This window comes from Myotis nattereri, assembly GCF_964212035.1.
Source record: "Myotis nattereri genome assembly, chromosome: 6".
Lineage (NCBI taxonomy): Eukaryota > Metazoa > Chordata > Mammalia > Chiroptera > Vespertilionidae > Myotis > Myotis nattereri.
The window spans coordinates 35,239,683-35,816,398 of NC_138081.1; the positions used below are offsets into that span (position 1 = coordinate 35,239,683).

General features: G+C 37.8%; 1 protein-coding gene and 1 pseudogene across 13 annotated transcripts; one reads left to right on the top strand and one right to left on the bottom strand.

Moving 5' to 3' along the window:
- Nucleotides 1-15,305: 15,305 nt before the first annotated feature.
- Nucleotides 15,306-15,580, bottom strand: LOC308521379 (small ubiquitin-related modifier 2-like; annotated as a pseudogene). Its single transcript has one exon. The product of its transcript is annotated as a small ubiquitin-related modifier 2-like (transcript).
- A 54,952-nt stretch (nucleotides 15,581-70,532) lies between these two features.
- Nucleotides 70,533-480,384, top strand: RIMS1 (regulating synaptic membrane exocytosis 1). 12 transcript variants are annotated; one of them, XM_081094491.1, is made up of 31 exons: nucleotides 70,533-70,818; nucleotides 152,951-153,031; nucleotides 269,198-269,411; nucleotides 297,433-297,773; nucleotides 300,086-300,948; nucleotides 337,218-337,285; nucleotides 337,841-337,951; nucleotides 339,551-339,650; nucleotides 344,126-344,249; nucleotides 348,247-348,293; nucleotides 350,907-351,019; nucleotides 353,105-353,235; nucleotides 353,798-353,969; nucleotides 354,095-354,248; nucleotides 355,300-355,371; nucleotides 359,610-359,766; nucleotides 360,521-360,646; nucleotides 362,192-362,254; nucleotides 365,649-365,738; nucleotides 372,987-373,070; nucleotides 379,599-379,670; nucleotides 386,775-386,887; nucleotides 390,723-390,752; nucleotides 403,071-403,183; nucleotides 409,523-409,689; nucleotides 423,222-423,457; nucleotides 470,903-471,041; nucleotides 473,301-473,413; nucleotides 476,416-476,517; nucleotides 477,107-477,246; nucleotides 478,053-480,384. In XM_081094491.1, exons 1-31 carry the CDS (start codon nucleotides 70,655-70,657, stop codon nucleotides 478,269-478,271), a joined length of 4,719 nt encoding a protein of 1,572 aa, XP_080950617.1. In that variant the 5' UTR covers nucleotides 70,533-70,654; the 3' UTR covers nucleotides 478,272-480,384. The 12 variants fall into 12 exon arrangements, with proteins under 12 accessions (XP_080950617.1, XP_080950625.1, XP_080950618.1 ...); XM_081094492.1 differs by lacking the exons at nucleotides 70,533-70,818; nucleotides 152,951-153,031; nucleotides 269,198-269,411; ... (3 more) ...; nucleotides 379,599-379,670; nucleotides 390,723-390,752 and adding exons at nucleotides 329,813-329,900; nucleotides 385,539-385,721; XM_081094489.1 differs by lacking the exons at nucleotides 70,533-70,818; nucleotides 152,951-153,031; nucleotides 269,198-269,411; ... (3 more) ...; nucleotides 379,599-379,670; nucleotides 390,723-390,752 and adding an exon at nucleotides 329,813-329,900.
- Nucleotides 480,385-576,716: the final 96,332 nt, after the last annotated feature.

Below are 576,716 nucleotides of genomic sequence, written 5' to 3' on the forward strand. Positions count from 1 at the left end.
TCATTACAAAGCCTCTCTTTCCCACACTCCTTCCTCACTCTCTTTCTCCCTTTCACCAGGTTCACCTATTTGCTTTAAAATAATCCCTCAATTGAAAATTGAAAACAATTCAGGCCTTAGTCTGGATTTTCACCTTTATCCTGAGAACAATAGGAAACCATTTGGCAGACTTAATTAAATGAGTGGTCAGAGAAGGTTTTCTTTTTAAGTTTATTCTCGTTGTTGCATTGAGAATGGTCTGAGAAGGAATGGACAAGAAAGATTTGGACAGAGCAGTCAGGTGGTGATAGGTAAGAGAGATCATGGGGAACGGAAGTGGTGGTAGCAATAACATAGAAGGAGTATTGGACAGGTGTGGAAAGCATTTCTAAGGTAGAATTGATAGGTCTTGCTGATGGGTTGAATGATCTTTTACCCTCTCTGCATCCACCCCCTTGGGCATTTAACTTTGAAGTGTCCTCTGCCTCTGTCTCTGGACTCGACCATGTGCCTGGCTTTGGTAATAGAATGAAGCAGAAATGCAAGTATGGTGCTTCTAAGTCTACAACTTGAGAGGCATTGCTCTTTCTTGTGTTTCTGTCATCTCCATGAGAATACTCCTGAGGTAGCCTACTGGCATGGAACAGATACCTGGCAGGGACTTGAAGTGCCCAGTCAGCCTAGTTGAGACTTGTCTAGATCAGTGGTCAGCAAACTGATAGTCAACAGAGCCAAATATCAACAGTACAACGATTGAAATTTCTTTTGAGAGCCAAATTTTTTAAACTTAAACTATATAGGTAGGTACATTGTTATTAACTTAATTAGGGTACTCCTAAGGCTTAGGAAGAGCCACACTCAAGGGCCACAGAGCCGCATGTGGCTCACGAGCCGCAGTTTGTCGACCACGGGTCTGGGATATCCTGCCTTCCGCCTCTCTCAACATAGTAAAGTAGAACAAGCTTAATCTTACCTCATTTATTCCTTTGTCTCTTATAGATCCCAATCTGTCATTATTCTATGCCTAGTTTCCTGTCCAGTTTTTAAAAATATTTTGTCCTTTTTTTAGTGGTACAAATCTGGTTCCTTTCCTCCATCTTGTTCATGAATAGAAGATATAAAGTCCATAGGTGTTTGTTCTTTTAAACTGTACATATAGATTTTCATACTCTTATGTGCATGCCATATTTTACATACATACAATTTTTAATGAGAGTTTTCCACATCTACAAAGTCCTTATTTTTAATGGTCATCACAGTTTGAGAACAGGTTAGCACAGTCTGTGATCTTTTTCAATATTCTCTTTCTTTTGAAACGGGGAGAAGTAATAGGAAAGCCATATAGAGACTTTGGAATGACAATTGAGGTTTGGTCACTGCTAAGTCGTAGCTGCGGTCAATGGCCTGCTGTTGCTGCTTCAGTGAAGATTAGGTTAAAGGAAGCCTGCAACAGCAGAAAGATGACAGAGCTGTGGGCTTAAAAATATAACAGCCCAAAATGCCCAGGCCAGTTTGAAAATACACCAAGAAGCAAGAAATGTATCCTATTTTATGAAGATTTGAACACTTTTACATTTAATCTACATTAATGGCATCACTCTCTTTCATCTAAACAATCAACAAAAAGTGATTCAAGCCTGATTTGGAGCATTGGCTGATTTCCATCGTGTAAATACCCCCGCTGTGGCCAATCTGCGGCTACCGATGTGAGGTCACTGAATGCGGAGCTGGGAGAGAAGCGCAGCAGCACATCATCACTGTGTTTCCACCGTATGGACACAAAAAACATAAGTAACCTCAAGAGTATAATTTATGGAAAAATGTACTAAAGTTATTAGGAAGTCACAGGTTTTAAATATGCATCGCCTTTGTTTTTATTACAATTTATTTTTAATAATTTTATATATTCTGTTTAAATAATAATATTAATAACTGGCTCAAAAAAAATGTCCTGAAAATTTAACAGTGACTCTCACAAGCTGGTACCCGCTGACTCCAGGACAGTTTTGCTTAACCACAGAACAGTTCAGATGCTTAGAAATTACATAGGTCAACTTGTTGTAATAATAAAGGCTGCTTATACTACACAATCTCCCCGTGAAGAAAAATAGGTGCACCAGAAATATTTTTACTTTGCTAAAAAAAGAGAATGACATATTATGGAAAGATTTCTGGGTAAGTTCTCAGTATGAAGGAGAAGGATTCAGAATTGTTTGCATCCTGGAAACTGTTTCTTGATGAGCATTATACACTTGTTTCCTCATCTGTAAAGTAAGGATAATAATTGTGGAAGCATCATAAGGCTGTCAAACATATTAAATAAAATAATGTACACGAAGTCCTTAGAACAGCCCTTCACAAGCATAACGCACTAAACTTTAAAAATTATGGGGCAGCAAATTACTGTCTAAACTTGAAACAGTTCCTGTGATTTCGCAATGGTCTTATTTATCCCCCTGTTGCCTTTCTGGCCCCGTCTACACTCACTGCGCTAGATCACTCATTTCTGCAGTGCTGAGAACACCTCCCAGTGCTGCAACACTTGAACATACTCATCAAATTATTTGAGCTTTCCCGCCCCCCTTCTAATTGGAAGAAATAACAATATAAACACATCAGTATCCACACTTGTGTCATAACACCCCTCAAACTGTTTTGGCAGTATCCTACCTTCATTAAAATGCCATAAAGCATAGATTTGTTATTTAAAGTAAAGTGATTTGAAATTTGATTTGGCCTAGAGAATTTTTTGAGAATTACATGATGCTCCTTGAGATAATTGAAAACACTCCAGGTGTTGCAAAGGCAGAACAGAGGAGCTTAAGCAAAGCATTAGCAAGCAGGGAGGGAAAAGGGGGCTGATGGCTCAGTTGCAGCGCCTGGGGGAGCTGAGCCTGGCACTGAGCAGAACCCCTAGAGAAGAAGCTGTGGACTCCTGGGGAGAACTGGTCTTAGAAGGAACTTCAGTGACTGTCTTCCCCACAAGGAGTCGTGAGTAGGATGGATTGGGAAAGGAGGATGTCATCAGAAGAGAAAGGAGAGAGAAAAGAACTGTAACCCCTTTTCCCTCTACAAAGGCCTGGGATCTGAGGTTTTCAGAGTCATTAAGGAAGGGATCACAGAGCTAGAAAACTGCAGAGCTCTCTGATGGCATGAGGGCTGGAAGTTAAGCATCAAATAAAGAGATAAGAGGTTGTGTTGGTGGAGCAGAGGACAAGGGGCTTAAAGCAAAAAAGATATAGATCTCACTTATCTACAGGTGTTATGGATAAAGTCAAAGACGTACAATGGTCTCAGGTTAGCAAAGAAGGCTTGTCAGCCTCCTGTATCATCAACAGACTGCTGTAGTGTAGGGACAGGATTTTGCCTTCACCAGTTCATTGGAAGGCTGAGCTCAACAGTGCACTCTCCATTTTCCCCCGACCATTGCCTTAATGCCGGTTCCATGGGATCTCTGGGCACTTGGCTGATACTTTCTTTTCAGGTCTGAAAATACAGACCAATTTTTAATAAAATTCCAGCTTCGTTTAAGCCCATTCTAAAATTATTCCCTCCTTCGTTCTCAAGCTTGATCTTTGGATTGGGGAAGTGCCACGAAGAAGAGGGGATGGGGGTGGGTTACAATTTCACCCTTCATCCTTCACTTCTTTCTCCCCCAGGGACTGTGCTGCTTCTCTGACTTCTTCAAGTTTGAGAGTAGAGGGCCAGGAAGAAAAAAAGAGCATATATATAATTTTAAATTTAGCCAATGCAGCTTGTGATTCTTTGGGGCTGGCCAGTCATGGCAGGTAAATAAATATGGGCTCTTTCATAGGGCATTTCTCTAGAGATCCCTTCTGGAAACCTCAACACTGCATTCTTCTCCAGTGTGGGTGATGTTCTCTCTAACAGATTGCCTGATCTCCTGCCTCCAGCAGCACATCTTGACTTTTTCTCTTGTAGTCCTCTTCCCACCACAAAAGGCTTTCCTGGGTGAAGTCATTTCAGATGACATAACTGTGGCATCCACTTGAACCCCAGAAAACCCATACACCCATGTGAAAAGAGGCTCCAGTATCATCTATCTATCTATCTATCTATCTATCATCTATCTATCTATCTATCTATCTATCTATCTATCCATCCATCCTTACTATTCCTGGGTACATGTCTCAAGTTCTCTCAATATCCCTTTGTGCTCCATTCTACTCAGGAGAACATTCACATTTCTGTAGCTCTGACAATTCTAAACAATGTCAGTGATAAAATTTTCCTCGTGAAAAATACATTTTGTTGGTCTAAGTTCTAAATAATTGCTGCAGTTCATTCTGAGTATTAGTAATAGAGATAGTCATCAAATTAACACATAGTTATTACTTATCCTTTAACAAGCATAGTCTACAAGGACATTCATTTGGTGAATTCCTATTTATGCAGCTGCCTTCTGTCACATAGATTCAGCTACATTGATGGATTTTGAGAGTAACTTCATAGTAGTTAGGAAAAGTCTAATCTCACTTCAAGTATGGTTTGTGTGTCTAATCCTTGTGGTATTTCTACATTTAAAGAGTAGATTCAAAAATAAATAATGATAGCACACGGGAATAATGGCAAAGAAACAGAGTAGATTACTTCAATTCTGTCCTTCAGTGTGACCATTTGGAGTCTTTATTTGTATCTAAAATGTAAAAGAAGGAAGCAGGTACAATTTGTAAAGGGTAATATTTTGGTTTGGTAAGTGCACATTTTAGTTCACACATAAAATATTTTACCTTTAAAATTGAAATTTATTTTTTAATTGCTTTTCTTCTTATGTTATTTAATTGTGTGAAATAGTATGTTAATTATTACTGTGACAGACCAATATGTAGATATGTTTTTTTAATATATTAATGTAATTAAATCTGCTAATTCATTGTATTTTTTTGTACTATAACATTTATTTTATTTTATTTTTTACTGGCATGATTATGTATATGAAGCACAATAAATTTTTTCACAGTCTGCATTTATTTTCTGGTGAATATTATTTTATGTTTTGATTATTACTGAGATAAGCCATTCTGGGTATCAAACATAGAGGTTGCCATTAAGCAAAGGAATAAGATACCATTCTCCCCATTTTGTAAACACATTTCCCAGGCTCTCCAAAGAGTTCTCTTGAAACCCTCTCATTTGGCTTGCCCTTATTCAGAATGGCTTAGAATTTGAGATTTAAGGGAAAGTTTGCAGTAACTAGAACTTTTATCTTATCCTGTCCTTATATTAACATTTCTCTTTAAAATTCCTCTACCTCATCAGTGAAGATATTTGTACATGATTGTGCAGGCTGGGGTATTAATTTGATGGAGACCAAATGGATATGGTGATAAGGGGGGTACTTTGGGACCCTTCCTTCCTGGGCTGCTTCTGTTCCAGGGGTGGGCTGGGGATTCCATTAGCAAGTGTACCACAGCTCCAGATAGAGATTGACAGGCCATGCTGGAGGGTATCCACAGGAGACAGCACACACAGGAGGACCTACCACCCTGGCAAAGATGTTCCAGAGAGATCCTAACCCAAGAACTGAGAACAAACTTCTGATTACCTTGTCGGTTAGGAAAGCCTGCACTTCTGAAAAGGAAACAAGTGGCCCCAAAGGAGCGCCTGGGTTACAACCCCAATCTACAAGTGCTTGCAATTTATGGTGTGCTGGAAAAAGGAGAGAGCTTGGTTCAATGTAACAGATACTCCCTGGTGTGCTATATTCCCCACGAAACAAGCCATTCATTCTGGTTGCTTTGTGTCCGCAAGAATCAGTGCTGAGGTGACATTCAATTCTGACACAGTTCTTGCTACTGTGCCCAAAGCCCTCTGCTCAAGTCCCAACAGTTCCTCACCAGATCTGATACACATTGTATTTCAACATCTTCATGCCTTCCTGTTCGATTATTTTCATTCTTTAAGTTTGAACTGAAATGCCACTTCCTTAATTAAAATTTTCATAAACCCTTAAATTTACATTTTCATTTGCCTACTCATGACACCAGGATTCCACTTCTTTTATCCTTTTTAATTTAATTTTGAATTGTTACTGATTTGTTTTCACAACTATTACCATCACCAAACTCTAAATGTTTTAAAGTTAGAGTTCACATCCTATGTACTTTATATCTGTATCTGCCCTTCTCTTTGGTGTTTAATGAAAAACTTTAAAAATGCCCCCCGAGGTGTTATTAAATAAACATGTTTAGATAATACTTTAATCGAATGCCTAAATAATAACTATACTAACCAGTTCTTATCAAATATCTATCATGCTTTATATCATATTCATAACCAAATACATATGTCAGCCAATGAAGAAAATGTGAAAAGCTTAACTGCTTGTAGGATTAGAAATATGATAGCTAACTGAATTGGAACAATCAGGGAGAGAAAATATTTTTTCTGATGAATCACTGGAATTGAGGTAATGAATTTAGGCACAGGCCAAGATTAAGATTCCTCAAATCAAATGGTCAGGTAAAGGATGTAACTAGGAATCAGAATCAGTTTGCTACAAGCCTAGGTTCAGAAACATCAAGACAGCGAGACCTGGGAGTGAAAGAAAGAAAATTAGCATACGCCTGAGATCAGAGTGGGAGACAGAGGTAATTTGGTTCAGCACTTATTGAAACAGGATGGGCCAGAGAATTAGATGACCATCAGGAAAGGACCTCTTAGGGGCTTTAAAGTTGGTAGAATCTAACATTGTCTTCTCTGTTTACTTTCAGCTTATTATTATTATTATTATTATTATTATTATTATTATTGCAGGCTACAATCCATGTGCTCAGACCAGTTTTTATTAAGGATCCAATTAAGCCATGAATTGAGGACAAAAATAAATAAGCACAGAAATAGATAAATAAGCAAAATAAGCTAGTCAGAGAAAGACAACTACAATATGATCTCACTTATATGTGGAATTTAATGTACAAAATAAACTGGTGAACAAAATAGGACCAGAGGTATGGATACATGGAACAGACTGACAGATCTCAGAGGAGAGAAGTATGGGTGGGGGGAGGGGGCGGGGGGAAGGGGACTGGAAGAGATTAGCCAAAGAACATCTACACTAATAAAAGAGAAAAATGGTAATTGGCGTACGGCGATACCGTTTTCATTGGCTAATCAGGGCTATATGCAAATTAACTGCCAACTAAGATTGGCAGTTAACTGCCAACAAGATGGCGGCTAATTTGCATATGTAGGCACAATGCAGGGAGGCGAAAGGGAAAGCAGGAAGAAGCCCCCTGCCACTGACAGTGATCAGAAACCCAGGGGGGAGCTAAGAGCTGGGGGGCAGGGCAAAGGCGGCCCCAGGGCCGCCTTTGCCCTGCTCCCCAGCCATGATCGGAGAATCAGGCGCCTTTGCCGCCCTGGCCAGTGATAGCAGGAAGTAGGGGTGGAGCCAGCGATGGGAGCTGGGCACGGTCGAAGCTGGAGGTCCCAGGAGCTAGGGGTCCCTTGCCTGGGCCTAAAGCAAAGCCCATGATTGCGGCGCCCCCCGCTGCCACTGCAGGTCCCCGCTGCCTGGGCCGGAGGACTCCTGGGCCAGAGGTGTTAGGCCTGGGCAGGGGCGGAGCCTGCAACTGCGGGGAGCTGGGGGTCCCTTGCCCAGGCCTGACACCTCTGCCGGAGGCCTCAGGCCTGGTCAAGGGGCAGATCCGGTGATTGGTGATCGGAGGGTGATGAGGGTCAACTCCTCTGGCCGAGGCATCAGGCCTGGGTGGGGGGCGGAGCCGGGGATTGGGGGGATATGATGGTCCCCTTGCCCAGGCCTGAAGCCTGGGTCAGAGGCGTCAGGCTTGGGCGGGGGGTGGAGCAAGTGATCAGAGGGAGATGGGGGTCCCCTGCCCAGGCATGATTCCTGGGCCAGAGGCCTCAGGCCTGGGCGGGGGCCAGAGCCAGTGATTGGGGGGAGATGGGGGTCCCCTGTCCAAGCCTGACACCTCTGGCAGAGGCGTCAGGCCTGGGCAAGAGGCCGATCAGGCGATCAGAGGGTGATGGGGGTCAACGCCTGAGGGCTCCCAGTATGTGAGAGGGGGCAGGCTGGGCTGAGGGACACTCTCCCCCTCCCCCCCCACACCCAGTGCACGAATTTCGTGCACCGGGCCCCTAGTATAAGCATAAATGCATAGCCCATGGACACAGACAACAGTATGATGAAGGTTTGTGGGGGAGGAAGGGGGCAGGCTGGGTGGATGAAGGCAAAGGAGGGGGAAATGGGGTTTACTGTGATAGTGTCAACAGTACAATAATTTAAAAAATAAAACAAAATAAGTAATTACAAGGAGGCCACCTTCATTGTTGGTGTGTAGTTTTGATACAGAACTCAGTGTCTTGTTTCTTATGTGAATGTTCTATTTATATTCACAGTCTCCAATTATACAGATATACCCCCACTTTCTTAAGAAGAGCAAGCATGCAAGGATTCATATTTTCAGGACAGAAAATGAGAATAATTATTTCAAATATGAAAGAAATATTTAAAATATTGATATTTCAAATAACTTATTATTTGATTCCACTAAAGGTACTGTTTTAAGTGTGTGCATGTGTAAAATTCTGGTTTACAGAGCTTTACCTGCGGAAGGGGTCAGAAAATGTAATTGATTTAAAAACACAAACAATTGCACCTTCTTTGAATCCCAATTTAAACTTCACCCCCTGAGTGAAGCCTTCCCAAAACCCCTAGGCAGAATCCCTCAAGTCAACAATTAGGAAGGAAATAGAATTACTAAAATCACTTATAAAAGAGTATTTCTTCTGCCAAGTAATAAAATACTAACTTGTGTTTTTAAGCAAGGCATGATGAAAAACATAAAAACACTAGTACTTTAGATCTCTCCATTTAAGTCTTAGATTAATTATGCCCAGGGAAGCAAACAAAAGTAGTCAATTTACTTCATTGTATGAAATGAGTTCTGCTCTTAGTAGAAAAAAGTGAATTATGATTCAGTGGGAAAGTATTGAGCTCAAAAACAAAAACAGAAGATCTGGGTTTGGAACGGAACCTTTTCATTTTTGAGGTAGGTGAATTCGAGGAAGTCACTTTACCGTTCTGAGATTTAGTTTCTCATCTATTAAACAAAAGGAAGAGCCAAATTCACACAGCTGTTGTGAGAATTTATTGAGAACATATGTACAAAACATGTTTTGCACAATATCTGCCATTGTGGAAAAGGTCAATAAAGGCTTGTTTACCTAGTTTTCGCTTTTAACAGCATAATGATGAGTTGTCTGCTCTTTTGTTTATCTGTTACTTTCCAATGAAAAAGATGGAAAACACGAAAGAATGATGTGGGACAATGTAAACCAGAGAGGGGTGTTTTTATAGGATATCATCATAGCATTTTTCATAACTAGAATTTTTTCATAACGGGCTGTTTTTCATAACAGCCATATGCGTAGGACTCGAAGGTGCCTTGGACTATGGAGCTGAGGCACTGCAGCTTCAGGAGGAAGTAGGCCTGTGGATGCTCACTGGGCAGAGGGGACAAGTTTGAAAGAATGTCAACACATAGTTTTATTGTTATTGGAATTGCTTTGATTTGAATTCAATTCCCTTTAAATTGGGCATTTCTGCTCAATTTCTTATACAGCTTTGTATATTGCACAACGTGGAAATTGCTGTGTCTTAGTCCCTGGTAGCATTGGAATCCAATCTCTCCATACCTCCATTCACAACCAGGTATCTATGGAAGGTCACAGACTGGTCCAGGAAATAGAGCTCTTCATGGACGGAAGAACTGAATTGAGAGGCAGCTTTCTACCTCCATCTCTCACATTTAATCTGTCTGGATTTTCAGTTTCCTTATTGGCAAAACATGGGGTTTGGTTAGCACCGTTGCAAGATTCTCAATTTAGGTATTATTTTATTAAATGCTCTTCCTGCTATAGTCACACTTCTCCCTTTGCTCCTTTAAGGAAATAGAAAACTTCTGTACTTTGGGGCTAATATAAATCTGACTTCAAAAAAGGTAAATTTATATGTATTTTATATGTCCAATTTTGTGCAACAGAACTAATACACTGCTAACCGATGAACTCCTGAAGTTGTTGAAATGCAAAAAGAAAGCAAAAGACCAATTCATTAGTGTTATTTTTTTCTTCTTATCCAAGTAATAAAATTAATGGTCTCTACTAGCCTAGCTATTCCTGACAATTTATTATATCAGGAAAAATGGGTTAGGCTTAAATATCTTGCTGTTATAAAAATATATGAAACTATAAAACAGTCCTTGTGTGTGTCCTTTTTGAAAAAGGGGATATTTTCAACCAGCTGGCTGCTTTTGTGGACTGAGTCTTTTTATCCATAGCACTGCCACAGCAGAAGGAAGGAGGCAGGTCACGCACGGGTTTTGTCTAAGAGGCAGAACAGATTGCAACAGTGAGTTGGGCACTAAGAGCTTATCGTACTATCTTTAGATAGAAAATATAAATTCTATTTTCTTTCCATTTTATTTTTCCCTAATTCCTAGTTTTAGTTCTAAAGGTGACTGGAGAGTTTGTCAGTGACAAAGACATACATTGCACATTGAATTCCACACTGATTTGTCGTCTTCATTTTATGGTTCTCTTCATTGAATTCCATATCCAGACATTAAAGAAGATCCTATCTCAATGCCAATTGTAGGATGAGCAAATTACTTATTTTTATTGCATAGTCTTTAAGGTACAATTACAAAGTCTATTTTGTTTTCAGTTTATGCTAAAGAATAGACTTTCTTGGGTCTTTCTGAGTTTATTTTGGGGCAATTGCCATGATCTATTTGCAGGCCTGTAAATCTATTTAAAGTGCATAAAGCTATCAACCTGACAGTTAACTAAAAATGCACTTAATTCTGTTATTTTTTTAAAATTCATCTGTCTCATTTAGATTTTTACCCCTAGGAAGGTCATTAGGCCACTCACTTAGGGATGCGAAGGGGTGAGGAGTGACTTATTGCTGCCTATAAATTGAATGGGTGAGGCAGAAAGTGACAATCAAGGGAGAACTGAGGTTGCATAGACCTTGAAAAGGCCACCTGAGGCTGCTCTTGCTGCCAAATCATCAGTATTTATGACATCTTCTCTGAAGCTGTAAAATGCTGGCCCTGGGTATTATATCTATAGCGGTTGTATTACATGGGTCACCTATCCTGCTTCTGAATTTTGCTCAGAATATTCTCTATGCCTAGATTTGTCTTCAGGAAGTTGTACTGTGTCTAAACTTGATTCTGGAAGAAATCCTCTCTGAGTTGATTAAGCACTCTTCTTAATTTTTTAAAGGTAACTATTTCCACTAAATTTAAAAAAAAAATTCTTTAAATGCCTCCTAGACAAGCACCACAGTAGTAAATGTTAGAATCATATGTGTATGTATTGTTAGAATCATGTATGTATTGTTAGACTATAAAATTCTTAGACTTGATGGGACCCAATCAACTGTCCCATAAGTCAGGGCAGGAAACCCAATCATCTTTGGGCCCCTCTCTTGTTCTAAATTAACTTCCTATCGCTGAGCAAGGTGACAACAGTTTGTCACTAACACTTGGATGTGATAGGTTCACGTAGCACTTCACATTGAAGCATCAGTAGAAAGGGAAGCGAGTGTGCTGTGGTTGTACACAATGGCAGCGATCTGAACCAAGCCTAGGCCTCCCCATGGTTCCTGAGCCGGGCAAAGGCGCCTTTCAGCTACCTTCCAGGAGTGACTCAGAACTTGCTGCAGCAGTGTCTTCTCCGTAAGGCTTCCTTTTCAGACAGGCAACTCTAAAAGAATCTTCTTCTTCTTCTTCTTTTAATATAAAAGCAAAAGGCTCAAAATGTTTAATCCCCATCTCTAAAGGGATACTGAAATAGCAGTTATCCAGGGGCAGGGGCTCCTCACTGTGCCCTTGATTCCGCGACCTGCTTTACCATCATCTCATGTAAGTGATCCTTCTCTCCCCCCTGTTCGCTTAGGAAGCAACATCATTTGTTTCGAGCCCCAGTTCCTCCCTTGCCGCACCGTTGGAATTGGGGCATGCTTTTCAGTGAGGTGCCTGTGAACCCCACTGGCTGGAAGCCCTGCCCTGACACTGTTGCTCTGAGCGCCTGTGTGCATTCCATAATTGACATGAAAGAAAGAGAAATAAGTGAGTGTGGCCAAAAAGAGGTGGCTCGTCTGAGAACAGATCTCTGTCCCCAGGAAACTGCCTCTTCCTTCTTTTGTCCCTTTCCCTCCTCTCCTCTCTTTCCACTCCTTCTCTCACACACATAACTCCCAGTCAGAGGGCCGATCTTCTTGGGGTGATCTTATTAAAGCAGGTGACATGAATAGGTTTAACTCATTCGATGAATTTTTAATGCAGTTTCTTATTTCCTTGAGATATAGATAGGCTTCCCAGTGCCCCCTATTCTGGGAGGTTCCCAATGTCCTTTTTCCTCTCAGAATCTGGAAGACCCTTGCAATTCACACATGTAAGTTCAGAGGGTTCAGTAAAGGCTCTGTCCAGAATAAGACATTGGAGTCTGTCAAAGCAAATGGAAAACCCCAATGGAAATTCCCACGTGAGGTTGTGGATTATTAAGGGCTATGTCACAAGAATTCATTCTTGTTTCTATGGTTAGTGCGAAGTATCACATTTTTCCCCCACTCTTTTTAAAATAACTTCCAAACTTTCAAGATATCTTTTTAAATGTTTGCCAAAGTAATACCTACATACAGCTTCCATGGCAGTTTAGTGTTCCACCTTTGCCTTATCTCCTAGTTTTGATCCTCACAAGCAACCACATTCAACTCTATAGCTGCTTCTCTGGAATTTACCTTCATATTTCCATTAGTATTCTGAGTATTCTCTTTATTTACTAGTGAAGTTTAGCTACCACCTATTTATTTGAGGATTTAAGTTTTTAACAGCTTCTTTCCCGCATTGCCACTTTCCTTATAAGGATCAATCAATATCCTGTGTTTGACTGATGATTATGTAGACATTGATTTTACTCAGACAAGTGTTACATTATAATCTCTTTTCTTGGGCAAATTTTTGTGAATTCTAAAGTTCATATTATCTTGTTTTCTTATTCTGTTAGTTTTCTTTGTAATGATCATTAATTCTTTCCACATCTTTCTCACAACTGCTCAGTGTAATTTGCCATAAAGTAAAATGTCTTATTTTTACTTTTTTTTTTTGAGAGAGAGGCTTTGCTTCTGGAAGTCTGCTTTGCTCTTCAGTGTGGATTAGTGGCTCTCTAGGCTATTCCTCACTGTCATCCTGGGACTCTTCCTCACCACCCTCCAGGGCATTCATTCATTCCCTTTGCCTCCTAGTCTGTGTGGAGATGGGGTAGGCAGTTAGACATGCAGAAGCAGAGCAAGGATGAGGGCCAGGTTCAGGTCACCAGGAGGAAAGCCCCAGGCGCCCAGAAAAGAACAATGGTGGGTGGGACCTCTCCCCCAGAGTGATCTTTCCTCCCCTAGCACATCCCTGGTCAAGCAGTTTGGATGCCTTGATCTTTCCTCCCTAGAGATAACATGTAGGTCTCAGCTGTGTTTCAGCTCCAGGCCCAGAAAAGCAGCAAAACCAGACAAATGACATGAAGATTGACCTCAGGACAGCTGCATTGAATAATGACCCCCTGTCCTGGCGTTGATCAATCTGTGGAGACCTAGACCCTGAAAGCACACCTGGAAAGCTGCTGAATATTCTGTTGAGATCTTCCCCCCCCCCCCCACCCCCCAAAATCTCTATTCTTAGAACCCTTCGGACCAAGGACCCAGGGAGCGCTTATCTGCTCTTTCCTTCTCTTTTCCCCCTGTCCTTCCCCTTCCCCTCCCCCTTCCCTGAGGCACATTACATTACCTTCCTCACTCTCAACCTCTGCATTGTTTAAGTCTGATTGTGTACAGTAATCTAGGGTAAAAATGACTGCACACAGAATTTTGAAAGCATTGGTCTATTGCCTGCTTCTCAATGTGGGTGTTGAAAGCTGATGTCATTTTCATTTTTACTCTTTTTAATGTAATATATGTTGTTCTATGCCGGAAAATTTTGAGAATGTCTCTATATCCTTGGTGTTGTGAAATTATTTCTTTTTCTTCTTTCCTTCCTTCCTTCCTTCCTTCCTTCCTTCCTTCCTTCCTTCCTTCCTTCTTTCCTTCCTTTCTCTCTCTTTCTTTCTCTCTCTCTCTCTCTTCCTCTTTTTCATTTATCATGCTTGGCTTTGGTGGGCAATATTAATCCATTGATATCACAGCTTTCAGGTTCATAAAATGTTTTGCATTATTATTTCTTGATAATGTCTCTGTTTCTGTTTTGTAGGTGTCCTTTTAATTGGACACTGTGATGGCCATGGGGTGCTTGGATTAACATTGTTTCTGGGTGTGTCTGGATAAGATTAGCATTTGAATTGGTGAATTTAGTAAACTGCCCTCCCAATGTGGCTGGGTATCATCCAGTCTGTTGAAGTCCTGAATAGAACAAAACAATGCAGGGAGGAAGGATTCCACCCCCCCTCCCCCCTGTTTTTTTTTTGTTGTTGTTGTTGTTTTGGGTTTTTTTTTTTTTTTCATTTTAAACAAGAAATGAAACAAGATACTTGACTTGAAGGGAAAACTATCTAGGATTAATTTTTCTTTAGAGCAATTTATCCCTAAAGACAATTGCCCTATATGTAACAGCTACATACAAAAAAAGTTATAAAATTATCTTTGGTTTTACAATGATAAATGAAAAACATTAAAATTCTCCAATCAAAAAGGTATGCAAGAATTTTATGTTCTTTTTTTGTTAAACATTGAGAGCAAAATAACTTACTGCAGCGGTTCTCAACCTGTGGGTCGAGACCCCTTTGGCGGTCGAAAGACCCTTTCACAGGGGTCACCTAAGATCATCCTGCATATCAGATATTTACATTAAGATTCATAACAGTAGAAACATTACAGTTATGAAGTAGCAACGAAAATAATTTTATGGTTGGGTCACAACATGAGGAACTGTATTTAAAGGGCCAGAAGGTTGAGAACCACTGACTTACTGGAATATAAAGATAAGAGCTGAATAAGCTTGCCGCTAATGGGGAAAGGCGGTGTTTTCACAGAACCAGCATTTTTTCCCATCCATTTCCATTTGATGTCCATCAAAACATACCATTGACCATTTAGTTAAAAAAAAATGCAAATGCTTGTGCACATACATCAGTTACTTTACGTGCAATAAAGGAATGGGGAAAAGAGAAAGGAAAGAATAGAGAACACTATACCGTAGCAGTCAGATGTGTTGAAACCGAATTGCCGTTTTCTAACTGAGAATGTCTTCGAGGAACAGCATGCTGGAGTAGAGTGGCAGGTTCTCTTTTTAGTAGACACCCCCTGTCTGCTGCTGGAACACATCAATGGTATCTCCTCCCTCCGTTTCCAACTGTGCAGGTGTGTCTGCTTCATTGATTGGCTGCCGGTCAAATCAGAATCTGATCTGCCTCATTGACAAACCCTGTCGTTCACAATAGGCTTCAATTAGTTTACGAAATGGTGTGTGCCTCTTAATCTTAAACTGCACCACAGACCCATCCTGCCCCGCCACCTACAATTAATCTGATCATTGACCCCTTCCTTGGGTTTTTCCTTGGCCATGGAGAGCCCCAGCGTCTCCTCAGCTGCCACTTCACAGAAGGGGTACCAGGTCCGCACCAAAGGGGCACACAAGCAGCACCAGGAGCGGCAGAAGGAGGCGGCGGTGGAGCCACCCACCTCTTTATGCCTCACTGATTGAGCGGAGACATCCCTTCTCATCTTTTCCTGCCCTCAGATTGGAATTTACGACATTGGTTTCGCTGCTTACCAGGCCTTCAGACTCAACTAGAATTACACCACCGGCTTACAGACAGCAGACGGTGAGACTCTTAGCCTCCACGATCATGTGAGTCAATTCCTCGTAATGAATCAGCCTCACATGTATAATATTGGTCTGCTTCTCTGGAGGACCCTGGACTGAACCTTTTAGGTTCTCCTAAGATTTTCTTGCATTTTCTCTTCTACCCCGTCTCTTCGTCTCTTTGTTCTACTTTCTGGGAGTTGCCCTCATCACATTTCTTAGCTACATATTATTAGAGTTCATCAAAATGTGAAATGATTACAATGCCTTGTGCCTTTGTACTCCAGATTAGCCCTATGATTTGCTTTAGCCAATGAGATATGGAGATATTGAGGTAGGAATTCCTGCTATGTGATTTCCCACATTCTCTTTCCCTGTAATGGTGAACCCCAGAGCCTCATTAAAATAGGTGTTTCACAAGTTTAGAGCAGCCTAGCACGTCACCACGCCTCCAACAGAGGAGAGCTGCGCTGGAGTCCCCAGAACCAACAAAAGACTTTGTAAGTAAACCTTCACTCTGTTAAAACCTGAGTTTGTCTCTGTTGTCACCATGGCAAATTTTGCGTATCCTAAATGATTCAGTCTTCTAGAGTCTTCCTTGTGATTTCCTTGTTCTCTTTTTGTAGCATCTCCTTTTTTGTTTCATGGACATAATGATCTTTCTTAGCCTCAAAGTGGTAACAATGTCATGACTGCTTCCATTGCTTCTGTATAAAGTGAATTATTTTTGCTTCCCTAGTTGGCATGTGTCGATGTCTGGCTTTCCTCAATGCCCGGATTGTTGGCTTTCATCCCTCTGGAAAGAGGCACCAGAAGTGGGAAACCCCATGTGCATTCCATGGCTTGTTGGTTGTTGGGCTTCGCTGTAGCATAGTCAGAGGAAAGACTGATTTTCCTAGCAGAACCCCAAATCTCATAACTGTAGGTGTGGGGCCATTCACCTTCTCTAGAGAAGTGCTCACCTGCCACCACTTTCTGTTTGAAAGTGTTGAGGGAGCCAAGTAGAGATAGGGAAGAAAGAGACGCTCTCACCTATTATACCGTAATTCCTCTATTTGTTGATCCACAAGTATTCTGTGTCCTTCTACTGTTTCTGAGTCTAGCATCTCCCTGGTTCAATTTCTCCAGACATAAGCTATCAAACTTCAGACTGTGTGGGGTTTGGGCAGAAATGTGTTTGGGGCAGTGGTAAGGGCCTAGTGGTCTGTTTCTTGAATAGAATTGCAGCTGATTTTCTTGTTTCCAGCTCCCAGATTATCCCTGCCTTCTACAGTCCTGACACCTGAGGGACTTCTGAGACTGTGAAGCCTGGGAGCAGCTCTGCTTTCCAGTTGTTGTCTCTCCTCTATGCATTAAGTTCAAACTTCTCTGGTTTTCTATCCTTACCTTTCTTCTGCCTGCATTGCATCTTCTAAAAATGGGTTGAAGCCTCTCATCTGCTTATGTTTTTCTTTCCATTTTCTATTCATTGCAGATTTATACTTGATTACTCTATTGACAATTTAGGGGAGATTTAATTTTGAGCAGAGATAAAGAGATATGCCATCTGCCTGGTTCATCTAGGATTATCTCAATATGAACTCTATTGTGTATTAAGGTAGTCAACATTCAGACACTTATTTATTCTACAAAATGCAATGAGTGTCTTTATATCCTACCATATGCCATATCCTATAGGAGATGTAGTGGAGAATAAGAAATCATTATTTAAGTGATGGGTAGAAAAAAAGATTCTCAAAAAGGGTCTGAGAAAGAGTGGTCAGGAAGGAAAGAGGAAAATCAAGAGTATTTTGTTATGGAAGTCAAGAATAATTTACCCTTTAAAGAGAATGGTCAGTAGTGCCCACTGCTAAATAGGTGCAGACCAATTTAAGAGTGACCAGAACAAGATGGAGGGTATTTAGGAATTATAACTGATAAGAATTAGAAACTGGCTGAATATGCAGGGTGAGGAAAAATTTCCTAAATCTCCAGCTTGCGTGCCCAGATTAATGGTGGTTCTATTTCCTGAGATGAAAATCTCAGGGAAATGGTCAGCTTTGGCAAGCAAAGTTTTGGAGAAATTTAGGTACCTCTCAAATATCCAAGATGAAACACTCTTCATGAAAGTTTGTATGTGGTTCTCAGAAATAAAAGAGGGATCTGGGTTACTTGAGGTCAGGAAAGATAAGGATTGAGAAGATAGGGGTCTCTTATAATGAAGAGGGCATCAGTTAACTTGTAAAACAGTTGCTTGGTGTAAGGGAGAAGCCAGATTGCAGTGGTTCTGGGAGAAAACTAGAAGGGGTGAAGTAGTGTCAGCCAGTGTGTGGTCTATCACCAACTGTGTGGCACTTTGTGCCCAAACTCAGTTCATTAGTCTTATCCATTCCCCACTCTACTCCCTCCCCCACTTTGCTCCTTTAAACTTATCCATAAATTTATGGTGTCATCTCCGTATGCACATTAATTCTGGCAGTTCCTTTATACTTACCCAGCGAGTCCCTAAGGCTAAATCAATATAATCTCTGTCTTTATTTTGGTTTTTGCAACCAAGCTGTTAATTAATTTAATGAAATATGCACGATCTGTGGTTTGTTTTCAATCAAACTTCGTAATCACCAGCCCTATTTCAGCTTGTAAATCTTAAATAACTCTTTACCTTCTCATAATTTTTCAGAATCATTTCAAATTTCCAAAATCCTCATTGAAACTTAATCCTAACACCTTGCTGCTACAGAACAATTCCAAGCCCACTGAGCAGGAGGTCCTTCACTTCACTGTCAAAATATACTCCTCAAACTAACTATCCTTTCCTTCTTGTAAGGGATGCTTTGGTTTATTTATCACCATTTTCCACCATAAAGGTGGCCACAGGCAATCTATAAAATATTCTTATATGCATGCCCTAGAAGACATAGCTCCCCTTTTCTAAACATCCTCCTCTCAAGCCGAGACTCATCTTTTAAAAATGGAAATGAACTATATCACTGCCTAGCTTAACATGCTTCAAAGATTTTCATTACCTTCAAACTGAAACCCAACTTATTTAGCATCTGTAAAGGGCTTTGTATGAAGTCATGGAATTGTGAGCAAATATGATTCTTTGGGAGAACTGAAATACTTTGCGATAGATAACATATGGATTGGGATGGGACTGAAGAAGTAGGCAGAGGACAGATAATGAAGGACCTTGTTCCACAAGCCTGGTGGTAATACCCAGAGGAATGGGAGAGAATGAGACCACAAGCTGATACGTCAAGGTGTAAAGACTGGTGTCTCCTGCAACCAGATAGGGGCTAAGCAGAAAAGGTAGTTTAATATTTTCCATGATGCAGTGCCTTTAAGATGACCTTCTGGTGTTAAAACGAGTTCCTTCTTTTTCACTAAAACTTGGGAGAATGTGGCCATTGCTAACCTAGCCTTGGTGGTGGTGGTAGTGTGCTTATGGTAGGGAAATGGTCAGCTCCAGGCATCAGGTTTTATTCTCAATTGGAATGTTTATTTTTCTTCCTAAAGGAGTTCCTGGTCAGGTCTGCCATGCTTGCCTACACCTCCCGGATCTTACATATAACCAATTGTGCAACCTTAAATGTTAGTCAGCCTTACAAAACGGCAATGAGAAAGTACAATATCGAGTCATTATTAATACAGTCTATCTTTCCCCATGTAAGTGTTGATTTACTTTGTGTCAATACAGCCTAGTTAATATTTTTGGAGTTTTATATAAGTAAAATTATACACTGTGTATTCTTTTTCCCTGGTTTATTTTACCCACCATAATTATATTGAGATATAGCCATGTTATTACATGTATCAATAGCTCATTATTTTTCAATTGCTGCAAGTAGTCCATTGTATGGACATAAACATTTATTTATACATTCAACAGGGGATGGCTATGTGAAATATTTCCAATTAATGGCCAATACAGATAAATCTGCTATAAACATTTGAGTACAACTTCAAGTCCTTGTATGGATATCTGCTTCCATTTCTCTTGGATGTATACCTAGAAGTGGGATGGCCTGATAGTATGGCCTGTGTATATAAGATCAGGTTGTATATCAGATTGGTTGTAAGAAAATGCCAAAATGTTTTCTAAAATTGTTTTACCACTTATATTTTTTACTACTGTGTATGAGAGTTCATGCAGTTGACTCTTGCTTTCTTTTACTAGTAATCCATTCTGACAATCTCTGCCTTCTAATTGTGATGTTTTGACCACTTATATTTACTGTGATTATTTATTTGGTTTCTTGTTCATCTATCATCTTGCTATTTATTTTCTATTTGTCCCATTGGTACTTTGTTCACTTTTTCTCTATTTCTGCCTTCTGTTTCTTTTTTTTCTGATTCCTTCATATCTCTTTTGTTGACATATTAGTTATAATTATTTGTCATTTTATTTGTTGCTTTAGGGTTTATAGTACATATCTTTAACTTATCATAGTCCATCATTTCACATAGAGGATAATATTTTTATGTCCATTTTTCATATTCCATAAATAGCTTTTATGATATTTTTGTTATATATTTTAATACATAAATTATAAACACCACAAGACACTGTTCTTTTTCTTAATTAGTCAGGTGTCTCAAAGTTATTTAAATAATAAGGAAAAATGTCCTACCTGTTTGTCCAGAATGGTAGTCTTCTTTTTTGTGCAGATTCAGATTTTTAGTATACTTTTCCTTCTGCCTCTGAGTACTTCCTGCAATATTTTCATTAGTGATAATTTCCTGGTGATGCATTCTTTCAGGTTTGTTATATCTTCATCTTTGTTTTTAAATCTACTTTTGATGCCAAAGAATTTTATATGGATACTTTTTCCCCCCTGTGTTTTAAAGATGTTGGTCCAGTGCCAGGAGAACCACCCCCCCCCTACTGCACACCCCCTGCTGGGAATCAAGCCCGCAACCTGGCATGTGCTGTGATCGGGAATTGAACCATCACCTCCTGGTTCATAGGGTGACACTCAACCAGCCAGGCAATGATGAGGTTTTTAAGTTTGTTGGTGAGAATGGACAATTTTCTCACCCACGTGTAAGCGCCAGCTACTGTTCCTCTTATTCTTTCAGATAGGCCTTTTCCCAATTAGGTGGTTTTCTTACACGCGTGCACTGGTCAGTAGTGAGCTGAACGTGTGAGAGGGAGCTTCTGTCTGCGCAGCTCTTTCCTTCCCAGCGCTGCTGCAGACTTGAGTTGTGCTGTCTCCCGGGACGCTCAGCTCCATCACTTCAACTTAGTCTGTCAAGTTCCACTTGGGTTAACTCTCCCTTCACTGCACCCTGAAAACTTCTCAAGGAAGTGAGAGAAGGGGATTACAGGGCTCACTTCATTTGTTTCCCATTTCTCAGGGATCAATGTGCTTTGTAGTTTAATGTCTAGAATCTTGAAAACTGTTTTTTAGATGTTTTGGCTGGTGCTACGATCATTTCAGAGGGGAGGGTTACCCCAGTCCTTCTTATTTCATCTAGAAGCGAAAGACCTGACTCATTTATTTTTAAAGTTTACTTTTAAATGATAGGAAGACTTGGCCTTTGCTTTTATATACTTTGCTTTTTTTTTTTTTTTTCTTCCTAGAGTTCCCAGTGAGGTAGCTTTCTGATTCATAGAAAAGTATTTGCAATGATGTGTGTTGATGATAATTTTGGCATGACATTTCCTTAGAAGTCTCTACATTATCCATTTTTATAGCTTTACACAATCCTTTTCTCAATTTTATAGCATCTTTTTATTACTTCTTTTCTTTTCTTAAAACCAATAGAACTGTAATCACAAAGATGCTGAGTGCTAGTCAAAAATGGCAGTAACCATTGATTTCTATATGTGATATGAGTTTTTTACAAGTCAGGATTTTATCTCCACTGAATTGTAACTGAGAGAATTTTTCACTAATTATTTGTAACTTTAATGCAGGCACAGATTTGTAAAAATGTAACATATGAGTATTTATGGGCTCCAATCAAAAACATATGATGCCATATATTATCTATTTATGAAAACGGTTACTTAAATAAAATGTTTTGCTTTGCTGGGACAAACATGACTCAGGAAGGCTCTTCCCTGAAGCAATCTGGCTATCAACATCCTTCTTGGCAGCAGTCAAGATCGCATTTATAAGGAGGCATGTGAAGGGTGGTTTCCATTTTTTTATCACATTTATATCTTTTCTCTTTGTTGACTATTAGTGCTAAGAACTCTAGCAATACTTTTTATTTTTGTGTTTACATTTTGATACAGAATCATTGTTTAAATAAATGCTTACTTGGAAACTCAATATAAAAAACAGATAAAACCAGGTTGTGCCCTGATGGGCTACTGGCACCTTGAAAACACTGAGCTAGCAGGTGTGTGCAGTGTAGAAGGTATTTATCCCTTTTGTATTCTTTCACTGGTGTTTTTTGGTGTTATCAAATTGTAGGGAGGCCATGTGTTCATTTTCTCAGAAAGCCAGGGGTGGAAGTCCATAGTTGGTATAACCTGAGCTCTCAGACTTATGATTAGAGAGCTGATTCCTATCTACTCCAAATTGGCTGACAGAATATTAATGTTCTGATTAGCAGGGGGAAGCTTTCAATAATCATCCTTATGGTTTTTACATTGCATTCCATTTTCATTCTCCCTACTATTTTTGGGCATTTCTTATGAGCCTGATATTGGGAAGAATGTTATAGAGCACTGGTTCTCAACCTTCTGGTTATGAATCGTAATGTAAATATCTGATATACAGGATGGTCTTAGGCGCCCCCTGTGAAAGGGTCCTTCGACCACCAAAGGGGTCGTGACCCACAGGTTGAGAACCGCTGTTATAGAGGAATCCTATATAATAAAAGGTTAATATGCAAATTGTCCCCTCGACTGGAAGTTTGACTGGGAGTTTGACCAGGGTCAGGGCTGGCTGGCCAACCACCCGTGGCCCCTCTCACGGCCAGCCCAGCCCAATCAGCTCCTAGGAGGCAGACCAGCTGGACCCCACCCATGCACCAATTCGTGTACTAGGCCTCTAGTGAGAGAATATGACCCTTGGCTAGAACTTTGTGTTTATCTTAAGTTCTGATGGCTTTATTCCTTATAAAGGAGAGGATAAAGTGGCATGTCAGCACCCAGTGTGAAAGGAGTATTTGAACAGTTTAGAAAATGTAAGCTTTAGTGTTTATAACTGCTGAATGTGTAAGACTAACCTTATGAGTAGATCATTTAGTGGTGACCATGCAGTAAAATTTGTATTAACATTTTTTCTTCTCTGCTGGTTATTCACAGATATAAAATCACTATTGCATTAATTTACTACCAATTTTGCTAACCTGGATCAACTGCCAATCAAAACCTGCACTTGCATTTTTACTGCCAATCTTCAATAAAAGTTAGTCAATGATAAATGTCTTTGGTAAGCTCCAGAATCCCACTTCTGTGTTCTTATTCCTTTAAATATATCCTCCAGTTGTGGTCTCTGCAGTTTCAGGTTGACCTAAGGTAGCATTAACATTTTTCAAGGCTGCTGCTTGGAAGATCTGCACGCTAGTATTGATCCCAGCACTATGCACTGGCACCTTAGGTCTTCATTGTATTATGTGTAATGGGGAATTTGAGCAGAATGATTTATAAAGTTCTTTAAAGCTCCAAAATTCTGGAATACTAAGCTTTTCACCAAGGAGGAAAGCATTTAATATGTTCACATGAAATGCTAGTGACATCTGTCACAAATCCCAGAAAAAAATTTGCATCTAAAAGACAGATACATGGGGTGTGGGAGATGCGGGAAGAGACTGGACAAAAATCGTGCACCTATGGATGAGGACAGTGGGTGGGGAGTGAGGGCGGATGGTGGGGCGGGAACTGGGAGGAGGGGAGTTATGGGGGGAAAAAAGAGGAACAAATGTAATAATCTGAACAATAAAGATTTAATTAAAAAATTAAAAAAAATCAATAAAATATATTTAAAAAATATAAAATAAAATAAATAAAAGTGGAAAAAAAATAAAAAATAAAAAAAATAAAACACAGATACATTTGAAATGGATATGGAAATGTCCCAGAACTTGGGAATTATAGTTTCATTATTTCTGCTAAAACCATCGTTCTAGGTGACCCAAAGAAAAGCACTTTCCATTTCCATTCATATATGCTTTTTATATACTTGTCTGTTTTACAAATATTTACTCGTTTTACAAATATTTACTCTTTTAACAAATATTTATTGTCTACTATGTAGTAGTCACTTGTTCTAGGAGCTGTTGCAGATATGTTTTTGTTCACCTGCTTAGCTGAAGTGTGAGAAATTTGGGGGTCTGAAGTGAGGGCTCTAGAAAATTATCGAAGACTGAAATATATATGAGGATGATTTGCCCACTAGTTGCCTCAATCCCTATTCCCACTTTTATCCATATCCTAGCCAAACCTTTGCATGTTCTTTTTAAATATTTCAAGTTTGGAATGGGTCAATGATTTTGATGTACAGGGTGACTCTAAGAAAGTAATATTAGGGTAAAATATTCAAGCTGGCACTCTATTTAGCCAGAGGACAGAAGAGAAAGTGGCTAGAATATGAGATAGAGGGATCAAAATGCATATATTTTTGCATAGGCTTGTCCTCATGCATTCCAGAAATATTATTTATTTCTTTCCTGGTAAAAGCACAGACTGTGTGTGCACATGCAGTGTTTCTACATTGTCTATATGTCTTAAATGACCAACAGGTTTTGTTTTGTGTTTTCAGCTGTAGACATTCAAATTTCCAATTTATTTTACTATACTTGTGATAAGCTTGCACTTTGAGAGAATCCATGTGTGCAAATCTGTAAGTCAGAAGACACTTGAATTAGAAACTTAGGCCTTGAAGTACCACATACTTCCAGGAGCTCAACCTCAGTCTTTCATGTCTAAACTGTAGCATCTATTTTTTCAGGTTTCTCCCACTCTCCGCCTGTATATCTGTCATCTTCATTTCATGTTTACATGTTTATTTTGGGAATGCAACATTTAGGAAAGTGGAATCTGCTCCAAGAAATATGCAGTGAGAATTCCATCACAAAGTAAATACTGAAATCAAATGGCATTTATTTTTCACACATCTTTTATTGAGTTTTGTATTTTTGGGTATCCCCTTTTAAAGAGGTTGCGATGAAGAGGATATAAAACATGAACCAACTGTCAACTAAAATTCACATGTTAAATTGTGGTAAAAGATTGAAAATTGGAATTGATTGCAAAATAGTCTTTTTTTTCTTCCTTTTGACTTCAGAAAGGAGGAGAACTAATTGTTGAAAAACTGAACAATTTTTAATCCAAAGCACAATGTCAATATCTTAAAATGCCACAAGTGAAAGGCTTCAACTGTATTTTCTGAAGCTATGATTTATTCAACAAATGCATACTGAAAACTAATACATGTAAAACATATTTAGGAACATGATGGAAAAAGAGACATTATAGAAAAATATAATGAATGGTTCTTACACAAATAATTTTACAACAGAGAAAAAGGAATTACCTCTGCAACTCTAGTGATTGACTTGTTTTGACTTGTTGATAAAATATATGTGACATAACATTTTCTACCTATGTTGGAAAAGTTACAAACTATTCACCAGATGTCTCCTAATATAATATTGAGCAGAACTGATCTAGAGAAAGTCCTTCAAATCCCTTAAGAAGAGTTCAACAGGACAGAGAATTCTCATTTTAGAAGAAATTCAGTATTCCTGCCCTTCATTCAACCAGCTGAAACATCAGAAAATAATGATGTCCACTTAGTAGCCAGAGGAAATCTGGGTATCTCTTGCATAGCATAAGCACTACATTTCAGTTCTCTAAAGGTCAATTAATATATTGCAAGCTGCCCTTGAAGTGGCCAACATCATCACCATGGACCATCTATGTCCAAATTCATGATGTGAGTTTTCCAGAAGCAAAATAAAGTGTGTAGGAATCAAAGAAGGGGAGTTTTGGGGGAATTGACTGAATCCCTACTTGATCCATTCTGTGAGTTCTTTTTTTTTTTAACCTTTATTCTCTTTATTTTATTTTTTTCTCTTTATTGTTTAAAGTATTACAGATGCCCCCTTTGTTGTTTTTTTCCCTATTGACCCCTCCACTTCACACCTGCACTTCTCAGGCCTTCACCAGTCTATTGTCTGCGTCCACTCTATTGTCTGTGTCCACTCTATTGTCTGTGTCCATGGGCTATGCATATATTCATATAAGTTCCCCAGTTAATCACTTCCCACGCACCTCCCCACCCCGCACCTTCCCTCTGAGGTTCATCAGTCTGTTCCCTGCTTCTATATCTCTGGATTTTGTTCATCAGTTTATTTTGGTCATTAAATTCCACATATGAGTGAGATCATGTGATACTCATCTTTCTCTGACTGGCTTTGTGAGCTCTTTATGGTCAGCCACCACCTAGAAAGATGATTCTCAGCTAGGTATTTCATAAATGTAAACATGAATCCAACTAAATTTGTTTCAACGCTGATCTGTGTTTAAAGTCAAGTCCTGACACTGATTTTCCACTTACTGAGATAGATATAAAGACTGATTTAGAACTAAATCAGAACAATATAGACTTGGATTACGATTCCCTGAATTTTTGGTGTTTCTAAATATAATCCTCAAAGAGATTCTGCAGATGGATAACTGAATATAAGAAAAATATTAAAAGAAACACTTAAAAATAAAGTGAAGGCTGGGAATCAGACAGATGGAAAGTTAGTTTTCAGCATTTGAATAATATACATTTCTCAACAACGCCAATCATACAATTGTTGTCTTGGTACACAATATTAAGAGGTAATTTATAGAAAGTGAACAAGGCTAAATGGTAAGTGCAGATAAACTATCAAAAGAGGCAGAATCTCCAACCTTTCAAAGTAAACTTGGGATGCTGAAAGTCAGGAGCATGAGGCTAGAAGGAGAGGGGGGTCACTGGTTGTCAGCAATGATATATAAGAAGTTATTCTCTCTATTCACATCTTTGTGGAAGTTTCATGGAATTTGTTGGTTTTACTGTTTTCTTCTCAAAATGCTTTTCTCTTTTATGGCCCTGAGCTCTTATTTTCATTAAACCAATCCCCTTTATTTTGTGAGTCAAAAATTAAATTAAAAAAAATTTAAAACACAAGTAACAGTTCTTTTAAGTTACAACTCTTTGTAAACTAATTGTTAAGTCCAATTACATGAGATGTTAATAACCTTCAAGCTGTTATTAGAATACGGACTGCATCTGGGCCGTAGAGAACAGAAGCAAAGGACTTTCCATGCAGCATATAAATGTGACATGGGGTAGTATTTTAACCATATAACCTTGAGTGAGGTAGGTAAGGTGAGATGCAGATCATGAGGGAAGAGCCAGAAAGTTCTGGTTTTGTTACAGATCCCTGGGGAGAACACAGCACACCAGGCAGAGCTGCTCGGGGAAAGCATGGGGGTCGCTTACCAGGCAGTTCCTGTGGGAAGGAAAGGGTGAGGCCATTAAACGATTTATCATTGATAAGTTCAGCTGGTGCTGCAGCACAGGCCCTGTCCCTGGGTTTTTGTACCTGGCTCTGGGCGGTTAGAATAAAGGTACAGAGTTCTGATGTGTGAGAGGCTGATAAGGGGAATGTTTGGGTTGTGAACTTAATTGGCTGCTCAAGAAGGAGAACTGACCAAGTGATGTGTAGGGCAAGGTGTGACGATGTGTAGGGCAAGGTATGTGTGCAGGGGCATGGAGCGTCGTGAGTCATTTTAATAAAATGTAGAATAGATGATATCTGCATGATAATGTTATGGGTGATCTGATTGAGAAGTCTGTTCCCATTGACTCTGCATAACTGAATAAATAATAGATGGTACAGACATATGTTTGCCAATCTACTAATTTTATTATTATTGCTAATTGCTGCTAGAAGATAAGCACCAGAAGAACAGGGGCACAGATAGTCTACAAAACTGTAGTTGGCCTCTTTGATTCCCTGCCGTATCTGGCTACATGGCACTCAGCAATCATTAAATAAATATTCATGGAATGAATGCTTGGGGAATTTCTGAACTACATATATTTTGTGTTTTACTGTGAAGTATTAAGCAAATAGTTCAATATTTATATGAGATTAATTTTTATAAGTAAATAATATCTTAAATGTAATGGGGAAATATTGAGTCCTCTGATAATCTTGAAACATAAAAATGCTTCAATTTATTGTTAATATTTAAGCTTTATGTTTTGATATATACATTTATTTTCAACATATTTGATTGTAATTCACAAATTGAATATTTATTAGAAGAATATTTAATGAGATTATTTTATGTGTCTCTACTGTAAAAGAGAATTGCCTTTTGATTCAGAACAGTCAAGTATAAAAGAAAAAAATAGATCAAACCTAAGCCCCTATTAAAAATGTATAAAATTAATTTTAGCTTATTCATTTATTAAACATTTAACAAACACATTTTATAGACAAGACATCTTATAATATAAATATAATCATGAGCCTAAGTAATGAATTTATGATAGAGTTTTTCCATTGGAAGCACATATGAAAAATCCGCTGTACATTGAAGAACACACATCCGGACACAGGATCAGGAACAGGCCATCATATACACACGTGTGCCTGGAGCATGCAGTAGCTTCTCCAGGTATTACTGCTATACCCTCAACCATGGCCAGGTCCTGCGCACTTGAACGAATGTGAGGGGTTTTTCAGGTTTCCCCCTATCCCGCAGCCCTCTTCTTTTTTGTTAGCAAGTAGAGGCCTGTAGAAAAGAGATGGCAAGTGGGTGAAAACTCCCCTTTATCTAAGGCTCTCAAGGATTCTAAAGTATGTTGCTAGGCCACATTTAGCCCTTAGAAATTGTGACTATTTTAGTTTTCTTCTTACCTGCTCTGATGGATGCCACCTTTTCTTTCTGTGCCCTGTTAGTGGTAAAAGAGTTTGTGTGTACCATCTCTCCCTAGAAACTTTTTGGAATTCAGTGCATCTGATTTGTTTTGTGACCTCAGAGAGGAGAAAAAATGAGGAAACCAAAGAGATAAGAGTTTTTTAAAAATAGTGACTTAAAAGTTTATTCAGATTTTTTCATTGCTAGGGTGAAAGCAATGTTTCTTAAGGTTTTCTATGTCCTAGATATAAGCAGAATTCTAGATGTTTCTTTAAGTAGAAAACCTTGGAGAGAGCATATTTTTAGTTAACTTATAAAGAACAGGCTACTTCATCCTATAAGCCCATGATATACACCTGAGAACTTGGAAGGCCTTCACTATTCAAGGATGTTGTGGGAGGGGTGTCGTTCAGTGTATGCTCTCCTGGCAGGAGCCAGGTTAATTAAGGTGAGACTCCAGAAGTGCATGCTTGGTGTGGAAATTATTTGGTCGGGGACTTAAAAGTCCATTACTATGCATTATCTCTCCTGGGGTAATCTGATCTAAAACACTTAGAACAGAGTCTATCTTCCAGGAATCTTTTACCTAGAATCAGAGCCCCAATTCTGCTTCCTGGTATATGTCTTCAATTCAGTCATTTATTTATTGAACAAATGTGTATTTAGTGTTATTTTGTGCCAGGATCGATTCTGTGCTCTGAAGATTGTATAGTGAATAAGACAAAGATCTTGACTTCACTGTGCTCAGATTCCTATAAACAACACAGATAGTCTACAAAAATGTAGTTGGACATATAACTGGAAGTTCCAATAATAAAAAAGAAGCAGAACAGAGAGTGGCTATTATATAAGGAAGATGATCAGAATGAAGCACACATGTTAATCATGGCTGAGCATATACTACCCAGGGAGCAGAGTTTTGGGTGGTCAGAGCATAATAAGTGAAGAACTGCAAGACTAGTGGAAACTGACATGGCAGTGAGTTTAAAATGCATTTGGAGGAATAATATGGATGTTTAATATATCAAAATCATGTGCCATTGGGGAAAAAAAAAGTGGATGAAGCATTGAAAGCATGGATATTAGTTGTACAAGTCCAATATTGATAATTTTATGTCTAATCCATTTGACAAGTGTTTGAAAAGCTGCTCCTAAGTCATATATTTACAATACAAAAAGTAAATTAGAAAAAAAGAAGAGTTGGACTTTTGTGGAATCCTAAATCCTAAAATGTCTTTTAAAAATATAGTTCATGTCCATCCATGCTGTTGCAAATGGTAGGAGTTCCTTACTTTTATAGCAGCATAGTATTCCATTGTGTAGATGCACCACAGTTTTTTAATCCACTCATCTGCTGATGGACACTTAGGCTGTATTTAAATCTTAGCTATTGTAAATTGTGCGGCTGTCAACATAGGGGTACAAATATCCTTTCTGGTTGGTGTTTCTGATTTCTTGGGATATATTCCTAGAAGTGGGATCACTGGGTCAAATGGGAGTTCCATTTTTAATTTTTTGAGGGAACTCCATACTGTTCTACACAGTGGCTGCACTAGTCTGCATTCCCACCAGCAGTGCACGAGGGTTCCTTTTTCTCCACATCCTCGCCAGCACTTGTCGTTTGTTGATTTGTTGATGATAGCCATTCTGACAGGTATGAGATAGTACCACATTGTTGTTTTGATTTGCATCTCTCGGATGATTAGTGAGTTTGAGCATGTTTTCATATGTCTCTTGGCCTTCTGTATGTCCTCTTTTTATTTAGGTCCATTGCCCATTTTTTTATTGGGTTATTTATCTTCCTTTTGTTAAGTTGTATGAGTTCCCTGTAAATATTGGAGATTAAACCCTTATTGGAGATAACATTGGCAAATATGTTCTCCCATGCAGTGGGCTTCCTTGTTGTTTTGTTGATGACTTGTTTTGCTGCGCAGAAGCTTTTTATTTTGATGTAGTCCCATTTGTTTATTTTCTCTTTCATTTCCATTGCTCTAGGAGCTGTATCAGTGAAGATATTGCTTTGGCATATGTCTGCGATTTTGCTGCCTATGGATTCCTCTAAGATTTTTATGGTTTCCCCTCTTACATTTAAGTCCTTTATCCATTTTGAGTTTATTTTTGTATATGGTGTAAGTTGGTGGTCTAGTTTCATTTTTTTGCATGTATCTGTCCAGTTTTCTCAACACCATTTATTGAAGAGCCTGTCTTGACTTCATTGTATGATCTTGCCGCCTTTGTCAAATATTAATTGAGCATAGTGGTTTGGGTCAATTTCTGGGTTCTCTATCCTATTCCATAGGTCTATATGTCTGTTCTTGTGCTAGTACTAGGCACTTTTGAGAACAGTGGCTTTGTAATATACCTTGATATCTGGTATTGAGATCCCTTCTACTTTGTTCTTCTTTCTTAGGATTTCTGCAGCTCTTCGGGGTCTTTTTTTATTCCAGATGAATTTTTAGAGAGTTCATTCTAGGTCTGTAAAATATGCCGTTGGTATTTTAATGGAGAATGCATTGAAACTATAAATTTCTTTGGGTAGTATGGACATTTTAATGATGCTGATTCTACCAATCCATGAACACGGTATGTTCTTCCGTCTGTTTATGTCTTCCTCTATCTCTTTTTACAGTGTCCTGTAGTTTTCCAAGTATAGGTATTTTACCTTCTTAGTTAAGTTTATTCCTAGGTATCTTAATTTTTTTGGTGCGATGGTAAATGGGATTTTTTTTAATCTCTCTTTCTGTAAGTTCACTATTGGTGTTTAAAAATGACATGGATTTCTGGGCACTAATTTTGTATCCTGCTACATTGCTGAATTCATTTATTAAGTTTAATAATTTTTTGATGGAGCGAAAAAGTCAGTCAGAGAAAGATAAATATCACATCATCTCACTCATTTGTGGAATATAATGAACAACATAAACTGATGAACAAAAACAGATCCAGAGACAGAGAAGCATCAATCAGACTGTCAAACCTCAGAGGAAAGGTAGGGGAGGGTGGGGGTAAGGGGAAGAGATCAACTAAAGGACTTGTATGCATGCATATAAGCATAACCAATGGAGACAGACGTAGGGGGATGAGGGCATGAGAGTAGGATGGGGTGGGGGGGCAATGGAGGGATAAGGACACATATGTAATACCTTAATGAATAAAGAAAAATATATAGTTCATTACTTTTAAATGCATATATCAAGTGAAACTAACCTGAACTACCTTATTAAATAAAAGTATTATTTATAATTGGAACATTAACATTTTTCTAATTCAATGAGTGCCTATAGAATGCTCCTAAGCTTGGTTCTAAGTCATTGACATAGGTTTCCCTTCATATTGTTTCGCATAATGTTAATTTATTAAGTAGATCCTTTTTCAAAAAATATGGGTTTAAATCCCTATATTTTGGACTTAAATATCACAAATCTTTATGAGACTGTGCTGATTGAGGTTAGTCTAAATTTATGAAGTTTCCCTGTTTCTATTTTGGTTGCTTCCTTGAGCCACAGTCTGTCAGGAGCCAGGTCAGGAACTTCAGATGCTCACAGCAGCCCAGAAACAGAAAGGCTGCTGTTTCAGGAGGCCGTACATGTTAACATTTTGAGCTTAAAATTTACCAAGAGTGATGCTTTCATACTGTGGGATTCAGCAGAATCCCCAAAGATGAAGCAGAGATCCATCTACCCTGTGTTCACCTTGTCAAAGCCCAATTTTTAATAAAATTATATTACAATTCTATTGAAATTACATTTTTTATTGCTTCTGTTTTATATTTGCTACAGCATATAAAGGGAAAAATAAAGTTTATTTTAAAATTATTTTTAGGGTACTCAATTTAATGATTTAGTATATATGCATAGTGAAATAATTATCATAATCCAGTTAATTAACACATCCATCATCTGACATATTTATCATTTTTTGTGTGTGTGTGTGAGGTGAGAACATTTAAGCTCTACTCTCTCAGCAGATTTCAAGTACAGTTGATTCTTGAACAACTCGGGGGTTAGGGAAACCAACCAACTTGCAGTAAAAAATCCACATATTACTCTTGACTCCCCCCAAAGTTAACTACACTTGGCTTTGGTAACCACCTGGGATTGGTTCCATAATCCCCATGTATGCCAAAATCTGAATATTCAAGTCCCTTATATAAAATGGCATAGAACAATGCATACAGTTGGCCCTCCACAACTGCAGGTTCCCATACAGTTGGATGAATATTTGGACACTAAATCTGCAGATTCAGGGGGCTGACTGTATTTATTAAAAAAATCCAATCAAGTGAACTCACACAGTTCAAACCCATGTTGTTCAAGGGTTATATACACTACAGTATTATTAACTATTAGAGGCCCGATGCACAAAATTCATGCAAGAGTAGGCCTTCCTTCCCCCACCTGCTGTCACTGGCTTCCCTCTAGCACCTGGAACCTGGGCTTCCCTCCGGCCGCTGGCAGGCACCTGGGATCCAGGCTTGCTTCATCTGGAAGGTTGTCCAGTCTAATTAGCATATTACACTTTTATTATTATAGACTAGAGCAGGGGTGGGCAACCCCTGGCACATGTACAAACATGGCACACCAGTAACTTTTGCTGGCACGCGAAACCCTCTCTTATAATCTTCCATTTACAATTTTTTCCTTAATATCGACTTTTTTATTTTTCAGATAAATTCAGTGTAGGTGCATCTTATATAAATAAATAATTTTACATAACATGTATACATTAAAAAGTAAATGTATTTTTCATCATCATATACTGTGTTTTTGTCGCTCGAATAAATTTTATTATTTCTTCAAGGTTCTTCACATACGTATACCTTAAGAGATATCAAGTAGGCGTAACATGTTCTCAAAAAATCAGGGTTGGCACGCAGAAGAATTTTGAGTCATAGATTTTGCTGGTTTTGGCACGTACTCACAAAAAGGTCGCCCACCCCTGGACTTGAGGCTCGGTGCACAAAAACTTGGGGGGGGGGGCAGGCCAAGGGACCCCACCAGTGCATGATCAGGGCCACAGTTGGTTGGCCAGCCAAGGAGGGACCTTGGGAGGGCTCCCAGGGCACGTCTGGCCCATCTCGCTCAGTCCTGATCAGCCAGACTCCAGCAACAAGCTAACCTACTGGTCAGATCATCTGCCCCCTGGTGGCCAGTGCACATCATAGTAACTGGTCAACTGTCTGTCCCCTGGTGGTCAGTGCATGTCAGTGGCAATAGCATATCATTAGCATATTACACTTCGATTGATTGAATGGCGACCGGATGACGGGACACTTAGCACATTAGGATTTTATTATATAAGATAATCACCATTCTGTACATAGGTTTTCAGAATTTATTCATGTTGCATAACTAACATTTTGTAACCATTGTTTTCCCATATTTCCAAACTCCCAGCACCTGGCAATCACCATTTTGTTTTTGGGATCAACTTTTTTAGAGTCCATGTTTAAGTGAGATCACGCAGTATTTGTCTTTCTCTAGCTTAATTCACTTAGCATAATGTCATTGAGGTTCATCCATGCTGTCACAATGGCAAGATTTCCTTCTTTTTTGTTGCTGAATAAAATTCCATTGTGTGTGTGTGCACATGTGTGTGCGTGTGTGTATCTCATATTTTCTTTATCCATTCTTCTGTTGATATACACTTAAGTTGTTTCCATATCTTGGCTGTTGTGAATACTGCTGCAATGAACACAGGATTGGGGGTGGGGGGGGGCACATATCTCGTTGAGATACTGATTTCATTTCCTTTGGATATAAAGTGGAATTGCTGGATCATATAATATTCTATTTTTTTAATTTTTTGAGAATCCTCCATTCTCATAATGGCTGTACCAATTTACACTCTCACAAACAGTGCACAAGGGTTTCCTTTTCTCCATACTTTCACCAGTACTTATGATCTCTTGAAAAATTTAAATTTTGAGATCACTCTGGGAAAGGGAGGAGGCTGTTTTCCAGAAATTGGAAAGGGAAGAGACAGTCCAACTAAAAACTAAGAAGAAACATTGAGAGTAAGAGGCCAATCAGCAATAAATTTGGGTTGTATCAGGTGGTTTTATTAAAAACAAAAATATGTCTAGATGCTTTAAAGGAGTTCCAGATTCCAAACTTTGATCAATTTCATTCTAAGGTACTGGAAATATTTTAAGAGGTGAATATAAATTCAATGCTATTAATTATATGCAGTTGTGGATCAAGGAAGAAATGGCAGAATATAGGAGATGAGCAAACTTTCAATTTTAAAATTTAGGAAGATAATGAATTTGGTTGGAAATAATGTGGTTTTTCCATAAATTCTCAGAAAAATTCTACAACTGTTTATTAGGCAGAGATGGTTAGTGAATACTGGTAAAAGGGGTTCACAAGAAACATGATTTTTCTAAGAGAAAGTCTTATTACCAAATTAACTTTATTTCCTTTTAAAAATACTAAATATACAGTGTAATTTGAAGCATGAGGCAAATTCCCTCATGAATACATTAGACATATGTAAATACACTGTGGAAATGATCATGGTCTTGATTAGAAGGTTCAAGTAACTCTCTTTAGCTCTGTGTATTTACTTGATTAGAAGGTTCAAGTAACTCTCTTTAGCTCTGTGTATTTACTATTTCATCAACAACGTAACTGAAGACAAATGTGTCATAAAGAATATAACCTAGAAACAGAAGAATTAGGAGGGGGGTGGTGGTTAACATGTTAAATGGCAAAATCAAATTGGGAAGAACACAATGGATAGAAATAATGAGTTAAAATGATATCTAACCCCCACCCCCACCCCCCCAAAAAAGGAAATTTAACATTGAACTAAATTTTCAAAGTCAACCATAAAGCAAATAATTAAATTAACTTGGAGTTTAAAAACTAGTAGCTGCTTTTAGTATAAGTCTTCAGTGACAGGCAAGCTGAGAACATTGCTTTTTTTTTTTCTTTTCTTTTCATTTTCCTTAGCCTTCTAATATGTCTGCCCATATTAAGGAATTCTTCTTTAGAAAGGGACAATGCTGTGACAATCCATATTGGTCCTGGCTTGGCAGGAATGGACCAGCCTAGTTTAGGTTCATTCTGGGGCCCAAACTGTGGCTGGAAAAGGAATTGGTAAAGGATTTACAAATAGGACATTTGATTTTGTGTATTTAATACATAGTACCATATATAGATGATGTATTATAGAATTGTACACCTGAACCCTACATAATTTTATTAACCAACTAGAGGCCCAGTGCATGAATTCGTTCATGGGTGGGGTCCCTCGGGGTGGCCTGTGGAGATCCGGCCCTGCTCACGCCCCTAGCCTCACAGCCCCAGCTTGTGCCCCCAGCCTGCACCCCCAGCCTTGCAGCCCCACAGACCCAACTGGCACCCCACATTGGCCTGGTGCTGCCCACTTACCTGCTCCACCATCCGCCACAGTCCCACTCTCATTGGGGCCCATGGGGGCCAGAAGCACCTCCACTGCCGCCCACTGCCAGCACCACATCGCTTTTGCCTACCATGTTCTGCACCACCCTCTGGTGGTCAGTGCACATCGTAGAGAGTGGTTGAACTCCTGGTCGAATGACTGCCCAAGGGGACAATTTGCATATTAGGTTTTTATTATATAGGATGTCAACCCAATAAATTCAATAAAAATTAAAAAAACAAACAACAACCAAAACAAAATAGGATATTTGTCCAAGTCCTAAGTTTTAATGTTTAAAACAAAGAATGGCAAAATCAGGCCCACAAGTCAAATCCACCTGGTTTGTAGGGCTAGTGACATATAATGGTTTTTATATGTTTAAATGGTTGAAATATAGTCAAAAGAAAATATATTTTATTACACTTCACAATTATATGAAATACAAATAAAGTATCCATAAATAAAGTTTTGTTGAAACACAATTACACATTTTGCCATTAAATATTTTTCTACTTTACTCTTATTTATTTTATTTTTTCCAACACCATTTGTACCTTCTTCCACCTCCACCCTCCCTTTACCCCTCTCTCACCCACAATCACCAAAGTGGTGTCCATGTCTGTGAGTTCTCGCTCTCTTTTTTTTCTTTTTTGCTCAATCTCTCCACTCCCCAACATGCCCCCCCCAACAGAGCTGTCTTAATGACTGTAGAGCATTCTTTGTTTTGTACAACATATTTGATGAGTTCCTCATTAAGCTACACTAGTGCTTCAAAAAAATTTTTTTTGAAATGCTTTTAAAACCAGTACCGCTATCACATTTTATCACAATAAACTTCACTTGCCCATCAAAGTAACTGTATACACAGAGAAATTTTTCCTAAGACCTACTTCTTAAAAACAGCTTTGTTGGTATAATCATAATAATTTGTAATTCCAGAATTTATGTTTAATCAAATTATTGATTTATTTTAGAGAATATTCTAAGTGAAAATCCTCAGTTCTTTACATACATAACTTAAAATTTCATCTTATAAATTGAGTTTTGTTCATTTAATAACTATAAATGTAACTACTAAAAAGAAAAAGAACTCAAATTATATTTTTAAGAATTTAATCAACTTGTAAAATCATTAAACTGTATAAAGGATATAATAGGAAAATATCAGAAAAAATATTTTCCATCTATCTTTAACATTTCAAGCAACTAAAATAATAACCTGATCCTCAATCAAAAAACTGTATTCTCTTTGTCAGGGGTTTTAGAAAAGGTTGGAGTTAATTTTTTAATTCCCTATCAAACACTAAAATGTTATGATTAAGATAAGATTCTGAAATTAATTGCTATAAACTGGAAATTTGTCCATCCCTAGCAATTTTTTTTTTCCAGGAAGCTTCTCATACATAGGCATCACTAAAATGGACTAATGTCAGTTTTCAGGATATGGTGAGAGCTATGCACAAATCACTATAAATCAAGAGCCACCCGCGTGTGCAGGTAAAGTGATAGGAGAAAGGAAAAGGGCAGAAACCTGCAGTAATTATTTGAGACTGGTTGTTTGCAAACAGTGCTTCTTTCAAAGGCATAAAACTCAGCCGCCATATCTTTATCAGTTTCGAAAGTGGGGGTTTTTGAACTCTCTGTCTAAAAAAATGAGTACTTGTTAGTAAAGTGTATATGAGTTTTTTCTTGTCACTTCATATCTACTACCTACCAAGCTGATTAATTGACATAAATTCAAGTGACTAGACTCCTATACAGAGTGCATAAAATAAAAAATAATTATTCATCATGATAATTTCCCATGTGAAATGCTGGAAATTTATAACCCTAAGAATAGACATCAAAAGGTTTAATCTTCGGTCCTCTTTTCAATCTTCATCAATACCTTTGTGATATCAGCTGGTCTCTTAAATTTAAATACAGATGTTCTTCAATTTACAATGCAGTCATGTTTTGATAAACTCAAGGTAAGTTGACTATATTGTAATTTAAAATTCATTTAATACACATAACCTACCAAACACCATAGCTTCTTAAAAGTGCTCAGAACTTTTGCCTATAGTTGGGCAAAATAATCGTGCTGCCACTGCCCAGCATTGTGAGAGATTATTATACTGCATATCTCTAGCCTGGGGGAAAAAAATCAAAATTTAAAATTCTAAGCATGGTTTCTACTAAATGTGTATTGCTTTCACACTATTATAAAGTTGAACAATCATAAGTTGAGACATTATAAATTGGGGACCATCTATCCATCTACAAAGCTATAACTCTCACATTTACATATCTAGCGCAAACCCTCTCCTTAACTCTAAATATACATGTATAATTGCATATTCATCATTGCCATCTGAGTACCTAGTAAGTATCTCAAACTCAACATGCCCTAAGTTGAAATCATGATCACTCTCCTAGAACTTCTCCACTTGAAGCTCTTCCCATCTCACTAAGTGGTATCTCTTTCCTTGTGATTGCTCAAACCAAACACTTGGAAATCATCCTTGACTTTTCTCTTTCTCTCCCCTCCCACACCCAATCTGTCAGGAAACACATTGACTCCACCTTCTGGATAAACTCAGAAACCAAGTGCTTCCCACTACCTCCCAAATTACCCTCCTGGTATGATTCACCTTCATATCTTCTTTGGATCATTGTAGTAACCCAAACAGGTCTCCCTGCTTTTACCCTTGCCCTCCTGAATCTAGTATCAACACGGCAGCCACTAGGATCCTTTTAAAACCTGTCAGATCACATCATTCCTCTGCTCAAAGTCTGCAGTGACTCCCTTCTTCACTTAGTGTAGAATCCCAGTCCTTACGATGCCAATCAAAACCTTCAGATATTGTCCTCTTGTTATTTTCCCCTCACATTATTTTTCATTATCTATTTGCTTCTGAAACTACCAAAAACATAGTAGCTTACTAAAATGAATTTATTATATAAGATACTATAAGAATTATAGGAGGTCTTTAGGTCAGACTTTGGATGCAGGTCTCACCTGATTAAAGTCAAGATATTGGCAGGACGGTTTTTCTTCTGGAGAGTCAAGAGGGGAATCCATTTCCTTACTTTTTCAGCCTCTCTTTGTGTCCCATTCCTTGATCTTTAAATCAAGCAAGGCTACATTGAGTCCTTCTCACATTACTGAACTTAAATCTTCTTCCATTTTAAAGAACTCTTGTGATACATTGGGCCTACTGGATAATCCATGTATTCGCTCCATCTCAAGGTCATCTGAGTCAACTTAATTTCATCTGTAACCTTCATTCTGCTTTGCCATGTAACAGCGTATTTGAGGGTCCCAGGCATTAGGACATGGATCTCTTGGGTGGGAGGGCATTATTCCTCACTATTCTGGCCCTCATTCCCCTCTAGACACATACTGTTCTACGGGTATTCCAGGCTCAGTCAGCCCTGGCTGTTGTTCCAGCTGGTCCCTCTTCCAAGGATGTTCTACCCTACACTCATGCTTCTAATTCCTTTGCCTTCTTCTCAGTGAACCCTTTCTTGACATCCTGTTTAACATTACAACCAACCCATCTGCCCACTCTTGAATTCCATAGTACTTACTCATCACATTCTAATGTACTATATGTTTTTTGTTATTTATTAAACTTATCTTTTTTTTCTATCGCTCCTTCTACTTGGGTGTGGTATTTGTCTGCTTTATTTACTAGATATTCTGAACATGGAACAATACTTCTCATACAGTAGTACTCAATAAATACCTGTAAAATAAATAGAGAGAACAAAATGTTTTATTGCTAGAAACCCTAAGTCACTCTGAAATAAGTTGTAATTGTGACAGGATCATGAAGCCCAGGCCCACCCTGAAACCAAGGAAGAAATGCCTGATTATTCCTGCCATGTGCTGCATATTTCTATGGAAAAGGTTTTTATGCACATTGCAGGCATTTAATATATTGGACTCACCACCAAAGCAATTACTCAGCTTTGTAATTAAGTAGGGCATGTATGTGCTTTCTTTTGTAGTGGGCATAAATCACTGCCTGCCAACGTAGCAGTGCAAGTCGTTTATATTTTCAAAACTCAAATTAATTTATGAACTGAAGCTACCATTTTATTGAACTAGTAGAAAATGGAACATCTGTCCTTCTAGGGACAGTTCTGTGGCCTCATATTCAGCCAAGACATTGATGGGGCGCGGGCTGAAGGACAGTCCCTAGTCCTCTATCATAGCTCCAGCAGGTGGCCACAGAGACCTCATCTCCCACATCCTCCTCTCTGCTTCAAGTCCAGTGGTTGTCTACGGGGGTACAAGCATCTCTGCAAGAATAACTGTGACCAAAAGTATGCACTGCTTTGGAAGTGGAATGGGGCTCTCTCTTATTTTCAGACCCACAGGCCTCTCTCTTGCTTCTATCTATCAAACTGGAGAAGACTTTTTTTAAAAACATTTCTCTTCATATATCTTAGACATTCTGTCTTGTCTGCAAGTCCTTTTCTCCATTTTTCATCCCCTTAACATGTCCTCAGTTCTTCTAAGAGCTTAGACTTTTGGAAAGCAGAAGCCTAGACTTGCACGTCATTTCTGCTCTTCACCCTGTCATACAGCTTCCTGAGAACACGAACAGTTGGCTAATTCTAGGAGGGAAAATGGAGGAAGAAAAAATACAAACAATAATATATCAAATGATATAAAACTTAGTTTTAAAACTTCTCAGGTGAAGAATATTGCCTCAGAGTGGTTATGTTCTACTTGCTTTGGTAAGTGATTTTGTTTCTTCTCAGATAAATTGGGCAGGGGTTTTTAATTTAATTTAAAAAAATGATTTCTAATATTACACAAGTATTTTTTTAATCAGATGATCTTTCAAAAATAGTGATCATCTTGAATGGTACTGTTTATAAAGTCTTATTGATGTACACAAGCAGGGCATATTAAAAATAACCTTCATATAATTGAAGATTAGCTTTACTCTTAAGTCTTCTACAAATAAGGGAAGGCAATTTAGCATAAGAACTACTTAAAGATTTAAATTTTTCTGTACTGGGAATTTCCCCCTTTGCCTAATTTATGGAAAACATCTTTTAAGTCTTCTGTAATTCTCAGAAAGTTTTCCTTTGAGTCTTTTCTTTCTGAGAACTCACTTTTCTCCAAATAAGATTTGCATAACCTTTTAGGAAGGAAGAAAAGTAGCTCACCTCCATAACGAATAATTATTTTTTGAATTTTTATTTTGGTAAAATGTAGGTAACATAAGTTGGTAATTTTAACAATTTTAAGTGTACAATTCAGTGGTTTTTAAGTACATTCACAATGTTGTAAATCCATCACCACTATCTGTCTCAGAACTTGTTTATCATCCTGAGCTGAACTCTGTAACCATAAGCAAAAGCTCCCTCTGCTCCCAGCCCCTGGTAACTCTTATCAATCTTCCATCTTTATGAATTTGACTATATTAAATAGTTCACATATGTGAATTCATATAATAGATGTCCAGTTGTTACTGGCTTATTTAAGTTAATAATAATAGTTCACAGTTTATCCATGTTGTAGCCTATACTTGAATTTCATTCATTTTTATAGCTGAATAATATTCACTGAAAAAGTATGTACACCAAATTTTGTTTAGCCATTTGTCTGTTGATGAACACTGGGTTTTTCTATATTGTGAATAACACTGCAATAAATATTGATGTAAAGGTATCTGTTTGGGTCCCTGTTCTTCATTCTTTGAGATATATACCCAGGAGAGGAATAGCTTGATCATAATCTAATTCTATGTTAAACTTTTTGAGAAGTTGCCAAACTACTTTCTACAGTACCTGCACCATTTTATATTCTCATCAGCAATGCATGAGGATTCTAAGTTCTTCATATCTTGCCAATACTTATTTTTGTTTTGTTTTGTTTTGTTTTGTTTTTTCTTAAGGACATCCTAGTAGGTGTGAAGTGCTACCTCATGGTTTTTAATTGCATTTCTCTAGTGACCCATGATATTGAGCTTGCTTTCATGTGCCTACTGGCTAATTGTGTATTTTCTTTGCACAAATGTCTATTCAGGACCTTTGCTCACGTACACACAGCCTCCCTCACTATCAAAATTTTACACCAGAAGAGTGCATTTGTTACAGTCAAGGATCCTACATTAACACATCATTATCATCCAAAGTTAATTGTTTACATTAGGGTTCACACTTGGTGTTGTACATTCTATGGATTTTGATAAATGTATAATGATATTTATCCACCATTATGATAAATACAGGATAGTTTTCATTGCCTTAAAACCCTCTGTGCTCTGCCTATTTATCTCTCCCTTCCCCTGACAACCACAGATATTTTTATCGTCTCCATAGTTTTGCCTTTTCCAGAATGTTGTGTAGTTGGAATAGTGTGTAGACTTTTCAGATTGGCCTCTTTCACTTAGTAATATGTAGGTAAGGTTTTTCCATCTCTTTTTGTGGGTTGATAACTCATTTCCTTTTAGCACTGAATAATTGCTTGTTTGGGTATATGCAGTTTATTTATTCATTCACCTCAGAAGGACATCTTGTTTGCTTCCAAGTTTTAGCAATTAGAAATAAAATTTCTATACAGATTTTTGAAAGGAGAGAGTTCCTATGAAACCTTTTATGTCAAGAAGGCAAAAAGCCAGGGTATCCCCTGCTTTCCAAAAGTTTGCCTTGAGTCTCCTTACTTTTACCAAAGACCTACGTTAGTATAGTGAGGGCTTTACTCATAAAAGTGAAAATCCTCTTTGAATTTATTTTGGTTAATGAAAACAGGTGCTGTTGTAGGTCTTTGGTACAAGCAAAGTAGAGTAATGCAAGCTTTCAGAAGGGGGGATAGCTGTAAACATTAGTGTGCTTGTTTTGTGAGGACATATGTTTTCAACACTTTTAGGTAAATACCAAGAAGCACAATGACTGGGTTATATGGTAAGAATATACTTAGTGTTCCAAAGTGGCTATACTGCTTTTCATTCCCGTAAGTAGCAAATACATTTTTCTCATACAGATCTTGCACATACTATGTTAGATTTATACATGTGTTTCATTTTTGGGGGTGCTAATGTAAATGGCATTGTATTCTTAATTTCAAATTTTGATTGTTCATTAATAATATATAAAAAAGTGATTGACTCTTGTATGTTAATTTTGCTATGATTGCATATTAATTCCCAGGAGGGTTTGTGGGTGTGTGTGTGTGTGTGTGTGTGTGTGTGTGTGTCAATTATTTCAGACTTTCTACATAGACAATGATGTCATTTGCAAACAAATATAGTTTTATTTTTCTTCCAAATCTGTAAAGCTTTTTCTTTCCTCTTCTTATTCCATCAGCTAGGACTAAGGTGAAAGGGAATAATGAGATGGGACGTTCTTGCTGTATTCCTGAGCCTAGTGGGAAAGCTTCTAGTTTCTCATGATTACTTAAGTATGGTGCAAGCTGTAGATTCTTTGTGGATGTTTTCATTAGAGATCTGAAATTATTTCTCTCAATCTTTAAAAATAAATCCAATTTGTTTCTCACACAGTCATCTTTATCCTATGACTATTTTTGCCTAATCAGTAGTATCACACTAGTGCTTCTTCAGAACATCCCACTTCTTAAAGCTTATAAACTTGCAGTATGTTAAAACAATGATTCCTTATAAATATCCTCATCTCATGTGAACAGCAACACTTAGCCTGTGTTAGCAGCAGTAGTGAGCAGAAAACAAGCTGAGTGTACATGTCAGATTTATTGGCCCAGTTCAGGACTTCAAGCAGTGCTGCATCATACCTGCCTATGTTCCGCATAACAATTTTGTGATAGTAGGTATTTTTTTTTTTTTTACCAGCACGACAATATTGTGTATCTCTGCCTAAAGAAAATAAATGGCTAAGATGCAAAAGAGAGGAAACATAGCTGTAATGTCAGACATGGTCTTATTGCCTTTCCATCTCTTTTCTCTTTTAAAAGTATGACTTATACCTGCCTTTTTCTTTTATCAGTATAGCTTGTAGGAAAAAAAGAGAAGATCATAATTGAGATTAAGGATTCAGTTGATGAATGAAATGTGAGAGTTATTTTAATACATTAAATTTCATGAGCATACCATTCACGGTGAATAGTTCGGCACCAGGGCAATTCTGAGCTGTTAGAACTACTACACTCTCAACTAACACTTCAGGGCATGTATTTAGACACTTGACTCTTGGGACTGGCTCTTCTGAAAATATTGCTTCTCAAAGCCTTCCCTGCAGAGTCCCCTGTGCCACCTCCACCTTCTCCTGAGCTGGCGATGGCTGTAGTCCCTGGGGCCTCCTGTTGTGCTGCCAGGGCTTTGTGACTCTCGCGCTGCCACGATGAGGAGACTCCCGAAGGAGAGCACACCTCCCTTCAGCAGCGGGTTCCCCAGAACTCTAGCTGTGCCTCCTCTTTAAGCCATAGGCCTCTCTCTTGCCTTGGTATGTGGTTATTCTTGCTGTGACAGTAAGAGAGAATGGGATAAATCAAGGTAAAGCATGCCAATAAACATGAACTTTTAGAAAAACTGTAATAATATAACCATTACTAAACTGTTGTGTAAATTATTCCCACATTAAATACAAAAACGATGGCAGTTAACTCCAAGGCATACTAATTTCCACTTTCTTCTGAAAAGGAGCATATTCAAGCTGTCATTATATGCTAAGGACCATTTCCCTAAAAATTGAGGGAATGTTGTGCTATCTATCTGTAATTATGCTGCTTCCACAAAACATTTCTCCATAGATCCAAGAAGTAGTACACCATCTGGAAACATAGTCATTTCAAATTCAGTATATCTGCTAATTATTATGGTATAGGCCTTCCAGAGACACTCTTAGGGATTCCAAGAGCATTTGCTAATGATTAACTATGAACATTTCTGTTCATTATGTGTTACTGAATCATGCCATTTCTCTCTTTTAATTTTATATTTACTTGGAGAAATATTTAACTTAAAAATACAGGTAGGTCTTAATTTAAGCATATATATATATATATATATATATATATATATATATATATATATATGAATAAATTGGGTGTGACTACTTATTTTACAGAAAAGAAATAAATAAAACCTTAGCTTAGCTCAAGTGTTTAGTCTAATGTCCCTTGTAGACTAAACCCAGCCAACTGCTTGATTTTGTAAATAAAGTTCTATAGGAACATAGCCATGTCCACACATTTATATTTAGTCTAAGGCTGCTTTCCTGATACCAGGGCAGAGTTAGGTAGTTGCAACAGAGACCCTATGCCCTGCAGAGCCTAAGTTTTACTATCTGGATCTTTACAGAAAAAGTTTGCTGAGCTTTCGCTTAGATGTTCAAATGGGAATGTTTTAAACAGTATGCATTTCTGACGAATTAACAGGTTTTCTTAATAAAACTTAGGCTTGCTCATTTGAAGAATGCATGTATTATTTGTGAGGACATCCACACGTACTTACAATCACCTTACAAGGCTCTGCCATTTCCTTTCAATGCAGAGGTCATGGGTTAATCTTCTATTAAATGGTGAGAGAAGATTGGTCATTCTTGTTCCCATCTTTTATTCTCCCTTCTATATGTTAACAATAGCATTGTCCATAACCAGGAATCTGTGTTTATATTTCCTATCAATGGATTGGCAGGGGTGAGGAGAGCACAAAGAATAAATTGGCCCTTGGTTTTGTTTTTTTAATATATTTTATTGATTTTCCACAGAGAGGAAGGGAGAGAGACAGAGAGCTAGAAACATCGATGAGAGAGAAACATCGATCAGCCGCCTCCTGCACATCCCCCACTGGGGATGTGCCCGCAACCCAGGTACATGCCCCTGACCGGAATCGAACCTGGGACCTTTTAGTCCGCAGGCCAACGCTCTATCCACTGAGCCAAACCGGTTTCGGCGGCCCTTGGTTTTTAATGTTTGTCAATACCTCCTACCTTCTTGTCCCTTACCTTTGCAGGATACAGATTCCTACACTGATGCAGAACACCTGCAGTCCTGGGTCAGCAGTCCTCTAGCTTTCCTGCTCCTGTGCCCAGCCTGCTTTGTGGTGCTGGAGGAAACTCAGGGCAGACTGGGAGCACCACTCATGACTTTTCTGTAGTTTTGGCCAGGCATTCCCTGCTCCATATCTCCTGTCAAATTCATTTCCCATTTTCATAAGAGCTACTGTACAACTTCATGACTTTTCTCCTCTCATGAGTTACTTTTAAGGGATGATTCTCACCTCCTCTGTATCCAACAGGAGCTTCATCAATGCCCACCTGCAACATGCATTACATCTCTAAAGCTAATTATCACCTGCTTTTCTTCCATTGTGACATGAAACAGGTCACATTGTCAAATGAGACTCACATAAAAGAGCTGCGATTCTTTATAAAGCTGGCAGTTACTTTTAAGCATGCAAGTATTCAGGAGGCACAGATGAAACAGGGAGGTCCCAGATCACCAGCATCGCTCCTCATGTTCAGCACTTTACGTCAAAACATCTGTCCCGCAGCCCTGTCCCTGATTCCAGCTCAATCTTCCTTAGTAGCCACTCTCTCTCCGTTCAGGTGATGCCTCCTCATTTGCCGAAACTCAATTCAGATGCTGTTTCTTTCAGTAACCCATTCCTGCATACTTGTTTGTTCAACCTACATACTCTCATACACCCTATGCTCCTCTGTGTCATGGCCCTTTCTGGTTGCACTGTAATTGTTTCCCTGTCTCTTTTCTGGATGGTAAGCATCTTATAAGTGGAGACTTTTTTTCCCCCTGTATCTTAGCCACTATCATGGTGCCTGCACCAAAATGGTGTTTAATAAATGTTTATTACAGGATAAAAAAATACTAAGGATCTCTGCCCTCTGATACACCATAGGTTCAAAGGGAAAAAGGCAACATAGGAAGAAGTGTGATAAAAATATAAGGTAATAAGAGTTAATATTATAGATGCAGAAAGTTGTAGGAACATCAGAGGGAATCAGTAACTCTGTTCCAGGCAGTCATAGAGAAATTCACAAAGGCAGTGGAGGCATAAAGCTGTATTTTGAAGACAGAATAGATTTTTGCCAGGCAGAGACAAGGGGGAAGAATGTGCTAGGCAGAGAAAATAGTAGATCTGAAGTCATCATTATCATTCTGTAATACTCAAAAATAACGATGGAAATTAGGTAGCTCGTGTGATAAATTATTCAAGTTTTATGCTTTTGTTTTGTTATAGAAAGCATCTGGTATTTCAGTATTTACAAAGGAAATGAATTTAGCCTAACATTTGTATTATTGGATGATGAAAGTATTTTTAAAATCAGTGCACAACTTGAAGACAGATTTTTTTTGTGGATCATTATGCAATGATTATTACAGATGTACTGTGAATTATTGATTTAGCAAGCAATTGAGTTTTAAAACTGCTAAAACTAAATTTATAAGCATTTCATTTTTTTGATTCATGCATCTGAGTATACAAACCATTTATTTATATTTGAAAGAAAAACAAATATTATTATTAATCAAATGTTCAAGTAGCAATGGAAACTTCTTCATCAATTGCCCTAAAATTCATGATGCCCTCAGAACCAAAAAGTAAAATGTTTACTATGAAAAAGGATCAGACCAACAGTTGCCTAAAAAATACCAATGACATATACAGCAGTTCTAAGGAGAGTAGGCTATGGTCTGGATGTTTGTGGCACCCCGAATTCATATGTCAAGACTCTCACTACAAGCTGATGATGGTATTAGGAGAAGGGGCCTCGGGAGGTGATTGGTGCCCTTATAAAAAGACCCGAGAGGGCTTCCTCGCCCAGTCCGCCATGTGAGGTCAGAGCAAGAAGTCGCTGTCTACCTACCTGAGCCTTGATCTTGGACTTGCTAGGCTCCAGAGCCATGAGAGACAAATATCTGTTGTTTATAAACTATCCCACTTTATGGTATTTTGTAATATCAGCCCAAACCAAGTTCCATACAAGTACTTATTATTAACCAATTGTACTATACACAGCAGCCGATATATCAAAATACCACAGTTTATGTAGTGAATTATAATTTGCAACAAGAATCACATTATTTACTGATTGTCCACATTATCAATAGGATTTAATACTCATCACTGGCCAAGTGTGGCAAATACATGGGCTGGGAGAAGGCACAGGAGACAGATTATGAACATTTCCTGTGCTCTCATATTTACCCACATTGTTTGCAGGTTCTCAGGCTTCTGCAAGAACAAAGAAGGGGGGCCACAGGACAGTTTACACTGAGACGCCAAGCCCTGCCCAGAGGATTCCACTTCCTAAATCTACGGGAAAGTAAAGGGACAAAGATATACAGTGAAAATAGTGTGGAAGGGTCATAGACGGAGCCACAGGAACAGGGGCTCTCAACCAGAGGAGACTGTCCCCTGTCTCCTCCTGCCCCAAACAACACTTGGCAATGTGTGAGGATATTTTTGTCACAAGTGAAGGTTGCCACTGGCATCGCATGGGTAGAGGCCAGGGATGCTGCGAAACATCCTATAATGCATAGGACAGTCCCTTACAACAAAAAATTATCCGCCCCCAAATTTCAATACTGCTGAGATTAAGAAACTGAATTAGAGCATTATTAATTGCAGATTTCTTTTGAATGCTAAAAAGCAAAAGAAATATGGGTACAAAATGAATTTGCATTATCTTTTAGATTACATATAAATACAAAGCCTGGTTTTAGAAGTTGTTCATTATAGGAGATTTATTTGGCATATGCAAACAGTATAATGAAAAAAATTACTTTAGTATTAACATCCAGAGGTAACCACTATTAAAATTTTAAATTTATTTATAGTAATTTTGGGGCAAATATGTTCAAAAGGCATTGTTAGTCAGATGAACAATCCACTGCATAGGAGGATGGTAAGCTATCAAGATTCATTGGCAAAAATAACATGACAAACTAGTAAATTTAAAGCAGAAATGTACAAGTTAATGAGAATTTATGAAAAGACAAGAAAAAAAGAAAAAGAAAAAAGAGAGATGGCCCAGATCATACTTTAAATGACTAGTAGAATTAAGTATCTGTAGTGACTAAATCATGCATGTCCTACTGCCTATGGTTCTAGCAATGGAGCTAGTATCATATAAGTGTTTAATGAGGAAATAAAAACAAAACAAATGCAAATGAAATAAATAGCAGAGGTAGACAACAACTTGGCTGGCTGAGAAGAATCTGTGCTCTAGTTAGAGGATGAGATCTTTGGCGGAAGATTTTTCATTCCATGAAAATCGGTTTCACTATATCTGGATGCCAGAGAACTGAATATGGCATGCATTTGTTTCTCCCAGTGGTTTGTCTCACCTAGTGCCAATAGCCCTAGCAATTAAAAACGCACATATTTTCGTCTGTTCTATTTACTGCCATTACTGCATAGAAGGCTTTGTACTAAGAAATGGTAGGATGTTTCTCCTTGGTGGTCTGTGTCAATTTGTGCAGAATTAGGATAATGTTAACAGTTCCTACAACAGACTCTTCCTATGTCCAGATCAGAGGCATAATTGGAATAATCCAAAGAGTTAACATACACTGTGTGAGTAAATACACATGTTATAATTATGCCATTTTAAAACTTTGGGTCATAAAGCATAGAGAATTTGATAACTAGTGTGTGTGTGTGTGTGTGTGTGTGTTTTCATTTGCAATATTTCATGAGCATTTTATTTTATTAGTTTTTTTAAAACATGATTTTATCATCTTCTACCCACAGAATAATTCACATAACCCTACCATAATTTAACTAATCCCTATTGTTGAACATATAAGTTGCTTATTATTCTCCTCTACTATAAAATACATCACACCAAGCATCATTTTACAGTAGGTTTTTTCTGCTGAAATGTATATAGAGATAAATGTTGAGTAGACAGGCAACATATTAGACTTAAATGTTATTAATAGTTTTATTGAGGCATAATTTAGATATTATAAGATTCATCCAATATAAATATACAATTTAATGATTTTTATATATTTGCAAAGCTGGGAAACTATCACCACTATTCAATTTTAGAACATTTCCCTCACTCCAAAAAGAATCCTTGGGGCCATTTACAGTCATTCACTAACTCCACCTCAAGCATTAAACAAACACTAATCTACTTTCTATCTCCATAGATTTGCCTTTTTAGACATTTCATATACTAAACAGAATCGCATAGTATGTATTCTTGTGTGTCTGGCTTCTTTCATTAGTAAACAGAATGAAGGTTCATCCATGTTGTTCCATGCATCTGTTCTTCCACGTTGGGCTTTTACATTTTTTAAATTCCACGGTTGGACATTTATCTGTCAAGAGCATGCACATGTCTCCGGATAATTTTACTAAGAAGTTTCTGATGTATGTCATTCTCCAGGGTGCAGGGTTGATGTAGGGTTTTGGCTGCGTGCCCATTTGCCTCTTATATTCCAGGATGTGTGGTTAGTGACCTTTATTTGAATACATAGATCCAGTTTAGTGCCTAAGAATTTCTCTGTTCTTCCCAAGTAGAAAATACAAAATTTCTTCCTGCATTCTTTTTTTCTAGATGAACATTTTAGTGATAATATGGCTGTGCTAAATCTAAAAATGGTTGATCAAAGGACAAAATGTGTTTGTCTGGCTTGCAACTTTAACCTAATTACAGTCACTTTGCTTATAATTAGCCATGAGTTTAATTTTCTAAGGTAATACACGAAGAGACATAAACATTTTTTTAATTTTATTATTATTACTATTATTATTATTTTATCCTTATTGAAGATATGTCCATTGATTTGAGAGAGAGAGAGAAAGAGAGAGAGAGAGAGAGAGAGAGAGAGAGAGAGAGAGAGATTAATCCTTTGCCTCCTGTACTTTCCCCAAATTGGGATGGAATCTGCAACCTAGGTATATGCCCTGACTAGAAATCAAACCTCCAACCTTTTGGTATTTGGGAAGACATTCCAACCAACTGAGCCACCCAGCCAGGGCCAAGACACAAACATTAAAAAAAAAAAAAAAGAAGTCTCCTTGTGAAAAGCTATTAGTCAAGAGCACTTACATGCAAACTTATTGGAGTTGAGTTGACTAAAACCTCATAACCAAATAGTACGAGGCCCAGGATGTGTTCTCAGATGTCTGAGGGAAAGGGATAACTTTTAGAAATAATATTAAATGTCAAATAAAATGTTAAATGTTTCCAAAAACAAAAACTAAGAATACAGCTAAGGCCGAGTGTGGGAGGCAGTAGAATGGCCCCTTAAGATGTGCACCTCCTGATCCCCAGAATCTGTGAATATGTTATCTTTTGGGGAAGAATAAACTTGACAGATGTGATTTACTGAAGGCTCTTGAGATGAGATAATTCTGGATTATCCAGGTAAACCTGATATAATCACAGGGGTCCTGATAAGGGAAAGAGGGAGGTGGGAGAGTGAGAGTGATGTGACAATGGAAGGAAATGTCAGAGTCACACAGAACCACTGACCAAAGAGTGCAGGAGGCCTCTGGAAGCTGGAAGAAGCAAGGATGGGATTGTCTCCGAGAGCCTCCAGGAGGAACATGGACTGATGACAGTGACTTTAGCCAAGTGCAGCCCATGTGGATTCCAGCTCTACAAGCCACTAAGATTTTGGTAGTTTCTTACACTAGCAATAGGAAACTAATACACAGAAGCTTACCTTAAGGGCAGAGGGAAGGAGTTTGGCCTATTGTCAGATGGGGAAATGCGGGGAAAGAGGAAAATGCTGGGCAACCCTGAGCTCAGCAGCTTCTGAAGGAGATTCTGGAAACAGTCCCCAACAGCTGAACCTGAGCCAGGGCCCGGCATGTCCTGGCAGAGGTCTGATCTTAAACATTCCCCATCTCTCTGCTCTCACTCCTCCCAACTCCATGATGGCAAATTTTCCCTTTACCTTCAAGACAGGGCTTACCTAAAATAAATTGAGTGCCACCTTAGTCCTATAAGTATGTTTTTACTTTGCATTCTCATATGTGACTGCAATTGGTATTACCAGGCAGAACTAGTTTTGTGTATTACTTTCACTCCTTTTCAACTGTCATGGTAGGCAAGCAACATAACATATTTAAATGTTAGTGTCTTCATCTGAAAAACAAGGAAATGTTACTACCTGCCTCATGGAGTTGCCAAGAAGATCAATGAAGCGTACTATCTGGTTCTTAGCTGGCCATCTGTAGCAGTAGCTGTTTATTGTTATCACTACCATAACCACCACCACCATCACTCAGAATTACTTAGTGCTTGGCCTACAGTAAATGCTACAAAGTGTTCATTATTCAAATTTAAAAAAAGAGAAAGAGAAATTGTGGAGGGCTTGGAAGTAGGTGATTCCGAAGAGAAAATCCGTGGACTTCACAGATTTGCTGATGGTTGGCCCTACTTATGTGCAGATTTGCTGGAACAAATAAAAACTACACACAGAGTATTGCATCCTGCTTAGCTGTGTACCCACTTACTTTATCAGCTTTAAATAAAGTGTGATCATTTCACATAGCACTTCTGTAGTTTATATAATGGAATTCATAATAACGTGATGCTTTTTCTCTTCTCTTATGATCAGATCATTGTCGTTACAGAAACATTTTAAGAAAAAGTTTATTATTTGCTCCATAAACAAACAAAAATACATATCTGTGCATAGCTTTTTTCCATTAAAATCTCCCTGCATTTCCCCATGTTACTTTTATTTTATTTCTTATTATTACACAAAGTCTTATACTGTGCATTTAACTCATTTACTACAGTTGTGTGTATGTTGAATATCAACTATTCAACAGCAAATAATTTTTGCACAGGGTAATGGCAATGCACTTTCCAGAATAAATGTTCTGGTCTAATCATTTGATTCAACTTGCATCCAAGTGCCTGGTTGGTCTCCTCAAAGGATGGTGCTATCTCAGGGGCTCTGGTATTTCTCAGTTTCTGGTGGCTTAGATATTTGGCAGCAGGAGGTCCAGATCAAGCTTGTTGAGTGGGAACCAAACTAGTGTTTGGTTTTATGCATACTGGACATCTAAAACTCATGTACTCTGTCCATTAGCTCATTATACCAGTCAATGGGATGATCAGTGACAGAGGACCATGAACATCAATTGGCTGAATCATTTTTTCTACTCAGTTGTTTAGTTCCTTATATCTGATGGGTATTCTCTGGATGGGTATTAACATGTGATACAAACACTTTCATATTTTGTGCCCATTTACATAGTTCCATCTACATGTCTCTTATCCAGATTTCCTTGTCCCAAATTTTCCAATATTTGTCCTTCCGGGCACATTAATCCAGAAGTTAAGGCATTCACCTGCCCGTAAACTCTGTGTATTCTTACTTTAGGCCAATCTTTTCCCATGCAAAGTGAATGACCAATTGTACTGCCCAAATCTCTGCCTGTTGAGAGTATTTACCCTCACTGCTGTTTTTTCAGGGTCACCCTTGAGACCCACACAATTTGCAAGGATGACCTACACATGAGCCATGTTGAGTCTTTTATCTCCTCAGTCAGCTGGATATAAGCGACTTGCCAGGCAGCCATGGTCCTGTGCTAGTAGGTAACAGGGGATTTGAACCACTTGCTATAAAACATATTTATTCCTTCCGTCCCTGCATATGTCTAATAACAGTTAGACAATTTACATCTTCGACATATTACTTCTAGATCTGTGACCTTATGACATAACTAGAGGCCTGGTGCACAAAATTCATGCATGGGGGTATGGCGGGGAGAGGGGAGACTCAGATCGGCCTGCACCCTCTCGCAATCTGGGACCCCTCGGGGGATGTCCAGCAGTTGGACATCTCTCTCACAATCCAGGACCACTGGCTCCTAACCGCTTGCCTGCCTGCCTGCCTGCCTGATCTCCCCTAACCATTCTGCCTGCCTGCCTGATCGCCCCTAACCACTCTGCCTGCCTGCCTGATAGCCCCTAACTGCCTCTCCCTCAGCTCCTGCTGCTGCGGCTTTGTCCAGAAGGATATCCGGAATGACATCTGGAATGACATCCAGAAGGTCGTTTGGCTTTCCAATCTAATTAGCATATTACGCTTTTATTATTATAGACTAGGGGCCCGGTGCATGAAATTCGTGCACTGGGTGTGTGTGTGTGGGGGGGAGTGTCCCTCAGCCCAGGCTGCCCCTCTCACATACTGGGAGCCCTCAGGCGTTGACCCCCATCACCCTCCAATCGCAGGATCGGCCCCTTGCCCAGGCCTGACGCCTCTGACAGAGACATCAGGCCTGGGCAGGGGACCCTCATTTCCCCCCATCACTGGTTCTGCCCCCAGCCCAGGCCTGATGCCTCTGGCCCAGGCGTCAGGCCTGGGCAGGGGACCCCCAGACCCCTCCGATTGCTGGCTCTGCCCCTTGCCCAGGTCTGATGCCTCGGCCAGAGGCATAAACCCCCATCACCCTCCGATCGCCTGATCGGCCCCTTGCCCAGGCCTGACGCCTCCGCCAGAGGTGTCAGGCTTGGACAGGGGACCCCTATCTCCCCCCAATCACTGGCTCTGGCCCCCGCCCAGGCCTGAGGCCTCTGGCCCAGGAATCATGCCTGGGCAGGGGACCCCCATCTCCCTCTGATCGCTTGCTCCACCCCCCGCCCAAGCCTGACGCCTCTGACCCAGGCTTCAGGCCTGGGCAAGGGGACCATCATATCCCCCCAATCCCCGGCTACACCCCCCCAGCTCCCTGTGGTTGCAGGCTCCGCCTCTGCCCAGGCCTAACGCCTCTGGCCTAGGAGTCCGGCCCGGGCAGCGGGGACCCGCAGCGGCAGCGGCCCTGTGATCGTGGGCTCTGCTTTAGGCCCAGGCAAGGGACCCCTAGCTCCTGGGACTGCCAGCTTCGACTGTGCCCAGCTCCCATCGCTGGCTCCACCCCTACTTCCTGCTATCACTGGCCAGGGCGGCAAAGGCGCCTGATTCTCCGATCATGGCTAGGGGGCAGGGCAAAGGCGGCCCCAGGGACGCCTTTGCCCTGCCCCCCAGCTCTTAGCTCCCCCCTGGGTTTCCGATCACTGTCAGTGGCAGGGGGCTTCTTCCTGCTTTCCCTTTCGCCTCCCTGCATTGTGCCTACATATGCAAATTAGCCGCCATCTTGTTGGCAGTTAACTGCCAATCTTAGTTGGCAGTTAATTTGCATATAGCCCTGATTAGCCAATGAAAAGGGTAGCGCCGTACGCCAATTACCATTTTTCTCTTTTATTAGTGTAGAAGATGGAGCTTACATGAATCAGATTGTGATGGGCAGTTTGGGGCTCATGGTCACTTGGTATCTCATGGTCAGTGTGCTCCATCCATACCAAGACCCAGTGTCATCCTAAGAGCTGCTTCAGATAGCATGGCGTTGGTCAAGAACCATAGAGATCGATGTTATGATTCTCCGTATTGAAGGGTGACACATGGAATCCTTTCCCTCTGCATATATTTGCATCTACCTTGTTTCTGATGGTTAAACACCACCTGACCTCTAAAATGTTGGGATCCTATTATACTCATTTCTGTCAGAGACCCAGTCCTATCATACCATCTACTGCCAGCTCTGACCTAGAGAGGACAGCTGCCATTGAATTTTTGAAAGATGCTAGTGCCCTTTTCACCGCTTATTAGTTATTTCTTTAATAAATGGAGAGTCCTCCAAGCTTTTGTTTAGAGGTTATTTGGCTGTTGGTTTTTATGACCTTACATGGTACATCCATGCTAGCATGCTCCTTTGTTTGAGACTTTTGCTCCTGTCTTCCACTGCACCCCAGGAGTTCTGGTGTTTCTAATTCATTTATTTGGTTTTTCACTTTCTCTATGTTTCCAAGAGCCAGGAATATATGCATAGGATTTGGGGAGACTGGATGGGTTATAGTGTGAGCCTAGTTACTTTTAGTCTCATGGCCAAGAAGGGAAGCAAAGTAACATCTTCTGTAAGATACTGTATCTGTCTTCAAGTGAGAAGAAGCCCCAGCATTTCACACTTTGTGTGGCTCAGAGAGTTCAAGATCCTCTGGGGATCCAGTCTTTTTAAGTGCATAGACCCAGATGTTCTCATCTCTTGTCTCAGGGGTCCAAGCCTTCCAGATTCAGGCTCTGATCTTGGTATAGCAGACTTGCAGAAATTCTACCAGGTATGAATTTCTACTACTCTTATAATTAACCCCTCATTCTGATTATCATCTTTTTCCTATTTTCCAGCTGCAGAAGATGAGACTCTAAACATGCTCCCAAGGAGGGCCTTTGACTTTTATACCTAGACTTTAACTGATGATAAATCACTCTCAGCTTTTCAATGTCTTTATCCAATGCATCAGTCATACCCAGCAGCAGCCATCCAATTCCATAATCTTAATAATTATACTTTTGTCATATCTCTCCAGTGCCTGGGATATTGCACTCATCAGAGTAATCCTGTCTATTGGTGTCACCTCCCAGCTCACTAACAGTAAAAGTTTTAACAATTGTATTGTTTCTGAGTGATTAGGGCTATATATATTCTTCCTACCACTGATGGGCTCTTGATTGCCAGCTGGCCAGCAGGTGATTCAGCTCCAAATCCCATTTTTGAGTCTGCTTCTTTGGACCACGCCTGACAGTAAATGTTGCAGTTCAGGTTCCCAAGGAAACAGATTAAAAAACTCTCTGATTAACATGCAAGAGGTTTATTGTGGTGTACTTTTGAGAACACCTGTGAGGAAGCAAGGAAGGGAGAAAATTTGAACTGGCACCAATTGCACAGGGATCTCGAAAGTTAAAATACGCCCCTCTCTTTACACCAAATAAACAGGTTGGATTTTGCACTCTTATAGCATTGGTCAGTCATTGACCGCAGGCTTCCTCTAGGATGGGTATAAGATGAGGCAGCTTTCTTAGTCTCAAGACACAGCTGTGATCTGTGAGCAGCAAACTCCTGGCGTGAGGGGTAATAAGTACTTCAGCTGTGAAGGGGGATCTCAGTTAAACTTGACCACATCTAGATTTTATTCTTCTAATAACGGAGTACTGCATTCAACATCTCTGAGGTAGAATCAAGTGAAAAACATAAGATTAAGTTGGTGAATTGAGGGAAACATGTAGGAACTTAAGATGAAGGAAATGGGGATGATGTTGTTTTCACCAATGGTAGACTTCCTCAGGACATAATGAGGCCAGTGATTTCATGACTTAGTGATTCCATAATTTTATTATGCTCATCTTCATTTTGAAGTAGGATCATTATTTTTAGAGTATACTCACTCACATGTGTAGTACTATTAACAGAACAGGGATAAAATATATAGCTTAAATATTGTGTGGATGAAGTATGTGTCAATGTAGAATAAAATGTACTATTTTCAACACTAACTCAATAAGATGTTGTCTACCTATTAAGAACCAGGTGCCAACTCCTACAGCAGTCCATGTGGCTCAGGTAATGCTATGCATCATGGTAAGGAGAAAGGATGTTTACCTGTTGGCTTAGGCCAGTGGTCAGCGAACTGCGGCTCACGAGCCACATGCGGCTCTTTGGCCCCTTGAGTGTGGCTCTTCCATAAAATACCGACTTCTGCGCATGGGCCACAAAGTTTCAATAGCACTGTATGTGCATGCCCGCATGTGGTATTTTGTGGAAGAGCCACACTCAAGGGGCCACAGAGCCACATGTGGTATGCGAACCGCAGTTTGCCGACCACTGGTTAGGCAATCAAACCCCAACCCTAATAGTTGGGATTGATTCCTAAAGCCACAAGTTTGTAAGGGTGAAATAGATGTAGAGGAGAACACTATATGAGGTAAATAAGATAAATATTATCACCAGCTTTCTTAGATTTTATTTTTTTAAAATATATTTTATTCATTTTTTTTTTACAGAGAGGAAGGGAGAGGATAGTTAGAAACATCGATGAGAGAGAAACATCAACCAGCTGTCTCCTGCACACCTCCCACTGGGGATGTGCCCACAACCAAGGTACATGCCCTTGACCGGAATCGAACCTGGGACCTTTCAGTCCGCAGGCTGACACTCTATCCAATGATCCAAACCAGTCAGGGCTAGATTTTATTTTTTAATATTTATGGAGTCACAGAAGATTGCAAAATTAATAGATACAGGCCCTACCTGGTTTGTCTCGGTGCTTAGAGCATCGGCTTGTGGACTGAAGGGTTCCGGGTTAGATGCCAGTCAAGGGCACATACCTGGGTTGTGAGCTCCATCACCAGTAGGGGGCGTGCAGGAGGTAGCCGATTAATGACTCTCTCTCATCATTGATGTTTTTCTCTCTCTCTCCCTCTCCCTTTCTCTCTGAAATCAATAAAAATATATATTTTTTAAAAAATGAATAGATGAATTTCCACGTACCATCACCCAGCTTCCCTTAATGATGACATCTTGTATAACTTTCATAAAATATCAAAACCAAGAAATTGACATTGGTACAATATTGTTAACCAGACCTTATCCCATTTTCACCATTTTTTGTACATACATTTATGCGTGCAGTCCATACCCATTCTATTCTCTCATCCCTATTCCCTGCAAGCACTAATCTATTCAATATCTGTGTAATTTTATAAATCTCAGAATGTTATATAAATGAAAGCATATTTCATGTGACCTTTTGGAACTGCAGGCATACCTCATTTTATTGCACTTCACTTTATTGTGTTCTCAGAAATTGAGATTTTTTTACAAATTGAATATTTGTGGCAACCCTGTGTAGAACAATTTTTTTGGCAACATTTTTCCAAAAGACTCATGATAGTTGGCATTTTTTTTTGCAATGAAATATTTTAATTAAGATATGCACATTGTTTTTATAAACATGTTGCTATTGCACATTTAATAGTCTACAGTAATAGTGTAAACATAACTTTTATATGCACTGGGAAACCAAAAATGTGTGTGACTCACTTTATTGTGATATTCACTTTACTGTGGTAGTCTGAAACCAAACCCACAATCTCTCCAAGGTCTGCCTGTACCTCTTTTCACTCAACGTAATTCCCTCAAGACTGATCCAAGCTGTCGCATTTATCAATAGTTAACTTTTTATTATTGCTGAGTAGAATTCCATAGGTATGAATGAACCAGATTTCTTTAACCATTCACCCAGAGGAGGACTTTGAGTTGTTTCCATTTTTTATATTAATAATAAAGTTGCCATAAACATTCGTATATAGGTTTTTATATGAATATATATTTTAATTTCTCTGGGAATAATGTTCAAGATTATGATGGCTAGATTATTGGGTGAGTGAATGTGAAGTTTTATAAGAAACTGCTAAACCATTTTCCAAAGTGGCTATAACATTTTACATTCCCACCAGCAATACATGAGAGATCCATTTTCTCTGCATCCTTTCTAGTGTTTAGTATTTATCACTACTTTTTTATTAAATTTATTGGGGTTACATTGTTCTAAAAACATTATATGAGTTTCCAGTGTATATTTCTATAATCTGTATATCACATTGTGTGCTCTCCACCCAGTCTAGTCTCTCCTTCTGTCACCATATATTTGACCCCCTTTACTCTTTTCATCCTCACCCACCACCTTTTCCTCTGGCAACCACCATGCTGTTATCTGTGTCTATGCATCTGTTTGTTTGTTCATTTGTTGCTTTTTGTTTTATATCCTACATATGAGTGAAGTCATATGGTTCTTGTCCTTTTCTGTCTGAGTTATTTTGCTTGGCATGATACTCTCAGGATCCACCCATGTTGTCACAAATGACAGTAATTTGTCCTTTCTTATTACTGTGTAGTATTCCATTGTATAAATGTACCACATCTTCTTTATCCAATCATCCATCTAAGAACACAGGTTGCTTCTGTGTCTTGGCTAACATATTATCACTTTTTTATTTTAGCCATACACATAGGTATGTAGAAATACCTCATTGTGTTTTTAATTTGCATTTCTCTAATGGCTAGTAATGTTGATAAATTGACAGGTATGACTCAAGTAAATTGGTTACATTAATACTTCTGATTTTACTGCATACATATTTTTATTATAATGATGCTCATTTCACATACACAAAAACTTCAACTATTCATTAAGTACTGACTGTTATGTATTATTTACTGCCATTTCTACTTTATAATGTTAGAGGCAGTTAGATTCAAAAACACTGGTGCAATCCTTACTTTCAAATAGTAGAAAACTGATGCATAGAAATATTAAGTAACTTGTTCCAGACTGACTGTACCATTAGATCTGGAACCAGATTCCAGATGAGCATGTCTTGGTTCAGCACCCTTTTTTTTTTTAATATATTTTATTGATTTTTTACAGAGAGGAAGGGAGAGGGATAGAGAGTTAGAAACATCGATGAGAGAGAAACATCGATAAGCTGCCTCCTGCACATCTCCCACTGGGGAGGTGCCCGCAACCCAGGTACATGCCCTTGACTGGAATCGAACCTGGGACCCTTGAGTCCGCAGGCCGACACTCTATCCACTGAGCCAAACCGGTTTCGGCAGCACCCTTTTTAAATACAGTTACATCTTTTTTAAAAATATATATATTATTGATTTTTTACAGAGAGGAAGGGAGAAGGATAGAGAGTTAGAAACATCGATCAGCTGCCTCCTGCACACCTCCCACTGGGGATGTGCCCGCACCAAGGTACATGCCTTTGACAGGAATCGAACCTGGGACCCATGAGTCTGCAGGCTGACGCTCTATCCACTGAGCCAAACCAGTTAGGGCAAGACAGTTACATCTTTATATTTGGTCTCCTCAATAAACTCTGTGTATGTGTGTGTGTGTGTGTGTCTTACCTCTTTCTGCATAAAGCATATTCCCTTTAATATAAAAAGTGCTCAAAATATGGCTGTTTGTTTATTAATAGACTAAGAGTTACAAACATCTCTCCTCCAGCTTCATTTTTCAAACCTGCTTTTGGCCATATCCCTTTCTTTCAAATACCCAGCTCTTGCTTGATTTTCACTCTAGTTAAATTCTGTACTCCAGGGATGAGTGTGTGTAGCTGATGAATGCTTTTAGGTTTACTATTTTTCTCTAGTGCCACAGCCATTCTGTAGCACTAACCAGAGGACAATAAAACATTATATATTATGCTTTAACTTTACAAAGCATTTCCAGGCCCATCTATCAGGGGTGGGGAATGTCCAGCCTGCAGGCCTTATAAGGTCCTCAAAATCATTTGGTCTGGCCCTGTCAAGGCATTAGGGGTGAGTTAATTAAATGATTGACCAAATATAGCAGGCTAATTTTTAAGTTGATCATTTTGGATGGCAAGTGAATGATGTTAAAAATATCTAAGTGGTCCTTGGCAGAAAAAAAGTTCCCCACCCCTGAATCTAGATAGGTGGAAACTGTCCTGCCTGTGCTACCCTATGCACTGTGATGCTTCTCAGACATTATAAACCATGATCATGAGGGTCTGTAATATCTGAATTTTACTGACTTTGAGGAAAGTGCACAGTTGGCCATGGCAGAGAGAAGAGAAGATGCTCAGCGGAGCAAGAAATGGGCAGTTGAACTGAGGTGCTCTGACTGCTTTTCTTCCCAAACATACTAGAGGGACACAACTGTGTGGAGGGCGGAAAACCTGACTCTCATTACTTAGGAAAACAGTATGGAAGACCAGCTCAATAGGAAGGTAAATAAAATTAAAATTTGGTTGAAAATGAAGAAATTAGGTTTTCAAATTGTCAAAGGATTGTGGGAGTTCTAGTAATTGTAATCAATAAGGAGAGGTTTGAATTTGGGATGTTTGGAAATGATACATCTGGTGGGTATTCAAAGTCTGAAGATTAGTAATGAAAATGGGTGCTAAATTGAGTGGATTTGAGGAGACTGAAATGTGGAAAGATCTCAAGGTTTTGGGTGGATCATCCATGGGGATGCTGAGGATATTTTTTATGAGAGTGGATCTTGGGGTAGAGAGGGAGAGTGTGAGCTAAAGTCTTAGGTAAATGAGAGTGAATGATCAAGAGGTTGGTAGAATAGTTCAAAGGAAAAAAGAAATTGGTGTAAGTAAAAAGGTAGAAGACACTTTACAAATTGGAGGTAGAATATTAATCTGGAATCTGCACTGAAGGATCAAAAAAATACTGGCTCTACCTCTGGTCCCAAGGAACATAGAAAATGAGAAAGGACAATTAATGATCTACACTGGTCATGCTAAATAATATCAAAGGATATGAATAGTACTTACCCACTGTTGAAAGGGGTAAATATGATAACGCATGTAGAACATCCAGCACAGGCCAGGAACACATACGATGCTCTGTAAATATTATTGCTATTATAAAAATGCCGAGGATATTTAAAGGAGATATAATTACCTCCATTTTAAAAATAAGGAAATTCAAGCTCAGGAATATTAAGTGATCCCCTCAATTCTGCAGGGCTAATTAGTGCCAGAATAGAGTCAAGTCAAGCCCTTATATTCTCCTATCAGTTTTCCCACTTGCCTGTAGGTCTTGTCACACTATGAATAGAAGCAACTGTCTTATCCAGGTCTGTTCTGTGTAGGGTTGAATTGCTCATCTCAAACTTGGAAGTAGAAAATAGGAAACTAGGCAAGAATTTGCCAGAAAAACAGTCTCAGGAGTTAGGTTCAGTCAGAGCATTATTTTAGTAAGGAGTGCTTGTTTAAATCTGATAGTTGAGGTCTCTCTCTCTTTTTAAATAAAATACTACTTAAATTTAAATATAAATGCTAAATTTAGTAAAGGCATTTTCTAGCTTATTAAAAATTAGTGCTTATACAATAATCTAGTCTTAGAAATTATTATCCATGTCATTTTCCACTTAGAGTGTTTTTTAGCTTTGTAGATAGGTAAAAGTTAACATTTTTACCAAGTCAATTCAATTTGTCATACTCATTTAAAAATATATTTTTATTGATTTCAGAGAGGAAGGGAGAGGAAGAGAGAGAGAAACATCAATGATGAGAGAGCATTATTGATCAGCTGCCTCCTGCAACTCCCACTGGGGATTGAGCCTGCAACCCAGGCATGTGCCCTAATTGGGAATCAAACTGTGACCTCCTAATTCATAGGTTAACTCCTGCAACTCCCACTGGGGATTGAGCCTGCAACCCAGGCATGTGCCCTAATTGGGAATCAAACTGTGACCTCCTAATTCATAGGTTAACGCTCAACCACTGAGTCATGGCAGTGAGACCAATTTGTCATACTCTTTAATAGAAAAGACTAATCACTCACATAGCTGGGAAGATGGCATTAAGACTTAGGCACTTCAGTTTAACCAGTGTAAATTCTCAGAAGGCACTCTCAGAAGAATAAAGCTAGTAAGTAGTTCAGGCATTTAAGATGGAGACTTTTCACATTACCTGAAATTAAGAATGAAGAATTCTCCAGAAGTTACTCAATGCAAAGAAGGAAATTGGGCCCGGCCATGGTGGCTCAGTGGTTGAGCATGGACCGATGAACTAGGAAGTCATGGTTTGATTCCCAGTCAGGCCACATGCCCAAGTTTCGGGCTTGGTCCCCAATAACAGGCATGCAGGAGGCAGCCAATCAATGATTCTCTCTCATCACTGATGTTTCTATCTCACTCCCTTTCCCTCCCTCTCTGAAAATAATAAAAATATATTTTTAAAAAAGAATAAAAGAAGGAAATTGGAAGAGAACAGAATATGGATAAGTATTCTGCAAACACTGCCAATTATGCATTCTAAGTTTGCCTAATATAGAAGACAAGCAGTCTTAGAAGAATGAAAAAAAAAAGAGGCCATGAACTCTGATTTTGAATCAGGAGAAAAACATTGAAAGGAAACAACTCAAAGAAAGAATAGCTAAGATAATTACTTACTTGGAAGAAGTATGCCCAAAGCTGGTATGACCCACCAGAAGAGAATAGAGTGATGTTCCTTCTTTCAGGTCCAAGGACAAATACCTTCCCACACATTGAATTCCTCATGAAATAAATTATAATTGTGGAAACTTACCAAAATTCAGATTAAAATAGGTATTTGACTGAATTTGAGCCAAAACCTGATATAAAGTGTCAGCCAAATACTTTCAGTAAATCTCTTGAGAGCCAAATGTTCTTTGAAGCCAGAAAGACTATACTTTTGCAAATTACTGTAACTATGTGTAAATAGGGTGACCATATAATTTATCATCTAAATTAGTATACTTTTAAGTGAAAGGAGATGCTGTTGATAATCATGCCAGTACAATAGCCACAAACTCAGATGGTCCTGGACAAACTTAGATATATGATCCCTTTACATATAAACCATTCTTGTGTAATAGATATAGTGGTGCTTATGAAAGTGGTGGTACAAAATACATGTAGGTGGTTGTGGTGATAAGTCAAAACTCTAGGATTATAGTTCACTGGTTAGTCAAGACTGCATCTCAGTAGGTGTTAAAGATATTCCTAATTGATTTCAAAATTTTCTAGAAATTAAAAACACTTAAATAGCTATAATTTTAATAAACAGAATCCTGAAATCACAAGTAATTGCTTATTCCTTGGAGTAGAAATTAACTAGTACTGTGTTCTTATTTCTTATCTGAATGTACATGTGTACGTAAACTTTTATTGATTATGTATTAGTGGGTTCTTCAATTTTCTCATTATAAACAGAGCAACAAAGTCCCCTTCAGCCCTCAGGCCAATCTTTGATAGAAGCAGTCTTCAAAGAAAAATAATCTTTAAAAAAATTTTAGTTAGAAAAAATATTTTGGTCAGAGGGATCAATTAGCAAATTAATTCAAATATATTTCCCTTTTGAGAGTTTAGATGATGATGATGACAGCGATGAAGAAAGATTCTTGCTATTCCTACCACACCACTTATCATTCTCTCAGAAAACACACACACACACACACACACACTCACACATTCCCCATCTCAGTGTATGGAACTACCACCCACTCAAGTTACTGCTCAGCCCCAAACAGGTATCCTAATCAACATCTTTTTAAAAAAATATATTTTATTGATTTTTTACAGAGAGGAAGGGAGAGAGATAGAGAGTTAGAAACATCGATGGGAGAGAAACATCGATCAGCCGCCTCCTGCACATCTCCTACTGGGGATGTGCCCGCAACCCAGGTACATGCCCTTGACTGGAATCGAACCTGGGACCCTTCAGTCTGCAGGCTGACGCTCTATCCACTGAGCCAAACCGGTTTCAGCTCAACATCTCTCTTCACAAATCCCTCATATATCATCTGTCTCTAGGTTCTACTTGCAAAGCACATCTTTTCTCCAATCAAACTGCACCGCACAGTCCAAGCCACTAATCTCCCCTAAGCAGACTTTCGGCTCCTACTTCTTGCTGCCACCCATTCTCCTGCCACCACAGGCAGAGGGATATTTTCAAAATTATAAAGCATGCCATTTAACCCCTTGGTTAAGCTCTTCAGTGGCTTCCCATGGCACAAGAATAAAATAGCACTTCTTGTGGCTATTGAGGCCTCTATCAGCTCATCTGTCACCATTTTCTCCTCTCCTCACAATAGTCCTATTTCTGTCCCTCCAGAGCACTGCCCTTTTCCAACTCAGAGCTTGTCTGTAGCACTTTCCTCAGCTTATAACACTCTGTGCCCAGCCCTTCTTGGGCTGGTCCTTCGATGAGTACCTGTCTTCCCACAGTTTACTCTCTATTATATCTGACAACTTATTTTCTAGAGCAGGGGTGGGCAACCTTTTTGTGAGTGCATGCCAAAACCAGCAAAATCTCTGACTCAAAATTCTTCTGCGTGCCAACCCTAATTTTTTGAGAACATGTTATACCTACTTGATATCTCTTAAGGTGTACGTATGTGAAGAACCTTGAAGAAATAATAAAATTCATTTGAGCGACAAAAACACAGTATATGATGATGAAAAATACATTTATTTTTTAATGTATACATGTACACTGATAGTCCGACAGAAAACTTTATGACTCCGTTTGATATTATCAGTGGGACTTTTGCTGCTGCATCACTGATGACAGAGATTTTACATCAGGTTTATATTTCGTGATCTTCAGAGATATGCACGAGCTACTGCTTTCCATCAGGCTACTACTGTTATGAGACTTAACACAATTCTTTACTGAGAACAAAGATTCACAATTGTAAATGGAAGATTATAAGAGAGGGTTTCGCGTGTCAGCAAAAGTTACTGGCATGCCATGTTTGGCACACGTACCAGGGGTTGCCCACCCCTGTTCTAGAGCAATTATTGTGATCCAGCTGTTCTTATGTGTTTATTTATTTATGCCTCTCTCCTCCAACTGTATTGTAAGCATGTAGAAAAAAATTTTTCCCCTGTAAAAAAGCAGATAGTAAATATTTTAGACTTTGCAGAACATATGGTCTCTGTTGCATGTACTCTGTCATTGTAATATGAAAGCAGCTATAGATAATACATAAATCAATGGATGTATCTGTGTTTCAATAAAACTTTATTCACAAAACACAGGCTTTTTGGCTGCTTTTGACTCATAGTCCATAGATTGCCAATTCCCTCCAGGGCCATTACTCTGTATGCATTGTTCTCTCCCATATTCTTCAGCACCTAGCACAAACAACTTTTTTATCCTTGCCAAAACCCTGGAAGGTGCCCTGGCTGGTTTTGCTCAGTGGTTAAAGCGTCAGCCCTCGAACTGAAGGGTCAGAGGTTCCATTCCCGGTCAAGGGCACATACTGGGGCTCCTTCAGGAGGCAACCAATCGATTGTGTCACATTGATGTTTCTCTCTCTCTCTCTCTCTCTCTCTCTCTCTCTCTCTCCCACACTCCCTTCTACTCAATGGAAAAAAATACCCTCTAGTGAGGATTAAAACAAAATGAAATCCTGAAAGGTGAATATTGTTATTTCCATTTTATAGATGAGCAAAATAAGGCTCTGTGAGGTTTACCAATCCACCCAGACTCACAGAACTGTTATATTTGTTTCCTAAGGCTGTGGTAACAAAGTACCATAAACTGACAAACTACCCAAAACAACAGAAATTTCTTCTCTCACAGTGTGGAGGCTACAAATCCAGAATCAAGGTGTTAGCAGGACCATGATTACTCCGAAGTCTCTAGAGGAGATTTCTCCCTTCCCTCGCCCAGCATCTGGTGGCTCCAGGCATTCCTTGGTCCAGGGCACCATAACTCCATTCTCTGACTCTGCTTTCACAGGCCCTTCTTCTCTGCGTGTCTGTGTCTTCACATGGCCTTCTCCCCTGCATGTCTGTCTAAGCATTCTCTCCTCTCATAGAACAGTAGTCTTTGGATTTAGGACTCACCTTAATACAAAATAATCTCATTTTAACTAACATTATCAGTAAAGGTCCATTTCCAGATAAGGTCACATTTTGAGACTGAGTGGATATGAATTTTGGGGGAAGACAGGATTAAGCCAGCTACAACTTCATATGGTAAAGATTTGAACTTGACTCCATTTCAATGATTTTCCACTCTGAAATTATAATCTCGGCTAGTGAATTAACAGTTAACAGTGGTGTCCAATTTTAGAGTTATTTTGAGAAATGATGATTCGATAGTATCAGTGGAGAAGAAGCTAAGACACTTACTTTAAAGGAGTTTGTCTAAGTCATTGTTTTTGACTAGCACCCTGAACGTGATGTTAGTGTTGACTTTAAGGGTACCTCAGCCTGGCTGGTGTGGCTCAGTGATTGAGAGTTGACCTATGAACCAGGAGGTCAAGGTTCAATTCCTGGTTGTTTCTCTCTCTCTCTCCCTCTCCCTTCCTCTCTGATATAAATAAAAATATATATATTTCAAAAAACGTACCTCATTCATATCTTATGAACAGAGATTTAAGATGTTTTTCTATGGATACCGTTGGTTGAACAAGAGAATCACATTGGAAATTTCACAATCTCTCTTCCAATCACATGGGAAGCCACTTATATTGGACTGAATTGTGCCCCACTAAAAATTCATATGTTAAAGCCCCGATACCATAGGATGTTACTGTATTTGGGGGTAAGACCTTTCAAGAGGTAATTCAAGTTAAATGGGGTGACAAGGGTGCAGCCCTAATCCAACAGGAATAATGCCCTTATAAGTAGAAGTGGAGGTACCAGGGAGGACATGCACAGAGAAAAGGTCATGTGAGGACACACAAAAACAGTGGCCATCTACAAGCCAAGGAGAGAGGCCTCAGAAAGAAATCAGTTCTGCCAGCATTTTGACCTTGGATTTCTAGTCTCCCGAACGGTGATAAAATAAATATCTGTTGTTTATACTACCCAGTCTATGGAATTTTGTAATATCAGCCCTAGCAAATAAAATCACCACTGTTAAATGTGCACTAGGCCCCTGCCTTAAGAGCTTCATTCAGCTAGTTCTAATGTCTATCAAAGGATTTATTCCTTTGTTTCTATTTTAGAAGAATTTCAGGAGGACCAACATGATTGTAAACCTGTTGTCTCCCTGAATATACTAGTATGCTGATCTGAGGCAAACAGGTACATTTTTTTTTTTTAAATGAGGAAAAGATGCTGATTAGGGTAATTTCATCAATTGCTTAATTAGAGGAAAGAAGATGTCTTTTCAGGCAGCAGAACTTATGAAAACGAAATGGGCATTATAGTGGCCTATGTATTTATTTCAGTGATACCCTCATAACTGGCATGGCTACCAAAAAGTTAAGCCAATGTTAAGTTGTGCAAATAAAAGTGATTATAAAGCACTAGTAAATGCCAGACACAGTTTTTGGTTCTTTACATGTATTCTTGATTTTACTGCTTTGGAAGGCTAGTGAAAAAAACACTGTTGGGTACAAAGGCTGGTGAACACAATGACCAGCATTAAAATCATGCTACACAATTACTGGTAAGATACATTGGGAAGGGCTACTCTGGAGGAAATTGAAGATGGCATGATAGACACTTCAGACAGTTGAAAATTTTTTAGGAAGAAGGATTTAGACATAGGAATAGACTCAAGATGTAAACCTTCTATTACTGAAAGGATTCAAACAGATGTATCCCGGTAGAATCAACACCTGTATTCAATGGGAGACCCAGTGGTTAAAAACCTTACTTTCCCTAAACTTGAAGACTTTAGGAGTTTTAGGATTCATAATTATCATCATCATCATCTTTATTAACAAAATTAGGCTTACAGGGGAAAAAAAAAGATTAGTGCTAGATTCTTCTTGGAACTATAAAAAGAATCCTCCAGGCGGGGAGCATACCAATTCTCTCATCACTATTGATTTTTTTTTTAAATTGTCGTACAATTTGAACCCTTCTCCATAGTGACTCTTTCATAAGTGTATTAAGAAAATTTAATCTCTGGGTTTCAAAACTGATAACATTACCTGTTTTGAAAGGATTGTCTATTTATTTCTGCCTTTATCAGTAAGAGGAGCTCATCTTAATGCCTATCATTGGGTCAGGCATTGAGCAGAGGCTTCTCACAATATGATAGGTTGGGTGTTTCTCTTATCTGGGATCCGTGTTTCTGCAGAAGCACCCAGAGAGGCTAAGAAGTGAGTCCGTGATGATAGTGAGCAGCATGAAAAATTAGAGTAGGTACTTCATTTGCAAGCACCAGAGAAGTGCTGTGAAAGGACTACCCACAGCCCCAAATGACAAATTAAAGAGTTGCCGAGTTGCGGGGAAATTAGGATAAATTGCGGGACCGACCTACTGAGGATGGGTCAAGGAAGATACTACATACAATGCACCCAGAAAAATCCAGGCTGGTGGAGGTGTGTGTATATCCAAATTGTTTTTAAAAAATCACATTGTTGTGGCTCTAGTCTAGAGAGACACTTGACTAGTCATGAGAACGATATGGTCTCCGAGGGGAAAATGCATCCAGAGGCGTTCTGCCCTGCTGCTCAGAACCCAGTGGGTGCGCAAATAATCCGAATGCTCCACGGCGAGGATGGTAGGGGATGCTGATGATTAACGCAACCCAGGAACAAACAGGGCTGGCGAGGATGACATAGACCAGAGACCGGGAAAGGAGGATGACTCACGGGTGAGGGGTACCTGGGGATAGAGCGAGGTGGGGCGCACGTTGGCGAGCGCGGGGGGGGAGCGGCTGGGGCTCGCGCGGCTCGGACCCGGGGAGTGGGCGGGTGGGTGCCCGTGGGCGGAGCGGCTCCGGGACTGAGTGGCTGGCAGCCGCGTCTGCGAGAGCAGCAGCATCACCCGGGAGCGGAGCCTCCGAGACTCCGCCTAACTGCCACCCAAACTCTCCCTCTCCCTCCCGACGCCCCGAACCGGAGGCAGCGGTGCCTGGGAGCAGCCTCGGCAGCTGCGGCCCCAGCCCCGGCCCCGGCCCCGGCCCCGGCCCCGCCCCCGCCCCGCGCGCACGCCGCGCGGATCGGCCGAGCCCCGCGCGCGAGCCCTCGCCCTCGCCCCCTCGCCGCGCCCGCCACGCCGCTGCCTGCCCGCCCCCGCCGGCCGAGGCTGGGCTGCGGGAGGCGGCCGGGCAGCCCCGAGCCTAGCGAGGGCGACCACAACAAAGGCAGCATCCGGGGCCGGGTGGATGCAAACAACCATGAGAGACTGGGCTCGCCGTCTCCCCGGCTCCGCTGCTGCCGCCGCTGCCGCTCCTCCTCCCGCCGCCCGGAGGGCTCCGCTGTGAAGCGAAGGGAGGCAGGGGCGCCGCGCTGCTGGGCGTGCATCCGAAAGGTGAGAGCCCGGAGCCCGAGGAGGGGGCGGGCAGGCCACGACCATGTCCTCGGCCGTGGGGCCCCGCGGTGCTCGCCCACCCACCGTGCCTCCCCCCATGCAAGAGCTGCCCGACCTGAGCCACCTGACCGAGGAGGAGAGGAACATTATCATGGCAGTGATGGACCGGCAGAAGGAAGAGGAGGAAAAAGAAGAAGCCATGCTCAAGTAAGCCACCCCCAGCCGCGCCACCCGAGCCTCCGTGCCTCCCTCGGTCCATTCACCACTCACTCACCCAACCCTCTGGGCTGGGTGTGGGGGAGGGGGCTGGGCGAGGGTGCGGGGTGCGGGCGGAGGCGCCCTCCTTGGGGCCAGGGGCTCTGGGCTTGAGCAGGGAAGAGGTTAGGGGGACCGGAGGAAGGAGAGGATGTCACCCAGCCGAGAGCCCAGGAGCCAGGAGAGGGTGGCTGGAGACTGGGGTGCAGAGGAGGGTGGGGTGGACCGCGACCACCCTGGGGCTGGGATGTGGGGAAGCTGAGAAGAGCTGATCCCACCCTGGTGGAAGGGCCCTGGGTTGGGAGCAGGTTAGGGGGCAGGGGGTGAGTGGAAGGAAGGGGAGTGGGAAGAAGAGGTGCTGAGAATAGCTCCTCCGCTCTTCTTGGAGTTGTTTAGCAGGCTGGGGTTACCCCACTGAAGGGTGTCAGTATTTACATATGAAAAATGCTTATTTTTAGTGTTCATTTTGGGACTCATTCAAATCACAGAACAAGGTTGGGTCTTTATTGGGGGGCAGTTGCCATCTTTGGGAACCTGCCTCCCCAGACTCCCTTTAACCTTTTATGCACAGTCTTTTACACAAAATACCTGTGTGCAGTCACATTTTCTTACATCTATGTAACGCCATTGACAATGCAAAGTTTGTAATAGTGGGAGAAGCTGATGGGGAGTCTGGTGTGAATAAAATAGAGGTTCCTCTTTACTGGTTTCCAAGAGACCTCCGGGGCCTGCTCAGTTCCTGGTGCAAGCAGTACAATAGGGAATTGGGAATTTGCATATGTCTCCCCTTCTTTAAAGCCCATCAGCCCTTCAAGGGATCTCTGTCCAGTGCCCTGTGTCTGGGGAGGGGACAGGCCCATAGCTGGTGGTGTAGGAGTGTGTGACACTGTGCTGCTTACAAGGTCCTGGCATCCAGAGTCAGTTTTGCTGCTCCTTAGCATCATACCTAGAGTGGAGCTGAAGGGGACTTCAACTGCCTTCCCTTGGCAGGTCTTCATGTATTCAGGAAAGTTTTCAACTCAGGGGTGCGGGGATTTAGAAACCCCGCCTGGGACTAATTGCTTGGTGTTTCCCTGGTTGGGTCAGTAGTGTATCTGGGGGCACAGGATTGGCATGAGGAGCCAAAGGGAACCTGTTGCGTCTGGAGTTAGCTGACAGCAGAGAAGGGGCAGACACAGAAGGGAAGAGGGGTGAGAGCCAGGCATGGAGCACACCCAACATGGCTCTCCCCACCCCCTAGGATTGCCTCCTGAAGAGAAGATGCTGCCACCAAAGGTTTCTTCCGCTTCCCCTCAGTGCAGCAGTGCCTCACAGGACAGGGATGGAGGGAGGCTGTGTTCATAGGCGTATGGGCCCCCCGCCAGTGTAACTGCTACCCAGATGGGAGAGGGGAATATTGAGGGAGAGCTGTGGGTGTCCTGTCACAGCAAAAGTGTAGAAATCCAGTCATTCCTGCCCTTTCCATTGTAGACTCAGAAAAGGGCCATTAACTTGGAAGGCCAGGGCTGGCCTGCTTCTATCAAGAGCAGCAGGTTTCTGAATTCCCTGCTCCTTCTCATCCAAAAACTAAACCCCAAATACTTTAAGCCTGCTGCTTTGAGGAAGGCACAACCCTCGTTAACCTGCTGCCTGTCCCTGCCAGGAACAATGCTGTCCCTGGTGCTGCAGGCTTCCCCTCTCCTGAGACTGGAAGTAGTGGATGGTGTCTGATGGTGCTGTCTGTCTGTCTGGTTGTCAGTCCGTCTGTCCTCACTGGTTGCAGCCCCTGCCACTTGTTCTGGGCACCTTCTCTGCTGGTCAGGATTTACAGGTTTGCTACTGTTCCCTTTGGTGTTTGCTGCAAACAGCAGGTGGATGGAGGCCTCCAGCAGCCAGTGAAAACCATGGGCTCCTGCTGGACAGGGTCCGGATAGGAAGGGGAAGGCACAGTGCAAGTGGTGGCCATCGTGCTCCGTCATTGGCTGTTTCAGGGATGGCGGAGAGTGAGGGATTTTAAGTGAGAGTGGGTGAGTTTTTAGGACAGAATCTCAGACCTGCTAACTGCCTATGATAAGATTGTATGGGCTTGTATAGACGAATACAAATGAGGAGCACCATCCAACTCTTCGTGTCTAAAACATCTTTCCCGCTGCTGCTCCTGTGGCTGCTGTCCACTGGTTTGCAAATATGGTTCCTTTATAGCAAGGATTCACACAATATTGCAGTATGTGATGCTGTTATACAACAGTTCCCTATAATCCAGGACCTCTGCATTAACTTTATCAATCAGCCTCCACTGCTAACACCTGGGCCTTTTGTGCAGCGGCACATCGGTGAGTGTTTTGGAATACCAGTTTGCTGCCATGTAAGTGTGTCAAACTGACTGCAATTAGCGGAACAGTGTTGTACATTTTTCTAGAGTGCACTTTATGCCATAAAAACTGGGGATCATAGGGGCTATTCAGAGGACCCATAGGTTTATATAGGAGTTAATAACACAGTCAAAGGTGTTGGCCTTTTCTAAACTTTGCATAACCATAGATTGGAAGACAGGATGTTTTCCACAGAGCTTTGAAACATTTGTTAAATCAGAGATAAGCTTTTATGGTAATGCTGGGTCCCTCATATCACATATTGAGAAATTCACAACAGATCATATAAAGCTAAAGTTCTGGAAACAGAGCGATTAGACTTAAAATTCACTGTTGTCACCACTGCAGAACCATCACTTTGAGCTACCTACTGTGAATACTCTGTCCCTTCACAATGTATAAAAACAGACATTAATACATAGAAGATAGAAAAGTGATGGGTAAATATGCCAAAGAAACTTTACAAAGTATCAATTAAAATATAGTTGTATAATTTAATCAGCATTGACTGTAAATTGCTATGTGAATTTGGTCTTGATAATGCCTTTAAATATATATCAGTGAAAGACAGTATTCAAGCTACTTTCACCTCAAGATTTCAGGAAAATTTTTATTTGAAATTGTAAGTACTTTATTATAAAAAATAATTCATTTTGTTTGCAGAGAGCACTGATTTTAAATACCATTGGTATATTGCAAGAAATAGTTGACTCCTGCAAATAAATTTTACTGGTTGATTTAATTATCTGAAAATAAAAGGTTTTTCTTAACCTTAATAGAGTTTTTGGTGTGGGTGTGTGCGTTCTGGAGACTTTTTGAAACCTAACTTCCTCAATGAATACTCCTTTAAGTAACTGTCCCCAGACACCATAAGCCAATATATTACCTGGTGGAAAACTGCATTATCTGGGACCTAAGTCAGAGAAGATCTCTTGAAGACCTAAAATCTTATTCCCTTTTTATAAATACTTCATAGAGAAAGGAACTACAGAATAGTAGAGAAGAGGAAAAAAAGAAATAGAGTTAAAGGGATGGTTTGAGAATGGAGACTGAGAACCATATTGGAATATTAAATAAAACTAACATTTATTGAGCATTTACCTCATGCTGGCCATTATCCTAAGTGGTTATTGACTCACATGCCAAATAGTTGAACTATGCTCAAGTTTAATATATGTATATTTGAATTCTCACAACAGCCTGCACAGAAGGTAAGTTAGGTCACACGATCCTTGATTCTTCATCTTACACTCAGAGTTCCAGTGATAACCTCAGCTGACTCACATGATGGCCCAGTCAGGATTCAAATCCAGATCTTTTTTTTTAAAAATAAAATTTTTTTTTTATTACAATTGACATAACAGTACAGACCTTTTATTCCAAATCCAAGTATGTTCCCATACACTACACTGTCCTACCAGAAAGAGGCTTGTATTTCATCTACCTTTCTTCTCTTTCCTTAGTTTCAGAGCTGTGGTTTGGCAAAAAGTTAGGCTGATTCAGAAGTTCAGCTGCTGATTCTAGGAGGGCCTGCAGCTTCACCCACACTCTCTTTAATACTTTTCCTGTGGATTGAGGGCAGGGGGATTGTCTCCAGTTCAAAGATAATAAAAAGCTTTGTGCTATGGTAGGAAGACCATTAACTTTGGATCCAAGCATTTTGGGGTTCTAGATCTAGTCCTACCACTTACTGTGTAAATGTAGGCAAGAAAATTAAACTAGGATTCCATGAGTTTCTATTTTTCTTATGAATCCTGAAGTTTGTGGTATGAATTGATTTATAAAGAATATTGACTTTGGACTTCTCCCTGTCTTTTTAACAGGGAACTAAACAGTAACTTTTCAAACATCCTTAATATCCACTTCCTTTGTGAGAGGAGAAAGAAAGTAGAAGGAGCAGAACTCTTTCTCCATTTTTGTCCCTCCAAGCAATTATACTAGTGTGGCCTGAAATGTATCCATAAGGCTCCATATGACAGACCCCCAATTAGCAACTGGGAAGAGAAGGAAAAGTTGACTAGGGCAGCTGGGGGGGGGGCAGGGGAGGGGGTTAAGGATAGACTTTCCATGTATGCAGACATCCTGGTTTCCTTGGGGTTTGCAAAGATTTTTATATTGTACACCCCAAAATATTCTGTTACAGTGCTGAGTCAGGATGGCTACGAAAGAAAAGGAAAAGGGTCATAGTAATGAGAGAAAGTGACTAAACTCTGGGAAGGGGCTACCTGTTCTGAGGGGATTCTGTGTTAAGTAGGAAACCACAAGAGAGGGAGAACTTACAACCTTTCACTCAGAGTCTAGTTTCCTTCACACCACTGATGGATAGGGTTAAATTTAGGGAAGGTTAACTGTAAAATCTTCTGGAGTTTTCCATTTTCAACAAATACCTATCTTAGTAAATGCGAATGCTCAGTACTGAGTTCTCAAATACTCCTGGAGAAAACATAGAAAAGGGAAGCTAAACAATGAAAGAGGTGAGGAGTTAAAGGGAATGGAGGGTAAGAGACATAACCACTAGTTCACATTTTTGCCAACCTGTCTTGACTTTGTTTCAACTGCGTTCCTTCTTAACCAAAACTGAGGGGGCACCATTGTTTAAGTAAATAGGTTACTAAATTAGAAGTAGAATATGGAAACCTGTGTGGGCTATATGTGCTGCTGCTGACTTGAATAGAAACACTACATCTTGCAAGTGTTATTTGCTCAACTTATTAAATTTGGAGAACAATTTGTGTTCAATGTGTATAGTAAGTTTCCTGGAAAGATGGCAAATGTGGGAATTCTTGAAATGATATTGTTATTCTTCCATATGTGTGATATGTAGATGGACAGGTTTGTGTACCTGGGTTATATAGTCCATTGTGTTGCCTTTCATTTTATCTTTATGGTCTACTTTATATTTTTAAACAACTTTTTACATTTTGTCCTGTGATATGAGTTGGATGATTCAGAGCTGGTCCTGAAAGTTGAAGTAAATTTGCCTCCTAAGGCACATGGCAACTAGAGTAATAGAACCCAGGACCATGCACATGGACTCTAGGTCTTTAGTGCTCTTGTAAGTCTTTTGAAAAGCGCATCAACCTGTGGGCATTATGGTTGTTTTCCCTCTTCTGTTGGGGGAGAAGACTGCCATATCCGAGTGCCTTCTGGTTACTTTACATATTTAAACTGCCTGGTGCTCCCCTCCTGATGAAAAACCCATTAGGCAGCTATTAGTTTTCTGATATTAGTAAAATTCCCAGAACTAGCCAGGTACCTTCCTGACCCTTTGCTCATGACATTTGATCCTGGAGTCCAGAGAATAAAACGTAAAAGGAGCAAGAGAAGAATTTCGCATGGCTAAGTGGCATTTTCTGTCCCTTTCCAAGTCCTCCTGCCTCCACGCTCTAGATCTGGCCACAGGTGACTCATTAAACCCCCTATGCACCTGGGGCTTTTCTACTCTCCTTGCTGGCTTGCTCTAATACCTTAGCAACTTTCCACCATCCTCCACCATGAGGTTATCTCTTCTCCCTACTATTGTTTTGCGTTGTGAATTGTATTTATTAGGTAGACTATTTCTAATAAAGTATCATATCATCTACAATTCAACATTAAGACCCTCATTTCAGGTATTAGAATTGGGTCAGGCATTGGGGCTGTTTGGGCAGAATAGAGAGCCCTCTGCCGATAGCCCAATGTTGGCGTAGTTCTTCCTATGTGTTAATTGGTAGCTTTTAAAACTGTCACAGCAAAGGGAGGTGAGCATCAGGTAGTTGGATAGAGCAATGGACTAGATTCTGGCCTCCGTTTCTTTCTTTTTTATTTAATATATTTTATTGATTTTTTACAGAGAGGATGGGAGAGGGATAGAGAGTTAGAAACATCAATGAGAGAGAAACATCGATCAGCTGCCTCCTGTACACTCCTTACTGGGTATGTGCCCACAACCCAAGGTACATGCCCTTGACCGGAATCGAACCTGGGACCCTTGAGTCCGCAGGCCGACACTCTATCCACTGAGCCAAACCGGTTAGGGTTGGCCTCTGTTTCTTTATGTGTAAAGTGGAATTGTTAATGCTGCCCTTCGAACTTTATGAGGCTGTGTGGAAGAATCCCAAGATCATCTTTTCCTGTGATTATTACAGCTACTAGGGGTCCTGTGGAGATGAGTTCTTGTAGAAAAACCCATCCATCGTGTATGCTAGCAAAGCAGCATGGCCAGGGCTGCATCTACCAGTGTGAGAATTTGGCAAGGAGACAAAAGGTAAAATGAGTCCAGGATTTGATCTGAGGGTATATTTACCTTCTTCCTTTCTCATTAAATAGCTCATAAATGTGTTTTAGCACAAAAAGCAATGTGGGCAAAATTATAAATTTTGAAATACCTAAAAGGCAACAATCTTAATTCAAAAATGAAAAGAGAAAGTAGCTTTAGGTAATTTCCTCATCTCTTACTAGAAAAAAATTTAGGGAAACATTCTGATAATTTTAGTGTCACTGAATTTAATAAATTATTCATTTTCAAAATTAGTTGAATGAAGGACCATATACTTGTGAGGTAGTAGTTTCTCTTTCATGTTACTTTAGTGTTGGATAATGTAATGGATTATATGTGTTTAAGAATTTTTAAGATTTTTGTTCTGGATGTCTTAGGCTTTCTGTATATATATTTTCATACTCTTACATCAAGCTTATCTACACTTATTTTGGTCTAAAACAGTTTTCTGTGCATGACAAGAGGGGAATATACTGCAGAATTTACCTTAGATATTCCTACCTCTGTTGCTATCTTGTGAAAATTTCCTGCACACATGAACCTTCATTCAAAGACAAAACAGACTTGTTTAAAAGGAAAGTGAATGTACACATTGTTTGCCCAGGACAGTATCTGTTTATGCCTATTTCATGCTATAATTATGAATAGTGCTTGTTTCTCTCAGCTTCAATCTGGATCATAAATTATATGGTTTTCCTCTTTATAAATTTTGCTTTCCATGACCCAAATTATTCATTTGAAACTTCAGAAAAATCAACAGTGATAATATATATTTTATCAATAATGCAAACAAGTTGTACACATAGAGTGATGACACTCATTGTTTGGTAAGTGGAAAGGCTTTTGCTGAGAAGGAGTTGTTATCTTTGATGGAGCCTCAGGAAAATGCTACCTTTTATGGCAAAGTAAAATTTCAAAACATTTTTCAAGTAACTGTAGCTCTGAATTACAACTGCCTACAGGACTCTGGGAAAATTCCCCTTTGGGCCTTGCAAAAAAGCAGCCTGCATTTGGGAGAAGACATTTAAATAGATTTTTAGAATGTAGTATTTTGATAACTCCTCTCAAGTTTAGATAGTAAAATAAGTTAATGTTATAGAAAGTAATTTTGTGCAATTTGAAAGTAATTAATGTGCTCAATTAGATAGTAGCTCCTTTAAAGAACCATAATGAGCCAAACAGATATCTTTGTATGATATAAAGGGTAATATCTTGCTAATGATTTATATATTATTAGTGTACACATTTCCCCATTGTTATGTCAGGTAATTATTGTCTCTATTTACATAGAGAAGGCATGTGAATTGAAAACCAATTAAGGTGTCTGTACTGTCATATAAACATCTCACACAGTTTAGCTATTTTTAATGGGCTCTCATGCATGGTATGCATATTTCCTAAAGGGAACTGCTACAGTAGTAGTTATTGATGAAGTTTTCTAGATATATTTGTTAGACTTTATGTAGCCTATTTAATTAGCTCCCGACTCTCTGTGCTCAAAGCATTCTGATTGATATTTGAGAAGTGTTTGTACTCTCAAGAATATCCAGTTATTTTAAAGTTGTAGGTAATCCGTACACTAGCCTCATGTGCCCCATTATTGTTCTGACCACTTAAACATAGCTCTTAACAAATGCAAGGAGAAGGTCTTTACTCGGGTGGCTAGCTGTTTTGTTTTCAATCTATGGTGTTCACATTTTAGAAAACTAGGCAGATGGTGTCTGAAATATCTAAGGAATGTATAAATCAATGTATCAGGTTTTTTTCAAATATATGCCCACATACAGGCATTCGATTCATGTCAGAAAGATTACTTAGTGTATTAGTAGAAAGAGATGAAAACAAAAGTAAAGTTAATCGAATGGCTTTTCCTTTTATATTTCACACAGCTTAGCAGCTTTATCTTCCTTAGCTATCTCTGTCTTGTAATATATTGCGGCTTAAGTCTTCTTACCTAACCCTTCTTTTATAGGGGGAAAATGGATATATTTTACATCCTGGTATCTGAAATTAAGGGATATTGAAATGAGCCGGCTCATTTATTTTGGATATTAAAATCTGGGTAACGGTAAAAATTGTACAGAGAAGATTCTACTTTGACACTCCTCATGATCATCATGAAAATTTTCATAAAAACATAATTTAAGAAAATCAAGTATTCTTTTAATTAAGCTAGATATATTAGTTTACCCAAGTCTATGTACCCTAAGCCAAATCTAGCCACCTAATATATAGCAACCTTCAGTAAAATCTTGATACTAGTCTGAAAAAGATACCATGTCTGAGTATTGTTCCAGACATATTTATTAGAAAGGTATAGCATGATATTTGGAGCTCCAAAGATCTAAGCTGTAATAGTCACTATTGAGTAGAACTATGATTGCTAATTAGTCAGGTGACTATTGAGCCCTTCCTTCCATAAAGGCAGCGTAGTTTAAGACTCTTGGAGAAACACATACAATAAAGCAAAACAAAACAAAGTAAAGCAAAAACACAGTCCCCAGGCCACAAGGAGCAGATAATTTATATAGTAAGGTAGTGCAAATTAAAAAAAAAAATGACATGTAATTTCCTACATGTCCCTATTCAATCTTCTCTTTACTCTCAAATGTTGGCCTTCCCTTTGGTCTACTCTCAACCTTCTAGTCCTCCCATTTTATGTGCAGTATTTGGTCAATCTTAAGCATATTCCTGGCTTTAGTCATATATTAAATACTAGTAATTCCTAAATCTATATTATTGCATTAGAATATTCTTCCAAATTGATGTCCTTAACCACCTGCTAAATATCTCTACCGGGATGTCTCATAGGCACTTCAGACTGATTGTGACCCATCATAAATTTATTGATATTCTGCCTAAACATGATGCTTTCCTGTAATCCCTGTCATTATGGTAGCATCCCCACTGCAACTCCTTATTCAGCCACCACCAAATCCTACAGATTTTATCTCCTTGGAATACTTTGAATTTCTCATTTATTTTCCAATTCCATTGCCTTTACCTTAATGTTGACACTCATCACGACTCACCTGGCTGCCTGCAATCACCACCTAATTCATTTCCCTGCCACCAGTCAGGGTTCCTCCCACCTGATGTTCACACTGAGGTCAGAGAAATCTTTCTAAAATTCATCTGATTATGTCCCACCAGGAAGACCCCTTTGCTTCCAGAGTAAAGTTTAAAATTCTTAGTCTGTACCTTGCTCTCTACCTCCTTTCACTGGTCTGTGCACAGCCTTACTGCACTAGTTCTCAAGGTATCATTGCTGCTTCACAGCCTGGTGACTCCACTTGTGTTTTTCTCTCTGCCAGGAATTTCCTTCTTATCTACCTAATTTTTATTTAACATTTCAAATTAACTTGGGACACCTCTTCTCAGATTTCCCAGATTAATTTTAATATTTGTCCTCGGTGCACACCTCTGTCATACATTTTTCATGTGACATTCTCACCTGAGTACAGCATAAGCAGAATCATTCTTATTTGTATCCCTCATATAAGCATGAGCCTGGCATGCAATAGGTGCTTGAAGTTTTAAAACTGGGTATGAATGAATGGATTTAGAGGATGTAGAGTGGAGGAGTCACCTGAGGCTGCTGGATGGATTAGTAAAGTATGAGTAGGTGGACAGAGTGGGAAGGTTATTCTAACCATGGGAATTCTAACAGCAAATTCTGAAAGCAGAAAATGAGCTGAGTATTTTTGGCTATTGAAAGAACCAGGTTGGCCAGAACTTATGAGGAGAATCTACTACATACTGGATATTACAAGGTTAAAATGAAATACAGTTTTCAGATGGTCTACTTTACTCTTAATTTATCATTCATATCTTTTTGAAGGACAGCGTTCTTGTAGTGTTTGAATGTCATGCGGGAAGATATAAATAATACATTTTAAAAGTAGACAGACATGCTTAATGGAAACATTTCCTTTGAATTAAAACATCACTAACTTCAGTAACAGTATAAAGCATAATATATGTTCTCTGATTTAATATTTAGAATTAGATCAGATGCACATGGCCATAAATTGTTGTCCTGATTATATTTTTAATTTTTAAAAAATTCCTCTCAGTTAAGTCATCTAATAGACTTAAACTCCTTGAGAGCAGGCATCTTCTCTTCTCTTTGTTATTTTGTTGCATCCCCCTGTAGCTGATGACTACTAGGACCTCAGGAAGTGCTTGTTGAATGGAAATCACACAGTCTGTAAGTCAGGACACAAAAGCGCTGGCCTTTGACATACTATAGCTGAACTGAGTGGAGGTTTAGGTGGAAGCTGAGAGATGGTCTAGTCCAGTGGTCGGCAAACTCATTAGTCAACAGAGCCAAATATTAATAGTACAACGATTGAAATTTCTTTTGAGAGCTAAATTTTTTAAACTTAAACTATATAGGTAGGTACATTGTTATTAACTTAATTAGGATACTCCTAAGGCTTAGGAAGAGCCACACTCAAGGGGCCAAAGAGCTGCATGTGGCTCGCGAGCCGCAGTTTGCCGACCACGGGTCTAGTCCCATGCTGGCAAATAGAGCACAGGTGACTTCCTGTCCCTACAGCAACATCAGTGGTAGATGTTGGAGACCTCAGGTCATAAGGATTGGCAATCAAACAGAAACATTAATCAATGAAGATTTACTGCAACCTCACTTTTTTTAAATCCTCATCCCAAGATATGTGAGGATATGGTGGTTTTCTTTCATTGGTTTTAGAGAGAGAAGGAGAGAGAGAAACATTAATGTAAGAGAGAAACATTGATCAGTTACCTCCCACAGCCACCCTGATGGGATCAGACCTATAACCCCAGCATGTGCCCTGACCGGGAATGGAACTGGAGACCTTTTGGTGCACGGGGTGACGTTTAACCGACTGAGCCACACTTGCCAGGGCCCAGCTTCACTTTTAAGAAGAGAAAAGCGAGGCCCAGGGACTATTTCAGGTTTTCGTTATTAAGTCGTGAGACAACTAGGCATTAGGCTTCGGGTCTTTCCCCATGGTCCAGTGTTTTTAATACTGTCACGCTCTCTCCACATAGTTTCCGTTAACCATCAAAGTCAAACAATTTATTTTTTTTTCAAATTTGGTTTGATTTACCTGCTCTATAGGACTATATCCTGTTATAGAAAACTCCCAGGGAACCTCTAATTACTTTGTTGATTTTGAATTTGGTTATAGTGAGTATCAGTCCAAAAGAGTGGATGATTGCCAGAAAGTAAGAAATATTTTATTTAAAGATTGCCTTTGCAATTATATTTGTTGTAATTATATTTAAGCTGTATCAATACTTCTTAATTGTGATCATTTTATTTTAAATTTTAATACTTCCCTGAAAGGTACAGTGTTTTCAATATGCAATAATTTATTTATGATTTCAAATAGCTTTTCCTACGATGTTTTTATTGTACATATTAAAATTATGTTTTGTTTTTCACTTAGAAAACACAGTTGGTTTTGGTTAATTGTGAGGAGAAGAGTTTTCTTTGATTCCCCCTCATTTGGAGCTTTGGCTTTAGCTAGACTATTGGTCAATGACCCAAAGAAAGAATTAGTAGAATGGGAAGGGAATGCAAACTCACATAAACATCCATGAGCATTCACATCTCACCCGAGTATAAATTCTCATGTTCACATATCTTATGTGAAAACTTAAGACATTCTTTCTATACAGTTTTTAAGGAAGTTAATTTTATTTCATTTACAGAATTTGCATGATCTAGACATGCCTCACATTAGTTTTTGTAACTGTGGCCCTGTCTATAAATTTTGCCCCAGTTGCCATTTTGGAAGAACCCTACATCCATATAATCCCACCCTGGCCATTGCTGATTGGACTAAAGATGGACACATGACCCAAATCCATATGATTCATTGACTGGCCAAGAACTAATGAGATTCCCTTTTAATTGAAAATAAGCATTCAGAGGGTCACAAAAACAAATGATACCCATTCATTATTTTCTTGAAACAAAAATGGATTTATGAGGTGCTAGGCCTTGTGTTGGAATTAATAGAACCATATATCCCCTACCCTTTGTAGAAGGAGATACATTTTATTTAAAGTAAAGTTAAACTCTTTGATGAATGCATCACAGGAAATATACAATATTTTTATTAGAAAATATAAACTAGGAATTTTGACTAAGATCAGGCTGGCCAAGAATGGCTCTCCATAGACGACAGAGAGAACTAAGCTAAGCTCTGAGGATGAGTAGGAGTTAATTAGGCAAATAGGGAATAAAGACCTTGTAGGCAGGAAGAACAGAGTGTCTCTGGTGGGAGGGGGAATGGTGATTCTGAAGAAGTGGAAGGAAGCCAGTATTGTGGAAGAGGAGAAAGTCCAAAGGAAAGCCAGAGGGATGTGGTTTGAGAGGAATTTAGAGAGGTAGGCAGAATCCAGACAATGTGGGGTTTTTCCAAGGCATGGTATATAATTTTATCTTTATCTGAAGAATCAAAAGATTTTGAAGAAAGATATTATATAATCCTATTATTATTTTAAAAAGGTTATTATGGCTATGGTATGGAGAACCAATTGCTGAAGGCCCAAGGCATATATGTGTATAAATAGCTGGGAGGCTATTACAGAAGTCCAAGTTGGAGATATTAGAAGCAAGGACTTTGGTGGTGATGGCAAAATGTTAATATTTGAAAGATATTTGGGAATCAAAAGCCACCTTTTTAAAAATTTTAATCCTCACCCAAGGATATGTTTCCACTGATTTTAGATAGGAAGGGAGAGAGAGAGAAAAACATCTATTATGAGAGAGAAACATCAATCGGTTGCTTCCCATAGGTACCCTGACCTGGGATTGAGCCCGAACCTAGATATGTGCCCTGATTGGGAATTGAACTTGCAACATTTTGGTGTATGGGAAGATGCTCCAACCAACTAAGCCATCCAACCAGGCCAAAAGCCACCTCTTTTAAAATGGAATATATATGAGTTGATGTTTGACTTGTCCACCAGGTTTGGGGATAATCTAGAGAGATGGAAGGGAGATCCTAAGTTTAGTTTTGGTTCTTTGGCTTTTGTAGGTATAGGACAGGATGGGTTGGAAATGTAATTTTATGAGTCATCTATAAACAGGTGACAATGAAGTTGCAGGTTAGGATGAGTGACTAGATTCAGATGAGAAAGCCTAAGAATAAGCTTTAAGGAAACTTTACTTATAAAAGTTGAAAGAGGACAGTGATCTTGCAAAGACATTAAAGAAGAAAGGTAGGATAAAACCAAGAAACCCTTGCTACACCACATAAAGGGAAAGAGTATTTTTATCTCACTAGGATGATTAAAAAAAAAAAAGGACTGGCAACATCAAATGTTGGTGAAGGTAATGAGCAACTAGAATTCTTATACGTTGTTTGTGGGAGCAAAGTATGGCACAGTTATTTTAGAAAACTGTTTAAAAGTTAAATGTGACAAGTTCCTAAGTCATCTATATTATGACTTAGGAACTTGATATGTAGATATTTTTAGAAGAAAAATGAAAGCATGTATTTACAAAAACTCTTATACGAGAATGTTCATATAATTGCCATGAGCTGGAAATGACTGTGGTATATTCATCCAATGAAAATCTATCCAGCAATAAAGAAGAATAAACTTCTGGTACATAAATAATATAGAGGAATCTCAAAATCATCATGCTGAATAAAAGGAGTCAGACACAAATAGTGCAGACCTTATGATTCTATTTACATAAAGCTCTAGGCAAAGCTAATCCATGGTGCTATAAATCACACTGGTGGTCTCTTTTATAGTAGCAGGGGTGAGGGGTTGACAGAAAATGGATGAGGCAATTTTCTGGAAGGATAGAAGTGGTCTGTATTTTGATAGGAATGTGTATTATACATGTTAAGCATTTGTTAGATTGATCAAATTGTACACTTACGATCTGTGCATTTCACTGTGTGTAAATAATACCTGAATTAATAAAAAAGGTATTCTGCTGAAACATCAAATACAGTGAGGACTGATAAATAGCTAACAAGGGGATCATTGGTGACTTTAGAAAAAGGTTTTTCTATGAAGTAATGGGGCCCAAACTAGATTGGAATGGTTAGAGTGAGGGGCAGGTGAATAAATATATATAGTTTATATGGGCAAATCTTTCAGGAAGTTTGGGACAAGAGATATGAAGGGGATACCTGGAGGGAATTGAGGGGACTCTTTTAAGTAGAATTTAATTGTCGGTCCATAGAGGGCCTTTTTAAAATTTGCATTTAAATAGAATAAATATAAGGATGTTTAAAGGTTGATGGAAAGAATTCAGTGAACAAGGTGGTTTAAATAAAAGAGAAAAGATATAAGCTTGTGATTGGAATGATGAGGGACCAAATATCTGATGGTTTGTTTTTATCTGTGAAGTAGGATTTAAGTCATCTTCTGAGATTGATAGGAGTAAGAGGTTTGAGGATGAGGAAGAAAGTTTGAGATTTTTGAGGTGGAAAGCAGACGTGTGGATTTACCAGAGAAAGAAATGATACTGCCCTACAGAGGAAGGTATGTTGGGCCATGTGCAAGATGAGTCAACAGAGAGGGAGAGACTGACAAAGACATGCAGAGAATAGAGGCCATTTGGCCTCTGAGACACCGAGAGAAGTGTCTTGATCCTGACCCGCAGGCTGAGTCACTGTGATGCTGGCTGTACACTCTGCTGTGTAACTTTGATATGAGCTAGCTTGAGTAGGTTTCTGTTGTTTCTTTTTCTCACCAAAAGAGAGCCCTGATTAGGACTTTGTAGTCCTCCCCCCTCCCCCCACCCATACATTATATAGGTATTATCTAGTCTGCATCTGGAGTTTTCCTGTTCAGAAAGAGAGAATATTTTAAAAAAATGTTTTTTATTGATTTCAGAGAGAGGAAGGAAGAGCGAGATAGAAACATCAATGATGAGAGAGAATCATTGATCGGCTGCCTCTGCATGCTCTACACTGGGGATCGAGCTGGAAACCCAGGGATGTGCCCTGATCAGGAGTCAAACCAGGGACCTCTGGGTTCATGGGCTGATGCTCAACCACTGAGCCACACCAGCTGGGCAAGAGAGAATATTTTTAATTCAATAATGGGTACATTTATTCTTATGTTATGTCATGCATATGCATGCATTTATGTGTATATATATGTATACACACACATAAACAAATAAAATCCTCATAAATGATCACTCTGTTATCAAGATAAATTGTCCTTCCTTTTTTCTACATACATCTTTTTAGTCCATGCTTTTGTCCTCTGTCCCAGGATGCCCCTTTTTATTTTAGCTGGAAAGCATTTGGGGATACAGAATAACGAGTGACATGATTTGCTTCTGAGCCTTTACCGTGAGGGACAGTTTGGGATGTACAATGTGATAGGAAAAGCTCTGACCACTCTGGATTGACTTGTTTCCCATCCTCTGGCTGTACAGTAGTTTAGATTTGTAGGTCAGGTTCCCCAGAAGCAGACTCTCAGATCGAGATTGTTGTACAAGAAGGTTTTAGAGAGTGTTTTCAAGATTAACATCTGAGTGGGAAGGGAAGCGGAGAGGTTGGAAAGTGGGAGAAGTTGCATAGCTAGTACAATAGGCCTGAGTCAGCCCCTTGGGAGCTATGAAACTAGTTGTAATGGTCTTGCATTGAAGAAGCAATAGATTCATGCTGCCTGGGGAATGGGACCTGGCCTTGGGAGAGGTGACTCTCTTTAGCAGATTGCAGTTTCAAAGGGAGTGTTGACAGCTAAGAGCAACCTTGACATGTGGAAGAGGAAGTCGCCCAGTCTTGAAAGGGGCATCTGGGCAGCTTAGTACATACAGCATCTAATTAATAATTTTAGCTGGAAATCAGACTAAGAAATTTGGAAAAGTTAAATATTTCTTTACTGCCAAAAAATTAAAGGAAGTCACAGGTTAAATATGAAGCCAATAGGATGAGGACAAACCCAAGATTTATGAACAAATTTGAACCTTCAAATCAGTTGTTAAGTGTGTCTGGCTTGTAGGTCTCTTTTGGGGATTGACAGTATCACCTAAATCCTAAATTATAAATCTATCTGTAGAACACTTGTAAATGCCTATGAGGCAATAAGATTTGTGGAGGATAGTGACTTAACTTGGAAACTGATTTTGTTTTTTCTACAAGTAATGGGAAAGGTATTTTTTCATGAAACCTTTAGCTCTCTATCTTCCTACCAATTTTTTGTAAATAAGACAGTCTACTGGGAATTTCAAACGAGATTGAAGATATGCGATAATGGGATTTTAATTCAATGACATATGTTTGGAAAATCCCCTCTTCCCATTTAGGCCATTGTTCCCAATAAAATCATTACCTCTTTTCTTAGAGTGTGTGCTTTGAGTAAGCACTAAACTTTGAGACTCCTTGTTGTATAGGAAAATAGAGCCATCTATACTAATAAAAGGGTAATATGCTAATTAGAGTGGACGTCTTCTGAACATCCATCCACATCCATCCGGACAAAGCCATAGTGGCCACTAGGGCCTAGGGCCAGCACTGTGCAGGAGGGGCAGGCCGCAGCTCAGGCAGCCGGCAGTGGCAGTAGCAGTAGGGTGATGGGGGCGGCACCTTCCCCTGATTGGCCAGGTCGCCTCCTGCAGAGGGAGGCCAGACTGCGTCTTAGGCTGGGGGCGAGGCAGAGGTGGTTAGGGGCGATCAGTCTGGCAGACAGAGGGGTTAAGGTTGACCAGGCAGGCAGGCAGGCAGGCAGGTGAGTGGTTAGGAGCCAGCAGTCTTGTATTGCGAGATCCACTGTGGATTAGGCCTAAACCGGCAATTGGACATCCCCCAAGGGGTTCCAGATTGGAGAGGGTGCAAGCCAGGCTGAGGGACCCCCTTCCCATGCACGAATTTTGTGCACCAAGCCTCTAGTAATTTATAAAAGATCTATTCAGTGTTCAGGCTAAATATTCCTGTTACATAAAACATATTTATTTTTCAGAAAAAGTTAACATAATCAACTTCCAAATTTTTGTGGCTTACCATAATAACATTTTATTTCCTAATTGCACAGTTTCATGTGGGTTGGGTGGCCCTCTTCCATCTGGAAGTAGATTTCTCTGAACATGTGGCCACAGCCAGTAAAGAGAAGGATAGAGGAGGCAGAATCAACATTCATCACTACTGCTCATGGACCACTGGCCAGGCCCAATGTAGGAGAGCATGGGATATTTCGTGAGCAATTTGGAATAATTTAAAAGTAAATATTTTATTAAGATACTTGTTTCCACAAGGGAGCTAATTTACTTTTCTTGATATAGTATTCATTAACTTGATGATAGAAATCAGTATTTAGACTCATGGACTTTGAGTCAAAGGGGCTTTAGCATTCAGACCAGTGTTTTACACACTATGGTGGAGTTATATCTCAGAGCAGCGGTTCTCAACCTGTGGGTCACGACCCCTTTGGGGGTCGAACGACTCTTTCACAGGGGTCCCCTAAGACCATCGGAAAGCACATATGTAATTACATATTTTTTGTGTGATTAATCACTATGCTTTAATTATGTTCAATTTGTAACAATGAAATTGAGGATCACCACAACATGAGGAACTGTATTAAAGGGTCGCGGCATTAGGAAGGTTGAGAACCACTGTCTCAGAGGGTTGGAGATATAACAATATGAATTGAGCAAAAAGAAGTCATGGTACCAGGGCCTCGGCATCTAGATGCTAAATTGCTGCTACTGCCTTTATCTGTTTTATATTTTGTGATTTGGAGATCTTGCTGGGAAAAAAAGAGTTCTGCAGCAGAAGGAAATATCTGAAAATTACTCATCTATCCCATTACCTTCCTTTTATAGCTATAGAGGTTTAGTCATCCATTTAACCAATACTTTGGAGCCCCTGTTATATAGCAGGCCCTGATTTAGACTTTAAGAACAGAGGCCCTGTCCTCCTAAAGCCTAGATCAGGGGTGGGCAACCTTTTTGTTAGTGCATGCCAAAACCAGCAAAATCTCTGACTCAAAATTCTTCTGCGTGCCAACCCTAATTTTTTGAGAACATGTTACGCCTACTTGGTATCTCTTAAGGTGTATGTATGTGAAGAACCTTGAAGAAATAATAAAATTCATTTGAGCGACAAAAACACAGTATATGATGATGAAAAATACATTTATTTTTTAATGTATACATGTACACTGATAGTCTGACAGAAAATTTTATGACTCCATTTGATATTATCAGTGGGACTTTTGCCGCTGCATCATGGATGACAGAGATTTTACATCAGGTTTATATTTCGTGACCTTCAGAGATATGCACGAGCTACTACTTTCATCCGTCAGGCTACTCCTATTATGAGACTTAACAAAATTCATCACTGAGAACAAAGATTCACAAGCGTACGTGGATGAAACCAAAACACTGATCGGATCTAGGAAGGCAGGGAGAGTTAAGGCAGAGGCATAGAAATTGCTCTTCCCCTCTCTCGTCAATCCATGTCTATGGTCTTTAAGATAACTTGTTATGTAAAATTATTTATTTATCTAAGATGCACCTACACTGAATTTATCTGAAAAATAAAAAAGTCGATATTAAGAAAAAAATTGTAAATGGAAGATTATAAGAGAGGGTTTCATGTGCCAGCCAACGTTACTGGCGTGCCATGTTTGGCACGCGTGCCAGGGGTTGCCCATCCCTGGCCTAGATAGAGTCTGTCTTAGAGCTTCAGTGACTTCCAGCATCAGAATAAGATAGAATTTATTTGCCTTATTCTGAGTCTTGCTTGTAATGACAATAAGATTGTTAACTGAAATTATTCTGAAGACCTGTAGAAACCCCTGGAAATGGCTGGCTAGGGAGTGTCTACACTTCCTAGGGAGAATGACTTATATCTTTGGAGAAAGAATGCTAACCTCCTTGAAGTTATTTTAAGTCCAAAATACAGACATTATTTGGATTTCCCTTCTTTCTCACTTCTACCATCTATTTGGCCAACAAATTCTCCTCTCAGAGTACAGCATGTTTCCTTTATGACAAACTATTATCATCAACAACTAACATTTGCTTCTATAGCAAAAAGTGCTCATATGCATACTCCTTGCTCATTCTTACTGTGACTCTGAAGTCGGTAAGATTACTATTACTATTCCCACTCTCCATAAAAGAAAATAGAGAAAAAATTACTTAGGTCAAGATTACACAAGAAGAGTATTAAATGCTCTAATGGAACTGGTAGGTAAAGTTAATTATTGTTACAACCAGATACTAAATTCAGGTAATAAACAAGTGTTTCTCTAATATGCACTCTTACCACTACTAGTAGTAATGATTATTATGGGAATGCTGAGAAGAGAGTGCCTGAGTGTGTGGATTTCAGAATCATAGAAGCCTGGGTTTGAATCTGGGGCTCCACCTCTTACTGTCTGAGTTTGATGAAGTTGTTTATTTTCCCACCTGTCTCATCTGTGAAACAGGAATGGATGGGAGGAGTACACTAGATAACAATGGTTATGTAATGCATTTACCACAACTCTTCATGCATGGACAGCATTAACAACTTTTGGCTATAATTGTTGTTATTTTGTAATAGTCTACATTAAGTAATACTATTCACCCCGTATTCACATCTTGTTGAATATAAAAACAGCTGCAACTACAATGGGTGAGCACTGTACCAGCCATAAAGTACAGCACTCACTGTGTCAATACTATAAAAAGGAGTTTGAATCTCAGTTGGAGCTTTAGTCCTGGCATTGTGCTAAGCTAGAAAACTCCTATTCATTGTAGTGATTTTAGCACAATGCCCGTACCTGAGCTTTAGGAACACACAGAAGTTGGATGCTTTTTTCTGTCCAACTTGGGTAATACCCCTTATTTTAGAAGCACGTTGGAATAGGTTTACCTGGCATTAAGCTTACAGATTTAATTCTTCACATTTGTTGTTTTACTAAAGAGACATATTTTGACTGACTTGTTTAATTTATAATCTCAGATGAATGAATAGGGATTTACATACATAATTCATGTGGTCTGTATTCAATGGGAAAGATTACCCTATCTCGAATTTTAACATGGAGGAATACTGCTAACTGGAAATACTCTCTTTGTACAGAATGCCTTATTTAAAAAAGTGAACAGATTTTCACATTGAATCGATGGCATTCCTGAGTAAATACTCATAATAATTGCTAGATAAATCTTAAAAGATGATCTTTGAAAATATTGTTTAAATGTAAGGCTAATATGGACTTATACTGGTGAACAGTTGACATGAGTGATGAGGATGATTTTCCAGTATTTTGAAAAGACACATACATCACAGTTCAGCACCTTTGCTGAGATGAAGGTGTAATGAAGTTATAAAAAAAATAAAAGTATAATAGAAACATTTAGCCATCACTACCAAGTTCTAGCTCATAACATGTTTGCCCCATTATTCCATGTATATTAACATGCCTGCTTTTAGTTCATGAGAAAATCAAGTGTATATAAGGAAGGCCTGCCTAGCTGGCATGGCTCAGTTTTTGAGTGTCGACCTATGAACCAGGAGGTCATGGTTTGATTCCCAATCAGGGCATATACCTGGATTGTGGGCTTGCTTCCCAGTGTGGGGCCTGCAGGAGGCAGCTGATTAATGATTCTCTCTCATCATTGATGTTTATATTTCTCTTTCCCTCTCTGAAATCAATAAAAATATATTTAACAAAAGAAAGGCCTGTGTTTTGTGGGTGAACGTCTGATAATTTGGATCTATATTACATAGCATTTAATGCAAAATTTCTAAATGATAAAGTTTGCTCCAGAATTTACTCTCTTCTTAATTAGGCAAGTGAATTAGAGGGATCAGTGTAACTGAGAATTTGTCCTTACTTTTGTTTTTTTCAAATGTGAAATTAAGAGGCTGATGCATTTGCCTTTATCATTGCTGGCTTTGGTAAATTTTTCACACCACATGGTTGATAAGAGGGCTTGGTGATATGAAAGGTGAACAGTTTTCTTTCCTTTTACCCTGGGTTCAAGTGGGACTAGTGTTTCTCCCACCCTCCTTCCCCCCACCTCCTCCAGAGAAGCCACTTTTTGATTTTTAGTTTCTGTTTTTATTTCTTTGGGGAAGAAATGATGGTAGTTAGGGCAGAAATGTAGGCACTATGTCTTCTTTCTTCTCTTCTTCGCCCGTACTCATCTTCATTACAGGAGACAGAAACATGAGAGCCTCAATGGAGAATTTTCCCAGAAGGGAGAGAGGAAGCATCCATTCCTCTCTAATGCCAGTCATTTCCAGGGAGAAGTGATTTTTCTTGTTTGACCCTTGGGCTCTTCCCTGCTGGGCAAATCTGCCTGTTTGTGCTTTCCCTCAGAGCTTCTGGAAGGAAGACCTTCTGGAGGAGTTATCTGGGCAGATAGGAGGGAAACACTGTTCCTATGAGCTTCCTCTGTTTGACCTCTCCTGGGAGAGACAGCCTCTCTGGGTGGGCGAAGCCAGCATCTCCAAATACATGGGTGGCTGCAGAGGGTGTTTGATTTACTTGTAGGCTCTGAGGGGTTACAGACAAAACAGAAACTGTAGAACTGGTAGAACAGTGCATTTAGTAACAAAGAAGATGCTGTGTGGCTGCACAGCCATTGGTGAAGTTTGAGCACCCCCTATTATTTTCCCTTCAGCATGATGTTACAATATGTTTTGTTCAAGCCTAAACAAACCTTTTCATCTGGTAATTAACATTTTACAGTGTTTTTCCTGCCACCATATATTTTTGTTTAGAAAATTAAGACCCAGAGCCAAAGGCAATGAGTAAAATGTTTGTTTTGTAAAGGGTATATGTTTAAACCCATAAGAGATGATTAGAGGGTAAAATAAGAATGTTGAAAATCATTTAATCAGGGGGATGGGGTGGAGGCCGGTAAGGGGATAAATGGTAATGGACAGAGGCTTGACTCGGGGTGGTGAACACAATAGTGTTAAGATGATGTGTTATAGAATTGTGAACCCGAAGCCTGTATAATGTTGTTAACTAGTGTCACCCAATAAATTCAATAAAAAGGAATAAAATAAAATGAACAGTTTACCCTCAACTTCCTTGATTTCACCATATATCAATATTTTGATTCAACTATCTTTGTGGTTTATTTCATACTTATATGTTTTTAAATGTTTTTTTTTGAATTGTCTTTTATACATATTAAGTAATAGATACAACCATTGAGTGAGTTTAGAGACATACCTTTCGTGGCATGCATTTTGACATACATGAAGAGTTTATGAAATCTGTAGAATAATTGACATCCCAATCACAAGTTATCTTAGGGATTTTTAGATTCTGGTCTTGATTCTACTTTCTGTAATCTAACTCTCTAGGGTTTCCGAGTTTTCAAGAATGTTTCATTCATTTTAATTAATTAATTGCTTAATTAAAATAGAGTTTGGGCTCTGGCTTGCATCAGGAAATACAGAGGTGCATTGAAATTAACAACAATTATGTGATTCTGTAAGTTAGTGCCGAGCTAATTAAACTTTCAGGAAGCTCTGCTTTTTATGTACATGTCAAAGCTAGTTTTTAATTTATCTGAAGTGGTTTGTAATTGTTGGTAATGCTGATAATAAAATTTATACTGTTTGGATCAGAAAAAAAAATTAGTGTAGACTCAGCCGGTGATTAAATGTAATTTGGACCCTAAAATGTCTTTCCTGGCACTCCCTATATTGTAGATGCTATGTTTTCTGCCCTCCTCTCAGAGAATACAAAAGCAGCCTGGCGAGGAGTCAGCCCACCTCTTTCTCACGCTGATTATTTGCTCTAACTGTGGTCAGAGGATTTCAGCCTCACTGTCCAGGTCTCTGTTGAGAGATCTAAACTGCAGCAGAGGAGAGTGACTTTACACCCGGTAAGGAACTTTTAAGTAGGAAGGCTATGAAAACCAGGTAGAGAGGCATTTCTCTGCGCACACTATTTGCTTGATCAGGAGAAAATTAAAAATGACTGCCTATTTGATAGACTGTTAGATAAGCTGACAGACCAAGGCTTAAGGGGAAATATGAACACTCCATATTTTTAAAATGCATAATTTAGAAGGATGGAGAAAAAATTAAAATAAAGCTTTCATTCAGTGTATTTGTGGAAGCTTTGGGACACAGTGAAATATTGCACATTTTTGGACTGGACATATTTTAGTCAATATGCTAGCTGTAAGATCCCTGGGCTGACCACAGGGTCTGGCATCATCTCTGGTAGCCAGTTGGTACACAATGTCCAGTCTGTGAATACACACTGGGCCACATTATGCTTACCAAACTCAGAATACTTATGATGGTTTTTTAACTGGGCATGAAGTCTCATATTCTTTATTGATAATAAATAATTCTCAATGTTATATAGTTTTGCTATGTATTTGTAATTTTTATACATATTTTCAAGATTGTAGAGTGAAGTATTTATACTTATTAGGGTCATGCTGGCAAAATTCAACTAAATGCTGGCTTCTGCCACTCTAAATTATCACCCAGATTTTATGACTTGAACTCATTTTTCCTTGCTCACTTTTTCAGTCTTATCAAGGTACTAACACCTCCGTTGTGTTCTGTGCTCCAAGTTTGCTTTCAGAGATACTTTATATGTGTTTTTATGTATGGAACACACAATGTTATTTTTGGAGTCCCTTTACATATGTACTCTGTGCGTAGGTAGAGTGCAGACACGGGAAACAAAGGGAGTTCGTTAGGATTATTTCTAAATGAATTTGAATGTTTCAGGGAAGGTGTGTAAAAGATGTCCTCAGATAGCTTGAAAGTTTGCCCTAGGCCTAAGGTTAAATACATTTCCACTATCCTTTGGTCTAATAAACAGCAAAGAACTTGGGGAGAGCTAGCAGCTCCAAAGGATGAGCTGAGTGTGTCAGTCTGGCTCCAGGAGGATTGGAAGAGAATGCAAGGAAAGCAGGGTCAGAATTTTTCACTGAATCTCTGCAAGGGTGAAAATGACAGTGGAATCCAATATAATTTGGGCCTTAGGCTCTAAAGCAGGCCGGGGAACCTTTTTTTCTGCCAAGGACCATTTGGATATTTAGAACATCATTTGTGGGCCATACAAAATTATCAACTTAAAAAGTAGCCTGCTATATTTGGTCAAACACTTAACTCATCTCTAATGCCTTTGCGGGCCTTATATAGCCTGTGGGCCGGACATCCCCCTGCTCTATAGGTAGTACAATAGGTAAGGTAAAATTTGAGTATTATGGAAATTACTTTTGGAAGGGCCATACTGAAGACAAACACATCCTCTCTGTCATGTCTCACACAGGCAGTGTACCTGCCGGCGCTGGATGAGGCAACTCTGTTGAGCACCAGATTAAGTAGCTGGCTTGTGTTTTAAGGTCCATGTTGGATAAAAATATGTGTCTTTGTGTCATTAAATTCATTGGATACCAGAGTCTCACTCATGGAGAGGTGTTCTGTGGCTGAGAGTCATACAGGAACTGAGACTGTCCTTGGGTGGAAGATTCCCACGGTCAATCAGGGGAAATGCTATAGAAAGAATTGGAATGGTGAATGGATATCTGTTCACAATTTAAACCGTTTTCTTATTTATCTCTGTCATATGCGTATGCTTAAATTCTTATAAGTTAAATGCTTGCATGATGTAAATGCACTATTTTTGTGGTCAACTGGCAAAAGCAAAGGAAAGAAACTCCCCCTAGAGTCTCATATTCTGTTTCTTGAGTGATTTAAATATCCACTGGAAATAAAAATATCCACTGTTAATGATTTCTCTCTTTAGATACGTTACTTTTGCAGAAATAGGCTAAACTTCTTCTCACAGAATTTCATTCAGCATAGCTTTGAAACATGCAAAACTTTTAAAACCTTTTCATCCTCAAAGGTAGAGGATTAAAGGCCACTAATTTGTCAAAAAACTATAGGTGCTTACAAAGTGGAAGACACCATCTGGCCCTGGTGCATTGATATACAGTGAGGAACATATGTTGTAGGCCTTTATAGGACTTCCATTTGGATTTGGCCTTAATATTTCTCTTATAGTTGATAGTTCTTAAATTTGACTCCATTACATCTCCTTTTAATTCCATTGGGAGTAGACTCCCACCAATGGTGCTTCTACTGAATGGAGGAAATTCTTCTCTCTTCGCACCACAGCTCTAGTATTTAATTTCCAAAAGAGTGGCCTTACGTTCTCAAACTTTTGCTGCTCTCCCTTAGACATAAGATTTTTATTAAATCCTTAAGCTCATATCCTAGAAGTCAGTCATTCAAGTCCAGAGAATAATTTGGAATTGGGTATAAAAAAAAAATTTGAAGATGAAGAATTAGGGTTAGGAACTGGCATTCAACCTTGCCTTTTCTGTAGTATGTAAAGTTATAATAGAAGGGAATATAAGAATGTGTTTCAAAGAAGCAGGGACAGTTCTTTTGTTGTTTTAGGCAATATATTTTTCACTTAATTCAAAAAGTTTTTATTATTGAACATTTGGAAGCAAAATCTCTGATACTCAAATTAATTCATTGCATCTTCACCATTCCTTCCTTCCCCATGTTCTTTATTTCTTATACAATTGTGTCTGTATTAATGTGAACATAAAATACTGACATGTAAAAATGTTGAAATAGAATTTGTTCTATCTTTTTATTGCTGTTAACAATAATTTATATTAAATTATAAATATATTTGTTTATTTGTAGTGACTCATCTTTAATGACTCTTCTGTTAAGTGCTAGAGTATTAATTTAAAATGTCATAGCATTATTCCCAAGGATGGTCCCATAATCTTCTCCAAACAATAACTTGTTGCAGTGACAGGGCACCTCTTTAATAGTAAAGAAGATGCTCAGGAGATCTGGATGAAACATTTGGCAAATATTAGCCCTTAGAAATGAACACAAGCTTAAACATTCCATTTAATTGAACAAATATTTATTAAGTATTATGTGTCAGGTGCTGAATCATATTGCCACAAAGAAAATCTATTAGTAAAATAAATAGACTTTTAAAGGAGAAAAGTATTTGCTGTCTTTTGTAAACTCAGTGGCATGGGAAAGAAGGATGTGATGTTTCAGCATTATTTTGCAAACAAAAGACGAATACCTTTATTACAAATCCTCATTAAAAACAAATGTGAAAATGGACTTCAGGCAAGCTTCTTGAATTTCACATATCCCTTGTTCTGAAAACAGTTGACTGCAATCAGATATGGTTTGAACTTTTTAAAGGAGACACTCAGACTCACTTTTTCTTGATTCAACCAAAAGATACTTTGATTGGTTATTAGATCCATGTGCTAATTTCTGAACTCTATATTATTTGTTTTGCATTAAAAGACTTATACTTATTTGAAATATGTGAAATATTTTGTCATTTAACAGATTAGCAATATAATTTTATAATGCAAAGTATCTGTAAGCAAGGGCCTTATAATAAAATGTTCCTGGGAGATAGTTAGGCCTGACTCATCAATCAATAGGACAAATGGACAAATGAATGCTGCAGGGACAAAATGTAAGGCTGGAAGGAGAGGCTACTTGGTAGACCATCAGTTATACATGGTGGGACTAAAGTAAGTTTACAGTTGTTCCTTTGTAAAAGTAATACAATAATTAATAAATAATAATACAAGAATAAACTGTGTTTCACGTACTCACAACTGTAAATCTATTAGTAAAATAAATAGACTTTTAAAGGAGAAAAGTATTTGCCCCACTTTGTTTTTTGACCAACACTGATATTTTTATATCAGGATTTTGTTTTTGGGGAAGTCAGTTTTAAAAAAAAATAAATTTTGTAATCTTCTTAAATGTGCTTGAGGAATCTATTCCACCCCACCTCCAAGTCTGTTTCTATCTAAACTGGGATTTTCAGAATGTAACACCCTTAAATAGAGAACAGTTACGTCTAATCCTATTTAAAATGGTTGCTAAGGGATATTCATAGGAGCTTAGAAATGACTCAAGATCTCTTTTTAAGAAGTAGAGGAGAAAAAGTAAAGAAAATTTATAGACAGAATTTTGACCCATGGGTTTTGTCGTGTGATTTCTGGTGTTTAAGATGTAGGAATCATTTCCAAATCGTGAAGTTCTGGGCCTTCCATCCGGCCCTGAACCTCTTCCTACCATGCTGGTCACCTGTGCTCCTGAGGACTCCCATGGGGAAAATAGGTTTGCACAGCCGAGTTTGGGTTAAGGTGATATTTCCTTTCTCTACAACAAAGGTGTGGTCGAAAATGATAACTAGAGGTTTGACCCATAGCTCTACTAACCACCTTCTTTAAAAGAGTAGTTACTTACTGTGAGTAGGGTAAAGATTAAAGCTAGCCAATGACTATATTCCTTAATGCCCATGCTAGGAAACACGGAGGCCTATTTCAGGGTGCTCTGTTTTTGTTGTTTCAGGATGAATGTGCAATGTATATTTTCCCCTTCATCTGTAAGAGTGATTTTTTAAAATATATTTTATTGATTTTTTACAGAGAGGAAGGGAGAGAGAGATAGAGAGTTAGAAACATCGATGAGAGAGAAACATCGATCAGCTGCCTCCTGCACACCTCCCACTGGGGATGTGCCCGCAACCCAGGTACATGCCCTTGACCGGAATCGAACCTGGGACCTTTCAGTCCCCAGGCCGATGCTCTATCCACTGAGCCAAACTGGTTTCGGCTGTAAGTGATTTTTATATTACTTTGTGACAGGAAAATATGAGCTGCAGGGCTTGCCATAGACCAGGAGAAATCAACTTCTATTAATATGGTCATTAATTATTTTTCCAGTTGCAAATGTTCAGGAGCTTATAAAAGGGAACTTTGAATGCCCAACCTGATATTTCTTCTGACAAACAGAAAGATAGTGATCTCTTTGCCCACAAAATATTTAAGAGTGAATACAAGGGCTTTTAAAAATCAAAACTTTGCTAGAGATTTTAGAGCAAACAACATAGTGAAACATTTTTAATCTCAAGTAAAAATGTTAGGGTGAATTAGTTCTCAAACTAAAGGAACTCAGGGACACAGAGAGCAGACTTATGGTTGCCATAGGGAAAGGGAGTGGGTGATAGGTGACAAAAGGTGGAGGGGATTAAGAAGTACAAACTCCCAGTTATAATAAAGTAAGTCACATGATATAATGTCCAGCATAAAGAATATAGTCAATGATATTATAATAAATTTTTTTTTTTGGTGACAGATGGTTCCTAGACTTATGGTGATCACTTCGTAAGGTATATCAATGGTGAATCACTATTTTGTACACCTGAAACTAATGTAATATTGTATATTCAACTATACTTTAATAAAAAGAACAATGTCAATATTTATTCTCAATAAAAGTTTATTGAGAAACTAACAGTAGAAGTAAGGTGAGATTGAATATAAAACTTTAATAATTTACCCTTAGATATTTTTATTTAAAGTAAGAGCTAAATAAATATGTTCATATATCAGTGCTAGGCAATATTTATTGACTATAAAATGCAGACTTTTTGCTCTATAAAACCACCAAAATCAAGTGGAAAATTGTTATAGTCTCCATCTCACTTTGTCAAAAAGATTTGAGATGAGATCTGTCCAAGGCACCATGGTTCATTATTTGCTCTTTAGGGAGAAAACCTAACTCTTTAGGGAAAAATAGCTTCAGATTGCTAGCTTCTCAAATCCAAACAAATAAAATATTAGGAAACATAAAATATGCTACAAATGTAAGGCCTCTTTTGCTGGATTAGGGTTGTATGAGGGCTAGGGTCATCCTAAAGTGATAACCTTTGTGCACTATCAGAGAACCTTAAATACAGTGGCCACTCAGCAAATGAATCCTGTCCAAGTGAATTAAGTGTATAACCACTTGTACCACTTTGATTTAATCCTGTTTGAGAAGGTAGATTTTTTTTTAAAATATATTTTTTATTGATTAAGATATTACATATGTGTCCTTATCCCCACGTTGCCCCCTTCCCCCCCCCCACTCATGCCCTCACCCCCCCGTTGTCCGTGTCCATTGGTTAGGCCTATATGCTTGCATATAAATCCTTTGGTTGATCTTTCCCCCTTACCCCCACCCTACCCTACCTTCCCTCCAAGACCCGACAGTCCAATCAATGCCTCTCCGTCTCTGGATCAGTCCTTGTTCATCAGTTTATGTTGTTCATTATATTCCACAAATGAGTGAGATCATGTGGTATTTATCCGCTCTCCAGTTCCATCCATGCTGTGGCAAATGGTAAGAGTTCCTTTTTCTTATTCTTCTTCTTAAAGAATACCTTTCAGCATTTCATATAATGCTGGTTTGGTGGTGATGAACTCCTTTAGCTTTTTCTTATCTGTGAAGCTCTTTATCTGACCTTCTATTCTGAATGATAGCTTTGCTGGATAAAGTAATCTTGGTTGTAGGTTCTTGCTATTCATCACTTTGAATATTTCTTGCCACTCTGTTCTGGCCTGCATGGTTTCTGTTGAGAAATCAGCTGACAGTCATATGGGTACTCCCTTGTAGGTAACTGACTGTCTTTCTCTTGCTGCTTTTAAGATTCTCTCTTTGTCTTTTGCTCTTGGCATTTTAATTATGATGTGTCTTGGTGTGGTCCTCTTTGGATTCCTTTTGTTTGGGGTTCTCTGCACTTCCTGGACCTGTAAGTCTATTTCTTTGACCAGGTAGGGGAAGTTTTCTGTCATTATTTCTTCAAATAGGTTTTCAATATCTTGCCCTCTCTCTTCTTCTGGTACCCCTATAATTCTGATGTTGGTACGCTTGAAGTTGTCCCAGAGGCTCCTTACACTATCTTCATATTTTTGGAATCTTTTTTCTTTTTTCTTTTTCGGTTGGGTATTTTTTGTTTCTTCGTATTTCAAACCTTTGACTTGATTCTTGGGATCCTCATGTCTGCTGTTGGATCTCTGTATATTATTCTTTATTTCAGTCAGTGTATGCTTAATTTCTAGTTGGTCTTTTTTCATATCCTCCAGGGTCTCACTAAATTTATCGGCAGTTTCCATAAAATTCTTGAAAAACCTTATAAACGTCGTTTTGAACTCTATATCCAGTCGTTTGCTTTCCTCCATTTCTGTCATTTGTGACCTGTTTCTTTGTCTCCGCATTTTTTACGCTTCCCTGTGTTGGTAGAGTGGTTTTGTGTGCTAGGTGTCCTGTAGGGCCCAGTGGTTCAGCCTCCCCAGTTACCTGAGGTGGACACTCTTGGTGCACCCCCTTTGTGGGCTTTGTGCACAGTCTTGTTGTAGTTACGCCTTGATTGTTGTAGGATCACTGGGAGGAATTGACCTCCAGGCCAATTGGCAGTGAGAATCAGCTGTGTCTGCAGTGGGAGAACTTCTGTGCTGAAGACACCCTTCTGGGGCAAGACTTGCTTCAGTGGGGCTTGGGTGCTCACTGAGTCTGCACCCTGAGTGTGTCCCTTATGGATCTGAGGAGTTGTAATCTGGATGGTCCCCCTCTGACCACTGGGTACACTGGCTCTTGGATCTAAGGAGGTGCTAATTTAGCCTCTGCCTAAGGCTACCCAGCAGGAGCTACGAAGAGAACTGCAGATTCCCCTTCCTTTTTTGGAGTTTGGAGGTGCCCTGATGAGGCCCAGCTGTGAAGCAATGCAAGCTGCTGTGGGGCCTTGGGCCTTCTCTTGGAAGTGCTGGGTCTGTGGCCCAGCTGCAGTTTGTTAGGTAATTTTCAGGTTGCAAAGGGCCAGGGCATTCATATGCAAAAGCCTCTGCCGCAGCCTGGGTGGGGCGGGGTCTCAGGGAATCAAAGGGTGGACAAGCAGCTATGGCTGTCCTCAGCCCTGCCCTAAGGGGCCTTGGGTCTCAGTGTCCTGATAATTGCTGCAAGCACCTCTGAGGGAAAGCCGCCCTCAAGTTCAGAGTTCTGTCCGCTGCCAGACAGTCCAGTTTCTCCCCGTATGAGTCCTGGGTCCCCAGAGACTTCCCGGAAGCGGAGTTCAGAGCAGTCGGGAGCTTGTGACTCCCTCCTGATTCAAAAAGACAGCCGCATCCTCAGGTGCCAGCCCCTTTCCGCGCTCGAGCTTCCATACCTTTGCACTTTACTTCTGCAGCTCCTCTGGGTCTCAGTGTGCTTTTCTCTTTTCTTCTAGTTGTAGAATTTACACTCAGCCAGCCTTCCTGTAGTTCTGGATGATGTCCATTTTGTCTTTTTGCTGTATTTTTGAAGTTGTTGTGGGAGGCAGCAATTTCTGGGTGTTTACCTATGCTGCTGTCTTAGTTTCTCTCCGAGAAGGTAGATTTTTATAATGATAATCCCAAATGCCGCGAGGCAAAAAATATTGCTAAGTTATATATACAAAGCCTAGGCTTCCTATTCTTATATGTGGTGATTATTTGGTATTTTCCTATCACTCTGAATCCCTGTCCACCTGTATATTAGCAACTTTCTACTTATAAGGTATTCTGACTAATGTTACATATGTACATGTATGATTTTCCTTCCCAGGTATTATTCTTTATCTTTCCCCAATCTGTTACATATGCTTTTCATCATCGCCTCCACTTTCTCTCCAATTCTCTGGTCAGGGTGCTCCAGAAGAAATCAGTCTAGTGACATATAAGTTCATCTGCCATTGCATAAAAAACCAGTTTTAATGTAAAAGGCCTGCATCATGGAGTGTTTGCTTTGTGTAGGTGGTTCTAGCTATTTTCCAGTTGTTCATATTCCTTCTTTTTAAACACCTGTGTGTCTTTGCTCCCCGGATGTGGGTTTTTTTTTCCCCTCACGTGTTAGAACAGGATGTAGTTACTGAGAATGTTAGAGCTTGGGCAAATCACTTAACCTCTCTGTGCCTCAGTTTCTTCTCCTCCCAGGATTGTTTGGAAGATTAAATGAGTCAGTATTTATGTAGCACTTAAAATAGTGCCAAGCACATAGTAAACATTATCAAATTATTTGATAAATAAAATAAATGAAAATGGCTGTGGAAGATAATTAGTGGTGGAAAAGAACTGATGTTTGAGAAGTGGAGCAGGAATTTCTAATGTGAAAGCTTTTGCAGTACTGTGGGCTAGTGCTTGAAGAAGCTAGAATGAGCACCAAGGTAGAGCTTTTACCCTGAGAGGTCAAGCCATTTCCAGTAAAAGCCAACCGGAGTAACTAGCATTAAAAAAGATTGTTTCATGGATTAGGGTGTATGAGGGAGAGTTTAAAAACTGTTTCCAAGGATACAGAGCATTTTCTAATAGACTCCTTATTTGAACCCATTGTCCCTCTGAACACTAATGAAATTTTACTTTTTCATATTCCTTTTAAAAGTTCACTGTCTGCTTTTCTTCCAGTGGTTGATGAGTCACCTGAACCAGGTGGTATTTGTATTTCTAAGAATCCATTCTATTTTTGAGTAATTCTAAGCTGATTTTTAAATGAACCTTATACCTTATAAAATTATTATCATTCTAGATTTCTGGTGATATTATTAATTCGCTAATCTGAAAGTCTTTCATTTCTAGCTCTGTGAGGAACCAGGAGTACATTAAAAAATATCTTAAGAATCCAGAAGGGATGCTACTTAGCAAGTTGTATCTCAAGGACTTTATTCATAGGCAACTCCTTTGTGGTCTCACACTGAGCCTATTCTAACTTATTTAAGTTTTGATTTAATTAATGCATTTAATTACTTATTGCAAGTTAGGAGGGGAAGGGGGACAACCAGAGAGAAGAGTAAAGGAGACCATTCAGCAGTCTATTGCAGACATTCAGGTAAGAGACTATGTTGACTTGAACTGCAGCAGTAGTAAGGAGAGGTTGAGTAGAGGTTGAGTGTAGTATACCAACCATGGGGTTGACTGGATTTTCCTATAGATTTGACTGAGTGTGAGGAGGCAAGAATGATTCGAGGATGCAGATGATTTAGGTGGCATTTACTAATGGTGTAGAATTAGAGAAGAGGTCTAATTGGATCACAATTCAGTGTGGGACATAATTTTGAGATGCTGATTACATATACAGTTGGGAGATACTGAATATGTAGTTGAATATTCAAGTTTGGAATACAGGGAAATGTTGGGACCAGGGATATAAATTTGGAGTCGTTAGATTACAGAAATTTTAGAAAACCATAGAACTTGGACTTGATCACCAAGACCAAGGGTAGACTATGAAGAGAGGAGGGCTGAAGACAGCTGTGGGATTGCTAATTTTTAGATGTAGAAAAGCAGAATTGGAGCTTATAAAGGAGACAGAAAAGAGGTAACCAATGAGGTAGGAAGACTAGAAAAGTGTGAAATCATGGAAACCAAGTGAAGGGAAAGTGGACAAATCCTGCTGAATGCTTGTGAGGCACAGAGTGCCATTGAAGGCTGAGGTTGCCCATTGGATTAGACCACGGGTCCACATGCAAATACAAATATTGTATTTGTTCCCGTTTTGTTTTTTTACTTCAAAGTAAGATATGTGCAGTGTGCATAGGAATTTGTTCATAGTTTTTTTTAAACTATAGTCCAGCCCTCCAACGGTCTGAGGGACAGTGAACTGGCCCCCTGTTTAAAAAGTTTGAGGACCCCTGGGTTAGACAGTGTGGAGGTCACCAGTATCCTTTTCAAGAGTAGGCACCTTGGAATAGTTAAGACCAAAACATAATTTGAGTGGATTCAAGAGAGAATGGGAAACTGCAAAGATAACTCTTTTGAAGAGTTTTCACATAAAAGGGACAGAGACATGAGGTGTTATTTGGAGAGGATTGGGGTTAAGTTTTTCTCTTTTAAAGGGAGATAGATCACAAGTATGTGTGCAACTGAGAATGGTCAATTAAGAGTTTAAAAGAAAAATCTTAATGGTGTAGAGGAGAGAAGGAACAATTACAGAATCAAGTCCTTGAATAGGCACGAAGGATGAGTGTGAACAGACAGGAGTAAAGGAGGAAGCTGTAGATATGAGCAAAGACAGTTCATCTACTGTAACTAAGAAGAGTTATATTAGATAGGCACAGATCCAGAAGATGGTAGATGGGGAAGTTATGGGAAACTGTGGAAATTCTCTTTTGATTATTTCTCTTCCAAGAAATACTGTGATCACTGAGAGCAATGAGAAAGTAAGGGGTGTAGCCACAGAGAGTGGGTGAATAAATGAACCAGAAAAAATATATAGAGAGTTGCCAGCAATACTGAGGATTTATTTGAGGTTGGGATCATATTTGATTTGAATTCAGTTAGCATGGGTGTGTTTTTCCTCCAGCCATGTTCAGCTGTTTGGCTGTAAGCAGGAGGTAAGTAGAGAGTAGGATTTAGCAAGGTTAGGGTTTTGCCAAGTGAGTATGAACACTCAATAAAAGAGCATATGCACTGGAGCTGTATGTCACACTGTGATTATAGTGAGTCATGGTCCATGAAATATAAGTGGATAAGGGGATAGAGTTAGTGAATTGTAGGTACTTCTGGGCTAAATAATTGTGAAGAGCGGTTTCTGGAGTGAGTGAGCAGAAGAGAAAGTGATGTTGAGGGAGCAGAATGTTTAAAGTTGGTAATGGGTAATAGCAAGTTCTAGCATGTGAATGTGGCAATGGGTAGCTGAGTTGTAGCAGTGAACTAGATCTCTGGAAAGAGGGATTGAGCTCTGAGAGTCAGTGGTTGGATGAATCATCTACATGTGCATTGAAATGACTGACTGGTGTTGTAGTCAGTTTGGGTTACTTTAAAAAAATACCATAGACTGGGTGGCTGATAAACAACAGAAACTTATTTCTTACATTTCTGAAGGCTAGAAACTTGAGATCCGTGTTAGGGTGAGAGCCCTTTCTGAGGATGCAAACTGCCGTCTTTTCATTGTATCTTCACATGGCAGAAGGGACTAGAGCTCTCTGGAGTCCCTTTTATAAGGACACTAATCCTATTCTTGAGAGCAGAGCCTTCATGACCTAATTACCCCCCACGGTGAAACCTTTTACTCCCATTACATTGGCGGTTTGGATTTCAACACATGAATTTGGGGAGGGGAGAGGACACAAGCATGCAGTCCATCCAACTGGTGCCTGGAGTAGTGGTGAAGAGAAAGTAAGTCACTGCCAAAAACTTCAGTGACTGGGAGTTTGTTTCCAGGAAACAGTGACAGAGATGGATGGTTATGTAGATACATGGTGTGAGCGTGACTTCTTTAGGGACTTCTCTATGGAGGAGAGAGTTTAGCACCTGTGATATTCAGACACCTAGGGAGATCAAAAGATGCATCAGACAGTCTTCAGGAGTTGGAAGTCATTTTGCAGGGGAGATGAGAAACCTGCATGAGTAATTTAAAAGCAGGGTAAAATGTGATACCAGAAACACTGGAGATATAGATAAAACACAAAGAGGGGTTTGGCAGAAGAATTGCTTTCAGATGTGGGATTGAGGGAAAGCATTTTGTAAGAAGTGTCTTTTGAGTGGATGTTGAAGGCTGGCAAAGATTTGAGTACAGAGATATGGAAGAGGGAACTTCACCCACAGAGAAGAATGTAAGCAAAGATGTGGAAATAAGGAATTCTAAGGAAGCAGCAAATAGTTCCTTTTTGGTTTCCAGGATGCATGAAGAGGATGAAGAAGAGAGAGCTGGAGAGTCTGACTGGGGCTAGATAAGAGGAATTGAATAACAAACAAAGATCTCCCAGTCCATTGGCAGAAGGAGTAGAGCAAGATTTTAAGGCACACTGAACATTTTTGAGCAAAATAACGATATGACCAGATGTGGACTTCAGGAAAAGAAATTATGGAACTCAATGCCCAATGGATAGAGGAGGAAGTGTCTAGGAAAAAAGAGACAAGTTAATAGCATTGGCAGAGAGTAATTTATATTTTGTTTTACAATCTATAAACACCTACTGTGATTGGTGCTAATAGTGCTGGTGCCATCCGAAAAGGATTGATGAGAACAAATTAATGAAGTCTAATAGAAATTCAGTCCATAAATGGGACAGTCCATGAATGTAGTATTGAGAAATTCAGTCCATAAATGTTGACAGTCCATGAATGTAGTATTAAGAAGAGGAGAGAGGAAAGTCAAGAAAATGATGAGGTTTTCACTTTGGCTGATGTGAAGGAACATTTATAAATAGAAGAAAAGGACCAAGAATGGGTGGGAAGGTTATCAGTTCACTTTTGGGATATGAGTTTTAGATGCAAGCTAGCCCTGAGATAAAGTTATCCAGCAGGTAATTTAAAATTTAAGAGAGTCATCAGTGTACTGCTGATAGCGGAAGTCATGTGCCAGGTAAGAATAGCAAGGAAAAGGTAGGTGTAAGAGATAAGCAAATAATATCAACGATAGGTCCTCGTGGCACATTTTTATTATGGGGAAGAATGAGGGGGAATAATCAGAAATTGGGACAGTTAAGGGGTAGTGAAGTCACCCACAGAGCAAGCCTAAGAGATTGTAATGTCGCTTAATCCAAAACTATATCTATATCTATATCTATGTCTATGTCTATGTCTATGTCTATGTCTATGTCTATGTCTATGTCTATGTCTAAGTCCATATCTATATCTATCTCTAATCTATATCAATATATGAATGAAAGGGCTATTTACTTTTATCAAAAGGTTCAAGGAGGTTAAGAACAAGAATTGAAATATGTTGTTGGATATTGTAACTACCAATTGATGGACATTGGAAAATATCAGTGATAATAACCACCACCACCACAGCTTCAACATTGACTATGAACAACACAGCAGCAATACTTTATCATCAGGACAGAAAACAGATACTAAAAACACTCTAAACATAGAATATATTCACATTTATAGCTGATAGAGCCAATTTATATAAGATTCAAAGAGGGCAGCTCACTTCTGCCCACCCTGAAGGAATCAGTAAATTATGGTTTAATAGAATTGATATTCATAATATGGAAACATGAGTCTTGAAGATTCATTCACCTTAAAAATGATTGGTTTTAAAATCAGTGATGCTAAATACAGTGTGGTGTACTGAATTGGATCTTGGAACAGTAAAAGAACATTTGTGGTAAAACTGAAGAAATGCAAATACAGTCTGTGGATTAGTTAATAGTCATGCACCAATGTTCATCTCTTAGTATAATAATTCATGTATGATGAGACATTCGGGGAGCCTGGGTAAATGGTAATGGAATACCATTTCCACTATTCTGTAGCTTTTTGTAAATATAAAAATTGTTTCAAATTAAAAATTTTATTTTTAAAATATATGACCCCCAAACCAGTGGTATATGTAATATAAAAAGATATTCAACCATTTAGTTAAATGAATAACCTCTTGGTGCTTACATAGGTAAATTTTAGTTAATGAAAATTTTACTTATGAAAACAAACTCATTCCATAGGTGTTTTTAAAAATATAAATGAGGCATTATTATTCAGAGACTAAATAGTAATACTGAATAAAATATCTTTCAAGTCACTACTTTTTAGATCTATAGCCTCAATAGTCAGCACCAAGTGACCCTACTTGCACAATGAAATAGAATTCATTTGTTTATTTGCATTTAGTCTTTCTTCATAAAAATAATTCATATTCATGTTTTTCCTTGCTAAAAATTTTAAACCAGAAAGATACATGTGCTCATTATTTACAAACTAACAAAGTGTTCTAACTAACTAAAAATTTTTATTTGCTTTTGCTGGGGTATATTTTAGCTTAGTGGGTGATGGTTTGTAAAGCCATCCTCCTGGGAGTCCTGAATCAAAGGACATCTGCACAGCCGAGGCAGGAATGACTCTGGTCTCATTGAAGCCAGTGAGATTGTTAACCAAAACTCTGGCCTTGAATACATTCCTTTCTTAAGCCTCTTTCTTGTCCAAAGGAAGTTAAAGTTTCAAACTCACAATTTTTCAATACAGCGTGTTAAAATTCCCATGTAGTTTCCACCACCTTTACACCCCTTGTTGTGTGGTATGCATTCTGCTGAGCATTGTGATGCACAAATATGGATTGCAATTTTGGGCTCTCCTAGAATCACACTCATTGAATTGCAAGTTGCCATATCAGGAGTTTGCTTACTACATTAGCAAGCATAGAAACCTTGCTTATGAAAAGGAGATGGCAAAGTATTGAAGGCATTTTCCCATGCAGGTATTGAATCATTCAAAAACTAAAATTTGCTTGCATGTTACACTTTCTCTAGTGGGAACCACAAGTATAAAAAATAGTCATTTTACATAAAGAGCAACAAAAAAAGGAACCTGTTTTGGTTTTTATTATACAAATGCAATTGAGGAAACTGGCCACCACATCACATATCTCCTTTATGGATATTATAAATTTTTGTTTTGACTATTAGGAAAATCAGAACAAAATTTGCATCTTTCTTTAACAACTATGTTGTATCTAATGGCATACATCATGTATACTTACCCAATTTCAACCTGTTTTCCCATTATTAATTTTACTTAGTTTCAGTTTTAAACACACACACATATGCACAAGGTACACACATGCACGAGCATGCGCGCCTGTGCACACCCATACACGCTGATGTACACATTTCTGTGTCCTTCATCAAATATTTTTATTGTGGTAAAATATACATGACTTAAAATTTATTGTTTTAATCATTTTTAAGTGTACAATTAGGAGGTATTAAATGTTTTCACAATGTTGTGTAACATCACCTCTATCTATATCCACGCCTATATCATCCCTAACAAAAAACTGTACCCTTAAGCAACTTGCCCTTTCCCTTTCCTCCCATTTCCTGGTAACCTTTATTGTAACTTTTGCTTTTATGAAGTTTCCTATCTTATGTACCTTCTATAGTACAATCATACAATATTTGTCCTTCTGTTTCTGGCTTATTTCATCAAGCATAATGCGTTCAAGGTCTATATTATAGCATATATCAAAATTTAATTCCTTTTCATAGTTGAATAATATTTTCTGAAATCCTTTTTGAAAAAAGACAGGGTTTAAAGAAGAAAGAGAAGGAAGAAGATGGAGAATTAAAGAAAGTAAAATATTAGAATATGCCTAAGATATAGAAAGGACTCCACAAAAGTAATAGCTTGAAAAAATATTGCTGGCAATCAAGAGCCTCCCCTGCAATAAATTGTGAGTGAAATAAAATTAATATTGAAGACTTTTCTCCTTCTGCCCTCAGGGCCTCTCTCCTGCCCTCAGCAACTGCCACTCTTTCCTTCCTGGTCATAAGGCATCCTGTTTGTGAATGTTCATCACTTCTTCAGAATTCAATTCAGAGTCATCCTTCACAGGTGACCATGTGATATATTTATGCAATGGCATTCCTGCTACTACTACTAAATCCAAAACTAATAAGAAGTGAATGTAATACTCTTATTTTGTTTAATTCAATGGAGTTAGAATTCTAACTATCTGAAATTTCAGATCCCACAACTATTCAACGTATTGGTGATTTTCCTCATGGTATAAGGTGGTAGGTAAGATAGGGGCATCATTTTCTCAATCTCCTCAAGCCACATTACCACCCTGGGGTGTGGACAGCCCTGTTGGTTATGGTCCCAGGGCAAGTAGTTCCAGAATACGACATGAAGGGCATGATGCTGGCGCTGTACCTCTTCCCATGATTGCTTTCAGTAGAGTTTGGGAAATCACACTACCTAGAAATATTTTGATGCTTTTTCTGCATAGAAAAGGAGGACTGATTCTAACTTCTGTTCGGTATGGTAATTACTCAGCTAATATATTCCCCATACTGCCTTTCCTTGCCATTATACTCTTTTTCCCTCAATTTCTGGAAAGTTGTTTGTTGGGTTGTAAGTTTGTCTTGTGAAGCACTTGGCAAGCTTCATACTTAAAGTAGTTTTATTTTACTGTTGGATAAATTCTATCACCCAAGTAGTTAGTAATTGAGAACAAGGTTAGAGCCTGCAATGTGATGAGGAATACAAAACACTAACGTCCTAAGCTCTACAAAACATTTGGTAGACAGCTCAAAGTACATACATCATAAAGAAAGACAACTTTCTGTCTTTGCCTCTATAGAAAACAGGCCTTGCTGACCCAGTAATTGGTTTGGTATTCATTTGGGATTTATTCTCAGGTTAGTTCTGATGGAGAAGTCTGGGGACTTAAAACTTGTGAGCTGATCAATCATTACAAGTCAATAAAATATAAAGGTTTGTTTCTGTCTCTTCATTTACCTCTTTCTTTATACACAAGAAAATATTGCTAGAACTCTCTTCAGGGGTGTTGCCTCCACCAATGTCACACTACCTCTTACTTTTAGATGTTAAGTTTCCCCTATTTGAATAATGTTCTGTAACAGAGTTTGAGTTACTCAATCTCAGGAACTGTGCCGTACTGCTCTGGCATGGGAAATGCCTGGGAACTAGAAGGTGCTTAAGGAACACTAGCATGCATGCATCGTGCAGGAATAACTGTTTGTAGAAAATTGCAGTGTGCAGTATGTTTTTTATAATGTTAATGGGTTAGTTGGGAATAATTTGCACAGATTACTAATTCCACTTCTGAGGTTTCTCTGTCACATTTCATTTTGGGATTATAACACCTTTCAACAGCTGGATTTGTCGAGTTGGACAACTAAATGTCCCTCTGCTTGAGCTTACCCGCTCTCCGCCTTGCCTCCCTCACTGTAGTATAGTAAAATCCATATGATGGTGTCCAAGTCAGAGCTCAATTTATTATTTGTAAAATGGAGGTAATAAGACTTTATGTAGTGGTTTGAGGAGAAAAGGAATCGGGAGAGAGTCAGGCATCTGATAAATTAATTACTATTTTCACTTTTTTGTTTGACTTCGGAGTTGTGGAGAGAGAAAGTTGGGATAAATAAGGCTGCAGAGAAGGAAGTTAAATATAAATATTACTGAGAAAAATGATTTAATAGACAACTGGTATTTTATTAAGTTGGAACATTTGTTTGATATGGTATGTGAAAAAATGATTACTTAAATGAAATATTTAACAACAATGTTCATTGATATTATAAAGTACAGCATCCTACCACAGAATTTGTGAGTGATGCAAAGGTACAATCTAGTCCAGCTGTTAAAAATAATAACTGCATTTCTTCATAATCTAATTTGAAGAAATAGAGAAAAAAGTTTACACATCAAAATAAAGTTAGGACTTTATAAAAACACTCAACACTAAGAATTAGCATTAGTTTGAGTGGTGATGACTTTGGTCAGTCATGTTGCTCTTTTAATTACTATATTATTTTACCGATTTTGTCTCTGTGGTTTTAAAGCTGACATTTATGACTCTCCTTTACAGAAACCATAGACTCCATTATATGTGTAATAACTTAGATGAAGAATTGGTAAAGTTCAATTAACTCACCCAATTGAGACATGAACTTTGGATTGTTCAAATAAAAATATATTTATCCTCTAAGAAACTTTTCTACAGATTGATGCAAATATCTTTTATTTGATTTCCACATTAATAATGTAGACCAGATTTAAAGATCCAGTATCATCAAATGTGAAAGGATATAACACATATTAAAATACAACCAGAAAATCATGTACATAAAGATAATGCAGTCTTTAGATGTCCACATCAATCTCTGCTCATCACTGAACAAAGAAATTTGAAACATTTTCTCATGTCATTAGCAGAAGCAAAACAAGTTTTGCTAGTACTTTAAGGAGGTAGTTGATATCCCTCAACTAAGTAAATATGTGAACTTTTGTAGAATTCAAGATAATAGTAGCCCAATTGCTTCTACTTGTTAACATAAGCCTGGTAACTTTTATATTAATCATGATGTGAACTTTAACTATGTAGATGCATTTCATAGTATCACATTATAAAAGCAGTATACTGTGTTAGTATTAATGAATAACAACTAGATCACCACAGATCATAGACATTGTGACATCATAGATGACTGTATGATACAATGATATGATGAGTGAGGTATTATTAAATTAATTTCACCTATTAGATAATTGAGTGAAGCTCATATACCCAATACGTGGCAAACAAAACATATTCTATTTATATTCGAAGCCACTGTTCTGTTTATTTTGCCATATTGCCACTTCAGCATGCTCTTATTCCAAAACACACTTTATCTGAACTGATTAGAGGTCAAGAAATAAGGCAGAGGGAACTTGAAAAGGAATGAATGACAATTAATAATTTATATTCTTCACATATTTTTATTTTAACATGGCCAATGGGGAGAAGACAGAAATATCCCTCACTCACCTGTGTACTGTTAAACTGACACAGCTTGGCTACTTATGTAGAAACCAAAAAGAGTTACTGTGCTGGATAAAGACATTTGGAGTATTTAGACCTGACTGACTCACAATTTTCTTACTTGTTATTGTGAAATTCTGTGCATTGGTTTGTAAAATTATTACAGCTAACAGCATAACATAATAAACTCAAACAATGTTGAATATGTGTATCCTGTGATGAATAAAGAGTCACAGTGAATTAGAATTGAAAGGCTAGTTTTGGCTGAATAAAGGCAGATGTTATTGACTGATCAGACAACATTCAGCAACATTCTTAAGGGCCTGCAATATGGAATACATGACCGTGAACTTGGGTATTTAAGTATCTGGTAGGTTTACTCTTTTATTACATAGTAGGGAAATATATTATTGAATGGTATTTAAGGATATTGTTTAATTGCTAGAGAAATTAGATAAATTGCTAGGTAAGTAGACTGATGCTTGGCCAATTTCTTTTCTGAAACTGCACAATCTTATAACAATTCTACAGTTGTTTTGTGATTGGAGTTGAAGAAGAGTCTTTATATTCTTTATAAGCTCACAAGTTAGTGCACTCTGTAGAAATTGTGGAAATCAAAACCCTTACATTTTCAAATAAAAGAATGCATATTTTTTTTTATAAAAGCTGAGCAAATATGACTGGATGGATGAAAAAAGGAACCCTTCCCTCAACCCTAGCCACATTCTGCAGGTGTGATGGTTCAGGCATCATATGAATTCTCTGATGACATGAAAGTTCTGATTTGTTACAAAAGAACTTGCCACACTCATAACATTGATAAGGCTTCTCTTTGCTGTGGGTTGCCTGATGTCTAGTTAGGTATGAATGCTTACCAAAAACTTTGGCACAGTCATGATATTTGTAAAAAAGTTTCCTGTCTGATATTTTGTCAATATTGAAGGATGCCTAAAATCATTCCCATACATATTAAAATGTTGCCTTCACCAACAGTAGTAACTCTTTAAAAAGGTAAAACAGGAAGTGTTACTGATAGATTCTTGACTAGGTTGTATTCATAAAATTTCCTTTCTGTTTGAAACATCTTCACATCAGCCTGATGTGACTGAAAGCTTTCCAAAAGCCTTGTGTCCTGCTTGCCTTCGACCATGTTGTTCTCTTCTATCAGTAAGATAATTTTTATGAGCTACAGGCATTCCTTTGTCATTTCTCTTATCATCTCTCTGCTAAAATGCAAAGTCAAGCATATTTTCCTGGATTTCCCTGAAGTACACATCTTTGATTACGTAGTTTTCATGTCCTCCAAACATCGAGGTTTGGCAGAGCACTCTTGTATTACTAGTTTTTGTTAGTTTTAATGACTTTATCACATGTGGAAAACATGAGGAACGAAGGGTCCCAGACCCACACCAGGCCTTCCTGCTCAGGGATTCTGTGCCAGAAGGAGAAGTCCCAAAGCTTCTGGCTGTACAAGGCTCTCTCCGCTTAGTTCAGGTATTCTCATTCCTCCTCAGCAAATTCAGTAGCCACATCTCAACCCTCCCTGAGAAAGAGCCATTGCTGAAATCTCTTCCTTTCCTCTTCCTCCTCTTCAAATGTTCTTCCTCAGGCAACAAGGTCTTTAGAAGTCAATTCTTGACAGTGTGACCTTCCCTCTCTATTTGTTCTTTATTAACCAATCTTATGTATAATAAACCAGATAATATACTTTTGTTTCCCTTCATCAAGTCCTTGAATTTTTGAAAGCACTGCATAGAACAGTGTTTGTTAATCTTGGATGCACATTAGATTTTTAAAAATTTTCTCAGGCTGCACCAATTAAATTAGAATCTCTAGGGTGGGACCCAGGCTTTGCAAATCCTGCCATATGATTCTAATGTGCAGCCAATGGTGAAAACCACTGACTCAGTAGAGTAGCTTGTTTTGAAGGAGAGAAACAGAGAGGAAGCAAGAAAAAAATTCAATAAATCTGTCTGTCATCAAGAATTTAATATATGTGAAAAAGTTCTCCTTATAATGCTAAATGATTTTTTGCAAGAGACTGAAAGTCTCCATTTTCTGGCTTAATTTGGTTAGAGGATGTAAGGAGAGAAATTGGAGCATCTTGCTGTATACTGGACTGGTCCTATTACCAGCTGTAATTGCTCGTGGAACCTCTTCTTCATAGCACTTGCCTGGGGTGCAGTTAATGCTTTCTACTTTTTCCATCATTCTTTAATTCCTGCTTCTCTCCCCTGGTAAAGGGTACTCTTCTTGAGAGCAGGGCTTCTGGCTGTTTCAGTTCAAGGCTACATCCCTAGGTGCTGGTGTAGTGCTGACAGAGTTGGCACTTGATCAATAGTGGCTCCATGAATTAATGATGAGCACTTTGGTTCATCAAATGAGGGTAAAAGTTAGTCAGAGAAGAGAGGCAGCTGCCATGGGAGCAGATTACTTTTGTTTTCACTCTTTTAATTTTCACATTGAGCACAAAGTGCATTTTATTTGGAGAGATATCAGAATGGGTTTCCCTTACAAGTGATTTTTCTATAAGAGAAAATGTTTTTTGGGGAAAGGTGATTTTGCATTATATACAAATGGGGAAAATGAGAGAAAATGATAATGAAGATTATTAGGAAGAAAAAAGACATTCAATTTCAGGAAGGCAGAAAAACTGTCATGTACTTTTGCAAAAGGCTTGTCTTAAATGTAAGCAAGATATAATTAGAAGGAAACTTGGTTTCCATGAAAGTCCATTCTCATCAAAAATCAGAAGATTTGCTGTGGAATGACAATGGCATCTAAAGGAATCTGGGAGGGTCAGTTCAGCCTTGGAGGGAGCTTTTAAAACTAAATTATAAGAAAATATTCTAAAAATTCAGTTGAGACAACTAAAAATATAAAAGTTATCATGTTTCTTGACTAAAACTACAATTAATGGGATAGACATGACCCTGAAAAGAGTGAGAATGGTTCTAATGTGCCCCAGGACTCTATAAAACCTTGCTATAAAATATCTAATTCAATTATTGGAGAAAGAACAGACTAGTTCAGCCTATCTTTGCAGAGTTTTGTTTGTATATTTGAGAAAATTTTGAATAATTTTTCAGGGTCAAAGACATTATATAGATGGTGACAAATATTGTTTAATCAAGATAGACTTGATTTCACTTCAAGATAGACTTGAAGTGAATTTAGAAATGGGAAAGTCCAAATGTATGGGAATAAAGATATGAGTACATGAAGAAAGATATAGATGTGTAAAAACAAATAGTATCTTTGGTCATGTTTACAATCATAATTACCTTCAACAAATCATTTATTCCCTGTATTTATTGTTTTATACTCTTGTACCCATATTTCCAGAACAGTTTCCAATTTTTCATAAGAAGAAATGTAATAGTAAAATGAGCTTATTTTTATAATTTTATCATGCCCTTTCCCCCAACAAAAACCAGGCCCCATATATACAGTTACGTTTTATTCTGCAGTTTATCATCCTCAGTTGTCCTTGTGTTTAATTTTTAAATAATTATTAATATTATATACTCGAGGCCCGGTGCACAAAAATTGTGTAGGGGGGGTGTGTCCATCAGCCCGGCCTGTGCCCTCTCAAAATCCAGGACCCCTGGCTCTTAACTTCCTGCCTGCTCACTCCTTACCACTCTCCTGCTCACTCCTTACTGCTTGGCTCACCACTCCTTACCGCCCGCTTGCTTGCTCCTTAAACTTGGCTCGCTGCTCCTTAGCGCTGCCGCATAGACAGGAGAGGCTCCCGCCACTGCCACTGCATTTGCCAGCCGTGAGCCTGGCTTCTGGCTGAGTGGTGCTCCCGCTATAGAAGCACACTGACCACCAGGGGGCAGCTCCTGTGTTGAGCGTCTGCCCCCTGGTGGTCAGTGTGCATCATAGTGACCAGTTGTTCTGGTGGTTCCACTGTAATGGTAAGCTTTTATATATAAAGACTAGAGGCCCGGTGCACAAAAATTTGTGCACTCGGCGGGGAGGGGGGATCACTCAGCCCGGCCGGTGCCCTCTCCCAGTCTGGGACCCCTCGGGAGATAACGACCTGCTGGCTTAGGCCTGCTCCCGGGTGGCAGAGGGCAGGCCCAATCCCTAGGTGCAGCCCCTGGTCGGGCTCAGAGCAGGGCCGATTGGGGAGTTGGGGCGCCGCCCCCTGTCATGCACAGAGCAGGGCGATCGGGAGGTTGTGATGCCACCCTCAGTCACGCTCAGGGTTGGGCCAATTGGGGGGTTGGGGCACCGTCCCTGTCACACTCAAGGCAGGGTCAATGGGGAGGTTGCGGCGCCACCCCCTGTCACGCACAGAGCAGGGCCAATCAGGGGGTTGGGGCACTGCCCCCTGTCACTCACAGAGCAGGGCCCATCAGGGGGGTTGGGCTCTGTACCCTGTCACACACAGAGCAGGGCCCATCAGGGGGTTGGGGCACCGCTACTCTCACACTCAGGGCAGGGCCGATGGGGAGGTTATGGCTCTACCCCATCACACACAGAGCAGGGCCCTTGGGAGGGGGGGGTGGAGGATTGGGGCGCCGCACCCTGTCACACACAGAGCAGGGCCGATCAGGGGGTTGGGGCACCACACCCTGTCACACACAGAGCCGCAGGGCGATCAGGGGTTGGGGAGCTCCCCCCTATCAGGCACAGAGCAGGGCTGATCAGGGGGTTGGGGCGCCTTCCCCTGTCACGAACAGAGCAGGGTGGATAGGGAGGTTGTGGCCCCGCCCCCTGTCACACACAGAGCCGCAAGGCAATCAGGGAGTTTGGGCGCTGCCCCCTGTCATGCTGATCCCTATGCTGGGAGGCCTTGTGGCTCCACTGATCCCGGTGCTGGGAGGCATATTACCCTTTTACTATATAGGGCAGAGGCCTGGTGCACGGGTGGGTGCCGGCTGGTTTGCCCTGAAGGGTGTCCTGGATCAGGGTGGGGGTCCCCACTGGGGTGCCTGGCCAGCCTGGGTGAGGGGATGATGGCTGTTTGCAGCTGGTCACACACCCTTCAGGGTGGGGGTCCCCACTGGGGTGCCTGGCCAGTCTGGGTGAGGGGCTGAGGGCTGTTTTCAGGCTGACTGGAGCTCTCAACTGCTCCTTTTTTTCTTTTTTCTTTTTTTATTCTGGGCCAGCTTTAGCTCTGGCTCCAGCTCTGAGGCTTCCAGCTTTAGCTCTGGCTCCAGCTCTGAAAGCAGGTATCTGGTTTGTTTCAGTTCTATAATCGAAACTCTGTATCAACTCCAGCTCTGAGATCCCGGGCTCGCTGAAAGCAGGTTTCTGGGGTTTTGTTTAGCTTCTATATTTGTTACAATGTTTCTTAAACTGCAGGCTTAGAGGTGGGCAAGGCAGGCAGGGAACGTTGGAGTCCTCCGTCACTGAAGCAAGCAAGCCTCATGTTTGTTTCAAGCTGCCTGGCTGCCGGCCGCCATCTTGGCTGGCAGTTAATTTGCATATCTCACTGATTAGCCAATGGGGAAGGGTAGCAGTTGTACGCCAATTACCATGTTTCTCTTTTATTAGATAAGATAGGCCTCACTATCCATGTCTTTTCTCAAGACAAAGGGGTCCAGTATTTATGGTTTCAAGTGGCCACTTTGAAACAGAATTTAAGGGCAACACTGTTTTATTAAAAGTAATTATCTTACTAAAAGAAAATAACTCAGTGGCCAATTGAAATGTATGTAGTTCATTATTTTCTAGTATTTTCATTTCTAATAATACTATTTCTTACTCTGTGCCTACTGAGAACAGGACAGATAAGTAGTATTTTAATAATGTTAAGTGATGGCATTAAGAAAAGGTCTAATTGCTATTTAGAGATATAGTCCAAGACTACTTAAATATGATAGTTATCTTCTTAATTTATTTTAGTGTATTTTGTAAATTAAGATAAAAAAACTTATGATTAACATATGAGAAGTTTACTATAATAAAACTCAAAAATTGTATCATGTTTGATATAATTATCTACTAGATTTTAGAAGGTATGAACATTTTATAGAATCAGAATTATATTGCTGGTGGAAAAACCCTAGAGATTAGTCAGTCCATTACCCTGTTTTACAGATGAGAAACCAAGGCCCAACAGGTAGTTTCTTAGACAACTATGAGCCATGAGAAGTGTCTAAACTCCCTGGATTCCTGATCTGCTGCTCTTTTGTGTCATGCTTGTACTGATTTCTAAGTGAATAAAGCTCAAGTATTTGTTGTCTACCATCCCCCTGTTTGTTACCAAACTCAGAATTCTTTTTTCATCATGAAAATAAAAATTATCCTTTTCTTCCACTCTAAAGCTTGCCTGAAAATATACAAATGGAAATGATGTTAGCACAGTCCAAACAGGAAGCTGTCTGGTGTATTTAGATTATATGAAAGTAAAGGTCAGGATTGGGAAATTCAGAGTGGATTAAAAGAAAAGCCAGTGTGAGCACTAGAACCAACATCCACTAAAAATATAAAGCAAAGATTGTCCATACATTACCCCTTTTTACTATGAAGCCATTAACAATGGAAATAAATATCTATAATTAAATTACTTATTGTTGACACTAATATTTTTGACTTTTGGAATAGATTTTTGTAATTATAATTGCATGTATAAGTGTTATTCAAAGCACCAACCTCAAATACATTGACCCTAAGGAACTTAATTCTCTCCAGTTCAAAAATAGGGATATCTGAATAATTTCATCAGAAGGTTACTGTGCCCACATTGAAAAGGGTCATGTAAGACCTCAGGAGAAATCCTTAATGTTGTAAATTTAAATATAGGGCATTTATATCAAATCTCTAATTTACATAAACTCATGAAATATAAAAAAAGAACAGAAAGAAAGCTTGACAGGAATATCTTAAGAATTTACCCAAAGAAACATAACCTTATTTGCAATGAGTAGACTGTACTATGTATAAAGGAATTTAAGGATGGCCATTCACAGACAAATTGGGTAATCTGTCATCTTTTAATTATGATGATGAGTCTATTATTAATGATGATTAGTGGATATCATTCTAGGATACATACCTTGACATATAAATGTTCTACAGCATGCCCTGGATTTTAAAAAATCATTGATAAATGGAAAGATCCATAGAATAAAATTTTATGGAGTGATTGGCAAGTATGTTAATTTGAGGGAATAAACTTAATAGAAGTTACATATCTGAATAAAAGTATGAGAAAGGTAGAGGAAGGGAACATAAAGGCTGTTTATTGTGTTCCTATTATGTGTGTGTGTGTGTGTGTGTGTGTGTATTTTTTTTTTTTTTTGCAAATATTTATCTTATGTGACAGGCACTATTCTACTCATTGAAGGATATAATAGTGGCCCAAATGGGCCCTCAAGGAACTTACATTCTAATGATACATACTTACTGTCAAAGACATTCTTCTTATGACATGTACTTCTTACTGTCAGTGCCTTGAATACTTACAAAGAATGGGATTTTAGGGAGTAAGATGGAGAACAAAGAGACAGAGGCTAGAACAGGGAATGATAAAAGGCAGAAAACCTGTCAAGAAGGTAGACTAAGTTCTGGGGCTTTCTGCACTATGTAGCTTTTCTGATTTCGCTTCTACATGAAGTGTCCTCTCATGTTCCCTAGTAGGTCTGTCTGTTTTCACCACTGCAATGATTGTATCTCACTCAGTTTCCCATATGTTTTCTTGCATTTTCTCTCTTCTGGACTCTGAGCTGCTATAAGCCATTAATCTTTGCATCCCAGAACCAAGCACAGTGCCTGGCCCACAGTAGGTGCTCTATAATATTTGTTTAGTGAATAGTAATAGCAGTGATCTGACAAAGTATTCAATTGCTGTGGAGACCTGCATCTCTGTGTATGACTATCTTCATTACATTGGAAACTGAAATGATGATTGAAAATATCTTTCCCTTCAAATTTCTAAGACCAAATACCAGTGGCAGGGAAAAGAGTTATTTACTGTGAAAGAGTTTTAGCTGCCCCACTTCCTCCAAATAATGTCAGTCAGCTCTTCTTCAATCACAAATAAACACAATTAGATAAAAAACAATGTGAATTTAGCTTAAAACAGTTCCATAGCCATATCTTCCAATCAGAATTCCATTTTTGTTTTATTTTATTTTTTAATTGAATTTATTAGGGTGACTTTGGTTAATAAAACTATATAGGTTTCAGCTGTACAATTCTATAATACATACATAAACTGTATATTGTGTTGTGTGTTCATCACCCCAAGTCAAGTTTCCTTCTATGATCATTGATCTCCTCTTCACCCTCTTCTACCTCCCCTACCACCTTTCTCTGGTAATTACCCTGCTGTTGTCTGTGTCTATGAGGTTTTGTTTGTTTGTTTGTTTGTTTGTTTTGCTTAATCCATTTTAATATAGTCATTCCAGAGCTGCTACCATCAAGTTGCTAACTATTAGAAAACAATTTCAGATCTTAGGAACACTTTAATATATCCTTTAATTATTTAGTAATTTTATAAAAACACAATCTGCAGGACAAAAATCCAATGCAAACCTCTCACTTATGAGCCATGCTGGACACTAAAAGGAAATCCATCCCTTCGAGTGTATTGCAAGTGAAAATGCACTTGAATTAGTGCCTGGAGAACTCTCCCACCTCCTCAAGGTTCCATAAGTACTGTTTTAAGTTCTCTTTCAACTCTGTGCAAAGGATCTGGGATGTGGGAGTAAATGGATAAGCATCAGTGTGTGCTTATTTCAAACAGTTCAAATTAAATTCCGAGAACTCTCTAGGAAGAACTTTGTATCAACCTGACCTGGCATTACCTGTGGTATTTGCTTCAGCAAATGATTTAAAACACATAACTGTTGTCTTTGGTTTCAAATTTATAGTCAAAGTGGTTTGAAACTATTGGCACAGAACATAAGAGCCAGAGATGAAAATGGAGCCTATTAACACTGAATATAGGTTGTGATGAATCACAGTTTGTCAGCTTTCAAGTATTACAATTATCCATCTAAAAATACCCTACTGTACTCAGTCACCGGCCCTAGCTGTTTACTCTGATTGCCTCTTGAAAAACTTTTAGTGCTATTCCATGTTTGCTTTTAGGTTATAATACTAGCATTCTTCAATATTTTTTACTTACCAATTATCTTTTAATTGCCATATATTTGCCTTTTGAGATAAATATAGTACCTCACTGGTTACACTAATTGTGGGTGGGCATTGATAGCATTACTGGGGTTTATAGATTAATCATTGTGGGGAGGAGGGGAAATTGATGTTAGTTGGATTATATTAGTGCTACTAGTTGAAGAAAGAAAAAAAGTTAATGCAGACTTTAATCCTGGACTGGGGGATAGCTGTCACATGGCACCAGATTCCTGTTGTTAACATCCCAAATATGGTAGTGTTTTACTAACACACCTGCCTGATTATTAGAACTGAGAAAACCTCTACCAATATTATGCCTATCCACAATGGCCCTGAATTATATTTGTAGTAAGACCACCTTTCCCTCCAAAATTAATGTGTGCATGTGCATACTTGTTTGCCCCAAACAAAAGGGGAGAGGTAAACCTCTGTGAAATTAAACTGTTGTTAACACTGAGACCAATGATAAAGTAAGCATCCTATATAATAAAAGCCTAATATGCTAAGTGTCCAGGTGTTCGTTTGACCATTCAACCAGTCGCTATGATGTGCACTGACCACAAAGGGGCAGACATTCCAGCTGGTAGGTTAGCTTTTTGCTGGGGTCCGGCCCATTGGGACTGGGTGAGATGGGCCGGACACGCCCTGAACGAATCTGTGTAGGCCAGGCTGAGGGACCCCACCGGCGCACGAATTCATGCACCAGGCCTCTAGTATTGAATAAAAAGTCAGAGTAAAGTCAGTGCAGTGAGAGTGGGGCAGGAAGAAGAGAGAAAGGAACATACAGAGGAAAAAGCAAAATATAGCCAGATGGGTTGGTTTCCTGGGAGGTTTTCTTGCCGTTCTGGGTGAGGCAAGAAAAGTAACCTACAAAATTAACCTTTTCTCCTCCAATATTCAGATAAATAAGTTGGCATTATATTGAAAACTCTTTAATTCAAACAGAGGTGAGGGATGAGTATTTTATGAAGTCAAAATGGTTTTTCTCTCTACCAACTTCACATCTTATTCTGTATCAGAAAGATAATTTATGCACCAATTACAAATGTGTCGGGGGAAAAAATCTTACCTGATTTAAATGCTATCACTTATTTTTCTAATACCATGCATTTTCACATATAAGCTGTCATTATTTTGATAAGAAGACATCAAGAAAAACATATAATCACACCTCTGGAAACACAGCATAGGGCTATCTCAGTGAAATATGCTTTGGTCCAAACATATGTGGTGGGTGGGTGAGCTATGAGAGAAAGCATGCTTGCTCTTGCTGGGAAGAAAAAGGAGCCACTTGGCAGCCTGTAGGTTGCCATTCTGGCCCACTTGTTTTTGCCTGTCTCCCAGTTTATTGCTGTTGCCATTCTTTCTGACTGAGACTCAGCCTGATGTACCAGTAAAAATGTGAACAAGTACAAGTGGTGACCCAGGGCAGCAGAAAGTGGCTGGACTTTCTCCTGTCAAAGCCATGATTCTCAAAGGTTAAAGTAGATTCTATGAACACACTGTTGAAATCTCCTTCTTGTGATTTCTGCCCTTTCCTCTTAAATATTAAAGATAGGAGCTTTCTTTGAAGTAATGCTTCATTGTGACCATCAAGGAATCACAACTATAAAGTGTGAAATATTGAAAAATTAATTATGGTTGTTGATGCTGGAGACCTATGGGTAACACCTCCAGTTTACATCCCAGAAAGAAAATACTGAGATATCACAGTGACAGTATTCTTTGGATGCCAATGGAACAGCTCCCAAACTTGGGGGCATAATTGTAAGGAGCAAAGTATGAGTGGGAGAGTTCTGCATGTATGAATTAACCAGCTGCCTACCTATGCCACCTAAAGCAAAAATAATCAACAAGGAAGGCAATCAAATGCCCACACAAAGCAGGATATTTAGTTCAGTTCTTCCCTTTGGAAACAGTAAGCTGGAACAATGAGCAGAATTATCTTGAGAAGAAAGCGGAGCTTCCTCTATGGAGCCTGCCCTAGATTTTGTAGTTGGCATTACATTCATGTACAGCTGGATTTAGATAATTTTCTGGTAGATTAGAGGAGTTCTGGAATGGGGTCTTTGATTTTGGGGAATACAGTGCCTACCAGTAACTGCTTTTCTATCCAGTGCTTTGTCCATTTCACAAGGCTGACTCTGAGTAGGAGCCCTCCAGGGCCCGCCTTTGCTGAAGAGCAGCTGTGATGTGCACAGCAGAGTTAGAGTTACTCCCTGACCCCTTCTCCAGCTCCCGTAACTCTCAGCTGAGCAGGGGTGTGGTCCTACAGCATTCTGCTCCCAATTCCAATATGTGGGAGGGTTTTCCACATACATCCAACCAATGCTCCCACACCAACTATGTGTTCCACAGTTTAACACAATTCTGACACTATCTACCCAGAAATAGCCTCAGAACTCACAGGCTCAGAGTTAAGTTCTATAAGATTGCCACCCCAACAGATGGCCAATCCCAAGTCTAGGTTGTCACCTGGACTTTTAACCAACCCACCACTGTAGATTACAAATTCTATTTATCCCTCCTCAGGTTCCATTAGTTTGCAAGAGTTGCTCACAGAACTCAAAGAAATGTTTTACTTACTAGAGCACTGGTTTATTATGAAAGTACTAGAGGCCTGGTGCATGAAATTCATGCACAGGTAGGGTCCCTAGGCCTGGCCAGCAATCAGGGCCACTTTCCGGCCCCACCCCCTGCTGCCACCACCAGTCGCCTCCTTCTGCGGGGCGACTGGCGGGGCGATGGGGGAGGGGACCCACTGATATCTGCCTTGGCTGGCCTGGGGCCTGTAGGCTGGGGCAGCTCCTGTGTTGAACATCTGCCCCCTGGTTGATAGTGCATGTCACAGTGGCCTGTCATTCCGCTTTTCAGTCAATTTGCATATTAGGCTTTTATTATATAGGATATTAACTCAGCAACAGCCAGATATAAAAAATGCATAGAACAAAGTTTAGGAAAAGGGCATGGAGCTTCCATTCCCTCTCCAGTCACCATTTCCCTGTGCTCACTAACCTGGAAGCTCACAGAACACTGTCTTTTCAGTTTTTATGAAGGCTTCATGAAAAGGCATGATTTATTATATCATTAGCCACTGGGGATTGATTCAACCTCCAGCCTCACTCCTCTCCTTAGGGAGGTGGGTCAGAAAGTTCCATTTTACCTTGTGATTTCTTGATGCTCACTATGAAGCATTACTTTGAAGAAAGTTCATATCTGTAATATTTAAGAGGAAAGGGCAGAAATCACAAGAAAGAGATTTCAACAGTGTGCTCATAGAATTTACTTTAAACTTGGAGAATCATGGCTTTGACAGGAGAAAGTCCAGCCATCTCCTTACTTCGTGCTGCCTTGGGTCACACTTGTACTTGTTCACATCTCTACTGGTAGCAGATTGTATCTCAGTCTGAAAGGATGGTTGTATCAATAAATAATATTTGGGTCCCCTGGCAATAGTCCCCATTCCTGGTGCATTCCAAAAGTCACTGGATATACATAAGAGTAGATACCTTTATTGCTCTCAACATTGGAAATTCCAAGGGTTGTTTCTTTTTTTTTGTATGTTAACATTTTTTAAAAATCTTTATTGTTGAAAGTATTACATATGTCCCCATTTTTCCCCACTGACCTCTTCTAGCCCACCCAGCCACTGCCCCAGGCCTTCACCATACTATTCCCTGTGTCTGTGGGTTATGCATATATGCATACAAATTCTTTGGTTGAGATTCCAAGCATTTTAAAGGCTCTGTGCTAGAAAGGGGTCAAACCAGATACAGATTTCTTATTATAAGTCACAATGTCACAGATCCAATGGCTCACAGTCAAGGAAGGTTGTAGTCTTTCTATAAGCTATGAGACACAGACTTCCAAATTCAAGTTGACGTTCTCAGGTTGGGAACAAAGACTGATTTCAAAAAAATTTTTTTGCAAAGTGGGAGGGTTTGCTGTAGCTGTTTTTTTAAGTCCCCTTTTTAACTCCCTCATTTTTTCCTCTATTTGTAGTTTTGTTTTGTTTTTCTTCACAGAAGTCAGCCCTTTGCTTTCTTGCCTCCACAGTATCTCTTGCCCCAATTTCAGGCAAGGCCAGTCTTCCTGACCTTAGAGAAGGGCCCCAGGTTTACACTAACTTCCCATCACTAGTCTCCTAAATGTGATTCCAGTTCTATAAGGCCATCCTTTCTGCCAGTTAACACTTTACGTTTCAAAAATGGATCCTTGGTAGATTTATGTGTGGACAGTGGTTTGTCAAGTTCTTTTTCATTCTTTTCTTTGACACTTTCTGGGACAGTGCTTTAGAATGTTGAGAAGTGGTGGTCGGCACCACCATGGTGCTGGGGTGGACATGTTTCTTTCATATGCAGGTCATCGTAGCATTCCTTATCACAGCTGTAATCATAGCACACGGAAGTCTTCCACTCTGTGTGCAAGGCCAGCGCAGGTAACTCCACATTTGCTCAACTCTGAGTCACATAGGCAACTGAGTTTTGTTTATTGCTCTCTCATAAATATGAGGATTAAAAATAAACTTCTAAACACTCTCTTGACTAGACTCCACAGACAGGTTGTAAATGACTCCCAAAATTGATTACATTTGATTACATTTCTTTTTGTAATAGATGTCACTATTCTTAGTTTATAGGCATTGTACATGTATTCCATTGTTCATGCATTCTGGCAATTGGAATTTTTATTTGAATGTCAAAGTATTTAAACTTGCATGGTAAAACATGTTATTTTTGTAACATATTTATGTATGTGTTATATATTTTATAGTTATAGGTTCATGCTACATTTAATTGTAATATTTATCAAGTAGCACACTTGTGCAGGTGGCTTTTTTTACAATCGCTGAGTGATTTTTTAAATGTATTATCTTTTGCTATATTATCAGAGATATCTTGGTATTTTTAAGGAGACATCAAAAGTGATAAAAATATGTAGCCTAGAATCAAACATAGTAATAGAATACTATATATAAAAATTAGAGGTAAGTTATATATTTTTTTAATATTAATAATTATCCATGGACAATTTATCTAAATGCACTTGTACTAATTTAGAACACTAGTTTCAAATGATAAATGTGTGCAAATATTAAATGTAAATTTATGTAAATATTGAAAGTATCCATAGGTATTTAAAAACAGGTATTGAAAAGAGAAAATGGATACTAACAGGAAAAGACACATGTCTTAAGATCAGAGATAAGTTCAAATCTTGATTCAAAAAGTAAATAAAGTATTTCAAAGAGTAAAGATAAAGTCTAGGTTACTTGTTCTCACACACTGCAATTAAACCTAAAATAGTATTGACATATCTCTATTAAAAATAACAACAAACACAACTTTACCTACTCCTGTTGTAAATAATTAATTTTTATTATTTAGAGGTGAATTTCACTCACAATTTTTAACCTTAAATTTTGAATTTGATTGTATTTTCTGACTATGCTTAGCTACTTGAAACCTGTTATATCAGTGACCAAGCAGAACAAAATTCCTTTAAGAACAATATTGTTGATTTGTGTTCATTTTAAGGTTATGTTGCAAGGAATACTTTATACATTTCCTGTTGGATTATTTCAGATATATATATATATTTGCCCACAGACTCAGCCCTCTTGGAAGGGTGCTTTCAATTTCTGTAAAAAAAATGTTTCATAAGGATTTGGAACCAGCCACTATTTAAAAAGGACAAACCTTCCTCTTTAATTTGTTGAATTTTACCTGTGCTCAAAATTAGCTCTGCTTTAATAATCAGTAATTCTAACCATCCAGTGATTCTGTACACATCAAAAGGCTGGCTGTTAATGTGGAGCAGCTAATGCAAGCTGGTTATTTAAGGCAGTTCAACTTTGTTCAGCATGTACCATATAATATATGTAATAAAGCAATTTTTTCTTCTGAAAAGCAACAGTTAATTATCATAAGTGTCAAAATTGAAACTGTCATGGTTATTTTGCTCCCAAATTGTTTGGACCTATCCACTTGCTGATGGAGTATGTGAACACTAAAGTTGTGATCCATTCTGAGGTGCAACCCTCAAATGTAAAATTGCCAATGCAAATTCTTTTCAAAAAGTACGTTTTTATTGATTTCTTTCTTTCTTTTTTTTAGAGAGAGAGAGGAAGGGAGAGGGATAGAGAGATGGAAACATCAATGAGAGAGAAAACATGGATAGGCTGCCTCCTGCATGCTCCCTGCTGGGGATCGAGCCTGCGATTCGGGCATGTACTCTGACTGGAAATCAAACCAGGGACCTCTTGGTTCATGGGCTTTCACCACCCTACTGTCTGTGTCCATGGGTTCTGTATATATGCATACAGGTTCTTTGGTTGACCTCTTCCCTCGACCTCTGCCCCCTCCCCCCTTCCCTCTGAGATTGGACAGTCTTAATGGCTTAAGCCCATTAAGTGATAGGAAGTTGCAAACTGATAGACTTAAGATATTGTATATTACTCAACACATGCAAATAGATTATTTTGTTACTAGTTTTAATATGTAGTGTAGGAAACCAAATTCCTTTAAGATACTTTTAATTAATAATTTTTCTTAATATTCTTCAACGCATGCCTACATAAATATACAACGCATGTGATATTTGATGCCTGTCAACTCTTAGGCATTACTTATATTACAGGTAAAATCTTATAATGAATATAAATTTGCAGAGGCATTAGGGTTTATTTTCCTATTTACCATATGTCTTATTCTAAAAATGTACCTAATGAGACATTTAATATTTACCATAGGTTATATGTGTGTGATTCTCTGTTGTTTAAGACCTTTAAGTGTTCTGTATCCATATTTTTAAGAAGAAAATGTTGTTAGAAAATAGGTATATAAGTATTGAACTGAGCAGATAAGAAGGGGCACACCTTCCTCCAGTGGACTCAGTTCTCATCTGGTGCACACTGTGGGTGCGGAGAGCAAGTTAGGTTTCACCTGTCATCTCTCCCATGGCCAGAACTTCAGGCAGGGCACACCCGACCTGCTCAACTATACTAGAAAGTCCTGCTTAATTTTGATGTAGGAAGGGAAGAGCTTGAAGAGGTTGTGGAAGACATTGTTTTAGAAAATGTGGATTTGGTGTGAGGTGGGTGTTAGAGGGAAGAGGAGAAAGGGAGGCCACCATTCTGGGAGGAGGCAGAAGAGTAATAAGACCAACGATTGGGCTTCAAGTGGAGAAATAATGGGAAATAAGGATGGGAAGTTTCTCTGAAAAGCAGGCTGCAGGTTTAGTTATAATAGCATTCAAAATCATACCTAAAATTGTCTATGGGCTCATTTGTTCTACATAGAAATCATGTGTGCTATCTGGCCTAGAGACACTCAGATAAAATGTTATCAAGTCTGAACTGGAATTCAGATCCTGACACTATAAATAAAGTTCTTTTTCAGCGATGCTCAGAGATGTGACCTGCAGGGAGAGGGTCCCGCAGAAGATTTGATCACTTATGGGAAAAGCTAACACTTATGTTTTCTTTATACATCTGACTGTAGTATGTGTAAATGTCCAGGACTTCTACCTAAACTGTCTTCTATAACAGTTGTTATGAGAAAATGGGTAATATGGAAAGAATGGAGTAAAGGGACACACTACAAAGATGCAGGCAACGAAGGGTGGTGAAGTAAGTCAGAGCCAGGAGCAGTGGGGGCTGTGCAGTCCTAGGCCTGATGGAATAAGGAGAATGCCAGAGAGGGAGCTACATGGAAATGGACAGATGTTGGGGGCTATGGCACTCACTTTAGGGACACAGGCATGGTATCATGTATCAGTGAGAATGTTGGGGAGATAGAGACCTCATCCAAGTTCAGTCTCCGCTTTACTGATTTCCTGAAGGTGCCTTCCATTGGCAAAGCCAACCCAGATTCAGAGGGGAATTAGTCCTATCGATGCAGCTGGAAATGCTTAGCCTCTCAGGCTGTGAGGGCAGCGTGGACAGGGGAATAAACATTGGATCTCAAGGGATGAGCAAGAGATGTCCAGCACACAGCCATACCCCACCACTCCCTTGTTTACAAAACCCAGTTTCTATATTTTTTTCTTGGTTATATTATCTAGAATGAGCTTACTCATTAGTCTATTCCATGTTTATTTTCTACCTTCTCGCTCCATGAGAGCAAGGACCTCCTCAGTCTCCTTTTCCCTTCTTCCTCTCGTTCTCAGTGCCCTGCGTCACATATGGTGGAGGCTGTTATTTATTGACTGAATAAAGGCATAATCAAAGGTATTAAATAGTACACTCACATGTATACACATATATTATACATAATAGGAAAATTTGTTAATTATATATATATGCATGGCATATATGCCTGCACAAATACTTCAAATTTTTAGTTGACGGGCATTATGTTTTATAATAGTTTTAGCCTAAAAAGTATGTAACACACTAATCTCCATAAAGTAACCTCTCATTAAAACCCTTTTAGAGGATTAGAATTCAAGATGGATAAATAAATGTATGTATGACCTCATATAAATAATGGGATTAATTTCATAAGACATCGGTTGAAGTCAGCATATGGTCACAACATGTGTGTTTTTTATACATCATAAGTTATAAATACCTATTTCATTCATTTGTTCAGTATTTGTCAAATAGGCCACAAATGTGTTGCTAAGCCTGGAGCATATCAAATGAAGTAACCATCAGTGTTCATCACACATTTCTGGTTTTCCTTCTTCTAGGCACTTGCTAGGATTATACTTCCCTACTCTCTTAGGTTAGGTATGGTCATGCAACTTGCTTTGTTCCATGAAATATGAAGAGAAACGACATTTAACACTTCTGAGTACAGGCACCTGAGGGCCAGTGTTCAGTTGCCGCTTTTCCTGCCTCGGCCCTGGCTGTTCATGAAGATGAACAGCTAATGGAATGAGAGTGTGGAACAGGGCCCCCACCTACCTCGGCTGACCTTGCCAAATCAATGGGAGGAATAAACCTTTGCTATTTGAAACCATTAGGATTTAGGAGCTGTTTGTCTTGCTGAATATCTGAGTTGATTTGGAATGGTACAGCAAGGTAAGTGAGATTAAATTTTGGTGCTCTGGCATCTCATAATATAATGAAGGAGATAGTCTGAAAAGCAACTTATTTTAAAGCAATTTAGGAAGTGCTAATGATAGGTGTCACAGATGGCAAGAACATGGAAAAATGAAACTTCTACATGAATTAGGGAAGGATTCAAGAAGAAGTGGTACTAGAATGTGGCCCAGAAGAACAATTTAAAGGATTATAAGGTAGAAAAGAGAGAAGCATTCCGAGACGAGGAGCAGCATGAGGCATGACAAGTTTGCAGAATGACAGAAAGCCCTGACTTTTCTTCATTATTTATACCCACAAGAGACACTTAGATCAGACGTGGATCTCTTCAGCACGGTATAGTGAAATGGTGGAGAACACAGCCTCTGGAGTAAGGGGTACCTGGATTTGAACCCCAATTTGGTAGGTGTCATCTTAGGCATGTTGTATAGTTTCCTGAGACTTAATTGTTCCCTATGCAAGTTGGAGACAAAGATGCTGTAAAGATGAAACGAAACATATTTTTGATCCAGTTAAAGTGCTGGACACATAATAAGTATGCACAATGTGAGTTTCATAATTATTACTGCAAATATCATAGAAGCCATAAAGATGAGAGAAGTTTGGGCAGTAGTGCCAGGTAACGCTGACCTAAAGGAGAAGATAAGAAAAACGCTGCAGGCTGAAGGGACTTGGGGACTCTGTGATGTCAGAGCAGGGATGCCCTGGGGACGTGTAAAGATCTAGGCCGCTGACCTTGCCAAATCATATACCCTTATATTTTTAGTCTTTATACATTAGAAGGATCTAAGTTTACTCATCAAACCTATAAATAGAGTGAGGGCATAAGCTAAGTCAGGCCTGCAAAGCAGAGGCAAGGAACGCTTAGCAGGGCCCCAGTACATCCATCACGGGTCCCTGGTGACCTGCCTTGTTCCTTCCAGACAAGTGCACTTCAATTTGTGCCGAAGACACTTCTGTAGTATGAGAATTTGTTCATCTAAGTGCTTATGGATGTATTTTTGTACCTTTCAATGCAATATCGTAATGCAGATTCAAGGTATACATGGAATAGGAATGGAAGAGTAGATATGACTTGCAACTTTGATCTTAGTATCCTATATTAGGATGTAAGCTTCCTTGAGAATGTCACCTCCCAGAACCCTGCATCTGGGCATAGAGGTTAACGGGAAAGGCCTTTTAAGTTATAGTGTATGCCTTCTTTCTCCAAAGATCAGGAAAAAAAGAAGAGTGAGAGAGAGCCACTCTGCTTTCCAAGTATCATTAAATATATTTTTTTTGCTGGCAATTGCAGTTGCTTCCTACACACTGTAGTGGGCTTTAGAATCAGACTGCCTCAGAAAACATTCCAAATTTGTCACTGGTTTTGTGGGCAAATTAACCACTCTAAGCTTCAGTGTCCTTATATAAAAAAATGAGGATATTAACTGTACTCTCCTCATAGAGATACAGGAAGGATAAAATGAGATGGGCAAACTCATGATCTCCTTAGACGCGTAACTAACTTAACCCAAATGGTCATGAATCATCAAGTCATCATGTGGTAGTATATAAAATGTTAATCATTGAACGGTTACGGAGTGAGTGGCAGGAATGTAAAATGGTGTTATAGGTTCGGAGAACAGTTTGTTGGTTTTTTATAAATTCACTTACCCTTGCTATGTAGCTCAGCAGTTCCACCTTTAGGTGTGTGCCCAGGAGAAATGAAGACATATACTTTCACAGAAATCTATCCTCAATAGTCATAGCAGTCTTATTCATAATAGGCCAAAACTGGACACAATGAAATAACCATCAAGCAGTGGGCAGATAAACAAGCTGTGAAATATTCATAAGATGTAGTACCACTCAGCTATAAAAAAGGTCCAACTGCTTATACACACAACAACACAAATGAGTATCAAAAATATGTTGTCAGCCAAAAAAGACAACTTATTGGATGATTCCCTTTGTTTAACATTTTAGAAAGGACAAATTATAGAGATAAAAAGGACATTAGTGGTTGTCATGGAATAAGGTGGAGAGAGATGGGAAGAGGGGAGAATATTGACTACAAAGAAAAAACTTTTTTTGGGTGATAGAAATGTTCTATGTTTGGACTGAAATGGTTGTTACAAACTATATATATTCGTCAAAGCACATGTAAAGTATATACTTTGAATGAGTGAATTTTATTGTATGTAGATTATATCTCAATTAGAAAAAGAACTTCAGGAAGTAGTTACAATGGAAATCTTTAGGTAGGGAAAATATCAGATGCTAATCAAAAATTGCAACCCAGAAAAATCATTCTAGAAAGTTGAAACCAGGAACTTGAATGCTGAATATTTAGCCTCCCTAAAAGTGGGACTTGTATATTTGAGCCTATCATTAGAATCTGGTGATGGTGAATTAAGTCAGAATGTGAATTAAAAAAAAAAATAGCCTCTTAGGAAATCTGCAGTTCAAAATTTATTAGAATAATTTTAGAAGCCCCTTTCATAATTTGCGTATGAACATTTTGAGAGCTATAATTTCAAGACATTAAAAAAAAATACCTTGCTATCTCAGCTTTCTTCCAAAAACATTTTTTCTACTAAGACAGTATTTATATTTAAAGATAGTTTTTAAGTGCTGTAGTCTGATGCATTTGTATGCAAAGTGGTGAGACAGCACAAATTTCCTTTTAAAAGGGAAGAAAACTTAAAAGGAAGCATGTCTGAAGCATGCCTTTTGTAAATGCTTGTTTTTCATGTTTACATAGTTTATTGGATTGCCTTTACAAAGAAAGCCAGAAGTCTAAGATAAGATAACATTTAAAATGCAGAATTATACTGTAAGTAGCTGTAAAACTTGACATTTAAATTCTTTCTTAAAAATCAGCATGCAAAAATCAAATATACTGTTGGTTCACCAACTGTGGGAAGATTGGAAGACATGAGGAATCAAACTAAACATGGATGGAGATTAGGGCTCTGTTTTTGTACTTGTTCTCCTGTTCTGTGATGGATAGTTTAGATCATGCTTCCTTTAGTAGATCGATAACATGGTAAATGGAGATTTTTATTATTTTTTAACCTAAGTTGTCTTATTTCAGCTTCAGCTTGGTTAATTCCTTATTGCAGGAGGTTTTTTTCTTTGTTTGTTTTTATTTTGTTTGTTTCTCTTGCTCTGAGAATATGACAGTGACCACACAACCTTACAGGTAATCATGATGATATTTATTCAACTACATTTTCACACACAACAAACACTTTTGGAGTGCCTCTATTTCACATGTAATATTTAAAGTGGGTTAAAAGAATACTTTAAAAAAACAATATTGTACAATTTGATAATGCTTGAGTTTCTTCAGTGCTTTTTATTTTTTTTAAAATACATTTTATTGATTTTTTTACAGAGAGGAAGAGAGAGAGATAGAGAGTTAGAAACATCGATGAGAGAGAAACATTGATCAGCTGCCTCCTGCACATCTCCTACTGGGGATGTGCCCACAAGCAAGGTACATGCCCTTGACCGGAATCGAACCTGGGACCTTTCAGTCCGCAGGCTGACGCTCTATCCACTGAGCCAAACCGGTTTCGGCTTCAGTGCTTTTTATATACAGCACTTCATTTGCTACTGCCAAGAACCCTCCCAGATGAGGTCCAGAAATATGTTATTATGTTCACTGTCTTTGGTAATAATGGGGCAAAGAAAGTTGTTTGCCTAACACTTTCCAGCAGTAACTGGCAAGCCACGCCTAGAACTGAGTTCTAACTCCTTGCCCTGCTGCTCTATCATATTGCCTTTCTGAGATGATATTCTTGTTTCCTACTAACATGAAAATTGGGCAATTATATTTAGATGTTTAGTCGTTATATTTTTCCACCCGGGGCATGTAGGGTGAAATCAGATGAAGTGTTAAAGACAGGTCCAGATTGGTGGTCTCATGGCAGTTCCATCATGTCTAGGCCTGGCTGAATTACACCAAGTAATGGCAATGTACAGTGCTACATTATCTCCCAAAATTCTCTAGCAATTCTGTTCTTTGAGTGAATGTACTAATATAGAGCCATTATTTATATGAAAAAAAAAATTCTAACACATGAATTAACTTCAGCTAAAATCAGGACGTTTTTGAGAACTTTGGGAAATCATGCTGAATGAGTATAAGTAGTTGATGAGGGAATGTGGGGTCCTATCCTCAGAGATTAGGTCTCAGGTAAGGTACCCACTAGGAAATACTGAGACACCTGGATCTTGAGTATCATGAGAACATGGTAGGCAGAGGTTGAACCTGGTATAGGAAGAAGAAAAGTCTATTTTAAAACTGTACACCAAGGTATCTCCCATGGGGCCTAGCAGTTTTTCTGAGGAAAGAGGAGAAATTAGCCATAAATCTCTCAGTGCATAAGCGTGTACCTGTCCAATGTCTGTGGGATGGCTGGAGTGCAGCAGCCAGGGTTGGCTGAGTTTACCAATCTTCTTAAGGTTGGGAGGGTGGAAGTGATGAAGATTGGACTTAAAAGAGGTTGGCTTCAAGCTACAGGGTGACCCAGATTTGCCCCACATATCTTGGGTCTGTTTCATGGTAATGGCAGTTTAAGAGAGCTAACCCCAATCGAATGCACGTGCACATTTCAAGCCCCTTCTTGTCTCATCTTGTCAATTGGCTAACAAAGCAAGTCACATGGCCAAGCCCAAAATCAAGGAGCAGGAAGTATACTTTGGCTACTACAATGCTAAAGCAAGTAGCTTAGCTAAAACTAGTGAAAAGAAGTGGAGAAATGCTTGGGACTAAGAGAATGGCTTTGAAAACTAATTTAATCAACTACAGGAGAAAATTAAGGGCAGGCAAGTGGGTCCACTAATATAAAATTGTCTATGAAAGCATATTAACATTCTGACTTATTTCTCATTATTTTTTTTATTATGTCATACCCTCCCATTACAACTATTCTTTTCCCTTTCAAAGTTAGTTTCTTTCCTTACTATAAAAACAAACTTAACTCTTACAGTAAAGATATATTGAAATAGCTTACCTTAGTGACTTATAGCTGACTCTCCAGGATTCTTGAACCACTTGGGCTGAGTTTTCAGTATGAGCAAGAAAGCCAAAGCAAATGCACCTGCTCTTCTATTGAGACCTTTGAGTTACAGCAGCTCCAATAAGGACACAGAATTACAGCTCTGAGACTATCTTCAAGCTTCTCCACAACCAAACAGACTGAAGTTACCAGGAGTGTGCTTTTTACAGTATTGCCTCTAGAGTCCTAAACTATTTATGCCTTTAGGAGAGAGAGATTAAAGAGGTTTGGAATATAGTCATGGCTAACTCTTACTTATTAATATGATTTTAAAGTGATAGTAATTGATGTGATTTTCATGACTTTTTTCTGCATTTTTCAGTATTTTTCTAATAGAAATAATTTAAAAACCTTTTATTATAAGATGTTGCTTTTAGAAATTGCAACTAATGTTCAGAATTTCTTAGAAAATAAATGTCATTTGTTGCATTATAAGGCATATGGTATAAGACATATTTTCAGTTCTATATAAGATGTAGACTGTACTTCAGAATACTAATTTTAGGATGTTTTTAGACGTAAATGTGAGTACAATTCTTTTTAAAAAGTATATGTTTTTATTGATTTCAGAAAGGAAAGGAGAGGGAGAGAAAGATAGAAACATCAATGATGAGAGAGAATCATTGATCAGCTGCCTCCTGCATGCCCTACACTGATGGAGCCTGAAACCAGGGCGTCTGCCCTGACCAGGAATCTAACGGCAACCTCCCGGTTGACATTTCAACCACTGAGCAACACCGGCCAGGCTTAGTACAATTCTTAAGTAATGTTTTGTGAGAAATACTGGAGGCAAATTTACCTCTTAAATAAGCTACATATAATTTATGACATTTACTGTGTTTTTAAACATATGTACCATGTATTGTCCTTTTTCTGAACTCTATTTTAAACATTTCTTTAAGTTCTTCATGAATATGTAATAATTCATCTTTATGAAAAATATTCCTACAAAAACAAATTTCTTAGCTTTAACTATGTTTATATTTATCCTTCTGATTCTGGCAAGGTATAGAGGAATGAACTGTTCATTTTGAAAAAAAGTGTATTAATTGTTTGACTTCCATAGTCATTTATTGGAATTATTGTTTTCCAAAGCACACGAAATTACATTCTACTTGCATGATAAATGGCATATCCTTAAATTATAAGACTTTTGCCTTCTTTATTTCAACTACCAGTTATTTTTCTTATTTATTTTTGTACTTCTTTATTATATAATTTACATACAATAAAATTTACCGGTTTGAAGTGTTCAGTTTGATGAATGTCAACAAGTGTATATGCTTCTGTCACCACATCTCAAAACAGTATATAAAAAGGTCCAATTATCCACCCCCCCACACACTCCAAACAGAGGCAGCTGCTTTCTGATTCTTTTCACCATTGATTACTTTTACCTTTTCTTGAACTTTATAAAAATTGAATTATACAGTAAGAACTCTTTTGTCTGGCTTCTTTGCTCAACAGGTTTTTTTGAGGTATATTCATACTGTTGCACACATTAGGGGAATATTCCAATGTATGTATGTACTGTGATTATCTCAACCAGTTTTTCTATTGATGAACACCTGGGTTGTTCCCAGTTTAGGTTATTATAAATAAGGCTACTATAAATATTTTTATACCAGTCGTTATATAGACATGCATTTTTATTTCTCATTGGTAAATAACTAGAAATAGATCCCTGGGTTATAGGATACATTGTGTGTTTTTTTATTGACTCATAATAATTCTGTATATATTCTAGAGGTAAGCCCTGTATATGTACATGTATTTAATGTATATGTAAGATATGTAGAGTAAACATTTTCTGTTAGTCTGAGACTTGCATATTTATGATTTTAATAGTGTCTTTTGGAGACAACATTTTTAATTTTGACGAAGTCATACATTTAAATTTGTTATCATTGGTGAAGGTTCAGTAATTTTTAACTACTTAGTGTCAAAACCCAAAATAATATTTCAAAGTATGGGCGTTATTGTGAGTTACATAGCAATAAAATTATGCTGATTTGAATAGGTGATGATAATCTTGCCAAGGTCAAACCTTTTTGGTTGATTTAGTACTTAATTATATAGCTAAGAAAAAAATAGAAAATTACTCAGTAAGGTAATTATGTGGTTGTAGAGAAAATACCTCTTTGTCCCTTAAATTTTTCTGTAGGGAAACTAAGATATGCAATTATTTGCCTGAAAAAAAATATATAATATGCATTTATGAACAGCAGCAATATTCACTCTCCAATATTAGGATGAAATATAATCTATCTACTATAATGATTATGCTTTTATTTCCCTTATGTCTAATTTAGGAACTTCAAAGAACATTAGGATTTCTATGCCTTATTAGTTATTTTTCTTAAAGTTTACATAAGTATATTCATTGCTACCTGTGTAAACCCAGCCAACCAGCAAACAAAAACTATAGGCTTTGCACAGAATTGTTAGTTGAGGTCACAGTCTGTCCAATTAGGTGAGATTAAATTGAATGCTTAATCATGAAAGTATTAAGTAACTTCTTTGTGTCATCTCTCTGTGAAATTAATATATAAGAACTAGAAGCCTGGTGCATGAATTCATGCACTGGTGGGGTCCAGTCAGCCTGCCCTGATGTGGGCCATCGGGGGCCGAGCCGGCTGGGGCGAGGGGCTGTGGGCATTCCGGTTATTCTGCTGTTCGGTCAATTTGCATATTACCCTTTTATTATATAGGATTTAGAAAATATGTATCTAAAATTGTATCATCTTACTTAGAACTCTAAAAGTTTAGTAATACATATAATATATAATATATATAATATATATTGAATATATTTTTATTGATTTCAAGTGGAGAAAGAGATTGAAACATCAGTGATGAGAGAGAATCACTGATTGTCTGCCTCTTGCACACCCCACATTGGGGATCGAGCCTGCAACCCGGCATGTGCCCTGACCAGGAATCGAACCCTGACTTCCTGGTTCTTAGGTGGACACTCAACCACTGAACCACACCAGCCAGGCTGAATGTAGAATTTTATAGAACAGACTCAAACTGATGCCATAAACAGTGACCTCACAATATTTTACAGTAAAAGCAGAAACCAACTTCATACAGCTATTTCTTGTATTGACCTGTCATAAAAGCTGAGAGCAGTTAAACATTAAAATGCAGTTCAGGAAAGCTATTTTATGAAGGACTATGACAATGCGGTCAACATTACAAAGACTTCTTGTGGTTTTGCTTCCTCTAAGGAAAGTACTCAGATTGTCCAGTGGAATGAATGAATACCTCATTCTTCCACAGCAGTTCCCAAACCTGCCTGGACATATTAGAATCACCCCAGGAACCTATGCATATGAAAATCCTTGGGTCCAAACTCCAGCTTTGTAGGTCTTGGCTGGGACCCAAGGAATTTGTTCCTTTAAAAAATCTCTTTAGATGATTTTGATATATGACCAGGTTTGAAAGCCACACATAGATAATTTTCCATGACTATCACTTCTGTCAGTTGGCCTTTTTATATGACCTGGATATGAGAGAGGTTTATACAGTTTGAGTGTATATTCCTTCCTGTGGACCTAGAGCGAAAATATTGTACAACAAAGGGAGTCAACTTTTAAGAGAGTTGTTAACCCAAAGAAGCACAGTTAGTGTGGCAGGTCGCTGGAACAGATGCCTAATGAGTGATAATTGAGGGACTGATGAGTAAGAGAAGTGAAGAGAGGATGAAGGGGACACAGGACCACTGGATTCAAATATATGAAGAGATGGTCTTTTTGAAAGTCAGCAAACTTGTTCCGTACAACTTTTCAAGAACTGAATTAGGACCCATGTGTGGAAGTTACATAGAGGCAGATTTCAGTAGACATTTAAAACACAATATTCCAGTAGTCAGAAATCTTTAACAATAGAATTCACTCTCTCAAGGCTAGTGAGTTATTTGTGGGTAGGTGTGCCTGCAGCAGAAGCCTAAATGCTATAGAAGGAGTTAGTGACTTGGATGGAAGGTGAGACAAATTTCTGTCTTCAAGTTTGGAAACCCCTAATGTGTTCTACCTCCATGAACTTGTAAATAAGCGGTATATAGCAAGTAAATCTCAGAGGTGACTGACTAGCTGAAACTCTGGAAGTGGTGCTGAAGAGCAATGTGAACATTAGTTACATATGATACTGTAACTTAAATTATTTTATTACCTTTGAGAACACTAAGTTAAGACATGGCAGTATATGTATACATTAAAAGTATAATAGACTAGACTTTTATTCTTCAAAATAAATATACTTTATACTTAACCTTTTTTGGGGAAAAGAAGCAGCCTTTATTGCATTATTAATTTAAAATCCTACACTTAAATCTTGTCTTTATCTGTGTTTTAAGTTAATTTTTTATATTAAACAAGGAATCAGGTAAGTAATTTCAAGGAGATAAATTTACACATAACAGGGCTTTGTAAATGTGACATCAAATGGTTAGTTAATCTGCCTACCACATGGAGTTGTTGTGAGGATCAAGTGAGTCAATGAATATTAGGGATTTAAAACAATCCATGTGTAATAAGTGCTCAATAAACCTAAGTTATTATTATTATTTCTACTAATGTTGATGAACTGACTAACTTTTAGGTTGTGATGATTGCACTTGGCATGGTGCTTGGTGGAGAGCAGGTGTCCTGTAAGGATTTGTTCACTGATCACTAAGACATCCTAATCATAAGGGCTTCTCAGTCATGGCTTGGAACATGCTTCTATTTTATGTCCTATTTCTAAAGCAGACATTTTTTGAACATCCTCCTGGTACTTGAGTTATAGCTATTAAACAAAGACTCTTATGCCTATATAAGAACTGATTTTTTTAGAAGATACTGGTGAAAGATTAGTGAGAGTCCTTAGCCTAGAAGGATTCCTGGAGTTTAATACATCTGAGTTGAATTTTGAAAGAACTAAAAACTAATGTAGAGGGAATAAGAGGCAGATTATCTATCTCTCTATCTATATATATATATAAAGAGCCAGTGTCTGTAACATTCAAAATGACCAAAGGCTCAACCAAATGCCAGGTTGTGCGCACAGCATGCAAGCGGGCTGAACTGTTGACCTCTTGGGGAGAGAGAGAGGTGGGGCTGATCAGCAGTGGCAGCAGCTGCTGGTGCAGCCCGGAGAGAGAAGCAGGGTGATCAGACCCTGCTTCTCTCTTCAGGCCTTGCCAGCAGCCAAGCCTCTCTCCCAGAGGTCAGCAGTTCAGCTCGCTGGCCAGCAGCCTAGGGTGGCTGCTGATCAGCCCTGCCTCTATGATCAGTCCCAGAGATAGTCCCGGAGATGCTGACTGGCATAGAAACCGACCAATCAGAACCAAATCTGGGTGAATTGTGAGGAGCCACTGACTGCCTAGTAGGCAAAACTTTTGACGCTTACTGGCATAGAAACAGACCAGTGAGAATCAAATCTGGTTGAACTGCAAGGAGCCAATGACTGCCTAGGAGGCAGAGCTTTTGATGCTGACTGACATAGAAACCAACCAATCAGAACCTATTCTGGGTGAACTGCAAAGGCAGAACCTAATGTGGGGGCTGAGGAGGGGTTTTAAGGGCAACAGCTCTTTGGTGTAAGGTGTAAGAAAGCAGTTCAATTTTTTAATGACCAGTTTGGCAGTATAGTGCATATGGCTGGCTATCAGTCCAGATATAGGGATTATGTGTTTTTGTCTGCCAAGAGCATCTCCTCCTGCTGAAAAAGGCTCCCCGCCCCTTTAAGCAATCCTATCCTATATAATCTATCTATACTAATAAAAGGGTAATATGCTAATTAGACCAGGTTGACCAGCCATCTTCCAGACGTCTGACTACCTTCTGGACAAAGCCATGGTGGTGGGGGCCGAGGCAGAGGCAGTTAGGGGCAATCAAGCCAACAGGGGAGGGCAGCTGGGAGCGAGATCAGGCCGGCGGGGAGAGCAGTTGGGAGCAACCAGGCTGGTAGGGGAGGGCAGTTGTAGGCAAGATCAGGCCGGCAGAGGAGGGCAGTTAGGGGTGATCAGGCAGGCAAAGGCAGTTAGGGCTGATCAGGTAGGCAGGCAGAGAAGTTAGGGGCCATCAGGCAGGCAGGGGGGCAAGGTAGGGGCAATCAGGCCAGCAGGGGTCAAGGTTGGGGTGATCAGGCCAGCAGGCAGAGGGGTTAGGGGCTATCAGACAAGCAGGCAGGCAAGTGGTTAGGAGCCAGTCATCCCGGATTGCAAGAGGAATATCTGGCTGCTGATTTAGACATCCCCCGAGGGATCCCAGATTAGAGAGGGTGCAGGCCGGGCTGAGGAACCTCCCTCCCTCACACCCCATACATGAATTTCGTGCACCGGGTCTCTAGTTTTAAATAATAAAAGTGGCATATGGAATGGAGGTGAGAATGATACTGTAAAAATATGAGAGATATTTGCCTGACTTGGAAAATGGGCAGTGTTAGGAATTAAGAGGGAGAGTTTAGTGAATAAGGAAATTTGTCGATGAAATACCCTGAAACTGGAGAACTTGGAACTAGTGTTTATATTTGGTATGGTGGAGAATGTGAAGCCCTTTTGTATAAAACTGTGAATCAGAGAAATTAGAGAGTGAGGAAGAATACTTGAGTAGTTCATTCAAGAGAGAAAATGAATTTGGAACTAGTAGACATAAATAAGAAAGGGCAATTTTATGATCCTTGAAAGGAACAGCCAGAGGACTCAGTGTCTTACTGGCCATTAAGGACAGTGAGAGGTCATAGTAGCATCAAGATTGTGAACAGCAGTAAGGGGAAGATTTGCTTGACTACTATGTCGAACTTGGGAGGTGTTTAAGTTTGAGAGGAGGAGGAATAGGTCATTCAGTATTTTAGTCTGTTTAAGCTCAGCTGGTAGAGGGTTCTAAGGTAGATACAGATTTAAGACCTGACAGATTTGGGAGATGAAGTCTGAAAATGACAGTTCAGGAACCAGCAGCCCATCTGAAGCCACAAGAATGACAGTCTTATCAAGTCAAGAAGGAGAACAGAGGCTTGGGCAATGTTTACCTTTGTCAGTGAGGAGAGCGAAGTCTTATGTACTGTCTTTCTAAATGTCACACCTTTAATCAGTGTAGGTATTTCTAATTATCTGTTCATATTTTAATCGGTTTGGGTGAAGGGGATGAAAAAAGTTATTCATAAGGTTTTTTTTCTCATTCTAAATACACAAAACATTAAAACAAAGAAGTAATCATATTTGGGTATTAAAGTTTCCATTGAAGTGTCAAAATGATTTGGTTTCATTCTTTTTCATATTTTAGGTAAAAGAAGCATCATAGCCTCTTGACAAAATATTTCATTTTTTATTATAAATAGTGTATATTTTTTGTATGCCACTTTAATATTTATGCACAAGTAATAGTTCATATACAATATATTTTCATATCAGACTGGCTGCAGTTTTTGTAATTTCTAGGCAGGTGGATTAATTGAGAAAATAGTTACAATTAATTGAAAGTAATGCCTAAGATTTCATTAATGCTTTTCCATGTTCCATTTCCCCATTTTATTTTATCTATTTAAAATCCACTTAAATCCCACCAAGGAACTATTATGGATCTCTAGTAGATTTTTATTTAGCTCTCTGGCTCCCCAATGAGAAAAAAGAGAGAATGCTTGTGGAGAAAAAGCTTATTTAGACACATAAAACTCCCCTAAAATCATTATTCAAAGAGCTGTGGTTTTGTGTTACAAATAAAAAGCAGAAAAATCATTAGTTGTTAAAAAGCTCTGCCGATAATCTTTACAGATACCATTCACCCCTCTCTACTACCAAACTGCATTTTGCATCCAGGACATTTAGACTGTAGATAACCATTATCTAACAACTATCTATTATTATTCTACAACACTGAAATGTGGCAAGGGGATGTGAGGTGCTTAAAACTTGAAATATTCAGTTACAATTGTGTGCTTCTTGCTAAAACTTGAATACGGATGGAATAATTTATTGGCTAAAATCAGTGTTTCATATATATGAAGTGATTTTTGAAATGATGAATTGTGCTTCTAAGAAGATATTGTGGTATTTCACAAATAACATTGTAACTCAAGTAGCACCAAGTGCAATATATAACATATGGCCACATGACATGACTAAAGGCATGTAGATTTCTTAGCACAGTTCCTGGCGCACTATGAGCACTAGAATTCTTAGCTGATACTATTTACTGCTATTTTTCTGTCTTGTTATTATTGTATAGTTTTCATGTCTAGATATATTTACATTTCTTGGAATTCATCTTGTTTTGTGGACTTGCTTTTTCTTCCTTTTGATTGAATTTATTGGGGTGACATTGGTTAATATAACTATATAGGTTTCAGGTATACAATTGTATAGTACATTATCTGTATATTATATTGTGTGTTCACCACCCCAAGTGTCCTTCCATCACCATTTATCTCCCCTTTATTCTCTTTTATTACCCTCTGGTAATCTCTGTACTGTTGTCTGTGTCTATGAGTTTTTTGTTTTTTTTCTTAATCCCATCACTTTTTTCTCCTCCCCTCCCTTCTCTTCTGCTCCTCCCTACCCTGTACCTTTAACTTCTCCCTTTCCCAAGGCTAATTCCCTCATTCAGAATTGTGTCTGTAAATATTAAAAAGACCAGCTCTCCTTCATCACTCCTCTTTTCTCAATTCAGCTTTTGTCTACATTTGCAGCAATTGTCTATATCAGTGGTTCTCAACCTTCCTAATGCTGCGACCCTTTAATATAGTTTCTCATCTTGTGGTGACCCCCAACCATAAAATTATTTTTGTTGCTACTTCATAACTATAATTGTGCTACTGTTATGAATTGTAATGTAAATATCTGAGATGCAGGATGCATTTTCATTGTTACAAATTAAACATAATTAAAGCATAGTGATTAATCACAAAAACAATATGTAATTATATATATGTGTTTTCTGATGGTCTTAGGCGACCCCTGTGAAAGGGTCATTTGACCCCCAAAGGGGTCGCGACCCACAGGTTGAGAACCGCTGGTCTACATTCTCTATCCCTATGTTCACACCACCTTTTTGTCCATCGACCTCCCTGCAATTCTATTGAGCTCCATCTCTTTTTACTCTTGGAGAGTTCAAACCATGATTTCAGGCCTCATCTTATTTGGTGCTTCTGCTGCATTGACTATGTTGATTACTTCCTTCCTCTGAAAATTCTTTACTTTTTACTAGCTAGATTTTTCCTCTCTGTGGAATGAACTGAAGTTCTCCTAGGTTTAGTAGCAGGAAATTTCTGGTCTTCTTGATTTTGCTAAAGCAGTGCTGTTTTGCAGGCAGTAGTAGGTGACTTTTGGAGAACAGTTTCAGAGACAGAGAAGCATTGATCAGTCCAGGGGTGGTAAACTTTTTGACTCGAGGGCCACAATGGGTTCTTAAACTGGACCAGAGGGCCGGAACAAAAGCACGGATGGAGTGTTTGTGTGAACTAATATAAATTCAAAGTAAACATCATTACATTAAAAGGTACGGTCTTTTATTTCAATAGTTTTATTCATTTCAAACAGGCTGGATCTGGCCTGCGGGCCGTAGTTTGCCCACGGCTGGATCAGACCATCAAACCTCAGAGGGAAGGTAGGAGAGAGTGAGGGTAAGGGGGTGAGATCAACCAGAGGACTTGTATGCATGCATATAAGCATAACCAATGGACACAGACACTAGGGGAGTGGGAAGGACGGGGAGGGAGCAAGGAGGGCAAGGAGGAGGGATAAGGACACATATGTAATACCTTAATCAATAAAGAAAATTAAAAAATATATATATAAAAGGGTCAGTGTGTGGGGATAGCAAATATAAATCCATAGATATGTAAAATATCTCAAGAATTGGTGAATGGAGAAAGAAACTAATTGTGTTAACAGAAAATAGTAGCTTGGGTAAAAAGAGGTCGATCGGTCATATTGCTGAGATATTGTAATCAATATTAGGACCTTTTAGAACCAAGACTATTAGCATTCTGGAGACATAAGGGATGATAAACAGGGCAGATCTGAATAATCTAGAAGACCAGGGACTTGACTTCTTACCTATTATTTTCTTTCTTATTAGTCTGAAAAAATTTGTTTTTCCATAATTTTAAATCACCAATTAATCTCTGTAGTGAATCTTTATCTTGTTATCACCTTTATTTTGCCTAGTTTTGTGAATAACCTCCTGGCTTCTTTAGGGGAGGGTCAGCAGGCCTTATCATTCTTTGGAAAAATGGCCAGCTGGTTTCCCATTTCTTACAATTAGGAACCTATTTCTTCTGTTCTCAATGTATTTTTAAAATAATAATTAGTATTATATAGTTTTTGAGAGTTCCCAAATGCACATCAGAGGTGTGGCAGGCCCTGATGATTTGTGATTAGCACATCTGGCTTTTCAAAATACCAATGTCCACTTTCTCCTGGTATAGAATTTTCACTGTCCCATCTTCATCTTAAGAGTAATAGTACACCCTAACTGGTTTGGCTCAGTGGGTAGAGCGTCGGCCTGCAGACTCAAGGGTCTCAGGTTCGATTCTGGCCAAGGGCATGTACCTTGGCTGTAGGCACATCCCCAGTAGGGGGTGTGTAGGAGGCAGCTGATCGATGTTTCTCTCACATCGATGTTTCTAACTCTCTATCCCTCTTCCTTCCTCTCTGTAAAAATTCAATAAAAAATATATTTAAAAAAAGAGTAATAGTAATCATACTCATTTGTTCATCATTAAATGACAAGAATATGCAACTTTTTAAAAACTAATTTTTAAATTAATATTTTTCAGCTTTTTCTTTTTTAGTATTTGTAAATAAAAATGAGAAGATCAATTTTGAAGACCTCCTTTGAAAAATATTTGAGGAGATTTGTGTCAATTGTGTTATATTTGTCTTTCAAATGAATTTTAAAAATCTTTTTAGCTTTGTTGATTCTTTTTCTTAAACTCTTTTTCTATATCAGATGACCTGCTTTGCATTTCATACTTTGTAGTTATTTTTATTGGCTTTACAGTCACTCTGTATTTCTAATTTAATCAACTTGACACTTAAGAGGGGGGGGGGGCACATGTTCTGCTATTACATTTGGAGAATACTGTCTTATGATATAAGAATATTGTTTAGAGAACACTGAATTGTGTGGGATTTTTTGAATAGTTTCAACAATGTACCTATGTCATGAAATCAATGGTATTGAAACATATCTGAGGATACTGGATTCTGTAACTTCATGATTGATTTTTATTACTTTTAATTCATTTTTCAAGTATTAATGACAGGAGGTATTTTGTAATGATGGAAAGGACATTATTTTGATGCCAAACAGACCCTGATATGAATCTTGGCTTCTTAAAATATCAACATTTGCCATTTATCATTGGAAAGATAATGTAATATCTTAGATCTACTGTTTCTTCATCTGTCAAGTGGGACAATCATATCTCCTTGTAGGTTATGATGAACATTAAATGAAATATTCTGTGTACATTTTGGTACAAAGTAAGTATTAATAAACAGAAGTTCTTATTTTCCTACCCTATTTAGAAAAATCAGAAGGAAAAGGAGATTGATTTTTCTGATTTTACTGTTAGAAATTGCTTTATGTACAATTATTTTAAAGTTTTATTTGGTAAACTATCAGTACAGATGTTAAAATAATTTCTCACTGGTTCAAAGCAATTATTTGGCATTAAAAAGTGTTTTCCACTAAAGTAGTCATATGCGGACAAATACATTTTTTTCTTGTTCAGAACCTTAGTCAAACAATACAAAACAAATTTAGCAGAGTTACACAAAACTTATTGGCCATGAATTAATTTATAGTTTGTAAATATTTTATAAAAATATGCTGTAATCTTACAAAAAGGTATTACCTATAATTTTTCTAAATCATTAAGTCTTAGCATGTAAAATTAGTTACTCAAGCTTGAAATCTACAGCTTTTGGCTTTTTTTTTTTATCTTATTCACTCATTTAACAAATATTTAGTGACTATTATGTCAGGCACTGTTCTAGGCTCTTGAAGTTACTCTTGAACAGCTCATATTTCAGCAGCAGGAGGGAGCGCATTTTTGTAAGTAGCAGAGCAAGCTGAAGGGTATTGGAAGTGTGTGGATGCGGTGGTGAGGGGGAAGTAGAGAACAGTAGTAAGTAGTAAGTAGGATGATCAAAGTAGGAACCATTAAGGACTGACCTGTGAACAAAGACTTGAAAGGGGTAAACCTGGTTTGTCATACAAATCAGGGAAGAGCATTCCACCAGAAAGAAGGGTTGGTGCAAAGGCCCCAACATAAGATTGCACCTGGAATGTCTGAGAAAGACCAGCATGGAGGCTGGTGTATTGGGAGCAGAGGGAGCTAGTGGGAAAGTGGGGAGGGAAGCCAGTGCAAAATTTTGAAGTCATGGTCTGATTTCTCTTTCAAGAGTCAGTTTGGCTGATGTGTTGAGAATCAACTCCAGGAGAAGGACAAAAGTAAATGTCCGGCTACCAGTTAAAATCTGTTGTGGGAATCCAAGTAAAAGGTGATATTGGCTCAGAACAGCATGGCGATAGTGGAGGTGAGGAATGGTCAGATTTGGTGCATGATTTGAAAGTAGAACCAATCTGGTGTATTGGACAGACACAGGTGTGAAAGAAAAGAGGAGCCAAGTCTAAAGGTTTTAGCCTGAACAGATAGAGAAATGTATTTCAATTTAGCCAAGATGGGGATGGCTGCTGGAAGATTTGAGGGTGGGAGAAGGGTTAGGGGGTATGGGAAAGATGAAGAATTCCATTTTGGAAATACTGATTTTGAGAGGTCTATTAGAAATTCAAATGAAAATATGGAGGAGGCTGTTGGATGTCTGGAGTTATGTGGGGAACGAAGTGGAGATAGGACTTTTGCATGTAATTTAGGTACTTTTGGCTAATGACATGTGGAAGAGGGGCTATAAGCACTGAATCTGAGATTTAGAAGTGACCGGCTCTAACGCCCATGAGCTCTCTTCTTGTCTAAGTATTTTCTTTTTTCTATGTATTTTTTTTCTTTTTCTTTTTTTTATGTATTTTTAATCAGTGGGCAACAATCAGAAGATTGTGTATTTAAAAGAATGTTTCGTTCTGTTAACCTTATTATGTGGCTTTAGCTGCCTCTTATGACAAATGCAGACTAGTACAATAACATTTGGGGAGTAAGCTTTTCTCTTAGCACTAATAGGATGTAATTGTTGTCTCCATTGATGATAGGAGAAATTCGGTAAAATTCTAAAACCAAAGGATTGAGAACAGAAATGTAAACCTGTCACAATCTATTTGGGAACTTTAGTGCACAGAAACTAGTTTCCTGGCATTAATCATGAAAGATAAAACAATTTTGATAAAGTTCAAGTTGAGATAAGGTTTCATAAAATAGTAGGATTTTTTATTTTTTATATTTTTGCTGGTGGGGGTGCTAGTGATTGCAGGCACCAAAATGGAAAGTCAAAAGAAAGAAAGTAATTATGCAAATTGTAATTTTTGGGAGGGCTTTAGGATTTTTAATTTACATACTGTATAGGAAGCACACTTAGTTCCTGTTTGGTGAGATGAAAGCCTTACTATAGCCTCATTGGCAGGCTGGAGCAATACTTGTTTCTCCTGTGTGTAAGTGCACGGAAGAGTAGAAGTGACTGAGTGGGTAGTTGGCAGCCATTCATTGCATTGATTGCAGTCATTCATAAAACCCTGAAGCGCTGAGGGCGGAGACTGGAGCCTTCCCTTGAGGTGGTAGCTGAATGTCTCATTTGCATAAATCTTCCTTGATGCTTGAGTGATGAGGGAATGTTCACATGCAGTTTGAAGACTGGTAAGAGTCCATGTCTGATAAATCCCCGAGTAATTAAAGTCTTTGTAAAGAGTAAGAGGTTAACATCCTTGAACTCCTAGTCTGGGAAGTCAGCATTGTGGCATTGTTTGTGGCCTCCTCCTGTCTGGCAGAATGAATAAATCATATGTAGAGAAAGATCCCTAATGTCCACACTTACTGAAATATCATAGTTGTGTTTCTTAGAGTATGTGAGGTCTATCTTATTATAATAACTTTAATGCACAGGAGATACTTGAAAAGTACTGGAGGCTAAACAATTTCTATACATTAGAACCGTCAAAACTATTACATTTTATCCCTCCAAACTGTGATATGCCAGACACAACAATCAATTTTCATTTTAGAGATGTGTTAATCTACTCAGGCTAACAAAAACCTTATGAGTAGATTATGTCTCTTTATGTGTCTTTGTATCTATCTGAGTATAGGGCTTTCTTATATCATGAAAAATTTCAGCTAAAAATAACTCAAATTAGAAAACATAGGAATATATACTAGAATATATATATTAGCATAGTTTAGAGCCCCCTTAAATTGGTTGAATAATTAGCAACTTTGAACAGATAGTTTTCCCCCTAAAAACTCAGATTCAGTAGTTGGCCATATCATAGTTTTGTGGTCAGGATATATGTTAGTATGAAAAATATATGTTGTCCTGCTTTTAAAAAAATTCACTTAAGAGCATATTTAAGGAAAACTAATTAAATAGCAGATTTATTTCAAAGCTTTGTTATTAAATACCTGAAACTTTAGGAGAAAAAAAAATAAATGAACTAAGAAGGTTGCATATGGTTTCTCACAGATATAGTTCTTGAAAATTTTTTCTAAAGTGGGTGATATTTCCGATATTTTCACAAACCAGTACATGTAGATTAAACATGCTGTATGTGCTATTTTTAGTTGGGTGAGAATTGCTAAAGATTTTCCAGTGCTATGAAATTTAACTTCCTGGGCATTGTACTCTGTATAAGTTAGATTTAAAATTGCACAGAGTTCAGAAATTCTAGGATATTACTTCTCCCTAACAACTGCTACCTTACATGTTCTCTTAACCCTGCAGCCTAGGTGGCCATCTCTTCCCATGAACCTGGAATGAAACTGAGGTCCTTGTGGTTCCTGAGGGATTGACCATTCCCTTAAGGGTTTAGCATTAGCACTTGACAAGTCACTTTTTTTTTTACCTTGCCCCAGAAGGGACATGTTGAGGCTTTGAAATGGCACTGTTTTCTTTTTTTTTTGTCACGTCGTTACATATCAGTTTTTAAGTCTTACTTGACCTTGTTTGGAATGAGCAGTGTGTATGTGTGCACATTTCTGTGCGTTGTGTCCCTGTGTCCCTGTATCATTCTTTCAGAAGTGGAGAATTTAGCCATGCAGCTTTTAGCTCTGGGAAAAGTTGATCTGCCATTACCACACCAAGAAGCCACTTCTGGAATAACACGACTGGCCTTAAGTATAAGTAGTGTAGTAAAACCTCCAAGAAAACTCCATGGAAGTTTAAGAACCAGATTTATGTTTGAGAATCCTGGGTCCCTTAGCAAAGTGTAAGATGTGGGGGTCTCAGCTTTATAACCAAGGCTTCCCTATATAAAGCAATGTTCGTTTTTAAGCTTTTGAGGCGAGACGAATATTTGAGCTATCTAGGTACAGGCTCAGATGGGGTGTTTTCTGGTTTCTGCCAGGGAATCTCTCTGATGGTCTGTAAGCCCTCTTGACATGAGGGTAAGAGTGTGTCTCCTGCTGCCCTTTGCAGCTCTGTTACATCGTCTACCCTCTGCATTTATTTATCCTGTGATGGAGGACTTAAGACACAAAGACCTTGTACTACTTTCTCACATTGTGCATATACCTTCTCTATTTATTTTACACACACAGACACACTCATACTGTATATATGAATATTTTCTTCTAACTCTTTCCTTAGTTTGAATGGGATTTTGAACCTGAGGCTGTCTAGAGGCCTCTCAGGTCTCTTTCCACATTAAGAGGAAAGACCTGTGTTGTGATGAATGGTATGAGACAGGAGTCTTAGTAAAATAGCCAAAGCTACAGAAAATCCTGCTCATCTTTTAACATATTAACACAACAGCTGTTCCTATTTTTAAAGCTTTCAGATGTCTTCATATGGTGAGGCCATAGCTTTCAGTGGCCTCTCTTCTATGGGGAGAGCTGCTGACCATCATTTTATTGGTGCTAAAAGAAAAGTCAAATACAGAGGCTAGCATAGATTTTATTTGGGTATAATTGAGCTCTTGGAAGCCCGAGTCAAAGATTTCCAGCACTAAGGGCTTTTCCAGGGCCTCAGGTTATTTAAGGGGCTTGCTAAGATTTCCCCCTAGACTGTGTTTTTAGTACCGTGTTTAATTTCCAGATTTGTTCTACCCTTTTTATAATTAATAGTGCGTTGTGCTGTCTATCATGCGCCCCAGGTGTGTTGTCAGGGACATGGCGAAGCCTGCTGCCTGCAAAACACCAAGAAATGCTGAAAACCAGCCCCACCAACCTTCACCGTGAGTATGGCATTGGTTTTATTGACTGAAAATGTCCTCTCTTACACAGACCTCTGGTTACAGGATTTATTAATTCACACTGCATGTGGGCATAGATATTCTGGCTACTCTGTTGTATGTGTAATAAAAAGGCTACTATTGAGTTAGATAAATTTATCTGCAAACATGAACTCTGTGTTAAGTATCTTTGTTAAGTGATGTTTCTAATGCCACATTAGAAGCATAAAACTTGAGAAAACAGACACATTCTGGGAGGCCTAGGGTGGCAGAAATTCTATACCTTTTGGATGTGGAATGCATGTGGACTAGAAACCAAGACTCTGGGAAAGTCAGAGGCAAGGGACAGATGGGGTGGCACGCGTGAAAAAGGGAAATGCGTAGGCAGTCCATTGCCCACCCTCACACCGTTGTTTAAAGGTAATGGGCAATCTGAAAGAGCGGATTGCCCAACCAGTTTTATCTTTATAATTGCAACCTCAAGTGCAGGTACTACTGAAGAGTTAAGTGACCAACTGAAGAAGGAAGTAGAGAAGAAGCCAAAAACTGGGTTATGAATGCAGATTTTGATGTGATCAAATGTAAAGAGCTTTAAAATCCTGCAGATTAGCATGATGTATTCAGTCTTTTGAGAAGAATTATGGTCCTGGTAGGAAAAATTAAATCTGCCCTTAAAATGTCTCAGCAGTAGCAATACTCAACATAATTACCATAACCAAGTAGTTATAACTAGGGAAATGCCTCCTTCCAAGGTTTTTAGCAAAAGCTTTTGGAGAAATGTGTCTTAAAAGTTACTTTTAAGTAGATTTTTGAATTATCTGAAAGTTCTTTGAAACAAGACCAAAATAAAGGGATAAAATTGTAAAAAAAAAACAACACACCAAAAAACTATGAGAAGTAAATTTTTGTAATACTTTTGCTATGACAACGAATTATTATTAATATTAGCAAAGACCTAAATTAAATAAAGATTTAAATGCTTATTTTTTGTATATTACATATAGTCACAAATAGTTTAAAATTATTTATACTTTAGGATATAACATTTTGTTAAATAAATTTCAAGAGGCTTCATTGGTGGGTTGTAGATTTTATCTCAAAAAGTATACTTGAATATCATTCCATATTTTAATCAGTACTTTTTAAGGAATTGAAATAATTTTGATTCAATCCTAGTAAAAATGATTGATGATCACATTGGAAAAAAAATACAAAGCTTGAAGTACTCTTAATCATGTTGCCATTTTTTCTTCCACAAATGTTCTTACTATAAAGCCATTTTCCTGATGATGGAAAACTTATGATCCTCACTTTCTACCTTATGCTTCAGGTTGCAGAAAATATTTTTCTTATATTAGGATTCAAGCAATTTCTGGGAAAGCATTTTGAGGAATTCACATTTATTTAAAAATAATTTCCACTTATAGAGGTTTCATTTAAAATGGTCCCACTCATTCAAAAACCATTTGATATCCCTCCCAACAATATTTTAGATTTTTTTCCCTTATTTTGATTTTATTTTCCATAGACTTATAGTTGTGGAAATCCATTGTAACTTACCTTGTACTTAGTGAAATTTTCCTGGTGGCCCCTCTGAGTATAGTTGCTGAGCGTAAATAGTCTCTTTGGGTTCTCTTTTCTACAATCCCCTTGCTCACTCTATACTTTTCTAACTAAAATAGTACACCTCTCTTATGTGACTTGAAGAATTTAAAATTTGCAGCTCATTCCTTATTTCTACTGATTCTCTTTAGACAGTGGTGTGTGTCACATATGTGCCTTTCTAGGTTGATAGGAAAGGACAACAATAAATTGAGTGTAGAGGTGATTAAGCATGGGCTCAAGCTTGTAGATCAGTGTTTTTAAATATATAATTCATAATCTTTTAGTGAGTCTGAAAATCAGTAGAGGCTAGTTTTTGTTTATTTTTAATGGAATAGATGAGGAAATAAAAATGCATTTCAGATTGATATTGGTAGGATAAATTTAGATCTCTTTATATGATAACTGGGTCAAAATATAAATAAATACTATATTTATTTACAAAGTTTTGGCAATGGGTTTTAATCAGGAGAGTGGCTTAGTCAGATATTTATTCTATTTATATGTCAAGTATGTTTTACTTTGACAGAGGTGGGGAAAATGGCATATGAATGTGATATGGGAAAAACTAGAGATAAACAAATCAGTTAATAGACTGTTATAATAGTCCAGAGAAATATGATAAGATCTTGGCCTAGAGGAGTAGCAGAGAGTGAAGCAAGCATTTCAGGAGTTGAGTGAGAAGGCAAAAGGGCAGTGGGTGATTGTCAGCTCCTTATGGGTTTTAAGGAAAATGTTTGGGGGATTATCATATCATTGGTTTGGGTAATTAAGTATCATTACCAGAGAGAATAAAAGAATCAAACCAGGCCCAGGGGTGGGTGAGTGGTGAGTAGTTCAGATTTTGATATGATGATGTTGTGGTACCTGTGCTATATTCAAGGGTATACTTCCTAGAAGTAGTTGGGGATTTAAAACTGAAGCACTCAGTTAACTGGGAAAGTAGATTGTGTCACCAATGGATACATAATTAGAAAAAATAAATACCAGAGAGAGTCCTAGCTAAAAATAATGCTTAAGGATGGGTAAAGGAAGAGGACCCCCCCAACTCAAATTAAAACTAAAACTTAAACTCTGGTTCTTGGACAACCAGAGCTGAGGTACAAGGGGAAAACCCCAATAGTATCAAGTGAAGCAGAAAATCAGTCAACAACTTGAGAGGTTAAAAATGTCTTTTGGTTTGGCCAAATAGAAATCAAGGGGGGCATTTGTCATAGCAGTTTTAATATACAGGGGTGAGCAAAACTAGGTTTACAGGTATAACACACATAAAGAATATAATAATTAATTAATAATAATACAAGAATAAACTCTGTTTCACATACTCACAACTGCAAACCTACTTTTGTATAAGTGGGTGGAAATACTCTATTTCTGTGGCTGTGAGGAGGAAATGATAAGTTAGGAAAAGTAGACTGGAATTGCACATGCCTTTTTCAAAAACAATTGACTGAGTAGGGAAAGAGAGAGTGGTAAGTAGACAGCAAGTAGGGGGACTGTACTTGTGTTACTTGGTACATTCTATTTTGCAAGTCTAGATTGATGGATAAACATGTCAATATAATTTATATTTTTGATGACTGTATTGAATACAGCCAAAGATTATTTTTTAGTTATTATTGAAATGTCATTCAGTCATATTTTAAACATGCTGCATATGTTGTCATCACTTAAAGTAATAAATATATAAAAAATATTAGTGGAGTTGAACAAATTGAGTCTTATGCCTGGTATTCCTCAGGTATACTATGCATAAATAAATAAGATAGAATTCCCATATTAAGAATTCCCTCTCAAATTGAGGACAACAGTTATATAATCAAATAAATTATAATTCTATATGATAAGTGCAACCATAGAAGTATGTTAAAAAAAGAGAAAACGGTTTATTCTGTTTGAGGTTGGTGTGGTCAGGGAAGTATTCATAGACCCGTCAATAGTTAATATGAAATTTGAAGGATGAATAGTTCAGGAAGTAGGCAGGTTTGGGGTGCAGGGTTCCAGAAGGAGAAAACAGTTGCCCCGAGACCCAAAATATCAGGTTGTGCTGGTGTAATGTAAAGTGTGTACTCAAGGCTGGAACATATGAGTGTGTCTGCCTGTGTGTGTGTGTCTGTGTGTATGTTGTTGTGTGTGGAATGGGAGTCCATGTGTGTTTGGGGGTGAGTGTAGGTGGAGTGTGTGAAAGAGAGAGAGGAAGAAAGGAGACTGGAAGTAAAAGTACTGCATCAGAATCTCTGAAGAATAAGACTGTGGAATTGGGAGAAAATGAGTAACACATGACTTTACTTTTAATACTGTATTTTGAAATTTGACATAACATGATGGGTTTTTTTGTGTTTTGCAAAGTCACCATGGACTTATTTAAAGCCTGAGAAACACTTGTCTACTCATCAGTCACGGATGTTCGTGGGAATAAGTAGGAGAGGTAGGAGGTAGAGTGGATTTGAGAAACTTTCGCAGGTAGTATAATTAGAGTACAGTGGTTCATTAGATGTGATAATAAAGCAAAGAGGAGAAGAAATAACTCACTTTACCTCAAGAGATTAAGTGGATGTGATAAAATTAAAAGATAATTAATTTATGTACTAGCATTATGCTAAGTGATATAAGCCAATCAGAGAAAGACAAATACCATATGATTTTACTCATATGTGGAATCTAATGAACTAACAAGCAAAATAGAGACAGAATCATAGGTAGAAAGCAGGCTGACAGTTGGGGGGGCGGGCGGTGCAGATGGGAGTGAAGGGATTGAACTAAAAAGAAAAAAAGGAGAAAAAAAATCTCATGGACACAGACAACAGTGTGGTAATTGTTGTGGGTGGGAGGATGGAGGGAGGTGGAGGAAGGTATAGGGGTGATAAATGGTGATGGAAAGAGACTCAGCTTGGGGTTGTGAACACACAATAGAGTATACAGATGATGTGTTGTAGAATTATGCACCTGAAACCTGTATAATTTTGTTAACCAGTGTCACCCAATTAAAAAAACAAACAAGTTCTGATTTATCATTAGACTTGTGTATTAGCAGCCAATCAAAATATCCCAAAGATAGCTGGCTATTCATATTTTAACCTCAGGAGACACTTAGATGAGATATACTAATTTGTGAGCAATTTACTTTATTTGTGAGCAATAAAAACCATTAAGACAAATGAAGTAGCATAGGAAGATATAGAGAGTTAAAGGAAATAATGTAAAAGACACTATAGAGGGTCTCACCAGTACTTAAACAAAGAGCAGAGGAATTAAGTAAATTATGCAAGAACAAATGTGTCTCAGTTTTCCCGGAACTTTCTGTGTTTTAGTAATGACAGTCCCATGTCCTGGGAACCTACCTTAGTTGTGGAAAACTGGAATGGTGGATGACATCAGAACTGGTAAAGTTGGCATATAAAAGTAAAAACCCAGAAAAAGAATATATAACCAAGGAAAAACTATTCTTTTACAAATAATGTTTATATTACTGTGGAAGGTGACATTATCTATATACTAGAGGCCTGGTGCATGGATTCGTGCACCAGTGGAGTCCCTCAGCCTCGCCTGCACCCTTTTGCAATCTGGGATCCCTCGGGGGATGTTGGACTGCCGGTTTCGGCCCAATCACTTGCAGGGATGGAGCTGAAACTGGCAGTCTGACATTCCCCAAGGGATGTAGTAGTGCAAGAAGCAGCAGGTGGCCTGGGGAGGAGCCCAAGCCCCGGACAGGCCCTGAACTGCTCCTACTCATCCTGGCCCCACTGCGCCTGCTGATACTGCTTCGTAGTGCTGCCGCGGAGGCGGGAGAGGCTCATGCCGCTGGAGCCTCGCTCCTTGCCAGCCATGAGCCTGGCATCTGGCTCCGGTTGATCAGCTGCCCCCTGGTGGTCAGTGTGCTCCCACAGTGGGAGTGCTGCTTAGCTGAGTCATGGGGGCCAGATGCAGGTTCTTGGAGACTGCAGCGGAGTGGCAGTGAGCCTACAGACCAGTGGCAGTGGCAGCGGCAGGCGCAGTGGGGCCGGGATGAGCAGGAGTGGTAGGCAGGAGCTGCAGGCAGCATTGGACTGCCGGTTTCGGCCTGATCCCCACAGGCTACACCGAGGGACCCCACCAGTGCAGGAGTCCATGCACTGGGCCTCTGGTTAGAAGTAAATTGAATTCAGAAAGATACATAAATCAGAGTTCAGTTCAGTCTTTTTTGTTTTGCTTTGTTTTGTGTTGGTGATGGCCTGCTTCTTAAAGTTAAGATATAGCCTGGCCAGTGTGGCCCAGTGGTTGAGCATTGACCCATGCACCAAGAGGTCACTGGTTCCATTCCCAGTCAGGGAACATGGGCTCAATCCCCAGCCGGAGCCATGCGGGAGGTAGCCAATCCATGTTAATGTTTCTCATGGGTGTTTCTATCTTTCCTTCTCCCTTCCTCTCTCTTTAAAAAAAGCAATAAAAACATATATTTAAAGTTAAGATATACTTCACATACTCTACATACAATTCACCTTTTTAAAACGTACAATTTAGTGTTTTTCACAAAATTGTTTAACCGTCACCTCTATGTAATTTCAGAACATTTTGATCACCCTTTAAAGGAAACTTAATATCCATTTGCACTCATTCCCCTATTTCTCCCTCAAAATCCAACTCTTAGCAACTACTAATCTACTTTCTGTCTCTATGGATTTTCCTACTCTGAACATTTCATATAAATAGAATCTCATAATATGTGACTGTTTTTTGTTGTTGTTTTGCTTGATTGTTTTTGTTGTTGTTTTTTTGTTGTTTGTTTTTTTAATCCTCACCGTAGGATATTTTTTCCATTGATTTTTAAAGAGAGTGGAAGAGAGAGGGAAAGACAGAAAGAAACAGCAATGTGAGAGAAACTGATCGATTTGTTGTCTCCTGCAGGTGCCCTGACCAGGGCCAGGCTGGGGAGGAGCCTGCAACCAAGGTATGTGGCCTTGACTGGTATGGAATCCCGGACCCTTGGGTCCACAGGCTGACACTCTATCCACTGAGCCAAAGCAGCAAGAACAATATCTGATTTTTATAATTTAGAATTCATCTGACCTTAGACAAAAGACCAAGAAGTGATTTTATTATTTAGAATAATATTTTTAAGATTCATCTATGTTACAGAATGAATTAGTATCTCATACTTTTATTGTCAAATAATATTCCATTGGCCGAAACCGGTTTGGCTCAGTGGATAGAGCATCAGCCTGCGGACTGAAGGGTCCCGGGTTCGATTCCGGTCAAGGGCATGTACCTGGGTTGCGGGCATATCCCCAGTGGGAGATGTGCAGGAGGCAGCTGATCGATGTTTCCCTCTCATCGATGTTTCTAACTCTCTATCTCTCTCCTTTCCTCTCTGTAAAAAATCAATAAAATATATTATATAATCTGCTTTTAACACTTATGTACAAGTGTTTGAGTGGATGTACGTTCTTAGTTCTCTTGCGTATAAACCTAGGAATGGAATTACTGGGTTATATGGTAACTATGACCACTGGGTCATATGTTTACATATTTTAGGACCTGTCAAACTTTAATTCAAAGCAGCTGTATCATTTAACATTCCTATCAGCAATGTAAGAGTATGCAAATTTCTCTGCATCCTTGACAACACTTGTTATTGTTGGTCTTTTTGTTATAGCCATCATTGTGGGTATGAAGTGTATGAATGGTTATCTTATTGTGGTTTTGATTTGTATGCCCTTACTGAATAATGATGTTGAGCATCTTTTCATGTGCTCATTGGCTATTTGCATTGCTCCTTTGGAGAAGTATTGGTCAAAATCTTTTGTTCATTTTTAATTGGGTTGTTATTTTATTGTTGAGTTGTGTGAATTCTTTGTATATAATGAATACTATTCTTGTCAGATAAATGATTTGCAAATATTTTTCCCCATTTATTTTCTTGATAGTACCTTAAAGGACAAGTTTTTAATTTTGATGAAGTTCAATTGACTTATTTTTCCTTTGGTTACTTCTGTTTTGGTGTCATATCTGAGAAATTATTGTCAAATCCAAGGTCTTAAGGATTTACCCCTATGTTTTCTTCTAAGGGTTCTATAGTTTTGGATCTCACATGTAGGTCTTTGATCCATGTTGAGTTACTTTTTGTGTATGGTGTGAGATAGGAGTTCAGTTTTGCTTTTTTGCATGTGGATATCCAGTTGTCAAAAATTAGTGAGAGCAGATATATTTGTCTTGCTCTTGATTGTAGAGGAAAAGTTCTCAGTCTTTCCTTATTAAATATGATATCAGTTGTGTGGTTTTAGCAGATGTACTTTGTTAGGTTTAGGAAGTTTCCTTCCATTTGTAGCTGAGTATTCATATCATGAAAAGGTATTGAATTTTCTTAAGTGCTATTTCTGTATCTATTGAGATAATACTGTGTTTTTTGTCCTTTAGTCTATTAATATGGTCTCCTACTTTGATTTGCATACCGTGGATCAACCTTGCATATCTGGGATATATCCTACTTGTTATCCATTTTATCTATTGCTAGTGTTTTTGATGATTTTTGTGTATATGTTAATAAGAGATATTGGTCTATTGTATTCTATGTACAAAGAGTTTGTGAAATGTTACTACAATTTTTTCTTCAAATATTTGGTAAAATTTATCATTGGACCCATTAGCTTCTCTTTGTGGAATTGTTTTTTTTTTAATTTCTGAGAGGCAGGGGGAGTGAGACAGAAACATCAATTATGAGAAAGAATCATTGATCAGCTGCAGCTGCCTTCTGCATAGCCCCCCACCAAGGATCGAGCCCAGAACCTGGGCTTGTGCCGCAATCAGGAATTGAACTGTGGCCTCCTGATTCATAGGTCAGTGCTCAACCACTGAGCAACACTGGCTCAGCTGTGGGATGTTTCTTGATTATTTACATTCTGTCTTGTTTGAACATTTATAACGGTTCTATGTGAATGTGTATGTATGTGTGGGTGAATGTATCATATGAAATTCTCAAATCTTCAGAAAAACTTTTATTCAAAGTGAGTTTGATATAACTCTTGAAACATTCATGATTTAGGGTTATTGACACCTTTTGTTTCTAATTCCTAGATAATAAACTGTGTGTGTGTGGCTTTGCATTTGCAAGTATGACCAATTTTATCATTAAATAAAAAATTGTCAGTATAACCTGATATCTTGGGGTCATTGTGAAGAGACAATCAGAAAAAAGGTATCTGGACATGGAGAGCATTATGCTAAGCTAAATAAGCCAGTCGGAGAAAGATAAGTATCACATGATCTCACTCATTGGTGGAATATAATGAACAACATAAATTGATGGACAAAGATAGATCTAGAGACATAGAAGCATAGAACAGGCCATGAAACCTCAGAGGGAAGGCAGGGGAGGCTGGAGGGAGGTAAAAGATCAACCAAAACACTTGTATGGCCCTAACCGGTTTGGCTCAGTGGATAGAGCGTCAGCCTGCGGACTGAAAGGTCCTAGGTTCGATTCCAGTCAGGGGCATATATTTTGGTTGCGGGCACATCCCCGGTAGGAGGTGTGCAGGAGGCAGCTGATCGATGTTTCTCTCTCATCGATTTTTCTAGCTCTCTATCCCTCTCCCTTCCTCTCTGTAAAAAAATCAATAAAATATATTTTTAAAAAAACCAAAAAAACACTTGTATGCATGCATATAAGTATAACCAATGGGCATAGACAGTAGGGGGTGAGGGCCTGTGCTGGGAAGCGGGCCCTAGCTGGGAGAGGTCAACGAGGGAAAAAGGAAACATATGTAATACCTTCAACATTAAAGAATTTAAAAAAAGGAAACCCCATAACCATTCATAAAAAACAACAAAATAATAAAATAACGATCTTGTAGACACAAGTTATACTGTTAAGATTCTGATTACCTTTAGAAAAATTGGCAAACTGGTTTTGATATGGTATTTATGTTTACTTATTTTTCTTTTGTTATTCAGATGTTTATATGTCTTTTAATTACTGATCACTTTTATTTATTTAACAAAAAAAAATGATTCTAAGTAAAAAAATCAAATTATTTAGTTTCAGGATTTTATTTTGGCATTCTGTTCCTGACCCCTCTACTTCCTCTTTTCTAGAAATGATCTTTCTGTGCCATGGTAATTCACATCCTGGACTGGATCATTGCGTATCATCTGTGTTGAGGCTTCTGACATAACTCTTCACTTCTTCACAGTCTCAGATGAGTCAGCCTTGAATTGACAGGGAGGCTGCATCCACATTTTTCTCTCAATGGGCATAGTTTTTCAGGTTTCAAGGGTGTGGCCTTTTTTCAGGGGCATCAACTTTTGTACAGATTTAGTTATATGATACAGGGACTTCTCATGACCAATATGTATGGGAGAAGAATGAATTTAGTCATGTAAATGTGGTAGCTTATTAAGCTAACTTTAAAATAGTCAACCTTGAGAACCAGAAATATAACTGAGAAAAATTTATATTAATATCTTTACTTTTCCCACAGCAGTATGGGAAATATACATATATCTTTATGCTTGAAACTATGGTTTCTCATCTAAAATTACGTATTTAACATCAAAATTATATCTTATACTAGGTAAAATTAAAATGTTTTAATATATATGTGTATATATATATATATATATATTTAATATATTTTTTATTGTTGATAGTATTACAGATATCTCCCATTTTCCCCCCTTTGTCCCCCTCATCCCAGCCTTTCCCCCCCTCCCAGGTCAGTATATTTTTATTGATTTCAGAGAGGAAAGGATAAGAAGAGAGAGATAGAAACATCAAATGATGAGAGAGAATCATTGATTGGCTACTGCCTGCACACCCTCTACTGGGTATAGAGCCCACAAGCTGGGCATGTGCCCTAACTGGGAATGAAACTCTGACCTCCCGGTTCATAGGTTGACACTCAACCACTGAATCACACTGGCCAGGCAAAAGTGTTTTTTGAAATTGTAAACAGTTGGACAGAAACCAACTGTCACTATGTCACTAAATCTTTAAGCTCTGCATACCAGAAGTGATTTTCCAGATGTGAGTACTATTGCCAGATCTCTATGTCTTACAGTATTAGTGGATGGAGGAAGTTTCATGGATAAAATAAAAGATTGGGCAACTGTCACTATCTCAGACAGACCCCCTTCATGAATTCAATTATTCCTCTCATAAGCCTGGCAGAGGCTCTGTGAATACTGCAGTCCATCTGCTTTTTCCTGTTCTTGATCTCGCCCTTCTGCCCATCCTGAGCCATATGTTGTTCTCTACTCCTGAAGCTCCGCAGATTTATACTCAGTCTTGTCCTAATTCTCCTGAATTCTGATCTCAGTGCAGGTGTGATCTATTCCTTTAGTGGAAACCTGTCAAGTCAGTTTTGGATGAGGAGGTAGCATTGAGGAGAGGTGAAATGAACTCCTTCAGCAAGCAGAAGAGTGTACAGTAGGGGATGCAGTGCACTGCTTGCTCTGCAGGGTCAGGCTGTTCATTCTCCCTTAAACAAATGTTTGTTCAGTCTGTACCAAAGTTTCCCTTATCTGCGGCTGCACTTTCCTAGGTTTCATTTACCTGCTGTCAACCACAGTCCAAAAATATTGAATGAATATTCCCAGAAATAAACAACTCATAAGTTTTAAACTGCATGCTGTGCTGAATAGCCTGAAGAAATCTCCCTCTGTCCCACTCTGTCCAGTGTATCCAAGCTGGATATGCTATCTGCCCAATAGTCACTTACTAGCTGTCTCAGTTATCAGGTTGACTATCACAGTATCACAGTGCTTGTGTTCAAGTAACCCTTCTTTTACTTAATAATGTCCCCAGTGTGCAAAAATAGTGATGCTGGCAATTTGGACACGGCCAAGAAAAGGCATAAAGTACTTCCTTGAAGTGAAAAGTTGAAGTTCTTGACTTAATGAGTAAAGAAAAAAATCTATACTGAGGTTGCTAGGATTTATGGTAAGAACAAATCTTTTATTCACAAAATTGCCAAGGAGAAAAAAATTCTTCCCAGTTTTGCTGTCACTCTTCAAACAGAAAAGTTATGAACACAATTCACAGTAAGTGCTTAGTTAGGTAGAAAAAGCATTACATTTGTGAGTAGAAGACATGAGCAGCAGAAAACATGTTCTGATTGACAGCACCGTGCTACCCCAGAGAGCATGGAACCTACATGAAGGCTTCAACAAGGGATCCACTAAAATGAATGATACCAAGCCATTCACAAGGAAGGGATGGCTAGATAGACTCATAAACAGGTTTGGATTGAAAATATAAAAATGACCAGAGAGGTTATATCTGCTGATGAAGAAGCTGCTACCACATTTTCCCAGAGTTAAAGAAGTTGATTAAAGTTCAGTACTCTCCAGGGTTCTGGCATCCACTAGGAGTATTGGAACGTATTCCTCATGGTTAAGGAGGGCTATCATACTGTGTGAAGAGCCCAGTGACAGGCACTGGGTGTGATGATAAATAAAGCAGAGTCCTTTTCCTGGTAGAACTTAGAGCATGGGAGGAAATGATGTAAACAACAAACAAATATATATATATATGCTAAAACTATTTCTTTTCAACAAGGACCTAAACTGGGTGCAGTGATAAACTGCTCAGGGGAAGCTGATTATAAAGCATGCTCAAGTAAGGCTCTGAGAGGAGAGATATGAAAGATGAGAACTCTGCCTTGTGAAGAGCCATCGGAAGGGGACACCAGGTAGAGAGGATGGTGTGTGCAGTGGCCTTTATATGAAAATCAATGTAGCATGTTTGGGGAACTAAAAGTCAGAGAAAAGTGAGGAGGAGGAGAAAAATGGATGAGACTGAAGCCTTTCTGATCTTTGGATGTTATGCAAGACTATTGAGAAACCCTTGAAGCAGTTAAATGAAGCGGGGATTGTAATCCAATGTGTGGCAAATGGTTTAGGCAAAACATTATGGTGTTTTGGACTCTGCTGGTGGCAATAAGGATGGAGCAGGTAGATGGAGCAAGTGAAAGCAATGAAAGAGAAGAGGGACTTCTAGTGCATAATGAAGGGTGGAGACTTCATTAAGTCATGTGTGAAAATCTCTAATATGCTTAATAGGTCTTCTGGTCATTGAATACATAATGAGTAAGTACCTATCCTATATAATAAAGAGGTAATATGCAAATTGACCATCACTCCAACATACACGATGGCCACCCCCATGTGGACACGAGATGGCCACCACAAGATGGCCAGCAGGGGAGGACAGTTGTGGGTGATCAGGCCGGCTGGGGAGGGCAGTTAGGGGTGACCAGGCCAGCAGGGAAGGGCAGTTAGGGGCAATTGGGCTGGCAAGGGAGTAGTTAGGCATTGATCAGGCTGGCAGGGGAGTGGTTAGGGGGTGATCAGGCTGGCAGAAGCGGTTAGGAGAAATTAGGCAGGCAGGCAGGCAAGCAGTTGGAAGCCAGCAGTCCTGGATTGTGAGAGGGATGTCTGACTGCCCGTTTAGGCCTGATCCCTGAACCAGCAGTTGGACATCCCCTGAGGGATCCCAGATTGGAGAGGGTGCAGGCTGGGCTGAGCCCCCCCCCCCCCCCCACACACACACACACACATGCATGAATTTCGTGCACTTGCCCTCTAGTTTTCTCATGAAGTCTTAAGCAATTTATGTACACAAATGTATCTTCAGTGGCATATATAAGTGAAAATTTTAGAAATCTCAATTGTATTACTTTAGGTAACATTACATAGAACTTTAAATATAAAAGAAAAAATTGTGAAAATTATGTAAAATTGAGTAAAAACTAAAACATTAGATTTTTCCAATTCAAATGATTTTTATGATTTTTTTTCACTCTGATATCCTGTTGATGTAGAAGATTTAACAATTTTGTAGATGTTTATATATACTAGAGGAAGTAAATATTTAAAAATATAGACTAGACAAAAATATTGCTCCTTTTTGAAAGATATCTCATTTGAGTAAAATTCAGCAAGAAGAAAATGAAATGTTTTCATATACAAAGACTCCTTTAGCTATATATTTTATTATGAATGAATATACTATTCAGAGACATGCAGACTCTTCTGTACTATTTTAGGCACATGTTTATTTCAAAATTGTGATGAGTTTTATTTTTTTGTTAAGGTGAACTTTTTTTCATCCAACAGTAGAGGTATTGTTCAATGTCACAACCTGTAGTTTTATTATTACCTGTGGTAGGGGTCCTATTGAGCAGGTATATTAGAAAAATAAAAGATCCAAGTACAGATATTTGTTTTTATCTTTTAGAATTGAGTAAGTACTGCCAGTAACTTAAAAATAGATAACACTAGGAATGCTGACATTTCCAGTTTATGGTTATAATTAGGAAGTGACAGAATTAAAAAAAGAAAAATGCAAAAAACCTGTGTGGCTTTTATAAGTCTTCATTTTCTTTATATGATTTCCTGTTTTACACAATTCATTCAATGCCAGTTCACAAGTTTAACAAAGCCCCTATTTCTGCTGTCACTATTTTAAGATAATATTGTGTTTTTTTCTGTCTGAGGCTCAGAAGAGAAAGTGCCTTCTTTAACTCATGGGTGCTAAAAGAGTTTGGTTCTGTTAGAGTAGAGCTGTAGTACTTTTATATGTAATAGCTATGTCTGTGGAACTTGACTAGTTATTAATTGCTTTCACAAGTATCCCTTGTTGACTAACTTAGATCTCTGTTAATGATACTCTGAGCAGTTCCTATGCTGAAGACTGCCATTCAGGACCTTGTCCTTCTCTTGTGTACTGTCCGTGTCTTTTGTTCTTGTGAATAGAAGCTGCGTTAGCCAAATGCAGCACCCCCCCCGACCCCGCCCTTCCTGTGAAGAGCTTATGACTTGACTCCTATTTGATTTGATCTTGTTGATTCTATACAGAAGGCTAACAGTCACTTTTATCTTAAGCCTGGGACCAGCCGTAAGCAGTCAGCTCAATGGATCTCAAATTATTTCAGCTTCCATGGGCCAGTCTTAAGATAAATAATATTTAGCCATAGGAACAAAGTCTTATTTTTAAAAAGATATCTGAAAAAACTATTTTACAAGCCCAGCAGACTTTCGATTGAGTTCATTTAATAGCAGCTGTACGTCAGGCCACATGATGTGGGTAACAGCTGAACTTTGATGATGTGAGCACTTGGCCTGTATATGGCAGACAAGACATGAACCCTGGTAGCGACTTGCCCCATGGTCACCCAACAGGAAAGGGGCATATCTAGTTCTGGAAATCAGGTACCTAGATTCACAGTACAAGATAGATTCAAAATATGCAGATAATTTATACTATTATCAAGAAGTTTGCAATTCCTCAGGGAGTAATGGGTAAACCCTAGTTTTAAGGTTGAACCATATATTTTTAGTCCATGCTCTGGTACTCACTTGCTGGGTGACATTGGCCTAGATGTTTTACCTATCTAAATCTTAGTTTTCTCATGTGGAAAATAGGAACAATATTATTTCTAGTTATTTCATTGGGAGTTTTCGGGGATGAAAAGAGGGAAAGTACATATGAGAGTTATCTATAGATACTATAAAATATTCATATATGCTACTAAATTAACAATGAATAACCTCTACATTATTCATTATTTCACCTATTTAAAAAATATTTACCAAACTCTTACAGTATGCACATATTGGCACAATTTTAAAAAAAGGCCAATTCAGTCAAAACTTATAGCTGCATCTTTTCTTATCAGTTACTGTTTCTTTTTTTGTTGTTGTTAAACCTCACCCAAGGATATTTTTCCCATTACTTTTCAGAGAGAGAGAGAGTAGAAGGGAGGGGAGGAGGGAAGGGGAGAGAGAGAGAGAGAGAGAGAGAGAGAGAGAGAGAGAGAGAGAGAGAGAGATATTGGTTGCCTCCCACACACGACCCTACCAGAGGCAGAATTGAACCCACAACCAAAGTACTGGAATGTGCACTTGACCAGGAATTGAACCTGAGACCCTTCGTTGTGCAGGTCAATGCTCTAACCACCAAGCCAAACAGGCCAGGACTGTTACTGTTTCTTATTGAAAGAAGTGGTATAAAAAGGCATGAGTCACTTTAAAAGAATGATACACCCCATCACACACAGCCCCATCATATATCAAATGCTCCATACTGTGCTTGAGTAGGGAGGTCAAGAAATGTATATGTGGAAATTTCCCCAAGTTATCTTGACATTCTCTCTGGTATGTCCCACCGAGATGCTCAGTAAAAATGAAGATTAGCTGGAGTGAATGACAATTTCATAAATCATAACTGATATCAGTATCACTGGAATAGACTTCTCTTCCAAAACTCATGTAGACAGGATGCAAAGGGAAATAAATATGGGCAAAATTATTAGAAAGTTGCTGTGCCTTGGGGCCCAGCCTGGTTACTCTGTGAATCACTGCTATTTCCTCTCCTCTTCTGCGTTCTTTTGTCCAGAATGAGAACAATATGCCTGTGCCAAGAAAATAGATGGTTGTTGTGCAAAAAACAGGAAGCTTATAGCCAAAGGAGAATCTATACTTCTGCACTGGTATTAGAAGGAAGGTATTAAAATAAAAGACCATGCCTAGGACCTTGGGCAGCCTATGCAATGAATTAATGTTTATTTAGTAAAAAATGATTTTGGTGGATAAGTGAATGCACTCATCTATAATGCATCTAACAAATGTGTCTAAGGTATCTGTAATGATTTGGGGTAGCATCACTGGTAATATATAATTGAGGTCATTGGTTGTACAGTTTCAGACAAGACATACTGAAGCAGACCTTTTCAGTCTTATTTAACTCTGGCTAATATTAAATAAGATTTCCATTATTTTTATGTGACCCATATATATAGCACATATTTTGACATTTACTCCCTCATTTTTACTCATTTATTCAACAAATATTAGAGACAGAAAACAAGAGGATATAGCTTAGTTAAGCTGACAGATAAATAAACAAATAAGTACAACAAAGCTATGATTATAAGGCTGTGAAAGAACTTAGAGATTGCCAGGAAGGAATGGAGAAATCTAACTCAAAATTGGATGTCAGCAGAACTTGTTAGAGCCAGTAATACATGGCATTTTATCATATTTGTGTTAACAGTTATATACTACCTGATATTTTCTGTAATTCTTTATTTACTGAGCACAAGCTACATTCCAAATACTATATTAAATTAGAGGATAAGGGTAGGAAGCCCTCTCCCTTGCCCCCAATAATGTTAGGTATAGGATCTGCCCTCAGTAATTTATACTGCAATTGTGGAAGATGAGAGGTGGGTGGATGGATAGATGGACGAGTGGATGAATGGATGGGTGGGTAGAATGGATACGTTGATGGCTATGTAGGTAAAAAAGATACCTTATAAGTAAATGATAAAAGTGAAGTGAATTACTTAAAAATGTATATAAAACTTCCTCAAAGGGGTGGTGGGGGCAGTTAATAGGTATATCAGTAATGTGGCTGAAGTGGTCTGGAGTCAGGAAAAGCTACAGAAGGAAAAGAACTTTAGCTTTTCTTCAAGAAAGAGTTGTAATTAGATAGAAAGGACAGATTAGGGCATTCCTGACAAAGAAAATGACAGTTAAGATTAAGTTCAGAGTGAGAATGAAGCAATCAGGCAAAGGGGGCATTGACTATATAATCTGGTTTCAGAAGCATTTTTGGCAAAAGATTTGGGAAATATAAACCTACTTAGGGGCCCAGCGCACAAAATTGCTTGAGACCCAGACCTGCTCCCACGTGGGTGGGAGGCGGGACCCAGACTGACTCCCGCCACATGGGTGGGACCCAGAGCCAAGTCCCCACCCACCTGCGCACGCCTCACCTCGCACCCAGCCTCCTGGTGATCAGTCTTTGGTTGTTACAATGTTAGGGCCATGGGCTTTTTATATATATATATAGATAAAGGAAGGTTGGGACCAGTTCATAAATCCAGGGTCAGGAAACTGGTTTTACCCTGAAGGAAGACACGAAAGTATCTGAACATGGAGCTACCCAGTTGAAAGGAATGTTTCAGGATGATAAATTTTTCAGAAATTTGCATGATGGATGATAATGGGGCATTCCTGGAGAGAAAGAGACCAATTAGTAGGGACTAAAAATAGACCAGACATAGTTAATAATAGTAAGAATAATGATAGTGGTTACAGAAGAAATGGATGAGAGAGGCATCTGGAAGGAGAAAGCAGCAGGCTTTAGTGCCTTTAGCAAAGTGAATGTAGCAAAGACAGGAACAAAGAAGAGGAAAGAATCAAAGAAAATGTCCAAGAATTTGAACCTCAAGTCACCTTAGGCAACTTAATGAAAATATAAAGAAGTGGAAAAGGCATGCAGCTGTAGGGAATTGCATTCCCTAAAATGTGCACTTATTTTCTGATGCTTTAGGGCGATCCACAGGCAAGACGACTCTGGCACAGTGTAAAGCACTATTTCATGTTGGAGCATCAAAAAGGAAAAGAACACACCTGAATTTCCATTCTCTCATCAACTTTCATTTTACAGAAGGTTGGGGAAGAAGAGTGTCTAGTTTTGGCTCTTCGCAGTTTATCAACTATGGTAACTACGTAACTGCAATTCTATTCTATTTTGTTTTAGGTACCTTATGTACATTTAACCCCCAGAAGACTTTATAACATACCGTTATTGTCTTCATTTTACAAAGAAGGAAACTGAGGCACAGAGATATAAATTACTTGCTTATGCACATACACCCACCAATAATGAAGCCAGTATCGAAGCCAGGCAGCCTGTGCTCCAGTCCTCCTCAGAAGCAGTCACTCTTGGTACTCCACCTCAGCAATCTACGTGAGGGCCCATCGACACTTAGTTGATTGCTGAATCCGGGGCTACGCTCTAGAAGGGTTAGAAGACAAGAATGCCATAGGGTTCTAGATTCAAAGAATTCATCTAGTCCGGAGTATGGTGGGCATAATATATAATCAGTGCATAGTAAAATCATGCTCTTCATGGTATTCACCCTAAGTTGTAACAAATTCGTGAAGGATATAAAGTTTTATATAACTAGAAGAATGTACAAAATTGCTGTCAGTGACTTCTTGCATGTAATTTTCTTATATATGAAATAAGCAGGCTCTTACGTGTTTTGGTTGCAGAAAGGGAGGTTGATATTCATTTAAAGATGAACTCCTGCAACACTTTAAAAGTATACTAGGTATTTGCCAATAAATTGTGTGCTGCCCTTGGGACATGTTTTCTTTGGTTGCTTTAAAAAAATACTTCATTAATTAAAAAATCTCTTTAAAAAATCCCCTCTGCCCACCTGCAATGTTCACTTCTGGAAGGCAGAGGCTATATTTTATGAAAGGCATTGGTCCGCTGTAATATGTAGTACTATGCTATACCATTGGACCTTGATATAAATTGTCGTCTTTTGAGTTCCTCGATGCTTTGATTTGAATGTGAGTACCAATTGACAAATGATTCCCAGATGGATTCTATTATCCCCTTTATTGTGAATGGTGAACTGCGCTGATAAACAGTAGAGAAGTAAAGATATGAAGAGTCAAGGAGGAGAAGGAAAGTCTCCTTCACTTGTCTCTTTAATTTTTCTCTCCATACAAGGCCAGAGCGATATTTGATGTCATTGTTATCCTTTGAAGCCGTACAAGTGCTAAAAGGTCGTGCTTTGTCCTGTTCAGTGTCATTTACTATGACAGCTCAGGCCATATTTATGAGAAGAGTTCAGGCTGGGGAAAAGTGTGACTTTGGGGGAGAGAGGGAGAGGGAGAGAGGGAGAGAGGGAGAGAGGGAGAGAAGGAAAGAGGGAGAGAGGGAGAGGGAGAGAGAGAATTAATGAAAATATAAAATTTAGGGTTTTTGCAATTATGATTAGTGGGCATTTAATTTTTTGCTAATGAAGGGGATCTCATTTACCACTGTACTTTCCACAGCAGCCAACTCAGTACCTGCTACATAAGGGCACCCAAGTTGATGCTGTTTGGTCCCAAATAAGACAGAAGTTAGCTCTGTGTCTTCTTTCCTATCACACTCCACCAACACATGCACAGTCACGCACACGCTTCCTTCTCCACCTTCTCTTTTCTATTCCTGCCACTTCCGTTCTCCCCATCATCCAGCTGGGAAACCTTTGAGTCATTTTCAACCTCTTCCTTCCTTGTGCTCCCTGCATGTGATGTCATTGTGTCCTGTCAGCTCTAATTCTGAATCCTCTCTCACATCTGTTCCTTCTTTCCATTCTCACTGCCATATTCTTATTTCAGACTTTTCGTTGGAGTTGGAAACCTAATTGGCCTTTTTGTCTCCTAGCCATTCACCAGTCTGAACATCCAACCCAACTTTGCTCAGAGCAGCTGCCCTCTCAGAGGCCTTCAGGCTTAAAGGCCCAAGAATAAATGACTGTCCAGTGTCAGACTGTCTTACCTCCCACAATGCCTCCTCCCAGTCATATGTTTTACAAAATTGCATTCTTCCGTACTCACTGAAGATGCTCTCCTCTCCTTTTTCCATCTGGTGCTTTTGCCCCTACTGTTTTCAGGGTCTAATTTTCTCACCCACCCCACTTTCAAATCTCTGATTACATGTAATTTTCTTCAGAACTTGCCCGATCAATAATCCCACCAAAGTTTCTTCTTTCTCTGAACTTTTGCTACATCTGTCTTACTTGAAGCACAATGTACTTTCCACCTATTATTTGTGTATATGTCTTAGATTGGCTGCCAGTATCTGAGCTCTATTTTCATTCTTTCCCCCCACCTAATTTTTGTAGAAGATGGTCAGTGGTTCTTAAACAGGATTGGAGTCAAAATGAAACCACATGAAACATGCTCATGCCCTCCCACTCTCTCTGTAATTTCAATAAAATATTAAATTTGGAGGTTGATTTATACATGGAAAGGTTCAGTATTGTATAGCTTGCCTGAACAAAAGAGATTTTGTTGTTGTTGACATGAACTTGATTTTTTTCTTTTAATGTTTGCTGCACAAATTTTATGTTTACTACCCATATAAAATTTTTATGCAGTAAACTATATACAGGGTGTCCCAAAAATGTATATACACTTTGGATGCCATTATTAATTCCAATGGGTTAAATCTGAAAAGAAAGAAACATCAATTGAGCTAAAAGCTGTTAAAGTGTGTATACACTTTTTTGACACCCTGTATAAAGTTTAAGGACAGATATGAAGCTGCTAATTACTTAACAAACTATCCTGTGTATTCTTTTAAAGTCTTCTTTCTTAAATTCCATTTTCATCCTATTATTTTATGACTCAAGAATATATTTTACTTTGTTGTTGCCTATTAAGGTTAGCCTAAAATCCATTGTCCAGCTTTCCTGGAATTTCCTCATCTTTATTCATTTCTATTATGTCTCTTTTGCTCACAGGTTTCTGCATGCTTTTAGCAATATGCCAAAACTCATAAAATATCTTAATTTTACTTCTGAGTTGATTAATTATAAATAGCTATTGATCATTTTAAGCAGCTCTAACCAGAATATATTGGAAAGGAGACTGTAGTTATAATCCAACATTAGATTTCTGCAACATGTTTATATTTGAGCTTGAGAAGAAGGCAAAAGGACTTGAGAAACATCTCTATTCTGAAACTCTTTAGTAATTTGTGAATGAAATAGAGGGAGACACAGAAAGGTTAATAGGAGGTAAATGTTGCGAACATGCCCAAAAAGATACAGAGGCAATGTAAAGGGGAACGATATTTGAGAGAATAGGGAGGGAGGGGGAAGAAAGAGAAACTATTTTTAGAGCTTCACCGTAAGAAATAGGGTGTGTTTCTACCTTATACAGAAGCAACAAATGCAAATGCTGCTGGATTTTTATCTGGCAGTTGTTGATTTACAAAGCCCTTGCTTCATTAACCTCAGTTAATTTTCTCTTCAAGGAGGAAGGCATTGTTTCCTCCTTTTTTACATTGGGAATACTGATGCTCAGACTGGTTTCCAGTAAATGATGGAGTTATTACTCAGACCTTTGATTCTAATTGCTCCTTTCGTTTTATTGCACAGGGTAAGTAGGATACTCTGTACGTTGAATCCTATACGTTCAGGTCTATGTGTATTCATCATTGTCTTTCCTCTGTCTATCAATATATAAGCTGATGGGGTTTGTATAAAGGGATCACCTTCCATTGCTCTCACTGCTTTCCTGTTCACCCACATTCCCACCTTCACCCTCCTTTACATAAACATTTATAGTCCACCAGTGCAGACTTAAAGTTTACCAAACACAGGGGGATGCTTAGAGATGGTCCATACTAGCTCCTGAAAACCAACTGTTAAATTTTCAAAAATTTTGAAGGCTATTTAAAATTACATTATATAAACTTACTATTAGGGACATTGGGGTGGTTAACATACAATACAATGTACAGATGATGTATTATAGAATTGGAAACCTGAAATCTATATAATTTTAGTAACCAATGTCACCCCATTATATACTCAATACACACTATACAAACTAAATAAACTCCTCTTAATCATTTTAACTGGTATAACTCCTTCCCAAAGGCTTTCTGGGCCTTCCAGACAGATTTTGTCTTTCTTTTTTGCAGTAGTTCTGTAGAGAATACCTTTATTTTAGCATATGTCATCATTTGTTACATTTAGGATTGCTAGGTTTAGCAAATAAAAATTTGAATTTCAGATATATACATTTTTTTTAGTGTGCGTCCCAGGCAATACTTGGGGCATGCTTTTACTAAAAAAATATTTGTTATTCATTGGTTCTGTTAAGCCCAGATTTCAGGATCCCCAAAAGACCACCAGGGAGCCAGCCAAGTCCGATGCAAAAGCAAAGAGCCTTTATTCGAGCTAGCTCGGCTTCCCGACCACACTCACCAATGCAGTGGCAAGCAGCAGAGAGAGAGTGAGCTCTGTGGGGAGAGGGGTTTTATAAGGGGGTTGGAGTAAGGGGAGGAGAGAGGACTGTGGGCCTGCCCATTGGCCAGGCGCAAGTCGGTGTCTTGTTACACAGGATGTGGTCGTATCTATGGCGCGCACTTCCCTTGATTATCATTGGTTAGTTTAAAGAAATCCTAGGTGTGGCTAGCAGAGGCTTGGGCTTCTGGGAAGAAGCTCCTTGCCGAGCACATGGCTAAGGCTGCTGCCCAAAAATGGAGGATCTGGGGTAAGATGGTGGGCGTAGCCCTCGCCCTTTCAGGTTCAAATTTAACTAGGTATCCTATATCTGTTAACCCTAACTACTGCAGTTTTTTATTTAATGTTTAATCTTTCTAGTAGAGAGGTACCAGATTTTTATTCCATGGTGTCCACAGTGTCTAACACAGAGAATAGATCATAATATCTAAGATTTTTTTTAATCAAATAATATCTGAACTGCTCTCCTATCTTATTCCTTATCTAACATGTACTCCGACATGTTTCTGATGGATGGAATCAGGAAACATTTGTGTGGAATTTCAAATGACATGGTAAGATTTGTGTTGTATAAAGTAACTTGAGGTGCCGGTGGGAAATGGCTTAGAAAGTGGAGATGTTGAAATGAAGGAAACCAGATAGGAAGCTAGGCCAGATGAGGGATGACAGTGTGTGAACCAAGGAACTGACAGTGCTTTGCAGTAGGGAGGAGAGCATGGATATAAATACAAATCTGGAGAGAGAACAACTAGACATGATCACTGGGTATAGATGTTAAATAAGGAGAAATAGAAATGACTCCTGAAGTTTTTGCTTGAGCAGTGGAGTTGATGGTAGTGCCATTAACTGAAAGAGAAATATCAGCTGTATAGCAGATTTGGAGTAGTAAGAATAATTAAGAAGTTCAGGTTGGGACATGCAAAGTTTGAAATGCTGTGACCAGGCATGCTATGAAAGTAATTTTAGCCACCATTCAGAATGGGCACTGACAGTTAGAATGAGGTACCAATGTATTAGAATGGACAATGGCCCTGAACTATCATGAAATGCTACTTCTGGGTGAAACTGCTTTCAACTCAGTAAAGGTGTCCAATAAGGAATCATAAGTACGGGTCTGGAACACAGAAGAGAATTTGGGTCTGGGGATTTTGGAGTCCTTGACTCAAAAGTGATATTGGCTCTGGCCAGTGTGCTCAGTTGGTTGGAGCATCGTTCTATACACTAAAGGGTCTTGGGTTCAATTCCCAGTCTGAGCACATAACTAGGTTATAGGTTTGGTCCTTAGTTCTGGCACGTACAAGAGGCAACTTGATCAATGTTTCTCTCACATCGATGTTTCTCTCTCTAAAATCAGTAAACATATTCTCAGGTGAAGATTAAAAAAAGTGATATTGATGCCCTGGGAGTAGATGATGAGATCACCTATAAAATATTTGAAGAAGAGGGCAAAAGATGGATCTACAGAGTATATTACTATGTTCAGGGTGGTAAAAAAGAAAAAGATGGAGTGGTTAGATTTGTGTGTATGGTGGAGATGATAGATTATCTTGCTTCCACTATAAACTCCACATTTTTTCTGATGGACCAATTTTTATGTTAGAACTGAAGTTATATACAACAAAGTGCCCATGTGAAATGCCAAGCACCACAGAGGCACAGAGGCTTGGCCTTTTGTGCTGTGACCACCTTCAGTTGGACCTATTGGTTAAGGAGGGATACAGAATGTCACTATCACTCCAGGAGAATCTGCTAGGGCTGAAAATAAAGATATGTTCAGACAGGGAAGCGTGTGTGCGTATTAGTCAGGGGCTCAAAGCTGATTGCCCCAGCAGCCTCTCTGGCTTCAGTCTATGACCAGAGAAGGAAGGTCTGGGAATAGGAAGTTGCCTGTGGCGTGTCATTGATTGTGTCCTTAGAGGGTTTTTGCTGTTGTTCTATTTCTCAAACTTGATGAAAGGAGCAATTTTGAGTTGATGAGAAAGCATTTGCATTTGAACAGTGGGTTGTTCTACTTCTGTTACTCAAGGAGTTCCTGAGGAAACGAAGACTGCCAGAGTCCATATGGTCTGGAAAAGAACACCACGCTCAAGCTCAAATATGTGTGGGTCAGCAGACCGCTGGTGTTTCTTCTTCCAATTCTGAAAGGTTGCTTAATCATTTGTCTCGTTATTGCAAATGTTACAATAATAGTTTTAAATGGTTCTTTGCTTCCTAGAGCAGCAAATCTAAATTCTTCTCCTTGACATCAAGATCCACACTCGCTTGCCTTCAGTAACCCCCCAAATAATTCCACCAGCTTTACTGGGCCTGAGTCCATGATTGTACCATGGCCACGTCATGTTGTTTTCTGCTGCCATGCCTTTATCTTATTTATATCTCAAAATTCCATCCAAGTTCTTTGGACATTTAAAAAATGAAAAAAAAAATTGACCTAGTTATCCCATTTATGGGAATATTTCTAACAGAAATATGGTGGCAATATGTAGTGATTTTTGTAGAAGGATATTTACTGCAATAAATTGGAATCTTCACCAGGAGGAAAATGATTGAGTGAATTATGTTACTGTCCTACTGTGGCATCCTTCGAATTGTTCGCAGCTATTAAAATAATCACCTGTCCAATGGGTGAACCTTGATAAATAAACTTAGCACTGCGACTGGCCCACTACAAGCTCATAATGAAGATGAGCTATTATTACATTATTATATATTATTAGAAAGCATATCAAAAATACATTTGAAGTGAAGAAAGTATCTTCTGTGTTACCATCTACATATAGGATCTGGGTGTTAATAGAATATTCTATCTATGTGCCTAAACAGAACTGATTCAAATTATTATAATTGTTAATCAACTTGTAAAGCACAGGTACAAGTCTAGCAAAAGGGATCCTGGCCCTAAGCAGCTGATTTGCCGGCAGCTCAGTATGAACCCTGTACCGAAGGGTGTGTACAAACAATGGAAGAAATGCTGAAGAATACACTCATACTTGTCATTGGCAGTTCATTATACAAGTGGGACTGGACTGGAGTGGAGGAGGAGAAGCCTATTCTACTTGAACATTGCTCTTGTTTGAATTGCCATAATAAGCATGTATTATTTTGGTAATTAAATGGCTGAAATTAAAAAGGATGCTTCCCTAGTATGCTGGTGTTCCCAGCCGGAGGGCAGCAAGCTTCCAAGTGGGCAGGAGCGTATTCTGTGGTTCAAGGTGACCAGAGCACTATAAGTGGAGTTAGAGGGGCACAAAGTGAGATTGGAAGAGCAGACCTAGGCCAGGTCTCACGGGATACAATGGGACTGGGCTTGTTCCAAGTTTGACGGTGTTAATAATATTAGGCCATAGTCTTGTAAGGCTTCATGAAATGTACTCTAAAACATTTAAGATAATACAACAGGCTATCATATCTAAGAACACTTTAAAACATATTTTTGTACAAAATATTACATGTTGATCATAAATAATATTTAAAGATCTAAAATGAATGCAGAAATAAAGGGTCTCTTACAGGGTCAGAATTACCAGCCTCAACTAAATTTGGTTTCTTTTATCTAGGGCTCTTTTTTTTTCAAGGCATACTGAAAGGAATATAGTAACTGCTTTATTTTTATAAATGACTTCCTTTAAACTGCAGACTTTATTTTTGAGACTGCCTCAAGGCTATGTGAGTCACTTGTCTTTGTATATTAAAAAGAAACCTTTAAATTTCTAACAGAATTTTATGTCAATTTACCCAGAACATCTGAATGTGTTTTGTTTTTTTTAATGTCTAATGTTGTTCCATTTACTTTCCCATTTATTTGAACACGTCTTTTTTTAGTAGTGCATCCCAAAACCCAGCTCCTTTGTACTTTTTTTAGGTCACACAAATGACTGCATCTATAATGAATATCCCCAAAGTTGAGTGTAGTTTATTCAGCATTCATTTATCCATCAAAGATGAGCCCATGCTGTGCCAACTACTAGGCTAAATATTGGAAAGGAGTCAGGGATGATATCAGGCCCAATCCCTACCTACAAGGATGTTCAGTTTAGTAGCAGAGTTTCAGTCTCCCACTCAAGTGAAAAGTAAAAAGTAGGGCAAGGAGGACAAATAGAGCACTGTAGTTTAGGGAAGTCATAGATCAGCGGTTCTCAACCTGTGGGTCGCGACACCTTTGGCGGTCGAACGACCCTTTCACAGGGGTCGCCTAAGACCATCCTGCATATCAGATATTTACATTACGATTCATAACAGTAGCAACATTACAGTTATGAAGTAGCAACGAAAATAATTTTAAGGTTGGGTCACCACATGAGGAACTGTATTTAAAGGGCCAGAAGGTTGAGAACCATTGTCGTAGGTCAGGTGGAATCGATTGTAATGGGAATTTACAGAATGAAGAAATTTCTTTTAGCCACCAAAACACATACAAAGTATGTTTATCTGTTCATTATCCTTTACTCTGACCGTGATATTAAACAAAGAAGTTTAAAGGATTATCCAATTCAGCCTCCTTGCGTAAGATGGGACATGAAAGTTCAGAGAGGTCAAATTAGAATACCTGCCCAGTGTTCCCCAGGGAGGTTGTGTGAAATCTGTGGCTTCCTTGACTAGCAGAGCCGTGTGCTTTCCGCTTTCCAGGGGCCATAGGTGCCAGCTGCAACGGGAATGCTGTGCATAAGAGCCAAAGCTTATCCAGAGAAGGGGTTTTTTATTTTCAAATAATTACATTTTATTTTCAGTGGACTGCTAATTGGAATTTAAATGAGCAAGTGCACTTTAGTCAGATTCTCCTTACCTAAATACACAGAAGACGGTTAAGGAGAAATCGGATTTAATAATATCACTTGAGATGCTGATTAGTCATATGGAAAGCTGCTTTGTGATGTTCAGGTGGTTATGGCGCCAGAATGCTCTATAAAGAGAGGTTTTTGAGTTTTAGCCCCCGATATTTTAAAGAAAAGAAAAGAAGACCCTTTTGCCTGCAGGTCTCAGATGTTAACTTGCCACAAGGTCTCTCAAGGCGCCTTTGCTCTGTGACTTTACGTTTTTACTGTCCTGGTTTTCAGCACCAGGAGAGGGGAAGCTCCAGGTGGGATCTGTGCTGACATCTGTTCTCAAGACCAAAGTTCATGACATGGAGAATAGAAACATCAACAGGAGCCTTGCTATTTTGATGTGATTGGCATCTTGACTTTTTAAATGGGAAGACTTCCTGGGTAGAAATCAATCATGGTGTAAAAGATCTCTGTTTCTTCTTCCTCTCTTTGGTAAAAAGAGGACAAAACAACCACAAATTAGTCCAGTTGGCCATGTTTACTTAGAACTTCTAAAGAGTGACAGCTTTGAATAAGTTGTAGATTGAACCTACATAAATAGCTATTCTTTTCCAGGTTTATAATTAATTTCAAATACTAAGGTTTATACAGTTTGGTACATAGGGGAGTGTGTCTAAATTTTGAAATGATGCTAGGGTTGAGGATATTTCCTTACAGTTTTAAAATTGGATTTCTTATGAAAGGTATGGCTTAGATATGCGTGGTGTATATTATTTAAGTTAAATGGTCACAGATTAACTTTTTTTTTTTACATTGTCATTGATCAAATGAATACTGTTCAAGAAATTTTGATAGTTCACATTTCCATTATGATTTTTGGAAGTGCTTTATTTTCTAAAAATGGTCATCCAAGTGACTATAATTCAAGGGCATTACACCCTAAGTCAGGTGGAGAATCATTAGTGGTAGTTTATTTTACCAATACAGCTTTTGGAAGAAGATTGCAACTGGAATACTCCCAACTACTTTTGTTTATTTTCACCTCCTTGTCATTTCTAATATAGAGGATTTATGTGGGGAATTCAGTGTTATTACTTTAAACTTGATCTTCAAAAACATAAATCCAAACCATTTGGGGTTTGGTAAAACATTTTCTTAGAGAAAATATTTCCAGGAATACATGTAGTAGAAACTATCTACACTCTTTACTCTGCCATTTGTTGACATGCCAAATAAATCAACAGTTCAAGTAATGGATGATACATGTGCCCATAATAAGCGGCTACACTCAAGAAGCCTACAATATAAGATGCAGCTTGGTATTAATATAAGACATTCTAATGGACTTCAGACAGGTCATTTGATAAAGTTATGGGGATATTTGGCTATAGTTTAAATACAGATCTTTAATCCCTCATCAAGGAATGAGCTTAACAGATACTCTCCCTCACTCACTGAGTCTCATTCCATTCCTGAGTTTTATCCAAATGTATTTTTGGACTTAGTTGCTTCATAATCCTCTAATGTGCCATGATAATCACCCACAAGACCTTGTCAATATCACCAACTATTCTTCGAACCATGGAAAGTAAAATGACTGAAATAGCAGTCCCAGTTTTTGCTAATGGAATGAATGGAGATTATATTTCAAACACATTTATATGATTTATTATAATTTCTCCCTTAAATTATGTTGCCTTGCATGCCTCTATCTTCAAAGCCGAACCATGATACTTAGTGCCTAGGGAAGGAGAAGGTGAGTATACAGCTACTACAAAAAATTTCATTGTTTTGCTTTCGAGTCTCAGAGCTGACACTTGTATTATTGTCTTCAGCAAGTAAATGCTTTTGAAATACAGGTTTTGTTAGAAAGAAATAGATTTTCTGAATTGTGTTAGATTTATTAATATATCAAGAACTAGGTTAAGATCATAGAATTTTCTTTATCATCTACAACTGATACTCTCTTTCATGAAGGTTAAGACATGGCTCTCTGCTCCTCTGGGAAGAAAGGACATGTGATGTAGGGGGAGTCCACTGAGCTCGTCCCCAGGTATTATCTATACTAATAATAGACAAATATGCAAATTGACTCTCTTTACAACACCCACAGCCAATCAGGAGTGAATATGCAAATTAACCCATCAAAGATGGCGGGCCTGTGGGCAGCACGCACGCGTGCAGGCACCGAGCAGCCAGGGTCCCGAGGACGCCACTGGAGTATTCGGTCCTGTCAGCCTGGCCTGGGGGCAGCTGAAGTTCCCAGTCCTTTTCATTTCTGCAGCCCCTGGACCAGAAGCAAAAACCAAGAGTGCGGGGAGCACCAGGAATTCTGGGAATCGTAGTTCTGATGGCGGCCCCCGGACTGGAAGCGGGAGCCCAGGAATGCTGGGAATCGTAGTTCTGGTGGCAGACGCATTGCGGGATCTCCTAGGCTAGGACCTAGACCAGGGGTGGGCAAACTTTTTGACTCGAGGGCCACAATGGGTTCTTAAACTGGACCGGAGGGCCGGAACAAAAGCATGGATGGAGTGTTTGTGTGAACTAATATAAATTCAAAGTAAACATCATTACATAAAAGGGTACGGTCTTTTTTTTTTTGAGTTTTATTCATTTCAAATGGGCCGGATCCGGCCCGCGGGCCGTAGTTTGCCCACGGCTGACCTAGACACTAGAGCAAAGTGAGCCTGGAGCAAGTTACTGTTGCGGGTCGAGGATGGAGGAAAAGCAAAGGTGAGAGACATAAGTAAAGTCAGAGTGTTGAGGAAAAATTAAAAGGAAGATATCCTGCAACTTCTAGGAAATCTTCACCAATGGAACAAAGAAAAAAAAAGACCTCTACTATTCTGTGGGCACAAAACCAAACTGGGTTGGGGTCTCAGACAATTCGCTCATATGATTGCAAAGATAGACAGAAACTCCTGAATTGGAGAGGGCTCCCCTGAGGGCTCCCAGATTGGAGAGGTGCAGGTCAGGCTGAGGGACCCACCCCCTGTGCATGAATTTCATGCATTGGGCCCCTAGTTTTCTATAAAGATAGAAAGAATATCAGAACTCTGAGCTTAAACCCAGGAAAGACACTATTGAAAATTAAGAGAAAATGCTTTCATTTAGAAATGATGATTTCTAAATTAAATTTTCAAATTTAAAGTTAGTTTCTTAACCATTTCTGCTTCAGGCATTTTCTCTGTACTTGTAAGGATGAAAGTGTTATAAACTAACTCTTCTTACCGTAAGACAGTGTGAACTTAGGTAAACTACTGTATCTGGTTTTCAGTTTTCTGTTATGTAATTGTGTGTGTGTGTGTGTGTGTGTGTGTATACTAGATGATCCCTTCTGTATTAATTAGCTTGCACTGCCAAAGTAAAATACCAGAGTCTGGATGGCTAAAACAACAGAAATGTGTTTATTCATTTATTTATTTGAGGTATAATTGACATACAACATTATAGTAGTTTTAGTGGTACAATATAATGATTTGACACTTGCATACATTATGAAAAAAAATACAAATTTTTTTCTTTTCAAGATCCATTTTCTCAGCAACCTTCAAATATATGCTACGGTATCATTGACTGTAATCACCATGCTGCACACCACATCCCTGCAACCTGTTTGTTTCACAACTGGAGGTAACAGCGGTTCATTTTCTCACAGTTCTGAAGGCTGGGAATTCAGCACTAGGTTTGCCAGCATGATCCCTTTCTGGTAAAGGCTCTTTTCCTGGCTTGTAAGTAGGCACTTTCTCCTAGTGACCTCACATGGCCTTCCCTTGGTGCATGTGCAGGGAGACAGAACGAGCTCTCTGATGTCTCTCCTTACAAGGACACTAATTCTATTGGATCAGGCCCCAATCTTATGACCACATTTAACCATATTTACTTTCTTAGAGGGCTTATGTCCAAATACAGCCACACTGCATTTGGGGATAAGGGCTTCAACATATGAATTTGGAGGGGACACAAACATTCATTCCATAACACTTTCAAACCTAAAATTTTGTTTTTATATGCTATGATCTTAAAACAATCTCATTTTAATTATATAAGGTTGGCAATACATAGCATTCATGTTTAAGTCCAAAACCGTATTAAAAATATTAAAACTTTGCCTCCCAAGTGATGCTAAGTGTTTATGTTTTATAACATGAGGTTATATCTTTCATTATTATGTTTTTAAAATGTGCATCCAGCAGAATCAAGCATAAGGAAAGAGAATGTTCCGGGAGGATTCAGGGATAGTTCAAGAAATATCATCAGGACCCAAGGCTTTCCTTCCTAACTATGCTTTATTAAACTCTTCTCTTTCAGTGGGGTGTTTCCTCTGCCACTTTGTGTAAAGGTGGGAGAAAATGACAAACTCATCCATGAGCATGCTTTACCTCCCTGCCATAGTGCCCCTGATTACCTGGCTGATGTCTAGTATCCCTACATAGAGGGACTGTGAAGGTATGGAGCAGGGGCCCAGCCTGGAACAATTCCCTGCAGGGACAGAGGTGGGATAAAATTGTGCACATTGATGTTTGAAGACCCACCCTGCTGTTGCAGGGGCAGTTCTCAGGGAAAAAAGGAATGTTGCTGCAAAGCTGCCTCTACGCAGCCTGATAAAATTGTATTGGGTTTGATTAATTATATGAAGTTAAAATTGATAGTGAAAATAATGTCTAGATCTAACAATTGATAGGCAATAACTAATGAGAGGAAGTAACCAGTCTATCATCATTAATAAAGTTAAAGTTTGCATAGGGAATGACAGATCAATTTGCATCAATGTGGTTTTATTGGAATTTTAGATTTGTTTTGATAAATCACTGTTTCCTTAGAGCAATAACATAATTTGTCTGAAACACTTCTCAATGACTGCTTTGCACAGAAAGTATAATACTGAAGTTAATTAATTACTTTTGGAAGGAGGCATAGTTCACTTACATACAATTTTAGAAAAGTATTAAAATAAACTTTTTCATATTAATGAAGAGTTCCATTACCTGCCACTAAAACGATTAAACCTTGACACACATTTTCAATTTTAGCTTCATTTTAGAATAATAAGAACTAGAAATAAGAATCATATATTTATAAACCAGGAGATATTTATGTGCAGCAAGGTTTCTTTGCAGAGATATTCAAAATTTCTGGTTATAAAAAGAAAGCCAGCTCAAATTCAAAAGGAATTCAAAAGCCATAAAATAAAATAGCCATTTAAAATATTTAATGAAGTGTGAACAAAGCTCTTGTGCTTTAAATGGTTGTCCCTTTCATTAATTTCTTCTCTAAAACCTGAACAATTAGGCTGGAATGTTAAATCGCTGCAAAACTTAAATAGCACTTGGGGGAATGAGGTGTTTAAAGAAGGTGCTATTGCCTAAGAACTGCAAACATAAAAATAATTTTATCTCATCACCGAAATCAGGGTGTGCTTTCAAAGTGAGATGGGTGAAAAGAGAAGAGGGGAATTTTGAAATCATTGTAGACAGCGGAACCCTTACAAATATGCCTAAGAGAAGCTGGCTAATGAGACCACTACTAGTATTTTAGAACCTCAGAGTTTTTTAAATGCTAACTGAGTTAATAGGAATTCAGAAGGAGTAAAACATATCTAAGTTGCTTTTTAAAAAACATATCTTTTTTTGTAGTGCTGTACCAATCTTCTCCAGGAAACAAGTAAAATAGTTGCTCTTTTTGTCAACGTCTAATGGTGGAATGACTTTAAAATGCATAGGGATTGAAAGAAGATGCCACTTATTCGTGTTCAAAATTCTGGGTGAAATATATGACACCCACAGTGAGTAATGACTGCCGAGAAAACAGGGGCTGCCTTCAGGTTTCCTGCCCCGCTCCTTTCAGCTTGGTGTTAATGATTTGAATGTTCTAGACCAGTGGTCGGCAAACGCATTAGTCAGCAGAGCCAAATATCAACAGTACAACGATGGAAATTTCATTTGAGAGCCAAATTTTTTAAACTTAAACTATATAGATAGGTACATTGTTACTAACTCAATTAGGGTGCTCCTAAGGCTTGGGAAGAGCCACACTCAAGGGGCCAAAGAGCCACATGTGGCTCGCGAGCTGCAGCTTGTCAACCACGGTTCTAGATTGTTTGGATGTTTAATATTTTTGTCTCTTAAAGTTAGACTATCTAATGGGGTCCCAGCTTCAGTGGTCCGGCCATTGATTTGCCACTCCCCTGGGTGTAGGCTGTCCATTTCCTATTTAGTTTTGTGTTCAGGTCACTTTCCCAACAGGCCCTTTCCTGGTGCCTTCATCTGGAACAGCAGTCTTTCCTACTCTTCCTCTCTGTGCTGTTACTGTTCTCTATGGCACACATCACCACCTTCCCTAGAATGTTTATCTACTTGTCATTTGTTTATGGCCTCTCTCCTCTGTTAGAATGTAAACTCCAAGGCAGCAGGGAACTTGAATCTCTTCACTGCTGTCTCTCTCATACCTAAAATAATGCCTGGTAAATGGTCATTGCTTAATACATTTTTGCTGAAGGGAATGCTAAATAGATAGAACTGCATTTTCCTATTGGTTTATAATATCACATTTCTCACATATTTATCTGTATGTCGATAGTTTTTTTATAGTTTCATTTCATTTCAGGTTGTTTTTCTGCTGCACCATGTTGTTTTAATTACTATAACTTTAAAATATACATTCACCCTTAAGAAAGCAAATGGTCCCTCATTTCTTTACTGTGTCAAATATATTCGAACTGTTCTTTATTTATTTTCCAGGATGAGCTTTAGAATAATTCTGTAAGATTCTAAAGAGCTTCCCATTAGATTAATGCTAAATTTGTAAATGAATTTTCGTATTTAGATATTGAGTCTTCTAATTCCAAATCAAGGAATAAATTTCATTTATCTTATTGAATTAGTTCTATGGATTTTTTTTTTTAAATTTACATCCTTCACAATTTAAGGTAAGGTACTTTTGTTGTCTTTTTTTTCTTCATTTTTTTAGCAGATACTTTTACACTATTTTTCCTTAGTTGTAGGAATTTGTTTAAATTTTTTATATATTATAACTGATCCACTAATCAAAATCTAGTTTCAGTATGTAATATCATTTTAATTTGTTATGCTTTCAAGGTAGATGACCATACCAAATGTCAGTAACTTGACTGCCTCTTTTCTAATTTTTAGATTTCTTACTGTCTTATTAAAATGCATTGGAAAGGACTTCTCAGAACAATACTAAATAATGGTGATGATTTCTTCTTATTTTGCTCGTGTCTTGAATGAAAATGCTACTTGTGTTACAATATGCACGGCCCTGGTTATTAGTTGGTGAGATGGACAAATAGATATACAGAGATTCAGACAGAAATATGGTTATAAAATGTGTATCTTTTGTTCTTTAAATTATGTGTTCTGTGCTACATGTGTTAAGTTTTCCTATTAAGATTCTGTTGGTTCTGTATACTAAATTGGCAAGAATCCCAATAGCCCTGTATGATTTCATTAGTGTAGAAATGTTTTGACAGCTTAAAACAATTGAAGTCTGGCATTTTGAAATAAGGAAATATAGTTCTTTGATAACTTTTAAAATTTCTCCAGCATTATTCATATTTAAATATCCTACTTCATGTAAATTAATATTAGTACAACAGTGATATTTACTAGTGTGGCATCAGCTGGGCAGGATACATGGATTTTCCACCCGCCTCACCACTACTGTTTACCAGTGGTGGGATGGAATGTTTTGGGGGAAAGTATTTCCAGCTTTCACAGTTAGCCTGTATTTCTAACCTTCTTCTCCTAATTGGTATTGTAACTTTTTTTTCATAATTTCTTCCACTTGTGTGTCATTTTACTGCACTTAAGGAGGATAGTTGAATGTCAAATTTCAGTATCGTATTTCAATTTGGATTGAAATAATCTGTCTGAGAGACATTTCTCAAAATTTGACATATTAGGTTGATGTTTCCATTTTTAGCATTAAGATAAACTTCTCTAATTTGTTCTTTTTATTCATTTCTGAGAATTGGGCCATACAATGAAAAGGGAACAGTGTAAGCTTGCACTTTTGCCCTATCTTTCTTTGATATCATTGGCTTCTTATAAGTCAAGTTGCAAAAATGTCCTGATTCATAGCTAAAATAAAAAAATAAAATAAAAAAACACTTGGGATGTAATTTGAAATATTTCAAACTCCCTCCAATAAATAATTTACTTTTTATTAATTGTGTTCAAGATATAGAAAATTTTCATGTTACAACAATGTATTTATCAAGTATATCTGGAAGATACTAATAGCACTATGTAAATATAGTTGGGAAAACAGTAGGGGAGAAATTTGTTTAAGTCCCCCAATGTGTCAGCAAGAGACCCCGGAACTACATCTAACACTTCATTCCCTGACCCTTCCTGGTCCATCTTGCTGCTACATTCAGTCTCAGTTATAACTCATGAACTTTCCCACAAATCTTAGTAGTTTAAAAACAGAGAAAAATGCAATATATTTGAATTATGAGGACATTTTTTAACTAAAGTACAATTGATATATACCATTTTATAAGTTTCAGGTGTATAGCATTATAATCCGGTATTTGTATACACTACAAAATGATTAGCACCAAAAGTGTAGTTACCAGGATTTTATATCTTAAAAAGTTGTTTGAACTCCTTCCTGAAATCAGTGTTTACTGATTCTCCACCAAGAGGAAGAAATAATATTATTAGCAAAAAAAAAAAAAAAAAACCCAAACCAAACAAAACAAAAACCCAAAACAAGAAAAAAATTTGTTTTAAAATATATAGAATATGAAGGGTAGCATCCCAGTACCATTATAATCAGACTCAGCAACAGTACCCTCAAAGTCTGGGAAGGACATTTTTTTTAAAGTAGGTTGAAAATAGCATCCTAAAGATAAAATTTTAAAAAATACCTTAGTGGGCACTGGTGAGAACAAAAGACCCAAGTTGCAAGGGGAGCACACAGGAGCTTCCGCAGCTCTCACATAAGCACATTACCTCAGACAGGGAGGCCTGCTTGGCAGCCTGAGGAGGTGGCAGTGATAGAATCGGATTTCACTGAGCAAAGGCAAAAAGCTTGTGTATTCAGAAACAAGATCACTAAGAATGCCTGTGGACCCCACCGTCCTGTGTGAACAGGTAACCGGGGCAGAATCAGGCAGGGTGCAACACAAATAGGATTGGGGAGAATAACAGTGGTTTAGCAGCTGAAGAAGTTGAAAGTCAAGAGTACAGGAGAAAATAGAACTCACCCAGACTGATGTTTACCCTTTTATCCAATGAAGTAAAAAAGCTAAATCTATATTAGAAATGCTATAAAGGAATAAGGACTCAGTGTGAGTAATTGTCCTTGGCCATAGCGGAATCTCTGTGTCTGAAACCCCTAGCCTCCTCACTTCTGTCTCCATCTCCTGCACAAACAGGGTTACAGGTGTGGTTTCTAGCACCTAATGAGGCCTCTGCTTTTAAGCTTTCTCCACAGGAGTCGGCCTACACGGTGGGCAGATCATAAGAGAATTAGCACGACTCAGTGACGGAAGTAGAGGCTGAGATAAGGGAGGACTCAAAAATAGCTCCGAAGGTGATTATGGGGGTGATTGTACTGTGGGTTGGATGTGGAGAGAATGATCTAGCAATATCCCCATGTGCTCAGTGATCCCATTGTCAGATCTTACAGCCCTGTGGTTGTCTTAGTTCTCCTTTGTATATCTGCAACACTCAATCCCCTTACCTAAACTTTTCCTTCTTGAAAATATCTCCTTTCTTCTATGGCATAAAATTATAAGTTACATAAGGGTAGTGGTCATAGCTGTTTTACTCTCCATAGCATTTCACAGAATGCTTGCCTGCTTGCCTAAGTAGATAAATAAAAGGATGTCTGAATAAAACAGTTTAGCCATTTCTTGGCTATTTCTTAGTATTTCCACTGACTCCTAATTTTAAGCCTGCTAAAATTATGAGATTTACCACTTGGCTTGTGGGTATAAATGTATATGTATGTGTCATGAGAATTCATCTGGGCTCTCTACCTAAATAATCACCACTATACTATATCCCAAATGTATGCCTCTAACAAAAATGGTCAAATATTAATAGACTAGAGGCCTGGTGCATGAAATTCATGCACAGGTAGGGTCCCTAAGCCTGGCCAGCAATCAGGGCCGATCTGCGGGGCAACCAGCAGTGTGATCGGGGAGCCCTTGCTGGCACCCACCTTGGCTGGCCTGGGGCCTGCAGGCGGGGTCAGCTCCTGCATTGAGTGTCTGCCCCCTGGTGGTCAGTGCGTGGTCGTAGCGACTGGTCATTCCACCATTCAGTCAATTTGCTTATTAGGCTTTTATTATATAGGATATTTCCACTCACTCTGTACAGTCTTTTTTTTTTTTTTATTTTTATTTACTGTCCAAAATGGTTGTTTTCTTCCTTCTACTAGATTTTGAGCAATTTGAAGAATAGGGCCACAACTCATCCTTCTTTTCTCTCCTTTTGGGGAACTAACACTGAGCTGATTAGTGAATTTGCTGATTAATTAATTGCTAGGAGACAGTTTGTTGCTTCTAGCTTTTAAAAAACTCATTTACCATTTGAGAAAATTTTACATTTTTTTTCTGAAATTCAGGCAAGTCAGTAGATAGAACCACCATCGGGTTCAAAGAAGACAGAGGGCACTACACCTCTATTCCTTACTTCTCTTACAAGTACCTCTGGAATTCAGGCCTGTTGTGCTGGTGAGCAAGGCTCTTTTAATCAACGTTTACTTACTTGTTCATTTAAAAACATTTATCAGATGTCTACTCTCAGCTTCATACTGGGAATAAAATAATAAACTAGACAGATAGATTTAGTTTCTGTTGACATAGTACATGTCCATTAGTGGGAGGCAAACAAAATTAAAAATAACTCAACGAGGGATTTTTAAAAGTTCAGTTTTATGGAGGTAAAGAAAACGGGATTTGAGAGGGTAACATACATGTTGAGTCTTGAAGGATGAATAACCAGCCATTAAGAACAAACACAGCCCAGCAGGTGTGGCTCAGGGACTGAGCATCGATCCATAAACTGGGATGTCACTGCTTCGATCTTCGATTTCTGGTCAGGGCACATGCCTGGGGTGTAGGCTCAATCCCCAGTAGGGGGTGTGCAGGAGGCAGGCGATTTATGTTTCTCTCATGGATGATTCCATCTCTCTATCCCTGTCCCTTCTTCTTTTTCTAAAAAAAAAAAAAAAAAGTCAATAAAACCATATTTAAAAACAAACAAACAGAAAGCGGAAGTGAAGCCTTATGGAGAAAGAAGCAATCTGGGAGGCCATTTTGAGGCAGGTAAGAGAGCTCTCTGTGTATTAGGAGCTGGGAAGAAGCTCGTCTACAAGAGGAATAGTGCTGCTAGTAGACGTTGGAGAGAAATGTGCCATAAGATTAAAATAAAGCTCCTTGGCACTGGGAAAGAATCTGGATTCTATTTGTAATGTGATATGAAGCCCTTTGAGACCTTTTAGGGTAGGGAGTCCCATGATCCAAATTGTCTAAGAAAAGATTGCTTTGTTGAATTTTGTATTATGGACTAAGGTGATAAATTATTAAAGTGTTTTAGGTTAAATTGTATGTTGTGAGCATATATTTTATGAAAGTATGCATTCTGGGGTTATTTGGGCTTAGGGCATGTTCTGCAAAGGCAGCACTGGATTGGAAATCAAGATAGCTGTGTTTCAATTTTACCTCTCTCCTGCATAGGGGATGCTGTACAAACCACTACTTTAGTTTTTAGTTTCTTAAACATTTTTAAGGTAGATTTTATCCCCATGTTTCTTAAACTGTCTTCGAGCACTATAGCTATATAAAATCTATTCACATATTGGTATAGTAATAATAGATTGGACTAAATAGACCTATTTACAGAATATCTAGAAAATAATCCCAGTGTTATTGATTCCTATATGGCGACAGCTAATAAATCTTTGAACATCAGCTTTTGTCTGAGAAAAGCAGTAATGTAATTTATAAATATTATCTCAGGCCAAGCACAGTATTTATAACTATAGTATTAGAGTACTTTTACTTTAATTCTGATTATTCTAAACTAATTATTTTTATTCACCAACTATCTGTTAAGTGTCTAATCTGCATGTGTGCTGTAACAGCTATATAGGTAGAGCAAGGCAGAGTATGTGACCCTCACAAGTACCTAAAGTAATGGCGAAGACAGATGGGAACATATGATGCTATGTAAAAGTGAGAGTACCCTGAGAATCCAGAAGAGAGGGAAGCAATATGCCTAATGATTTTGTATCCTGCACCCTTGCTGAGCTCATTTGTTAGTTCTAACAAATTTTTTATGGCTTTCTTAGAACTTTTTGTATAGAAGATCACATCATCTGCAAATAGGATTAGTTTTAAATATTTCTTTTCATTGTTTCCAGATGCCTTTAAAATATTTTTCTTCCCTAATTGCCTGGAATAGATCCTCCAGTACAATTTTGAACAGATGTGATAAGAGCAGACATCCTTGTTTTGTTCATATCTTGGGGGAAGAATTCAGTCTTTTTCTCTTACGTATGTTTTAGCTGTGGGCTTTTTATAGATGACATTTATCAGATTGAAAAAGTTTTGCTTTATTTCTAGTTTACTGAGTGTTTTTTATTATCACAGTTTTGGGATTTTGTCAGTTTCTTTACATGCATTATTTTTGGATGATCATGAGGTTTTTGTACTTTATTCTATAAATTTTGTATATTACCTTATTCTACTTTCAGATGTTAAACCAACCTTGCATTCCTGTAACATCACACTTGGTCATGGTATATAATCTTTTGTATATGCAGCTGGATTCAATTTGTTAGTAATTTGTTGATGACTTTTGCATATATATTCATATGGAATATTGGTCTGAAGTTTCCTTTTTTTTAGATTAATGTCTTTGTCTTGCTTTTGCTGTCAGGGAAATTTGTTTTAATACACTGTATTTCTGCTCTTGTTTTTATTATTTCATTTTTTCTATTTGCTCTCAGTTTAATTTACTCTTCTTTCTCTAATTAAGACACTAACTTCCCAGGCTTCTGGTTTTCACAGATACTTTGGTTTTGAAGCAGTTGCTTTTGAAGCCTAAGATGAAGCTAGGAAAAGAGGAATGGGAATAGGGCAAATAAAAAGTCGATAAAGTATACTGTCTTGAGGATTTAACCATTTTCTTGAGTAATTGCTTCTTAGATTGTTGTAAGCCATATTAATTTTCAGAGCTCTGAAAAATCATTTTTGATAACTTTGCCAATGTCCTCATTGCTTTAATGGATGATAGAATATTTGAAGGTCCTACCTTTCCCATTTTAAAAAGCATTCTCTGTGGTGTTACTTTAACTAAATTTGAAAGAAGGAAAATGATCCACAAAATTTTGGAGAGGCATTGGTTGTACATTTATGTGAACACATAGTAGATGATGATATGTAGATGGTAATTATAATATTTTTCAAATACCTGTTATGGGGAAAAGAAAACATGTTTGACAGTCACTGAGTATGTGCCAATGACCTGGGACCCTGACAATTTTCATACAGTGGGAGTATTGATTATACTTGTTTCAATGAAGAAATGCTAATGTTTTCATGGGCTTAACTAAAATATTTCATTTTATTAACTGATTTGAGTCCATTAAGTGTTCAGAAGAATGCCTTTGAGAAAAGTTCACATGCCAGGTTACCCTTTAGGGTGTCTCCTGTATTATAGACATGGGCAGAGACAAAATGCTTCACCATGACTGCTAAACAGAGCCGGCTGCCATCTCTTTATGTTAGTGTTTACCACCCATTTATAGACCTGCTCTGTTAATATTAAAATATTTTGATTCAGTTAATACTAAATTTCATTCTAATGGGAGCACATTAAGGCTGAGATATATTTCCAGTTGGAGCAGTGGTGATAGTAATAATTTGTTTTTTTGTGATTGAGTGATGCACAGTTATCATTATGGTTGGCTGCTAAACCTATACTTCGCTTCTTGAGATGGTATATAGTGCCTCTCTAGATATGACTTTTTTCCATATTTTTTAAAAATCCTTACTCTGGATATGTTTTCATTGGTTTTTAGAGTAAGGAAGGGAGAGGCAGAGAGGGAGAGAGAAACATCAATGTGAGAAATGTTGATTAGTTACCTCCCATATGCGCCTGACTGGGGATAGAACCCACAACCTACATATGTGCCTTGAATGAAATTGATCCAATGACCTTTTGGTGTATGGGACAACGTTCCAATCAACTGAGCTACCCAAGCAGGGCACTTTTCCATATTTCGGTTAGATATGAAAAGCCAAATTCTGTTATTTTATGTAAACAAAAATATCACACAAAGTGGAAAATTGTCATTAAAATAGAGTCAGATTTTTAAAAAATTATCATGGTGAATGTTCACAGTGCATTACAGTAATCCAAGAATACTAGGGAAGCCTGTGTGTTGGTAGCAGAACCAGGGGGCAAAGGTAACAGGAAATCAGGGCAAAAAGTTCCAAAATAGCAGGTCCTTGTCAGCCACTGAGGGACTTTGGATTTTGCCCTGCATGAAGTGGGGAGACATTATAGTTTGGTCAGAGATGGGACATGACTTGAGGGACATTTTTATTTTATTTATTTTTTATTTTTTATTTTTTTATAGCAAAGGTGGAGATTTATTGAAGAACAAGTACAGACTCCCACATAGGGAGAGGGAAAGAGTCCCACAGAATGGACTCCCACGTTGGGAGGGGGAAAAGGGTCCCCCTTGAGGGATATTTAAAAATATATATATATTTTTATTGATTTCAGAGAGGAAGGCAGAGTGATATAGAAACATCAATGATGAGAGAGAGTCATTGATTGGCTGCCTCCTGCATGCTCCCTACTGGGGATCGAGCCTGCAACCCGGGCATATGCCCTTGACCTGGGGCCCTTCAGTCCGCACACCGAAGCTCTATCCACTGAGCCAAACCCGCTGGGCATTGAGGGACATTTTAACTTCATCACTCTGGCTGCTGTGCTGAGCATAGCCATAGGGATGCAAGAGCAGAAGCAAGCACACCACTTTGGGCTATTGCAGTAATATAGGTGAGAGGCAATGACTTTGATAAGGGTAATTATCAGTCTAGGTTTTAAAAATTTGTTGGAATCTGGGTATACTTATAGGTGGAGCTCAAAGGATTTCCTTGAAGATACAATACAGAGTGTGAGAAAAAAAGAGTCAAAGATGACTAAGTGTTTTGCGGGGAGCGGGGCAGGGCAGATATAAAAATGGGTTGTCCATTTACTAATTTACTGAACTAAGAAAGACTTTTAAAGGGACATATTTTATGTATCTGAGATGAATGGGGAGGATGTTGTAATATCAGGAGCTCAAATGTTAGACATGTTAAATCTGAGAAGCCTTTTAGACATCATAGACTGAGATGTGGAGTAGGCATTTATATACCCAGATCTAGAGTTTAAGGAGACATCTGAGCTAGAGGTATATTTGAGTTGCCGGTGTGCAGATAGCATTTAAAGGAGAGAGCCCTGGTAGAAAAGCACAGTGATCCCAGGTGTGAGCCTGTGGGCATTCCACCATTTAGAAATCAGAGGAGGAAACCTAGAGCGTGTGTGGTATCCTGGAAACCAAGTGAAGAAGTCTCAAGGAACAAAGTGAGCAGGTGAGGACTGAAAATTGTCCATTTGGTTTATCAATATAGAAATCATTGTTTGATGGAGCAGATAATCTCTCCTAAAATGGAGAATTTATCATTTCAATGGGAATCCTGCTCTGTATTTCAGAATGCTGCTCAATGTTTTAATGGGTGATAGAAAGTATACTGAAATGGAAATAACAATCACAGTCATTGGGCAAGAAGTCCTTTGCTGGCTTATTAGATGAACTTTCAGATTAGATAAGACAGTAGTAACTAAAGGGTACAGTGTGATTTATGCCCTGTATGAATGCACCATAGAGTTCTGGTGTGAGAGGTGCAAATTTCATGGCTCTTATTATAATTTCATGCTGAAAAAATCTATTTGTTTCATATTACATGTATGAAAAGTTTTAAACTCATAGCATGAAAATATTTATATAAATCTGAAGAGGAATCAGTTTTGTGAATTTTGTTCAGTATATGTGTCCTCTCAGAAAATTATTCCTGGCCTTTAATTTAGAATTTTATTTACATATTAAACTAGTATTATATCTGAGATTTCCTTTATATATTATAGTCAACACAAATCTTGGTCAGCAAATGAAGTCACCAATACTTGTTGTACTCACTTAAAAAAAAAAATTTAAGTGTGGATCAGATAAGAAAATAAAAAGAGGAAATCATGTGAAATTATTTTGTCATATATAAAGGCCTATGCATGTATTTAGTTAGTTATTACAGAAAACCCTTTTGCATTTTATTATTTTATTTTAAGAAATCTGTGATGTTGGTAATGCAAAACAGGAAATAATCCAAGTGTTATTTTTGGATTTTATAGTGTAATTTGAGTGGTATAGACCTAAAATTCTGGAAAATTATTTTACCTGATCATCTAACTCAAGCAGTTAGAAAGTTATTTAAACATATCTTCCCTTTCTCATTGGTGTCTGTGTTCTTGGCTCTCTGAGATAGAGTGTAAGTGATATTATGTCTTGGCAGGGGCATGAAAATGGTAAGGTTTTATCAGTTTAGTTTTGAAATCTGACAGTTGTAGTTCCCCCCCCCCCCCCACATCCTTAATTTGCACATATCGTCCAGGGTGTTGGTCATGATTTGATGTTCTCCATTGTCTTGTAAGATCCTTGAGAATAGGGGTATGACCAGCTTAAGTTTTTCTCTTTGCTGAGCTATACCAAATCCTTCAGTGAAACCAACTCCTTACAAGCTTAGGCCTTGAAGACTGAATCTTGTCTTCATCACTTTGATGACAGGTCTCTCAACTTCTCAGAGCCTGTTTTATTACTTAAAAATGATAATAATTATATGTATTTGAAATAATGTCTCAAAGTGAATTCTGCACAAAATTCTTACACTCATTAATATAATAAGGCAGGCAATTAATAACAACTACTACTAATATAATTATATTTGGTGATACGTTGCATCTTTAGCAAACCATTTCTTCTGCCTTCTTTGGAGGTGCTGAAAAGAATAAGATGCCTGCATTGTAAACCCTTTTCAAATAGCCTACACAACAGCCAGAGTAAAATCACAAAACTAAGTTTTCTTGCTTAAAACTTATCAATAATTTCTTTGGGGGAAAAACTCTTCAGTTGTTTGGACAGCCAATTAAGACATGCTATAAACCTTGGCCATGACTCACCAGCCTCTTCAGCACTGTCTTTCAACAGCTCTGGCCTTTCTTCTGTTGCCTTGATGTGCCAAATTTCATCCAGCTCAGGGGCTTTACTACTGCTAAGGACCCTCTCTCCTTCCTGGCCTCCATCTACTGGTCAACTTCTGGTCTTCCTTTACTTCTGAGCTTACGAGTGCACTTGTCATTCAACTGTGTTTGATGGTATGTGGCTGGAGAAGTCGGGAATGTTGGACTCCTCTCCTCATGGAGTTCCCAAGGAACAGTGGCAAAAGACGACTGTCCTGTTTAGTGAGCTACTTCTCAGTACCTCCAAAGAGGACTTTGCTGAAGCAAGTTGGAGAACAAGGGTTAGACTGAAACAGAGAAAGTCCCAGCGGGGTTCTGGCTCAATCTTCCTATGCTCCCATAAAGAAAATGAGAATCTCAGGGATGCTTGACCACTTAACATCATCGTCATGTAAGAAAAAAATCCCACACTTGTATTTATTTGCTGGGATGAGGCAAGGATAAATCTAAAAATTATAGAAGTACTAAGGCATGAAAGATTCCTTGTGAATTGACATAGTCAGTGATGCAATAAGACCACTGGTTTCAAATTTCCGTTCTTATAGTCTAGTGATGAAGAGGGTGGGGAGACAGACATTTTCCTTTTCTTTCCATCATCCTAATACAAGGCTTCCCCTGCTCCCATGTTTCCCCAACAGGAAGACTTACTTACAAGGTCTTCCTGTATGGGTCCTGGTAGTGCTCAGTGGAGCCTTTGCCAACACTGCTTGTTGTGGAATCAGAGGGGATAAGTTTTCCTGAAGGTTCCTACTCTTCTTTTCCTTAAAGGTAGTGAACAAACCCCAAATGCGGAGTGCATTCTGCCAACCACAGTGCATAGGGTCCTGATTTTCTCCAGGCTTCCCTTTTTCCTTTGGGGGTACCTGGAAGTGATAACAGCGTTCTCCTCTCTCACCAAGGAACCAAGCCTGATTCCTCTCCACAAGGACTCCCAGGAGAACTACCTCATCAAAACTGTGGCCGGCCAGTTCCTTCAGAAGGTGATGCCAAGATGGGATGAAAAGGTTTTATTGGGGAAAATGCCAGTGTGAGAGGAAGTAGAAAGTCTGAAAAGGCTAGGAGAGTCATTAGATTCAAATCGGATTCCCTAGTGAAGGATGGAAGAAGGGTCGGGGCAGTTGGGTGGAAATGTCCGAGATTGCTGTGTGGTATAAGGAAGGTTTGAAAGGCCATCAGAGAGCTTTTAAGACAATATTGGTGGTGAGCTGAGTGAGTACCTTTTCTCCTAGGAAGAAGTTAGCCTCTGTATTCCTGTCTTGCTCAGTGATTGGCTGGAAGCAGCCCGTATGAGGTGTGGTCTCCACATTAGCCTTGATGGAGTTTTCAGAGCACTGAAGATAGGGCCCTTGGTCAGTTATACTTCCTACTCCAGCAATTACCATGCGAGGCAACAAAATACACTGGTAAAGAGAGGGGCTCTGGATCCCTACTATTGTGTTAATTTTAATCTCAGCTCTGCCACTTATTACCTGCGTAATGTTGGGCACGTTATTTACCTTCACTATGCCTCCATTTTATCATCTGTAAAGTGAGGGCAATAATACTATCTACCAGTGTTGCAAGAAGTTTAAATGAGTTAATAAACCTTTAAAAGAGTGCCTGACACATAGTAAGTGCTCAGAAACACATTACTAACAGAATGAACTTGTGCAAAGGCACTTACTCTCACCTTTTCATTTCCCTCATCTCATGAGGACAAAGTATATGCCATGTGGCTCTTGTTGATAAATTAGACTGTTTTATGTAAAACTCCTAGAATGGTGCCTGACATGGGATAAACACTGAATAAATAGTAGTGTGATGCTGTTCTGAGTCCTGAAGCTGTTTTCTCTTCATTTCAAGCTATTCTAGATCCGTTTCCTAATTAAAGTTGTAGTGAATATGGTAGAGTAGATAATTTAGTCCCCTCTAATTTGGCTACACTTGTAAAAACATGCCCATGGATACATAAAGGTTAATGATCTTGCCCCATCTTGACTCACCTTGGTTTGGAATTGTCCCTTAATCCTTCACCCAAGAAGGCTTTACATGAGACCATATTAAATAAAAACCTTAATAAATGTGTTTCCTTCTATTGAAATCAAAGCCCTCAAATATCTCAAGAAGTTTTTGTTTGAAGCAAATATATTAGAAACTCTCAGAGTGCTTTTAGTGTTGGAACTGACAAGTTTTGGTGAGTAGGACTTGCCAGTGATATACTCAATACAATAACAAGAATTTTAAAACAGTTATTAAGTCTGTACTATTTTTCAGGTGCCTGGGGGATGCAAAGGTGACAGAGTCCCTGCACTTAAGGGACAGAAAAATAGATACTCACAGTAACATGCAGTAATAAACTCGATGCTAAGCTTAAGCCCAAAATACCTGTTGAGCAAAGAAAGGACACAGTGTCCTTTGGGATGAGAATTGCCTGAGAGGAGTAAAAACAAATAGCCCAGATAACAAGATCAACGTTTATTTCTTTTTCAAGTATAATGCATTTCCTTTTTCCCCTGTTTTCTATGGCTTCTTTGCAAATTCTCCTCTTACCTTTATTCTAGAAGTTTTCTCTCTGCAATCAATAAAAACATATTTGGAAAAAAAGCATTTTTACTTTTAATTGGTTACCTCTGTTTCATTCATATTTTCACCAAAGTAGACCAAGGAAAGGAGATTTAGTTCAAACTCTCCTTCTCTAACAGTAACTGTTATATTGCATAAAAAGTAAAAAGCACAGAAACAGTTAAAATATACTTTCTGTTGTTTTTCAACTTTGGTTCCATTATTTACCTACTATCCCTTTCTATCTAATCTCATATGTAAGCTTTGAGATCTTATTGTAATGAAAACAATGTGTGGCATGATAATTTTAGGAACTTTATGTCTTGCGATCATGGAACTTTTCCCTTGCAAACCTCTAGGTTACCTGTGATCACTTCCACGTGACCCAAGATTACGCCGATGGCCATAAATAGTAATAAGAACAAATTCAAGATGACAGCTTGAGGCTACATTAAAAGAAGTGCTAAAAAGGAGAGCTGTCACCTCCGATTTTCTGTCTGGTAGAAATGTGGGAATTTTAGTTCTACCACTTCCTCTGTATCTTTAGCAGTATATAAATGATCAGATGATATTCTGTCAGAGACTATGCCTCCCATTCTTCATTTCACAACTTATTCATCCAACAAAGTATTTTCATTTATGGCTTAGAATAGTTCATCTGTATGCAAGTATAATTTGCCAGTGATTCTAAATAAGCAAGTGTTATTCTTGTAACTGGGATTAAAAATATAGAAAATGTTCCTCAAAAGGGAAAAGTAATTACAGAATTCTGATCCTATTGAATTGGTGTAAACTAAAATCTGGGGAAAAGAATTGGATAGGCAGAAGCTTCATATGGGTAAATATTCAGGAAGCAATAAAAAACAAATCTACAGCAGGATGGGGATGTAGTGATTATTGCTGGACAAAGGAGAAACTGCTTTGAATGTCAAAACAATGCATTTGTGGTGAAATCCTTAACCTTTAACATCTATTCATTTCATGCAGTCATTTATTACTTAAATGCTTATTACTTGAGCATTTATTAGGTATACAGCAGGATAGTCCGTTATTAAGGGAGAGAAAAAGCAGAGTAGAAGAGGAAGACTTTGCTTTAAAGTTATAATGTTAGGGATGGAAAGAAGTAAGCATATGTACAATAATTAGAATACATAAGCAAATGTTTGATAATACAGTCTAAATATTGGCTTTAAGAAAAAATAAAGGGTAGACTCAAGGAAGTCTCTTGTAAAGGGTCCTACTGAAAACCAATAATGCACGTACATTGGAGGAGAGGAAGTGAGGAGAAATATAAGGTGTACATGGACAGCAAAGGTACACAGTTAAGAGAGAGAAGGTGGAAGAAGTGGGGAGATGCCTATGTGCAGGATGTGTGCTTGTGTGGGGGTATGTGTGCATGAAATTATGTGTTAGGGTATTTCTGGTCTTAAAAACAACAGATCATCCTGAATTTGCCAGAAAGAACAGACTGTATGGGAGGTCTAAAAGTAAAGCATAGAACTTACTCTTTGTCGGTCACCGACGTGGCTCAGTGGTTGAGCATTGACTATGAACCAGGAGGTTACAGTTTGATTCCAGGTCAGGACAAATACCCAGGTTGCAGACTCTATCCCCAGTGTGGGATGTGCAGGAGGCAGCCGATTAATGAGTCTCATCATTGATGTTTCTATCTCTTTCTCCCTCTCCCTTCTTCTCTGAAATCATATATATATATTTAAAGAAGCACTTTATAACCTATTCATGGTCTTCCTCAGTTGTTTCATATGTTGAATATCCAGACTCCTACAAAAGACTCTAGCTTCTTAGAGCTCTCTCAGGAATACTGGAGGCTAGGATTTGGAGTCTGCCTTGTCCTAGAATGCTGGGCTCTTATATTTTAGCTGGAAATGGTATCTTGGAAGAGAACGCAGGATACCCTGGAGTATCATGGCTTTATATTTATTCATGAGGGTTTGCTTAAGAGGAGTTTTATGTGTATACATTTTCTGTAAATAGAAATGCTTAGTTGCATTTTTCCCAGATTGCCCCGCCCCAACTCGTTAAAAAGAAACTTAGAATTTTTAAAAATAAAATGTGTAAAATGAATTCATAATATGAAGCAGGCAGAGAAGAGTAGAATCTGAATGAAACATCTTGTGTGGCAAATGAGCATCTATAGTCTGTGTCTAATTATTTCTCTCATCTGTGTCACACGACCACTTGTATTCCATGCATCCATTCAGAGGGGTCTTGGAAATGCTTGTGAGTGGCATAGTGCCTAGTCACAAACTGCCTGCCTTTTAGGGGAAAACAGACATGTTGATTCCCACCTCAATCTAATAAGATGCTGTCTATGTGGGAGCATTGTAGGGTAAATAAAATAATAATAAAAAAACAACAACTATGCCATCCTAAAGAAGAAACAATGGACCAGTCTACAGGGATTTGTACAGATTGGGGTGACAAAAGGCTAAGAAAGATTTCCAGAGGAGAGACACAGTTTTTGGTCCTGAGAGATAAGTAGAAATTTTCCAGGAAGTGAAGAAGGTAAGAGATATTCCAGGCTTCCCTGACTCTCCTGAGTTTTTGGTAACTAGCTCTTGCTTTTTCCAGGCTGTTCTTTTTTCTGTTCTGTAGCTTTTTTTCTTGTTCACCTTAGAGACACAGCTATTTTTTTGTCCCTGGTTCTTAGTTACCTTCTATTCACTGACCATTCAGATTAAAGTCCTCCTGGCAAGGTGTGTTCTGCTGACTTCAGTGGGTGGTACGGGACTTTGTATGGGTGCTGGGCTCTTGTTTCATCAAATGAGCTCCCACCTTATGGCTTGCTTGCCTCATCTTGGGCAGGTGCTGTTTTGTGTAAGTTACCTAATTATATGATCCGACTTCCTCACTATCATTCAAGTCTATATTTAGGTATTTTGGACCTTGTACCATGTGTCTCTTTTCAAGAAGAAATTCCATGGGTTGTCTCTTACCTCCAAAATGGCCAGATGCTCTTGCATTTGCTTTTCATGTATACTTCCTTTTTAGTAGTATTCTAATCATAAAGAAAAACCTTCAGGGGATTAAAACACAGCAACCCTGTGAGGGCTGATTTATAGAAAAAGATTTAAAAAAAGATTTCACTGCCCATAGCATGTTTGCATAGTAACCAGAAATGCAAATGATCTCTATGCAAATGATAATTTGGTATTGGGTAGGGACAAATGTCTGAGGAACAAGAAAAATAAAAGGATACCTTAGGCTAGCATTTCTCATGCACACAGAGTGGTTCATGAGTTCTAATTATTTTCTTTTGGTTTTGTGTTTTTACCTCAATTGAATGATTCATTTACCAGTAGAGTTGCCAGGTAAAATAAAGGTGACTGGTTTAGTTTAGATTTCTGATAAACAATGAATAATTTGCTAGCATGTCCGTAGATTTTATTACATGCCTAAAATTTTACTAATGTAGATACTTATACTAAAACTCATGCCCCTCAACAAGAAATACTAAAAAGTTATTCATTCTCTATTGAAATTCCCATTTAACTGAGTGTCCTCTATATTTATTTGTTAAATCTGGCAACTCTAGTTATTAGTGATAAAGATTAAATTTCTCTTTTTCAGGAATGATTGATAATTAAAAGATGTTTTCATAGTATAGACCTGGGTATTTTGAGTCAGTGTTTCCTAGATTGGGTAACTGTGGAAATAACTGTATTGGATCTCACAGATTGCTTTTTTCTTGAACAGGTTTCCAGGTGTCTGCTCCTTACTCAAGATTTAAAAACACTTCCTTTAAACTAGGAAACTCTCTCTATAAAATTATTCTTCATTATCTGAGTCATTATCAAACAGAATAAATATCAAGAGACTAGAGAATTTTAGGAATTTGGAGCTCAAGGAATATTAAAGATTACTTAGTTCAAATAATTTTATTATTATACTCAATGAATAGAACCACCACCTCTGATGTTAATTGACTTATTAATAAGTTAACAAGTTAATAAGCTGATACTGATCTCAAATCTTCCAGCTCTTGGTCCTCTGCTATGAGATATGCAAATATGAGGGTGTATGCTTTCTCTCCTACAAGGCAAATTAAGATGCATAATGTTACGTAATTAAAAGGAGGAAATTAATTGAATGCAATATCTTTTTAAAATGCATTGGTTTGGCCGTTATTAACCATAACTAACAACTCCCAATGGCACTAATTGGTTACTATACTCCACCAGTCTTCTGATGCCAGTGTTTAAGAGCCAAGAGCCATATAATGCTTAGTTTTAAATCCTTGCCTCATAACCAATTAGCTCTGTTACTTTAGCCAAGTAACCTCTCTGTGCCTCAATGTCTTTATCTGTTAAAAGGGATTATGGTAATGATAGATACATCAAAAATGATGGTAAGAATTACATGAGAATATTTGTAAAACATTTCTAACAATAAGAGACACCAAGGAAGGGTGTAATAAGGGTTGGTATTGTTAACACATCAGATACCTACAAACAGTGAGCTTAATTTCCCAACCAATGTCCCAGTAAAATAAATGTGATAAAGAATGTGATAAAAAGCTTTAAGTTAGATATAGGTTTTTAGTGAGTTTATGGTAGGGTTACGGTTTTAACAGTCAGCATCTTCTAACTTGTTGCTACACTGATTTTTAAAAGCATTATGCTAAGTGAAATAAGCCAGTCAGAGAAAGATAAATATCACATGATCTTACTCATTTGTGCAATATAATGAACAACATAAACTGATGAACAAAAATAGAGCCAGAGGGGAAAAAATTACAGTATAATAGAAGTAATCCTGCTATTTACAGATTTTTAATATTTTCTAAAAATTTTGTAGTGTTATACTATGTTAATACAGTTTTGAAATATTTTCCCCCTTGAAATATTAATGTTTATTGCATGTAATATTATTATATTTAAAATAGTTTTTCTTGAAATATTAATGCTCACTGCATGTAAATGGCTAATTATTTTGTATCTACAATCTGGTAATAGATTTATTTTGTATATTGTAAAAAAAAAAAAAAAAAGGCAATGGACCCCTCCCTCCGATTTTACCAATCAAAGGTGCATATACAAGTTCCTTTCCTATTGCCGTCAGTGATACATCTGAGATCCGGCCAAGAATTTTTTTTCATCTTTTCAAGATTAATTAGAAAAATGTGCCCACAATAAGAAATTAGTATTTGAATTTGTTAGGTTATGCAATCCTTTTAGAGATTAAAAAAATATTTTAAGCATTCAGGCTCCTTCAGTGACTTCCCGAGAGACTCAATTATTCACTCATGGGAAGAAGAGAAAGAGTAGCTTCCCACTATAGTTCTGATAATTCCAATTAGAGTTTCTAACCAGAAAAGTTTGAGGTAAGTTTCCAAATTTAGTGGCTGCAGTGTGTTAAATTCCAGGAGAGCTACAGGGGAAACTGCCTATTTTTAGCTAAATAACATTTTTGGGTAGGAGACACGAAGTCATACTTTTGGGTAGAGAAGGTCATTTTAAAAAATAAAGCAAGACTCGCCTTCTTTAAATTTAGCTGAATAAGTAGACAGCTATTATTCTGTAGCTTCAAACCCAATATAATACCCTGAAAGGCACAGAGGGGCTTTCCTTTGTGTTCCTGAGTTACTCAAATTCACAAAATTTCACCCACATTTTAGGGCAAAGTTACGGATGTATTTCTTTTGTGTTGGTCTCTTAGCGCAGTTGTGGCAAAAAGACTGAAGGGTTATGTGTTCCTGGCCCTCTGTGAGACCCATAGTCCATTCCACAGCGTCAGAAGGAGTTTCAGGCTGCGAAGGCCCAAATTCACACTTAGGAAGGCCTGTTACTCGCTGTCGATTTAAGAGCTTGAATTTAAGTAAGAATTCCCCTACTTTCCCAAAAGTTGTTGGTAAGGAGGAGTAAAATGGAACAGTAGAGAAAGGCAGCGAGCGGCTTCTTGGTATGCCATGATGTCCAGCATGTCTTCTGTGGAAAATTCTACCGACTTATTTGTTCACAGTTCTGTTTTTCTGTTCATTTACGCATTCCTGAACTTATCCATGCATCCATTCATGGATCATGCGTGCATTGAGGACTACAGACTGTGCTAGGTATCAGAAATACACAGGCAAGTAAGCATGGCTCCTGACCTGCTGGCTTCTGATTGCAAATTGTACTAGAGCCCACGAAATAATCAGGTCTGGCTCCAGTCTCAGTTCTGCAAGTCTGGCACTGAAAGACATCCAATAAAATGTTGGAAAATGTTATCACCTGATAATCGGGCCTCAGAGCAAATTACAACTTCCATATTAGCAGTGACTACATCTTTAACACTCTATATCAGCCGTGGGCAAACTACGGCCCGCGGGCCAGATCCAGCCTGTTTGAAATGAATAAAACTATTGAAAAAAAAAGACCGTACCCTTTTATGTAATGATGTTTACTTTGAATTTATATTAGTTCACACAAACACTCCATCCATGCTTTTGTTCCAGCCCTCCAGTCCAGTTTAAGAACCCATTGTGGCCCTCGAGTCAAAAAGTTTGCCCACCCCTGCTCTATACCCACTGTGCCTAGCACAGTGCATAGCATAGCGTAGGGAAATAGTTGTTGAAGAGTGCAGTAATACCAAGATATAGTCTTTCAAAAGCATTGCGTCATTGAGGGACAAACAGGCTGAAACCATCTAAAGTTGTCACTCATATAAAAAGCTTTTCTCAAGCTAGAAATTGAAATGGCCAGCATGGGAATTTCTAATGGGGTAGGAGACTGGTACAACTTCTGTGTCTGCTTTTAGATCAATAAACACATCTTAGCCTGAACTTTCTCCTAGCAACCAGTGTCTCGGAATAAGTGTCACATACAGACCAGAAACAACAGCTGTGATTCCTATGAAGTGGCATATTAAGATGATGAAGTACTTCCCAGCTCTCTGGCCCATAATGCTCTGCCATCATAAGCCCCTATGTGATCTCAGTTATGTATATTTGTTTCCTTATCCAACGGCAGTTTGGAGGTTAGGGGGTGGGGGGTGGCAGGCAGCATTCTATGTTGGCATGTGGCTGAGGTGACAGGAGGAATTTAGCAGCTCGTGGGTGGGTGTTCTGGGAGCAGGTGGCATTGGGAGAAGGAAGTGACTGTCAGGATTCCGTGGCATTTGGGGGCGTGTATAGGCAGGCATAAAAAAAGTGTTGGGTGTTCTAAAAACACTGTGGTATTCTCATAGTGAGAAGTGTAATCCAGGGCTTTTGGTGTTCTAAGCATTTCAACTTGTCATCCTGTGCAGACTGTTAGGAAAAGAGCCCAAAGAGTTAAAGATATATTAGCACAGTAAACTGATTTTGTATATAGTGTATTAACAAAATCTGCATGATCACTTGAGTTTGGAAGCAGTGCTTCGGTAGTGCAATAGCAAGCCTTTCTATGTTCTTGTTTTCTTAGCGAGGAAACAATTTCAACCTTGGTGTTCATATTGTTGGTTGATTTGAGAGCCCTCAATTGCCTCAAATGAACTGAAACTATTTCAGTATTTGATTGGAGCCACATCACCAGCTGGTTCCTTAGCATGTGGCATCACGTGGCATACAAGTGCTGAACTGCACCTAGAGTCGCTCATGTTGAGGAATCTGGGCATTGACTTTCAGAGTAGACGGGCTTCTTCGGTTATTGGTGTGACCAACATGATCCCAGCATCGGGGAGAGGGAGAGAATAAAAGTTTTGATTTAGTTCTCTGTTGAACAACAACAACAACAACAAAATATTAACTTCTCCCCTTCCGAATTCCAAAAAGACACTATGCAAATCTTCATGGAGGAAGGTTAAACAACAGATATGAAAAAAAACCTGCATATATTAACCACAATGGCATTGTAAAGATATTCCTAAAAATGAATAGTCTCTTTTTCAAATAGGCTTTGATAAGCGGTGATCATTTGTAAATGCTGTCACCTCAACCATAAAAAGACAGTATACAAACGTTTGGGAAAACAGTTTTTTCAGACTTCTGGGTAATGTTTAAAGATAAGAAAGAATATCCTTCAAACGCTCAAGTCACTTTAAGGACATGATAAGTCTTAAACATCTTACATTTATAAGTTAAGTTGAAACATTGCACATTTACAAGCTCATGTTGAAACAGTAAAAATGGGGACTTAAAATAAGTGTTTACTTAGATATTTATTCATCAGGTCTATGAACGGGGAAAGAATGAAGGTCAGTTATGTGGAAATCAACAGCTATGTGGCGAAGCAGCGGCGGTGAGAGATCCCCACCTGCATATGTTGTCCTCAGATAGCCAGCATTCTGAGTGCCGGTACCTGGGAAATAACCAGGGCATCTCCTGCTGTTCTGGGTTTTGCAGGAATCTCCTGGGAAGGGTTTAGAGGGCTCTGATGTCATTTGTGTTGGGATTTCTTCATGTTACCATAATGAGGTTTTTCCTGTTGCCTGAAACTGGCTGGGCTATAAGAGAATTCTTATGCAATGATTGTTTTAAAGTGTCTGTCTCCTAGGTGTCTCCTAATATACTTGTATTTTATAACTTGAAATAATGGTTTCCTCCCACCCAAGTACTAACCAGGCCCAACTCTGTTTAGCTTCTGAGATCAGATGAGATCAAGCGCATTCAGGGTGGTAGCGAACCAGCATGTTCGTGTTTCGTTGAGATAGTGGTGTGTATTTCTGTTGGCTGTCTTTTGATTCAGAACCTCTTAAGTAGTATTAATAAACAGTCTCACACCTTTAAAAAAAAAGAATGAGTTTTTTAATTAGCAATTATATATGAAAAGAATTTGAAATAGCATTTCTCTGAGAATTCAACATGCACATAACCTTAATTCAACTTGTCCTAGTAGTTTCAACGTGGTTTAGGAAAGCTCTTTTGTTTGTAATAATTTCTTCTCCAGAAATCACCATTCATGAAATGCTTTGCACTACGAAGAAATACCAGTGTTTTTTAGACGTATCAGTTGTGTGTTAGCAATGTACCTATTTTGATGGTCTATTGCTAAACGTACTATTAGCAATGTAAGTCATATAGAAATCAGTCTGATGATTCTTACATATTTTTCAGCAATGACAAGCCAAAAATATGAGGCACATTTCTCTTAATCTTACAGATTCCAAGAGAAAAATGTCAATTTTTTTCCCCCGAAACGGATCTTCCTTTCTACCTGACATTCATTTTGACAGTATGAAGAAACTGCAAATGGGTTGATCATGTATATTGTCAACCATATTGACATTTTAGCGGGATTCAAATGATCTTTGGTATTCAGACAGAGCTGATGGCTTCATTTGCAAGTGAGTCATACTGTTAAAATCTTGTAACACTTCTGGGCCACTAGGAAAATAACCCTGTCACCGAGTGCTCCCCAACGTGGCCCCTCCTCCCAGGCACGAGGGCCCTCTGTGACCCAGCACCTAAAGGAGTATGACTTTGTATCAGACACTCTATCCAGTTGCGTGTTTTGAGCACTTATTAGCTTGCATTTTACCAGTGGATCATGGTTAATTTTAGTAACCCAAGTAAAGTTTTCACCCAGTGTACATTGTGTCAAATAGATTGGTTTAACATAAGTTACAATGGTTCAAAGCATCCACGGTGCTTTAAAACACTGGTATAACTAATAAGGCATTCTTTGGTTGGCAAACTTAATAAAGCCACTAGCAAGGAAGGGAAAGAGATCCTGTATATTGGATTACCTCCATACTTCCCCTAACATCTTCTTCACTCTTTTTTTGTATAACCAAAGGATATAAGCCAGGATTGCTAATTCCATACTTAAAGAGATTGCAAATTGGCATTACTCAAAGCACAATAGCTTTTAATGCTAACACAAAGAATATTTCAAAATAGTATTTTGATTTTCTACTGACAGACTCTATGATATGGGATACAAGGTGCGTGATATGTATGAATTTAATTTTTTTCATCTGCTCACTGAAAAGTAGAACTAGGTTATCCCTACAGTTGTATAAATTGTCTTCTTTCCCCATGTCTCATTTTCCCCTTCACGTGGTTATTCCGTTGCCAGACTAGTGAAGATAGGCTCTGGTGTCCAGTTACTGTTTCCAACCATCTGTTATTTGGAGCAAATGAGAGCAATAACAAGGCTTAATGAATAATAGTCACAGACTTTTCTGGGCAACATGACAGCGATGGGATGTTTAGAATGCTTGTTTAGACTTTGATCCCTAGCATCTAGGCTGGTGCTCTTATTTTCAGATTAGAAGTATTAAGCCTTGAGAGCTGTGCCTGGAGTCAATTTAGATAATTTTTTGAACTAAAATTTAGAGCTCTTGGCTAGTATATTTGGAGGGGGGGGGGAGTAACTTTTAAAAATGACATTGCACTCTTCCATGTATTATTATTGCTATTATATAAAGTACATGGGCACTTTTGAGATGGGATGTTTCAGCAAAATGCAGAATCTACTATGTAAAGAATATCAGTGCCACACACTGTACCTAATCATTAACAAACCCTGGGGAACTAAAATGAATTTAATATGTATTCCCTCTTTCCACTGACCTATTCTTTAAATAGGTCACCTATTCCATTAAATAATAATTTGGTTCAATTATATATTTTTATAGTTAGGTAATTTGGCTTGTTCTTCATGGTTCTTATTGATAGCCTATTAGCAATGCAGTTTACTATATATCCAATAATAGATTCAGCTTTGGGACCTAAAAATTTTAGCTTTTTGGCAATTCTGCATGGGCAAATTGTTAGGTAAAATGACATTTTATTACTTCACCTTACTATGTATACTCATCATTTTGCCAACAAAAGTACCCACTTAAATGTTCCATTTAGAACCCTTCTGCACTGCTGGTGGGAATGCAAACTGGTGCAGCCACTGTGGAGAACAGTATGGAGTTTCCTCACAAAAACGAAAAATGGAACTCCCATTTGACCCAGTGATCCCACTTCCAGGAATATATTCCAAGAAACTAGAAACACCAATTAGAAAGGGTATATGCACCCCTATGTTCATAGCAGCACAATTCACCATAGCTAAGATTTGGAAACAGCCTAAGTGCCCATCAGCAGATGACTGGATTAAAAAAGTGTGGTTCATCTACACGATGGAATACTACACTGTGGTAAAAAAAGAAGGAGTTCTTACCATTTGCAACAGCATGGATGGAACTGGAGAGCATTATGCTAAGCAAAATAAGTCAGTCAGAGAAAGATAAATACCACATGATCTTACTCATTTGTGGAATATAATGAACAACATAAACTGATGAACAAAAACAGATCCAGAGTCAGAGAAGCATCGATCAGACCATCAAACCTCAGAGGGAAGGTAGGGGAGGGTGGGGGTAAGGGGGGGAAATCAACCAAAGGACTTGTATGCATGCATATAGCCCTAACCAATGGACACAGACAACAGTGGGGTGAGGGCATGAGTGGGGGGATGGGGGGGTAATGTGAGGATAAGGACACATATGTAATAACTTAATCAATAAAAAATTGTAAAACATAAATGTTACCTTTAATTTTAGAAGTTCCTTTTAGATGTTGAGAAGATATGATTAATTATATCAGTAATAATATTGTTTTTAAATTCTTCATACCCCTCCCTTTGCAAGCCTCTTCGTCATCTGATTCTTTCAGGCGTGTGTATTGTCTTGCTCACCTTACAGACAGTGCAGACTGAGCTCTGAGATACTTTCCTAGAGCGAGCTGACTGACTGCTGCTGAGGTGTGTGTGTGCAACCACTCAGATACACACTTTACATTAACTTCTTTTATAAAGTACTGATGCCAACCAGTGTTCCTAGATTTTTATTCATTTTTGGGTAATTCAGAGAGGTCTTGAAAATGTATCTGACTTCACAAGAGAGTAGTATAATGTAAAATCCTGAAAAGCAGTTTGGATACATATTCCAAGTAGTATCATAAGTAATACTTTTTGTCTTAATGACTTAAAATGAAGGAGGAATGCTTATTTATTAAAAATCAGAGGGATGAGGTCCAGCTTTCCTCTTTGTAGGTAATATATCAGGTTTATAGCTTGAAGCTTTACTGATTTGTGTGTGATGTTTATTTTACTAAATTATGTTACTGTTATTTATTTTTCCTATCTTGTAAGACCTGACTCCACTCCCTGCAAGCTCATTCCCCTTCTACACACCCAAGCATACACTAACCAAAATTAACTAGAGCCTAGGCATGAATTTTTAGGGAGTGTGGGTCCCTAGAATTTAGGTATTTTTATTACTAACAGCATATACTGAGTACTTTGCAAGCACTCCTCCTTGTTTATCACCGTTTAATCATAAAAACATTCCTATAAGGTAGCTCCATTTATCGTTTTAACTTAACAGATGAGGAGAATGAGGCTTGTCAGAGGTTAACAATTTGCCCATGTAAACAAAACTGATAAATGGCAGAGCAAGGATTCACACCAAGGCTTACCTTACCCCAAAGTCCAACTCTATACTACTCTGTTATTCTAGTTCCCCATGATAAGAAAATATCTTTTGTAGCACTTGTTACTTGAATTCCCAGGTGTTGCTTTACATTGTCTTATTGTAGTTACAATGTTTCTGGGTATCATAAAAACATCCTTTCTAAATGAGCATATGTTATGACAATAGCATAGATAATATTATCGTTAGTTTCATCAAAAATTTACTAAACCCTCACCGTTTCAGTCCAGATCAGATACTATATAAAGATAAGTAGTCTTAATTTAGTAGAAAAAGTTCAACTTTGGTTAGTCTTTATACATTCCCAGTAGCTTAAAGGAGAAACCCTGCAAATCAGAAGCTGCATTCTTATGGAGAAAGACTTTATGAATGTACTTTTACAGAAGTATTATTCTAGTAGTTGTGCCTTAAGATTCTGATGAGTTTCTACTAATATTATATACAAAAATATTTTTAAAACTCTAGACAAAATAATTAAATTACTCCTAATCTCATTATTCACATATATTTGTTTCAAAATGTATACATAATACACATTCAATATGTGTATATTCCATAAACATTATTCTCCCACATTATATTTAATATTTGGAGAGTGTGTCACTGTATATATGTCCTATAATTTATTGCAATAATTTTTTATCAACAGATGCTTAAGTTGTCTTCAATTTTCCCAAGTGATTAACAATGTTATATAAAACACCTTTGTGCTTCGTCTACAAGTTGTACATTTTATCTTCCTTAATTGAGGTTAGCATGATGTGTTTAGGAATTGCAAATAAATAGCACTGTAATGTAATCTATCTCAGAGAATATTTCTAATGAAGCTGCCTTTGCCTTTCACATTATAAAGGTTCTCAGCTTGCAAAACATAGTCAAATGCTTAAAAATGTGTTCATGGGATTTCTCCAAGTGGTATTTGAGAACCAAAATTGAGTGGGTCTCATGTAATAGCAAAGTAGTAAATTTGAAATTAATTTTCATATCATTAATTTTCATTAATCATTTGGAAAATTTGGAGATAACTTAAGTGTTCCAATGATCAGAAATCAACCACAAGCAAACTTAAGACAACACCTGAATTGAATATGAAAATGAATTTCAGTTTTTCTACATTGCTTTTTTAGCTTTTATACTACACCCACTTGGTACTAATTATAATTTTGCCATGTTTCAATTTATCTTAGAATCTGTGGTGTGTAATGCCACAGTCATAAAACACATGCGTGCACAAGATCTTTCTGCATCCCTGATACTGTGAATGCAATAAGAAATTCCTGAAAAGGCAAGTTCCGCTCTGCCAAAACTACCACTCTTATAAAAGAAGAGAGAAAGGAAGTAATAAAAAATAGAAGTGTGAATGGTTGTCCTTTATAACTTCCTTCCTTAAAATCTGGAAAAAAATATTTTTAAAATGTTAAACTGTTATCCCTTGAAGTTTTGCACCCACTGTGAGACACTAGCAAAAAGTTCCTGATGACCTGTGAATGTGAATGAAATGTCAACATAAAAATTGATCAACATTCAGATTGGGTTTAGTGGCACGATGGAATTATATACCTAAGTCATTTATTGATTTTATTTTAAGGGATGTGTTCTGTGGAGAACATTTAGTTTAATTCTAAAACTGTCTGTTTCATTGAGAACATTTAATTTAACAATGAACTTGTCAAATATAATCTAATTTTGCTTTTAGAAAATGGTAAGATACTATTAACTAGAATTTTTCCCCTTTCTGCCTGAATTACTACACCTCAGTGTTATTTCCTGGTGTGATTATTTCTGCTAATTCTAGCTTAAATAAAGATGTAAATTTGAGGAACCATAAATCAAAAATTTTAATGAATAAAATGTCAATTATATATTATAGTTTATGTGTATATTTAAAAAGGAAAAATCAATTAAACATATCAAAGAAAAGTAAGATAACCCATAAAATAATTAAAACCCAATAACCTCTGTGTATATATTTTGGTACAGAATACTCCAGATATGTACATATATATTTGCTTTTCAAATTTTGTTTTCAGAAAACAATATGTAATTAGCATTTAAATATATTTGTAAATAATCTTTTATAGAGGCATTTACCAAAAAAGGTAGTATCTATGTCTATGACATAATAGTTAATGCTCAAAAATAAATAGATTTTTCATTAAATAAGTCTGGTAAACTTTTTGAGGGTGCCAAAGTAGTTCATTGGTAAACAACAAATGGTGCTGAAACAATTGGGTATATTCACGCAAATAAAATTTAGATCATTACCTCACACCATATACAAAAAATAATGTAAAATGGATCATATACCGAATTTTAAGAGCTGAAACTAAGAAAATATTAGTACTTTGTATTAGGCAAAGAATTCTTTGAAAGGACACAAAAGTATAACACTAAAAATTGGTAAGTTGGATGTTATCAAAATTAGAACTTCAGTTCTTTGCAAGACTTTATTAAGAAAATGACCCAAGCAATAGATTTGGAGAAAAATTTTGTAAAATACATTTCTAATAAAAGATGTGTGCCAAGAATAACTAAATTAAGAATATGACAAACTCCCATTTGCCAATGAAGAGAAACAAAAGTAAAAAAAAAACAACACATGAAAATATGTGCAACATCTTTAGTTATCAGGGAAATGCAGATCAAACCCACAATGATGTACTTTTCACGCTCACCAGAATGGCTGAAATTAAAAAGACAGATTACAACAAGTGTGGACCTAGACTTGGTGCAACTGAAACTGGGAATTTAAAGTGATAATCCATTTTGGAAAACAGTTGACAACTTCTTACTGTGTTAAATGCCTATTTAATATATTACCTAGAAATCAAACACCTCGATATTTAACCAAGAGAAATAAAAACTCATGTCCTCACAAAGACCTATATACAAATGTTTATGGCAGTTTTATTCACAATAGCACAGATTTGGAAACAATTCAGACATCCATCCGCTGGTGGGAGAATAAACAAGCATGTGTGGTACATCTACACAGTGGAAAACTACCCAGCAGTAAACGATAACAAATTAGTAACACACAGCATCATGGATGCATCTTTCCAAGATCATGCTAAGCAAAAGAAGCCCGACTCAATAGGCTACATTATATAGATTTCCATTTACATGAAATTCTAGAAAAAGGCAAACATGCTAAGATCAGAAAGACTAGTAGTTGGCAGGGATTAAGAGAGATAGGGGGAGGATTGACTGCAAAGAGACCAGAAGGTACTTGAAGAGGTTATGATAATGTTCTACATCTTGGTTGTCAAATGCATCAAGCTGTACACTAAAAAAAATGATGAATTGTATCACGTTAAATTGTATTTCAATCAACTCAACTATAAAATAAAAGACTGCAGAACTCTGGCTTCCTCTTGGAGATTTAAAAAGCATATTTATATCTTAAAAGCTCTAAGTCAGAGAGAAATAATTTTTACTTAACTTTAACAGCCTGACAAATTCAAAATATTTTATCTCATGGATAAAATATGTTGTACCTATAAAATATTTTCAGTCTTTGCAATTACAAAACAACTGAATGCTATTTTATTAAAACAAATCCAAATAAATTTGTAAAAGTTTAAAGCTTTTGCTATATAGTGACAAATGTCTCCAGAAAGACTGTGACAATTTTCATGTTTATGAGAATGAATATTTCCATGGTCACACAAGATGTTTGTCATATGTTGTTTAAGTCTTTTTCAGTTTTATAGATAGTGTTATATTTATTTTAAATTTGCATTTCTCTCGCTACTAATGAATATGGATATTTTCCAGAGGTTTATTGGCCATTTAAAACGTTTCTATTTTGAATTTTCCATACACATTCTTTATTCTTCCCCCTGTCCCCCTCACACACACACACATTTAGGTCTTTGTATTATTTCTTGTTGCTTAAAACGTTTTTAAAATAAAAATACTATAATTTAATATATTGTTTTTCAATTTCAACTTTGATATTCTTGAAATACATTTAATGTTTGGACAATAGAAATTTTCCTTATGTGTCTGTCCTTGGAATCATTTTAAGTACATGATTTTCTTTTTTAAAAAAACATCACTGCTGCTAACGTGGAAGCAAAATAAAAAAAATTTGCTTTACATTAAGTAGTTTAATAATTGAGCCAATAGTGACTGATCAGTGGTCACATGACTCTTGGAAGCCACAAGAAGTTGCTGAACTCGAGATTACCCTGAGAGGGCACCAACCTTAGATTCAGGTTCTGTATTTATATAACCATCAAGAATGTTTGGCAAGTTCTAACTGATGCTATTCTCACCATCTTTGTGAATGTGTGAGTCAGGGAGTAGATTGGAAAATAGAATAGGGTGGAGGTTTTATTGTTGGGGAAAGTGTTGATATGGAAGGAACTTGACCATGTTTAGACACTAGAGTGAATAGTTCTGGAATATTTTGAAGTTGAAGAGGAGAATAGCTGATGAATTAGAATTCCTGATAATACTGCAGGGGCTCACATCTATACATATTGAGAGATGGACTTTGACCAGAAGGAAGTAATTACCTACTGATGCTAGAAGGAAGGATGGCAACAGGGATAGAAATAATTCTGAACAAGATGAAAGACTTTGAGGTGAATCCTACCCTAATGGGCACTATTATTTTGCTTTTTTATTTTTATGTATTATTTATAGCATCATCTGCTATAAATTGGGTTCTGGAGACAGGTGGGTGGCAAATGAATGCTTTTGAAAATTCATACTGAGAACTGAAATTTTAGATTTTCTTTTTGCAAACATGGAATTCCAGGGAACATATTTTGCTTCTGTAGAATATTTACCTTCAATATTTGTTTCAGGTCAATAGATCATATAATATATATTTTAGATCACTTTTACAATTTCTGCTATGACATTTATACTTCCTTTTTCTTTAATTTAAGCTGTACTTTTCTGTTATTCTACTTGAGTCATTGCATACAATAGATATTTAAAAAAAAACTACTTTAGATTTAGGAAATAAATCTTAAAGTCATAACTCAGGAAAGTAAGTACTGTTTATTATCTGAATTACTAAAATGCACCCGTTCATTATGGAAAGGTTATAATATGCAGTTACCAAAGGAATCTGTTTTTATAGAGCCTAGAATGGTATCCTTTGTAATTTGAAGTGACCTGTGTAAAAAAGCAGTGGGTATTTTTTAAAGCAGCACTAGGTTTCTAGTTTTAGATGCTCATTGAGTTTTGTGCAGCCCTGCACACTGCAGAGACTGATTTTCTATTTGTGCTCCCTGTTGCAGTTTTGAGCTTCTCTGAATAAGCTCATCAGACATAACTAACTAGAGCTTTATTTCTGAGAAGCAGCATTGTGACACAACAATTCCAAATTAAATCTAGATGCAATCCGTGAAATTATTAGCTTTACAATTTCTTTGAAGGCCTGGTATATACTACAGAGGAGGGATTCTGTATGGGGTAATTCTAGAAATGATGGTCACATGAGACATCGCTGGGATGCCTTATTTTAATTTCTAACAACCAACCTTAAACACTTTACTAATCTGCCTGAATTAAATACTTTGTAATTCTAAATTTAAACAGATGAACACAACATGAAAGACAGGAAGCTAATGGAACAAAAACAAGCTTTCAAAAAGTTTGCCTGTCAGGGTATAAGCTTCGGGGGCTACTTTACAGCTGTTCTGACCCAGCTGGTAATAGAGAAGGGAGTAAATTAGAGGAGACACAAACTTAATCCAAATTCTTTCTCCATAAAATTTACACTAGCAAACTAGGCTCTGGGTAGGTAGCCTAGTGGTTAGAGCCTTGTCCTGAAGTTCCCAGTCAGGGCACATACCTAGGTTGCAGGTGCAATCCCCAGTTTTAGCACGTATGGTACCAGTGGTACAAACTTTAGTTTCAAAACCAGAAAGACAGGGAGGAGAAATACTATTTTCATGTATGGGTTATAGTCCTCTTATTTAAAACATTCTTTTTAAAAATTAAGGTTACCTTCTGAAATCTTTTACTATAGGGTAAAATTTAGAGTTATAAGAAATTCTGAGCTTCAAAGGAAATATTATGCAAATTCTATGTATCTGAAATATCACTATTATGTTACTTAACTGAAATTATAAGCCTTTTTTAGGGATTGCGTTTGGATCAAAAGGATTCCTAAGAATGAAAGAAATAATCTCTGTTGGCCTTGAATGCAACTTGAATTCTCTCAGGACTTGTCTATGATATTCTTATGGTTAGGGAAGACTGTTCAATTAGCTTTTGCCTGTCACCCTTTGGTTAAAATAGCGTATTTGTCAAGACACCTAAAATCCGTGATGATCCGTTCACAGTGGTGAGATATATGTATATGCGTGTTCTTAGGCAAGGTGTTGTTTTTAAGTAGAAATGGTGGACAGCAGGGCCAAAATAAATACTAAAAATATCTTTATTAACCATATTACCTCAAGGGCTAGCCTCTGCACCAGTGGTTCAGAGGCTCTTCCATCCTAAGTGAAAGGATTTCCCAAGGAAGCGTTTAAAAATAACCAGCTCTGATGGTGCCACAGTGCTTTCTTTCCTCTCAGGGCACTGCCTGGGCTGGGGCTTAGCCAACACGGCCTTTCTGTGCTCCTGCCTGAGGTCCTAGCCTTCTCCAGAGCCCTGAGTCCACAGCATGGTGTTCTTTAATGTCAGCAATAATGCTCTTTCATTCACCAGGGGCTTTCAACAAAATGTGGCCTACATGTTGCTTCTTCAAGAGTTACATGATGGATTTTATTTGCCTATGTATATAGGATGGAGAAAATGAAATAACATAGAAATTAAAAAGTTTGAGAAAGAACAAACCTATATTTACAACAGTGGGTATCCTAATGAAGGAACTGGGCTTGGGGGATGAAATGTTTCATCAACAGCCTGCTGGGAAATGGGATTAAAAATAAAAATGTTAATGAAAGAGTTATTTTCATATTTCCCATCAAAAGTTATTTTCTTACCTTTAAACTTTAATTGAGAAACAGATTGGGAATAGAGTGTAAATTCATTACTCATGCCTGAGATTAAGCTGCTGGAATTCTTAGTGGAGTTAAAATACTTGGGGGAGGAGCCCACAGTAGACTGTATAATCCCATCCAGGTGTGGGCTTTTAGCCTCTGACACGCCGTCACCATCCTGCACTACTAGTAGGCATGATCCAGGGAAGGAAGGAAGGGCTACAGGCAAAGATGGGACACAGAACTTAGGGGAGCTCAGCTGCTGTAGAAGATTGAGGAAGCGGGGCTACCTTAGGGTTGAGTTCACAGTAGACCAGTCATGCACTGAAGACTGAAGAGGACACAGTGCTAGAGAATAAGATAGTGGTGAATGTCTAGGCAGTGGTCGGCAAACTGCGGCTCGGCAAACCGCGGCTCGCGAGCCACATGCGGCTCTTTGGCCCCTTCAGTGTGGCTCTTCCACAAAATACCAACTTCTGCGCATGGACCACAAAGTTTCACTCGCACTGTACGTGCGCGCCCGCACGTGGTATTTTGTGGAAGAGCCACACTCAAGTGGCCAAAGAGCTGTATGTGGCTCGCGAGCAGCGGTTTGCCAACCACGGATCTAGGGCAAGCATGTCAAACTCTTGGCCCGTGGGCCGCATACCTTGTTTATTTGGCCTGTGTTAGCCTTTGAGTTTGACATGCTTGGTCTAGGGCAAGTGCAGATCCGGAGAAGAGATAAACCACTGAGGAAGCAAAGGTGGCCAGGTCCTGGCAGCCTGGGCCCCCATAAAGGACACTATAATAGGAAACCGCTCCCTTGCCTTGGGGAATGGGTTTATTTCCTTATATGTTTGCTGATCAGGTGGGAACCAACCTCAAGAGTTTAGAGTTTGTAATCTGGACACTCACCATGTCTGACAGTTTGGCAGTGAAGGCAAAGGACTGAATGAAACTTTTTTATTATAGAACAATCCACAGGTTGCGATATCTAACTGTAGTGAATACAGGCTAGTTCATCTAATTGTAGTTATATGGCCAAATGCATTAGCAATAAGACAGTGGGCATTCTAATAATGTTTAATGTACTACCAGGAAGTCAGAAAGTGGGAGGGATAAGTATCACTGCACAACTTACAGTCCCCTGAACTGCTTAGGTCTGTATAATACTGAGACACAGGTAAGATCAACCAACAACAGAAGGAAACAATGGTGTTGCATTATCCCCAACCCCTAAAAGACCTTGGGTATAATTTTTGCTCTGTAGACATCTGGCCTTTGCTTGGAGAAAAATAGTAAGGCTAATGTAGAGAAAAGCAAAAATGCATTAACATGTCTTGGCACTTCCATTATTAATCCCTTGCTATCTACTTTAGCGGTTTATTCTGGTATTCCAACACTTTTTAGAGAAAGCACCTATTTAATATCATAGATATAAACTTAAAGTGCATACATAAATAAATATTACTTACGTGACAATTACTTTGCTTATTTGAGCCTGGAGACGTTTTTCAGTGTAAAATTGAAAAATTTTTGCTGAAGGCATGGGCAGAGAAATTAAAGAGAATCCATTGATTACAGTTCCCCAAACTTAGAGAATCGCTAAGGGTAAAGAAAAAATGATGTTTGAAGAAGCTCAAAGGTTAAATGGTGATAAAGTATTTGTAAAATGCCTGTGGTTCTGCCTAGGGGCAGGTCCTGAGCCCAGTGTTATACAGTACCACAACGATGTCACAGACTGCCATATCTGTGTTTTTTTTGTTTAAGTAACTATTTTGATTGAGGAAACTCAACTCCTGAGGAGTAGGCATTACATTATTTTTCCATTTTCAGTAAAAAACTGCCTCCTTTAGGCTCATCCGGGTTCTCTCTTTCCTGCTGTGAGTCCCTCTCTCTTAAAGCCATCTTAGTCCAATTCTGTCACTTTTTACTTAATAAGAATAAACGGGTTTTAGGAGTGAGATTATCCACCCTCTGTGATATTTCAACCTCACATTTAACTCACTTCCTTCCACACCTTGCTCTTCCCTCTCTGCTCAGTGTAGGGCATGTGTGGTTCAAACCTGCATTGGACATTGTGGACAGCGTGGGCTTTAGGCAGAAGATGTGGTATTTTCTCATACACTTTCCTCTCTCTTTTCTGCTCTCGCCTTTTAGGGCTGGGATTTGGAGGTGACAGAGGGAAAGACAATCCTTCAATGGCATTTCTGTTTGGTCTAAGCTCACTTGGTGAGTCCTCACTGTTTCTCTGACTCAGACTGACTAGCCTTGGCTTTCCTCTCTGGGCTAGATGTCCAAACACCTGGCTTCTCACAGGCTTTCATGATGGGCTTTTAGTAGGATCTAAAGCAATGACGGCGAACCTTTTGAGCTCGGCGTGTCAGCATTTTGAAAAACCCTAACTTAACTCTGGTGCCGTGTCACATATAGACATTTTTTGATATTTGCAACCATAGTAAAACAAAGACTTATATTTTTGATATTTGTTTTATATATTTAAATGCCATTTAACAAAGAAAAATCAACCAAAAATGAGTGTGCGTGTCACCTCAGACACGCGTGTCATAGGTTCGCCATCACTGGTCTAAAGAAACCTGTATATGTAGTGTTCCTTTCTTTGCTAAACAGTAGGCGTGCAGTCTGTCAGCACTCTTTCTGCTGCCTCTTCTTCCAGCACCAATGACATCAGGTCCACTTTTTTTTTTCTTTCTGTTCATCAGATTATTTATTCACTTGATTTTTAGATTCACTTGTTGATAGATGTGTATTTGTTGTTCATAATTTGTATCTTTACCTTTTTCTTCTTCTTCCTCTTCTTAAAGGATACCTTTCAACATTTCATATAATGCTGGTTTGGTGGTGATGAACTCCTTAGCTTTTTCTTATCTGTGAAGCTCTTTATCTGACCTTCAATTCTGAATGATAGCTTTGCTGGATAAAGTAATCTTGGTTGTAGGTTCTTGCTATTCATCACTTTGAATATTTCTTGCCACTCCCTTCTGGCCTGCAAAGTTTCTGTTGAGAAGTCAGCTGGCAGTCGTATGGGTACTCCCTTGTAGGTAACTGACTGTTTTTCTCTTGCTGCTTTTAAGATTCTCTCTTTGTCTTTTGCTCTTGGCATTTTAATTATGATGTGTCTTGGTGTGGTCCTCTTTGGATTCCTTTTGTTTGGGGTTCTCTGCACTTCCTGGACTTGTAAGTCTATTTCTTTCACCAGGTAGGGGGCATTTTCTGTCATTATTTCTTCAAATAGGTTTTCAATATCTCGCCCTCTCTCTTCTTCTGGCACCCCTATAATTCGGATGTTGGTACACTTGAAGTTGTCCCAGAGGCTCCTTACGCTATCTTCATATTTTTGGATTCTTTTTTCTTTTTGCTTTTTTGTCTGGGTGTTTTTTACTTCTTCGTATTTCAAATCTTTGACTTGATTCTTGCGATCCTCTGGTCTACTGTTAGAACTCTGTATAATATTTATTTCAGTCAGTGTATGCTTAATTTCTAGTTGGTCCTTTTTCATAACCTCGAGGGTCTCACTAGATTTCTCGAGGATCTCACTAAGTTTATCAGCGGTTTCTAGAAAATTCCGGAAAAACCTTAAAAGTATGGTTTTGAACTCTATCTCCAGTAGTTTTCTTTCCTCCATTTCTGTCATTTGTGACCTGTTTCTTTGTCTCTGCATTTTTTATGCTTCCCTGTGTTGATAGAGTGGCTTTGTGTGCTAGGTGTCCTATAGGGCCCAGTGGTTCAGCCTTCCCAATTACCTGAGTTGGACACACTTGGTGCATCCCTTTGTGGGCTGTGTGCACAGTCTTGTTGTAGTTAAGCCTTGATTATTGTAGGTATCACTGGGAGGAATTGACCTCCACGCCAGTTGGCTGTGAGAATCAGCTGCGTCTGCATTGGGAGATTTTCTGTGCTGGAGACACCCTTCTGGGGCAAGACTTGCTTCAGTGGGGCTTTGGTGCTCACTGAGTCTTCCCCTTGAGTGTGTCCCTTATGGATCTGAGGAGTTGTAATCTGGATGGTCCCCCTCTGACCACTTGGGTACACTGGCTCTTGGATCTCTAAGGAGGTGCTAATTTAGCCTCTGCCTGAGGCTACCCAGCAGAAGCCCAGCTGTGAAGGCCTTGGGCCTTCTTTTAGATGTTCTGTGTCTCTCTGACCCAGTTGCAGTTTGTTAGGTAATTTTCAGGTTGCAAAGGGCCAGGCCTTTCATATGCAAAAGCCTCTGTGCACAGCTTGGGTGGGGCGGGGTCTCAGGGGATCAACAGGGTGGAGTAAGCAGCTATGGCTGCTCCTCAGTCCTAACCTAAGAGGCCCCGGGTCTCAGTGTCCCGTGGTAATCGCCTCAAGCACCTCTGAGAGAAAGCCGCCCTTGATGCCAGACCATCTAGTTTCTCCCATATGAGTCTGGGTCCCCAGAGACTCACCCGGAACTGGAGTTCAGAGCAGTTGGGAGCTTGAGACTCCCTCCCGATTGAAAAGGACAACTGTGTCCTCAGTTGCAAGCCCTTTCCACGTGTGCCGCATCCTTAGCTGCCAGCTCGTTCTGTGTGCACCTCCGTACCTCTGCACTTTACTTCCGCACCTCCTCTGAGTCTCAGTGTGCTTTTCTCTTTCCTTCTAGTTGTAGAATTTCCACTCAGCCAGCCTTCCTGTGGTTCTAGATGATGTCCATTTTGTCTTTTAGTTGTATTTTTGAAGTGGCTGTGTGAGGCAGCAATTTCTGGTGTTTACCTATGCCGCCATCTTCGTTTCTCCCCCTCAGGTCCACTTTTGAGATAAGAGGCAACTACCAGTCCCCAGCTTGGTGGATGGAAGTGTGTAAGGTTCACTCTTGTAAAAGGGAAGGTAAAGAGTAGAGGAGGGAAAGAGAAAGCCACCACTATGCATTTTAATGATTCCTCCCAAAGAGATACCTCTTTCATTGCCCCCACACCTCTTTACTATTTCCCTCTGACAAAGACCAGAAACGGGTTTAGCTTGTTTTATCTTGGAGAGTATGAAGAATAGGACCTGCTTTGAACTTGACCCTGGAGATTTTAGGCGTTTTTATGTTTTTGTTTTTTCCTGCACGGGAGCATTTTTTTCAGTAATCTTGTTCCAGTTTTCCAGGAGTGAGGAGAAAAAAAGGAAGGACTTTGCACCATCCTTATAGTAATATTGAAAGTTTACTATGGGTTTGATGGTATAATACTAACTCATTTGAAATGGAGGCCCAGAAAAGTTAAGTCAGAGATCATATAACTAATAAGTGGCAGGGCAGAATTTACATTTAGGCTGTCTGGTGACAGAGGCTGTGTCCAACCACTGCCTCTAGAGGCTGGTAAAGTGTGATGCCTCGGTCACTAGGTTTGTGGAGGAAGGGCTCTGAGACAGCTGGCTTCAGAGGACAAGCCTGGGAACACTCCTCTGATAGCGAGGATTTTGAGTCCTCCACTGTGAAGCCTCATGAAAGCTTGGTGTCAGCTGCAGGACAGTAACGGTCATTGCCCCCAGGAATGGTAAGACCCTAGGACATTTAAATTTACTTTCTGTCCAAATAAAAAGCTCATTGAAACAAATTATAATGATTTAAGTGCACACTCCTTTTATAGTCTAATTAACATTTTGTTTCACAAGTATTGTATAATTTAGTGGCATTTAGTTGTTCTTTTTTTCCTTCAACTAAAGTACCCCAAGGTGATCAACAGTAGAATTATTTGATGACCAAAGAAGTTTTTTTAAAAAAATAATGCTGAAAAATTAGTGGCAGATCCAAGCAAGAGGGAAACAAATGAATAATTTTATGCACTCTTCAAGATATATTAGGCATTGCCACAATTTCACAATCTACAGCAAATCTCTTAGAATTCTACACTATTTCTTGTCAAGACAGTGGTGTACATAGTTAAGTTTCCAGTGGTTAAAAGTGTGTTGAATTGCTCTCCAACTCAGCTGCTTTGTCTCTGTGGAATGTTGGTCTATCTCACTGAGATGAGAGAGTGGTCCTTACAACATCAGTGCCATTGGGAACTCCTCCATCTGTCTGGGCCAGCAGTTGGGAGCCTGCTGCCTCAGTAGCACATGTGTGTAGTAGCTCGTTCTCCATTTAAGTGAGAGAACCCAATCTGGGTTGCTTAGTAGATACTGGAATATCTTGCAGAATTCCGGGTAGAAGGATGAAGGACCAGAGTAACAGTGAGAAACAGTGACTGATCCCCAAGGGAATGCTGGGAACTTTTACTTCTAGCCTTTTGTCTCTGCAGACCTACTTACTTTGCTGGCCCATCATTGATCTCCTGCTTTCACTTCCTTCTCCTCTGTTAAAATTAGAAAATATTTATCATTTAGATTTCTCTGGAGGGTAACAGTGGTGCACTGTAAAGACTGTAGTCTTTGAAATCTGACTGACCTAGATTTCGTAGTTCAGTTTTGCCACTTGCTGCTTATACCACTTTGGATGAATCATTTAACCTCAGTTTCCTTATGTAACTTGCAATGTATTGAGTTTCAGGGAGAACTGAATAAAATTCTCTATATAAAGCATCTATATTTTTGAACATATGTTCTTCTCTTCATTGTTGATTAAATGGTTGCTTGACTAATAATGGAACACAAACGTTGTGCGTGACATTTTATTCACTCAGGTGCTTGTAAATGTACGCTCCTCCTATGAAGAGGGAAACTGCGAGGTTGCAGCAACAGGCTGGAGGGGAATTTACTTCTGTGAGAATGCCACTGCATTTATACTGGCTCTACTGTGTTAGACCGGAGGAGAAATCTGATTTAACCCATGCGTGATGGTCCACTGGCTAGAGAAACAAGAAAAGCTGATCTATGTTCTTCCTTAGGAATAGCCTCCTACTTCCTGAAGAGAACGCTCCAAGTTTTAGCAGGTTCAGGAACCAGTGCTCTTTCTTCAAAAGTTTCTTCTAAGACCTAGCCCGCAGGCTAACCAGCATTAGCATAGGTCTGGCTCCTCTCTAAATTGCCCGATCTCTTGGTTCCTCAGCATGAGCAGAGTTTTTGCTTTCCACTCTTCTCCTCCTGTGGTCCCACATACATATCTGTAACTCTGGTTCACATAGAAATCTTTGCACTACAGCCTCTTCTATCTGATATGCTAGATATCATATCTATATTGCCTTTCTTTCTCTGGTTATGAAATTTCTAACGAAAAAGAGGATCCATAGACCCTTGGCTTTTATGGTGAAATATTCATTAGTTTTACTCTTCATGAGTCACCCAACTAACCCAGGTCTTGTAGTCATTTGTCACCTTATAGGCACAGATTTTGATTGTTTTCACAATGAGATGCGCTGGTGTAAAGATTAAACTGGGTGAAGGAGCCTTACCATCTACCCAGACTCTTCTTAGCATCTAACTGAAAATTCATGAATTTTGCTCACGAAGGCATATGTGATTACTTTCCTAAAATGAGGTACATTTTATTCCTTTGTGAAGAATAGTTCTGGAAGTCAAGTAAATTCGAATGTCTGGTGTTGGAAGAGAAAATGACATGAGGAACTATAAGACAATAATGCTTCTGGGCCAAGAGATACATTTAGGTTTGAAAAAAAACTTAGAAGAGGACATCAGGTCTCACAGTGGTTACTGTATGTGACATGAATAAGTTTACCATGTTCTCTACATGTAATCAAGCAATGGCGTTTTGTGAAAGTGTTTCAGCAAATATTATAACTAGTCCCCAAACTTCATTTTCTGGGTGATGTAATAGAGGGATATTTGAGAACCCGGGAGTTCACAGAGGTCTTGGGATGCCGTCTTTGTGATTCTTAAGGAACTGCAATTTTCTTCATAAAATAACAATAATAGTTGCTATTTAATTAGCATATGCTGCACACAGGGCCCACTCTTGGGTGCTCCTTATATGTTATGTTTAGTTCTCACAAGTATATGAAGAAAATGTTAACCCTATTTTAAAGATGAAGAACTGAGAGTCAGGGAAGTAAATTATCTTGTCCAAAGTCACACAGTGTGAATTTCCATGAGTAGCCTACTCATTTTTAAAAGTACTGTAAAGGGATGCTTTGGGCAAAATTGAAACAGTTGCTGTGATTTTTCTCCTCCAAACCGGCAAGACACGTCACTTTTTTCCTTTCATATTTTGACTTTAGAAAATGAGAGAATCTTTTGCCTATATGCTTAATTCCACCATGCCACTTGTATGAGTTCTAACATTTGCCCCTCTAATCACAAAGATGATAATTATTTCTAGAATTAGAGGACTTATAATATTTATTTTAATTTTTATATTTATTTAGCAATTTAAAATTTACAAAAGGCATTGAAGTGGCTTGCAACTTAAACATAACAGAAAATAAATAAGTAAATAGATCACCTGAAACCTGTAGAGTAGGTAGATAAATACATAAGAAAAGCTGACTTATATACCTTCTTGCTAAAATTATTCTAAATTTTATAGCAGTAAAATAAGGAACATACAATTTATAATCTACATTACCTTTTGTAATAGCAAAAGCATGCAAAGTAATCTGTAGATATTGTTCTAATGCTATGCATAAGAAGGAATTTTTATAGATACAAATTCAGATTTAGCCTCCTGAACTAGTAGATTTCACTCAGAGCTGAGGTAACATAGTTTGAATTCACTGCTTTGTACCTTTAGCCACAGAGCAAACAAACATATCTGTAACATATATTAAGTATAGTAGAAGGGAAACTACCATGCCAAAAAGATTGTAGAAAATATCATTTAGAGAAGTCTTTAGCAGTGTGTGGGTATAGTAAATTCAGTTTCAGATTCTGTGGCTTGGCTGTTATGTAGATAATCTCAGCTATTAGTTAAAGTTTCTGTGTTCATATAATTTACTATCCCAACTGGGACAATTTTGAGAGAAAAAGGAGAACTAGTAATAATTATATAAAAACAAGAAATGTCAAAACACTGTCCCTACACACTGGGACAATGATAATACTAGGTAAGAGTACATACCAGGCTCCAGAGTGGTTATTGCAAATATTGAAGACCACAAAATATCTATATATATAAAAGGCTAAGTGTCTGTGCATCCAACCGGTAGCTATGATGTGCACTGACCACCAGGGGGCAGGCGCTCAATGCAGGAGCTGCCATGACATGCACTGGCCATTTAAAAATAAACGGCACTGTGGACCTGGCATTGACAAACCAACAGTCAGCTACCCGCAAGTGGGACAGAGGCCCAGCCATCAAATTGGAGCTGATGCTGCTGAGACCTCATGGCTCAAAATGCAGCCCACAGCCCAGCCCAGAAATGGTTGCTGTGGGCATCAGGCAATGACGTCACTTAGCAACACCCAGCTTCCTCTCCCTAGTGACTAGCCTCCTTGAGTTTCCTCAGCCCAGAAACCCGACTTGCTTTATAGCCAGGTGCAAACATTTTACAGTTTAACCAAATGTTTGTGAAGCATTTTCCCATGCTTCATCTCATTTGATCCTCACAGAAGTCCTGGAGTAGGTAGTAGGAGACTCGATAGAATCCTATTTTCTTTTCATTAGCAAGACGTGAATAGCGATATTACTACAAATCTGTGCACCGGGACACTAGTTTCCAATAATCTTGTGGACTTTTAAAGTACTTGGTATCCAAGTTAGTTGTTAGGATAACCTACTGGCTCTCTCCCTCTCTCTCTCTCTCTCTTGTTGTTGTTAATCCTTGCCCGGAGGATATTTTTTCCATAGATTTTCGGAGAGAGTGGAAGGGAAAGAGGGGGAGGAGAGAGAGGGAGAAAGAGAAAGACATTGATGTGAAAGAGACAAATTGGTTGCCCGCCCCCACCCCCTCGCACACAACCCACCCCCAACCAGGGCCTAGGAGGGAACCTGTAACCCACATATGTGCCCTTGCCCTGGAATCGAACTGTGACCCTTTGGTCTGCAGATCAATGCTCTAACCACTGAACACACCAGCCAGAATATTCACTGGTTCTCTTTTTTAAATTTTGTTTTAATTGATTAAGGTATTACATATGTGTCCTTATTGCCCCATTGCCCCCCCTAACCCCCCACTTATGCCCTCACCCCCCTGTTGTCTGTGTCCATTGGTTAGGCTTATATGCATGCATACAATCCTTTGGTTGATCTCTCCCCCATACCCCCACCCTCCTCCACCTTCCCTCTGAAGTTTGATGGTCTGATCGATGCTTCTCTGTCTCTGGATGTGTTTTTGTTCATCAGTTTATGTTGTTCATTATATTCCATAAATGAGTGAGATTATGTGATATTTCTCTTTCTCTGACTGGCTTATTTCACTTAGCATAATGCTCTCCAGTTCCATCCACGCTGTTGCAAATGGTAAGAATTCCTTCTTTTTTACTGCATCATGGTATTCCATTGTGTAGATGTACCACCCTTTTTTAATCCACTCATCTGCTGATGGGCACTTAGGCTGTTTCCAAATCTTAACTATGGTGAATTGTGCTGCTATTGAACATAGGGGTCCATATATCCTTTCTGATTAGTGTTTCTAACTTCTTGGGATATATTCCTAGAAGTGGGATCACTGGGTCAAATGGGAGTTCTATTTTTAGTTTTTTAGGAAACTCCATACTGTTCTCCACAGTAGCTGCACCAGTCTGCATTCCCACCAGCAGTGCACAAGGGTTCCTTTTTCTCCACATCCTCACCAGCAATTGTCGTTTGTTGATTTGTTGATGATAGCCATTCTGACAGGTGTGAGATGGTCACTGGTTCTCTTTTAAAAAATTAAAAAAGTCAAACCCTGAACTTGTAAAATTTATAAAGAGAGAATTTTCACAGCATAACTCTCTGACCTTGACTCTTATTCCTTAGTCACCTTCCCTGTGAGGATTTCTCATTCGTCACCACTGAAATCCTCAAACTGTCCCCAGAGAGGTTCTGTAAAGGCTGATTTTCTGCATGAGTCCTCTTTTTGTAGAGTTGACCCCCATCTTTATCATTTAAACAGAATTTTACAGAAGGCTCAGAGCTTACAGATGAATAATATATGCAAGGTGACAAGTGTCTTGATAACCTGGTTTACAGAACAGAATTTACTCACCTTCTTTGGAAGCCCTTCTGGGCCTGGGCTGCCTGCCAGGTTCTTGGCACAGCTCCACCTGACTGTGCCCATCTTCTTCCATCCATGCTTTGCAGGAGTTTTCTTAGGTGTGTTTATCCTACTAGGAACCCAGGCAGAGAAGAGGGAGGCCCAGAGAGAAAGGTGGTTCTTCTTTTCTCCTGCTTTAGTCTTCTCTTCTAGTTTCTGGTTTCTTGCTAAAGATGTCTTTCCTGGATTATTGACAACAGGAATGTGGACCCATTCAGAAGTCCCTTTTCCTTACTTCTTGCCAAAGGTGTCCCTAATTTTATGAGCATGCCTTATTAAATCATAACATGAATGTAAGTGACACAGAGAGAATTGCAAGAAGACCCTTTTGCTTCATATAACCCATGGAAGTAGTCACCTTGGTGTGAAAATATTAAAACAGTACCACCTGCCCTTTCTTTCTATATAATAAGTATTGAAGATATTTGCATTATTAAAACTAACTGTGGGAGGAAAACAGTCTCCTGGCTAGATATTAAAGGATTAAAATGGAGCTATTGATTCAATCATCTATTTTTACATTAATAGTCATAGTAATCTTCATTCGGGACTACATACCTACTAATATTATCTCCTCCAGGTATTGTTCATAATTTTAACTTTACATTTATTATTTGGAGCAGATCTGTGGGACAAATCTGATATATTCAGTGATTTTATATAACTACTAGTGGCCTGGTGCACAAATTCATGCACATTGAAAGGGAATTAATTAGAAGAAATATTTTAATATCACTATTTGCCAAGTTCTGGGTGTGGGTACCTGGCTCCCTTCTCCCTGCTGTCAGAGTCTGTGACGGCGCCCATGGGGATGCAGCATCAAAGCCAGTGCCCTGCAGGGCTGCAAGACTCCCCCGAGTCCCGGAGTCTCACAGCACCACGGGGCCAGAGCCCCAGGGGACACGGGGCTGGTGAGGGGGATGAGAATGGTGGCCTGGTTCTAAGAAAACTGCCCTGGACCTCCTAGGGTTACCTCTGGGTTCCCCCATGAAAAGGGCCAGAGGCATCGGGGCTGAGTGTGGAGCCAGAGGCAGCAGTGGTGGGAGAAGCTATCGTGGCTGGCTCTTTGCCTATCATGGCTATGGGACTGTGACAAACAGCAGAATATGCCTTGGTGCAGTGCTCGGCAAACTCATTAGTCAACAGAGCCAAATATCAACAATACAACGATTGAAATTTCTTTTAGAGCCAAATTTTTTAAATTTAAACTATATAGGTAGGTACATTGTTGTGAACTTAATTAGGGTCCTCCTAAGCTGGCCTTTGCTAAAAACGTCCTCAATCTGATTGAGATACGTTCACTGAGGTCGACCCCCTCCAACTCTCCCATCCACACTCGTCTTGTATACTTGTTTCGTCTATCTCCTTTCCTTCATCCTCTCTATGTCCAAACCATCTCAACATACCTTTCTCAATCCTCGACACTACATCTTCTTTCACTCCACAATGTTCCCTAAAATTAACTTAATAAACTTTAAGGTTTTAAGTCAACTTCGCACTGTACGTGTGCCCGCATGTGGTATTTTGTGGAAGAGCCACAGTCAAGGGGCCAAAGAGCCTCATGTGGCTCATGAGCCGCGGTTTGCCGACCACTGCCTTGGTGGGAATGTCTCTATCAAATGAGCTGGGTAGGGGCTGTTTTAGAATGTGGCTGCCTGGCTACCAGGATTCCACATTCTGTTGAGCTCCATCGTCAGGAAGTGAGCTCACTGCTCTTGTGTGGGGAGAAGCTCAGAGTAGGGGACCAGGCAGTGACCAAGGAGGTTTTCTATCATGTTCATACCCCAGGTCAAGGCTGAGGGGTGCATGTGGAGTGTAGGCAGCTCCCTCTAACCCAGTGGTTAGCATTTATGTAATGATGTTTACTTTGTTTGAATTTATATTAGTTCACACAAACACTCCATCCATGCTTTTGTTCCGGCCCTCCGGTCCAGTTTAAGAACCCATTGTGGCCCTCGAGTCAAAAAGTTTGCCCACCCCTGCTTTAGGCATATCATCCATTCCTGAAGGAACCGATGATAGTTGTCAGCTAGTGAGAAGCTGATCAAGGAAGCAACAAGCCCCAGAGTCAATAAAATAGGTAGTAGACTTAGGCAACAGATCAGAGGAGGGGCCTTCGTCTACCATGGTGTCTCATTTTGGCAGGTGACCTGCTTTTACTTTAGGTGAAAGTCCACGTTTCATAATGTGGTTTTTAATGATTTGGCTAATGCCCGCTTCTCAAATTTCATCTAGGTTTTAAATTTATATTAGTTTTAGCTACAAAACTAACATCTGCTTGTAGTTTCCTAGGGCTGCCATAACAAAGTATTGGAGGCTATTTGACTTAAACAACAGACATTTACTTTCTCACAGTTTTGGAGTCTAGAAGTCAAGGTATTAACAAGATTGGTTCCTTCTGAACTGAGAGGAAGGAATCGGTTTCAGGCCTCTTCCTTGGTTTGTAGATAGCCATCTTCCTCTTGCTCTTCACCTTGTCTTCCTTCTGTACGTGTCTGTATCCCAATTTCCTCTTTTTATAAGGACACCAGTCATGTTAGGTTAGTACTCACCCTATTAACTGCATTTTAACTTAATACCTCTGTTAAGACCCTATTCTCTGTATATGGTCACATTCAGAGGTACTTGGGGTTAGGACATCAACATATGAATTTGGGGGGCACATAACTGAGCCCACAGGCCCCCCAAAATATTAATGTCCTTATCATATGCAAAATACACTTACCTCTTCTCAAAAGTCACCAAAGCCATTCCAGTGTCAATTCTAAGTCCAAAATCTCACCTAAATTCATCTAAATCAGATATGCTCTGGCCACATAGCTCAGTTGGTTAGAGCATTGTCCCGATACACCAGGGTTGTGGGCTCAATCCCTGGCCAAGGCACATACAAGAATAAAACAATAAATGTATAAATAAGTGGAACAACAAATTAATGTTTCTCTATCCCTCTTTCTCCCTATTCTCTCTCTCTCTCTTTCTTTTTTCTCTCTCCAATCAATAAAAAAAATCAGAAATAAAGACTAGAAGTATGATTCATCCTGAGGCAAAATTTCTATGCAGCTGTCTGCCCCTCTTGGACTTCAGCTTAGCCATCCTGAATTTTTTTCTGTTTCCTGAACTTTCTCTCATCTTGGCCCTTGGATAGGCTATTCTCTCTTCCCAGAATACTCTTCCTCATTCTCTTCTCTTAGTTTTTTCCTATGCATCCCTCACCAGATGTCTACATGTTGTTTCCCCTATTCTTCTTTCAGGGCATCTCTTGCTTGCTTCTTTAGGATCCCTGTATTTTCCTGTGATGACACATGCAACACACTATTTCAAATAGCCTGTTCAATGTTCTCACCAGTCTCTAGACAGGAAAATCTGAGAGCAAGGGCTCCCACAACATTTGACTTGTCATCACGATAAGCCCTGGAAAGGTGTTAAGAATATAGGAAGAGGTTGGGAAACTAGCTAGAAGAAAAAAAAGAGGGGTAGTGAAGGGAAAGAGAAGAAATAGTGAAACAAAGCGGGAGAAAAAGAAAGATTTACATAATGGGAAGGCAAAGAGCCCACTTGATAGAGAGCTTTGAATGCAGACTGTGACAGTGTGGTTACCATCTCAGAGGTTCTAGTGGTTTAACCTCACTGGGCTTCATCTGACAAATAAAAGAGCTAAGTTTGATTTTCCTTATCTCTATGATGATAAGTTACATATTTTCTGAAGCTGAGAGTGGGTTCAGATGTGACTTGGGTGGGCTGGATTCTGCAAGACCACCTAGGAGCCTCTTGTATAAATACAAGTGGCAGGTTCTATTTGAAAGAAAGTTAAAATGATTAATTTGGTTTGGGGTTATGGTTTGGAAATTCAATGCCTGCATTACATTCCTGTTTGAACCAGTATAGGTCTTTTAAAGACATGTGTTTGCTGTAACATGGGCATGGTGTATGTCATCTCATACCACAGTCACCTCTTTCAGAACATAAATATTGTTATTCATGTTCACTATATTGGGGAGAGTCATGTATGAAGATATTTATTTGAAGTCTGTTTAAAATAGCTGTTAATCTGCATTATGCTGATATAATCAGTTATTAGTCATCTGTGATTGGAGAACACACCCTGGTGAAAAGACTCGGAATTCTTCTGTGGATGAACATGGAGAAGAAAGAAACATTTACAGCTGAACAGGTCTTATGTCAAACCCAAGATTACCAGTAAATTGGCAGAAGGAATTATTATATGTGATGTTGAATCATAATATCCTACTGAGACCTACTGAGGACATATATGAAAGGATAACTCCACCTAGTATTGCTAGTAGAAATTGCAAACGATTTCTAAAAAATAAATATTTCTAAATGTTAAAATTTAGAAAGTTACCATTGTTTGTAAAATTACTTTTTTGAAATTTTTATCTTTTTAACTGCCCCCCCCCCCGCCCCCCGCCTTCCTGGAGAAAGAGACAGATGAAGGGCCCTAGAGTTCTATGTACATGTAAAAATGATGGAAATAATAATAACAACAGCAATACTGGCAGGCATTTTATTGCTTCCTTACCCTATGCCAGGTTATCAATGTTTTTACCTTATTATCTCACTGAATTCTAGTAATAACCTTATGAGGAAGAATCAATTATTATCCCTACTTTACAGGTGAGAGCTTTCATAAAGCACAGAGAGGTTGTATGACTTACCCTTGAACATGCACCTGGGAAGTGACGGAGCTGAGATTCAAATCCAGGCTTTCTGGAAACTATGCTTTACAACAAACACACTATAGTTGTAGTAGTTGCTAAATAATCACTTACTGAAGAAGAATTGGAAGTGATGTTGCGAGAGAAAAAATAAAATTAGAAGCTGAGGAAAGTGAATGTTGGATACTGATAATACAACTGAATTTATATTGATTTGGGAATATTCCAAACTATGTACAGGAATAAGGGAGTTTTCTGTTCCATTCAACTCATTCTCAAGGATGATTGTATATATGCCGATGAGTAGCACATGGGAACTCAGATTACAGTGCGGGTTTAGACAGCCTTCTTTCCTCAGCTATTTAGGTAAAACTTAGAGACACACAAGTGTGATAAATGATTCATCATTATCTCCTTACATATTTATAGATTTTAACATTTCTTTTAAATCTGTAGTTAGCCAAGATAAAAATATTTGGCTTTTTAAATTTTATTCATTGCTTTCTAGGTATACCCTTGGCAGACTGAGCCTATTATATATCTACTAGAGGCCTGGTGCACAAAAATTTGTGCACTCGGGGGGGAGGAGGGGTCCCTCAGCCTGGCCTGTGCCCTCTCGCAGTCTGGGACCCCTCGGGAGATAACGCCCTGCTGGCTTAGGCCTGCTCCCAGGTGGCAGAGGGCAGGCCCAATCCCTAGGTGCAGCCCCTGGTCGGGCTCAGAGCAGGGCCGATTGGGGAGTTGGGGCGCCGCCCCCTGTCATGCACAGAGCAGGGCAGATTGGGAGGTTGCGATGCCACCCTCAGTCACGCTCAGGGTAGGGCCGATTGGGGAGTTGGGGCACCGCCCCCTGTCACACTCAAGGCAGGGTCGATGGGGAGGTTGCGGAGCCACCCCCTGTCACGCACAGAGCAGGGCTGATCACGGGGTTGGGGCGCTGCCCCCTGTCTGTCACTCACAGAGCAGGGCCCATCAGGGGGGTTGGGGAGCTCCCCCCTGTCACGCACAGAGCAGGGCCGATAGGGGAGTTGGGGCACCGCCCCCTGTCACACACAGAGCAGGGTGGATCAGGGGGTTGGTGCGCTGCCCTCTATCACCCACAGAGCAGGGCCGATCAGGGGGTTGGGGTGCCGCCACTGTCACTCTCAGGGCAGGGCCGATGGGGAGGTTATGGCTCTACCCCATCACACACAGAGCAGGGCCCGTGGGGGGGGGGGTGTTGGGGCGCTGCCCTCTATCACCTACAGAGCAGGGCCAATCAGGGGGTTGGGGCGCCACACCTTGTCACACACAGAGCCGCAGGGCAATCAGGGGGTTGGGGAGCTCCCCCATATCAGGCACAGAGCAGGGCTGATCAGGAGACTGGGGCGCCTTCCCCTGTCATGAACAGAGCAGGGTGGATAGGGAGGTTGTGGCCCTGACCCCTGTCACACATAGAGCCACAGGGCGATCAGGGGGTTTGGGCGCTGCCCCCTGTCACGCTGATCCCAGTGCTGGGAGGCATATTACCCTTTTACTATATAGAATAGAGGCCTGGTGCATGGGTGGGGCTGGCTGGTTTGCCCTGAAGGGTGTCCTGGATCAGGGTGGGGGTCCCCACTGGGGTGCCTGGCCAGCCTGGGTGAGGGGATGATGACTGTTTGCAGCTGGTCACACACCCTTCAGGGTGGGGGTCCCCACTGGGGTGCCTGGCCAGTCTAGGTGAGGGGCTGAGGGCTGTTTTCAGGCTGATGGGTGACTGAAGCTCCCAACTGCTCCTTTTTTTCTTTTTTTTTTAAATTCTGGGCATGCTTTAGCTCTGAGGCTCCAGCTCTTAGGCCTCCACAGGTGAAAGCAGGTATCTGGTTTGTTTCGGTTCTATAATCGAAAATCTGTATCCACTCCAGCTCTGAGATCCCGGCTTGCTGAAAGCAGGTTTCTGGGGGTTTTGTTTAGCTTCTATATTTGTAACTATGTTTCAAACTGCAAGTTCAGAGGCTGGCAAGGCAGGCGGGGAATGTTGGAGTCCTCCGTCACTGAAGCAAGCAAGCCTCCTGTTAGTTTCAAGTTGCCTGGCTGCCGACTGCCATCTTGGCTGGCAGTTAATTTGCATATCTTGCTGATTAGCCAATGGGAAGGGTAGCAGTTGTACGCCAATTACCATCTTTCTCTTTTATTAGATAGGATGACTTAATGAAATATCTCCTTGCATTTCACTGACTGTGAACCTGGAGTTTTTTGTGTGTCTGTTTTTGTTTTTTTGTTTTTTTTGAAGTCATTCCGTATTATAATTAATGCTATACTGAAATCTCAGCCAGCAACCAAGTTTATTTGACCTCATGTCTTTTTAGCTTTTCCCCTATTCACTGTACTTATGTTTATCCCCTCTGCTAACCTAGATATGAGTACAGCTATTTATAAACCATTTAGATCCTTCCTCTCTTTTGTTTTCACTGTAATCTTTATGATCAGAAGCAAATTACATAGTTTCTCCAAGCCTGATTTCTCTTCTTTAAAATGCAGATAATAATAAATAGTTCCTACATCTTAGAACTGTGTGAGCATTAAACAAGACTGTATATTTGTATCTCTAGCCTAAACCACTTTGCTGAGGTCTGGAATCTCATAAATAATTGATATGCAACATCTTCCCTCAGATACCTAGTAGGCTTTTCAAGCTTAACATGATGTAGACACTCCTCTTGAAATGTTTCCCTCAAGAAACTTTTTCCCTGACTTTCTGATTTCTGCATTTTTTCCAGTTCCACAGGTCTTGACTTAGAACTTTCCCGTGAATCTTGTCATTCATTTATCCAAGGGTGGGGAATGCCTGGCCCTTGGGCCTTATAAGGCCCATGAAATCATTTGGTCTGGCCCTGCCAAGGCATTAGGAAGGAGTCAATTAAATGTTTGACCAAATACAGCAGGCTAATTTTTAACTTGATAATGTTGAGTGGCCTGCAAATGATATAAATATCCAAATGGCCCTTGGCAGAAAAAGGTTCCCCACCCCTGATTATACCTTGTGGCCAGTCCATTAGCAAATTCTGTGAGCTGTCCCATAATGATAAGTCCTGAATCTGACTATTTTCAATACCTTTCTTGCTATCATCCTAGTCCAGTGATGGCGAACCTATGACACACGTGTCAGAGGTGACACGCAAACTCATTTTTTTGGTTGATTTTTCTTTGTTAAATGGCATTTAAATATATAAAATAAATATCAAAAATATAAGTCTTTGTTTTACTATGGTTGCAAATATCAAAAAAATTCTATATGTGGCACAGCACCAGAGTTAAGTTAGGGTTTTTCAAAATGCTGACACATCGAGCTCAAAAGGTTTGCCATCACTGTCCTAGTCCAAGCCACCATTCACCTTCCCAGAGCAGTTGCAATAACTTCTTAACTTGTGTCTCTATCCCCATTTTTGACCCTATACAGATTTCTTTGCCCCTCCTAACAGTGGCCAGAATGACTTTTACGTCTTTAAATTAGATAATGGTATCCCCTGCTCAAAGTACTTTAGTCCTACTGAGAATAAAATGCATGCGACTTGCCATCAGTAATGCAGCCTGACAGTACCTAGTTCTGGGCATATGTCTGTCTTCATCGGCCTTGCTCTTGCTGCCTCTGCCTCATTGGCCTTCTTGATGTTACTCAGTTACATCAAGCTCATTCTGTGCCTCTGTGCTTTTGCACTTGCTATTTCCTCTCCTTTGAAGATTCTCCCTTTGATATTTGCACAACTTGCTTTCCCACCTTATTTACATCTCTGTTCAAATTCATTTCCTCTTGGAGGGCCTAGGGCAAGCCTTTTTAGGATGATTTATCTAAAATATCCCTCCCACATCCCTAGTCACCCTCTAACTTCTTACTCAGGGACCATGGCAGCTATTATTTATCATGTGATGTGTTCGTTTCTGTGCTCTCCCCCATCTAGAGTGTATATTCCTTGAGTTCAGGAACATGTCCTATTCAGCACTGCATGTCTCCAGTGCTCACAACAGCCCTGGCAATGATAGATTTTCAACATAGATTTGTCAAAAAAATTGAGTTAATGAATAGAAAGCACATACAGCAGGGGTGGGCAAACTTTTTGACTCGAGGGCCACAATGGGTTCTTAAACTGGACCGGAGGGCCGGAACAAAAGCATGGATGGAGTGTTTGTGTGAACTAATATAAATTCAAAGTAAACATCATTACATAAAAGGGTACGGTCTTTTTTTTCAATAGTGTTATTCATTTCAAGCAGGCCGGATCAGGCCCTCGGGCCGTAGTTTGCCCATGGCTGGCATACAGCCTCAAGCACACTGAGTCCTCATAAATGTTAGCTATTATCCCTCTACCCTTTCCTAATGAGACACATTAGAAAAATGTTAACACCTGTTAACATTCTTCATTAATATGGGCCAATGAGCCATACAATTTTAATTGCATTTACTTACATATTTCTCATTAAATTTTCTAGGTCAGTATTTCCATTTCATAGATAGGGTCACTGAGAGTTAGAAGGGTGGATAACATGCCCAGAGTGACATACTCCTTTGAAGTATAGAGTTGGCCCAGATTCTTGTTTCTATGTCCACTGATCATGTAGTAGCAACCTGGGCATGTGCCCTGACTGGGAATTGAGCCATTACCTCCTGGTTCATGGGTTGATGCTCAACCACTGAGCCACCTCGGCCAGGCAAGATCACCACTCTTCATAGCAGGATTTGATTTGGATAATATCACTGGTGGGCAAGTGCTTCTTTCATTGCATATGTTCATACCTGAAAGAAGATAAAACATCCCAAGGGCAGGGGATCATTTTTTGAGCCATGGTCTCTAACATACTAGAGCCAGACATGCTCACATCTGGTGTTATTCTACTCTGCTTTATCTGTCTCCCAAATGACTGCCAAACTTCAGCTTTTATTTTCTTTATGATTTTTGTGGGCTTTTAATTAATTACATTTTTTAAAATTTTCAGTTTATACAGTATATTATGCAAGCTGATTTGAAACCGTCTTTACTAAAAAAGATATTTTTACCATGCTTAAGTGCTAGTTGATAAAACCTTCCCTTTGTTCTTAACTGTGGGTCTGCTGCTGTTGTCTTCAAAGGCAGAAGACAGATGAGGGAGAGAAAGCAGATAGCAATAGAGCTGGCAGGAGTGAAGGGCTGGGCAGTAAATGAGAAGAAACCATTGGAAGGAATGAAAAGATTGAAGGGAGGTGGCCAGATCGTCAGTGATGATCAAGAAGAGGCAGTGCCTGCCACAAGTTTATGGGGTGCCATGTGCTGATGGGGGTGCTGGAAGGAAAGGAACTGAAGCAGGCAGAGGAAGAAGAAAGCTCCAGAAATAATGACAATTATAGAGAGTAGTCCAGGCTACAGAAGATGGTGGGATGTTTGGGAACAATACAATTAATGATGTACAGTAGAGGTTCACTATGGTTGTAACTGCTAAGAGAGTGGATGTAATATTGTCCTGCTGTGGAAGCTGGAACTTAATACCGTGCTGAGTTGGGGGAGAAGTGGGAAGCTCCATCTAATTTTCCCGGCTGCTGATTTTACTGCTCCAAGAGATGCCAGTGGCCTCTAGGTGCTTTGCTGCTGCTAAGGCGGCTGTGGTGGAGGTGTTTGGAGAAGCAGCAGCTTCTGCCTTGGCAGTGCAAAGGGGAGAGGCGGCTGAAGACCCTGATTCAGGCAGCTCACAAACCAAAGCTCACTGGCCCCGCAATCTCTAATTGAGGTCTCTGGTGGTTTATTGAACCTGCAAGGACAAACTAAAAGTGCTTGTGGGGGAAAAATGAAATTTTTGAGGTCAGCTCAAAAAAAAAGCATTGAAATTATGAGGTTAGCTATAACTCTGCAGGTTGGTTCTGCAGCAAAGGTAAACTGAGAGATAGGTGCTTCAGGATTTCTCAAAAGGATGCAACTGCTTCTGTTTCTTTTGAATATGCAAATCAATGCTTAATTTTCTCAGTGCTTGCATTGATACAGCCCACTTCATGATATGCAGCCTCTGATTGCTGCCTGAAACTTTCATTCTCCCTGATGCTCCTGAGAGAGGAGGCTGTCTCTGTTATTCTCACAGTATCTTTGAGCATGGGGCCAGTCACATGGACACGATTTCCATTTTGCACTAATAAACTGAAACATGAGAGTGAAAAGTTTATCTGAAACCAGAAGAGCAGCGAGGACTTGTCTTCTCCCTCCAAGCTTTATTGCTTTTTTAAGTTTGTTTTTGATAGTTGGTTTTATTTTATTTCATTTGTGTGTGTAGGGGCGTGGTGGTGATATGGCTCATACGTGCTCAGAATAACTATATGAATTACTGCCTCCTGGAGAATATGCAGTGTACTTTAATCATGTTTTCGAAATTTCCAGTGTAAGTTTTAATTTGACGTATTTGTTTATGATACATTCCCATTTTCTCCTTTAGCACCTTGCATATAATTCTTATATTAATGTAATTATTCACTTAACAGCTTGAATAGTTACTATGTGCTAGGCAAAGTTCTCAGTACTGATGATATGATGATGAGCAAAATAACATGTGAAAATTCACATACACAGACCATTCTTGGATCGCTTTATGAAATAGGTTGTCATCTGCCATTTTTTTAAAAAAAGTGTTTTTATTGATTTCAGAGAGGAAGGGAGAGGGAGAAGAGATAGAAACATCAATGATTAGAGAGATCATTGATCGGCTGCCTCCTGCACGCCCCACACTGGGGATCGAGCCCGAAACCCAGGCATGTACTCCAACCTGGAATCAACTGGGAACTGTGACCTCCTGTCTCATGGGTTGATGAGTAACCATTGAGTTACACCAGCAAAGCTGATCTGCCATTTTAACATAGATAAAATAAAGAGGCATATCTATTTTTTTCTAATACCATTTCATTCATTAACATAATTGACTTCTGATTATGAATGATATCAGCCCTAAGGAACTTTTAGTTGATTGGGGGGAAAAGAATTGTAATGAATGGTTTTGACAAAATAGAACTTGATGATGGACCCTCGAGGGCAGGTAATGTACCTATCTTACTTACCATTATAATCTCAGTATTTTGTTATAAATATAATCAAAGTATTTTTAAAAAGAAAATCGAAACCTCTCGTTAACAACAAATTCTGGTTTTAGAATCTGTGGTGTAGATAAGAAATATCCAGGGAGCAGTTATAACATACACATTCTTAAGTATCTCCCTTGAAACCAGATTTTTGTGGGGGTAGACCCTCAGCTTTTGGATTTCTAAATGATCTTTACGTCAAGTTTCTTGCTAAGCCCTAGTTACGAAGGAGGGAGGTTTCTTGGCACATGTCAAGGGGCTTTCTTTCATTCACATCACTTTTAGTCATGATTTAGATCTGGAACAGCTAACAATGACCCATGGGCCAAATCCAGCCTTCCACCTATTTTTGTATGGCTTGTGAAGCAAGAATGGCTTTTATTTTTAAAATTTTTATTAATTTTTAGAGAGAGTGAGAGAGGAAGAGAGAGGTCAACTTGTGGTTCCACTTATTTATGAATTCTTTGGTTGCATTTTTTTTTTCCTTTTTAAATTGTATTCCTCCTTTATTTCCCTTTTGACAAATGACACTGGAAAATGCAACCAGAAAAATATCAAGCAATGATAATTACAGTGAGCATGAACACAGTAAACTGATGAACAAAATAGAAACAGAGGCATGGATACATTGGTTGCCTCTTGTATGTGCCCTGACTGATGATCAAACCCGAAAACTTGATGTATCAGGATGATGCTCTAACCAACTAAGCTACCTGGCCAGGGCTTTAAGAATGGCTTTTACATTTTTAAATAATGAATAAAATAAAAAGAATAATACTTTATAACACATAAAATTACATTAAATTTATATTTTAGCGTATATAAATGAGTTTTTATTAGATCATAGTTGTTTGCCTTCACTTGTTTTGCATTGTCTATGACTGGTTTTCTACTACAAAAGCAATACTGTATAGTCAAGATGAAGACTATGACCTGACCCATTTACTATCTTGCCCTTTACAGAAAGTTTGCCTACCTCTGTGATGGGATGAAAATATTCTTATATATTTCACAAAGTATTAATGTGGGATAAATTGAAAGTTAGATGTGATACTTACAGCCCAAAAGGTTCTTGTCACTATGGAGCAATGGGTCAAATCAAGCAAGACAAAATGCAGGTGATAAGATAGTAAGGTCCTATATGTTGCCCTATATGCAGCAACCACAAAATTATGGGCAATTTATTTATTGAACATATAAAAATGACATAGGTGTTTTAGTTGACAGTAAGTTCAAAAAGATGTTGATTGTTTGATTATGACCACTACAAATCTGATGTGATATGGACCTATAAATAAAAGCATAGTCTATAAAATAAGATTACTCCTAATGATTGATTCCAGTTGGGAATCAATAGAATGGAATAGATATGTGAACTACTTTCAAGGGAAGCGATGAGGATGACAAAGGGATGCAAAGTCATCTCAAGTGATCAATGAGTTAGTCTGAGGAAAGAAAAATCTGAGGGGACATAACAGATAACAGTTTTTAAATATTTAGATGAATGTCAAGTGGGAAAGATTTATTTAGATTTATTCTGTTTGAGCCAAAAGGGTAAAGCCAGTGACAGAGGTGGAGGCTTCGGGTATATTAGGCTCAATATAAATGAATACACTAGTTATTATTCAAATATGAAATAGTATATGCCTCAGAAGGTGAATCCTTTATCTCCTTGGAAAAACTCTGAGTTGGGATATTGTTGTTGAGATCAGGATCATTAGGTAATTTAGAGTAAGTTTCATGTGAGATCTCTGCCAACATCCTCACAGAGAATAATTCTGGTATATTATGTATGCATTTTGATATTTCATGTGCAGTCATTGATTGTTGACTATTTACAGAGCAGTCTTTATTGTGATGGATACAAAGGAAATCCATGATGTGGCTTAGGGGCAGTGCGCTATGGTTGGTTTCCCACTACAAAAGCAAGATTGTATAGTCAAGATGAAGACTATGGCCTACAAAGCCTAAACATTTACTGTCTTGCCTTTTACAGAAAGTTTGCCTACCTCTGTGATGGGAAGAGAATATTCTTACATATTTCACAAAGTATGAATGTGGGATAAATCGAAAGTTATTTTACAAACAAGACAAAAATACATAAGACTTCAGGACCAGTGATATATAGACTGAAATGACTGAAATTCTATAGTCTTTCAGTGAAGACTTTAGGAAGGTGGAGGGTTCTGAACAGAGCTTGAAGATCTGTTGTAATTAGATGATGGTGAAAACACAAAGGCTTCAGGTGATGAGACCAGTATGAGCAAATATCAGGTAAAGATGGGGAGCAGAGGAGTTATGTGTGGTGGGGAGAAAAAAACTGCTTGCTGGAACAGCATTTCTCCATTATTCATTCAACACTGAATGAGTACCTACTATGGGAAACCACAATGCAACACAAGGGATTACAAAGACGAATAAAATGAAGAGTCCTGCTCTCAAGGGGCCCCAGACCAATAAGAGAAAAATCAATGTTAACTCCTCTGTACACTAGCTCAATTCCTAGGAGATTTAGCCAGATGATGAGTTACTGGGAATTCCTTGTACCAGCTTAAAAAATCTCACTGACACTCATTCAACATGTTTATTGAACTTCTGCATTGTTCTAGCTGTTTGGAATCTATTAGTGAACAAAATAGAGACTTCATCATGCCCATCAGACTTTAATTTAAACACATTTTTTGTTATTCTTGTGTCCTTCAAGAAATGTAAACCATTATTTATTGTTTGGCAAACTTTGCATGGTTAACACTGAAGTATCTTTTTGGGATGTCAGAAGGATATTTAGAGACCTGTCTATGAAGAAAATCATATGAAATGTTCAACAGTGCCTCTTTAAACCTATATTTCTTTCTTGGGCAGCATTTGTATTTTTGCCATTGCATTTTGTTTTTGTTTTTGAGCACCTGCAAAAGTTAGACTGGAAATTTCATTTTTTGTGTCTCAGCTCTTGTCACTCTAAATGCCTCTTGTTGTGTGAATCAGTATTGGCTCTTCCTACAAATAAAATGCAAATCATTTTCTTGCCAGAGCTAAACACTTATCTCAATGAAATCAGAACAAATACTGAAGGTTAAAACTGAGATTCATTGCTTAGCAGAATAAAGAGGAAAACACTGAATGCAACATGAATTTTCCACTGAGATGCATTAACAATTCAAGCCAAAAATTCAGTAGAGATAAAAATACTCTCATGCCAAATGATGGATTTTGATATCCAGAGCCAGATATCAGATTTATTTCTCAGCTATTTTCTTCCCCATGAAACTTAATATTAAGCACCTGATTGCTTCTCACTTTTGAAAAAATGCCATATTAGGTTTCACAAAGGAAAGTGAGTTAACTCTGGTGTCCAGGTCAAATGACTGTTCAAAGGAATGGTTTCTCTGGTCACCAAACAGAATCCAGTATTCTACCCAGTAGTGAGCGTGAATGGCCTGGGTTTTGTTCAATTCTGCCTTTTTCTGTGTAGTAATTGGCTTCCCTGGCCCACAGTTTCCTCTTACGTTAATTCTGCGGATCTATGGCTATCACTCTTCAAGCAGTTGTTTTGACCCAAAAAATAAACATTAGTGTATTATATTATAAAAGTATTCTCCTTTATGTGTCCAAGAATTTAAGGTTACCATACGTAATACTGCATCATAAGTTTATTTTTCAACACTCCAATAACTTTTTCAATGTAATTGGTTTTCTTTTTTTAATATATTTTTATTGATTGTAGAGAGGAAGTGAGAAGGAGAGAGGGATAGAAACATCAATGATGAGAAAGAATTACTGATTGGCTGCCTCCTGCACATCCCCAACTGGGGACTGAGCCTGCAACCCAGGCATGTGCCGGAATCGAACCTGGGACACTTCGGTCTGCAGTCCGATGCTTTATCCACTGAGCCAAACCAGCTAGGGCTGGTTTTCTTAAAATTCTACACATTTTATGATGTATGCTTCAAAACATTCATCTGGAGTGCCTCAGTGGTTGAGCATCTACCTATGAACCAGGAGTTCATGGTTTGATTCCTGGCCAGGGCACACGCCAGGGTTGTGGGCTCCATCCCCAGTAGGGGACATGAAGGAGGCAGGCAATCAATGATTCTCTCTCATTGATGTTTCTATCTATCACTCTCCCTTCCTTTCTGATATATATAAATAAATATTTTTTTAAAAAGAAAAAGGATCCACAGACAAAGGGGTACATAACACAAAAATGCTCCATCATCCCCAAGCCGTCTACTGCACTGATGAAGAGTAGCACTTCCTCTGACATACTCTCAACTGGCTGCTTATGTTGTCCCCTTAAGAGAGAGGCAAAGCCCTAGTCAGATATACTAAAAAGATGCATGAAAAAAATGTACCTCTCAAAGCAATATTCATTTACTTAATGGATTGTGTTACACAGCTGGTACTCGCACTTATTTTTATTTTGTTGGTATATCTTTTGTTTGAAATCTAGGCAAAAAAAATTACATGTTAAAAATTATCATTAGAGTGAAAAATTGTGTCTGTTGGCAGGCCAACATGTTGAAGATGTACGTAGGGTAATGAAAGTATGCATATTGTTTCCGCAGTTTTGATAGCTACTGGCTATAAACAACAAATATTTTCCAAGGCTGTAAACCGAGTTCCGGATGTAAATAACATCAGCAATTGTTCTTTACTGAACCTTAGACACGAGATCTGATGGTTGATGGGAGCTGTGCAATTGTAGAATTGTAGTTACCCCTTTTAGTAGTCTCAAAATGGAAAATGCTTGAGGGTGGGGAGAACTATCCAAAGGCTGAAGTCCATCTGTTCAGAAATAATCTTGAAAGGAAATTCATATATCCTGTGGAAAGAGATAATATTTTATATCATGTTCTCATGATCATGAATTTCATTTTTACTTCTCTATGGACTCTGGTGTGAAAGAATTTCATCCTGGCATCTCATGCTTAATGAGGTTTAAAAGTTATTATTCTGCTTAACTAAGAATAGAAAAGACAGGAAGTTCACGAGACCCAGATCTATCATTCTCATCAGTTCTCTAGAAGTTTTTACTGCAGGTTCCTAAATAGCACAAAAGTCCAAATAAATTAAATGTCTACATTGGTCTAATAACTCTGAATTAGTGGGGTGTTTTTTTTTAATTGTAAGGATAGTTTTTACCAAACTCTTCAATGAAAGCTATTCATTTTATACTGCTCTTTAAAAATATCTATTCAAAAAGAAAAAAAGTAAAACATTTCTTTATAAAAAATAAACATCCAGTAATTTGAAAAACTAGATTAATTTTGCATAGGCTCATATGTTGTGATATAACTGCAGATGAATTTTTATACTCATCTAAATTTCTTGTGAATGTATAATTTACAATTTTATGTGACCTATTTTTCTTATAATATTAAGTATTCACTGGCAAACTTTAAGAGATTTTAAAATTATTATTCCTAGGGATTGGCCCTTATATTAATCACTGTTAGTTACTTGAGAAATTTTAAATTATATTCATGATTGCTGATATTTATTAAGTACTTTAATATGCACTAGACACTGCAATAAGCTTTACTTAGCTCATCTCATTTCAGTCTAACAATACTATGGCATAGACAAAATTGTTGCTCCGATTTTATAGTTGAGGAAACTCAGTACATTAGTCAGCTCAAGTTTCCAGAACAAAATACAATAGACCTAGTGACTTGAGTAACAGGAATTTATCTTTCACAGTTCTGGAACACCAAAGTCCAAGATCAAGGTGCTGGCTGTTTGGCTCCCCCCTCAGGGCCTCTTTCTGGCCTGACCATGACAGCCTTCTCACTGTGTCTTCAGGTGGCAGAGAGATCACAACCTCTGATTTCTCTCCCTCTTCTTGTGAGAACAAGAATCGCACCATGAGAACCCTACCCTCATGACCTCATCTGAACCTAATTACCTCCCAAAGGAACCACCTCCAAACACCCTCACATTGGGACTTAGGGCTTCAACATATGAATTTGGAGAAGACATAAACATTTAGTCCCCAACACCAAAGGTTTAAGGAGGTTAAGTAATCTGCTTAATGTCACCGAACTAGGAAGTGGTTAAACATGGAGCATGCTCCAGAGGCTTGCTAAAATGATATTTTATATAAATGTGATGACCTTAAAAAATCCTCAGTTAGATTTCTCTTTACCACCCTCACCACAGGCACCCTTTCAAAGGACCATGTCGCTTGCCCCTCTCTCCTGCACTTCCTGTTCTCTACACAATAAACAGAGGGATCCTTTCAGTTCTCAGCCTCATCATATCAGCCTGTCTCTCGGAGCCCTGCAGTGACCTCCCATCTCACTTAGAAGAAAATTGGAAGCCCAGTCAATGGGTATGAAGTCCTTTTGGCATCATTTGACTGGGACCTTGTTTTCAATCCCTCCCCCACTCTGCTCTGAGTGCCCTAAACCAAGCTCTTTCCTGCCTGACACTTGCACCCCACGCCCCCAGTCTTTCTGGAACCCACCACCTCAGACAGGCAGGCATCTTTCCCCACATTCCAGACTCTGCTCCCCACCAGTCTGCCCTGACCATCCTATCTATGTAACCGTACTCCGGCCCTGCCAGGGACTCTGTATTCATTAGCCTCTTTTATTAGTTATCCTAGCCCAGTGGTCGGCAAACTCATTAGTCAACAGAGCCAAATATCAACAGTACAATGACTGAAATTTCATTTGAGAGCCACATTTTTTAAACTTAAACTATATAGGTAGGTACATTGTTATTTACTTAATTAGGGTACTCCTAAGGCTTAGGAAGAGCAACACTCAAGGGGCCAAAGAGCCGCATGTGGCTCGCGAGCTGCAGTTTGCCGACCACGGTCCTAGCCCATAATGCTACCTGATATTGCTCTACTACATGGTCTTTTGTTGATGTGTTTTAACACTTGCCTCTTTTAATTAAATGCAAGTTTTCTCTGAATGGCTATGTTCGTGTTTGTATCACCAGCACTTAAACAGCACCCAGCAGGTAGTAGATGCTCAGTCCTTATATGTTGAATTTAAAAAATGAGGACTCAGAGTGATGAAAGTTTATGCCTCAAATAAAGATAAAGAATCTTGGTGCTCAGGGGTGCTAAGAGCTATGTCTGAAGCCCCCCAATATGTGAGCAGCATATGTGAGTGTGTGAGCACTGGAGCAAGAGGAAATGAAAGTGTTCTTTCCATTACACTCTCCTACCCTCTCTGGTGAAAGTACAGAATAAGCAGCAACCTATACTGTTGTGAAAGAGGAAAGTGGTAGAGGGAACCTAGACCTAGAGTCAAACCTGTGTCAGGTATTGCATTAGGTAACCTTTCCTACAATCCTAAAAGGTAACAATCATTATCCTCACTTTACAGATGAGAATAAAACTCAGGTGGACTAAATCTCTTGTACAAGGTCACTCAGCACGTTGCTGGCAGAATCTTTGTTCAAACCCTGGCTTTTATCTGGTGGTAATACCCTTACCCAGGAGATGCCGACCTGGAGCCTTGGATGAAACACTTCTCTGGGCTCTTATTAACTCTGGTGTGAAAGGAAGAGGATGGCTTCACTTTATTATTATTTTTTAAATCCTCACCTGAGGATATGTTTTTTATTGATTTTAGAAAGAGAGGAAGGGAGACAGAGAAACATTGATCAGTTGCCTCCTGTACGCACCCAGACCAGGGATTGAACCCGCAACCTTTTGGTATATGGGCGGATGCTGGCCTCCCTTTAGATAATAGCAGAGTTATATAGAATTTACAAAAACCTTGCCTCATTTCCTGCACTACTATTTACTATGAGTGTATTCAAAGCTAAAACAAAACCCAGAGACCTCTGGGTTTGGAAAGGCATCTTTTAAAAACTCTAACTCATGTATCCTTAAAGCCAAGATTATTTACATATATGCAATCTGATCACTTGGTGAAGCTGAAATACTGTGTTTAAAGTAGCCCTTAACATGTCTTTTTTACACAGATCCTATAGAAAGGGGAGCAGCAGGATATGCACAGAGACAAATTAGTGGCTCTCCTAGCCAGGCTGTTTAAATTATTTTTAGGCAGGAGACATACTGTACACACCAGGTCTTAGATGTGAGTAATTAATACGAAATGTTACCTCTCTCTTTGCCTATCGTCACACTGAGACTTCTTTATTTCTCTCGCTTTCTTCCCACTCCCATTCCCTAATATCCCATGCATGGTCTCTCTAGTCGGCAGCCCTTCTACTGTGAAAATCTTTCCCGTTATGTTGGCAAGGATGCCTGTCCTTACAAAACTGGTGGTGGCTGCAGCAGCTGTGCCCAGAGCTCACCATACAGAGGCCTCTGTCGCTTTTCTGACACCTTGTCATCCCCTATGTGCTGGGCTAAAGACATGTGTTTAGATTCCCCAGTGCCTGTGTAGAGAGTTTTCTTCAGTCCACTACTTGCTGAGAACCTCCATTAATTAGAAGCTTTCTCCTAGACTTAGGAGAATCAAAACAAAACCCAAAAGGATACAAAACAAACAAATAAGACCCAAGCTGTTACAAGGCATTATTCAAAGAAGCATTTCCTTTGCGACTGCACCAATGTCCCATCCCTTCCTTCTATAGAATATCTATATTTATGGCATTGTGCAATGAGAGCTTATATTAAAATAAAGACCATGAGGTTTTGCAATATCCTGTATCATCTAAAAAGGTTTACTATAACATACACACACTCTACATACTAAAGTATTTGATGTTTGTGAGGAAATTAACTTGATCTGAACATCATAGTTTAGATTTCTGTAAATATCGAAGGGAAGATGGAATCTATTACAAAAGCAAACAGAAACATTTTATTTAAAAAATGTTAAAAATTAAAGCTGTTTTTGTCCCCTCACAGATATGCATCCTAATAACCACTTAATATAATCTCTCATTTATGCCAAGGACAGAAGGTTGTGACCACTGGAGCCTGGCATTGGGGCAAGAAGAAATGAAAAAAAGGCTGAAGGAACACTATTGACATACGATTCCCTTACATGAGATGACTGTGTATTTATACTTCGTGTACATTAGTAATAGAACATATGAATAAATAAAATTTCTGATAAATTTTAAGTGATTTAATGTTCAGGTTTACCTTGATACTTCAGTAATGGCCAGGTTTCTCAAGTTGGATAGGTGCTAGGTGGGTACTTCATCCATGATGCTAACAGAGCATGATATGAATTTGGGTATTTATTATTATTATTTTAAATTCTAATCCGAGGATATGCTTATTGATTTGAGAGAAAGAGAGAGAGAGAAAGAGATAGAGGAAGAGAGAGAGAGAAACATAGATGTGAGAGAGAACAGCGATTGGTTGCCTTACGATGGGTTGCCCAAACCAGGGATCAAACCCGAAACCTAGATATGTGCCCTGACTGGGAATCTAACCCTCAATCTTTTGGTGCACAGGACACAGGACAATGCTCCAATCAACAGAGCCACACACCGGCCAGGACTGAATTTGGGTATTTTTAACTATGAGATTAAATAATCATTGTATTTCTGCATTTCCTTTTGATTATGTGGTAATTCCTTCAGAGACAATTTTTGCTAGTGTCACTCAGCCTGAGAAAGCTGAACACTGATTTCGTGTGATTTGGCAATAATTGTCTTTGATGGTGAGAAAAGATATACAGCATCAAATAGAAAATGTAGCTTGAAGTCAGTTTTAAAAAATAAAAACTATGCTATGGTCATGACAATAAAAATATGCCTGCCTGCACACGCTCTGGGAATGTTTAAAGCAACATAAAAGGCAGAAGCATCTGAGAGCTTCCCGCCACCTCTGCCATCTGAGCTCTGGTCCGAACGTCCATCATCTCTAACCTGGATTTTTGCAAGGCCTTCTGGCTAGTGTGTCTGCTTCCATCCCTGCTATCTCCTATTACAAACATGAGGGCCACAGGGATGTGCAAATATAAGTCCAGGCATCTGATCCCTCCAGTCATACTTTTCCAGTGGCTTCCCATTCACCCAGAGGAAAAGCCACACACTTGCCATGGCCTATGAGACCCACCCCCATCCCTGCTCTGCTCTTGTTCAGTCCTCTCCAGCCACACCAGCTGATTGGCTTTTCCTTAGACTCATGAGGCAGGCTCCAACCTCAGGCCTTCACCCTTGCTGTTCCCACTTTCAGCTCTGCTTTTCATGACTTGCTCATCTCCTTCAGGTCTTCACTCAAATGTCACCACCTCGGTCAAGCCTTCCCTGACTTCCCCACTTTAAAAAACAGGGACATCACTAGTAACGATAACCATACTTAACATTCAGATGATAGTAAAATATGAATATTGCTCTGCATCACTACAGTGTTTTCAATTATGCTACTAGGTTTCACCCAAAAAAGAGGAAAGGACAATAAAACGTAAAGAGAAAGGGAGGAGTAGGGTCGTCTTTAGGACTGACAGTGTCTTTCGTGGGTTAACCATCGAATAAGCTGCCACTTCCATTGAACTCTAAATATTTACTGATTGCCTGTCCTATGGGGCTTCATACAGGGGTTACTGAATTGGGTAAGAAAGGCTGGGTCTCAGGTTTTAAGGTTAAGATGATCTATTGGAGGAGATTAATCAAATACTCAAAAGAAATATCCCCCACAAAACAATATAAAATAGTGTGTTACTCATAAGTGAAGTATAGGAAAGTATTTTCTTTTTGACGGATTGGTACAAAATTGACCAGATTGTTGAGCTACAATTAGATAATTTCTAATTTGATCATTAAAGTGACAAAAATGGCTAGATTTTCTGTCCAGGATTTTGGTATATTCTGCTGAATTAAGTGCAGTTAACATATTGAGTGTCTTGATATTGTTCAAAGTTATTCATAGATAATGCAATATTATGAAATGTAAAAAGGACTATTTCTAGCTTTGTGTGCACTGTGATTAGTGAAAGTTGATTATAACACACTTTTAGTATCTGAATATAACATAAGATGTTGTTTTAAAAATAGACTTGATTATTCCTAGGCAGTAGCTGGTGGAGGTAGAAGGGGTTGTTTGGAGCTGATTAAATAGCAGTAGAGTTTCTGGGTCGCAAGGGAGAGCTATAGAGTACACATACATTTGTATAAATTCTTCTCACATCCTTTGGAATTTTAGCTTCTGCATTTACAAACCATTTGAATTCTCTGCTTTATGATCTCCCTTTCATGGGTATAAAAGAACTTAAGTTATTTATGACACCTGTTATATTATTTAGATGATAGTGAGGTCTTAAATGCACATTAACTATGTGTTTTAATTAAAGGATGAACATAGATGTCACCATTAGCAAATATAATGGAAGGAAATTATATCTCGTCACTTGTCTTGAAATGTACTCCAGAATGGCTTAGAAAATACTGTACCTAATGATGGCTGACTAATTCAGTATACCATGCAAGTAAAATCCAGGAAGCTTGTATTTCTCTGCCTTTTTTAAAAAATGAAAAACCCTTTGTGGAATACAGTTATTATTTCTCAGATATTTAATTTAGGCTTTAAAAGTAGGCTATTTGCTGGTGCTGCTTTTAAAAATCTGAATTCAACGTAGACACTTTATTTCATTGTTCTAGATTCTACTTACATATTGTTACCTATTATATAATGTTAGATGCCACGGAACAAAAACAGCTGCTTTATCTCATTTTGTTCAGTGTTTTCTCTGTGTGTTATAAAAATAGCTAATATTTTGCAAGTACTTACTAATTGGCTAACACCACCCTAAATGCGTTCTATATATATTAGCTATTTTAATCCTCAAAACAACAACTCTGTAAATAGGTAGGCATTATCATCTCCATTTTACAGAAGTAGAATTGGGGTCTTAGGGTATTAAATAACTTGCCAAGCCACAAAGTTAGTAAAAGGAAGAGCCCAAGAAAAGTTTGAGCCCAGGAAGTATAGCCTCAGAACTCCTGGGCTATGTTGTCTCAGATATGGGTGCATCGAATCCAAAACCAAAGAAATATAGTGCACTCACTTCCTGGGGACAAGAAGGCGGTAATATTTTACCCTTCTATACCCAAAGTAGGGCTAACACATTTTTATTACCCTCTCTTTAGAGATAAATAGGTGATACAGAATCGCTGACCAGGTAAGGCAGAAATGTCACAGGAAGCGTCATTGAGAACCTGGTAACTGTAATGGGTGAGCACTCAGCTTGACCAGCAGTAGAATTTGTCCACGGAGACAGTTATTAGATATCTGGAAGTTAGGGCACATGTCATTTACTCCTTGTGGCTCTATGACCCTGGGAAACAAAGAAGTTCACAGAGCTTTATGGGACCACTGACATTCTAAATGAATTGTTCTGATCAAAGTTTACAAATGTAAGGTAATGATTCTTTTTCCAGGTGACATTGAAAGCCACCATAGCCACCACATCCCATATAATATGTTATCATTCAAAAGACTAAGCAGTAAAATGTGGTTAATTCACTAATAAGGATACATTCAGTGTGCATAAATTTATCAGACATTAAAAGTGAAAGGGGAAAAAAAACATTTTGACATGTTAGGAGTCCTCTATACATCATTCATTCATCCACTGTTTTAGAGCCTTGGAAATAACTGTGATTTGAGCAATCAGATTTCCCAGTGTTAAGTAACCTAATGATAATATTCTTTTTTTAAAAATTCAGATTTTTAGAAACTGCTTTTTTTTTTTTCTGTTTGTGTGAATTAGCAATGACCGCAAAAGAAAATTCTGAAAAAAATTTCAGATAGCATTATGTGTGTCCCCTTCCAGTGGCTGTATCCTAGACTTTCCACAAAACAAATTATACTAGTGGCGCACCTTTCTCTCTGATTTTCACCTTGCCAGATGAACTTTTGCCCCTGATTAGCAGTATATTGATAGATGATCTAAGTCTATCTATATACCTTCATGCCAGGAAATCTTGCCAGTCATAGCTCCATCCTAAAGTTATCAGCTAAGTGTACTCAGAACTTAAAAGCAAAGTTTTTTCTTCCCTCATGTATTATCTATGTCTATGTTTAATAATAATAGCTCTCATTTATGTGCTAGACACTGTGCTAAACAGTTTATATTGATTATCTCAATTAGCCCTCCCAACAATCCTATGTAGCTGCTATTATTACCAGTTTGTAAATGAGGAAACTGAGGAATAGAGAGTTTAAATAATTTCTTTATCATTATGAAGCAAGAAATATAGCCAGATTTGATTCTGAGCTGGCCAACGGAAGACTTGTGCCTAACCTATTATATTTAACTAGAGGTCCGGTGCATGAAATTCATGCACTGGGTGGGGGAGGGGTCCCTTAGCCCGGCCTGCACGCTCTCACAGTCGGGGACCCCTCAGGGGATGTCCACCTTCTGGCTTAGGCCCGCTCCCCCTAAGCCAGCAATTGGACATCCCTCTCACAGTCTGGGACCCCTTGCTCCTTACCACCCGCCTGCTTGCTGCTCCTTACCGCTTGGCTCGCTGCTCCTTAGTGCTGCCGCGGAGGTGGGAGAGGCTCCCACCACTGCTGCTGCGCTCGCCAGCTGTGAGCCTGGCTTCTGGCTGAGCGGTGCTCCCCCTGTGGGAGCGCACTGACCACCAGGAGGCAGCTTCTTCATTGCGCATCTGCCCCCTGGTGGTCAGTGCGCATCATAGCGACTGGCCATTTTGGTTATTCCACCGTAATGTTTGCTTAGGCTTTTATTATATAGACGTTCCAAAAGCATCTAAGTGAGGTTGGTTTCTTTTTTTTCTCTCCTTATAGTAATAAAACATAGCAAGTCCAATGAAAATAGTCAAGAATACAGAAAAGACAAGATTTAGAATATGCTAGACGTTCCAGAAGATGCAGGCATGAACTGATTACCGAACGTTGGCTTGATCATATGTGTAGATACCTCCTTCTTAAAAATTGCCAACACATGGAGTTCACCCTCTATTATTAGGTAGATTAGCACAATCAAATGACACATTTTGGAAAAGTTCGCATGGAATCTATTAGACCTATTTAATATTAATGAATTACATATTTATCATGTGTATGGCAGGCACCAACATTACTTGTTAGCTTGTTTTCTTAAAAACTGGCTTTACTTCTTTCTAAAATTTTATTCCTAGTTAATATACTACTTAACAGTTTATCTTTCTTTCACTTTATTTTCTTCTCTTGAACTGTGCTGAAAATGAGATAACCTGCTTGTCAAACTATTAAAATGACTCCCTCTCATGCCAGATTTTCGATTGGAGACCTCTGGTCTGTCTCAGATATTAGGAAGCAGTGAAATTGTTCCATCATCTAGAAACAATATTCTAGGCCCCATCACACAAAACGTGGGAGATGAAGGGAAGCAAAATTGTAAATGTATGCTCGTGGGCCTCCGTGTCCTGAGGTGTCTTCATTAGTGCTTACTTAGGAGTGGCCTCCTATGGTAAACTGAAAACGGGATAAAAAATAAATGCTTGACTGAAGCAACAGGCTCTAAGACATTAATAGCTAATCACCAGCTCTGCTCTCAGTTCTCCTAGGTGTCATTGCTTAGTGCTTTCAGAACACTGTGGGATGCTGATTGGATGAACCGCATTTTTAACACTGCCGGATGGAGGACAGAAAAGGGAAGGAAAATATACAACAAAACCCATAACATCATTTCTAAAGGACATTTAGAATGAGGGTCCTACACACACACACACACAGCAGAAATTGCAGCACTTTATAATTTTCTCTTTTGTTCTTTTCAGCCACCTCTGAAAACACATTATTTTCTAATAAATTATACCACCTGATGATCTCATTAATTTTCTTTAACACATTGAAGAAAAATAGTTTAAATAACTATGAAGAAATTAAATGTAAAAATAAAAATCTTTAGTGCCATCTGCTGGACATTTTTAGTAAGTAAAAATATACTTTTAAACTTAAGTCTAAATATGGTTTTAAACACAAACTGAAAAATATTTTTTACTGTGGTGATTTTAAAAAATGACCCAGTAATATCTGTGGTAAAAGCCTGTATTACTGAAATGTTTATAATAAAGTATATATTCTGTATATGATATATATTATAAACTTATCTTGTGGTTGAACTTGAACTTTTTATAGACTGTTTTTTAGAGCAGTTGTAGGTTCACAGAAAAATTGTCAGGAAGATACAGCAATGCCCCATATATTCCCTGTTTCCATACATGCTTAGCCTTTTCCGTTATCAATATCTTCCAAGAGCAGTACATTTGTTACAATTAATTAACCTATATGGACACATCATTATCACCCAAAGTCCATAGTTTATTTTAGGGTTCATTCTTGGTGTTGCATATTCTGTGGATTTGGACACATATATAATGACATGTATCCACCATTATAGTATCATACAAGGTAGCTTAAATATCCTAAAACTCCTCTGTGCTCCATCTGTTCATTCCTCCTATCCCTTACTATGATTATTTTTAGAAATACTGATATGTACATATCTGTGATTGATAAAATTTTAAGTTTTAAACAATGATGGATATCTGATTAAAATATGTAATATTTCTTCAGCATATTTTCATACAGGCAGTGTCAAAGTTATCATGTATTATCAAAATTTAGTTATGTAGTGAAGGTTTTTGTTTGTTTGTTTGTTTTTTACCAAGGGAGATAAAAGATGTATGAAAAAAATGCCTTCATTTTCAAATTTAACCTTGCTGTAGAGCTCTCTCCTCAGAGAGAGGTCATATACGAATGGGAAATCCTAGATTTAGATATTGCTTGCCTTAGGTGCAGTGGAATTAAGAAATCAAGGAGAAATTTGACATAAATCAGAGGATTGTATGTAGCTAAAGTGGAAAACAGGATTTCACAACGTCTGTTCCAGAATCCTTCTAAAAGAGTATTATTAAGACACCAGAAATCGAAAGTCTAAATTTTATAGACTCTCTTGCTGCTAGAACCCCTGGTGTGATTTAGGTTCCAACAGTCGGATGTACTTCCATGAGATGACTTGAAACTGAGTTAAATGGAAGGGGCGGGGGCACAGCAGCCCACTGGGCATCCATTCTGCTGGTCTCTCTAGCAGGCACAGTTGTGGCTTCTAAATCAGAGCCCTCGGCTGGGTGGTGGGTCCTAGTGCCAGCCATTTGGAGAGTGGCTTTCTGATTCTGCAGCTTCCTGAGTGAAGAACTTTGAGTAGCTGGTTTTGTGTTTTTGTTTTGATGTCATTCCTAGAGACCTCGCCAAGACTCTGTTCCTATCTCCTTCCAACAGTTTTGTAGCACCAGATTCCATTAGTTAACCTTTTTGCTTAAAAGTCTGTGATGTTTATTCTTTTCAACTCAGCTCTGCTACAAGGGGCCACTATTTACAATTATCATTCAAATAAATTATCATTAAAATGAAACGTAATAGAATTTTACTGCTCCTCTCTGTGACAAAGTAGAAGAGACAGTTTCATTAAAAAGGGGGTGTGTGTTTGGGGCCCAATAAACCATTTATTTTAAGTGCATATATGTTTTTACTTCGCAGTCATTTATCTCTGCTTACCAAGCTGTCATTCAGTAGAACATATAAACTGGATGCTTATATCTTAATATTTACAGACTTTTAAAGGTAACTTGATTGCATCTCCATTTCTGAGAAGTTTTGGGGCATTCACATTCATTTTATTACCTTAGCATGCCTTCTTATTGTTTGCTTTAGTTATTCTGTTAACACTAGACTGTGCCGTATTTTTATTTCAGAGAACAATCCAAGTTCCAAATTATTTAGGAACATCTTTTTGACCAACTAAGTGAAAGAAATCTGACTGATCATTTAACCCCAAATTATCACTTTACTGACAACATATTTCCATTCCTTGTAACTTGGTGTACATTGCCATAAACTACTAACTAATGTCTACATATAATCCACTTTCAAAGTAGATTGTACATTCCTTGGAGTCAAGAACAGTGCTTTAGAGTTGAGGTTACTGTGGATTTTTTGACAATACAGTGTGAGGTCAAAATTTTAAAAGTAAGCCTCCAATCTATCAGGCTGGCAAAACGTTTAATTTCTGTTATCAGGGTTCTCTCCTGGACATACTCTATTAGGTCTTTTGGAGGCTCTTACCCAACATTCTCTGAAGAATGCTCCTGGCTTCAATCTCCGTGTCACTAACTTCATGGGCCCTTCTGGCGCCCTGTTCCATGTGTTCTATGCCAAGGATGGGAAGGGAAACATAGTCCATGCCTCTTGTTTCAGTACCCAAGCCTTCCCGCCATTGTATTCTCATCCCAAAGCAATTCTCCATTGAAGGTGTTATGTGCAAATTGCTCTGATCTCTGCCCCTCTCTTCAGGTTGGGGAAAGCTCTCATTTCCCTCAGCAGCTGTTGATTAAGCTTTTGGAACTTCAAAGCACCTGCTCCCATCCCCATCCTCCTCCCAGAAAGTCTAGCCTAGACTTTGCAAAGGAAAGCCAGGAAAAAAGGCAGTTTGTCTTCTTCCAGCTTCTGGTCACTTTGCAGATAGAGGAAGGAAAACACAAAATAGAAACAAGTGAAGTGCTGTGCCAGGTACAGTGATTTCTTTCCATTATACTATTACCAGTCACTTAGCATCATTCTGTGTGTCTTACCGAATATATAAAAAGCCAGGGGCTGTCACGACCAAAACAACCGGATGGATGACCGAACAGCAGACTGTGTGGGGTGACAAGGCCGGCAGGGGGATTAGTGAGGATGACCAAACGACTGAACAAGCAGGCTGCGTGGGGCAACCAGGCCAGCAAGGGGGGAAGTTGGGGGGCGGACCAGGCCAGAAGGGAGGGCAGTTAAAGGCGACCAGGCTGGCAGAGAGGGGCAGTTGGGGTGATCAGGCAGGCAGGCAAGTGAGCAGTTAGGAGACAGCGGTCCCAGATTGTGAGAGGGATGTCTGACTGCCAGTTTAGGCCCGATCCAGGCAGTTGGACATCCTCGAGGGGTCCCGGATTGGAGAGGGTGCAGGATGGGCTGAGGGAACCACCCCTCCCATGCACGAATTTCATGCACCGGGCCTCTAGTTTATAATAAATGATCAACAAATAATTATTGGTAAGAATGTCATTAATAATTTCCTGTTTAAATTATTTATTTTCCATTATAAAATGACATTTAGTTTTTTAGAAGATGATAAAAAGCTTTTTAGGTATTCATCTTTATTTTCTTCAAATGTATGCGATTCATCACGCAACTTGTCTACATTTGGAATCTTGAAGTTTCTTGAGTTGATTGCACAGACGTTAAAATCATGCATCATTATTGCATAGTGAAACAATGGAAAACACCCAGGCATAAAACCAAGGTTTCTATATCACTGATTTCCTTTTAAAAGCATTGCATATTTTATAACACTCTGTATTTTCTGTGTAGATCATTTAAATCTGAGATTTGTGATCATATATTTCATCAACCTAGCTAATCAATAATAATTTATTGTTAATTCTAAAATTGAAAGGTACAAATAAATTTTACAAAAAGATTTTACATTTGCAGTCCTGCATTTACTGTAATACCATGTAATAAAATATGCATTTCCATTTATTATTCATAATAGAACACTGTCACATATTTGATATGGATTAAAGCATTAGAACATCAGATACAAAAAATAAATATGCTGCTTATGGTTTCACTACCAGTACCCTGATTCTAAAGGCACATTTTATTGTGAGGACATCTTGACAGTGTGAGATATCAGAGTAATGTAAGGAGAATACAAATTGAAAAAAGGGTATTAAGGTTGGATTTTAAGAGACAGTTCAGTACAGCATTGCAGAAGGTTACAGAGCAAGTAGATTTTCAGGAAGTAGAGTAATGAATGTGGCTCCTTCGTCCCTCCCCATTCCCCTTCCTCCCCTTCTCCTTTCTTTTTATAATGCCTGCTGCTAAATAAGAAAGGAGCACACTGGGAAATGAGTCCGACAAGTTGGCAGGGACTTGGGGTGGACTTTTACTTTCAGTGCAGAGGAAGGAAGGGAGTCCTATCTGTAAGGAGAGGAAGAAGCCGGTGAAGATTTGAAGATGTAAGAGAGTTCTGGGTTGGTAAACAGCATAGTCTTTCTTCTCTCATTTTATGACCTTCTGTGATGTCCAAACCAGTAGTATAAACATGGCCTATTGGCAAAACCAGGAAGGAACTTTAACTACCTGTGAGAGGAAGGTACAAATGGCTGCAGGCCACCAAGGGCTGACGTAGGGAGGATGTGAATCCTGGTAGGGTTTGAAGTGATGGCTGTGTGAATGGCTTCATGAATTGTGAGGTGAAGCTTTTGGCAAAGAGCTGCCATAGGTACATCCCTCTGGAAGGAGGACACTGTCCCCAGGTCCTGTCATACGTAGGAGCTACTCTGTGGGCTGGATTTTTCTCCCACTTTTCTGAGACTGGAAGAGAACACCCCTCTAAGATGTTTGTTCCATGGAGAAAGTGAGAATCTAGAGACCTCGCCCTCGTAACTAAAATCTGGAAGCCTCATCTTACAAACTGTCCTGCTGTGGCCTAATGGAGAAGGGCCTATTGCTGCTTGCCCACCTCTCTCAGCCCGGGAGACCCCGCAGGCTGAGCTGCGCCTGCGCTCAGGAAACCAGCACTGTGTTCACAAGTCATCAAAAAAGAATTTTGAGTCTTTCAGGAAGGCATCGTGGCTTGAGAAAAGAGAATTTGGCAATAAATAGTGTTTAGGAGTTGAAAATTAATGGAAGTTATTTCGGGTTTACCTCAGAGATGTTTTGGGTTCATAATGAAGCAAATATTGCAACGAGTCACATGAATTGTGGGGTTTCCCAGTGTATATATGTTATGTGTACACTATACTGTAGTCTAAGTGTGCAGTGGTATTAGTCTAAAAAATGTACATGCCTTAATTTAAAAAATAATTTATTGCTAAGAAATGCTAACACTCATCTGAGCCTTCAGCAAGTCCATTTTGCTGGTGGAGGGTCTTCCCTCGATGTTGATGGCTGCTGATGGTCAGGGTGGTGGTTGCCAAGGGCTAGGGGGGCTGTGGCAATTTCTTGAAATAAGACCACCATGAAGTTTGCCACATCTATTGACTCTTTCACAAATGAATTCTCTGTAGCCTGTGATGATGTTTCATAGCATTTTACCCACTGTAGAACTTCTTTCCAAATTGGAGTCAATCCCCCCCAAACCTTGTGACTGCTTTATCAGCTAAGTTTGTGTAATATTCCAAGTCCTTTGTTATTATTTCAACACTCTTCCCAGCATCTTCACCAGGAGTCGATTCTATCTCTAGAAACCACTTTCCCTGCTCATCCATAAGAAGCAACTCTTCCAGGATTAATGATGTGTAGCCACGTCATTAATTATCCTAGCTGAATAACTTGCTGCAGTATCTATATCAGCACTTGCTGCTTCACCTTGCACTTTTCTATGTCAGAGATGCTTCTCTTCTTAAACCTCATGAACCAACCTCTGCTCTCTCAGCTGTCATAGAAGAGTTAGGGCATTGATCTGGAGTAGGCTTTGGTTTAAGGAAATGTTGTGGCTGGTTTGATCTTCTATCTAGACCACCAGAACTTTATCCATATCACCAATAAGACTGCTATGCTGTCTTATCATTACTGTGTTCACTGGAGTAGCACTTTTAATTTCCTTCAAGAATTTTCCTTTTGCATATACAACTTGGCTAACTGTTTGGCACACCAGGCCTAGCCTTCAGCCAGTTTTGTCTTTTGGCATGCCTTCTATTGATGCCTTATTATTTTTTAGTTTTTGATTTACAGAGAGATGTGTGATTATTCCTTCACTTGAACACTTAGAGGCCATCGTAGGGGTATTATTGGCCAAATTTCAATATTGTTGTGACTCAGGGTATAGGGAAGCCCGAGGAGAGGGAGAGAGATGGGGAAATGGCCAGTAGGTGGAACAGTCAGAACACACACAACATTTAACAGTCAAGTTCACTGTCTGATATGGGTGTGGTTGGTGGTACCCTAAAGTAATTGCAACAATAACAACAAAGATCACTGATCACAGATCACCATAACAAATATAAAAATGATGAAAAAGTCTGAAATACTGTGAAAATTACTAAAACATGACACAGAGTGAGCAAATGCTGTTGAAAAAAATGGTGCTGGTAGCTGGATTCAAGGTTACCACAAACCGTCAATTTGTAAACAATGCAATATCTGAGGAGCACAGTGAAACGAGGTATGCCTCTAATGAGCAAGAGGCAAATGTCTGCTCTACAGAAGTTTCATGGCATGAGTTCATCTGCATAACTTTTGCTTTTCCATGGTCAGCTCTTGTTCAATAGCCATGATCAAAAATTGGCATTATCTGACAGATAACACTTTCCTGAGTCCAAAAAACCTTTTATTTTCATGTCATATCCATATTTGTTGTCATACTTTATGTGAACTCAATGTAATATCTGAAGAATGTGTATTTAAGATAATATATTCATAATAATAATAGAATAGGAGAAGCAAGTCCACGACAAAAAGTAGTTTCCTCATCAATAAAATGGGAATAAGATTATCTTTCTCATACAGTTATTATTTGTTTAAATACTAGTATATGCAGATCCTCATAAAATTAATTAGATGGCATAAATGGTCAACTTTATTTTATACATAATAATGTTGTCACATACATTCATTATTTTCAGTTCTTATGGCACTCATTTGTTAGTGATATTTGATGAAATAGAACTGCATTTTTTCTTTTTAATATGAATGTTTCATACATACAAAGAGGACAAAGAAGAGAATAAAGCATACCTCATGCATCCATCATTCAGCTTAAGAAATAAAGCATTTCTGCCCTGACTGGTTTGGCTCAGTGGATAGAGCGTCGGCCTGTGGACTGAAGGGTCCCAGGTTCAAGGGCATGTGCCTTGGTTGTGGGCACATACCCAGTGGGGGGTGTGCAGGAGGCAGCTGATTGATGTTTCCCTCTCATTGATGTTTCTAACTCTCTATCCCTTTCCCTTCCTCTCTGTAAAAATCAATAAAGTGTATTGAAGAAAAAAAAAGAAATAAAACATTTCTAATACTTTTGAAGCCTAGGCTTGGAAAAATTTCATATCAGCATGAAAACAATATGTATTCTCCCTGTGAGTACAATAAATATAGTACTCATCAAGTTTAACAAGTTTAGTCTCCTTGGCACATATATACATATCTAAATTTGTTGATTGTATTATTCAACTCTCCTCTATCATTATTTATTTTTCATATGTCTGGGTCTGTTGATTACAGAGAGAGAGGTGAGTAAAATATTCCACAATGAAGATGAATTTCTCTGTCCTAGTGGTTTTATCATTTTTTTACTTTGTATGTTATTATATGCACTCAAGTTTAGAATTGTCATGTACAACATGAAATTAATACTTTTTAAATAGTAGGTTAACCTCTTTATCTGTAGTAAAGCTTTTGCTTTAAATATTGTATGTTTGGTATTGTTTTTGTTAATCTTTCCCTGGGATATATTTTTTTCAATCACTTATTTAAAACATTCTGTGCCTGTATAGTTTGGTTATAGCTCCTCTATACCGTATGTAACTGATTTTTAGAAATCTAACGTGATGTAATATTTGTCTTTCTCTGACTGGCTTATTTTACTTAGCATAATAATCTCCTGGTTCATTCATGCTATCTCAAGTGGTAAGAGATCCTTCTTTATTACTGCATTGTGTATATGTACCACAGCTTTTTTTATCCATTCATCTACTGATGAGCACTTGCCAAAAAAAGACAAATATCATATGATCTCATTTATGTGGAATCTAATGAACAAAATAAACTGATGAACAAAATAGGTCCAGAGATATGGAAGCATGGAACGGACTGACACATTTCAGAAGGAAGGGGCAGGGGGCGTGGAAAAGATTAACCAAAGAACTTACTGGTATGTGCATATATGCATAGTTCATGGACACAGACAATAGAGTGGTAAAGGCCTGGGGTGAGGTGGGAACCAGGTGGAGAGGGGCAAAGGGGGGAAAATGGGTGACATCTGTAATACTTTCAACAATAAAAGTAAATTTTAAAAAATGTAATGTGATGATCTCTGTGTTTCAATAATGCTGTAGTCACTGTGATTCCTGAGTGCTGGATTGTGTCTGCCATCGCATACCATTACTTCTAATTGTCCTGCTTTGTATATGTTTGTTTGTTTCAATTTTTTGTCTTCTTTGGAATGCTTTTTTTTCATTCCATGTTCTTCCCTCTTCTAGTTTGGATATTATATGCTCTATTTCAGATACTTTTAGTGGCTACGTAACTAAATTTTTGTTTTCAGCCACTTGTACAAAAGTTAAAACACATTCTTGGTCACAGAGACTCCGTACATGTCACTAGGGCAGCTGTTTGTGTCAGAGCTGTGTTACCTCTCTGAATTATTGCTCCTATTTCATTTTTCTCCTTTGAGGATCTCCATACTTTCTCTCCAACTCAAACACGAATTTAAAAAGTATTCTTTTAAATATTTTCCAGCATGTGTGGCAATAGAATTTTTCAGGATATTTAGTCCTCACCATGAACTTGTTTGTAAATTTATTTTTTGTTTTTTCTTAAAATGGACTAAGACAAATATATATAATCTTTCCATTAAGCAAATATGCATTGGCTACTGTTAAGGAGGTATATGACTTCACTATCTTGCCAAACTATTCGTTTCTAATTCAATTTACTGTTTGGTAGAAGAGAGATGTCATTTATAGAAATAGTAATAATATATGGTAAACAAAAACAAAGATGAAGTAGCTTATGAATAACCAAGTGAAATGCTATGAGATGGCAGTACAGTTAGGTTTCATCTCAGTGGTCAGTGTCCTGCACACATATCCTATCTAATAAAAGAGAAACATGGTAATTAGCGTACAACCGCTACCCTTCCCATTGGCTAATCAGGGCAATATGCAAATTAACTGCCAGCCAAGATGGCGGCCGGCAGCCAGGCAGCTGGAAGCGAACATGAGGCTTGCTTGCTTTAGTGATGGAGGAGTCCAACGTTCCCCGCCTGCCTTGCCGGCCTCTGAGCTTGCAGTTTAAGAAACATTGTAATAAATATAGAAGCTAAACAAAACCCCAGAAACCTGCTTTCAGCCGGCCGGGATCTCAGAGCTGGAGTTGATACAGTGTTTCGATTATAGAACCTAAGCAAACCAGATACCTGCTTTCAGCAGCAGAGGCCTCAGAGCTGGAGCCAGAGGTAAACCTGGCCCAGAATAAAAAAGAAAAAAGGAAAAAAGGAGCAGTTGGGAGCTTCAGTCGCCCTGAAAACAGCCCTCAGCCCCTCGCCCAGACTGGCCAGGCACCCTAGTGGGGACCCCCACCCTGAAGGGTGTGTGACCAGCTGCAAACAGCCATTATTCCCTCACCCAGGCTGGCCAGGCACCCCAGTGGGGACCCCCACCCTGATCCAGGACACCCTTCAGGGCAAACCAGCCAGCCGCCACCCATGCACCAGGCCTCTATCCTATATAGTAAAAGGGTAATAGGCCTCCCAGCACAGGGATCAGTGTGACAGGGGGCAGCGCCCACACCCCCTGATCGCCCTGCAGCTCTGTGTGTGACAGGGTGCGGCACCTCAACCCCCTGATTGGCCCTGCTCTGTGTGTGACAGGGTGCGGCGCCCCAACTCCCCCCCCTCCCCACGGGCCCTGCTCTGTGTGTGACAGGGTAGAGCCATAACCTCCCCATCGGCCCTGCCCTGAGTGTGACAGTGGCGGCGCCCCAACCCCATGATTGGCCCTGCTCTGTGGGTGATAGAGGGCGGAGCCCCAACCCCCTGATCCGCCCTGCCCTGAGTGTGACAGGGGAAGGCGCCCCAACTCCCCAATCAGCCCTGCTCTGAGCCCGACCAGGGGCTGCACCTAGGGATTGGGCCTGCCCTCTGCCACTCAGGTGCAGGCCTAAGCCAGCAGGTCGTTATCTCCCGAGGGGTCCCAGACTGCGAGAGGGCACAGGCCGGGCTGAGGGGCCCCCCCCAACCCCCGAGTGCACAAATTTTTGTGCACTGGGCCTCTAGTATTGTATAAATGTTTCCTGAAATAGATGGCCTTTTAATTGGGCCTTATGGAATGGATAAAAGTCTTGTTTGAATTTAAAAAAAGAGAGAGACTTTCAATTTCAAACCATTATATCCTAGTATAAAGCATACTATCAGGAGTTGTCAAATGTCCTATCATCTGTTTTGGAAATAAAGTTTTATTGGAATTTAGTCACATTTATCATTATGCACATTTCTATGCTATAATAGTAGAGTTGAGAAATTGCAACAGAAATTATGTGGCCTGCAAGTTCTAAAATATTTACAACTTGGCCTCTTACCATATATTTTGCCTACATCCATACTAAATTGTGTTCTGTAATACAAAATAAGTTTATAGGGAAGCTTTTTCTTTAGTTTAGCTTTCTTCTCTTTTGTATTTTCTTAAGTGGATTTGATTTGGTGGTTCTCACAATAAATACTAATTCATGGACTGCCTCTACGCTTAAAGTCTATTTCTGTTTCTTTGATTTGAGGTATGTTTTTACTCCTACTCCTTAATAATTATTTTCTTTAATACAAGTTTTAAGATTTTCAGTGCTGTTTTGTATGGTTACTTTTTAAATAATAGATACCCACAGTTCTTTTTTACTCTGCTATGCTTTTTTTTTTTAATGTAATGTATCCAATAACTTCAATAAATTGATCAAGTATTCTTGCATTTATCAAATAACATATCACTATATCCTTCTATAAACTGAAATTAACTAGTCTTTAAGTTGAAAAGGTTTCAGATTCTAAAGTACTTTATGTGCTTTAATTATGGGAATTAACTAGGGAAAAAATGTCAATGGGCAAAGCAGGAAAGGTATTTCAGAACTTTAAAAGTAATCAGTAAATTTCTGCTCAAAAGCTATTGATGTCAAAAGGAAAACATAATGAAATCCCAGTACTTCAAGTGCAGTGCTTGGACTTAACTTACTTGGTTCAGTTTCCAGTGAGTGCCAGTTCCCCATGGCTATGTTAGATGTGGTGGGTCAAGCTAACTGCCTGAGTGAACAAGAGCATGTATGTGTGTGCTCCGTGTCCTAGGGAATACTCACACCCAGCAAGCGAGCTCTGATACTCAGATACGTTTGATTAGCCACTTCCCAGGAGCTTCTTTTTTGGTGTAATAGCCAGTGACTGCTGGCTAGGCTTAGGATGACTCTCTCAGTTCTCATTTACAAAACTAAGGCATCCTTTCACTGGGGAGTCCCTGGATATCCTAATGTTCTATACAGAACAGCTCATGGTTTCTCCTTGTAACGATTTAAGATTCAGGGATTTGAACCGATGTGGACGGGAGGGGACTTGAATCATATTAACTGTAAATATGGGGCATGTAAAAATCTGAATATTTATAAGGTGTGGTTTACAACATTTAATGTGACTTGGAAGAACCACCAAGTTAAAATGTATAAGCTATCATTCTGTATATTTTATCAAATACTTGAAGCAAAACACACAGTCTCTAGGAAGTAGGGGTGAAGGAAGATAACGTTGTAGAACACAGATTGCCTAGCAACATAGTTTAAAAGGTTTCCCCCCCCCCCCCCAAGTATGGATCATACATAAATAATGGATTATGAAATCAATTTACTGTGACACTTTTGAAAGATAGTAGTCAGTATTAAATTTAGAGTAAGATAGAAAATATCAGAGAACATCACATATAGTTGTTAGGCTGAGTATTTTGCATAACTTTTGCTTCGATTATATACACACAGGGGTAGAAGGTGTTGAGACCTAGCTGAAATACTTTGAAAGCTGTCTGTCTAAAAGAGGCAGAGGCATGGAGCTGGTACATGAATTCCACTGTTGGAAACAGAGTGATTCTATAGAGTCTGCTTCCATCTGAGTGGTTCAGTGCAGGTAAAATTGGGACTAATAGAATACATGCTAATACATTTCTTACCTTTGTAGGTAAGATTAGTGGAGAAGTTGCTTGGTATGTTTTGCTTTAGTTCAAGTACTATGAATCTATTCTGTTTGGAAAAAAATTTCTTTTTGTCTTCCATCATTTATTTAGTTTGCTACCATTCTCTCTTTTGCCAGGAGATTGCACCAACAATTTGAAAGCTATAAGGAACAAGTGAGAAAAATAGGGGAAGAAGCACGGCGTTACCAGGGCGAGCACAAAGATGATGCTCCGACTTGTGGCATCTGTCACAAAACAAAGTTTGCTGATGGGTGCGGCCACCTCTGCTCCTACTGCCGCACCAAATTCTGCGCCCGCTGCGGAGGCCGCGTGTCTCTGCGATCGAACAACGTGAGTATTCGGGGGGCGTGAGAGAAGTGTTCAATGTGGATACCAATCCGTAGCTTCCCAAGCAGAAATATTGCTTGCATGTTAGAGAGCAAACGCGTGCATAAATGTACAAGTGAATATGCCCCTCCCCATTTCCTTCTTTTGTTTTTCATAAGATTCACTGTAGTGCAGTAGTGATGAAAATAATTCATAAAAAGATCGTTTCTATATGTTGTATCTTTTTTAAAAATATATTTTTATTTACTTCAGAGAGGAAGGGAGAGGGAGAGAGAGAAAAAAACATCAATGATGAGAGAGAATCATCCATCAGCTGCCTCCTGCTCGCCCCCTACTGGGGATTGAGCCCGCAACCTGGGCACATGCCCTTGACTGGAATCGAACCTGGGACCCTTTAGTCTGCAGGACGAAGCTCAATCCACCAAGCCAAATTGGCCAGGGCTATATGTTGTATCTTAATAAATTATTCCCATTCAGAATCAACTGATTTATCTGTAGAAATAAATTTATTTTCTGAAGAATGCAGTAAACGTAGATATAGTATCATGAGTTGTAAAACTTGAAAGGTAGGGCCAGTTCTTGTAAAAAAAACAAAACAAAATAAAACAAAAACCCCCTTTAGTTTCTGCAACATTGGTTTCAGATTGAATGAAGGTAAAATGCAAAGTGAACTGTATGACATTAAATGTAATATAATTTCATATCATGTTAAAGAAATATAGTGCTTATTTTATCTCATGGAAATTATTCAAATTTTTAAAGAGTATGTTAAAGCATTTTAATGTGCCTTTTAAAACTTACTTGTTCTCTGTGAGCTATAGTCTCAACTTGATGTAGTTTCCTTAGTTGCCTTAAATAACAGCTACTCTTCCATTATGCCAGTGCTTTAAATATATGCAAAATTTTGAGGCAATAAGATGCTAATATAAGGGACTTAATATTATACTTTGTGAAGTACTAGATTAATTCTAATAAGTATTTAGTTTAGAACACATTTTAATGTTGTACTTTATTATATTTCAAATGTTGATACAGTGGAATTATTTATAGGGATGTCTGTATGAGTTTTCTTTGATACAGATCTTCAATGTATTGTAGAAGTTAAGGTTATCACAGACAATAGTGTGGTGAAGGCCTGGAAGGGGGGGAGGGGTACAAGGGGCCAATAGGGGAAAAAGAGGGGCATCTGTAATACTTTCAATAAAAAGATAAAATTTAAAGAAGATTATCATATACCTAAATAATTCCCATTGTTTGTTTAAAGAATTTCACATATTATCTAATCATGTATAAATTTTAACGTAATACAAAGTTATAATTAAAAATAACTTTAGGCACTTTTGATATCTTCCTAATTTGGAAAATCACTGTTAAAATTACAGTGAACCTCCCAATCAGCATTGTATATTTTGGTAGTGTACTTAAGTAGTAGGTAGGGTATTCTAACAACTTTTCCGGTAGAATTAAGGCATTCAGTAAAATAGATATTATACTTTAACGTGAACCTACTATTATCTCTGTGGCCTTGGGAAGATAATTCAATTAAAATTATTAAAATTAGGTTCTTTATGAAATGTATATTTTTATGTTTTATTCTTATAGCCACATAAGTTTTCGTTTTTACTTCTAAAAGTTCTATGCCACCTTAAAGGCTTTCTAGAACAACCTTGAGTTAAGGTATTGTCTGGCACATAAAAAGTGTGCAAGACCTATTTGTTAATTTTCCCTTATTTGGTATTCTTAAACATACTGTTTTGGAATGAATTCTCACAAACCAGACCTGGGAATGATATTTTAGGGTGCAAATCAGCTGAGTGCTAATGCTGACTGAGTGTGTTTAATTTCCTATTATAAGTTTGAGGCAAACTAATATAAATATAGTTAAACATTTATATTTTAAAATTACTAGGGTTAAACTCATGTTTTAAAAAGGAAAGGTGTTTAAAGAAAATTGAGCTAGGAGAGAATGCTTTAGAGTAAACAGTCTGTCCTAATGTAGTTCATCCATTTTTACTGAACCCAATCCAATTTTGGAAAAAATATTAAAAAGAATAAAATTTTAAAAAAACACACACAACTTAAACTATTTAATCTTGAACATAAGACAAAAAATGTAAAAAGTTGTTTTTTTGTATGATAGTTAAATGTTAAAATGTGTATTACAAATAAATATTGCTTGTGGAATAATTTATGGTTAAAATGAAGTATTTTTTTAACTTTTACTTATTATAAACATTTCCCATTCTTAGATTTTTTTCAATTTGTAACTATAAATATTTTAATACTAATTTTATAAAATTATTCATACAAATGCATTTTAACGTATCCTTTAATAATAGGTAGACTATGTTAGTGAATTAAGCTTTCTTTCTTAAGAATGTTTTAAATGTGTATTTCATAATCCAATTTCTAAACATTTTAGAAATTACAGTGCTCAACTTTTGTATCTAGCATATAGCAGGATCCATATACGTGCATTTTCAATGAAAGATTGAACAATGACTATTTGGAGGGAAGAGTAAACATTTAATTTTCAATATATGTACCTGTGTTTTAACACTTAAGAGTGACATATAATTGTTTTTCTTAAAAATCTATTTATTAATATATGCCTTATTTTTGTTTTTCTCTTCCTCTTTTTCTTCTTTCTTTATTCTGCTTCCTTGGATGCTTTCACAAAGGAGGACAAAGTGGTTAGAATCCATGATTTCTTTTCTATCACTTGTTATATAATGTTGTGAACTTTATTAAGTGAATGTTTCACCTAGTATTATTAATCACTATATTTCACAAAGAAGTTAGTTATATGCTAGAAGGAGCGCATTCCCAGTTCTCATGGGGAAAAATAATAAAATGAATATCTAGGAACATTACAGAGTTTATATTAATAGGTAAAGTTTGATTAGTTTCCATTCATCGGAATGGTGATTTTAATATAATTTAAACCATTATGAACTTATATGTCCTCTTAGCTCTCTGATTTTTGATGATGATTTCGTTTCCTGTCAGGAGCAATAAAGTCTAAGGGACTTGACCTTTCTCAGCACTCGGTAGATGCAGAGGTAGATGATTTGAAACTTTACTGAGAAGGAATGGAATGAACTGACTTAGTGAAGAGAATGGATGTAATTTAAACCAAGAGCTCAAAAAAGTGATTTTTCTATAGAACACAAGTAGCAGAGTTGTCATATTAAACCACATTTTATACCATTTTCTTCTCCCTCGTGCGTAGAAATCACGCCCGAGGGGAGTGAAAGGTCACTTTGAACTCTTATCTGCTGTAGAAACCACAGAGGCTGTGCTCGGGAAGATAGGGTCCAAGTGGAACCTTCAGTCAGCCTGTCCTTTGAGTGTACACTATACACTTGCATTTGGTGTAAATTACAATTTCTCCATAGCACATTGAATTCCCAATATGAGACTGAGATAGTGAGTATTTGGGGTTCAATATATCAACTCAGCTGCCTTTGTTCAACTGTTTTCAAGTTTAAATGATGTCCTGCAGTGCATAAGTAGCAAGCATGACATTGAATTGAACATTAAGTGTGTTTTAAAATTTGATGCTAGTATGTGTTCAGCAGTTCTTTTCTGTGAAAAGGAAATCAGATTGAAAATTACCTCGTTTGTTTTCACTAAATGTGTTTGTCTTTACCAATAGTGGTACATGAGATCATTTGGGGGGCTTTATTTAATGTAAAACACACTGTGTTAGAAAAAATATAATTAGAATGTTATACCTTTGATGTCATGAATATTATTACTTTGGATGAGTCCACTTTAAAATAGATAATTTTTAATTCCTTTAACTAGTAAAAGTTTAAATGAATAATAATGCTGGTGTTATGTGCACTTGGTGTTAAGACTTCAGCTATTCTTGCAGGGCTGGCCAGACTCATTGTCCCTTTAACAACACTTCCCATAATGGTAGGTTATTTGTGCTTATTATGGCAATGAGAGTTTAAGTGAACTTTGTGGTTTTCAGGCTAAAAATAGGGAGGAAATACCTGTAAAATACCATCACTTTTAGTTACTTTCTTCTCTTGATTAGAATGCATATATCAACCATTTATTTTTAAATAGTTTGTCATATGTCATAATTTTATTAAAAAGCTTTTAACCTATTGAGGTTGTTCAATGAATTGCCTTTCTCATCAAGAACACTGAAGTCAGCTCTTGTCTTACCTTTGTTAAAATAACTGAGTATTAAACAAATTACTTAATTGGTGGTTCTTTCCCTATTTCTCTGAGCTCTTTCATTTTTTGTAGAGACATTATAATTTACAGGGGTGTGTGTGTGTGTGTGTGTGTGTGTGTGTGTGTGTGTGTTGGTATGAGTAGAAAGGGAAGAGAATGGTACCTTTCTAAAGCAATCTCCTTTTTGATCAATATAAGATTAATGAGTTCTACTTAGTTTTACTGAGTAAATGTGACTACAATACTAGTGTATATGATCTGATCTAAGCTTAGCTAACATAATTCTTCCTTTTATTAACTCCAACAAAAATTATTATTGATCTCATATTTTATATCCTGGCAGTGTTTTATTTTAAAACCACACTTAGCCTGAAACAAATCTAACAATATCTTGGAAGCTTGTGTACTTACATATAAAGAAAGTGACTCTCATAAAGAATCACCTTGCATTTGGCATAGGTAATAGCTTATAATAGGAGATTATTTTATACAAGTTCACACTCTCATAGGTAAAATTATGATCATTTACTTCATTGAAAGTCCTTCCAGCTGGTTTAAATTGATTTTGTCTTTTTTACTCTCTATTTGGTGGCAGAATATTGAATTTAGATAACTCTTTTGATAACATTAGCACTTTGCTGTTAAACAAACTGAATTGAATCCTCCAAATTCAGTCCTTTACTGGTTATGATTATCTTTAGTATTTTTTTTGGGGGGGGGGGGGACAGGGGATAGGGTGATTGATTTGTGAATACAGCAACTAAAAATGATCTTGCTACATTTCTAAATAACCTTTATTTTCACACAAAGAAGTGCCAGGCTTTATAAGGTAAGACTATTGTGTAATAAACATCAGCAATACTATGGAAAATAGAACACCACCTAGTTTTCTCATTCTTTCAAACTGTGAAAGATGCAGATACAGTGGGGCCTTGGCTTATGAGTTTAATTCGTCCCATGACGGAGCTCGTAACTCAAATTACTCCTATGTCAAATCAACTGTGAACGAGTGAGACACGTGATGCTGGGCTGATGTTGTGGCGATCACTGTGATGTTCGCTGCGCCAACTAGCGGTGGGGTATCTGAAACTGACTCGTAACCCGAATTTTAGCTCGCAACTCAAAGCAAAAAATCAGTTTAGAGACGGCTCTTTCTCGAAAAACTCGTTAGTCGGGACACTTGTAAGTCAAGGCCCCACTGTACCTACTTTTTAAACAAGTGTAAAAGATACATTTTTATATCAAGATAGTAACTGTTGAGTCATGCTTTTTAAAAACTGGCTCCTCATGGCTTTTAATTGTTGTTTGCTTTTAGAAATCATTTTACCTGATACATTGATGAAGCAAGTATAGTTTTGTACAAAAAGTTCATAAAAGACAAGGTGGGGTGAGATAGGACAGTGGGGAGTTTGTAACTGGACTTTTTTTTTTTTTTAAATCATAAGTTGTTATTTATGGGATGATAAATTCTTAACAACATAAAGAATTTTACCCTTACAGATTTTGCTCTTAAATAGCAAATTTATGATTTTTTAAAAAAAATCTCTTGCTAGGGTTAAAGAGAAGCAAGTCAATAGTAGAATAATAACCATTTTAAAAAATAGTTTGAATGATTGCATTAAATATTTATTCTTATTATGAAAAATTTTCTCTCAGAGTTACCCATATTTAGTCCATGGCATGATGAAGTATGTGATCGTGGTTTTCAAACTTCATTCTTTTGAGAAAAGCATCTATAAAAGTTTTCCTGGACCTACTTTCATGTTCTCTTTTTATTTTTCTAGATGATTTGACAATGATTTCTCTGCAAAAATGTTCTATTAAAGAGTCTTTCCAGAAATATAATATAGGCCTAAGGAGGGAAGTTTATAACTATAGATAAAAATATCAATAAGTAAATGTTAGGGTGGATCAAGGAGAGAACTTTCTCTAAGTAATTTAATAGTTTAGCTTTCTCAAGGTGTCTCTTCTCATTTTGTTGTGCTTGTCATAGAGGGTAGTAAAACGTCAAACTGTAAAAACTTTTATGTTGGGTAATTCAGAAAGTTGTAAATTTTTTATTCCAATTCTGTTTTAGGAATTTGCTATATTGTTTTTCAAGGGCATGGAATTTTAATTTTTTTAAAATATATTTTATTGATTTTTTACAGAGAGGAAGAGAGAGAGATAGAGAGTTAGAAACATCAATGAGAGAGAAACATCGATCAGCTGCCTCCTGCACATCTCCTACTGGGGATGTGCCCACAACCCAGGTACATGTCCTTGACCGGAATCGAACCCAGGACCTTTCAGTCCGCAGGCCGACGCTCTATCCACTGAGCCAAACCGGTTTCGACTAATTTCTTATTATTCTTATTATTCTGGAAATGTTTGCTAATAGTCAATAATCATTAGGAAGTTTATGGTTCTTGTTTTGCCCCCAACCTGAAATCATTGTTTAATACACTTTAAAAAATTTGTTTCTGGAAATTACAATTTCACAAGCCAGTGTTAAATACGGATGCATAGTAGCACTAAGGGAGTTGTGGCAGGGTGTAGAAAGGAGCCTCTTCTAGTATAAGGGAGCTTTCACAAAGTGAAAGGTAAAACCATGGTAAAAAGCTCCTAATTTGGGGGGACATCTCGTCTTTATATACCAAGGAGTGGGATTGCAGGTCATACAATAGCTCTATGGTTAACATTTTGAGGGACTGATGAAGTGTTTTCCCAATCAGCTGAACAGCAATGTTTGAGGGTTCCGATTTCTCCACATTCTTGTCAACACTTGTCTGCTTTTTCCCCCCATAATGATCATGTTTCATGTGAAATAAAATGATATCTCATTGTGCTTTTCATAAAGCTGATTCTAAGCCAAAGAATTCATTTATATTTTCATTATATTTATATTCACTTATATTTTCAAAGTCAGCAATTTCTTGAGAATAGATTTTCTTAAAGGACAAGCATCTTCAAAGTATTAGAAATTCAGCTTCTTTCTTCCCTCTGGATTCTTTATTTTCCTTACATTAGAATTATGTAAGTACTTATTAATCTATATAAATCAATCAGAACAGGAACTCTGTTAAATTTAAGATAACTTGGAATCTAATTTCTGGCTAGACTAGCTATCCCTAGGGTGCACACAAATTAAGAGATTTTTTTATTGCCAATTGAAGAGACTATTTTATACATGCAGAGAGAACTTGCAGGTTCACTTTGCTGTTCAGGTATAGGTCTGAAATTAACACAAAAACTCTAGCCCAGACTTTAAAGCTCTGTTCTCTTCAGGGTGCATGGGACATTTTCTTGAGGGAAGTGAGCTTTATGTCTAGTTGTTTGCATGCTAACAAAAGCGCACATCCCTCTTTTGACTTTTGTACTTTTCAACTCTATAATCATTTTATTTTTAAAATAATTTATTTCTCTATATTTTTATTTGATGAGGCATTATTGTCATAACTTCCTTTATTTTTGAGCATGGTAATTTCAAATTAGTGGTTAGTGCCACATAAATAAATGCTTTATTCAAGACATTTTTAAAAATAATTTTGCGCTTTGCCCTAAGACATGTGAACAGACACAAAATAATGTAATATGTTGTGTTTTGTAATAGTTGGAATATTTAATGAAATATTACTATATCAAACATCAAATGAACAATTGAAGTAATTGTCTTCTAATTCATCTTGAAATTATTTTGAAAAGAAAATGTTGAGATTATAAAAAGTCATTGTTTAACTGCCTCTATCACACTGGTGAAGTAAGGTATTGTGATAGAGAAAATGAGGGCTTTAGAATTTGACTTGGCACAATTTTGTAAGTACAGATGAACCAAAAATATACTTTTATAATTTACTATTAACTAGATCAGCATTGGTTAAATGTTTTGCAAAGTAATTTCCAACTTAGGTTATTTCATGGAATTGTATCCACACTGAAAGTTAGTTTACTTATTACAGGCAAAATTCTTTTTTGGTAGAGATTAAAAGTATGACCAGAGAAGTTCAGAGATTTTCTAGACATTAAAAGGTTGACAGGATGCAGTTGAAAATTCAGAGTGCCTGCCTCAGAACGTGTGACATTTAAAATAAGATCATGTGATTAATTAATTTTTTCCAAGATAAATCCTCGTGTTATAAACAGTAGAGACTGTTTTAAAGGAATATTAAATCTCATTTTATTTGTGGACATGTTTTAATTCCTCTGCTTTGCTCTGATTACTTGGATGACATGGACCGTATTTTATTTTTCTTGTTGATTTGCTCAGCACTTATCACAATGCTGCAAATATAGTAAGCACTCTATGAACTTAGAATGAATGAATGAATGAATGAATGAATGAATGAATGGCACTTCTCTGTACCTTTTGTGCCTCAATTAAGTTTTTTGAAATTCTAGTTTTGAAACTCTAATATACAATTTTGCATTTTAGCGTATCTTTCTTAGTTATTATGTGGAGTTGTCTCATTGAACCAGTGACCTTTGGCTTTATCTTTTCCACGTGGTTCAGATTACATGGTGTTAGAGAGATATTTGGTCCCCTTCCTTCTCACACAAGACTCTGGAAGATACTTGAGTTGAGAAGAATAAGGAGGCTTCCCCAAAGCTATTCTGCTTAACCAAGACCAGAAGTGAACCCACCTCAGTGGTGAATGGTGCATTCATGAAAGATGGGAGCAGATAGATTTTAATTTTTGGAGGATTCATTCAAATGTGTAAGCAATCTCCTTTCCATTTCGTGAGTGCTTAATGTATGACTAATACACTTCTTGGTTGGTTCTTTATTAACTAAAATGAATTAATTTACTTTCATTTATATTTTTTATAAGCACATGAGTTTGGTTGAAAGTCAAAGACTTATAGGCACTGGGTTTTTTTAGTCATACAAAACATAGATAACATGTTATTGACAAAGCATGGTATTATTAGAAACTGATTTCACTTGTTCTTTCAATTCACTCTTTTATAGAAGCAGCTTATTTTTGGAAATATATGACCCAAATACATAATGCATTGTATTTTTGCCATCATTTATAAGCAAATTAAAATAGAAAACACCAAGTTGCATTTACAAAGTAATTATATTTGTTACAAACATTTGGGATTGTCTTTTTACAGATTTTCCAGTACTCTATAAGACTGCTTTTTCCCACTTTGATTTTTGTTTAATGCATTAGAAAATATTTGAGTAAAAATATAATATTATAGTCCAATATAGTATTCTGTAGAAAGTTACTGCATGTTTTTGTGATTTTTAAATGCTTTTTGTGTTATTTCTTTTTAATTTTATTTCAGAAAGCTAAAATTGTGTAGTTAATTCTTCTACTTGAGTTGGCTATAGCAAATATATAATCTCCTACTCCTTATTCAACTGTGTGGTTATAATAATTTAATGTATAGTCTATAAATGCAAATAACTGTCTATCAGTTTAGTTGGAAGATCATTTATATATTTATTTGTTTATATTAAGATGCTTTCTTATGAAACAGATTTTTAAAATATACATTTTTTATTTTTAGAGAGAGAGGAAGGGAGAGGGAGAGAGAGAAACATCAATGTAAAAGTGAGACCTTGATCAGCTGCCTTCTATATGCCCCCTACCAGGGATTGAGCCCACCACCCAGGCATGTGCCCTGACTGGGAATCAAACCAGCAACCTTTCAGTGCACTGAACATCACCCAACTAACTGAGCCACACCCACCAGGGATGAACTCAATTTTTTTGTTTGCATTCCTAGAAAGCATTAAAAATTATATTATTATTTTTTAAAATGTATGTTATTGATTTCAGAGAGGAAGAGGGAGGGAGATAGATAGAAACTCAATGATGAGAGAGAATCATTGATTGGCTTCCTCCTGCATGCCCCCCACTGGGGATTGAGCTCACAATCCAGGCATGTACCCTGACTGGGAATCCAGCCATGACCTACTGGTTCATGGGTCAATGCTCAACCACTGAGCTACACTGGCCAGGCCAGAGATGTTCCTATGTATACACTACCAAAGCATTGTAAGGGCCCCTCCAGTTCTCAGGTCCATGTCAGCGACCACAGAGACTATTGGGAGGTTCTATCCCATACTTAGAGCATGGGAATCTTTGATGAAGGAGATGTTCTGTGCCTCTGGTCCAGCTTTTAGGGAGATAAAACAAAGTCTCCTCTCAATGCAGAAAACTTCTCCACAAAGGTGAATGAGAAAGAATACAGTTTTATTATTGATCAAACATTAAACCAGAATGTGATACACATTACAGGAAATTCACTAAGAGATGGACAGAAATAAATCTCACCCTTTTATATAGCAGGCAGATACAACCTGTGTCTTCAAGATAAACAGTAGCTAGTCCTCAAGTTGGAGGACTTGATAGCACCATTTGTCACACACAGTTCATCCTAAATTCATCTGGTAAATGGAGTGACCAGAAGAGTTAGCTAATTGTCATTATCCCAAGGTAAATTAACTTCTTCTACCTTTATGACCAGAGGTAGTTTTGTTACTTGGAGGGAGGCACCTGAAGAAGTTAGCCTCCTACTTTCCTGCAAAAACCGAGAGAGGGGTGCTGCTTTCTTTGATGATTGCATCTCAAAGAGGTAGCTTCATGTCCTTGGGAAAGACATTTCTGAGTCTTAAAGCCACAAGAGACTTACTTAGCTTTTAAATATATTTCAAACAGAGAAAGAACTTATAAGTAAATGCTCTAAGAAAAATGGGATGGGGGAGTCTCTTAGTTTCAACAGGGAGAATTAAGCCTCTTATTTATTTATTTATTTATTTATTTATTTATTTATTATTTATTTATTCTTTTAAGATTTTATCTTTTTAATTTATTGTTGAAAGCATTACCAATGTCTCCTTTCCCATTCCCATTGGCCCCCTCTAATCTGCTCCTGCCCCCTTCCCAGGCCTTTTTACCTTTTTATTTACTTTCAAAATTATATTTGCCCTTGCACAGTCTTCCTGCCCCCATCCACAGCCCTCCCCTCAAAGGTTTTGCCACGTGCCTAGGGAATTCCCCGCTAGCCATCCCTGAGTCTCAGGTATCCCCAGGGCTGCCAATCTCCAGCTTCTTCAAGACTGGGGAATCTTCCAGGAATCCTCTACACAATCTACAGTGTGCTTCTCTATCTTACACACACACACACACACCCTTGAGACAAGGAAATAGAAAATAGCCTGATTTGAATATGGCTATGGAATCTGGGGCCAAAAAGTGCAGATTAATATCTTTTTTTTTTTTAATTAAATCTTTATTGTTCAGATTATTACATTTGTTCCTCTTTTTTCCCCCCCATAACTCCCCTCCTCCCAGTTCCCACCCCACCATCCGCCCTCACTCCCCACCCACTGTCCTCATCCATAGGTGCACGATTTTTGTCCAGTCTCTTCCCGCATCTCCGACACCCCTTTCCCCCCCAAGAATAGTCAGTCCATTCCCTTTCTATGTCCCTCATTCTATTATAATCACCAGTTCATTCTGTTCATCGGATTATTTATTCACTTGATTCTTAGATTCACTTGTTGATAGATGCATATTTGTTGTTCATAATTTGTATCTTTACCTTTTTCTTCCTCTTCCTCTTCTTAAAGGATACCTTTCAGCATTTCATATAATCCTGATTTGGTGGTGATGAACTCCTTTAGCTTTTCCTTATCTGTGAAGCTCTTTATCTGACCTTCAATTCTGAATGATAGCTTTGCTGGATAAAGTAATCTTGGTTGTAGGTTCTTGGTATTCATCACTTTGAATATTTCTTGCCACTCCCTTCTGGCCTGCAAAGTTTCTGTTGAGAAATCAGCTGACAGTCGTATGGGTATTCCCTTGTAGGTAACTGAGTTTCTTTCTCTTGCTGTTTTTAAGATTCTCTCTTTATCTTTTGCTCTTGGCATTTTAATTATGATGTGTCTTGGTGTGGTCCTCTTTGGATTCCTTTTGTTTGGGGTTCTCCTCGCTTCTTGGACCTGTAAGTCCATTTCTTTCACCAGGTGAGGGAAGTTTTCTGTCATTATTTCTTCAAATAGGTTTTTAATATCTTGCTCTCTCTCATCTTCTGGCACCCCTATAATTCTGATGTTGGTACGCCTGAAGCTGTCCCAGAGGCTCCTTACACTATCCTCGCATTTTTGGATTCTTTTTTCATTTTGCTTTTCCGGTTGGGTGTTTTTTGCTTCCTCGCATTTCAAATCATTGACTTGATTCTTGCGCTCCTCTGTTCTGCTGTCGGGAGTCTGTATAATATTCTTTATTTCAGTCAGTGTATGCTTAATTTCTAGTTGATTCCCCAATATAACATCGAGGGTCTCATTAGTTTTCTTGTAGATCTCATTAAGTTTATCGGCGGCTTCTAAACAGTTCTTGAGAGACCTTAAAAGTGTGGTTCTGAACTCTAGATCTTCCATTGACAATTTTGTCCTGTTTCTTTGTCTCCGCATTTTGTTATGCTTCCTTGGTGCACCCCCTAGTGGTCTTTGTGCGCAGTCTTATAGTTAAATCTTGTAGCTAATTCCAGGGAGGGTTTGACCTCCAGGCCAAGTGGCTATGAGAATCAGCTGTGTCAGCAGTGAGAGAACTTCTGTCCTCTAGGGAGGTGCTAATCTAGCCTTTGCCTGAGGCTATCCGGCAAATGCCTCTGTGCAGGGCTTGGGCGGGGCGGGTCGCACAGGATCAATAGGGTGGGCCGGAGAGAGCAGTGATGGCTGCTCTCAGTCCTGTCCCCAGGGGCTCTGCCTCTCTGAGTCCCAGCACCCGCTGCAAAGCTCGGAGAGAAAGCTGCACTCGCTCTGACCGAAGCCAGGCAGTCCCGCTTCTCCCGTTTGAGTCTGGGTCCCTAAAGACTCGCCCGGATCTGGAGCTCAGAGTCTGCGACTCCCTCCCGATTGAAAACGCCAACCGCGCCCTCCGCCGCCAGCCCGCTCCGCGCGCGCACTCCGCACCTCAGAATTTGACTTCAGCACTGCGCCTCCTCTGAGTGTCCGTATGCGTTTCTCTTTCCTCCTAGTTGTAGGACTTCCATTCAGCCAGCGTTCCAGTGGTTTTGGGTGATGTCCGTTCTGTCTTTTAGTTTCACTTTTGAAGTAGTTGTTCAAAGCAGCAAACTCCGGCGTTAACCTATGCCGCCATCTTGGTTCTCCCCAGATTAATATCTTAATGAATTATTTTTCCACCATACCACTACCATTATTTTTACTCCTTAACTATTTTTGAAGTGAACCAACTGACCAGATTATATGACTAGTAATTGTGAGATTTGTGCGTGTGTGTAAATATTTCTTCCTTCTTTAGCCTTACAATATATGTTATTGAAATCTTAATTTCTTTTGTGAGTATAGTGTTCTCCCTTTAATGTTCCCACGTTGCATGTTATAATTCCTGATCATTTCATGACATTAAATTAACTCATTAGAGTCCGTACCTTAGCATAATTATTGCTCCCATTTCATTACTACCACTGAAAAACTTTACAGATGTTTTGTCCATGTTTGAACTTTCTCCAGAATTGCTTTCACTATTCTCCTTTCTAGGCTCTAGGAAGCCTGTGGATATTTACCCTTCTAGCTCTAAAATGATCTTTAAGTTAAACTTACCTATGGCAAATTCATATGTGGTTAAAGAACCATGTACGTTGATCTGTCGTTATATTATCTGTGAAGTATTACAGTATTCCATAATTACCTCAGTAACATGTGAATCTGTGTTCAAAATGGCCTATAAACTCAATATGTAATAGAGCAGGTAATTTTCACTGGTTGTAAGAAAGGAAGATCTTTGGGTGATGGTAATAGTGACACACTGGGAGTTGGGTCATCTTGGTTTGAATTGCAGCCCCATGTCCTGGGAAAAAGTCACAGCTTCTCTGGACTTTTTTTACTTAAAAAATGGACATAATATTATGTCCTGCTCAGAGATATTGAATAGATAAAAGAGTAGGAAATTTCTGGTATTGGAAAACTACACAAGTATAAGTCTTTTATTTATGCTTTTTTTTTGCATTTTAAGTAGAATAGAAAGAGCTAGGTGAGTATTCAAGCATTAATGCAAATGGACCCTAATGTGACTGTTTTTCTCTTAAATTCAATTAAACTATATTTCTTTCACTCATTGCTGATAAAAATGGATAGTTAATCTCTGTTAGCTTCTAATACCTGAGGTAAAATGGTAACTGCATTCAGCCATTACTTTATTGCTGCGTATCCAGGTAGCCTCAGGAAGCATCCAGGAATTGTAAGGAGCACAATGTGGCCTGAAACCAAACTAGGTTGCTACTCGTGATTCCTGTTCACACATTTCAGTAGATGACTCTTCTGTGGTTCCTCATTTACATGTATTCTCTTCTACCCATTATTTCAGGAGGAGATCATTTTGAGTCTCGCAAAATAATCAGAATTACAAGCTTTTTCAACCAGTTGATTTCAATTATTAGCAATTTCTCAGAACTTTTTGTTATTCTTTTCTCTGAATGTGCTATTTGTGGTAGACAAACTCTATGGCTAGGTGATTAGCGCAGAAACTTTATTATTTAATATGCTTGAATGACATTTACTTTTATGTGGTATACACCATTCCCAGCTACTTTTTCCCTAAATTTATTATTTTGCACACCAGCTTTATTTTTTAGAGAAAAACATATTTTCCTTTATTCATATACTAGAGGCCTGGTGCATGAAATTCATGCACTGGGGGGGGGGGGGTTGTCCCTCAGCCCGGCCGCCATCTCGAAGTCCAGGAACACTTGGGGGATGTCTGACTGACAGCTTAGGCCCGCTCCCCAACGGAGAGGCTCCCATCCCTGCCGCTGCACTCACCAGCTGTGAGCATGGCTCAGGGCTTCTGGGTGAGTCACACTTCCCCTGTGGGAGTGCACTGACCACCAGGGGGCAACTCCTGCATTGAGCGTCTACCCCCTAGTGGTCAGTGTGCATTGTTCTGCCATTAGGTTGATTTGCATATTAGCCTTTTATTATATAGGATTCATGCCTTTGCTGTGAAGTTTGATTATTTTTAGGTCAATATTTTATCAATGCTACTGCAATAGTTAAGCATAAATTGTGTGTAATCCACATCCATTTTTTTAAGTAGAATATCAAGGTAGAACCTGATTCTAGAAGTAGGTCATAGTGATGGATAATCTGCTTAGAGACATGTGTTTTGAAGATATTGTGCAGTTTGATCCACTAAATTCTCTTACAGTAACATCAACATGATTCTGTTACTGTACATTTTTATCTTAGTGCTTTTATTATTTTATTTATTATTTATTCTTCCACAAATAGCACATTTTTTTAAACTTATTTTGGGACACATATCTTATACCATTTACCTTATAATGGCAAAATTGTATCCCACAGACTATTTGGGAAGTTGCATAGAAGGACAAAGGATTGAAATTTTGATATTTCTTGAGGAAAATACCCAAAGGCACTAGAATATAATATTTACAAGCCCATATTTATAAATAAAAAGCAGATCAAACATTTCTTTTCAAAACAAGGAAATTGACAATTTTTTTTAAATAACCATAAGGGGATCCCCAAAATATGAACATTTTCACATTGTTATTTCTAAGAAATTTGATGGTTTAGAAAGCACAGTTAGAAAGGAGAGGGTATGCTATGAAAGAAATAAGAATTGATCAATTTAGTTTCTCAGAATTTGATTCACCATAAGAATTTGATACTTATGGTGTTTTTAATATGTTTTTTAATCTGTTGCTTTCTTTTAGTGGAGGAAGACCTGTCCCCAACATCTGTTGATAATACATATTGTGATTAGCATGAAGTTGTCAATATTTCTTCTCAAAAATCAAGGGAGTTAGAATCTTCCTATACTGGGCAGAGTGGAAGGTGGCCCAGATTCTCCATGAAGGTAAAATAGGAGGAGCATGGCCTAAATGTGACCAAATTAGCATTAGTGACAGCAGTAATATCATAATAAGAATTAATTTGCAAAGCATATCATTTGGAAATATCATTTGGAGGCAGATATTTTTGAAGCTGATGTTTATTGAGCACATAATATTGTTACAGTCAGTGTTCTCTGCTGTGCATGGGTGTATGTGTTTGTACCATACATCCATGTATTTTATTTCATCATTTAGATCACTTTATTATTATCTCCACGTGACAGATGAGGAAACTGAGTCACGGAACAATTACTCAAGGTCATGCTTGACTCACTCCATGCTTCACTTGGATAAGGCTGTTATGAAAAATCTGGGCAACAAATCACTTGAGGGGCTGTTGTAAATGCAGATTTCTAGACTCTACCCCCAGAAAATTGAATAGATTTGGAATAAGACCTAGATCTGCATTTCTAATAATTTTTCAGTGATGCCTTACCACAGACCACACTTTGAGTAGCATTGATCCTTGTTGTTTCTTACCATATTATATGCTAAACACCAAGTATATTTTAGTAATGTAGTAACATCCCATTTATCCAAAATTCAACCTTCTATCAACTTCAAGCTCTGAAAAACAGGTAAAGACCAGAAGGTAGGCAAAAAGATGTTGTGAAATTTCATAAATAATATAACCATGTCCAAACAATTAAACCCGTACTATTAATTCATAAGAGAACCTCATGTGCTTTTAGTTTATTCATAGGTCATAACTGGATTTTATTATTAGTCTTCAAGTTTATAAAATTGAATTAGAAGAGAAAAAGAGCCTACTGCAGTTTAGCAGGCCCCTTGGGGAGAAGTATCTAAAATTTTCAGCAGCCAGTCAAACTAGCAAAACAGACAAAAGTAATTAAAAAATATAGCAGGGTGGACCTACGATGTGCATAGCCCAGCTTGGCTGTACATCTCAATTGGACTTGAGAAAGGGGCTGATTAACTTGGGGAGATCAAGGAAGGCTTTCAAGAACATGACATTTGGTGTCAGTTTATTTAGTTGAAGTAAAAAGTTTTTGTTAAAATTATAATAATGAATATATAATGCAGAAGAGTGGATCAAAATAGTGAACAAAACACACATACAAACACTACCCCAGCTACCCAAATTTTCTTTAAATAAAAAAAAAATTAAAATACAAGCAAATTCAGAACAGAGCTAGAAAGTAAGAAGAGGTATGATTAGCTGACCATAACTTTTTAGACTCTTCGAAGATAGAAAGCCCAAAAAACTTAATGAACAAAAGCAAACAATATGCCAGCCCCAAACACAGCAATAGAAAATTACTACCAAAATAAAATCTAGAGAGTAAATTATTATTATGTTTAGTGATAGCCAATCTATACTAATAAAAGAGAAACATGCAAATTGGTGTCACTTGGCTACAAACACCAGCCAATCAGGATGAGTATGCAAATTACCCCAACAAAGATGGCAGTTAATTTGCATATGCAGGCATGGAGTGAAGACTGAAGACAGCACAGAAGGAAGCCAAGCGCTGCAGAAGGGAGTGAAGCAGCAGAGAAGGGAGGGAGCCGAGGCAGCGCAGACCGGAGGGAGTGAGGCAGCAGAGAAGGGAGCGAAGCCCACCGAGGCAGGCTTCGCTCCCTTCTCCGCTTCGCTGCAGCCACAGGAAGCCCTATTCTTGCAGAAATAGGCCTGAGGAAGCCCTATTCTTGCAGGAATCTTCCTGCAGCGGGCTTCTAGTATAAATATAAAAGGGGGGGAACTATCAATGCAATTAGTCAAGAAAATAATTCATAATGTCAAGGACATCTGAGTTCACCTCACCTCTCAGTTCTACCCTTACACATGTAAATTTAAGAAAACAAAGCAGTAGCCTAGGTGACTAAGTCCCAGGCTAACACTCTAAAAATCCACCGGGATCGGGCCTAAATGGGCAGTTGGACATCCCTCTCACAATCCAGGACTGCTGGCTCCCAACTGCTGGCCTGCCTGCCTGCCTGCCTGATTGCCCGTAACCACTTCTGCCTGCCAGCCTGATTGACATCTAACTGCTCCCCTGCTGGTCTGATTGCCCCTAACTGCCCTCCCCTGTTGACCTGGTCATCTCTAACTGCCCTCCCCTGTAGGTCTGGTCACCCTCAACTGCCCTCCTCTGCTGACCTGGTCACCCCTAACTTCCCTCCCCTGCAGGCCTCGTCCCTCCCAACTGCCCTCCCCTGCTGGCCTGATTGCCCACAGCTGACCTCCCCTGCTGGCCATCTTGTGGTGGCCATCTTGTGTGTTGGAGTGATGGTCAATTTGCATATTACTTCATTATTATATTGGATGCTAGCCCCTCCCCAACACCAATGATACAGAGCAGCTGAGCTGTGCTTGGAAGCCATCAACATGCTGTTAATAGCAGGGGTCCTCAAACTACGGCCCGCGGGCCACATGCACATACAAATATTGTATTTGTTCCCGTTTTGTTTTTTTACTTCAAAATAAGATATGTGCACTGTGCATAGGAATTTGTTCATAGTTTTTTTTAAAAATATAGTCCAGCCCTCCAAAGGTCTGAGGGACAGTGAACTGGCCCCCTGTTTAAAAAATTTGAGGACCCCTGGTTGATAGAGAATAGCTCCAAAGAGGCTTTCAATGCTATTAATTTTCATAATTCCCTCTGCCCCAAAAAAGGTTTAAATATACTTCCAAGCTATGAGTATTTAAGTCATTGACTAGTTGGTCTTAGAAATCATTATTTTTACACTTAGTAAATTAGAGGCTGTATTTTAAAGCAAAATATCATTAAAATATTGCATTTTTCCAAAGAATGATAGTGTCAAATGGTGGCCATTACGCTTAGTATTCAAAGAAGTAAAATAAATTCCTTCAAACAGAGGGGAATTAAGAGGGTCCTACTTAATTATTTGTCACATGTTGACATTTTATAAAGTTACTTAAACTTTACCATGCATTTGCATAACCCATTGAAGAGTAAATACTGGCATTCTAAAATTTTAACTAGGCATTTAAGGATAGTGAAAAATATTCCTTGGTGTTATATTTTGAATACATGTTTTTCAGAATTTAATGGGCTTAGTAGAGCAGTGTTGGCATAAAGGAGGCTGATGGTAAAAAGGCTAAAGCACTAGACTTGGATTAAAGTGGTCTGTTCTAAGCTCACTTGAGCTGTTAATCAAATGTGTCATTGGGGGCTAGTGATTTAAATGCAGTTTCCTTTCCTGGGATAGGATGGCTTTTGAATTAGGTGACCTATAAACTTCTTTCAAGTTCTAACATTCTGGTAGTAAAAAAATTTATTATTTGCATTCTTTTGACAGAAATATTTTATATCATGCGTTCAAATCAATTATGAAATTCTGCATTTGCCTTAGTGGGTCTTAATTTTATTTTGTCTTAGAAGAAATCACTATTTTAATATTTGTAAACTGAGTATGTGAGGGGAAATTAATATAGCCTCTCTCTAAATATCAAGCACTAAATATCAAGTTGTAACCACTTTACATGAATTATCTCTTTCAGAAAAAAAAAGTAGCAAGTTAAGTATCATTGTCCTCAATTTGCAGAGGAGGAAACTTAAGCCTAGAAAAGTAAATTAACTGACTTACTGTATTTCACAAAGCAGTAAATCAGATATGCCTAACTCTAAAGACTGTTTTTAATCACTATACCAATTTAAATGAAAACATGTTTGTCATTTCTTGGAATAAAATCTAAGCTATCTTGTTATTTTAAAGTGATAGTCATGGAACAATAAAATAATTGATATGTTGTTTTTAACAGGTTAGACAGTAAATTCCTCATCTATAATATGACACCTTCCTATATCCTGACAAAAATAGATAACCATTTATATGTATTTAAAAAATCCATCAGAACTTATTTCCAGGTCATATACACTAATAAGGAAAATACTGTGTTTTATGAGTGGTTGCAGATTTTTCTCATTGTGAAACCTTAACCATTCATATTTATTTCGGAAACCCATCAGAACTTATCTACAGGTCATATACACTTATAAGGAAAACATTGCCTTTTATGAGTGATTGCATACTTTTTTAGTGAGAAACCTGTGTCAAATAACATTTTTTTCAATATATATACAGAAATGCGGTTAACTCCAGCTTAAAATTAAGCAGGAACCATCTTGCAGTGACAGGTGTTTCTGCTATGTTATGATATCATTTCCAAGGTAACTAAACAGAGCATCAGAAAGGAAGGATTATGTTAACAGGTGTGAAGTAAACAGCAGGAGAACACTTTACAAAAACTTTATAAAACCTTGAAAATAGATGACAGTTCTGGTAAATATTGCCACCAGCAATAATACATATGGAGTTAGGAAGGGGGTGGGGGGGGGGGAGAATGAAGTACATCGTGAAAACTAGGCCAATGTTAATTTATTAGAAATAGAAGAACTTACTCTAAAAGCTTTCTCCATGATACAGTTTTTATTAAGCAAGCTATATTTTCAAGTACTTTGATGACTATGATTATGTTAGCTGTGATATATTGGTTTGTAGTGGCTAAACTCATGTCCACATTACAGTGTTAATAGTGATTGTGTTTCTATGTTTTCCTTTTTTTAAAAAAAATAAAAGATGTTTCAATTTCTTTCTAGCATGTACAGTCATAAAATGCTCTTGAATATAATGTTTATTTCAAAACTAGGAGTAGAAAGATATATGATTTCTTTTTAGGTATCTGTTTGGCAATGGTTTCTTGGAGGAAGAAAGACATTTTAGAAAACTGGGATGTGGAGTTAGTCCTGTTTTAATAAATAAGGTATTTATTAAAACAGATAAGGTATTTATTAAAACAGAAAATTATTTAAATTCATCATTTTTGCAGATTATTAGTTTTAATTGCTTCATGGGATCAAGCTTCAAAAAGGGATTCAAAATCAAAATACTGGTTGACCAAGTCTCAACCAATTGGCTCTGGTGGCCAATTTCAGAGAGTAGGAAAACTTGATGGAGACGAGAGACTGCCAACAATGGTATGTGTTTTTTCTTCTTCAAATAAATATCCAGAAATGAAATTGCTGGATTATATGGCAATTCCATTTTTAGTTTTTTGAGGAACATTCATACCATACTCTAGAGTAACTGCAGCAATTTACATTCCCACTAACAATGCACAAGGGTTCCCTTTTCTCCGTATCTTTGCCAACACTTATTTCTTCTTTTTGATTGGGATTTCCTTGATAATTAGTGATTGATAATTAGTGATTTGGAAAAATGTCTATCAAGATCATCTGCCAAATTTTTAATCAAATTTTTAAAATTGTATTAGTTTTTTATATATTTTGGATATTAACCCGTATCAGATATATGATTTGCATGGATTTCCTCCCATTCAGAGGTTGCCTTTCATTTTGTCGATGATTTCCTTTGCTGTGCAGAAGCTTTTTAGTTTATAGCCCCACTTATTAATTTTGCTTTTATTGTCTTTGCTTTTGTTGTCAGATTAAAAATAAATCATTACTAAGACTGATGGCAAGGAACTAACTGCCTTGGTTTTCTTCTAAGACTTTTACGGTTTCAGGTTTTATATTAAGTAGCTAATCCATGTTGAGTTAATTTTTTTGCTTGGTGTAAGATAGTGGTCCATTTCTATTCTTTTGCGTTTGTCTGTCCGGTTTTCTCTACACCCATTTATTGGAGAGATTGTCCTTTCGCCATTGCATATTCTTGGCTCCTTTGTTGTATATTAATGGGCTCTATATATGCTTAGTTATTTCAGGGCTCTCTATACTGTTCAACTGATCTATGTGTCGGTTTTTATGTCAATAACATGCTATTTTGATTATACAGCTTAGTAATATAGTTTGAAATCTGGGAGTAATACCTCCCATCTTAGTTTTCTTATTCTCTTCTCAATATCACTTTAACTATTTGAGGTCTTTTTTTGTTTGTTTCATGCCAATTTAAAAATTGTCTGTTCTATTACTCTGAAAATGTCACTGGAATTTAAATAGGGATTGAATCTGAGATTGCTTTGAGTAGTATGGACATTTTATCAATATTAGTTTTTCTAATCCATGAGCATAAAATACCTATTTATTTTTATCTTTTTCAATGTTTTTCATTGATGCATAAAGTTTTCAGTGTACACAGCTGTTCACCTACTTGGTTAAATTTGTTACTAGGTATTTTATTCTTTCTGATGCAATTATAAATGGAATTGTTTTTTAATTTCCCTCTTATAGTTTGTTATTAGCATAAGCAACAGATTTTTGTATTTTGATTTTGTATGCTGCATCTTCACCAAATTTGTTTATTCTAACAATGTTGGTGGAATCATCAGGGATTTCTATATATAATATCATGCCATTTGTAAACAGTGACACTTTTACTCCTTCCTTTCCAACTCGATGCTTTTTTATTTTTTCTTGCCTAATTACTCTGGCTAGAACTTCTAATACTTTATTGAGTAAATGTGGCAAGAGCAGTCGGCATCATCCTTTTCAACATTAAGTATGATGTTAGCTGTAGGCTTGTAATATATGGTTTTTATTATGTTGAGGTAAATTTACTCTATACTCACTTTGTTGAGAGTTTAGTCATAAATGGATGTTAAATTTTGTCAAATGTTTTTCTGCATATATTGGGATGATCATATGATTTTTATCCATAATTTTGTTAATGTGGTATATCACACTGACTGATTTGTGGATGTTGAATCATCCTTGCATACCTGGAATAAATGTCACTTGATCATTGTGTATGATCATTTTAATTTATTATTGAATTCAGTTTGCTAATATTTTGTTGAAAAATTTTATACTCATGTTCATCAGGGGATATTGGCTTATAAATTTTATTATTTATTTTGTGGAGTCTGTCTGGTTTTGGTATCAAGGTAATGCTGGCCTCTGAGGATGAGTTTCGAAGTGTTTTATCCTCTTCTACTCTTTGGAAGAGTTTGAGGATTGGTATTAAATCTTCTTTGGATATTTGGTACAATTTACCTTTGAAGCCGTCTGGTCCTGGACTTTTGTTTATTGAAAGGTTTTGATTATTGATTCAATTTGTTCAGTCTGTTAAGGTTTTCTATTTCTTCATGATTCAATTTTGGAAGGTTGTACTTTTCTAAGAATTTATCTATTTCTACTATGGTGTCAATTTTTTTATGTATAACTAGAGGCCCGATACATGAAAATTTGTGCAAGAGTAGGCCTTCCTCCCCCCGGCTGCCGGCACCAGCTTCCCTTCAGCACCAGGGACCCAGGCGGCTTACTTCCGGCCCCAGCTTCATCTGGAAGGACGCCTGGAAGGACATCCAGTCTAATTAGCATATTACCCTTTTATTATTATAGATTGTTTATAAGAGGGACATAGGGTTTTTATTTTATTTTCTTTGAACAGGGTTTCTTGTATAAGGAGTTTAGTATTAGGGGGATGCTTACTTGATAAAATGAGTTCAGAAGTGGAAATAGTTTCTCCTATTCTCTTTTTTTAAATGTTTTAAAAAATGTAAGATTTGTATCATTTACTCCTTAAATATACTTAAAATAATTTTCCAGTGAAGATAGCTGGCTCTGGAATTTTTATTGTAAGTTGTTTTAAAATTATGAATTCAACTTCTTTTGTCTTTTAACTATGAATTAAACTTCACTAGTTTAAGGCCATTTGGATTTTCTATTTCTTCTTGTGCCAGTTGTGGTAATTTGAAATTTTGAAAGTTAAAATTACTATAATTGACTCAAAACAGTAGTGTAAATTTTTTGAATAAAGTGCTGTATTAAACAAAAGTCAGTTTTAAAATTTAAGTGTAAAATATAGAATGGAAATTTAAACACAGGTTATCTTTTACCTCAGATGAATTCTTATAAGCAAGACATTGTAAATGTAAGAATTATGTACTTCTGTGTTATGATTCACCTCAATAATATCATCAAGAGTAAATCTAAGGCACATTTTTTTCTGCTCTGTGTTCCTGGTTCTATAAACATTTCATGTGAAGGCAAGTGTAAAGTATTTCTTCTATCTGAATAACACTTTCTGCCAAACTTTCAATTTTACCCATGTAATTTGTATTCATTCTCATTCTCTCTCTTTCTCCCCATATGGTAGGGGATGTTGTAATTTTCATTTCTCTGGGTAAAATATTTCTGTGGGTTTTATAAAATGATCCAATGTATTTCCTATGGATTCATTAAATGGAAAGATAGAATTTAAAATGCTCTTACATCAAAAGATCAGAATAAAATTTTCAAATATTCTTCATATTTCTGATGTATGAAATGGACTTCCAGAAGCCATGTTGCTTCAAAATAATCTTTCATTTGAGTTTGTATTTATTTGGTTGCTTAACATTTTTAAATTATTAAGCTGTTATTACACAGACCTACTTTAGTTTGGATTAGTATGGAACATATCCCAGTATGCTCAATCAAGGTATCCTGCATAGTGCAATCTGTAAAGGTGTGTGTGTGTGTGTGTGTGTGTGTGTGTGTGTGTGTGAAATAAATAGCATTTTTGGTAGAACCAATTATCTAATGCTCTTTTTAGAAAACTAGTTAAGAAAGGCTTCCCATTCTATTTGGAGTTATCTACATAGTTCCAGGCAAGCAAAATAATACTTAATACTATCTTAAAAAGAGAGTATTTAAACATACATAATTGTATTGCTTCTTAGTAACTATTTGGCTCATTTTTGTACATGTCTGTAATGTTTGTTATGAAATATGTTAAAAGGTCTGAGAAAAATATTCTATTATATTTTTTATTATTCATGTAAGCAATTTCTTTTTCTTTGTAAACTTTGTAGTAGGAGTAATTTATATAATAATTGACATTGGGTGTGGTCCTTTAATTAAATATTTTGACTTTTTTATAGTTAATTTTGCTTTCAAATGAGAAGGTAGATTAACCACACTTACAACCAGTTTTGAAATATAAATCTAAAAATGTTGCAGTGCACAAGAAAATAAGATATAGGAAAATATTTGGAATTAAACTGTATATTCCAAAGTAGACTAAACATCACAAACATAAATGAATAAATAATAGTTTAAAAATATTAAATTAGCTGCTTCCACTTACCCACTAACTGTAACCTTTTAAATAAATTTAAAGTGATATTAAGTGAGTTGTTCAATTTAACTGTAATTAATAGTAACTATATTTTGTTTGCTTTTGTTGATCCTGTAGCAATTCTGCACATAGTCAAAATTTGGAACTTTCCCAAATTTGGCAATTACTTCTTACCGGCCCATTTTTATAACACTTAGAAATGTGAAGCAATAAAAATAAGAATTTTCTAGAAAATATAAAGATGTACAATGGAGTGAACAGTCTCCTTTGCTCTTCTTTTAATCAATATCATCATGCGCCTTTCTGCCCTTTGTTTTTAACTCCACTTTGGAATTATTGTATTAATTGTAAATTTTATTGTTTTTCTGTATGGTTTTAAAGGAAATTTATAGACTTACCCTAATGATGCTTTAATATTTTTGTAGAAAAGGGGTTAATTTAGATTATGAATAATATTTTGCTTATAATTAGTGTATAAATACAAATTTAATGTCTACTTAATTGATGTAAAATACTCAGTGTTTCATAGCCACCTCCTTTACTACAGAAGGTCCTCCAATAATATTATTTTTTACAATGTTGTTTCCTCATAACATTGATGAGATGCTATAGGAACTTAACTCTTGTTTATTTCAATTAGCCTATGGTAAGTTTGGTTGTTCTGTTGTTTCACTTAAAGTTGTAGAACCTATCGATGACGTGAAGTGAGGACTTACTGCACGTGGTGTGGTTTCAGACATGCTCATCACATCTTTGTCAGTTAAGAGGCAACTCATGAGGAAGCACAGCACCTGTCCCCATCTGGGTCTAGGCAGCAGAAAATAACTGTCACTGTGCATGGAAGTCATGGCGCTGGGACATTGCCCTTAGATGTAATCTTTTGATATGTCCATGTATAACCCATGAGGACTTCTGAGAGACCTTATTTATGACATAAGGAGATTGTGATACATTAAGTAGAACATAGCCTTATTAAGAAATTGAAGATACTTTCCACAAACCCTCTGTTTTGATAAAGGCTTATGCGATGCATTGTTCATCTTGTTTAACATCTTAGAAATGGGAATTCTGTGGTATTGATTATAAAACAATATGTAGATACTAGAGACGCAATGCACGGAATGCATGCAAGGGACTTGGCCCTCAAAGCCGCTATGGCTTGCCTTGGCCTTCACCGCCCTGGCTTTGTCTGGAAGGTCATCCAGAAGGATGTCTGGAAGGTTGTTCGGCTGTCCTGTCTAATTAGCATATTATGCTTTTATTATTATAGATCATGCCTGCCTAACTACTTTTGTGAATCTAATTAATTTTATGATCTGAGGGAATGAATTAAGCTTTAACAATCTTAAACTTTTCTTGCAAATATCTCTGTCATAGTTTTCCCCAGACGTATTAATTCATTGGAGTTTCCTCACTTAGAAAAAGCAGCAGTTTTTAACAGTTTATCTGCAACATTTTCTATGTTAAGGAATATATTATCTTTTCTCCCTCTTTTTCTTATTTTCACTTTAGCTTTTGCCAAATTTTATGGCTGCAGTTATAATTTTCACCCTAACTGTCTGAATGTTTCAGTTGTACATTTTCTCCTTTCTGCCAAATAAACAAAGCTTCTTCTTTTACTCATTGTTTCTCATGTAATGTACCTAGGATTTATTCATCGTTATGTGATATGTTTGAGTAATTGTTGACTGAATTTGTATTTGTGAAATGAGGGCCTAGAGCAGTGATGGCGAATCTATGACACACGTGTCAGAGGTGATACGCGAACTCATTTTTTTGGTTGATTTTTCTTTGTTAAATGGCATTTAAATATATAAAATAAATATCAAAAGTATAAGTCTTTGTTTTACTATGGTTGCAAATATCAAAAAATTTCTATATGTGACACAGCACCAGAGTTAAGTTAGGGTTTTTCAAAATGCTGACACGCCGAGCTCAAAGGTTCGCCATCACTGGCCTAGAGTTTGGTAATCAGGTTTTGTGTGGCAGAGTATTGTTTCTGAAATACAAAAGAAAATGAAAGTGCATCCAAAGGAAATTGGCTGAGGCAGCAAGATGAACTCACCACAAAGAAGCAGAGGTACTGGGGATACTTGAAGAGAAGGCTTATGGGGCTGTAGGCACATATCTCAGCTCTGTGTCTGCTGGTGTCACTGTTATTATGTATTATTTCGATTATCATCACTGTCCTCATTATTACATTCATTTTAAATGTCACCAAGAGGAGAGCAGATATATGGATTTATTTTAAGTGGTCATACGTCTTGTAATTTATCAGTGGATATGTTTCTAAATGACTGTTGCAAAAAAAGCTCTCCTTGTGGAAACTATATCAGAGTTGTCACATATGAATAAACCCATCCCCAGATTTGATTTAGTAAATACGTATGTGGAAAATTATATTTAATAGCATAAAATAAACTGGAGGTTAGTCTACTACTAATAAACTAGAGAAAATACACAGCTTGATCTTTTTTGTGCCTTTTATTATTTATCTTTCCACAGGAATATATTTTAATATTGCCTTTAATAATGTATGATTTTTGAGAAACCAGATACCTTCTAAACCCTTTGAGACACTGAAGTTTATGTACATAAATATTAATTATATAGCTCCTTATAATATTTTTCTAATCAATCAACTCCTCTTTTAGAACATTTTAGTAACATATTTTAAATGAAACTGCAGGGTTAGTCATATAAAATGTGATGGATACATGGTTAAAGGAAACTCAGAATCTTAGGATTCGAATGGCAAGAAAAAGGTTGCCCAGAGGCACCTTAATTTCATAGACTTTGACTGGTACAAGGATCTTTTACACAAGAAATTTATAAGGATAAATATGAAGATGACCTTTTTTTCCCTTAAAAGATATTTTATTTTGATGAAGATAAATTATTTCCAAATGGCATAGAAATTTTATATTGTTCTCTCTTCTTCAAATAGGTTATGTGGGTATGCAATTTATGTCGAAAGCAACAAGAAATCTTAACCAAATCTGGGGCCTGGTTCTTTGGAAGTGGCCCTCAGCAGCCCAGTCAGGATGGAACCCTAAGTGATACAGCTACAGGTGCTGGTTCCGAGGTTCCCAGAGAAAAGAAAGCCCGGCTCCAGGAGCGATCACGGTCTCAGACTCCCCTAAGCACCGCAGCTGCCTCCTCCCAGGACACCGCTCCTCCCAGTGCACAACCAGACAGGAGCAAGGGGGCTGAGCCCTCCCAGCAAGCCATGGGGCCAGAACAGAAGCAGGCTGCATCCAGGTCTAGAAGTGAACCTCCAAGAGAGAGGTAATAGTTCATTAACCCTGTAGGCAGAAGGCAAGGTCTTGTATTGACAAAAACCCATTTTCAAGAATGTAACGGTTCTTAAGAAAAGATGTTTGGAAGCTGTGCTTCTCGGGCCCCACGTGGAAGGTAACAACAGGCCTGAAGTGCTTTGTTTATCTCTAGAATGTATCATGCCTTTGGAGACCTTTGTTGAGAAGCTTTGTGGTCATATTGTGCACAGATTTAATCCAGTCACCCAGTTGGGTACTGACTTCCAACCTTGAATTCAGCAAAGCTTTTACATCATTTCTTCACTTATCACATTAGTCCTTGACTGCATGTGTGCTCTGAGAGAATATGATGGGGTCACCTGACCCAGGGCAGGGTGGGTGGGTATCTTAGCTGGCCTTCTTTGAAAACATTTCTTTTATGCTGAGCTCTGAAAATTGACTAGGAATTAACCAGGTGAAGAATGGGATTGGTGTTCCAGGTATATGAAGGGCATGTGGCCTAAAGGAACAAGACAATAGAGGGGCAAATGCCCTTTTGATTTTTCAAATCACTCACTGATTTTATAAATACTTAAGAAAACAGCAAGGACATTGAGAGTGTAGAAGAAAAAGAGAGACAGGTAACAACTTTAGGGAGAGAAGCAAGACTGAAAGAATGGCAGTGTTTTAAATGATTGAAGAATCCTTGATCATATCTTATACACTCATCAGGAGCTAGTGGAAATGGAACAATTAAAAGTAGAGGTGAGAAAGACAATCCGTAAGCAAAGAATCAGAGACTGGAGAACTCCTTCCATTTTCATAATACTCTATCCATTCATAGACCATTTTCACAGATGGTATCTCCTTTAAACCTCATATGAACCCTGCAAGGTAAGCATTCTTTATCAGTATTTCAGGAAAAGTAAATTAACACAATATAAACTTCTAACCAGATCAACTATGCCTTAATGAGCTACTAAATGTTTGCAGTGCAATCATAATGCTCTTATGAAAACTATATTTTATAATGATTAATATGTATTCTATTAGTCCCCTTACAACTTCATCCTTGTGGACCAATGTAATCTGAAACAGAATTTTCCGCGTTTCCATTCTGCCTTCCAATGCCATATAAAACCCTTTACCCTTTCTTTTCACCATCACCAGCCCTTCCTCAAATTAACCCATATCTTAGCAATTATTATTTTGGTAACCCACAATAGAAATCACCCTACTTTTTTTTTCATCTTGTTTTTTTTTTCTTGATTTTTGTTTATTACTTCTGCTTTTGGGCTTCTAGTCAAAGGATGTTCCCTCTGAAAAGTCCTCTCTATGGACCTCAGGATTCCAAAATCAGTCTTAGTTTGTCTCCATTTTAATTGCATAGTAGATCATATGGTGTCAGAATGCTTTGCCAAGGCACCTCCTTTTTGTAACTTCTGGAATAGTTGCTGGAACTTTCCAAAATCAGGTGTACACCAGTGTGCAGAGAAGGGCTGAATGGAGCAACTGAATGATACATCTACAACATTCAAGATTGGCAAACCCTTTTCCTTTCCTTTTATCTTGCCAGTGCCTTCAACAGGATAGAAAAGTAGAAAAAAAACTGTTTTATTCTTTTGCACTGTGTTCTGAAATTAGGGAAAGGGAAAGAAAAAATGAATATTAATTTCAAATTTTCCAATATTTCTATTATTTTTGCCCACAGAAAGTAAAATAAAGATTAAGGGTCAGCCATTCTTTTCCTAACCAACTTTTTAAAAAGGTGTTTGGGTACACATATCTCATTAAAATTACTTTTGTTCTACTATTGAATAAATGCTATTAGATTTGATTTCTGAAATGGACATACTTGTATGTCCATTCTTTAAATGTTTCAATTACAGTAAAAGATTGTCACTATCTATTGTCCAAATATATATCACGTATATAGTTTTGAATTGGTTTATATTCTTTTGCTCCAATATTATTACCTGTATTAGTTTCACCTAAAATATTTTTAGTCTTTGATTCACAAGCAGTGGTTGGCATACAACTTATTCATTTATTGAATTAAGTTATTGATGGCATTTATTGATCTAGTTAATTTATAGAGAATTTGAAATGTGCAAATAATTTCTGAAGTCCCTGAGCATATTGTGATGCAAATGAGCCTTATTTACTAGTAGAAAGCTAGTCAGATATACAGGTTTAAGATGGTTCCTTATCATGTCGCTTTTAATTAGACATCGAATTATAAGTAATTATTTGAAAGGCTTTAAATCTGGAATACGAAGGTCTGGTCTTCACTTTAGGCTTTACACCCTGCTCTCCTTCTTGACGTTCCTTTGTATATCACAGGAAGAAGACGCCTGGGCTCCCTGAACAGAATGGCAAAGGAGCCCCAAAGAGCGAGCGGAAACGCGTGCCAAAGACCTCAGTGCCACCGGGCGAGGGGGCCTTGGAAGACCGGGAGCGGAAAGAAAGGCGGGAAAGCCGGAGGCTGGAGAAAGGCCGGTCCCAGGACTTCTCCGACCTGCCGGGAAAGCGAGAGGAGGGCAAAGCGGCGGCTGATGAGAAGCAGAGGAGCGAGGAGTACCAGACCAGGTACCGCAGCGACCCGAACCTGGCGCGGTACCCCGTGAAAGCGCCGCTGGAGGAGCAGCAGATGCGCATGCACGCCCGGGTGTCCCGCGCCAGGCACGAGCGGCGCCACAGCGACGTGGCGCTCCCGCACACCGAGGCGGGCGCCGCGCCCCCCGAGAGCAAGGCGGCCAAGCGCGCCCCCGCCGGCCCCAGGGCCGGGCCGCCCGACGCGCCGCGGACCTACCCGGCCGAGAGGACTGCGGACGCCCGGGCGCCCGGCGCCAAGCCGCTAACGAACCCCAGCCCGCCGGCGCCCAGGCATGGGCCGGCCCCCGCACCAGCCCTGGAGCCCAAAGCTCAGGAGCCCCTCAGGAAGCAGAGCCGCCTGGACCCCAGCTCGGCCGTGCTCATCCGCAAGGCCAAGCGCGAGAAGGTGGAGACGATGCTGCGGAACGACTCGCTGAGCTCCGACCAGTCCGAGTCGGTGCGGCCGTCCCCGCCCAAGCCGCACCGGCCCAAGAGGGGCGGCAAGAAGCGGCAGATGTCGGTGAGCAGCTCGGAGGAGGAGGGCGTGTCCACGCCGGAGTACACCAGCTGCGAGGACGTGGAGCTGGAGAGCGAGAGCGTCAGCGAGAAAGGTCAGGGGCGGGGCGGCGCGCGGGACGTGATCCGAGGCGTGAGCGTGTGCGGGGCGGGGGTGGGGGGTGGAGCAGAGGTGCCTGTGGGCTGAGCTGGGGGTGTACCTATGCCGGCTTTAGCAGTGTGGCTTCTCATGGACCCTGTGATGACTATAGGCATCACTGCTGTCTGGTATGATGGAAAGTTGCTGCAAGTTGAGATCACAAGGGAAAAACATTTGTTTGTAATTAGATGAGCTGGCTGTTAACTAACTTACGGTAATAACCATTTCTCAGTATAGGTATGTCAGCCCCTTGTGCGGTATGCCTTAAACCTATACAGAGCTATAGGTCAATTATATCTCAATGGAAGTGGAGAAAAATATCTCAAAGTGGAAGGGGAAAAGATATGGCTTGGGAAGCTCACAGTTTCTATCTCAGTGAATAGAAAGTTTTAGTTTTTTGTTGTTGTTGTTGTTTGTTTTTGATGAGATTTTAAAACAACCAGAAGCTCCAAATTTGGGTTATAAGAGCTCTTAATGATTTTGGTGCCTGTCATTCTGTGAACTTTAGTAATGTCTTGTGTTTTTAGGTTATTATTTTGGGGTGGATTTATTTGGGAGAAATTGCTTCTTTTCTAGAAAACCAAAACTGTGCCTGATAAATGGAAGGGTACCTTTAAAAAGAAAGACTTCAGTGGGGTAGTATTTTTCAAGTTTCAAAATAAATTTCTTCACAAAGATTGTATCATGGAAATGTTATATATTGTGCTTCGGATTTACAGTAACTTTGGAATACGAAGTTCGTGTTACCTATTACATTGCAGAAGATTTTGGAACATTGAATGATAGGCTGCCTTTTTTCTGTCTAAACCAGCGCTTCTCAACCTGTGGGTCGCGACCCTTTGGGGGTCGCCTAAGACCATCGGAAAACACATATATAATTACATACTGTTTTTGTGATTAATCACTATGCTTTAATTATGTTCAATTTGTAACAATGAAATTTGGGGTCACCACAACATGAGGCACTGTATTAAAGGGTCAAGGCATTAGGAAGGTTGAGAGCCACTGGCTAAACCTTCACTCTACAATACCATAGCTGCATGTAGCTATTTTAATTAAAATTAAATAGACATAAAAATAATTAACTTACCCACTTGCACTAGCCACATTGCAAGTGTTCAAGAACGTTCATCAGAGAAAGTTTCTTTATTTTTAAAATATTTAATGTTGAAAGTATTACAGATGTTCCTCTTTTTCACCCCTATTAACCCCCTCCACTCCTCAGCTCCCACCCCACCTCCATCTTCATGGCACTATTGTCTGTGCCCTTGGGTTATACAAATATGCATATAAGTTATTTTGTTAAACTCTTCCCACCCTCACTCCTACTTAGATAACACTGGTTTAGAAAATACGTCAATTGATTATTAAAAATGTGTGCTTGTTTTGAATATTCACTCCCATTTAACCTGGCCACAGTCCTGAATTTAATGGTGGGGGTCATCATTCTCATTGTAGTGTTGGGGGTCCTTGTATGTGTCTTATTTAATTTATATTTTGGGATGACTATTTACATAGTTTTTGACTTGCTTTATAATTGCTATATATTATGTACTAAATATTATAATTTGATAAAAGTATCACTTTTCTTCCTCAACTTCTCTATCTCTAAACTACATGGAAGTGTTCTCTCTCTTTCTCTCTCTCTCTCTCTCTCTCTCTCTCTCTCTCTCTCTCCATATATATATATATATATATATATATATATATATATACACTTTAACAGCTGATAGCTCAGTTTTGAAAATGAATTGTATTTTACTAAACACTGCCTTTATAATTATTCAAAGTATGTGTATACATTTTTGGGGATACCCAATATATACTGTATATATACATATATAGTGTGTGCATATGTATGTATAAACACATACATAAATATAATTAAATATGTATAAAATAGAGGTTAGGTAACTTGTGCAGGTTCACAGGGTGCTGGAGATTATTATGGCTGGTTCACAAGATAGTGTTAAGTAAACAATGCTAGGATTTAGTATTAAAGGCATTAATATGCTACATTGATTAAAAAAGTCATCCTTCTGAATGGTAAGTCATTATGCCTATGTTTAAGCATATTGTCTGTGGACTTTTGAAAAGTCAGATGCGAGTAGACCCTTGCTGCCTTTTGTGCCTTAATATTCTTGTAAACACATATTTTCCCCCCTGAAGTGATAAAGTAAGTGTTAAGTAATGGATGTCTCAATTGGTGAGCAGGATATATATATATATATATATATATATATATATATATATATATATATATATATAAAATACTTTCCCATTTCTTAAAGAAAGGACTGTATACTAGCTCTTACCAAACATGTGTAATGAATCACAACGACTATGGAATGAGATAGTGTTGAATCTCAATATTATTTCCAATAACAACATATTATGGGAGAAAACATGACTGGTGGCATGGGTAATTGGAGGGATGGAGCTGGTATAATGTGAGGAACTTTCTGCCTCTACACTCTCCTCCTTGGGAATAATCATTCTGGGAACTTGGATGACCACTAAAGATATATACATCTCTGAAGTTGGGCTTAAATCTCTTCATTGGAGAACGCAGGGGCATCACATGTACCATTATCTGATACAGATGCCTCCTTTTCTCTTATAATTAATATTGTTAATTAATGTATTGAGTTTTCTCCAAAGTAGATGTCCTATTCTAGCATTTTAACCGATTCCAAATCAACATTTACAAAATGAAACATTAGCTAAAAGGAATGTATTTTTATCAATATGTAATATCTATTAATGACTTTATTACCAAATTCCACCATTATAATAATATCTAGCACCCTTGACTCTGCATAAGTTACTTAACCTCCATAAATCTGATAAAATTGTGAGTGGTTTAAATTAGATGATACATTTAAAATAGGATGCAATAGTATTCTTCCTGTATTGATTTTGCCTGTGGCTCCTATACCATAGACATCTAATACCACAATGAGTCTGATATAATCACCAATACATATAATATACAAAGAAAACATTAAAAATGTTTTTATATTTTGTAGGCTTCAATGTGATGAGAAGAGGAAGAATGATTTGGGAAGAGATTTCTTAGGAAAAGAGTAGATGCTATCTTGTGAGTTTCAGGGTCATGGGAAGAGTATTACCATGGAATAAAACTTAAAGAGCAGTTGGAGAGAGAAATTAAAGTAACATTTTTATTATATCCCATGCATTTTCTTGTACAGTTCATCAGTCACACATATAAATTAAACATTTAACACAATGGCTCCTTCTCTTAGTATGTTCAGATTGCTATAACAAAATGCCATAGACTGGGTGGCTTATAAACAACAGAAATTTACTTTTCACCATTCTGCAGGCTGGGTATTCCAAGATCAGTGTGCCAGTATGGTCAGGTTCTGTTGAAGGACCTCTTCTTGGTTCATAGTTGGAACCTCCATGATATGTCCTCACATGGTGGAAGGGGCTGGGAAGCTCTGTGAGGTCTCTTTTCTAAGAGTGTTAATCTAATTTATGAAGGCTCCACCCTCAAATCCAAGGCCCCCACTTCTAATATCATCATCTTTAGTGTTTAGGATTTCAACCTATGGATTTGGGAGGGAGGAAGACAAACATTCAGATTATAGCACTGTTATAAGTTAACTATTTAATATATATGTATTATTCTTGTAATTCATATTATCATGCTGAGGTGGTTTGTAAATTTATTAGCAAATATGTATTTAGCACTTTTGGTAGATAAACTGAGGTTTAAAAAAAGGATATACACTATGCTGTCTGGAGCTTACATTGTGTTGAGAGAAATAAACAATAAAGAATAATTACATAATGAAATACATTTTAGGGGGATTGGAGGCATCTGTAATAGTGTTAAATAGACACTTCAAAGGGACATTTCTTCAGGATACATTGATATAATTTTGCTATATGTCCAATCATTCAATAAAAAGATATGCTGATCAAATGATATCTGAAAGATAGCCCAACCTTTATACTGAATATAATCTTTTACATATACTGTAATTCAACTCATACACACACACACACACACACACATACAACACCCACACAGAGATTGTAAGTGAGATCTATCTAATACAGTGGTTCTCAACCTTCCTAATGCTGCGACCCTTTAATACAGTTCCTCATGTTGTGGTGACCCCCAATTTCATTGTTACAAATTGAACATAATTAAAGCATAGTGATTTATCACAAAAACAATATATAATTATATATGTGTTTCCCAAAGGGGTTGGCACCCACAGGTTGAGAACCGCTAATCTAATGGGTTTATATAAAAATTGAGGTCAACTGCCATATGTTTTCAACATGAATGCTATTCATATTACTTTTGCTAACTGGAAAAAAAATGAGCATCTCTTGTCTCATAGCTTATAAATAATAACTTAGATAAATTTTTCTATACAGAAGAAAAATTGCTTATGAGTTAGAAGTTGAATTTTTAAGATATTTTTTATTGACTTCAGAGAGGAAGGGAGAGGGAGAGATAGAAACATCAATGAAGAGAGACAATCATTGATCATCTGCCTCCTGCATGCCCCCTGCTGGGGATCAAGCCCACAACCGGGCATGTGCCCCATCTGGGAATCAAACCATGACCTCCTGGTTCATAGATTGATGCTCAACCTTGAACCACACCGTTGGGGCAAGATAGAGGTTGAATTTTAAGTGAAATTTGTAATATAATTCATTTGGAGAAAGTCTAGTGAAGATTTGTGCCCCTAAGGAGTTGAGTAATCAGGCCTAAGAATAAAGAAGAGACAAGTTAGTGCCAATGTGGATGAGAGAAAGAAGTTCCGCCAGTTATGAGAAGAAACATAGAAGCATTGCTGCTTGAGCAGATGATAAGTCCCTTAAAACTGCAAGGAACCTAAAGTATAAACCCTCAGACAAAACAAGTTGGAAGAAGAGTCTGGTGTTGGATTATAGGACATCCTTCATCTTCAGTCCTCTTCTTCTTACTGACTTGATGTAAACAGAGAAAATACAATACAAGTTATATGACTGAACTTTGAAAGAACTCCATGAGTGTCTTCTTAGGTCCACTTATAGAGCAAGGGCTAATTGGTTTGTTTGTAGCTGTTACTATTAGGCAGTGCTCAGTAGTCCTTTTAGGGGCATGTGATCTGGATTACTGGTAAGAAATGATACTCTCAAGGTTATAAAAAAAATGAGTGGCTGAAAGTGAGTAATAACAGGTGTGAATTCTCATCTTAAAGACAGAGACAGTCTCATGTGATTCAGTTTGGGTGCCTGACAAGGTAAACATTAGGAAGTCAGGAATAAGAGTTGGGAACTCTTGCAACAACCACGTTGCAAGGGTAATTTGTTCATGTAAGGCTTTGTATTCTTCTTTGTCATTAAACTCAAAGTAGTGGGGCTCCTGAAGTACAATCTTAAATTAAATGAACAACAAAGGCCACAAAATATGAATTGAAGCAGAATGAACTAAAAAAGATGTAAACAAGTAAACACATTGATGCTAGAAGAGAGAATTCAAGAGAAGCAGTGTGCTTTGAGAACAAACAGAACAAAATCCTAACTCTTGGTCCAGTTTGGTACATCCTGAGATGCCTACCCCCATTTTCAGGGCACCTTCCCCACTCAAATGCACAAATATTCTTTGTAAATTCTTTTGAATTATTAAGGTTAATAACCAAGATTAAAGGAAAAGCTTTGAGTACCAAAACCCATAGCACCGAAGTGCTTGGACAGAGATACTTGGACAAAATGCAAGACCACATGACTAGACTCAAGATCACAAGTGTGCCTGCTGGTAGAAGTTAATTCTCCTAACCAGGAAGTAAAATAACCTAATCTGAGATATTAAAATAAAAGCTAATATTAAGCCTCTAAACTCCCTTGGATCCAGAAGGCAACCATGAGACTGATCTGTAAGGAAGCCTGTATAATACTTGGGATGCCCAGAGGATGAGTCCAGAGTTCAAAATTTCGAAACACAGGAATTTCAACACCCTTAAATATGCCAAGAAGAAAGGGAAAAAATATAAGCTTTTGGAAGTTAAAAAATAAACCTGATCAGATGCAAAATAGTAAGAGTTAAACTGCCTTTGCACCTAATCAGCAAGGGATTTTAGACTACTACTGATCAGTGCCTTCAAAGTTCAGAGCAAGCCCATTTTAAAACTGCGATTCTGTGCTCATGTAACCATCAATCAATTCTAGGTTCTCAGAAAACCTACTTAGCTATCTATTTCTGAGAAAATTATTTAAAGATGTATGCACTCAAGAAAAAGAATGATAATCATGAAAATAAAGCATAGGAGAAACAAGAAATAGTGGAGCTAACCTGGTATTACAAGGCCAAGAAAACCCTGAATGTCATTATGTGCAGAAAGCAACTTGTCTGAATTAAAACTGAAGGTCATTTCTAGGAGGCTCCAAAAGAATATCTTTATATTAAGAAGAATGCCATAGATTGCAATAAATATCTAATGACTAAGTTATATGACATTATTGACCTGGTAAAGAAAGGTGGTCTCTTTTTTCACCACTAAAAAGGAACAATCAAACACTGAAGGGAGGCGGGGGGGGGGGGGGGAGACTGGTAAGGAAAACCATTATTCAAATATGATGCAAAGAAAAATGTGATTTTATTAATTGATACAGCCTAGTGGACTGTTAATTTAGGCACATTTGCTTCTGAGTGAACAGGAACCCAGATAGTTCAGAAATTTAACCTCTTCGCATTACTAGTTTTTTATTTGGCTCTGGAATATTTACATGTAATAATATTGTAAATACCACTTACTGGTTTTCAATTTTTAGAAAAACACCCTTCCCTATTGAACACATATTTGTTTACACAATTGAATATATTTTGTTCATGTCAAAATAAATGGAAACTGACTTATATGGGGGATGAAAGGATTGGGAGACAGGGAAGTAAGCACATGAATATTCTCATCTAAAATGTTTAAGAGTTAAAATATCTTCAAATTTTAAGACAATGAATAGAGGATCAAATACATTTAAATTTAGAACTATAAACAGAGAAATATAATTCGTGTTTGAAAGCAAAGGATGTAAATAAAGTGATCTGAAGTTTCTTCTTTAATTAGTTTTTAACCTTAGATAATGTCTTAAAATTAGAAACCAATGGATAACAACCCAAATAAACCAGTCAACATATAAGGTAAATTTTTTACAAATTAAAGTGCTCTCCATGAGAAGAACTAAAAAAATAAATATTTACAAATAAGGTTGGAAAGTGGGGACATGAGGGGAAATGAGTTGTTGGCACTACATCTCAAGCCCTTATTTATTTTTGTTTTCATCATGTGCATACATTAATTTGATATCTATTAAAATCGGAAAACAAAAAATCGCTATTAACATCCCCTTTATTAAGTTACAAGTAACCAGTTTGAATGTCTTTTGGGGCCTTTCACAACTGTCATTTTAGCTGCAGACACTCAAAACAGCATGGTTCCATATAGAACTGTAACAGGATTGGCTTCTCTTTTACCTCTTATGCATTAATCTTTCATTGATTCCTGGTATATGGTAGCTTGGGAATACACTGACTTAAACATAGTCCTGCCCTTAGTAGCTCTCTCATAAGAGCCCACACAATTTTTTTGTTCTCCTTTTATATACTTCTGCCCTGTCCCACTTCACATAGAGGCTGGTGAACAAAATTACAGAACTCTACCTCCCGTTCTTAACCTCTAATTAAATGATTTCTCTAGCTTCTTCCTTAATTTTCTCTCTTAATTTATGAGGAGGAAAGAGATTGCTGGACCGGTAGTTGGTAAGGTTGACATTTATGACAAATGCCCAACAGTTCTACCTGGCTTGATTTTCTTTGCTATTATAAAAAAACAGAGGTGAGAATATACATAAAAGAGAAGAGAGATTGTTTTGTATTGCTGAGGGAAAGCTAAGTTTAATTATCACTTTCAAGGCATGGCTTAGGGTTTTAGATGCCTTAGTGGGAGTCGGAGAACTACTTTGTACAGTAGATATGGAATGGACATTAGTTGTTTTAATCATATGTGCAATTTAAATCTTAGGAAGAGATTGAGAAGGCACATATAACTGTGTGTGTGTGTGTGTGTGTGTGTGTGTGTGTGTGTGTGATCTGTACTACTATACTAATTCCTAATTTCTAAGAATATGCATTAAGAAAATTTTGGATATCATTATGTTGAGAAGCTGACTTTTTCAGGGTTACAATTTCTGCCTAATATATAAATGACTCAAAAATATTGATTCTAAAACAGGAGTTATGTCTAAAATATAGTTCCATAAAAAGAAGAGAAATTAAGTATGTAAATCTAACATGATTATATCCAATAATATTTCTCCTAAATTAATCCATAGCTAGAAATATTAGTCATTAAGTTACATCTGACATAAATTCCTATTATTGGATCAGGAGAAACTAAATTAAAATCTGGGCTGCCTTTTCAAAAATAATCATGTGATTTTATATGTAATATATGCTTACAATTTTAATATAGAATGTTTTAGAGGATGTATAACTAAAGATCATTTTAAGGGGAAACAGTTATGCTTCATGGTGCATTTAGAAAAATACTTAATATTGAAGATTTCAGTGCCACCTATTTTATCTCAGTAAGTTGTTCTTCAGTATCCTTTTAAAATGCAGAATCATACTGCAGTGTTTTTGACCCATTTTATCCTGTGAATGAAAAGGTTGTTCTTACTTTTGGTTCAATTTAACAGAATAACAGAAACTTAGACCTTGAAGAGACTTCAGAAGCAAACAAAAAAATCTCTCCTTTCACACACGATAGAACAGAGAAGAGACATTATGGGTGTTAATTTCTGCCTGATTCTCTGCCCCTGAAGTCATTTTCTCTTTGCAGCTGGTAGAGGTTGCGACACGTTCTGTCCCCTGCTGCCACCAGACCCTCTGAGGACTAGTGTTTAGTCAGTCCTGCTACTTGTTCTGTCTGCAGTCTAGGCCCAGTCCTAACAATCTGGCTTCTGATAGGGTCCTCAGACCAGGCCCCAGTGGCTGTGAGATCTATGTCCCTGGATCCTTATGACTAAGTCCAGTTCTGTCACCCAAGTCCCTTTTTCAACTAAAACGTTGCCTTGCCCTCACCAATCTCTGTGCAATAATTAGAACCTGAATCCCTACATAACGACTCCCCGAATACCAACTGCAATGTTGGAAATCCAGGTATACTTTCTATATCATTCTTCTTCATATACTTTGGGGCATCTCTGATTCTTACTGCTGTTCTGGATTTAAAAGCTATTGCCTTGAGCTATCTTCTTTGAGTGTCTTGTTCTACCTATTGAGCTGAACTTCTTCAGTTGGGTTTTTTAAAAGCACTTGATCCATGCCAAAGGGCAAATCCAATTTCGATTCTAGTTAACTCTTCCTGAACCTGGTGCGTACAAGATGAGAACAGTGTCCTAGGGCTACTATGACAAGATACCCCAGACTGGGCAGACTAAACAACAGAAATTTATTTTCTCATAGTTCTGGAGGCTAGAACTCCAACATCAAGATGTTGGCAGGGTTGGTTTTCTCTGAGTGCCGTAAGGTAAGGATATGTTCCAGCCCACACCTTGGCTTGTAGATGTTCATCTTCCTGAGCCTTCATATTGCCTTTCCTCTGTTTATGTTCAGATTTCTTCCTCTGATAAGGAGAGCGGCCATATTACATTAGGGGCCATCCTAATGGCCTCATTTTGATTTAATTAATCCTTTAAAGATCCTCTCTCCAAATATGGTAAAACTTCAACATATCATTTTGGGAGGGGGGCACATTCTGTTCATATCAGTAATGTTCATAGAAGGAAAAAGAACAAGGTTTCTATGTGTTTGCATACACACATGATAAATACTAATGTTTGGCATTTGTCTCCATGGTTTTTCATCTATGAAAAACGTTAAGATCATCAAGAATATTATTGAGTAGTTTCTTTTTGAAGAGGATTGATATACAAAATCGTGATAACATAGGTAACTTAGTCACAGTCAGAGATTGAGCACATTGGGCATGTTTCTTAACCTCTGTAAGCTTCAAGTTCCATTGTTTTAGGATCTGGAATAATAATTTCTATATCCCATGGATTAATTGTGAAAATTAAATGGGATGATGTGCTATGTCTCTGTGTATCTTGTACCTGATACACAGTAAGTGCTCAATATAGATATATTTATTTCTATAGTATTAAGTAGGATGTATAGATGATACATGTTATAAGACATAGGGGGAAAGCTGGAATGCAAGGTTTCTTATGAGAGCTGGGGTAGAATTTGGGCAGAAAGACTGTGTGGCAGTCTGGTCAAAGAGACTGGCACGAACAATGAGATATGCTGGAGATACACAGTGTTCTGGGAACACTAAGCTTATGGAACCTGTGAATGAAAAGGAGCCCAGGACTTACTGATGAAGGCAGTTTTTATCTCAGTTCTTTCAATAACTGGGTTACCATGGGCAATAGAATAATAGGGATGGGTTATATCAGTGATCATCATCCTTGGATGTTCTTTAGAATTCTCTGGGGAACTTTCAAAAATTACATGTAGCACCAAATGGGATTCTGATTTAATCAATGTATAGTCAAGGTTAGGAACTACAGAGCTTGATAGTCTCCCAGGACTTTTCAAATCCCAGCCCTGACCCTTTGTAAATTATGAAGTGTTGCTTCTTCCCCGAGTATTTTTTATTTTGCATAATCATCTGAGCTTCCCATAAAAATGTTGCTCATTTATCTGGGGGAATTCTTGACAGGGAAAATCATCCAAAATGATTCAACTTATGATCCTAATGACTCAACTTTTCTTTTGAGGACAGACTAAAGAGTTATATATATCCAGGTATATTTTAGAATTTCATCCCAGATACTTTGAATTAATTTTCGGTCTGACTGACAGGAGTGAATTTGGCAGATGACTGTGGTTCTTGGGGAGCCCCAAATGAGGGAGGGATTGAGGAACAGAAGAATGACTTTACAAATAAATGCCTGGAACAGAAAGGGAAATTATGCCTACATTGAAGCAATCAATGGGACAGTAATTCTCAGCATCTAGAGTATTACACAAATGTAACTAATTATTACTGTCCTAACATTTGGTCATTCCAGTTAGGTTAGTGGTAAAAGTCTTACAGATTAGGTCATTTCATAGAAAATTAAATCGAAAACTGCAACAAGTCCTTCAGTCCCCATAGTGTAGCTCCAGTTTATAATATTCACAGATTCACCTTCTCTTAACACTTTGCTCTTCTTAACTAATTAGTACGTAAATCCTGCCCTTCCTGCATACTACATACTTTTCCATCTCTATTATTTAACATTTGCTGTTTCACCCCTTTAAATGTTCTCCTATCTCCAGCCATGGTTTAAAACTAATACCAAATTTTGCCTCCTCCCCCATTGTTTTCCTGGATCTATATAATTCTCTTTTATTATTAAACTTATTGGGGTGACAGTGGTCAGCATGTACATAGAGGTTTCAGGTGTGGATTCCTATGTTATAAGATCTGTATATTGCACCGTGTGCCCACCACCCAAAGTCAAATCTTCTCCTGTCACCATATAGTAAGACCCTCTTCTTTCCCCCACCCCCTTACTTGTGACAACCACCACACTCTTATTTGTGTTCATGAGTTTTAGTTTTATATCCCATGCATAAGTGAAATAATGATTCTTAGCTTTTTCTGACTGTCTTATTTCACTTAGCATAATAGTATCAAGGTCCATCCATGTTTTTGTAAATGGTGATTTCATCCTTTCATTCCATTGTACCACATCTTTATCCACTCCTCTGTCACAGGACACTTTGGTTTGTTTGCATGTTTATGTCTTTTTTTTCTGAAGGAAATTGATGGTGAGTTTAATTGGAGACATGGTCCCGCATTTATATCCTGTTTTATACTTAGTAAAGTGAGAATTTACAGTTATATACCTACAAATATAGTTCTTAGATTAATTTGTACACTGTTGGGAGGTTTTTTTTTTTTTTAATTGTAGAACTAATTACAAAAAAGAAATAATAAATTATATATTTAAGTATAGAGAAAAGATCTATCCAAAAAGTATGGTTGAAGATAATTAAATTTGAGAAAGGGAAATTTTTTCTCTCTTCTAAATTTTGGTACATCAGTGAATAGATTGGATGATAGGAAATGATTGACTTTGTTTCTTTTGTGATTACAGCTTACAGAAATTCTATTCTCAGAATTCTGTTTCTTTGATTATTTTCAGTAATTTGACATTAATTAATTCTTTGAACTATAAAAAGGAAACCACAATATTACTACCACTAGATAATTATGTGTATTTTAATGAAAGAAAAATTTTAATTACCCACAGAAGAAAATATAGTGTGATATAGAATGAAAAATTGCCATTACATTTAAAAAAGAAATAAAGCAACATCAATAACATCAACAATAACAGTGAAAACAAAAAATAATTTTGGGAGAACTGAGAGATGAGGGATCAGAAAGGAAAGACCTGGACATGTAATTGGTATAATCTTCCCAAACTCTAAATTAGGTTTCAGGGCTGCAGAGAACTGTTTCTTTGGATAACCATGAGTTTGTTAGGTTAGAGAATAAAACCTTTGGGAAACCATGAAGTAAATTAAGAATCATCATCGAAGACCTTATATTTTTCAATGAGTATTGGAGTTGGGGTAGTGATTGGAATTACTTAAACTCAATCCAGATGTTTGGAATTGAAACCACATGAGAAATTGTTTGTAGCCATTGATGAGTATGTTGTCAGATTTATGAATAACCAGAATCCTTACCTCTAACTTATTGATCTGTGTTTAGTCCATGAAACATGATTCCATCTCAAAGAGTATCTTGGCATAATAAACACTTATGATTGATGGAGGCAAATATTTATTATTATAATAGTGTTTATAACATAAAAATTTGAAGCCAGCTCAATTTTTTTTTTATTATAAGACAGTGATTAAAGGAATACCACATGGCCATAAATTTCTGTATTCTTATATATATTTATGGCATAAAAAAATCTGTTTGTGATAGTTTAGAGAGATCTCCAAGTGCCTGAAATGAAATGAAAAGACCAGAGCCCTAAGTATAAGTGATACTTCAGTAATGTGTCTGGTTGAATCGAGACCTGTAATGTGTGTGGGGTTGTGTTGTTAAACAATCAGGGCCATGAGAGGCAGTTTTGCCCTTGTGAGAGGCAGGTTATAGGAAATGATGTCTGTGTATAAGTCTATGACTCTCACAGTGCTTTATCATTGTAATAAACTGATATTCTGAGGTCAAGACATGACAGAGCAAAGCTATTCTCATGAAGGACCTCATTCTCTTGTATCCTGTGCATTTTACTTGGTGTAATTCATTTACCACAGTCATGAACCAGTAACACTGTGTTGTACCTAATATTAAATAAAAGTTAGTTCCCAAACTTAGGATGTTAGGATCTAAAACAAGATTAGCTTTGACCTTTTATTAGATTCTCATTCAAATTTCATTCTGCCACTGACTAGATATGTCACATATCATATCTAAGCCTATTCCCTCGTCTGTAATATGGGTATAATAATGGCATTTGAACTTCAAGGCAGAGACCTGGTGTAGCTCTTTCTTCTTTTACTTTATGCTTAGTATATTCAATTTTCATAATTTTTGGTAGAAGAAATTATGAATGCATGAATGCAGGGATCAATGAAACTCCCAAGAAATAAAAGACTAAAGTCCTATGTATAACTCTCCTTTTAAGAGCCGAAAAGGGAAATGAAAAGCAATGAAGAGATCTATGTGGATTGGGTTCAGTCCATGAGAGCGTCTCAAAAGAGGTGCATTGACCCTGGACTTATGTTTCTGCCATAAGCATTCACAAATAGCGTATTCTACTACTGGCTGTAAATATTAAGAGTGTTGATTTCACTAAGAAGATATAGGATTTACACACATAGAGACCGAAAGACAATATGTTTATCTTCTTCTGTTCAAAGTTCTGCCATTCATTCTTAAGTTCCAATGCATTAATACGATATGGCATGGCTCACAAAGCAGATAAATCTGGTAATACAGTAGCAGTGTGTTATTTCCACCTGAACAGTCTTTAGTCTGTAGCCCCATAGAGAATCTGATGCTTTATTTACATCCGTCAGGAGTTTAAAATGTAGACATCGTCATTACTTGAAATTACTCAGTGTGTTTGTTTATGTGGAGTGTACCTTGTTTTCTAAAATATGACTGTGAGCAGCAGACGAAATTACATAGACGAGTCAGCTATAGATGAGTAGAGAAATTTTTCTACCTTTTAAAAATTGATTTCAGAGAGGAAGGTAGAGGGAGGGAGAGATAGAAACATCAGTGATAAGAGAGTATCATTGATCAGCTGCCTCCTGCACACACCACACTGGGATAGAATCTGTAATCCAGGATGTGCCCTGACTGGGAATTGAACCATTACCTCCTGGTTCATAGGTCGACGCTCAATCACTAAGCCACGCCAGTGATTTTTTCTACTTTTGAAAGTTCTTGGATAGAATTGGAAAACAATATATGCATTCACTGTACAGTATTTCAGTGTTCTTTCCTTAATAGGCTGATATTATATGGAACTTAGAAATTCAATACAGAATTGATCATTATTTCAAAGTGCACTTGTAAGAGATTTGTGATTTAAAATCAGACTTTTTTTTGCATCAATTACTAGGACTATGAAGAAATAAAACTAATTTCCAGGCTATTGTATGTGATTAAAATTCCAACATTAACACTATTGGCATTTGGTTGTAATAAGTTTCATCTCTACTTTCTGGCTGTCATATTTGTACTGGAATTTAATTTGAAAATAATAGTTTGGTGAAGTGGAAGCCTTAGATTGGCAAATTAGGAATTTAGTTTCCAGGACATGACAATCTTGGTATATACTCCATGACCATTTCTATAAATGGTTGATTCTCTTTTTTGGAGGGAGAGGGTGAATCCTCACCAGAGGATATATTTTTCCATTGATTTTTAGAGAGAGTGAAAGGGAGGAAAAGGAAAGAGAGAAAGAGAAAGAATCCTCAGTGTGAGAGAGACCCATCGATTGGTTTGCCTCCTGCAACCCAGGTACAAGCCCTTGACTGGGAATTTAATCTGGACCCTTTGGTCTGAGGGCTGAAGCTCTAACCAAGGAGCAAACCGGCTGGGGCATGGTTTATTCTTTTGTAAGGCTACCTGTCTTGGCCCCTTCTCAGATTTGTTTTGAGGACTATGATTATGCTTTGGGAAGTGTGGAATATATGCACATACATTATTTGTTTTACTATTTACTATATCCTCTGTATTAAAATCCAAAAAAAGTAATGATTACCTGCAGAATAATATGCTTACGTTAAAATTGTGTGCACCTGTTTGTTTTAATCAAAAGAGAGTATGCTAGAGGAAATATATAATTCCTTTTCATTTAAAATTTAAAAGCAAGGTACAGCTCTTCATAGTCTGGCAATGTTTTACTACTGTAGGAAAAAATTCTAGAGCCAAATATATATTTGTCTTTGCTAGTAAAATATAGCAATAGGAAGAGGGAATCTTCCTTTAAAGGTTTCTGTATAAAGAATATAGAATATTTACAAACATAGCCTAAATTTCAAATTTTTTCTTCAGGAAAAACAAAACATTTTTTCTTCACAAATGAAAGACATAATAGTAGGAAACTGTCATTTACTTGGTTTTAATAGTACTGAACAAAAGCAGAAAAGTTATGTTTTAAGAAATCATCCTATTGGCTAATGGCCATTCTGTTGTCATAACAATCCTTTATTTAGCCCTCTCCACAAATAAGCTCACAGCAGGAGAAAGGACACCGGTTAGAGTAATTTGGGGGATACATACACAAAAGGAATGGCTAGGAGCATAGTGTCATCTGGCAGGGAGCTTATTTCCTGAACCCTGTGGATCTAGTGAAAACCCAACAGAGATGCCAATATGCTTCTCCTCTGTAAATGCTACCAGTCTCCACACCACCAGGCCCAGCACGGCTTGTGTAAGGTGTTTTATCCAAGCAATCCTTTGCATAACTGCCCAGCGCCTGCAATGACCTGAGTCAGTCATGCAAAGAGACTTTCTTATGCTTACACCAACATTTTCTTTCCGTGTTCATTTTCTGCTGCTCCTAACCCACGGGTTATGACTGTTGTGATGGTGAAGGCGGCACTTTGCAATCTTTTTAGTTAAGATCTAGAGTTTGTTTGAAAGCAAGGCTGAAAAATCCACAGACTGGATTTCTCCACAAGATCTCTGTCATGGGTGCAGCTGGGAAACCTGTCTCTTCAGGAGGGTGGGGAGAAGTGAGGTCTATTGATTCCGAAGAGGAAACAATCCAGGCCCGACGAGCAGGTGCTGGTAAGCAACAGACAATGAGTTTGGGGCATGAGAATCCTACTTGATTATTTTTTTCCAGTTGGACACAAATCTATATTTAACACTCCCTCTGTATCTATTTTTCCAGGGCAAACATTCCCATTCTGTGTGTGTCAGGTGTGGAGTGATTTTGTCCCATTTTCTCAACAAAGTTCCCGGCTACCAACTTTATCTGCAGTCTTTTTCCCTGAGAGATATTATTAGATTTGCCATAAGATTATAAGATTTTATGATGTATTTTCTTGTGTAATAGCCCAGTAACAAAAGATTTAAAGATTAGAATGTTTGTGTTCTCTGAAAATAAGGAAAAACAGTAGCAAGTGGCTGAATTGTGCATGAGTTTCATTTATAGTCAATGTATGAGAGAGATATGAGTGACAAATTGGAATCATCATTAGTGGAAAATCAGTCCCAAAATAGGAAGTTTGTATTGCTTTTTCAAAATAATGGATCCTGGGTTCTTGGGAAAGAGCTGAAACCTTTTACAAACAGGCCTTGATTTAGACCATAATACCTCAAGGTCAAATGATATACGTGAAGCAAGCTCCAAATTGCAATGGATGTTAGGTTTTACATGTTCTCTCCCAAGGGAAATCAGTCTGCTGGTCTTTGAAGTGACTGTGAAATCACGGCTGAATGGGAGGCTGTGAAATATATAACCCCAAGGAGAGATCCATGTGACTCAAAATGGACAGAATGCTAGGAATGTTTTAAATAAGTAAATATTGTTAATATACACTGATGAATTAATAGGTGAAATAGAAGGATTTTTCCCCCTGCTTGATCTGTGGACAGTGACCTCAGTGAATGGCACTTATTACTATGCATGGGATCTCAGAGTATTTGGGACCCAGAAATGAATGATAGGATATGTTAAAGTAAGATTAACATTAGCTCCTTCTAATATGGAATCTCTGTTTTGATTTTATAATTATGAAATGTGTATACCATTTCAGAGACCTTATTTGGTTTATTAAATGCCTTCTGTTAGAAATATAGTTTGTTACCATTTGACAAGTTGCCTCATATGCAGGCATTTTAGGGAACTCAAGATAAATATACCAAATTAACATAAATTCATGAGATGAAATTGGGAATACATATTATATTAGTAGCATACTAAATGATCTTATAATTTGAAATAAGACCTTTTCAGGTGATAAAGGAGGAAAGAGAAATAGAGGGGAAAAAGTCATACAAAAAGGAGATATCTCCAAATCAGGCACAATGTTAGCCACCCACAACGTACTAAAATGTTTTAATTCAGTTGTCACAGCCTCCATAGGCTTATAAGATCCATAGATTCTTAAATTTCAATCAAATTCAATTGCAGGGCACCTGTTTGGGGAAATTGGTTGTTGAAAGTTTTGACTCTCCTTTCATCATTACTCTTCAGTACTCTTGCTGGGCCAGCTGCTCTGTCTGTAGGCCATGGCATTAGTATGTCTTATGCCAGAGCCATAGTCATAAAGAAACTTAACTTCAGCAAGTATAAGACTTCAGCCCCGTAAAGTGGCCCGGGGAACCCTCATTGGCTCCAAATATGCAAAGTCAGGGTAGAAGAGCGTAAGCCCCTTCTGCATCATTATAGTTTTTTTACACCAAGCCACTAGCACTTTAACAAAAACTGGCACAACTTTGCATAATCTACCAAAATAATGACAGTAGCTCCTACTTACCATGGTGCAGTGAAAAGCTCCTACGTGGGCTTTTAAATCAAAGTCAAGTCCAAATCCCGTGTCTGCTACTTATAATCCATGTGACCTTGAGCCCTATCTGTAACATGGGGCAAGTACTACTGATTTTGTCATATGCTTGTGAGAAATAAATGAGTTAAATAAAATTAACACAGCACAATATTTGGCACATAACAGTGATTCAGTTAATATTTATTTCCCTTTCTATATCCCTTTCTATATCTGCGTCAACAATTTGGCCAATTTTGACTCAAGATACTTTAAAGTATACTTGCAAGTTTGGGGAAAAGAAAACATAAAGATTCCAAATAGAGAGAAAAACTTGCTGTGGAGAGGGAAAAATTATTCAATTTGTGGCTATTTTGCAGTGGATTCGGTGATGATGAGATGATCCATGTTTCAGTATTTTTTCCTTGCCAGATAGTTATTTTTATAAGTATATATGACTTAGGTAAACATAGAGCATTTAGTTTAAATAAATGAAAGATTGTTTTTTATTCTGGCTATTATTATTTGGTCATCTCATTTTCTAAAGCAAACTAATAGCAGTTTGCCTCTACTTTTTAATAACATTCCCCAGTGGATTAGAGAAGTATATCATTGTTCATTGTTGTTTCTGGAAACAGGATTATATAAAGATGAAATTGGGGGAATGATATAATTTAAAAATCAACTAATTTTGTTGTTGTTGCTGTTGTTCTGTGTAATTCATGATATGGAGTAAATAAAGTAAATGTAGTGACTTAATGAGAGGGTAATGATTCTATATTGCAGTGAAAAAAATATTAGACTATGAATTATGACTCTACAATCATCAAAAGACCTGCATCTTTAAAAATATTGGAAATATGACCATCCCTGTCCCCCCTCCCCCCCCAACTCCCTAGCCAAACCTATTTGAGTTTGTCCTTTGGCCCTCTGGCGATGAGCTACTAATAGCAGGAGGCTGGCCATCCCGGAAGAGCCTGAACAAGCACTTTCGTCCTTGTTCCCAACAGTCACTCCTCTACTCTTAGTCGAAGCTTCCTGGTGCAGTTGTTGTCATTGGGCTAAGATCTCTCCGATAGGGAAGCTGCAGAGGAAATGATCTCTTACACGGGGCTTGACAGCATCATTGCCAGTGATTGATAATGGGACCAAATCATTCCAGGTGAGTTTTCTGTGGGCCACAAGCCAGCAGGGGTCTGCTTGACTTTGTCATCTTAGCCCATGGGTATCTCAGCGCATTGTCACTGGGGAGGAAATAAGAGGAACTCTTCAAGCCTCTGCCTGAGTCTTTTCTCCTGTGCTAGCTTTCAGGGACCCCAGCGTTTTGTGTGTCTCTGCCTATAGGAAGGTGCCTTGTGTCAGGAAATGGTTAATTATGGACCCGCCAGGGCTTTGGTGTTTGCTACAGGGGGAACCTCTTAGGACAGCACAGAACATACAGATTAGTGCGGTAATCAATGAGCATCTGTACACTGCAGAGATCCGTTTTGATGACAGCAGCACTTGCGGCCTTGTTTAGTGTCACTGTTGTATAATGTTGGATACTGCAGGCTTTTTTTGTTTGTTTGTTTTGATTTAGAATGCAAGGACTACAGGATTTTTATTTTTGTTTTTAAAATTATTTTGCATTTTGGTGAATTTCTAAGAGTGTTGTGGATTTGCTGCCATTGCTAGCTAGAATTTAGTGATTTGATGCCAGTAGCATTTATTTAACCACTCTGATGCTGCTGTTACGTTTGCTGGCTTCTGCAGTGCCTACTACTTCATACGTTGCTCCCAGGAACAGGTAAACTAAGCCATAATATTAACCTTATGCATAAATGAAAAATTAATGCAATATATTGTTTAATTATCCAAAGAGTAAGATATTAAAATGCTTCAGTGGATTCTATCAGTAGAGAATGAGAACTATTTTACTTTGAACATGGAAATTACACAAATATAATATCATTTTAGAATACATGGTGATCTTCTAGTTGCATTACATGAAGTTATTGTTATGTTTCATGTCTTAAATGAATATCTGGAGCGTACATTCGTCTATAACTTAGTATTTAACCCTTACTTTGATGTATGTATATTACACAGTTAATTCAGAAATACATATTTTCCTTTTGTAATTGATCAAAGAAAGTTGTTTTCCCTGTTTAGTGATGTCATTAATATTAGAAGCTTCCTAGCTTAGTCTTCTTAAAAATATAAAGATATCAGTTTATATGTAGATTGTTGTTTTGAAGTATTTAAACAAAAGCTTCAAGGCCTTGTTTCTCCTAGTCGACAGTTATTTCAGAGCATGTCCTGGGAATTCCTGTGTTTTTGTGTGATGCTAAGCTTTGGACTAAAGGGAAAACTGTTCAGATTAGGGGAATACAGAGCCCAGACAGAAAGAAGGAAAGGGAAACAGTCTTTTGGGTCGGAGTTGGGTGTGTGACCTTGGGCAACAGAGGAACTAACCCTTTCTGGCCCTTGTTTCCATTCTGCCAGTTTGGAAAAAGACTCTAATGTTATTCTCTGTGGGAATGGCATGGCATTTTTCAGATGCTCAAGATCATCTGACGGTCATTTCTGTGTAGCAAAAAGACAGTATTATTCAGTTTATAAAGGTATGCAGTTATTAATAAAAGAGAGACATAGAAATCTTTTAGTTTTTTTTTCTTCCTTTGCAGTGTTTTAGCAACTGAGGCTTTTTTTTGGAAAGGAGATTATGGCTCTTTTAAATTAACCAGCAAATCTCTTGGCTCTGCTGTAACTATTTTGCCAAGTAGGCATTGAGCAAGTTTGAGGTGTCTTGAGGGCACCTGCTGTCAGACTCCTTGGGAGGCGAAGGAGGCATCATGTGTTTTGCTGCAGCCAGATAAGGTCCTGGATGCAGAGCTGTTGGGCCCTCTGAAAGCCTGCCAGGGACGTGAGCACCCTCGCTGCCTCCTTGCTTCCTCTCAGGTACAGCGCGTGCTACTGAGGGCATCTGGGGGGAAGCTCCTGGCTGCTCTTCTCAGCAAATGACTTTCAAGAGGTCCACTTTCTGCTAAGGGCAAGCTTAAAATCCAAAAGATCAGAGGCAGCTAGAAGAAACGCAGTCAACAACCTCTCACTCTAAAAAGTCTGAATCAGATTGCTCCTGATTCATGAGTCTGGACTTTTTTAATTTTTTTAATTAAATCTTTATTGTTGACAGTATTGCATATGCCTCCTTCTCCCCCCATTGACCCCTTCTAGCCTATCCCCGCCCCCACTCCCTGCCGCAGGCCTTCACCACCCTATTGTCTGTGTCTACGGGTTATGGGTTATGCATATATGCATACAAGTTCTTTGTTTAATTAAATGTGTTCTTTGGGAGAATAGAAGTATTTAATGTAAATTGAGCCATGTGCTTGCAGAGTGGCTAGTCTTTGCTAGTTGAAAAGAATTATGAATCTTGTGTTCACTGTCATACTGACTGGGTCTTTTCAATGATAGACGCACCTCATGATGAGAGAAAGGCTGAGGCAGTGATGGCTCATGCTCCCACACAGATGCACATGAGAGATGAAAGAAAAGCAAGGATCGATTTCTCTCTCTAGCTCGAAGGAACCAGTCAGATTAGTCATCTTCACACAAAGAGGTTGAGGGCAATAACTTTATTAGTAAACTGATTCTCCATTGTAAGAGAGGTCGTCAGCTCAAGTCTCTTCCAACTTTCTGATTTTATGTGGTGCTGTAGTTTTAGTGCGTGGTTGGGAAACTCCTCAGGAGAATGAGGTATTTTCCTTATGAAGCATATCCGGTGACTGTTTCTGAGAAGAGTTCTGTTAGAGAAATGATGGAAGTCATGTGAAAAACAAAGACAAAATTAATCCCAGTGACCAGCAAGTATGTATTCTTCCCTATTTTTCTCCAAGTAATCCAGAGGCACTTTCTGTTCTTCTCAATTTTCTAAAGCCAGCAAGATTAGGAATAAGCATGTGAAATTATAAAGTAGATAAATCAATGAAAGAATTAGTAATTATATTATAATAATATTAATAAGAAGACTTTTATGATACTTATTTTCATGCCTGAGAATTGTAGGTTAATGAAATGGGTTTAGATTTTTACTTAGCCTGCTTCAAGTAGGCCAACTTTTATCTTTAAGAAGGTAATTGTCACAATCATATAATGAATTGGTCAGTTCTTTGTAGAAATGCAACCAAAATTTTTTGAATGTCTAGTTAATTTAAATTCATTGTTTTCAAAGAAGGTTTTATATAAGTTGTATGAGTTTTAAAGACCTGGGAAATAAATTCTTATTTTGGTAAACTGTAAATATTGAACAAATTTCAAAGCTGACTTCAGAAAAGGGTCCATAGTGATTGTAATAGATGGGTTCTAACAAACAAGTTTTTAATTGTATAACATCTGTGAAATATTTTAGACTTATTCATAGCTTTTGAAGATTTTTAGATTTTTTTTTCTTTTTATAAAAAGAAACTGGTAGCCTTGCAGTTTTTTTTTGTTTGGTTTTTATTCTTTTGTTTTATTTTTTTTATTTTTTCTCCTTTAAGAGAATGCTTAGCCCTTGAATCTTGGTAGTCAAAATTGGAACAGTTTTTTAGCCACTTTGAAATTTTATTCCAAGATTATGGTTTCTAATGATTTATTTAGATTATAAGAAATCTGTTACTATTTTTCTTTTTAGTAAATGTCTTTGAAATTGTTTAAAGCACTCATCAGGGAAGAAATATTGGCCCATCTGTATATATAGTAAGTTCTCTTGCCTATTGATACTAAAAGCTTTTTAAAATTATGATTAATTAGACTCTTGATAATTCACAAAAGTGCTTTTTTATATACAAAGGGCAAGTGAATTCCCTTTCCCTCTGTATGTAATCACAAAGCTCATTTTGTCTGAGGATAGTTTCCTGATTTCCTAGCTTAAATCGGGGTCTTAATGAAAGTATACTGCTAGGATGAGGACCTGCAAGATATAATACCTCTGGGAGCTAAAGGTAACCCACCAAGGCAAGATAGCAATGTGCTGGTCTGAGTCACTCCTTCACCCCAGCTCTTCAGCCATTTGTTCTTAATTTTGAGAGATCATGGGATCCTCAGAGAAATAAACTAAGCAATGGGCTCTCTACAGAGAAATAGTTATGCACACAAAATTTTATGTACAATTTTAAAGGGTATATGTATCCCTTAATTCTATGCACCACATAAAAGGGGTCACATAACCCAGGTTAAAACCTTGCCTAAAGATTACAAAAACAGCCCTAGCTGGTTTGGCTCAGTGGACAGAGAGTCGGCCTGTAGACTGAAGGGTCTGGGGTTCGATTCCAGTCAAGGACGCAGGCCTGGGTTGTGGGCTTGATCCCCAGTGGGGGCCGTGCAGGAGGCAGCCTCTCAATGATTATTTCTCATCATTGATGTTTCTATCTCTCTCACCCTCTCCCTTCCTCTCTGAAATCAATAAAAATATACTAAAAGTATTACAAAAACAAATTACATGATATTCAGTGGTAGAAAAAGTCTTGCCTGCATGAAGGTAAGTCATTATTTCTTCTATGAATAATAGATAAACCCTAGACCTGCTTCAAAATGCTCTTGCTTAAAAGAATAATTAATTACCATTTGATATTTTCATGGGCTATGTTATTCCACAACACAGTGAAAAAATCCACCCCAGGCTTAACTATCCAAAAATATAAATAAATAATTAAATATACTGATGTAAGTAAAGGGGTTAGGGATGACTGGAAGTTCAAATACAACATAGAGAGCTTTCATTTAGATGAATAGGGGACTGTGCTTTGTGTGGACCAGCATTATTTCATCTGTACCTGAAGGGCTGGCTAGGGCCTGTTTCTGTTCAGAATGCCAGACAGACTAGTTTTCTTATTCTCTGACAAAAGACTTTGACAAATACTACGATGTTGTGATTTCCTGACTTCATATGCTAGTCTTGTTCTAGATCAGACATTTAGTTCTAGAGGTCTTCATGTAAGGTTTGCTTTCGTCTATGAGATTTTACTGTCATCATCAGAACTATGACATGAAGAGGTAAAAGTGATGGAAAAATTGAGTATGAAATTAGAATTCCTAAATATCTGTTTAATCACCTTAAAATATTGGTGAGAAACTCATGGTTTATAATGAGGAGAAAGATCTGTTTTTGGTGATTTTGCTTGAAGGTTGTCCCTTTTGCGTTTGACATCCAGAATCTTTGAACAGACTCTCTTTAGTTGCCACATTTGCCCGGACTGGTTGTATGAAGCTGAATTGCAATGGGTATAGTTTTAATGCCTGTGAACTAACTGCACATCTGGGTATTTGATCTAAAATACTCACAGTGAATGAAGATTGTAGCTAGTAGGCCCAAAGATCCAGTGTGTGTGTGTGTGTGTGTGTGTGTGTGTGTAATTTTTGTCATTAAAACTATTAGTACATCACTTTAGAAAACAAAATTATAGAAATTCTTGATAAGTGAAATTATAAAGATCTGCAAGATGTCTCCTTTCAATGTTCTTAATTCTGTTCTTTTTTTTGTTTTGTTAATCCTCACCTGAGGATATTTTTTCCATTGCTTTCCAGAGAGAGTGAAGGGGAGGGAGGGAAAGAGAAAGAAACATCGATGTGAGAGAGATACATAGACTGGTCACCTCCCTCAAGCACCCCGACTTGACTCCAGGCTGGGAACGAACCTGCAACCCAAGTACCTGCCCTTGACTGGGAATGGGACCAGTGACTCCCTGATGTACAGGACAATGCTCCAACCACTGAGTACACTGGCCAGGGCTGCTTTTTATCCCTTTCAAGTTTTTTTTTTTTTAAAGCAAAATAGCCAGGCTAGAGTAATATAGAGCTTCTCATTTGAAAAATTAGTATTTAGCCATTAGAATACAGTTGTAACAATTATTTGAATCCAAGTTTTTTAAAGATATATTTTAAACATGAATAATAAGCATTTTATACCTAAAAGTAAATGTTACTTAAAGTTTTGCCAGATAGGAAGAAAATGAGTGTAATAGATATTATTGACTAACTCCTGCATTTTAAAATAGAGATAAGCCTTAAGCCTTTACTTTGATTTCAAATTTATATATATATATACATATATATATATATATATATATATATATATATATATATATTATATTTGGGGATATATATCTTTATATTTTGGGAAAGGTTAAGGTAAATTATTTTTTTTCTTAATGTTGGAACTATTATAATCACTGTTATAATTTAGTATTTCTCATGGGTCCATCCATTTCTCCAGCTCATTCTTGCTGTGGTCAGTAGGCCATTTTAGCTAAAATTTGGGTAGGTTAAATTGGAAATCATGTACCGTATATGATCTTATATTGTTAAGATCATTGGACTTATTCTGTCAATCTTAAATGTGCTCATATTTATTGGGAGAAATTACTTAATGATATTTACTGTCTTTGTGAGTGAAATCACTCTATCTTAATTAGAAAGATTTGGTATCAATTTATAAAATTTACATTAGAGAACACAGGAAAAATTATTATTCTTAATGTTATTGAAGTAGCATTCAATTTGATATTGTTAACATATTGTTCAAAGACTAATTTCAAATTTCAGTTTTAATGTCACTGAAAATGTTATATATCAATGCTAACAATATTCAGTTTTATTTTTTTCATCAAATATCTGTTAATTTCACAGTGTAATTCAGTTCCATAACCAATCCTCCAGAAATGATAGTTTTGTTCACTTTGTTTTACTCTTAAGAGACATTAATTTTAGTAAGTATCTTTAGAAAACAATATAGCCACTGTGTGTGTAGGACATTATTCAAGGAGCAATTAACCCTCTATTTTCCATTTTCGGTACTACATTCACAAAATATCAAAAAATATAACATTCAAAGGGAGAAAATAAGAATATTTATAGTGCATTAAATCCTTGATTTTAATAACACTGTAAATCTAAAGCACTGTTTGATAAACTCGTCCACGTTTCTATTTATTTTACATTGATGAGTAATGATTTAATTTTGGAATTATAAAATCTTAGCTTTAAATCCTTCATTCTAGGTAACTGAGTTTTTCCAATATGCTAAACAATTGCCAGCCAGGCTGTTGTTATTTATTTTATTTTCATTATTTTAATTAAAATATTTCTCATCAGAATTGTATATTATTCTTTTTTGTTTATTTTTCACCAGGAAGTCTGGAAAAGGGATTGCATCCTACTTTCATAAAAATTCATGTTTCATACGATAATTGTTTTAGTTGTTGTCTAATGGCTATTGTTATAACATTAGTTATTGTGTTGCCTGTTAGTACAGTTATACTATACTCATAGTATCACAGTGTTAAGGCAGAAAGAGCCTTAACCCATTTGTTTGATTTGTTTGTTTTGTTTTTAATTATCATGTGCCCATTCTTGTGAATTCTTATTGCTGTCAATGTGCTTGTCTGTACCAGTTCCTTTGCGTTTAGCAATGTGCATCTTCACTGGTCCTATGGGACTGAATAACAGACAGACTCTTAGGATTATAATTGTAAAATTATGAGTGAAAGTCTATTGGGTTTTTGAAGGAGTAAAGTCATGGACCTCAAATTTGTGATACTGGTTTTTCCAGATGAGAATCCTTTTTCACTTACTTTCCATTCTTTGGCAAGATTTACAAATAGGCTAATAAAATACGTGTTTACTAAATTCTGCTGTTTAAGCTATAGATAAGCTAACACATGTACATCAGTTGTATTTTTAAGTTGTTTCCCATTGTATTACAGATATTTTGAGATTGATGAATGAAAAAATCTAAACTTTAATGAAAATGGTTATAATAAATATATTAAATTATGTTTTGTGTATAAACATTTAATTTTACTTTAATTCCCACTTTATAATCTACCTTAATACTAAAAGCAACATAAGCTAGCTACCAAATGTAAATATATAGCCATTTGAAATAAGTTAACAGTACGTAAAACAGTTGATGATAAAGAACAAGGGTAGAAAATTTGGTTACAGTTTTAACCATAAACATTCTAGCACATATGCTCTGAGAAGAGTTCTGTCAGTTGCAAAATTTACAGCTTCCGTAACTTAAGAACCAATCATTTAGGTACATACTTATTTTTCCTGCTAATGACACCAGAAAGAAGTTTTTTTCTGTGTAGTTCCACAGAGAAATAGCAGCAGCAGCATGCTCTATATGTGAGTAACTTCATCACTATATGGTGATATTCATCACCATGTAGTGATATGCTAAGGACAGTATATAAAAGGAATATTGGGAGCAGTGAAGAGAAAGGGACTCCGTGGAAATGCAGTGTAAGTACAGGTGCATGGCTGTCTGGTGGTCTGGATTAATTAAGAGTTTTATAATATCTTAGTAGATTTACTGCATATCCCACACAAAGACCTCTGTAGGTATTGCTTTAAATTAAATATTTAAAAAATGTTGAAGTACATTGTCCTAAAAAATATGTACCCTCTGAAGTGAGCTTGGGAGTAGTTCGGTACAGCTAAGTAATTGTGGAGCCATTGATCTAATGATAGGCAGACACACTGGGCATTAATTGGGTTTGCCATGCATTTCTGAGGAGAGGCCCGTTCTTAAGAGAGCCCCTGTGGCCAAGCCACAACATCATGTTGAGCATTTTAAGTCTAGGCCAGTGAGATGCCCTGTTTTTTTAATGGAACGGGTTTTGTTATGAAAATGTAAGATGAAGTTATTTTGAAACTATTATAATGAAAAGATCATTTTAGAGTGATTAATCCAAACCTTAAATATTTAGGAACTCTGGACATCTTTTCTTGAGTCAGTAGGTTAATCTTTGAGCTACCTTAACTTTGTTGGCTTTATAAGAAGAAGTATATATGCTATCTGCATTGTTGAATATTACGTTTTCCCCTTCATTGCTTTTTGTGCTTTCTGTTACTTAAATTATCTTCCATCAAATGGAGCTGGAGCACATTTAAAGGGACATGCTTTTATACTGCCTGACCTCTTATGCACTGCAGCGGAGGTTTAGACCAGTGACCTTGCAGTGTTCTGCAGCCTAGTTTCTGATGGCTCTAATTTTGACGGTTTACGAATACAGATACTTAGCATTTTTCTCTAGAACATGTTGAGGCCTAGACACCTTTTCTAAACTTCTGTGCCTAGTGATTTCCCACTACCAGTCAAGGAATTTCCAGCTTTAAAAAAGTCCTTTCATGTTTCTATAACTTTTTTGTTTGCATACCCAAAATAAAAACAAAGACAAACAAATAGAAAACAAAGCGAAAAAGAAAGGAAATAAGCAACATTTACAGTAACTTGCTTTGATGGAACTCTGGTTTTAAAACATCTCTTTATATTACCCAAATGTTTGCTAGCATAAATTTGTTTTCTAATATTTTATAGCTTAATCATATATTTTAAAGCTTAAGCAGTATCAATCCCTCATAAGTACTTCCATTTTGTTCTAGATACCCTTAAATTCATCTTTATCATCATTTGACTCTTATTCTTATTACCTATATCACCAAAACCATGATAATGTATTGATCTCCATATTATTCTTTTTTATATCTTTGGATGAAGAAGCAGGTAGAAATTGACTTGGCATTCAGAATTATTATTGCAAATTAATCTTATTTTGCTAGCAGTGCCTGGATGTGAGGTCTGGATAAAAACTAACATTTCTCTTTATCGAATAGATTTACATCTAGAGTGCTTTCTTATAATATATGCTGTGAACTTGCCCAGCACGACAGTTTCTTTAGCCTGTGGGTAACATCCAGTCCCCAAACAATGAAAACAAATAAACCCCGATTTTTTCCACAGGGTTTCCTGGCTGGTTATTCCGAGGCTTTGCACGTGACAACCTGTTCTCCCAAGTGAATGGAATACTCAGTGTCAATGTGGAAGCCTGGTCAGTTGGAAAGTTGCAGTAAAATATTTCCCTCCTGTGTGCAGCACTTCCCAAATTCCTAATGATGAAGAGTCACTGTGTTAGAGGAAACAGAAAAGTTTCCCTAAGATGGTTAATTTTGTGATTTGCTATTCAGGGTACTTTCTTATTCTGTATTTATACTCTAGGGAAGACATTTTTCAGTCATGAGGCCTCAACCCATATTTATACATGAAATTTATTCCTCTCTAAACTATTATTGGTGGAAATCATTTTGCCCTATCAATCATCTTAGACTTTTCTTCAGATACACTTTCTTATTTAATACAGATAATAAATACTAGTACAGTCTGGTCTAGATTTGCAGAAGACCATGAATACCCTTCTTTAGTTATTCTAAGGCACAAAAGTGTGTGTGTGTGTGTGTGTGTGTGTGTGTGTGTATGTGTGCGCACGCTAGCATCTATGTATGTATGCGTAGTTTTTGTTTTTGTTGTTGTTGTCATTGCTTGAAACTTTCAGGAACTTTCATTTACAACCACTTCTGGGTCCTGTACCATCAGTTCACTGCAGAGCTAACGAGTAAAGAGGTCATTGCACAACATGGTGTTTGGGAGTGTTTCTGAAACCTAAAGCCTCATATGCTTTCAAAAATCTAAGTTATATACCTTTCAAAATTAGGAAAAATTAAACTGATGACTAACGTCTACCATCTCAAATAGCTTTTTATTTCTCCGTGTCTTTTAGCCTGTTCAACGTAAAGTCACGCACTTTTCTTTTTTCCCAAAGCCCCATCATCCAGGTGACCCTAGTACATATTTAAACTTGTTATTTTTTAAGACCATCAATCTTGTTATTATTTAGATTATTTTGTTAGGAATATAAGAGACATATGAGGAAAGGAACGAAATCTGAGGAAGTTAGAATATTTATAACTCATTAGGATATTAATTATTAAAATGCATTCCATAGCTAATATCTATACCAAATAATTTTAAAGGTATAATATAAGCTGGTTGCAAGGAAACATTTTCAGGGGTATTCATCAGAAGAAAATATATAAAGGCATAAAATGGCCTACTTGTTTCCTGATTTGGAGAAATTCAGCCTGAAATATTTGGTTTACGTATCACATGTATTTTGTTCTCCCACTTAAAAATATTATATAAAGAAGAAATTACAAATGCTTAATTTTAGATTAAGGATACAAGCTGATTAAATTACTTATTCAGATATTTTTGGTTAGTTGTTAATCTGTATACATTTCAGTGTATAGATTGCTTGACTATAAAAGTAGCTATATTCTTATTCCCTTAGACTTACATAGGTTTTGTGGAAATTAACAGGAAGATTTATGTTATTGTTTTTATATATGTTATTTCCTCATCATTTAACAATTGGAATTTTAAAAATATATTCATTTATTCTGAACTCTTGAGCATCTGGCTTATACCAAGCCAATTAATAATTTCTATAAACAAAGTGACTATAATATTTTTCTGAGCCCATTTCACAGCATACTATTTTACAAAGATTACTGATTTTACCTATATTAGTTATGATAGGTATTCAACCATAACACTGTTATTTCATATTTGTAATCACAACTATGTAATTATACTATAAAAATCTATTTCTAAAGTTCTTTGTAATTTACAAATCTAGCATATCTCATTTAATCCTCGTAAAATATTTGTGAACTAGTGGCATTATCCCCATTTTACAGAGGAGGATAAGGTTTATAGAAATGAAGGGCTATTATCAAGAGAATTCACCTAAAATGGCAGAGTTAGGATTAGAATCACAAGTGTCCAGTTTCTAATACAATGCTCTTTTTTACACAATAGCTAGTTTTCATGTTTTATAAAAAACAAAATAATTATAAATAGCAGATAAGATACAATAATGTTAATAGAGAAATTAAAATACAGTGTCGTTCACTGATTATTCAAAGTTTCAAATAAGTGAAAACCAGTTTGGCTCAGTAGATAGAGCGTCGGCCTGCAGACTGAAAGGTCCCAGGTTCGATTCCGGTCAAGGGCATGTACCTGGGTTGCAGGCACATCCCCAGTGGGGGATGTGCAGGAGGCAGCTGATCGATGTTTCTCTCTCATCGATGTTTCTGACTCTCTCTCTCCCTTCCTCTCTGTAAAAAAATCAATAAAATATATTTTTTTAAAAAAGTTTCAAATAAGTAAACTCTGGGGCAGAAAAAGCATATTTTCTTAATTTTTACATCCCATTAAAATTGACAGAAAAGCTTATCAGTATTATTACTGGAAATATTTTTAATGTATATTTTTATATATATTATAAGTTATTATTTTCCAAGTTGAGGCCTTATCTTTTTTTTTTTTTTTTTTTTTAATGACTGAGCTCAGAGCACAGCCAGAGATATTGATTCTGAGTTCCATACAACTGTTTTGTAGAATTCTGTGGTGGTAGTGTTGGCATTCCCAAAGTTAATTCTCAACTTCAGCAAAAAGGACTTATAATCAGAAAAATACCACCTCAACTAAATATATTAATGAAATTCTCCTTTTAGAGATAAGCTACTTATAAAACACAAGGTAGCATCATAGGCCCTAAAGCAAATACTTGATCTCTCCCTAGAGGTAGTTCACTCTGCAGGTTCTGTTGAGCATAAATAATTTCTAAATACAAACGTCTTTGACACCTCTTTAATTAAATTAATAATAGTCGATGCATTTACTTGAACCATCAAATTTATATACCGAAGAGACAGAGAGAATGTTATTGTTGGTTCTGTGGTAGAAACAGAACATATTGTGAACAAAGGGGAATTTTGAAAGTGAAATTTCTAACATGCATTTAGAGAACTGCCACTCTAATGAATCCCTTAGGGCTGGAGATAATGTAATTCTTCCAAGGAATGACAATTTTTGTGTATGTGTCCTGGGCCCAAACCAGAAATTGGGTTTTACGTTTCTTAGAATTATTGAAGCATTCTTGCTGAAGACCAATGGTTGGAGATGCATCTAGCCCTACCATCAAATTATGGGTGAACACTGATGTGGATTTTGAATGAACGCACTAAAGAGTATTTGAGGACCAATATTTTTAGTATACTAGGAACTTAGACTGACAGTAATTCATTTGTAATTTTGCATCACTACACATAGGCTTTCACATTTCACAGATTAATAATTAAATTTAACAAGTATGTTTTCCCATTTTATTTTATTGCCTATAAAGTAAGTCCTATTAAATAATATTGTTTCTTATCCCTGGCAGATAATTTAATTTAGGCGAAATTAGGCCTCTAGAACTTTGCTGCATAGCACATTATTGCTGATTTATTCCAAAGTTAGCTCTACTATTGTATATAACTTATGAATGGGAGTGGACACACCTTTTAAAGACAGAAAAGTATCTAAAATAGTCTTCTAAAATAGGAGAAAAATATTTCAAAATGGTATTTTCATTATATTAATGAGAAGTTAAGATTTTACCACAGTTCTTAAACTTGTATTTTAATTACTGTCTATGAAAGGTATATCCTTGTGAAATATTAAAATGAGCTAAAATGTATGTTTTTATCACATTATAACCAAAGCCATATATATTAACTCATGTGTGCTGACCATGGTACTCTGCATTTTAATTTGTCTCAAATTACAAACACATTTTTAGAATTGAGTTGGTTTTTGTGTATGCAGTGCATAAAACATTTAATAAATATATTTTTGTCCAGAATTTTAATTTATTTATGTACTGTGCTATAATAAAGTAGATTAGTAGCTATTTAACTTTATTTAGTGTCAACCCACATTCTTTTGTGGAGGATAAGAAAAAAAAAGAAAACCTTTTAAGAGATATAGGAAATCTCTGGGAAGGAGGATTCTTCTGATTTTTGGTCTGAGTTTTATACTTTTTTTTTAATATCAACAGTCTGTATTATATAGGAAGAAGAATTTATTTATTTTTTGAGATGACAGGCAGCACAATTATATGTATTTGAAATTGTGGAGAGTTACTATGGGTCAATCTTGTAATCAGTTTGAGTTCCATCTTAATCACCATTCATTATAATGATGTTTTAAAATATGTTGTGTATTTCACTGGAGATAAAGAAGAATTCCAGATTTTCTAATACTACAAGGCTTTAGTGTAGATAAGTTTTCCTTTACTACCTGCACCTTAGATGAACATTCTACTTGGTTCAATGTAACTGCCATGAAAATTGTTAAATAGATATGTAATGTATGAAATTAGATTTATGGTTTTCTCCTTACAGATTTCATATACTCACACACATTCATACATTTGTTACTTAGAATGTGTTTTTGTTCAATTGACTTTGATTGGTCTTATTGGAATCTGCTGTGCCTCGACATGAGATATCATAAGATATGAAATTTAAAATCATCAAGATGCAAGTTTATGCATTGTTACATACTCTCATCATGATGACTTGAGTGTAGGGACAGCTAGTTCTCTTTACAGAAGGCCCACGTGTCTTTTAACTCACTTTTATTTGTGCAGTGAAAGTTGTGTGTTAATATATTGCTTAACCTATTTTTCACAAGGGGTAGGATAAAAGTCTATTTTTAAAGAATTCACAAAAAATAATGCTTAAAATTATAACACTTCATTAAACTTGGCTATTTAAGAACTTGAACCATTTCAATAGACTCAGACATTTCCTGGATCTAAGTTAATAGTAAACTTATCCTTTTATAGTTATATTGAACATTAGAACCAAAATGCTTTTGTATTAATTCCTTGTACCGTGAATTTATCATTTTGTAGCCATGCCACTTGAAATCAATACCTTTCATCACATATTAGAAAAGTAATCCAGGAAAATGCTTTTTATTAATGATATGCTAGAGTCCAAATATTTTAGGAGAAAGTTTTATTTAGTGTTGCTTATTCCATTACTACGGAAGAGATGTGACTTATAAAGGCAAGTTAGAGCAGTTAAAAAGTCAATAATATCTTCAAGTTTAGTAATTACATGGCAAGAAGAAACAAATATAGTTTAAAACTAGATATTTAAGTTTTAGAATTTATTTTAATGGGTGATAATGGAAATTAGTGATAAGAAAACTTTTAGAATTTGTTCAGAATGTGAAGTGTAATTGTATACTAAAATATAAAAATATTATTGTATGTTTTTAGTATATATTGACAATACTATCTATGCCTAAAATTGGGGGGTATGGTTTTATTTTAAGCTGCAAAATCTGTAGCATCCATATTACCACTACCAGGATAAGGTACGAATTATTGCTGGCTGCACAGGGAAATCACCTGGCAACTATGTCTGTCCCATCTAAAAACAATTAAATTAAACTCTCCATTCATGATCATTATCCTACAAAGCTTATAGATGATATAATAACTTTGCTTGAAAGCAATGTTTTCATAGTAAAGAGTGCTTGGTATCATTATCAAAATGTACCAGAAAAATCATCTTTTGGTTATTTACATATAAGCAAATATTCACAAGATATGTTAATCTAGAGATACTTAGGACAAATTGGGTTAAACACAGGGTTGAACCACTGCATGAGAAATTGGGCCATAAGTCAGAGAAAGATCCTAAAGTTTTAACATTGAAGTCATATTATTGAAGCATACAACAAACTTTGTTTTCTTGAAATCGTTTAAATAAGGTGGATTTTCATCAGTTTTTGTTTAACCTCAAAGACTTCTCAAAGCAGTTTTCAAATTACTAATTTTATCTAAGTTGTTTTATTTTTGTCACAGTATTTCAAAACGAATTAGCACTTAAGAAGTCATCAGACCTTATTACACTGGATACGAAATTTTAGTGAGAAAGCTTTATAAATTGCAGTAAGATTTTGAATGATGTTTGTAGTTAATTTTAATTTTATCATTATAAATACTTTTTTCTTTCAAGAGAAAATAAAATTTTAGTATTATGATACTGAAGACAGCAACTTTAAAAATAAGTATCTGACCTTTAAAACCAATAAAAATAAAGGAGAAAAAAACTTACCTTTTACAAATTTTCTTATATTTCATTAACTGAAGTGGTCCAGTAGAAGATTAAAATTCTAAAATTATTGACATCAAGTTGTGTATTTATTTTAAAGTGAATGATTTTGAGAGGGTTAGAGACCTCATGTGAAGTAAATTTTAACAGAATATAGTTTCTTCTAATGCAATTTTTAATATTCAACCCTTTATAAAACAAATTACTTTTACCTATATGACATATTTGAAGAACATTTTTGTGTTTATTGTAGTATGTATAACATTCTCCATCAACCTTTCTAAGATATTGTATAAAAAAGAAAGGGGAGCAGCCACTGAGAAACTGAAGTGTACAGATTTTTTTATGCTTCCATATTTGATGTGTTTGTTTCCTATTACATTTTATAGTGCCTATATCTGCCAGGCGTGTCATCTACATAAAAAGTTTTTGCTTAGGGCCTTCAGAGATATCAACCAAACATTTCCCCAATAACCAGCTAGACATCTCATTGTTAGATGGCATGCTTTCCTCACTCTGTTAACATTTTCTCTTTCAAGATCCACAGGGAGAAACATTTTTAGTGACTTAGTCTCATGTATGAGATGTAAAAGATCATTTTTCTCACATGGGTTACCTACTCTGTCTTTTCTTCCTATACAATTACTGAAAGAACTGATGCTTTCCAGTACTTTTTCTTTTTTTTCTCTCAGATGTTTTCTTTAGCATTCTGTTTTTAAGCTGAAACAATAAAAATTGAAGGTTCATAAGTTCATGTTTACAAAGTAAGGATTGTAAAGGTCTTTTTTATGGCTTTCATAAAATTGAATAGTCTGTCATTTGTATGTACTCTTTTGCCAAAAGTTATTCTTGATATTGAATTACTCCACACCATGTCCAAAATATTTGTCTTGTTTTTTTAGCTGATGAGGGAAGAGGATAGAGGCCAGTGGATAATTTTGAAAGATATGATATAGTTCAGAAGAGTAGAAAGGGAGACACTAAGTTTTAATACTTATCTCAATTCAGTGAATAAAATTTCATCCAGCATCACTAGGTGGCAGGCTGTGCCTTGGTATGGAGGGGAAGTGGAGTGGATTAACCCTGTACCTTCCATACTTTTTGTGTGTGTTTCTAGCCTGATGATGACAGTTAAAGAAAGCTCTCCTATAGTCTGAAGTGCTTTTGTAACACACATTCATTCCAAGAATTCAAGTCACAGCCTTTGCAAAGAGGATTATCTTTCTGGGATACACACAGTCAAGATTATGATATTCATAACTTTCATAGATTGAAGAAGTTATACTTAAAATGATTAAAGCATCCTCTACTCTAAAGCATTACACTTCCCTTTTTTTTTTTTAATTGTGCAGGTGACTTGGATTATTACTGGTTGGATCCTGCCACGTGGCATAGTCGGGAAACATCACCGATTAGTTCGGTAAGTTTTCTGAGAATTGAGTTTGGAATTTAAGGGTAATGTTTATTGTCCTTTGCTGTTATGTGATAGATAGTAATCTTATTCTGCTCCATTATACATTTTATGAGAGCAAACATTGAGTTCATTTAAGACAGAACAGTTTTGAATAAAAAAGTTATCACTGAATAATTATAAAAATTTTTAATAAAAAGGAATTATTAAATGGTGACTGGAAGTCAGATGTTATTTGGTTAAGTATATCAAAATTCACAATGCAACTCAAAATACAGAATCAGTTTCTTTATATAAGCAGATATAGTTTTAAATTTCAATTAATTTTATTTCAGAACTATTTTTAAGGATGTACTCAGCTGCTGACTACTTCTAGAACTATTTAAGGTAATAAGTGTCCACTGCAAATGAAAATTGTCACAATCCAAGGATAGAGCCCACAAGAATTAAGAATTCCTTCTACAGTGTCTTTTAACTGAAGAAATCACATTATGTGACAACTAATAATTATTTGTCTACAGGAAAGAAAACAAATTTTCTTTAACTTTATTCATGTTTTAATAGCATCCTGTAACGTGGCAACCATCTAAAGAGGGAGACCGATTAATTGGACGTGTTATTCTTAACAAGAGAACAACTATGCCAAAAGAATCAGGTGCATTACTGGGTCTGAAAGTAAGTATGCTGGTTTTTAAAATGTTTCTTAAAGGGTGAATTACAGTATGGACTGGATTCAACAAAGTACCTGACAGTGACTTTTAAATATTTCCTCTCTTCTCCAAATAAAGTCCTTCTAGTGAATGCCTTGTTAACATAATGATGTTTTATGGTAAATTTAGTATTTTATCTAGGTTAATATTTTAAAAATACTTTGTTAATGTGACAATATGTTAGAAAACTGCAACGGATTATAGGAAAACTAAAGAATATTTCTCTGAATATAAAGTTCAAGTACAATTTTTATAGCGAAAAGGTTTTAATGTGTGGTCCTAAGGTTAGATAATGCAGACTGCATAATTTTATTATACTTGACAAGCAACATAAAACACCATTAGTGATATTGTTTTGTAAGTGCAGTAGAATTTATGGTAATATCAAAAGAGGAAAATGTATCCTTTAAAATATTAATTGACTTTAACAGAGAAAATTAAAAATTAATAAATTACAAAAGATTATATTTTATTGTAGGAAAAATAGGTGCATACATTTTGTTTTATTATGTTTGTGCATGTGTGTTAAATCTCGTGGTTTTATTTCCTTTAGAAAACAGAGAAACATTCAAAGCTGTGGCTTTAAAATTATTTACCAAGATATTGTTTTATAGTTGTGTGATAGTTTGATTTCTTCCAAGCCATGTTGACTATTACCAACAAAAAATTTTAAGTTAATGTATTTAATAGTATCACCTTTTTATTATTACCCTTAATTTCTCTTGTTATGAAGGAATTGTCGTCACCTACCCTAATGGACACATCCCTATGAATTATGGATCAATCTCAACCTTTGAGAATATCCTTCCAACTTCTAATTATACACAGGTAGTCTCTGCTTTGGAAGAAATAAAACTTAGAAACTTTCTGATATATTTATTTTTAACTAAGTGGAAAAGCCAGGTGAGAGTGTTAAATATTCAGTAATAAAACTCTGGCTTTGAGAGTTAGATTGAATCACATACACATTTCAGGTGAGGAGCTCATTCGCATGTTCAGTAACAGAGGTAAATTTGGGCTGTTATTCTTTGAATGTGGTAAATTGCTTCCCCAAAGTTGTCTGTTGTTGGTCTGAATTCCTGGTCTTTATGTCTTAGACCTACATTCCACTAAATATACAAAAGAGATCAAGATCAGAAATGCCAATGGGGCATTATCTGCATTTAGAAATATAATTCACATGGTGGGCATGAGTTGAGAGGATAAAGAAAAATGAACCCTAATGTAAACAGTGTCAAACCCTTCCTGTGTTTGATGGTAAGTGAGAAAGAACTGGCACTTGTCTTGTAGGGTTATTCACTATCCATGTCGCCTTTGTGTTGTTAGGTCAATATAAGTAATCAGTACATAAGCTTCCTTACGATATATGGCCATCTTAAATATAATGAGATGATGTTTTCTTTTTAAACCTATGCTTCCAGCTTCTTTAATCAGAAATGTATATCACTTCATTAATGTCCCCACATTCAATTCTCAATACATCATAAGAGACTGATGTGATTAATTCCTCAAACTAAAATCTTATGTTTTAGTCTTGGGCACTTATAAATTTATAATTATCCAGGTTGTTGGAGGAAAAATGACTGACTTAGGACGCCTTGGTGCCTTCATCACCAAAGTAAAGAAGGGTAGCCTTGCAGATGTAGTTGGACATTTAAGAGCAGGTAAAGTTTCCTTTCACATTTGAACAATGTGTACTCTATGCATGAGTTGGTGGTTTTCAAATTTGGGTAAGTCATAGATAAGTCAATGAAGTAAATAACTAATTTTAATGCATGAATAGATTTTTTTTCCCCTGATATTGTCACTAGCAGTTTGGACAAAGCAAGTATAGAAATGTTTTTTATTTATGTAAAAATAAATAGATGCAAAATACCAAAAGATTACTAATTTTCATAGATGGCTTCATAATGTTGTTACAAACATATAAACAATTTAGCATTGTGAAAAAGTATTATCACTATTTATTTCTTTAGTTTGTATTTAAGCTGTAGTAAATACTAGTTTTTCAGATTGGTCCCAAAACACTTATTCACTATCAGTGTTTTTAATAAAATATAAACCCAATCACATTTCTTATATAAATTATATAATAAAATACTTTTTAATTTAAATGTGGCATATATTGTACTCATGAGCAACTAATTTTATTTTGAGAGCAGAGTCCAGACAATTAAACTGTTTGTATGTGTTTTGCATCTATTTGTAAAAATGAGAAAAGATAAGAAAAATACACAGAATATATAAGGTAAAAAATTCACTTTTTCTTTTTGAAGGCGATGAAGTTCTAGAATAGAATGGGAAACCCCTGCCAGGAGGTACAAATAAAGAAGAGAACATTTCTAGGCTATGTTTTTAGTTTTTATACCTTACAATTGTAATTGTTAAAACCTTGAGAAAAATATTCTATAACTTTTGAAGACATTTTTTATCAATTGATTACGAGGATAAAAGTTCAGCATCATTTAGATTTTTTATTCGATAGGAATGTGCTATGAATGTGTTATATATAGAGAAAATTCAAATTGGGTTTATTTTATTTACTATCCATACAGCTTTGAATATGTGCAGAGGCAGAGTACACTATTATTTCTTATCAGGGACTAGTTATCCTAATCTATAAAAACCCAGGGTCCTTAACGACCGACCGACTGAAGGCTCAACTGAACACTGGATGTCAGTCTGGCAGTCAGTGCTGGGTTGCTGTAGTTACCCAGCACTGACTGCGACCGGTGCGGGCACAGCAACCCAGCACTGTCTGTCAGGTGGACTGCAGATCATGCCTGGAGAGAGGCAGGGTCTTATCCGCAGCCTCCATGGTAGCTGTTGATCAGCCGTTGCCTCTCTCTTTCTCTCTGGACTTCACCAGCAGCTGTGCCTCTGTTTCTCTCCAGGCTTCTGTAGGGGCTGCTGATCAGGCCCATAGATCAGCTGGGAGATGCTGACTGGCATAGAAACTGACCAATCAGAACCAAATCTGGGTGAACTGTGAGGAGCCAATGGGTTCCTAGGAGGCGGAGCTTTTGACCCTGACTGATATAGAAAGCGACCAATCAGAACCAAATCTGGGTGAACTGTGAGGAGCCAATGGCTGCCTAGGAGGTGGAGCTTTTGATGCTGACTGGCATAGAAACCTACCAAAACCAAATCTGGGTGAACTGTGAGGAGCCGATGGCTGCCTAGGAGGTGGAGCTTTTGATGCTGACTGGCATAAAAACCTACCAAAACCAAATCTGGGTGAAATGTGAGGAGCCAATGGTTGCCTAGGAGGCAGAGCTTTTGATGCTGACTGATATAGAAACCAACCAATCAGAACCAAATCTGGATGAACTGTGAGGAGCCAATGGCTGCTAGGAGGCAGAGTTTTTGACATTGACTGGCATAGAAACCAACCAATCAGAACCAAATCTGGATGAACTGTGAGGAGCCAATGGCTGCTAGGAGGCAGAGTTTTTGACATTGACTGGCATAGAAACCAACCAATCAGAACCAAATCTGGGTGAACTGTGAGAATCCAATGGCTGCCTAAGAGGTGGAGCTTTTGCCGCTGACTAGCATAGAAACTGACCAATCAGAACCAAATTGGCTGGCAGGGGAGGACAGTTGGGGGCTAGATCAGGCCAGCAAGGGAGGGCAGTTAGGGGTGATCAGGCAGGCAGGCAGATGCAGTTAGGGGCAATCAGGCAGGCAGGCAGAGAGGTTAGGGGCAATCAGGCAGGCAGGAAGGTGAGTGGTTAGGAGCCAGCGGTCCCAGATTGAAAGAGGGATGTCCCACAGGGATCGGGCCTAAACCGGCAGTCGGACATCCCCCAAGGGGTCCCCAGTTGGAGAAGGTGCAGGCTGGGCTGAAGGAACCTCCCCTCCTCCCCCCCAGTGCATGAATTCCGTGCACCGAGTACTAGTCATTAAATAACTAACTCAATAAAGAGTGACTATATCAGCAAATTGAGTCTTTGCTTATTTTATGACTCAAAAATAAGCCTTAGAAATCTCTGTGGCTTTGTGCTCTTCTAGCAATTCCATCCACTTCCATTACCTTTCACTCTACCCTGCAGCCATAGCAGTTCACCTGTAGGTCCCTGGCAAGCTGTTTCTGCCTGTGAGACCTGGTCATCTAGTCTACCTGGTTTCTTTTCTGCTCTTGTGCTCTGCCTGTTGAAGTCCTTTCCATCCTTCAAAACTCATCTAAAGTTCCCTTAATTCTAAAGTGTTTCCTGATATCTCACTCGGGACAGTAACTTATTACTATCTCCTTAGCAATACCTGGCTCTATTTCTGTTCCTCAGATGAACTGCTATCCTTTCATGAAAGGTATTGATTTCTATAATTCTCCCCCTCCAAATTTAAGGACAGATAAAGTCTCTTGTTGCATCTTTGTACCATCATAATCTATGTCCCTGCCTGAACATATTATTCATATATAAATAAATATGGCTAAAGAGACCACTTTCTGGTTGAGGATGTATTGATTTGTAAATAAATAAATGTGTGTACTAAGTTAATTTGATGTTAAAAGTTATGCTCCAGGTTGCTGTCTATAAAGAGGAGAATTTTATAATCCAGTCTTTTAAAAAATGTTGATTGCGGTGCATTACTGGATAGTAAAATTGACTTAATGGTTTGCATCCATTGTTTTTAAAAAGTGAACTAGAACATAATAGAATAGAAAATAACAGGGTAAGTATGGTTCCAGAAGATATTTTTCATACACATACACACACATATACATATATACATTCATATGAGGTAAACTTAATTTCTTGGCCAAAAAAATTAGAGGACTCCTGATATATATTTAAATTTGTAATTATTTTATTTCTTTTTTATTTGAAGTATATTTATTGCCTACTTGATAAACATGGTTAGGGAACTTCTTAGGTCAAACTATTAGAAGTCATCTAACTATTGGTAATAACTGTACTCTTTTACCAAACCAAAGCAGCATCATGTGCTTTTCAAATATTTAGTTTTTACTTTTTGGGTGAAAAAAATTACTTATAATAGTTATGTCAAAACAAAGTTTTCTACTTAAAGACATGCTAGTTAAAAACTAAAAGATTTCATGTTTATGTTTATGATGATATTGATTCATTAGTTCAGAAAATATTTGCTTAGCTACTAAATGTTATAGACACTGAAAACAACAAAATAAAGGAACAAAAAAATTAAGATGCCTCAAAGTACCATTGAGGCTGAATATTTTAGCTGAGCCTTCCATAATGTATTGAAAGGTACTGGACACAGAACCCTTTGCAATCTAAAACTTCACTAACTATTTATGAAAATAAATAGTATTTCCCAAATTATGGTGAAAATTCTGGTTAAAAATAACAAGTTGTTAGCCCATGTATTGTAACATGGAATCACGTACTTTCTTTGATTAATCTTATAATATTTAACAAACTAATGAATACTCACATTTTTATTATCTTAAAAATATTTTCTAACTTTAATGCTCACAGTATATATTATGTATAGAATGTGTGTGTTATGAACATCTGGAAGTGGGTTAACTGTCATGCGAGTTTTTACATCTGCTTGCTTTGTAACTTTGCCATAGCTACCTGCGTTGCCCTGTAGGTATAAATTCAAGTCCTTTCATGCATTTTTATTCTGTTGTGCATCTGGTGAAGACAAAGACTCATGACTTATAATTGGAAAAATCATGCTAACAAACGTTAATTGCAACTTCTACCAAAAATAAAGCAGGATTAATGTAGAGTTTAATAACAATCTTTTACACTTAGAGAAGGCTACATTTATTATATGGAGGGCATGCTGCTAATTATTATTTTTTAATGTTTCCAAATAAGCTATGCTAATTCCATTCCATAGCATGAGATTATTTTTATGTTATTTCTGGTATATTTCAAAAGATGAAGGTAGTTTGTATTATACTGTTTCTAGTGACCAGTAGGATTCATCTGGGGAGAGAAAAAGAAAAAAGAAAGAAAAGAAAAAAGTGTTTAGAAGAACAATTTAGCTGACAATATATGGAAATCAATTTCTTGAGAGCAGAACCTAGACAGTTAAACTATTTGTATATGTCTTGCATTTCTTTGTTTTTAAAAAAGAGAAAAGATAAGAAAAATACACAGAATATGTAAGGTAAAAAAATACCCTTTTTTTTAAATTCAAGGGGATGAAGTTCTAGAATGGAATGGTAAACCCCTGCCGGGAGCTACAAATGAAGAAGTTTACAACATTATTTTAGAATCAAAATCAGAACCTCAAGTTGAAATTATTGTTTCAAGGCCTATTGGGTAAGGCTAAAAAAACTTACTTCTTAAGTTTAGTAAATTACATGTATAGTAGGGTTTTAAAAAGAAGTTTATACATTCATACAATACATGCTAACATGGATACTTTTTCTTCAATGATGGGCATACAGTTTAGATTTAAATTTCTTAATTTTTTAAATCTGAATACTGAATTTTCCTCACTACATTTTAGAAGCTTCACAATTTAACAATTGTAATATCAAAAAGTATTGATATGCTTTTTTAGACATAAAATATAAAGTACAATATTTTTAATGGTAGATCTGTTTATTTTTAGTAATTCTCATTTAATGAATAATATTTCCTTAAGGAGAGTCATTAACAAACTTATCTTCTTGTGATATTTAAAATAGAAATGATTTCATATGTCTACATGAACTTTTTATTCTACTAAGAATAGAATATTTTTTATATTTTTTAAAAATTAAGCAAGTGTGAAATATTTTAACATTTAAATTGGTCATAATAATTAATACAATATTTTAAAACTTCAATTTTCAGCATAATTTAATTATCTGTTGGCAGTAAGATAATTTCTATATCTTTGTGTAGAATTCCTCATAGAGTGAGGTTTTCCTGGCAACCCATAAAGTCTAGAACATTCATTTTGCCAGTTGACATTATTTTGGAAGGCATGTTTAATTGTCTTATTATAATTGGTTTAATATATGAATATACTTTTTGAAACAATTTTCTTTTTTTCCTATTCCCTAAAATATAATAAAGTCATTAATTAAAGATATTTTATGTTGAATAAGTGCTAACCTTAAATTTTTGTTGTCCTCATGAATATGTCACTGTAAAACATACAAGGAAATATGATTATTCTAATTCTCAAAAGACTGAAAATGTATGATAATATATTCCAAAGAATAATATTAATATATATATATATAAAACTCTAAAATATAGACAAGCTTATGGCCCATTTTAAGTGGTGATTATTAGGAATGAACACTTACAAAAGTATTTTACATTTCAATGCAGATTATTTTAAAAAATAACTCACTATAATTTATGCTAGTTTTACATAACACCTGTTCTAGTGCTTAGGTAAATATGAGGCTGGAAAAGAGGTAAGTAATTGGAAAATGAATCAAAATATTTAAAAAAATTAAAATCAAGCATGTGCACTTTGCCAAATACTTTCAGATATATGGTGGTTTCAAATTAGCTAAAATATTTTTGATTCTTAGTGACTTTAAAAAACAAAGACTATTAAAGTAGACTGGAATAACATTTTCATTATTTTATACTTTCGTATGAAAATAATTTCAAAGGTAATAATCCACATAGCCAAAGCCTAAACTGTCACATATATAAAGAATATGGGATATAAAAATATTTATATAAAAATTAAATCTAGTATTACTTTTCCAGTTGATGGAAATATTATTAGACTTCTGAAAAAATAATTCTAGTTATTTAATAACTATGTTTAATGTAGTTTTATAAGTAATTTAAAACTGAAAGCAAATATTTATTCATTGTTTTGTGGCATAATCATTTCAATAATTATCCCAAGTATAATTTACATGTACATTAGTCAACATGGTCTAGCTACAATGGAAAGCAGTATGGAGGTTCCTCAAAAAAATTAAAAATAGAGTTACCATATGACCCAGCAATTCCACTTCTGAGTATTATCCAAAGAAATCCAAAACACTAATTTGAAAAGATATATGCACCTCTACGTTAACTGCAAAATTATTTACAATACCCAAGATATGGAAGCAACCTAGGTGTCCTTCAATAGATGAATAAAGATGTAGTACAGATATCCAATGGAATTTTATTCAGCCGTAAAAGAGAATGAAATCTTATAATTTGTGTCAACATGGATGGACCTATAGGGTATTATGCTGAGTGAAATAAGTCAGATAGAGAAAGGCAAATACCATATGATTTCACTTATATGTAAAATCTAAAGAACAAAAGAAATGAACATACAAAATAGAAATAAATAAAGAAAACCAAGTGATGGTCAGGTCACTATGTGGGAGGGAGATTGGGGGGAATGGGTCAAAAAGGTGAAAGGGATTAAGAAAAATAAATTGCATATATATATATATATATTTATATATGTATATGTATACACACACACACTCATCACAGGGATGTAACATAGGGAATATAGTCAATAATATATCAGAGTGATCACTTCCTAAGGTATATAAATGTCTAATCTCTATGTTGTATACCTGAAAACAATATAATATTGTATGTCAAGTATAATTGAAAATGAATTTTTAAAAGAGAGATGTAAAATAGTAATTTAAAAAGAAAACAAAAACCCATGGTCTAAGAGACATCAGTCATCTTCACGTAAATTGACCATTTTTGCCAACCTACCAAGTACAATATGCTTAACCTTTATGCTTAATTGTTATTAAAACTATTCTGCTACATCACTTGTGTGTAGAATTGTGTAAATGTCAGTTGGAAATTTATGCCTTGAAAATATTACTGAAGGAGTCAACATTAAATAAATTTTAATTCAAAATCACTTAAAAAGTTTTACAACTTTTTCACAATTCTTCTTTCACAAACACATAAAATCCAAAGCTTACACCTGGTTTCAGAGTTCCATGTTCTAACTTTCACAGTAGCCTTTGAGGTTGAGTTTCAAATAAGTTATAATATATAAAAAAAATTTTCTGGATTTTTAAAAATTTACTTTTATTTCTCCAGTTAAATTTAGAAGAAAGTTGTGGAGGATAAATAGTTGGTTTCTTGCATCGTAGGTATTGCAATTTAGTCTCCTAATTATCATATAAATATTTATTTTATAGAAATTCTTTATTATACAAATATACATATAATAACATTTATTTATAAAATACATAATACAGGTTGTAGTGCCAATTGCAAAGTGTATAAATTGTAGGTGGTTATGAGAATTAATTTGCACAAAAAATGTGAAAATGAGAGGCAGGAAAATAATCAAAAGGAGAAAATTGTTTTTGTTTCTATTCCTCCCTCCTACCCTGAAAGTGCAAAGAAAATCAAATTGAAATTAAATAACAAGGTAAGTGGTTAGAAATTCTTAAATAGTATTTTAATGATTCTCTTAATACTAGCTTACTCCAGTCTGCTTTAATATGTCATGTTAATACTTGCATACTGTTAATCTGGTCCATATATTATACTAAAATATCTTTGGAATACCAGAGGTAAAGTAGTTCCGTATAGCACAATTTCCAAACCAAGCTGGTCCAAGGTTCCTAAGGTCACAGTGGATATTGGATTAGGTTGAGGTTATATTAAATTCAGAATTATTTGTGAGTGTGACAGGAATGGGTGTTCTCAGGAGTCACTTTCTAATCATATCTAAATAACCATCTATTTAGCTAACTTCAGTATAAAGATGTGAATCTCAATATAGGGCTATATATGTGTATATTAATTATATATTCACATATATAAAGTATTTTGGCTTTTTTGTTGCAAGCTTGTATCATTTTTAATTTTCAGTGCAATTCATCCTTTTCATTTTATTAACTTTGCCCATGATATTCACCATATTATTTTAGTATCAAGAGATGTTTGCATCCCTTTCATTCAGTAAACTCTTTCAGATGTGTTTGTAAAGCATATTACTGATTTGTAAAATATGTGCCATTTTAATTTTCTAGAATTGAAATAAACTATTACCTTTGACATTTTTTTAATTTCCAAAACCTGCTGTTTTGGTAGTAAAAATATTGTGGTAATTTTAGCCACAATATTAGTCTTATTGTTGTCATGTTAAAAGTATTTGGCTATTAAATATAAAAAAAATTATTTTTACTGCAGTTTTTATTTTTATGTGGTGTTTGACATTCATGCACATTAGTAATTGCCTTAATAGTGACTCCTGTCCATTTCCACCTATAAAGACCCAAAAGGATTCTTCACACCCCTGAAGTAAATGTGACTGTGATTGCCTCAGGCAGGTACTGCAGCTAATGGGATTTTCACCCTACACTGTTTCTTTTAGTGACATTCCAAGGATTCCTGAGAGCTCCCACCCTCCCTTGGAATCCAGTGAGTATCAGAAGATTTCCTGGTTATTATGATATGTGTTGAATGAAATTGAAGAATAAAGATTTATTGTTTTCTTTAGCTATTTGATGTAAAAGACTTGGTATTGTTATATTAAAGTTATCTCCAATGATATCAGAAGTTGGCAACCATAATAATCATTGGAAACCCAAAGGCATTCTAAGATTTTTTTTCTTTTTCTAATCTGTGTGTGTGTGTGTGTGTGTGTGTGTGTCTACAAAAATCTTTATTGGCAATAGCCTTCTGAATAATAAAAGTTAGGATCCCTCATAGAGCTCAGTTATTACACCTGTGAGAGTTCTATTTCCTTTACTGTATCAAATGCAACCATCATGTTATGCATACCTGCTAGAGATGAGACCAGATTTGGTTTTGAGCTTTCTGATAGCCAGTATACAAATGGAAATGGAACCAACTGCATAATTTATAGAGTTGATACTCTTTAAGAATTAGCTGCTGTAATAATAAAAACAAACTGATTATTAGAAGTACCGATGTTCTTATACTGAGACCCCCCAAAAATATTATCTTAAGGAAACTTGATAAAAGAGACATAGTAACAAAGAACATTACAGCACTGTTTCTTATAGTTAAATGTCTTTGGCAGGCACAGAATGATGCTTTGTGGCTTAAATTAGACTTTATTTATAGGATAGAAAAAAATTTGTGTGGATAGCAAATTATCAGGCAATGGTCCATGAATAGTGTTTCATCAATATAGCTAAGCTCTGAATGGCTGTGGGTTCAAGGTTATACTTACTGGAGTAACAGCATTATGTAGACATTCTATACTGCTGGTTGTGTCAGGGTACACTTGAACAGTGAGTTGGGACTAGAGCAGTGATGGTGAACCTTTTGAGCTTGGCGTGTCCGCATTTTGAAAAACCCTAACTTAACTCTGGTGCCGTATCACATATAGAAATTTTTTTTGATATTTGCAACCATAGTAAAACAAAGATTTATATTTTTGATATTTATTTTATATATTTAAATGCCATTTAACAAAGAAAAATCAACCAAAAAATGAGTTCGCGTGTCACCTCTGACACGCATGTCTAAGGTTCGCCATCACAGGACTAGAGAGTTTTCATTTGAAAAAGGGCGGGGAAGGGCCTCATGGAATGGCTGAGTGGAAAGCCAGCCTCCTCCACAAGAAGGGGAATCAAGTCACTTGTGGTGTATCATAGAGACAACATTCTCAGACTTTCAAGAGATTCATTTGTAAGAGCTAAACTGAGATAGATGGTAAATCTTATTTTAAAACAGTGATGAATTCCAGGCTTAGATGAACTCATAAATTATATATGCTTTCATTTAAATTTGATTAAGGATAGTTCAAAACAGATGATCCTTTAGCCAAGATAATTGACATAACAGGTACCATCTTTCTCATTAAAAGAGTGAAGCCTTTTGCCTAGATGTGAGATTATGCAAGAGCCTAAACTGTACCCTCCAAAAAATGTAGAAAATCAATACTTACAAATTGAAGAAAATAAATAAAATATTTGATTATACCCATTTTATTACCTGTAAAATAGGCGGTTAATCAAAGAAGATGGAGTAAGTTTCTACAACTATCTAATTGAAAGTAGGCTCTGCTGTTATTATTGTTATTTAATTCTGGTTTTATACAAATAACATGAATTTGACATTTTATAAAACTACTAGGGGCCCAGTGCACAAATTCGTGCACCTGGAAAAAGAACTGTGGGCTGTGAGGCTGCTGTGGGCTCAGGGGCGGGTCTCAGCTCATCCTCCACACCCCCGCCCTGCCCCTCCCACTGCGGCCCCAGGTCCCATGTCTGCCGGCAGTCCCGCTCCTGCCACCACCGCTCCCACACACTGATGGCGCTGGCCCCGCTTGCACCATCTGACAACTCGGAACAATTAGGGCCAGCCCCAGCAGCGGGTACAAGTGGGAATGGCGCTGTCAGTGGGTGAGAGCAGCAGCTGCTGCCCCAATCGCCCCTCAGGAGCAGCGGGAGGTGGAGAAACCTTCAGGGGCGATCGGGGCCAACAGTCGCTGCTCGCACCCACTGATGGCGCTGGAGATCAGGCCCAGTGCCGGGCGCGAGCAGTGGGTGCGAGCGTTGGCTCCAGTGCTGGCTGTGGGTGCGAGTGGCAGCTCCGGCGCCAGCAGTGGGTATAAGCGAGTGTGAGAGGTGGCTGCTTGCCCTGATTGCCCCTCAGGATCGGGGGGAGGTGGAGACTTTGAGGTATGATCAGGGTTGGCAGCCACCACTGGCAGCTGCTGCCGGCAGCAGGTGGGAGCACTGGGTGGGACTGCAGTACGGGGAAGCAAAGAATTTTCAGTAACCACCAGAGGCTTGCCCTGATGACAGCGACTGGTGCCCCACCTTGGTCTGGCGCCCCTGCTCACCTGCTCCACCATCCTGCCATGGCTGACTCCTGCCATGTTCTGTGTGCACCCCCTGGTGATCAGCGCACGTCATAGAGACCGGTTGTGTGGTTCTTCAGTTATTCTGCCATTCGGTCTATTTGCATATTAGGGTTTTAGATAGATTTATCCCCACACATAGGGTACAAATATATTACTGAAAATTACTTAGTTTTTTTTTTTCTTTCTCATTTTAGGTTCAAGTTCTTTTGAATCTCAGAAGATGGAAAGGCCTTCCATTTCTGTTATTTCTCCAACAAGTCCTGGAGCTCTAAAAGATGCCCCGCAAGTCTTACCAGGACAACTTTCTGTATGTATTTTTTATACATGGTGAAGACCATTAATATTTGCTCACTGTTCTGAGTCTATCTTAAAAAATGTATGGCTTTTTTTAAAGCTCATGGTATATCCATAGTCACTTAACACAATAGTCAACATCAATGCATTTTTCATGCATTTTTTAGATCATTCCTTTGTTTATATATTCATTTGAAAATATGTATTGAGTGCTTATAATGTGCCAGATGTTCTGAACATTAAATGATAAATAACCTAAGTAAATATAATATCCATTATAGTTTGTTATACAAAAGTTTCTGAAGTAAATAGTTGGTTAGACATAATAAAATCAGCAAATTATGTGTCATTTACTTAAAACCTTATGAGCCTGGAGATGGGAATATTTACATTTAAAAGTATTATTTTTAACTTCTTAAGACATATGGTGAAACTCATTATACTGATATCACCCTGAAAAAGCTATAATTTTCCTCACTGTTGCCTTATCAATGACCCAGGAAAAGCTGGATCAAGAAACTATGGCTAACTTACATCTTTGTAGATTATGGTAGAATATTGGACATTTGTATAAATAACTAAAATAAAATGTTGGTTTAAATTATTCTATAAATATTAGTTGGTCTTTTTCTTTGTTATAAAATATGGATTTCTGGAATCTGTTTTTGCTGCTCTCTTTGTTTTAATTAAAGAAGATAACTGTAAGCTTGCTGTTATTTAAAAACCTTTCTTCAGTCTTAACTTGATATATTGAATATCTTTGTGGAGTCTTTTATGTTTATTTGAATTTCCCTGTCATCATTTTATTTTCATTGTATGTGTAAATCTCTTATATACTCCACCTGTATTTTGAGAGGAATAAAAATTCATTTTGGTATTATGAAAAACACATCTCTGTGATTAACTGGGAACAGAGATATGAATTCATACAGATCTGTGTTTGAATCATTAATCTGCCCCTTACTGTGAAAAAACAATCCCATGGTAAATTAGCTTATCTGCTTGTAATGACTCTTAAATATGTTCCCGTATATACCCATTAAACGATTACATATTTATTTAACCATAAAACTAAAACTGACATAAAAATTTTTTAAATAAAATTAAAGTTAACGTTGTCTGCTGCCAACACAAATACTGGTTCTTAGGAGTCTAACAATAGCTCAGTGTGTCATTTTCCTATTTTTCTTTATTCAAACTATCATGAAATCTTAGGAGAAATATCATTATTGGGCCCTCACTTATTCTGAAGTCATCATTTATGTATTGCATATCCCTTTGTTCTTTTCTACTTCTCTCAAGAAAATTAACCTATAATAGTTTAATTATAAAAATTAAATGAGACAAAACAGAAAACAGCAGTAACTGGTGTAAAATAGACCTACAGTAAATGTGTTTCCTGATCTCCCAACTCTCTTGTACATATTGTTCCAAATATGAAATCTCATTTTAATTCATCTACATGTGGTATTATAAAACACATTTAGGCACACTATAATTGTTAAGCACTTATAACCACCAGCCATTTTCATTTGTCATTTAAAAACAAGAATATCCCTGGACATGTGGCTAGGTTGGTTGGAGCATCTTTCCATACAATCAAAAAGTTGTGGTTTTGATTTCTGATCAGGGCGCATACCTCGGTCAGGGGTTCCATCCCCAATCGAGCACGTATGGGAGACAACTGATCAATATTTCTCTCTCACATCCATGTTTCTCTCTCTTCCTTCCTCTCTCTCTAAAATATCAATAAAATTAAGAAAAACATAACCTCCAGTGAGGATTAAAACCCCCCCACAAGGATAATAATTTTAAAGTCCGCTACTTCCCTTTATTTTTTATAAAATGTTTATCATTCGTTTATTTTCATAGCATGATACGATATAAGAGAATATAACACTGCAGGTCTACCAGTTGTAAGTCATGTTTAAAATGCATGAAGAGAAAAGTCAAGTTCTAAGTGGTTATGCCTTCAAAATGGTATTCTTTTTCAAAAATAATATATACAATTCAATTAAAAATGTTTCTTAAAAATAATTTTAGTATTCTTTTGTAGCTCATTATTTTTACAAATAATTTCTTCCTTCATTGCTCTTAGGTGAAACTGTGGTATGATAAAGTGGGACACCAGCTGATTGTAAATGTTCTGCAAGCAACAGATCTACCTTCCAGGGTAGATGGGCGGCCCAGGAATCCCTATGTAAAAATGTATTTTCTTCCAGATAGAAGGTAGTGAATAATTTTAGAAAAAAATATGCAAAAATCTTTACTAACAGAAAAGGCAGAATTTCCTTTCTTGGATATAATTTTACTTATTTTGTAAAGCTTTATTGAGATAAAGTTGTTATGCTAAAAATTGCACATATTTAATGTGTACATTTGATGAGTGTGGACATTTGCATCCACCTGTGATATAGTTTTAAAATTTAATAGATATTTATCTGAGGGAATGAAGTACATTATCTCTTAAAAGCAAAGCCCTCAAACCTTGTATTTTTTAAAAAAAATAATCTTCCAAGTTTCAAGTTTTCTATTACCTTAATTATATACATATTAGTCTTTGATAGCTACACATCATTTAAAATATACCTCTGTATGTGTTAACTATAATCATAACTACTGCTTACATTGTAGTTAAAACGAGAATAGCATTAATCTCTACAGTATTTTTAGATTTTTTATATTAAAAGAAATGAATTAAACCCCAATAGCAATATCACATGTAACTACAGTAGATGGCAGCATATACTTGTTTTTGCTCTATCATTTACAAAACATATTTCTTTTTCAGTGATAAAAGTAAGAGGAGGACCAAAACCGTAAAGAAAGTACTAGAACCAAAATGGAATCAAACTTTTGTCTATTCACATGTACATCGTAGGGATTTTAGAGAACGCATGCTAGAAATAACTGTGTGGGATCAACCAAGAGTGCAAGAAGAAGAGAGCGAATTTCTCGGAGAGGTGACGTATACAGTACAGATTCAAGTCAGATGCTTATTCAAGTTTTTGTGATGTGCACTGCTTACGATTGCCTCTTAGATTAGGTTCGGTAAATGTGCTTGCTTAATTTGAGAATGTCCTTGCAGATCCTCATAGAATTGGAGACAGCACTTTTAGACGATGAACCACATTGGTATAAATTGCAGACACATGATGAATCTTCACTACCTCTGCCTCAGCCATCACCTTTCATGCCAAGGCGACACATTCATGGAGAAGGCTCCAGCAAAAAACTACAAAGTAGGTTAAAGTTCTCTTTAGTTACCAGAATTAATTATGTTGTAATGAGATTAAATTTCAAGGTATTTTCTCAAATGCCTGTTAGAGATCAGAGTATTGGAAAAGTATTCATGTATGTAAAGAGACCTGGCAAAACTATTTTCTGCTTTTTCCCACTGAATATGATATATACATAACAGAGTAATTCCAGAGCTGAAAGTTGAAAACTCTGAATTGTAATTCTTTGCCCAGTACTGATTCAGTTGTTGATTGGTTAGGTGATAGAGTGATTTTTGTTATTATTAATGGATTGCTATATATTAGCGGCAACCTCTTAATAAGTTTAAAGTTCCTAGATATTTTTAGTATTACTATTCCTAAAAAATTAAAATAAACATATAAACTTTGTTGTTTTGCAACCAGTGATTGGGAAAAACTATTTTTTTCTGGGCATCTCCATTAAATTTGAATTATGACTAAATCTCTCATTCAATAATTGAAACATAGATGCTTCTCTTTGGTAATGTAGAACCAAATTGTTTGCCTCATACAATTAAATATTTCATGCTAGTGCTTCTGTGATCAAGTATTTCCTCACTATTAATGTTTAATGCAGTGTAATGGCTAGTTCTGAAGGCTAACCATGCATATTTTATAATGGGCCCTGATGTCCTTGCAATAATATGAGCTCAGTGGAGCTCCATCCATGAAAGGTCTCTTTGAACCTTTCCACTCAGCCTCATCCTCCTCGAACTGCAGAGGACACCTCACTGGATAGAAAACAGTGTATGCACGTTGCAGTAGGCTTTTAGCATAATGCCTGAACTAAAGAATAAATTGAAAAGGCAAAATCTTATTCTATGAAGTCCCCTCCCTTCAATGATTTTATGGAGGAAATACCTAGAAAATGTTATCCTTGGAGAACAAATGCTACTTTAAAAATCTGCTCATCGTTTACTTCCAAAAGTATTTATAGTAATATAATTAGCTGGAATTTTAAAGGATTGTGACCATGTCATTTACATTTCATAAACCAACAAGACACAGAGGTATCTGTCTTACTGTTGTGCAGGATCTCAGCGAATCAGTGATAGTGACATCTCAGATTATGAGGTGGATGATGGTATTGGAGTAGTGCCTCCAGGTGCGTGGGTGACGAGCATGACCCTGTTTCACTGTGTGACTGTGCTTGTTTTCAGTGTCAATCTCCGGATGTCTTTGGGATACTGAACTGGAGATATAGCACAGATAAATCAGTGTTATATTATTCCATGGTGACTTGTGTCCCAAATTACTACGAACATTTAAAATTGACTAGCCACTATTCATTAAGGTCCCCACTTTTTTTTTAACTTAGGGTCTTTCTTGCAAGCATGGCTAGCTAGGCTTAAATCATTATTTCACAATGCTGTGAGCATAACTGAAAAAAATTTCATTGTGAAAGGATATGGCTAATTTCCTTTTTAAAAATCCATTTTCTTATGTTTTATCTTTTATATCTATGATTTCCCTTCTTCAGTTTTGAAAATAACGTAGCCGTCCATGGAATATATGGAGAAAGGTGCATGGCAGAATTTAAAGCTGCATGTGGCATGGCTTAACTTCTAATGCTTTTGTGGTGTGTTTACCTCTAATTGTAACTAGAATGTGAATTTATGTTTTAAAATAAGGAAATGCTTTAGAAAGATTCCTTTTAAGTCATTTTTTTGTTGTATAAGTCTGAAAAATTTTTTATGGCATTGTGGAATTCAAATCTGTTTTTCATCTGACTATTGTCAGAAAGTGAGTAAAATCAAGTAATAAAGGATTATTTTCTTAGCACTAGTCCTGTACTATTTTCTTGATTCACTAATTAAAAGTAAGAAAATATAAAAATAAGAAGATATTAAAGAAACAATCTTGGGACATATAAATAAGAATTATCAAAGGCTTTTCTTTTGGACAGTGTTGACATATAACCCCTTAATTTATGTAATTTCTCAAATACAGATGCACTTAATTTGAGGGTGATGGTTTTGGCAAAGTTAACAGACAGATTCCACACTAGTGACTAAATTCACAATTTGGAGAGATACATACAACTTCATTAAAACTAAGAGAAAATTATAGAGTTCTCTAAAATTAGGTCTCAGTTGCTTTCATAATTCAGAGAAAATACAGTAATCACTCTATTAAAGAAAAGTATCTCTAAAAACCATAAAGCTGGTGGTGTATACACATCTACATGCCTAGTTATCACTCTTGATTATCAGACCATCAATGAGAATTTAAAATAATCTTGGATAAAAGTTGGCAACATTTAATATTTTATGCACTGGTGGGGTCCTTTGGCCTGGCCTGCAGAGATTGGGCCGAAACCAGCAGTCTGACATCCCCTGAGGGCTCCCGGATTGTGAGAGGGTGCAGGCCAGGCCAAGGGACCCCACTGGTGCACAAATCTGTGCACCGGGACTCTAGTATAAATATAATTTACTTCTGTGGATGATTCTCACATTTATTCAGCTAAAAAATTTTTATATTTTATGCTGAGGTAGGATAGTGAATGATTTAATAAATGTTAAAGGGGAGTTCCTTCTTCTTTCCCTGAAAGATTCCATGGACAACAGCCAAAATGGGCGTTAGGGGACCCATTAAAGTGCTTGGGTACCACCAAAGAACACTGAATTCTAAATATACTTATATTCCATAATGAAAGATGCCATGTCATGATGTTCTGTAACTTCTAAATTATCATTTCAAATATTCATTTTTATTTAACATTTAAAATTCAATGAGGGAAACTTTTCATGGAATATAACTAATAAATTACATAAACAATAATTAATATTTTATGGTCCAGAGGTCTCTATAAATTAATAAAGGAGTAATGAAATTTATTTATATTTGCAGGTATACTCTTTATTGCTCCAAAATAAGTATGTGGTACCTCCTAAAGACTATGTATGGCAAATAGAATATAGCAACCTACTCAGTGCTATACTAGTACCTACATGTTAAAGAAGAAAGATGAGCATATGTAAAATAAGGACAAGAAGCTAAAATACAGTCAAATGATAAGTTAATGAAAAGTGTGTTGACACATTCTCATATAGAGGTTGATTACAAACGCATTTCCTAGCATCCAACATAAAGAGAAATCTATTTAGATATAGATATCAATTCTACATGATTTTTCCCCATATATTTTTAAAAATGCACTCACAAAATCTATCACAGCCACCCCTTAAACTTTCTACTGCCTTGGCTTTTCTTACAACCAGAGTTCAGTGCTCTTGTTTGGTGCTTTGATACCTTTCTCCCCTGAGGGAATCTAAGGCTCTAAAAGAGGTTGAGGCCTACAGAACTACTTCTTATTGACTGTATAGTTATCACAATGTTATTTTTATTTAAAATAAGTAATTTTAGCAGCATAAGGAAAGTACAGATAACCATATACATAGTGCCCTAATCTGAGGCAAGATATCCTGCAACCTCAACTTTTCAGAGCATTAGGCAAATTCAGAAAATGGAGAAAACTTCTAACTTCTAATTTTCAGCCAACTGAAACATTGAACTATGCATAAAATAGCAATTCTCTTCCACCTTTTTCTGAAGGTAGAGTACATGTTGTCAATCACAAATTAAACATAATAAGAAAATCAAATTGTTTTGTAAAAAGCAGACAAGAACTGCGTATGCATATTAGAATAGGTTAAAAAAAGACATTAATTTCTATATAAAGACAAAGAACCCAAGACAAAAATTAATTGTACCCTTTTAACAATAGTAAGACATCCAGATTCTCTGAGTTATTCATAATAATTATACCAAATTGGAAAGTTCTACTTATATGCCTTGAATATTCATTGAACTTTTGAAATGGTGCTCTCAATTCAATATTGAGCCTCCATAATTGTTGTGTAATTGATACCAAATGTTATTAAAAGATACCAAAAGTTAATTTAAAATGTTTAACCAATTTAGACTTTGGGTTAAATTACTTTAAAAACAGCCATCATTTTTTATAATATGCTGCAAAATAATTTCATCAACTGAAAATTGGTCTCTTTTCTAATTACAGTTTATATATCTGAACAACAATAAAGAAACTTTTATGCATGAAACTCAAAATAATAGCTTAATTGCTGCTATTTTTATTATACAATGAAAATATATGAAATTATAATGTTTATAGTTATATTATTCGGTTGTTATACTGATATGTTTAGAGTGACAAAAATGGTTGAGCTTCTTTGGTCTCAATATTGACAAATTACACTTTATAAAATGTTAAAGACCTAACTTCTTAGTTAAGCTCAGTAAAAATATCATATAATCACAAAAACATAAACTGTTAAAGAATTTTAGTCTTCCTTTAATAATGATGTTCCATGGCATATGGGAGTTATTAATAACTAAGTGAACAACAGTTTAGGCTGCCCAATTAAATGTAGTGTTTTCATGGGTCATGAACATTTTATGTAGTTGTAAATATAATTATTTTTCTTTGGCCAGAGAATTTAATATTTCACTTTTAATAAGAAGAAACAGTGACCCTGTTAAAAAATGTAACTAAACTGCTACTATAGATTTGAGATACTTTTTATCTTAAAATTAGAGATAATATAAACAGAGAATGACTTTTAGAATTTATTTTTAATTGAAATTATATTAACGGTATTAATTATGTTCCTACTAACACATTTGTGGGATAATTTCAAAAGTCTGGGGTAGATTTGATGATTGCTCCTTTTGGAGAGTTAATTCTCTCTGTGTTATTGTCATAGTCATCTCCACCATTACATTGTTTTCATTTGAAATTTGTAATATTATCTGTGGTTTGCAAAATTCATAATCAGTATTTGTAATAGTGAAGATCTGCTACTCTTATTTGTTAATTAAAATTGGAATGAAATTATTTCCATTGACTTATTAGTGAAGTCATCTGAAACTCAATTAAAATAATTTGGAAGAAAAATATAAATAATATTTAAAGAGACACCCAATTTCTAAGCATTGACTTGTATATTAACTTTAGTTTACTGTCAAGTTCTTGATTTTTGTTGCAATAACATTACTAACTCATTCATTCTTTACGTTAAAATAGTATACCAACTCATTATAATGTCTGAGGCATCAACTGTCATATTTGTTTATATTCAGTAGCTTCATGGTACTTTTGAGCCAAACTGTAACCTGTTCTTATGCATGTATCTGTTACACTCTTTGTACATATACTTAATAGTTTTGAAGATATGGGTAATAGTACTGATTGCATGTCATTTATTTTAACATGTCATTTATTTTAACATGTCAGTGGCTCTCTTAGATATAATTTGCTATCTCCACATTAACACTGACATTATAAAATACTGACTCATTTTTTGTGTGTACTCTTGCCAGTAGGTTATAGGTCTAGTGCTAGAGAAAGTAAATCTACAACATTAACTGTGCCAGAACAGCAAAGAACAACTCATCACCGCTCACGCTCAGTATCTCCTCATCGCGGCGATGATCAGGGAAGGCCGCGTTCACGTTTACCAAATGTGCCATTACAGAGGTAGGCTTGGAGACGGGCTCCGTGTTCCTGACAGTACGTTTTTATTATAACACTATAAACTACCACCGGCCTCTGTCTGAAATGAAATCATGGTTTGGGCAATCAAGTTATTTTTTTTTTTTCAGAGTCAATTGTAGGCAAAATGCCTTTTTATTCATGGCCCAAAGTTCTATTCTTTCATCTCAACATTCTGTATTGTGCAACATTCTGCTCATTAATCTCAAGAAATTTCTCAAGGAGTGGAAGAAGTTTATGTCCCAAGCACTGTTTTTGAATAATTATCTTGTATTCTGCTTGCCAGTTGTCTCTTCTGTTATGAGAAATCATGTGGTAGTGAATGAGACCTGTGGAGAAAAGTGGCCAAGATAATGAGATTAAGAGGAGGAATGTATTTTTTTTAGAAATTTAGGATTGTCTTTTTGAAGTACATTAAGTACTTGGAAAAGTGTATAAGTTATAAGTGATATATTGCTTTATTTCCTCTGACCCTGACTGAAATTTTAATCAAGTAAGCAGATAAAATTATGGGCCTTTTTGATAGAATTGCAAAAGAAGGTTGGAAAAACAGAGCATTCATAGAGAAGAAGTGTCTTTATAAGTCACTGATGAAATAGTTATTTGGTTATGATCCCAGTGCTTTTCTAGCTATGTCAGTTGTTTGCCAGTTACTGTCAATTCTTCCCTGTTAGTCTGCCTGCCTGATTTGGGAAGATGATCCACTTTGATGCATATGGATTCTTTGTAATCATTTTAGGAGTTTAGATGAAATTCATCCAACAAGAAGGTCACGTTCTCCAACCAGACACCATGATGCCTCTAGAAGTCCAGTTGATCACAGATCCAGAGATGTGGATAGTCAGTATTTATCTGAACAAGACAGGTATTTGTTTAAATTATGATCTCAACATTATACATTTTTTGCTCTGTTTTAATGTATGGTTGATATCTTGGCATAGTACATTAGAGAGTAAAAGTAATTCATCACTCAAAATTGAACTTTTCTCACTTGGCTAATATTAGATTGTCATAATATAGGCAATTTTTTTTAAAAAAATGTTATGTTTAGCTATTTTCTAATGTACCGTTTATTGTTGATTTAGCCTAGATCATAGAAGTGAGCCCACAAAAGCAATCTTCAAATATTTTATATTTTGTTGATTGTAGCCTTTGGGTTGTTTTTATGTAATTATAAAATTATGTATTTTATATTATTAAAATTTTTAGATGCGGTCATCTGAAAGATAGATAACATTGCAGAGTTTCTGTGAGGACATCAATAATAATATTTTTATATACCTACTTTTTATAAAATATATTTCCATAAAATGTCTATAAAGTAGAAAATATTGAGGTGGATTCTTATGAAAAAAATATCTCCTGGACATAATTACTAAAAATCTGCATTGTGACTCTACATACCCACAGACTTACTTTCCAAACTGACCATACCTGTAATAATATGCCTGAACACAAGCTCAGGATATGATTTAAGGTTTTATAATACCCACATTTTTGAATATTCTCTTCTGTCTTTTTGAATTGGAGAAACTTTCAGGGAGGAGTAGGGGGAATGATAGCAATGCTAAATGGTTGATTTGTTTGCCATGTAATCAAGGATACAGAACTCAGGTAGAGCTTCTTACCTCCCTAATTGCCATCCTACTGTGGGAAGAGGTGCATGACCTTCAGGGGGAGAAGTTATATTGGCTACTGGGACAGGAGCTGCTCTGAGGAATAGGATTCCACGCTGCTCAGCTTGAGTTGGGTTGAGTTGAATGAGGGCCTCTTTGTCTACAGTCACTGAGACCACCATGAATTTAGGTGAGGAGGGAGAAAAAGGACTTCTTGCCCAGGGCGTTCAATAGAGTTGAATTAACTTGAATGTATAAAGTATAAAGTTTAAAATGTAATAGTCCTATTTTAATATACTCTTGGTTTGCTAAGGCAAAACATAATATGTAATATTGTATTTTCAGTGGCTATAAAAGCCAACAAAACTATCATGATTTAAGTTGCTTAAAAGAAATGAAAAAAAAATTAGGGTTCCCATTATTATGAGAAAGGCCAAGTTTATAGGCCTTTCAAAAGTTATTAAAATAATCCAAATGTCTAGGATTGGACATAGATTTCTATGTCTTATTTGAGGAAGGCTTGGTTTTGTTTTGTTTTTATATTCTGTAAGATCACTTTGAAATACAATTGCAAATCAGCAACAGCTAGGACTTTGACCATAATGTTTGTACTTTATTGTTTAAATTTTAAAAATACTGTCATGTTTTGTTTAACTTCTCAAGCAAGTATGCTAGTGCAGACAATCTGGTTTCTTCCCTTTTCATGTTTTCATCGGCATACCATTGGCATATCCCATGTCATTTAATGCCTCATAATTTATCTGTTTCACTCACCACCCATCCTGTCTGTGCAGTGAGCTTCTTATGCTGCCCAGAGCAAAACGAGGACGAAGTGCAGAATGCCTACATACTACCAGGTAAATACAGGGATTTGGTAATGCTAACTGTGTGTGATGACTCTCTTTCCATTCTACTATTCTTCCGTCTTTTCCCTAGTGGTACATAACATTATTTTCCCAAGTATTCAAAATTTGTTGCGTTTTATATGGAGGTTGTGGAAAAGCTTCCAAATATATTTTAATTCTGATTCAGGCAGTCGACTTTTCTATTTGTATACTCTAAAATACAGAAACTGGTGAGCCTCTGCAGAACTGTTTACGCATTCCTTAAACCGAAGAACCAGTTTCTGCAATTAAAATCCTAGTGCTCACCGTGCGCAGCCCCACCCCAACACACGCACCTGTCTAGTCACCAGAGGTCTGATCTACTGTGCATGGCACTGTTGCTGTTTTCATGATTATAAGTTTGCTTTTTCTTTTAGCCTTTTTGGATTTCCTTTTAAACAATCTACTATTATTTATATTTTGTTTGCCGGTAATGAAAACTTTACCAGTTTATTTTTATTTTTTGTGTACTTTTTCTATTTTTGTGATTTATGTGCACTTTGAGAAAAATTGATTGTGTTGATTGTTTACAGTTTTTAATTGCTGAGCTTCAACTTCCTTCATGATAAAGAGAGGATATCTGACTTGCTAAACAAGGAAAATCACCTTTATTTAGTATCAAGCACAGTGTTAAGTATTTAATGTACTTTATCTCAATTCCCTGACAGTAACTATGTGATATTATTATTCTCATTTACAGATAAGGAAAGATGATAAGAAAGTTCAGTTTGATAAGGAACAGAGCAAGAATTCAAAAACAGGTCTATTCAACATTTTCCACTAAACTAGTTTTTCCAAAAATATGTTCTAAGAAATTAGTCCTGTGTGATGTTCCACTAATAAAAGTGTTTTACTCAGACAGATTTTGGAAACATTGCAAATTAAAGCCCCTCCCTGAAGATTTAATATGCGCAGCACATTAAAGTCATGTACTAAAGAAATTTCTCATTGTTTAAGCCATTTTTCCTTACATCACTTAACCATCAAACTCTTTTTCATAAAATATATCCTCAGAAAGTAATGCTGAGCAGAAAATACTGTGGATGCCTGACTGTACTAGATACTTTATACCTGTTATCTCATTTAATTCTCACAGCGTCCCGTAGAAAAAGGCTTAACCACTTGACCTGAATTACCCAGGTTAACAGCCAATAAGTGGCAAAGCCATGGCGGTAACTTAGACCTTCATACTGTAAATTGTATGCTATTTTCCATTCATTGTTCCATCCTATGCTGATCCCTGTTCCTGAAAAAATGACTTTTGAATCAATTGATTAGAAGTTATATAGCATCCTGTTACTAAGGATAGCTGCCTAAGGTTAGGAGTTGAAGACTATTGTCTGTAAAGAGACAGAATTGTTAGTTCCAATAAAATTTGTCTTCAGTTTGTGATCAAACATTGTACTCGAATACATTTTTAAACTGAAGCTTTAAGAGTTTTCCTTGGATTCAACCATTAGTATACACATGGCTAAACCAGTGGGGTGTTTGATGTTATGATGTGCTCAGCAAATGTTATTCCCTTCTCTATTATCATACTTTAATGTAATCCAAAATGGACTTTCACAGTGAGCAATTTATTAAATTATCAAAAAATTAATTGGTTAACAACCTAGTTTGCTCTTGGTGGTATAGATAGTTCAGAAGCCCTCATTGATTTTAAAGGAATTCAGATAAAGTTTGGCCTTGTTTTGGTCATTTTTTGCTGCATGAGATTTCATATTCTGGTTTGCATCTAATGCCCATCTCACCCAATTTCCAATTATAGGTTATACCTATGGTCAGGTTTAGATCTAGAAGCTTAAAAAGAAATAACTTGCTTCACTAGAGTAGCTTCTTGATCTTTTGCCATTTCCTTTCGTAACCTAATTGAGTACCATGATCAACCTCGTCCCTGAAACGTTGGTCAGTTATTGACTTATTAGAATATTAACTCTTAGTCATATTTTAATTCCTAGATTACATAAATTATTTGGCTAGTACTTTGAGCTACGAGTTGTTTACTTCCATGGAAGCAGGTATAATATTAAATCAATAATTACATAGTAAGTGTAAATATTGGTAATTCATATAGAGTAGTTAGCAGATTTTTTCAAATTAAAGGAATTAAATTATAATTCTGAGTTATCTTAATTATGAAGACAGAGTCTATGATTCAATATTTTAATTATTCTAGTCCCACCTTCAACTAAGTATTTTGCTTATTTTGAGAAAAAAATCAACAGCAAAATATCCATCAATGTTTGTAGCTTTATAGGCCACCTACATTCTTCATATCCTAGTAAAATTTGCCTCGTATATATCTTTCTGTTTCCTGCATGTTTGTGTGGCCATGTTCCAGACATCTTGTTAGGCATTATAAAACCTTACCACCCAAGATGCCTTTATTACAGAATGGTTCTCACTGGGATAGTTACAGTAAGAATCATAACAGTGAGTCCCAGTTACAAACGAATCCTTTGCCTATTAAAGACAGCAAATTTACATTCTAATAAAGCATTAACACTTTCCTTGAAATTAATTATACACAGAGAAACATTCAATTAATGGTATCTAAAATAGTTTTAATTATAAAACGTGAATTCTAGATTCCTCTAAATGAAGTCCTACTCAAATGTCAGAATTCTAGTTGTCTTCTTTGTCATTTATTTCTTGTTTTACCTGTTGATTTTAGTTACAACAATTAATTTCATATTATTTTATTTTTGGATGATTTTAATTTGTGAAGCTCAGTTCTGCCTGCACATACTCAAACCAAATCAGTGATTAGACAGGACTTTCCCCTTCATCGTTTCTGTTTTAACGCGAAAGTATTGAGATTTACTGATGAAATATTGGTTAGGTAAGAACATGTGGAAGACTTACCTTCCACTTCCCTTGTCTAGTGCTGTGAACCAAAATAGCTGAGTTGTAAAATTTTTCTCCTCTGATGTCCTTCATTTTGTTTTGGTGTGGCATCTGTTCTTGGTAATGAAGTTTTAGGCATTTTGTTGTAGTGCTTTTTGTATCCAGGTTTTTTGTTTGTTTGTTTGTTTGTTGTTGTTTTTTTGGTGTGTGTGTGTCTGTGTGTGTGTGTGTGTGTTTTTCATAAGCAGGTGTGATTTGGTTTCATTTTTCAGTCTGAGACCCTTTTTTAAAAAATTATGCAAAGCAATTCAAGCATAATCTTTGTTTAGTTTCATTTTCTAAACAAAATTTTGCACCGTCATCCTGTCAGCTCTTTCACACCCTTGTGAACTGAATCATGGTGATTCTACATTTTATGTAGAGGGGACATTATTTTATGCTTTACTCTCTAACATGGTCTTCCTTTCTTTGTTTTCTTTGTCTTTCTCTTCTACCATTGGATGCAATGCACTGGCACTAGTGAACTGCAGCCCTCCCTTGACAGGGCTAGGAGTGCTAGTACCAACTGCTTGAGACCAGATACTAGTTTGCATTCACCAGAACGAGAAAGGTATAAAATGAAGACTTTCTTAATTTTCTGTCATTTGTACTAGTGATTTTTTTTTTTCTAATCACTTTGTTTTGTCTCATGTGAGTCTTGCAGGCTTATTCATTCATGTTCACTTTGCTAATTGTCTACATGTTTCCCTCCCTTACTGTACACGTCTGTGGAGAGATATGTGTATGTGGGTACACACAAGGGCCCATATACACATATTTCCATGAATGTCGTTGCAAATGGTGTGGCGTAATTTGGAGCTGCTTCTGGCTGCCGCTTTTCCCCTTCTGTTGCTGGTTAGTTGTTTTATTTACATACGACTCAGGGAGCCTTCAGTATGCTGATAATGTGATAAGGTCCAGTGAGTTATCTGAAGGGGAGGATCATTTTTCTATTAGTCCAACTGATAAATAGTATTTATAGGTTCAACAACAATCTTCTGTAACCTAAAAATAAGAAACCTATGTAGATAGAATCCTTCCCCTGTGCATCTATGTTCACTTTTTAGCCAATCTGCTCTTTGATATAGAACAAGTTTTGCATTAAATTATATTTTAATAACAAAAAATGGTGTTTACCATAGATTTTCTGATTTCTTAAAAAATAAATACATAAAAAATATATGTATGCATATGTAAACACACAATTTTGCTTAAAACTATTAATTGATTAGTAAATGATTCTAATTTTAAATTAGATGTATTCAGTGATTGTTACACTGCATCCTAATTGTGAGCAGCTAATATTCCCATTATGATGGAACTTTCTGTTCCAGTAAACTTGGTTATAATTGATAGTCTTGGTTATACTTGTTACCTGTTTTCAATTAGAAGTTACCCAGTGGAAATTTGCATACTAAGTCTACAAATCTTGCAGAAAAATATTTAGTCGTGCTAATGTAACCCCCTTCTTCTTCAGAGACTGCTTAAAGCTTTTCTTTAGCAATATAACTGGTCTTATTCTATTCACTGATTTATCATATGTTTATTTATACAATGGAATGATAGGTACAAGTTACATACTCATTTTTTAGTGTCCTCGTAAGATTCCACTAAAAATCCATTTATTTTGTATTGTTTATATTTGTAAAATTTGTAATATGTAAAATAAAATTAACTATATTTTGTATTATTTTTACATCTGTAGTAGAATTTTAGTTGAAATAACTATATACTGACTCTTCCAAAAGCACAATAAATAGTATTTTATTTTATTTTGTTACAGATTAACTCCAAAAATAAATACAATACTAGTGCGGAAAAAATTTTTTAGTTCTTATTACTTCCTTATAGTTTCTAAACATATAAGGAAGTTATATGTTTAGTACTAAACAAGGGCATAAATAGCTGAAGTCAGTGGACTCTTCTGACTATAACACCACTCTAACATTTCTGATACCATCTATGTCAGTGTTCTCGAATAGAAATATAATACAAACCACATGTGTAATTTAAAATTTTCTAATTGCCTTATTGAGATTATTTAAAATTAAATTATTTAATGCTTCAATTAACCCAGTATGCCTGAAATATTATCATTTTAACATGTATTCAATTAATCACCATTCGTGAGATATTTTACATTTCTTTCTTTCTTTCTTCCTTTCTCTCTCTCTCTCTCTCTCTCTCTCTCTCTCTCTCACTCTCTTCTCTTTTTCTTTCTTTTTTACAATAGCCACGTGTGGTTTGTGGCTGCCATATTGGACAGCACAAGTCTGTTTTCGTACTGAAGATTATCTGGCATGTGTTCCCTTGTGACACTGAAGCCACAGAGTTCACAAATCAGTCTCTCAGACTATACCCTTGAAACAGCTCAACCTGTAGAAAAATAACCTGGCCCCAGTTAACATGGTCAGGTCATCATGAAGGTCAAGTCATCATGAAGTGAGAATACTTACATTTGATAGAAAAACAAAAATGTGATTGAAAACCTATATTCATTCTATACATCAAATAAAAATAAATTTGTTATTAAAAAATGAAAGGGGGCAGGGAGTGATATTATCAATGATTTTTAATTTATTTGGGTTACTTTGTGGCCAAGAAGGAAATAAAGTGAGATGTTTTCATAAAGAAAATCATAGACGTTATAGATGCTTATTGGTTTGAAGGATATGGACCTCTAGTGCCCTTTTGTGCCCACACCTATAAGCAGATTTGAAGCAGTCCATAACAATATCAACAGTGGTGACATTTCTCTCTTCGGAAAATGTACCTAAAGTCCCCAGACAGGATGTGCAGAGAGTATGAACAGGGAGGCTTAGACTCTAAGCCTTAGAGCAGCGGTTCTCAATCTGTGGGTCGTGACCCCTTTGGTGGTCGAATGACCCTTTCACAGGGATCGCCTCAGACCATCCTGCATATCAGATATTTACATTACGATTCATAACAGTAGCAACATTACAGTTATGAAGTAGCAACGAAAATAATTTTATGGTTGGTTCACAACATGAGGAACTGTATTTAAAGGGCCAGAGGTTGAGAACCACTGCTAGAGGGTTCTCCAGGTTACTTAATTTCTCTGATTGAACAGAAAGTTTCTTATGTCAATGTCTAATATATGCATAGTGGATAAAATGTTAGAGAAAATATGTTTAAAACCTAATTTCATATTCTTAAAATAACATATTTCCATAACCTTGTGAACTATTAAGTTAAACACTTGGCTGATCTGACTTTAAGCCATTTTGATGAATATTTATACACTGTTATACCACCTTAATACTCTTTTTGAAGTGTCCTCACTAACTTTGAAAACAAATGAAGTTTTGTGTTAATGCAAAGGATGAAATTGTCAAATCAGACTTAATGCCCAACAGCATACTCTGCTAATGATTCAAAGTGAAGGGACACCAGGCACAGTTGGCATATTCTTTTTCTGAAGGAGTCCAAAACTTTCATATCCACCTTTTCTCCCTTGTTAGGTTGGTGTGGCCCAGGTTAACAGATGCATTTCAAATAATGCATGTAGAAGCACTGTTTCTGTTTTTGAGTGCCTCCATTTTATATTCTGTTGAGTACACGAATAACAAAATTACTGTGGATTATCCCATTCCCCAATTCAGTCGTGACCCATAAATCAAGAAATGTTGATTTTATTTACCATAAAAGATCTAGAAAGACTAGTTATATCCTACTGAAGACTTATAATAAGTAAGGACACTCCTTTATCTTTTCACTAGCAAATAACACTGCATGTTTACAAGGTCTGGTCCCTATTTTTCCCTTTTATCTTTATCAAGGTCTGTCTGAGGTCATTCATTCTCCCTTTTTCCCTGATTGGGAAGGAGTAAGTTACTGGTGTGTATTAACCTTTCCCAGGTTTTGAAACAAATCACTGCTTAAGTGTCCAGGGACACTGATATTTAGAGTCACTGGATAACAGTTACATTTCTCAGATATTTCATTTTCTTCCTTGATTTTTCATAAAAACCATAGCCTTACTGAAGGCTCATCAAAGGGTAGTCTATATTTACTATCTCCCTTTTTTACCTCCCAGTAATCCTGCAGTCTGACTCCTGCCCCTTCCCCCTCAGCCAGTGTGCTAGATTATATCTGCTTCTTAGTTGTCCAGCAGCATCTTGCAGCATTTTGCATTACCACCCTGTCATTTGAACCTCTCCTCTCATTAAGCACCCTCAACAGATTTTTGTATGCCTCTGTTTTAGCACAGTCTACTTTTGCAAGTATCTCCTCCTCTCCTATCTTATAAAGTTATGTATTTTTTTAGCTCCATCCTCAGTTTTTCTCTTTTGTCCCAGTAATTCTGTCCTTGATGTTATATTTCTATTAAAAGTTTCCACTCCAGTGCATATGAAGATAATACTCCACTGCCATTGGCCAGGCCAGCCCTTCCCCTTGAGTATTAGGCCTAAATTGATAAATGGTTGCCCGACCCTGTGTATGCCAAAGTTTAAATCAAATTCCTTATCTCCTCTTACATTTTTTCATAGAAAAATGTTAACTCTTTCTAAAATTTTCTCACATCTGATAGTCTTGACTTGTCACTAGCCACAGAATCTGGAAATACTTCTGCTCCTCATTCGCATCAGAGTCATTGAATTCTACCAATTCTCTTGAAAATACTCAAAACAGAACCTCACTTAGATCACATTACAGCCCATCTCCAGTTCCACTGTCACTCTTGATCCCATTAAATTTCCTCCTAAGCTCTATTAATAATTTGTATTAATTTTTGTCTCACTAGTTTTATTTCCATTAAAATTAAAATGCACCATTTCCTTTGTTATCCACTTAAAAATTCCACTCATTCTTCACAAATGCAAGTCAAATAACCACATATTTTATAAAACCTTTATTAACACTATACCTCCCCCTGGACTAAAATGAATCATGGGAATCATTTGTTCAGATTTGGTTTCTAATATCATAATAGTTCACAAATACTTTGTTTGTGCTATTTATGAAATGAATGATTCATATTTTCATGTAATTTCTCTTTTAGATAATGAAGTTGCTTGTCCATGTTCTGCCAAGATATATGCACTGTTGAAAGATGTGTACATATGAAAGTGTGTATGTTAACTACACACTTAAATGCATACACATTTGTTTTAAGGTATATCAGTGGTGGGGGAAAAGCCACAATATGAGAACCATTTAATTGCTTACCGAGGCCTGTCAATTCTAATTCTTTTATATCTCATCAGTGGGTCCCCTCTCTACTATTTATTTCTTAGTTAGGGTTTTCATTATTTCTTACCTGTATTACCACAAAACCTAGAGCCTTATCTCCTTATTATCTGCTTAAATATTTATAAGTACTTATTGATTACATATTCTGTGCTATGCATAATTGATGTACCTCTTAAAACAAAGCACAACACAACACTATAGTGCCTTATTTAAGGAGCTCACAGCCTTTTAATTCAGTCCCATAGACATCAAGGTAATCTTTTTTTATTTTGGGTCCAGTGAAAAGGATGGGCTCCCAACAAGGTAGATGTTCATGAATTAATGAATTTAGAATGCCTGATATTAAAGTACTAATAATGTAACTTATAGGCAAGCTGTTTGGGAAAGAGAACTCGAGAAGAGGTGGTTTAGTTGAACTTCATGATTAATAACTACAACATAGCCTGCCATGTTTGAAGCTGTGTGTATGGCTCACTTACAGGGGACTAAGATTTTGATTTTGATCCTTTTCTTTAGTGTGATAGAAGGAAAGGATAAGGAAGTTGCACATATTTTAAAAGCATATAAAACATTCTAGCCTATCTGCAGCTCACAAATGTAAGATACTAAAATGTATGCAATATCTATTATTTGGGGGGAAAATTAGGTATAAATTGATTCAACTCCCTTGATATAAAATATATAAGGGAAAAGCAAAGACAATTCTTATATTGGTACTACCTATCAGCATATTCAGAAGGACTTTGAGTGTACAAATATACATGAAGTATGCTAAATATTTCTTCAAAAAAATTACCTGTTAATGGCTTGCATTCACAATTGCTTGTTTCTAAGTGTAACCTTTTTCCTTCATAGCTTTCACTGCATGTTCAATAATTACAGCATTTTTCTTTACTTTTGTGTTCAAAAAAAACAACACAGGGACTGGAATTTTGCCTCAGGAAGCAAGGTTATTCATAATCCTGTTGAATTAATATTCATTATTACTTTACAAAAATACATAACTCTATTTTTGTGTTTTCAATAATACCATAAGTTTTAACACAACTGAATACAGCAATGTAGAAACACTACAGTTGTAATTGTTTTCACTTATTTGAGAAATATTTTTGTTTTTTGTATTTGGAGAAGAAAAGCCAGTAAAGTAAAAAGATACATTTTAAAGCATTCATATTGGATTGACCAATTATTTAAATAATTATGTAATTTAAAATTAATGTCAAATGTTTTTAATGCTACAAACATATAACACATTTAAGAATGCATGCAACACAGTTTTCCCTTCTGTTCAAATTCTGCTGTTTAATATCTTTATTTGCTTCACAGCTTCCTCAAAGCCCTGCTTAAGTCAGGCCGAGTCTGTCTACCTAGAGCTGATGGATTAGGCACAGGCTACCAAGGGGCTTTCCGAATTAAATACCTGCTGACCTCAGATATCCTGATCCCATGTTAGCAGCCCTTTGCTGATTTTGTCCAAATTGTCTAATACACCCAATTAGCCAAGTTATTAAAAAAAGGCTGGATTTCTTTTTGAAACATTAGGGCTAGTCTACTTTGGATAATTAAAAAATCTTAAAGATCATTTCGTTATCCCTTGTTGCATATGAGGAAGCCAATATATGGAGAAATTATCCTGTTCCAATGTGTTTATATCTGATATACAAAATTTTCCAAATCTGGCCTGTTCAGTCCCTGATTGCCACTTTCAGGTTTTTGACCAGAGACTTGTAATTTGTGGTTATACACAGGCAGAATATCAAAATAGTTTAACAAAGGAATGAACCAAGTTTCAAATACTTGTCTATATGTTAATCACAAAAAAGTGTATTATTATAAATGCTGAAATTAAAAAAAAGACAACTGTTTAACCAATGGAGAACTACTTTTGCAAGTAAAGATTACACTTTTTATTAAAGGTAATGCTATTTTAGGATGGTGCCTATCTGTATTTCTCGTTTTTATTCATCAGTAATTTTAGAATTTCATAATTTTTAAATTTCAGCAATTAGTACTGCAGTTTTCCCCAAGAAAACTTGTTAAAACTTCACTGCTAGCATCCACACAAATGATTTCTTCATGCCATTGTTTACACACTAGAGAACATTTTGATTTCTTCCACTTAAACTGTTTCTACTTTGTATTAAATCTATACACCTCACCTTTGCCACTTGATCCAGTAATCTCAAGGCCTAGTATCAAATAGGCACGGGTGGCTTATTAAACCTGTTTTATTCAAACATAAGGCAGATACTTAAAGATGCATCTTTTTTTAAATTTAAAGTTACATACATATGTATGTGTGTATAGATAGGTATAAAAACAAGTACATTTTAAAAGGACAAAATTACATTCAATAGATTTCAAATACCTTCACAAACAAATTGTTTTTTTATTCACTTAAAAGTTTTCAGATCTTATTTTCTTATAATATTATATTGCAATTTGTCTTTTCAAGGTTTGTAAAGGTGAAGAATAAATTATGGAGCAAAGAATCTACACTTTGCCTTTTTGGGGTGCTTTTCCAGTCCTACTGTTCCATATGTTCTTTTATTTTAGGAGTTACTAAATGTCCTGTTTTTTCCTGTCTTGTTCATTGGGCAAACAGGGGTAGATGGTCCCCCTCCCTAGATAGGAGACGACCTCCTAGTCCCAGGATTCAAATCCAGCATGCTTCTCCGGAGAATGACAGGTACTAGTCAACTCCTCCTCACAGACAAGTGGCTTCAAAAGGCTAGTAGGCTACACAGTGAAGGGTAACCAAGAGCAATGTGGGTTATGACATGCTTCCTTTCAGGGGCAAGAGCCAGACGTGCTGTGATTCCATCAGTAGATGCATCCAGCTTTAATAAAGCACCTCAGAATTAGTGCAATGAGGGTAGCATGCCCTGAAATGAATGGCAGTGTGCAAACACACAAAGTTGATTCCAGTGGAAGAGTTCTGTTTTAAGGATGAACATTTATTTCGTAGTTTTTGATTTCTAAAAACATATTTAACTATTGTTTTGTTTACATGTAAATAAATAAAAATTCTCAGGTGCTTTAAAATATGTTAAAAATCTGTCCGGACCTATTGATTGTTATATTGATTGATGGTGTAGTCTCAGTTGTCTTGTTTTGTTACTACATAAGCTTGTTGTTAATAAAACACAGGCTTTGGGGTATATTTAAAAATATCTGATTTAGAGTGGAACACCTCGTCCTTATATATAATATTGTGTTTTACACCAAATACTGCAACGGCTAGGGTCAGTCCACAAAGTAGTTTTTTTTAAAAATAGCATCCGTGCTTTGAATTCACTTCATTCTGATATATCAGAAGTGCTGCAATATATATTTTTTATTGGTTTGTTATCCTCAATTGTAGTTAACTCAGTTCTCTTGTTTTATGGTGCTTGTTATATTTTAATATAGTTCTTATCTTTAAATATCTTTCCTGACCAAGTCACAAAGGGTTATTGGGTGTTTTGGATGCTTCTCTTTTGGTGTAAGCAGAAATTCAATTAACACATTGGTGATTTTTATTAAGTAGATAGTGTATATGGTATCTCAGAATTAGAACAACTAGTCATGCCAGTGTACTAACTTCTTTTTTTTAAGTATGTGTGTATAGAGCATAGTAATTGTGACCTTATTTAAGACTAATATCATTTATTTTATGTATCCATAGTACATATATCTTCAGGATTTCAACTTGAAAGAAACTTTAAACACTGTCAGAACAAATTAATAAGTATTTTACAAATGTTGGAAAAGATCACAAACTGCTATTTTATGAAGGCTTTCTAGATATTTTTATCATTTCTTACTATTGCTTATATTTATATAATTTGTATTTAAAAGTTATTTCTTCTGCTGCTATCTGATTTATAGGATAAAATTTCTGGGACTAGAAAAATTAGTGAAATCTTTCATCTAAAAGTATTACAAATTTAAAGTCTTTCAAATAAGAATATAAAATAATTGTATAAATCAAATAAAAATTTATATCCACATTGCTACTCACTCATTTAACAAGTACTCAGCGTGCCTCTACTGTGTGCACTATTCTAATGGCTAAAGCCATAACAGTGTTAAAAGCCAAGGTCCTGGCCATCAGGGAACTTACAATTTCATTTTATAAAAAGCCATCTAGAAACTTACAATTTAATTTTTTCAAAAGCAATTCTGGGAAGCCTTTTAATTATTCCAAAACAAGTGAGTCAGAGGATTTAATCTTATATAATAATCACTGTTTGAGTACAGGACAATTAAATATGATAGTTTTTGTAATGAACATAAATGTAAGTTTATCTGGGCCTTGTTTGAGCAAAATGGAAATCCAAATAATAGTTTTTAGTTCTTACATACATGAAAACTAGTTATCATTTAAAGACATATCAATTATCAATCATGTTATTTATTTCATAGATTGCATATATAACTTTAAGGATAGATTTTAGATTCAGAAATATCCCTTTTAGTTAAGATTATAGAGGAAATTCTTACTAATACATAATTATGAATATATACTTTCCACTTTTATTATGACTTTTTTAAGGAGAAATTCTTTGTTCGACAAAAGTATATTTCAAATACCTTGATACTATTATTTATTACTGTAGGGAACAGAAAATTATTTGCAATAAGTTTTTATTATAGAATTCATGTGACCATAAAAATGAGAAATTATTTCATCAACAAATGCTAAATTCTGAGGGTAACTATGTCAACCACTTGGAAAACTTAACACTTGCATTTCACCTCTTATCAGTTTATTTACTCATTCAGAAGTTTCTACCATTTTGCAAACGAAGTGAACATGGCATCATATTTGAAGATAGTGAATATAGATCAGATGACTTTTGTCCTGGGTAGCTGGAAAATATTCTAAAATCAGTGACAACTCACATAATCAGTCTTTGGATATCCTGAATTGGGGCCATTATTGATAATTTTGAAAATAATAGATAATTTTTAAAAGTAAACTTTTGCTTAAGAGAGTTTTCTAGTAAATTGGAAAGCATTTAGTTGACCTCTTATTTCTCATCGTATGCAAACACTCACAATTTGTAATTTCTCAGTAATTGAATTTCACCAGTAACCAATCTTGATGTCATCTGAAGTTGTTCAATAAATTTGTTTTGAATTAACAGGGAAGTATTTTTATCTAAATATAGGAACAATTTCTTAAAGTTATAGAATACTTAAAATAATAATGAGAAAAAAATAGAAATTTGTAGCCTCAGGGAATGTTCTGACTTTAAAAATGTAGTGAAAATTTTCTTGCAGCTTTGTTACTAAAAATGTTGAGACTTTTAAGAATATCATTCCAATGACAAAGTATCTCTTTGTAAATGATATTATTTTAATATATGAATTGTAACTTCTGTCAACCTGTATGTAAATAACTTTATGAATCATAATAAAATGTCAGTATACTTGTGGCTTCGGATTAACCACAATTTGTGAGTAGCAAGTTAGAAAAAATGTATTTTAATACATTTAAAATTAAATGTCTGGAATGATAAAAAAGATAAATGATATTAAATGATAAAAAAATGTTAATAGAACAAAAGCATGATAAAACTCAAAATAAGAAAATATGATGGAAACAGTATAACTCTGTTTCATTCACTTCTGTTCAGGGATTCCTTCCGTAAACATTAATAATTCAAAGTCACTGGATGGTAGAGTGGGCAGAGAACCTAAGAACATGGGGATATGATGGTAGTGTCCTCACCAACTAATTACCTTAAACTTTCTAGGGCTTAGTTTTCTCTTCTGTAAACTTAGATACTTGTAGAGGGACTCGCTGAAGTCTAATTGAGACACTAGTTAGACTATAAAACTGATTCTATGTTCCTTGTTGAATCATGAGAAACATACATTGGTCCAGTAATAATGGCCGACACTTCAGTATGCATAAGGCAGTAACCAGAGAGCAGTTCTTATTTGTGGTATTTTATAATACACTGAAGCTCAGTAAACAGTGCAAAGTTTTATTTCTAAATTTATTTGATGTAATCTGAGTTTTATAGCCTAGTTAGGGTGTTTTTTTTTAACTTATTTTAACTTTTTAGACTCTCAAATTCTAGTATAGTACTCAAAATATTACTGTTTTTAACCATCCACTCAACAAATAGTTGTTAAACAGCTACTATGTGCTCGGTATTGATGTTACAATAATAACCATACACAGTTCCTAACCACAAGGAACTTAGAAGGACTAGTTTAAGGTAGGAGGCAGTTTATTTCACTGTGATGTATTTTATGATTACATGAATAGTTTCAGTACTATAATACATAAATATAGGTTGATTTTTTCCTAACCTTTCCTCATTTACATAGCACAAGCTTTTATTTATCTCTAGAAAGAGCTGTGTTTCAAGCATACAATATATTCTCAGGTATAACATAGGATTCAGGGTAGAAAATACATTAGAATTTTTAAATTTTTTTCTCTATTCTCACTTTTTACTGAATTATCACAATTAAGAGTATATCATTTTCACTCAATTTGAAGATTCTTCCAAGTAGTTAGAAGAATTATAAAGACATATCCTTTGTAGAAAATTTTAGAAGAATATTCAATAAAATAAGTTTCTGTGGCATTTGCAGATTTTTTAAAAAGGACAAGAAAGTTAAAAACGAAAACAATTAAAAAGTTATATGTATGAACTTCTGTATGAATATTTATCACCCAGTTATGAAGCATTGACTTTGATTTAATATGTTTAAAGCACTTACTCCTTGCTGTTCTAAGCAGTGCTATCACTACCACAAATCCTTGTTCTACATCATAGTACGAAACTAGCATTACTGAAATACAAATACCACATAATATTGATATGTTTAAAATTAGCAAACCCGTGAGATGGTAGTATTATTATTGCCACTTTGCAGTGGGGAAAAACAGTAATAGAGAGGTTTAAGTAACTTGACTAAAATTACCCTGCTAGACAGGGATAGCACTGAGATTAAACTGAGACAGTCTGACCCAGCATCAAAGCTTTTAGTTACTACATTCCAGTGTTGTTTATGTCACAGATGAAATGTGCTTACTGATAGTATTATTACGGACCCAGTTCATTTCATGGTTTGACATGTAATAGCTATGTGGGTTAGAGCAAATTATTTAACCTCTCTCAGCCTCAATCTCCTGTTCTTAAAAAAAAAAAAAAAAAGATAAAGAGTAGTACCTATCTGGCTGGATTGGTGTGATTAGATGAGACAATGCAGGTACACTGATCATGCTAACATGCAGCAAGTGTTAGATATTAAAGCCATCAGCATCATTGCCATCAGCATCATCAATTCCTGTGATCATCAATCTAATATATGAATCATTAAGTTTTAGGAGATGAGAAGAGGAAGAGTTGAGAGTTTTACAGAGGAAGTAAACTCTCACTGAGTCTAGAAAGATTCATAGAAATTACTAGGGGTGGGAGGAAAAGCAGACAAGTTCTAAAATATGCCTGTGTTTTATTGGGCAATGTTAGAAAGTTTGTACAATGGCTACCAGATTCTCTACATCCCTAGCTCCCCACACCCCAGACTATTGTCATCTGATGCTCCTCTTTTAACACTTTCCTTTCTGGTCTCCTTACTGTGGCTTGAACATACCAGGCACAAAACTGACTTTGGTCCTGTGTACTCGATGCTACCTTTGCCTGGGAAATGTTTTCCCTGGATATATACATGGCTAACTCCCTCACCTTATGTCTTTGTTAAAAATGCCACCAACTCAGTGAGTCCTTCCCCGAGCATCCTCCTTACTAGTAAAGTTGTGATTTGCAGCTGCCCCCACTCACTTCCCACACACATTTCTGACCCTTCTAGCCCTGGTTTACTTTTTGTTGCTTTAGCATGTATCATCTTCGAACAGACTGTATAGATTACTTGTTTGAGGGGTTTTGTTGTTGTTGCTTACTTGTCTTCTACCAATAAAATGCCAATTGGAAGAAATGAGCAGTCCCCAGAGGCCTCTGCACCCTGTGAGGGCAGACTTTGTACTTTGATATGTGTCCCTAGTGCCTAACAGGGCTTGGCATAATATATATTCAGCACTAAGGATAGCTGGCGTTAATAAGTAAGCAGAGTAAAGGGAAGAGAGTAGATCTTAAAAGTTCTCTTCACAGGAAAGAATTGGAACTTTGTGTGTTGATGGATGTTGACTGGACCTATTGTGGTGATCATTTTGCAATATATGCAAATATCAAATCAGTTGTTGAACACCTAAGCTAATATAATGTTATATGTCAATTATATCTTTAAAAAAGACAAGCAGTTGCCTCCTTAACATTTTTTGAAAGGAAGGAATATTGGGAAAGAAAAATAAGTATAAATCATAGGCAATCAATGATTGAGAAAAAATACACTTTTATTTAATGGTTTCTTTTTTCTTTTCTTTTTTTGTTTTTGTATGCGAGTTTCTTCACCATGATATTTTATATTTATTTCAAATATATTGCAGTCCAGACACATTTTAGGCTAAGTAGGCATATGTAAGCTGCCTTTGGGAGTTAAGCTTTATAATATAAACATTATTTCTTTGGGAAAATGCATTTGGAGTCCCAGATGTTCAGTGTACATATGTACTTTGGGGTCATGGAGTAAATTGGGAACATTATTAGTTCTTTGATTTGTGATGTGATTGGCTTTTTAAAATGCTATATAATTGCAAAAAAAGAGCTATATATAATTGCAAAGGCATCTTTATGATCATTTTAATAGTTAATTTAAAATACTCTGACTTATGTCAGACGTTTCGCTATAGCATTTTCTTCTCTTCATAATTCTGTGGGAGAAAAAAAACCACAAAGGAAACATCTTTGTAATACCAAGTTTCAACTAGTAAAATGAAGTCACTTCACCCCTTTGTGATCTTTTAGCACCTAAACCATTGCTGTCATCACATCTGTCATCACTGCATCCACCATTGGATTTGTTTACTCATTAGGGGAGGCACAGTTGCTCAGCGGGAGTCCCTGTTAAGTCATTACTGTTGACTTGCCCATCTAGACTAATGGAATGTCAGCTTGTTGTCTCCTGTTGGACAATTTGTGTCTTCCACACAGCACAAGTTCTGATTTTTATTTAATTTTAAAAAGTACTGACTGACAAAACCATTAGGTAAGATGGTTGCCATTTTTCATGCCTGTTGCTTTTATCATTGTATGATATTACCGCAGCTTTATTCATCATATATTTTGTATTTCTTTAACACTTCATTCCACAGGCACTCCAGAAAATCTGAAAGATCTAGCATCCAAAAACAGACTAGGAAAGGCATTGCTTCTGATGCAGAAAGGTAGGCTCGGTGTTGTGCTGTGCAGCCATCTTCTGTTTTACTAATACATTCAGGGTGCCTTCACTCAGATTTTATATGATCAGATCAGCTCTTATACACAGATGGTGATAGTGAAAGACATTCGTGTAAATAAATCACCTATGGGAATAGTGTCATCAAAAAAAACCAAGAGTGACTTGAAGGCAGCCCTGATATCTTAGGGATCAAGGAAAATCTCATCTATAAATTTTAGTGATTATTCTGATTTTTAAAGAGAATTAAATGCATACTTATTTCTGTATACATATTAGGACATTCATATTTTGTTTCTGAGATTATTGAAATGTTAACAATGAATATAGTACCTGAATATGCAAATACTTGTTATATGAGTATCTGTTATTTACCTGAACAATGCCGTTTAAAAATTGGTTTCCTACAAATGGATAATCTAAGATTATACTTGTATATTTCAACCAAAGATATTTGTTGAGTTAACTTAGAAATTATAAGGATTGTTGATCTTTCATTTGTGTAATTCCTCTAATTCTGCAAATTTTTTGAATATTTTGAGTGCAAGGTATTTGTTCACATTTTACATAGTTCTAAGAAACACCAAAAATCCAATTAACATATTTATTCATCCAACTATTATTGAAAACATGGAGGGTGAGATAGATGTGAATGAATAAGCATATTCAAGTATCATAAAAATATGCACTATTTACAGTGAGAACACAGGGAAAAGAGTGGGGTGCTGATGAGTTAGGAAATATTTTATAAACAGTTGTCACTTGAGTTAAATCCAGATATATAAAAGTAGATGTGAAGAGTAGAATATTGCATGAGAAGGGAACAATATGAGAAAGCACTGAGGCTTGAAATATCCATATCTATATATATATTTACTGATTTCAGAGAGGAAGGGAGAAATAGAAACATCAAAGATGAGAGAGAATCATTGATTGGCTGCCTCTTGGACATCCCCTACTGGGGATCGAGCCCACAGCTCAGACATGTGCCCTTCACCAGAGTCGAACCCGGAACCCTTCAGTCTGGAGGCCAACGCTCTATCCACTGAGCCAAACCGACTAGGGCTGAAATATCCTCTTAAGTTTGAGGAAACCATACCCATTTGGGAAGGGAGAATAGGACACAGGAGATGGGAAAGATGTCTGAAAATAAAATTGGAGAAATCCTTAAAGATTATGTTATGGATGCCCTTGGGGGCCATGCTACAGAGTTTTACTTTCTGCTTTATTCCATGATCCATTAATGGATGTGCTTTCAACCTGGAGGTACATGATTCATTTTAAGTTTGATCACTTTGACAGCATTTTGGAAGGCAGATTGAAAGTTCTGAAGGTAGATGCAAGACACCACTGAGGCTGTTAAAATAGTTTTTGGTTGAGATAGTATCGGTGTAACACATTCAGTCAACTAACAAACATGTGCCAAACTGTTGTACTAAGTTCATGGAGTAAAATAGTGAGCAGGGGAAAAGGAAGATTTTCCAGAGGATATTTACCTCTGAGCTGGGGTCAGAAACATGAGTAGGTATTAGTCACATCAAGGGAGATGGGAAGGGGAGATGGAATGTATTACTGCCTAATGGTCTTTGGGGGATATTAACTATTGAGAGAACTGAAGAATGGAGAAAGGATCTGGGAAACTCAAAGAAGTGTTGAGTTGGAATTCAGTTTTACAAAGGAATTGGACTTTGAGCAAGGAAGAGAAGCTCAGAATTTTAGTATTTTAGATAGATCAGATAGATAGATAGGTAGATAGTTAGATATAGATAGATGAAATAATACTAATTATGTTTCTATTTATATATTCTTTAGTGTCAACTCAGCTAACTGCAATCTCTTTACTAGCACTGTAGACACCTTAAACTTATTAAGTTTTTAATCTTCAACCATTATTTATAACCTCGCTGTCTCATGCACACACAATTTCAATTATTTTGACAAGACTGAAAAATTTCCTCAATGTATCCTTTTCATTTCATTCATGCTTATTTATTTTGTATGTATTTAGGATGTATCAATGAACAAGTTTTTTTTGTTTACAATAAGATACTGTTTTGCAAAATGTTTGATGATTCTAGATCAACTAAAGGTGCTTAACTCCAGATGAATGATATCTGGGCCTCTCTCTCTGCAGCACTGAAAGTATCTGTAAACACAAATCCTCCCTTCAGTGAGAATAGCAGGATGTAATTGACTCCCAATCTCAGATATTTGCTGCTTAAGGACCATATTCATATTACTCTTGCCTTTACTTACTTTGCCTGTAGGTTTTTGTTTGTTTGCTTTTGTGTGTGTGCCTCAGGCATGAACAGCCCTGGCCACCGACATAGGCATCAAGCTAGGATGAACTAAGGACTGTACATCTGCTTTGCCCCTGATTGATATAAGAGCAACACCACCAATCAGGTGTCTCCTTTCCCATTGCCAGGGGGTTGCCTGTAGGTTTTAATAAAGAAAACCCAAACCTTTCAGGTGTGTAAATTTGTTTGATTATAATAACACTCCTTATTGATTTTTATTGGAGTGTGTTTTTACATACCTAGTTTTGAAGTGAATTGTTGAATAGCTAGCTAACAAAAGAAGAATTGTTTTGGATTTTCAAAGTTTGTTCTCATTTTATTTCATTAGAAGATACCTTGAGTTGACATCTAACTATAGGTGAATTGAGGTCACAGTATGAATGCTGGTTACGCTGATTTTTTGCCTTTGGGAATTAATGACTTCCCCAAAGGAGTCATACCACACAGTCATGCCTTAGCTTCTAGAACAATTTGCTGAATAAGGATTATAATTTTGAAGGTCATTTGTTGGCCTAAATAAACTGGGCCTTATGAGCTACAGCCTTGTAAGAAAATATCTTGAAAGATATGTTGATCATTTGCATATAGAACACAGGCAGAACAGACCTCTCTGACTTTTGTCTGACATGGCCATTATAGGAGGAACCATTTTGAAGATTTGACCTTAAATAGCACATACATGTTCATCCTTTAAAAAGTCTTTTAAAAACACAACTATATTGTTAAGTTGCAACAGACACAATTTATTGCAAGTCCGCTTACTGCAACAGACATGTCTGACTAGCCATCTAAGGTTTTGGTGAGAAATGTGTTTTACTTAAGTTCAAGTCTTAAACAGTAGTCTCAGGTGAAGAGTGTAGGTATGGATTGAACTCAGTAGTTGGATATGGATTTGTGGATGGTGGACTAAAGTCACACACACTGAGGTTTAGTTAGAATTTTTCTCCAGAAGACTCAATGTTTTTGTTTAAAAAATATGAGATATGTATAGACATATATAGCAGATTAGATGTTCACGCAATGCCATTTTCAATATGTTTTGTTCCTTCAAACTCTCAGAAGCCAACACTATGAAATCTTACTAAAAAATTTGATACTTGGACACATATTTATATTTGTCTGACAAGATTAATAGTATGCCCAGGGGCGTGAACTTTCTTTTTTTCCCCTCATAGAAGTATATTCTACCTCAATAGGCAGAAAATGGAGAAAAGTTGGAGCTCCATAAATCTGTGTGGATCTTGCCTTTACCACAGTTTCTCTCTGGCTTTTTGCAAGTCACTCTATGGTCCTCAGTTTTCCCATCCATAAAATAGGGATAATAGCACTTCTCAGAGCTGTTGTGATATACAAACAACATGCATACGGGTGTATGTGTGCATACATATATACGTATATACAACACATTCAGCCATACAAACATACATACATGTATACACCCATAGCCCCAGTGCCTGGCATGTATAGATGGCTTCATTTTGATGCTCAGTAAAGAAACGTTGTCACTGTCATTCTACTTATCTCTCATTCTCTTCTGTTCCATTCTCCATTATGGTTGTTCTTCATCTCTTTCATTCTTACATTCTTAGCACATACCATTTCATTGAAAAGATAAGGCTCCACAGCCTGGATTCTCTCGAGATTTCACTCCTGTCCCTCAGAATTTCTTGATTAAGTCTCCTTTCCTTTTGACTAAAACAAACTGTACTTGGGGCCGTTATCTCTCATCTCCAAAACCTTGCTCTTCTCTCTTCACGGTCTGCATTTAGCTGTCCTCAGTTTCTCTGCCTGTGATTCAGCCTCCCTGACACACTGCTCTCTCTTCCGCAGGCACAGTGGTTTTCTGTGCCTCCCCTTTGGTCTGTGCTTTCATATTTGTTATAGTTTGGCTGATGGCAGGAACTGTTTTGTTACTAAGAGACTTTTAGTTCCTGTCAGAGAAATAAATAGATCTGGTGAGAAATGATTAACCCGAATCAGTACAAGCTTCTGTCACTGTAAAAATAATACAAATCAGGTATATAATTTAAGATACATATTGCAAATGAAGAAAAAGACAAAAACCCATACCTGTATTAAATAAGCATAAATACAGGGTAGGGCAAAAGTAAGTTTACAGTTGTGAGTATGGGAAACAGTTTATTCTTGTATTGTTATTAATTATTGTTTTATTTTGTATATGAACAGCTGTAAACCTACTATTTCCCCACGCTGTACAGTAGTCCTTACTTATCCACTGGGGATACCTTCCAAGACCCCCTGAGGATGCCTGAAACTTCAGATAGTACAGACCCTATATACACTATGTTTTTGCCTATACATTCATACCTATGATAAAGTTTAATTTATAAATTAGGCACAGTAAGAATTAACAATGATAAGTAATAGAACAGTAAAACAATACACAGTAATAAAAGTTATGTGAATGTAGTCTCTCTCTCTCTCTCTCTCTCTCTCTCTCTCTCTCTTTCTCTCTCTCTCTTTCTTTCTCTCTCTAATAACTGATTTGATAACTGAGGTGGCAACTAAGTGACTCACAGGCAGGTAACATACCTACATTGTAAATACCCTGGGCAAAGGGATGATTCACATCCCGGGTAAGATAGGGTGGGCACCACAGGGGATTTCATGTGCTACTCAGAATGGCATGCAATTTAAAACTTACAATTATTTATTTCTGCAATTTTTCGTTTAATATTTTTGGGTCACAGTTGACTGGGTAACTGAAACCATGAAAAGCAAAGTGTGGATAAGGAGAGACTACTGTATATATAAATATTAGTTTTTAAATATTAATCCTTAACTCATAAATTGGCTTCATAATAATATTGAATTTCATATTGAGATAACTGTCAGTTTATGGACAACTATATTTTTAGATATTTTTAGATATTTTTAGATATTAAAGGACATGATATCCCTATATCTGCCTTTTGCATTTAGTCAGTTCAGGAATGAAGCATTCTCCATCTCATTACGTCATTTTAATTTGTTGGACTGTTAATTAACCTCAGAAGATGTCTTCCTTTGCTACTTGGTACACACTTTCCTATTGCACAGTAAAGTAGGCATAGACATTGTAAAAATATATACCCAGAGTTCTGCAGTGTATATTATTCTTGAAAACAAGTGTTTAAAGTATCCCTGTGGTCATTATTCTAATCATACTGACATTTGAATAGGGTATCTGTATGAGCTCTTTCTCTTGTTCAGCTCTGTTCTAAGTCCTAGAGATACAGCTGAGTAAAAAAAGAGAGAGAGAGAGGAGAGGGAGAGAAGGACAGACAGACAGAAGTCTCTGCCCTTACGGAACTTATAAGAACTTCATTACAGTGAAGGAATCTAGCCTTCTAAAACCACATGGCGTGCATATTTGCAATAACCTGCCAGTTTGAATTGAACTGCATTTCCTTCATTGCACGATGGGTTTCCTCCTGGGTCTTAAAAATAACTGTCGTGTAAAGAGTAACCAGGTTTTCCTTGGACAGATGTGTTGGTGTCAAAGCTCATGTGAACCTGCTGCTGACTGAAGATCTTTTTTGACCCTAATGTTTTAGGGTTCTCCCACCATGTCTTTCTAGAAGGGGATACGCAGCCCCAAGAGCGACTGATCAGCCAGTCCTTAGGGGAAAGCACCCCGCTCGCTCGAGGTCGAGTGAGCAGTCTAGGGTCAGAACCCTGTGTTCTGCCCACCACCTTGCCCCCGGAGGGTCGGCGCCACCTTCTCCGCTTCTGACCAGGTCGCTGTTCAGTGTCCCGCCCAGCATTCATGTCCTGCCTCCGGGTGTTGGTGTGGTGTTGTACCTTCCTGAGCACTCCACGCTTTCACTCATTATGACACCATGACTTTTAGTCCTCTCCTTGTGACACTTAAACCTCTCCCACATCCTCTCTTACTTGCATCTATCTCCACTGTGCTGGTGGTACTCTAGTTTCTGCCGATTAGCTCTCATTGATGATTAAATTTGGCTGTGTTATGTCCTTCCATCTGTTTGTGGCATATTCATATATATATATATATATTTTTTAAGTATATAAAGTTCTTTATAAGAAATTATGTGGAATTAAATGTCTATTTGCTTTAAAAAGTATAAGAAATTTAAAAAAACACATTTTATAGGTGCTTAGTAAAAGCTTAGTTTTAAAGGTCTTTAGTGAAAAGAAAGTATGTTTCAATGCCAGCAAATGGAGGTCAGCTTACTCATGCACGGTGGTAACATATCTGTCTGCTTCTAACATTTTTATTTGTAATTTCATAACATGTGTCCAAGGTTATTTATTTTTAAATATCTTTCAAGATTTTCCTATTTTAAAATAAAGTAAATGCTGATTTATAAAATGTCTGCAACTATAACTATTTTTACCACTTATAAATAATTCTCGGTAAAAATGTTGATTAAATAGTAGCAGTTTAGGTAACAGCCTTTCTTAACTAATGTACCCATGCTGTGAAGATTCAGAGGCTGGGATTAGATATATTTGGCTCAGCACCACCGAAAATTGATAACCTAACAGAAAGCCACAGTTTCTTGGAAAGTTCATGAAAAGAAGTGAGTCCGATTCTGCTCCGGTCGGGAATTTATTATGCAGAACTGTGTGACACACTGCCCTTCCTCTTTTAGCCCCTTCTTGTAATACTTTTACACATATCACACAAAGTATTTGAGTTTCCTTCCAAAGGCCTCGTTAGGGGTTTTATGCTGTGTTGATAGTGACAGGAAGAAGGAAAGGGTTTTTGTCAGGCCTCTTGGGATTTTATCGTTTCATTTCCCCCCTTTGTGGTTTGTCCACAGGACACACAGACAAGGAAGTCCATCCCACTCTCCTCCCGCGGACACTTCCTTCAGCAGCCGGAGGGGCAGACAGTTCCCACAAGTGCCCGTGAGAAGCGGCAGTATAGAACAAGGTATTCGCTAAAGAGAGATCATTGTCCAAAAATCTTGGATTTGAGAACTACCTCTTTTGATACATCTTTTAGTAAACAAATAGTATTGTGATTACATGTAGCTTGCTGAATCCTAAGAATTTCAGTTTCTTAGAATTTTATTCCCAGCACCAAGTTATAATGGTTCATGGTGTAGACTGTGTTTTTGCTGAGTGAGTGAATGATTGAATTTTAGATGGTCTACTGAAAGGACGGATTGAGCCCTGCAGATACCTTTTTTACAAAGGACAAAGAAGGAAAATTAAAATTTTAAAACCTCAGTGCAATATGGTATATTGTTTTAGAAGAAGATTTATTTGACCTTGTTTTTCAAATATATCCTTGATTAAATACTTGATCACATAGAAGGCTTTACTTATGTGTTTTATTTTAAATTATTTGCAAGGTCTTGTGTTTTTGTATAAATTTGATAAGAAGGGATTTAGAATACACAGTTTAGTGTTTTGTTAACATTTTGTGTTACTTAGAATTTCCTTTTTTTTTTTAAGAATATACACACTGTTTTATTTTCTTGGAATTGGGTGGGGGGAGTGTTTTGATAATGGAAATAAATTCCCTAAAATATCTGGGCAAGATAAGTTAAATATTGGGTTAAAATAGTCACTGTGTCCTTCATGTGATCCAAGGTGCTATTCCATTTCTCAGTGGGTGAAATGATGAATTATCAGTACTGTATATGTTATCACATACCTTAACAGGGAATTGTTAAGCAGTTTCCTGGAATAATTTTTAATTTAGGGTTGCAATATAAATGCAGTAGACTTACATTTAAAACATGTATTATAAATCTTTATTTTTTTGAAACAACTGAAAGGTTAACATCTTGAATATTTTTCAACAGTGTTGGTTGTTAGCGATGTTTACTTGTATTCCACTCTGTGTTGAGAGTGTTGGGTACCTGTTTCCTCACTTAATTGAAGTGCTCTATTGAATGTATCACAGAATGTTAAAGTTCTAAAAAGATAAATGCATTGTTTCCAAGACTGATATGACAGAATTTGTAAGCAGAATACTTGGTTATAGAAAAATTAGTGTACATTTTAAGAAGTATCCACTTATTCATAGAGGAATGCCGTTATTGTAATCTCTGGATTTGTATTATTTTTTTAAAGTTGTACGTCCCATTGATATTTTATGCTTTGCTATTCAGGCTTCATATACAGGTACTTATTTAGTCATTTGGGAAAATATAAGGCTATGTGAAAAATATGACTTTCTTTTCTAAAATAGCAATTCCCTGGAATTCTCATTCATATGTTTAATAAGCTTTCTTTTTTCTTTGGAACATTTTGAGAAGATAATTCACAATTTGTGTTATCAAGACTGTAATTAGCAATAGCAATAGCCTAGATGAAATGGATTTAAAATTTACTTTTAAAAAATAAAATTTGGTGTTTATGTAAATTATCCAGTCATGACTTCCTGTTGCACAACTAAACAAACTATGCATTCTGGTATTTAGCTGCAAACTTAGTATTACTGGCCATATCTTGCTCAAGATTAAAATCTAAAAAGTCATGTGTTCCTAAAATTCTTTGCATTTCCTCCAGTTGCTGAAACACTTTAGGTTCAAATCTAATAAGGGTACTGCTTATAACTCTCATATAGTGAGATTACAGTTATATTATTTCTGTAAAATAAGAATTGCATCTTTGAAATCAGTTGGATTGTATGCTGGATTTGAGTGTTTAAAAAAGCTCATGTTCTATTTAATATCAACATTACTATTTATTATTATTCATATTCACAGTTGTCTTTCAGATAAATCATCAATTTGTAAGGATTGAATTGAGGTGGTAAGAAAGGGGTGACTGGGGATGAAATTGGAGGCGTTATTTTGCTACTTAACATCACAAAGACACTAGTAAACACTTGAGTTTCCTGAAAATCACGGTTATATAAATTCAACCTATTAAGAATATGACAACACATGTTATATCTGTGTTCTTCTGTAATTGAAATAGATTTGGTTTATTTTATGATGTTAATATGTGCTTTGGGTAAACGATGTCCATCATCTTATTATTGATTTATTTCAAATTGAACAGTTCGCATGACGTCTTTTGAGTATCCTAAAATATGTTTTTAAAAGTACACTTCCAATTTGACCCATGGACTAGACAGAATTTAGCAAATTCTACTTAACATTGATTGCATTGTTGTTCTTAGGGCTACAGAATTATCTTTTTTTCTTTTGATATTATTTGTTAAACTTTAGTTCTGTCTTTTTGAAGATGAATGCTGTTTATTTGCAATTGATTAAGGCTCTACTGTGCTTGACTTCCTTCCAGTCTTCTTTTTTTGTTTGTTTTTTAATTTTTAAGAGGGTATTTTTTCTTTTTTAATAAAAATTGAACTGATAGCAGTTGATTGGTAAGAGCTAATATTCCCAATGGTTTAAATTCCTGGATAGTGATACAATTTCCTGTTCATGTTATAAATAATTTTATTAAAGCACAGTTTCTGGATACTGTTGTCTACATTGTTGTGTCTAGGATTCATGCTGAGAATATTAGTTTGGGGTTTTTTGTTTGTTTGTTTTGTTTTTCTATAACTCAGTTTTACTGCTCTCTTTATACTATAAAAGCAATATGTGTTATTTTAAAGGCCACCAGATCATTTGAAAAAGCATTTTTACTTAATTTTTTATAACACTGTATTTCACAGTGTTGTTTTTGATTTAGGAATGTTACATGGAATTTATGTTAAAATTTTGTTAGGGGAAAAGAAGAGGGTTGATAAAAGTACAGATTTTGAGATACAGTAGCCAAAAAAATAGCCTTAAAATTTAGGCAACTCAAATGGTATTGTGATAATTGAGAACAAAGACTTCCAAGAAATTTATCTGGTTATATTTCAATGTTGTATTCCAATGTCACCCTTACATACATATTGGTTGCATAAAAGTGTTGTATGGTTTTCTGAAACCAAATGATACTTAATGATACTTTTTTTGTTCTCAACTGGATGTCTTTTAGAGAAAATATGTTTAAAGATTGTTCATGAATTAACACATGCTGTGCCACTTATATTTAATTTGTCTTGTTATTATATCTGCTACCCATAATCTAATGATATTCCTCTTTAGAAATACCTAAATAGCCTATTATTTCTCAGTAATTAGTGTACCAACATGGAGGTTGGTGTAAAGCTTTATGAAATATCTAAGAAATATAGTCCCCAAAGAACAATTTCACCATGACATATTTTATTATCATTCATTTGAAAAGGAAAAAAGAATTTCTTAAATTAGATTTTTTCCATGTGGAAAATGTTACAGAATATTTTTCATGATGGAAAAGAAAATGCCTACTTCTAGTAAAAAATGCAATTATTTTTGTCACTGATTATATTAAATTTCAAATTATCTTAAGTGCTATATTTTTAAATAAATTATGTTAGTTATGAACATTAAATATATTTAAATAGTTTTACAATACAAAGTCACAATGTGTTAAAATGTTTTAGTAAAATTGATGCTGAAATATTTTTAATTCTTATAAAACAAGAAAAAAATACCATAAAATATTCTTTTCAAATTCCAAATGTATTAATTTTCCAGTTTCTGTTTATATTTTAAATCTCTAAAATCGCTGTATTCATTCTTTCTTTGGTTAATTTTAGAACCATACTTGAGACTTCCTCATGTTTGTCATTGTAATTTATCATGTAACATTACATGTTATGCCTTTCTATTATTCATACCATTGTGTTGATTCACATTTTCATGTCTAACTATAAATTTGCTGATTTCTTTCTTTTGTTTCCATCATTATGTGCATTTAATTCATTGAAGAACAAGAAAAATATAACTCTTCCACAAAAGGTAAATATTAATGTAACTTTTTAACCATTTAAAATTGTTCCTTTCTTTCATAATGTATGAGAAAGTTTTATAAGAGTATTTATTGAAATGAGCAAAATTATTTAACAGTAGTTTTTTTCCCTGTAATGATTTTGTAGGACATTTGGTATTATTTTGTATTGTGAGCAGTTCACATCAAAGAAGAAACTATTAAAATTAAGAATATTTATCTGCACTGACAACTAGAAAACCATTCTTATTTTATATGTTTCTGTTTGTTTGCCCTGATCTATAGATAACGACTTAATTCATACTTTATGTTCAGGGTAGTATAAGGTACAAAGGAATAGAAAATCCCTTGATTTTCTCTTATAGATAGCAGTAATCCTGTTGAATGTTTGGTTCCCACTGCAGTCATGTGTCTAGAACAGTGATGGCGAACCTTTTGAGCTCGGCATGTCAGCATTTTGAAAAACCCTAACTTAACTCTGGTGCCGTGTCACATATAGAAATTTTTTGATATTTGCAACCATAGTAAAATAAAGATTTATATTTTTGATATTTATTTTATATATTTAAATGCCATTTAACAAAGAAAAATCAACCAAAAAAATGAGTTCGCATGTCACCTCTGACATGCGTGTCATAGGTTCGCCATCACTGATCTAGAAGGTAGCTGCCAAAATATTACTCCTCATGATATCAATATTGTTATAATGCCCATCAATTCTATCTTCCCAAGGGACAGAGAAGGGAAACCATTCGGCCTGCTGTGTTGGCACATTGTCGACATCCTATCTTACTGTCTTTTGGATCACATTTGATTTTTTGGCTTTGGACTTGAGTTTCAAGTACATGCACACTCATCCCACTCTCATGTGCCACTCACATCATTTTCTATTCAGTGTCATTTTTGTCCTGATAGTTAAATATTTGAACATGCGTTTTTGCTTAATGAAATAAGTCTTATAATGCTTAAAATTATATAATGCTTTATAATTTAATAAAATACATTTACTCAATATTTTCAGATTAATGATTGAATCTGTTGTCCATAGTAACTCTAAAAGTCCTGAGAGTAGCATCATCCCTATTATGAATGATAAACTCAGGTTAGCGAGATTAAGAGATTGACCCATTCACACTGCTGATGAGTAGTAGAATATGAGCCCAGGTGTCTCACTTTTAACCTACTGCCACTATACTGTAGTGGATTCTTTTTAATAGAATCCCAAATACATTATCCCTAACTCCTAGTATTAAGGTATGTTTTATGTATCTCGGTGTTATAGTGTGGAAATGTGAGCTAATATTCAGTTACTTATTTTAGTTTGAATTTACAAATATATATATTCTGGCAAATAATGCATACTCTGGCATAATGTCTTACATACTAGTCAATAAATATATATTAATAAAAAATAAAATATTATTCAATGTGATTAAGATATTCAATGTGATTAAGATGGTTTGGTTCTTAGATTTTACATAGATTTCTGGCCATCATTCATTTTTAATTCAGATGCCAGAGACACAATTTTAGATTCTGTAGTACAAAAATAGCCAGTGCATTGGTACCTAGATTTATAAAAATTTGTTAGTATTTGCAAGATAACTTTTAGTATAATTAAAGCATTAAATGTTTATATTGGAAATGAGTCATGATCTAATTCTTTTAACCAAAAGAAAGGAAAATAAAATAATTCTTTATTCAGAGCTCTTCCGTACATATTAATACTAACCAAAAGTCATAATGAGCTAATCAAAACAAAACAAAGTCCCTAAGCAATACAAGCTAAAGTCTGTAGGAAGTATGCACATTCAGAGGCCCTCTACAGAGCATGTCATATAGTTGCATTTTTACAAGGTCTCCTTGTGTCACTGAGATGTGTCCTCACTCTGCGGAGTCTTCCTGGAGCACAGGATGTGAATCTGCTTCACAGAACAGACCATGTGGCTGAAGACAACCAAAGAGACCTGTCCCAAAGTGCATCCAGGCAAGGCAGAGGATGCTGCCCTCTTCTTGGGGATATGCTTAGCCACAACAAGTTTGAAAAGCCAAAAAGGATAGAAGCAAGTTCAGGAAATATTTCAAAGTCAGATCTTAGACTCACATACACCATAAGAAAGAAAAGAACTTGTTCTGCATAGAAACCCTACTCCTGTGGGCTGATCTTTACTAGGTTCGATCATATTGGAGAATTCACTTACCTTGAGTGCTCCCTGGGAAGATGAGGGCAGGGGCATGCCAGACCTAGCTGACAGTACAGGATGCGGAGATCCTATTGAGAGCTTGCTTTTGATGAATGGTGGCTAAGCTGGTAGGACAACCAATGGTCCCAGTTTGTGGAGGACTCAGACGTTTCCCCAAGATGCAAGACTTTTCGGTGCTAAAACCAGGATACTTCTGGGCAAACTGGGACAGTTAGTTACCCTTACTGTGGGGACCAGTATGTAATTTCCCAGCATATACATATTTGCAAAGCACAGAAAGAGAGGTGTAATGCACTGTTAACATTTTCAATGGTAAATAGAATTTAATGAGCACTTTATGTCAGTGGCTCTTCTGTTACATATTTATCTCGTAATAATTTTAACAACAACCTTAGACATAAGTATTAATATCCTCATTTTCTAACCAAGAAAGCTAAAGTTTAGAAAAATGAAAAATTTGACTCTCTACCAGTCATAAACTTGGTAAGTGGTACAACAGGAAACTAGCCTCTACTCCAGAGACCTTGTTCTCAACCATCTTGCTCTAACACAGCGGTTCTCAACCTGTGGGTCACGACCCCTTTGGCGGTCGAACAACCCTTTCACAGGGATCGCCTAAGACCATCCTGCATATCAGATATTTACATTACGATTCATAACAGTAGCAACATTACAGTTATGAAGTAGCAACGAAAATAATTTTATGGTTGGGTCGCAACATGAGGAACTGTATTTAAAGGGCCAGAAGGTTGAGAACCACTGCTCTAACAGGTTCTCCAACATTCAGACAGCATTTACTTAGTATCTACTGTGCCTGCAATACCACATACTTGTGGTAACACTATGTGCACAACTGTGAGGAAGGTATCATCTCCTGTTTTAGTGGGAAGAGAATCAGAGGGGTGAAGTGGAATGCCTAAGTAACAAAGCCGTTGTGAGGCAGAACCAGGTTCTGTCAAATGTCCATGTTGCTGTGACATCCACCACTCACAACACCAGTATCTGGGAGGGGCCCACTTAGGGGTCCTACCTGCCCCTGATGACCTGACTTTTCACCAAGCAGCTAAATTTTCCAATACCTGACTTGCCCTCAAATTACCATGCAACTTTTGAAAACAAAACCGGTGTATTTGAATAAACACAGCACATTCTTGGGGTTGATAAGTTAACCGAGGAACTGTAAATGTTCATATTACAGTTTATCGTTTACCTGCTGCTTTTATGCTAAAATTAAAAGCGGAGAAACCATATCATTTTAGGCTTCACAAACTGCTTTGTAGGCATATTTTAAATTATTCATTCTAAAAGTAAGCCAATTTTTCCCTCTCTGCTACATTTCTTGGACAGTTTTAAAGAGCCCATGAATGTAGTTTGGGGGCATCGAAATAATGATATAAGAAGATCAAAACAGAACCAGAAATTAAATGACATCAGGTGAGAAAAAAAATGTTATTGTTATAATAAATATCTAATTTATATGCCTTTAGATATAAGTGCATTACTTTTGTCTTTTGGAAGCAATTTTGAATTATATAAAACATACTATTTTTTTCTACAAATATGAATTTCCTTTAGCATGAAAAATATGTTATTTATACACAGAATAAAAGGTAATTAGACGTCAAGTGATTACTGAAACAGAAAAACAAAAAGCAAAAATGGTATTCAACTTTTTGTTCTTGTTTAAATCATTTAAAGTGCAGGTTTTTATTTAAAATGCTCAAAGAAATTATCTATAATTCTTTAAATATTGGCAATTATATTTTGTATGCTAAGTCATACAAACTATAATTGCTATGGAACTATTAACATTAATCTTATTTAGTTGAAATTCATATAAAAATTACTTAATAATTTTCTGTTGCATTAGTTATTGTATAGATGGTATTTGCATAACTATTTTAACAGCATACCATGCTTGTGAAACACACTATAAGAACAAATAGGTTACTTGACTTTGCTAACGCTAAATAACCTGTGTGTTCTCAGGAACCAGCATTATTTTAACTACCATTAAGTAGAAAAGGATTTCAGTGTTATTTACATCTTTATTATATGCATACTTAGTAGATATTAGACCAGGTGATTCATTTCCTGTTATTGTATGTGAAGAGTTTGAAGGTTCAAGTTTTTTAATTTTCCAGGGCAGTGCTTTTCCTGAACATTTCTTATGAATATTTATGAATGTTTACTCATAAATATTTAGAGTTCCATTACTAAAAGTGTCTGATTTATCCTTCCCCCACCCCCACCCCCCAAACTGAAATTGTAGTTGTCATTCTGGCCTTCTCTTTAAATTTTAGAGATATAGACAGTGAAGCAGCCATATAAAACAATTCAAAATGCTTGTTTTTGTTTTGTTTTTACCCTATTTCCTGTCCTGCTGATTCAAGTGTGGTTATTTATAATAGTATTACAGGCTTTTAAGACTTCAAGGTATTTAACACATATTAACCAAACTTCAATTTGCAAGAAATGCCCTGTTGAGTAGTAAAGGTTCCCCCTTTCCTCCTGGATTTGTAGAGGGAAGTATTGAGGAGAATAGAAGGCAGACAGATGTTAGCCATGGTAGGCAATGTGATTTTTTTTTACATATATATATATGTCTCCTAAGTATTGTAATTTATTTTACAGACTTTAAAATTTGTGAACATTTTTATTGGAAAAAAAAATAGGGGAGAGACCGTCAAAAATTGATGTTCAATTTAGCATGTGCCACATTAAATCTTTCAAGATTTTGTTAACACCAGTGTAATTGGAATAATGAATAATTATGGATAAACAGTTAGAGATCACTTGGATAAACAACAAGATGCCTCAGGGAGTGATTTTGTTATTTCCCAGAGGATTCTTCATTGCATGGGGTGCTTTTCTGGAAGGTCACGGTAGATGTGCCTCTGGAGGAGTCAGTGCTACCTTAAAATCCGAAATGCATTTTAAAGAGCTATTTACCCCTGTGTAACACAAAAGGACGATGTAAAAATGACAGGTCCTTCCCTCAAGAGCCTGGCTTTCTTATCTGTCAAATATCTGACGAGTATTTTCAGTGTTACTCTGGGGCTTGGCAGTTTTGACACTGAAAGTGATGTCTCTGGGGGAAATCCTGAGTTTTGTTTTTGACAGTTCAGTGACAGTCAGCTGCTAAAACAAGAGATAGTCTTGTGGTTTTGGCTACAGTGAGATTTGAGAAATTATGTATACCATTTGCCTATTTCACCTATGCCAGCATTCCAATTCAATCATCTACCAAAGCACAGGTTATTTTCTTTAAAAGCTTGTAAGACAACATGGTATTTTTAATTGATGTGTGTTATTGCTGCGTTTTATGTTTCTCATGCTGGATAGATGTTATCTTCGTTTTATGGTTTATATTATTATAGTAAAGTCTTTTACATTCAAAAAATCATACAAGGGCGTAAGGGAAACAGTTTGACATATTTCTACCCTCGCAAATTGAAATGTATTTTATTCTAGGAAAATGAGCCAGAACTGAGGCGTTACATGTAGTTAAAATATTTCAAACATTCAGTCTTTATGTACATATATTGTATATGTGTAGGGGGCATATACCTATTTTATCAAAGTTTCTTACTTCCCTTCTGTGACTCTAAAAATAAAAATACACATGCAAGGAATATGTTATATTTTAATTGGAAAATAAGCAATAGAACATAATAATATAAAATACAAGTGGTCATTTCTTTTCTCTTAATATATATAGTCTTGGTAATTGGCAAATTTAAAAATGCTGGATATTAGGAACAGAGTAAAGAGAGCATCATAGTTTTCCATTTTTTGAAAATGTGAAAAATAAAAAAAAAATTACTTCACCAATACCAGTACACTACTGAACTAATAGAATCATAGATTAAAACAGCAGGAGGTTACTCTAAACAATCTCTTCAGTTTATAAATAAAAACTCCATGGTGGAGAGATATATCAGCAATGGACCAAGGCAGCACTGATGAATGGTGATGGTTCTGTGCTGAATCTCTTCTTAGTTATTCCCAGTCTTGGGTCATTACCATTTTCCCCCATTGCTTCCAGGTGTGTGGAGAATGTCCATCTTAACAATGTATAGTCCTCAAAAATCTAGAAAACTGTGAGTACAGACTAGTATTACCTTTTGGATTTTAAGTATCAAACTATCTTTCTATCCAGGCATTGTATTTTTTATACTGGTTAAAGACCCAGCAATTTGTATCGTCATCTATTACTTTTTAATCTCAGTGTTTTTCATACTATATTGTTTCTTATATTTGAGTTCCCACTATCTATGATTTATTTTTAATAAAATGCTTCAGAGAGGGATTTTTTTCAATGCTGTCAATAACTGAGGGATTGTAGGTGTTTTATTCATATATTTCATTCTACCTTACAATTTCAGAATATGTGGTTATCTATCATTGCTCTCTCTCAGTTATGCATTGGAACGAAGATGGGGCTCCACCATCACCAAACTCTTGTGTTGCTATACAGCAAGGAAGCAGGGGCATTAATTTTTCTATTCATACAGTATGATAGCATAGTGTAGTTAACTGGACAATTTGAATTATTCTGTCCAGATACGATCATGTATCACTTTTGACACATGTACTAGCTAACCTTGTTATAAAATAAAATACGCAAATCTTTTTAACTTAGTATATTTCATAATATTTATCTATACATTTTTATTTTACACACATATTTCATCTAAAATACTTGAAGGTATTGGAAACTTTAACAATATAACATATGGATCATTCTTTTGCCTAGAGACACAATTAAATTTTCAAATTCATGTTAATTTCTAGATGCATAGAGAGAATTGTGAAATATTTAAGGAATTTGAAGATCAGAAAAAAACTCATTTTTTATATAATTGTAAATTTATGAATGATATTTTAAATTTGTTTGTGAATGTTTAAATTTTAATGATTGGAAAGTACCTATATCTATAATATTGATTATATTTGAAAGCAAATTACAAATGACTGTAAGTCAAAAGAGTTTCCCAGAAAATGACATTCTCTTTGGAGGAGGTAATTCTATAGAAATTTTTCTATGATGGGTTAAGGAAGATTTACTAATGATCCTTAAGTTTTTTTTTTCTATTTTTGGTTTGTTTGTTTTTTAAGTCACAAACTTCTTTTAGTAATTTTTAGAAAAATTCATATAGGCATAAACAGCACTTGTAAATGATCTCTGCTTGTGTAGAGATTCATCAAAGATCAACCATATCAATAGATTGGGAATTTATTGCAAAGCATGTGACATGAAAGAATTATTTTAATCTGTTTTTATTTGTAATAATATCTAATACTTTTTATTAGAAATTTATAATAGATTGCAGACTTTTAAAATTTTATTAACTTTTCTTATCTGCATATTTTAATCAAAAGTTGTTATTGTTGGGTTATGAAGAAAAAAATTATTCATAAGTATGGTTTTAATTTAACACCTAAAAGTAAGTTCCAGTTGATACGTTTTTAATTGTAATTGTGAGTTTATTCTTAGAATATGTAGATTTATCTGATACAAATGCCAAAGTTTCAAATAAAAATTTATATAGAGTAAAAGTGATCTAAAGAAAATGAGTTATGTTCAACAAATATTGTGTAGGTAAATAAATATCTGCTTTCAAAAAGCACAATTTATTCAATGTCACATGCATCATTCAGCATGTAGAAGGTATAGCGAAAAATTCCAATTTACAAAACAAACTTAAATTAAAATTTTCATGTTAATTACACCTTACAGGCTAAGAGAGATAAATTGTTTATGCTACTGTTCGATTACAGCTGAAATACAGTCTTTAGCACAGTACATATCCTTATCTTTTGATTATATTAAGTGTAAGCTATATTTTCTTAAGAGGGTAAAGGAAGTTACATAATAATTATATCTATAGTAGAAAATAAGAAGGATTTTTAACTATCTAATACTAGGGTTTTGAAATTTTTTTAAAAATTCCTCAATTTTTGTATCTTTTTTGTAAAGAAATAGCAACTGGTATTTTAGTGATTTTGTTAGTTTAAAATGGGCCAACATTCAGAATGTTCCTAAAATGTGAATATAATGTAAGGATTTGTGGAAGCGTTGGAAAATATTTTATTCTATATTTTAATTTTTCTACTGACAAGAAATTGTTAAAATAATATAAAATCTTTAAAATGATAATCAGTAATCATTCTTTTTACAATAAGATATTTGAGCTCTCTGGGCTGTGATTAATCTTACTTATAGTGAGATACTTGATAGGTAATCATAATCCAAGAACTCAGTTCACTTTTAATCATCACTAAATGTTATTATTTTCTGTATAAATCATGGAATCATGCAATCAGTTCCAAATTTGTGGTAAATATTATGTTTATACATTTGTCTTACTACTTAGATTGACACACCAATGATCTAGAAAAAAAGGTAATTTTATTCCATAATATACAGTTTAAATAAAATGAAAAATAAGTAATGAGAATAGCATATCAACTATGTTTTTGCTGGAGATTCAAAGGAGGTTTACTCATGATTTTGTGTCAATATTAATTTGGAGATTTTTCTTTCTTTGACAGATTAAAAGATATCAACTCTCTTTAGGAATAAAGGTTCTCTATATAGAGGTGTGGGCAAAGTTGTGAGTACACGAAACACAAAGTGTATTCTTGTATTATTATCTATATATAAAAGGCTAAGTGACCATCCAACCGGCCTGTAGGTATGACACACACTGACTACCATGGGGACAGACGCTCAACGCATGGGTCTGCTGAGCTGTGGTGGCTTGGCAGTGGCGGTTCTCAGATGATACACCTGGAACCAGAGAGGAGGGAGTCTGATTCTGGGTGTGTCACCCAAGAACCGCCCTCTTGCAATCCGGGACCCCTCAGTGGATGTTGGAGAGCTGGTTTCAGCCTGATCCCCACAGGCCAGGCCAAGGGACCCACCTGCCAGGGGGACCCCCGCTCACTGCACAAATGACTTTGATCTGCAAAGCTGCCCGAGGTGGGGCTGGCTGGGGAGGGACCTCGGGAGCTTGGCTCCAGGGCGTGTCTGGCCTGTCTAGCCCAGTCCCGCCCTTCCTTTCAGTGTGCACAAATCCGTGCACTGGGGCACTAGTTTATTAAATATTGTACTATGTATTTGTATTAAACTGAAAACCTACTTTTTCCCACACCTGTATATATCATTTTTGAAAAGTCAAAGTGAAGTCATTTAAAACCATTTTAAGATTTATTTTAGTTAGGCTACCACTCTTATGATTTAGTTTTTTTGTTTGTTTATTTTTATTTATTTACTATCTATCCTCACATGAGGATATGTTTATTGATTTTATTGTTTTTAATTTTTTTACTTTTGTTGAAAGTATTACATAAGTTTTGCAAAATAAGGATTTAAGTGTAGCCATGTCATAGCTATGTAATCCTGTTTAGAGAGATGGGGTATTGTCCCAGCAAGGTTAACTTACCAGAACTGCTTCAAGACAGTAGCTCCAGGGAAATAAATTTTTCAGTGTGCAGTTACCATCCTCCCTAAGAATTACATTGTACTTAAAGTGAATGTTACAAACCTATGGGCTAGTCAATGTCAGATCATTTTTAAAACAAAATTAATACCATTTGGTGAGAAAATTAAGTTAATATCATTTTAATCTTTTTTTTTTCTCAAGTAGAGATTACTTTGAATTGTTTTAAGCTTTAATTATAAAGTACAACTGATTATCACAGTGCATTTGACTTCTTGAAAGCTCAAAAACTGAGCAGGTACCCAGAGGTACCCACACCATAAGCAGAAGGCAGAGAGCAGATATTTAGACATTTTCATGTATTGTATATGGCTTTCTATAAATCTAAAAGGTTTTTCAATATCTTGTTTCAATTCCTTATTACTCTCAATTGACATTTTGCTCTATAATATTCATTGTCTCCTTATATGTTACCAAGTAATTAATACATTTATGAACTGCTTTTCTCAAGGTCTCCTTGAACCATCCTTTAATCATTAATAGTTATCATTTACTGCCTCTGAAGTCAACATTTTCAAAGCAAGCATGTATCATCGCTTAATTCATATAACTGTGATGTTAGGGATTGATTTTTATCTAATTTACTGAATTTAAACAAAGCTAAACATCTAATAACTGGTGCTAAAAGTATGATTTTAACATTTAACCGCAGATTTCAAACTGTGTATTTATCTCTTAGACTATTAGTCTATACTTGAACACACAATAAAAACTACATATTTACTTAATTTTTAAAATGGGTATCCGTTTCCCTTATCAAAGATGGTAGGCCATTGTTAGAGACAGCGGGATCACTGCAGAGCACTGCTGCTCTAAGCGTGATTCAATTTATGGCAGCGGAGTAGACAGAGAAGCAGGAGAAGTTGTGGGTGTATAAGAATGAATCTTTATTGCAGAAGCCAGTGGCCACAGAGCCATCAGACAACACAGTCTTTCACAGCAATTCTATATAGGCATCCGTACACTGGCTGGTAAATACATCTTTCCTACAAAGCAGCATTAATCTCTGTACCTACAGCTGTTATCTGAGCAGCCGCACCCTGCCCTCTAGACTCACTGCTTCACATCATAGCGGTACCTAAGCTCTCTGGCTCAGCAGCTTCTCCTGTCTGCCCTGCCCAGCACACTAGCTGATCTCTGTAGCCTCACATAGTAACTACCTCTGAGCTTCACTCTCCCAGCACACAGGCTGGTTAACATCGTAGCTATATCTGAGCTGAGAGCTCATAGAGAGCTCAGATGGAGCACTCCCAGCTCTCAGCTCCCTCTCTCCAGCTTCATCTCCTTCCCACACTCTCCCTACTAGCTAGTCAGTAAGCTGTATATTACTCCTTAGACAAAGAAGGCTAGTTGCGAATAGTGACATCAGTCATTTCGGTTATAGAAGGGCACAGCATGCCACAAGACGCCGTGGTCTTGGACAGTCCAGTGTATTGACAACAGGCCTTTAATTAGCCTTGACTATCAGGCGCCTCTGGAGTGGTTCCACACCATGTTTAACCATTGAAATGGGAATTTTAGACAGCAGGTATCTGTATGAACTTGTAAGAGATTAAATCAACAGCCAAGTCAATCAGATACCATTTTTTCCACTATCCTTTAAATCATTAAGGTTTCTTGGCAGAAGGTTTAATAAATAACAATTTTTGTGTGTGTATATGTGTATACAGAACATAGAAATAAATGTTAACACGTGAAGATATTGAATAGTCTGGGAATTGGCATAAGATAAGCTGTAAAAAGTAAACATAGGTCTCATATAACACAGGTGTGTTTTAGGAGCTTACGCTTCACATCACTGTACCCTTAGCTCTTACTCCTTTATGTGTAAAATTTAAAAATTAAGGCAGGGTCTTGAAACTTAGTCTCTTATGATTAATTCTAACAACATATTTTATTGAAGGCTATAATTTTTCCCATCTAAAAAGTCACACCCGCTACTTAAGAGATTAATAAAGGCTTAAATGGAATATATGTCTTTATATGTTATAAATTGTAGAGCTAAAATTTTTATATTATAAATTTTATATATGTAGTCATACATAACCATAAGAAATAGAAAACAAACTTTTAGTTCACTTTTAAGACTGGCAAATATTCATGAAAAGCTGCTGATATAAATAAATGATTTATTAAGAATGCCTCATAAAAAACAGATTATTATAATTAAAAGTTTTTAGGTGACTCTTAGCTGAGGATGTCAGTGGGTGTGCATGCATGTAAGCATGTGCATATATGTGTGATGTGTTCAGTATACTTGTTTATATATGTACATGCAACAACCAGTTGATTAAGTATAGAACATATTTTCACAATTAGATTTGCTTTGCATAATCATTTATGAGTGGAATTGAAAATATTCCAGAACAGATGAAGAAATAGGGTATTTTGTTACTAATATTTTTGTTCCCCATTCTGTGTGAGCTGAGTCATGTTCATCTTTAGATTAACAGTTGCTAACATTGTATACTCTGCATTTTTTCAAATTTACTAATGTGTTATTTCTAAGCTTCATTTAATTGAAGCCATAGCGAAAGCATTAAAAATCTTAAAAACCATTCAGTTTCTAAAAGGTGCTTCACATGTTTTAATAGGCTTCCATTGTGTGTTTTTGCAGCAAGCTTAGTAGTGGAGGAGCGAACAAGACAGATGAAAATGAAAGTGCATCGATTTAAGCAGACAACAGGGTCTGGTTCTAGTCAAGAACTTGATCGCGAGCAATATTCCAAGGTAAAACTAGTAGTACCCAACCAATAGCCTCCTTTTTATAAATGTGCAGTGTGTACAGGACTAGCAAGCACCGAGATATATGAGAGAAGTGATTCAAATGCTGGTCTTGTCTCATAACCCCCTTTTCTTGCTATTTCCACAAAATATAACTTCATGAACTTGGATTTAATGTGTGTGGGTTTTCTTTTTTCTAAAAAGAAAATGTAAACACTTGATATTAAAGTCACACAACAGTGTGGTAGTTACCAGAGGGGAAAGTAGGGGGGTGGAGGTAGAAAAGAGTAAAGAGGGGATAACTGGTGACAGAGGAGACTTGACTTTGGGTGGTGAACACATAATGCAATATGCAGATGAAGTGTTACAGAATTGTACTCTTGAAACCGGTGTCATCCCAATAAATTAAAAAAAAAATAAAGTCACTTAATGATAGATTATCCATAGACAGAATCACATAAATAAGCAAGATAGATAAAACAATTTGATTGCTTGAATATCATTTAATATTGCATTTAACTATTAAGTTACAGGTTTATAGTCTTAAATAACATTTTTGGTTGATATTTACTATTGAAATTTGTTACCCAATGACTAAAATTGTGTGATGTGAGATTTCTTATTGTCTGTTTTTAGTAAGATAAGTAACTGATTTTAAACTATTAGAAACTGAAATCCACACAATTCCACGTCTCTATAAATATACAATTTATACTTCAGTATCATTTTGTAAGAATACACTAAGGAGTTTATAAACTGCTAGCCATCATCTAATAATTTTAATTAATATCTCATATTAATTAAATTTCATATTGCATGATATAATTTATATATATTATCTGATTTATTTGAAAATCTTATTTTTAGAATACTACAAAAGTGGCAGGAGCCATTACAGGAAAAACCGTGTTATAATTTGATATCAAGAAACCCTTTTGGAAGTTATGACCTTTTAGAAATTAAAAATTAAAAATTAAGTAAGACTATACTAAATATTGTTAGCTTGAAATGTGAACCTAGAAAAATCTACTTATATTTCTTAAAATATAGTTAGCATACAATATTACATTACTTTCAGGTGTGTGACAAAGTAATTCAACATTTAAATATTTAACAGTTTGATCACCACAGTAAGCCTAGTAACCATCTGCCATCATACAGTTATAAGGATATTATTGACTATATTCCCCCCAAGTATGTATATTACCCTTATTATCATTGCAGCATTATTTACAATAGCCAATATGGAAACACACCAGTTGCCCATTGATAGATGAATAAAGAAGATGTTATATACTTACATATATGATGGAATATTGCATAACCATAAAAAAGAATGAAATTTTGTCACTAGCAACAACATAGATGAACCTAGAGGGTCTTGTGCTAACTGAAATAAGTTAGACATGGAAGAAAAATACCATATGATTTCACTTATATGTGAAACGAAAACAAATGAACAAACATAACAGAAACAAAGTCATAGAGTAGAGAATAAACCGATGGTTGCCAGGGAGAAAGGGATTAGGAGGAAGGGTGAAAAACACCTACTTATTTTTAAATAATGGAGGTTGTTCATTATATAGCCAGATATTCAGAGACTAATACAAAAAAGTGTTTACCAAATATGATTTGTCACCAGACTTCCATAGAGTCATGCGTATTAGACGCAGTATCACTTTACATTTTAGGTTAGCTGAAGAAAGATTTCCAAATGAGAGAATGCTTATGGTCACCGTGACTCAGTGTGGCCTGATTTGGTAGGACTTTGAAACAACAAAGTAAAATTAGTAAAGCAAAACAAATTAGTAACAAAAATATCTTGATGTTCCATAGAGTTGCTGACTCCAGCTCCACCTATCTTCTCTGTGGTTTATTATCACTCACTCGGCTTACTTGTCTGTCTGCTGTATGGATATCATTATCATTTTTGTTTTCTTTTGCTACAAATGCAGGAAGAATTAGGCAGGGTGATTTAGGCTTTCTTCTTCCTCCGTCAGATGCAGTTATTTGGAAATGTTTCACTGATTTCTGGGCATTATGTCCAAGGATGAGGTCAAATACAACAGCAGGAGGAGGTGGGGCCAGAATAGGAGGCAAGAAAGAAGTAAATAGAGAATCAGTATAAAATATTAAAAGCCTTTCTGAGTCATTCTGGATTAGGACTCTAATATTAATCAATTGACTAAAAAAATCTACAAAGTGAAGTGTGCTACAAGTCCCAGTGACCACTAATATTTATATTTGTAATAAATCAAAAGTAGGTTATCTTGCTTGGGAAATTCCAAGTTCTCTGGCCTTAAAACTAATTCAGAATATTTTTTTTTTTCTCAGTGTCTTCCCATTCGCAATACAGACTAGGCAAAGGGCCTGAGCTGAGGTGTATATGGGGTAGGTTTACCTGGCCTCCTATTTCTGTACAGTCAGTGTGATAACACAGTGTGGTAAGCACCAGGAGGCCCCAGAATAATTCTTTATTGCAGCTCTTTTTTTATCAAATCTATGAAAATTGAGGTTCAGAAGAAAGTAGGCAATGTTAAAATTCATGCAGCCTTTCTGCAGAGTGATGAATGAGCCCTGGCACTACTGACTGGAAGTTAGCTACCACCTTTCCTGCTTTTGCATCATTGAAATGGGCACTGTACTCCAGTTTGATTCAGAGGCTCTTCTCCAGCTTTTCGTTTGCATACAATTTAATTATTTCCCTGCCTCCTTTACACAGGCATTCTTTCCCCCCCTCATTTGAATATTAAAAAAACACCACATTACTTTTAAATACATTACTGTTGCTCTTACTGACTTCATAAACTGATGCTACACTATTTACATAAATGAGTATAAGTTATATCAGTAAATGTGAGATCAAAGATATATCTTTTAAAAAGTTATAAAAGTATAGGATAGTAAAAATATATAAGACAAATTAACAAATGATTAGTTTTTTATTTTATATTTCAAGTAAAAGGTTAATACTCTTCACAATTCTAATATTCATATTATAGCCTAATGCTTATAATAAAATTTTTAGTTTCCAGTTACCTCAAATCTCTCTCATGTACTTTTTTATTTTTTTATCCATTTACCCCAACCTCTTTATAATTTACTCTACAAAAATATGTTTATTTATATATATAAGCCCTGCCAGTGTGCTCAGTGGTTGCGCATCAGCCCTTGAACCAGGAGGTCACAGTTCAATTCCCAGTCAGGGCATATACCCGGGTTGCGGGCTCCATGCCCAGTGTGAGGTGGGCAGGAGGCAGCCGATCAATGATTCTCTCTCATCATTGATGTTTCTATCTCTCTCTCCCTCTCCTTTTCTCTCTGATATAAATAATAAAAAAAAGAGCTAGCTTTGTTGTAAATTTAATATTTAATTTTGAACTCTATCCCTTTATTCTTTTTTTAGCATCTAAAACTATTTGGCATTTTGGATGAAGCAGTACACCTTAGTTGAAACTCAGTCAAATTAGAAATTACTTCATCATTCTCAAAATATTTATAACTAAACAACCAGTAGAACTAAATATTTTCAGGGTCAAGAATTACCAGAAAACTATTCCTTAGATGTTACAAACCTGGCATCTCCTTTAAAAGGCTGACTGACCCTGTCATCCATCCTGCGTAAGGAATTAACCTAACTTTGCTTTTGAAAAACAAAAAACAAAAAAACACGAAACGACTTTGGTATCCCTGAAATGTGATCCCCATGCTATTTTTTTTCATTGATGTTATACAGAGTTGTATGCCTCAATGATGCAGTGAAATTCATATTTTAGGGGTGAATTTGTATTTAGGAACTCACAACTTAAAAATAGTGCCTATGTAAACCAGGAACAGCAACTAAAATTGACGTGATGAGGATTGTAAGTAGCTGCTGAACATTTATTATTAGTCCCTTATAAAAATAGCAGCCCTATAATTAGAGCCTCTCCTACATCAAGGACTTACTTGCCTGCTGTGTGATCAGCATACATTCTTCCTGAGGATATTATGTTTCTCAAAATATAATATAATTCCATTAAAATATTTAATTTTTAATTAGGAAATGTAACAAGTTATTCTTGATAAAAAGGCAAAGTTATGATTTAAACTTTTAACAAGACTTGAAAATAAATAAAGTAGTGAAAAAGTAAAGAAAACTGTGATCTCATTTCAGAATGATAGATCATTCCTTACCCCAGTATAGGAAATTTTAGTATGTTCTACAGTCTTTTAAAAATCCCTTCCTTTTATCTTTTTGCTGGAATATCAAAGGTTATATACAAAAAGGTTAAGGCTTATAGAAAAGGAGACTTCTTAGCTGAATAAATGGTGCCATGTCCACTCATATATCCTTATGCCATAGTCTATACTACTTATTATTGACATTTGTCAGGTAAGGGGAGCATCTGTTAGGGGTGTGAACACAATGTCAGAAAACCTGCTGCTGGTGGGTGGATTTTTATGGTTTTAGGGCCCAGTTCTTCCTGTACTCTGTCACGGGCAAGCTATTATTTCAATATGGTTAGAAGCATTATGATAATTGCATAATATATCTACTTAGCAAAATAGTTTCAAAAACAAATAATATGAGTTGTATTTATACTCCAGTAACAGTATTAAATCCAGGTTCTACTATGTGAGTATAATGAGGTTTTACCACATCTGCTCTGTAAATAAAAACCAGTTCTTACTGAGATGAATTATGTCAGACAGGATCATGCTATCATGATCACAGGATTTAGTGATAAACCTTATCACATTACTTTGCATACATTATCTTAAATCATATTACTTTCAGAACATACATGAAGTTGTATAAATAGCTCAGTTCTGGACATAATATATATATTAATTTTCTTTTGGGTCATGCATACAGCTTTCAAAAAATCACACAATTCTGAAAAATTCTTTGGAAATATAATGTATGGATATTCTATAAATTTGGAATTGTTTTCATGTCCATTACTTACACATGAGAAATGAAAAATTAAAACTAACATTTAATTTTCTTAAGCCCGAACTACTCTGATGGTAAATCATGTTAAATAAACATGATTCCCGTCATCTAGGATTATGTTTTTTTTAAATATTCTATTATACCTCTTTTTGTATATTCAGGATCAGGTTTTAGTATCAGTTTATGTTATATACTTTAGCAAGACAATTGTTAAACAAATTTTTAGAAATCTAGTGTTTGGATTATTTTTAGATTCATTAAAAATCATCTAATGTGGAGAATCAGAGGATGGGTGATTTTTTTCTACAGGCTTAACAAACATTTCACACCTTAACACATAAATCTAAATTTCAATAGCATGATAAGAAACTTAAATACTCAGTGTTTAGTCATGTGTTTATTTTACCTGTGTGCTCTTTTATATAAGAAATTATCTGATCTTCCAATACCTAACATAAGAGAATCACTTATATATTAGGTATTGTCAAATTATATATAATCATATAAACATACAATATTTATAATTAAAACATTAAAATAGTATGTAACATTATCCACTGTGTGATCAGTTACAATGAGACAGGGACATAGAAAGAGGAGTAGATTAACTGTTTTCATAGCTTTTCAGGTTTTAACCTTTTTCCTAATGATTCTAAAATCTTAGGTATTGAATACCAAAGACAAATTTAAACATTTAAATATAAGCTAGAGTGCATGTTGAAACTTTAATAGGAATCCCATTTTTTACTTTTTGCAGAGTTGATAGTTTACATCAGAAAATGTCTAATTAAGTTAAAATAGAAAGTTTAAAAGCAAAGTCTACTTTTTGCTGCCATTGTGTTACTCCTCTTGGGCACAGCCCCTAAGTTGTAATGTCAGCCATTTTTGTGAAGAGATACACTTTTTGAAGAAATTTGAAAGAGCGCAATGTCATAGAAAAGGGAGATGTTTAGGTAAATTGAATAGTTTTGGAAAGAAACAAGAAGTACAGACAGATGGAAGCAGTCTTTACCATGGAAAGAGTAGAAAGTGAATAAAATAGGCAATCATGAAAACTAAAGCAAGAAAAGAGAAACTGATGTCCTAGGAAAAAAAAAACACAATACAATTTTGAGGTTTAAAGCATGTACAAACAATTCAATGAGTTTTCCACCCAAGCATTTCATTTTTGTGTTTAATTTGTAATTCAGTCTCCAGAAACATTCCTTACCACTCAAGGGATGTAGGAGTTTTCCATTGGAAATCATATATTATGTTAATATTTGGATTGTTTTAGATGCCACACCTACTTTTACAAAGATACACATTTGTTTGGTGTTGGCTAAAGAGTCATTATCCTCACCATGTATGTGTCTGTTTCCCCGATCTGATGATGGAGCTCATGCTTTCTTGTTTTTAATCTTTAGTATAGCATACATAAAGATCAGTACAGAAGCTGTGATAACGTCTCTGCCAAATCATCAGATAGTGATGTCAGTGATGTGTCCGCCATTTCCAGAACCAGCAGTGCCTCTCGCCTCAGCAGCACAAGCTTTATGTCAGAGCAGTCTGAGCGCCCCAGGGGTAGAATCAGGTGAGTCAGCAATACTGTTTCTATAAATTGGGTCTATGCCCGTGGTATAAAAATGCAACCAGCTTGCTGAATATTCTTGCTGAAATACAGTCTGGGTCAAGTAACAGAAACACTGACATTTCATTAAAGTCACAGACTGAAGTGGGTTGAACATTTAACTGTTGAATATTATAAGACATAGGTGATAAATATAGTCATCATCTTAAAGATAGCTCAGTCACATTTGCAGGAATTTCCTTCTAGTATGATTAAATCCACAGAGATCCTTTAGGCCAGCGTCAGATAGTTTTTCCATAAAGAGACAGGTAATAAATATATCAGACTACACAGGATACTGTCTGTCACATCTGCTCAACAACGTCGTTATACTGGAGTGTGAACGCTATGTAAACAAATGAGCATGGCTATGTTCCAAAAAATTTATTTACAAAAAATAAAATAAAACAAAACAGAAAGCCAGCTGCATTTTCCCCAGTGGCTGTAGTGTGTGGTTGGTTGGCTTTCAGAGTAGGATTGAGTGGATATGATAACAAAATTCACACCCTCGTTTACATTATGAGCTGTAAGAAATTTACATTTTGTTTAAATCACCAAGAGGGCTCTTGTGTCCTTCCAAGGCCAAGTACCCTGCTGAAAGGGAAAAGAACCCAGGAATCCAAGTGCCACCTTCATTTAGTAAAGCAGACTCACTATGGACAACCCATATTTTATATTTGTTCTTAACTAGTTTACAGAAAGAGAAGTTTCGCTGGAAGAATTTTGGGTTTCATGAAAAGCCCAAGAAATAAATGTTCAAAACAAAAGTAACTGCATTACTAATACTCTGAAAGTCTGATAGTATCACACATTTTCATGATGTGCAGTGGAATGGATCCTAAAACATTCCTTCTTCCTGGATTTCCCTGCACTGAGCTCATCTTTTGAAAAAAATTGAGAGTAATTATCGACTGTTAATTAACAAAATCATACTCTGCTCACCTACGTGTGCAATTTCAACTGATAAAAATATTAATAGAACATGGTTGATCTTTACCTCTGATGTTTTAAGTATCTGGTCCTAACAGGATAAGGTCTCTAAAATAAAAATAAAAATAAATTAGAAGAATGGCTAAAGAATGTAGCCATATTGAGTTGCTTAGGATCAAGGGTGAAAATTATACTTACTAGATTCCTTTTTATTGAAATAGCTATAAGTTGTTATATTTCAAAACCTATTTAGTTTAGCAAGAATATCAATAAGTAGGTCTTAAACAGAACTTTTCCACTTTTAATCACTGAAAACAATTTACTAAAATAATTATAAAACAATGCATCTTGAGGTAAATTTTTTTTGTTCACAATAGAGCCAAGTACCTTGAGTCCTGTGCTATCAAGTATTATTAGTTCATAGAATTCATATTGCTAACCCATTGAAAGAATAATTTGTGAGTCCATTGTTATTTTCTTTAAATTTCAAGAGAAAAGGATTCCTCAGATTTTTATCTTCAGGAAAAATTTGGCTATGTGATTTTTGAGGTAAAAAATATTATAGAAGAGAGAAACATTAGGCGGCTCAACAACCATTGACTATGATTTTATACAAAGGGGATTGGAAGAAACAGTGTTATCGCATTAGAGCCAATTTTACTTTTTGGGAAAATGCCACTTAACAAATCAACACTAATTATAATTATACCATGATAAGATGCAAAAGATAGAGGATTCTTTGCTTCCATAATTCATATAACTTTTCTCATTTAGAGAAGTTGGTGGAGAGAGGAGTAGACCTAAAAAATCGTACAAATAGTTTTTTAATGAAAAATTCATTTTTGAGGGCATCTCAATGTTTTCAGCTTCCTTTTTTGTCCTCTGTAATTTAGAACACATATGAGCTGAGAACTGTTTTTATGTAAGTGGATTATGTAAGTTAGGCAATAAAGCTAATGGCTAAACAAGTTTCCACTTAAGCTAATAAGATACTTTCCTTATTACTATAGTCAGTGATTTTCCATATGTTGTCCATATTTGATTTCCTAGAATACTTAGGATGAACAGAGAAGACGGAATGAAATATGAGAAGAGGTACATCTTAATCCTGAAATCAGAATTGAGTTATTTTTTTTGCATACATTCTTCTCCTTAAAATGTCTTCATGGGCACACCCATGTGTAGACACACACACACACACACACACACACACGATGATTTTGCACCCAACATCAACCCTGTGGATAAAAATCTGAGAGGAGGGTTTGGAATGAAAAGGAAAACAAAATAACAGAACAAAGTGACATCACTGAAAAAATGCTGTGTCTCACTGAAGTGCAATGAGGGTTGCAAGCCCTGTTCTTATAAACATTGTGAGGAGTGATGGTTGTCAATATATCACTGCTTCTCAGTATTTCTTTCTGTCATTTTAGTTGAGTGTCTGAATTCTCTCTGTTTACTTTTATATCTATTCATGGTTAAAAGATGAACAAGTCTGATCAATTATGATAGAATATATTTATATGTCATAGTAAGTAGTAGGAAACCTTTGAGTTCCTATAATATGTAAGGACTTCATTATTTGCCAAGACTACATTAAGGTATCATATCTAAGCCACATACTCAAGGAGATTATAATCTAGTTAAGAGGTTAAAATGTATTTATATATTCTGGCTCCCTGCGTGTCTTTGCTCAAATCATCCTATGACACAAGAAATGTTTTATTGTACATTGCCTTGGGTGAATTTTACTCTGGACATCAGTAGGAAGATTTAGAGTACATTATAGAATTTACCAAGGACAATGTTCAATAACCTAAGAGTCAACCAACTGCACTGTATTCTCATAAAGGACTCTATATGACATGATTTCATTTGTATTAAATAAAACCATAATATGTAGGTACTGACAGTACCATATATGGTTTTGATTTCTGCTATCCACATATATTATGAACTGAGAAAGTGTCGAGATAAGCACATCTGAAATGAGTAGTGCACAACCCTCTGTGTAATGTATAGACCTGTATAACGTATATCATATTTTTCAAACACTGCTTACTGCATTTTCCTATTAAGAATCACAGTACACATTATTTTTTTGAGGTTTATCTTTGTTTATTCTAATATATACCAAAGTTATTTCATTCTTGAATGCTTTTTTCATGAGGACAGTTATATAATATTCTTGAGTGCAATTTCAAAAAATTTGTTTTAGATAATCATCATCCTTCTTCCTAAAATATATGAGACTATGAAGTTAGCTTCACAAGGCCAGTTTGGGTACAAATAAATTTAAGCACTTATAAGATGTGTATAGATTGGAAAATATAAATATATTTGGATGATCAATCTCTAAAATATCATTTTTAAAGAATATTAGGGATTCTTGGGTCATATCCTAAGTCTTTTGTGTTTGAGATGATTATGCAACAAATATCTTGTCCACTGAGGGATGCCACTAGCTACACCATAGGTTCTGTGTGAGTTGAAAAGGACATCCCACCCTCTACATGTATTCTCAGTAGTTCATTCCAAATAGTCTAAAGCATATCTCGTGTTTCCAAAGTTTATATATACAAGGAAACTATAGTAGAAAAAATACACCATAATGTTTGTATTAAGGTAAATAACCTTTTGTAGATATAATGAATTAAGTTTTTCTAAAAAATAGTCATGGACTAAAAACTATTTAAAACTTAATTGCTAGGATGATTCTTACAATATAAAATCAACATGATACTTCAAAATAATAAATACCAATAAAGACTTGAGGTTCTTTTTCAGTTTTCTGTTACATATGCCTTACAATTTTAATTTAGCTTTGGCTAAAATATCCCTCAAAGGATATTTTCCCATCAAACTACAAAATATGCACAGTATATAAGAAGATATGCCATAATTTATAATAAAAATATGCATATAATAGAATCCAGAAAGAATATGTTGAGTTTCTGAATTCTCTATGTTTACTTTTTTATATCTAAAGATGATGTTCATCCAAGAAGTAGCTGAATTTTCATGGGGTAGTTCTGAAAACATTTTCTTCATCTTTATCATACACTGATTTCTTTCTAGGCAAACTTATTTCAGATGTTTTATACAAAATCAAGTTTTAAAAGCAAGTTGTAAGCTTAAACCTATAATTTCTCTCAGATGGGACACAATTTTAGAAGCTTGTCAAAATACAATTTCACCCTGGCCAGTTTTGCTCAGTGGATAGAGCATTGGCCTGGGGACCAAAGGGTTCCAGGTTCAATTCCAGTCAAGGGCACATGCCTGGGTTGCAGGCTCGATCCCCAGTGGGGGACATGCAGGAGGCAGCCAATCAATGATTTTTCTCTCATCATGTTGTTTCTATCTCTCTCCCTCTCCCTTCCTCTCTGAAATCAATAAAATGTATTTAAAAGAAAAACACAAAAAAACAACAATTTCACCACAGCATTCACATTTGTAATATATGTTCTCCAGGATCTATAAGGTTGGCTTTCTATAGCTAGGTGGATTTTAATAAATAAACTTGAAGAGGAAGTTTGGTGCCAGTAGTTTTGTGCATGTTTTTTATCATCCCCCTTTGAAAGAATATCTTCAAAAGCAATTATCTTTGTTTTCTACATTCTTAGTTTGAAAGATATGAAAGCATTTTTAAAATTTATCTATCATTAAGAGTATTACAGATGTCCCCTTTTTTCCTCCATTGATCCCCTCCACTCTGTTCCCACCCCTTCACCACATTATTGTTTGTGTCCGTGGTAATGCATATAAGCATATAAGTTATTTGGTTAATCTCTTCCTACTTCCCTCCCTCCAAAATAAAGATACTTAGGAATATACTTAACCAATAAGTTAACATACTTAGGAATAAACTTAACCAAGGAGGTAAAAGACTTACAAGCAGAAAACTACAGGACAATGAAAAAAAGAGATAGAAAAAGATATGAACAAGTGGAAGAATATAACATGTTCATGAATTGATAGAATTAACATCATTAAAATGTCCATGCTACCTGAAGCAATCTATAGAGTTAGTGCAATCCCAATTAAAATTCCAACAGCATAAATCACAGATCTAGCACAAACACTCCAAATATTTATATGGAAGAAAAAACACCCCAAATAGCTGCAGCAATCTTGAGAAAGAGGAACAAAGTTGGAGGGATCACAACACTAGAGAACAAGTTATACTACAAAGCCACTGTAATCAAAACAGCCCGGTTCTGGCACAAAAACATGCCAGTGGAACAGAATAGAGACCCCAGAAATCCACCCAAACCATTATGCTCCATTAATATTTGACATTGGAGGCAAGAGTATACAATGGAGCAAAGACCGTCTCTTTAATAAATGGTGTTGGGAACATTGGACAGGCACATGCAAAAGAGTGACCTTAAACCACCAACTTACAACATACACAACAATAAACTCAAAATGGATAAAAGACTTCAGTGTAAGTCATGAAACCATAAAAATCCTATATGTGAAAACATTCGTAAAAAAAGTTATCTTCTATACAACTAGTAATCTTGCAGTCATAAATTTACTAAAAGTTTGCATTTGATGTCAGTAGGCATCATTAGTAAGCATATGCTGAAGAATATATGTTTATATTTATCTGGGGATTTAAAAACATTGTAAGTAAAATTATTTAATAATTTAAATTGTGATAGAGAATAAATGCATAAGTTAACATCTTCTGAAAAGTTAACCTTGATATGGCAATTATATTTTTGAAATAGTACAGAAAATTTCAAATGCCACTTATTTCACAATAGTGTCTTCAATTCAGCAAGACATTTAAAATAATCTTTGAATAAGTAATAAAGTGGGAACTTTTCTTAGAGCTATCCACACTTAATTTTGTATACTTGTCTGTTGTACTATGGGAAAACAAAGTCTATTGAGATCTATAAGGGTACTAAAAAGAAAGAGGAAAATAACATGAAAATTTGATGATAGGAAAGATAATGAACCAGAATACAGTGAGAGATAGTGGATATTGACTATCTAAGAAATAAAATATATTTTAGTGATTTTCTACTGGCTTTTTTTCATAGCATCTTAGTTTAAGTAGTCCAAGATTGAGTCATCACCACTATTATTTCCTGTGAGTAGTTTAAAGCTAAAGAGATGGAAAGAGTATGCCATGTGCTCTTTAAAAAGACTACTTTTGCCCAGCTGGTGTGTCTCTGTGGTTGAGTGTAGACCCATGAACCAGGAGGTCAAACAAGGTTCAATTCCATGTAAGGGTTCATGCTGGGGTTGCAGGCTTGATCCCCAGTAGGGGGCATGCAGGAGGCAGCTGATCAATGACTCTACCCTATCTCCTTCTCCTTTCCTCTCTTTGAAATCGATAAAAACATTTTTAGAAAGACTGCCTTTATGGTAAAATTACTATACCATATTTATTTATATACCATATACCATGCCATATTCATAACATATATGGAATACTGCTTAACCTATGAATATAAGTAACACGACAGCCTTGATAATGGCCAGTTACAGAGCTCTTGGGACAAATGAGTACCTTTTCTTGATGAGGTTCTTCCTTGCAAAAAATGGAAGAGCCTGGTAATTTAACCCTTTTATTATTGTGTAGTGAATCTTTTGATCTCTAGTAATATTTTTTGGCTTTAAAATCTAGTTTGTTTTAGAGAACATAAGTTTTGTGTGTGTGTTTTTTTAATGTTCATTCTAACTGTTCACATCCTTTTACTTTCAACCTTTGTGTGGCCATATGTGTTAGTTAATGTCTCTTGTAAACAGTGTATAGGTGGATTTAAGTTTTTTGTTTGTTTCTTAATCCTGACAACCTCTATTATTTAATTGGCTATCTAATCACTGCATTTTTTATTTAGTATATATTTCAGTTTATTTCTAGTAACTTAAGATATTTTCCATTTTTATTAGTTTATTTTTCCTCTTCTTGATTTTTTTTTTTAGTTATTTTTATTTCATTTTCTCCCTCTATTATTCTGGAAATTATACTATTTCTATGATTTTAGTGCCTAATTTAGTGTTTCAAATGTACATATATTTAGTTAAATAATGAATGTAAAGTTAACGATTACCTCCATTCTCTGCTACCATTCCTCCATATGTTATACATTTTTTCTAGTGTTTTAATTATGTATTGTTTTCTTTCTCCCATTATTTGATGTTAAATTTTAATAATTTAGATTGATTTATATATTTTCTAGTCTCGTTATGTGTCTTAGAAATTCATTTTGGAAGCATTCTCTGTTTTCCTGAAATATTTGAATTAGAAATGCCACTGGTGAGGGTCCATTGGGGCTTAGACTGAGGTCCCCATTTTTCTTTGTTCTTAAGAGTCTGAGCTCACACAGGGGTTTCAATTCTAACTCCACATTGGGCTTGCTCTAAATTTCTCATCTGCAAAACCTCCCAAGACATTCATCACCCACTTAACAATCTGTTTTCTATTCCATTGCCTTTCTCATGAACTTAGGTTTGTATTTCAATATGTATTGCTTGTAATTTTCCCATCATTTCTAGGCATTTGAGAGTGAAAGAATTTTCAGAAACATCATCTACCACATTGCTGGAAATAGTTCATAATATGTTACTATTTTCTTGGCATTTTAAAATTTCCTCACTTAAAGGGTAATGTTTACAATGAAAATAATACCTAAGAACATATTGTAGATATAAAAAGCTACTGTGTCCCTGGAGAATTGCTCTCAAGTTAGAGGGCAAATGCCAGGACAGGGCAAAGAGAATTGGATCTTGGACCAGCAGTGAAATGTAAGGTACTTGAGAAAATAGCTATCAGGGGCAGTGATGGAGAAGATGAAGGGAGCTCAGGACCATAAAATTGGAAAGGAAGGTGCTCTAGCAGAGAAAGGGCCATTCTTGTGAGGAGGAATGGAAGCTGGGGAAAGGAAAAATAATGTTAGGAGTAAAGGCAGATTCCAGCCAAGACAGACAAAGAGATTCTGGGATCTCAGGATGTTGGAATGTACGGAGGAAGAATGGATGGGCCTATGGGTAAGGTAGTAGTTAGTGATCATAAAGAGCATCCTGTTATCGGAGAGCCCATGCCAGAACAGTGTGTAGGCTGCCAGCCTGCCCTCAGAGGCTGCTTTCTACTCAGATGCCAGTTCTTAGTCCAGACAGCTATGGCCAAGGCCACAGGGTACCACTACATCAAGCTGAACAGGAGCAAATGCCTGTGGCCCTTTTTATTCAAATGGGAGCAGTGTGACTGGGAGGCATGTCCAATACAAGTTGCTGACAAGCAAAAAACAAAACAAAACAAAATAAACCTTTAAGATAAGGCCTTTACATCCTACAATTGATAGACAATAATTTCGACACCCTAGAAGAATTATCACTACACCACAAGTAATTAAAATTTAATGGACAGTATGGTACTGGGGCTACAATAATAATGCTAATAGTTACTATTTATTTTATAATTGAATAAATTTTACAAATATGATTTTCAATTCAAGTAGGAGTTTCTCTTTATTATACAGGTGAGATAGCTGAGATTTTACAAACATCTGGAGCCACAAATAGCACATGATGATGCTGTCACTGAAATCTAGGTCTCTCTTCGCTTAAAGCTCATAGGTTTTTTGTTGTTATTTTTGTTTTTGACTCTGCAAACCTGCCTATTTTTTAAGACTAGTAATATAGTTAAAGAACAAAATAGAAAAGGTAATTTTGACATTGGAAATAGTTTAAATGTTAAAATCTGTGAAGCCCAGTTTCCCAAGGAATTTTAAGTTAATCTTCCCCCATCTGAAATTTAGTTGTGTGCCCCAGGGAAGTACAGAAAGGAAACAGTAGGCATAGTTTCCCTGTGTTGCCCATCAGCCAAATTGATAAGAAATAAATAAGACAAACTACAGGCTCCAGAGAGAATTTGTGAAAAAGTCCCTCTGGCGTTCAGGTGGAATCATGTCTTTCTCTGTGAAGTCTGACTGATTTGCCATCATCTGTAATCATAAAACTCTTGCCTTCCTGACTGAACATACTCTGAGATCATTTTTCAGATTTTCAAAAATCTCTCTTATTATGTGTAGAGTAATTATTTTTTGGTTTATATTTTATAATTCCATGTTATATTTTCTTGTTTACATTTTCAAATTATACTTTCTACAAAATTTGGCACATTGCTGGACATACAGCTAGTGCTCAATAAGCATTATAATGTAAGTAATGATTATAATGATTAAATTAATTAGTTTTATATCAAACAAAATTTACTTTTGCAACTAATTATACTTATGCCATTAACTTGAAGCACTTCAATTCTATCAATTTTTCAACAAATGAAAGAAACTGGGTTATGTCCCCGGCTGTCCTTTTTCCAAGGAGTAAGGCCCTGTACTTCCTCTCTGATGCTTGGTCAACCACCTTGGAAAGAAGAATAAGTTTAATCATTAATACTGAGTCCTGCACCTCTCTGAGGTATTCCTGTGGGAAATAGTACCTATTTCTTTGAAGCCCTAACAGTACAATGAGTAGTGCAGAGTAATTTATGAATGTAAATTAGTTTTTGTACCCAGTTGTTTATCATATATTCAAGAAAGTACCCAAGAAAGCCTCTCCTTCAAAATTCCTTACAAGTGTGAGAGATCATCCAGCCTTCATTGGAACCAAAGCCGAGCCAAGTCTAGGCTGCCCAGAGCCATTCAGCAGATATGTCCAGTGTGGTGCAGTAGTAAAAACAGCAGCAACTGATATTCAATCCTAGGTGGGACCTAACGGTGTGGAGAGAAACTTGGAAAGGGAGACTCGAAGCTGATGGGAGTGGCAGGTCAAAATAGATCTATAAAGTTATGACTGGAGTAGGCACATATAAAGAGGTGTTATATTACAACTGAAAATGATAGTGAGGAAGTGACAGTATCCAGACTCGAAAATTCTCTGAAGAGGTATGATCAAAGTGCCTTAGAAAAGAACATTGTTATGGTCAAAGTTCTCCATAGTATTTGGTTACTTCTTGAATTCTGCATCTTCTTCTTGGCATTCTTTAGAGGGGTATGTGGTTGACTGACATTCTGGTAGTTGGCACTAGTCAGAGTTCATGGAAATGAACCCTTTGGAAACTACCATCCTATCTAGACAAACATGGTAATTAACCATAACTTCACTACCCTTCTCATTGGCTAATCAGGGTGATATGCAAATTAACTGCCAACCAAGATGGCGGCCGGCAGCCAGGCAGCTGAAGCGAACAGGAGGCTTGCTTGCTCCAGTGAAGTAGGAAGCCTAGGTTCCCCGCCTGCCACTGCTGGGCTCTGAGCTGCACTCTAAGAAACAATGTTGCAATTATAGAAGCTAAACAAACCCCAGAAACCTGCTTTTAGCCAGCCAGCCTCAGAGCTGGAGCTGCAACAGTGTTTCAATTATAGAAGCCAAACAAACCAGATACCTGTTTTCAGCAGCTGAGGTCTCAGAGCTGGAGCCGAGCCTCAGAGCTAAAGCCGGCTCTCAGCTCCAGTGACAGCCATAGAAGGTAAATAAATCCCAGAATAAAAAAAGAAAAAAGAAAAAAAGGGGAGGTTCGGAGCTTGAAAACGGCCCTCAGCCCTTCACCCAGAATGGCCAGGCACCCCAGTGGGGACACCCACCCTGAAGGAGATGTGACCAGCTGCAAACAGCCATCAGCCCCTCATCCAGGCTGGCCAGGCACCCAAGCGGGACCCCCACCCTGATCCGGGACACCCTTCAAGGCAAACTAGCCAGCCCCCACCCATGCACCAGGACTCTATCCTTTATAATAAAAGGGTAATATGCAAACTGACCCTAACAGCAGAAGGACTGGGAATGACTGGTCACTATGACACACACTGACCACCAGGGGCAGACGCTCAATGCAGAAGCTGCCCTCTGGTGGACAGGGCACTCTCACATGGGAGGAGCTCTGCTCAGCCACAAGCCAGGCTGATGGCTGCCAGTACAGCGGTGGTGGTGGGAGCCTTTCCTGCCTCCTCAGCAGCGCTAAGGATGTCCGACTTCAGTTTAGGCCTGCTCCCTGCTAGCAAGTGGACATCCCCCGAGGGCTGCCAGGCTGCCAAAGGGATGTCTGATTGCCATCTTATGCCCAATCCCCCGGGGAGCGGGCCTAAGCCAGCAGGTGGTCATCCCCTGAGGGGTCCCAGACTGCGAGAGGGCACAGGCCGGGCTGAGGGACCCGCCCACCCAGTGCACAAATTTTTGTGCACCAGGCCTCTAGTCTATATATATAAAAGCCTAAGTGACTGTTCCACCAGTAGCTATGACATGCACTGACCATCAGGGGGCAGACACTCAACCAGTGGTTCTCAACCTTCCTAATGCTGCGACCCTTTAATACAGTTCCTCATGTTGTGGTGACCCCCAACCATAAAATTATTTTCATTGCTACTTCATAACTGTAATTTTGCTACTGTTATGAACCATAATGTAAACATCTGATATGCTATATGTGTTTTCCGATGGTCGCGACCCACAAGTTGAGAACCACTGCTCAACATACAAGCATGGAAACATGGAACAGACTGATGAATCTCAGAGGGAAAGAGGAGAGGGGGAGGGAGGGAAGAGATTTACCAAAGATCTTATATGCAGTGGGGTCCCTTGGCCTGTCCTGTGGGGTTTGGGCCAAAACCGGCAGTCCAACATCCCCCGAGGGGTCCCAGATTGTGAGAGGGCGCAGGCCAGGCCAAGAGACACCACCGGTGCACAAATCCATGCATGGCGCCTCTAGTGTAATAATATGAAATTATAATAATTTATCAAATCACTGCGAAGAGGTTCACCCTCATTTTTAATACACTGTCAAGCATCATTTCCTTCTAAAATTTTTAACTTAATATTTTATTTAAAATGTTTTTATGTTTTATTTTTATGCCCAAAATATTTTTATGTTTCTGTGTACAAATTATTTATTTGATTGCATCTGTACTGGCCTTGGATCATGTAAGAATTCTTTTAAACAAAGTTTTTTTTTATTTTTTGAGGAAAAAAAATGTATCTTGTTTATTCACAAAATCATTTTAATATAACTTCTTAATTCAACTCCCTCCCCCTTACCCCTAAGAATGGTAATCTCTTACTATACAGAGATTTCCCTTTTTTGTTGTTCAGGATTTTTACTTGTCAACATTGCAGAACATTTCACTGCTATGGTTAAATATCCATATAAATTTTTTTAATCTTCCTACCTTGTTTTGAATAAATGTTCATGATATAAATATTATAGGAGACATTTTTCTCTACTTTTAAGCTTCTCTATAACCTAAAAAACATTGTACATTTCACAGTAGTATTGCCCTCCCACCTTTCTGAACTCAGCCCACACCAATTTCTCTTTCTACTTAAACACTCATTATATATGTGACCACAAATATGTTACATGATCCCAAGATAAAACTTTGTTTTATCATTTCTAATCATATTAGTATTTATTTCAACCTATTAAATTGTATCTCTGTGAAAATGTTACATTATATCATGATGTGTTTTGTAGATCAAGTCAGGAAATAAAAAATTGATATGGTGGACAAGGGTTGTGTAAACCAATGTTTGAAAATATTTTGAGATAGCATAAAATTAAGAGGGGTCCTTTCAAATATATCAAGCAAGGTCTTTATTGAACCAAAAAGGCCCGGCTAGATGAATAAGCGCTGCAGATGCAACATTAATCTGTAAGGTTCAAAGTATCCTAACATCCTTGGCTCCCCACTTCGCTGCCTTACCTCTCTCCAACTCAGAAGCATACATTAACTTTGGCAGGTAGAGAGGATTTTTTGTTTATTTTTCCCACTGACCTTCCATGGTTCCTGAAATTCTCAACCATAATTTATTCATCTGGGAGAAAAGTACAGTAATATAATTCAAATAAACTAGTACAGACTGGGGACATAGACAATTAAAGTTTGATAGAAAAGAACAACAAAAAGGAAAGTCTCAGCCTAGAGCATGTGGATTTGAGGGGCGAAAATCGAAAAATGAGGTGAAGTTTGTGTGGAGGAGATGGAGCATCAGGGGACAAGGAAGGAAAAGGGAAGTGCAGTCTTTTGCCTCGTTTGCAGTCTTTCCTGGACTCATTAAGCCTCGACTAGCAAAGAGATTCTGCTCGTTGGAATCCCAGAGGAAAACTAGAACAGATACTATTTTCATTTTTTAAACCTTGTCATGTGGCAAATTCAGTGTCCATTTTTAACAAATTTTTTTCCTCAGCAATGTATAAAAACATGCTGGGTTGATTTAAATAGTTAATAGTAAATAGTATTAACTGAAAATAAGTAGCAACTATTTACAAAATTGGTCAGTAGCACTTATCTAACATAGATACTATGGTTGCATTTCTTTGTACTCTCTTTTGAAAAGTTTATAGCTTCTTCTATTATACTGTTTTAAGCTACATTTAGTAAATATTTGGGGGCAGTGATGTGATCTTAAAGGATGCCTACCTGTAGGACTACTGCTCAACTGGCTTGGCCCCTAAAAATGTGCCTGGATTATTTCAAAATAAATTAGATTTAGAGTTTCGATAATGCTGACCTGTAATTTATGGATGCATATATGTTTTTACTTTGTAAATATAGTTCATTTACCCCTAAAATGCAAGGCAGACGGATGGGGACTTCAGGAAGAGCCATCACGAAGAGCACCAGTGTGAGTGGAGAGATGTACACACTGGAGCATAATGATGGCAGCCAGTCGGACACAGCCGTGGGGACCCTAGGAGCAGGTGGGAAGAAACGGAGGTCCAGCCTGAGCGCCAAGGTGGTCGCCATAGTGTCTCGACGGAGTAGAAGCACATCCCAACTAAGCCAAACAGGTGAGTGAAGCGAATGCAGCTTAAGCATCTCAAGGTCTTGCTGGAGAGACCAGAATGGATCTTCGTGCTGTGGATTGTGATGGGCTCGTAGAGTGTAGTGATTCTTCTTTGCAAAGGAAGTTTCTTTTTCTGTCTCTGGAAATCTGTTACATGTATGTGTTTTGTTTGTTTTTTTTCTATACAGTTGTCTAAGCAAGTATAATTGTCAACCTGTCATGTGGTCAGATATGTTTCTTTAAATTAAAGGAAAGTTAAGGTCATGTTTATAAATATGCAAGGAAATGCAAAGAAGTGTTTAAGATCCAAATTGATTTATATGCAAGAAAAGCAACAGGATTTTCCTTTTCAAAATGTTCCGCAATACAATTACTTATAATTTAGGCCCTATCTATATTTTTATAGAAAAGAAGGTCAGTTGTGCAACTTGAAATACAGTTTTTATGGCACTGTATGAACATAAAAATTGAACCGTAATTGTTAAATTTTCAATACAAGTGAAAACCCTGCAGTTATCTTTAGAAAAATGGGTCAGCGGATTTGTGCAAAGAATAATGTTTTAATACAAATTGAGTTTCAAATGTTTTTCTACTGCTTATAAGTCTTAAAAGCTTTCTGTCCTCAAGGTATTTAGGAAAACAGTAAACAGGAAGATGGTTATTTCTGTATTATAAAATAGAAAAAACTGCCTAAGATTATATAACATTTGGTTAGGCATACTAACAATTCATTGCTATGCTCAGTCAGTACTATGGAAAACGAAAGGTAAGATAAATATTGAAGTGATTTCAATTCTCAGCACCCGTCTCTCCTGTTATAAACATCGGTACCATTTTTTATTCCTTAACAGCAAAAGTGTTGTCCACAAAGTTTACTTATATGAAAAAAACTTTCATGAACTCCTTTTTATGGTTGACTTAGCATCCTGGAAAGTACTTGTTGAAAATTATGCATGCTACTGGACAGATTCACACATAAATTAGAGATAGGAAAGTTTGAGCCATTCAAAAATTGAACTAATAATACACCTACTTATCTAAACAGAGGTTTTGTCTTTCTGAAAACCACAGTTTTAGACAAAGCTAGATTAGCTAGCATCTCTGTGATAGACCTGCCTCTGTGTCAGCCCACTAAGATGAGCTGTTTATTGTGAAGGGGAATCATTTATCTTCTTTAGGGTCAGGATTCTTCCTTAGGAGTAGGAGGCATTCTTCCTTGTTTTGCTTTCTTTTTTATGGTGGTGCTTCTTGGTTGAGATGGTTTGATGTAATGATGCTTTACAGTGTGGACTGTGGATGAGCCTTTTACCACCAAATTTCCAAATCCTCCATCACGTATATGAAATGGAAATGTTCTGTGGTCATTTTAGGAAACCATGTTTCCTGTGTGAGAAGCTGAAGGTTTAGGAGATGGCTTATCTTCTCCCTCCAACTTTCCACAGTCTTTCTCTTTTTATTCTTCTTCTGTAGTCAGTTCCCCCTCTATCAGTTACTAATCGAGTACCATTATATTTTCTTAGAATAAAACACAGCAATATGTTTAGATAGGAGCCATACCTGTGGCACAGCTTTTAAGTAACAAATTCAAAGGATCGCCATGGAAACACTCAGCCCTTTTGCTTTATGAATTTAAATCTTATTCCAGCTACGTTCATTGTTGAATTGCAAATACCTACCTTCCCAAAAGTTTTATTGCCAGTAATTTACCTGGAATACTTTGCCTGCCGTAGGAGACTGGGTTGCAATATACGGGAGCACAAAGGACATTAGATTACAAAGCCAAGATAACAAAACAGTTCTGTTCCAAAGTAACTCAGTGAGTGAACTTTGACTTTATCTTTCTAGGACTCTTTTCTTTTTTATTATTATACTAGAGGCCTGGTGCACAAAATTGTGCACTTGGGAGGGGAGGTTCCCCAGGCTGGCCTGTGCCCTCTCACAGTGCGGGAACTCTGCAATCTATCTCTCCAAAGAGATAGACCCCGCCCACCCATGTGGGGCTCCTGGATGGATTGCCCCAAAGAGGTAGGCCGGAGCCAGGGGACCCCTCGCCAGGGAACCCTCGGCCTTGCTGCACAAAGCTGGAGCCGCCAGGACCCACCGGGACCCACCGGGACCCGCCTCCACGGCTCCACTTGCACGCAACCCCACTCACTCATGTACAAATGCTCGCTGCACATGCAGCCTCCTGGTGATGGATTGTTATGGCGTGAGGGCATCACTGCACGATAGGCTTTTATTAGTACAGGTGAGTTTGCTAATATAATGGATGGGTTGGATTCATGTCCTCCTGTGAACTCGCCACATAATAAAATTTTATGTTTCTTTTCCTACATCGTAATGTTCCCTTTTATTTGATAACCTGTTCTGATGCTTCTAAAGTAAATTACAAGTGGTGGCAAAACTCTGGTATCGTTGTTCTTTATTTCAGTGAATGGCCTGGTTTTTCCCCTCTTCTATCTTCTACAAGTGATTTTTTTCCTCTGCCAATGATTCTATTTCCTCTGTCCACTGAAGATTCAGTGACATTCAGAAATTCTCATTCTAAGAAATCTTATTTTCTATTGCTTCAGCTTCTACAAATGACCATCAGATCTGTACTTTTAGATTCCTCCTCACCCAAGAAATATTCCCTCATCGAAATGTCCCATAGAAAGCTACTCTTGGATGCACCACTGTAAACATGCCAGCATTCCCACACATCTGAATACTCAGCTCTTCCTTTCAACAACACCACTGTTTTAATAGCTACAAATCCTTAGAATCTTTTCTTTTATTTTTTTTTCCTAAACTCTGTCTTCCCCAGGCCCATCATCCCAGAAAAATAAACTATCATTTTTTATTCAATTCTAAGAAACATTAGACAAGCTGACTTAAATGCCCTTGTTGTAAAATAAAACTATTAATTCCAAACTGGTGAGGCTTTTCAGGAGGCCCTCCAAGAGCACAGATGAGACATGTTTTCTAATAGTGTCAACTGAGCAAAGATTCAGAGGAGGAAAACAGCATTACACATACAGGGTGGGGCAAAAGTAGGTTTATAGTTGTTCTTATGGAAAATAATACAATAAATAATAATACAAGGATTAAACTGCATTTCATGTACTCACAACTATAAGCCTATTTTGCCACATCCTCTATATTAATATAAGGTATGTATTCTATGGAATAGAATGTACATATCATGTTTAATTTAAATGTTTAATTATCCTATACAATAAAGAGGTGATATGCAAATTGACCCTCACACCCTCACAAGATGGCTGCCTACAACCAGGCCGGCAGGGAAGTTAGTGAGGAACAACCAAACGACTGAACAGCAGGCTGTATGGGGTGACCAGGCTGGCAGGCGGGCTGTTGGGGGCAACCAGACCAGCAGGGAGGGGCAGTTAGGAGCGACCAGGCCAACAGCAAGGGGGCAGTTGGGGGTGACCTGGTCGACAGCGGTGGGAAGTTAAGAGCAACTAGGCCGGAAGGAGGGGCAGCTAGGGGCAATCAGGCTGGCACGCAGAGGCAGTGCGGGGTGATCAGGCCAGCAGGGGGGGGGCAGTTAGGGGTGACAGGCAGGCAGGCAGGTGAGCAATTACGAGCCAGCAGTCCAGGATTGTGAGAGGGATGTCAGACTGCTGGTTTAGGCCCGATCCCCGGGATCGGGCCTAAACCAGCAGTAAGACATCCTCCCAAGAAGTCCCGGATTGGAGAGAGTGCAGGTTGGGCTGAGGGGACCCCCCCACACACGCCCCCGCACAAATTTCGTGCACCGGGCCTCTAGTGTTTAATACAAAAGAAAAACTTCACTTAAGGGCTTCTGGTATAGTGAGCCTCTTTGGGATCCACCTTGTCACCCTTGGTTACAGATTCTCTCTCCTCTTTTTAGAATAAGAGATTAAAAAAAAAAAAGACATAGTTGTTCTGCTTTTGTTTTATAGCCACAGGATTGCTTGGAGGAGTATATTTGAGACTTTGTTCAAAACCAACTAAAGTATAATTAACAAATTGAAGAGCATAGTACACACACAAACATACACACACACAATTTACTGGGCTCTTTAATTTTATGTATATTCTTATAGAATATTTCAATTATAAATAATACGAATATTTTAAAATCACCTTTACCACACTTTTTATTCATAATGAAAGTAGGAACACTTTTTCAAAATAATTTTTAACTAAGAGAATGACATAAACAGACAAGTTTCCAAACAGTGACTCTCCTGCTACTCTGGTAAATGCCTTCAAGCAATAAGCACATGGCTAAACACCTGTTCAGTTAACAGTAGCTGAATTAGATTGAAAAGTGCAGTAGTTAAGGAAAGGGGAAATGAAGAAAGAGCTCCTGATCCAGGAATATATTGTAATTGATGAAGTTCCGGGTAAACTTAGGGCTACGCTTTAGAATGTGAAGGAGATTGTACCTTAAGCAGGTTTAAGGGCCACCCTGATGTACTGTGAGGATTTGGTCCCTCACTCACAGACTGACTATATGATATTCCTACAGTGGTAATCTCCTTCTCACTTGTAAATGAGGGCATTATTGAGAAGGGTATACAAATCTGTGATGAGTCATCCCTAAATACACCCTTGTAATTACCTACAAGTGTAAGGCAATTATGATAAGTATCATAGAATGGTAAGAATGGTAAGTATACATGAATAAATTGAATCTAACTGAATAAAACTAATAATAAGTTTACATTTCAAGAGCTTTCTCCATGCACTCTTAAGTTATATACATGCCTGTGTGTGTACTTACAATTTCACTTCGTTATTAGTCACAACAAATGTATGAAGGACCATTATTATTATTCCTATTTGGAAGTTGAAGAAACTGAGGCATAGAGGGATTAGGTAACTTGCCCAAGGTCCCATTGCAAGGGATTGGGCCAGAATTAAAACCCAGGATTCCTGATGCCAGAGCCCATGCTCTTAACCACTGGGCCAAAAGGGGGAGTTTAAAATAAGCTTCAAAAAACATTACTGCACAACTATGTTGTTAGTACACCATAGGCACCATGCCAGGCACTTGGCTAAGAGCTAGGAGCACTAAAAAGGTTGAATTAGATATTATCCCTGCCCTCAAAGATATCACAGTATAATAAGGCACATGATAAGGAAATATTTCAGTTCAAAAAGGGCAATTATCTAAGCATCAAAGTGGTACAGAGTGAACCAAAGAAGAGTGTGATCCACTCTCACGCAGTCTTGAGAGGCTTCCTTGAAGAGGTGAGCATTAAAAACTAAACCAGGAAGGACTTCCCAGGACACAGGGAACAACACATTGATTAAATGTTGAAAATATGTGCTTATTCCCCTGGGATATGGCAAATCAATCCTAAAATCACTTGAAAGATTTCTTTAATTTTAATTGGATATCCTTTCTCAATACAAGAGACAGGTCATCTCAGAATAGACCATATAAGCACTATTTATGTGAGACTATGATTTCTGACGAGGACTTTTAGCTTTTATGAAGAAAACATGTATATAACCCCGGCTGGCGTTGCTCAGTGGTCAAAACATTGGCCTGCACACCGAACGGTCTCAGGTTCAATTCCCAGTGGAGGGCACGAACCTGGGTTGCAGGTTCAAAGATTCATCCCCCCCCACCCCGTTGGGGTGCTTGTAGGATGCAGCCAATCGATGTGTCACTCAGCCATCAATGTTTCTTTCTCTCCGCCCCCCCCCCTTCTTCCACTCTAAGAATCAATGGAAAAAATATCCTCATATGAGGTTTAGCAACAAAAAAATGAAAACATCTGTAAATGTAAATGATCAGCTTTTATACTGGCTACTGCTTGATTTATTTTATCCTAAATTATTGAATAACGGTATCTCCAGTACTATACCAGCCACAGTGGGTATTTCAGAATTAGTATTATCATACCTGGTGGAAGGAAATCATTCACAACTGAAATAAACAGGAACCAAAGAACTAAATGAGAAAATATAAAGCAAAATGCCAAACATAAAGTCCCCATGCCATTTATGTATGTTACCAAAAGAAGTGGGAAAAGCCCTGGTTCGGTGGCTCGGTTGGTTGGAGCATGGTCCCATACACCAAAGGGCTGTGGATTTAATTTCCAGTCGGGGCACCTGCCTGGGTTGCGGGTTCCATCCCAGTTGGGACACGCATGAGAGGCAACCAATCAATGTTTCTCTTTCACATCTGTGTTTTTTTTTCTCTCTGTCTCCCATCTTCTCTCTAAAATCAATGAGTATATGCCCTGGCAATCACCAAGCTGTTGACAGCGTCCATGATTTTGTGGGTTTGTTTTTTTTTCTTTTTTGTTCAATTACCCGCCCCAACCCAGGCCCTCAATGCCCAATCCCCGACAGCTGTCTCCTGCTCTCTATGTCTCTCTCAGACCTATTGATATTACCTCTTCTCATGGCAATGAGCAGATCTCTTTCTTATTCTCAGAATATGAGTCTAAAGGACTTTTTTTTTTTTTGCCTTGGCAATTTATCTCAATTAAATTAAACACTTCTTTCATTATAGTCACATGAATGAGACATTTCAGAAAGTCCATAATAGAGTTCAAAACTACATGGAGTTCGTTAGCCACCAAGAAGATTATAATATAGGCAAAAATATAAGTATTCCAAGAAGTTTTGGGAGATTTGTGGCTACTTCACCTCACACTCGCTTAAAAAGAGTTAATGAACTTCCAGAGCATATCACTAACTTCTCAAGATAAAAATCATAGGGAGAAACTAACAAAATTGCCCTCATTCCACTGTCAAGGAAAGAATACTGCACACTGATAAAACTATACTGCAACACTCACCCAAAGGGATAGTGCTTGAATCAGCTGATTTCAATGCACATTGAAATTGTTTTAAAATGCACATTGGACAATATTCATGCCAAGAACATTTTCAAGATATTAAATTTCCTCTGCTAATCTTTTATTCTCATTTTCCTCCCAAAAGTCATATAGGCACAGCAAATCATAAAATAAATCAGCTTGGACTTCGTACTTTCTTTACCTTGGAAAATGAGTGTCTTACATTTTCCCTAGGACTTATTTTTTTCTCCTGACAAGCAATTCAGTTTACCAAAACATTCTCTGTATTTTGAGTCCAGTGATGCTTTGTGAAAAAACTCTGCCTTCTCTTCTCCTTTACAAAAGTAAGCGGTAGGTTGGAAATCTAGGGTGGTCTCTGAATACTCTAGGAAAAGTGTTCTTGGCTCTGCTGATTAAATCAAAGCAAAAAATCTCCGTGCCCTTCCAGAATTTTCAGAAACTGAAAACTACCTTGCTGAAGTCTAAATTCCTTCTCTGTGCCTCATTTATTTGATTCGTTTAATAGCACAAGAAAACATTCTGAGGAACGTAATGTTTCATGTTCTTTGTTTTCCTGGACACAAAATCATGGTGCCAAAAATGATTCGCAAGTCTGCAAAACCATCAAATGAATGTAAGCATGGGTTCCTTTATTTACTGGTGCTGTCTGGCTTAGGAATTCACTACTGTTAATAGAGATTCAATGTGGCTATAGTAACTCATCTTCTGAGAGATGCCCTAATAAGGATTAGTATTTTCAAACATACACCAGCTGCTCTATTTTTGTCCTTTTTCTTGTTCTAACCTATAAATTTTGAGTTTGGCTAATATGTAGATATACTTTTAGGTTGCTTTGGCAGGAAAAATATCTTGAGTGGAATTAATTTTTATAATTAATTTGTATTTTAGGATTTGGATGAGGAAAGGACACTAACAATAATTATGTGCCTTTAAAGCACAATACAATAAGTACTCATATAATTATATGTGGTGGTAATTATTCTTAACTGTGCAAAGATAATTTTTAACATGAGGTCAATTTCAGAATGGGTGTTATAAAATATTTTGGTTCACTCAAATGTAATAAGAAACTTCTCTGATTATTTTTACAGCAGATGACCAATTTCAGTGCGCTCTCATTTCATGCAGAGTGGTTTTATATTGAGATATTTTTTGTTGATTTACTGCAGTGATTTTCAACCTTCTTCATCTCATGGCACACATAAATTAATTACTAAAATTCTGCAGCACACCAAAAATTATATGTTTTGCCAGTCTGCAAAAAAAGGGGGGTATTATTTTGATTTATTTACAAAAAGAATAATGATAATAGTAAATTACCTAACCTTTTGCTCAAAAATGACATTTTTTTAATTGGGCTCCTATACTTGTATATGAGGATTTCTGGTTCCAAGAATTAACCTACCAGAAGCATTCTTTTTCTGCAACATGACCAATAAGATGCAATTGTAGTATATGACCTATATATTCAGGGCATTGGCTGTTGTCATTTTTTTTTTTTTTATTCGACAACCTAAGGGAAAAGAGGTCAATGCCCATGACTAAATAGTCAATTATTGCATGTTTTAAAAATTCCTGCACCACACTGGTTGAAAATCTGTGATTTATTATTTTACATACAGTTTTCAAATTTTTAAACCCAGAAAAGCAAAAAGAAGACATGTAAAACTCCTGAAATATCACTAATTGCAAATCCACTGTGAAAAAAAAAATCACTGAATAATTAGCTGATATTTATGCATTTGTTTTATTAATATTGATAATACCATAAGCAATCATAGCATATAAATGGCAACTGGGGTGAATGAATTTGCTTTGGACGGAAGTGTGGAATATAAGGAAAGAGGATCTGGAAGACTCCTGAAGAAAAAATAAAGTTAAGGACCCATGTGAGCCTCAGTGTCCCCAACTCTAAAATGGAAAAATAAACGATACCCACCTCAGAAGACTGATGTGAGGATTAAATGAAAATTTATGTTAGTATATTAGCAATGTACCTGGTATATAGAAAGGGTTCAGTGATAATAATAATAATTAGCAATTTTAATATTCTAAGGAACCAAAAAAAAGAGTAGTAGATAAAGAGCAGATATCACTGACATCATGAATGGCATTGAGTGGGCAGGTTAATCCAGCAAATATTTGTATCTGCTCATTAGATGTAAATTAGTTAATAGAATACAAATTCTTAAGATCTTACTCTGGAGTTTTTCTAAATCACTGTGCTGTGGTTCTCATGGTTTCCCTAGTCCCTTTTTGAAGCTCAGGTGAACCATCAGCCCTGGCCTCTGGAAGTTGCACTTGGTCATATATAGCATGTTGGGCATACACTTGAATAGTGTTTGTGGACTCAAAGTATGTTCATCCCAAATTAGGAATTATCTGCAGAAGAGTGATCCAGGTTTTCTCCTTTCCTCTGCCCTGTTACCCATCCTCTATATTAAGTCAGGGGCCAGCAAACTCTGACTCAAAGCCTTTTTTTATGGGCTAAGGATAATTTCTATGATTTTTCAAATGGTTGGAAAAATCACAATAAGAATAATATTTTGTGACACATGAAAATTACATAAAATGTAGTTTTGGTGTCTATACATACAGTTTTGTTGAAATATAGCCATGCTCATTAATTTGTCCTGCTTTCATGCTACAAAGGCAGAGACCCTATGGTTCACAAGCCAAAAATATTTACTGTCTAGACCTTTAAAGGGAAAATTTCATGACTTTGTGTCTAGGCCAAGTACATAGTGCCTGCAGTGCAGAAAGCAGAGACATGAGCCTTCAATGGTCATTCTTATGGTTCCCTAAACACATTCTCTGTTTCTCCGAGTCAGGAATTAAATTATGCTACTACCATGACTTTCCATTTTTCCCCTTCTTGTTGTAGTGTTTACATTCATACCACGCACCGTATCATACCTCATAAGACACAATGATTCTCCAGAATGAAGGCTTATGCCCCCAAAAGATAAGATACCTTAGACCTGGGACTTTGCCCTAAAACTTGATTCCGGACCTAGCTGCTTCGATAAAGTAGTAAAAGCGCTTCCCTCAAACCTAATTTTCCCAGTTGGGATCTTAGGGCCTGTGTCTGTGATTTAAGTGGTGATCACTTAGCACAATACCACTGTTTAGGCACACAAAGATTTTCTTGAATGAATGGGAGTTTATGCATTTTGTCTCTTTTTTTTACAAGCCACTCCCTCAGTCCTCCTCACACTTCTATCTGAAGTTTGCCCATCCAATGCCCCCAGACTTCTTGCTAAGGTCACAGAAAGTCCATGGGCATGAATTTAATTTGGATGACATTTACCTTATGCTCCAGGTCACATGTATTATGCAGATGTGAAACCAATAAGATGTGTATGATAGAAAAGTATTGGTTAAAAACGTTTACTTTTTTTTTACATGAACAAACAATTCTTGTTTATTTACCATCTCTCATGTGCACAACTTCATTTCTGGCATTGATCCAGCTAGACCTACTTTCACACGACACCTAAAGCTTCCTTCTTTGCACCTTTACAGATGCTAAACCCTCCACCTGGCAAGTCCTTCATCTGTCATCTTGCCTGTCAAAGTTCTTTTCTTTGTTTAAGCCCTATCCAAATTCCAGCTTCCTGTCAGGGCCAACAGTGACTCTCTGAACTCCTGGAAGACTTTTTTGGTTCTCATGCAATGCTGTTTAAGTACTTCTCTAGCCCATAAATATCTGTTGAGTTCTTGTCACAAGACAAACTTCAAAGTTACTCAAGAGCAGTAATCAAGCAGCAGGTACTTTTTGGTCTTGCACAGCACAGTGCCTTCACTGCAGAGGAACCCTGAGGAAAGTCTATTGGATGGGTGAGTAGGATGCTTGCTCGGATGATAATTAATTGAATATATTGTGGTATTTCATTTAGTATTGTGACATGCTGTTCTTAGTGGGTAAATTTAAAAGGCAGTTTTTCTTCTGAGTTTCTTTATTTTTAGGAAAGCTACACTTTTTTTTACCTTTAACAGGTATAAGTTATTTTTTATTACTTTGCTACCTCCCCTTTTCCTTTTTTGCTTACATATAACTTCAAAGGCGCATAAACATCGATCTGGATACATTTTACTGGGTAATTCCACCTTTTTGCTTTTAAGTTTTAAGCCCTTCCTTCTGTAAACAATAGATAATTGTTATTTAAATGAATTGTTGTGGTAGTAACTTCTTTACCATTACAGAAAAAATGTAAAGTAACATTTTATTAGAAAAATTACTAAAAGATAAAAATTCGCATTGATAATGATTAAGATATTACAGATTCCAACACCGTCTTACATATATCATTTCATTTAATAAAAGTCTGCCTATTAACTTTGTGGAAATACAAAGGTTAAAAAATACAAAACTATCCAGGTTTTTTGGAAATCTGTATTTTGTTGGGGATAGGGATAGAGGATCCCTGTGCAAAATGGATCTAACTAGCTGCTTTCTAAGTCAGCTAGTGAATTCCTATGTTGAAAATAGAACTTCTGATGTCAGGCCAGTACATTGTGATACTTATTACAAGCTCATTTACGTTGTAAAGGATTCTTTTCTTATGACTAAAGAATGTGGCACACATTCACGGTTTTACTGAGGCTTAAATAAACTTATGTCCTTGGACTACAGGAGAATTAGCAGTTAGCATATCAGATTCAAACTCAGTACTCTGGGATGTTTTTGTAAATAGAAATATCACATTTTATTAGCTATTGATTTAAAACTAAAAAAACTTCTGACAATTCATCAAATAGTAAATAATCTTATGTTTAGGAAAGTTTCAAATGAAAAAGAGTTTTAAATACATAAATTTATATTTGTAATAAACATATACTGTAGTAATAAATAACTAAATAAATTCATATTTGTAATAACATATAGTTGCATTGAAACACTTTGCTATTATCTAGTGAAGTAGAAGTATGTTGATTGGAAAATATAAGCAAATCAATTAACATCTTAATTTAACATTTTGATCACTTTGAATTTGAAAGTATAAGAATCTTTGATCTGTCTATCTGCATTATAGAAACTGAACATAGAGGGAGGGTCTAGGGAATAAAGTTTATTGATTAAAAATGCACAGGAAAATAAATTCAAGTGATAATGAATTGAATGTAGATGATTCAACCTGCTTACTAAAAAAATGCCAATTTCTATTTAAAACTTCTACCTTGGGAAATTTATCCAAACAGTTATTCAGTTGTTTTTAAAAACGAAAATTAAAAAGAAAGGAAGAAAGAGAAGATGTCTTTAAGAAAGAGTACATAGCCCTAACCAGTTTGGCTCAATGGATAGAGTGTCAGCCTGCGGACTGAAAGGTCCCAGGTTCGATTCCAGTCAAGGGTATGTACCTTGGTTGCGGGCACATCCCCAGTAGGGGGTGTGCAGGAGGCAGCTGATTGATGTTTCTCTCTCATCGATGTTTCTAACTCTCTATCCCTCTCCCTTCCTCTCTGTAAAAAAAAAAAAAAATCAATAATATATATATATATATATATATAAAAGAAAGAGTACATAAAATTTCATGGAGATTATGTGATCTTCAGCAAATCATTGACAAAGAAACACCAATTGATATACATATCAGAGACTTACTGATAAGACTAATGTGAACAGGAAACTTTTACCTTCAAAGTGAGAATTTACTTTTAGTTTAGTCTTCAGCTTTCTCTAATGCTTAATAATAATTATGTCTTCTCAAGCCCTTTCTTTATTGTCTCTTTTAAAGACTCAAACATTCTATTTTTGTAGAGAAAAACTATCCACCTTAATAAATTAAGCAGTTCATTTTGACAATCAATCCATATTCTGTATGCAGTTAACATGAAGGACAAAGGCTGAATTCAAATGTTTTAATGTGTTAAATGCATTCACCAGGATGATCAAGCATTTTTTTCCCAGAAAAATGCTTGAATTTGCTCTACGTGCCATTGCGAGTATTGATTTTAATTTCCAACGGATATGTGGTCTGACTTATGGGTCCCTTGGTGAGAGCGCCTGCCTTAAAGTGCTTTGTAAAAGCAGAAATCTGTTGACCTCCTCCTGAGGCTGGTGCTGCAGGCAGGAGCCTGTCTCCTCAAGACCCCTGCCAGCTTTTGCAACTCAGTCAGCTCGTCCTAGATTCTCTGGCCCCGAGAGCACAATTTGACAATTTGGTGAACATCTTTTTACTCTGTAAAAGGCTTAGTGGCGTTATTCAAAGTAATGCCAGTTGTATATTCTTTTGTTCTGCTTTTATATTTTTATAGTTTTCACTGTTGCATAACCATTTGCAAGGCATCTGAGAAAAGCCTGTGCCCTTTGGAACTCTGCACTGAGTGTTCTTCGTGGGACACAAGAAATAGAAAGCGTTTTCCTTGTCCTCCAGTTGTTTACAAGTTCATTTACTACGTAAGCAGTGTATCTGCAGCCAGAGGGCTACCCTACTTTTACCGAACATTACCATTTACAAAGCCTTTCATGTTTACCGTCTCATCAGTGCCAGCTTATTCAAAGCTATAAGAGCTTGATATATTAGGAAAGGTTAGGGATGCATTGAGGAAGGATTCCTGAAAAAAAAATAAAAGAGTTTTAAAGTTACATATAAGTATGTGCTCTTTATCCTCAAAGTTTCTATAGAAGTTAATACGCTCTTAACTTTTCTTTCTTTCCACGTGAGAATTAAATATAATTGAAAGAAGCATAAATATCTTGAATTTTACACACATATGGCCTAAACTTTTCATTTTCAAAAGAATCTGCTTTTGTAGTATACCATGCTAACATTGATGGTTCATTCTTAGTTACGTTCTACACACTTCCCCAAGGTAAAAATAAGCCATTATTTTTGTTTGAAGCTTTACTTTTTTTTTTTCTACCTTTAATTCTTTAGGTCTGTAGTGCCTCAAACGAATGATTGTTTGCCACTGAACTTCAGTGGCTGCTGCTTTTATTCCCGCTCTGCATGGGCAGGGATGTTTATGTGATGCCAAATATTTTATTCATCCCAAAGATACTTATCAAAGTGGCTATCAGTTGCTAATAAGAATGGCCAAAACATGATCAGCCTGTAGTATGTGACTAGCTTTGTGTAAAACACTTATGTGCATTTTCACATTTAATTCTCTCAATAATCCTGCGAGGTTGCTAAGAGTTTATTACATAGTCTGGTGAGTATCTCTGGATTTACAAGGGAAAAACAAAGGCTGAAAGAAGTTAAGTCGCTTGCTCAAAGTCACACAGCTAGGGAGTGGCAGAGAGCACTTGAATATTTGAATTTTTGTGCTATGGACTGAATATTTGTCTCATCCTAAAATTCATATGTTGAAACCTAATGTCCGATAGGATGGTATTGGGATGTGAGGCCTTTGGAAGGTGATTAGGTCACGAGGGTAGAGCCCTCATGAAGATTAGTGTCCTTACAGAACAGACCCCAGAGAGCTAGCACCCCCTTTCTTCATGTGAGATTACTGCCAAAGACAGCCGCCTACAAGGCAGTGGGCCCTCTCACCAGACACCAGGTCTTTCAGTGCTGTGATCTTAGACTTCCCAGCCTCCAGAATGTGAGAAATAAATGTTCGTTGCTTATAAGGTACCTAAGTTATGTTATTTTTGTTAGAGCAGCATGTGCATAGACTAAGATAGTTATTGGCTACTATACTACATGGTCTGGGTAGGATTAAAATCCTGTTAATTGTTAAGTGTATAATTATCTATAAAATATCCAGAATATCCATTGTCAGTGTTTGGCATTTTGTCATTTCTGTAGATGTTTATATAACTAGAACAGTATTTTATTTGGATTCCGTTTCCCTTTATAGGGAGAAAGCTATAAAATGTATATTTGCATAATTTCACATACTAAGACTAAGCTAAAGCACACCACTGCCTTTTCTCCTTCAGTTATATGCTTTACTTTATTATTAGTCCTGTTTACCCGTCAGGGGAGGGAAACAGAGAGAGCTAAAGTAACTTGCCAAGTTCACGCTCAAGAGAGCAGAGCTGGCAAATGGGCTGCACCAGCTGTGCTCTTAAGTGGAGCATATCCTTGAAGTGGGCCAGTGAAATACACTGTCAGCCAGCTGTCTGACTTGGGGACCATGATACTGTAGCGACACCCCAACAATTTGATGAACTATTTGAGCTAATGCTATCTCAAAGTGTGCAAAGGCTCAAACACAGTAACATTTTACTACTTGTCGCTTTAATAAAAATGAGTTTGCTGAGCATCTGTGAGTTTAGTACATTCTGCTAGGTTTTTCTGTGGGGAAGGGAGTGTAGGAAGACCGGGGCATGCCTCAAATTATACTATCTTCTTGCAAAGTAGGAAGTTATATTCAGAAAAGTAATGTTTTTTCTCTGCACCATGTCACTGCTTTCTGAGCATGGAGGGAGGGGGTTATCAAAAGAATAAAGGAGCCCGGCCTGTGTGGCCCAGTAGGTTGAGCATCAACCTATGAACCAGGAGGTCGCGGTTCAATTCCTGGCCAGGGCACATGCCCAGATTTCGGCTTGATCCCTGGTGTGTGGCATGTGGGAAGCAGCCGATCAATGATTCTCCCTCATCATTGATGTTTCTGTTTCTCTCTCCCTCCCCCTTCCTCTGTGAAATCAATAAAAATATATTTAAAGAAGAAGAAGAAAATATTTCCCAGAGATAGCTGGGAGGGAGATGGACAGAGAAGTGAAGGAAGAATAGAGTTTAAAGACTCTGTGTATAGAAGTGTGAGACTCCCGTTGGTCCATTTGTCTGACTGTGTATATTAAGGCAGCAGGGGAAGAGAATAGTGGTCCTGTGGAAGAAGGCAGTCTGGTTATAATGAAAGCATCAGGCAGTTATCTACACATGTCACCTAGCTACAAGTTGGTTGTTGAGAAAATAGGAAGTCATTTATATTTTGAGGAATGCCTCTACAAACTTATAAGAAAACTGGATTCATTTGCTCTGTGTGCTTAACCTGATTTATTTATCCACAAAGATAAGCCTAATTATAGATATTAATAAAGGCAGGGTTTAGTAGGTACTTATTATGAGCCAAACTGGCACAATTGTAGTATTCTACCATTATTATTATCACCATTTTTAGATAAGGAAACTTAAACTCAGGAAAATTAGATAATTTGCCCCGGTTCACATAGCCGATAATTAGTAGATACAGTATTTGTATGCTAGCATCTATGTTCTTAGGCATCAGACTGCACTGCCCTCCTCAAATAACTTTATAATGTCAAAATAACTGTAGCTGTTGTTATAAAAATTGACCCTAAAATGTGAAAAGGCTCAAATTTAATATAATTCTATTTATTATTTATTGAACAGTTAGCAGGTATCATAGTTGACAGCCCACTCTCCTCCAGGCAGTAGTCTGGGTACCCAGGCTCTTTACCCTGTATGCCTTTTTGTCGTCTGATTCCACATGGCAGGAGCATAAAAGGAGAGTAGAGAAAGTACACCTGCTTCTTAAAAACCTTGCCCTGGAAGTGCCACACAACGTTTGTGTCAATTGATCTATGTATGAGTGACAGAAAATCACATGAGCAAGCTGACATGCTAGGCATGGGGACTGGGAAATAACAATTCTGGCTTAATAGCCATTTAGCATCAATTTTATGCAATGGAAGGAAGCAAACAGATAACTGGCTCTCAGACACGTAACTTCACATGTCTTTCATTATAATTAACTGAATCATTTGAGAGCTTCAAGTATTTTTTTTTAAGTAGAGTGAAAATACTTGTGCTTTCTTATGTTATTATGAGATTTGTAGATTGGCAGTGTCATCTGGGAGCCTCTTTATCCTGGTTTCAAAGGCTGTCAGATTCTGAAACTGGCCCCAGAATTTCTGGTCATGGATCAGTTTTAAATTCTCCAGGCCTCTTCTGACTCTCAGGGTCCAGCTTCCTCTGTTCCATACCACACAGACCAGGGTGTGAGGCTCAGACATTTATTTGTATAACAAGACAAAATTAAAACTGGGCTCATGCCCAGCATTTATGCGTTACTCTACTGTGGCAAAAAAAATCTATTGGGAGCAGGGGGGTTGGAGGAAAGGAGGTGATTGGGAAGGGGTCATTTCACTACATACACAGCATTTTGACTTTTTTTCTCTCTCTCCTCTCTTCCTTCTGCTTCTCCATTGTTTCTCCTAGATTCTGTCAGTATCTGTAAATAATAAGCATGTACATTTATATAGCACTCTTCCAAGTTTCTTTAGCAATATTAACTTATTTAATCTATAAAACAAGCCTGTGAGGTAAGTTCTCTTACCATTTTTCCTGTGTCCCAGTGAGGAAACTGAAATAGAGATTAAGAAACTATCGCTTTAAATACTTTTGATTTAAGGGTGATGCTCATCTCTGTTGTTTCCCTTTTGTGCAGCCCTAATGTTCGCACATCGTACATCGAGTTCCCCAAGCCACAGCTGCTGCCTGTCAGAGAACAGTCCATTTTCAGCACTGTGGCCCCCTTGGCTGTAAAACACTGAAAAGTACCAAAGCAATCCCTGTGTTTGTGCAATTATATGAATATGCTCTTCTTTACCCTCATAGAGGGAGAGAAGAATAGGGAAAAAAAATAGTGCTAATACTGATCATTCAAAATAGACATCATTTCAACAAAATATAATTAAAGACTGTGTCTGATGGGCAAGGTGAAGTAATGAAAGTGTTGGAGAGATCTTTACAGTTCTGCTGTGAGGATCATGATCTCAAAAACTTTTCAATGAGTCTTTTGCAAAGTAAGGCTATAAGTTTGTCAGAGAAACTGTAAGAAATATTTAGAAGTGGTAGCAGATATTCCAGAATTTCTGATTAGCAAAGTCTGCTTTGGTAAATTCAAGAGAAGTTCTTGCCTGGCCAGTGTTGCTCAGTGGTTGAGCATGCACCTATGAACCAGGAGGTCATGGTTTGATTCCCGGTCAGGGCACATGCCCGGTTGTGTGCTTAATCCCCAGTGTGGGGCATGCAGGAAGCAGCCGATCAATGATTCTCATCAGTGGTGTGTCTGTCTCTCTCTTTCCCTCTCCCCTCCTCTCTGAAATCAATTTTAAGAGAGAGAGAGAAAAAGAGAGAGAGAGAGAGAGAGAGAGAGAGAGAGAGAGAGAGAGAGAAGTTCTTGTTTGCAAAATATTAAACTTAACTTGAGATTATGTAGAAAGAAATAAAGAAGACATTTATTTAAACATCGTTATCTGAGATATGAACACAAAAGGTGGCCCATTAAGTTTGTCAGGGAGGAGAATAGGTTTCAAAATTCTTATGTTCTAATAAAAAGAAGATTTTAAGGGAAAAAGATCAGGGGAGAATGTAATTAATAGAGCGTGGTCCTTGAGAAGGCAGCGGGGAGAAGGATGCAGGGAAGAGGAGAGACCTTTTGCATTGTGACAGGAGAGAAGTAGGGAAAGGGTAGATGTGGAAGTTTGGAGGCTCTGTATCTGGTACATCCGGCCCCAGCTAACTGCCTGTGTGCTAGGTAGTCTAGGATAGGTCTTCAGACATGACTGCTAACTGCCCTCAGGGTGCCTAACAGAGCCCCAGCCACTAATAATCAGATGAGACATCCTAAACCTAATATGCCAACTAAGGTGTCTAAGAAGCCATGTAAGAGTCTTTCCCACCCCCATTTATTTGTGTTCTCTGAGCTTCATCTGCCCTTTAAGTTACATATTAGAAAGTAATTTACTGCCCGGCTGGCTCAGTGGTTGAGCATCGACCTAGGAACCAGGAGATCACAGGTTTGATTCCCGGTCAAGGGCACATGCCCGAGTTGCAGGCTCAATCCCCAGTAGGGGGCGTGCAGGAGGCAGCCGATCCATGATTCTCTCTCATCATGGATGTTTCTCTCTCTCTCTCTCTCCCCCTCTCTTTTCCTCTATAAAACTAATAAAAATTATATATATATATATATTAAGTAATTTACCTTCGTTCCCAAGTAGTACAGAGCCAGTTAGGAACATCTCCAATGGTTCCTTAATAGTGAGCATTTCAGGCAGTTAGCATAAATAGCAAAGCTTATTAAATTAACAATGAACACCCATGCAGTCACTAATACCTCTCAAGAACAAGAAATTAATTCACTATTATTTTCGACATGCATTTCTATATATAATGAGTAAAATAACACAGGTTGCCTGCCCAGTTGACAAGGATTTTTCTTCAAGGGTTGTGTGAAATAAATAATGCTTATAAAACATAAATCATAAAGGCAAAGTGCTTCTCAAAGTTTTGTTTCAAATATATGTTATTATGTGTCAAAGTGACATTTTTCCCATGAGCATGTATATGAAAAGTCATGAAAATGAGCCACCATATAAAATATTTGTTTCACTCAACTTTCTAGAAGCATCCTGTATCCTTCTGTGTCAACCTTTATATGAGATTTTTTTTTATTTACTTATTATTTATTTACTTTTTACATTCAACATTTTTTTTTATTAGTTAAGGTATTACAAATGTGTATATGAGATTTTTTAATGTGTAATAGTTTTATAGATTTTTAACACAAGTTGTATGAAATGTATTGCGTAGGTGTGTTTGCCTTTATTAGGGTGACTGGGCTAAAGCAGAGTAATTTAGTCAGAGTTTGCCCACCAAGTTCCAATTTTATAGCCATCCCAAATTACCAAGCAGAAAATTTACTTATTGAGTTGCTTTCCTACATTTCACCTCTCCCATCACCTTTAAAAGCAACAAGTAGCATCTAGCTTTCCGAATATTTTAATTTTTGTCAAATAATAGGTTATCAGCTACCCTTTCAATAATCATTTTAATGCTAATTTGAAGTTTCAGTTTATGTTATATTTTATAACCTAGCTTCTAACCAGAGCACCATGTCTTTATCTGACTTATAAAATGGTCTATAAAACATATCTTACTTATAAAATGGTCTTTATCTTTCTTATAAAGAAGTCTTACTTATAAAATAAATTATTAGCAACTGCCTTAAAGCACATATGGAAATGTTATTAGTCAAATTCCTTATTTGTGAGGAGATACAGGAATGTTATGCAATGTATAAAGCTATAAATACGAAGTTGTTATATAATAGAGGCCCAGTGCACGAATTCATGCACCAGTAGGGTCCCTTGGCCTGGCCTGTGGGTCGGGCCAAAACTGGCTCTCTGACATCTCCCAAAGGGTCCCAGATTGCGAGAGGGTGCAGGCCAAGCCAAGAGACCTCACCATTGAACGATTGGGAGGGACGCAGGAGGTTGGCCATCTGGGGAGAGACACCTGGAGGGCTCCAGGGTGTGTCTGGCTTAATCCTGATAAGCTGGACCCCAACAGCAAGCTAACCTACCAGTTAGAGTGTCTACCCCCTGGTGGTCAGTGCAGGTCATAACGAGCAGTTTAGTGGCCTTAGCATATCATTAGCATATTATGCTTTGATTGGCTGAACGGCTGACCAGACAACTGGACACTTAGCATATTAGGCTTTTATTATATAGGATTAACTAGGGGCCCAGTGCACAAATTCATGTACCTTAAAAGGAACAATGGACCGCAAGGCTGCGGTAGGCACAGGGGTGGGTCTTGGCCCATCCTCCGCGATCCCTCCCAGCCCCTCTCACCATGGCCCCCTGTCCCCTGTCTGCCCACAGCTCCACTCCTGCTACTGCTGCTCCATACACTGACGGCGCAGAGCAATTGGGGCCGGCGCCAGCATTGGGTGCGAGCGGGGCCGGTGCAGAGTGGCAGCTGCTGCCCTGATTGCCCCTCAGGAGCAGGGGAAAGTGGGGAAGACCTCAGGGGTGATCAAGGCTGGCAGCTGCCACTCACACCAGCTGATGGCGCTGAGTGATTGGGACCAGCGCTGGGCACGACAGTGGGTGCGACCGTGGCTCCGGCACTGGCTGCGGGTGCGAGCAGAGCCAGTGCTGTCAGTGAGTGCGAGCGGCGGTTCTGGCGCCAACAGTTGGTGCAAGTGGGGCCGGCTCTGGTAGCAGGTGCCAGTGCCAGACGGGACCTTGGTGCACTGGAGCAGAAAATTTTCAGTAACCACCAGAGGCTCACCCCGATGACAGCAACTAGCATCCCGCCTTGGTCTGGTGCCCCCACTCACCTGCTCCACCATCCTGCCGTGGCCAATGCCCGCCATGTTCTGCACATGCCCCTTGGTGGTCAGCGCATGTCATAGCAACCAATTGTTTGGTTGTTCTGCCATTCGGTATATTTGCATATTAGCCTTTTATTATATAGGACTAGAGGCCTGGTGAACAAATTCATGCATGGGTGGGGTCCCTCTGGGTAGCCTGGAGGGATCAGGCTGAAACCCACAGTCCAATGCCACCTGCAGCTCTGCCTGCTGGCCCGCTCATCCTGGCCCCACTGTGCCTGCTGCAGGCTCATGCCCAATCAGTCCCAATCCAGAGTGGCTCACACTGCCATAGCAGCACTCGCCAGCCATGAGCCCTGCGTCTGGCACCCTCCCAAGGGGAGCGGCCTGTGGGATCGGGCTGAAACCAGCTCTCCGACAACCCCTGAGGGATCCCAGATTGCAAGAGAGCAAGGCCAGGCTGAGGGACCCTATTGGTACACGATTGGGCCAGGGAGGGACAGCAGGAGGGCTCCAGGGCATGTCCAGCCCATATCATTCAGTACAGATTGTCCGGACCCCAGCAGCAAGCTAACCTACCGGTTGGAGCATCTGCCCCCTGGTGGTCAATGCACATCATAGCAACTGTTCTACCAGTTGGCTGTCTGCCCCCTGGTGGTCAGTGCACATCATAGCGAGTGGTTGAGCAACCTTAGCGTGTCATTAGCATATTATGCTTTGATTGGTTCAGTTGTTCTGCCTTTTGGTCTATTTGCATATTACCCTTTTGTTAGCCTATCTAATAATAGACAAACATGGTAATTAACCGTACCTCCGACACACTTCCCATTGGCTAATCAGGGTGATATGCAAATTAACTGCCAACCAAGATGGCGGCCGGCAGCCAAGCAGCTGAAGCGAACAGGAGGCTTGCTTGCTCCAGTGATGGAGGAAGCCAAGGTTCCCCGCCTGCCGCTGCCGGACTCTGAGCTGCACTCTAAGAAACAGTGTTGCAATTATAGAACTAAACAAACCCCAGAAACCTGTTTTTAGCCAGCCAGCCTCAGAGCTGGAGCTGCAATAGTGTTTCAATTATAGAAGCCAAACAAACCCAGATACGTGCTTTCAGCAGCCAATGTCTCAGAGCTGGAGCCGAGCCTCAGAGCTAAAGCCGGCTCTCAGTTCCAGTGACAACCATAGAAGGTAAATAAATCCCAGAATAAAAAAAGAAAAGAAAAAAAAGGAGAGGTTGGGAGCTTCAGTCACCCTCCAGCCTAAAAACGGCCCTCAGCCCCTCACCCAGACTGGCCAGGCACCCCAGTGGGGATGTGACCAGCTGCAAACAGCCATCATCCCCTCATCCAGGCTGGTCAGGCACCCAAGCAGGACCCCCACCCTGATCCGGGACACCCTTCAGGGCAAACCAGCCGGCCCCTACCCATGTACCAGGCCTCTATCCTATATAGTAAAAGGGTAATATGCAAACTGACCCTAACAGCAGAAGGACTGGGAATGACTGGTCATTATGACACACACTGACCACCAGGGGGCAGACGCTCAATGCAGAATCTGCCCTCTGGTGGTCAGGGCACTCTCACATGGGAGGAGCTCTGCTCAGCCACAAGCCAGGCTGATGGCTGCCAGTACAGTGGTGGTGGTGGGAGCCTCTCCTGCCTCCTCAGCAGCGCTAAGGATGTCCAACTTCAGTTTAGGCCTGCTCCCCACTGGCAAGTGGACATCCCCGAGGGCTGCCAGGCTGCCAGAGGGATGTCTGATTGCCATCTTAGGCCCTATCCCCTGGGGAGCAGGCCTAAGCCAGAGGGTGGTCATCCCCTGAGGGATCCCAGACTGCGAGAGGGCACAGGCCGGGCTGAGGGACCCTCCCTCCCTCCCGAGTGCACAAATTTTTGTGCACTGGGCCTCTAGTATAGAATATAATAGTTACTAGTCTGTTAGCTGTCAGATTCTACCCTGGGTACTTTTCATATATCATTCCTATTCTTACCACAAAACAAAGTAGTGTCCCTTTCACATAAAAAGAAACTTAAGATAAACACCTTACCAAAAATTGTATCAGTGGTAGTGGTTGGATTTAAATGTAGGTTTGTACACAGTCTTAATAAGGGAAAAATATGTATATGTGTGTGCGTGTGTGTAAAAATATCTAAAAATTGGGGAAAAGACTGCTTTACTTTTGTCTAGAGTTCCTTTAGCTACTTAATAAATATATGGCTAGATGGATTTTAATTATAAATGACTATATTTCCTATAGGTGTGAACATAGTAGCATTAATAGTAGATTATATTTCCTGACTTAGAAATTCTCTTTATAAATGGTAGGTTTTTTTTCAAAATTATTTGGAAATCTATAATTATTCTCAGGTTTTGGATTATGAATCTTATGAATAAAAGAAAACTTTAGGGAGGTCTCTTTTATAGAATAACAACTTTTTGAGTAATCTCCTAGTATGGGGCAGTGTATTAGTTTCTTATTGCTGCTTTATCAAATTGCCATAAATTTAGTGGCTTAAAACAACTGTGATTTTACAGTTCTAGAGGCCAGAAGTTCAAAGCAGGTCAAGGTATTGGCAGGGCTATGTTTCTTCTGACCGCTCTAGGGGAAAACCCACGTCCTTGCCTTACCATTTCCTTACTCATCCCTTGGCTCCCAGCCCTCCTCCATCCTCGAAGCCAGTAGTAGCTCTCTCATGTGGCATCACTCTTACTCTGACTGTCTCTCTCTTCCTTTTATAAGGAGCCTTGAGATTATACTGCATATCCTCCCCCCAGCCCCCTACTCATAATTCAGGATAATCTTCTTATTTTAAAATCATTTGGTTAGCAAACTTAATCCTATCTGCAACCATAATTGCCTCCTTCTCATGCGACATAGCATAAAGGTTCTAGACCAGTGGTTCTCAACCTTGGCTGCACATTAGAATCATCTGAGAATCTTTTTGAAATCCTGATTTCTGGGCCTCATCCTCCGGAAATTCTGTTTCTTTGTTATGGGGTGGGACCACAACATTAGTAACAAAGAAACAGAGTTTCCAGAGGACGAGGCCCAGAAATGAGGATTTCAAAAAGATTCCCAGGTGATTCTAATGTGCAGCCAAGGTTGAGAACCACTGTTCTAGACATTAGGATGTGAACATTTTGGGGGTAATTATTCTACTTACCACAGGCAGATTTAGATTTTGTAAGGTCTGAAGATCATGGAAAGTCCTCTGCAAGAATATGAACAAAGAAAATTACAAATATAAAACTAGACACTAAAGCACATCCTCATTATACAGTGAAAAAATATGACACAAAACACATACATTTTAAAAGACAAACTGCGTGAATATATTCCATTGAACACAACTAATTTTATCCTCAATTGTCTAATTTATCTGTCTAGCAAACAAAACAGCTGCATGATAAAAATGCCTTATTCAAAACTTCCATTTGTTTTGGCTAAATGCAAAATAATTTAGGTAGATTGCTTACCAAAATTATGTTTTCAAAGTTTGGTTTTTCACCCACTCTTTATTCATTTTTATTTGTCATATTTTCCCCACTAGTTCAGTTGCCTGATTCCTTGTGTTCTGGGAAATGTGACACAAGGAATATGTAATTTGGGGTCAGAGGTGTGTGAACAAGTCTTCACTTACTTTTTAAGCACTAGTATGTGCCAGGTACTGTGCTAGACTCAGAGGATACACTAATAAACAGGGTAGACATGGGTTCTTACCCTCTTGGATCTTACAATATGACAGAAAGGCAGACATAGGGAAGCCATCTCAAGCATACGAAATGTTCTGAAGAGTATAGGACCCTGTGAGAGTCCTACAGGGACCGGGGGCAGTGAGGTCTGTCCAGGCCCTGAGAGATGAGGCAGTGATCTAGGCAGAGGGGAGCAGTGCAGGGGAAGGGAGAAGATCTCAGGCAAAAGAAATTATGGACAGAGACATGTAATGGGAAAGCTGCTACTAATTCTGAGAGGTAAAAGAGAACTATAATGTAGGGGGAAAGGGAGAGAGTAGTGTAAGGATATTCTTGAGAGCAAGTTGGGGCCAAGTCCAATAGGGCCTTATGACTAGGCCTAAGATCTCGGTTGCATCTTAGCCACAGTAGAATGCCATTGAAGAGTTTTGAACCAGTATGTGCAAAGATCTGATTAGCAGGTTTAAAGCTTTTCCTTTTTGTTTTGGAGCATGGGGCTGGGAGGGGGAGAAAGGACAAAGTAAGTTAGACATTACAGGAAGCACATCCCTGGGATGTTTCTCTGTTGATGGAGGTATAACATCATACCTTTAAAAGCAGTGAAGGTGGGGAGCTTCAGAGGACTTTTCACTCAGTAGAGAGTAGGAGGCTCTACTGTGTGTGCACTTCCCACATGCTCTCTGTAGAAATTTGTCTTTTATAGTTTAAATCAAGTAAAACCTACGTCATCCTAATCTTTATGAAATACTAATTGCTTGACTAAGAAATTTTTTGCCACATTTCCCAAATATTGTCTAAACCACGTAGCCTCCAACCTTGCAAAGTAGAGTAAGCTGCTCTCTGGCAGTTGTGTTGGTTGGGCTTCCCTAAAAACAAACCCGAAGACAAACACGTAAGCACAGACGGTATTAGAGAACTAACCATAGGGAAGCTGACCATATACTGTATCCTCCGAACTGGAGTATCTTTGAGAGTAAAAATATGCTCAAATAACAGGCATAAGCCAGGATTTTCCTGAGTTAACCAAGAAGTATGAGCCCCCTACTGCCTTTTCCCTCTTGACCCAGCACTGGAGGGCAGCACAGGGAAGAGCAGCACACGGGACTTGGTCCTCAGTGCCCTTTGGGAAGTCAGGAGGAACCACTGGAAATAACACTGTCCTGGTACATAGTTCTGTTGCTGCCACTTCCCCTTCCACAAAGTGGTGTGTCATTCAAAGAGCTTGAAGGGTACATAGGTTTCAGAGGACATGGGTCTTAGTTGGAATTTGCTTTTGTTTTATTTGGTTTTTGGGGGTTGTTTTTTTTTGGGGGGGGGGATGTTTTTGCTGGTGGTGACACTTTTACCACATCCTGACTGCTATTAACTCTTGAGCTCCAGTTCTTATACTTGTAAAATATATAAATACCAATACCCGTAAAATATGATGAGGGTTAATGGAAATGTGTGTAAAGCACTAAGCATAGGGCTTGGCGCATAAGAAGTGCTCAACCAAAGATGGGCCCTTTCTTTTCCCATGCAGGCAGGAGTGGGGTGAAAGGGTGCCAGGAAGGCAGCTGTCAACGATGAGGGCTTCATCAGTGCCCTTTGGAAGTGATGATTTTGGCAGCTTATGTGTGTCACACGTGTCTCACACGTGCCGAGCGGGTAAGACGCCAGAAATCACTGTGAGACCTTCTTCCTCTTGCTCATGAGAAAACCCTTTGGTAGATTGACCCTAGAAATCATGTGTTAGCCCTAAACTTAACTTCTCTAATAGTTCTTGCATAACTAGGGAAGCCACATAGAGCTTAATAAAGTCAGCAGCATATTTTTATCTCATTTAAATGGCCTCATTATGTAGCTTATTTAAAATGGTGTCACTGTGTCGCCATTTTCAAATTGTGGCTATTCAGCAGTTTTCAAATTTGTGAGATGATACATAGCAAATTACTGTGTGATTTTTCACTTCATGGTCTTAGAATAAGCTCCAGAAAAAAGAAAAAAAAAAACACTCTTGACAGAAGCAATTTAATCACAGTGTGTGTGTGAGAGAGAGGAGGGAGGAAGAGGGAGAAGGAAAAAGAGAAGTATAGGGAGAGACAGGGAGAGACAGGGAGAGAGGAAAGAAAACGAGGGAGGGAAGGAGGGCGGGAGAGAGAGAGAGAGAGAGAGAGAGAGAGAGAGAGAGAGAGGATCAGAGAGAGACAGAGAGAGAGAGAGACTTCACAGAGCTCCCTCCGATATTCCACCAGAGACAGCACAAGTTATTTAAACCAGGTCAAAGCTCCTTGGGCTCTCAGTCTTCCCCTGAGAACACTTAATGCTGATTCTTAATTTTTTCAAGATAAACAAGGTAAGTCAGTCTATGTTACATTTCCGAATTTCCTAAGTCCTAACAGGAATCTGTTAGTTAATTTAGAACTTTTCCTAAAGCTAAAGCCAAAAGCCTAATTTCTGTTTGTCTGAAGCTCTCAAGGATGTCTTAACAGTTTTCAAAGGTTGTATTATGCTTAAGATTGCTGTCAACTGAACGAAAAATAAAGATGTAAAAATTGTTATGCAGTATTATATAAGGATGTTGCTACTGTAGGTATATTTATAAAACTATAATGTTTAAATATGATTAACTTTAAACCTATACTTAGAGGATTTTAATGCTGAATTTGAAATTGAACAGATCCACAACTCATTAGTACCAAAACACACATCACAGAGTTATATTCTCCTCTAAAGCCATTTCATTTGTATTTACAATTGTGTCAACTGTGTTCCATATCATATAGCCCTTTCACACTCAAGTAAATGCAAATATTTTTTGTGGACATTAATTTTAGAAAATCAGAAATATATTTACTTTGCATTTTGAAATTATAAATCATATTTCCTATTTGGGCTCCAAATATTTTCCTTTTCTTTTGTTATGATCAGCCAAGGACCACAAAAGTGTAACATTTTTGTGTGAATAACCTATGATGACTCATATCAACTGTGTTATTTAAGATAGATTATACTTTTTCCTAAGATTACCCGCTTATGAAGACCTTTTCCAGCAGTATTTCAGAGAAAACAATTAAAGTTCTCAAGTAAGAACTGTGTTTTAATTGGAAAAAAAACATATAAAAGAATATAATTTCAAAATCAGACTTTACTTATGCTTTCCCATAAATTATGAAGAGAAGTATAATCTGGAAATTATCTTTTTTTTTTTTTTATTCACTTGTGCTGATGTCAACAAAGAGTCTGGCTGGAATTGCAAGTATTATCATCTCTAGAGTTTGTGCCAGAGCCATTCTGAGAATGCTTTGGAAAAGGACAGTCTTATATATATACTCAAAAACAGTGTTGTTCTCCAAAGACTAAGCATATAATCTATATGCTCAGATAAAACCAAGATTTATCAGTAACTCCCTTTCTTGCTTCTTTCTTAAAAACAAACAAGAAAACAACTCCAAATTAACATCTGATGGAGGACATTTGAAGTGTTGTATGCATTATCAAAGAAGAGTTTCCCACATATTGCTTGTGGGTCTTATTTTACAGTTTTCATTTATATTCTGAGTACTACTTGCATGGAATTAATTTCTAATTTAGTATCAATTAACACTTGGCATTTGACTTCAGAAGCAGGGCTTACCCATGGAAAGAAGGTATAAATACACTTTGAATGACTGCAATATATTTGTGATTTATATCTTTCCCTCCCCTAGTTCCTAACTTAATTTAAGTCGTTTGTCTTAAAAGGCATCTTAACATCTGTTTGGTTTTATGCCATCATGTGAACCAATGGAGTGAAATGTCCTCTTGTCTTATCTATGCTCATTATTAATGGGCAGCTAGAAATTATTTTTCTACCAAAGTAAAAAAGTTTCTTTTTTTTCTCCCTCGCACTTTAAAGTTGGTGTAGGACCAACAGTACAGAGTCAGTGTGGTCTGGTATATTGTTTTTACCCAATTGACCAATAAATAGAATCTACTTTGGGCTTCTGTGAAGATGTATATAGTGAATCCTCTAAGCTTTAAGTTTCTGAGCAGTCAGCAAATCTCTTGATAAACATTTGTTGAGCCCTACTCTTCCACAAAGTCCTGGATAGGAGAGACATAAAAACATATTCAGATGAAAAATCATGCATAACCCTAGCTGGTTTTGCTCAGTGGATAGAGCATAGGCACAAAGGACTGAAGAGTCCTGGGTTCAATTCCGGTCCAGGGCATGTACCTTGGTTGCAGACTCGATCCTTAGCCCTGGTCAGGGTGCATGTGGAAGGCAACCAGTTGATGTATCTCTCTCACATCAATGTTTCTCTTTGTCTCTCCCCATCCCACCCCATTCTTTCTAAAAATCAATGGAAAAATATCCTTGGGTGAGGATCAACAACAACAAAAATTCCATATAAGTAAAATATTTTATTAAAGGATTGTCACATTAATCTAAGTGTTTCTGGAGAGCAGTTAATAGTCAATTACCATTTTGCTTCTAGGGAAATAATATAGAAGCTTAGAGAGCAAAATCACTGCGGCTTAGGCTGGTCAGGGTAGATTGTGAGTGGAGAAGCTTTGAGGTGGTCTTAAAGGACTGGTAGGGAAGAGACAGGAAGCACATCTGCAGTAGGTGGGATGGTATAAGGAAAAGCTTGGAGGTAGACAGTGTCAACTCATGAAGAGGGAGCAGAGAGTAACCAGTGTGGCTGGAGTGGAAGTTGCTCTCAGGGAGTAGCGAGGTAAATGTGGCAGAGTTGGTGGGAGTAAAACCAGGGAACCCTGTCAGCAGCATCCTAGGCTGTGGGAGAGCTAGGGAGAGGCCAACATCTTTATGAAAATTAATCTGTTGTGCTTGTACAACAATGACAAGAATCTCAACATGGGCAGACCAATTGAAGCCAGAAAGAAGGAACAGGTAGAGGAGATAAGGCAGTAATTATAACCATGGTGACCATGTTTGATCATGGAAAAGTGGAAGTTCCTTTACCAGAAATGAGAAATGAGTAGAGAAGGCCAGTGGGTCTGTAACCTTCTACCAGTCAGGTTTCAAGCAGAGAAGCAGAATCTGTTGGAGAAATAGATTTATATATTTATTATAAGGAATCAATCAGCTTAAGTGGTTGTGGGGGCTGGCTTGGCATGTCTGAATCTATAGGGCAGGCCGCGAGGAAGGGCCAGCTGGAGCGCTCAGGCACTGGCCGAAGCTGCAGACCGGGGCAGAATGTTGTCATCAGGGAAACCGCCCTTCTGGTCTTAGAGTCTTTCCACTGATTGAACCAGGCCCATCCCGATCATCTGAAATTGTCTCTCGTTTAAAGTCAACTGGTTATGAACTCTAATCAGACCAAAAAATACCTTCATAGCAGCAGCTAGATTTGTGTTTGATAAACTGGGAACTGTATAGCCTAGTCAAGTTAATACATCATAAAACCATCAAAGACTTCCGAAGTGCTATAAACTCCAAGGTGCTGGTAGGATATCTTACATGAAAATGGCCAGAATTATATAAGAAATTGGGAATTAAAAGTGTAAAGTAATGGATATGGGAGATACCTCAATGGGAATTATCCACATAGAGGTAGCATCTATATCAGTTAAGAGAGTTAGGGAGATCCTCAGAGGAGGCTGCAAACTTCCACGTCAAAAATGAATTCTGGGGAGAAATATTAAGGAACAGAATAAAGAAAAGTAACTAAAAGATAAAAGAAGATTAGTCCGGCCAGTGTTGCCCAGTGGTTGAGCATTGACCTATGAACCCAGGAAATCATGTTTCAACTGCCAGTCAGGGTACATGCCCGGGTTGTGGGCTCCATCTCCGGTATGGGGTGTGCAGGAGGCAGCGGATCAATGATCCTCATCATTGGGTGTCTGTCTCTCTTTCCCTCTTCCTTCCTCTCTGAAATCAATAAAAATATTTTTTTTAAAGAAAAAGAGATTGAAGAGCTAAGAGAACCCTTGGCTGTCTGTCTCTTTGCAATACTTTCTCACTAGTTTACCAAGATTTCTGAGGGAGCAGACACATGGCTGTGGGTCCCCTGCTTCCCTCCTGGACCAAGAGACCCCAATAGAATCTGCACTGTGCAAAAGCCAATGTTTTTTATTGTGAACTTGGATTGTGCAATTTAAATAAGATTGCAGGCAGTTCAGATATATTGCAGATAGTAAGAAACCAGAGGCACAACTCCTCTGATTACTGAAGGGAAGGGCCTTCTGGGGACCGTTGCCCCACAGTCTTGGGTGTTCTTTCCCTTCCTCAGCTGCCTAGCAAATTTTTATTTATCCTTCTCGGTACATCTCTAGTACCTCCTCCTCTGTGGGAAGTTCCTTAACTCACCCAACAGAGAGGTTAACTACATCCTATGTCCCATCACTCATCCAGGCATATTTTACTCTTCTTACCCCGCTGAAATAGGATTGCTTATATGTTTTCCTCTCCCACCAAGCTATAAGCTCCGTTCAGTTTTGATGGTGCCTGTAACAACACTATTTTAAGTTTTTAATATATATTTTGGAAATGAAGGGTGGGTATGTATGTTGTATATCAGAAAACAATGTGTAGAAGGCTGGCCAATGTATGTTTATAAACAGTTGGTGTAAGGAGAAATTTTTTAAGTTCTGGGATTTTCAAAGTAGAATTTAAGAGAATAAGGTGGAAAAGATGAGCAGGGGGAGTTTATGATGGCAATTCTGCAGAGGAGGAGGGAGACCCTTGTCCTAATACAAGAGCAGAGGAGGGGAGGGTTGTATACATAAGGCTTGAGTTGGGAGGAAAGAGGGGAGAAATATGTCTTCTCGGGAGGATAAAAGACAAGTGGATCTGAGGTAAATTAAAATGTGCCTTTTCTAAGAAAAGGAGATTTTCCTTGATGTGAGAAACCTGAAATTTTTAAACTACATTTGTCAATTTAACTTTAGAGCACTTGAAATGCTTGTAACAACAAGATCTTCCTATCTCTAAGGAGAACGCCAAGACTGAGAGTGATTGCTTTGAACTGTCTGATCTGCAGTGATTGGGTTCCCATTCATTTTGAGGGAGCTACAAAAGCCCGCCTCCGGGTTCCCCACCTGTTACATAACAGATTATTGTAGCGGAGAGATGCTCACGTCACTGGAGGTTGGACCTGCCTGTTAAAGTGTAAACAAATGGAGTGTGGTAATGGGCGTTCTTTCCGAAACAATCTTAGGAATAAAGGACGCAGTTCACTCACTGCTTCTCTGCTTTCATGATAAGACTTCTTTTTTTTCTTATAAAATGGAATTGAAGTTCCGTTTCAAGTAAAGGGCGGACAGAGCTTTGGAGCAGAACGATTCAGGCTTTAATCTTCAGGGTGGCTATAAGGAGCTTGCCTGACCACCTAAGGATTCGACCTTACTGCACCTGGGTTCTTTAAACAAAGGGTGAGATCACTTTCTTTTTAAAGTTCTGGTGCTAAGTTTCAGATTTATTATATTCTAAAATGGATCTGTTTAATCCACTTCAGGATTTCAGCGCAACATTTATTTTTGTATTTTTTTCTATCCCTATCTGATGTGGATTGGAAATAAATATTGCCAATATAAGATTAGTTTACTGCCTTAATATTGCGTAAGCCTCAAAGATATTAAGTAAAGTATTGAATATTCTTATGAATTTACTCCTGCTCTAATAAAAAAATGTCAGGTTTGTACAGCATTTAGCATAGTGTTTTCCTTCTGGAAAAGAGTTTTATATTCTACAATCTTGGCCCTGTTCACCTGTCCCCACTCGTCAACGTGCAACTTCGTAGTCTTTTCGAGCTGCTGTGACAAAAATAGCCTAGACACATTGGCTTATACACAACAGACACTTATTTTTCTCAGTTCTTCAGTTCTGAAAGCTGCAGATCCAAGGCCAAGGAGCAGCGTGGTCAGACTCAGGTGAGGATCGGCCTCCTGGTCAACAGATGACCAGCTTCCTGCTATAACCTCACATGGAGGAAGGAGCGAGCAAGGGGCTGATCCTTTTCATGCAAGCTTCAGGAACCTTCCCAAACCCCACTTCCAAATACCCTCTCATGTGGTATTAGGTTTCAAATACGAATTCGGGGTGGGGGGAGGGCACGAACATTCAGTCTATAGCATGTGGCTAAATCAAACATTTTTGTGTGGTTAACACCATATGCTTCTCTTAACTCCTCAAACTACCAGGACCGTCATTGTTTACAATAAATTTAGTCAGGACAGTGCCTTGAGAGTAATAAGCAACATCTGAAAAATGAGAGGCAGATAGTAATTGACTTTGCTAAGGGTGTCAAATCATTGAGGTGTGTGTCATTACTATTTCTCATTTTGTTAACACATTCGCCCAACTAAAACTTAGACATCTGCTTAAGCACGTTCATCGTTAGCCTACAGAATCTTGAAATGCTGTGCTTGACATAGTTTAGTCAATTCCTTCTATAACCCGAAATCCAGGTTATGCAGTTCTGGAGTTTGGTAAACCTTGTCCTCAGATTTCCCTTCACCAGCATATATTTTAGGCTTTTATTGTATTATATATATTTCAAGTTCTTCTTCGCCTAATTTTCTAAACATGGAAGGGAACAGGGTGAAAATGAAAGAACCCACATTTGTAATATTTTGTTTTACCAATTTTCACCACCAAACATTTTCTCTCTATAGCTTAAGGGTGTTTTCTTTTTCTTTTGCTCTTTGGATGTGCAACTTTATGTTTTGTTATTTAACACTTATTCTAACCACAGTCAGTAGAGAAGCAACCAACCAGCAGTTTCCCAAATCTCTCAAGCACATAGGCCAGATCAGATTAACCCTTTTGTACATATATGATATTTTTGCCAGGCATGGCATCATTCTTCATTTGTCACACACAGCCAACCTCCACACTACTCCCTCAGCCTGTGAGGCCATGCCTCGAATTACCACTGTTTACTTCACTTGCCCATATTGCTGCTTGCTATGCTCACACTCTGAGGTGTGGTCTGACCTCAGAACCAGCCTGAACTGAAGTGGTCACAGCATTTTGCTTTACAAGGACCAGCTGGTTGGAATCACACTGTGCTAATGGCCACCCCTTGTGGTGTTTTTTGCCTCAAGAGAATTGGTCCCTTTCTCTCTCTTCCTCTCCCCACTCCCCATTTACGAATTCATTCTCCTCTCTCTTCTCAGAATCTGCAAGATTTCTCCTGAACTTACTACCTTAACTCCTTCTGTGCCTACTAGTGCATCCAATACCCTTTCCCTCCTCTTAAGCCATAAATTGTGTTTCTGATCACTCAGTAAACAGGTATGACTTTTAAATTTTTAAAATTCTTGTCCTCGAGACTAGGTATGTCAACTACTGGTAAGTATTAGAAATTAAACTAATGAACTAACTTGTACCAACCATATGCAGTTGCTAACCAGAAATCCACATAAACCTCCATTATGCTATAACAAACTGATGTGAAACATTCCCAGATGGTAATATCTTGGGAGAGTACAGCCACCTTGAGAAGCTTTTACTTTTTCACAGTTGACTCTGCTTCTACAATAACGCAGAATCTCCTACGGTTGTATGCAGGTCTCTAGAGGCAGTGGGGCAAGGACGGGGCAGGACTGGCCCATGAGTAGGGGTTGTTTTGTAACTGAGATACCGCCTGCGAGGAATCTCTGCAGTATTTTCCTGCTGCTGACTCCCTAGAATTTGCTGTGCACGTGTTTGTATTTGTTGCCTTCGGAATTAAAGTCTCCCTTCTGCCAATAAAATTCTGAATGTCCTATTGATACAATGGAAACTGGATTCTTTATTTTAGTACTACCAGTAGTAAAGATATCTCTCTGACCACCAATAGTCCTTACCTTCAATTTTATAAATCCAAGAGAAAAGAGATAGCTGTTAGTGCCTCTGAATTTACTTTCTCATCCTGAAAATTCTGGTGATTTTTTTAAAAAAGTATGATTTCAAATTTTTTAGTTTTAAAAAGGCTGGTCTCTGTACTGAAGTTTTCGTTGGAGTCTTTGCTAAAATCAAATCTTAGTAAATAAGGGTTTCACTCTCTATTAAAAATATGTAGACGAACACCCAGTTATATGAGAATTGTAAACTAGACAACACAACATGTGCTAGCACATCCTTATTCTGTGAAGTGTAAGTCTGCTACACTAATCCTCTTTCTCTGCTGCCTTACTCTCTCCCCCCCCCCCCCCAGTTTTCTTAAGGAATATTTTTTCTGGGTCTCTAGGCTTAGCAGTCCCCATAGTGCCAGCGTACAGATCATCCGCCTAAGGCACAGAGAAGTAAGGATCGCATCTTCAGAGATATGCACACCCAGTAGAACTGTACTCCTACAATCCCCTCTGTTCTTCTTGGACCCCCAAGTTTCCTGAACTGATAGGAGGAAAAACTCCAGGAAAGAGAATAGGATTGTGTGACTCACAGAGGACTTCCTTGGGTTTTTATCATCAAATGTATCACATGTCTCTCAGAGCCTGATCAAACTCCATACAAAAATACCCAACAGATTTCTTCTAGTGATAATTCTTCAAAAGGATCAAAGTAAGGAATCTGTGGTATTGTGACGCATGAAACAGTTTTATAGATGAGAGATTCTAGGCTTTCCCAAGTCCCTGATCAAGAAATGGAAGCCCACATACTATTTGTCATTTAAAAGTTATAAACCAAGCTAGCAAAGTGCTAAATAAAATGTTTTTAGTTTTCTAATGACCAAGGAGTTCACGTTTCAATTTAGAATCCTGATGATCAGAGTTCTGTGTTTGAACTTGGCTTACCCATCTCATACTGAGATTTGCTGCTCTCTGCCTTCTCTTCCCATCCCTTCGCTCTGTCCTGCACCTCGAGGGGCCTTGCACACATGTTTAAGGCTGCCTGTACTTCTTGGACTTCAGGGTGTGCACATTGGTGTTGCTATCCATCCTCCGAGGCTGGATCCCAGAAAGACACAGGGGCCAGCTCTGTATGTGGTCTTGGGCCATTTGGGCAGGAATTCTACTCTCTGGAGGCTTAGTTCAGAAGGGTAGATAAGGGGTCCAGGTGGGCATGAGATCTAGGTGGGTACATCCTCTTGATCCATGGGGAAGGGAAGGCTACCTGAGATGTGAATGGGCTGAGGCCATAAGAGGGCCAGGGTGGGGAGGGGCCTTTAAAGCACAAGCAGAGAGTTTAAGGGCTGTCCTGAGATGATCTTGTCATAACACCTTATATATGACTAGAGGCCTGGTGCACGAGATTCGTGTACTCGAGGGGGTCCCTCAGCTAGGCCTGTGCTCTCTCGCAGTCTGCGGGAGCCCTTGGGGGATGTCCAGCTGACAGCTTAGGCCCACTCCCTGTGTTAGTTGAACATCCTTAGCACTGCCTCAGAGGTGGGAGAGGCTCCCGCCATCACTGCTGCGCTCACCAGCCGTGAGCAGCTTCTGCCTGAGCAGCGCTCCTCCTGTGGGAGTGCATTGACCACCAGGGGTAGCTCCTGCATTGAGCGTCTGCCCCCTGGTGGTCAGTGCGCATCATAGTGACAAGTCATTCTGCTGTTTGTCAATTTGCATATTAGCCTTTTATTATATAGGATATGTTCCTATATATAATATGTCTTCATTGATTAACACATTTTATAATTTGATATTTGTCAAATTTTGTTTTACATACAGACCCTTTATACCCATCCAATTTGTTAGGAAATCATGGCCAATGCTGGGAGGGAATCAAAGGTTCCTCTTTATGTGAAGTTTGCTTTAAGAGTTAGTCAAACCCATTTTATTCTGCCCTTGTAGTGTTTATGTGGACAGTATTTATTCCTGCCTTTCAGTAATTCTCTTGTAAGTTGTTTTAAGTTTATGCCTCACTCCCACCATATAGACACACACATGCACACATGCCCTTTGCCTCTCCACTGTGGACTGGGAAAATCTGAGCCTTAAACAATAAATAAATTCCTACTCTGCTGCTGATTAAAGCTACCTGAGTTCCCCCAGTCAGAAGCTACCCAGTTGCCCCTCAGCACCCACTGTTTAGAGAGCCTGATGCTGTGGCTTTGCATTTCAGTGTGGGCTGTCTGTCAGTGGTGACTACTTACATATGACAAGTTTCTCCTAGATTAGTTGAATGCCTGTTTCAGTTTCTCTCAAGAATCTGGCTTGTCTCTTTAAGTTGCCCTATTGGGTCTCCTCAGAAGAATTTCATATTGCCACCTAGCTCATATTTCAAAGCAGATCATTCCCATTTTGATTAAAAGCCATCTAAGTTGTTTCAAGGAGTGTGTTGAGAAGCCCAGAGAACCTACTTTGTTTTATAGAATATAGAAAAAGATCTTATACCCATTTCCTTTGTGATCGCCAACTCTCATTTCTGCCCATAACAACCAGAGCAGTGTGATCATCGCCATACCATACCAGTAATTGGGAACTTCATACATGCAAGTTTGTTTCAGAATATTAAACTACTAGGAAAAGACACCTCTGTTTATTGTGCCCTGCAGAGTAGCTTATACAATGATGATATTTAATGAACGTTATTTATTGCTATATTTTCCCCCTCTACATCTGTGAGACTTCGTAGGGAAGAAAAATGTCCATTAGCTCTATTGTTAGAAGAGTTACCTATTCTTCTGAATATGAAGGTACTATAGAAAACCAATTTAATAACCCAAGTCTCTATCTAAAGATAAAGAATAGAGAGCACTCTTAGCAAAAGTACTCCTTTATTTTTTTAATTCACATTGGATTTTATTTAGAATACTGTGTACTATGACATAGGATAGGCTGCGGTAACAAGACACCCTGGATATAGTGGCTTAATCAAGATTGTCACATCATAATTCAGATGGACAGTGCAATTGGGGCTGATGTAGTGACTCCATCATGTCAGGGACCCAGGCTCTTCCAGCTTCAACAAGTGCTCCCATCCTGAGGCCCAAAGCAGCTCCTGAAGCCCCCACTATCTTGACCCCACACCAATGAGAGGGGAAAGGAAAAGGGAAATGTGGTCAGTCTTTTGTTGGAAGGATGGTAGAGTTTCTGTCTCTAAGAGAAATGTAAGAATAGATACTGGCAACTTAGTCTGCTCCATTCTGAATAGTGTTAGGAGTTCAAATGAGGCACAGAAAGATGTGCTTTGAGTAGAGCAAGGGTAATTAGCATCATTCAACTTGGAGATGTAATCTATGCAAAACACTTTGAGATTTAAGAATGGATAACCTTAAGTGGGTGCTGGACACTGCTGAGTGCCTTCCACAGATTTCCTAATTTACTACTCAGTCCTTGGAGCGAGGTATTATCATTCCCTCCCTCATTCCATAGATGAGGAAAGTGTGGCCTGGGGGGGCTAAGTTAGCTGCCCGCAGGCACAGAGCTAATAAGAGTACAGCTTAGAGCTGATACTCAAATCGAGACATTCCGATTCCAGAGTTGCCCCTCAAACCACTTTCTATCCATCCACCATGCAGAGTACTAGGCTGCCTTTTGAAATGGTTTTATTTTGACAGGATGGAAAATTGTAGGAGCTATTCCAGATTTATACTTAAATGAAATCCAGCTTCTTATTTAAACCAAAAACAAAGAGTTAAAACAAAACAGATTTAATATGTGATATATTTATTTAGCATATAAATCTGAAGCCTTATTTTTTAAATACCAAGAGTTGTTAATAAATTACTTAGCTATCTTCATGTAATTCTTCAGGCCACTTTCTAATAAAGGCAACCTGAAACAATCCATCCTATTATTCGGGGCTTACTCTCACCCTCAGATCATATCATAGGTGATTATTTATCTCCAGGTGCTTTAAATCGCATTTAAATCATTACACTTATTAATTAAGAAGATGACTTTAAGGTGTTAAAAATAACAGTATCCACTCCCTGGATGTATTCGTTCACTAGGGCTGCCACAAAACAATACCGCAGACTGGATGGTTTGGACAACAGAAATTTATATTCTCACAGTTCTGGAGACTGGAAGTCCAAGAGCAGGGCATAGGCAGGTTTGGTCTCCACTGAGGCCTCTCTTATTGTCTTACATGTGGCCACCCTCTTGCCGCCTGTTCACCTGGTGGTCTCTGTGTGTCCTGGTGTCTTCTTGTAAGGACACCAGTCAGATATGATCAGGGCCTCCCTTCTTAGCAGCCTTATTTAGCTTAATCACCTCTTTAAAGGCCATATCACCGAATATGTATATTCTGAGGTCCTGGCGTTAGGACGTCAGCCTATGAATTTGCGGAGACAAAATTCCGTCCACAAAACGGACATACTTGGAAACATTGAGACACAAAATCAAACAGTTTGCAGCAGTGAGAAGTTCAGCATTTGAATGTCCCCCTTTCCTCATTACTTTGGCCAAAATAGGATGCGGTACAGGTCATGTGTTACAGTGACCATAAACCTCTTTACCTAACTTTTTTGGCAGCCTTGTTAAGTTGAACATGAAAATTACTCAAAAGACCATCTTGAACTGGCTACTGCTTACATTTTCGCCAGCTTAGCAAGAGGGAAAATTGATGTCACATTAGCAAATGTTTTGCTGGAAAGATCCAGTGACTGCGTGAACTGAGCAGATATGACGGGCAGGCATTTCAGTCACTCAGAACAATGCCAGGCTTCTCACCAGAGAATAACTATTAGCCACAGAAGGGCTGAAAACTAATGGTCACTGTTCAGCACAGATGAATCCCTTTTCTAAAGTTGCATTTGTAGAGAATTTAAAGTTCATGGTAGCAAAAGAACATTTTACCTCTTTCAGGTTATGGGAGAGGATAACTACATCACTGAAAAAGATTTGAGGTATTCTGAAAACATCATCAAGGGAATTTATTGCCTGTCTCACAAAAAAATGTTCTGAATTGATACTATTTTAGCTTCTTGACCACTGTATTTCTTTCATTATAAATCTCTTTAGCAAATGGGAAGAAGAGAGAGTACTTGTAGACTTAGTGGATTAACCTGGAGAATAAATGAGGGGAAACCCTAAAATTCAAAGAAAACATCATGCAATTTTCTAAAAATAACCTTTAGACCTCTGAAACGTTTACAAGTTGTACTTTCCTGGCTTGGCATGAGATATATTTTTAAAAGGGGCATTTTTGTTTTTGTTTGTTTGTTTGTAATAGAACAGACTAGCTAATAAAAATTTCTGACTGTGTGGTTACCACAACACTAGAATCACCTGACATCCACAAAGAACAGTCGGATATTTTCTCTTAAAGTATGATTATTAGAGATCTATGACAACTTGACTGTACCATATTGTATGTAATATAAGTTACATACAACTTTATGCAGATAATATTGATATTGGGTAGGCCAAGATGATGATATCATTAAGAATAGATTAATAATCATACAAAAGCCACCCAAATGACATGTAGTCATACACCTTGAAAGCATTAGATGAAAACTCCTGTATGGTTCCTCCCTTGCTTACATCTCTAGCTGCCAGGTCTCACTCTCCTTATTGAACTCTGGTCTTTCTGGAAATGTATTTACCTCTTCAAGGGACTGTGCTGTTTGTCATCTCTAGACCCTTAACCATGCTGCTCTCTTGGCCTGAGCAACAAATCCCCCCCTTCACCATCTGGAAGTTAAAATTCCCTTTGGAAGTCCCTTGGATACCAATGCGCAGTCTCTCACTAAGTCCAATACTGTCAGTTTGACTGTATTTCTGCAGCTTTGTTGAAACACCACATAAAGTAGTTTACCTTTTTTTTAGGCAGCCTATTTTAGAAACCATCGAGGACATAATCTTTAGGAACTGAAACAGAGGAAGAGGAGATTTGCATTGTCTCACCTCCTGATCTCGCCAGGTCCCTGCTCATTTAGTGGCATAGCAAGCGCAGACTTCCACTCACTGATTAAATCGTCCTCTCTCTTCCCTTCTCATCTGCTCTCCAAATTACTGAATTTACATACAATAAATACCTAAAGCTAAATGCATATAAGTAAATCCTCTCTGTTGAGCCACACTGAATCACAACTAAACTTTCACTTAGTCTCTCCCACTAAGCCATGACATGGTTGGCTCCGGGCCTGTTTCCTTCCCACACTTACATTTACAGTCCAGGGCCCAAAGCACTCCAGAGAGTTTGTTCAATGGGTAAATAAAGGAGTGAATGAACAAAACATAATATTACCCACAACTTTTCTTTGTAAAAGTAACTGAATTTCGTTACTCTACATATAAAAAAAGTTTGTATCACTGACTTCAGTTGTTACTTTCAGGGTAACCAAAAGGTCAAACTCCCTCTATAGTTTTTCTTTGTGAGTTAATAGATGCGATTGCATTTATCTTTTGGACCCAAATTGTTGAATCAACTAGGTGATTTTTTTAAAACTTATTTTTCCAGTTCATTGATGGAATTGACTTCATTGGGCATTAGAGACTGCTTTGACTGAAAGATGATTTCTTGGACATTACCTACCTCTCCAATGAATAAGATCAGACCTACACATGTGGTGTTTTTCCCTGTGCATTTAATCACTGCTGTCTGCATGGAAACGAGCTCTAATATCACACACCTTAAAAATAATAAACAACCTCCCCTAATCCTTGCCGGGGTCCAACCCCAGCAGGTCCAGGGGTTCCCAAAGGCGTAGACAGAGTCGGCGAAGAAGGAAGGACACGGAGACAGTGTTCAGTTGATCAGCAGCCTAGCCAGGATCTCCAGCCAGGATCTCCAGCCAAGTTCTGGTCTGGATCTCCAAAGAGGTTCTGCTGTTTATTGTCTTGTTACATCCATATTTATACCAGTTGATTTTAATCCTGTCAATTTCTATTACAAAGGTTAGGGCGTTTCTTTTCTCCATTCCAGGGAGTAAAGATTATGTAGCTTAAGCATGATTGTTTGTAGTTAAAGTGATTAACTACCCGCCTGGCACTTAGTTAAGGAGTTTCATCCCCTCCCTAACTTCAGGGAAAAATCCCTACCTGGGAAACAACCTTTCTCGGAGAGGTGACCTTGGTTAAAACACACAGCGCTAAGGGGAGCAAACATATTAAGAACAGTATGCTATATACACCAGGTCCCTTGAAACATATGCTGTGCAGATGTTTCTATCCTGCAGCGACTGTGTCAAGCAGCAAGGATGGACCGGCTTCCGGCAAATCCTATGTGAATTTCCAGAAACTGCCTCTGCATCACAACATACCTTTTCAAAATAGTCATAGGCATTGTCCCTGCTTACTCACCTCTCATTGTGTCTTCTGAGTGGCCATCCCTTTCAGGCTCCCTGCCCTCCTTCCCTGAACCTACTTCTCTTGGAATCAGTGATCTCTATGGAGCCAAGTATGTCACCACTTCTATGTCTGGTCCTTACTAAAAGTCTAAGTAGTTATCAACATTTTTTTTTTTACTTCTTGAAACACTTTATTCGTTTAATTTCTGCACCATGACACTTACCTGTCCTTCCATGTACCTTAGAAGGTCTTAGTAGACTTCTTGGCAGTCTTCTGGAATCCTAGGCTCCATTCTATCTACTCTTTTTATCTCTATACTTCCTCTCTATTATATTTAGTACCACAGCTTTTAATTTCATCTGCATGCCAATATGTCCTGTCTGTCTGTCTGTCTACCTGTTTCTGGCACTGACCTCCTTGTTCTGAATCATGAGAATTCTTTCTACTTTACTCTTCACATGGCTTTTTAGAAAGCAACTCAAACATCCTAAAGAGAACTCATCATTTCCATCACCCACAATGAGTTTGCTTTTCAGTAACTGGCACTATCATTCAATTACTAGTAGTTATCCTACATAAAACCCTAAACATTACTGATTCCTTCTCTTTTTTTACGGAACCACCTCTACATGGAATAGAGCAAGTACCATAAGCTCCTCCTCAAAATATAATCAATGCCCACTTCCTCCCTTATCTCCACTGCTGCTTCCCTAACCTAAGCCATTGCTGTATTTATCTCTTCTTAGGTAGGAAAGTAACTTTCCAAATCCTCCCCCTGCTTTCACTTATAGTTCCTAACATTCATTCTCCACCCAGTAACTAGAGGGATCCTTCAAAAACGTAGATCATAGATTGGATGGATCATGACCTCCCACCCCCGTGGCTTCCCAGCACTCTCAGTGCAAAATCCAGGCTGCTTCCCTGCTGGTCCTGCACCACCAGGTCCTTCAGCCTCTTCTGCTCCATCTTCTCATCGTCCACCTATGTCACCCTCTCATGGCTTTCTCAGAAAAGCCAGGAAGGACAGTCACTCCTCAGGGTCCTATACCTGCTCCTTCTGCCTGGACCATCCTTCCTGCAGTTTTTGCATGGCTGAATCCTTCTCTGCATTCTCAGATGTGGCCTTCCATGCCCAGCTGATCAAAAGTAACTCATCTACTGAGACAGTCTCTTCTGCTTTAATTCCTTCCCATGATGATTACCAAGATCTAAAATTATTATGTTATTTATTTTAGTTGTTTATTATATGTGCTATCCTGTATGATTACTGTTGTAGCTCCTACCCCTAAAATGATGCCTATTAAGTTATACGTACTTGGTGCTTAAGGAGTATTTACAGAGTGAATAAGTCAGCAGGGTGTTTCTAAATATAACAAACATCTCTAAATATGAAAAGAGAGTGTAGCTACCTATGTAAACATGGCACTTTGGAATATTCAATGAGAGCAAGTTTGTTCTTCCTAAATCTGGGTAAAATATTGCCCCAAATGTTATGGATTGTACTAAATTTTATGTGTTTGTGAACATAGAATCTTAACATATACTAGTTTTCTAATCCTTTGGTTTTTTGTATAATACTTAGGACAGTGGTTTAAGTCAAAGGTTTCATGTTCATAATTTGATAGCAGAGTTCATGTCTTTATCAGGTTAATATTCTTCAATGGATACAAATAATTATTAAAGAATGGTGCTACTGTTAATAAGCATAATAGTATTTGCTAATATTTTATGGTTTAATGCATTATATTGATATTAAAAATAATACATGTATGTAACATATTTATGCTATAATTACAGCATGTGCAGAGATACAGTGATTATATGCATTTGTACTTATATAGAATATATGTGATTTTCAACAAAGTTTTCAAATGAACTTATAAGCCCATATGAGGACATATACATGAAAATATCCATGTGGCTAAACTGTTCTATTTGTAAAATAAGTGAGATGAGATTTTGTGTTTTTCTAAACTGTGATATAATGGGGTGATCACAAGACTAAGATTCAGAAAATCAGGTTTCGAATGCAGTTTCTGCTACTAACTACTATGATGTTGAGCAGGTCATTATATTCACTAGCATGTAAGCTCCATGTGGGCAGGGGTGCTTGTCTGTTGTGTTCACCGCTGGATCACCAGCATCTAGAAAGATCCAAAACAGAGGTAAAAAGGAACATGGAAAATTCAACTCAAGTGGTGTTACAATCTCAGGGAGTCATGCTCCAGGCATGGCAGAACCCAAGAAGGCACAATACCCACCCTGGGACCAGCCTAAGCCTGCTGGCTACCATAACCAGTAGACCACAGCCAGTGCTCACCCCTCAACCACCTCAGTCTGAACAGAATTTTCTGCATGAATTATGCTTCACAAAATCTCTAGTTTCTACACCTATTAAACAGTGTTCCTCCCAACCCTTTCATTCTGAATAATATTAGAGCCCTTTGAATTTAAATTGGGCAGATTCATAGCTGGAACTATTTATTCAGCTTTTACCTGGGCCTTTATAAAATTGTTCAGTCCATCAAAGCTCTTTGCATTGAATATTAGCATGAATAAGGCAAGAGCTAAGTTGGTCTATGTTTGCCATCTTCAGAGGAACTAAAAAACAACTTTAAAATTAAAAATATGTAATTCAGATTCACAAAATTAAATAGGAGAGGAAGGTCAATAGCCAACCTTTCAAATGATGTCTTTTCAAAGTGTGCGGCATTTATATTTTGGAAGCTATTAAGATTTAAAACTGCTCTAAGGATTTTGGGATATCCTTTAGATATACCCTTTTTTAAGAAAACTTGATATTCCAATTTTTTTTAAAGCAAAAAAATTAACAGACTCTTCACTTTTAATTTTTTTCTTTTCACTAATTAAACAAATATGTAATGAATGACAACCATGTGAAACCTGTATTGGGAAATGTACAGAAAGCAGGTCTTGACAGCCTACCTCCACGGTCCCCTGGCCTGCCAGCTGTCCACAGAGCGGACAGAGCCAGCATCCGCATTGAAAAGACGGCAGAGGAACCTGGAGGACCGTGTGCTACTGACAAAACAACAGCCCCTCCCGACCACCGTGCAGCCTCCCACCACAGTCACCAGGATCAGTTCCTCTGTGGGGTTACTTCCCTGTCCAGTGTTTAATGAGACCCTGACCCCTTTTTAAAAAACCCATTGCTGCTCTTACCCTGTCACTCTCTATCCCCCGTCTCCTGCCTCACGTTTTTTACACAGCAGGTATTACCAGTGATATTATTTGTTTATTTGTCCATTCCCTTTCTGGTGTACACATAAGAAATACACACAGTGGAATGTAAGCTCCAGGATAGCAGGAAGTTTGTCATTTATCAGTATGTTCCCAGCACCTAGAGCAGTGTGTGACACACATTAGGGGCTTCATAAATATTGGTTGGTTGGTTGGATGGATGGATGGATGGATGGATGAAAATCTGAAGGAATGTATGCTCTAACCTGAAACTCCTTACTACTGATCCCTTAACTGTTTCTCCTCCAGTTTCCAACATCACCTTATTTAGATTTAGATTTAAAGTTTGCCCACACTTTCTCTAGCCATGATTATCAAAGAATCTGGTCTCTCCCCCCCCCCTCCCACCCCCCCAGCTGTATTGCCTCACCCTGCCTTGGAAACTTTTGTCACAATTGGTAATAAACCCTTGGGGCTTGTACCGACCCCTCAGGTGGGATCTGGCCAATGTGTGTGCATGAAGGACGTGTTGCTCTATCACAGTCACTTCATAAAGGACCTACATCTAAGAAGGAGACACAGTATTTAGATACATATAAATATACCGAAACTATACAGCACTCAGAACGGCCGTAAATGAAGTCCCTGCCTTTGGTATGTGTACACATTCTACAATAACAAGTCAATGAACAAGACAGACACCAGAAAGAGAAAATGTAGAAAATTCCTATGCCTTTGCTGGTTAAATGGGAACATCTGCATAAATGTTGGCAGGAGTGCAAATTGCTGCAATGTTTCTAAAGGACAATTTAGAAATAGCTATTAAGATTAAACAGATCCCTACACTTTGACCAGCTTTTCAATGTCTAGAAATGTATTCTATAAAAACGAACAACTGAGACTGCTCATCAAGAAAGAGATGGTTTAAGTATGATACCACATAGCCATACGATGGAACAGTGCACTCATTAAAAACAATAAACAGGGATGAGTTTGTATTATAATTCTATTAAATGGGTAGAGAAAATTGCACATTAGGACTGTGGTATCATCCTGTTACTGAGTTTATCCCACTGTTCTCCATACTAGGGATAGCAGTCAGCAATATTCACATGTCTCTCTCTCATAGAAATAAGTTCTATTTGGGGAAACCGACAACAAACAAATTGAGGTTTACTGGAAGATGGAGCTGTGCTCTGAAGAAATATGAAGCATGGCAAGAGGATAAAGATTGATGAGGATTGAAACAGAGACTCAAATAAGATGAGGGAACAAGGCAAAAAAAGTCATCAGGGGCAGCCAGGAAGGAAACTGGGCCTGAAACACATGCTTGGAGTGGATGAGAAATTCAAGGAAGGAAGTGTGACCGGAAGGCAGTGTGCACATGGGATGAGGGTGAGATCTGAGAGGTAGCCGGGTCCTAGGTAACATTTTGTAGGCAATGAAAACAATTTTGGATTTTCTTTTTATTTCGATGATAAACTATCACAAGAACTTGAGCAAGGAAGTATCATAATCACACTTGTGTTCTCCTGTAGAGAATATTCAATATTGAGCCCGTATCACATAACCAATGATATCTTTTATTAGACAATCTAGAAAAGGGGTGCAAAGATAAAAAATCTTTGGAGGAAAACATTCACTTTTTCATATGGCTTATTTAACAGTGTTTTAGGCACCTGCTTCACAGAAGTGTTATGAAGATTGAAAAATTTATGTGTATATTCATATATATATGTAGTTTCTGAATGTGCCTATGTATATAAAGCATTTTTCATATATTATTAATGGATATTAAATGATACTTTAGAGAAATGGAAATAAACCCAGAAATGCTTATGGGATGTATAGATGAAAAAGGCATGGCAGGTGATAAAAGTCTAATAGTTTCTCTAACCTGTTGATATTGCCCTAATCAAATAAATGTTCTAGAATTTCATTTCCATGCTGTAAATAGAATGTTCCTTAATATTCTATTATTCTAACAGGGGCTCAAGGATATTGCTCTAAAGTCTAAGGGCCATGAGATAACTTTGAAACTTTGGAATTAAGATAATACCTATTCAACCTACATAAGCAACATACATGCCACCTTAAATGAGATTGTGTTTGTTGAAGTGTTGCGAAAATCATCAAATAACATACTGAAGTTTCTCTACGAGGACTGCTGCTGAGTGGCAGTACCCAAACCGTGGTATTTTCCATGCTTTCTTCCAAGTGCCTCTTCTCCTGTAAAGGACATGGCCCCTCATTTAGGACGGTTCCCACACATCGGAGCATTCCAGATTAGGTTTTCAGCATTCTCTTTCCACAGAGCAATTTGGTGCCAAATCTATTTTTTCATTGAAGCTCACAACTTCGGCAGCAATAATACAATGAGTTCATTTTGGCTCGTTAAGATTCAGGCAGTCCCTGAAACCGGAGCAATGGTGCCACCCCTCTTGGCCGAAGCACGCTTTGGCAAAAAGATTTAATCAATCAGATGGTTCTGTCAGACACTGTTTTTCTGAGTTTAACTTTTAACTATGCGCATAATGGACTATTATATTTGCAGAGTCCATATTCAGGAAACTGCCTAAACCAAACTTAGAGTTCCTTTCACTCTCTCCTGCCAGAGTCGGGCCACAAGAAGTTAAAAAGCACCATCCAGAGAAGCACAGAAACGGGAATGGCAGCCGAAATGAGGAAGATGGTAAGACAACCAAGTCGAGAGTCTACGGATGGCAGCATCAACAGTTACAGCTCCGAGGGAAAGTAAGTGCCGTCGGCTCACCTGTGTGGCTGTAGGACCATGGCATGTGGTGATAGGAAACGTAACACAGCCACCCGGGGCGACTGCGAGCTTCTTCACTTCACTAGCTGGTCAGTCCTCCATTTAAAAACGCCTGACCTTGTGAGACAGACACACAGACACACAGACACACCTCTGCACAGACCTAGTCATGCAGAACCTTCGAAGGAATGATGCAATGTTGGGTTAACATAAACTGATCTCTATCACTCAGAAAAGTTCAGAATAGTCCACTCATGGATGTTTATGGTAGCAATGTCACCTTTAATGGATTCTTTCATACAGGACTCATTGTCTGGCCCGATTACCAAAATCTGAATTAAAATTTAGAAGTGAGGAACAGACCGACAGCTGTCAGAGAGGAGGCGGTTGTGGAGCTGGTGAAAAACCTGAAGGGAATAAGCAAAAACAAACAACAACAAAAAAAAACCCTCATAGACACAGGCAGCAGTGTGGTGATTGTCAGAGGGAAAGGGGAATTGGAGGGAGAGGTAAAGGAGGACATAAGGGGAATAAATGGTGATGGAAGGAGACCTGACTTGGAGTAGTGAACACACAACACAATGTACAGATTATGTATTGTATAACTGTACACCTGAAACCTATATAATTTTATTAACCAGTGTCACCCCAATAAATTCAATAAAAAAGGAAAATCAGGAAAAGAAAAAGAAAAAACAAGTGAGGAACTAATTTTCATATTCTTACACTCTCATAACAGCAACTTACATTTTTGTGTTTTTTAAAACATCACTAACTCATTTTTCCCTTAAGATAAAAGCCCAGAATCTATCTTCCTTGTTGCTGTTTTATTAAAGAGTTTTAGTTAATTCTAAAATTAATTAATTTTGAAAAAATATAACTAGAATTTTTTTAATTTTTTTTTTGCTTACCTGGTTTGTTTTTTACTATTTCATTTTCCTATGCTTGAGAATTTTTCTGATAAAACTGAATTTTTACTGAGGTGACAGATCTTACAAATTAATAATTCTTCTTCTTCAGTGGGTTGCTTGGGGATTAACCATGTAAAATTTTTTATAGTTATTCATTTATCACCATTTAAATAACTAATTTACCAATCCTAATATTAATATTTTATTGTATTTTACTGGAATTTTTCTATTTTGTTCAGAAAATGAAATAAAAGTATGCCAAGTTCATATTTGTGATATGCTTTCCCATCCCTAAAACTTATTTGATCAAATTATTGGGATGCATGCTATCAGCTAAGACCAAAAAATCAGCAGGAGTGAAATTTATGGAGGTACACTTGCTGACCGAAACACCAATATGTGATGAAGTCTTATAAAGCAATATCCAAATGCAAGACTGGAGACATTTTTTATATAAAAATTAACAAATCAAATAACATTTACATTCATCATGGATAGGCCCCTTAGCCTCTCAAAAATTTCTTTTCATAGTCTCTGGATGGGTGGTCATATATACCCTTTTAATTCCCTTGATTATGAAAAAATAGTATCTGGGGAAGCACATTGGAAGCAATAAATCCCTATGGACATTGTTTATTTTAAAAATGCTCATTGCAGTCCAACCACCTTACAAGCCTGGTTCTTGTTACCCAGGATATATCAATAAACAAGAAGAGCATAATCACTGCTCTGGTGGAGCTCACAGCCCAGGAAATTCAGGCAGTCATGCTATAGTAAGAAACAGACACATTTTAATCAATCCATTGCATTTGAACTAAGTAAAAATCTCAGATAATATAGAAATGCAATTCACTCAAAATGAATAAGTTAAACATTTTATTTTTAAATAAGAATGTGTATTATGCTAATATATTTATTTAAGAAATCATTAGGTATTTTTAAGTTTAGCATTAATATTACACAATGTTTATGAGCAATTATTTATTTAAGGTTCATGATATAAAAATGTGCATCTTATATTTTATGTCAGTGATATACTAGTATTTAGGTAGGGAATTTTATTTGTAGGTGTCCAGAAAATGTAAGATATTAAAAACTATAACAGAGCTCTCTTGACTACCACATCTGCTCTTAATTTGAGAGTTTAGATCTTTTCTCAATCAATGATGACTCTCATATGCTTGCTTGGTGCAGAGGCGATGCAATCAATAAGTAAGCCGATTGTCTAAGCAGTGTTTATGATTCGTGATCAGAATCAGTAGCATAATGGAAACTATGAAAAGGATTCTAGGAGAGCTAATGTTCTGATTTTTGTACTTTTGCTGATAGCCTAATATTCCCTGGAGTGAGACTAGGAGCGGACAGTCAATTTAGTGATTTTCTCGATGGGCTGGGACCCGCCCAGCTGGTTGGCCGCCAAACCCTCGCCACCCCTGCAATGGGTAAGAATCAATTTTTCTACAGAAAAAGTGATATTTCATGGTTGACAAGGTCATTTAAAGTAGCATAATTGTAATGCAAGTGAAAAGTAACATTTCAGCTAGGGTGTTACTGGTTTCAAATGACTGTTCTAATTTCCCATGCATTTTTCTAACTTGAGATAGTATGCAAAATGAATAAAGATAGTCCTACAGCCAAAACCGGTTTGGCTCAGTGGATAGAGCGTCGGCCTGCGGACTGAAAGGTCCCAGGTTCGATTCCGGTCAAGGGCATGTACCTGGGTTGCGGGCACATCCCCAGTGGGGGATGTGCAGGAGGCGGCTAATCGATGTTTCTCTCTCATCGATGTTTCTGATTGACTATCTCTCTCCCTTCCTCTCTGTCAAAAATCAATAAAATATATTTTAAAAAAAAAGATAGTCCTATATCTTTGAATTATCAGAAAACCCCTGTCAAAATAGAGAGTCTCCAGTAGATCCATAATGAATGGAGAAAATTATATGTAGCATGTACCATAGCTGTTTCCTGAAGGACATGAGATTCCATCTTGAAAGGACCCATGTAGCACTCAACAAAAGGCTTGAAAATAGGTCGATGCAGAGGCACATCATCATAGAATTTCACACCACCAGAAATGAACAGAAAGTCCTCCAGGAGAAAATCTTCTGAAGAGGATAATTCTATGCAAAACTATCAAAATCAGATTTCCATTGGACTCTTCAACCACAACACTGGGAGCTAGAATTCTAATGAGCATTATCTTCAAAAGTCTGAGTAGCAATTGGTTTCCAGCACAGAGTACTATAGCCAGCCAAGTTTTCAAGTAAGTTTAAGTTTAAGGCTAAATAAAAACTCAGGACAGTAAAGGCCTCCAAACATTTTTCTCATACCCAACATTGCTCAGAGAACTATACTTCCACGAAATGAAATCAAGTGAATTTTAAAAATTGTGAACTAAAATGAGAAGATGAGATCCAGTAAATAAATGTTTCAACACAGAGAGAAACGGTTGGTAGTGAAGGAAAACCTAAAGATAACAGCTGTAGTAAGCTTTCAAAGCAATTTGTTCAAATTATATCATGTCAGACTTCCTAAGATTAAAATCTATAGAATACCTAATGTATTTGATTTTATGGAAGAGGTAAACAACTCAGGAGTGTGTGGGGTTGAATTAGTGATATGTACATACAAGTGTAAGCAAATGCTTTCTAAAAAGATACTTATTAAGTGCAGGGAAGGGGAAGAGCTGTCCAAGAAATGAGAAGTAATAATCATAGTATTCCAGTTCACTCCGCCATAAACAATGTTACATAATCATAATAATATAAATATTAATACTGGAAAATGGGATGACCGAAAGTATCTAGTATGTGGTGGGGATAGGAAAGAAGTGAGAGAGTTTGAAATTAGAAGTCAATAATAATATCCACAATTGAAAAACTAGGGGGATATCTTATAAGTGTAATACTTAGAGATATGGAGGCAAATGCCAAAAAGTGAGAAATAGATCAGATGAAAATATTGAGACTTATGAAAGCAGTGACCCTTGGAAGGCATGAAGTTGACAGAGAGAATGGGAATCTTTTATACTAATAAAAATCATCTTATAGCCCAGCCAGTGATGCTCAGTGGTTAATTGTGGATCTGTGATCCAGAAGGTCAAGGTTTGATTCTCAGTCAGGGCACATGTGGGCCCAATCCCCAGTGTGGGGTGTGCAGGAGGCAGCTGATCAATGATTCTCCCTCAACATTGATGCCTCTCTCTCTCTCTCTCTCTCTCTCTCTCTCTCTCTCTCTCTCTCTCTCTCTCTCTTCCTTCCTCTCTGAAATAAATAAAAATACATTTTAACAAACAAAATAGACGTCTTATAGAACATTTTGACTCATTAAACTATGTCTATATGAAAAGACCAGGAGACCTCCAAGAGCTGAGATCTAAAACAGAGTGACAGAACTAATGAACAACTGACCTGGAAAATAGAACTCACAACTGAAAAATGGAGATGACTCAACTAAAAATAACTTCAAAATAATTAAATTTAACATTTTCAGAGATAAAGTATTATATCCATCAGAAAAAGAAGATTATCTTATTTAAAGTGGGTAAAGCATATGACAAGCAAGACATAAGAGAAGGAATACAAGTTGAAATTACTTAGAAATATGTTCAGCCTTCCTAATAATCAGGGAAGTGCAAATTACAACTTTTTAACCACCAGCTTAGCAAAAATTAGACATATTGTTAATACCACTATTAGTGGGCTAAAATACTTCTGGTGATAGTGTAAACTGGTACAGCCTTTCTGAAGGATATTTGGAAGGATATGCATGGAATTTTGAATGCCCGTTCAATTAGACCCAATAATTTAAAATCTGAGAATTTATGATCAAGAAGCATTGACAACATATGCAAAAATTCTTTTTAGAGCTATTTATTATAATGGTAACAATGCAGATAGCCTATATTTGGTTAAATAGTTAATGACATGCCTATTTAGTGGCCCATACAGTCAATAAACTGAGGATGTATGGTCATAATAGCTAGATAGATAAGTAAGAAGGAAGGAGGAAAGGATGGGAGGAAGAGAGGAAAGTACTGATGAGATTGCTAGGATATTCACCAAAACAATAATGGTGATTCTCTAAATGGAAATATGGATAGATTATGCTTTTTTATTGAGAAGTATTATATACTAGATGACATAAAGGGTAAGAAACCTTACTAGAGTACAAGAATCACTTAAATACCTCAGTATATTGTTTTTAAGCAATTTATAACCTAACCTGAGATTCTCTTAAGTGGATTAGTACCTGAAAAATGAAGAGAAACATTTTGAAACCTGATTTGGAAGTAGGGAGAGGAGGGCGAGGTGGGGGGGTTTCTAAATCTTTGTTTTTATCAAGATCATAAATATCCTAATTTGGAGCCTATTAACAGACCTCTATTTTTTTAACTGCACATAACTTCAAAGAAGCTGAAACATTTGCTTCCCTCCACTTGCAGGCGATATACAAATTGGAATGGAGGATAAAAAGGGCCAATTAGAAGTTGAAGTGATTAGAGCACGAAGCCTCACGCAAAAACCTGGCTCCAAATCTACACCTGGTAAGGGAAGGGGTTTAGACCAGAAAATATCACACGGGCAAGGAACTCAAAACACCTGCTGCATTGAAGTTTATATGCTGGGGTTTTTTTTATCATCTGATTGATTAAAAAGGCAGCTTTTCTGTGTTCTTTGAGACTATAAAAATGAATCTTTGCACAATTATTCTGTCAGAAAGTATTAGGAATAATATTGTCATATTAGGAAAAGTTCAGTTATGATTGTTTCTTAGCTTATGTCAATTAGTTTTTTGGTACATTTAGAAATGCAAAAGGAAAAAGTTTTGTTTTAATACAAGGAAACAATGAGCTTTAAGATATAAACCTGAATTGTAATTCCAGATGTACCCCAAGTAAGTCAAAGTCTTAAGGTAACTTGCATACATTTATTTGAAATTATGAAACTGGCTGTAGTGATAACATATGGGAGTGAAGGAGCAGAATATCTGAAGCACTTTAAATTGTAAAAGATTTAAATAGTCAGTGGAAAACTTTCCGTAAGCATCTCTAAATCTCTAGTAAGGTATTTTCTAATATAACCAATTTAATGTAAAGGATTAACTTCTCATGCATTAATGTTACCTTTGTTTAGCTCCATATGTCAAGGTATATCTTTTGGAAAACGGGGCCTGTATAGCCAAGAAGAAGACAAGAATTGCACGGAAAACCCTTGATCCTTTGTATCAACAATCCCTGGTGTTTGATGAAAGTCCGCAGGGTAAAGTTCTTCAGGTGAGTAATAGCTCCTATGACTTTTTCCATTGAAAATCCACATTATCCCTGTAGACACTGAGAGGTGATCAAACAGGAAGAGACTCAAGTTCAGTGGAGAGGAATGTGGTATAACATTCTCCCGTAGAGAAAAATAGCAAGTCGCTGTTGGCTGCGAAATGAATGTATTAAAATGTATATGGGTTTAATGGACTTTAATAAAATTAAACTTTTTCTTTTTTTCTCTACCTTCTTTTCTTTCTTCTCTCTATCCTCTCCTCTACTTTTGCCCAATTTGTTGCCCCTTGCCTCATCTTGATAGCTAGATGTAGATGATGATGATAGATAGATAGATATCAAGGCAAATAATGCCAGTAATAGTTTATTGAGCATTATTATCTACAGACATGAGACACAATGAAGAAGAAAGGAAAGGAAAACGGAAGTGTTCAGGGACCAGCAAATATTCAGGACTGGCTGAATGTCAGGTGCATTGCTTATTAGAGAGTGGTTACTAAAGAAGGTGTTGAATTTATATGTAAATGAAATTGTATATGTATTTCTTTAACAAGGTTTATGTATGTAATACCCTTCATTGACTAGGAAAACATTACCTGCCTTCCATCGAATCTAAAACATATTGTGAAGTGTCTTTCTGAGCACCTTCATGTTAGTATCTTCTTACCTAGTTTTCCTCTGTGGTGTTGGTTATATTCATTTCCTCTCCTTAGCTGACTGGCCCCCTTTACAGAATAGTTGCTTTCAACTCTCCTAAGGTACAACTCTAGAGAGGAGTTTAAGTTTATTGCCTTTCTCTGTCTCTGCAGGTGATCGTCTGGGGAGACTATGGAAGAATGGACCATAAATGCTTTATGGGTGTGGCCCAGATCTTATTGGAAGAACTTGATCTGTCCAGTATGGTAATCGGATGGTACAAATTGTTCCCACCGTCATCGTTGGTGGATCCCACACTCACTCCCCTAACCCGCCGGGCTTCCCAATCATCTCTGGAAAGTTCAACTGGGCCTCCCTGCATTCGATCGTAGTGAACTCATACTAGAGTCATTCCAATAAAGCTCTACCTTTCAGGATAATAATCGGAACCAGATATTTCATGATCAAAAGCATTGTTGGAGACAGACAATCAACTTGTGCTTTGCCTGTAGTAGTTTTTCAATAATGTGTCCCAACTGTTGTTTCCAATCTGGCTTCATAGGACAGAACAAGGCAGTGTATCAGATTACAATAAGAGCCAACAAGCTAGTGAGAACCACTGATGCTTCTAAAAAACAGAAAAAGAAGAAACTTCAAATTTACACACACACACACACACACACACACACACACGCACTTATGCCCACACGCACGCACCCCAAATTGAACAAACTGGAAACTCGCTCTGTGATAAGTTGTATTTTACACGTTTTTACACAGACCACGAGCAGTGTTATTTCCCTGGTGTTCGACAAGTTTTGTTCTTTTGTGTTTTGTTTCTGTCTGTGTTATTTGTTGCTTTTGGATTTGTTTTGTTTCGTTTTTTTTACTGAGTTTGTTATTTACACTGGTTTTCGGCTGTGTCATGACAGGCCTCGTGATGCTTACAGAGACCCTTCCTTTCTTTTTCCAAACTCGCCACAAAAAGGGCTGAAGCAGCCTCTGTAGCATCTCCCCTGCGTGTTCAACAGCTGAACAAGGCGAGGCCCCTGAAGGGCTCCACTGGCTTTCATGCTATAATTCTTCAGTCTGATGTGTGGAAACCCAGAAAACAAAAAAAGTTATCTTCCAAAAAAATAATCCCTGAATCACCATGTTTAATGGAGAGCACATCTGTTCACATTCTAAAAATATTACTTTCTTTTCCATTGTTCTGCATGGAAGACTTTTAAAGAAGTCAATCTGCAACTAATGCTGGGAACTAAAATTAACTGCATAATCGTACCTTGGAAACACTCCTTGTAATGCCTTTTTCTTCCCGATATAAAAAAAAGTATATGCTCATGTGTATAAACCACACTTTTGACTTCAAATGGTGATTAAAATGGATTTGGACCTAAGACACTGTGGGCTATGCCCGGGCTTCTCGGCCGTGCCTCAGTGCAGACACACCCGTCCACCCGGAAAGAGCATGGTATGAGCTGTTCAGTATTTCACTGGAAATTCCAGTTGAACTATCCTGCACTAAACTAATGTTTTTATCGAATTTTAGTTTACATTTCTTTGAGATCGATGCAAGCACAAAGCTCGTTTTTGTTTTTTTTTAATGCAAAGTATCTTACTTTTTGGGGGGGAGATAAAACAAAGTCAAATTTCAATGTGCATTTTCTTCATCTGAGTTTTTCTTGGCCTTGACTTTCCCTTGTGGCATTCTGTGTGTGCGTTCCATACTGCAGACTGCAGGTGCATTGACATGTTCTCCTTTTATGAGTCATTCAACTTTTGTGACTACACAGATAGAGCAGCATGACTTGGAACTGTACAACGCTGCATGCACATTTTGTAAAAAAAAAATAATAATAATAATAAAAAATGAAAGAGAAAAGAAACAAAAGGCTATTTAATAATGTATGTTAGTTCCATCTAGGCCCGCTTGTATGTTGCATGTACTTGTACATTTTGCTCGTTAATGACTATACTGAAATAACCAAGAAATCTAAGCCATCCATTTTTGTTATAGGCATTTTGCAGGTTTCTTCCAGACTCGATCTGTGAGCCTGGGGTGAAATGTCTATAGATGGACTTTATTTTTTACCCTCTGGAAAACGTGATGTAGTATGGACCAAATTCCTTCTAATAAATATTTTGGTGTAGATTCTAACTGTGGGGCTGTGACACATGTAGACACTGTGTACACACTAGGTTTTAATCCATAGACATACTGCCTGCACCAAGTGAATTCTTTATCATTATTTACACACGCCAGAATCACCTGCCCATCATTCCACAGGGCACAGACTGACCACTACTCACCATGCTGAGCAGGAAGAACTGAAGCATTGGTGCACTTCTACTAGACTCCGTTCTGTCTTAGTGGCCAACAATCAACTATAATTGGGTAGTATCTTTCTATTTTGACCACTTGTCTTAACACTCCCCTGTGCTTTTAAATGAACTTCCAACTCATGTATGTAAACATGTTTAATAAAATTTACTTTTCATGTCTGTCGGTAGCCATCTGTGTTCTATGTTTTGCCCAGATATCCACTGTGGGTTCTATGGTGCAAAATGGGAGCCAGATCATGGGAAGGGGAGGTTGGGATTTGTTGTCTGCTGCGGGCATTTGACTTGACTTGTCACTGCACTATCTATGTCTTAATCTATGGCCCAAAGGGTACTTTGCATCACGTACAAGTTTTCACTTTGTCAGCCTGTCTAAGTGAGCACATGACTATACTTCTGAAAAGTGGCATTATTAAAAAACAATAAATCTCATGAAAATAAAATGGAAGGTTGTTTTTCTGCTGCTGTTTGGGTGTGCTAATAAAAGAGACAACTCTGTTGTCCAATTGCCAAATCATCTCAGGTAATGTGACATATCAAAATGTCAATTCCTGCGTCTCTCGTCAAAGCATCTGGGTCCTCTGTCCGTCTTTCTCTTCCAAACCCCTAATGGATTTGTAAAACCTTGCCTTAGTGTAGGCTCACTTAACAAACCAAGAAATATATTAAATCCTCTTCAATCGAACCTTAGGAAATATAGTTTCCAATATAGTAGAGTCTCTAAAAGTGACATGATAAAAGAGAAATTATTAGCTTTCTTAACTTAATTTCATGATATTTTTTTTCTCCAATAGTGTGTTTACAGATTTCACAATCAGCATTTTCACACTGAAGCACTGATCCCATGTTGTTTGGTAGTAAAATAACTGTTGAGATCTACTTTTCACCTTTTAAGGGCCCTTACATTTGTAAAGCAAAATAAACATAGCTGACTCAGTACCAAATTTGAGACTATAAAGCAATTTGAAACATGTCACTACATCGGTTATTTCAAGTTTTTTAAACAAGTTGACTAAATCTTACCCTATTGAACCAATCAGTTGTTTGGTCTACAGGACATGAAATTATCTGTTAGGCTGGGTCAACAAGACACTAAAACAGTGATGGATTCCGTGGACAGCCAACTGTCAGAGCGAAGCTATTTAGTGCACAGGCAGCGAGAGAGCACATAAGTGTGTGTGGGGGGTGGGGGGCGGAGGGGGGACTAGTCTGCCATTAAAATAGGCAACTGAATGTGGCTCCTATTTTCTAGACAGAAAAGCAAAAGTCTCCTGTCAAGTCAGACACATCTGCGCAGCACTATGACCTCAGGGCCTGCAACGAAGAGAAGTAACCAGAGGAGAAGCGATTTTGCTAATTTTTCATGGTTTCTTGTTGAACCTGACAACCTACTTTCTGGAAATTCCAGCCAGAGATATATGATCTGATTTTACTTAACTAACAGCATTCAGGGCTTTGTTGGGTGCTAGATATTAAGTACTCGAAACAAAAAGAAAAAGGAAAAAACAAAAACAAAAAAACCTTACCTGTCTTAAAGGAGCGCTCTGTCTATGAAGAGAGCTCATTGCATTTTAAAAAAAAATTGCAATTACATGCATTTTACTAGTGTACAAAGGGCTACAGGATTGTGTTTAATTCTCAGAATAGCCCTATGTGTTAAATACTCCTATGGCCCCTATTTCTCATAAAGGATCTGCAGCTTGGAGCGCTAAGCAAGAGGCCAGAGGTCACAATGCAGTTGGGGTGGAGCTGGGCTATGAACTGAGGTCTGGAGGACTCTGAGCCTGTATCTTCAAGATGAGCTATATCTTCAAGAACAAAGAGCCCACCGGCTGGGAAAGCCCTCTAACCCAACCATCCTCCGCCTGAAGCAGCCCGTGGCCTGCATGGTTTCTCAAGCGCCTGTGCTATTACGGGGGGAGGTGCTGGAATAGGGACATGAGCAGGTGAACGCTTTTCCATCCACTAAAATGTCTAAGGTTGTTCTCCACTGACTCTCTCTCTCTCTGTGTCCTCTGCTGCAGTCACCCTTGGCACTATCAAACCTCTTGAGTACATCCTATGCGGGTTTCAGGAAGAGAAATGAATCAAGGATGCAGAACAAAGTGATCTTTAGCCAAACCCAGACTTATCCTTTGGTTCCCAGGAAAAATCATCATCTGAGTACCCGTACCCTACTTCTTGCCCCCAGTCCCAGTGCAACAGTGTTCCTCAGTTCTGCATCGTCACAAAAATCTGCATCTTGGAGTTGAACTGATACACCTTGACTCCCAGCCCCATGGAGTTTCTCGGCCCTCCCAGAGTCAGTCCATACGCCTCTCGGGTGTCTGCTTCCAAAAGAGATTCCATTGCCTTATCCCTCCTTGTAAACATTTGTCACAATTCTACTTGGCCCACTTTGGTTATATACCATTGGGGCTTGCCCCTACCCCTCCAGTGGGATCTGGCCAATGTGTATGCATGAATGACAGTTGCTCTACCACAGTCACTTCATAAAGGACCTACATCTAAGAAAGAAGGAGGCACAGAATATAAATATAAATATAAGTATAAAAATAAATATAAGTATAAAAATAAATATAAATTAAATATAAATATAAATATAAATATAAGTATAAAAATAAATATAAATTAAATATAAATATAAGTATAAATTAAATATAAATATAAATATAAATATAAATATAAATATAAATATAAATATAAATATAAATATACAAAAACTAAACAGCACTCAGAATGGCCATAGATGAAGTCCCTGCCTTTGATATGTGTACCAGTACACATTCTACAATGACAAGACAGTGGGCAAGACAAAGTCCGGAAAGGGGAAATGTAGAAAATTCTTGTGTCGTAGTTGGAAAAATGGGTACCTCCATATGAGTCAACAGGGTCATTGCCCTCCCTACACACACACACACACACACACACACACGAATGTAAGCTCCACGATAGCAGAAAACCTGTCATGGTTTTTTGGACTAGTATGTGTCTTGTTATCTCTTCATTCCTCTAGATTTTCCAAGTTCTACCAACACATAAAGTAAAATCACCCGAGAGTACACACCCGTCACATTGACTTATTCCTGCCATCATGCTCACTCCATGTAAAATCACCACGTTTGTCTATAATGTTTTGCCTTTGGTTTTTATTGAATATTAATTAAAAATTATTCTTGCCTAGCTGGTGTGGCTCAGTGGTTGAGTGTTGACCTATGAACCAGAAAGTCACAGTTCAATTCCCAGTCAGGGCACATGCCTGGGTGCAGGCTCGATCCCCAGTGTGGGGCATGCAGGAGGCAGCTGATCAATGACTCTCTCTCATTATTGATGTTTCTCTCCCTCTCTCTTCCTCTCTGAAATACACACACACACACACACACACACACACAGTGGGGCCTTGACTTAGGGGTGTCCCGACTAACAAGTTTTTTGAGATACCAGCTGTCTCTCGGCCGATTTTTTGCATTGAGTTGACAGAGTAATTTGAGTTAACGAGCTCCTTAATGAGCTCCTTAATGAGCTCGGTCTTGGAACGAATTAAACTCCTAAGTCAAGGCCCCACTGTGTGTGTGTGTGTGTGTGTGTGTGTGTATTTAATTCTTCTTACATTAGCTATATATTTTTGTCAGATATTTTCCAATATATCACTCAGCATTTTTCTTTGTTCAAATAGATGTACATGATGCTTTTGTTTGTGTGCTCAACAATTGATCACTTAGTGTCTGAAAAATTTTTTCTTCTATACACTTGCGCCTTCTTCCACCACTGGGTTCTTAGCCTTTTATCCAATTTGGACCCTTATGGTGCCTGGTAAAGCCTTTAGACTCCTTCTCAGAATAATATTAAACTCATTTAAAAATTACATACAGTTAGAAAAAACAACTATATTAAAAAATTTAAAACATTTTAAAAACAAATTTGTGATGGATTCATACATATACATGACTTCTTTACTGTAGGACTAAAATAGTGAAAGACCCAGTAACTACTGTATTTTTGAAGTAATGATGAGCAAAAATAATAATTCAAGTTATCTGCAGCAACTCTAATGTGTTATAAAAATATCTGTAAATTTTATTGACAATGATGTCACAGCTACTATTATGCTATTGTGGTTTGTTGCCTACAGTGATAGTGGAAAGAAATGCCCAATTTTCAGCTAGAGATAAGAAAAAAGTAAAGGGGCATTTCTTTTCTTCTCATCCAAGTTCATGGACCTCCTAAATTTCTTCCTGGGACCACTATAGGAGTAATATAACTCAGTATATGGTCTCAATATACCCTGGCTATTCAAAGCACTGCTCCACAATTACATTCCAATATCAACTATGGTGGAGCTCATGGCTAATGCATTTTTTCTCTCTTTATGCCTTTTTCCAATCCTGTTATAATAAAATGGGTGGGTGAAATTATTTGTAAATCCTTTTGAAATGATTCAAAGAAAAAAAATGACGTAAACTAGCATTTCAGTGCCTGGCACATAGAATGTGTACAAAAAACAAGATGGTAATACGAATGAGTGGCAGAAAGAGTGAGAGCTAACTCTATATTCTCCTAGATCACTGTTTTTCAGCCTATTAGAACTTGATCTCTTTTTGATAAACATAAAAATTTCACCTCCTACTCCCAACATGGCTATGGTTATAATGCTCAAGGGGTCTATAGCTCTTCCTTCAGATAAGAGACAAAGTTAAGTTCTATACTTTTTGGTTGCCCTCTAGCGAAGATTTGTCTTGAATGCAATTCTCCATCTTGTAGTCTGAAAACAATACTTTGGTTTGGTCTGCTTTTGTTTTTCCTTTATTTAAATGTATTATCATATCAAAAATGGTGTTTTGATTTCTCAACCTATGCATACCAATATGGAGACATCTGCACTGGGAAAATAGCTCATTAAAATTGCAAGTATAACCCATATGAAACTGGACTGCTCTCGGGTGATACCGAGTGGGTGGATCTGACTTTCAGTAGAAAGGTGGGAGGGCCCAGGCCTGGAAAGTAGTGGCCAGGTGAAGCTGGTCATGGCTTTCAGCCACTTAGATGTCTGCTCCATTTAATGCACATTGGTAAGTTGAATCCCCTGGAGCAATGCTCTAAGAATTCTTTTCTTACCCTTTAAAAACTTGTTTCTCTTGAAGACACATTTTCAAATAATGCTCCAGAAAACTGCGGAGCAGTCTTGTCTCTAGATATTGGTAGAAAAGGTAGAAGGTTCCAGAACTTTCAAAACTCCAGCCAGAGCTCTGAGCTGTAACTTGATTGGCGATGTGGCCAGGGCTGGGAAGAGGAATGGGACACAGGGCAGGCGGGAAAGTCCCACTGTCCTGAGACGTTAGATGGAGGAAAAGAAAGCATGATTCCCTTAATTTAATAGCAGCCACTCACCAAATATGACTCTAAGCTATGTAAATTGCTTCCTAGAAAAGTATGCCATGAAAACCCTGACTGGGTGGGAATTAAAAAGAATCAGAAATTCAAAATAGTCTGTCTTCACCTCCAGGGAGGCTGTGCAATATTTGTGCATTTCCACCGCATTAATAACACGCAAACAGAGGTTGTATTATATGGTTCTTCTCAATCTAAATATTCCGTTTCAAACCTCACCCTGCCATACTAGCTCAATGCCAAAAACTCAAAATTATAAACAAGGGTTCCCGGGAGCGGCCTCAATCCCTGCCCTCTGTTGGTAAGAACAGGAACTTCATCAAAAATGGGTGTAGTGGCGCATGAACACCACACGATGGCAGTAGAGCGTCATGCAGCTCCGCAAACCACCAAAGGCAGAAGGGCCTTCTGCGGGGGCAATACCGCTGTGAAGTCTGAAGTGAAGGAGATTTAGACTAGAACTGACTAAACCTCAAGGTTAAGGCTAAAACTTGTAGGCAAAGCACTTTTTCCAAAGCATAAAAACATGTCAGAGTATACACATTTTGCAATGATAGACACACAATTTTTCCATCTTTACCTCCATTGAGAATGAGTCAAGAGATCTTATGTTATTGAGAGAATTCTGCGTCTGACTCACCTTCCTTGAGGGCACAGCAAGTTCATTGTCAGTTTGCAAATGTGTCTGCCAGAGAATCTCTATTGTTTCCACTTGTCTAATAGTATATCTCCTGCCCTCAGGGCTGATGCCACCACTCTCACCCACAGGCACCACATACATCTGCCACCCAAAGGCCCTGTGACTGGGACCCTGGGGCCCTGGGGCCACAGCACTGAGAGGAACCGCCCAGGTTGCACCATTTTTAACCTGAAATATTTGTCAGGAGTTGTGTATTAGCTTCCTAGAGCTGCCACAGCAAATTGCTGCAAACTTGATAGCTTAAAAAAGCAAACATGCATAGTTTTATAGTTCTAGAGGCCAGGGATCTGAAACCACAGTGTCAGCAGGGCCACACTCCTTCAAACACCTAATTGGGAGAATCCTTCCTTGTCTCTTCCAGCTTCTGGCAACCTTTGGCTTCTAGCAGTGTCGCTCTACTCTCTGCCCCCATCCTGCAGTGCCTCTCCTCCCTGTGTCTCTCTCTCTCTCTCTCTGTCTTCTGCTTTTCTGTGACTTACAAGGACACTCACTGGATTTAGGGCATATCCCTAAGTCAGGATTGATCTCATCTCCAGAGCCTGACCTGAATGAAAGCTATGAAGACGCTTCTTCCAGACCAGGTCACACGCTGAGGTTCCAGGTGGACTTCTATCTTGGGGTGGGGGACACCATTCAATCCACTACAGCTGGGAGGCAGCATATTCCCCGGCAGGCATCGCTCTAATTATTCTCTTCTCACCAGAATTATAGGCTTTGAGTCCATCTGCAGAGCAGCCAGGAGATATCAGCCAAAGCAGGAAAGTTCACTAGACTATGGATGTGGGAGTTTCTGGACATGCATCTTTGGTAAAGAAACCCCCTTCTCCAGACACGCCTCTGTGAACCCTCCTGCAAAACATGCGAAAAAATGGAAAATTGGGTCTCTGAATGCTCTGCCTCAAAACAAGAAAAGTTCTATTGGGACAGAATCCAGTAATTACCTGAAAGATTGGGGGAAATGTGTAGCTAGCAATGGACATTACTTTGAATAAAGCACTTTTGATGTTTCTCTTGAAATTATCGTGTTTTCTTTGATTACAAAAATCTGTATTAACCAGTTAATAATGCGGATTACTTATTAACTGGTTAATAATTCAGATTTTGTAATCCATTCAGAGACCCAATTTTCCACGTCTTCACACGTTTTTAAAGTGCTGCTCAGAAAGTGCGTGTGCCATCGATCGGAACAAGTGGTAATCTGAAGGCGCAATACAACAAAAGGGCATACATATCAAATCGCATATATATCAACATATGTGTAACTCCATCTATTGAAAAAAACTGTATTATTAACTAGTACACCTAGTATACAGATACTCTAGTAATGAAAAAATACTATAATACGTGACAAAAAAATATTCTATTTACATTAGTCTTTCGGTGAGCAAGTACAGGAAAAAAAAAAGGAATCTCATTGTGTATTTGTCACTGGGTAGAAAAATCAGGGAAATATACTAACTGCCCTGCTTGCCTAAGAGGAAGGTATATGAAAAATCTTTGAAATGTTGAAAATCTCACAAGCATAAAAGGTGTGCTTTTCTTTCTCTCCCACTTTCACAGCATGAACAGGTACAGGTGTGCTCACATGAGCAAGGACATAGGGTCTGACCTGTGCCTATTAAAAGTCCAATCCTCTGACCAGCAGAATCGGCAACACCTGGGAAATAGTCAGGAAGGCAGAACTTCCGGTTCCAGCCCAGACTGATGGAATGAGAACCAGCTGTTGAACAGGCTTGCCGGGTGATTCCTACAGACATTAGAGTTTGAGAAGCCTTGCCCTGAGTCAGCGGTTCTCCACCTTGGCTGCACATTAGAATCACCTGGGAATCTTTTTAAAATCCTGATTTCTGGGCCTCATCCTCCGGAAATTCTGTTTCTTTGTTATGGGGTGGGGCCACAACATTGGTAACAAAGAAACAGAATTTCCGGAGGATGAGGCCCAGAAATCAGGATTTTAAAAAGATTCCCAGGTGATTCTAATGTGCAGCCGAGGTTGAGAAGTGATCCCTGTCTGGTAAATTTCATACAGTGACCTGGGGATCCTCACTATTTTTTTCTCATTATTAGGACCTCCTTAGGAACACCCCAGGCATGACCTGTGGTTGGCAGGAGGAGAGGAGAGAAGTTACTCTTACCTCAATGTGGACCTCTTCACGGACAACCCCCAGCCAAACTATGAACCACATAGACATCAGTTGGGTTCAGCTCTGATTACTGTGGAAGATCAACTGGGCTGTCCTGACCGGGGAACCAAACAATATTCTGTGATCTTCACTCCAGCATTTTGGTGTAGCATTTTCACAGACAACGGAAAAAGTAACTATAAAGGAATGCCAAGGACATTGCTTAAAAAATATATCAAAAAATAAGGAGAACAAAGGAGTCCACTGGAGAATCCTTTGATTTTCTCACTCCCGATTCCTTATGGAAACAATGTGAAGAATGATGACATTCATCTCACTAGGTAAGCCCCATGCTGTGAAATCATCCCTGCTTTGAGGTGTCCAGATGAAAGATGTTCTACAAATACAAAGCAATGGCTGCGGGGTCTGCATTTGTGCCGGAGAGAGTCTCCCTGTGTGGGCTCTTACTTTTTACTAGTAAAAGCAGAGGGTGGCCCTGGCTGGTGTTTCTCAGTGGTTAGAGTGCTGGCCTTCAAACAGACGGTTTGCCAGTTCGGTTCCTGGTCAAGGGCATGCACCTGGATTTCAGGTTCAATCCCTGGCTCTGGTCAGGGTGTGACAACCAATCAATGTGTCTCTCTCACATTGATATTTCTCCCTCTCTCTCTCCTCTGTCTCTTTCCCCCTCCCTCCCTTCTTTCCACTCTATCTGAAAAGCAGTGGGAAAAATATCCTTGGGTGAGTATTAACAAAAATTTTAAAAAATAAATAAGTAATAAAAGCAGAGGGTGCACAGACACTCACTCCTTCAGGGTCCCACTGAGTCCCACTGGGGCTTGGTGAGGTCTCCGGCCGGGTCCTGGTTGCCAGTGAAACTGCTTCAGGAAAGATTGGGGTGGCCCAGGTTCTTGGCTGACCTGTGGAGCTGAGAGCAGAGTTTACACGGAAGACATGTGTTTTGAGTGGCCAGGGTGAAAGCAAATGGTGGCCAATGAAAGGGATCCGACCATCTTCTCCTCCAGCGGAGCTCCTTTGTATGGAAACTCTGAACAAGGAGGGAAGTAGCCTTCTCAGGGCAACAGACAGGAGGCAGGAACCTGAAGTCTGTACTGACATGCTCTATGGGGAACCGCTGTCTTAGAGTTCCTTTTGCGGGCCAACCTGGGCATGCAGCGACAAGGACAGCCACAGGTAACACCTTTGCCTTGTCCTGGCACCAAGCTCATTCAGGGACACAGGGAAATGTGGTCTTGCCATCTTCTCCTCTTGGAGAGGACATGGGATTTGAACCTGCCGTGTATTTATCTAGCTCACAGCACATCTGGGAACACCTCTTGACGGCCCCCAGATAGAACCAGCTGTTCCTCCCTGTGCCCGAGTACAACAGTAACACCTTCATTATCACATGCTAATTATTTTTGGTCTGCTCCTCTGACCAGTCAAGTAATTTCTTTAAGATCAAGGATGATGTTTATTTCTCCATTCCAAGTGCCTGGCACAGTGCCTGAGATAGCTTATCAATAATCATTTGAATGAGTTACCCTCCTTTAGTGAAGGCTGAGGGAAGATAAAGTAGACACAGCCAAACAATGATGAATTTTTCAGAAAACTTCAGTGTAACAGAGACAACATCATCATCATATTGAAGACTTAGTCATCACCAGCATTTTATGTAGTTACTAGAGGCCCGTTGCACAAAATTTGTGCACAGGTTGGGGGGGGGGGGCAGGGGAGTGTCCCTCAGCCCAGCCTGCACCCTCTCCAATCTGGGACCCCTGTAGGATTGGGCCTAAACGGGCAGTTGGACATCCCTCTCACAATCCAGGACGGCTGGCTCCCAACTGCTTGCCTGCCTGCCTACCTGATTGCCCCTAACCACTTCTGCCTGCCAGCCTGATCGACACCTAACTGTTCCCCTGCAGGCCTGTTCCCCGACAATGGCCCTCCCCTGCCAGCCTGCTTGCCCCCAACTGCCCTCCCCTGCAGGCCTGGTTGCCCCCAACTGCCCTCCCCTGCAGGTCTGGTCCCCCACAACTGCCTTCCCTTGCTGGCCATCTTGTGGCCACATGGGGGCGGCCATCTTGTGTGTTGGAGTGATGGTCAATTTGCATACGGGTTGTTACTAATTAGCATATCCAGTCGTGGCTAATTAGCATATCTGGTCATGACTAATTGGCATATCCAGGCTAATTAGCATATCCCTCTCTTATTATATAGGATTGCATTTAATGTTCATGGTCCCGCTAAACCTAAAGGTAGTGGGATTGCCTGTATTTACAGAAAAGAAAACCGAGCCTCAGAAAGCCTAAGTACGTAACAATTGCTGAGCCAGTGTTTGTTCCCAGGTCTCTCTGACGCAATGTTCTTAGCCGTTATGCCAGACTATCCAGGGCCTTGTAATGGATCACGGAGAGCCGCTCATACGGCATTCTCCAGAGTGCAGGGCGCAGACCTCTGGCGGTGGTAGGCCATCCTCGGTGAGAGGCGTGAGGTAAGAGAGCACGCTGGGTGGCATTCGCTGGGAACAAGGGGATGTGTGCTTAACAACGCCAGCACAGTTGCAGACAAGGCACAGTGGGGGTCGAATCCAAACTGCAATAGACACTAGCTTTGTAGCCTTTTGTGAGTAACTGGCGCACACGGTGCTTCAAATCCCTCATCTCCAAATTGGGGCAAACAGCATGACTCTCCTAAAAGGGTTGCTGTGAGAATGGCATTAGACCTGTGCTTGGTGCAATTCCCAACGTACACTGAGTGCCGGTGGATTATCATCTTCTTTATTATCAATACATCCTAATAATTTTTCATATTATTTTTATAATGAAAAGTGGGTTTTTAATAAAAGACTTAAGGACCTACTCAAATTTAAGCATCACTTTAGTATCATTTCAAAACCACTCTTCTATTTTAAAAGCTTTTTTTAAAAAAAGCCAAAAAGGAGCTCCCCAGGGGGCGGGAAACGATTCTGTCTGGTCAGTTGGCATCCTCACCACAACCTGCCCGCAAATCATTGTGGAATCTGCAGAAGCCATTCGACACAGTCCCCAGTTGTGGAAGGATGTAGTTAAGGAGTAGTTAAGCATGGCCTGTGGTAGCTCTTTGGAAACTACAAAGTACCACACAGAGGCTCCTATTCCCTGTCCCTCCCCCGAAAAAATTCACAAAAACATGCTCATTACAAGTTGGAAAACCTTTGCACTTCACCTTTCCCCTGCCCCCACTAGCTTGTCAGAGGCTAAGAGAGGAGAAAAACATGTTTTCTTTCCATAAACCTCATTAAACGTCAGCTTTTTAAAAGGACATGCACTCTTTGCTTTATACTTTTGGGTGGCTTTTCTATTTCTGTAAATCCCTTGCCACATCCATACCCCACCCCTCCTGTAGGCAGAAGATTGTGTGGCCTGGAGAAGTCTTCGGCCAGTCATTTGATTACCCACCCACATCTTGCTGGTCACTCCACAACCATCAGCTGTCAATCAGCAGTCGGGCCTTCCCCCTGCCCACTTGTAGCGTTTGCTTACCCAGGCTCTGCCTCTTCAGATGAGCTGTTTTAGTCCTTAGCACTTCACAAGAGTCCGTGGCTGGTCCACAGTTCTCCATCACTAGTGTGGACTGTAAGATCACAGTGCCGGGGATGCCACAGGCAATGTGCATTTCAATTGGGCACATGGCAACATCCACAGACCGGCAACTGACCTTCTCCCTCCGGGGGTGGCCTCCTGGGAGCTGCTGGGCAGCCAGGGTTCCAGAGATGCTGACTTCCACTCCATTGTGTTTATGCAATTGGGCCTGCTCAGCTCCCAGGTGTTTCTTTTTGTTTTTGTTTTTTTAACACTGCAAAAGGGTAACCTATTTACACAAGAGTGATTTAGGGACATGTTTTCCTCCACAAACAGGTGTCAGAAAAGGAATTCTCCACTTGTTAAAAAATGTGCATTTTAACCCTCTACTTATAATCCACTCAATTGCCTGTACCAAAGGCAATCCCTCCAATCCCTCATTCCCCATTTGAGCCTCCAAATAAGTTTCCATTAATTCTTCGTTATTCGAGACCCAGAATCTCCTGAAGTCTCTGGGCAAGTCACAAAATGGCAGGTTTTGACCTGCAATTAAAAATAAAACCACCAAAACCTAGAGCTCTCCCCGGCACCCTGGTCCTGCCTAGATCCGTCCCTGGTGCCCTGGTGCCCTTCAGCCATCGCTGACAGCCAGCGGCTCCTGCAGTGCTGACCAGTGGGGGCGCTCGCTCCCAGATCCTGCTCTGTTGGTGAGGAGCTCCGAGGTTCACAGAAGACTGGGAGGGGTTGGGGGCGGCGGCGTGGGGGTCGGACCTGCAATTGGGGTTGGTGGTTACTGCTAAGCATCCACATAGCCAGAGGGTTTTTAGGAAAGGAGTGGGCCTGTTGAAGAGAACCTGTCTTCCCAGGCCCGCCCTGGCGTCTGCCCATGGTAATCCCCTGTGAATGTGCAGAGGAGACGGGAGAGGGCCCTCTGGTTCCAAGTAGCCTTGCCCAGGGACAGGAGATTTAGATTTCCTGCTGTTCAGTGGATAGAACTTGAAATAGAAATATTACAGCCCAAATATTCATTCATTTCACTCACTCAATAACAAGCTTTGTCATTGCAGTTTAACTTGTTGTTAAGACTGTAGCCCCGCTTGAGATTCTTGCTGATTTCCCACAGACAATTCCCGGGAGGCTGCAGTTACAGACAGTACAGTCTGAAGGTACTCAACACACCCTGGTTGTCTGGCTTTGAAGCAAACGGGCTTATCTTGGCTTAGCAAAAGGAGCCAGAAAGGGAGACAGAAATGCAGTTAAAGCATTATATATGGCATTGCATCCGCTTGGGTCCAAATCAGCCTCACAAAACAGCAGTGCCAGAAATCCCACTGAACTCCCTAAATCTGATCGAGTCGTAAATTGGTGAAGCTGCCGGAACTACTCATTTTATAGAGGACGTAACTAGTGTGATCCAGTGGTTGAGTTGACCCATGAACCAGGAGGTCACAGTTCGATTCCCTGTCAGGGCACAGGCTGGGGGTTACAGGCTCAATCCCCAGGGTAGGGCGTAATTCTCTCCTATCATTGATGTTTCTATCTCTCTCTGCCCTCTCCTCTCCCTTCCTTTCTGAAATCAGTAACAAAAAAGACTGATGTTGACACGCACACACACACCCAGAGGAAATGTATTGCTCATGTAATGAGACTTCCTGGTTAGAGCAGGACAAGCAGCCAAGCTGTTCTGGAATGAGAGAGCCAGGTGAGGAACAAGCAGTTTGAAGTTTTATTGTAGTTAGGAAGGGCCTGGGGAGTTTCCTCAGCTCACAGAGCACTCCCACCCGAGGCATCACCCCAGGATAGGATGTTTCCTGTGCCTGAGGCCCCCTGGCTGGCTAAGTCCTGAGGCAGCACATGAACCCAGATGTTGCTGCAGAGAGCAGTTCCTTGCAGCCCAGTTCCTTCCAGCTGAGCAGTGCAGGCCTGAATGCAGAGGCGGGCGGTGGTATGGCACTCTTCGCAGCAATAGCTGGGAACGCTGAATGTCCATCACACATATAGCTGCTTATAATGAGTTTCTAGGAGGATTTTTTAAGTATAGTTGGTATACAACATTAGGTTCATTTCAGGTATACAATATAGCGATTTGATACTTATTACAATGCGACCCCTGCACTAAGTCTAGTAACCATCTGTTGCCCCCCCAAACTTAGCACAATATTATTGACTATATTCCCTTTCATCTTTTTCACCCATCCCCCACCCCTACCCCACCTCCTCTGGCAAGTAGGCAAGTATCCATTTTTTCTGTTTCTATGAGTCAGTTTTTGTTTTGTTTGTTCATTTGTGTTCTTTTTTTTAAGATTTCATATATAAGTGAAGCTTTATTTGTATTTCATACCAAAGGCCCAATGCACAAAATCGTGCACCAGTGGGGTCCCTCAGCCTGGCGTGCAAAATCGGGCCAAAACCAGCTCTCCGACATCCCCCGAAGGGTCCCAGATGTGAGAAGGCACAGACCAGGCTGAGGGACCCCACCGGTGCACGATCAGGGCCAGGGAGGGACGCAGGAAGTTGGCCAGCCAGGGAGGGACTTTAGGAGGGCTCCAGGGCGTGTACTGCCCGTCTCACTCAGTCCCTATCAGCCAGACACCAGCTGCAAACTAACCTATTGGTCAGAGCATCTGCCCCCTGGTGGTCAGTGCACATCATAGCGAGCTGTTGAACGGCCTTAGCATATCATTAGCATATTACGCTTTGATTGGTTGAACGGACAACTGGACAACCAGACACTTAGCATATTAGTCTTTTATTATATAGGATTTTCATTACTTGTTTCTCCCTACCAATAGGTGTCAGAGTCCCTAACTAACTCCTAGGAGCAATGATTGAGCAAATCACACAGCAACTATGTTAAAGATCTACCTCTGGTTTCTACAGCTGGGTAGACTCCTGTTTTTAATTCCAGAACCTTAGGATCAGCTCATCACCTGAGAAAGTACTCAAGGCCCTCTTAAGTTCTGAATAAAATACCGTAAAATCTACTGGGGAAAATTGATTCTTCTCTCTAAATTTGATCAGGAAAGAGCCCAATGTACCCAAAATATCATTGACCCTAAATCTCTCAACCCTCAAAACAGTTTCCTTCTGGAATTGATCACTTCTCATCTACTACCTGCCCCTTTTGACGGGGTATCAACAATTGGAGCCAGATTACAAGAACCAATGGTGCATATCTCTTCCCAACTCAGTGTACCCTGGTAGCTTGAAATCAGCCATATGGAAGTATTTACACCATAGAAATTGGCAAATGCTATAAATCGGGGCTTTTTATATCAGAGAGCCAGCTGTTGACATGCCCTCCCATACGGCGAAGTTAAGGTTAGAACTGGGAGAAGGAAGAGTAAGTAAAACTTTGAAGATTTTACCAAAATGTGGCAAAAAAAGTGAAAAAACTTGATTGTCATTTCTCCTTCCTTAGTTCTCACTTAACATATCTCCTTACTTGTTCCATATATGAGAACAAAGTTATGCCTTGCGATGTAGCTTCAAAATTCCAGGTTTGATGCATTATATGTGGCAATATGGCATCTGATTTGAGCACTTTGGCTCTGACATCAGGATTCTGGCTCTGCCACTTTCCATTTATCTGACCATGGGAAATTTCATTAAGCTGGAAAATCTCAGTTTCCTCAGAAGAAAATACAGATAAAAAGAGCTCTTATTTTATGAAGTTATAATGAGAAATAAATAAGATATGCCTGGTTTATGGTGGGCACCCATAGATATTTGTTAATTAAATGTTGTATAAATGCTTATAAAAGCATTTTGTTAATATATGGCACAAACCAAGTGCTTAATAAATGTTAAATAATATAAAATTAATTTCCATAGCCTAAAATTACCCGCATTATTAATTCATTCATTTTTAGATCCTTTCCATATACTCACCAGTCTCTCAAATGTTGAGAGGCCCCATATTTGAAAATGTGATTAGTCACTCTCAGATGAAACAATAGACATTTTTTTCCCCTCAAAGTCCATTCACTGCTTCGACGAGCTGGAGGAGAAGGAGAGCCTAGATTAAGGATGGCAGACAAAAGTTGGTGCACCCACACGACAGCTTGCAGATCCTGGGCGTGCTATAGCATATTCTCAAGTAATATTTATCAACCATCCTGTGCCAACTGTTTTATATATTTTGACAACATGACCTTTGAACATGTTCATTATAACATTTATTTTCATATTTAAATTTTAAAATTTATCTGAACAAGACACTAATGATGTTATCTCTTATAATGTTTCAGTTATCTTAGAGATTTAAATAAAAGCTTTCACTCAAAAATAACTCATTGCATATTAAAAAAAAATAATCCCATATTTTTAAATAGACATTATATATTTTTAGCAGTTTCGGGTTTACAGGAAAACTGAGCAGAAAGTACAGAGTTCTCATATGCTGCCCCTCAGTCTCGTCTATTAGTAGCACCTTGCCTGCTAGGATTGTTACAATTGGTGAGGCAATGCCCATACATTATTTTTAAATAAAGCCCATAGTTTACATTTGGGCTCACTTTTTGTGATCTAGGAGTTTAACATGTGTATAATTTTATGTCTCCACCATCACAGCCCTGTGTGGCATCGATTCATCCCTCCTGCGCTTCTTCCCCGCGAACCCCTGGCGATCCATGGCTTTCCACTGCCCCCATGGTTCCTGTTTTTCCAGAACGCCATGGAGTTGGAACCACACAGTGTGTAGCCTTCTCAGACCGGCTTCTGTTACTTAGCAATATTCATTTAAGATCCCTCCATGTCTTTGTGTCTCTTCATTGATCTCTCTCTCTCTCTCTCTCATTGCTAAATAATATTTCGCTTACAGGTGTACCAGGTTATTTATCCATTACCTATTGGAGAATGCCTTGGTTCCTTTCAAATTTTAGCAGCCCTCATCTCTTGAAACCGAAATGCTAGATTAAATGGAAAGTCCTAAATCTTATTCACTTACTTTATGGAGCAAATCATTGATTATTTCTTAAATTAATGTACAAAAGTGTGTAAATGAAGTCATAGATGGTCAAATAAATTGAGGTACAATTTTTAAAAAATCTTTATTGTTGCAAGTATTACAGATTTCCCCTTTTTCCCCCCATTGACTCTTTCTAGCCCACACCCACCCCCAGCCCCAGGCCTTCACCACACTGTTGTCTATGTCCATGGGTTATGCATATATGCATACATGTTCTTTATTGATCTCTTCCTACCCACCCAGTTTTTAAAAAGACCACCAACCCAGCTTAAAATAATATCCTTTTTAATTTAAATATCTCTATATTTCTTTGAGTATCTGCCTTATCTGGTATTGGGGGTAGATTTATGCCTCTGGAAATTTTATTGGAGCAATTAATTGTAGTAATAGCTGTTACAGGAAATGGAGACAGTAACAACTATTTGCTTTGGCTAAAAAAAAAACAACAAAGGAAAACTGGAGATAAACTGCAACTGTAATGAACTGGTAGTCAGCTGTCAGCAGAAACTGTGCTTTCTTATAGCGGTGAGTATGTAGCAGCGTATTTATGACAGAGAGAACTTTCATAGGGAAAAGTAACCAGAATTAATGGAGTCGATACAGATCTACTTCCTGTTGATACCCCAACCACCACCACCACCACCACTCCCACTTGGTTTCTCCTGCATTCCCTAAGCATTACTACAAACTGAAGTGTCAGTGGATGGATGAGCTGCATGAGTAGTTAACAGCCCATTGTGCAGGGACATTTCCTTTAGTTAATCCAGGTTATCTCCTGATCATGTTCCTCCCTTCTCTTTAGCAGGCCTGTGGGAAGCCGTAGCTCAAGTAATAAGGATGTGCTGGACACATGCTCAGGGTTGTCTCGCAGTGGACACTGCCAAAGTGTGAAACCCGGTGCTTCCCCCTGGATGTTTACAGCCGACATAAGGAATAAAGATGTGGATACATGCCGCAATGCTGAGCAATATGGCACTGTGTGCACTTAAACGATATTTACACACAATTCTCCCTTTAGTGAACTAATTCAGATGGGAGAGAAATCATTGCGACTCGAGGCCATCACATTGGGATAGAATTGAATTGGACCCTCAGGGGCAGGTCGTGTTTGGATTTTCAGGACACAAGGACGATTGGAGTTGGGGTAGAAACAGAGTGCCCCAGGGCGAGTGAAGCCAGCGGGATTGGTGGAAGGCACTAAGAACAAGCTAATTGATCTAAATCTAGTCCTTAGGACAGACAATATTCTAAAGAATAGTTTCATGTCTTTATGGGGTCAATATCTCATTTCCTCAGCAGTTTGGCTGATCCTTTCACTTTATATTGACACCCTGAAGTGTTGCTTTTTCTTGTGACTTCTGTGTACTTAATACAATCTTATTATATCAGATGCGAATCATTTTTACTTCTGCCAAGTGCAGGTAAAGGACAAACTGGAAGTCCACTCTGGCAAATTTCTCTTTCAAAATTTCAAAATGAACCCATATTACTGTTTCCTACCCAGATTAAGGAAAAACAAATAATCAAAACTCTCCTTTTATCTTTTAAATATCACAGTGGTGGTAAACATTATGATTGTTTCTTTTGTTGTTATTAATCCTCACTGGACGATATTTTTAGAAACAGTGGAAGGAAGAGGGAGAGACAGAGAGAAAGAAACATCAATGTGAGAGAGACACACCGATTGGTTGCCTCCCGCACACACCCTGACCAGGGCCAGGGATTGAGCCTGCAACCGAGGTGCGTGCCCTTGACCAGAATTGAACCTGAGACCCTTCAGTCCACAGGCCAACACTCTATCCACTGAGCCAAACCCACTAGGGCTGATTATTTCATTTTAATGTATTTACTTTTAATACATATAACATTAGAAAAAATAATGTCAAATCATGGAACCACCAGCCACTGCTGAAGTATTGCTAAAGGTGACCCCATGTTCTGCCCAAACCAAATTCACAGTTGCTAGATATTAAAATGCTAAAATACAGGAGTGCATCCATACTGGGCTCTTAAAAGCACTTTTCCTTTTCATCATCAAATGTATCACACGATTTTCACAAGATAAGAGCAACTCAGGTTTTCATTTGCAACTTCACAGGGAACATTGAAACAGTGGTTGTAGTGACCATAATAAAGCCGAGAATATTGGTTTGCGTCAAAACCAAAGGGTGGTTGGCCTGGACAGAACAGGCAATAACCATAAAAATAAAACAAATTTTCACAGATGATTGAGTTCTTAAAACAAATTTAATACCAACAGCTTTGGAAAAACTTTATTTTACTTCCTCATCACTGTTCACTTAACAGATGGTAATTAAAGAAATAAGTAAAAACCTAAGGGCATAATAAAGTGGCCACATTTTAAAAGTTTTCAGGCTGTCCAAGATGGTAGTGCTTGCCAAATTTGTTTTTAATTAACCTCTGTTCAACATGTTTTATTCCTCGGCTGCTTAGTCACACATTCACATTCATCTGTGCTCAGAATGACTGACTCATCTCCCTGTTCAATATCCTTGAACAATCTCTCGCAACTCTTAAACGACAGCAGTCCCCAGTCCAAACAGCTGTTTTTATTGTTTTTAGAAATCATTTGTGGGATATTTGGGTTTTCTCTTTTCAGTCACCTCAGCAATGTTTACAAATAAGGCAGCAATGACTTGGGACCAAGAACAATAAAGATCTGGTGTTTAGAAGCTAAATTAGTGGGCCCAAGTGCCCAGAGCCCTCCCATTTCTACTCAGCCATCACTAGTATGTCTATCACATGTCCCTAAACATCACCCCAGTCCTCCTCGCATCCCCTGGTTTATGGCACTGGCTTTGCCCATCTCCACACTGAGGGTTTCTCATGTTTTGTCATCCACCCTCCCACGATGGTGCCTCCAGAGACATGGGCTTCTTGGCCAGATGTTTCAGCCATCAGGGAGCTTCTAGTCTGATAGGATCATAGGTGTGTGAACCAATGCTTACACTGCAGCAGTGAAAGCACTAACAGAAGCAAATGCAGTGTGCTATGGGAGTGGGGACGAAGGCACTGATCACACCCAAGGGGAGGAGAGCGAGGAGATGCATCACAGGGGTGAGGAGGCACACACTACTAAGCAGGGAGGGAGGCGAGGGCAGGCCCAGCAGCCTGCAGAACACAGAAGATCACAGGTGGCGGGGCTGGAATGCCTTCTATCTACAGGGAATACAGACCTTGTAACATAGAAACCCACACCTGAAACCTATGTGTTCATGTAGACTAAGGTCACCCCAATCAATAAAATAAATACCTATTTAAAAATAAACAAAAGGGAGCCATATACACAGGGAAGTATAAGAAGGTAACACAAGGAAGAAGAACCCAGATTTTGAAGGTTCTTTCATGTTTAATTATGATATTTGAGTTTTATATGAGAGGCAAGGGAGTATCTCTGAAGTAATTTAAGAAGAGAAATAAGATCAACCTTGTGTTTCAGAAAGAGGACGCCAATGACAGGGTAAGAAACCACAGGGAACAGTTTAAAGATGCTTTAGTTTCAAGCAACATGCACAAATAGGCCAAAATTAATAAACAAACAAACATATTGCAATGGGTTGAGTTATCTCACTTCATTGAAGAAATTATTGAACAACTAAGACTATGTACAGAAGCAGGGGAGCCACAGGAGTCACCGGCAGTCTACCGAAAGGGACGTTGTCAGTTCCACTAACTCTTAGTCACTCTGTCCCTCTATTCAAGAAAAGATAATTCAAATTTCTAGAGGAAAGAATCTGATTAGCCCAACTTGGATCAATCGTTCATGTTCAGGAGGTGGAGTCAACTAACAGAGAGATGGCCACTGAGTCCCATCTATTGGAGCTATTGGTCACTTGCTTTGAATTGAGTAAACTCCTACCAAAGAGGGTTAGAAAGCAATTGTTCTATTCTCAGATGGAACAGTTGGGATTAAAAGCAAAAACTATAGAATGCATTTTACATATATTTGTTAGAAAAATACACAAATTTGGTAAATACTTTGATATGCGAAATACAAAGATTAAATTTAAATGGCTCTTCTAGCTTGGAAGATGGAATAGTAGCATTACTGGTCATCAATATAGAAAGCAAAGAAGAAAGAGAAGATTTAAAGGGGGAGGTGGCCAGTTGCATCCTAGACCTTTTGAGCTGCCTGTGTGACACACCCACAAATAGATAGTCAATGGAACTGAATTCTTCCAAGGTTATGGCAGGAGTTGGGAAGAAGGTGATGACTGAGCCAGATATTAAAATCCTTGAAGTGTGTGTATCAGTGACATGGAGAACATCACAAAATTACACTGTTTATAACCAGAGGGTAGTAGAGCTGCATAATATGAGTCTAGAAATAATTCTTTAAATTTTGGAAAAATGTAGGAAAACAAGGCTTCCAAAGTAGCAATGGAAAATAGCATATTGTATTCAAGATGTGTTTAATTTTTTAAGAGTGAGGAAGTAAAATGCTGTTAAATTGAAAGCCCTACTAGTAAATACAATACTTTCAAATATGCTCATTTTTATAACTCAGGTGTTTCATTTTTTTTAAAGATATTTTACTGATTTTTTTACAGAGAGGAAGGGAGAGAGATAGAGAGTTAGAAACATCAATGAGAGAGAAACATCTATCAGCTGCCTCCTGCACACACCCTACTGGGATGTGCCCGAAACCAAGATACATGCCCTTGACCAGAATCGAACCTGGGACCCTTCAGTCCATAGGCTGACGCTCTATCCACTGAGCCAAACCGGTTACAGCACAGGTGTTTCATTTTTAAAGGTATGTTCAACATGTGGAAACTCAAATACGTAAATAAAACAAGTTCTTAGATTTAAATATGAGGCTAGTGGAAAGCTTACTATCTTGTGAGGAAACAGACCTAGTTGGAGCTAAAACAGGGAGTCGGCCTTTCTGTGGACAGAGAAGGCATCTGTCCATTTTTTGTCAACATTTCATGTCAGCAATAGAAAGATATCCTTAGAACTCCAAAAGGGTTTCCACCTAAGAATATTGTGTATTTCTGAATGATCTGGGAAAGGTTGTTTTAAAAAAAGTAGTAAAATGACTTTCGGAAACTATTCATAAGAACAGGTGGCTTTTTGCTTCAGCCAGTCACCATTCCACTTGTTAGTCCCTTTGAAGACTTTGGGAGCTGCATCTGGGGCCACAGAAAGGGAAAAACGCCAGGCTGTTCAGGGCCACAGCTGAGTGCCCATAGCTCAAAAAAAGAGCTTTTCTAGCATGTTTCAAGCAGAGAATAATTAACTAACGCTTATATTATGCATGGTTATGCTCTATGATAAAATGTTCAAAATATTAAAGGAACTCTAATTACCAGCATATTGAGTCCGTTTAAAAAAAAAATTTTTTAACAGAAAATAACACCAAAATGTTAACAGAGATTATCTCTAAGTCATGGGCTTATAGATATTCTTTTCTTTAGCTTCTGTAAGCAGTTCCAGAAGCCATTCCTTTACTTCTTTGATCATTGACAACCTCTGATGCTACATGTTCAATCAGAATAAAGGGATAAATGCTACCAAAATAAATAATAAGAATAAAAGATGAATAATGTATAGAAAAATATTACTGAATAGATAGGTAGAAACTTGGGGAAAAATGCAGAGGAAAAAAAAAATTGGGTTTTCTTCAGATTGAAAAAATATGTGAAAAAGAGCTCACGGTTAGGTGTTTAGTCCTTCCCTGACTCTTCCTCAAGGCCCAGTTCATTCCTCCTTCTCTCTCTGGGACTAATTTGCTCTCATCTCCCGGATGCCTGAACACCTATAGTACTGAATGTATTGTTTAATTTAGCACTTAATAATTGTTGTAATTTTAAAGGTAAAATGTTAACAAATCTACACTTGCCATTAAAAAAATACACACACACACCCAGCTGTTATCACTCAGTGGTTGAGTGTAGACCCACGAACCAGGAGGTCATGGTTCAATTCTGGTCAGGGCACATACCCAGGTTGCAGGCTTGATCCTCAGTAGGGGGCATGCAGGAGGCAGTCGATCAATGATTCTCTCTCATCATTGATGTTTCTATCTCTCTCTCCATCTCTCTTTCTCTCTGTAATGAATAAAAATATAATTTTTTTAAAAAACACACACAGAAGCACACAGAGTAACAAGGCCCTCTGTTCTTGCTAATTGGCGAGACACAGTCTCTTACATCAACACCCCAGGTGCTCCCATTATCCTCAGAACCCTGACCAGTTTAGGACTCTCTCTCTGAAAGTTGAAAAGAACTCGCAGTCTGAGTGCCTCCAAAGACTTGATTGAAGATCACCTCCACCACCCGCCCAGGAGCCAGCCAATCGCAAGGTTCACTCACTGAACATTGGAAAAAGGATCATCTTTGAGGGGAGCCTGAAGACATACCATTCCGTCTGCCTAAGTCAGTGGTTCTCAACCTTCTGGCCCTTTAAAACAGTTCCTCATGTTTTTACCCCCAACCATAAAATTATTTTCGTTGCTACTTCATAACTGTAATTTTGCTACTGTTATGAATCGTAATGTAAATATCTGATATGCAGGATGGTCTTAGACGACCCCTGTGAAAGGGTCCTTTGACCGCCAAAGGGGTCGCGATCCACAGGTTGAGAACCGCAAGTATTATGCAATGAAGACAGTAAGAAAGTGAAAAGTCTGTGCCTTTAACAGTCAGCACCAATCAGAACTTCTTAAGACCTTGCTTAGAGAGTACCCTGTTAATAGGATGGAATGGTTTTTCTATGGGATTCGCTAAAATGGCATTTCCCTGCCCTGGGCCACCAACATACTTATCCTGTATGGACGTACTTTTAACAATTTGACAGAAGAATTGGTAGCTTTTTTTCTTTCAAGAAGAACAGAGTGCCTTGTCATTGTGTGCATGTGTTTGTCTTTTTAAAGGCAAACCATCGGTTTATTAAGCTTTGGCCATTCAGATCACTTTCAAAGTAGCATGGTCTCAGTGTTTGGCAGGTGCTTGGCATTTGGTCTCATCGACCTGTGTAATGGATAAAAAATAGAACTGAAAAAACACTTTGAAAGTCTAGATTAATCTAGATTATAAAGAAGAAGAGCATTTAGTGGACAGTGTAAGAGAACAAAAAAAGTAGGGGGCACTCAGCCTAAGGTGGATTACGTTTGGAGACAGTGTTGGGGGGTTGAGAAGAGGAATGTCCCAGCAGCCTGTATGGCTAATGAGATTATTGAAGAGAGATGCTGAGAAGCAATTTTCCAACGAGGAGTTTCACCAAGTGTGGATTTCTGAGGCAGATGCAATGGTGGAAGTGTCCTAAGCAAATATAACAGATGACACAGAGGTAGAGTTCTCCCAACAGGAGGAAACAGAGCAGAGTGCCTTTGCCCATAATTGAGTGTTACACTGACGCTGAACAACTACATCTGAAGCAGAAAACTGATGGATGGAAAACAGGGGGAGGTGCGGGCTTTCTGGGAAGTCACAGGTTCTGTTTCGGTACAGTGAGTTCTACTCCTTAGCTCTGTTTAATTCATCTGCTTCTCTCCTGCTGTCCTGTTAGCATCCTTTAAAACTAATAGATAGTTCATTTCCACCGTTCATTTGGCTTTGTCCTTGTAACAAGTAGTTAACTATTTTCTCTCATCTTCACTAATGAACCATTCAAGTCACAGTTGACATTGTCCGAAGGTCCTCCTTTCATGGCCCTGAGGTGATAACTCCATGTAGTGCAGTAACTTCCCAGAAAGTGACACTTAGAGTCCCTCAACCCTGACTCCTCACACTTCTCATCCATTTCCCACCACACAAAGAAATCTGAATTTTTCAGCTAACAATATTATTGATGTCCTGACCTCAGACAGAGTGGATTCTTTTATTTCGCTACATTCAAATAAGTTATCTATAAATGCTTTTCTAAACTTCATCAACAGAGTTACACTTCTGTTGTTTTTTTTTTTTTCCAGAAGATACACTATTCTGTAAGAGTCCTCATGCAATTATCAAAACTATTAGCAAGAAAAGCATTTGGGCAAAAGACCCTTCCTCAAGGACCTCAGCACTTCCTGACAGAGTGGAAATAAAAGAAATATTTCTAAAGAAGGAAGAAAATTAAATGGGAGTCAGCCCAAAAGAGCACCATATGGCCCACAAGATGTGTGGGTACAGAAGGCTCCTGCGCCGAGGGAAACACAGATTCTAGAAATAAAAAATGAAGCACCCTGACAAAGTAGGTCATCCTTCAAGACCAACTTTCCTTTCCGTTAACATTTCAGATCTCTGACTTAGCTCACCGCTGTTGACATCACTGTGTCTTTTAAAAGTGAATTCAATTCTCGCCTCAGCATAGTTCATATTTGGGGTACAGCTAAATGGTTCTGTATTAAGGGTGATATTGTGGAGCATGTGTTGCTCAATGATAACATCTTCTGATTCAAACAGAAGGAGAGAGAGAGATGTACATCTGAACTGCCTTGTCACAAAGTTGGATGTCCATTCACAAGTAAGAAAGAACTTTCCTGGCTTCCTTCAGGGCTAGGTTTCTCAAACTTAATATTATTGACATTTGGGGCCAGATAATTCTCCTTTTTAAAAAATAGACTTTAGCCCTAACCGGTTTGGCTCAGTGGATAGAGCGTCGACCTGCGGACTGAAGGGTCCCAGGTTTGATTCCAGTCAGGGGCATGTATTGTGGTTGCAGACACATCCCCAGTAGGGGGTGTGCAGGAGGCAGCTGATCGATGTTTCTCTCTCATTGATGTTTCTGACTCTCTGTCCCTCTCCCTTCCTCTCTGTAAAAAATCAATAAAATATATTTAAAAAATAGACTTTATTTTTTCAAGCACTTTTAGGTTCACAACTAAAATTGAGTAGAAAGTACAGACAGTCCCCATACTAGTATACCCCTTGCCTGCCATCGTTCTTTTTTATGGGGTGCATTGTAAAATGTTTAGCAGCATCCCCTGGCCCGCGTGCTCTAGATGTCGGTAGCATCCCCAATTAGGACAAACAAAAACGCCACTAGACATTGTCAAATGTCTCCTGGTGGAAAAAATCATCTTTGGCTGAAAACAATGATTTCAGAGTATGGCCTACAGAAAAAAATAGAAGCTAGGTTCTGACTTTGAGTTTCTTAAGTGGCATCATTTAAACTCTGCTTGATTAAAACAGAAGAAGCTGGCTAGATGTTATGTAAGTATTTAATCTCTTCAGATAAAACCTCTACAAACCCATTATACATATTTGAGAAAGATAAGACAGTTGGGGTGGGGGAGAAGGATTGTGGGGAGGGGGCCAGGGATGTTCCCGAAGAAAGACTATACACATAGTGGTAACCCAGGGTCCCTCTCCAGCCTTAGATAACCACATGCTAATATACTTTAAAGAATGATGAAAGAATTGGTCAAACTCAGGGTTTCCATTCACAGGAACAGAGCTCCCAACCCTGGCTATTTGTTGATTTGCAATGAGAAACACCACCGTGAAAAGAACTGTCCACATTAGCTGTACTTGCAGTCTCCCTGAGTAGGTTAGCTGTACGGAAGCAGTTTCAGAAAGATGCTTAGTGAGCATAGACTTCAAAACAGGGGAAAGAGACATGGCTGCCAGTGTCAAGAGCATCTGGGTTGACTTAGCCTGATATTTCTATTTCCATATCGGGAGCCTTCCCTCTGCCCTGGCAGCTCTGGGGAGAGTCGTGTCTGAATTAGCGTTCTCACAGGTTAATGGCCCAATAAACACCAGAACACTTGTTACAATTCAGATTCATGGGCTTCTCTCCCAGAGACTGATTTAGTGGGACTGAGATGAGGCCTGGTGAACAGCATTTTCAACAGGCATCCCAGGATGCCTTGCAAAACACTGGTCAGCTTTGTACCTGTCTCTTGCCTCTGCCTCCCTAGGATTCTGACCAGTACCGCTCTGGCCAACAGTCTTTCTCTGGCCTGTTGCCTTCAGAGTTGCAGTAAAGCCTGCCAGCCCGGAACACTGTCTCTGTAGGTGGCGCTGAATATAGGGCTATTGCTTTCCACTCGATCAGAATGTCAGCCTGTCTTCCTTACTTTCTTAATGGGAAGCAGAAGGTACGGACACCACAGTTTTCCGTACTTGTGACACCTACAAATACTAAAAGTGAAAAACAATGTTTTCCACAAAATATTGTTGAAGGTAATCAACTAAAGGCAAAGACTTTCAGAGTGAGACCTTTTGTTGGTGGTTTTAGGTCACTGCTGTTAGTGATGTTACCGAACAGGAGCGTGGATGCTCACGTAGTGAGTAACAGGCACCCCCACTTCTCTCCCGTCCCCCGATTACTAAACGGAATGTCCTGTTCTTCATTTTAAAAACCCATCTGTCCATTCCCTCTAGAAACGTGTATTGAATGTTTATTGTGGGAAAGCTGCAGCGCTTAGGATTTGCGACATAGATTCTCTGCCCTGAGGTGCAGGCTGTAGGACTGGGATTCAGGAGGGAGCAAGGTCCCCAGGTGCAAGGAGGAGAAAGAAGCCAACTGTAATAGAATGAGCCCTGGTGTGGGAGGGAGGAGAGAGGGAAGGACTGGGATTTAGGAGGGAGCAGATCACACCTGAACGGAATAGAGAGGAGCTCAGCAAGCAGGCCTACCTACAGAATGTGCAGACAGTGGTGTGGGAGCCTGGTTGGGTCCGAGATCACTGAGTCAGCTGGAATGGGGCGGGGGGAGCCGCGGGGGGGTGTGTGTGAGTGACAGATTTGGGATGTAATGGCAGGTAAGCAGGAGCCACTCCAGAAAGGCTCTAGCTGAGGAATTTTGACTTTGGGGGTCAATGTGGAGATGAGTCCTCAGAGGCTTTTACGCAAGGGAAATGCTGTGAGCTGATGTGCATTGGAGACAGATCCCTCATTGCCAGAAAGAGGTTTCCTGGGGTCAGAGACTTAAGCAGAGGCTGGGAGTGTGATGCGAGGAAGGGGCATTCTCAGGGGAAGGCACAGAATGGTCAAGCAGAGCTGAAGGAAGTTCTTGCTGCCGTTTGAAAAAGTTTAATGCTCCGAACAATCCATTTGCTTTGGGAACTTTTTCTGTCAGTGCTCAGAAGCCCAGCTGTATAGCAGAGAAAGACACTGGTTGAATTAATGAATTAATTCACAGTTGTCATGTATAATTTTTTTTACGTCAAGGGGATGAGAATTTGTAGGTTTGAAGAGAGATGTGGTAGAAGAAGGTGAGGGACAGGAAGAAAAGATACAGTCTCCCCATGTAAATGGGCCTGGGATATGTGGTCCCTCACTGAACACTTCCTCCTAACAACAACGTCACACGGTAGAAGGGGAGAGGGGATCTTTTGCCTGTTTCTGTCACAGCAATCTATGTTATTTGCTCCAGTACTGAAATACAAACTAATAGAAATCAAATATGCTTTTCTCATATACACATGATATAATGAGGGGTTATAATTTTGACCATTCACTTTGAATACATTTTTTATGTACATAAGTTAAATGCCTTCTATAACAAACTGTGAATAGCAATCAATATTATGACACTTTCTAAAGTATAGCTAACTTGAGAAAACAAGGTAACTGGTAACTAGTTGTCAATGTAATGTGATACAGTGACCTAACCTACTGTTATGGCAGATGTATTTTTTGGTTGTCTCCCCACACTATTCTGCAAATAGCTTACCCACCCAAGAGGAGGAACCCTGGAAACCATGATTAACTTCCAGGCTTTTGCTGATTGCCTGGGGTGGGGCCTAAATGACCTGGGCCAATCACAGGCACAAAACCTAGTTAGTCTTTGCTGGGCTCTTAACCAGGAAGTGATACAGAGGTGGGCTGGGCCGCTGTGTTGGCCATGTACTCATGGAGACAAAAAGTCAACAGGCAAAAAGGAGAGAGTAAAGGTAACTCATAGAGAGAAGTGGAGGTGAGAAACCATGTGGCCCCAGCAAGCGAGATTCAATGAGAAAATAGCCTTTGAACCTGATGGCTTCTGTGTTCTTAGTCCAGTCCCCTGAGGTCTCCTTGGACTCATAGATCCTTATGATTAATTTCCCCTTCATTTTTTTAATAAGTGAGTTTAATAGGTTTTACATATTTGCAAACAGCCTAGAACAACTGTTTATCATTCATTCCTTTGCATTCTTTGCTTCTGCAGATCAGGGGGTGAAAGAAAATCTTCCTTAGGCTCATAGAACTCAGATGTCTACAACTTCTTTAAGTACACCTGACTGAGGACCCCTACATCTATGTTATGAGCAATAATTGCAGAGATTTCATGAAGATATCTCTTGCAACAATCGGTGTGAGGCATAAAACAATTGGTAATTTGTTTTTTGTTTAAATTTTTATTGTTGACATTATTTCAGATAACCACCATTCCACCACCCCCCCCCCCACACACACACACATTTACAAAGGAACACAATAGTGTGAAGAGCGGTATTTTAAATTCAGTCATTGTCTAGGACCAATTCTTTTATGCAGTCTTAAAGTACTGAGAATATTTCTCTTCAATGCATTTGCTTATCCAGATGAACACAGTCCTTCTAAGCTGTTTCATAGGAACACATTTATACTTATTCTAAAGATGCATCCAGTGATCAAAAAGAACATCAGCTTCATGACCTTACAGTCTAGTCAAAGTTCCTCATTGAAAAATATTTCCTCTGTATTTCACTCAGCTGAGCTCATTGATCCCTTCTTCCTCTGAATTTCCAGCAGGCTGTCCTGTGGCCCAGGGCACCTGAAGAAAGACTGGTGAGCTGTGGGCCAGGCTGAAGTCAGAACCTCAGATAATTCCGAGGAAAGGGCCCCATCAGGAGATTTGACTGGCCTCTCTGCTGGTTCCTAGCCTGAGGTCCAGATGTTAACATGTGAGTTTGGGAAGGAGGTTCATCAGAAAAAATTTTTAATCAGTGCTATAAAAAGATAAGCTCAATTCATATTAATCCTCCACAGGTTTTTCCATTTCCGCCCATTCATGAAAATTATGGTGTTTAAAATGTCTTTTGAAAGAGACCAGTTTGTGTTAAAAATTAGAGAAAATCAGAGGCTTCTGGATAAGGCAAGATCCAGAAAAATCTACTTTAGCCAAAAGCTCATTTATTTTTTTTTCTTTTTTTTTTTTTCAAAAGCTCATTTATTTTCATTATGTAAAAGATCACTAAGATGATGGGTGTTCAGTGTTCTTATCCTAGGTAACTTTTTTTTTTTTTTTAAATAGCAGGAAGTACTCATCAACCAAGAAGGAAGGGACTCTTGTTTTCACAGTGGAATTTATATGAATCTATAAAATCTGCCTGTTCCTGTGGTTCCCATCTTATTCCCATCTCTTGCTTCTCCCTCTGTCCCTTTCTCTTCTCTCTCTTTCCTTTGCCTGATCTTCAACCAACTTGTGCAATTATCTCTTCCTTCTCAGGTTTGAGGAATGCTTTCTCTTATACCTGCAGACCTGCCGCCACAATGGATAGTATGTGAAATTCAGTGAAATCCTGAACTGGAGACTGTCATTGGCTCTTAATCTTGGTGACACTGATTCTAGACTTATTATTCCTTTTACAAAGGGCAAGCTCCCCAGATCTCTAGTCCTTTACATGTTATTACTCTGTGCAATGACCTGTTTTAATAGGTTTTAGATCTTACACCAAATCTCTTATCGACCACTTAAATGCAGTGGTTTTATGCTTAATAATTGATTTTCTTATAAACATTTTTTTTAAAAAAAAAATCCTAATCATTTTTAATTGTGTAGTTTTAGAGGATTTGGGGATGAGTATTGAGAGATTTGGGTTCAAAATTTACTCTCCCAACATTCTGTGATAAAGAGGCAATTCTATCCCACAATCCTATTATTCTTGTTATCTCTTCTATTAATTATATTTTAATGTTATTGTATTTGTTTATTTTGTTTTCAATTTTAATATTTTTATTTTTTTAGTTTTTTCTAAGTCCCAGTTTCTAAATTTGGGAAATCAAGGATGTCTGACGATGTAGCTCATAATGTCGCTTTGAATTTCAAATTTTTAGTAGCTTTGTTAATAAATGAGCAGTTTTTCCATATTACAAACATCTTTATTTTTTAACTTTTTAAAGAAGGTTTATTACTGGTAGTAATATCGGTTTTGTAATTTTTTTTTACATTTCAGTTATTGGTGTGACTTTGGTTGATAAAATTGCATCGGTTTGAAGTGTACAATTCTACTTTCAGGGATCATTCCATAGCTCATTACAAACATCTTTAGAATTTCCCCCACAGAGAGCTAACCAAGAATATGTGCTAAGATTGTGACTCATTATCAACTAATTCCTCAAAGCACCAGTTTTTACATAGTTAGAATGAGACGTTTTTAGATTCCTTTAAGACCTATGATGCTGCTATACATGTGAAAGGTTTTTGCTGCTGTTTCAATCAGGATTTTTTTCTACAGATAAATTTATGTTTCCTACTAACAGAAACTCAAAACTCCAGAAACCTAGTGCATTTCCTGGCTATAAGAGAGTTTGGAGCCAAATTCATTGTCCAAATATTATAATATGCCAAATGCTGTAGCTAGGAAAGCATATATTACATTCCAAATGGATTTTGTTCTCTATTATCCTCAAATGCCTTGCTTGAAGAGCTTTAATTTGTAGGTGTGAGCAGAATGCAAGACTTACATTCAATTCACAGTACAATCTCCAGTTCCATGCTGATACATTTTCAGGTTCTTGGTTACAAATGAATTCACTCACTTCTATTGGCAGAAGGCAAGCGCAAAGGTGTATTCTCCCTTGTAGGCATCTTTGTCAGAAGATTAAGGAACTGTTTTTGAAAGATTAGAATAGGGGAAAATGGTGCCAGAGAGGCCTCCATAGGAGGCCAAAGTGGACAAGCTGTCCAGAGACTGTAGCTGATTACGCAAGAATCACCTGCTCACCTGTGCTCTAAGGGAACTGCTTTGCATATGCAGATCCTGTAGGTTCCCCAAGTCTGCACAGTTTCCCATCTTCTAGCCGGCAGGGGACATAGCCAGTGCAGCATAATTTTGCATGTGCTCATGCTGAGAACTCTAACTACTTGATTCTTTTCTAACTCAAAGGTCTTCTTTCTGGGCCCAGGATTACAGCATTTTCTCAAGTCAAAGCAGCCACATACAAGGGTGATGGTGCCCTAAAGATGTGCAGGGCACAACCTCTACAACTGTAACAGCTGCCTTATGCAGTGCTTCTCATAATCTGGTTCTGAACTCTTTTTGGTCCCCACTTGTAGCTTTGATCAGTTCAGACTCTAATAAATGTTCAGGAGTCTGTTTCTAAGGGAAATCCTGTCTTTTAAGAAAAAATAATAGATTATTGATTTTTAGAGAGAGAGAGGAAAGAAGAGAAACATTAATGTGAGAGCGCAACATTGATCAGCTGCCTCCTGCATGTCCCCCACCAGGGTTGGAGCCCACAACTTGGGCATGTGCCCTGACTGGGCATCCAACCAGGAACTCTTTGGTGCAGAGCATGATGCCCAACCCACTGAGCCACAGCAGCCAGGGACTGATGTCTTTTAAAACACAGCAGATACTATTTACTGAAAGGAGTTACCGCCTCTTTTAGAACTACCACTTTCTGTGTCCAGTATGAACTCAGAAGACAAGTAGAACATGACACTTTTCGGAGGAGGTTCGGGGACTGACACATATTCAGTTCATTTCCCTATCACATCAAAAGACAGAGATGATGGAATGGGGTTGAAAATGATGTGACAGCAGGTGAGGGTCTCAAACAGTCACACACCATTTAATTGTCTCCACTTAGCCAACCATTCTCTTTCAAGCAGGAATAAGAAAAGTGCATGATTTAGAACAAATCTCTACAGTAAGAGAAAAAACAATTTTAGCTGACTGCTGAGTTATTACTCCCAAGTTACTTTCCTTGGAAAACAAAAATCTCATGATGTGATGTGAACATAGAAATGAGATCCACAACCTCAGATCTGAAACTAGGTTATGGAAAGCCTGCACTGGAAAAGGCAATGAACTACTAGATTATGTTAAAGAAAAAGTGTTAACTTCCATGGCTGAAAGCCTTTTTAGAAAAAAGGATTTATTAGTCTATTGCTAGAAGGAAGGAAGGAAGGAAGGAAGGAAGGAAGGAAGGAAGGAAGGAAGGAAGGAAGGAAGAAAGAAAGAAAGAAAAAAAGAAAGAAAAAGAAAGAGAGAAGAAAAGAAAAGGGGAAAAAAGAAAAGAAGAGAAAAGAAAAGAAAAAGACTGTGCATGGGGCACCGGGTCTAGGCCACCAGCAGCATGGCTAGGTAGGGTAGGGAAGAGCATGTTCATTATCCCAGAGCTCTCCAAGCGTTTGTATACATCAGCTGCGGAGAGAAAGTTGTGAGCCATTCTGGAAGGACTTAATTTAGCTTTAGAGTGTAGACAAAGGGGATGGGAGAAGGTAAAGCAGGGCTAGTCCTGAGACAGGCACAGCACAGTCCTTAAGGAAAAGTGCCTGCTCCGGTGGATTAGCTGTGGGCAGCTGACTGGAAAATTCGGTGTAAACAAGAACCAGGGGCTCCTGGGGCGCTATGGTGCCTGGTTGTTCTCGCTTTTGGATAATTGTGGAAACAGCCGCCTGGAAATTAATTCTAAATTCCAGCAGACATGCAGAAATGGGAGCAGTCTTTTGTCAAAGCATGTCCACAGCTATTAACGGGCTGCTTTGTCTCTCTCTCACTCTCCGGCCTCTGTAATTTCAATTTAGAACAACTAAGAATAATTTCTCAAGGTTTGCTTGAGAATCTCATAGAAATTTCCCCACACGCAGATCTTGTAGCTTTTCCACACCTGAAGATACTCCTAAAGACATCCCCAGGAGTGTGGAAGGCTCCACCCCGAAACCCAGCCGCCTGGCTACCCTGGGTACAGCATCCCAGCCCACCTGAGTTTCATCCTCATTCTGCCCCTCCCCCTCGCTGCCTTCTCTGTCTGCACAGCACGTATCACCACTGATGTGATTTTAACTATTTGTTTACTCTTTGTTTTACAAGTGAGAATGTAAATTCTAGGAGAGCATGGATGCTGTACTGTGTTTTTCCATTGCCATAACGGGAGCATTTAGAACAGTACAGGGCACACAGAAGTTACTCAATAAGTAGTTTTTGAATAAACAAATAAATAAATGTTGGCAAATTCCACTCGTGAATTGTGTCTTATTTGCCTTTATTTTATGCCTAGGAAGAATTAGAATGCCAGCTGAAGGGGCTCGGATTTCACGGCACTCTGAGTTATGAAGTAAATGCCAGTGAACACTTAAAAGTTATTTCTATTATGAAAAATATCCTGTTTTCTTAATTTTTTTTTAAAAAATATATATTTTATTGATTTTTTACAGAGAGGAAGGGAGAGATATAGAGAGTTAGAAACATCAATGAGAGAGAAACATCGATCAGCTGCCTCCTGCACACCTCCTACTGGGGACGTGCCCGAAACCAAGGTACATGCCCTTGACCAGAATCGAACCTGGGACCTTTCAGTCCACAGGCCGACACTCTATCCACTGAGCCAAACTGTTTAGGGCTGTTTTCTTAATTTTTGATAGTTCTTTGCTTTTGAGTGCATAAAACATAAATTAGCACCTTATTGAAAAATAAAGCAAAAAAAGTCATCTGTAAACACCACTCAGATAAAAAATATATATAATATTACTAGCATTTCCCAGAAAATCCTCTCTGTCCCTTCTCTATCCTTCACGTCCCACTGGAAACCAAACCTAAATTTTATTATAACCACTTTGTTGATTTTTCATTAAAGTTTTACTACCAAATTGTATATCTCTAAACAATGTAATTTAATTTGCCTGTTTTTAAATATTTGTAAATGAAATGATGCAGTATGTATTCTTTTATGTTCTTTGCTTAACATTATGCCTTTAAGATTTATTAATATTGTTGAATACATAATTGAATTTGTAATTTATACATAGTTGAATCCATAATTGAACCTGTAATTTTACAATGGAAAATATATAGCATTCCACTGTTCATGAATATTTGAATTTTCCAGACTATAACCAAACATGCTGCAATTGATATTCTTTTTGTTATTGTTGTTGTTAATCCTCACCCGAGGATACTTTTTTTAATAAATATTTATTGTTCAGATTATTTTTTCAGTTCCTCTTTTTCCCCCCCATAGCCCCCCTCTACCCGGTTCCCACCCTACCCCCTGCCCTTACTGCCCCCCCCCACGGTCCTCATCCATAGGTGTATTTTTTTTGTCCAGTCTCTTCCCACACCTCCCATACCCCTTTCTCCCCAAGAATTGTCAGTCCACTCCTTTTCTATGCCCCTGATTCTATTATATTCATCAGTTTATTCTGTTCATCAGATTTTTTATTCACTTGATTTTTAGATTCACTTGTTGATAGATATGTATTTGTTGTCACTTTGTTGTTCATAACTTTTATCTTTACCTTTTTCTTCTTCCTCCTTAAAGGTATTCTTAAAGAATACCCTTCAGCATTTCATATAATACTGGTTTAGTGGTGATCAACTCCTTTAGCTTTTTCTTATCTGTGAAGCTCTTTATCTGACCTTCAATTCTAAACGATAGCTTTGCTGGGTAGAGTAATCTTGGTTGTAGGTTCTTGCTATTCATCACTTTGAATATTTTTTGCCACTTCCTTCTGGCATGCATGGTTTCTGTTGAGAAATCAGCTGACAGTCATATGGGTACTCCATTGTAGGTAACTAACTGTTTTTCTCTTGCTGCTTTTAATATTCTCTCTTTGTCTTTTGCCCTTGACATTTTAATTATGATGTGTCTTAGCGTGGTCCTCTTTGGATTCCTTTTGTTTGGGGTTCTCTGTGCTTCCTGGACTTGTAAGTCTATTTCTTTCACCAGGTAGGGGAAGTTTTCTGTCATTATTTCTTTAAATAGGTTTTCAATATCTTGCTCTCTCCTTTCTTCTGGCACCCCCATAATTCTGATGTTGGTATGCTTGAAGTTGTCCCAGAGGCTCCATACACTATCTTCATATTTTTGGATTCTTTTTTCTTTTTGCTTTTCCGGTTGGGTGCTTTTTGCTTCTTTGTATTTCAAGTCTTTGACTTGATTCTTGGGATCCTCTAGTCTGCTGTTGGATCTCTGTATATTATTCTTTATTTCAGTCAGTGTATGCTTAATTTCTAATTGGTTCTTTTTCATATCCTCGAGGGTCTCACTAAATTTCTCAGAGGTTTCTAGAAGATTTTTGAGTAACCTTATAACCATGGTTTTGAACTCCATATCCAGTAGTTCGCTTTCCACCATTTCTTTCATTTGTGATCTGTTTCTTTGTCTCTGCATTTTGGCTGCTTCCCTGTGTTGATAGAGTGGCTTTGTGTGCTAGGTGTCCTATAGGGCCCAGTGGCTCAGCCTCCCAAATTACCTGAGGTGGACACTCTTGGTGCACCCCTTTGTGGGCTGTGTGCACAGTCTTCTTGTATTTAAGCCTTGATTGCTGGGAGGAATTGACCTCCAGGCCAATTGGCTATGAGGACCAGCTGTGTCTACAGTGGGAGAACTGCTGTGCTGGAGACACCCTTATTGGGCAGGGCTTGCTTCAGTGGGGCTTTGGTGCTCACTGAGTCTGCCCCTTGAGTGTGTCACTTATGGATGTGAAGAGTTGTAATCTGGTATGGTCTCACACTGACCACTGGGTACACTGGCTCTTGGATCTTCAAGGAGTTGCAAAGTCAGCCACTGCCTGAGGCCACCCAGCAGGAGCTACAGAGAGATCTGCAGATTCCTCCTCTTTGTTTGGGGTTTGGAGGTGCCCAGATGAGGCCCACCTGTGAAGCAATGCAGGCTACTGTCAAGCCTTAGGCCTTCTTTTGGAAGGTCTGGGGCTCTCTGATCCAGCTGCAGTTTGTTAGGTTTCAGATTGCAAAAGAACAGGCCATTCATATGCAAAAGCCTCTGTGCACAGCTTGGGTGGGGTTGTAAATTGGATGGGGCGGGGGGTGGGGGGGGGGTCTCAGGGATCACCAGGGCAGAGCAAACAGCAATGGCTGCCAGTCAGCCCTTCCCCAGAGAGGTCCCTTGGTCTCTGTGTCCCAAGGCCCCGTGCAGGAACATTGATCACTGCGAGCTCCTCTGAGAGAAAGCTGACCTCGTGTTCTGGCCCAATGCCAGACAGTCCAGTTTCTCCCCATATGAGTCTGGGTCCCCAGAGTCTTACCCAGAACTGGAGTTCAAAGCAATCGGGAACTTGTATCTCCTTCCCGATTGAAAAAGATAACAGCACACCCAGTTGCCAGCCTGTTTTGTGTGCACCTCCGTACCTCTGCACTTCCGCACCTCCTACCAGTCTCAATGCGCTTTTCTTTTTCCTTCTAGTTGTAGAACTTCCACTCAGCAAGCCTTCCCATGGTTCTGGATGATATCTGTTTTGTCTTTTAGTTGTAGTTTTGATGTGGTTGTGCGAGGCAGCAAGTACAGGTGATTACCTATGCCGCCATCTTGGTTCCCCTGAGGATATTTTTCCATTGATTTTTAGAGAGAGTAGAAGGAAGGGGAAGAGACAGAGAGAGAGAGAAAACATCCATGTGAGAGAGACACACAGATTGCCCTGACCCCACATGTGCCCTGACCAAGGCCAGAGATCGAGCCTGCAACCTAGGTATGTGCACTTGACCAGAATCAAACCTGGGACCCTTCAGTCCATGGGCTGATGCTCTATCCCCTGAGATAAACCAGCTAGAGCATGCAATGGATATTCTTGAACAGGAGTCATAGTTTACCTATACATGCTTTTCTGTATGGTGTATATCTGGTAGTAAAATTGCTGATCATAGAGCATAAATATAATAAGTTTTAGTAGATGTGCTTAAACATTTGTCCAACATTCTACCAATGTATACTTCTATCAGCAGTGGAAAACTATTCTCCTTTGCACTACAGGATTAGAGATTTCTTTAATTTCCCATTATACTATGTGTGTAGTAACATCTCATTATGGTTTTTATTTGCATTTCCCTGGTGACTAATGAGTGTGGGTGAAAAAAGAGATTCTATGTAAAGTAACCTCACAGGATGATTTTATCATAATTTCCTAAATGGGCAGGTCATGGTGGGTGGCCATGCCCATGCATGTAACTTCTTTATAAAAAGCTCATCTTTGCCCTAAGCAAGCTCTGTCCATTGTTCTGTGCATCCAGGTTAATTCCTCTTTGAAATGCCTCCTTTCAGACCCCTCCTTATAAAGAATGACCACGCTCAAGAAGACAGTGATCTCATTAACTATCCTGTGATCTCTGTCTCTCATGTAATCTTCTTTACACTCCCACCTCCCCTCCCTTAATTCAAAATGCATAAAAGAAGCTGCAAACTGTCATTTCTTGGAAGAATTTTTCTGTCAGTTGAGCTCTACCTTCGAGATGTATTTTGTTTGACTCAATAAACTCAAAAATCTCTACAGGTTTATAGGTTCTTTATGTCTATAGAGGTTGATCCCCTTTTTATATGTTTGTTGAACATTTGAATTTCCTTTTTTGTGAAATGACTTTTCCCTATTTTATGTTTTTTGTTTGTTTTTAATTGATTTGGGGTCAATATATTCAAGATATACACCTGTAGAAAATTGTATGTGTTGCACATAAATTCTACCTCTCTAGATTGCCTTTCAGTGGTGTCTTTTCTTTAAAAGACCCTCTTAAATTTAATAAAGATGTAAAGGAGATAAAACAATTTTCCTTCTATCCTTCTAGGTTCTTGACTGAGATAATAAAAGACAGATTAACAGGAGAAAAACAAACAGAAATTTAATAACATGTATACCTCCAGGATTCATAGAGGATGCCTAAGAAAAATGAGTACCTCTTCCAAATGGCCCAATCCAATACCTTAACTGACATCTCCACCTAAAGACAAAAGAAGACATTGGGAGTGGGGAGCCAGTTCTGGGGCATTACCAGGAAAATCACGGCAAACAAAGGTAAGGTTGTTATAGAGATTTAAATCTTTGTCTTTTCCATTGATAACCATGGCTAGAGATTTAGGATCATCCTCTTTCTGATACCAAGAGACAGACACACTTACAAATGAAAAGTTCCCTTATAAATGTCTCTTTAAAAATGGTAACTTTTACTTGGTCTTCAGAGTTTCTCTTGTGCCTGCAGTTTCTTAAAAAAATAACCAGACTAAAATAATGCTTGTGCCAAAGAGGCATATTTTGGGGTGACAAATTCTGTTTCCATTCAAGGTTAAATTTATCTAATTTTTACAGATAGTGTTTTTTTAATCCTACTGTGGGCAGAAAAGGGGCCACATACTAAACCGACAAGCTCAGCAGAGGCCTGCATGGCAGACCTTACAAACTCAGAGACTAAAAGTAACTGAGACAGGCCAGTATCCAGGACAAGCAGAATAGGGAAACCGAGACAGATAGTTAAATAGCAGTTTGCAACCACCTAGAAAATCTAGATGCCAATCCGTTTGCAGCCATCTAATAAATCCTTTCTTCCCTAAACCAGGGACACTTAAGAGTAAATGGTTTGCATTTCTCCTCCCAAAACAGGGTAAATTAGCTTAAATCACCCTAGTCAGGGAGATAAATAGCGGAAAAATCCAACTAGTATCACACCCAAGGATGGATGAAGTTAAGAGAATAAACCTCATTTGGGTACATCAGCATAAAAGCTGATTAATATTATATTGAAATCCTCCTCTAAGACTTCCCCTAAATGTCCAGCCTTTAAAACCCTCCAAACAAAGGTCTAGTGCTCATGCTGTCCCTCCCAGGAACACGCCTGAGCTGCCCCCACAGGCCTGCATCTCCTAAACTCTAAGCGTCCCAGGCCGCTTGCAACCAGGGCAGCAATGGCAGCGGCAGTTCATTCCAGGCCAACCCCCTGGACCTGTGCTCAGGGCCTCTTTTCTTTGATTTCTTAGTGAGCCTAAGCAGACCAGCCTAGGCTCATTTCCCCAGCCCTTCCTTGGTTCTGTGTCCCCAGCTTTAATAAACATCCTCTAAAATTCACCTGGACTCCTGTTATGAAACTTTTCCTGCACGAAGTCAAGAACCCACACAGTACCGGCTGGCCCTAGGCAGACCCCTTCAGGACTAGGTCCCCTTGCCAGTATCATAACTGCATAGGATGCTCTGGAATTAAAACTTCTTAACTAAAAGCGAGTTATGTCCTAGGCCTGTATCTTCTTTGTCAGAAGAAGTCTTCTGACTGAGCCTGTCTATTATAACAAACTTTTGGAATGTCAGAGTAATCCCCTTTATTCCAGACCCCTCAGCCACAATCAATCTCCCATTGGAACAGGAGACCAGAAAGCCCTCACTGTTGCTCAAATACCATCTATGTGTGCGACAGACGTTATTGTTAACTATCCTCTACCCACCAATGTAAAGGAAGCATCTGTCTCTTCATTTTACTCTTTATCCAATTTTAGAGATTTTCCCACTTTGCTTTTTCCCACCTCTCTCACCTGCCACCAATGAATTTCATGTAACCTCCTTAATGTCTCCTACTTTGATCGTAATGTATAAAATAAACTGCAAAATTGCCATTCCCCAGAGATTTTCTTCCTGGCAATGATTGTCAGTTTGGTTCAAATAAATGCCTATAAAAGGTTTCTTAGGCTGGATGTTCTTTCGTTAACAAATACTAGTATTTAATAAATTATTCTCTAAATGTTGGCAGCGGCACCAGGTGTTAGGCCGGTGGAGTCAGACCAGACCTTGGTTCAGCAACTTTGGACTTTAGTTCTGGCTAGCAAAGCATTCAGAAACAAGACTCAAGCTTTAAGAAAAACTTTATTTAGAACGTCACAGAGGTAGAAGCAGTGAGCTGTAGAAGAAATGGGCTCAGGAAACAAGTTTCAGAGGAAAAAGAGGGGCCCTTGAGAAGGGAGAGCACTAGGTACTTTGTCCTAAGGGCTTTTAAGGATGAAGATTTTAAGGGAGATCCTAGGGGAGGACCTCAATAGAATATTTATCAGCTTTCCAGGTATTCCCGTTCAGAGTCATGGTCTCCACTGATTGGTAGATGCCAGGGCATTATATTAAGGAGCCTGAAACTTATACAATTTTGTGCTCTTCTATAAGAAAAGAAAATTTGATGAATCTAAAAATAGATACAAAAGTAAATAAGCCACAACAAACATAAACATTATGAAATTCAGAAAAATAGCATACTTTATTAATTACTTAGTAAAGTAATTAATAAATATACTGCTTAGTTTTTTCTATATAGTTTTGGCTAAATATTCTTTGATTGCCTTTTCATACTATGATGATTTGTAATTCCATTTTCTATTAGAAATGAAGAAAAAATTAGTCTTTCCTCTGGCACAGCTAATCAAAATTTACATCTCACTTTTGTGAGTTAGGAAAGTTTTGTTCAGATTTTTATCTTATCATTGTTTAAAGATGTAAATATTTTAGAATTTTTATCAAATTTTGAAAAGCAACCACCAAAATTTTTTCTATGTCAGCCATAGATATATTCACTATTTGTATACTGCTATAAGTTTGTGTCCTACAAATGGAGAAATTCTCATAATTTCTACTTTGTATGATGTTCATAAAAACATGCATGGTGAAATTATGATTGTATACCCTCTGTTGTCAAGTATATATCTGAGGCGAAGCAAAGTTTGCCACCCCCAAAATATGCCTTTTAGGATACTGATTTTTAAGTCGGTTATTTTTAAGAAACAAAAGACTCAGAAATAGCCCTTGACTCTTCCCCCTTACCTGCCTAAATAAATTCAGTTAGAAAACCTGTTTAAAGGAAGAGAGCTCTCACCTTAGTATCATAATGCAAACTAAATGCAGAAGAAAGAGTGAAACCAAGCAAAGTTGTTTGCTGGGCTCCCATCTGTGTCCCATGGTTCTAGGTGGACCAGCATGAATGTGTTTATCAAACATTTGCTCTTTCTTATTTACCTGTGAATTCCCTGCTTTCCCTTTGAAGTCGCAGACCCCTGCCTCCCTCTCCTCAGTCCAAAATGGCAGATAAGCCTCAACTGACCAAAGTGTCCTAGGGTCTCAAATTCTTAGGGAACCCCTGTATGTACACATGTAATAAATTTGGTTATTTTCTCCTGTTAATCTGTCTCACGTGAATTTGATTATTAGTCCACCCAGACAAACTTAAAAGGGAGAAGGGAAATTCTGAAATAAGAGACTGTCCATCCTGATTTAAGCATCGATGAGAAATGAATTATCCACTTAATATTTTACAGGTCTGCTGATTGAAAAACTTTTCCACAGAGTAGCTCTGGCACCACTTGTCACATCTGTTTTCTCCTCCACCACCCACACACTTCTGGCTCCAGGTATCATAAGACAAACGCATGTAGTGTTGTAGCTTCTGGCCTCACATCTTCAGGTCACACACTGGAAGAGTTAACCCGTAGGATTTAGGCATATTCCTGGAAGCCATTCTTATAATTGAAGGCTAGCAATAAATTTACTAAATATGGAGATGACTTAGATCTACATAAATGTCACAATAAGCTAATATTAAAACTAATATTAAATATACGCCCAACTCAAATTTCCTCATTTAAATCCCACAAATGCCCACAGCCATTCCAAAGCCAGCCAACAGACATAGATACATGAATTCACAGAGGAAAGACATGGCAGTCTTAACTTGCTATGATTAAACTGTTGTATTCAACACATTTTACTGAAATGTATAATCAGGTGAACACAGTGTTAGGGCATCTCGAAGGGTCCTGAAAAGGGACAGTGCAAGCTCCATAGTCAATCTGCCTCTGACTATACATTTAATTTTCTAATATTTATGGCTGTTATAGAGATATGCAATAATGTATATTTAGTAACTGCTAAATTCTCTTAAAATTAAAATTTTATCTATGGATTTATATCATTTTTTCCTTTCAAAAATATATAACTTATAAAAATATTATTTCCTTATTGATTCAGAGAGCTGTATTATTTTTCTTGCCTATTGCAGTTGCCAAGACCCTCAGTAACCAGATGACTGAAAGTGGTGATAATAGCATCCTTCATCCCTATTTCAAAGTATACTAGCAAGTACAATGCTTCCTGTAGATGTTTTTAGGTACTTTCCAACTTGTGGAACTATTCTTTTTTTCTATCTTTAAAGTTTATAATCATGAAGACTTGTTGAAATGCTTTTTCTGAAATTATGGAAATGATGCTATAATGTTCCTCCCCCAATACCTAAATATGGAAAATTATATTGATTGATTTTTGAATGTCAAAGCAATTTTGAGTTTCTGGGATTAACTTAAGTTAGTCATACAAATTACTACTTTTATAAATTGCTATATTTGTTTATTAATTTTCAACAGATTATTATACCCATGTTTATTGGTGAGATTAGCTTATAAAATTTTGCTTCACTGGTTTTAGTATCAATGTAATGTTATCCTAATTAAATGACTTGGGGAGTCTACCTTGCTCTATACTTGGAAGAGTTTAGATAATGTTAGAGTCATTTGAACTTAGAGTTTTTTTGGTAAAAATTTTTTATTCTTATTTCTTTAATAGTTGCAGATGAATTATTTAGGGTTTTTTGTTTGTTTGGTTTTGGTTTCTTGTGTAACTGTTGACAAGTTATATCGATTTAATTATCTTTTAACAGGACCAATTTTTGCTTCTTTTGATTCTATTTTATGGTTTGTTTCTATTTCAAGAAGTCTGGTTTTGTTTTGTTTTGTTTTGTTTTGTTTTGTTTTGTTTTCCTTGGCTTAATTTCCTTTCTTTCTATAACTTCTTGAGATGGCTGCTTACTTCACCTATCAGTAATATTTCTTCTTTTCTGATAAATGTACTTTATAATAAAAATATCCTCTAGGTAATGATTTAGCAACATCTCACAAATTATGAAATCTTATATTTTAATTATTATTTAGTGTGAAATATTTTCTAATCTATTATGATTTCTTCGTTGACCCATATGTTATTTACATAATTATTTGTTAAATTTTCAAGCATTGATTTTCCTAGTTTTGTGGTTGTTTTCCATTATGATCAGAAAACAAAGTCTGTAATGTTTCAGTCCTTTAAATGTGTTCAGCCATGCATTATGGCCTATCTTTTTTAATTTTATTATTGATTTCAGAGAGGAAGGGAAAGGGAGAGAGAGATTGAAACATCAATACATCAATGATAATGAGAGAATCATTGATCAGCTACCTCCTGTATGCTCGCCACTGAGGATTGAGCCTGCAACCCGGGCATGTGCCCTTTACTAGAATCTAACCCAAGACCCTTCAGTCCACAGACTGACACTCTATCCATTGAACCAAACCAGCCAATCTTTGGTCAATTTTTCTAAATATCAGTTTGTGCTTAAAAAGACTGTGAACTCTGTAGTTATATAAATTTTAAAAATGAAAAAGCAAGTATATCCTGATGGTATGTAATACTATCAAAGCAAAAAATCAAGTTACTTGAAAATGATTAGAAATCTCTCTTGTTCTTCCTATGCTTTATATGTTCCTAGAGTTGTTTTTTAAGCAGCAGCTTGTGAGATAGAAAAGAAAGGGCCAGTTGGTCTGCATATGGGTTTCCCAACTTTGCTCAGCTGAGAGGCCCATAGCAGTGTGGTTATGTCCAATTTTTGTTTTATATTTTTCCCATAAGCCAAGAGAAAGCACATTTTTAGAATTTCAAATGTCAGTAAATAAATAATGCATCTGGGAAAGAAAAGTTTGCTGTTAGTAACACACACTCACTAATCTATAATGAATAACTATAAATTCAATACTGTCTCTTAGAAAGAAATTTCAGAGGGTAATATTTGATTTACTATTTTTTTAAACCTGGGCATTCATTTTGAACTTAACACTGTTGCATTTAGAGTCACCTGTTCCACTGAATATTCTAAAGAATCTTTTCTAGGAAAAGTAATTGCATTTGTATTAACAACATACATAGAATACAGTGGCTTCAAAACAGTGGGGCGTGCCAGATCCAAGAAAAGCCAAAACAATGAGGTACCCACTCCCCAAACACTGAATTTCTAGTGAGTTTATGTAACTAGAAATGCATGAGACCCGTTCACATGACACTGATTGATGTCCAGATAGCACGGAGCACAGTGATAGAACAAATCTTCTTTTGAATCTTGTTTTATGTTGTCTGAGTTCAGGAACGAAACCCCGAAGGCTGTGGCTCTATTTTATTTTTATTAAGTTTTCTATTATTTTGAATGAAAGAGCCTGAACAATAACCACTGAGAATGGTGGTAATACTCGAGAGGTGAAAACAAAGAATCTGGGTGAAAATGACTATTCCTACTCCTTCCCTTGGTGGCTCTGTGACCTTGAACAATGAACTTAACCTTGTAACCTCAGTTTTTTCATCTGTGAAATTAGAAAAATCATACAAACATTGCAAGGTAGCTGTTAAGAGCTACATGGGAATAGTCCTATGTGTGACTACACAAAATGCACACATGTGGTGTGTCCACAATGCTTTAGAGATTTGACTGTTTCTATGATTATTAGATTAGGAGCGTCTGGAGAAAGTAGAACCTGTAACATTGGGTGGGGGTGGGGGGACTGACTGGTATTAGGAGGCAAATAATGGAGGCTTTTAAGTGCAGCCAAGTCTCTGCTTATGGCTGTTTCCCAAAAGCAACAATTTCCATTTAAATCCTTGGCAATACAACAAGATGAGTGCTTTTCAGATGACAAGGTCCACTCCAAGACACAAGTGGCTTTTACACAGAAAATAACTGGATAATGAAAACAATATTCAAAGCCTCCAGTCAGACATTATCCTTTTCCACTGTGATTCATTTTACTTCAGGTACAGACATCTCAGTGTCATTGTGTGGTCTGGTTCCCTTTAGATGTCCTTTCACATAAAAAGGAAAATAATTTTTCAGCTCTTCTCAAACAGGAAAAGCAAAATGCAACTAATTTATTTATGATTCTTTTTTGTTCCACTCAGTAAGTGTATTTTTTTTAGCTTTGTTCCAGAAAAATAAAAAAAAAAAGCATGGTTCTTTTTTACCAGAAGGATTTGAGAAGAGAGTACTTGCTGAATGCCATCAAATAATTCATGGTGTTACATCAGCTAAGCCACCTAGTTATCTCTCTCTGGCATTTTACCATGGAAAAAATGGGTAGTAATAATTTGTTTCCTCTTTGCTCAGCTACAGACAACAGTAGCTGCTATATTTATTCATCACTACCTATGAGCCAAGTACTATTTCAAGCACTTCACATGTAACTAATAATGTTTAATCCTCATTTTAGCCCTATATAAAAGCTTCTAATTCTGCCCTGATTTTCAGATGAAAATGGAGGCCCAGAGAGGTTAAATAACTTGCCTAACATCATAGAATCCTTCTGCTTTCCCAGTGAAATGACAGACATAAGTTTTCATTCAGTGCATTAGCAGACATGCAAAACGCTCAGTGTTGGAATTACTCTTCGATAGTTTGCCTGTTTTGAGTAAAGTATTAGCTAAAATCTCCCAGCCAGTGTGTCTCAGTAGTTGATCATCAACCTATGAACCAGGAGGTTATGGTTTGATACCTGGTCAGGGCACATGCCCGGGTTGCAGACATATCCCCATTAGGGGGCAAGCAGGAGGCAGCCGATCAATGATTCTCTCTCATCATTGATGTTTCTATCTTCCTCTTCCTTCCTGTCTGAAATCAATAAAATATATATTTAAAAGAATTAAATCAGGTGTATGATGACTTTTCAGTCAAGAAAACCTGGTTCTTTGTAAACATCACAACATAGAGTATACTTCTTAGAATTATTTAACAATAACTTCAATATGTGGACCATCCCTTGAGTTCTAAGACTTTATTTCTCATCCTTTCTCATAAACTTTCTTTTTCGGAAAGCCTTAGTTCAAAGCGACTTGCCCACGTCCTAGCATCCCCCATCCACTTCCTTCGGATCTCCACGAAACTAGTTGCTGTCGTGCTTCATAATATTTTTGCAGCACCCTCCCCTCCCAACAGCACAACTCTTGCTTGATGTTGTTTGACTTCAGCTGAGCCATAGTAGAAACAAACCTGCCAAGGAAGGGAAGAATTGAAATTGATGCTACCTCACTTGAGTTTCTCTTTCTGTTCCCTCTCACATTCTGCTGTCAGAATAATATCTCTTGAGTGCCAGGCAGCTTATTGATTTCCATTTTTCTACCACAGAAAATGAATATATCACCTTCCTTCCCAGGCCTCCCTGATCGTGTTATGCTCTGACATTCAACCTTGACCTCACATTTATAATCAGGAGAGTATTGCCTAACTGTTTTAGGCCCCTTTTTCAGATGTTTTGCCTTGCTTGTTTATTTTTAATTTATAGTTGACACAGAATATTATATTAGTTTCAGGTATACAACATAGTAATTAGACACTTATGTAACTTACCAAGTGATCACCCCAATAAGTCTAGTGCCCATCTGACACCAGGTATAGTTATTACAATATTATTGACTAAATTCCTTATGCTGTACTTTGCATCCCCATGACTATTTTTATAACTGGCAATTTGTACATCTTAATCCCTTTGTTCATTTTTTCTCAACAAATATTTTGTGAGCACCTATTAGGCACCAGATATAGAGCAAGGCACTTATCAGAAATGACTACCTTTCTCTCTTCATTTCTCACCCATATTTCAGACCCCACTTATTTTATTCTTCTCATTAATGCTGCTTGGACTCTTTCAGAATTCATTATTATTTTTATTTTTTGTTAATCCTCACCTGAGGATATTTTTTCATTGATTTTCAGAGAGAATGGAGGGACAGGGAGAAACGCAGAGAGAGAAACATCGATGTGAGAGAGAACCATCGGTTGGTTGCCTCCCACACACGCCCTGACCAGGGTCAGAGATCGAGCCTGCAACTAAGTCATGTGCGTTTGACTGGAATGGAACCCACAACCCTTCAGTCTGTGGGCTGAGGCTCTATTCACTGAGCCACACTGGCTAGGACTCATTATTCTTTTTCGATGTAATTCTGTCTCCTCTGTTAGGTAACAGGTAGCTGCTCGTAGGTTTTAGACCTCTGTATCCTTCCAAAGTGCTCAACATCATGCTGAGTAGGTACTAAGTGATTAAAATTACTTGCTGGAGAGCATTATGCTAAGTGAAATAAGTCAGTCAGAGAAAGATAAATATCACACGATCTCACTCATTTGTGAATTATAATGAACAACATAAACCGATGAACAAAAATAGATCCAGAGACAGAGAAACATCGATCAGATGCTCAAACCTCAGAGGGAAGGTAGGGGAGGGTGGGGGTAAGGGGGAGAGATCAACCAAGAGACTTGTATGCATGCATACAAGCATAACCAATGGATGCAGACCACAAAGGGTGGGGGTGAGGGTGAGGGCAGGATTGGGGGGTGGGAGGTGCTGGGGGGATAACCACACATTTGTAATACCTTAATCAAGAAAAAAAATAGAAAAAAAATTACTTGCTAATAGAGGGCCTTCAATGAAACTCTTAGCCTTACTGGAACTTCAATCCAGTGAGGTCTCCTACCTTTTCTCTGAAAGGGGTGGTGAATTGTTAGGAAACTGAGGAGGTATTGTTGCCATCTGTGCAGATGTAAGAGAATAACATGGAGTCGCTTTTACTTTTTAGAAACGGATGGTGTTGATATGTGTCGGAAGACAGTGAACATGGGATGCGAGGAGAGGAAAGCAATGTTCTTTCATTTTATACAAGCTGGTCCAAATCTTTTGGTTTTTCTTCCTTTAATATCTTTCTGCCAGCACAAAACTCCTTTGGAAACATGGTTTCCATTTCTCTGCATTTTGTAAGGACAATTTTGAGTGTTTTTTCTGTTGGGGCTAGGAATTAACCCAGCTCCCTGACCCCCGTCTTATACTGTAAGATCATACTTTCTAAAATTCTCTTTTTATGCTAGCTCACCCCTAGCACTGTACAGAGTGTTTCCTCCATTTACTTGGCACTATCTCTAGCTGCATCCAACATATTATCATATTGTAAGTAGCTTGGCTTATTCTTTAATCAAAAGCCCACTTTGTTTTTACTTTGTAATTCAATTCAGTTTGCAGCACAATTGTTATGAATTTTCAATTTATTTTTGTATCTATTTTTGTAGCTGCTACTTCTACAATGTGGCAAGCTTTTTTCCCTTAACTTTAAAAACATCATTTCTGAAAGAAAGCCGTTCTAAAATATGGCTTTTTCAGCAAACTGAACACTCACAGGGTGAAGATAGAATGACGGAAGTTCGAAGTGAAAAAGATGTATAAGGTCACCTTGCCTGTTTTCTTTTTTTTTTTTTAAGCAAATACAAAGAAGTGTGCATAATAATGTTAAGTCTGTATAACTTAGCATTTTAAGCTTAGAAAAACTTTGACCCTCCCCCCATTATGTACTGTTTTTAACTATGGGTTTTGCTAGGACCATATGAGCTTTGCCATTAGTTCACATTTTTCTTGAGATCAATTTGTGCTTTGTAGTAAAATGTAAGTCTGACTACAAATTCATTTCCCTTTTAAAGGATAATAATAATTTTCTTTCAACCCTCATCCCTTTTTAGAAGTAGCATTCTTCTTATCTATTGAAACAAACCACCTCAAAAAACCTTAATCATTTGAAATAACAGCCACCACTTGTTTTTATTTCTCTTTGTTTGACAGGGAAACTGGTCTCAGCTGGGCATCCTTGTTCAAGGGCACTTACAAAGTTCAATCAGATGGTCATGGCACCTGGATTCATCTTAAAGGCTCCCTCACGCACATGGCTGTTGACTGGGCCCTTAGCTGGGGCTTCCAGCCAGAACACCTATAAATGCCATTTCTAGGTAGCCTGGGCTTTCCCCACAGCATGATGCCTTGATGCCAAGGCAAGTATCCGACATAGATATGGCAGCTTGACCTAGCCTCTGAAGTTCCACAGCACCATTCCACCAAACAGTCACAACAGAACACCCAGGTGTAAGGGGAGGAGAAAAGGGAAATTGAGGGTGAGGAGTAGAGCAGGTTGGGGAATCACCTCACCTCTAGATAAGGAGAGTGGCAAGAGCATGTGGAATGAGAGATATTGTTACTGCCATCTTTGGAAAATATGATCTTCCACAAGTAGTTATATAATAAGCTACTTGTGTGTGGGTTTTTTTTGTTTGTTTGTTTTGCAAATGAATGGAGAATTAAAGATTTCAGTTTCAATATTAATTTCCATTCTGTTCACACCAAACCATGTATGGGTGACACTAATAGATCCAGCAGTGTGCACGGCTCTTCACTTCACTTATTTGGTCTGAATGTTTCCTGATTGCTCCTTTTAAGTTAGGTGACATGAGTGAAAAAGAAGAGGAAATGGTCTTGCTAATTCATAATCTGTACACCGTATCTTTGAACAATTGGCTCTAATCATATTTTCAATGAGTCTGAGCGATTTCCCTACTTGACCTTGATGGCCAGTTGACTTCCCTGGGCTTCAGTGTGGTTAAATTGCCCACAAGTTCGCTTTCCATTCGAATGCTCTAGAATTCTGACTCTTACATTTGCAGGTCTGAAGCTCCACTTTCATCTACTAAATAAACATCATTATCAGTATCACCAGACAATTATCCTAATGAATGTGCACGTTTATTTTTCTATGTGGATCACCATGGAAAACCATGAAATCAATTTCTATCACATGCTCCCTCTTCACAAATAAGATAAAAGGATTATGTTTCCACTTGGAGTAGAGTTTGTCTAAATTATACATATTATTTTGCCTCTCCCTTTTATCCTAGAATAGTCTTTCAAGCTTCAGAAGTTTTCCCATGAAAATAATAACACTGTTCAGACAACGTGTCCTTACTAGGCTTGTTGATAACATCTTTCTCTATCAAACAAGAATCTGTAGTAACATGATGAAATGGAAAATCTGGATTCCATCAGAAGCATGGAAATCACTTAGGAAACTAGTTATTAGTCTGTGGGACTTTCGCAACACAGCAAAGAGCCCTGTGGATTTACAAATGAACATGAAACCCAAATCTCCCAAACAACCACTGAAGCTGTCTAAACCGATGTAGTTAACAATGTAGTTAACAGTGGTCCTTAATGTCACTCATCGGTAATCTTTTATCACTTGGTATAGTCACTCTGTTTGTTTGTTTGTTTCTCTCTCTGGTATAGTCACTCTGAATAAAATATTTGGGTAAGTATAGAGAAGATAATATCTTTCCTATCAATTACAACTTTCAGAGTTTAATTCACACTGTCCTGGATCTCCTAAGAGCGTTTCTCTGTCCTCCCAACCAAGTGAATTACTCTGTCTCGCTGTTAACAAGGTGATTTTTCTCCACTCCTGCAATTTTCTCTCTTCCATTTTGATCTTAAAAATCAATATGTCCTTCTCCCATCTTTTATACAGGAAACTGTCCCCTCTAACACATTTTTCTGTTTATTTCTATGTCTGAGTAAAAATTAGCATCATAGATCAAATCCTCTGTGAATGCATGGCTCTATTTATAATCACATGTACTGACACATAACTAGATATCAAGGAAATATTGCATGCTTCCTCATCTTTATTCATTGTTATTTGCTAGTTCTAGCATCAGTCTTAACTGTGTGTTGAAACCCACTTGTGGGAGCCAAGCCAAGAATGGCTGAGGAGCTCGTCAGCATGGGTCTCTGGGAACTGCTGGTCAAGGCCATGAGCACCGCAGGAGTGCCCCAAGGAGACAGTGACAACACAGACTGTGAAGCCTTTCCTCCTTTGATCCACCATGACTCACGCTCCTGAGGGAGACAGTCAAAGGACTCACTGGCATTTCTCTCCATCCTCAGGTGTCAGCACTCCATGGAAGCACAACATTTCAAAAGGCAGCTTGAGACTTAGGGGACAGAAGTGGCCCACACTGAAAATGCCACTGTGCTCATCACAGCCTGTCATCCCAATTAGCGTTTGGAAAGTGGTTGGACCCAACACCAAATCAGTGAATTCTGTTTACTTAATGACCTCATGCAGAAAAGTGAACGCTCTAATATTAGCAATATGCCGTGTGCTGTTTAGGGAGGCAACCCCCAGAGCGGGCTGCCACTGCACAGGCCTTCTGCGGAAGGTGACTGAGACACGCTGCCCCACCACTGCAGCCCTAAAGCTGCTTTCCCCTTGCTGGAAGAAAGTACTTATTAAGCAGCCCATTAGGGAAAAGATACCTGGGAGCAAAATGCTATTTTTAACATATAGAAAAAGGTCTGAAAAGTCATACCAATCAGCATAGTTCTTATGCATCTTTCCTGCCATTCTCCAAAAGCAGTCTTTTCTTTTCATGGCCAACAAGAATACACCAATGTCGCTGGATTAAAAATGTGTTCTCAAACTGTGAAGAGAATACTTAGACTGTGAGAATATCCTGTCCAAAGGGAATATGCATAATTTCCCTAAGAAGTATGGTTAAAATAAACACTGAAAGAAAATTCGAGGAAAAATATATACACTGACTCTAACGAAAATGAAAATGAAAGCATTTTGCAATAGACTGACGGGTCTGGCTGAGAGATTTCTTTTTCTTATCATTAGATGCCTTGTGGCAGGGAAATGGAAATAAAGGCATTTTGGAGCCTTGGGAATTATCTATATTTCTTAATTGTCTCTTCTCATATAAAACAAAATACTGTATTAACTACATATTTGTCTAAGGGTGTGAGTGTATTTGTGTATATATGTAGACTTTTAAAATAATGAAAATGGATTAAAATTCTAATGTATTTAATGTGATAAAAAATATCAAAAGACAAACATGGTGTTGAAGGCGGGGAATGAGGCTTTTGGCATCACCTCCTTGGCAACTCTGGGGTGTTTCAGTGGCAGAACAGTAGACTGTACTGCCCTCCCAGTCTAACCTATGCTGTGAAGTAAATGAATGCTTTGTTCCTCAGAACTGCAGGTCTGGCCTTGAGGTTACAGATGAGAGGCAGCTGTGCTCATGGCCAAACACACACACACACCAGCTATGTTGGTGGTTGGTATGAGGACACAGTATTACCTCACAAATCCTAAGTAGGCACTATAGCACTTCTCTTTCTAGCATGAAGAACACTTTGTGTGAACTTGAAGATTAAGTGACCAAGTAGGGTATAATATTTACTTTTAAAATGCCAAAATTGCCAAGGTTTGTGTTCTTGAATGGGTCTGCACATTTCTGTTTAGCTAAAACACACGGGCTAGTGGATGTCTCAATAGTCTATATTAGGATAGTGGTTGGAGAGTTCCTTCTAAGAGGCAATTATACCAGAATGACAATTCTGATCACCCAGAATTTAAATTGTAATTGACAAACTTTTATTCAATAAAATTTATTAAATAGCTGTATTCTAGCCTATGTCTAAAAAAATGAGGTCACATCAGTTTTTAAAATAAAAAGTTCTCTTTCATAATTATGTAATATCAGCCTCAGAGGGTCCAACAGTTAATTGTTAGAGTCTCATAGAGGAGGTTGGGCATGAAACCAAAACTAGTCTGTCAGCTGCAGCCCATGTTCAATGTCTTCCATCTTATTCTTTTTATATTAAATTTTATTTTTCAATTACAGTTTACATTCAATATTATTGTGTATTAGTTTCAGCTGTACGGTATAGTTGTTAGACAATCATATGCTTTACAAAGTGTTTCCCCTATCTTGTTCTTTATTTCTGGCTCCTACTCATCCATTATCCTTGGCCAATAATCTCCATGGAAACCCAAAGACATTGCTGACTGTGGCCCATTGTGAGAACACCATTATAAATACCAATGTCAAAGTCGCATCCCTCCACGTTTCCACAGCTGCCAGTCTTTGAGTTGCCACAATAATCTGGGTTCTGTGAAGAGTATGGAGAATGATGTTCTCTCCCACTGTCTGTCTTTCCCATCATCTCAGACTTAAAAAGTTTCTCCCTTATGCCATCCTTTTTCCTCTAAAGAAAATGTTTTTCTTCCCAGAGCCACAAAATCACTGCACTCTCCATTTCAGCTGTAGGCTTTCTCATACCTATGCCTAAACAAAACAGAGCAACACAACCCCCTTCATAACAAATTTTTTAACTGTACTATTTTATTTAAAATAAAAGTTTTTTAGTTGTCTAGCTCTTATACATTATATACAATATATATGTGTGTGTGTATATATATATAACTGAAGTTTTGACATGACATGGTTTGGGGGTTTCTGCTTGTTTTTGTTTTTGTCATTTTGTACCCACTCCCAATAAGATTCTTGGTTTAATTAAACCTACTTACAAGGTCTCATGTACTTTCAGTAGTTTCTGATAACACGTGGTCATAAATGAAGACCTGAATTCTGCAATGATGACAGTGGATTCTCAAGTGATAGATCCTTCCAAAGGCCTACGCTAGAAATCATGGCCCTTATATAAGCACAACATCATACCAAGATGCTTTGGAACATTCAAAGAAATCTATGTTCCATAGGTTTATAGCCAGGAAGAAAAAGAAGATAGATGAAAGAGATAGCAATATATATATATATATATATATATATATATATATATATATATATAGAGAGAGAGAGAGAGAGAGAGAGAGAGAGATGATAGAGATTCAATTTTAAGGTAATATGTGTGAACAGCCATGATTATCTACGGGAAGAAGAGCATACCTTTGAGTTTTTAAGAAGAGTTCTTAGAAAAGTCAAGTTTTGACTTCGGCATTGAAAGATGAATGGTGCATTAACAGGCAGTTATGAAGGGGAAGGGCATTGCAGGTAGCTCTGAGGTAACTATGTAGACAAAGGCATGGATACAGTGAAGTGTGAAATGATGATGAGGAAGGAATATTGTGAAAATTAAAGGCGGTTAATTGGGATAATCAAATTATTGAGACATTTGAGCAACTGGCTAAAATGTTTGAACTTTATTCTCACTTAAGCACTTGGATATTGAATTTTTTAAGCAGAGGGATAATATGATGTGATCTGAGTTTTAAGAAAAATATAAAACCTATGAGCTTAAAATGTAATTGATAAACTTAAAGTAGAGACAATGGAACAGGATAAATGTATAACCATTTATTTCAATATTAAAAGCAAGTGGTATATGCCAAAGACACACAGCCTATTGGGATTGCCACATGGCACCCAACAATAATGACTATTAATAGAAAATGTGTACTTGTCCCTGCTTAGCTCGAGATCAAATATCAATTTCATTGCTTCTTAGGAGAAAAGCAAAGATAAATGGTGTGGTGAACTAATAAAGGTTAAATAAAACCCACCCCAAAACAAACTGCCTTGTTTAAAGGACTCTGTTATCCCCAAATGGTCTTATTGTTTATGTAATATCGATAATCATAAATTGTGCTTGTATGATTTAGTATGGACTTGTCTTTCAATACTATTATCTTGAAGCATATTGTGGCAGTCTGGAAATATTTTCAAAATTGTTATATCTTGGGATCTAGATATATGCCTCTTGTCTATGAACTATGAGACAAGCTGATAAAAATTAGAGATGAAATGCATATTATTAGTCTCAGGAACAATTAGACTAGTCATGCTGTAATCAAGTTATCAATCTTATGTTGAGCTACTTGAGCTTCTGAATGGCTTCAGAAGGAAAGTACCATCAGTAAAATAAGACTCCCTTCACCTAAAATCAGAACCGCTGAGAGGGGGACGCAGGCAGATAGAGTAGCTCATTGCTAGACAGGGAGAGTTTCACTGTCTTAAAAATTATAAGGGCTCTACCTAACTTCAGAAAATTTCCTTTTAAAACCTCTTCACCTTAATAGTCACTGGTTATAATCCATAAATGTTGCCTAATGATTAATTCAAGCAATGTACACTACACATTCATATAACTCAAGAGATTGAGAGTATTAAATGTAGGCTCTTGATATTTTGCTGTTAGTCCTCAGGGTTTTACTGGTGTTCTTATAGCCTTTTCACAGGAAATGAATACGTGTGTGTGTGTGTGTGTGTGTGTGTGTGTGTGTGTATTTTCAGTTACAGACATACAGTATTATGTTTCAAGTGGACGACATAGCGATTAGACATTTATGTAACTTACAAAGTCTAATAAGTCAAGTACCCATCTGACACCAGACATAGTTTTTCCAATATTATTGACTATGCTGTACTTTATATCCCCGCGACTGTTTTTACAATTGGGAATTTGTACTTTCTAATCCCTTCACCTTTTACTCTCACCGCCCCCCCCCCACCCCCAGCCACTCCAGCACCCTCCCATCTGGCAGCCACCAGTCTGTTCTGTTTCCAAGAGTATGTTTCTGTTTTGTTTGTTCATTTATTTTTTATTTTATTTTTAGTTACTCCTCACCCGGGGATATTTTCCCACTGATTTTTAGAGAGAGTGGAAGGGAGGGGGGAGACAGAGAAACATTGATGTGAAACATCAATTGGTTGCCTCCCACACACGCCCTGACCAGGGCCAGGGATTGAGCTTGCAACAAAGGTATGTGTCTTTGACTGGAATCGAACCTGGGACCCTTCAGTCCATGGGCCAATGCTCTATCCACTGAGCCAAACTGGACAGGGTTATTTTGTTTCTTAGATTCCACATATAAGTAAAATCATATACAGCTGCAATGCTGTGTCACAACTGCCTTTGAATAGCACAGTTTTTCTCTAATTGAAAAAAATATGTAGCAGAGGTCAGAAAACTATAGTCCATGGACCAAATTTTGTCCCCTGCCTGTTTACATAAAGTTTACAAGCTAAGAATAGACTATATGTTTTTTAAATAGTTGGCAAAAAACAATCAAAAGAATAATAATATTTCATGGCATGTAAAAATACCACGAAATTCAAATTTCATTGCCCATAAATGAAGTATTATTGGAACATAATCATGCCCATTCATTTATGTGACTGCTTTTAAGCTACAATGGCAGAGTTGAGTAGCTGGAACAGAGACCCTATGACCCACAAAAGCAAAAATATTTACTATCTGTCCCTTTACAGAAAACATTAGCCAAACTCTGGTTTACAGCATTCCTAGAACAAGAACTCAGGAGTCACTTGTTTAAGCCAAGGAGTTCTTTTGTTTTGTTTTTCAAAGAAGTCATAGCTATCTAACAAGAGAGCAAAAGTTCTCTTCACCAGGTTTTGGTTTGTGTGACAGCAATGCCAGCATGCTCACTCGAGTAGCAAGAAGTATGTGATTTTAAGCTACGAGGAAAAATGTGGGTGAGCCAATAAAATAATACATGAAAGGACACAGTGTAGGCTTGAAATCCCTGCTAGGCTTGAGAAAATAAAGTGAGCTACAGAACGTGTGCCTGTTTGCATTTCTTTCTGGCAGGCATGCAAAACCGAACTATTTATAGTGAGTCCAGCAATGGCTAAATGCACGTTAGCTAAAGAACCACCTTAGAAAATAACAAGAACCGTTCTTTGGGAGAGAGGAGGAGGAAAACCTACCTTAAATGAACCAGAATAGAAAAAGGCAAAGAAAAAGAAGAATGAGATACATATGTGAACACATGAGAGGGCATGGCTAACACTCTGACTTGGAAAGTCTACTTTTGACCAGTTCTGAGGAGTTCACTGTCCCTCCAGAGAGCACCTGGCACAGCCACGAGGTGTTTCCAGGTTCAACCCTCTCATCTGGCACTTTAAATCCATCCCAACACATATAACTAGCGTTTCCAGTGCCCTGTTCAAGGCATTTATCTGACATTGCTCCATTGTCTGACCGAGATTGCTCCATTTCGTCGGTGATCAATTAACAACCACAGCTCCATTTGTAGTCCCCCGCCAACATAAAGCAGAAGAGGAGGGAGAAACAGCCCTGTGAGGTGTCTGTTTTTATTCTCTACTCCCTACGGTTCAAGAAAACAGAACCAGTCTAAATGGTTTCAGGCTCCCATGGCAGCTCGTGGTATTTACCGGCATCACAGTACAAGTCAAATGAGCAAATCAAACTGCTACTGCTGTGAAAAGAGACCCAGAGCTCAGAGGGAGCCCTGCCCAGTCCTCTTGTATGACGCAGAGTCTCGCTTGGCCTTCTAGAGCCCTGAGGATGTACCATTTTGAGCATATTCTCATATACGTCACTAGGATTCATCTTTTCCTTTTAAGTCCAAGGACTGGTTCTGTGCATCAGGACTCAGCCCCCAGATGTCTAAACAACGCCTCGGTGAGGCAAAGCTGGCACTGGAGAATCGGAACAGGCTGCTGTTGTCAGGGACAACTGTGGCTTTGGGGCCAGCATCGCATTATTGCTTCCTTGGCATAGCCATGGGCTGTGTCACTACCTTAGCTCTGTGGCTTTCTCTGGTTTTGATTTGATTGCCCTAATTTATTTTTTGAGTTCACTGAATTTGAGCAGCTGCTCCAGATTTCACTCAGCCTTTTCCCCCTATCATCCATCCTTGTGTGCAGCTCCCAAGTATTGGAAAAAGAAGCCTTTTCCTTTTGCTAAAACAAGTAAATTGTTCCTAACTAACTGGGCGGGTTTAATCTGATAGATCTGATTTTCACATCTACACTTTCCCTGGGCTGCTTCTACCATTATTTTGAGGTCTGGCTCTAGTTCTTGCGGCTGTTTCCAGTAATTAAACAAGCAACAGACCATCATTTGGCAATTGGTCTTTAGCTGTGGGTTAACTTTTCTCCAAGTGTAATCCCTCAAAGTCTTCATCTCTCACTCATGCTTAGTTAGGGTCGTCACTTAAAGCAGTGGTTCTCAACCTTGGCTGCACATTAGAATCACCTGGGAATCTTGTTAAAATCCTGATTTCTGGGCCTCATCCTCCAGAAATTCTGTTTCTTTGTTACTAATGATGAGGCCCAGAAATCAGGATTTTAACAAGATTCCCAGGTGATTCTAATGTGCAGCCGAGGTTGAGAACCACTGACTTAAAGTCAGGATTTTATTGTGTGAACCTGTAATATTTTTAGCAATGTTTGAAAATTGGCAATCGCTATCTAAAATGCAGTGAAGATGAGAAAGAAGGCAATAATGGGAGATGAAGTAAGTGCTAGAGGTTGGCAATCAATGGAAAGTACTGAGAGCACCATTTGTACCTAACACTTGCCGAAGAATAAGTCCTGTGAGTAGAGAGGAAGATTCTGTATCTATTAGGAGCATTATACCAAATGTAAAAGTAGAGAGTGTTAAAAAGTATATCAATTTTATTTAAGAAACACAACATATAGAGTGGAGATTTGAAAAATTGCCCTTCATTCTATTCCATTGTAAACTCCAGAATTATCTAAAATCTACCATGTTAGCAAAATGTTCAATATTGAGTTGATGACTAAGAATTAAATTACCTCTTTGTGGATAAAGGAAATACAAGATATCCAAAGAGTCATTACCAAACGTCTTAAACTAATCAACTGAAAGTGGCAGACAATGCCAGTGGGTAATTGTTCTAACAAATATAGAAGCAATATATAATGTATGTTAAGCAGGTCTTTAAACTGATGACAGCCAACTTGTTATAAGCAAAAGCATGATTTCACTTGGACTCTAAAGAACAAAATAAATGAACCAACAAAATTGAAGCAGGCTCATAGACAAAAGAGTAAACCAGTGGTTTCCAGAGGGGAGGGAGGTTGGGGAACTGGGTGAAAGAGATAAAGGATTAAGAAGTACAAATTGGTAGTTATAAAATAGTCATGGAGATGTAAGTAAGACATAAGGCAGCGGTTTTCAACCTGTGGGTTGCGACCCCTTTGGGGGTCAAACGACCCTTTCACAGGGGTCACCTAAGACCATCCTGCATATCAGATATTTACATTATGATTCATAACAGTAGCAAAATTACAGTTATGAAGTAGCAATGAAAATAATTTTATGGTTGGGGGTCACAACATGAGAAACTGTATTTAAAGGGCCAGAAGGTTGAGAACCACTGACGTAGGGAATATAGTCAATTATATGGTGATAATTACCATATTTTTCTGTGTATAAGATGCCCCCATGTATAAGACGCTCCCCACTTTTCCAACCCCAAATTAAGAAATCAATATTCTAAACATGAAACAGAACACATTTTTATTTAGTAATTATCACAGGTATTGCTTACATACCAGTACTATATTATGCAGTATATCACTCTATTCAGCCTCTGTTGCGTCACTGCTCTCTTCTTCATCACTATTAGTTCCAGACATATCAATTTCTTCACCTTCTATGGTATCACTGCTGTCTTCTGAGTCACTGTCTATATGTGTGAGATCATCCTCATAAAGTGGTGGCATTTTCTGATCTAACTTTGTTTGTGTTCACATGGTCAACCCTTCTCTCCTCATGAAATTGAAACACCATTTTGCCTTTCCTGTAAAATCGACAATGTTCATTTCGCTTGCAAACATTCTTGCCTGACATTGAATAAGCTTGGTTGACACACATAAGCCACTCTGGTGCTGCTCCATAATCCAAGTCTTAAGCCTCTGCTCCAAGTTTGCCCATTTTGCTGGTTTTCCTCTTAAGGCCTGCTTCTTTTTTGGCACCTTAAGGAGTTGTTCTTCCTGTTTTCTACACTGTCTGATCATACACTCAGTGGGAGGAGATCCAAATTGTCTCTGCAGCTCTATTTCCATGCTCTTTTGCACAGCTGATTACATTCAGTTTGAATTTTGCAGAGTAAGACAATCGCTTACCGGTATTTATCTTTTTATTTTTTGACATCTTTATGGGCTCAGAACACTCTGGTCCCTGTTGCATCTGTGCACTCTCCACCTCCACCTCCAATTACAGCATCAGCTGATGTCAGTAGCAGTAAGGCTTGTGATTGGAGGAAACCTGTGTGAAGGTATGGACAGCTACGTACTCTTGCGGCTCCCTCCTAGGCTGACTTCCGTGTATAAGACACCCCTTGATTTTCAGTCTAACAATTTTAGGGAAAAAATAGCGTCTTATACATGGAAAAATATGGTATATAGGGTGCTGGTTGGAGTACTGGGAACACTATGTAAAGTATATGATTGTCTAACTACTAAGCTCTACACCTGAAACTAATATAAAATAAAATTGAAAGGAAAACAAAAACACCCCACACACTGGATTTGGAATAAAAAGGCCAATATGATTTTGCACAAGTCCCTTAAATTTGCCAAATCTTAGTCTTCTTGGCTTTAAAAGCAGGTTTAGAAATACTGGCCTCCTCCACAGAGTTTGAGGAAATGAGATTAATATGTACAAGATATTTACATAAGATCAATTCGTACATTGGGGAGCAACTACATGTGAGTAATTTTGGTTTGATAGACTTCTTTGATGGTAATAATCTTTATTTCTTGAGCACCTGCTATATAATAGGCCCTAGGCTAAGCGCTCATAGCACACTTCCTCTAATCTTTATAACAGCCTGAGAAGTTAGGTGTTGCTGTTATTACTCTGACTATGGGACACATTTTTCTAGGAACTTAGTTTCTGTTATACAAACACAGTTTCTTTAGCTGCTGTGTTGTAGCTAAAGACCTCAATATGATGTCTTCTCCATCTTTAAAAACTGGCTTCAGCCTCACTTGTACCTGCATGCCACACCTAGGACCCTTTTAGCTTCTTCGGTGGCAGTCCTTACCCTCTGTGGGAGTTTAGACACTATCACAGGTAAACAATGTAAAAGACACATCAGGACTTTTTTGCTTGGGTCCTGCCCCAGCAGGTCCAGGGGTCCCCAAAGGTGTGGACAGAGTCGGCGAAGAAGGAAGGACATGGAGACAGTGTTCAGTTGATCAGCAGCCTAGCCACGATCTCCAGCCAAGTTCTGGTCTGGATCTCCAGCGAAGTTCTGTTTAGGATCTCCAGCCAGGTTCTGTGTCCATGGTCTCTTGCTAGGTTCTCCAGCCAGGTTCTCCAGGTTCTCCAGCCAGGTTCTGTAGCCATGTTTCCTCGCTAGGTTCTCTAGCCAGGTTCTGTCCAGGTTCTCCAGCCAGGTTCAGTCACCAGGTTCTAGTCAGGTTCTCTTGCCAATTTCTGTAGTCAGGTTCTGTCCAGGATCTTTTGCTATGTTCTCTCGCTAGGTTCTGTCTCTAGGTTCTGAGGCCAGTTTCTGTCCAGGATCTTTTGCCATGTTTTCTCCAGCGAAGTTCTTCTGTCTCTAGAGAACGTTCTGTGTAGGTTCTGTGCCAATTTCTGTCTCTCTTCTGTCTCTCGCTGTCTTGTTACATCTGTATTTATACCAGTTGATTCAATCCTATCAATCTCTATTACAAAGATTAGGGCGTTTCTTATCTCCATTCCAGGGAGTAAAGATTATGTAGCTTAAGCATGATTGTTCGTAGTTAAAGTGATTAATTACCCGCCTGGCACTTAGTTAAGAGGTTTTATTCCCTCCCTAACTTCAGGGGAAAATCCCTACCTGGGGAAACAACCTTTCTCAGAGACCTTCGTTAAAACACATAGTGCCAAGAAGGTAGCAAACATATTAAGAACAGTATGCCATATATGCCAAGTCCCTTGAAACAGCAAGCATGGACCGGCTCCCGGCACTTTTTGAAGAGTGGGAGAAAGGAACTCTGATTTTACATATATAACATAAAAACAGTGATTTTTGGGAAACGGATCAAAGCTAAGTTTAGAATTGTGGGTCTGGGACTGAAAGATGTTAATGATGCTGTTTGTTAAAGGGAACCATACTGTCCGTGAAAAAATGTATCTCTTCCATCGTGTTTTTTATTTGTTTTAGAATTGAGAGAGCAACTGCTTCCCTAGATGCGTTGCAGACTTAATTCTATAATTTTCTAAGTGAAACAGACGTCTTGATGAATGACAGTGGAGTGAGAGAGCGTGATGAACGAGAGGCAGTGATGTGTCCCCTGTTGTGTTGCCAGGCAGAGTTGAGGGCACAGCTCCCAGGCCTTGCTTGTCTACAGGCTCTGATTTGATACTGGCTCAGGGGGTGCCCACTTGAGTCCCCACCTCATGCTGCAGGCTTTGCTATGGATCCAAACAGAGCACATTGTACTTTAGATTAAAACCTTTGTGGGGGTTTCCTCCCAAAGAATAATAAACTGCCAGTCTCCAGAAAGATGCAGTGAAATATATGGGGAAAATAGTAAGTTTGTGAATGAGGAAATTAATCCCAAAACAGGCACTCTTATTCTCACACTGATAAATTACAGACATTTCTTTGTCATAGTTCTGCTAAGCCTAAATATTACTGCAACTGTTGTTGAGCCATTATTTAAGTGTGCAAGGCTCATTATGATATTCATGGTCCATACCCACCTTCCCCTTCTTCAATAAAGAAAAAAAATTTTTCATATATATATATATATATATATATATATATATATATTATATTTTATAAATCTGTTAGTATAAAGATGAATGTAGTAATACTAGAGGCCCGGTGCACAAAAATTTGGGCACTCGGGGGGAGGAGGAGAGTCCCTCAGCCGGGCCTGTGCCCTCTCACAGTCTGGGACTCCTCAGGGGATGACCACCTGCTGGCTTAGGCCTGCTTCCTGGGGGATTGAGCCTAAGATGGCAATCAGACATCCCTCTGGCAGCCTGGCAGCCCTTGGGGGATGTCCACTTGCCAGCGGGGACCAGGCCTAAACTGAAGTTGGACGTCCTTAGTGCTGCTGAGGAGGCAGGAGAGGCTCCCACCACGTCTGTACTGGCAGCCATCAGCCTGGCTTGTGGCTGAGCAGAGCTCCTCCCATGTGAGAGTGCCCTGACCACCAGAGGGCAGCTCCTGCATTGAGCGTCTGCCCTCTGATGGTCTGTGTGTGTCATAGTGACCAGTCATTCCCAGTCATTCTGCTGTTAGGGTCAGTTTGCATATTACCCTTTTATTATAAAGGATAGAGGCCTGGTGCATAGGTGGGGGCCAGCTGGTTTGCCCTGAAGGGTGTCCTGGATCAGGGTGGGGGTCCCGCTTGGGTGCCTGGCCAGCCTGGATGAGGGGATGATGGCTGTTTGCAGCTGGTCATACCCCCTTCAGGGTGGGGGTCCTCACTGGGGTGCCTGGCTAGTCTGGGTGAGGGGCTGAGGGCCATTTTCAGGCTGGAGGGTGACTGAAGCTCCCAACCTCTCCTTTTTTTCTTTTTTTTTTTAATTCTGGGATTTATTTACCTTCTATGGCTGTCACTGGAACTGAGAGCCGGCTTTAGCTCTGAGGCTCGGCTCCAGCTCTGAGACCTCGGCTGCTGAAAGCAGGTATCTGGGTTTTTTTGGCTTCTATAATTGAAACACTCTTGCAACTCCAGCTCTGAGGCCCGGCTGGCTGAAAGCAGGTTTCTGGGGTTTGTTTAGCTTCTATAATTGCAACATTGTTTCTTAGAGTGCAGCTCAGAGGCCGGCAGCGGCAGACGGGGAACCTTGGCTTCCTCCATCACTGGAGCAAGCAAGCCTCCTGTTCGCTTCAGCTGCCTGGCTGCCGGCCACCATCTTGGTTGGCAGTTAATTTGCATATCACTCTGATTAGCCAATGGGAAGCGTGTTGGAAGTATGGTTAATTACCATGTTTGTCTATTATTAGATAGGATTATATATTGAAACATTTTATTTTATCTAAAAGTTCATTTTTCCTTCTGATTTTAAAAGAAATGAAAACATTTTCATGGACTCTAAAAAGCAGGGTGCACCCTGGGCACTGTGCCTGCTCTGAATAGTGAGTAAGTCTGTTCTGATATAACTTACTTTTCAAATGATGAATATCTATAACGATGCTTATAAATGAGAATGGTCATTTTTTCTCATTTAACACATTGTTTGCGGGTAGTTTTTATCGTGCGCTAACAGGTGGTGCGGGCCATTTTTGCTAATTTTTTGCTCAAATGGCAACGTTCAGTAAAATTATGATAACTTTAGTTTACGTATTTATATGTTACCCACATTCTACTGCTAGTCTATAAAAAATGTATTAATACGTGTCCCGAGCTCTACTCCACTGGTAGAATGTATAAATACGTAAAACGTATAAATACGTTTCCTGCATACAATGTGTTAAGCTGGTTTTTTAAATCACATTGCTTTTGTCATAACTAAATCTTAAAACAAAATTATTTTTATTTCAGCTTACTAAAAATGCAACCTGTATATATTCTGTTTTGAAATTTACTAAGCTTGCTTTCTGGGCTAAGACTTTTCAAAGTTCTGAAGACACAGGAAAATAACATGTGTTTTCTATGTATATTCAACATGTATCTTTTAAATCTGCTTTATTAATTATACTATTAGATGCTATATATCATAAATGCTTATTTTTGGCACATTAATTTGTCGACAATTAAGGGAAACGTGTTAAAAATCTCTCCAGTCTATATTTTGTAGACATATTTCCTTTTATTATTCAGTGTTCTTTTTTTCTTTATGTATCTCAATGGGTTGTATTCAGTTCATTAATCTTCATTAAAATTACACCTACATAATGATTTTGGACTCTTTGTCAAGATAACATAATCACATCAGTCCCACAGCTAACATCTTTTATCCTGAATTCTTGTCTGATATTAACTCTTGCTTTTCCTTTATTTACCTACTATCTTTATATTCTATTTTTTATATCACTTTTCATATATTTCATATGCATAGCCTATGAAGGGATATTGTTTTTGACACACTATGAGTGGTACTTTTTGTTTCTTTGTTTCTTTATTAGAAACTAGAGGCCCAGTGCACGGATTGGTGCATGGGTGGGGTCCCTCAGCCTGGCCTGTGCCCTCTTGCAGTCCGGGACTCCTTGGAGAAATGTAGCAGTGCTGAAGCAGCAAGCAACTGAGAAGGAGCCCCAGACGGGGCCAGGGACAGCTCCACTGCCACTCATCCCGGCTTGCTGTGTCTGGCTCTGCCACCTGGTAGCGCTGCCGTGGAGGCGGGAGAGGCTACAGCTGCTGCAGCTGCACTCACCAGCTGTGAGCCTGGCATTTGGCTTAGCGGTGCTCAGACTGTGGGAGTGCACTGACCACCAGGGGGTAGCTCCTGCATTGAGTGTCTGCCCCCTGGTGGTCAGTGCGCATCACAGAGACCAGTCGACTGGTTATTCCGGTTGTTTGGTTGTAACGGTCGCTTAGAGTATTATATATATACTAGAAGCCCAGTGCACAAAATTTGTGTACTGGGGAGGAAGCGGGGGTCCCTCAGCCTGGCCTGCGCCCTCTCGGGGGATGTTCGACTTATGGCCATCAGTCAGACATCCTTAGCACTGCCCTAAAGGCAGGAGCCCGGCTTCTGGCTGAGCAGCGATCCCCCTGTGGGAGCACACTGAATACCAGGGGCAGTTCCTGCATTGAGCATCTGCCCCCTGGTGGTCAGTGCGTGTCATAGCAACCGGTTCAGTCAATTTGCATATTAGCCTTTTATTATATAGGATAGATATTTAACTCATTTATACTTTTCTTAAAACAAATATTAAAAGTTCATTCTCTCATTTGATTCTAAACTATCTGGGTTGGATTTTTTTGTATTTTATTTTGTTTTGTTATTGCTTTTGCTTTCAGAGAATTCTTTATCATTGTTCTTTTGATATATGGGCTATTCTTTTTTTTGTTCCTTTGTTTAGATTTATCCTACAATCTTGAAAGCTATATACTTTATTTTTCAATTTGCTGATATTTAACCTTGCATTTTTTAAAAGTAGCTCATGCAAGTTTACCTTTCTTTTACTCCCTTTTGTGACTCTTCCTTAACCTTTGAAAGTTCCACTGAAGCTGAACAGTTATTTCTTTATAATTTTTTATTGAAATATAACTCACATGCCATAACATTATCTCTTTTTAAGTTACTAGACACAAAAATCATATATCTTCTGAATACTTGAAACAAATATGTTTAAAATATCTTTATTTCTCCTTCATACATCTTGAATTTTTGGTCCTTATATGTATAATTATTTCAAATACAGAATATTTTTATTTTTACTACTACTACTTTTACCTTAATAAATTATCTTTAACATTTATCTTTGGTTTTTAACATATTTTTTTCCCTCTCACTTTTCTATTTTTATAGGTTTGAGGTGGTGGGGAGGAATGTTCCTAGCTTATTTGTATGGTCTATGATGTGAATTTCCCACTGTTGAGCTTACAGTTGGTATCAGGTCTTGGTTGGTTGGACTACATCTTGAATTTTGTTGTTGTTGTTGTTAAGAAGAGACCACCAGGCCTCTTTCTGGTCCCTAGCATATCTGAATATACTGTTCAGACTCATACATGCACCAGTGATAACTTTATTATTTACAAATTCTTGAGGCACAATCTTCTCCATTGTCTTCAGCCATTTACTATGACAGCAAAGTCATCAGATGTCAACCTAAATTTCCTCTTTTGTGATGTCACATGATACTGCTAACCATCTATTTTATCTAGCTATGCACCAGATTGTCATGTTCAGCTGGTCACTCAGCATAGCAAGCAACTATCCACCCCACCCTCCCACACACAGTTAAACTGGTCATCAATTTTTCATCCATCCATTCATTCATTATTCATTTATTCAACAAATTTTTAATGAGTGAGTACAAAATGCCCTGCCAAAGGAATAAGAAATACAGAGACATGATGCCTTTTCAAGATGATCACAAACGCTGCAGTAAACAAACAAGCAGGCAGTGGTAGCAGGGATGACTTGGAGGCCTCTTCTCAGGCAGGGCAGGAGGTATAGGACCCAGAGATGCTCAGAGCATCTGAATCAATTCTTTCTCTCTTCACAGAGCCATGCTAATAAGGGCCTCTTGATCCCTTACTGGCACATTCTAATAGCCTGGTACGGATGACTCTGCCTCAGCCTTTTCCTCTAAATCCAGTCTCTGTTGTCACCAAAGGTTTTCTTTCCAAAGCCTTAATATGATTAGTCATGGCTCTGCCAAAAGCCCTGATACCCCATTGCCAGTGATCCTGTTGTCATTTCAAATTTCACTATTTTCTTTAGCATGGATTTTTACATTAAGTTTAATTTAAAAAAAAACACTTTTGTTGCCCCTCTAAACTTATTTTGCACCACCCTAATCCTGGGCCCAGCCAAAAGGGTAAAACCCAAACTCTCTGGCCTAAGTTACTAAGCCTACCAAAGCTCATGTACGTTTACCTTTCTTGTACTCCCTTTCATGACTCTTCCTTAACCTTCGAAAATTCCACTGAAGCTGAACAGTTATTTTTAGCCACTCTTTATTGAAATATAATTCACATGCCACAAAATTCATCCTTTAAAAATATAGACCAGATCTTCAGTATAATCACAAAGTTGTGCAATCACCACTACTATATAATTCCAGAATGTTTTCAATACCCCAAAAGAAAGCCTGCACCCATTATCAGCCATTTCCCTTGGCAATCGATTTATTTTCTGTCTCTGTGGATTTGCCTGTTAAACAGTTTTGATTAAGGCAAGATAAATTCATCATTGCCTTCTGCCATCACCTGGCCATGTGACCCAATCAGAGCTAATCAGAACACTTTGCTGGGATTTTGATATATGAGTCTGGTGCAAAGTCTTTCTTTTCCTCTTGGGTGAGATGTTATAAGCATGTGACTCAGATGGTTCCTGTGTACAGAAAATCCTGAGATAATGAGGCGAGCTTACCAAGAGTACCCGAGATAAGAGGTGGAGGGAAAGAGAGAAAGTACCTAAAAGTGTCATCTAAGTCCCCAGAGAAAGAGATTAATGCCTAAAGCCAGCTCCCCCTCTTTTCTTACATTACAAGAGCTATTCATTTCCTTTAGTTAAATACAGTATTATAATAGTGAAATACACTATTTTTCTTATTGATTTTTCTATTATAAGTACTGAGTGTAGTACCTGGCTTGCATATAGCGGATACTCAATAAGTGCTTGTTAATACAATAGGTATGGTTCACTTTACAGCTTCTTGTAGGTAAGTGCATCTTTCTTATCTCAAAGCTCTATCACCCAGCAATTGATTCATTTAATTCATTTTCCCATATCTTCCCAAGCCACAGATGTTTGGAGTCATGACTGGGATTGTGGCCCAAGATGGTAGTTCTCCCAAATTCACTACCATACTAATTTACTGGGATTATGATTTACCACCTATTTGATGTTTGTTATCTATCCTATTCTTTACAGCCATCCCTTGCTCATAATTCCAAAAGATAAGAAATGTTCTGGTGTAGAAGAAACCTCTGGAAAGGTTATTCATGGCATAGGTGCTGCCACAGGCCTTAGAGGCTATTGGGAACAACAGGGGCTGAGTGTCAGGTTTCAGGTACAGTCTGGACTCTTCAGCCAGCTTATTGAGCAACTTACTGCACAACTTACAGAAGTAATTTTGCTTTCGGGGGGATTTAAACTTGCTCACTTGAAAGATGGGTACACAATGCAGTGCACAGACAATGTTTTATTGCGTTGTACACTTGAAACCTGTATGGTTTTGCAAACCAATGTCACCCGAATAAATTCAATTGAAAATGAAATCAAATAAATTGAGAAAAAAGATCAGGGTTTTGATCAGATGACTTTAAAGATTTCTCTCATCACTGACATCTAGAAATCATGAATCTTTGCAATAAAAGATTGTTCATCAAAATGAATTTGTTTGTGTTACAATTGTAGGACTACAGTATCCCTTGTATTTGCAGATATTGCTCTGGTATTGATATTTTACCTTAAAATATATAGCATACACTTTGCCAACTTGTACCTCTGAAGGGTTCTCATTTGTGTTTCTTAAATATTATAATTAAGATACATTTCTAGATATAAAGATATATAATTATATGTACATCAAATACTTTATTGTGGTCTATCTTTCATTTTTGGTGTGAAATTAAAAACACTGTTTGAGTACATAAAAGTAATTATTGTGTACATTGTAGTAAAACAATATTGATTAGAAAAGAAATCTCTTTTTCTAATTTTCTCCATTTTAATATGAAGAATTTGGCCCCAAGAAAAATATCACTAGTCAAATTGACAAGAATACTTTCTGCAAGTAAAAGGTTAAAATGGCCACACATCAGACTAGAAATAATAATATTGTAAATGTTTTTATTGTGCTTTATAGATTTCAAGTTCCTCTCTCTACTGTTAATATTACAACTGTGCTCTGAGAGTTTTCTCATCTCTGGAACCAGAATTTAATTATTCTCCATCTTTTGACTATGATGTAAGAATGATTTATGAAGAAATACACGAAAAGAAGAAATATCTGTGCATGTGTAATCTCCTAGGCATTCTCTTATCAATCATCTCATGTAATTTTCACACAATATTTCTATACATATTATTACATAATGAAACTGAAACTCAGAAAAGATAACAGGCTATCAAATGGTAGGGCCACAACTGAACTCTAGGTGTGACTGACTATTGTATGTAGTATATAAGATTTTAGAAGGAATTGTTAAAAGCTCATTTTTTGTAATTGGAAAAGTATAAACAATGTGTTATTTGCTTTATAGAATATTTAAGAACCAATATCAGCTTCAAGACTGATGGCATATCAGGGTTTTTTAACTCAGTAATAAATAGCTGCCAAGCACTTAGTGAGAGCCACACATTGTACAAAATACTGTGTGAATAACTTCATTTACTTCTTATACAAACACTGCGCAATGAGGGCTATAATTATCACCACTTCATAACATGTTAAGATTTTGATAAGTATTTGAATTTACTCAAGGTAGATAGTTAGCAAGTGGAGGAGGTAGAATCTGAACCCAGCTCTCCTGGACTCAAAGACCCAAGCTTGATGCTATAATGCCAGGAGCTAGATCTGGGTTCTGTGCTGGCCTACTGCTAACTCATTGAGCAACTTTCATACCTAATGTAACTTCCCTTGGCCTTGGTGGTCTCCTCTGTAAAAGTAGGAGGTGGAATGAAGACATTTTAAGGATTTCTTCCTTTTTTCAATATACTATGAGTCTCCATGGCCTGAGGGAATTCTCAAATGAACAAGAATCAAGGTCTTCAGACTTTTTCCAACTGGATTTATTTTTAACTAAAAAAGAAAGAAGGGGAGAAAGAAAAGAAAGAAAGAGAGAGAGAGAGAGAGAGAGAGAGAGAGAGAGAGAGAGAGAGAGAGAGAGAGAGAGAAGAAAGAGAAAGAAAGAGAAAGAAAGAAAAAGAAAGAGAAACTTTTCTAAATTTTAAAAAAGAGACTTGGCCTACAATCTATGAACTTGAGCCCCATCTTAAGTTTTGATTTGGGAAGTGCCACTGGTTTACATTGCCTGCGGAATAAACACTGATAGAATTTCTGCCTCACTCTATAAAAGTTGCCCTTCTGGGTACATTTAGAAATTAGTATAATAAAGGATCATGATTTCTAGAAAAAGGACCTTTAAAAATGATTACTTCTTAAAAAGCAAATTAAAAAGAATAGAACCTACATCAAACTCATAGAATTTTTTTCTCATATATAAAAATTTGGATAAGGAGGAAAGTCTCCATCTATGCTAATCATCAAGGTTGTTGGTTGGCAGTAGAAACCACAAACTGTACTTTTGCATGTTTCCTCTTGTATGTTCATTTTATAAATTTTTTAGATATATACATAGGAGTACTGTACACATGAGTGCAATATGTACATGTCATCCATCCTAAGGTCTAGAATAGTAGGGGCACTTTAGAATTTCCATGTGCCTCTCTCAGGTTACATCCCCCAACCATCCTCCTGAAACAACCTCTAACCTAAATTTTGTGGTGATAATTCCCTTGCTTTTCTTTATAATTCTGCCTCTGTGTATACATCAACAATGTAATGTTTATTTTTAACTGATTTTGAACTTTATATAAATGGAATAATCATACTATATGCATATGCATTCTTCTATAACTTGCTGTTTCATTCCTCATTATTTAAAAAAAAACATTATTTCCTTATGATTCAGCTATGTACAGTATGTAGCTGTTGGTGTTTTTCTTTGTCACTGATTAATAGTATTTGATGGTGTTAAATATACAATTTATTCATCCATTCTACTGGTAATGGATCTGTAGGTTACTTCTGCTTTTTGTTTTGGTTTGGTTTTGCTGTACAAACTATGAACATTCATTTATATCTTTCCTGGTACATACATGCAACAATTTCTGTAACATTTATACATGGGAGAGGCAATGTTGGATCTTAGGGTATGCACATTTCAGCTCTTATAAGCTAGTATAGTATAATGGATTGTTTTTTAAAAATAATGAATCTATTGTAAATATTTAAGATTTTGGAATATGAAAGAAGTCATAATTCTATTGAATTATAAAATGTCTTCCTGGCTGTTAAAAATAATAAAGGAATAGTTATTCTTAAATGGCTTTAATGGAGATGTTGGGAAAGCCTCCTAAAACAGCAAGCACAGTATTACTTTGAGTTGAACTTCTGAAATAAAAAGAAATTATCAGTTAGTAAAACTATAAGAAAGTCAGCATTGGCATGGATAAATGAAGAATACAGGAGACCATTCTGTTCCTAGAGAAATAAATTAGAAAGATGGGAAAAACTTGTTTCTTTTCTATTAATTACTAGATATTTATGTTATTTTAGTCCCCTGAAGATGACCAGCTTCTTGTGAATTATATATCAATGAATGTAAGCTTACAAACTGGGAACACCGAATAAAGAATCTATATTGAATTTGCCTCACCTATTCTTTTTACTCACACCTCATCATTCCTCCTCTTCACTCTACCCCCACCACTTCCATCCATTCCAGTTCAGTCATTGTCAATTTTAGAATAACTCTCTTCATGTTCTTGATGAAACTCCATGACAGTCACAGTGCAGTAAGGCAATCGCTCAGAATTCTCAAGGTAATTGACATTTTTAGGAATATGTTCTTAGAAATAAAAAGGACAATACAAAGATTATCTTTCTTTTATGAGTTTATACTTTTTTCCATTATGAAATCTCTTGGAAGTCATTCCAAATGGCTCTCAGAAAGAATTGACTGAGTTTCCCTCTTCAGTAGTTAATTTCCAACCTGCACGCCATGGATCTGAGTGGGCACTGGGAGCTATTCCAAGTGAACAGAGACTCCCTGTGTACAATAACGTTGTCAGTGAGCTAAATAAAGGGTATAGTGCATCTCGCACACCTATGGGCACTGGCTATTCAAATGTATGTAAATAATACTGTGATGAGTAAAGGACAAATGTATTTAACATCATAGTTTAATCCTATGTAGAATTGTTATCCTCTTAATCAATGAATATATAGATTTCAGCTATTGTCATAAAAGTGCAAAGAAATTTTTTATATTAAAGGAGTTTGGGAACAACTGCATAATAAATATCCATACCTCTAGCATTTTACATATATGTATACGTATATATATGTATATTTATATATATATAAATATACATATATAGAGAGAGATATATACATATATATATATATATATATATATATATATATATATATGCCTAAGCGACTGGCCAGCCAGCCAGTAGCTATGATGGGCACTGACCACCAGGGCGATGATGCTCAACACAGGAGCTGCCAAGCTGCAGTGACTTGGCAGCTGCCGTTCTCAGATGATGCACCCAGAACCAGAGAGGAGGGAACCTGATTCTGGGGTGTGTCACTCGAGAACCACCCTGTCACAATCTGTGACCCCTCAGGGGATGTTGGACTGCTGGTTTCAGCCTGATCCCTTCAGGCCAGGCCAAGGGACCCCACTAGTGCACAAATCCGTCCACCGGGCCTCTAGTATTTTATAGAAATCCACGCCACCAGAAGGATGGGAAGATATTAAAAATTTTCCATAGAGATGTACCTTCTAGGTCTCTGAGACAGCATTTTAAATTATTAAACAGAATTATGACATTTGTACTTGGACATCTTATTTGTAAACAGATAAATTAGATAATACCATAACTCTACAAGATTTCTAACACTACAAAAAGAACATAGAGTCCCTTTTAGTTGTATCTTTGTAACATTATTTATAAATCACTAAATATTTAATATGAAGAGGATCAAAAAGCAAGTTGATTAAATATGAATCAGAAAAATAAGCATAAAGCAAAAATTAAATAGTAGTAACTATCTTATTTACTGTCCAGGTTTTGAAAAGTTAAGGTTCATTTTATTTTCATTTTGCCAATTCAGTTTTGTCTCAAAAGCACACAATTTCTTCCAGACAAGAGAATAATTACTAGCAACCTTGAATATATATGTGGGTGCATTTATTTTGTCTCCATTGAGCAAAATTTCCTTAAATGGAAGAGACTGATCTTTTCAAAACAGCATCAAATGACACCCCTCTTCACGACTCAATTTTATAATTGATCCCTCACATGGTTAGGACTAGGCATAAGGGTTTCTCTTGCTAATGCCCCTCAAAGAACGGTTATGGAAAATCACTAAACTGGCTCCTGACAATGTTTTCATATATAAAACAAAATATAAATGACAGTATTTTCATTACTGCTAATAATGAAAATATTGATGTCTAAATATTTATACTCTGGAAAAATGTGAAATGAGAGCTTGACTGAATAAAACATATGTTGATCGCTAAAACAGATTTTTAAAATTTCTAAAGCAGTCAGCATCTAATGCTCTGCATGGGGTTGCATCTTCTCCCCTAGTGATGCTTGAGAGAGAGAGTCAAAGTAAAAAACAAGTGAAGGTAATATGCTAAGGAACATGATAAACTTAAAAAAAAAATCTTAATTAGATGATCCATGAAGTCCCTTATTTGTTATTTTTTTCCCTACGTGTTATTCAATAAATAGCACGCTTGAGAGAGTTCATGTAAACAGTGTCTTGGCACCAGGGAAAGGTAAGATTAGAACTAGCTCCTGCAATAGGTCTTGGCAGCCTTGCTGAACTGAACAGTTCTTTGGTGTGAGTTGACGCACAAGAGATTATGTGTAGGACAGTTTGTCCTTTGTATCTGCTATGCTTACGGAAGTGAAAATATAGATACCGTAGCAGACATACAGATGAACAGCCATTTGAGAACACTTAAATCTGTTACTCTTTTGACACAGTTAAGATCCTTGCTTTTGCCCTACAGGAGGAACTTGTGTCTTCCCAAATGGAAGCAAAATATTGCCATGCAAAGACCTGGCTAATGAGAGAGTTCATGTTTGGAGCATGAGGGTGGCCTTTGTGGAAGTGTTTGGAGAGTGTCTGTCAAGCCTTATCTGCTAATAAACAGGGACATCCAAAAGTCAGATTCCTTGTAAAAGGCTGGACCTAAATCTTCGTAGTAATCACTCCAGAGGAGTTCATCTACTCAGAAAGATACAATTTCCTTAAGGTTAGGCAGTTCCCGAATAGTAATAATTTCCTATTTTGAGAGGACACTGAAACTCATCTTTCCCTCCTAACACTTCCACATTGCTGCAAGAAGATATCTTTGGCTACCAGATACTCACCTAGTGGTAACTTTATGTTCTTTCATCTACTAGATTAAGTTCATTTTCTCCCCCAAAGCAAAAGGCTGCATCTTTTTACATGTTTAAATTTGGCTTATACTTTTAAAAATATATACCATCAACTTGCTCAAATTATATTTCTTAACCTGTCAATATCTTAAAATGTAAACCTATAAAATGACAAAAATTATAGCTCTTATTGCACAGGGTTTGTATAGGCATTAAGTCAGGTTATGTAATATAATATTTTGCCCAATTCCTCTGTCTCAGTAGTCCCAATTGAAAGCTTTATTACGTCTCATTGGCTCTGATTGAGTCCCATGCCCATTCCTCAATAAATTATGGTGACCAGGACAATACAGGGAACAATGCGCTGTTAGACTAGGGCCTCTGTCACCTGTTCCACTCCTAGAGCTGAGGATAGAGGCCCATCTGGACTAAAGGAAAGAGATGGGAAAGAGAAGCTAAAATTGGAGACTTTTGCCAAAAGAAGGATGGATTCTGGAGACACAAACTAGAAAGTTCACTGCTTTACCCTCCAGGAAGCCTTTGCCATCAGATCATCAGACATAAGCTGATCTAGTACGTGTGTGTGTGTGTGTGTGTGTGTGTGTGTGTTAAGGATGTTTATAAATTCATAAATAGAGGTATAATTGTATATTGTATAGAAATAATAACATATATTATCTAAGACAATATTTAAATTTTAAATAAAATTATTAACTATATTGAACTCAGTATTAGCTATTCCTTAAGTGGGTTCTTTAAATTAACATGCAGAAATACTTGCAATTTTAATCCAAAATGCAGAATTTAAATTTTTATTTTAATTGATTTGAGGCAAAGAATAATATTAAGATGCTTTATAATTGCATAGATTTAAATAAGGTCAATAAACTCTTCCTTCCCTATCAAGATAGCATCATTTGATACTACATTTAGTTTATTTTATTAGACCACCCTCCCCCCAAACACAAAAAAATAAGAAGAGCAAGGATTCATTACAAACACTGTGAACTACAAACACTCCAAGTAGACCATAAAGATACTATCATATTTAATATCATATTAAGTACCAATAAGTCATATTCTTTTAGCCTATCATGATATAAAAGAACCCGTAGGAACAATGATGCCCACACCCTATAGCTTTCTAATCAGTGCAAATGCCTTTCAACAGTTATCTGAATTTCCAACCTCATCAAGTCAAGGCTCTTTGCTTCTGACTGAATTAACTCTTAAACACCTTGGAAATGTAAAAAACACACGATACTAAAGGGTGCCTGTGTGTCTGGAAATTTTCTGAGTCATATCATAGTTTATAGATATTCATGTCTTAAATCCATACACTAACATAATCTGAAGGCCTTTACAAGGCAATAAAGATTAGGGAACCTGACATAATACACCAATTGGATATTTTCCTTAAACAAACGCACTGTCCTGAGACTAAAAATTCACATTTAGACCAAAATGATGTTAGCATGATTACATGCTTTGCAAACATTCCATTTTACCTCTATTTTTCCTCCCTGCCTCCTACTATAATCGGTATGCCCCAGAATCTCGATGTAGGTAATTTTTCTCTTATTACAAACCAGAGATTCCCAAATCACTGATGCTGCTCCTGAGGTTTCAATCTTCATGTCCAACTGCACATATATTTATTCAGTTAACATTTTTTGAGAGCTTATGCTATCCCAGCTCCTATTACGTATCTCCATGGGATGATCCTCCAACAACTCTAATCCACATCTGAAATTAAATTAATCACAGGCTTGTATTCACTGTTCCAGGGAAGGCTAACATAGCCCACTTGATTAGCTATACTCAGTACCTGCCCCTATCTCCCTGCCCCTTATAATCTACAACTCTTCCTCTTAGACCTCTTCCTAATTCACACCTTTTTCTGCATTCCTTCACTTTCAGGGCCTTGTAAGCTCTAGTACAATAAGCTCACACTGAGCTTCCCCTCATCCAGCGGGGGCCCTCTGTGACAATCCTGCCAATCCAAGCCATCTATTACAAAGACTGATCCAATGACTCACTTCTGTACCTGAAAATCTCAAGGATGAAGTTAGTTCCTCATTGCCTTAAGGACAACATGCTGGCATCTCAGTAGGACAGCAAGTGGAACCAGTAGGAATGTGCTATTTTATCCTTTAGCTATATCCTAACCACTCACCCCCCCGCAGACACTAGCCACAAACGATTTCTTGTTCTGTAGTTTTACACATCTTCTCGTCTATGTATTTGTTCTTCTTTCTGCCTTCCTCTACTATTACTCTTCTCCTTCAAGATTCAGTTCTAATAATAGTTCTCTGCACGGGATTTTCAGTGTCAGGTCCACGTATGCCCCTGCCATCCTACTTTGTCTGTCCATCTATCGGGACACTCAGGTCACAGCTTACCCTAACCATTTGTCCATGTCTCACTCCCTCCCACTCAACCCAACCTTCCAGAACACAGGTTATCTTTTTCGATAGGACTTACCACAGGACATGAAATGTAATCAGTGACCAACAAACATTTGCTGAACTAGTACTGATGATTTTAATAATACTTTAAAAGTGATTACTTAGTATATGCTAAGTGTTTTAGCAAGTTTGAGGAAAATACACACACTAAGGAGACAAATTAAAGCTTGAGTGAGTGAATAAGTAAATGCAAAACTTCATTAAGGGACTCCTCATACAGAATGACTTTCAAGTATTTTTACACAATCAACAGTAAAAATACATTTTATTTCACAAATCTTCCACCACCCAATAATATATAATAACAGAAATAAAATTTTTACAAAATCATGTGAGGTTTTTTCCACAACTATTTTATTTTGAAATTGTCACCTATAAACCACTAAATTTATTTTATGACTTATTTTAGAAAATACTATTTTAGCATGTTTACCCTATTTGGTTTACTCAGGTTTTCATTCACATGATTTCTGTAAATAATTAAGGCTGTATATAAAATGTAAATAAGCAATTTCTCTCAGTTTTAGAGTTACTGAAAAGTCATCAATTTCCCAAATACATAATCCACACTGCCAATGCCACAACTATTTTTTAATGACAACAAATAGCTTATGAGAATTTTTGTATGTTTCATTTCACACACACACTGAAAATCATTGGAAGCAAGCTGAGCGACCTGAGCAGGAGTTACAATCACTGGATTGGCCAGTTCCCACTTTCAGTCTTCTGTGCTGAATCTACACATTGATCCAAATTTCTTTCTTTAATAAAATATTTAGTATAAAATACAATTATGGGATAGTTTTCTTGAAATAAAGCTAGTGATAGGAATCAATTCAACATATAAATAAAGAATCATTCCAGAATATTATTTCTTTTTTTTCCTGTTTCTACACAATTCTATTACTGTGAATTCATCACATATAACTTCTCCTATCACCATGGTGTTTGACAAGAAAATGTGCAATGCTCCTTCTTTAATCTTAAGGATAACACATCTGCCAACTTTTATGTTGCCTCATGAAAAGTAATAAATATTATCCTTCAGATGTCAGCATTCCAGTGCCCAATAAAGGAAAGAGCGTTCATTGTTTTTCTAAATGAAAGAGCTAAAAAACAGGGGAAAAGGAGACATATGTAATACTTTGAACAACAAAAAAATTCAGAAAGATAAAGAGGTATTGCCAGAGTTTCACTAAAGGAATATTCTCCTTTTTAAAAAAATATCTGTTACAGGAAACTATACCAGAAGTGGGATTATTTATTATGCAATATACATGCCTTCATTACTAAAGCTGTGACTATTTTAAATTGAGTCTTTGAATAGCATACATATAAATGTGTTTTTAAAAATAATTTGTATTTTGAAACAGGATTTAAGCAGTGTTGTGAAATTTGTCAAAATTAAATGTCTATCCCTACCTTCCTCCTAAGTATAGTAAGCACAGTTGCCATGAATCCTAAATTTGAATGCACAACTTTTATAAGTGGGATATGGAATGCCATTTCTCAGGTATAATTTGCGGTTCTCTAGATAGGTTTCATGAAAAGGAGTTTCCTTACTGCACTTGGTGGTGGTACTAACTTTGAGGGCTCAAGAGTGGCATACTGAGCAGGGAAGCTATGTGAGATCCATATTTTTCTCTAAATGTATGTGATGAATGAAAAATTGTTGACACCAGAAAACATTAAAACTATGCATTGAAAATTTTCCATAATTTTTGGTGGACTAAAAAACACAACAGGTGATGATGTATTTTCACATAGGAGGACAGGGTGTGGGGGAACAAGCAGTGAGCAGGGCAACCACATGATGGGGGAGAAGAGGCAGGAATCTGAAGAGGCAGATGACAGCAGTGATATCTGAGGGTCTTCAATACAGCTACTCCTCACCAACTATAAGCATTGCTTTATTTCAACACTCAAGTTGCAAAATTATAATTGACAAGTTCAAATATGGCTGTCGGATGCAGTGTCAGTGCCTGAGAGGGGTGAGGAGCACATCTGAAATGATGGTGGCATGGCGTGCTGCAGCTGCAGTGAGATATGTAAGGGATTGTTCAGAGGACAGTAGTGTCAGAGCCCAAGCAGAGTTAGGAGGGCATTAGCGCATCAAGACACGGAGTAGCCACAGCCACTGATGACTGGTTACATAGAGGGGATTTGATCAAAGAAGAAAATATATTAAGGATGATGGGAGTCAGGTTTCCCATGGTCAGAGAAGGGAGGTACAAATGATAGAAAGGGAGAAAACTAGGATGAATGCTGTGGTATTGTATCCAAATTAGAGATATCAGTATGAACTAATGTTTTGCAATGTCTTTAGATAACAGAGAATTAAACGTAGAGGTAAATGTGTGTGTGTTAAAGTTCTTCAGAGAAATAAAATCAGTAGGATGTGTATGTGTATGTGTGTATAGTTTATAACAGGGAATTGGTTCACATAATTATGGAGACTGACAAGCTAGAGACCCAGGAGAGCTGATCTAGTCCAAAGGCCAGTAGGTTCAAGACCCAGAAAGAGCCAATGTTTAGGTCAAGTTGAAAGGCAGAAAAAAAAAAATTAATGTTCGAGTTCAAAGGCAGGAGGAGTTTTCCCTTACTCGTGGAAGATCAGTCCTATTATCCCAGTCAGGCCTTCAATTAATTGGTGGAAGCTCACCAACGCTAGGGTGAGCCTTTTACTCAGCTACTGTTTCAAATGTTAATCTCATCCAGAAACAACCAACACCCTCACAGACACACCCAGAATAATGGCTGACGAAATGTCCAGGCACCCCAATCAAATTGACACGAAATTAGTCATCACAATTTGTGTGTTTGTGTGTCTGTGTTTAAAACACCTAGTGCCCAGGTCTTGGTTACTAAGTACTATTCTCCCTTAAAAGGGTTCCTTGGAGAAATGGCTAAATTCAAGACTGGACAGGAAAAGTATAAGATGCTCCTAGAACATCTTGTTGTGCCATAAAAGAGTGCCCAAAGAATGGTGAGGACATGTCAAAGGACGCAGAACGCAGCTTGAAAAGACTCCTATTGGCCAAAGCCAGGCAATTTAGCATAAAAATTAGTAATAATAGCAACAAATTACCACAGCAAGTAAAATAAGAATCCATGAGCCCATACTCAGATTAATTAACTGAAAGTTTGATGAGACCATCTCTCATAAGTACATAATCACAAAGTACATACACACTAAATATGTATTAATTGCAAAAGGCAAAACAGTAACTTTTCAGTGCAGAATCATGGCAGATACTACATCATGTCAGCAACTTACTCTCAAATTCAGGGTAAGTATTTTTTGTTCTGTTCTTACAACTATTCTCTATGTCTAAAATTGTTTGTGTATATAAATATTTTATTATATTGTCAATCTGAAATATCACTTGTTTTCTTAAGAATGCAGCTCTTTTGTTATATTTTAACTATTATTTTGGTATTTGGGTGTGAAAAGGCAGTAATTACTATACCCTTCATCTTATAAATGACTAATTATGATTTTTAAAATCTTAAACAAATTCTTGGGTTTGGATTTTCGTTATGTAAAACCTTATGATGTAGTAGTACTTGGATACACTTAGTCATAGGGAGGACAACCTCACATTTCCTCCTGTGGTATCTCTTTTTTTTTATACTTTCCCATTATGGTAATACCTCCTTGACCTTTCAATGAAACTGTTTTAACAACTGTTATCACCAATCTCTTTTGTCTTTGTTAGACTCTGAGGAAGTCACCCATCCTTTCCTGCAGTCTCTAAAGCATTTGATACTCTTGGCTCTTTCTCCTTGAAACTCTCAAGTCACTTGCCTCTGTGACAAGGTCCCTCACACTCCTCCTGCCGCCCCATGAATTCCTTCATGGTGGCAGTCATAGACTCTTTCCCTCTCATAGTCCCTAAAATACTGATGCTCCCCCAGTCTCTGTGCTAATGTCTCATCTCATCCCTTAATGCACACTCTTCCATAGTCATTTCTTCAAAGCCTTGATTGCCACCCATGTGCTTGCTGGTGGGCCCAAATCTCTATTGCAGCCTGATATTACTCCCGAGCATGGATCTGAATAGTCCATTGCCTACTAAATACTTCAAAATTTCTATCCCTCTGGTATCTCAAAATCAGTAAGTGCAAACTGAATCCATCACCACACCCCATTCTCCCTTAAGTCCCCTCCACTGGTCTTGGTGCTTTTTTTAATTCCCCCTCTTAGTGAATCATTCCAACAATACCCAGTGGCAAATCAGCCAACAAGATATTGTTTAACTTCCTTATAATATATCAAATTCATACATTTCTTACTCCCCCCTTCCCCTGTTTTAGTCAAGGCCACAGTTGTCTCTTCTTGGGATTATGGCCTCGTGGTTTGTGTCCTGTACAGAAGTTTTGCCCTCTCCGATCTGTTTTCATGATGATGCCAGGGCCTACACATTAAAGCACAAATCTGGCTATAAAAATCCTCTGATGGAAATTCCGTGTTGCCTTTCCATTGCCTTTGGACACAAATGCAACCTCCTTAGTAAGACGTTTGTGATCCTTTTCCATCAGTCACCACTCACCTCTCCAACTCCAGCTCCTCCCATTCTCTTTTATTAGAATCATGCTCCTTATGGTTCTATGACAAAGTCGCATTTCATCCAACTTCCAAACTGGCACACACTTCAGGCCCCATTTCCGTTCTCTTTCTTCATCTGGTTAACTGTTGGGCAAGATTCACAGGCACCATGTCCCCCAAGGAGCCTTCCTGACAGCCCCTCAGGAGCTAGTTTTCCCCTCAGGACCCTGTGGTTATCTCTTATTTCTATCAAGACATTTGTTATACTGTACCATGGTTTTCTGTCTGCACTCTCACAGCCACAATCAAGCTTCAAACCCTTCACTAGCTTTGCTTTTCTCTGTCACTTTATACCATTTCAGTTTTCTGAATAGTACTCATCGCTGCTGACTATTTTTCTTAATTATTAATTCATTTATTTTTTATCTGTGTGCCCCTAGCCAGAAGGTAAACGCCATGAAAACACAAACCTTGTCTATTTTTTTCTTTACATATTTCTAATGCCCAGAAAAACACTTCAATAATCCATTAGTTGAATAAATGACTCTCCCATAAGACTATATAGGCTTCTTGAGGACAGACTCTATCTTAATAACCTCTATTTATGTGACATTATCCTTAGCATATCAAAGGCAGTAATATCACTAATTCACTCAATAGATATTTGTTATTTCTATACCCTAGGCACTGGCTGATGGATCCAAATGAGAAAAACACAGTCCAACCCAGCTGGCATGGCTCAGTGGTTGAGCATCTACCTATGAACCAGGAGGTCACAGTTAGATCCCCAGGCAGGGCGCATGCTTGGGTTGCGGATTCGATCCCCAGTAGGGACTGTGCAGGAGGCAGCCAATCAATGATTCTCTCTCATCACTGATGTTTCTATCTCTCTCTCCCTCTCCCTTCTTCTCTGAAATCAATAAAAATATATATAAAATAAAAGAAGAGAAAAGAGAAGAAAAACACAGCCCAGTGCCAAAATTCACAATGCACCAGGAGAGACCGCAAGCATGCAAATGAAATCCAATTTTCCCAAGTTCTCTGAACATCCAGAATCATGCTGTAGTTTAACCACATAATATAAAATAACTCAAGAACCCACCCAAGTGAAATCTAGCTCCCTTGTTGATATTGCTAAGAATTCATCAGGGAATGGGGGTTGATTAGTTTCAGAGGCCCAACAGTCACCTCTTGCTCTAAATCCATTCCCCAAGCTCCATTCTTGATGACCTCATTAATCTCAGTCTTACTTCCTGTGGCTGTTGCCTATTATCTCCCACAAAAAAATATCCCTCCTTTATTCCCCCAAGCACAAACCTATTGTATGTAACTGACTTGTAATGAAGATTTAGGGATGGGGGGGATTATAATTCAAAACAGAAGGCAATCTATTACTATTAAATAGCAGTCTTTTCCCAAACAAGAAAGCTGTCACTAGCCTTTTATCTCCTTAATCACCAGTCTGCCACTGTATTGTTAGACCCTACTTCCATCCACAGAGATCTTTCTTCCAGAAAATTCCCATTACTTTATTATCCAGAAACTTTAGCTTCTCTTGTATCACACTTTCTCCCCTCAATGAGTCTACATATCACATTCACAAGGGGACCACTAATAGGTTTTCTTAAACAAAAGAGCTATTTACTCCCCTCGATGAAGGAGTAACTCGATTTGAAGAGAGAGAAAAATAAATACAGACTTTTATCCCTGTTAAATTTCATCTTATTATATTTGGCCCATCATTTCAACCTGTCAAGATCTTTTAGCATCTTGGTTCTGGCATGCAATATCTTCAGTGTCCCTGCCAACTTCATGTCAAATGTAACTTGCTTAAATGTGTTCTCTATCTTCGCATAAGTCGCCAACAAGGGCTAATAGGCATGTGCTGTTTTGTTACAAGATTTCAAGAGCTTAAAAAAAGGTAAAAATCACCAAATGAAACATCTAAAAATAAATATCTTTAGACTGGGAGTGAAGGCCTCATGTCCAGGCACGTGTGTCCCATTTTTCTTGAAAATTCCTTCACTGCTTAAGAGCTATAGGTTGCCCTGGCGCAGGAATGAGGCCTATCATGGGTAGGTGCCATAAAATATATTTTAATGTGGCAGAGCCAGAGCTGGTCTAAGGCAAATGAAAGGCCAGAGGCAGAAAATGTAAGAAGGCACTCGCTCTTAGGGTCTTGCAAGGCCGGGTAGCACTAGCACGACTTTGGGAGTGAGCTCACCCTTAAATTTTGCACCTCGGCTTCCCATCTGGCATCCTAGTCAAGGTCCCATAATGAGGAGGAACATTTACAAACACTTACAGAAGGTGTCTTTTTCCAAATTGAGCCCTTCAGCCTGAGCATGAGCTGTTACATTGCCATTGCAGCTGAAACCCCACACTTAATAATCCTAGCAGTCCTCAAGCCATGCTTGAATTTATCTTCCGTTCATTTCTCCAGAGCTCCAGCATTACTGAGTGTGAGTTCCAGGTATCAGAAATAATAAAAAATAGGCGTAAGCAACCTTTTAATTCAGAACATAGACCAGAAAGGTCAGTTTTGTTATTCAATACATTTTGCAACCTTCTCTGCCAGCCTCTGCATTATTTTCCTTTCCCCATTTCTTTGCAGTTTGATCCACCAATACCATCACTTCCAGAAAAGCCAAGTTCAAACTTAATTCCGGCTTAGTTGAAGGTGTATTGGGGTCCCTTGGCAACCCTGTATTGGTGCATGCAACTGACTTGCTCTGTCCAGACCTGCCACTTTTCCTGGAGGTCTGTATTGTTACTCTGTGTCCAATTCCTGGTCCCCTGAACTGATGCTCAAGTGATCATGTAGCTACAGGGCACAGTACTTCTCCCTTCCTCTTTCCTGATGCCTTCTCAGGATTACACCAGCACTGCGAAGTGGCTGTGGAGGTTGTATTACCTGCTACAAAATTATGTGTGTCCCAGTATACCCAATATATATACTGTTAACCTAGTTGAATACACACAGCCTAACTCTTTTGCTTTTTAAATAGTATTTCATAGTTATTTGATGAATGGATGAATGAACTAATGAGAATGAACAGTAGGAAATAGGTGTCCGACACTCAAGAAGCCATTATTTAATTAACTGAGTTGTTAGCCTACAGGGTATGAATACTTGGGAGCCAGGCAGATGACAGCAGTGATATCTGAGGGTCTTCAATACAGCTACTCCTCACCAACTATAAGCATTGCTTTATTTCAACACTCAAGTTGCAAAATTATAATTGACAAGTTCAAAGCCTAGTGAATAAAGGGGATTCTGAGGAAAATAATAAAAACAGTATTATGCATGCTTGCGCAGGAGCATACACACATAGATATAATCAACTCGAAAGGGCAGCCAGTCCCAGAATGACCTTATTATTTTTTTTGTTGTTGTTAATCCTCACCTGAGGGTATTTTGCTATTGATTTTTAGAGAGAGTAGAAGGGAGGGGAAGAGACAGAGAAAAAAACATGGATACAAAAAAGACACAACCTGCATGTGCCCATGACTGGGGCCAGGGATTGAGCCTGCAACTGAAGTACGGGACCTTGACTGGAATTCAACCTGGGACCTTCAGCCCAAGGGCTGACACTATCCACTGAGCAGAACCAGCTAAGGTGTCACCCTTTTCAATGTTCAAAGCAAGTAGTAAAGGTGGAGATTCTCAATGAATATAAGATAATTTTATGTAAAACAGATTGTATCCCTTCTTAACATTTTAAAATTTGATCCAACTGGATTAAAATATAATGGTTTTGCCCAGCCAGGATGGCTCAGTGGTTGAGCATCAACCCATGAACCAAGAGGTCACAGTTTGATTCCTGCTCAGCACATGCCCGGGTTTCGGGCTCAATTCCCAGTAGGGGGCATACAGGAGGCAACCAATCAATGATTCTCTCTCCTCATTGATGTATCTATCTCTCTCTCCTTCTCTCTTCCTCTTGAAATAAATAAAAAAATATTTAAATATGTATATATACATATAATGGTTTTATTTTTGTATTTGCACATTCTTTTATGATGTTTTCACAACTTCTATTTGCTCTTTCAGCAACTATATTTTGAGGCATCAGACAGTACAAGAAGTTATAGGATTACAGCAGTGAAAACATTCTAACCCCTACCTTCACAGAGTGTATTAACTAAAGCAACATACAGAATTAACCTGTACTTAAGGGAGCATTTGGTTAAAGATTCACTTTTCTCATCTCCAACCAAGCACCCCCATTGAAATTTTAAGAACTTACTAATTAGGAAAAAAAAGGGGAGTTATAAACAGACGAGAGATCTTAGAAAATGTATGGAATACATAAAAGAGCTGAAGAAGTGGTAACCAGTAAACTAGGTCAGAGGAAATGTCCAACTTAGAATACACAGAGTTTTATGGTCTGAACTCACTTCTAATGCAGAATCTAGGCATAGCTTGGGCCTGGAAAGTGCTATATTCAATTAAGGGCGAAGTCAGGCAGGAGGCGAAGAGCAGGAGCAATAATACAATGTGTGTATATGGAACAGTTGACTACCCCACACAAATATATTTCCCCAACCCCCAAATGAAGCGTGCTCAAAAGCAGGCTTCTATTTACCAGGCAGCAGAGGATTTCTCTAAAGAAATTGAGCAGTCCTGAAGAAAACAACTTATTTCAGGTGTCACCAGCATAGGAAACTTAAATGTGGGGTTCCCCCAGCCCTTTGCCCCCACTGTCATTACTCTAAACAGTGCTTATCTATCAATTAGTGGGGTCCACATATATAAAGCTACCAAAAAGCTTCTTTACCAGTTGATATGTTTTTTAAAAGGACCCAAGATGCACCTGAAGCCCGAAGAAATCTTTCAATATGAAACAGTGACCAAAATAAACAAACATCAAAACCAAATTAAAAAAATAAGAAAACAATAACAACATACTTCTAATCGTTGTCTTCAGGGACTTGTGCAGAAATTGTATCCACAAAATAAGAATAAGAAGCTACAAAGGGAACAACCAGAGAATCAAGAAGAGCTCTTGCATGTGAGCTCTAAGGTGGATTGAAAGGGAAAGATGAGGGATTTTCCCTGAATATAGAGCAAGAGAAAAAGAAACACAAAAAGGAAGACTGCAGATGTGAGAAAATAGAAGCATGGGAAACATTTCAGAAGGTTCAAACATCTGATTAATAGAACAGAATCTCTGGAGATAGAGCAGATAAAAATAGAAGAGGGAAATAATCAAATAAACAGTTGAAGATAAATCTCCAGTGTGAAAAGATTTAACGTCTCCAAATGGAAAGAGGCCCCAGAATAACTACAACAATGAATTCTAATATACCACATCTGGATTCCTCAATTCTGAAATTTTGGAGCATCAAATATGTAGGCAAAGTTTTGAAACCTTTCAGAGAGGAAAAGTCAGAGCACATACACAGGAGAGAGAATCACAAGCATGAATATTTTTTATTCTTTGTTTTTAATCCACAATGGATACTGAAAGATAATGAAGCAATGTTATGGGAGTTCTGGGAGAGAATTGCTTTCAACCTAGAGCCATTATCAAATGAGTCAATAGAATTTTTAAAAATACTTTTCAGACATGTGAGGAATCAGAACAATTATCTTCCCAAACTGGCGATGACGAGAAGTCTCAGGGTACCAGCTGTGCTCAGGTTGAGAAAAGAGCAACTGCACATAGGGGCAGCGTGGAGGATGAGCACGTAGCTATGAATGAAGACGACGAAAACGTCCAGCCATAGAGAGCAGTTAAATAACTGTGGTCCGTCCGTGGGGCCTGATCCAATCAATGTCACACAAGGCTACTTGTTGGCATGTTGATTATATATTAAGTAATAAAAACAGATTATTAGAAAGCAATTTGCCAATAATGTGTGTGTATATATATATATATATATATATATACATATATATATATATATATATATGCCATAGATAGGGTGTCCCCAAAAATGTACATACATTATTTGAATAATTATAAAGGTAGTGTTTATTAAAATACATTACATTTTCAAAATTGAGCTATCAGCTGTTAAAATGTATTTTTGAGACACCCTGTGTGTATATGAAAATACAAATATTTATGTATAGGGTTGGGCAAAGGTAGGTTTATCGTTGTTCTTATGGAAAATAACACAACAATTAATAAATAATATAAGAATAAACTGTTTTTTGTATTCACAACTGTAAACCTACTTTTTCCCACCCCTATGAATATATATATATATATATATATATGACAAATGATTTTTTTAATTTAAAATAATTTTATTCTAAAATTGTTAAAAGGGAATTTTAGGTTTACAGAAACATTGAGCTGAAAATACAGAGGTCCCATACACCTTCTTTCCTTTCTCTCCTCAATTTTCCTTATTATTTATGTCTTGTATTAGTGTGATACACTTGTTATAACTAGTGAACCAACATTTTCACTATTATTAACTAAAGTCTATAGTTTACAGGAGGGTTCACTCTTGGTGTTATATTTTCTTTGAGTTTGAGAAATGATTTTTAATAGTGTTTTTCTTAGGGGTTACAGGTGTTTTTTTAACATCTGAAGTTCACCTCCCCACCCCAAACCAAAAAAAATTAATATACATTATTTTTATGATAAAAGTATGAAGAAACATTTGGATGGTTCCATTATGTTATTTTTTAAGGAAAATAAACAGGCTGTCTCTGCTTCCTCATTTTTTTCATTCACTCCTAAACCCTCTGCCATCTAGCTTCTATCCCCAAGTCTTCAGAAAGATTACTCTTCACCAAATAACAAACGGCTCCCTCATAACAAAGGTCTGTGGATGCCTTTGTCATTATTATTCAATCTTTTCATGTTTTTTAATATTATTAATCACTCTCGTCTTTGAATTCTCACTTCCTTTGACTTTCTGAACTCCACATACTCCTAGCACCCATCCTACTGCTCAGTGCCCTGCCCTGTCTCCTTTCTGGGCCTTCCCCCTCTGCCCCACCCCTTCAGTGTCAGTGTAGCCAGCAACCTGCCTTTGGCCTTTGGTTGTTCTCCCCATTCTTGGCTGGGACAACCCTATATATTTCCATGAGTTCAACTACTATCTCCATGCTATTAACTCTGCCATCTATATTTCCAGTTCAGATTTCTCTTGGAGTCTCAAAACCCTAACATGCCCACTTGGGTGTATAATCCTGGGCTTATTATCTTCCTTTTTGACCCCATGCAAACCCAAGTCTTCTGTATTTTCTATCTCAATTTTTACATACCATGTTCACAAGCCAGAAATCACTGTCTTGATTTCTCCCTGATTCATTCTACATGAGGTCAGACTAGGACTCCTTATTTCCCTTGGATTGCCTCCTGCTCACCATTTCTGCTACTATTGGTCTTGTATATATTCTTTCATGACTAAAATGTCCCCTACAGTGATGCAACAACTTCTATGTGATGTCCCAGCCCCCAGTCCTATCCAATGCCTTCTATACCTTCCCGTCCAACACACACACACTGCTGAGTGATCTTCCTAAAATGCAAAACTTCCTTTCCCTTCTTTTGCTCATAATTGTTAAAGGTTTCCCAATTACCCCCAGTTAAAATTTTATCCCATAAGAGGGGTTTTTTTTATTTGATTCTTTCTCTCCAGTAAAGACGCATGATATTTCCCATTGTCTCCTAGATTCTAGAGCTCTCTATGAACACTTCTCCTCTCTCAGAAACAGCCTTTTTTTTCCCCCACATGACTTCTTCACCTAGATCCTCTTACTAAGCCTTTTAAAATTAGCCTGAGCACTTCCTCAAGGCAGTATCCTAGAATCCCCCAACTTATAATTTCTATTTGTATGTTTCTTTTTAAAATATATGTGTTTTTGTTGATTTCAGAGAGGAAGGGAGAGGGAGAGAGGGACAGAAACATCAATGATGAGAATTATTGATCGGCTGTCTACTACATGCCCCCTACTGGGGATGGAGCATGCAACCTGGACATGTGCCCTGACCAGGAATCCAATTGTGATTTACTGGTTCATAGGTCAATGCTCAACCACTGAGCCACACTGGTTGGGCAGGTTTCTTGTATTAAATTGTGAAGTATTAATAGAAAAAACTGCATTTTTCATTTTTATTAGATTGAGCAGGATAAAATTGTTGTTTTTTAAGTCATATATTCCCTAGACCATATATTAGCAACTTCATGTAATTTCACTTGATATATCCCAGCACTTCCCATAATACCTAGCATTTAATTAATGTTAGATAATGTTTTGTTAAAAGAATGAATAGGTTTTACAATATTGGGTGGGGAGGAATTATTTTTGACATCTGGGTTTGAGATTTATCTGCACAGTTTAGGAATAAAACAATAAAATCTTCATTGTTATAGGATAAGATCAAATATTTAGTATTTTAAAATCAGAAGCTAAACTGTCATCATTTAAGTCAGCGAAGTATGTTAAATTAATGATTCCAGCTCTGCTATTGTTTTAAAGTTTATCACAAAATCTCTCTAACACAAAAAGGGAATCATTTGTTGAAATAGGGGACACACAAAAAAGCAAACAAAATGTATTTAAGCTCTTAATATATAAATTACAGAGTATTTTTACATGATCTGCGTGAAGAGCCTTTATTTTTCATATGGAAGAGAGAAAAAGATTGGTTATTGAATATTTTGTCTTCTGCTTCCCCATGGTTAATTTTCAGTTAACAGTATGTGGTAAAATCAAACCCTTTTTCAGTCATTCTTGGCTTACATGGATGTTTAAAAGAAGGCTACCTGCTGAATTGGAAATGAAAATAATATTGATTGAACATAGTGAAATCAGTTGGATCTTTTAGTGTTTTACATCTCTTTGTTTCCTACTAACTTTCAAATGGGCTGACTGATTTTGATCAAATTTGCTGCATTTCAACTTCAAGTATCAAGATCAAGGGCCATCTTAGAAGAAATCTTCCAGGGTGCCAAGTTTGTCTCCAGGAAATTCTTAACATTCAGGAGAGATTAACATTTTTCTTGAGCTAAATCATGAAGGGCATATAGTATGTCCCAGATAGCCTCACATCTGTGTCTCCAACATTTTCTCCTTATGTTATGTCTCTTTTCCTTCACTCCTGGGATCAGACACATTTCTAACCAGAAATTGAAAGGTCTTTCTCCTGAAATAGGAAGAGATAATAGAGACAAGACAGACAGGCTTTCCCACTACCTCTGAAAGCGTTTAGGTTCTGTCTTGCTCTGTGGAATATGGTACTATATTAATTTTAAAAAAACATAAAAAAATTAATTTAACCTCTCTAAGCTTCTATTTTGTCATCTGAAAAATGGATTAAAATACTACTTATCTCAAAAATTGGAAGAGTATATAAGAAACTGCATCTGCAGATAATAACAGAGGATCTGACATGTAGTGCGTGTTTGATAACTGCCACCTATTAATATTATGTATTTCGAAAAGGATAAGGTGTAGCTTATCATTTCAAATCAGAAGTAGAGATTCTATGCTCTAACTTCGGTGGGCTTGTGTATCCATCAACTGGATCCCCCCAGGGGTAATATCTTGCATAACTACAATACAATACACAATCCAGGAAACTGATATTAGTACAATCCACAGTTTATTCAGTTTTCACTAAGTTTGTGTGCATGTATTTGTGTGTATGCATATGTGTTTGTGTATGTAGTTCTATGGAAATGCTATCATATATGTAGATTTATGTAATCACAGCAGTAAAGATACAGACTGTTTCACCATCACACTCCATTGTGCTAGCCCATTCTAACTTCACCTGCTCTGCTCACTAGCCACACCTAACAAGCTGCACCTAACCTCTGACAAGCAAATAATTTGCACTCTATCTCTATACTTTCATTATTTCAAGGATGTTGTATACTAGTAAATTGAGTCACATAGTATGTAACCTTTCAAGATTCGCTTTGTATATTCAGCACAATTCCCTTGAGATACATCCAAGTCATTATGTAGATCAATAGTTTGTTCTTTTTTATTGCTAAATAGTATTCCATGATATGAGTTGGCACAGCTATTTTAACATTTGTTAGGAAACATAAGTTGTTTTAAGTTTTTTACAATTAGAAATAAAGCTGTTATAAACATTTGTTACCAAGTTTTTGTGTAAACGTAAGTTTTTAAATGCTCAAGTTGAAGTTTATATGCTTCTGGACTAAGGGAAAGGAAGCAGGGGATTCACAGATAGATGGGAAAGAGCAAACAGGTGCTACACACATTCTTGCCAGGCCGCCCAGAAGCAGTGAGACACAGAAGGGAGCCCAATAAACAGGGCTGCTAGATTTCACATTGTCTGCCACACTGAATGCATATATGCTAAGGTGAATAGCTAAAGGGAACAGCTGACTTTCTTTAAGGGGGATAAATTCCTGATTAAAGTGGAGAGTCAAAGGTTCCTTTTGTTTCTTAATAACCAACTTAAAATCAATATTCAAAATGGCATATTGGGGGTGGCAAACTCCAGTTCCCCTCACAGTGAAAAATAAAATCTATGTTCAGTCTATAGCAGGTAATGTGTTACTTTCATCTTTGGCTAGACCTTCTGTTACACACATTTTTCCCCAGTAAATTTAATCAAAGACTTTATTTGAGGCAAAACTTTGAATGGTCCCTGCAATTGGCTTTTATCTTCCTAGGAGTTGGTCAACAAAAGCATTTTGTAGGTGTTGGCTCATGCTGAGAACTGAATGAGGTACAACTTATTTAGAAAGATGTGACCAATTAATAGCAGCTAGAAAATACTATTCTTTGAAGAAGAATCTCAAGTTCCCATACTTTGCCTTGCACTTTCTCTAGCTTCTTGAAAAAGTTATAAAGTCAAGTATGAAGAGGAAGCTATTAGTAACCAGGATATTTGAGAGAACATTCTGAAATATGAGTTCTCAGGAGAATTGATTGCTAATAGCCTTTAAGTTCAGCGCACTTCAGATAAGATTTCTAAATCCAAAGCTTCTCTTCCACTTTATTTTTATATATAAATATATTTATGGGGCCTTATAATCACTTCATTCACCTAAGCAGTCATCCTGCACAAAAACCAGGCAAACTTTGGACTCAAAAAATATTCCTCTTGGAAGGGAGCCCTGAAAGACTCTATGTGCGAAAGCTTTATCTCCTGGCTTAAGTGCTTCTCAGCTCCTGGAATGATTTCCTATTATTTCATTTTGTGCCTCACTGAGTAGTTCTCACTTATTCAGTTCTGTTCATTCCCAAGAAGCATTTTATTCTTTTTTTCCTCCTTTGGGTTTTCTTTCCTTGTCAGAAAGAAACATCACTCCCACAGTTTGTTTTTTGGTTGCTTGTGTGTGTGTGTGTGTGTGTTTTCTGTGATCATAGAGAGTTCTAAAAGTATTTCATTGTGCCAGGTGGTGAGGTCTTTTCACCCTCTAATGAATGCTGTTGACAGAACTTAAGCCATCGTTACAAAACATATAGTTTGGCACAAGAAACTGCAGGAGTTTTTCAAATGCTGTGTTTAGAGAAATATAAGTGTGCATTGCAAATGTCGAAGGAAGTTTATTTACACAGAAAAATCATGGTCACTAACTACATGAAAATTAGAACAGTCACGTGAACAAATGACATGAGAAAGACATTTATACTTTCTCCTTTAAAGAAGTGTAGCATTTACCTTTTCTCAGATTCCCCCCTTGAAGGATCTCACAGAAATTCAGGATGGGAGGGCTTAAATGACCCCTAGATATTGAACCACGCAACCAAATTGAAACGCGTGGTTTCTCTCTGAGCAGGATGCAAGGGTGGTTTCTTTCCCGGGTTCTTGTCCAGGTGGATTCGAAGAATGAAGCCACAGACAAAAGGCGGTGTATGAAAAGGTGGAAATTTATTGGAAACAACTACAGACTCCCACATAGGGAGGGTCCCAAAGGGGTATCCCACTAAGCTCCTTTTTCCTAAGGTTTATAAAGTCCGCAGTTCTTTGTCTCTTGATTCTCCCTTCTTATTGGTTACTATAGCAGCTTCAAAGCTCAAACCCCACGTGGGGTCACCTCTTTCTGTCAGTGGTAGAATTCTCTCTTTCCTGTGAAAATCTGTTTTCCTCTTTCTCCCTTTTGTCAGCATTTCTCTATCCCCTGTGGCATTTTCCCCCTATCTTCTGCCGAATGGGTGTCTTCTTCTCCCCTTATCCTGTGGCACCTTTAGGCAGCTCCATAGGCCTCACCTTTGTAGTTCTCCCCCCATGGACCCTCTTTATTTCTTTTTTAAAAAAATATATTTTATTGATTTTTTACAGAGAAGAAGGGAGAGGGATAGAGAATTAGAAACATCGATGAGAGAGAGAGAAACATTGATTCAGCTGCCTCCTGCACACTCCCTACTTTGAATGTGCCCGCAACCAAGGTACATGCCCTTGACTGGAATCGAACTTGGGACCCTTTAGTCTGCAGGCTGACGCTCTATCCACTGAGCCAAATCAGTTAGGGCGACCCTCTATTTCTAAAACTCCCTAAACCTGCCTATTTTACCCCTAAAACTCCTTTCAATATAACCACGGCCCTGAAAAAAACAATCTTTGGGCCTATTCCTAACAACCACTAGCCATGGAAATCACCATTTCCAAAGACTACCTTTTTCCTTGTATTTCTGGCTTTCCTGGAATAATGCAGTGCCTTAAAGTAGAAGTAATTACATCAAATAACTACTGCCCCCACCCAGGAAGCTGCTTCCTCATCATCTATAATCATTCCTTGTAGCAAGCCAATATTTTTATCCCTGAAACTTGGACCCATTGGTTTTAGCTTTGCCTTCTTATACCACACAGAAGAAATCTAATCCACCTTCTGTGTAAAAATATTATACTCCAAGACCACCCATCATGTTCCCTCTCTCAGGTCTTCATTCCTATAAGTTAAACATCCCATTCTCCTACAACCATGGGATACACTTTCTAGACCACTAGATATTCCAAACACCTCCCTCTGGATATCCTTCATGAATCTCTTTATTCTTGAACAGATGATTTCTGGTGAGGTCTAATCAGTACACAATCCAGCATGACCACTTAGACATTTTCTATAAACCCAGACTAAACCACAGGAGCTTTCTCAGGGAACACATCTGCTCCTTATTCATGGAATTGACAGCTTGCTAAATCAAATATCCTCTATCCTAGAACTGTGCAATTTGACTTCTAAACCCAAACATATAACTTTGTTGCAGATAAGCTGCCAGGTGGCGCGGGAGAATTAATCAGCCGGGCACTCAGAGGGCACTCAGAAAAGTTGCCTTTATTGCAGATTGCACTAGTGCCATGACTCAGGGGAGTCAGTCTCCAAATCCTGAGTGATGAATATGGACGAAGCTTTCCCTTTATACCCTTTAGTTCCTTTGTCCCCCAAATATGGATCAGGCTTCCAGACTCTTCTCAGGCTTTGCAGGCCCCCCATGAGTTGGGATGGGGGAAGTGAGACCACATCCAGAGACCTGCCAGCACTGGCGCCAGCCTCTCCGGGGATTGTATATGGTTCATGGTAATGGCCTCTGTAAAATGGGCGTATTCCGGGAAACAGGTTCTGCAAGGCAGGACAGGCATCACAGATAAGAAGGGAGTTTATCGGCAAGCAAGAGTGTATGTCAGAAGGCAAGTTACTGGCACAGATTCAGATAGCTAGCCCCCCAAATGTCTTATCTTTCCCCTTCAACTTTGCACTTATACCTTTTACATGTCTTTATTATATTTACCTGAGCATTCTGGCCTTTTAGATTTGATTCCTGCTTCTTCTTTATTCAACATATTAATTATTCTTTTAAATTTTTTAATCTCTGAATTTTATTAATATATCACCATATATTTTTTCTATGTTCATTCATTTAAACTGTTGAATAGGACAGAATGAAATAGAATCTTTTGTTATAGCCTCAATAGAAATACTCCCAGATGGACATCAATCTAATAACCTTTTCCATTCTCTTTTGGGAATAACCACTCTGGCCCAACTATTCCAGCCTGACCTTCAGAAATAATCACCCCTCTCTATTGTTTCCTTTAAACATTGGAAGAAATAGGAAAGTCTATTAATACCATCAAGCTTTTCCAGACACACAATCACTTCTCCCAGGTACTAAAGTCAAACACAGTGGCGGATACAACTGAGATTATTATTAATTATGAGCAGCAGAATGAATATATATGGGGATTCTTTTTTTGTTCCAGGGTATTTTGCATAGTATATCCTGTACATATATCATCCCAGCTGCCCTATACTCTACGAAAATCAAGTGCTAGTATTTTACCTTAAACCAAATTCTGTGTGGTCTAAGAGGGCAAAGTTAGAATCAATGACTCCAAGTTTTAGGAAGAAAGCTATTGGCTTACTGTGAGGAATGGCTATAAATAATGTGAAGGCAATTTCCTGGGTGGAGGCAATGGTTATATGACGTGTTCATGCTTAAAGTTTATCTCAGGGAACGAAGACAAGGTTTATCTGATTACATTACCTCTCTTTATTGTACCACTCCCAGTGTCTATCTCATGTCCAAGAAAAGGAGTCATTGTCCTCCTCCCACCCACCACCCTTCTGCCACGGTGTCTAGCCTAAACTCTTCAACATCAGGAACTCTCTCATACCCCAGATTTTCCTTTATTGTCCTCTCACCCAAAA

Bases quoted from the DNA above. Each gene is read 5' to 3' on its own strand.
- RIMS1 (XM_081094491.1), top strand. From the start codon at position 70,655: ATGTCCTCGGCCGTGGGGCCCCGCGGTGCTCGCCCACCCACCGTGCCT. The intron at 344,250-348,246 runs GTAAGGCTAAAA...TGTTTCTTTTAG, and splicing joins ATTGTTTCAAGGCCTATTGG to TGACATTCCAAGGATTCCTG. The intron at 477,247-478,052 runs GTGAGTAATAGC...CTGTCTCTGCAG, and splicing joins CGCAGGGTAAAGTTCTTCAG to GTGATCGTCTGGGGAGACTA.